Consider the following 534,575-nt stretch of genomic DNA (forward strand, 5'->3'; position numbering starts at 1 on the left):
ACCGGATTTGGGAACCGTATGGAGGCACTCAAATGGTGGAGATTCGACTACCGTGGCCATTGCCAACAAGCTGGTGGAGACCGGCAAGATAAAACTCGGGTGGTCAGTGTGCTCGCTGAGAGTTACTCCGCGAGTTACCAAGCAGATGGAACGATACTTCTGGTGCTTGGACCTCGGACATCAGGCGTGGGCTGAAGGACAGATCTGCACTGTGTAGAAAACGCGGAGAAAATGGGCACGTTGCTAGAGACTGTACAAAGCAACCAAGGTGCATGATCTGTAGACCGGAGTACGGAAACGACCACACGAGGGACGGATTCTAATGATAGAGAAAATCCAGCTTAATCTCAATCATTGCGAGATTGCACAGAAACTGTGGTGGCAGTCGATAACAGAAACGAAGTGCGACGTTGCAATTACTGCAGAATTATATCGTGTTCTTCCTGATAACGGTAACTGGGTGGTGGATAGTACAGGGATGGCAGCAATCCAAGAGATAGGCAGTTTCCCTATCCAAGAGATGGTGGATAGCACACACGAAGGCTTCGTGATCGCCAGGATCAACGACATATTCGTCTGAAGCTTCTATGCTCCCCTACGATGCACACCAGAGCAGTACAATCGGATGCTGGACGCATTAACCGACTCGTTAGTCGGAAGAACGCCGGTTAATAGGAGGAGACTTTAACGCTTGGGTCATGGAGTGGAGTAGCAGGCTAACCAACGCAAGAGGTTACAGCTTGTTAGAAGTTCTGGCGAAGCTGGATGTAAGACCGTGCCACGAAATTTCCGCTAGCATATTCTGTAAAGACGGTTGAGAATCCATCATCGCCATAACATTCTGCATTCCTTCGCTGACGGATACCATGAATTGGCGACTTAGTGCACACATAGTAACCATCAAGCGATCCACTACATCATTGGTCGGCGAAACTTTACGGTAACGCCGACCAATGATGTAGGGTGAGGACTGGTGAGTGGAAGTGGATAAGAAAGGACTTCCACAAGAACCTTTTTGTGGAAACATTTCGAGCTGACAGCGTCACTCTAATTTCGAGTGCCAAAGAGCTGTTGAAAACAGTAGCGAGGGCATGTGATGTAACAAAGCGAAGGAAAATGGAACCGAGGAATTACCGGCGTCCGGCGTACTAGTGGAACGAAAGGCTCAGCACCCTCAGAGCTACCTGTCTAAAGGCCAGAAGACACGTGCTGAGAGCAAGATCTGAGACAGTCAGAGAAGAGTATAAGGTAAAATTCCGAGCGGCCAAGCCCACTTTCAAACGCGAAATAGTGCTTAGCAAGTCCACCTGCCACAAGAAGCTGTGCAGAGAAGTAGACGCTAACCCCAGGGGCAATGCATACCGTGTTGTGTCGACCAAGATCAAGGATCCAACAACGCCAGCCGAAATGTGCGCTGACAAAATGAAGATTATGGTTAAGGGTCTTTTTCCGAAGCACGACCCAACCAAAAGGCAAAAGGGCTGAAAGCGAGGAAAGCTCCCGGACCGGACGGTATCCCCAACGTGGCACTAAAGACCGCGATCCTAGCGTTTCCGGACATGTTCAGACTAGTTTTACAGAAATGCCTGGAAGATACTTCCCGGACATATGGAAGATCCAGAAGCTGATGTTGCTACCAAAGCCAGGGAAGCCACCAGGAGATCCAGAATCGTATCGGCCTATATGCCTGCTGCATACCCTTGGTAAACTTCTGGAAAAGGTCATCCTCAACGACCTATGCTGAAAATGAGCACGGACTATCGCAGAGGCAGTTCAGATTCCGGAAGGGATTTCATTGGTGGACGCCATACGCACAGTCATCGCGAACGCGGAGAAAGCGTTGAAGCAAAAGAGAAGGGGTAATCGCTACTGTGCCGTGGTGACGATCGACATAAAGAACGCTTTCAACAGCACTAGATGGCCGTGGCGCTACACAGAATATGGGTCCCGGACTATTTGTGCAAGGTTTTGAAAAGTTACTTTCAGAACCGTGCACTGGTCTACGAGACGAACATGAGGCAAAGGTCGATTAGAGTCGCGGCGAGAGTACCACAGGACTCCATACTCAGCCTAACGTTCTGGAATATAATGTACAACGGAGTGTTAACACTGGAACTGCCCAGGAGAGTCGAGATCGTCGGCTTTGCAGATGACGTTATCCTGGCGATAATCGGTGAGTCCCTTGAGGAGTGCATACAGAACGATATAGTTGGAGACGGTATGCGGTATGCTACCAGCGGAGGAATACTCGAAATGCAAAGAGACTGGTCAGAGCGAACTCATTGGCTATGTGGCAGCAAGAGTAGGACAACGCGGAGAAAGGAACGTGAGCCCTCCGACTCATACCAAATGTGTCCGCTTGGGTACATAGAAAACATGGAGAGGTGAATTTCCATTTGACGCAGTTTGGCGGATGCTTCCGAAACTACCTGCATCAATTTGGACATGCTTCGTCACCCCTTTGCCCAGAGTATGTGAACGTGCAAGTGACACCGGAGTATGTGGTCTTCGAATGCCCTAAGTTTGGAGAAGTTCGAAGGGGTATGTCTGGTGTGACAGTTGACAATATTGTCGAAGATATGTGCCACGACGATCATATCTGAGCTGCTGTCAACAGAGTAGTTACGAGTATATTCTTAGAGCTGTAGAGAAAATGGCGCAGGGACCAACAAAGTAGCACCTTTGGCTAGAAAGCCACCGTGAAATCGCAAATCGGGTCTCGGGAGAAATTCCACCGCCGGGGAACTCTCTGCCGGTGTAGATTAGGTCCACCGCTGGGGACTAGTTGAGTAGTGCGCGACGTAGCATCGGGTTCGGGTCGTCGGGGCGTCAGCGAACCGGACGTTAGGCTTCACCGAAATCGCCGGACTGAACCCCTACCGGCTAGCTCGTGAATAGCCTAGATCTACCGCCGGGTATTAACGCAAATAGATCTCGTTGAGCAGCTGGGACAAAAATTACAAAAATGGGAGCTAATTGCTTCACAAAAAAGAAATCGGTACCGAGAGAAATTCCGCTACAGGGGAACTCTCAGTCGAAGTAGGATAGTATCCGAGTATAAATCTGGGAGCTAAATGGCTCAAGGAAGCAGGTATCAGTGTTAAGAGAAATTCCTCCGTCGAGAAACTCTCAGTTCGAGTAGGGTGAGTTCACCGTCGGGGACTATCCGAGTAGATCGGGAAAGGTTGGGAGCTGAATGACTCATTGAAACAGCCAGCAGCCAAAGCGCGATGTAATAGATGGAAACGGAAAGCAAGAGGAGAGATTGAGAGTTAAATGGCTCAAAGGTCGAGCTAATTCATGAAGCAAGTGCGCCTCCGAGATAGCTACGGAAAACTCATGAGCAAAAGAAAGAGGTGTGACAACCAATCGCCCCCAAAAATTAGTCATTTGGAGCCACAAAAGGTACACTAAAACTGTTGAGCTATAAAATGGCATATGTCAAGCCACTCTAATGTATAGTCCTTCGAGGGGATGTTCTGTTTGCCTCAAACAGCAGTGATTGTTTGATGCACTATTTTGACGGCTCTGACTGAGATGTGCTAGGACTTTTTAAGTTGCCAGTTTCGGTAAAAATTATCATTGCGTAGTTGGTAAATCGATTGCCTTTTCTAATCCGATTAAAGAGGGCGACGCACAGTGCGTTAAAACGTCGTTTTCGTGCTCAAAATTGATAGCGTCTAAACCTTTAACTTTAAGAGTATAGTTTGTTTGGAGAAGTTCTTTCCTTTATGATTGCGCATCTACATTTCCTGAACTAAATAAGATAGAAACTTTGTGTCTTCAACAAAGTTGTAGAAAATATTATTACAAAAAAAATTGAAGACACCAATTACGTATCTTTAATAGTTTTCGAGTTATGGATCACGTTATATGGAAAACCCCTTAAAATTAGTTTTTTTTCGTGATAACTTTTTAGTTATGTGTCGAATTTGTAAGATATTTCAAATTTTGCGATGTTTTTAAAATAACTTCCACCTTAAATAATCCGTTAAGGAGCAAAAAGGAGCAAACAACATCATAAGATGCTGAAAGTACTTGCTTTTTACTTTCCTATAGTGGCTGACTTGTTTGTCGACACGATTCTCCCCGAGTGTTATGTTCAAAACAAAATGCCATCGCGTGGGTATGAAATGAAACATTCGAGAGCACAGTGTTTTAAAACGTCGTTTTCGTGCTCAAAACTGATAGCGTCTAAACCTTTAACTTTAGGAGTATAATTTGTTTGGAGAAGTTCTTGCCTTTATTATTGCGCATCTTCAGGAATATATTGTTAAGTGATTAATTCACTTATAAGTGATATACGAAATTTATTTCCTGATCTAATTAAGATCGAAACTTTATGTCTTCGGCAAAGTTTTGGAAAATATTACTGCAAAAGAAATTGCTGAAGATACTATAAACCTAACTTTAATAGTTTTCTAGTTACAGAACATGTTATATGGAAGTCCCCTTAAAATTAGTTTTTTCATAATAACTTTTTTAGTCATTCTACTACGTTCTAGGAATCTTCCACAGAGTTGTTAGTGGTGTCGAATCACATATTTTTGTGGAATAAAGTAAGTTCCTATCTGTAGTATTTAAAAAGAATTTTCCATTTTGTTAAAACCTCTTTCATTAAAAAAAATTAAGTATAACCCAAAACATTTCTTTTGATTTAACAGTTTTTTTTCTTCACTGCATTTTTTAAAGCTTATGTATTTATCTATATTTTTTCTCAACTAGTCAATGTGAAAATGTGTGCGATATATGCTTCCCCATTTTTTGAAAATGCCCTATAGTTCCATTCGAATCATAGATGGTCGAATTTCGTCCATTTTAGAATAGAAATTACTCATTTATCATTTACAGGTATATACGGGTTCCAACTGCGCAAAACTTTATGCGATATGGACGGTCAATGAATGATCTTCAAGGTTAGTAACCGCAGTGTGCGCACAACCAAATCCATTAGCTGTGATGTTTATGCGTAATCAACGTTTCGAAATCGACTGAATGCGCACATTCGTGAAAATGCGTCCAATTGTTTATGTCGTCTCCTCCCAATTATCAGTTTAGATGCATGGGTTTTCTCTTTTTCGGGCGACAACACCTCATGGCACGGCCCCGGGGGTATGAAGAAAACCAATTGCGTATCTCTTCTGCCGGACCCAGCCAGTGAAAAGCGCACACATTGCATAGGTATCAACGCGCCCCGCTGCTCCTACTGCTGGCCGTTGTTGCGCTTCGGGAAATCATAAATGAAATTTTGAGCGAAACTTTTATTTATTGCACCAAACATTAACGAGCCATTAATTACGCGCCCCGATGTATGAGGGGCGTGCATTCGCCTGTCCCCGCGTGCAGCAGATGATGGGTTGGGTGATGTTTGGTGTGCCAATTGAAAAGCTAGCACTCAATCAGTGTTATACCTTGTTACATTATAGAGATTCCACTCTCTCTTGAAAATTTCGTTTATCGGCAACCAGAGCGCGTCAGGCTTCGATGAAGAAAAATTTGCATTTAATTGGACGGGATTGTCCAGTTTGATAACGAATATATTCGCGTTGGGTAACCGCGATTAATGATTGATTTTTTCGATAATTATGGGGGTCTTTTCACTTTTTCTGTTTAGTGTTACTTTTCTCCGTCGTTGACCGTGGATAGGTACTTTCACTCTTCCCGTTTGTTAAATGACTGTATGGTTTCTGGGGAAAAAGAAAAACGATTTGATCCACCGAACGGTGTGATCTTCCTTATATCGTATCTACCATTTTCAGAATAATGTATACAAAGTCGTTTACACGTTTGATCAATTCAATATACCCTCAAAACCTTGATTTATGGCAAAAAAAAACTATTTTTTAGGATTTTTGGCATGAAAAAATGTTTGAATCCTATAATGCGGCACAATAACACTCAAAAAATTTAAAATAGGTTGAAAAATGACCGCGTAGAATTTTTTTAGTGCCAAACGTTCCGAAAAATAGCTTTTTTGCTATAAAACAAGATATTGAAGATATACAACATTTTTCATAAATTGTTTTGTGTTGCATTTGTTGAGATCTACAACCTATACTAGATCACTTGAAAAGTTCAAAATCACTGTAGCATCGTGTCATTTTCCAATAATAAACGCATTTAGTGTGTCTCCCTGGTATTCGATAGAACTATTTTCCTCCTACGTTCAAAATAACACATTGATAGGTATGAATTCCCTTTTGCAACCACCAAAGGGGGCGGAAAACTAAAACTTTCACTCGCATCACTTATCGCCCCATGTAGCACCATTGCAATGAATATTGAACAACCACACGCCGCGGCCACTAGACATCTAGGTACTTGTGGCCTGCAAGTTCAACCGGCGCCAGCATGCCGGCCGCGTGGCTGGTAGATCCAAAAATATCAATTTTTGACTAACTACGGCTGCAGAAAATTAGATCATTGCGCTGTAGTGTTTGTTGCTTGTTGCAGGTTGATATTTGTATTGTTTTTTCTTAAGTCGAGTAGCACGTACAAAAGGGAGGTGGAAGAGAGTGAATAGCACCAAGGTGGAAAGCCATCATTTTCCAATAATTTTAAGGTCATCGCTACACAGTGGGACGGCGCCGAGTGAGGTTAGATATCCTCGATACAGGCACTGCATTGCTCGAAAAAATATTCAGGCGATAAATATTTTATTCGCGTGTTATGCTGTAATGTGTGAGATCTTTGACAATTGTTTGAAACGTAGTTTGTAGAATTCAGTACACAACATAGATAACGTTAGCATGGTTGAACGCCATCACTTATATGATGAAGACCTTGTTTAGAAATAATACTTTATTTAAGGTACTAAAATCGTATTAAACATGTAATAAATCCTGCAATATATATTTAAGTGAACAAAGGTTATCGTGTTGAGTCCTTTTCTATTTTTATGTACGTAACTGTTGAAAAAAGTGTAAACTCTTATTAAACCAACAGTGTGTAAAGTGAAATAGTTACTTAAGGTGAACAACTCTGCTTCAAATACAGCTACATCATGTGCGTAATTTGATACTGATAACGTTTAGCAGATTAATCGAGGCAGAACCATTCATTATGAAGAACAACATGCAATAAGATATCGAACACAACAACGTTAGAACAAAGGTCCGCGTGTATAATATGGATGACGATAGCAAGTTGGTAAATTTCTTCTTTTAACATAGAAAATGTCTTACTGCACTATCTGGAGCGGGGTGTCATGCTAAAATCTAAAATCAAACGATGTCACGTTTTTGCGTTACTATATTGAACGCTAATAACTTTGTGATTTATGAACAAATTTCCATCTGGTTATCACCAAACAATTCGGAATTAACTGAAATTATGTTTTATTGCTAGGAGAGACCGGGGTTAGTTGGCGGTGTTCTCAGTTTTCAATTTTTATCGCTTTGATGTAGAACAAGAGCAGACTGTTGGCAACATCTCTGATTTTTTTAAAGTGTTTGATGCATTGTCTCCATTTTTAGAGATAAAAATATGTGACGTGGAAAACCCGCTCACTTACCCTGGCCCCGGGGTAAATTGGCGGTATGTGAGTATACGCCAAAAACTAAGCAATGGAGATTCAATTACTTCAAGGGCTCTTTTGGAAAGTGCTGAATGTCTTTTCGAGAAAACTGTATATTAACCGACATTTGCTATTATATTGCAGGTTCAATAACCCGGCATTTTGACTTTGACGCGTACTTCCTATTCAAAAGCTAATTTTCGAAATTCTTCATGCAATTGGCTGGAATAAATGTCTACTACATTGGCGAGAAACACAAGAAAAATTTTTTTTATTGTGGGATAAATTCCAGAAATAAAATAAATAACCCTAAATAACGCAAAATATTTAAAATTTAGACAATTTACTTGGTATGCTCGGAAAAAAACACACCCACAACTTCCATCAAACAAATCGTTTTGCGACAAAAACACATTGGATAACGGGTTTCACATAACTTGAGGCACACAAGAAGAGGCAGCGCTATATGTCTAATAGAAACAGAGAAAAAGCGATTCCGCCAACTTACCCCAACCGCCAACTAACCCCGGGCTCCTCTATAGTGGTTCTGTATTTCAATAGCACACTATTGAAAAACAAGCAAAAATGAATAGATCTCGGAGAACGTGAAAACTCCCATACATCAGTCAATATACCCCCGGCAGAGCCGTCAATAGGGAGCACCTTAGTGAAAAGTTATAAATAAATGTGCCGCGTGCCTGTTTGAATCAGTTGTTGCTCTTTTGCCAGACAAGTTACATCGCGCCTTTAGCGTCTCGTACGACCGATTTGAGCACCCAGCACACTACGCTTCTATGAATGACGTCATTCTCGACTATTTAGAGAATATCATTCCTCGAGCGAGTTCATTCTCCCGTCGAACGTCGGGCCATAAAGAACAGCAGTAGCAGTCAGGCATGTTGACAAATCGTCGCTGTTGTACTATCTTATGACAAACGCCATTTTGGGGTAAACTGAGTTAGATATGCCACATTACTTGTTTGAAAAATCTCTACAAAGTGGCGTTTTCATAATTTAGAAATTTTACTTGGTTACTTAGATATAGCTAGAAACATGATGAGAAATTGTGAGTTTTTTGCTTCAAATTACTATATCTAGGGATTGGCTCAAGTTATATTGAAGTTTTTGATGGTTTCATGTGTGAAAATGTCTGAGGAACACAATGGCATAAACATTTTCGAAAGAAAATTATACGAGTTGTGAGAAAAACACAGTTTTAGTTTTGAACTGGAAATAAAAGATATTTGGCAACACTGTAATCAAGAATAACAATTTTTTCTAGATTCCCTGACTCATTTCCTTTAAAATGCATTTCACCGAATGTTTATAGACCATATGAACCCAAAGAAATGAATAAAAATTAAAAAGTGGTGATTTTTTTCTATGGAAAATTTTCCATGCACGACTATGACACGTCATACAAATTTTGTCATCAATACACGCCTATGACAAGTGTGAGTGCGACTTTTGTTTACATTCATAGTAAAAACTCGCAACATAGTCAACCGATCTTCGTAATATTTGAGAGATTAATGCAATAATGATTAATGATAGAAGCATCAATTGTCTTCTTTGGATTGTTTATACCATTTATAAGTTTCAAGGTATTCAATCTCAAACTTTAAAAATCGTTTTTCTCGAAATGTGCTAAATGGCGCTTGTCATAAGATAGCGAAATGCGCTGCGATGAGTGCTGCATTTGATCACTGCTACCGCTGGGGGTGGGGATGATGACAGGTCTAGACATCCAGCGGCCAAAATGCTCGTGATGTCTCCTTTCCATGGATCTGATTGGCTGTATTGATTTTGCCGATGACGTCATCCTCGGATATATAACTTTAAGCATTGCTCGGACGAGCTCATTCTCTGGTCGAACGTCGGAGCGGAGACGATAGCAGTAGCCGACAGATATATTAAAATTATGCAGTGCGTTGTGTACTGCTTTGCACACCACAACTGGAGAGTTACGGCACTCAGTGTCAGTGCTAGTCAGCAAGTCATTGCGATGAATCTAGTACCGCGTTGCTTTTTGTGACACTACAGTTTATAAACTGACAAAAAACAAATCTACGGTTCTCAAATTAGGAAAGCCGATTGTTTTGAGCTTCCTGAAACACCTTGAAGCTCGGTGTATTTACACAGGCACACTCTGGCTCATTCCGATTTATTTAGGTACTCGTTCCGCAAAAAAGATTAAAATTTGTGCGTATAGAAAATGTTGAGCCCTAGTTGGCTCGACCCATATCGTAACCCTACCCATTGGGGCCGTACACAAATGACGTAGCTTTTTTCGGCGAATTTCGACTTCTCCCTCTCCCTCGTAGCATTTTGTCACAATATTCCCCCTCGTCACACATCGTCACAAAGTTGCTGCACCCCTCTGCCCCCTAAAGTGCTACGTCATTTATACATGGCCCTGGCACCGTACTGGCGGTTGTTTAAAACGGTATGCATTGATGGAAATGGTGAAGCGAAAGTCGCAGCGCGACTAAAATATTCGCCAATTTTAAGTCATTTAAATAAAACGAAAGAAATATATTATAATTTAACTCGAAATAGAACCTTATCGACTCAACAAAAGTAGGTTTCAAAGCAATTGTTTAAACACGCCATAAACAATTTATTTAAAAAAAATGCAGATCATATGCAGGGTTTCGCACTGTCTAAGTAGTTCTTTTTTTCTTTCATATATGTGCGGAAAAACTGTGCATACTTTTAATATGATGACAAACGATGTAAAATGTTTGAAATATTCATAAAATATAACGCTGTTTTTTTCATTTCATATAATCCACGTTTATTTCCAAACACATAAAATATGTGCACGTTCCGTTGGCATCAAATAACTCAATTGATGTTTGACAACTCGGTTGTCAACGACTACTCGGCAAAATGAATATTTTGCCCGACCATGTCCGTGAAGAGAGTAAACGTGCGATATTTCGATTATTGTATCGATTTTGTGGGCTGTTTTCGGCAAATTTAAGACAGTGCAAGCAATAAAATTGAAAGAGATATTTTAGAGCGAATCAGTCATAAACATAACACAGAAAACTAGGACTAGGCAATCTCATATGAACATGATCGAAAGGAAATGTGAGGAATCCGTTGCCTTCTGCTGGTAGGAGTCGGGGTTTCCACCCAAGTTTACCGCATGGTCATTGATAGAACATAACTCATCATCATGGTTTACAACCGATTCCGCGAATTATATTGCACACTACATTTTCTATGTCACCGTGGTCGTGTCCTGCACACAACACTTTATTTATTTTACTATGGAATCCTTAAACTATAAACAAACAACGCTGCGCACATACACCGGTCAGATCCCTACGTGCCTACGTTCTGCAATTTGACGTCCCACTACTTGAAATCATGCGCTAAGCCAGCCAAAGATTTTTTTACTATAATCAACACTAACTAATAGCTATCGACACGCTGTGGGGCAGGAAGCTACTTTCTATGCACAGAACCGCTTGAGCTCTGGGAACCGATTCTACCTTTGATAGGAGCGTTCTAGCGAAAACATTCTTTTGCGTAGTGTTTATTTTGATGTTTGCAATATGTGTTCCAAAAACAGTTATGCTCCAAAATACATGTAGATGGCGCTGTATAGCAGTACATGACAAATACTTACAAACATAAATTTTGACGGTTATACCATTATATCAGATAGAAGAAACTGTCTTATCGTTTTCTTTAACAAAGTTGTTTCGGCGTATTATCTGACGACACCTATATTTCTTAACTTGTGTAGGTTGCGCACATAGGAAAAATTATGCTACTTTCGACGAGGAAAGTCTCTTGTGCTCAGAGTATGCATCATGGAAGTTTGGTGTATTCGGTAAAGCATAGAGGAAAAATGGAGCTTTGTTGTCCTCCTTCCGGTTTTAATCTAGATAAATTTAATCTAATCTAGGTCAGTTCTATGTTTTGACAGAAGCTGTCTAGACAGATGCCTTTTTCTGTAAAGGTGTTTGTTTTGGTATTTTCGGCACACGATCTAAGAAGATGAGTTCTCCAAAATGTATGTAGATCGCGTTACCCGCTGCTAAACCACAGCCACCTAATCAATAATGGTTGCGCCTAATATCTCGAAACTAACAACCAGCATATCCAGTGAAGCAGTGATCTCGACTGCGCCTAGTACCTCGAAACCAATAGCCAATACCGTAAACGAAAAACTAACGCAACAGGCTGACATGGATGAAATCCATTTGCAACTATACTTGGAGAAGCATTTCCCCAGACATTTCGGACGGGGTGCAGCGCTCTAAAATCCAAACAAAAAATACGGTTCAATTTTTTTCTTGGCTTCCGTTGACGTTTTCGTGCAAACGATTTTTGCCTTTCTCATATAGAAAGGTTATGCAATCACTCTGAAAAATGTCAACCTAATACCGGCCCGGAGGGCCGAGTGTCATATCCCATTCGACTCTGTTCGTCGAGATTGGAAAAAGTCTGTATGTGTGTATGTGTGTGTATGTATGTGCGTATGTGTCACATAATGTCACTCATTTTTCTCCGAGATGGCTGGACCGATTTGTTAAACTTAGTCTCAAATGAAAGGTGCAACCTTCCCATCGGCTGCTATTGAATTTTGGATCGATCGGAATTCTGGTTCCGGAATTACGGGTTTAAGAGTGCGGCCACACAGAAATTTCTCAATTTAAAAATAGAATTTTTATTTTTGATGCTAAATGTCTTCAAGCTGCATGAAACGTCGAGATTTGATGCAAACTCGAAAAAAAATTTGACGACTATTCACTTTTTTGGATTTTGGCACATTTTTGCCTTTCTCATACAGAAAGGTTATGCAATCACTCTGAAAAACGTCAACCTAATCCGGGCCAATTTTTTTTTGACTCGCATAAGGTTTCTGGATTTTAATAGGGGGCGTAGTTGATGGTTTAAGGAGAGGGGTTACACCCCCCTCTACCGTTCACTCCCCTCCCTTAAAAATCTCCTTAAATCACCCCTCAGTCCTCATACCCCTCTCCTTCAACCCCATCATCTTTAAACCACCACTATAACACAAAGCATACCAATTTAAGCTGGGGAGTCGTTCGTTCATGGAACTTTAGCCCTCCTCACATACCCACCCCCGCATGACAAAATGAGTTAACAAGCAGATAACATTGATCTAATACTGATTAGGCTAATAAAGTACGATATTTTTTGTTTGAAGTGTTTCACCGTCGACACGTAGCTCATCAAGTTCGTGGCTGGCAAGCCATTGTGTATAAATGCAATGTGTACTAAGAATGTAATGGACATTTCCACAACTATGTTGAACATAAAAAGCCTCCGTGCTATGGTTGAGAGAAATGAGAAAGGCACAATTGCACCGTTACGTAGATTAAAACAGGTTTTTTTTTCTAAATTGTTACCTAATATTAAACGAGATTAAATCAGTTGTAGCATTGTAGCGTCGTATTTATTCGTGAAAAAGGACGATCAGGACTTCGACTATCACCCTCTTCTTTGTATTGTGGTTTTCTCAATATAATGCATAAAATATTCGTTTCTTAAACTTGACGGCAAAATAAATTAGTGTGAAAGGAATAATTATGTAACTTAATTTGCGTCTCATCAGAATCCGACACTAACTTAGTGACAGGAGTAAGCTAGCACCGGATGGACGCTAGATCCAAAAAAACGGAGAAACAATTTGTGTTCCTGAGCAAACCCCTAGTCAAGCATGATGTCCCGCAAGAAAAGAAGTTCATTTTAAGCTGATGAGAGCTAATAAAATCGAAGCATTTGGTTTGGCTCAGTAAGCCAATGCAAGATGCACTATGCTACATATATTTCTAGTGGAGAACAATTTAGGTAAACACTATTTTTCTCCATTAAGGAGAAAATTGTTTAAAACTACCTTTGCGCGTGAAGAGCACAAACGAATAACTAAATTAGTTATGGGATTTGCGTTTGACTTCGTCTCATCAGAATCCGACACTAATTTAGTGACGGAACACAAATCGTGTCTCCGTTTTTTGGAGCTAGCTTAGTCCTGTCATTAAGTTAGTGTCAGATTCTAATGAGACGAAATCGAAACGCATATCTCATAACTAATTTCGTTATAGGTTTTGCGCTCTTCACACGCAAAGATGGTTTTAAACAATTTTCTAATTAATGGAGAAAAATAGATTTTACCTAAATTGTTCTCCTCTAAAGAGAAATATAGCATTTTGTAACTTGCTGGTGTCAGAAACTTCCTGCAATGAACCTACGTGTTAACAATTGTTTATATGGAGAAAAAATCAAAACATAAATTTTGACCATTAAATTCGCAATGTTCATTTAAAAAAACATTGCGAAAATCATCTCAAAGTTATCGCAGTAACGTATTGAAGCTGCGAGACTATTTTTACAAAATTTGAAAAAAAAATCGATTTGCACTTTTAAGCGTTAAAACGCCTGCCTACGAATATAAATATATCGCCCGACGCCCGTGTAAATATTCAGACGAATAGTATATGGTGCAAAGTTACTCAAAGTTAACTGCTATATAAGATTGCAAAAGAGTGAATATTTTTTATAAGTGAATTAATAAAATCTTAAAGTAGGAGTACCATCTTAAGAGAAGTTAATAGTCTGATGCATTTTAGGAACCATTCATAAATTACGTAACGCAAAAATTGTCCAAAATTGACTCCCCTCTCCCCTTTTTTCTGTTAAAACATGTTACGTAAAGTTCTAGTTTACAACCCCCCCCCCATATGTCAACACATGTCACAATTTGCCGCACTCCCTTCCTCCTAAAAGCGTTACGTAATTTATGAATGGTCCCTTACCAAATTTCATGAAATATATCTGAAGACTCCCGAGCACAATAACTTTATATTGTATGCCAGCAAATACTTTCAACCGACTTTTTTGGGTATGAGATCACTGTGTGTGGTTTGTTTTGTGAGCAATTTCGTACGACCAAACCTTTTCTTTTGACTCCGGATTCCATAACCTTTAAACAAACAACACTGGTCATATACCCCGGTCAGATCCCTATGGGCAATCAATCAAAACTAACAAACAGCCTCCGCTACCTGCAGCTAAACGACACACACCCGCACAATCAATAATTACTGCGCCTATTATCCCGAAACCAACAGCCAGCATACCCAGCGAAGCTGTGATCATGGCTGCGACCAATACCTCAAAACCAATAGCAAATGTTTCCCCGACGCGAAAAATCCACACACAACAGTATGTAGCGCATACAAGATTTGGACAGTCGGAGAACTATTTCTTGTATCAAACTCGATGATCTGAAAGATGAGCTCTAAAGGGTGTCCCACATCAAATTTCATCACGGAAAAACACACTGTAGAAAGTAACTTGAAAGTATTTTATCTTGAAAATTTGGTAAAAGTAGTTTAGAGTGTATTGTTTATACTGTATTTTTATCACAGTCAGTTTTTCGAAAATTGGAATAAATGGCGTCTTCCGAAAAGCAACGTCGCGAATTGATTTTGCGCAAGCACCTGGAAAATCCTACACTCTCTCGTCATCGGAAAACAACTCGAAATCGGGCAGTCAACGGTAAGTCTTGCGATTAAACGTTACTACCAAACTCTGAGCATACAACGGAAGGCGAAATGCGGTCAGAATGGATGTTTTTTGCCTTTCTCATATAAAGAAAGGCTATGCAATCACTGTAAAAATCGACTTTTTAACCGAGGCCCGGAGGGCCGAGTGTCATACACCATTCGATTCAGTTCGTCGAGATCGGCAAATGTCTGTGTGTGTATGTATGTGTGTGTGTATGTGTGTGTATGTGTGTGTGTGTCATTTAAACTCACACAATTTTCTCAGAGATGGCTGAACCGATTTTCGTAAACTTAGTTTCATCTGAAAGGTATAACGCTCCCATAAGCTGCTATTGAATTTTTAGTTGATCCGACTTCCGGTTCCGGAGTTACGGGTTGAAGAGTACGGTCACACAGCAAATTCCCATATAAACTGGTACCACCATGATGTTCAAATGATGTAAAACATACTAAAATAGATGTAACATTACTCTATTTTGCGGGTCTGGATCACTAATGATCAATCAAAGCAGCTTTGACCACATTGGCCACCTATGACGGTTCATAACGTCCCCGGGGAACCCGCCAAGTTCCTAAGCTAATATCACACCCATTCCCCAAACGAATTCTCTACCGATTTTTACAAACTTGATTTCAAATGAAAGATACAGTAATACCATTGACTGCTGCTGAATTTCATTCGGTTCTGACTCTTGCTTCCGGAGTTACAGGGGTGTTAGTAAGGATACACTGGAATTTCCCATATAAATCGGTACAATCGTAATACCTCAGAGGCTAAAAAACTATTGAAATGGTCACCAAATTACTTCTAATCGTAGATCTAGATCACTGATTGCCAATCAAACATTCTTTGAATATATTGTCCACTATCGACGATTCCGGAAGTCCGGAATTCCGGGCATATTCCACAATTAAAGTCACATCGGTTCATCGGTGATGACTGAACCGATTTTCTCAAACCAAGTCTCAAATGGAAGGCAAAATATGCAGTTGAGTATTGCGTCGCCCCCCCCCCCGTCTTGCCCTTACACCTCCCTCCTTCATCACTCCCCTCCTCTTTGACCACCCTCACGCCCGCATTTCCTTCATCCATCCCGTATACCGAAATAAGATGAAGGATTTCTGACGCATCCTCCACTCCCACTCTACTAACCCCCCATTCCCTACACGTTCAAACCCATTCCACCAACCTTTCCAAATTATAATCACATGAAGATAACATTGAACTCATGCTTATTAAGCTAATTAAATATTATTCTTTTGCCTTTCTCGTATAGAAAGGTTATGCAATTGCTCCAAAAGCCGACTTTCTAACGGAGGCCCGGAGGGCCGAGTCTCATATAACATTAGTCGAGTTTGCCGAGATCGCAAAATATCTATGTATGTGTATGTGTATGTATGTGTGTATGTATGTATGTATGTATATATGTATGTATGTATGTATGTATGTATGTGTGTGTATGTGCGGATTTGTTAACAAAATGTCCACATCGGTTTCTTGGAGATGGCTGAACCGATTTTTACAAACTAAGATTCAAATGAAAGGTATAATATTTCCATAGGTTGCTATTGAATTTCATTTTCAACCGACATCTTGTTCCGGATTACGAGTTGAAGAGTATGGTTACAAAACAAAATTTGTTGATTTGTCCACATCGGTTTCTCGGAATTTTCTGAACCGATTTTGACAAACTTGATTTTAAATGAAAGGTCGATCAGCTGCTGTTGAATTTTGTGTGGATCCGAGTTCTGGTTCCTGAATTACAGGGTGATACGTACGATCACGCAGCAAATCCCGATTCTAACGAATTCTGCGATGAATGTATTTTTTTTTCCAAAATGTAAACAGAACTGTTGAATTTGTAGATCTAGGTCACCAACAGTCATTCAAAGTCTCTTTGGCCACACTGGCCACCATCGACGGATCCGGAAGCATCCAAATTCAGAATAACGGTTATATTGGTTTCTCGAAAATAGCTAGACCGATTTGATCAACTTAGTTTCAAATTAAAGGTGTTGCGTCCCCGGAAACTGATATTAAATTCCATCTCCATCCGACTTCCGGCTCCGGAGTTACGGGTTGTGAAGTGCGATCACATAGAAAACTCCGATTCAAACCGATACCGCGATGAATGCAAAAAGGTGCTCTTATATATACTTACCAAGTGTAATAAGAATGAAAGACATTTCCATAATGTTATATTGTACGAACCAGCTATTATATCATAGTTTGGAGAAATGAGAAAGGCACAATTGCACCTCTAGGTGGATTAAAACAGGTTTTTGTGATCAGTATCACAAGCGTGTAGTGAAAGCGTTGAAGTCGAATCCCAATGCGTCGGTCAGGGATGTGGCAAAAAAGTTGGATCTGTCTTAGTCTTTTGTTCAGTGAGCCAAGGACCCGATGAGATTACATACGTACAAAGTGCAGAAGGCTCCAAATCGTGACGAACGTCAAAATATGGTGAGAAAGTCACTGGCCCGGAAACTGTACACCCAAATGCTGACGAAGCCATCATGGATGATGACGTCAAGGCAGACTTCCGGCAGCTTCCTCACCACCCAACACAAGTTTGATGTTCCGGAGGAAGTAAGGAAGTAGAAACTTTGAAATTTTACCAATAAATGCATGGTTTGGCAAACTATCTGCTCATGTGGCAAACGAAGTGCGCCGTTCGCGACTACTGGGACTATAAACGAGGAGATCTACCTTAAGGGGTATCTACAGAAGTGTCTGCTTTCTCTGTTAAAGCAACACGAGGGCCCTACGATCTTCTGGCCGGATCTAGCTTCGTGCCACTATTCAAATGTTGTCCTGGAGTGGTACAATGCCAGCGGGGTCACTTTCGTATCCAAGGATGATTGCAGTGCGGAAATTATTAAATTATTCGGCATTATGGACTGGATAATACGAACTTCCAATGCTATTGATCCTCTTGAATGGTTGTAACTAACTATTCTGCCAATTTTAAAGCAGTTGACTGCTAAATGGCTCATCCGCGCAGGGATCGTACCCTTCGTTCAATAATTCATCGAACAAGGTCACGGATTTGATCACTGTTTTACAGTGGATTTCCAGAAGTATCATCTCAAAAATCTATTCTTTCAAAATTTTATAAGACAGTTTGAGATTCAAATACATCAAATTTTATCTTGCTGATTCGAAAAAACCCATTCGAAAAAGGAGCTTTTGGAAATCATAAATTGATATTACTTGCATAGAATTAACCATCCCTCGATAACATGCATTGAAGTCGTTGATTGTCAAGTAAAAACCAAAGGCAAAAACCTTGGCTTACAGTGATATTTCCCCTGAAATCGTCGGTTTCACGATATTGTAGAAAACCCTGCCCGAACCGCGGTTGATTTTCAGAGACTTCAACTCTCATGGTTCAGCATGGGGTTGCCTTTGTGACGATAACCGATCTACCTAAGAAATGCTACGGATTTCTCCCTCGTCGGAGCGTCCAAGCACTTATAATTTATCTTTATGCTCGACTTTGCTACAGTTTTATTACACGTTGAAGGTGATCCCTGATCACCAATGGCTCGGAATTAATCTATCACACGAAACATCGATTAAAATAACTCCGCGATATCCGAATCTATCGATTCGATACAGATACTTCTTCTGAAATTAGAGTACAAGTTATTGTCCGACTGGATCCTCGATTCCGCGATTTAAGACGCGGCGAAGGCCGCCGAGTACAGGGTCTTCCACAACTCGTATCGCCCGATTGAAATGCTGTCCTTTAGATGGAAAGTGTTCGAGCTTGTTGCGCCTTGTAGCTTTGTTGTACATTAAGGGGGCTTTTGATTCAGTTTCTATCAACATTTTCTCTGAGAATCCCTTGATGGAAATGGAAAACACTTGCGAATTTAGTTTTCGTTCTTGCGTCCCTATGTATAATATGTTAAGTAGCGATGACCAACACTTGGAAATTTTATCCAATAAACCCAGTAAAATTGCTTAAATCAAGATAGTTAAAGCAAGTTGAGATTTCAATTTTAAACATTAATTTATTTTAGTCATTTTATGCATTATACATAAAAATAACGTTCAGTGCGAATATCTGTGTTCGACTGCATCAGAAATAAATAGCTGAACTAAAATAATGTTTGACAAATTTAAATTCAGCCTAACAACAATTGACGAAAGCATTTTCAGTCCACTATTACAACGGTTATCCCATTGAGAATAGTTACAGGCCAGCTGCAGCGACCGAGGGGGCCAGATGAAAAATTACTTTCGATTTGGGTATATTTTTATCTTAATTTAGGTTGTATAAATAGCTTAAAATACATATGGTGCAGTGCACTTTTCGGTAGTGCCTCGCTATGGCAAACACTTGATCTACACATATCTTCGATTGATGCGATTTTGTGTCTGAAAATTATTTACCCGCACATTGCAACTCACTACTCGCAAACATCTATCTCTCTCTTCTCACCGGTCATGCTCGTTGCGGCTACCGAAATGAACGATGATAATTATCTGATGCCCTCCAAGTGAGAGAAAATTAGCTGTTGCTCTGCCGCCGATTAGGAAGCAATTCAGCAGGTCTTGCCGTTTGAAAGGTTTAATTTTTAGCGCAGTGACTTACAACACAACGCAATCGATTCGTTCACTTTCTAGCCGGCCGTAGTTGCTGCATTCATGAAACAAATTGAACTTAGTTCGACTCAAGGTCTTCAGAGGTGGATCGATGAAAAAGGGTGAAAATTGGTTGCACAATTAGGTGTTGCCTTTTGTAATGGTCTAACAATTGAGGTCTGATTATAGTGTTATTAATACTTTTTGATGGGTATAGCTTGAATTTAAATATCTATACGCCATTGTCGAACTGAAAGATGAGTTCAAGATTTCGACGTTTCTATCTTTGTTGCTGTTGCTTTGAATGTTAGGGTTCATCTTTTCTGTTACCATGCGCGTGCGGAAGTTGGAGTTTCTAACTAAAAATATACATAAACCGTGATACCATAGAAAAACCTTGACCAAGTGATCAAATTTTAGTGAAAATTGGTTTGATTGACATATTAAAATAGATAGATTTTTAAACTGTGAGCTATGTTGGATCATCTAATCGATTGAACAATCTGAAGTCGGTTTTGATGTCCTCAAAGGGATACATTGACCACTTCGGACAAAGAATGGTTTTAAAAATACCATTATGCTTTTCACCCATAAATTCAGGTGTTGGCGATAACCTTTTCAATTTACCAACCAAACCTAATGCTAATTATATCGCAGAAAATTGGCATAATTATAGCTTAGCCATAAACAAACTGTGAATTTGAATCCTTTTAATACATTTGTTGGCACTTTGGATCCACATCCTACTGGTACAGGACTTACATCCGAAATTCTCAAAAAAACTGAACGACATATCAAACATTACAAATTTTCATGGAAAATATTGGGTGGTTCGAAATAGACGAATACTTACAACAGGAGGAAGTTCAGACGACCCTTCCTCCACGCACTGCACACAAGTCCGTGACGACATGTGAATGCTTGCTGCTGTGACAAATTGAATTAGAGCTTCCATGATTCAAGCGGAGGTGCTTCCGGGTATCCGATGGAAAAATCATTGGCGAAATCTATCCAATATTTGCTGGTGGAAATTAAGACTCTTAACAACAAGCCCAAAAAAGTTACGCGGAGCACCAAGCCTCAAAATAATAATAGATCTAAATACTTTTTTACATTTTAACGACATTCAATTAGCTAGAGATTACTGGGTAGAGAAAGTTATGAAAATTAGAGCCATAGTACTCAAGTGAGAGCAAGGATGGGAAGTAAACAGATCGCAAAACTAGAAGTGGCAGGGTCATTAGAACAGGCCTAATATCATACGGGTTTAATCTTTGTCTTCTGTTAATGAGGGTTACGGCGTATTGAGTTAGCAGAGAGTAGCCTTTGCGTTTGTGATGATGGGTGTCACAACATCGAGCACGTTGTTTGGCTATGCGCCAGGCATTGTGACACCAGGTCTCAGCGATCTTTGACACAATTCGCTCTGTCAATCGTGGATTCTGCTAGACAGTATTCGAAATTTAGTACATTAGCCAAGTCTATCCAACTTTGCCACTGAAATTGCGAGATTAATCTTGTCGAAAGTAACTAACAGGTCCGTATTGACTACGTCAGTTTGAAGGCCGTCAAACATGGCATCTGTCACATAGGTCGTGAACGACAGAAGATTCGTAAGCGTTGTAGATGTTGAACGTTTCATCATAAATCCAGGTTGAGTCTCGATGGTGTACTGTTTGCAGTGATGGAATATGGGTTCCAACACAACCATTTCAAACAGCTTAAGATCTGTGCTTAGCGTAGTAATTCTTTTTCATCTCCTTTTTTGTAAACTGTAAACATGAAGGAGGATTACCAGAGGCTGGGAAATACTAGAGTTGCAAGCGACAAACGAATCAGATGACAAAGAGGTTCCAATACACCGATATGTCCCCTTTTGTCAGTACCCCCTTTTGTCAGCCTAAAATTCACCAAGAGGCTGCTAAAAATGGAACTTCACTGTATAAAGAAATGATTACATTGAAGAAAATTGGATATAATGAAATTAATTATTGTTCAATATCTCGATACGCTGCATTCATAGAACTCTTATGTCATCAACCAAGTGGTTTTAGAAACCTTTCTCGAAAATTTTACTGAAGACACCAAATCTCTAAATAATGTTTTCGAAAACTGATTCTCGATTATTTTTTTCTAGAGGAATTAATCAGAAAAATTATGTTTCCAGCTGATGCGTAGCTTTATATTATAAAACGTCTCATAACCTGTGAAGTTTTGAAATTATGTGATCTTGACCGTAACGAACTGTTTTCCAAGATTTATTTAAATATTCTTGAGTTTAACAGTGTCAAACTTGAGAACGCGACCTTGTATACAAAATCTAATTACGCCATGCAATTGAGCACTCAAATGCACACCAAAAATTTCGAAACTTTTTCGTGTTTTGCACAATTTTTATAATTGATTATGTATTTTTTTTAAATGCTCATAAAAATCCTGACATATTAAAGATAAATAGAATGGGTGCGATTCCTAATCCCACACATAGAGTTAGAAATTTTCCAAAGAGATGTTTCAAACCCGAAGAAGAGGCGAATGACCCTATGGTTAAAACCTCTATAATAAATATAAAAAATGCAGTCCAAGCACACTCATGTTGTTTTTTTTTTGTTGACAAGTGTTACACTCTATGACAAATAACACCTTTTTGGAATAAAAACAGAGGACTGAAACAGAAATAAAAAAGTGTTGGCCATATTCGCAGAGTTTGAAAAAATGTTACTATTCTCCATTTTTTGGCAACCAATAATTTTTGATGAAAATTATTTTCTAAAAGGCGGAAAAAATGTATCTCGTTAAAAACTGAGACTAAAGGGCGAACACGAAATTATTGCGACACATTCAACAGGGCATAACTTTTTTACCATTGGGTAAAAACCAACCAAATTTTGCACACTTTCTCATTGATGTGTATTGTTTACATGCTGTCAAACTCGAAGTCGTGTTTTTCGATTCAACGAAAATGGAGGTGAACCAACGCGAGTCGAGAGAACAAATTCTTTTCAAACACCTGGAATTTCCTGACCTGTCGCACCGGCAGTTGGGAAAAATGTTGAACATTCACCATTCAACCGTCTCCAGAGTGTTGAAGCGGTTCCAGGAGCGGTTGACGTTGGACCACGGCAAAGGAGCTGGAAGAAAACCGGGACCGGAGAACAAAAAGATGGAGGGAAAGGTGAAGCGGATGATTAAAGTAAATCCCAACGTCTCAAGACGTGATTTGGCTAAAAAGATCGGCATGTCGCAGAGCTACGTCCAGAATGCAAAGAAGAGAGCTGGACTAAATACACACAAGGTACAGAACTTCCCAAACCGCGATGAGCCGCAACAATCGACGGCTAAAACTCGGGCACGAAAGCTCTACGAGAAGATGCTGACAAAATATGGCTGCTGTGTGATGGACGACGAAACGTATATAAAAGCCGATTTTAAGCAAATTCCGGAGTTGGAGTTTTTTTCCGGCAAGAGCAAGTTCTATGTGGACGACAAATTTAAGAAGAAGAAAATGTCGAAGTTCACCTCCAAATATCTCATTTGGCAGGCCATCTGCTCTTGCAGACTGAGGAGTGAGCCTTTCGTGACAAAGGGCACAGTAAATGGCGAGATCTACAAATCTGAGTGCCTCGAGAAGCGCCTTTTGCCGTTCTTGCAGCAGCACGACGAAGCTCCGCTATTTTGGCCAGATTTGGCATCATGCCACTATTCTAAAAGTGTCCTGGAGTGGTATGAGGCCAATTCTGTCCATTTTGTTCCAAAGGACATGAATCCGCCAAACTGTCCGGAGCTGCGCCCGGTGGAGCAGTACTGGGCAGTGATGAAGCGGGTACTTCGGAAGAGCAAGAAGACAGTCAAAGACGAGAAGGACATGTTAAGAAAATGGAAAAACACTGAAAAACTGGTACCGGATGACACTGTTAATACTTTGATGGAGGACATCAAGCGAAAATGCGTTCAATTTTACACTCAAGGCTCCATCGATTTACTTTTCTTTTGATTTTTGAAGTAAATATATGTATAAAACTACCCTAAAATTTTGGTTTGATTTTAAACATTATAAGAAAATTGGCATGACATTTTCGGTGTCGCAATAATTTCGTGTTCACCCTTTATGTGCGAGGTGATGAGCTTACTCTCAGTTCCCCTACCAAAAAGCTCAGTGTTTAAGTTTGGACAGAGAATGGGCCAAAATCAAAAACGAAAAAAGCAGTTTTTTTCCACAACCTGTGTTAGATCTTCATAAAAATCAATCAGCTTATGTAGAATGTTGTTACAGTACTGCTGATTGATTCTTATGAAAAAAACTGCTTTTTTCGTTTTCGATTTTTGCCCATTCTCTGTTTAACCTTAACCAAGTTACGTTCTAAAGGTCAAATCAAGAGCAGATTTGATTAACACATAGAGATTTTTTGTGTCAATTTTAGTTTCACTTCTTAAATCAAGGACAGATTTGTCCAAAATGAAATGAAAGGAAAAACTACTGTGCACCCAAATCCAAACGGCTGTTGGAGCGCAATTCATTTAGTTTCGGCAACAAAATGTACTTTTTTAAACCGTTCTGCATCACCGCTACGCTGCTAGACTCATCCTTTCGCTTTTCTATGAATTGCATTCGCTATAAGGTGAAACTATCCCATTGATGTTTTGTTTCTACAAGCAGTGATGAGCCTACTAATCGAAATCCACGTGCTATCACTATGCAGCGGAAATGCAGGGGATGATGAACAGTGCAATGTTTTAATCCCAGCGGGTGGAAAGTTTTCGATTTCGGAATTCACTTTTTCCTTACACTGCGCTGTTGTACCGTGGTGTTGTAGTTATTGTTGTTGAATGTGAAGTAGAAGATCGTTTCGATTTTCACAATTTTCTCCCCCGGCTCCACGGTGCGATGGTTCCGGCCGGTAGGTGGGCGGTGTCTCTATCGGCTATCGATACGCTCGGATACGTTCCTGGGGAGGGTGTCAAATCGGACATTGCTCGGAGTGATAAGGAGTGTGAAATAAGACGAACCGGCATGTGGTATAGGCATGTTTTACAACCAGCCTCCAGCAGGCTGCGGAGAAAAAGTTTCATTTGCGCGAATAGCTTGGAAAGCAACGCTGTTTCGAGAAGATGTTGAACACGGCGTTCGATCGGGTGGAATGCTGTTTTCTTATCAAAAACCATTGCAGCCGATAGTGAGCGTAAATAGAGCGAGGAGGCAACAAAAAAGCTAATTTTTGCGTGATAGCTGTGCGAATTTCTTTTTGGATTCCGGCAATGAGTCTATTTTAGGAATTCGTATTGCCGTGTCGAAAACGGAGATAGACTTTCTTTCGATAGGTGAATGGTTTTCCATTGCATTTGGATTGCCTTTTTATCCTGAAATCATGAGTACTTCACGGACAAATACCACTGATGATGCGATTCGATATTATATTCAACATTTCAGAGGTGGGTTCCTGAAAATAGTACAGAATGCACGGACTTATATACCAGAAGGTCGTTTGTATTGAATGATTCTCATACTACAATTATTACTGCTATTGTTTGAGTCGTTTAAAAGTGATGTCTTTTTTACTCGATTATAAGCTTTCGGTATAATCGAATAAATCGATTAGCTGATATCAATTGATCGACAACATAATTCATGAAAGGTGTGCTAACGTTAAATATGCAAATCGCAGAACAAAAACCGATAAGCGCCCTCTAAATCTCAAAATGTACCCGGAGACCTTTTTTTTTTGGTTGGCACACTAAGATTTCCTACCTAATTGATTATTGGTATAATTCGATTATCTTAGGCGATGAATGAACCTCTTAAAAATTACTCGATTGACAGATAATCGATTATTTATAAAAATCAGACTGTTCAATACCTACCTTATTCTGCAACACGAACTTGAAACGAAATGAAATTTTATGCTTTGTCAATACTTGTGAACTAAACTAACCCTAGAAACAAATGAAATGTAAATATCCACGATTCGTACAGTCAGCCCACTGTGCAAACCCAAAGCAGAAATGGATTCTGCACAACATAACATTGCTGTCAAACAGCCGCAGCATAAACACACATAGTCGAATGTACACAAAAACATACAACAAATAAAACAGATAGTTAATCGCAATCATTCGTGTCGGTCGCAGAAAACCAATCTGAGTTCTTTTATTTAGCAATATCCCAGTTCCTAAAAGATCCAAAAAATGAAGAGTTGTGAAGTGCTTGTACATAAATTTGGTCCTTTAAGCCGGATCTTTGCGAAACAGTGCGCGGACGTGTATGAAAAACTGCCCAGAATAGGCCAAAAGTGATCTTAAATTGCCCAGAATAGACAAAAGAGCGCAGAATTACAATAAAACGGCTAAGTAGAGGGCGGGTAAGGTCATACACTGATACTGATTCCTGAACGTAGAATAGGGCACTGCCGAAAAAGAAAATGGCCGACGTCGGAAAAATCAGCGAGTTGAAGCAGACGAAGCAGAATATTGTGGATTCGGTGGCTTTGGTGGAGTACTATGCAAAGAAGTTCGAGACGGACAGTAAGTTTGTGGGCCAAGTAGAAGCGTAGGCGGAAAACCTGGTGGAGACTGGCCCCAATGAAACCGATGTGCAACCACAATTCTTCCTTCCACACCACACTGTTATGAAACTCGACAGCACCACTACAAAGCTTCGTACCGTATTCGACGTATCATGCCGCTCGAAGTCCGGCATCTCGCTGAACGATGTTCTGCTTCCTAGTCCCACAATCCAGGACACTCGTTACTTAGAATCCATCAGTCCGTGATATCTGCGGACATTGTAAAAGTGTACCAGCAGATTTTGATCAATCCCACCGACTAACCGCTGCAGCGATTTCTCTGGCGTGACACTCCACTGAAGAATTGGAAAGTTAGAGTTAGAGCTCCGCACCGTCACCTACGGTACAAGCAGTGTCCCTATTTTTGGCAACTAGAGTAGTGCAGATGCTCGCCAATGAAGAAGGGCAACATTTTCCGCTGGCGAAACCCGCAGTCCGTCACATACGTCGACAATTTGCTGTCCGGTTCAGACGATGCTGAATATCTCGCCGTTACCTGCAAACAGCTCATTGCAATGCTCGCTTGCGCAGGACTTCCTCTCCGACAATGGGCTTTGAATTGTCAAGCTGTTCATGATACCATTCTGTTGGAGCTCCGAGAGATGGAAACACTGCTCGATTTATAGTACGAGTCCTCCGTGACTGCACTTGGCATCCGCTGGGAGCCGTCTACCGATTTCCTTTCGTTGAAGACGCCGATTGGGAAGGAATGTATGGTTCTGAACAAACGAACGATACTCTCTCAGATCAGTAGTCTTTTCGACCCCTTAGGTTTGATTGGACCGACCATTGCAAAGGCGAAAATCATGTCTTTGGAAACTCTCCGGTCAATACCTGCCGTACAGTTCGCCTGTTGATTTCTAAGTCCAAAGTAGCTCCGATGGGGACTCAAACCATTCGACGTCTCGAGCTATGCACACCTCAACTCCTGTCCTGACGACTGAGACATGTTAAGGACAGTATCGACATTACCGCCACATATCTGTGGACCGATGCGTCCATCGTCTTGAGCTGGATATCCACAACTCCATTGACATGGAAGACGTTTGTAGCCAACCAAGTGGTTGAAATCTAAGAGCTGACGTAGACAATCCTACCGATCTCGTTACTCGAGGGATGGACCTCGATGAACTCTTCGCCAGTGCTCTGTGGTGGAACGGACCGCCGTGGCTGAAACCAATATTCACTCCATGGCCAGCAAAGTACATCGTCGTAGCGAACCCAAACTCAGACCATCCGGAGGTCCGACAGACTATTGCCCTACCAGTTGTAAGTGAAGAACCATCAGATATCGTCGATCGGTATTCCAATCTCCGTCAGCCAATCTGCTCAACCTTGTCCGTCGCATACACCATAAATCCTAACTACGGTATCTGCACTCGACACTCGTAGACTGGCCTCTTGGTGGACGGAACTTTGTTCGCAACATTGTACACGGCTGCATGGTCTGCGCACGTGCCAAACCCAAACCGTTGCAGCAGCTGATGGGGGGTCTGCCATCTGTTCGGGTCAACAAGGCGTACCCGTTCCAGAATGTTGGCGTTGATTTAGCTGGTGTAATGTATTTGAGAACGAATCACCATTATTCAAAGCTTACATCACCGTCTACGTATGTATGGCTACAAAAGCTGTGCATTTGGACCTCGTGTCAGATCTGACCACCGGTACATTCATTGCGAGCCTGCGAAGTTTGGGCGGCCATAGAGGAAAACCTGCGCATATCTACTGCGACAACGCTATGAACTTCGTTGGAGCACAGCGAGAACAAGCATTCTGAACAGAAAAAAATGTACAAAATCCAACAACTCAGGGAACGGGTTTGGGTAGTCACCCGACCCGCTAATACAACTAATCTTGCACGGAACCTGATTCCTCTCCGGCATTACCTTACGGCATTATTTCGAGAAGAGATTTTTTTATGTGCACAGCACACACTCCTATCCAACTAGTTATTTCAGTAGGAACTGCACCCATCCTCGACACACTACCAGTTTTCGACCATCCACATAACGTGGCAATTTCTGTATGGTGTTAGGAAAGCTTGCTGTGGATCTAGAATTAGTGCTCTTTCCCTACGAGGACAATCTGGGCGGCAAACTTCAGACTGTCTAATTTACTGAGCTCTTCAGTACCCTTGTGCCATTTAGTACCACTTCCTCGTTGAGCTTCCGACTGGTTCGCGAACTGCTCGGTCTAGTCCCCGACGATGGATTTAGCCAACTTCGACGAAGAGTTCCCCGACGAGAGAAGGTCGAAAGCGAGCCAACCAGCCAGGTCCCGAGGTCAGTTCGACGATTCTGGTAGAGTAAGGCGTCCGATTTACTGGAGCCCCGGCGCGACTGGTGGTGTCTCATTGCGGTCTACGCAGTATAGTTCCCGGCGGTGAATCTAACTGTACGCTGACGGAGAGTTCCCCGGCGAAAGAAGTTCTCCCGATACCGATTCTTATTTTATTTCAGTACCACAACTTCTTGAGCTCTTTGGCTCCGTGACCGGTGCCATTTAGCGCCGCAACTCCTTTAAGCCCTTTAGTTCTCTTCTGGGGCTATTTACCACTACTTCCTTCATGAGCCATTCAGCTCCTCGACTTGTCCCCGAAATCCTCGGTTTAGTCCCCGACGATGGACCTGACCTACTCCGACAAAGAGTTCCCCGGCTAGAGAAGTTCTCCCGAAACCGAGCCAACCAGTTAGGTGCCGAGGTCAGTTCGGCGATTCCGATGAAGCAGGGCGTTCGGTTCACTGGTGCCCCGATGACCCACGACTGGTGGTGTCTCGATGCGGTCTACTCAGCCTAGTCCCCAGCGGTGAATCTAGCTTACGCTGACGGAGAGTTCCCTGGCGAAAAAAGTTCTCCCAAAACGTATTCTTCTTTGGTTTTCGCTATTTTTCCATCGGAACAACCGGTGGGGTGCCGTGGTCGGTCTAGCGATTCCGGATGGAGCGTGCCGTCCGGTTCGCTGGTGTTTCGACGACTCATACTTGGTGCTCTGTTGCAGTTGTTATTCCTACGAGAGTTCCCTGGCGTTGATTGCTCTCCCGAAACCGTTTCTCGATGTTCATCACGCCGTTTCCGCTGTAAGACGGTCATGATCTACATCATAACTCTGTTTACTGCGTTCCACGTTTCTTGTCATTCTATAGGCTACACTATCCGGGTTGATGTCCGGGTTATAACCTCGGACATTCAATCTCTCCGTGCTTTCTATTGAGCCACGTCGACAGGTTTGGATGAGCCGGTAGATCCACTTTCCTTTCTCTGTATTGTCCCATTCCTGCTGCCACGTCACTATTGAATCGATTTTCATCATCTTCCTCACGTTTCTGACGTTGTAGCACTTGGTATCCTCCGCCAGGTTAATGCAGATGGGGATCATCTCGGCGATAACGCATACTGCCTCCGGTACGCATTCGCAACTCGTACGACCACCAACCGGAACGTCCTCGGCTGGAGCCTCATATCGCAGTATCGATGACGAAACACTAAATAATAGACCGACATTTCGCAGGTGTAATCAACGGGGTTGTTAAAGCTCAACCAGTCGTCGATGACCAACAGCACATCCGTATTGTGGTGAGCTATTTGCAGCTTTACCCAGTTCATCCAGCTCTCGACCGCATCTATTGTCTCCGTCACCGACACCTCCATTTCTTCAACTGTCTCACTCATCACCGTTAGTGACGAAACCCACGATTTTCACTTTCCTGGGCAGCCGCAGTGTTAAGGCCCCATCGTACATCCCGTTCCAAAGAGTTGAACAGAGAATGGAGCCCTGAGGAACGCCCGCTGCGACTCGCATTGCCTTCTACCCTTTGTTCGTCTGGTACAGCGGTACTCTACTCTGGAAGTAGCTCTTCAGAATCTGGCTCATTCTCTTGTGCAGCGCTGCTACATTGGGCTATACGAGGGTGGATGGCCCGGTTACATCCCTGACTTTGGCAGCAACATCAGCAACCTTCCTCATTTCGGGAAAATTACCATTATCAAAAGACTTCAGCAGTAGCTTCCTGAAGATGTCCGGATATGTCAGGATCGCCGCTTTCTGCGCCACGGTTGGTATTCCATCCGAACCGGGGATTTTCTTTGATTTTAGTCACATCGACTTCTTTGAGCTCGTCGTTAGTCGCTTACCATTCGGCTGTGTTACCTCCTTCTTCTTCCCCGTACGGTGTCGGTGACCAGGTAGTTGAATTGTGCTTCGGGAAAAGACCCTCAACGATAATCTTTAGCTTACCCGGACATATATCAGGTAGTGTCGACGGGCTCTAATCTTCGTCATGACGACTCAGTACGCGTCCCCAGGGGATTGGAGTCTAAATTTTTTAAAGAGACCCTACCTTTTCGAAACGTCGCTTACGCTCCTCTCTCACTCTCCGATCTTGCGCTCTGTGCCCGCCTTCTCGCTCTAAGACAAGCAGCGTGCTACACGAAACGTACCGAGCTACTCATTTAACCAGTAAGCTGCACGTCGTCTACTGCATGGCTCCATTTTTCGTGGCATTGTAACGTCACAAGAAGATGACGGCTTGTGACGTTACAATGCCTTACGATGTGATTAGACCAGCCGCATCGACGTACTTGATTCCACTGTTCGCCGAAGTGACTCAACAAAGAGGTTTTTGTTAAAGACTTTCGTCTTCCACTTAGCTTCCCGATCGTCCTTCTCCATGCTGCAGCATGCTGGAACATTGGCCGATGCGGTAGCGAATCGCCTGGTGGTTGCTATGGGGATACTTCTCGCACACTCTCCAGTCCATGTTCGCCGTCAGTCAAGGACTACAGAATGTGCCGAAATTTCTCTTGGTACCGATATCCGTTTTGTCAACCAATAAGCTCACAGTTTTGTCTAGATACCAGGAGCCATTTGGCTCCTCGCTTCGCCGCGATTTACTCGTTGTAGTCCACGGCAGTTGAGCTAGCCTCCACAACGAGCCGACAGGTTGGTGTCAAGGTCTGCCACCAATTTTCACTACAAGGAAATACTATCACAAGATAACTTTTGCAAATGAAACTTTGGGAATTCCATTTAAAATAGTAGGCATATTTTTGGTGAACATATTAATTTTTTTTTCAAATTTCTTCAAAATATTTCGGGGTGGCGGTGTTTGACCACCCCCCCCCCCCTACTATTCCTCTGCCTGAAGCTCTCCGGTTGAATAGAGCCCCCGGACGAGATCCCGGCCCTTGATCAGAAGCGGAGGACGAGCAAACTCAGGGAAATGAGTTACCAGACGAGATGCTGGCCCAAGCTCTAGGGAATCGAACTGTCCGTGGTTCACCTGTAAAGAACCAAGCCAAGGTTTCTAGAACCCACACTGACTCAAATTAAGTGTCCCATTTTAATTTTCAAACCAACAGTTCGCGTACAGATGTTTCTTCTTTACAGCACACCACTCCCGGACAGTATTCTGCAGTCGACACCGACGTAATTGCGGAGAAAGCATGGTGGAAGCTGTAAGGAGGCCTGTACTGGCGAGACGAATCCATATCTCCGTATCCCGTATCTAGAAGCTTGAACTTCCACCGCTAATGCCCATTAAAATCCCTTAAAGTATAACTAGCGGCCGGAATGTTCAATATCTACTGTTATTCTGCATCATGAAACTGAAACAAAATGAAATTTTCTGCTTTGTAAATAGTTGTAAATATTTACCTGGATTTAAAAATAAGTTAACTAAACTAACCCTAGAAACAAATGAAATGTAAATATCCTACGATTCGCACAGCCAGCCCACCGTGCAACGCCGAAGAAGAAATGGATTCTGCACAACATAACATAGCTGCCAAACACCTGCAGCAGAAACACACATAAACAATTTGACAGTTGCTGGATTTCACCATCGACAGACGACGGGTGCAGACTATATCGGCCTATTAGGCTGTGAATTCTGACAAAGTCGACATAACTTTGACTTTTACTGTAAGCCGTGTTTACCAACACTGCCATTTAGCTGTGAAGCAATGTTGGTAAACACGGCTCACAGTAAAAGTCAAATTTATGTCGATTTTTTCAGCGTGCACATCCTAATTATAATACCGATTAAATTTGGTTTTGTCGACTAGCTTTGACGTTGGCAGATTACTAAGGGTCGATTTCTTCACCCTCGCTTAGCGCTTAAGCCAGGTTTAAACGTACTGGTGAACCTAGTTTAAAAGTTAAGCGAGGGTGAAGAAATTGGCCCTAAGGGTCCCTTTTTTCGTCCTCGCTTAATTTTTAAGCCAGGTTTACCAGTAAATTTAAACCTGGTTTAAGCGTAATTCGAGGGTGAAGAAATCGGCCCTAAGTCTATTAAATTGCCAGCCGTCGGGCATCGATTTAATCTGCAAAAAAGTTTATTGATTGTATTCTGTCTCATCGGCTGACTTGATGCACCGAAGAAATATCAATAAATTTGACAAGTTGTTTTGTTTATTTCAATTAGTTGTGATCAAAATGAGTTTTTATCCATAAGTTCTACCGAAATTTCATAATGTTTCTTATACTAATATAATAGTCTTGGTGAAGCTGAGAAACATAAGGGATACGATAAAACTTATCGTTGCTACCTGGAGAGTTCGGAATGTGACTGCAACGAATATACCGACCTGGAAGAGAAGCAGAATTATCAAAATCAGCAGACTCTTGGTGCATGTTTTATTGATAATGATGGTGAGGAAACTTAACACGGGGAACCTTCGACGGAACCGCCACGGAAGAATGAAAACGGTGCTGATAGTGATAGTCGAAGCTGCTATGCGCAAATTCGATCATCCCGACCAAGCTGTAAGCTTGAAGCAGGAAGTATCGTACGCGTTAAGTTGCGTCAGTAAGAATGATTGACTACGTGCAATTATAGCCGAAATGTGTCATGAACTTTTCATACAGCAGACGAAATTCGCCATCTTAATTTCACTAAGCATATTAATAGTATAAAGTATTGAAATTAGCATGATTGAATATTATAAAATTTATTTAAAACTTTTCGTACAGATAACATTACGTTCACTACCGATAAATTGTTCACCGCGATTGTGAACCAGGCGAAGGCAAGAGCATATTCACAGCGTCGCAGAGATTCAAAAAAGAGGGAAGCATAAACTTCTAAACTAAACTCTTCCATTTTCAAACAAAACCGAAGAACAGATTGGCGAACCATCGATGAAATAAAGAAAGGTGGAGCGCAGTGTACGACGAAGAAAGTCCTGATCAAGCTGGTGAAAATAGGATCTAAAAGATCCAAGAAACTAAAAGAGTTGTAAAGTGCGTGTACATAACTAGTTATGCAGTCAAAAAATTATGATTTCAATCGAATAGGGTCTGCGGATTCTCTTTCACCCTTTCCAAGACAGATTTCCTTTTCTTAAATTGAGAAATTTGCGTTTCAATTTTTAATTCAACGAAATGGAACGCTACTTGTGGTCACGAGTTCATCACAAATAAAACAAAAACAAGAATTCACTGAGCATGTTGGAAGACCAGAACCATCTTAATAGGTGTATTATAGCATTTTGGCAAAACACGCTTCTTTTGTCGATAAAGTTTGTTCTTGACTAACATTCAACATACTGGGTGATTATTCTTGTCTATCATCCTTGTGGATGTTATTAGCAAAAGACTCCAAAACTATGAGTGAGTAATTCCACTGAAGTTGATCACTTTTCGCTTTCAATAAAACAATGTGTCACTTTTGGAACCCAAATACGACAGCACATGAGTTCAATTGATTGATAGAGCAAACAATCAAATACATTAGCACGAATTAGGTGCGCACAGAGTGGAACGCAGTGTAGTCAGCCGGCAGTGTGAACGTGAGGCAATTTTCGTTTTCTGCTGTTATCGGGCATCCTGGAACTCAGCCATTCGTTTCTTTCAGTCAACCAATTGCGCTGAGCCATTTTTCCTGCGCAACCCCGTTTACTTACAGAGTGAATGGGTTGTACTCTACTCATTGCGCTTACGACAATGACTTACCTGTCCGTTGTCCATTTACGAAACGTACAGTACCGAAACCGATTGCTAATTATTCAACGAAAGTAACGAGAGTGATCGGCACGATCGTCGAATTGATGAATACAATAGGTAATGGATGACGGGCAGGATTGCAGTGATCGATTGCTGCGTGCACCGATGGCGATTACGTTCGATAATTGTTTTAACAAGTGTCAATATGGCTTGAATGCATTGAGGAAATATCGAAATCGATTTTGTATCTGATTCGAGATGACGAGGAAGATTTCTGCATTGTATGCGATAAATGATTAGCTGAAGTTGGGTCCAATTTTGTAAATACAGTAAAGCATGCTGATATTAATGGCTTCGATCACATAATTTCATTTTTTTTTTTTTTGTTTCCAATTACACACTCGCACAAAATAATCCCATAATATTTTATTCACCATAACAAATGGATTGACCACAAACATTATCGAGACTCATTTAGGTCCAGAGCACACCTAGCAAATTCTCCCCCTACCAGCGAAACCTAGATTCGCTGAAGAACACCTACTTCCTTTCAGTGGAAAAGAAAATGATGGCTAGATTCGCGTACCGATTTTTTTTGTGCGGAAATGACCGGCTTCCAGGGAAAAACGATTCATCTCCCAATAGACCCCAATTAGCAATATTGATGTCTGATTGAACAAACGAGCTTTTGGGGAACGAGAAAAACAACAACAATTCAAAATTGGTTAACGAAGCCGGGAAGAACCCTGCGAGCCGACCGAGATATACACGCAGTCGACGCGTCAGGTTGGTGAAAATCGGTCCCAGCGCGGGCTTCCCCGTGCGGCCCAATCACCTGTTTTCACCTGTACTCTCTATCTCTCCGCTGCTTTCTGTCTAACGTTAATTTTTTCGGTTATCGGGGCCGCGGGGATTTAATGGCGAAAACTTTTTTTTTTCGCAAGCGATTTGATCTGACTTTTTTGTTTACTTTACTTGCTCAACCATCAGCGATTTAATTTCTCAGTTGTAGATTTGGTTCAGTTAGAGGTGGTGCCGTTGTAAAATGTGATTCTGAAACTCGTCAGGTATATGAACTATGAAAGTGCATATATGCAGGCAAGGTAGATTGCAAGAATTGTTTTAGAGCTGTTAAAGCGACGATAGGAAACTTCGAATGCCACTTGGTATTTGTGACTGGAGATGTTTAAAATCTAAGAATGAGCAACTAAGGTGACATTTGTTGCACCTATTCATATATACATAGGTGGGATCCAATGAAATGCTTAGCTTAGTTGACCGCCCGTGAGTTTGCCGTGATTGAGCAAAGCCTGTTGAAATTGCATATTGCACCAATTCTATGATACTTGGGATTAGTACATCATACTCAACGTGACCTAAAGAGACTAAGATTTTAGTACGATCAATAACGTAGATGGCCACGCCCATGCGGGTCAATTTCAGGATGGGGAGGAATGTTAGTCCAGCACTTGTTACTATTATGATCGCCGAATTATCTGCATCATCCAAAAGTAGGTAGGGAAATTAATCAGGATATTTCTCGACAAACATGTCAAATGGTCCTAAGTGCAAATGAGAGCGTCTCTTTGTTTCTTTTCTCTTTCGATTATTACGGGGCCATCTAAAAACTTTTCAATATTGTTTCAGGATACATCGAAAAACTCTGATTTCGACTAGCTTATTCTGCTAAGAGCTGAGTAACAAACGTAAAAACTGCCGAGTTATTAGCGAAAGAGAAAGTAAACAAAGAGAAACTGTGATTTGCACTTAGGACCATTTGATATGTTTGGCTAGATATATTGGTAGATATTGTGATTTAGCCAAGTACTCGCGCACTTTACCTTTATCTTGCAACGAGAAAAAAAGTAATACATAGTCCGAACAGCCGGCTATCCGGAGGGAGTTATTAGTGTTAAGGCGCGCTTGATTTCTTTTTTCAAATGTTTTTACCGAAGGAAAACTAGCAACAGAGAAAAAATATTAATCAAGGATTGTATACAAACCAAACATACAAATAAGAAATAAATAATTTTTGGCTGCGGTCGGCAATGACTGGGCAGTGCGTAAGCCTCTTGTACCTGAAGGCATAAAATAGACCCCACTTGCGGTCCTTAGCTTCCTGCCCAGTAACTCCTAGCCCTGGCCTCCTCGTGGCGTCGACTGGGATACGAGTAACCTTAGTGAAGATCGGGTAACCAACCCCGGTGGGAACTTTGGTCGTATGCTGGCAGGGAAGGGGGGGTTACCCTTCTTCGGAAGGTGTAAACCTGTCCTGGTGTCCAGGTGGGACCTTAAGCAGTCCTGGCACGATGGCCCACCGGCGAGACAGGTGGTTGACGTAGGCCCTATAAGCCGCCCCTTAAAAAACCTACATAACGAACAATACAGAAGAGAATACGACCCAGAACAATCGGCAACGACCCAGGCGCGGAATAAAGGATCACGATTGGAAACTCGGAACATGGAACTGCAGATCGCTCGGCTTCGCAGGATGTGACAGGATAATCTACGACGAACTACACCCCCGCAACTTCGATATCGTGGCGCTGCAGGAACTTTGCTGGACGGGACAGAAGGTGTGGAAAAGCGGGCATCGAGCGGCTACCTTCTACCAGAGCTGTGGTACAACCAACGAGCTGGGAACCGGCTTCATAGTGCTGGGCAAGATGCGCCAACGTGTGATCGGGTGGCAGCCGATCAACGCAAGGATGTGCAAGTTGAGGATCAAAGGCCGTTTCTTCAACTACAGCATCATCAACGTGCACTGCCCACACGAAGGGAGACCCGACGACGAGAAAGAAGCGTTCTACATGCAGCTGGAGCAGACATACGACGGTTGCCTTCTGCGAGACGTGAAAATTGTCATCGGCGACATGAACGCACAGGTAGGAAGGGAGGCAATGTACAGACCGGTGATCGGGCCTAACAGCCTGCATTCCGTATCAAATGACAACGGCCAACGATGTGTGAACTTCACAGCCTCCCGTGAAATGGTAATCCGAAGCACCTTCTTCCCTCGCAAAGATATCCACAAAGTCACCTGGAGATCACCGGACCAAGTAACAAAAAATCAAATCGATCACGTTCTAATCGACGGTAGATTCTTCTCGGACATCACAAACGTCCGCACTTATCGCACTGCGAATATAGATTCGGACCACCACCTGGTTGCAGTATGCTTGCGCTCAAAACTTTCGACAGTGCATAGCTCTCGTCGAAGCCGAACGCCGCGGCTAAACATCGAGCGGCTACAAGATGGCAGAGTGGCTCAAGAATACCCCAACAAACATTTCGTGGTTTAATAAACGTTTTAATAATTGCTTTATTCAGCTCTAGCTGAACATTGGAAGTATACGTGTAATCATATATCGTTTATTCCACCCTTAAACATCCGGGATTTGGAGAATTTATTCAGCTTGTCTGATTAAGACACATGAAAGAACAATTCTTCAGCAAGTATACAGCCTGAAGAAAACCACAGTTCAGCTTTATCAATAAACCTTTTCGTTACCGCTATTCAGCTGAGAGAATTATCATAGGAAAATTGTTAAAAAAGACATTTATTTCAAGTTACACACGCCATCAATCTCTTTGGAAGCCATATTCTTTTATTAGTGTTACGTTACAGTTAGAGAAAAATTGTATTACCTTGTTGGATATCATATCACGTACCTGGATCCGAACCAGCAACCTGTTGAATACTAAGCACTTACCTTACTGTCTGCACCAATCTTGCATACATCGAATGCTTAAGATTTCACCGATGTACCGACAAGTCTAGGCTGCTGAATAGAGTCTGTACAAAGGCTACAGTAGCCTTCTATAGATTTGAGTGAACCTAGTTGGCTTGGGTTCGAATCCCAACCTACGATAACTTTTTTATTTCAATTTTTTTTAATTAATAATTTTAAGAACATTCGGGAATTTTAAATTAGATAATTTATTTATTTCAAAAATGTTGATTATAGTCGTTTTTGTTTCCAAGGTGAGGATTTATGGTTGTCACAAAACATTTAGATAAGTAAAAATGGGTGTTATATGAAAGTGGTGGTAACTGAATGATGGATTGAAGTCATTTATAATTCTAAGGTGGCAATCTCAATTACCACTCCCTGCCAAATGATTGTCTTTGAATTGTGATTTTTTTTGGTAAGCGGAAGTCGCTGTTCGAATTCAATAGTTTATTTATTTATATCAACTAAGTTCGCCAGCGTGAATAATCATTTCATTGTACCTTTGTTTGCAAGTCGATGGAGAGAAAACAATCATGGTAACAATGCTGGTGTCAAAAATTTATAGCGACGTTGGAACAAAAAGTTTCTCTTGTGTTCAATATGAGAATATTCATGTTTCTCAAGTAAACAGGCCGTTTCGAATTAAAAGGTAAATTTACATAAACGAGGGCGCGTGTGATTTGGTAAGCTTGTACATTGAAAAACTGTAAATCGTGTATTTCCCGTGGTGAGAACTCAGTAGATATAAAAAAACTAAATAAACTTTCTTTATTCATTTATTGATCTATTGCTCCTTAACTGTAATATATGCAAAACATCTCAATTGGAATATACCGAAATAATAAAAAAAATCCTTCACTTAATAGTAAAAAAAATATTGTGTGTGTGTTGGGACTCGAACCCAGGTCGGTTGCCATTCCTCATGATTTGCTAATCGCGCCAACTTTTGTAGTAGTTACAATTACCTTTGTTAAACACATAATTCAGCTAAAAGTCAAAGGTGGTATAACGGCAAATGTAAAGGTAGAAACAACCTTTTGAAGACATGTAGTGCAGCTTAATGATTAAAGATAATACTATTGGTAACAGCATCGTTTATTCAACTCGCAATTCAGTCTAATTAAGATGGTTGAATAAAAGCTTTAATATTGTCGCTATTACATTTATTAGCAGTATAGTTCAGCCTAGTTGGAACTGGCAAATACTGGATTTTAAATAGCCTGAATAAACTGTTAATGTTTAAATAGTTCAGCGAAAGTTTTATTCAGCTTACATAACCTTTAATCTGCTTTAAATCAACACGTAGTCTTATAGTTCAGCTCCTAATGTTTGTTGGGACGCGCAGCAGTTAGAAGTGGCACTACCAACGGAAGAGCAGCTAGGCGCAGTTGCCCTTGAAGATGGCTGGAGAGATATCCGATCCGCCATAGGTAGCACCGCAGCCACTGCACTAGGTACGGTGGGCCCAGACCGAAGAAGCGACTGGTACGACGGCGAATGCGAGCAGTTAGTCGAAGAGAAGAATGCAGCATGGGCGAGAATGCTGCAACACCGCACGAGGGCGAACGAGGCGCGATATAAACAGGCACGGAACAGGCAGAACTCGGTTTTCCGGACCAAAAAGCGCCAGCAGGAAGACCGAGATCGCGAAGCGATGGAGCAGCTGTACCGCGCTAAAGACACACGGAAATTGTACGAGAAGTTGAACCGCTCGCGCAGGGGCCACGTACCACAGGCCGACATGTGCAGAGATACAAACGGGAATCTTCTCACGGACCAGTGTGAGGTGATCCAGAGGTGGCGGCAGCACTACGAAGAACACCTGAACGGCGATGCAGCAGACGACGAGGATGGCACGGTAACGCACCTGGGAGCACGCGCGGAAGACATTACACTACCGGCTCCGGATCTCCAAGAAATCCAGGAGGAGATTAGCCGGCTCAAAAATAATAAAGCCGCTGGGGTTGACCAAATACCAAGCGAGCTACTAAAACACGGTGGCGAGCCACTGGCTAAAGCGCTGCACTGGGTGATTACCAAGATTTGGGAGGAGGAGATTTTACCGGAGGAGTGGATGGAAGGTGTCGTGTGTCCTATCTACAAAAAGGGCGACAAGCTGGATTGCTGTAATTACCGAGCAATCACCCTGCTGAACGCCGCCTACAAGGTACTCTCCCAAATACTATGCCGTCGACTATCACCAATTGCAAGAGATTTCGTGGGGCAGTACCAGGCGGGTTTCATGAGCGAACGATCTACCACGGACCAGGTGTTCGCTCTTCGTCAAGTGCTGCAGAAATGCCGCAATACAATGTGCCCACACATCATTTGTTCATCGACTTCAAAGCCGCATACAACACTATCGATCGAGATCAACTATGGCAGATTATGCACGAGTACGGATTCCCGGGCAAACGGACGCGATTAGTGAAGGCGACGATGGATCGGGTGATGTGCGTAGTACGTGTCTCAGGGACGCTCTCGAGTCCCTTCGAATCACGCAGAGGGTTACGGCAAGGTGATGGTCTCTCGTGTCTGTTATTGAACATCGCGCTGGAAGGTGTAATAAGAAGAGCAGGGATCGACACGAGTGGTACGATTTTCACAAAGTCCGTTCAGCTTCGCCGATGACGTTGATATTATTGCACGAAACTTTGAGAAGATGGAGGAAGCCTACATCAGACTGAAAAGAGAAGCCAAGCGCGTCGGACTTGCCATCAACTCGTCGAAGACAAAGTACATGATAAGAAGAGGTTCACGAGAAGAGAATGAGAACCGCCCGCTTCGAGTTTGCATCGATGGCGACGAAATCGAGGTGGTTGAAGAGTTCGTGTACTTGGGCTCACTGGTGACCGCCGACAATGATACCAGCAGAGAGATTCGTAGACGCATCGTGGCAGGAAATCGTGCTTACTTTGGCCTCCGCAAGACACTTCGGTCGAACAGAGTTCGCCGTCGTACGAAGTTGACCATCTACAAGACGCTGATTAGACCGGTAGTTCTCTACGGGCACGAGACCTGGACCATGCTCGTGGAGGACCAACGCGCACTTGATGTCTTCGAACGGAAAGTGCTGCGTACCATCTACGGTGGAGTGCAGATGGAAGACGGCACATGGAGACGGCGAATGAACCATGAGTTGCATCAGCTGTTGGGGAGCCGCCCATCTGTCGTACCGCGAAAATCGGACGACTCCGGTGGGCCGGGCACGTAGCCAGAATGTCGGACAATAGCCCGGTGAAAACGGTTCTCAATTGCAATCCGACCGGTACAAGAAGACGTGGCGCGCAGCGAGCACGATGCATCGACCAGGTGGAAAACGATTTACGGACCCTTCGCAGACTGCGTGGCTGGCGACGCGCGGCCATGGACCGAGTGGAATGGAGGAATGGAGGCCACTTCGGCCTTAATCTGTTAATAAACAAAATTTTGGCTGCCCAAAATAACCATTTATTGTACCGAAGGATTCACTCTGCATGACGGATACATCAGCAGCTTCACTCGCGCGTCGTTTGTCCCCCTTCTCTGTCAGCATATGACCACAGATCCTAGCCGATCTTCACTCTAGCGGGATCCAATAAAATGGAGAACAAGCAGAAAATCGCTCGAACGGAGTAGGCACGGCAAATCCAGTGTAGTATAAAACCCCACAGAAGCCGAAAGTAGTGGCAGCGAAGTGCTTGATGGCGGAGCTCCACAAGTTTGGGGACGTGATAAACAATGTCCATAAGGGCATTAATGAGATGATTCTCAGAGTCTGCTGTGAAGGAGTACGGCAACACTGTGGGCTGAGGTAGCTGAGCGTGCACTGGTGTTGGCAAAGGCTATCGTTTTATTAGCTCCTCCGAAGCATGAAAAAGAGAAGTTGGTTTGAGTGGAGAACATGTCAGTTTCTATTCCTCACCAGGAGATGGCCAGAACCAGGCGGACCCAACAGGCAGATGCGCAGGGACGCCCTCACTGCCGGCGGGAAGGACTCCACGCAACAGGAAATAAGCTGAAGTACTCATGTAGATCGGAGGGGGAAGCAAAGGTAACAACAAAAGCGGAAATAGGAGAGAAAAGTGGATAGAAAAACTACCGTCTCGGGCTTCAAAGGGAGAAGCCGTGCTAGTAAAAGCTAATGATTCGACGACGTATGCAGCGCTCCTCAAAAAAGTTACAAAGGACCGAAGCTGAGGAATTTGGGTGAAAACGTGGTGAGAACTAGGCGTACCCAAAAAAAGAGATGCTCTTCGATTTGTAACAAATTGATTAGTTTCATCTCAATTAACAAAACTACTTTACTGTATACCAGGAATAAATTTAATACCCTAGCGGACGATAACTGAACTATAATACAGAAAGCTCGATTATGGCAACTTTCACACAGAAATGCCTACTTGTCTGCGTAAAATTATTCTCAATCTAATAGCGTGAACAGTGGAACAAACGAAAATCCCCGCCAAGGGTACGCATTAACAGGTTTCCGGAAAGCTCGTCACCTTGGTGGAGACCGTTCTGAAAATCAGTTGCGTTTGACTAAAAATTCAAAGTTCGCATTGCACGTGTAGATTTTGAGCCAAAAGTACTGTGTGCCTATAATTTGAAATTTGAAAAATTCTTTATTGTTTTTCCAACTAATTTTAAATTCTAGGTATGAACACTCTTTAATTGATTTAGTGGTTGTGTGAGCTAAGCTTGGTGCAAATCAGGTAAGCCATTTGTCGTAGTAAATGAGTGCGTTAGTAACACGAATGCGCGTTGAACAGGTGACGCTACTCATTCAACGTAGGTAGTAGTACACAACATCGTGGTCGAATCGCTAGTTGGCAAGCTGTTGGATCTATACCAAAACATACCCGGGGGCACATTCGCTCCAAAGACTCGACCGTCGTCATTACCGGCCTACAGTGCGGCCTTCTAGCCTGATCGACCCGACGACAGCGAACTAAGCTACTGATCCTCGAAAACCCAAGCTCCGAAACCACAGCGAATGTGCACGTAGGACCAGTCTAGCTTGAGTAAAAATGGAATCAAACGAAATAACAAGAATAGAAGGGATTATAGAATAGAAGGGATCATTCCCCTTCTATTCTATAATCCCTTCTATTCTTGTTATTTCGTTTGATTCCATTTTTACTCAAGCTAGACTGGTCCTACGTGCACATTCGCTGTGGTTTCGTGCTTTCGAGATTTAGTTTTGATTTGCATGACTAAGTAGTATACTGAACTACCGAAGGTTACAGTGAGATCGGGAATACCTAACCCGCCCGAGTTAAGAGTCTTTAGCCGGATATCATCAGGTACAGTGATCCTTCTTAGGAAGATCGGTAGTAGAGTTGCGAGGTTATGCGTTCAGTTCTGAGAAAGAAATAAGACGGTTACAGAGTTGAAAGTGGATCACACGATTAACAACTCGACTATGTAGGGGGTTATAACCAAATCACTGGGCGAAGAGGCAGAAGTAAAAGCCTTAAGCCCGGGACAGTGATTCTGGATCTAGATGAGACTACGACGAGGTGCACTGAAGCAACAGTGCAATCTGGGCGAGGTGCGAATGACGATCCGGTTAAAGAAGAGATACGGAGGAGCTCAGACAACGATAATTCGTCTGCCGGCAACCGCTGCTGGAGGCAAGCGAAGCTACGGTCGGATGGCCAAGTTGCCCACTAATAGCCGTCCCACGAGTGAATAAACAAGATCCAGGATATGCTGGAAATTCGGGGAAACGGAGAATCTTGCAAGGGACTGCGTGCAGAGCCCGAAATGCATTCTTTGAACCCCAGAGGATGGAGACGACCATCAGACGTGTGGATTCAAATGCCCACTTATAAGAAGGCGACTGCAGGCCAACGGTAATGGAGATAACCCAAATAAATCCGAATCACTGTGACACCACACAGCAACTGCTGAGGCAGTCTACAACAGAAACTACGTGTGACGTCGCTTTCATTGCAGCGCTGTATGAAGTCCTCCCTGATAACGGTAACTGGATGGCGGATAGAACGGGCATGGGTACGATACAAGTTATGGGTAGATTTCCCATTCAAAAAGTGGTAGAACGATTATACCAGGGCTTCGTGATCGCCAAAATCAACGGCATTTTCGTGTGTAGCTGTTACGCTCCTCCAAGGTGGACAGTACGGCAGTTCAGCCTGATGCTGGAGCAGTTTACCGAGCAGTTGATCGGTTGGAAGCCGGTAGTCATCATCAACGCCTGGGATGTGGAGTGGGCCAGTAAAGTAACCAACATAAGAGGGTGTATCCTGCAGGAAGTTCTAGCGAAGTTAGACACGTACGATTGTGCAATGAAGGTACTGTTAGCATATTTCGGAGAGACGGAAGGTAGTCTATCATCGACGTCACATTCTATAGTCCCTCATTGGCGGCGAACATGGATTGGAGAGTATGCGAAACGTATACGCATAGTGACTACCAGGCGATTCGTTACCGTATCAGTCAACGGAACCCTGCTGCAGTACGGAGAAGAATGACCGGTGAACGAAAGTGGAAGACGAAAACCTTCAACAAAGACATCATCGTTGTGGTACTTCGGCCGAACGACGTAACAGAGAACGTGGATCCGGCTGACCTAACCTAACGGCCGAGAAGTACACGCCAATCCCTGGGGCGACGCATACCGAACCAAATTAAGGGTACGACGACGCCAGCCGAAATGTGCCCGAGCAAGCTGTCGAGGGTCTTTTCCCGACGCACGATCCAACTATCTGGCCATCAACACCGTACGGCAAACAAGAAGGAGCAAACACGGACGATCGGCAAGTGGCTAACGACGAGCCCGCCGAAGCATCGAAGCGCCTGAAATCAAAGAAAGCCCTTGGTCTGAAAGCTGCGATCCTAGAATATTCGGACATGTTCAGGATGGTGCAGTAGAATTGTCTTAATAAAGGCAACTTCCCCATAATGTGGAAGATCCAGAAGCTGGTTTTTCTGCCAAAGCCAGGGGAGCCACCCGGCGATCCGGCCTCGTACAGGCCCATATGTCTGCTGGATACACTTGGAAAACTCCTGGAAAGGATCGTTCTTAACAGCTTGATGAAATTCACGGAAGGCAAGCGCGGACTGTCCAAGATGCAGTTCGGATTACGCAAAGGTGCATCGACAGTGAATGCAATTTGGACAGTGCTCGAGAGTACCGAGAAGGCATCTAAACAGAAACATAAAGGAGAGCGATACTGCGCGGTGGTCATGATAGATGTGAAGAATGCATTTAAAAGCGCAAGTTGGGAAGCTATCGCTACAGCGCTGCAGAGAATGAGGGTTTATGCTAGATCCTGAGCAGAGTGCTGCTGTGCAAGACGAGCGAAGGGCAGAAGTCATTGCAAGTCACAGCGGGCATTTCTCAGGGCTCCATTCTCGGTCCAACTCTTTGGAACGGGATGTACGATGGGATCCTAACACTGCGGCTGCCCAGGAAAGTGAAAATCGTGAGTTTCACGGACGACATGTTACTAACGCCGATGGGTGAGACACTTGGAGAAGTGGAGCTGTCGGTGACGGAGACAATAGACACGATCGAGAGCTGGACGAACGGGGTCAGGCTGAGATAGCTCACCACGAAACGGAGATGTTGTTGGTGCAGATCGACGTCTGAGGGCACGTGATTGCATCGAAGCGTGCACTGAAGCTTGTTGTGCTTCAACAACCACGTCGACTATGCCTGCGAAAAGTCGGCGAAGGCAACGAACGCAACAGCACGAGACGTCTGCTATATACTGTTTCGTCATCAATACTTCGATATGGGGTTCCTGCCTGGGGTGCTGCGCTGGAAATTAAGTGGAACCGTGAAAAGCTGAACAGGACATGATCCCCATCTGCATCACTCTGGTCGAGGACGTGGAATGCTACCTGCGGAGAAATGCACGTAACGCAAGGAGATTGGTCATAACGGACTCGTTGGCTAAATGGCAGCAGTAGTGGGACAACGCGGAGAAAGGAATGTGACCCACCGACTAATCTCACATGTGTCGGCAGGGGGGCATAGGAAGCATGGAGAGGTGAACTTCCATTTGACGCAGTTTTTGTCCGGGCACGGATGCTTCCGGAAGTACTTGCTTCGGTTTGGACATGTTTCGTCACCTCTTTGCCCGGAGTGTGCGAACGTGCAAGAGACACCGGAGCACGTTGTCTTCGAATGCCCTAGTTTCGAAGAAGTTCGCAGGGGTTGTCAATATCGTCGAAGAGAGAACTCTCCAACGGTGTGGACTAGGTCCACCGCCGAGGACCAGTTGAGTAGTACGTGACGTAGCACCGGGTTTGGGTCATCGGGGTGCCAGTTAGTAGGCTAGATCCACCGCTGGGGATTAGATCGAGTAGACCGCGTCGAATAGCTAGCAGTTGATCTTTGGGGCACCAGTGAACCGGAAGCTACACTCCACCCGGAATCGGACCGCAGCACTTACTGGCTGGCCCGTTGAGTAGGCTAGGTCCACAGGCAGGGACAAGATCGAATAGATCGGGACGTAGCGGAGAGCAAAATGGCTCACGGAAACTAACATCGGTATTGGAAGAAATATACCGCTAGGTTTCAGGAGAACCTTTTTGGTCGGGGAATTCTCCGCCGGAGTAGGCTAGATCCATTGTCGGAGACTAAAGAGCGAACACGAAATTATTTCGACACCGAAAATGTCATGCCAATTTTCTTATGTTTAAAATCAAACCAAAATTTTAGGGTAGTTTTACACATATATTTACTTCAAAAATCAAAAGAAAAGTTAATCGATGAAGCCTTGAGTGTAAAATTGAACGCATTTTCGCTTGATGTCCTCCATCAAAGTCTTTACAGTGTCATCCGGTACCAGTTTCTCAGTTTTTTTCCATTTTCTTAACATGTCCTTCTCGTCTTTGACTGTCTTCTTGCTCTTCCGAAGTTCCCGCTTCATCATTGCCCAGTACTGCTCCACCGGGCGCAGCTCCGGACAGTTTGGAGGATTCATATCCTTTGGAACAAAATGGACAGAATTGGGCTCATACCACTCCAGGACACTTTTAGAATAGTGGCATGATGCCAAATCTGGCCAAAAAAGCGGAGCTTCGTCGTGCTGCTACAGGAACAGCAAAAGGCGCTTCTCGAGGCGCTCAGATTTGTAGATCTCGCCATTTACTGTGCTCTTTGTCACGAAAGGCTCACTCCTAAGTCCGCAAGAGCAGATGGCCTGCCAAATGAGATATTTGGAGGCGAACTTCGACATTTTTTTCTTCTTAAATTTGTCGTCCACATAGAACTTGCTCTTGCCGGTGAAAAACTCCAACCCCGGAATTTGCTTAAAATCGGCTTTTATATACGTTTCGTCGTACATCACACAGCAGCCATATTTTGTCAGCATCTTATCGTAGAGCTTCCGTGCCCGAGTTTTAGCCGTCGATTGTTGCCGCTCATCGCGGTTTGGGAAGTTCTGTACCTTGTATGTATGTAGTCCAGCTCTCTTCTTTGCATTCTGGACGTAGCTCTGCGACATGCTGATCTTTTTAGCCAAATCACGGCTTGAAACGTTGGGATTTACTTTAATCATCCGCTTCACCTTTCCCTCCGCCTTTTTGTTCGCCGGTCCCGGTTTTCTTCCAGCTTCTTTGCCGTGGTCCAACGTCAACCGCTCCTGGGACCGGGATTTTTCCCAACTGCCGGTGCGACAGGTCAGGAAATTCCAGGTGTTTGGAAAGAATTTGTTCTCTCGACTCGCGTTGGTTCACCTCCATTTTCGTTGAATCGAAAAACACGACTTCGAGTTTGACAGCATGTAAACAATACACATCAATGAGAAAGTGTGCAAAATTTGGTTGATTTTTACCCAATGGTAAAAAAGTTATGGCCTGTTGAATGTGTCGCAATAATTTTGTGTTCTCTTTTTAGACCGAGTAGTTCGCGAACAGGTAGAGGCGGGAGCTAAATGGCTGATATTACCCATTCATTTTTTTATCATTTGAAAAGATAAACGTCATGTCTATTAGTCATGCTCTACTATGAAGGTTTGCTTCTTTTATTTTTAGGATCTGCGGATGAAACTTCATATTCTCGAAACGATAGTAAGATATGTGTACGACTAATCGCCGTTTTCATTCCCAAATTACACATAAAATTTGGAACATCTCTCCAATCACGATGCAGAAAACAAAAAAAAATCACAACGTTTATACTCATCCACCTACTTATTTGGGATGATAAATTGACCTCCCCGAAAACACCATTGTCAATAGCCATACTCCACGGATCATGGCGTGCACCGAGCGAGAGCAGAGATGTGCTTTCTTCCGTTACTATAATGCACACGACGGACCACTCGATCGCACTCAAACAACTCGTAACATTGCTGTCGATGTATCTTCAGCAAAGCTTTTGGTAGTGGCTGGTGGGTGGGGAACCTGTGCACCCATTGTCACTGCAATCCGCGTTCGTACACGTCAGTATGCAGGCATACGCAGATCGGTAAAGTAGGGATGTTGAAGCCGGCGAAGATGGTATCTAAGCGATCGATCGGCTCAAGCAAACAAAATATCAATTAACGCTATTTACACGCGCAAGTTGATTATTACGAACCGCTACGGCGAGATGTAGGTGGCCATTAGGAACTAGCTATCTGTACTGCAGAAGCATTGATTTTTCCATTCAAGCGGTAGCATATAATCACAGACTATCGGCAAAAGGTTGCGGTCCGAACGAATTAGTTTTGTTTTCGGCAGACATCATTTCACCATCTACCATCCGAATGATTGCGGAAAATAAAGCCGAAAGTAGGGTGGATTAAATACCCTTCGAGCGATTAAACCGTTAGGGGAAGCACTTTGCTGTAATTAGTGTCTGACCTTTCGCAATTGATAATTGCGATCATTGCGATCTTCTGATCGTTGCGAATATCATCTGATAGCACTGGACATTGCCCGGAACGTGTCTAGGCTGAATGTTTTATTCATAAATTGACACGATGCATCTCTGCTGGCAAATCACTTCTACGGTTGCCAAATATCCTTTCAATTTTATTTCATGACTTCGCTTGCTGCCTCCGGAACTGCTTCGCAGAAAAATTTGAAATATACTGAGAACTTATAGATGAGTGAATAAAGAGATCGTCCCAATTTATTATTGATTAAATTTATTTTTACCTATCCTGATGAATGTATTTGTTGCCAACACTGGAAGCAATTAATTTTGCTCGGGTACCGCAGGTGCCCAGGTTTCCAATGGAAACAACAAAAATAACAAATCACAGGAAGCGAATCTGAAAAGTTTGACCTTTTTACACCCTGAAGAAATAATTCATATGTATCAGAAGTCAATTTAATTTAAGGAAGTTAATATAATATAATTAATATAAGATATTTATAATTTAATAAAAAGTATTTTTGCAACTCAGTTTTCGTGGTGAAATAATTCACTTTTATTTCACCGGTACGTGTATGTACTAATCGGGAATAGATGAATCTAATAGAAACTGTCGAATCCCAAGTAACCAAGTCAATTTTACAATACTCTTGAAGAAGTTTACGAAAATCCTTACTTAAAATGAAACAACTTCTTCAAAAATCTTGAAAGATTATACTGTGCAGAGAGACCGCCTGGTGTTTGCAGATTCAAGTGAGAAAAAAGGCAACCGAAAAGCCACTGCTGAATTTCCTCGAACGAGCGAATCAAAGATTCAACCTAATCTGGTTTGATTCGATTCGATTGTACCGATATTTGAGCACTGGGTAAGCCTCGAAGCATCGCCGGTTGGGCGAAAGTGTACACAGACGCTATCGGCAAATTAAATTGAACCCATCATCGATTCGGAATGGTATTCTTCGATTTATTTTGTTATGTTTTCTAGCTCAGAACTTTTGGCGATTATTACGCTTTTTTTTTCTTTTTCTCGGACACGCCAATAATTGGGGCCAATCTTTTATTGATAATAGTAAGAAAGGGGCCTCGTCTAATCTGGGTCATAATGTGTTGGTTTTGATGTGGTTTCTGTTTGCTGGGTATGCTTCGGAGTCGATGTAAGAAATGCAGTTAGATTGCGATATATTTTGGTGGTTTATCTGGGTTTCTGCAAGTCTTTTTCACCTTGCTCTTGTGCATCTATAAATGAACAATTTGTGGTGGAGATAAGCGTATAAGTTGGGTCGCTGTTACGTTTCAAAACGAGTAAAGTTGAATAATACAGAAGAACTTGCTAAGCAGAAGGCAGAAAACAGAATAGATTAATCAAAAAATGAGAAGTAAAAAGCTATAGAAACAAAAAGCAAAAAAAAACCAAAAGCAAAAAGCGTAACTTAAAAAAAATTGATTGATTTTTATGTTTCGAATTCATCAAGTCTGTAACTAGGACCAACTAACTGGGGTGTCTATTTAGACGATGTATCTAAACTAATACCGAAATTAGCACTAGTTATACACAAAACAATCCAGTTCATACGACCCACGTGAACACATAATTCAACTGGCTTGTCCCAAGAAGTAAATACAGTAGCTCTGGTTTACTGACAAAAAAGTAAAAACGAACTCTTGTCTTTTGGCTAGAGAACTAAACGCCTGGCATTATCCAGATTTTTACGTGCCATAATGGCGGTCTAAATTATTCAGATCGTAATACGTTTAATGGCCCTTTTTTGACAATAATCGTTTACGTCAACCGCTCAGAAAGATTAACTCATCCTACGTTAGTCCAATGCGTTGGATGTTTATTTAATGAACGCCCGACATCTTCAACTGGGCGTAGCTGTCAAGCTGGCGTAAACGATTATTGTCAAAAAAGGGCCATTAAACGTATTACGAACTGAACAATTTAGACCGCCATTATGGCACGTAAAAAGCTGGATACAATATTTAATTCCCAATTTTTTCTTTTGGGAATTTAATATTGCTTACAAATCAAAAATCAAAAGGTAAAAATTAAAAATCGAAAAGCCAAAAACCAAAATCCAGAAGCCAAAAGCCTAAATCAAAAAGCAAACTGCAAAAGGCACAAAGCAAAAAGCAACACAGTTATTCCTTATTTTGACGTAAATTATGTTTTCCCTTTTTTAAGTTTTTAGGATCGTGTCTAATGGAAAGTAGACAGGGCAAGAATGACCGGAACGGTGAGAATGAAGACATGGTGAAAATTCACCGTTTTCATTAAACACACTGAGAAAAGATATGTCCTCAAGCAGTAATCGAACCTGAGATCTGCCAGTCTTGTTGGGAATAAGTGATGACGTCATCACAGTTCTTCGATGGCGGAGTGGTTAACGCACCTAACTAGAGACTGAGAGATCGCACGTTCGATTTTCCGCTTGAGGACATATTTTTGCCTTTCTCAATAGAAAGGTATTGCAATTGCTCTGAAAACCGACTTTTTAACGGAGGCCCGGGGGGCCGAGTGACATATACCATTCGATTCAGTTCGTCGAGTTCGGCAAATGTCTGTGTGTGTATGTATGTGTGTATGTATGTATGTGTGTGTATGTGTGTGTGTATGTGACCAAAAATGTCACTCATTTTTCTCAGAGATGGCTGAACCGATTTTGACAAACTTAGTCTCAAATGAAAGGTGCAACATTCCCATAGGCTGCTATTGAATTTCTAATGGATCCGACTTCCGGTTCCGGAATTACAGAGTGATAAGTACGAACACGCAGAAAATGTCGATTTTAATAAATTCTGCAATGAATGTATAAAGGTGAAAATTTTTCCAAAATATGACCACAACTGCTTCGATTTGTAGTATTAGGTCACTAACATCCATTCAAAGTCTATTTGGCCACATTGGCCACCATCCTCGGTTCCGGAAGCCCCGGTGGAAGTATCTAAATTCAGAATAACAGTCACATCGGTTTCTCGGAGATGGCTAGACCGATTCGACTAAACTTGGCCTCAAATGAAAGGTATTGCGTCCCCGTAAATGGCTATTTAATGTTATCCCGATCCGATTTCCGGTTCCGGAGTTACAGGTTGTGGCGTGCGATCACATAGCAAATTGTGATTCAAACCGATACTCCGATGGAAGCAAAAAAGGTAAAAATTTCGCTAAAATGTCTCTCAAATAACTTAACTTTGCAGTTAACTTAACGACGGCCAAACAAACTTTCGTTGACTACATTGACCACCATAGACGGTTCCGGAAGTGCCCGGGAAAAGCGGCCATCTTTCATAACTAGCAAACTCATATCAGTTTCTCGGAAATGGTTGGGCCGATTTTCACAAACTTAGTCCCAAATGATAGCTATAATATCCCCACAGATGTCTGTAAAATTTGTATGGTTCCGGAAATATAGACTGAACGGTCCGGTCACACATGAAATTCCCATATAAGCCGGAACTCAAAATTTTTTTCAAAGGGGGGACCCCATGAAATTTCAGAAATCGAATTCGTATTTTTGATGCCAAACATCTTTAAAATGCATGAAACGTCGAGATTTTATGTTATCACGAAATTTATTTTTTTTTAAATCGACTTTTTGGGACTTTGCCGATTTTGCACCTTTTTTCAGTTCAATATTACCGTGGCTGTTTTTTTTTTTTCAAAATTTTAGAACTCGAACTCTTTTAATGTATATAAACAACGCACACATTCTCGTGATTCATGATTGAGAAAGGCACAATCGCACCGCTAGGTGGATTAAAATAGGTTTTTCTCAGTGTGTCTAATAAAAAGATAAATTTTCGCCGCCTCTTCATTCTTACCGTTCCGGTCATTCTTTCTATATATTCTATTTTCCATCGGATACGCTTCCAAAAGGCAAAAAGCAAAGAAAAGCAAAAGGCAAAAAAACAAAAAGTGAAAAGTAAAAAGTAAAAAGCAAAAAAAAAACGAAAAACAAAATGAAAAAAAACAAACAGCAATAAGCACCAAGAAATAAGTAATAAGCAATAAGCAATAAGCAATAAGCAATAAGCAATAAGCAATAAGCAATAAGCAATAAGCAATAAGCAATAAGCAATAAGCAATAAGCAATAAGCAATAAGCAATAAGCAATAAGCAATAAGCAATCAGCAATCAGCAATCAGCAATCAGCAATCAGCAATCAGCAATCAGCAATCAGCAATAAGCAATAAGCAATAAGCAATAAGCAATAAGCAATAAGCAATAAGCAACAAGCAATAAGCAATAAGCAATAAGCAATAAGCAATAAGCAATAAGCAATAAGCAATAAGCAACAAGCAATAAGCAATAAGCAATAAGCAATAAGCAATAAGCAATAAGCAATAAGCAATAAGCAATAAGCAATAAGCAATAAGCAATAAGCAATAAGCAATAAGCAATAAGCAATAAGCAATAAGCAATAAGCAATAAGCAATAAGCAATAAGCAATAAGCAATAAGCAATAAGCAATAAGCAATAAGCAATAAGCAATAAGCAATAAGCAATAAGCAATAAGCGATAAGCAATAAGCAATAAGCAATAAGCAATAAGCAATAAGCAATAAGCAATAAGCAACAAGCAATAAGCAATATGCAATAAGCAATAAGCAATAAGCAATAAGCAATAAGCAATAAGCAATAAGCAATAAGCAATAAGCAATAAGCAATAAGCAATAGGCAATAAGCAATAAGCAATAAGCAATAAGCAATAAGCAATAAGCAATAAGCAATAAGCAACAAGCAATAAGCAATAAGCAATAAGCAATAAGCAATAAGCAATAAGCAATAAGCAATAAGCAATAAGCAATAAGCAATAAGCAATAAGCAATAAGCAATAAGCAATAAGCAATAAGCAATAAGCAATAAGCAATAAGCAATAAGCAATAAGCAATAAGCAATAAGCAATAAGAAATAAGCAATAAGCAATAAGCAATAAGCAATAAGCAATAAGCAATAAGCAATAAGCAATAAGCAATAAGCAATAAGCAATAAGCAATAAGCAATAAGCGATAAGCGATAAGCAATATGCAATAAGCAATAAGCAATAAGCAATAAGCAATAAGCAATAAGCAATAAGCAATAAGCAATAAGCAATAAGCAATAAGCAATAAGCAATAAGCAATAAGCAATGAGCAATAAGCAATAAGCAATAGGCAATAAGCAATAAGCAATAAGCAATAAGCAATATGCAAAAAGCAATATGCAATATGCAATATGCAATATGCAATATGCAATATGCAATATGCAATATGCAATATGCAATATGCAATATGCAATATGCAATATGCAATATGCAATATGCAATATGCAATATGCAATATGCAATAGGCAATAAGCAATAAGCAATAAGCAATAAGCAATAAGCAATAAGCAATAAGCAATAAGCAATAAGCAATAAGCAATAAGCAACAAGCAATAAGCAATAAGCAATAAGCAATAAGCAATAAGCAATAAGCAATAAGCAACAAGCAATAAGCAATAAGCAATAAGCAATAAGCGATAAGCAATAAGCAATAAGCAATAAGCAATAAGCAATAAGCAATAAGCAATAAGCAATAAGCAATAAGCAATAAGCAATAAGCAATAAGCAATAAGCAATAAGCAATAAGCAATAAGCAATAAGCAATAAGCAATAAGCAATAAGCAATAAGCAATAAGCAATAAGCAATAAGCAATAAGCAATAAGCAATAAGCAATAAGCAATAAGCAATAAGCAATAAGCAATAAGCAATAAGCAATAAGCAATAAGCAATAAGCAATAAGCAATAAGCAATAAGCAATAAGCAATAAGCAACAAGCAATAAGCAATAAGCAATAAGCAATAAGCAATAAGCAATAAGCAATAAGCAATAAGCAATAAGCAATAAGCAATAAGCAATAAGCAATAAGCAATAAGCAATAAGCAATAAGCAATAAGCAATAAGCAACAAGCAATAAGCAATAAGCAATAAGCAATAAGCAATAAGCAATAAGCAATAAGCAATAAGCAATAAGCAATAAGCAATAAGCAATAAGCAATAAGCAATAAGCAATAAGCAATAAGCAATAAGCAATAAGCAATAAGCAATAAGCAACAAGCAATAAGCAATAAGCAATAAGCAATAAGCAATAAGCAATAAGCAATAAGCAATAAGCAATAAGCAATAAGCAATAAGCAATAAGCAATAAGCAATAAGCAATAAGCAATAAGCAATAAGCAATAAGCAATAAGCAATAAGCAATAAGCAATAAGCAATAAGCAATAAGCAATAAGCAATAAGCAATAAGCAATAAGCAATAAGCAATAAGCAATAAGCAATAAGCAATAAGCAATAAGCAATAAGCAATAAGCAATAAGCAATAAGCAATAAGCAATAAGCAATAAGCAATAAGCAATAAGCAATAAGCAATAAGCAATAAGCAATAAGCAATAAGCAATAAGCAATAAGCAATAAGCAATAAGCAATAAGCAATAAGCAATAAGCAATAAGCAATAAGCAATAAGCAATAAGCAATAAGCAATAAGCAATAAGCAATAAGCAATAAGCAATAAGCAATAAGCAATAAGCAATAAGCAATAAGCAATAAGCAATAAGCAATAAGCAATAAGCAATAAGCAATAAGCAATAAGCAATAAGCAATAAGCAATAAGCGATAAGCAATATGCAATAAGCAATAAGCAATAAGCAATAAGCAATAAGCAATAAGCAATAAGCAATAAGCAATAAGCAATGAGCAATAAGCAATAAGCAATAAGCAATAGGCAATAAGCAATAAGCAATAAGCAATAAGCAATATGCAAAAAGCAATATGCAATATGCATTATGCAATATGCAATATGCAATATGCAATATGCAATATGCAATATGCAATATGCAATATGCAATATGCAATATGCAATATGCAATATGCAATATGCAATATGCAATATGCAATATGCAATATGCAATATGCAATATGAAATATGCAATATGCAATATGCAATATGCAATAAGCAATAAGCAATAAGCAATAAGCAATAAGCAATAAGCAATAAGCAATAAGCAATAAGCAATAAGCAATAAGCAATATGCAATATGCAATATGCAATATGCAATATGCAATAAGCAATAAGCAATAAGCAATAAGCAATAAGCAATAAGCGATAAGCAATAAGCAATAAGCGATAAGCAATAAGCTGTAAGCAATAAGCAATAAACAATAAGCAATAATCAAAAGGCTAAAAGCAACAAATTAAAAATCAAAATAGCAAAAAGGCACAAAGCAAAAAAGCAAAAGCTAAAAGAAAAAAGTTAAACGTAAAAGGCAAAGATCTAAAAGCAAAACACAAAATCAAAAGGTAAAACCTATTTTAATCCACCTAGCGGTACAATTGTGCCTTTCTCAATCATGAATCACGAGAATGTGTGCGTTGTTTATATTCATTAAAAGCTTTTAAATGCATATATTACATTTTATTATTATACATCACATGACAACTATATACAGGAAAATAAATCATTATTCGAGTTTTAAAATTTTGAAAAAGAAAAAACACCTACGGTAATATGGAACTGAAAAAAGGTGCGAAATCGGCAGTCTCAAAAAGTCGATTTTCATTCAAAAAAAAATTCGAGATAACATAAAATCGCGACGTTTCATGCATTTTAAAGATGTTTGGCATCAAAAATACAAATTCGATTTCTGAAATTTCATGGAGTCCCCCCTATGAAAAAAATTCTGAGTTCCGGCTTATATGGGAATTTCATATGTGACCGGACGGTTTAGTCTATATTTCCGGACCCATATAAGCGATCCGTACGAAATTTTATAGACACCTGTGGGGATATTATAGCTATCATTTGTGACTAAGTTTGTGAAAATCGGCCCAACCAGTTCCGGGAAACTGATGTAAGTTCGTCAATTTTGAAAGATGGCCGCTTTTCCCGGGCACTTCCGAAACCGTCTATGGTGGTCAATGTAGTCAACGAAAGTTTGTTTGGCCGTCGGTGACCTAGAACTGCAAATTTAAGTTGTTTGAGAGACATTTTAGCGAAATTTTTACCTTTTTTGCTTTCATCGGAGTATCGGTTTGAATCATAATTTGCTCTGTGATTGCACGCAACAATCCGTAACTCCGGAACCGGAAGTCGGATCGGGATAACATTAAATAGCCATTGACGGGGACGCAGCATCTTTCATTTGAGACTAAGTTTGGTTGATTCGGTCTAGCCATCTCCAAGAAACCGATGTGATTGGTATTCTGAATTTAGATACTTCCGCCGGGGCTTCCGGAACTGATGATGGTGGCCAATGTGACCAAAAAGACTTTGAATGGCTGTTAGTGACCTAGTACTACAAATCGAAGCAGTTGTGGTCACATTTTGGAAAAATTTTCGCCATTATACATTCATTGCAGAATTTATTAAAATCGACTTTTTCTACGTAATCGTACTCATCACCCTGTAATTCCGGAACCGGAAGTCGGATCCATTAGAAATTCAATAGCAGTCTATGGAAACGTTGCACCTTTCGTTTCACGGTGTTCCTAAAACCGTTATTAACAAAAAAAATGACCATGAATGTGTCACACGGCATTCGAAAGATACAGTATCCAAGCATCTTCTCAGTGAATTTCAAAATGATCCATCGAGGGATTCGAGAGAAATTGCAATTTGAAGTTTTATGACACGTTTCATAAGGCTACCCACGGGTTTGGTCCTATCTCTACAAACAAATTTTTTTTGTCTACTTATTTAGTACATGGCATTCGAAAGATATAGTAATCAAGTATATCTCCTGCAAGTTTGAAAATATTTCATTGACGGAATCGAAATTTATAACGGTTTGGATGTGGTATGCGGTCATAGATGGGTTTTCTACCAGACTTCAAGCGTGAATCCAGTTTGTTCATTGACTATTTAAATTGTTTATACGTGTCGCGGTTTTTAAAGGAAAACCTTACCATTTAATTACATAAATATAATGTACAAAAGGTGTTATTTATATGGTGCACTGAAAAACTATGAAAATAGGGTTGACTACCAAACGTTAAATATAGTGTGTAAATAAAAAAAAATGATAAAAGTTGGAATGTTTACTTCAAAAGGCCATATCTCAATGGTTTGTTGACCGATTCTCATTATTTTTTCATTATTGAACATAGCCTTTAGCACTGACAGAAAAGGATTAGAATTACTATATTAAGAGTTAGGTGGACACAAGAGTCGGAAAACTGGTAGCTCTTATTTCAGGAAAAAAAAACACTGGCATCCCATGTAAATGTTCAAGCTCTAGCTTAATAATTTCATTGTCGTCGTAAGTAAGAACTTTACATGCACGAATAGAGAAACCAATTCGAAGATCTGATGATTTGATTTCATACTTGTGCGAATATATCTTCTTGTTACAGAAAAAATTGGTTCTTTTCGTTTCTCTACACTCGATAACACAAGATAAGAGTAAAATGGTTATGACCATAATCACAATACCTTTTCCATATACATCCAAAGAGAACATGTTATGTGACGTCATGCTCGATTGGCTCCGGTGTTTGACATGTTCAATTGGCTCCGCTCAGTGTCTCCGCCTAACTAATAATATAGTAAGTTACAGTAAGAAGTATGTTCAGAGTAGTATTGCTTGAAAAATATAGTCAATGCCCCAGTAGAAAGATATTCACAGGATCAATGAAATTGAAAATGAATGAAAAATGATTGAGCAACGCGGTTGTTTGAATGAATGAAGCAAACGAACAACTGCTAATTGAAAATCGTAGGGCATGATTTGAGATTTGTTCCAACTTCAAGTTCAAACCAACCAGTTGAAAATTTGCAGTTCTGATAGTAACTATAAAAAGGATATGCTTATTTAGAGATTTAGCGTCATTTGGCAGACTGAAAACTGCAGACTGTAGGGTATACTCGGAAGGCAAAGGACTGAAGACCGAAAATAAAAGACTTAAACCTAAAAACAGAAGACATGTGAGCTAAAATATATTTCTCTATCAATCACTTGATTTACAACTTAATATCACTACAGGATCAGATCAAACACCGATTGGTAAAAAAAAACCCGATTCGCTTCATTGCCAATTACCCTGATCGTGATAGTGGAAAATTTTTTGCGGAATAATCACGCACCCTCCACCTCAATCAATGAAACACCATCCAGCAGTAGTAAGTGCGGTGCGAATCGAACGTGCACCCGCTCCCCGATCCACACACGGTCCGATTGCATGCCACTTTCGATTGCTGATGGTGATTTTCTCGATAATGGAAGTGGACTAGATTTGAAATTTCAAATTCTATCAATTTACGTTGTGTACTGCATGATGGTGGTTACGATGTGAAAGTTTGATGAAACCAACTGGAATGAAATGCAGGTTGAATCATTTTACGATTTTTTGGGTAAGTTGACCAACGATTCTGGGTTTTTGGCAAATTATTGCATCAATTCAATGAACGCTACACTTATGACATAGGCGAGTTTCATTTGTTTGGTATAGCATAGCGTCAATGTTAACATAAATATAGTAAAATCGTAATCAATTTCGAATGGCTAAGCAGTAGTCGAAAACAATGCAAACAAACATAAAAAAAACTGTACAATGAGGAATTATCTGGTTCTTTGTTTCATTGAAAAACGGAACCGCGTATTCTGTTTATTTAGCAAAAAGGTTCCTATGATACATTAGAGGAAGTGATTATCGCCTCCACAGGCGTAACAGAAGGCCAAACCAAGCCGAACAAATACGCCCCCAAATCGACAACAAAGCTTAGCTTATCGCGCCCTGTCTGAAAGCACGTGTGTTACTGTTGTTCACCCGTTGCGGGGCAGTGTTTACACATGTTTATTAAGCTGTTCTTGCTCATTTGCTTGATTGGGGTTGAAAAAAAAACATTACGCGTGATGAGCAGTAAAACTTTTACAAATTCCTTTCCAAGCGGAAGATTAGTAGTTAAACTTTCGTTGTAAACGAAAAGCGCAGCTATGTCAAGCAGATAATTGATTTCAGTTGACGTCATGCACTGGGTCCCAGTTAAACTCATTCCGGAACCGGTTCGGATTTCTGAATGGAGTCATCATTGATTCCAAATCAAATGCAACAACCGATTCCGACTCAGAATCGGTTGTTGCATTTGATTTGGAATCCATAAGGACTCCATTCAGGATTCCGAATCAAATTCCGAATAGTTTGACCGGGTAGCGATCCCTTTGCGAAATTTTCTCCTTCTGTTTCAACAGATTTCACATCCGTTCTTAGGCTATTCGCAACTAGTGATGTCTTTTTTTACTCGATTAATGCAAATAATCGATTAATTTCTAAAATAATCGAAAAATCAATAATCGATTACAAGCTTTCGGTATAATCGAGCAAATCGAGTAGCTGATATCAATTAATCGAGAGCATAATTAATGAAGGGTGGCATTGAAAACGAAAGTCGCAGAGCAAAAAAATATGACCACACTTCTCCAAATTTTTCAAAATGTGTCGAGCGACTATTTTTTTTTTTTTTTTGGTTGGCAAACTAGGGTTTACTAAGTAATCGATTATTGATTTTAATCGATTATTTTTGTCGATTAATCGAATGAATTAATGAATCTCTCAAATATTATTCGATTAACGGATAATCGATTATTTGCAAAAATCAGACATCACAATTCGCAACGCTGATGTATTCTATATTAGTTATCCTCTAGGGAGAGATATGCGAAGACGCCATCTTGAGCCAGCTTACTGTCAACATTTTGAGCCAGTCGATCATTATTTGACTGCATTGGTGCAATATTTTTGGATAGTAATGTTATTTTTTTTATTTTTGTTGATAAACATTAGACAACAAATTATAAATAGGCGCTATTGTAAGTTGAACTTTCCTTACAAGAATAATGCTGTTCAATTAGGGTAACCAACCTATATCCAAAGGTAGGATTCCCGGCGGAATCGTCGGTGATATGATTTTTTCCAGATGGTTGCGTTGCTGGCAGTGTTGCTTTTGATTGATCTGAAGAGATGATTTTTTGTCCGAAAGCTACCGCATGGTATATTTTATGCATCTAATCTATCTTCTTGCTTACGTTGTTCGATAGGGTCAAGAATGGTTTTCTGCGGGAAATAGATCCATCATCAAAAGTTTGCTTTTTTGTTTTTCTTAAGCTCCTATAATACTTGCGCTACATAGCCGCAAAGAATCCAGTAACGGGAACGCCGGAACTCGAAAAATTCAACCCATTTATCGCGTAATGCAGCATCCTTCGGGTACCGAAAAAAAACTTATTTCAGCTATTAGAGCGTAATTACAAGGCCGATTCGCACAAAATTTTCCAATGCACTTCATTTCTTATTTTTAAAATAAACGTTATGATAATAAAGTCACGGAAAACTTGGTTCGCAATAAGTGATGCTAGTTTTTTATCGCGATATTTACCGTTGCTAGTTTGCCTTTTTTTTCCTCCGCATATCTCTCCCTAGAGGATAACTATTCTATATGGGCTGTTCTATTTTTCTTCACCGACTAAAACAGATCGATCGCAATGCTGAGATGCAGTTCTATTTTTCGAGCACTTTTTTAGATCAGATTTAAAACACGAATAGGACACCACAGAGAACAGACATCCATGATCGAAGAAAAATATCTAAAAAACCTGTTTTAATCCACCTAGAGGTGCAATTGTGCCTTTCTCATTTCTCCAAACTATGATTCAATACCTGGTTCGTACAATATAACATTATGGAAATGTCTTTAGTTCTTATTACACTTGATAAGTATATATAAGAGCACCTTTTTGCATTCATCGCGGTAACGGTTTGAATCGGAGTTTTCTATGTGATCGCACTCCACAACCCGTAACTCCGGAGCCGGAAGTCGGATGGAGATGGAATTTAATATCGGTTTCCGGGGACGCAACACCTTTCATTTGAGACTAAGTTGATCAAATCTGTCTAGCCATTTTCGAGAAACCAATATAACCGTTATTCTGAATTTGGATGCTTCCGGATCCGTCGATGGTGACCAGTGTGGCCAAAGAGACTCTGAATGAATGTTGGTGACCTAGATCTACAAATTCAACGGTTTTGTTTACATTTTGGAAAAAAATTCACCTTTTTACATTCATCACAGAATTCGTTAGAATCGGGATTTGCTGCGTGATCGTACGTATCACCCTGTAATTCAGGAACCAGAACTCGGATGCACACAAAATTCAACAGCAGCTGATGGACCTTTCATTTAAAATCAAGTTTGTCAAAATCGGTTCAGAAAATTCCGAGAAACCGATGTGGACAAATCAACAAATTTTGTTTTCTAACCATACTCTTCAACTCGTAATCCGGAACAAGATGTCGGTTGAAAATGAAATTCAATAGCAACCCATGGGAATATTATACCTTTCATTTGAATCTTAGCTTGTAAAAATCGGTTCAGCCATCTCCGAGAAACCGATGTGGACATTTTGTTAACAAATCCGCACATACACACATACATACATACACACATACAAACACACATACATACATATATACACACAGATATTTTGCGATCTCGGCGAACTGAGTCGAATGAAATATGGGACTCGGCCCTCCGGGCCTCGGTTAGAAAGTCGGTTTTTGGAGCAATTGCATAACCTTTCTATATGAGAAAGGCAAAAGAATAATATTTAATTAGCTTAATCAGCATGAGTTCAATGTTATCTTCATGTGATTATATTTTGAAATGTTGGTGGAATGGGTTTGAAAGTGGAGGGAATGGGGGGGTTAGTAGAGTGGGAGTGGAGGATGCGTCAGAAATCCTTCATTTTATTTCGGTATACGGGGTGGATGAAGGAAATGCGGGCGTGAGGGTGGTCCAAGGGGAGGGGAGTGATGAAGGAGGGAGGTGTAAGGGCAAGGCGGGGGGGAGGGGCGACGCAATACTCAACTGCATATTTTGCCTTCCATTTGAGACTTGGTTTGAGAAAATCGGTTCAGTCATCACCGAAGAACCAATACTTTAATTGTGGAATATGCCCGGAATTCCGGACTTCCGGAATCGTCGATAGTGGACAATATATTCAAAGAATGTTTGATTGGCAATCAGTGATCTAGATCTGCGATTAGAAGTAATTTGGTGACCATTTCAATAGTTTTTAGCCTCTGAGGTATTACGATTGTACCGATTTATATGGGAAATTCCAGTGTATCCTTACTAACACCCCTGTAAATCCGGAAGCAAGAGTTAGAACCGAATGAAATTCAGCAGCAGTCAATGGTATTACTGTGTCTTTCATTTGAAACCAAGTTTGTGAAAATCGGTAGAGAATTCGTTGGGGAATGGGTGTGATATTAGCTTAGGAACTTGGCGGGTTCCCCGGGGGCGTCATGAACTGTCATAGGTGGCCAATGTGGTCAAAGCTGCTTTGATTGATCATTAGTGATCCAGACCCGCAAACTAGAGTAATGTTACATCAATTTTGATATGTTTTACATCATTTGAACATCATGGTGGTACCAGTTTATATGGGAATTTGCTGTGTGACCGCACTCTTCAACCCGTAACTCCGGAGCCAGAGGTCGGATCAACTAAAAATTCAATAGCAGCTTATGGGAGCGTTATACCTTTCAGATGAAACTAAGTTTGCGAAAATCGGTTCAGCCATCTCTGAAAAAATTGTGTGAGTTTAAATGACACACACACATACACACACATACATACACACACAGACATTTGCCGATCTCGACGAACTGAATCGAATGGTGTATGACACGCGGCCCTCGGTTAAAAAGTCGATTTTCACAGTGATTGCATAGCCTTTCTTTATATGAGAAAGGCAAAACGTGTGTAAACATTTGAATTAACATACGATAAACACTAGCGCCGCCAAACCAACTCATCCCAACTATCCATCAAATCCATTCCGGAACCGGTTCGAAATCCTTAATGGACTCTGGCTCAAAGAAAACAACCGATTCCGGCTCAATCGGTTTATACTGAATTCATTCAGAATTCCGAACCGGTTTTGAAATGGTTTGACTCAGCCATTAAAAACATGACGACAGTAGCGCACCTGGTTTGGATATCCCAACTACCTTCTAAACCGTTAGAGATTTTTATACAAGTTGAATTCTGAAGATGGACGTCTGTTCTCTGTGAGAACACTGTTCTAAATTTTTTTCATTAGTATGTGTGACGATTGACAGCAGAAAAAAAATGTGTGACGAAAGTGATAAACAATAACAAAATCAAATAAACAAAATTCTGTGTTCCACTTTTTGCTTATTGTTTACTGCTCTCTGTTTCTGGATTATGGCTTTAAATCTAGTGTCTTCTGTCTGACACCTTGTTTTCTGCTTTTTCTTCTCGGACTTCTCGCTTCAAGCTTACACATTCTGCTTTGTGCTTTCTATATTATGATCTTTACATTTTGCTTTCCGATTCTCGATTGTATGATTCCTTCTGATATCTGCTTTCTGTTTTCTATATTCTATTTTCTGCTTCTTATCGTTAAACCTCTACACTTTTTTGATTATACTGTGTCTACTGTTTACGGCTTTCAATTTTCAACTTTCCAATTTTTGCTTTGTAGTTTTCTGATTTATGCATTCGGATTTTGCCTTTTATTTCAGATTATGCTGTTTGTTTCCTTCTTTTATTTGATCAGAGACATTTTAACCGTGGGGTCATTCGTCTTTTTCGTACAAGGCTATGTCTTACCAACTACGCGATGTCTGCCCTGTCTGCTTCCTACTTATTTACTTTATGCTTCTTTCTACTATCAAAATTCAACTTCCCACTTTTACCTTTAGAAAGAAGGCCCTAATAAAAAAGAATTATACACGAACATTAACCCATATAGTGTAACGATTCCACATATTGTTTGAATGATACCCTGAACAGGTCGTTAGGCTCTTATATCATACGATGTTTATTAGGGGGTACTTCTACTTTCTGTTTTCTAATTTTAAGTTTCTACATATTATTTTTTACTTTTTAATTTTTTCATTTGACCTTTTACTTTCTACTTTTTCCTTGTTTCGCTTCTTCCTTCCACTTTCTTCTATCAAATTTCTATCTTCTGCTTTCAACTTTATAATTTCTACTTTCACATATTATATATCAATTTCTTCTTTCTACATTCTACTTTAGGCTCTTTGCATTCTACTTTTCATCTTCTTTATTTCACTACCTACTCAGAAATTTGTACTTGCTGCTTTCTACTTCCGGCTTTCTACATTTTTCTTCCACTTTCTAATTTCCACTTTCTATTATGTACGTGCCATATTCTACATTCTAGTTTTCACAGTACCCTTTACATTTTACACTTCACACTGCGCACTTTTTCCATCTCTTAAACTTTCACGCTTTATTTCTTACATTTTCATATTTGAATTTTACTTTTTACTTTCAATGTTTATATTTTAATTTTAATTTTTTATTTTTGACTAGATTTTTGAATTTTTACTTTCGACTTTTGACATATCGTCGCTGTTGTGCTATCTTATGACAAACGCCATTTAGCACATTGCGAGAAAAACGTTTTTAAAGTTTGACATTGAATATCTTGAAACTTATAAATGGTAGAATCAATTCAATGAAGACAATTGATGCTTCTATCTATTCTGTATTAATCTCTCAAATATTACGAAGATCGGTTGACTATGTTGCGAGTATTTACTATAAATGTAAACAAAAGTCGCACTTACACATGTCATAGGTGTGTATTGATGACAAAATTTGTATGGCGTGTCACAATCGTGCATGGAATATTTTCCCAATCGTGCATGGAATATTTTCCATAGAAAAAAAGCATCAATTATTAACTTTTATTCATATCTTTGCCTTTATTTGGTCTATAAACAATCGGTGAGTTGCATTTTGAAGGAAATTTGTCAAGGAATTTAGAAAAAATAGTTATTTTTGGTTGCAGTGTTGCCAAATATGCTATATTTCCAGTGTAAATCTAAAACTCCATTATTCTCACACTTCCTGTATTTTTGTTTTGAAAATGATTATGCCATTGTGTTCCTCAGATAGTTTTACACATAAAAACATCTTATGCATCACGATAATTTGAGCCAATCCCCAGACATAGTCATTTGAAGCAAAAACTTGAAAATTTTTCAGCACGTTTCTCGCTATATCTCAGTAACCAAGCAGAATGTCAACATTCTGGAAACGCCACTTTGTAGAGATTTTTTCGACAAGTAATGTGGCATATCTAACTCAGTTTACCCCAAAATGGCGTTTGTCATAAGATAGCACAACAGCGACGATATGGCATTTATCATTTGACGTTGAACATTTAACTTTTGACATTTGACTTTTCTCTTTTCATTTTTCACTTTTGACTTTTGAGTTTTGACTTAACTTTTGACTTCTAACTTTTGTCTTTGTACATTTTACCTTTTGCTTCTTTCTTTTTATCTCTCATTTTTACTGTAACGAAAACAGCCAACAAGTTTTAAGCAAATTTAAGACTAAGAGAAACGAAAGCAATTAAAAGTAAAGATAGATCGGTATTCAAGAGTGAATCAGTTATAATCTTAGAACGGAAAACTAGGACTAGGCAGGCTCATATGGCCATAATAGCAAGGAAATGTGAAGAACCCTTTGCCTTCTGCTGGTATGAGTTGGGCGTTTACCGCATGGTCGTTGATAGAACATAAGAGACCATCATAAATTACGTAACGCTAAAATTGCTCAAAATTGACTCCGCTCTCCCCCATGTAACAAATTGCCCCAAATTTCTTCATCCCCTCTCCCCTATTACGTAACAAAAAATTTTAAAAAAATTTTTCTTCGTTGAAACATGTTACGTAACGATGTAGCTTACTCCCCCTTCCCCCTATGTCACAATATGTAACAACTTGTCGAACCCCCTCCCCCCCCTAAAAGCGTTACGTAATTTATGAATGGTCCCTTAACTCATCTTCATGCTTTACCGCCGACACAGCACTTTTTACTTTTGATTTTTGACATTTGGCTTTTGAGTTTCGACTTTTGACTTTTTACGTTTTACTTTTTACTTTTGACTTTTAACTTTTGAGATTTGATTTTTTATTTTATACTCTTTACTCTTTACACTTTTCACTTTTTCCTTTTACCTTTTTACTTTTTACCTTTTACTTTATACCTTTCACCTTTTACCTTTTACCTTTTACTTTTTACCTTTTTACCTTTTTACCTTTTTACCTTTTTACCTTTTTACCTTTTTACCTTTTTACCTTTTTACCTTTTTACCTTTTTACCTTTTTACCTTTTTACCTTTTTACCTTTTTACCTTTTTACCTTTTTACCTTTTTACCTTTTTACCTTTTTACCTTTTTACCTTTTACCTTTTTACCTTTTTACTTTTTTACTTTTTTACCTTTTTACCTTTTTACCTTTTTACCTTTTTACCTTTTTACCTTTTACCTTTTACCTTTTACCTTTTACCTTTTACCTTTTACCTTTTTACCTTTTTACCTTTTTACCTTTTTACCTTTTTACCTTTTTACCTTTTTACCTTTTTACCTTTTTACCTTTTTACCTTTTTACCTTTTTACCTTTTTACCTTTTTACCTTTTTACCTTTTTACCTTTTTACCTTTTTACCTTTTTACCTTTTTACCTTTTTACCTTTTTACCTTTTTTCCTTTTTTCCTTTTTTCCTTTTTTCCTTTTTTCCTTTTTACCTTTTTACCTTTTTACCTTTTTACCTTTTTACCTTTTTACCTTTTTACCTTTTTACCTTTTTACCTTTTTACCTTTTTACCTTTTTACCTTTTTACCTTTTTACCTTTTTACCTTTTTACCTTTTTACCTTTTTACCTTATTACCTTTTTACCTTTTTACCTTTTTACTTTTTTAACTTTTTACCTTTTTACCTTTTTACCTTATTACCTTTTTACCTTTTTACCTTTTTACCTTTTTACCTTTCTACCTTTTTACCTTTTTACCTTTTTACCTTTTTACCTTTTTACCTTTTTACCTTTTTACCTTTTTACCTTTTTACCTTTTTACCTTTTTACCTTTTTACCTTTTTACCTTTTTACCTTTTTACCTTTTTACCTTTTTACCCTTTTACCCTTTTACCTTTTTACCTTTTTACCTTTTTACCTTTTTACCTTTTTACCTTTTTACCTTTTTACCTTTTTACCTTTTTACCTTTTTACCTTTTTACCTTTTTACCTTATTACCTTTTTACTCTTTTTCCTGTTTACCTTTGTACCTTTTAACCTTTTTACCTTTTTACCTTTCTACCTTTTTACCTTTTTACCTTTTTACCTTTTTACCTTTTTACCTTTTTACCTTTTTACTTTTACCTTTTTACCTTTTTACCTTTTTACCTTTTTACCTTTTTACCTTTTTACCTTTTTACCTTTTTACCTTTTTACCTTTTTACCTTTTTACCTTTTTACCTTTTTACCTTTTTACCTTTTTACCTTTTTACCTTTTTACCTTTTTACCTTTTTACCTTTTTACCTTTTTACCTTTTTACCTTTCTACCTTTTTACCTTTTTACCTTTTTACCTTTTTACCTTTTTACCTTTTTACCTTTTTACCTTTTTACCTTTTTACTTTTTTACCTTTTTACCTTTTTACCTTTTTACCTTTTTACCTTTTTACCTTTTTACCTTTTTACCTTTTTACCTTTTTACCTTTTTACCTTTTTACCTTTTTACCTTTTTACCTTTTTACCTTTTTACCTTTTTACCTTTTTACCTTTTTACCTTTTTACCTTTTTACCTTTTTACCTTTTTACCTTTTTACCTTTTTACCTTTTTACCTTTTTACCTTTTTACCTTTTTACCTTTTTTCCTTTTTTCCTTTTTACCTTTTTACCTTTTTACCTTTTTACCTTTTTACCTTTTTACCTTTTTACCTTTTTACCTTTTTACCTTTTTACCTTTTTACCTTATTACCTTTTTTCCTTTTTACCTTTTTACCTTTTTACCTTTTTACTTTTTTTACTTTTTTAACTTTTTACCTTTTTACCTTTTTACCTTTTTACCTTTTTACCTTTTTACCTTTTTACCTTTTTACCTTTTTACCTTTTTACCTTTTTACCTTTTTACCTTTTTACCTTTTTACCTTTTTACCTTTTTACCTTTTTACCTTTTTACCTTTTTACCTTTTTACCTTTTTACCTTTTTACCTTTTTACCTTTTTACCTTTTTACCTTTTTACCTTTTTACCTTTTTACCTTTTTACCTTTTTACCTTTTTACCTTTTTACCTTTTTACCTTTTTACCTTTTTACCTTTTTACCTTTTTACCTTTTTACCTTTTTACCTTTTTACCTTTTTACCTTTTTACCTTTTTACCTTTTTACCTTTTTACCTTTTTACCTTTTTACCTTTTTACCTTTTTACCTTTTTACCTTTTTACCTTTTTACCTTTTTACCTTTTTACCTTTTTACCTTTTTACCTTTTTACCTTTTTACCTTTTTACCTTTTTACCTTTTTACCTTTTTACCTTTTTACCTTTTTACCTTTTTACCTTTTTACCTTTTTACCTTTTTACCTTTTTACCTTTTTACCTTTTTACCTTTTTACCTTTTTACCTTTTTACCTTTTTACCTTATTACCTTTTTACCTTATTACCTTTTTACCTTTTACCTTTTTACCTTTTTACTTTTTTACCTTTTTACCTGTTTACCTTTTTACCTTTTTATTTTTTTACCTTTTTACCGTTTTACCTTTTATCTTTTTACCTTTTACTTTTTAATTTTAACTTTTTACTTTTAAGTTTTTACTTTTTACTTTTTACATTTACTTTTTATTTTTTGTTTTCTAACATTCACGTTTTGCTTCTTATTTTTTACATTAAGTGTTCAATTTACAACTTTCACACTTTTAACTTTCTGCATGCTTCAGTCAACTTTATTTCGACTGTCTGTTTCTACATTCCACATTCTGTATTTTACATTTTATATTCTACCTTCATTATTCCTATTTCTACATTGTATTGTAAACTAGAATGCAGAGAGCAATAAATTAATTGATTGCAAAGTGCAATTAATTAATTTATTGCTCTCTGCATTCTAGTTTTTTCTCGCCGTATTTCACTTTTCATTTTACTTTCCGCTTTTTACCCTTTGTTTTGAAATATCTTCTTTGTCTACTTTATGGTTTATGTCATCTCTCATATGACTTAAACCGTTTATGTTTTCTTTTTTATGTGTATTCTGTTTGCTGTTTTCTGTCTTCTGCTTCTGTATTCTGTCCTTTGTCTTCTGTCTTCTATCTCCTCTCTCCTGTCTTTTGTATTCTGTCTCCTGTCTTTTGTTTTCTGTCTTCTGCCTTTCTGTCTTCTGTCCTCTTTCTCTCTGTCTTCTGTCTTCTATCTTCTGTCTTCTGTAACCTGTCTTCTGTCTTCAGTCAGTCAGTCTTCTGGCTTCTGTTTTCTAACTTCTGTCTCAATTTTCTACTTTCTATCTCTTCTATTCTATCCTTGGTCCATCTTGATAATCTATCAACTTTTGCAGAATTTAGGCTGCATCATTAAATGATTTACATGTAAGAAATTTAAAAATGAAAGAACATATCAATTCTGTGTAGTTGTTCAATGCTATTAGCACAGAGAACAGACATCCATGATCGAACAAAAATATTTAAAAAACGTGTGTAAACATTTGAATTAATATACTAAAAACACTAGCGCCGCCACACCAACCTATCACAACTATCCGTCAAATCGATTCCGGAACCGGTTCGAAATCCTGGATGGATTCTGCATGGAATCTAGCTCAAAGAAAACAACCGATTCCGACTCTATCGGTTGACGCATTTGAGCTGGAATTCATGCTGGAAGTCCGAATAGGTTCCGGACTAGTTTGACTGGGTAGAGGAATAACCGCTGTCAATTCTGTCGCACTCAGCCACAAAAAAACATGACGACAGTAGCGCACCTGGTTTAGATATCCAAACTACCTTCGAAACCGTTAGAGATTTTACACAAGTTGAATGCTGAAGATGGACGTCTGTTCTCTGTGCTATTAGTTTACATTTCTTCCGGATAAGCTGTTTGCATCCATCCTTCACTTTCCTTTCATTTTCCTCCTTCGAACAGTTGCGTTACGAAATCATAGTTAAAGTAATTAGCATTAAAGCAAACATAATAGTGCACTATCGAAGCTCAAGTGCGAGTACAAACAAGCTCAATTGTGCGTACAAGCGGTAATTGCTAAGTGCTCTCCTGTTCGGGCAGTTTAGTTCTGTTTGAACAAATACAGCAAGGAGTGTGAAAAAAAACACAACACCTCGCTGAACAATTTGGCGTTCCCATGTTCTGGAAAATGTTATCTCTACATCGAAAGCACCAATTGCTTGAAATATGATTGAACTAACGGATCGCTAAAGTTGGTTGGTTGAAGTAGTGGCCATCGTGGCCTCGTTTGAAGTGAAAATGATTAATGTATCGATCGGGGAATATTAGGCGCAAAAGTGCAACCGGTGAAGTGTTGAGGTTATGTAGGAGAAAATCGCTAATAAAATAAAGTTTTTATTCATAATGCTTAAATCTATTGTAAGTTGCTACTAGCCAACCCATTGTAAGTAGCTGCTAACAACCTCTCATTATTCAGTTGTTAGTTTTGGGCCAAACAATCCCGCCCAATCAAAACAAACATATGGATTTTACATTTGGCTGGTTCCACTAAATTATTATCATTTGTCATACATCGAAAAGCGCGTTAGTACATAAAACCAACCGCATTCAACAAACATACCCTTCCACCGGCTCATTAAAAGATCCCATTGTTTCCCACATCCCAGATACCAGCAAAAGCACCGTGCGCACATCGGTAACTTACTGGCTAATCGGTCGAAATATCCTATTCCACAAAGAAGAAAAAACAACCGAAAACCTTCATGCAGATTGATTTCATGGGCGTCATTACGAACCATCCACATTATCCACGTTGCGTTGGTTCCCTTCGAAATTGGCGCAAAAACCAAATAAAAATTTGCAGTTTTTTGGCTTTTGTTTTGCCTTCTCCAAATCTCATTTGATCCACGTGGTGGTGGTGGTGGTAACACTTCAATTTTTTAATGATATCGACTAAGGGCCGATTTTTTCACCCTCGCTTAGCGCTTAAGCCAGGTTTAAACGTACTGGTGAACCTGGTTTAGAAGTTAAGCGAGGGCCTTAAGAAGAGTTATGTTAGGACGACCTTAAGCGTGTTAAAAAAAACTATTTTCACTTGAAGAGACCATACAAATAAATTTTGAGCCACCCTAGCATCTGTATTTCATCAAATTTGCACCGATTTATCATCGCACGAGAGTGAAACGCACTGCGCTGCGGGATCGCGAGTGCAGACAACTCCACACATCAAACGATCAATCGGTCGATCGACTAATTGGCCACGCCATCGATGTACAATTGAAAAATGAAGAAGACCCAGAAACGAGGAGCCACACAATCGAAACCAGCAACGAGATCTTGGCGTGATGAGGCAGCATGCGCCGAATGGAACGAGCACAAAACACAGCAGTGTCGAAAAGCTTTGATATAATTATAACAGTATTCAATTTCGATCAAACAACTTGCTTCGACGACGTAGGAGCGTTGAATGAAGGCTATGCGTTGATGTTTGAGAAATGCAAAATCCAACCAAGAAGTAGTGACCAATTTTGAAACAATCCCAGGAACTACTACAGAGTCAATTTTAAGAATGAGGATTTTTGAGTCTTACGTGAATAACAGTTCGAGATTGCAGTTTCGGACCCACATACGATTCACTAAGTGAGAAAGGGTGTAAGTGAACTTAAAAACGGAAATGTTTTGGGAAGGACCCAATTAGATATATTGAGGTATCAAAACCACTCTTGCGAAAATAAATTGCAAATGCAGATTCGTTTAACCTAAATCATCAAAGAGGTTTCTGTGGTTTCTCAACCCTTTGATATATAATTTTCGGTACTTCAAACCCATGTTTTGGAAATGAAGAAGCGATTTTATTTTTCAAAATTAATTTCGCATCAACTACCTCTTGATATTATTTCTCCCATGAAAGCTTCGAAAACTGCGATAAGTTTAATTCGCAACCCTTCGAAAAGCGGTAAAACAAACAGTAAATCGACCAAAACATAAAGCTGCAATCATAATTTGAACCCACTCATTTGCGGCATATTGTTTAAGCTTAATGCATCAACGGAAGAATATACGCGGATCGATTAAACGCACCAATGCCGCACTGCTGCCTCGAGTAACTGCTTGGAACCATCAACCGCTTTTGGAGAATAATGTTTCAGCTGTCTGCCTGAACCGACCTCGGCCGTTGCTTAAAATCTTATACTTATCCTCGGAAATTCCCAATCCGGAGGGCAATTACGGACGATCGAAACGCCAAAAAAATATATATAATCTACATAACGCTCAGCTATCGGCGTTTAATTGATTTTGAGTAAAGCTCGCCAAGTGTCTATATTTGCAGCAATCCATCGGGTAATTGGAAAACAAGAGAGAGAGATTGAAAGAAAAACAGTTTTCCCGCCTATAGCTTGTACTTATGGAAACGGTTTTGCAAGTGTGGATAAACAAAAGCAAATATGCGGGAAGCCAAATCAGCCTCGCGTTGGTGAGCTGGTTGAAAAAAAATGTAGATCATAAATATTCATTTTGCCAATCGAATTCAGTGTTCCGAGGCAAGAGTGATGAAAGAATGTGGTTTGGATTTGGGTGTAGATAGGCAACTTGGATGCCGAATGGCGAATATGCCCGCCGCAATAGTCTAGCGAACCGGCGTATATAAATAATGAAGTGTCCATTCGAGTGTGAAAAATACCCAATTTAAGGTTAGGTAAAGCCACCGCCAGTTTCCTCACTTTCGGTTATATTTAAAACATCAACGGCCCGCGGGAATGATGTAAGGGCAAATTAGATATTACAGGGACTGTTGTGTGCAAATAAAATACACTAATTGCTTGTCGCGACATGCAACATCAAAGGCTTGTGTACGAGACAAGACACGATTACGGTGACATTATAAAGGCAACAATTTGCGTTGCGTTGCATTGTGACGATGATTTTGGCGAATTGCACACTGACTTCCGTCGTGTTTAACTGCTGATTTTCTAGTAAGAGTTGCCTAGGAAATAGTAAGTAAGAGTTCATACCAATCCGGCCTATATTGAAACCCCAATAGCATGATAACCACCACGACCACGGACGTGCTGATGCTTATCCTACCTAACGGAAGGACGTCGATTCATCAGACATGTGGCATCTGAGCATGGGGCCATCCATAGATGCTAAAGTTGTTGGCAACTGTTGGCAGGGCCGTCGAGACCTCGGGCCCTTTTAAACCTAAGTCGTCTAGTGCAGTATGACTTAGTATCTCTTCAGCCATGGGAAACTCGTGAGTCCGTGGTTTCTATTAGACTCCGGTTAACTCATATTGCCACATCTACAGATAGCGTGCCAGACAGGCGAATTTCGACAGCTTATTCCGCGGTATTCAAATAGGGTAAAATTGCCGCATAGTTACAAGTTTTTAAATTTGTGGGTATTCAGGAATCAGTAGCGTCCGGCTCAAATGGCACATTCCCCATGTAGATCGGAGATCTGTACCTTGCCATGAATCGTTTTTTCATCATTTCCCTGATGGGAAGGATTGGGGAAGTGGTAATGTTAGGGGTAAGGAAAATAGGATCTGCAGGTGCTACAATAGCAGGAATAATACTTCCAACCCACGGAGGGATTTAGAATTTGTATTTTAACAGTGAGCGAATATATTTCGTTTCGCGAAACAAACGCTTCTGTTCCATTGATGGTCTGATACATAATCAGCACGCTATGTCTAACATGGTGAAATTGTATGGTGTAAACATTGGCCATCTTTAGCTCCATTTGTACTTTTAACAATAGGTCTCAAGGTACGCCTCGAAAAGTAAATAGGAATATATTTTGACCGCAAAAGTCCACTTTCTGCTTGTAATCGTCACTCATTTTTTTCGACGCAGTACCTCGGAACATAATATTTTGCTTCTACTGTGCAGACAAAGCGACACATGGATTGATTTATTTGCTGGTAGCGGTGGAGCAGTTTTTGGCTTTTGTTGTTAGAAAATTGAGAAGGTAGCAGATGCAGCTCAAAATTTTCGTTTAAAATTATCAAATCAAAAAGATTTTCTATTTACATAAATAAGCTGTGAGAATATGTGGAACGCGACAACAATTTAGACACAGAACACAGTAATCAGACGCAAATAAAACAACTGTGAGTACAGTAGGCAATTGAGCACTGCTGCTGTCGCATGAGCTGAACTGATTTGATTTCTTTATTTCGCACATTATAATTGGATTCTTATAGACATCACACGCATCTTTGGTGAGACCCAAAATCACCGTTCTATCTCAACACAATGCATTTTCGAGGGAAAATACTAGTACGTGCTATAACAATACACAAATATAAAAATTAACCATTTTATTCAACGTTAGTTAAGCTCAGACTATCTTCTCATCTCGCCCAGAGTAGAAACTAAAAATCGTTCCGCTATAGATATACAGTAAAAATGACAGCAGACGAATTGTGTTGCTATTGATTTTTGGAAATGTCCTGTAAGATCAGCTACTCGAGAAGAGAAACAATTCCTAAACGTTCAGAGATACGCTTACATGAATTATCTCTACACACCCCTGACATCGCGATTAACAAATTTATGTCAAGATACGGAGAAGTGCTTTTCATAACAGCTGAAACTTCACATTTTCCCGGATGTCCCTAACGTTGTTCTTATGGTGAGTACAAACCGTACAAATCAACACCTTCATACGTAACCATTTTATGCGGATCAACCGAAAATGGGTCGTTTCATCAGACAGCACTGATTAATGATTATGCGCCCATGGAAGATTCCTATGCACGAATTCTGCAAAAAGACACTACACCATGGAAAACTTTGTGCATCTTATGCCAAACCACAAACGGCTACAAAATCAATATCTACGGCTCTGACAGGAACAAATATTCACTCAACAACAATCACGCCCAGTATCTCCACGCCAACAACCAGCACAACCAGCAAAGAAGAGAACGTAGAAGAGGACGGATGCGTTTGTCCGTGCGCTCGCATTCCTGTTTGACGCTCTATTGCTTTCTGTTCTTCGAACATACTTTGAATTGGCTTCTCAATATTTCGTAGTGTATTCCTCGATTCAAGTAATAAAACTCGCTTTTTTAACTTGTACACAAAGTAGACAATTCCCTTAAGAACGTTTGTTTTAGCAAATGTCAACTATCAAATAAAGTTTTCATTTTTTACGCTTCCATCACACAATAATTTAATAAGACGAATCATTACAAATAAATTACTATTGATATTTTTATTGCTCTTCTACACTGAAAAAAATCCAAACGTTAATTCTATTTGCTTCAAACCGCTTAAAATTCATATGAAGAAGAAATGCTATTGTTATCACGCGCACACATACCTTCTATGTGTCAACTATATAAACTATGTATGCACACACATAAGTTATATGTGCATATTGTTATAGAATGGGGTTTTATGAGCCTAATAGTTATGAAATGCGAATGTAAGATTAATATTTCTTGTAAATACACACATTAGGTTTAGAGTTGGTTGGAGAACAGTGAAGATATAGTTCAAGTTAGCATTCCGACTAATTTTGAGGCTTGGTACTCGGAGTGAACAATCAGTACGCTTTGGAAACCCCTGAGCGGTAGTACCAAAGACAAAACAAAACATATACATAAACATCGGCACAAACTGTTGCCCAACCTATAAGTCGACGGGTTTGCGTTTCGACTTTGTATCACCAGACTAACGCTGGTCCAAAATTAGAAACATCACTTGTTGTCACACCTATAAATTTCTAAGGCTGTGAACCATTTGGCGATTTTTTTAACCTTTAGTTAAAATTTGACAGTTCGAAAGTTATTTTCTCTTGAATGGAAAAATTTAACCGAGTGGGCGAACCATTTCAATAGTTGACATATGGATAGTTATTTAGAATTGACAGCTGCGAGGAGCACAAGTTGGTAGAGGTGTGAACATTTGTCGATGTTTTAAAATTAGTTTTTTTTCTTATTACATAAGTATGACAGTCATAGCCTCGAAAAGTAAACATCCACATCATGAAATAATCCAAACAAATCTTAACACAACATGTTATCGTTTCCATCTTTATTCATTAATTTTGCATTGAAAAATATTGACAACCTCAATTAGGTACAGAAAATGTTTCCACCTTTTTATTCTGCATCATGGGCAAAATTTTAACCATCGAGCTGTCATATTTAACTATCGCTCTGTCAATTTTAACCATGCTCCAGAGTAGGGTTATTTTGTAAATAACTTTCGAAGTGTCAGATTTTAACTAAAAGTTAAAAATTTCACCAAATGGTTCACAGCCTAAGTTTCGATGTCCCGAAAGAGAATCAGTACCTTTTGCTGATGAATTTCTTCTCTTTCGGGACATCGAATGTTAGAAGTCGTTTAAGTGTGTTCACAGGTAACACACACCGTTTAAATAACAGCTTCCAATATCTGCTTTAGATCCACATATAAAGCTATGTTAAAGAGCCGTGAAGCCCTAAATACTGATATAATGCTGGTATTATGCCAGAAAAAGCGAAATATAGTGCTATTACTGTGCATAGATTGACAGCTCGTTTCTGCAGTACTAATGCTATTATATAGCACCAACGTACAAATGTCAAATTTGAAGGCCTTATATTGGCACTACTAATGCTATTAAAAAGTTTCAGTTGGCTGTCATTGTCCGCCATGGTTTTAAAACCATTTCCTACGTTTCCTTTCCGTATGATGAGCAAAAAGAAAAAAAAATAAAATAAAATGTTCTGTTTAAAACCGCTGTTGATTATTTTCTAATACATTGTAATAAATATCCTTAATGGGTTTTCTTTCTCACATGATATATATGTTTTACGAAAATTACCTTTAGTAAGTCTCGAACTGAGGTACCTTGCCTCGTCCTTCACGGTAAGTGCGCTGCGTTTGCTGCCTGGACTATATAGCATATGTTCGATTGAAATGAAATATGCCAAATATAATCTTCAAGAAGAGTTGCATAACGAATAAACCCACAGCATAACAATAGCATTATATCGGCTTTTTATTTGCTCTATAATGGCATTAAATGCACATGTAAAGGTTACATGCTTTAAAGATCTTTGAAGCATGTACGCATTATATCAGATGCGCATATAGATGCTGCTATATTTCGACTGTGCATTTATACGTTTTTTTTTATTTCGATTATAGAGGTTTTAACCTTAAGGTCATTCGCCTCTTCGGGTTAGAAAAATCTCTTATGAAAAATTTCTAACCCTATGTGCGGGGTCGGGACTCGAACCCAGGTGCGCTGCGTACAAGGCAATCGATTTACCAATACGCTACGCCCACCCCCTCCCCCCCCATTTATACGTTATTGATGTTAATATAGAGCTTTATTGCATTGTTAATGCTGCAATGGAGTTTCAATGCAACATTAGTGCTAATGTATAGCCATTATAGTGCAATCGCTTAATGCTTATGGTTACTTGGGTGGCTCGAAAGGTGGCGTCAGTAGGTTAGACGTTCACCAGTAACTGAATTTTTACCACTATACACGATGCAAACATGTAAAACATATGCATATCTATATAACACTATTCTTGAAAAACGCATGCGCTGCTATTATTTCGAACATCACTGTACATAAATAACAGGAATACTTGATAGCTGAATTTAATGCGACCATGCAAAAGATAGTAAAAATTACAGCATTCGAAATACCAGCATAAGTGTATTCTACTTCACTTCGGTTATGTCTCTGATATTACCTACCCATCTTTTTTACATTAAAACTGTCTAACTGCACTATCTGGAGTTGAATGTGATTCTAAAATCTAAAATCAAACGATGTCATGTTTTTGCGTCACTATTTTGAACTCTAACAACTCTGTTATTTATGGACGGATTTCCGTCTTTTTATCATCAAACAATTCGGAAACAACTCAAATTAAGGTCAGTGTTGCTAAAAGAGCGAGAAGCCAACACACCCTCCTCGTTCGCCAGCGAGCGCGAGACTCACACTGTATGCTCCCTACTGCTGTACACACGTTTTCGAAGAACTCTCAAATATGTGACGATCAGCACGAGCGGCAAATATGCTTGATTCATGTGAGTTATCTGCCTTCGCTATAGGCTCGTGTGTCACTCGCGCTCTTGTCGGCTCGCTAGATTTTAGCTCTAACGGCGAGTGCGTTCCCATGATGGGACTCCTCGGCTGCGAGTTTTCACTGCATGCCACCCACTCCCGTGTGCTAAGCACTCTTTACAGCTCTGAAGATGTTTATTAGAACAGCTCGTATACACTCTTTTAGCAACTGGGAGCGCTCGTAAAGGAGCGAAGGGATCAGGTACGGCATTGTGATGAAATCCTAAAACAATGCAAGCAAAAACTAACTAAACTAACAGTGCGCGTGTTCGCATTAAATCGTCATTGCATACATACGTTATCTGTCTATACAGGTTTATACCGGTCGTATTTAAAGAACAAATTATAAGTGCGGTGTCTCGAGGGTTCGTCGCGGTGCGGATGTGGGCGGTAAATGGATTGTCCACACCGCAACCGCAAAGAAATAATAAAACCGCACCGCAACCGCACTTCATTTACCGCACCGCACCGCGCGGTAATGCGGTAAATGCGGTAAAATTTTTATATTTTAAAAAGTAGCGTTGAAAAATTGTTCATTTGTGTAACCATATATAATAATATGTTATTCTTATTCTCATGAAAAATTAAACTTTAAGAAACTCCTCAGGATGTAATGTTTATGAAAAAAATCAACTTTTGCATTTTCTATTAATAAAATGCCGTACATTTTAAGGCAAACATTACAATTCAAAAATGTTCTACTGCAGCAATAGTTAAATTTTTATTTTAGCAACCCTTCAGTTAATTGAAAAAAGTGGAGTAAAAAATGTAATAAAAAATGAAGTTGCATCTTTTTTTCTTTAAATTTCCATATTTTCCATGTTTTTGATATATGAAAATGAAATGGATGATTTTCGCATTTACGTAGTAAAAACCACCTTTCATTCTTAAAGGAATTTCACAAAATAAAATTAAAGTCGAAATACCAGTACTTCTATATAGTAGCGCATATATTCCAATACAGTGAAATAAAAACATATTGTATTTCATCAATAAGAACGACGCCATATTTGACAAAAAAAAATGCTCTATACATTACATCTAATCAGGTCTCAACCGGTACATAATTATTGAACATTAGAAAAACTGCAAAAAAATGTATGATTTGTAGCATACAGCAGAAATGATTTTTAAAAATAGGGGGTTTTATGGACAAAATATCCCAAAACTCTAACGTCCGCATTCTTCAAGAAACAGTTGTATTCTCATTCAAAAACTAAGATTGCTCTCTTTAAAAATATATGAAGTGTAATTTTCTAAAGGCTAGTTCAAGTTCTAGCATTTAATGTATTTTTCTCTAATATTTTCCCAAAGAGCCAATGGCAAAAACTTCAATTAAAGTGAACAGGAGTCAAACTATGTGGTATTTGGCAAAAAGCTTCAAAAAAGCTACAAAATAGTCTTAACTGAAAAATATTAGGACTTAATTTGATAGAAAATTATAATAAATTTGAATGGAAGTACGCGAAAAAAAAGTTATGTAGCATACTTCCAATTAAAGTCCAATAAAATTGACTGCAGAAAAATTCACATTGAATTTACACAGCAATCAAAGAAGATAGAAATACGATGTTGATGAACGAATGATAGAATAATCATCCTAATTTGGACCCCTCCTTATTTTGGACGCTTTCATACATTTGTATCCTTTACTGCCAATTACTCCAAATTCGTTGGTTTGATGAAGATAATTATATTCTTTGGATTGCGTTTAAGTCCCAGCATAATTAGTTCATCTCTAATTCCTTTAAATTGGTCGCAATTCACAGTTTAAAAACTGATATCGAAAACGATTCATAATTCCACGATTTGCAACAGAAATCGGGAGAAGTGATGCACTTTTAAATTGGATTCAAGAGTTCAAATTTATTGTTTTTAAATGATCTAATAATTTTGTCTCTATTTGGATCTTGCATTCTATGTATTTGAAATGGTTAGTTTGTGAAGTTTTACTTAGAAATACATATAAAATAACTAGTGTCCAAAATATGTCGTAAAAATAATAGCTTCAAAATATTTCGGACACAGCTAGATATTCTTTCGTAATAGCAGTCTGTTTATCAATGTAGAATAATCAAAATTATCACATTATCAATTTTTTTTTGCGGTGCGGTTGCGGTAAAACCGCGCGGTAAAGGCACTTTCCCGCACCGCATCTGCGGGAAAATGTGTCTCACCGCACCGCAGATTTTGCGGTGCGGGTGCGGTAAATACCGCGCGGTTGTGGTAATTACCGCAACCGCGACGAACCCTAGGTGTCTCAAAAAAAAACTTGTCTTTTAAGGGGCGTCTACTATAAAGTGCTCAAACTGAAAGCAATTTTTTTATACGATTTTGATGGCAAGGTGACAATGGACCTCTCGTTAAGGTTTATGTATATATTCATTTTGAATGAAAAATTTTCAGTCAGGCAAAGCCACACATACGAGCGTTCGAAGAGAAGACGTTCAACCATTTCCATGTCGAGGAATGCCGCGGAGGACATGATAACTCTTGATACAATTGTCTGAAATAGGAAATTCAATAAGATTTTTGAAACATAGACTTGTAGTTACTCGATGAACCAAAAAAATATATAGAACAGTTGGAATTTCGGAAAATGGCATAAGAAAAACGAAAAATAAAATTCGTTCACTTTTCTTCAAAATAACGAGGAAGATTTTTGTATTCCATTTTCACTTAGTTCATCGACTACACATGTTATGCATTCTCATAAAAAATCAAGTCAATTCGTTGAATGGTTTTTGAGTTATCGGCAATTTGAAAAATGCGGTTTCGAGAAAGATGCTATTAAAGTTGCCGATAGACTGAAATCGTTGAAACGCATGGTTGTTTAGAACAAAAGAAGATCAGTGTGGCCACCGAGATTGCACTGGGCTTTTCTAGAGGTTCAATACTAACAATTAAACGAATAAAAAAAAGTGTTTTTTACCCACTACACCAGGCAACCCCTTAACCTTTCGGAAGTCGCGCTAGTGCACTGAGTGCTCACTGCTCTGAAAATCTAGCGAAATCGTCTTAAAGCAACAGCGGCTGCTCGTTCAGTGGGCCATAAGTGCGATTTCCGGAGGGTTAAGGAAATAATACCACATATTCTACAAAAGTCCATACTGGCTAATGGGTTTGCATTTTTGTACCGATTATACACTTCTGAGCAGAAGTAAAGGGTGTATATTACGCACTTCTGGGCAGAAGGGAAGCATGTATGTGATATCCAGCAATAAAATCTAAAATTTTTTAAGGATAGTTTCTTTTTTGAACAATGAAGTACAATTCCTTTCCCAAATTTTTGGTTTCTCTTGTAACAGACTTCGCAGCACATACAAACAGACGTTACAGCTTTAAGAAAATTCTAAAAAAAATCATCGCCCACGATGTACCACCGACATCTGTTGACCACATTGCACAAAATGTAATTCTTGCAACCAGATCAAATATTTTTTATCAACTGAAGCTCCTACCCTGCTTGCCAAATGCAAGATAATAAATGAAAGGTAGAATAATTTTGACAGAAAAATTTGAAGAACGAAATAGAATAATTGTCGATGTCGCATACTACGACTTCGCATGAAATAATGATTGCAATAGACAAATTTAATGAAAGCAGAGTAACGACTGTATTTCAATGACCCATAATAATTATTTATTGTTCTATATTTGGGAAATTAAGCAACAGTAAAACAGATTTTGTTTTGCTTGAGGAAATTAATTCTTGTTGTCGTTTCATTGTTTTTTGTTTCTATTTAGTCTTCTTTACCGTCTTTTAGAATCCCTCAGATATCAGGTACCCTAACACGAGGCGTTATTAATGGCATTACTGCGCAGAAGTGTCACTTTTAATGATCGTGTAAGAACACCTTTCAAGGTAGACACATTACTTTATTTTCTACTATCACCACATCAGTACACCAGCATCGCGAAAAGTCAAGATCACTCTGCCCAACTATTCTTCGAGAAAAAAATTTCAACATAGGTCACTAGTCAATCAATGATAAATAAACCTCGCATTGAAAATAATTTTTGTGTTTTCACAAAACTAGTTCACGCAAAAAAAGATGGCATTATACTCAAATGTTTAGTAGGTGGTTGTGTCTGAATGTGTTTAATATTTTTATGATTCTAGTTCATAACTTGATGATCCATTGATTTGTATTAACTTTATTGACAAAAAAGTCAAAAATTGAACGATGTGCAATGATTTTCGTAAATTCTCGTCGTGGTATTTTAGTCTTTAGCTTACCGTCGGATTTTTTACACAGAGTCACGTGTCTTATAGTTTTCTTAATTATTTCACGGACATGAATTGTGCCTAGGTAATGTATTTTTGATGCTCAGCGCAGTTTCATTGAATTCCGAACATTACACTGAATCTTAACAAACGAATAACAGGGTTACAGGTCCTTGAATCTAATGCTCGCGCCTGTGAGACTGGTTGCTAGCGGTTGTACACAATAGCTCACATAGAAATTTCAAAACCAAAGTCCATGAATAATAGTCTGAGTTTATCGTAATTGTTTACGTAAGTATATTAAGATTATGTGGAAAATTAATTACTTCATGAACTATATCATGAATAGTTTTACGAGCTCGACTGGTGAATCGTGTCTAGTACACGAGCTCGACTGTTCTGAGTTGGTTTAAAAAGCGATTAATAATAAACTACGTCCCAAAGGGGGTGGGCGTAGCGTAGTTGGTAAATCGATTGCCTTGTACGCAGCGCACCTGGGTTCGAGTCCCGACCCCGCACATAGGGTTAGAAATTTTTCATAAGAGATTTTCCTAACCCGAAGAGGCGAAAGACCTTAAGGTTAAAACCTCTATAATCGAAATTAAAAAAAAATCCTTCCAGTGAAATTTATTACGTGCAAAGATTAAGATCAGACATTAACTATATCTTGAAAGTGGAAGCGTTTTTTTTTTAATTTGTAGACCATTCCACGCGCACGAATGGTGAATTGTAACTTATATGCTCGCAATCATAACCAGACGTAGCAAGAATGGATCCATGAATTATAACCCAAGTGTCCTGTAATGATTTTCGAGAAAATATCAAGATTTTGTTAATTTTGTGATCTTATTAACAACCACTAATACCAAATAAAGATCAATATGCGATAAATTATGAATCAGTTAATGTCGTATATTCGGACCATAGACAATGTTCCTAGATTTGTGGATAAAATTATGAGTCAACGATTTACCTTTCGGCGTCGGCGTTTGTTAAAATTTACCGGCGGCGGAGTGGCGCGGCGGCGCACAAGTCTATGTGCAAACTGTTTTTTCGTCAAGAAGAATCAGTATTACCGAAAACAATGTTGTTCAGTCATGTTCAAATCTCAATTAGTACAGATTTATAAAACTTTGGTATATACTTGTTGAAATGATCTAAACCTAAGATTATGTGTATGAATAAGAGAAGCAAGTGAATTAATTCAGAGATATTTCATTTCTTTAGGCATTTTAATTTTCATTTAAATTCAGCATTTTCAAAATTTTCATTTTCAGCATTCCACCAAGACGCTTCATTTAAAGTTTGATTTTAATAATTACCTTAACTATTCTTTACATTTTGACTATTAATTCTATAATTAATCATCCCACATCCATGCTTTTTGTCAAATTTAAATATTGAATCATCCTTTATAATATTTAATTGCCATTGAAAAAAACTTTTTATACTTAATTCGGCAAAACAACCCATTCGGGAAAATACCAATCAGCAAAATAAACCAGTAAATTCGTTATCTGGGAAAAGCCAGCGTGAGGAGTTGACGAGCAAGTAAAAATTACTATTCCAATGCAAGTATTGCTTGTGGCACAAAAACTCAATTCGAACCGTATTACGCACTTAACATTCTACTAAAAAAAAATCTCATAGACTGGTTAGTTCGACTGGCCTGTCTATGAGAGTACCATCTCTATCATTTCAAATACATGTGTTTTGACAGCTCGCAGTTTTCAGTAACAGCTTGATTACTCACACTTTTAAAGTGCAGAGTTCAGGTTAGTGGAAAGTGCACAAAATCATTCACTAGAGATTTCTTCTAATATAGTCCGCTGGTTGTATCAATTTAGGGCTGTGAACGAATGTTTTAGAATATATAACGCATAGAGTACTTTTCTTGCAGCTGATAGATTTGCTCTGATTCCGTCGTAATTTGGAGGACAAGGACAGCGTATATTGGAATTGGTCACGAAATATTCATTAAATTAAGTCCTTATGTTTAGAAATCCACTTTATGACGGTAGTCGATCTCCTACATACATATTCTATAGAAGCCAATGTTTGTTAATGGGTTTGAATTTTTGTAGTGAACCGCATTAAATACGTTTGTCTCGAAACCATGTATTTAATCCGAATATTCGATTCATTTAATGCAAAATGTACCAGGAATGGTCATAGATGTATACTACCCATGATCGCATATTTGTCCCGTTTTCTTTGGGATTTCCTATCTTTATGGGACTGACTCTTGTAGTAACTATTTAATTCGATATTTTACGAAAATTATCTGAGTGATTTATGCATATATTCTTTCAGTGATATATTTGACAATAAAAACTGTTCCTGTCATTTCATTATCCCACAAAAAATCTCAAACTTCAATATAGGTATATTTGACCAACAAACTAATTATTTTAAGAAGTGCATATATGCAGCATTGAGGATAATTATATATATATATATATATATATATATATATATATATATATATATATATATATATATATATATATATATATATATATATATATATATATATATATATATATATATATATATATATATATATATATATATATATATATATATATATATATATATATATATATATATATATATATATATATATATATATATATATATATATATATATATATATATATATATATATATATATATATATATATATATATATATATATATATATATATTTGACATGTTAAGGTTCCACATATTTAAAAGTGTCAATCCAAGCGATTTTGCAATTTTTTTAAATTTACGTTTTAACGCAACTGCATTTCATTCGGTTGCGTTTATGACTTCGTTGTACAAAAAGTGAACCGATGAATCGTGAATTTCCCGCGCCATTTCCTTTTCCGTTATACCAGTGTCATATCAACCTCAATGCAGACGATACATTATCTTCCATCAACGTAAATGTCCGTCAACGCCACGTCGTCGTTCCATCAAGATAAGTTGAATGCGTCTCTCGTTCACACTTCCCGTACGTCAAAGCATTCCGTGCTGTTGATGTTGTGTGTGAATGCCTCCATTTAACTGCATATAACTAATTTTGACGTTCCCATGACGTGCTGTGCCGGTGACGAAAGCCAGACGTATTGTGCAAATCTATCTTCAAACAGCCGCGGCTTAGACTTTGTACTTAAAATATCCGAATAAATTCATTTTCATACATTCTTGGTCTACCAACGAAGAACGAAATGCGAGTGGGAGCGAGAGCGCTAGCGACTACAAGAGTGCGAGTGAAGGCGAACGCGTTAAAGAGCGCGAGTGGCTACGAGTGGGAGTACAGACGAGTGGGAGCATGGGCGAGTGGGAGCACGGACGAGTGGTAGCAGCAGTAGGAGTGAGCGCCAGTGGGTGGGTGCGAACGAAAGAGTGGGTTTCAATATGTGCTATTTGAGTCGCTTTTGGCCGACTGGCACTCGCAGAAATTCTACCCGGCTGGGGAGTGAATAAAAGAAAGGCATGCATGGAGAACACTCGGATACGAGTGTTGGGCGCAATGAGAACACGCGAATGAGAAATACAAGAGTTATTTTTACGAGTTCAGCAACACTGATTAAGGTTCATTGCTATATGGATTTTGTATTTCAATAGTACACAATTGAAAAATTTGCAAAAATGAACAGATCTTGGAAAACGTGAATACTCCCATACATTTTTCAATCTATCCCGTGCAGAGCCGTCAATATATAATGCTACCACCGACAAACAGACATGACAACTAGAACGATTTCGATGAAAATGTTTGGCAAATAATTTAATCTCGGAACAGTAGCTCTATCTGTATAATGAGTTACACATCATTACTTAACGTGTCTCTCGTTAAAGAACACCAATGTCCCAGTTACCCAGCCACCGTGGCAAGCAGAGAGTTAGCAAAAGTTGAGCAAACCAAAATTGATGCTGGCAGAGTTTCTGCGAGCATTTTGCGCGATTTGTGCGAGAATTATGGCAACGAATTCGCTCAAATGCAACAACCGTTTCTGACAGAAGCGGTTAAACCAACCGATGCTGCTCACTTTTATCCAGAATCCAGCCAGGAATGTACGGACAATATCTCTGTACGCTTCCTGCCACATCTTTGTCAGATGTTCTGCTCAATTCGCGCTAAATTCTACCAGGTAGGAATGACCAGGATCTTTACACAGTTTATGTCCGAGTTATGACCGGGTTTTGCTCGGTTCCTGTCAAAATTTGGCAGAAAATGCTAGCGAAACCGAATTCGCCCTATGCTCAACTAACCCGACAGAATACGCACAGAAATTTGACAGGGATGCCAAACCAAGACTGACAGAAATCTAGCAGAGCGGTCGCTGCCAGAAAATTTGGTGACTGGGAAGCTAAAAACGAAAACGGTGTTAGTTTAAGGAAGGGGCATACCACAATAGATCTAAAAATACTGGTAGCAGTGGTTCGTCTCCAACAAAAAAATAACTCGTAGCTTTGGATGTGTGCTGCTTTGAGGCAATCGACGAAAACAGCCTGCTTCATGCCTTTGATGTCGATGACAAACACTTTGTTCTTGCATCGTAGTACTGTACTGCCCATAAACGCATAAGAGTCCCATGTGGATTTTTGTCTAAAATGAGTTATCCGTTGGATTGTATTCTGTATCACCACTGAATCACACTGCACAAATAAAATTACCGGGTTTGTTTAGAAAATATCGAAAAAATACCAAAACATGGTTGTCCCATCCATTTGGCTCAATGGATGGGACAATCTTGAACAGCGTTTTTCTCGGCTTGCTGTTTTTCAACATGGGACTCTTATGCTGTTATGGGCAGTGTAGTGGCCTTCATACGGTGGTGTTTGTGGTGAGACGAAAACGTGCGAGTAAGCAGCTAATTTCTTCGGGATATATAGGGTTGATGCTTGGAGTTGTTGGTCATGGGTGTCGGTCAAAGCTTCCTTGAGATCGATAACCAACTCTGAATTCACCAGTCAAATGAAGTATCGTCCCGTAGGTAACCACAACTAACGAAGGCTGCAGTTCTTGTTTCTGAGTAGGTCACATTCCCAGAAGAACGATAGGTAGCGATTCTGTCCACTTGATACATGAGTGTATGATGCACAAAACACTCTGATTAGCTCGAGAGTCTAATCTATGACTCAAATTGTCGACCAAGATCGGTATTGATTCGGATGAGGGGGGCGTGCGACTCAACCATTAAAGGAATATCGGGCTACTGTACCTGCAGTATCATTTTCGAATGGGATAACAGCTGGTGGAAGGGGTCCGATCAAGTCCATGTGCACATGAGCGAAACTCCGCTCGGGGTGGTGATCTGCAGCATTGGTGTATTGCTGCTCGAACTCCTGTATGAGAGACGTTGAATAGGTTTGCGATGATCGAGTCTCGCGATTTTCTCGGCCGTCGTTGGTATGTCGCAATACATAGGTGGGGAAGACAATGGATATTTAAGTACCTGACTTCAAATACTACTATAGTTCGAGGTCGTTGGTTTATCACTTTGCCATTAGAGCAATTTTTATATGATCGAAGAAAATGCGGTTTAGCATGTCAGCAAACTTCTTCGCTTCGCCGATTACCTGCGAATATCTGTCTTGAACTCGCCGATACAGCGGAGAAGCGGTAATCAGAGGTATATGTTCGGTATAGATACAGAATTTCTAGCAGTTGTCTAATCTTTAAAGTATTTGACCATCTCATACATAGCCAGAAGTTGTCGGTCGTAAGTACTGGCTCTTTGTTTGGAACCACCCATTGTGCAAGAGAAGTATGCGAACGGTTGTAGGCCATTATCGATTCGGTGAAATACGGTGCCTATCGCGGCACCAGATGCATCAACTTCAAGTGCCAGGTTTGCTTAGGAAGATGGATATGCCAGAAGAGCTGCATTTCCAAGGTCGCTTTTGCACTAGTTATTCGAATGCTTGCTTGCTGGATTCGTCCCACTGGATCGGTGTACGGTCATTTTTTACGTTCCCGTGGATCCAATTCTGTAGGATTCGTTGGTGCTCTACTGTATGCCGCTTTTGGAAGGTTCCGAAGAAACGCTTCAGCCAATTTACCGTGGCTGAGCCGGGGAAATTCAGCAACTTGGCATCCACTTTTGGCAGTCCGATCGGACACTTACTTGAATTGATGATCAACCCGTTTGCGCGTTATCGTTCAAAAACTGTGCGGAGGGGCGCTTTGTATTCTTGATGATTCGAGGCGATAAGTACAAATAATACAAAGTACAATTCGCCCAGCATTTCGGGGAGGGCTATGGTTGGAGTTCCGGAGACCGAATGTCATGAACTTGAATTAAAAAGGTCAATGGGTGTTGCTATCACCGTCCTCGGAATGTCCTCCAGCTAGGCAGAAATCTGGTTAAATTAACCCTAGAACTTTGCACTAGGGTAAAAATGTACCCCACGCCTTCTTTGGAGCCGTGTGAAGACGAGAATTCGACATTTACTGACCTGGGACCCTAACCATAATTCCTATTTTTCAAAAATATCGATATTCTATTTTATACCGTTTCTAGACCATTCTTTCAACTGTTAGAATCACTTGATTTTTTTAAATCGGTTGAAAATTCGCAAAGTTTTCGACAAACATATGATTACGGCTTAAAAGCCAACCGTCAAAATTCTCTTTGAAAAGAAATTCCACACAAACCGTTACTGGCTAAACACAGTTCATAGCAGTTAATGAAAGAGAAAACTTTTCTCTTTTGTTTACTACCAACATCTGTGATTGGCGAGTAACGGTTTGTCCGGAATTTCCTTTCAAATTGAATTTTGACAGTTGGCTTTTAAGCCGTAATGATATGTTTGTCGAGAGATATAGTAATTTTTGCGTTGCGTTGTGACGTTGATTTTGGCGGATTGTACACTGACTTCATCATGTTTGACTGCTGATTATCTAATAAGAGTTGCTTAGGAAATGGTAAGTAGGAATTCATACCAATCCGACCCACATTAAAACCTCAACAGTATGGTAGCCATCATTGCCGGCCGCCCCCATCTCCATCGTTCACGGGGAAGAATAAAGGATAAGGTAGACAGGAAGTGTTGATGCTCCGCCTACTTAACGGAAGGACGACGATTCATCAGACTCTTCCATAGGTGTCGCGGAGTTGGTAGTTTGGAAGGGTATCAGGTCTAGGATTCGCCCCAAGCAAGCGATGCGACCTGTAAAGAATATTTTATTATGTAGTTGTTTAGTTAGTCTTAGAGTACACGATCACTTGAAAAAACATCTTGTTTATTTTTTGGTTCTCTTTAAGCTCTGGGCAGCCGGCCACCGAGAGCACCCTATGTTCCCTAAACAAAAGCAATTTGAACTCCACACGGCCGACTGTGGGAGTATTGCCTAGAAAAGCTAATATTATCTACGTAATGGGCCGGATCACTATTTATTGCAACAGTATTTAGACAGAATTCGCTACTTCTTCTTTACCATATATTTATTGGGTTGATAACTACCTAGTGATAACACAGGTAAAGAGTTATGGTAGCGTGAGATGTTATAAATCAAGGAAAGTATTTCTTATTTTCCATATCGGATTGTTTGTGGAATACAAGTATACGAGCGATAATAACAAACACTGAAGGGAAATATAAAGGATTGTAACCTGATGCACGGGCTTGTTAGCAATAACGGAGCTTGAAATTAGGTTCATAAAACAGACGCGGCGAATTTTCAATACGTCTTGACCCGTGATCATAGATACTAGTCAGATTAGTCGTATTGGGGCTAATTTCCGATCAACTATTCATTTTTACGGCAATGTTTTCTCGACTAGATCTGTTCGCACCCTACTATCGGCAGAAGGCTGATAGCACCCAGTCGTCGCCGGTCTAAGGACCAAATGTCATCAATAGACTCGCGTGGAGGCATGAGATAGGAAACTTGTGGGAGTTTTGTTATCCCACCGTTTGACGACCTGTCGAGAGTTATAGTATTTTTTGTGAAAAAAGTCAAAACCGCGATTTTTTCACATGTTTTTTGTTCAAACCAATTTATGTATCATTGATTCAATAAATTTTGTACTTTCACTTACACAGCTGTTTTGCAATTAAAAAACGAAGAAAATAATGTATTATACATTTCTTTTGTTTGCAATTTTACCTGCAAAAATTGCAATCAAACGCGAGGGGCACATTTGTACCCCAGGTCAACGTTATAGGGTGGAAAACGCAAGTGCAACGTTCTAGGGTTAAATATGAAATTTGCGTTTCGACTTCGTCTCACCAGAATCCTACACTAACTTAGTGACAGAACTAAGCTAGCGCCAGATTGACGCTAAAGGCTAGTTTACAGTTCGGGAAATGGGTCACGGGATTTTGCACAGGATTTGTGTCGGGATTTGATCAGGGAAAATTATTCGCCGTGATCTCTCCATACTGTCAAAACAAAAATTCTGCTGCTTCTATAAAACACCGACAGTATCAAAATTGCACTAAATTTTAAACCTAATAAAAACACAATTTTCCCCGTCGAAAACAATTTGTGTTGAACTCATTTTTGTGTAGACACATTTCCCGTCACGGGATTTGAAATTCCGAGCTCCATTTAAAGTACACAGGGACCCACATCCCGCGACGTTTTCCGAACTGTAAACTAGCCTTAACTCCAAAAACGAGAACACTATTAAATACACAAATTTTGTGTTTCTGAGGAATCTGGTGGTAGGCGAGATAATGGTCGACGGACGAGCAAATCTTGCGGTGCAGAACGGTGGAGAAATCCTACCATGTACAACGATCTGATCCAGCAGCTTGTGGAGGGTTGACAAATCTCTTGCTCCATTAAGAATTGGAAATCGGTTTGGGCTTCGTACAATTTTTCCATCGGGAGTCTTCGGGGCGACACAAATGTGGGGGGGGGGGGGGGGGGTTGGGTTCACTAGTGTCCTATGTTGAGCACGGTTATGTTCTGCAACTCCTCCAATATTTCGGCAAAGGGGTTGTTCGCGTCGAAGGTAGTGATGGTACCGATTTCTGATTTGCAGCCGTGTGGTGTTGTCCACGAGCTTACCGTTCCGCAGATCCACAAACAGGTCATAGCGCCTGAAAAAAATTGCATCTAACATGGATGACTTCACATTGGCGGTCGTAGATGTCCACTGAAAGGCGGGCGACGAAAACCGATGGACTTCCATCTGTGGCAAAGATCTGTCTCGATTTCACTGGGTGAAATTTTTCTCTAGGCGAAGGGGAAATGACGGAAATTTCTGCATCGGTGTCGATAGGGTCGCCTCCTCCGCTGAGGCTTTCACCCGGAGATTTTTACTGAGCTGCGATAGGCTTTTATTGAAGCACGAGTTTACGTTGAAACCAGGCCTACGACTGAGTTTAAATGAGACAATTTTTTTGGGCTTGTGAACCGTTTTGTCAATTTACATAGGTGTGAAATGTCAACTCTCCAGCTAACGACAAAAAATTAAAAAGCACTGGTCATTCTCGCTGTGAAGGATAACCCGAACAAAGATTGCCCTCTGCTACAGCTGACAGAAGAAATAGAGTGAAGCAGGCAGGAAAGCGGCAACGTCTGAGAAGCATACTGCGATGTCTTCCGGAATTTTGCTGGGCTCAAATTCGATTATCCATCATTCCAGTCGCTAGGGAGGTTCCAACAAAGGAACGAAGCTTTTGTTTCTGGTCAACAGTTACTGACAACAGTTAATTCAAACAGGCCGTTAGGATTTTTCATGCAATCAAGGGATCGCAGACACTTGGCGAACATACACAGGATTTTTTTCATCGTAGAGGATGCTGGCGACATTTGAACTGTCGCCCTTGTGTTTTTTACTTTTTCTTGCCTAGGCACCACGACGACCCACCGGCGGTTCTTCGACTGCAATGGTGCCGATAATCTGTAGCGTCCAGATGATCGACTGTGATTGTTGGATTGTTTAAATATTATTCCTCAGGGCTTTCATTATTTTGTCGGCAACCTTCGCTTGTTCGTCCAGGGCGTGGTGGCGATGATGAAGCGCACTGTAGTAGGTATTTATCATCACTACGAAACTACGGCCTAGTTATACGCATACTTAAACTTCGAAGTATTAAATTGAACTATTGTCATTGACATTGTCATTTCTCAGCCCACACCCTGGCAGACGTTCATCCGCCCATCTAGACTCTGTCAAGATGAGGACCTACAAAGCCTAACTGTTCGTATGTGCTAGTCCATATAGCACACCAGTTTCTTCCACAAGCAGGCGCCAGCTGTTAACCAGTCCCACATGTTTAAGATACATTACATAGAGGATAGTCGGAGGCAGAAAATGAAGAGATAGTAAAGAGATTTTCGATTGCTGAAACGTGACAAGAAAAGCAAAATGATTGTGATTAGTATCTTAGTTATAATAAATAAGTAAACGATTTCTCATCTGTTGTTTGTTTCCTTGTTCGTAATCCTCCTTCCTGTCCCTGTCCTGTTTGGGTTATTGGCTTTCCGTTTCCTTGGCCGTCACGTTCTCCTGCACCGAGTTGCATATATTGTAGCAAGAAAAATAAATGAAAAGACAAAAAAAATGAAAATAAATGCGCAATGCTCTCCTTCCAGACCCCGAACATAACCCTTACTTTCCCTTTGCTTATCATATTGGTACCATCCGAGGAGCACTTGGCCTTGTACCCACTGCTCTTCCACCATCCTCGTGGTTTTCTCCATTTATCACTGGCGTCACATGTGATATTTGGGTACGAAAAAAGGTTTTCTGAGCAGACAATCAAATGAAAGAAGATTGCCAGGTAATTAGTGCACTTTCTGCACCAGGTATCATATCGCATTTGTAGAAACACATATTAAGTGTATCTACTATACGATATGATGGCCGGAAGGATAGATAAGCAACCCAGGCTCCCCAACTTCGAAGTATTAAATTGAACTATTTCAAAAAAAAAATACGCCAAGCCTCAAAAGTATAAATATCAAACGCTAAACTGCTGTATAAGTAATTAAAAGCAGCAAATAAAATATAAACATTCGAACGCATTGATAAATTATCCTTTAATACGAATATAAAGTTTCCAAGACTTTATTTTTATTCTATTAAACACGATTTAGACAATCCATCGCCATTAATCTGGCATCACTGTAGGTATTACTTCAACACTTCAAACTGCCACGATATACTTTGAAGCACCGGTTTGAATCGCTGATGGGGTTCTGAAAAAAAAAACGCAAAGTCAATTATAACTACATCATCCACAAACAACAGTCCGCCCAACTTACTGATCATCGCGTAATGCTGCACATTCTGCACATGGCTGAGATCACCGGTGAGGGCCGCCGTTACTTCCACATCCTGCCCACTGCCGGGTACCACCATTTCCGGTATCCAAATCGAATCCAGCGAAAATTTTATCAAATCGAACAAAGCTTGGTAGTTGCGCTGTATCTCGCTCGCCTGCTCGAACCGATCCCACTCAATGGCGACCTTGCAGATGGATCGGATGTGTTGCTGCCGGTCCATGCCACAGATTCGCAGCACCTGCGCATGTAGTGCGTCGATCAGGGCAATATCCTCGAACGGGTTACCTTCCTTCAGGTTGAGCAGCTTGCGTGCGTGCTTTCGACGGTTTTTACTAGAACGGTGCGATTTTCTAAAATTGAGGAAAGATTATGGTCGTTATCGGCAATTTTTAACATTAATGGATTTACCCGGATCTTCCGGAACTGCTTGTGTACTTGGAAGACGCGATCGTTGAAGTATCAGAGTACAGGTCGCAGTCATCTACGTCCCGATCATCGTCTTCATCGTGATCTTGTTCCACTTTCTTTTTGGCTTTTTGCTCCCGAACAATCAAAAGTCGATTCTTGTGTTTAAGAAATTCTTCCTTTTCGTTACTCAATTTTTGTCCTAAATCCTGCAGATACTGGTCGAGCTCCGGACAAATTCTCGTTTCGATTAATGACTCATCCGCCAGCTGCGCCTCCAACATGGCTTTCCCGAATAGGTGATCCTTAAGCAGAATGTCTACGGCTAACTTGGAATCCTTCAAGTAATCTTTGGCCAAATAGGAAGCTGCTTCGTATTCTGCCGTCTCTTGTAGCGCCGGTATCAAAGTCTGCACTAATCGCCTTGTGTCACTTTCGTCCTGATTCGCCATCTTTGCCAGTCTAAGACACCTTGCCCAATCAACAGCATTTCTAGCGGACGCGATCGCCTGCTGAAAATCACCAGCCTTCTCGTAAATCAAACTGGCATCTGCCTGTTTGTTACTCTGTCGAAGGTGATCCCCGTAGCAGACACATACCCGCTTATAATATTTCTCATTTCCTTTGTAGACTGCCATGGCTTTCGTATACAACCCATGCGTGATCGTCAACTGCAGTGCCTCGTGGAACTTATCGTCATCATCTCCGCAGCGGGCTATATTTTCGAGGGCTTTTCCGAAACGCTTCAGATGACAGTCTATTCTATATTTTCGGTAGTGTTCCTCCAATCGCTTCAATTCATTCAGAAACTGTAGGTACTCTTTGGGGTCCTTCTGCGATTTGGTTGCAACATACAAGACCAACCCGAAATCGTACATTCCAAGGGCAACATTGAACAGGTCGTTGACATCCACCAAATAGAGCAAGTACTTTAGCGCTTCTTCGGCGGCTTCCTCTTGTTGCCGGGTTTTTCGAAGCTCCCAGATGACCTGCAAAGCTTGCTCCAACAGACCTCGCCGTACAAAGCAAGTTATTTTCGGGAGGGTATAATCCGTACGAGAATTCAAAACGTGTAATAATCGATCGCAAAGGTATTCGATTTTTATCTCCGGTTTGTAGCCGTTTATCACCCCTGGAGCTTCCTGGCTACGATAGTTACTGTCGTACATTGTCTGACAGACATCCTGATTCAGCAGATCGGTGATAAAAAGGTTTAGCCAGTTAACGTTTGTAATCTCCTCTAGAAAGCGTTCCAAATTCGAAAGGAAAAGCTGCGGATTGTGATCCACAATTAAATTCAGGTTGATACGTTCTTTTCGCAGAATATCGAAGGCTTTGTGATATTCCAAGGCATTTAGATGATCGGCTACTAAGCACAGTGATAGGACGCGAGGCGCGATCGCCTCCAGATTACCGCGAGGAAGTTGGAATACGGTTCGGGATGATTTCGGGACGACTATGATTAACTTTGAGCCACGTTCCACGCGACGGCTTCCGATCACGCTATCATTCTGAAGATCGAGAAATTTCAGTTCAGCGATCGTAGTAAACAGAAGGAAACGCTCCGCCAGGAACATGGAGGTGACGTCGGAGGCTATCTTAGAACCATTGACGTATAGGTTCTGACGGTTGCGAAGCGAATAGATTTTTAAGATTCGATTGCTCACAGGATGAACCCGGATCTGTTCACAAAACTCGGGAAGTTTCAGATCTTCATTAAGGGTAACTGCTGAATCTAGACTTAATCGATACGTCTGACCCGTCCTTAGTTCAATCAAGGCAGAGTTTCGGCAGATTCCTTCGATTGCAACAACTCGATCACCTTGTTGGCCAACTTTTATACTTTCGAGAAGAATAAGTTTACCTTCGATTGAGGCAATTGAATAGATCTTTAAATCGTTTGACCCTTCAATTGCTAGTAGAAGGTCATTTCGCAACCACATCCAGTGCGACATTATACCAGGGCCTACCTCCATATCAGTTACTAATTGAACGGCATTCAAACGTTTAACTGCGCCTCCGACAAAGTCCGGCCTGTAGAAGCTCACTTTATTCGAATAATCAACTACGAAAAAGCAGTTCGAGTCCCATGCATCGTCGAAATTGCGCAAAAAACCTGTGGCATTAATCTGACGCCCAGTTTTCACAGTGAACCCACACATGGGAGGAGGAACTACAACGCTACGAAAGTTGGTCAGTAGTAGATTATCTCCATCGATAACTGCGACCAGAGATTCGTCTGTTTTATCAACTCCTCGAGAGTGATCAACGGAAAAGTCCCACCGAGAAGCTTCATGGTCTCCGTTCTCTAGCAAAACATGGAGCGTCCGTCCCTCGGAGTACTTCAAATCCCACAAAACTGACACAATTTGCTTGTCGAACTCCAGATATTGTTTGATGTACCAATGATAATTACAAATTATCAGGAAGTACAGGCAATTTACTTTGCTTGCGCTTTTGATGGTATGAATAATCAATACCTCCGAATCGTGGCTCCAGTGAAGGCCTACAACAACCTCATCATCCGATTTGAAAGGAAGCTCGATCTCCCGATGTTTCAAACCATTCTTTTCAAACAACGCAATCACGTACTTGTCCTTCAAAACCTGGGGAACCGCAATCCACAATCCAGAAGGTTTCCAAGCCAATGGCGACCCCAATCCAAAACACTTCTCCGACGTAAACTGCAAAGCTCCTTCTTTGTTAAACACCTTAAAAGCCCGTCCGAATGGTCCCAGAAAACCCACGACAAAAAGTTCCCCATCCGCTCGCCAGCTGATCCTTACCGTTGGATCGATTTTTTCCACATCAACGATTACCTCCGCCTCCTCTTTCTTCTTACGAGCGGCAACTTTACCTTCGGAACCGTGAAACTGCGTCTCTTTTTTGCCCCATCCGACGCTCATAAACTCTCGATCGCCAAAAGTGTCATCCTTGAGGCAGACCTCATTGATCGGATCGTATACACTGTTCATCGTGACAACGTTGAGGTTGCTGAAAGCGAATATAGAAATAAACTATCAAAGCTAGCACGCAGAATAAGTGATTTCATTTTATAAACCTCGAAAGACTTAACATCAGCTACTCACCAATCAACAAACACCACCACACCCTGATCCGTACTCCAGCCCATGGCTTCCAGACCGCCAGCACAAAAAGTAACCTCATCCGGATCCCCCCCGTCTGCGGATCCGTCAACACGAATTACCATCACTTCTCCGGCCGCCGTAGCCAGACACAGTTCGTCTGTCAGTGCTAAATAATCCAGTCCAATCACTTGTCCGGGAATCGATAGCAGCAGTCTGGCATCGCATTTCGAAGCCGTCTTGGTCCGATCCAAACGGTATAGTGAGTACTCATCCTGGTCATCCGGTGTCACAATGTAAAACACGTCACTATTATTCGGGTCCAACGCCAGCAAGCTGTGGCTGGTTTTTAGTGTCGGAAGTTCACGAAAGCTGGTGCTTTGGTGGCACAAGCGGTACAGGTTTTTCATGGTGATGCAATTTCAAGGAATTACTATTTCAGATTAAAGGAAAAAATGAGGGCGATCCACTCACGTTTGTTTACGGTGCACGTTGGTTTGTTTTTGTTGTGATTCTGGGTGCATGCCGAGATTTGTCAAAAGACCCAGTGTTGCCGGTTTGCAATTCCTAATCCATTACTATACACGGTTAAAAAAAGTACCTAATTATGAGTATTATAACACCCATCTCCGAAAAAACTGGGAAATCATTTATTGAGTAAACCTTACTTATCCAGTGTACAAACGTAAAAAATAGGTATTTTTCACTCAGTTATGCAGATCTAATTATACCGAAAATGGGTGAAAATAACCCATTTTCGGAAATTTTCTAGGTATAAAAAATTCGAAAAGGATTAGTTCGGATCACCGGAATTTCGAGGTTGACCAGTTTTAATAATTTTGACACAGTTAGTTATATTAGACATCATTCATAGAAACAGAAGTTCTATTCTATTCTAACTCTTACACAGCCAGTATTGAAAAGCATCCTGGAAAACACTGCAGTTAGTCTATAGTGTTTTTCTTGTCAATATTAATATTTGAAGCATATTTTCACATGACGCAAATATTAAAACGGCCAGGCCTACTGTGCAGAGTTGGGTTGAAGATGTTTCAAAATTAGACGGACCGTTTCAGTTTGAAGGGGATATAATAAATTGTTGGGAGTAACTTGGCTAAGAAGGTTAATGTCACTCCTTTGGTCCTTTAGGATGGGACAGAGGTATTTACACTTTGCCCTGGCTAATATGCTTAGGTTAAAGCGCATTTACTCGCTCTTAGCGGAATATTTTCACATATATCCGGAATAAGTTCATACCTCGCAAGGATTTTTCCTGTAACACTTCTCGACTCCACCACACTGATAATATAAATTCGTAAATATAAAGAAATCGATCATAAAATGCACGAATTCATTAGTCGTTTTCCGCAACGAAGTATTTTCGTGCATTCTAAATAGTACACACTAAGCCAGCCAAAAGTTGTTCGGTAATTTCTTTTGACGACTACCACAGTAAAGTGATATTTTTGCGGAGCTGTCAGCAAATTATTTAAAATATTGCGGTAAAGTTTTCATTTTTTAACGATTTTCAGTAATTTTTCGAATAATTTGCTGAAACCCGCAATATTTTTCACTGAATTTATCAGCACTTCTGTTTTTTTTTGGTACATAAACATTATCCAGTAAAAAACTGACTGATTGTTCGGCAAAATTGTACTAACATTACCGAACCTCGTCAAAAACTTACAAAACAGATACAGCAAATCATCTGTCAAATCGCCATTTTCAGAGGAAACTACTGACTGACCAGTATTTTTTGACGTTTGGATAGAACGGATTGCGGAGAGTTCGGTAACCGAATTGTTTTACTGAATTGATTACCGAACGGTTTGCTGTTCAAAAACCCAGTAAAATTTTACTGTACCCAGTAATTTAAATTAAGTGTGTAGGTTTCGTTCATTTCATGAACAAGAATGGCCGCTTGGTGAACGAAATCTTTCGTAAATTTAACACGTTTAATGTATACTGCACGAATGTTATCGTTGATAACGACATTATTTTTCGTGAATGAAACGAAATTTTTTGTTTTTTTTTAATAAACGTGTGTTTATATTGCGAACGATTTCGTTGGTCGCACGAATTAACGACCGTAATAACTGGTATAAACAAGTTTATACAGGGATGTGCGAATTATTTCCTCGGTCGTAAATAGCAGCAGAAACAAAGCCGTCCAACTATTGTTCTGCTGCTGAAATTGGCCCTTTAAATAATGGATTCGGTGGACGTGAGCGGATCGGAACTTCTCAAACTTTTGTAATGCTCAGGAAGTGCCAAACCTATGGTATCCATGAGACGTTTCTGATCAGCTGACTATAGGACGATTCAGACGATACATCAGCTTCCGTCAACGTCAACGGAACGTCACCGTTCCGTCAGCATAAGTTTAATACTTTTCTCTTGTGCCCGTTTACACGTGCCGTACGCCAAAACGTTCCGTGCCGTTGATGTTGTGTGTGAATGGTTTCCTTTGACTTCATGTAACTAATCTTGACGTTCCGTACCGGTGACTGAAGCCTGATGTATCGTGTGAATCGTACTTATTTCTTGCTTATTTCTCCTGACGTTACTCCGGCGGGCGTCATGTCCGACAATATCGTTGATCGAATCGGACTAATGAAAGATGTTTGTCGGACGATTTTCTTCTGCTCGCAGAAGGAGACTTGATAAAACCCACCACTGAATTGTCAAACAAACGTCTCATGGATTGTCTAATTGTCATGCGAGAAAAATTATCTGAATGTGACGTTTATCCGAATGTACTAGTGTCGGTAATTTGATATGTACTAGGTTTTAAATGAAATAGGATTTGCTTTAATATTGGATATGTATTGTTTCAAATATCTCACAGATTTAAAGCAATAAAAATTACAATTTGAATCAACAAAAACATTTTTTTGATGTAATATCTCTCATGCAGTTGAATCAAAAAAAATGCGTTGAATACAACAAAACAAACTTATTGAAATAACAAATTTTGTAGTTTGTTTCAATTACTATTATGATGAGGTCAACAAATTTTTTTTTAATTTGACTGGTTTCTATGTTTGATCCAATAACTCCTTAAGCATTATTTCAGTAATTATGTTATTTACATCAACATATTTTTTTATATTGAACACAGAATAACTTGGAAAATTTGTTGTTTCAATCCTCATATTATTTGGGTTTAAAAATTATTTTTCTGCGTGTATAGCTGAAAGTCGACTAAATGTTTGTGTGGATCCGGCAAATAAGGATGATCCTCCCGACTACGGTTCTGATCTAGATTCTGACGTTGAAGTGTCCATCGACTACAGTTCTGATGAAGGAATAGATTCCGAAGAAGATAATACTACGAGTTTAGCCACATTCCTTCAACTTTGGAGCATTGAACATCGAATTCCACACTCTGCACTAAAATCACTACTAAATCGACTCTGTTGTTATAACCGATCGCTTCCCATAGATCCGCGAAGATTGCTGGGAACCTCTCGTAAAGAACCTGATTTGCTCAATTTCGAAGGTGGACAGTATTGGCATCAGGGATTAGGTAAAATATTGCATTTGTATTGCGTTGAAGCCATGACAAAGTTCTTTACAGACGCATGCCTTCGGCGAGTATTTTGGGACCTCAGTCAGTCTCGATGAATATCTATAAATATAAATATTGATGGATTACCGCTTTTCAAAAACGGTACCGATCAAGTATGGTCAATTTTGATTAACATATTCGAATTTCCGGAAATGAAACCAATGATCATAGGCATATTTCACGGCAAGACCAAACCAAACTTCATTGAGGAATTCTTAAAGCCTTTTGTGGATGAAGCTGAATATATTTTAAAATCCGGGGTCACTATCAACAACAATATACTATCAGTCAAAATAAGAGCATTGATCTGTGACTCCCCTTTGAGGGCATTTATTAAAGGTAATTTAATTCAATGTTATAATTTTGTCTATTTTTATCTTATGTACCATTTGCAGGATCAGTGAATTTTGATTCGTTTCATGGTTGTCTTAAATGCAGTATTGTTGGAGAACGTTCAAACGATCTACACGTGAATGTATTTCCTGTAACGAAGGCCTCAAAGCGAACAGATGAAGGGTACCGTAGCCGGTCATATGGTGAACATCATCAGATTTACAAATTCAGAGAAGGTGGAAAATTTAAAAAGATATTCGTCGAAACACCTCTACTGCGTCTGCCTATTGATATGGTTGAAGATATTATATGGCGATTTCGCTTGAACCTGAAACTGAGTCAGGTTCTAACCCCAACCGCTGTCAGTTCATACATTTTGACAGCAGTTGGGGTTAGGAACTGACTCAGTTTCGCCTCAAACGAAAACCACAATAGTGTCAGATTCGCTGCATCTGTTGCATCTAGGAGTTATGAAAAAGCTGCTGACTATTTATAAGGAAGGTCAAAAGCACCATGCTAAGTGGCCAAAATCTAGTACCGAAAGAATAGACAACATTTTAAGCAATATAATGTTGCCATTGGAAATACATCGTAAAGTACGGGGATTACGTTTTCTATGTCATTGGAAGGCATCAGAATGCGCTTCATTTTTTAACTATATCGGAATAGCACTTCTCAAAAATTTTATTGAAGAACAACATTACGAAAATTATATTAATTTGTTTTATGCCGTAACGATTTGTTCAAGTGAACACCATAAGAAATATCTTCCTGTTGCTCAGAATCTTTTCGAAACATTTATAGAAAATTACAATAGTTTTATTCACATAATTTCTAGTAACACACATAATCTTGTTCATATTGTAGATGAGGTGATAAAATTTGGTCCATTGCCTACAATATCGTCATATCCATTTGAAATTTTTTTATTCCAAATAAAAAACATGGTACGGTCTGGAAGATTACCGCTAAATCAAATAATCAACAGGATTTCGGAAACGCATCAGTATCATCTTTGTAAAAGCCAAGTCAATAAAACATATCCTATTATGAAACAACCTGCAAAAAACGATCAAGCAATCTTTATGTGCTGCATAATACACGATGGGTTCACGTTGAAAAATAATTTTCAGGATAAATGGTTCCTTTCAAAGGAAAGAAAAATTATTGCGATGAATTTTGCGCACCATAGCGGTATAAATGGCTCCGAACTTAAGCATACTGAAGCTTTATATGTTTTTAAAACAATCTCAGACCATGATTTTAATCCAAGCAAGGTTTACGCTTTTGATGATATATTTTGCAAATTATTCGCTATACAAATTAACGAAGAAACTGGTTTTGTATACCACTTCATCACACATTACCAGGGAAGGAAGATATGCTGTAAATAAAAATGCAAAATTTGTTTCAATATTCGGATTTATTCCAGAGATCATATTTTTGACGATACAGTATGATACAGTCTCTCAATTTCCCGCACTCAACGGTTTAATACGCTTCCGCTTACGTGAAACTGGTTTTCTGATTCCGGCCACTTCCTCGAATCTTTGCTTCGCATTTTTTAAACACCGATGTAAAAAACTGTTGCAGTCGGTTTTTGTATATGTTGCGTCCGAATAAAGTACCGTTTGATAGAATAAGTCGATTGTTCTGTCAAACTTCATAAAAGGAATTTTATGCTTCTTAGGTTCATGCTTACCCGAAACGCGTCCAGTTCCTGTCCATGAACATCTTAGTAGAAAACTACGAGTGAAAAAGTAGCCAATTATTTGAAGGCATACTGTTGTGCCTTGGCCAGAAAATCGGTGATGACCGTGGATTCTGCCTATTGATTCAACCGTTGTTTTCAGAAAATTTTCATCGCGACAGTTTTCCTCCAAACGTTCGAGATCGGCGTGTTTACAGGTTGCAAATTTATTGTACTTAGCGTAACGCTGGGAGATGTTTTCACTGGTTGACATTGCATTGAAGCCAATGCATCGAACTTAGTATTTAAGTGGGCTAACAACAATAAGCACTTGTTCAATTTATTCTCCAAGCTATCGTGAGCCGCAACAGTTTCCTCCGTTTCCGTCTGCGAACATGCATGCCTTACTTCCGGATCTGAGAGCATGCGTCTTGTACTCTGCTGCTGGATCTCTTGAAGTAATTCTGCTGTCGTAGCCTTTTTCTGACTTTTTTCGTACCAGACATAACTAGAAACAAAAATACAACAAATAATTTTTTTATCCCAATTCAAATAAAAAACTTACTTCACAATCTCAGGTTTAAAACGACTCACAGCGACGTTGAAATGCAACGCCTAGATGGATCAAGGAGCTAACGCGCTGGAGGAGCACAATCACAATCATCTAATGAGTCACAAGTTCGAACCGGACTCCTACACACCGACGCCAACGAAAAACACTTCCCTAACTTGCTTGGCTGACTGACGGAGCGACGACAAATACACACATGGGAAAATTACGGACACTTGACTTGAGCAAAAAAAGAAAAAACTTTTTTCCAGGAGGTTAGAGAAAAACAAAACGAACGTTTCCGTTTAACGTTTAACAAATTTGCATCAAATTAGAAAAAATGCATTAAATTTTCATTTTTGCATCAACTTTGCACTCCCTCGCAGAAAATTTTGTTTAACAAACGTCCTACGCTGATTCACTTTGTTCGTCGTTTTGTTGAATGTAGGGCTGATTTTTTTGTAGGGTTTTGACGTCTTACACGCAACGCAAAATACATTGCACGCAACGCAAAATACATTACGAATTTCTATTTTGATGGAAAGAAATGCATTTAATTTAGCTGATTTTTAAAAATGCATCACAAGTGATCTGCCCCTAGGGGTAGGCAGTATATCAGCTAAATAATTCGCCAAAAGTGGCTTTTGGGCAGCACTAAAGTACACTATAGTTCTTCCAGGCACTATTAACTTTGTTCTATATGTACCTATAGAACCGAATTGGTGCCATTTCTGGCCGGGAACAATTCAACATAAATTGTTTTCGGCGGGGAAAGGGTGTTTTTATTTGGTTTAAAAATCTGTGCTAATTTGAGACTGAAGGTTTGTTTTAGAAGCAGTAGAGCTTTTGACAGTTTGGAGAGATCTCGGCGAAAAATTTTCCCTGATCAAATCCCGACACAAATCCTGTATTCTAACCGCACTGCGCACTTATTGCGCACTTCCCACCAACCTGGACTCCGCACTTTTAAAGTGCGAGTGATCTCAAAACTGCGAGCTGTCAAAAAACATGTATTTCAAGTGATAGGGATGGTACTTTCATAGACAGACCAGTCGAACTAACCGGTCTATGAGAAGAATTTAATGGAAGAATGGTAAGTGCGCAGTGCGGTTAGAACCCGGATAGAATTTTACAATAGCATTTACCCTACAAACAATCATAAAATAATAAATATTATAGTTATTACTGTTTCAACATTGTTTGATGCCAAGTTCTCACAGTAGGTTTACAACAAAATTTCATGTAACAATAAATTTCACTGTTCAGCAAAAAACTGATACAGTGCATTCACATTAAATTTTACTGTTTTCGAGAAAAAAAATGTATGGAGAAAAACTGATTTTTTTAATGTTAAGATACATAACCACCCCCCTTTTTCACTGTACAAGTCTATTTTACATTGAAATTTACTATAAAAACGTTAAAGTTTATTGTTTTTGTATTGTAGCATAACACTAAAACTTACTGTAAATTATTGTAAACATACTGTACTGTCACAGTGAAAATCACGGTTTTGTTACTGTACATTTCTATTCGGGAATCCAGTTTTTAGTGCCACAAGCAATACTATTCTTCTTTCAAACTCCTCTCATAGACTGGTTAGTTCGACCATTCACTTAGAGGTGGCTAAGTTGTGCTTGATGGCCAGCAAGCACTGTACTTGTCGCCGAGGACCAGCTACAGAATACTTTTCGGGCAACGTGACTAATTTCCGCAAACATAGAAATTCAGCGAAGAAGGCGTGCGCGAAAGAGCTGACGGATGCGAGGACGCAGTGGCATTTTCATCCCCCTACTGCTCCTCATAGGGGGGAGTGTGGGAGAGAATGATTCGAACGGTGGAAGAGGTGATGGGCGCTCTGGATGACGGGAGGAGATTTACCGAAGAAATTCTTCAAGTGTTTAGCTGAAGATATGATCAACAGTCGGCCGCTGGTACCCGGTCAAACCATTCGGAATTTGATTCGGAATCCTGAATGGAGTCAGTATGGATTCCAAATCAAATGCATCAACCGATTCTGAGTCGGAATCGGTTGTTGCATTTGATTTGGAATCCATAATGACTCCATTCAGAAATCCGAACCGGTTCCGGAATGAGTTTAACTGGGTATTTCGCTTCGCAGGAGTCTCCTTTGCCTGCACTCACACTGAATACTTTTCTTCGGGGATCATCTGCTAACGCACCCTAGGAAGTCGTTGCACATGCTCTTCGAGATTCATATAAGCGATCTCAGCTACCAACAGGCGAAATGTAGAAGCCATGGATAAGGGAATATGTTGCCAGTATCAACCATCGAACGAACTGGCGCACAGAAACTCGGCCGTTGCAGAAAGCAGCGTATTTTCAACTGGGATTTCGCACGGACTGAGAAAAGGATACAGCCTTAAAATAAGTGTATTATAAGTTTTACATTAACATAATAAATTAGCAAACAGTAACAGCTAACGCTGGAATATTTAGTCGAAATTTTCCTTACTCACAAAACGTACGAAGCCGCACCGTGTTCGTCTTCTAAGCCTCACCTGGCGGTGCATGATGGAACTGTTGCAGTGATCTCGAGTGTTTGAACGGAACTCCTACCGTGGCCGCCAAAATCTCATCGATAAAGCTGGTTGAATTATGCACGGTAGTTCCACCCAAGATAACCTTGTATCCTTCCTGATTGTACCGATGGACGGCTAACGCTTCTTCGTAGGTCGTCCCTCCGATCACAAACACGATCACTTCCTGCGGAGGCCTACGGTACGGTACCTCGTTACCCATTATGGGATAGCTCGAATCAAGGGGACGTCCCTTGACGACTTCCTCCAAAGTTTCCTTTAGCACACAATTGTGCTGTGTGTACACGTTTTCAACACCCTTAAGACCCTTGATCAAGTTGCGCGTCAGCTTAACGGCGTCTGTAATTTTAACCAAGTTGAACAGTTCCTGCCGAGCACTGGGGCTGATGTATTCCAACATTTTCGGAACTACGTTTGCACGACCACCACGATCCTGTAGGATTTTAAGTAGCCCCGATGTGCCACAATTGGCATGCCGTTCGTAGCGCATCGAGTACAGCATGACCAGTCGAAGAGCATTATGAAGACTGATTTTCTCATCGGAAACGAGTTTTTTAACTCGCTGCAGCTGCGTTGCATGATCCGCGCGACAGGCGATTTCTTGCTCCAACTCGGAAATCTCGAACAGCTGCTGCTTACTGACCTGTAAGTGGTATTAAGTTTAGTTTCGAATTTCTATATCCATACTTGAAATGAGCATACCTGCAGCGATAGCTCGCTGATGAGTACTAGATGCTTGTTGACCGCGCCGGACATTTTTTTGAACTGTGGGTAGGTTTCGACAAAATTTTTCATATCGTTGATACTCTCGATTTTCTTCTGATCATTGACCTTCTTCTGAAATTCGTCCATCAGTCCCTTGATCGTAGTTGCAATCTCGCCAAAGTTTGAGTACAAATTACCAGCGTAAAATTCGTCTTGTTCGGTGGAAAGCACAATCTCCTTCAAATCTTTGGGAACTCCTTGCACTCCTGAAAGATCCACTCGCTGTTTGGTGATGGTCAATAGTTCATGCACCATGCCCTGATAGGTCCACTGGTTAAGCAACGGAGTGATTGGGTCATCCCGTCGATCTAGAATAAGAAGCAATGGTGGAGCAGCACCGTCATCCGGTGGTCGGAAGCTGAACAGTGCGGTTTCCTTATTGATCGTTTCGTGAACCTTCTTGGCGAGCGTTTGAGCAGCACTGGAGCTAGATTTGAAACGAATCGCTGGGCGGAATTTGAACGATAGTAGGACACTGATTAGTCCCTGTACACTTCGCTCCAGCGCGTCCGGATTCCACGAGAGAGCCTGCAGGCAGGTTGGAATGTTAAACGAGAACAGGTTCGGATTCACTGGCAGATAATCGGCGTACATTTCCCTGACTTCGCGAACGGATTCGCTTTCGTCGCTCTCCGCCAGGGCTTTGATATCGGTCCGTGGAATGATGTTGCTGAAATCTGAAATCGGGACAAGAACGGGCGGTGGATTGGTGAAAAGAGGAACACACATCGTAAGGAAGGTAGTAAACTCACTGATAAAATATGATCCGTATTTGGGGCTCTTCAGCTCACTTTGCAGCCGCAGAACGTTGTCTCGGGTGGGTCGTATGAAGACGATGCACTTTACGTACTTGAGACGTTCGTTGGATCGACCTGAATCGATCCGCTCGAAGAGGTACACCTCCTTCTGGAGCATTTCGGACTGGGCAAATGCCATCGATACGATGCTGGTCTGTTTTAAGGAATGAATTAAAATTAAATTTCTCTTATAACACTTGTAAGTTAGTAGTCGTTTAGTAGTCGCAAGCAGTTTTGGACTTGCGTCAGCCCGGTACACTAATCAAGTTTTGAAGAGATGAAATTGAAACGTAAACCCCTGGTCTTAGTGAGGTTTTGTACCCTTTTTGTATAGTGATTCCAAACCAATTTCCTCTTAGGGAAGATATTGCATATTGCTACGCTGGCTTCTCTTCTGAGACATCAACAATTAGGAATCATCAAACGTCAACAGCAAGATAGCGGCAGCACAAAACAGAACAGTCCTTCCCGTCATGTACGGGAAGCAAAACCTACGGTTTGGATCCACGTATCCGAACCGAGGGCCCTAATCCAGACACTTGTTTGGATCTAAGCGCCAAGTCTGAACCTGGTTCAGATCCGAACCTGGTAAGGGGACTAATCCGAATCCGTTTCTGCCAATATTGAGGCAGATTCCAGCCTGAACTCGGGCAGAAATCCGCCAGAATTCCGATTGGTTTGACTCGATACTATCATAGAAATCGACCAAATTATCCTACATTCGAACAGAGCCGAGGTTGGCACATACTGAAAAAGCGTGGTTGTGTGACGCACATACATGAACAGCTACCGAAATTCGTGATTCCACCGCTTACTACCTTTGCGGGAATATAAGTATAATACCGAAATGCGCTATTCCGTGGTCTGTTACCGAAAATTTAATAGAATCATACCCAAAAGTAATAGAAACATGCTCTTCGGATTTTGGGTGTAGTTTTACGATATCCCAGGTGTGGTTTTCTTGGAGTGAGGCGAATTCGTCGTCCATTGCGCACCTCCAATGAACACGTTCAGAAACAGTCAGCGCCTCTTCAACAGTCCGTGGTGCATGTTTCCTGACTAACCATCTTGATCGTTTATTTAGGCGTTTAGTTGTTCGTTTTGAAACTCGCATCGGGATCACAGATGGTTCAATCGTTGCGTTGCGAGGACATTCTTTGTTCCCCTCAGTGAGAGTTTCGTCATTAGGATCTTCATTCGTTTCAGTGTCGCATTTAACTTCTTCCTCAAACTATGCTGACTCACTGAAAACGTCCCTTGCAACAAAAGGCAAAATACTATTTTGTGGTTTATCCAAATCATAAGAATCATCTTCGATGCTTCCATTAACATCTCGGTTACCCTGATTGATTTTTGTTACAAATCGTGCATCTCTGCTGTTGACAATGCGATCAGTCGTTCTATCCAGAAAACGGTATGCCTTCTGATGTGGTGAACACCTCACGAAAATCATTCTCTGCCGTTGAATCAAGCTGAGGTCGTTTCTGCTTTGCGATCCAGACTTCAGTTCCAGAGACCTGTGTAAACCAGTTCCAAAGATCTGTAGATGTCTTACATCAAATTTTTCATTCCACCAAGCTCAAATCGATTCTTTCATTCTGTTGCGGTGTATATGGTGTCGTGAATTGCTGACGGATGGCTTTCTTGTTTTATTTTTGAGCTCGCCGCCGTTATCGGATCGAATGATTTTCGGCGGTCTGCCAAACGTTGTTTTCATCTCGGCCACGTAGTGCTTCAGCCTCTGCTCTACTTCAGATTTCTCTCACAGGAAAAACAGTGGTGTACCACGAAAAATCGTCAATCACGGTGAGGTAATAGCGACAACCACCTGGTGTAATATGCTTCATTGGGCCCCAAACGTCAGCGTGGACCAAGTCAAGAGGTTGCAAACATTTCTCGACAAACATATGATTACGGCCTAAAAGCCAACTGTCAAAATCCACTTTGAATGGAAATTCTGGAAAAACCGTTACATGCCAATCACAGATGTTGGTAGTAAACGAACCTTCTTTCATAAACTGTTGTGAACTGTGTTCAGCTAGTAACGGTTTGTCCGGAATTTCCATTGAAAGTGGATTTTGACAGTTGGCTTTTAGATCGTAATCATATGTTTGTCGAGATTTCTCCTTTTCCTGTTTCGGGCAAGTCTAGCGAATTCCTCTTCTTGGTAGTATTTGCGCATTACTCGTATACTGCAGTCTTTAATGTTCATGCCGGTAATAAGATCTTCTTTCAGCAGCTTTTACATGGCATCATTGTCATGATGACTCATCCTTATGGGCCACTGGTGTTGACAGTTTTCTGTGTGGTTTCTGCGACATTTAAATCATTACGAGCGTTGTTCACCACTTATAATCCTCCGGAAACGACACACAACCTTCATGATTCTGCAGTCCGTCGAATCGAAGATGACCATTCCTTTTTTCGACACTAGTTTTCGCACCGAGGTCAGGTTTGTCTCGAGATCCGGTACCTAGAGCGAGTCTAAAAGTGTAATAGTGCATTTTCCATTTTAACTTCCAAATCGCAACAGCCTACGTGGCAGGTTCTCTTTTCCATCGTGGTTGTCAATTTTCTATCAGCGAGGGTAACGGTTTCGGTGAAGGCTTCATCTAGTTCCAGAAAGAAATTGTGTGCGCACATGTGTTATGTCACCCCGCAATCAACAATCCAGTTTTCTATTTTTTTTCGCCTCCATTTCTATAAAAACGCATTCCTTATTCGAATTTTCACGCATCGTCTTCGCCTTAAATACGGTTTTCCGTCTTTTTTGTTCATTTCTATTTTTACATTTTCGTTCGTTTGATAGTTTCCGGCACTCCTTTTGTGATCTGGCCAGAGCCAGCTTTCAAAAGATTCCGGATTGAAGTTGACTTGTTTCATCACGAATCAAATTCGTTAGTTGGAGAGGTGTGGCCCAACCAGCGAATCACTACTGTATATTGTAATCATGGCATACTAAATATCGTGTTGCTCCGTCTTTTTTTGCTTCAACAGCATCTGTGTCCAAATCTGAAAAGTACCACACCAGGCCTGTGCAGGTGATCACTATTGTTGCGCTCTACGGATACGACTAACCCAGCCATTTGCTGCACATAACCCTCGGCAAAAACCTGATTCAGGCGATCGGTGTCGATGTGAGCATTGTCGGAAGTCTGCTTCGAGTTGTTGTGGATTCCTTCCCTTTTAAGATTATTCCATACCTCTTGACGGGCAGTTCTGGAGAGAAATTCATGTCTGCATAACGTTTCTACGCTACAGCGACCAAAGTGCTCGAAAGGTTGTGTTTTACGCAATAGTTCTGCCAGTTACGCTCTCCCCTAATCCTGTTCAACTTCCTCGAGTAGAGCTTGAACGAAAAATCTTTGAGTGCTACCGCCTGTACAATTTCATCGGTTATCCACGGCGTACGCTTGTTGCGGACAAATCTTATTTGAGGAGCGTTCCGTTCCAGAAGAAGCTGCATCTCACTCTTCACTAATACAGCTTTCATATTGACGAACAATCGAAAAATGTTTGATGGTTTCTGTACTGAAAGTCCGCCTGGAGGTAAACTTGCTTTCTCCACGCGCATGTCAGCAATGAGGTGGATGATCTCATGATCCGAGATGGAGCTACCTGGTGTCGTCGTAGATTTTATAATTGATACCGGGGAATCAGTCACCACAAGATCGAGGGTTGTGGCGGTAGTATCTGCAATCCAAGAACAAATTAAACATGTCAAGAAGCCTTTTTACAGCTGCAATGTTGTAGGACATCTGATTCGCCGTGACGTTGATATTAAAATCACCAAAGATATACGTCCTGCCGAAGATCAGTTCCAGCAAATCTAAAATCTTTTCATAATGTTGTACCAAAAGATGGTTGTTGCTCGTATGGTCCAATTTCGGTCTAGCATCAGCCTGAACCAGCTGGCTATTACCACGGTTCTGAAGAGACGAAATCGAAACGCATACCCCTGAACTTATAGGAAAAATAGGGATGTTTAATGAGATATTCCAAACATATTGTAGTTTATCGATTTTTTTTTTGCTCGGGTCTTTAAACCAAAACTTACGGTTTCCCTATCCATCATCAGCATTTTCATTCCAGGACCTGCTTCGGAAACCATTTGATCCAGATACAACTGAACCGCTCGGATGACGTTCATTGCGAGGACTTTTTTGCTGCACTCTCGAAGTAAAACGAATTTTGGAAGTTGCGAAAATTAGTCCTTCACTGGACAAAAACACCCATTACTGAAAATCACTAATCTTGCTGATGTTTCAAAGGATTATCAATAATAATTTTCTTTTTCATGTATGTCAAAAAGTCTCCACATTGATTGCTAGTATAAGTTTCTGAAGGGATTTCGCACAATTTATTAAAAAACGGATGACGATCTAAAAGAAACGTCAAAAATGCTCAAAACGCGGACATCGGACGCTGCTTTCGTTCGTTTGCTTAAATTTCAGTAGTGTTTTCGTTTTCTCATGTATTAAGTGACTCAAATTACAGTAAGATAGTGCTAATTAGCCAGCAGACATGTCTGGATTCAGTTTTGGAACGCCTACGACCAGCGCTCCGGCGTATTCTTTCGGGACAGGTGCTGCGACAACGGCAACAGCTGGTGCAGCGGTTGTTCCTATTGCTGCAGTTGCAGGATCCACTCCCGCTGCCACCGGATTCAGTTTTGGAACAGCACCAGCATCGGTCAGTGCCGCTCCTGCCTTTGGTACCTTGGCTAAACCGGCTACTACAACGGCAATTCCTGGGTTCAGTTTCGGAACGACGACGACGCAAGCAACGGCAACGAGTACCTCGACTGGCTTTGCGCTGCCGGGTGCTGCTACTGCCCCGGTTGCTTCAGCCCCTACGGGTCTGACATTTGGCGCTAGCGCAGTTTCTACTGCGAACACTTCAGTAGCACCGACCTTATCACTAGGCGGAGGATTTGGAGCGGGAACTGGAGGTGCTATTTTTGGAGCAGGACTCAAATCGACAGCGGTAGCAACTGCAACAACAACTACCGCAACCACCAGCACCGGTCTAGCAAAACCGATCGGACTAGGTGGAATTGACATCAATGCATCTGCGCCTAAATCAGTCGAAGGCAAACCGGACAGTACCAAAGCCAAGGAATTTCAAGTGCCTCAGGAAATTATCGCCACCGTTGAACAGCTGAAAGACTACATCAAGCGGCAGAAGACCTTCAGCTCCGATATCGCGCGAACTTCATCCCGAAAATTGTATAACGTTTCGTCGGAAATCAGCCGTTTGAACTGGAACCTGATTGACATCTCCAACAGCGTGACGAACAATCAATCAGCTATCAAGACGTTGCGAGCGGAAACTGCTGGGATCATTCAGCAGGCAGACATGGCCCAGCGTACGCACGACACACCGGCCGGTCTGCAATTCGAGAATACAATGCCACTGCAGTACTTCATCGAACTTATTCAGAAGTACGAGAGCGATTTGCTTAATCTCAAACATCAGGTGAAATCGGTTGGCTTGATTGTAATCCTAACAGTGAAATAAAAAATTGTCTCTTCCAGGTGGAACTAACGGAAAAACATATGCAATCGCTATCCGTCCCACAGCACTTCACTGCCATGGACCTGAAACGGGGCTTGCAGCAAATTCACGAAAGCTTCGTTGCTCTGGCTGGTCGACTGCACGAAACGCACCAGAAGGTGGAAGCGCAAAAAGAGCAGTATATGAACCTGCGTCGTTACCTGCTGCGAGACAACACGGACGTCTTCGAGGCACAGTCGGGTAGTGAATCAGCGAGCGCTCAACGATTTTCCGGCTCGATCTCAACAGGTCCGACTCCGTTTTCCACCCTGATGGGAACGGTGAATCTGGGCGTGCCTAAGCCCAACCCGGAAAGCTCACTATGGCCAAGGGCGTCCGGATTTGCTCCCACTCAAGTTGGTGTGGCCGGTCCGAGTGGAACGTCCGCCTTTGGATCCGCCCTGGCGAGCGATAGTAGTGCGCTGGGGAAAACCTTCGACAGTGGTGTCGGCGTCGGATCTGGTGTCCCAACGACGTTCGGAAGTGGCGGAGCTTTCAATCTGCAAACGCCGCCTCTGGGCAGCAAACGGAACAAACACTAGAAATGTCCACTCCGTTCCACTTGGAGCCCTAATCGAAAATATAGTGATTCAAAGACATGTCATTGTTTTTAGTTTTCCGAATATACCTTTTCAGGATTTTGAAATTTTACGATATTTAAAATCATCATGGTGTAGAATATTCAGAGCCTATCTGGGTTCAATTCCCATTCCTTGTGCGAGTCAGATGTTTCTAGCCCGATCAAAGAGGCGATTGATTATAATGCTAAAAACTTTTTTTTAAATTAGGGGTTAGAGGTGGGACCAATTAGAGACCTGACCGCAAACATGACGCAGAAATAGGATTCACATAAGATGATCAAACTCGAGTCGATCTTTTATAGTCATACTATCGCCCTCCCCTTACGCCTACTAGCGATTTGGTTAACTTAATACTAGAGCAGCTGGATAAGTCTATAATTGGCGTTGATCGCAGAGCAGAATAAGAGGCATTTGTGCTTTTCAAAAGATGTGTTGCGAGAATCGGACTAACTAGTGTTGTGATTAGCTAGTTGTACACTATTTAACTGGACCGGTTTTTAGTTGGAACTTCGCTAGTTGTTCCACTAAACTAAAAATAGTGTGACCATATTAGACACATAAACACCCAGGACAGGTGAAAAGAGCTCAAACTACCCCGTTTCCTACGGCTCGAATATGCGCCTGGCGATATTCTTCTTAGTTCTTCGGTAGTCATCAAATTTATGGGTTCTGGCAGAATGTGTTTCGTTAGAACTCGATCACCGAAGAAATGGGATTTAGATATACGCGGTTCTTGCTACACAATCAGCAAAGATATTGTAGAAATCTTTGGTGAAAGGGAGCTGAGTTTAGTGATGCAGCGATGCCCTCGCGTCTGTGTAAAATGTCTACAGGGAAAGCATCATCGTCAGCCTTTTACCAAACAAGGGTCTAGAGCAGCGATTCTCAAACTGGGGTCCGCGGACCCCCAAGGGGCCGTGAAAAGGTTTATAGGGGTCCGAAAAGAGTAGTACCTTTTCCGGTTAGGTATTGAAATTTGAAGTTTTTCTGCAACAAACTGAAATTAATATATTGATATCAAAGGAAATCAATCTTCACAAACAGTATTATATCGAATAAATGACTCAGCCACAAAAAATAAAAGTGCCTGTAAAACGGGAAAATGTGATTTCTCTTTAACCTTCAGTCATATACTATTGAATTGTTACTAAAATTGAAAACGGATCTTAATCTCAAGGAAGTGACATATACAGTTACACCACGTGAGAAACTGTGTATAGATAATGTTTAGCCCAGGCAGAGAGTTTCATTGCGAATAACAACATGCACCACGGCATCGAATATGACAATGTTGAAACCAAGATCCTGAATATATGGAATGAATAACTTGAGGTGCGCCTACACGACCTAGCGCCGCACATTAGAACACATTAAAAGATTTATGTCAAAATACGGAGAAGTGGAGTTCGTTACATAAAATGTTTTTAGTGTCATTAACAACGGTGTTGTGCTTTCAAAATGCGATTGGCAAATAATGCTGTGCACCTACTCTGGTCAGATTCCTACGTGCCAGTAATCATACGGCACATTACGAAAAACAATGCTCCGAAGAAGCCGATAAACACGTATTTACGACAGCGAACCGTAACAACAGGAAACAAATAAGAACTTCGGACATCTTGGAAGCTGCACTGATCAAGACATGAATGTGAACAATAACGCAAAAGAGGGCAAATCGGTTGACTCGCAAGTTGTAGACAACACAGCTAATGCATTAGCGTGAAGAAAAAGGTTTTCAACACGCAGCAGCAAGCTACATCCACAAGACCCTCGGCTCCTATCCGCAGTAACTTTGTGTGGGTCCGCAACAAGCCAAAGTTATTTCAAAGGAGTCCGTGATACGAAAAAGGTTGAGAACCGCTGGTCTAGAGCAAGTGTGATAGTGGAATTGATTCACTACAATCTGTGCGGACCGATGGAGGATGAGTCAATAAGAGGAAGCAAACATTTACTGACATTTATGGACGATGTCAGTCGAAAGTTGTCTGTATATTTCCTGAGCTTTAATAAGAAAGTGTTGGAATGTCTGGCAACTGGGGTTTTTGAAAAAGCAAACCCAGTGCCTCAGCAGATCCACCCTCTAAGAACGGTTGGTTTCAAAATCGTCCAATGCAAAGAGAATATGTAAAGAGACGCAGAGTGAAAATCAGTCAAAACGGCAACACTCCCTTTACCATGATTTCAACACTAGAATTTTGGCAACCGCTTCTAATGGCAGCACTTTAAATGACTCCTATTATATTTTGAAAACAAACCTTTTGTCGATCGTTGTATTTGTTTATCAAACGATGTGCATTTCGAAACAAAGAGATGAAATAATTCTAAAGCTTGTTTTTACTCATACATATACTCTAGAATGCACCTTACAATCACGATTGCACTAAATTCTGACGGAAATTCAAATTTCTTTTTTGATAGATGTACAATACTTATCTCCTCCAACTCAGGCATGAGTAATGTTTATTTACATTGCACGATTGGTCTGCTCAATAAGGTATTTTTGGCTTCACACTATTCGTCTCTTTCCCTATTCTCTTTGGTCCAATGAAGGACGTTCGTTGCAGAGATGCCAGATTTGCAGACAAGTCTGCAAATTGGCAGACTTTTAATTTAAGCTGCAGATTTTTTCGATGACGCAGATATTTGCAGATTTTTTAGTTTGGTTGCAGATATTTGCAGATTTCTTAGTTTGGTTGCAGATATTTGCAGATTTTTGAATATAAAGGCTTTTGGTTACACTAGCTTTCCTGACATTTTTTGTTCTTCCCAGACTTTTAAAATTATTATCGCAGACATTTGAAAAAAGTACCTGGCATCTCTGGTTCGTTGGACCAATTTTGACAACGTCCAAATAACCGTTCAACGAACGTCCATCGTTGGACCCGTGTTGAACGATTTTGAAACAATTTTTTGGACGTCTCAGTGGGCACGTATGACAAACTCCAATCGGTGACTACATTTTCCTAAGGAGAAGATCAACTGTTATGCATCTTTAAAAATCAACGAAATGAAGTGCATTTCTTTCCATCAAAATAGAAATGCAGAATATATTTTGCGTTGCTAGGCTCGGGGCATATCACTCTAGAAATGCATAACAAATTTGCATCAAGTTAGAAAAAATGCATTTAATTTCCATTTTTGCATCAACTTTGCACTCCCTCGCAGAAAAGTTTGTTTAACAAACGTTGTCGAGCTCAGGATCGCTTCACGGTACATATATGCATACGTTTGAAGTTGGCTGAAAGCCTTCATGTATCAACCAGTAAATTGCTCAAGGAAGCATATATTGAGAGTGGGCGAATTACCCAATAATAACAAAAGGCCTCATCGTAATTACTCATCGACGCTCGTGTCCCAAGCTGCATTAATTGCACCATTCATACGGTGGTCTAAGCTTCCACCAGGGACGAGACTCCAGGTAACTGGTGAAATTTATGATAGTAAGTTACTTGGCAAGGACCATGAGGAAATGCGAAGAATCGTCTAGAAGGGACGATAGTAATAAAACTCTCAGACGGTTGCCAAATAATACAGCATTGTGTACGTAGGCGATCCCGGCGAGGCGCAAGTACCGCCACGAAGGCCGTAAAAGAAAAAAATAATAATAAAATGATCTAGCGACGGTCGTGGGAAAATAATCCAACATAAAGGTATCCGGTCTAGACCGATACCAAATAGATAATTTCACCCGCGCCGAAAGATATAGAATTGATTTGTTTACCAGCGCAAAGGGTTTAGGATTTGAATTGTTTACCCACCCTAAAACAGTCTAGAAGGCAGGAACATAATTTGCCGGCCGTACCGAATGGACGGCGGAAGGGAATAAAAAACACACCACGGTAGGAGTGAGCGAGAAGGGTGGATAGCTAGAACTAAGTAGGTAGGTGAATAGTTAGATTAGGAATTTGTATATATAGTTTTAAGAATATGAAATTAAATTAGTCGTTCAGTCGCTTTTTCCTATAGCAGTGGTTTAGTCGTTTTTCTTTCTAAGTAGAAACCGATGACACGTATTTCCTTTGTAGTGATTCGCAGTTAAAGAGGTCCCTACCAGCGCCCAGCAGACGTCAATCAAACCAACAGAGGAGTTGGTAGTGAAGTATACTTTATCATATAATCTGTTTCTTTTTCTCCTTTCCAAGGTACAACCCGCTAGGAAAACCGTAGTCATCATAAGTCGTACTTCCGGCTTATGACCTGCTAGATTTCCCTCCGGGTAAAAGAAACTTTAAAAACCAAAAATAAAATAAATTCTTTATCAAATCTATTAAGGAAGCAAGTGCGAAGCTCAGTAACACGTCGTTGCTAAGCTAGAACCAAGTCGGTTCTAAATCCCAACGACATTTTGGTGGCTCCAGAGAGGAGCGGAGCACAATCTTCCTTGAAATTTTATTAAAAGTACTTTGAATAGTTTTCAACTATTTAAAATTGAGTATTTAAGTTACGTTTTCTACAATTGGAAAGATTGTTAGAGATTGATTGATAAATACTTCTAAGCAAATATGGAATTCGTGTCGAATCCCAATGGCCATTGTCGGCTTTGCACAAGGAAAGATCGAGCAAAGGTCGATATGATAACCTGCTCCGATTGCGATAGATATTTTCATAAATGTTGCGTAAAGATCAATGAACGACCCGCAATACCAGATGTTTGGTATTGTGTAAAATGCCAGCAGCGCAACCAAGAAGAGGTTAAGCTGAAGAAAGGCATCGAGATGTTTAAAAAGGCCATCCAAGACAGCGAAATGATGATTGAGCTGATGCAGAAGAACGAGAGGAAAACATTATCCCTCGTGAACTCCTTTCTAAATAAGAGAGGGATGGAAGACTTGAAGATGAATGATAGTGCACTTCAAGCATTACCATTAGATGGTAGCAAATCTATGTCTAAGCTGTTGAAAATTCATGAGAGGAATTTGTTATCCATCATGAACTCTTTTCAGAATAAGATAGGAGCAAAAGACTTGGAGATGAAAAATGTGACACTCCAAGCGCAAGATAGAAACAGTGAAGCAATGGCTGAGCTGACGCAAATACGCGAGACGTTGATGCGAACAAGCGAGAGGACAGTATCACCTCTCGAACCTTCCTTTCAGAGTAGGAAGATAGTAAAAAGTTTACTTTCCACAGGGTATTTCGGAGCTACAGCAATTCCAAATACGCCTGAAACTAAAGAGCCTAAGTGCTCAAAGGAAATAATTCGAAGTTCTCTCCAAAAGAAGGAGAGCATTTATGAAATTGGACAGCTTTGGAAAAATGATGATGTCAAATTTCCAAAGACTTATGCCTTGAACAGACTCAACATAATGAAACAAAATTTGAATGTTAACAAAAAGGAATGGGCAATGGCATCCTTTAATAACTATGAATCAAAGAGATTCATTAGAGAATTGAGTAAGGAGGAAATTGAGTATCCGTTTGAACGAGTACTTTGTATATCTCATTTTAGTAAAATTCCGCCAAAATTAAGATTAGATTTTGATGCGGCACAAAGGGTTCAAGGTATATTGTGTAACTCCAATTTGTTGTCGGGACCAGATGCTTCTCTATACGAAGTATTATTGAAGGTGGCGGTTTGTGGAGACATTAAGAAAATGTTCCACCAAGGCCATATAAAATCGGTTGATCAGCAAGTTCAACGATTTTTATGGCAGAGATGCCGAACCGGCAAAGAGCGTGATGTATACGAAATGCAAGTAATGATTTTCGAGTCGATTAGTTCGCCGTCACGCGTACAGATGGTAAATGTTCAAATAGAAGCATTTGCGAAAGAAATGAAAAGGATGCTAAAATATGACATCCAAAATGATGAAGAAAGAAAGCAAATAAGGGACTATGTGCCCAAAAATAATTATTTAAAAAAAGTATATCCCCTCATTGACATCAACACTGGAGTCATGAGAGCGCGAAGTGAATTAGAATACAGATGTATTCTGAAGATTTTATATTTAACAGTTCCAGGGATGACTCATATCCCGCTTATAAGAACTAATTTAAACGCGTTTCCGTTTGAATATAGCGGAATCGATTATTTTGGACCTTTCTATTTTCAAAAGGCTAGAAATGTCAAAGAAAATAAATGGGGAGTAATTTTCAATTGCTTAATTACTCATGAGATACATATTAAATTGGCAGGCATTATTAGTACCAATGCCTTTTTTGTATGTTTCAAGTGGCATAGAGGTAAAGTAACTCAGCTTTACAGCAACAACGAAACCAACTTCGTTGAGACCGAAGGAGATTTAGAGCGGCTTCCCCAACATCTCAATTCAACAGTGAAACGAGGAGAGCCGACGGAGTTTGAAATTTCCAACCCTCCAGCAGCTCCACATTTTAGAGCAGTCTGGGAAAGGTTGAGCAGAGCTATAAAGAAAGTGCTCTGTGCCAAGATAGACGATATGTCTAAAAAGACACCTATAAGTGAAGTGTTGCGATCAACCTTCATTCAAGCAGAGTGGTTTGTCAGTTCGCGACCACTAATCCATAAAACATTGAAGGATGTGAATGATCAATCTTTGACTTCCTTCTATGCGATTTTAGGAATGGCAGGCGAAGTTAGACAGGCTGAGACCCTAAGCAATGAGGCAATCTGTGAACACGCGATTGCTGAACTAGCAGTTTTAGACGTCGAAGGAAAGGATTTAATCCCAAAATCGGCGAAGAATAGACAGGAATCAGAGCATGGTGTAATGCATGCATCTGAACTTGGATCCGTTGATCCTACTTTTAAAGATCACCGAATTAAAATGAAACGAGAAATTGTGAGAATTTCTCAAGCAGAGAGGAGAAAAAGTAATATATTAAATGAGGTAATTAGGCCATTCATTCGCTTTTCTCCAATTTCTATATTCACAGCTATGGTAACTGCGGCAGCAGTTCTCAGTATGGCAAATTCATTGTTGGTCAGAGTCGTCCAGGATGGAGTATTTATCGACCACATAGGCACGAGTCTGATGAAACAGGATAAATGGCGCACCAATATGAACACGATATATGCTTTATATTGCTCGCTTGTACATCCTATTGCCGAAATCGTCTCTCTAGTTTGGTGCCCGTACCAATTGACTTGGAGTCAAATAATTGAACGTGTCCAGAGAAGATTCATCCGGACGGTATTATGGAATCTTCCGTGGCGTGATCCGTTAAATCTTCAACCGTATCCTCACCGCTGCAAGCTTGATATGTTGAAGCGCCGCCGGCAAATACAACAGGCAACGTTTGTCGCAAAATTGAACAATGGAGAGATGGATTCTTCGTGTCTTTTATCACTATTGGACTTCAGAGCATCGCAAAGGCCACTGAGATCAGTTGCCCTACTACAGCCCAGATTTCACCGTACCGCAGTTGGATATAACGAACCAGTATCATACATGTTCCAGCACCGGAAGTTACTCTTCCACCAGCAATGGCAGCATCAACAATGGTAGTTCTCATCAACAAGAAAATTACCAGAAAATCGTGACAGAATGTGTCACGTGAAATACAAAAGCAGTTAGCAGAAGAAAAATTGACAGATACGTTCTTTCACTGTAGAAGAAGACGTTTTAGAATTTCGTGAAAATTCCTATTGATTTAAAAGACAGATTATAAAACTTTGCTGTTTCAATTAAGTATTAAGACTTCGTCAGATGGATAGGTATCCCCAGCTGATTGACAGAGCAAGATGTAGATCAACCTGTTTTGAAATATGTGATGAGTACAGGATTGATAAGTAGCATATTTGAAGTATGTAGAATTTATATTTATATATATTTGGAATATTTATTAATGAATGGATAAGTATCATATTTTGGAGTATGTAGAATTGATAAGAATTATATTGTTGAAGTATGTAGGTTGGAAGAAAAAAAAATTGTTTTCATTTATTACGAGTTAAAAAAAAAGAAAAAAAAACTTGTGCTACAATCAGGGATTCCACATGTTTAGGTGACTATAGAAGAATAATTAAAATGTATGTAGAAGTCTTTAGATGGTTATGTAAAGCCTTTATATCTTGGAACATTGCTATAAAAGTAGATTTAAACTAAAGAAATCAAATATTCAAATACAGTTATTCTAGTGTAAAATCCTGTAGATGTCTAGCCGCGTCTGTATCAGACTATCAAAAGTCTGTAGAATACAGCCATGTTTGTATATCTGGCACCACAATGTAAAACCAGAAGTACAGTGGATCATCTGTTTCCACTTCTAGAAATATTACAGAAAGCTCATTGTAAACAATAATAACGAGTTATAATTATTATAATTAACAAACAAATTAGACAAAGAAAAAAAAAAGTATAACTATTTTTATATTCTGCGACAGTCGCTCGATCATAAACAGTAGTAAACCTTCAGGAAGATTTACGGGGCCGGGAATGTCGAGCTCAGGATCGCTTCACGGTACATATATGCATACGTTTGAAGTTGGCTGAAAGCCTTCATGTATCAACCAGTAAATTGCTCAAGGAAGCATATATTGAGAGTGGGCGAATTACCCAATAATAACAAAAGGCCTCATCGTAATTACTCATCGACGCTCGTGTCCCAAGCTGCATTAATTGCACCATTCATACGGTGGTCTAAGCTTCCACCAGGGACGAGACTCCAGGTAACTGGTGAAATTTATGATAGTAAGTTACTTGGCAAGGACCATGAGGAAATGCGAAGAAAGCAATTATCGTCTAGAAGGGACGATAGTAATAAAACTCTCAGACGGTTGCCAAATAATACAGCATTGTGTACGTAGGCGATCCCGGCGAGGCGCAAGTACCGCCACGAAGGCCGTAAAAGAAAAAAATAATAATAAAATGATCTAGCGACGGTCGTGGGAAAATAATCCAACATAAAGGTATCCGGTCTAGACCGATACCAAATAGATAATTTCACCCGCGCCGAAAGATATAGAATTGATTTGTTTACCAGCGCAAAGGGTTTAGGATTTGAATTGTTTACCCACCCTAAAACAGTCTAGAAGGCAGGAACATAATTTGCCGGCCGTACCGAATGGACGGCGGAAGGGAATAAAAAAACACATCACGGTAGGAGTGAGCGAGAAGGGTGAATAGCTAGAACTAAGTAGGTAGGTGAATAGTTAGATTAGGAATTTGTATATATAGTTTTAAGAATATGAAATTAAATCAGTCGTTCAGTCGCTTTTTTCCATAGCAGTGGTTTAGTCGTTTTTCTTTCTAAGTAGAAACCGATGACACGTTTTTCCTTTGTAGTGATTCGCAGTTAAAGAGGTCCCTACCAGCGCCCAGCAGACGTCAATCAAACCAACAGAGGAGTTGGTAGTGAAGTATACTTTATCATATAATCTATTTCTTTTTCTCCTTTCCAAGGTACAACCCGCTAGGAAAACCGTAGTCATCATAAGTCGTACTTCCGGCTTATGACCTGCTAGATTTCCCTCCGGGTAAAAGAAACTTTAAAAACCAAAAATAAAATAAATTCTTTATCAAATCCAATAAGGAAGCAAGTGCGAAGCTCAGTAACACGTCGTTGCTAAGCTAGAACCAAGTCGGTTCTAAATCCCAACGACAAACGTGCTACGCTGATTCACTTTGTTCGACGTTTTGTTGAATGTAGGACTATTTTTTAGTAGGGTTTTGACGTCTTACACGCAACGCAAAATACATTTCACGCAAGCAAAATACATTACGAATTTCTATTTTGATGGAAAGAAATGCATTTAATTTAACTGATTTTTAAAAATGCACCACAAGAGATCTGCCCCTAGTTGCTAGGCTTATTTGGTTCGGGTGGCTGAAGATTTTGGGCGGCTTCGTTTATCTGTCTCTGCGAATTAACCCAATTAGCAACTGGGCAACAGAGATTATAACTACAGTCGTGATAAGCTGGTTGGACACTTTTTAACTGGACCACTTTTTAGTTGGACCTCCGCTAGTTGGACCATTGTCCAACTAAAAAGCATCTGAACTCAATGTTAAGAATGAAATTGAAGGTTGCCATTTTGCCTGTATTTCTCTTCGTGCATCTCTCCCTGGAGGATAACTACACGGAGAACTCGCATTATCTGGCAGTCTGGCAGTGCAGTCTGAAATCTGTGCATCCTACTTCCTCCAACAACAAAAAAAACGAAAGAGAGAGACGGTTTCTTTACCTAAAAATAGTGAAATATTAATTCCATTAATTTTGGGTTAAAACACTCCCTCTCCCTTTTCCGGTAGTGAAAATAACCTACTGGTAGGCAATGGAATTGGCTCATTAAGCCATATGCTGTTTTTGATTTTTTTCCGATGCAGCTGACGCTAAAGACATGTATTTGAACTTTTTTTTTTTCACTTTTTTATACACAAAAAACAACAAAGGAAAATAATTTTGTAAAATTAAATTATCACTACCACACCTTCCATAGAACTACCTTCATCACTATCCTTTTGCTGGGGTAGCGTCAAAAATGCTAACCCATTGGCTAATTTTACTGTCAAGGAAGATCGATAGTGTCAAACGAGGGCATGTTTAAATTTTTTTAGAAAATCATTTAAAAATCATTCTGAAGTTTTAAAGGTTGAACATATATATTGTTAAATTTAGAAAGATGAGCTATACCAGTTTATGAAACAAAAGGAGAATTTTATTCTTCAGTTAATGACCCAATTAAAATGCGTTCTTAAACCTTTAAACTTTCTCTCTTGGGTTAATGTATTTTTCAAATATTTTCATTGAGTTATTGGAAAGGGCAAAACGCCCGTCAAAAAAAAGGCGGACGAACATTGTCAGGCGAATTCGATTTGAAGGTAACTTCAATATTTAGACAAATTTTCTGGTGGCTAAAATTGACTTGGTTATTTTTCGTGTTTCGCTAACATGGCTTGTTCTCGCTGTTGCCAACACTGCAAGCACCTAGTTTTGCTCGGGTACCGGGCTTCCAAGGAAACAGCAAAAAACAAACCGCAGGAGGCGAAGGTGAAATTTTTTCCTATTTTTTCATTCTGAAGAAATAATTCCTTCGAACAAGAAGCCAATTTGACGGAAGATTTTAATATCTATAATTTCAATAAAAAGTAGAATTGTATTATTAATTCACACTTTTATTGCACCAGTACGTGTATGTACTGATCGGGAATAGAGGAATCTGGATTTGGAGTTCCGTTCCCAGCACGCAGCTAAACTGAGTCTGGTCCTTCTTCCGCAGGTGAGCACTGTCCCGCTATTTGCTACCAGGAAGTAGCCTACATTTTGGTCCTTCCGCAGGTGAGCACTGTCCCGCTGTTTGCTACCAGGAAGTAGCCTACATTTTGGTCCTTCTTCCGCAGGTGAGCACTGTCCCGCTGTTTGCTACCAGGAAGTAGCCTACATTTTGGTCCTTCTTCCGCAGGTGAGCACTGTCCCGCTGTTTGCTACCAGGAAGTAGCCTACATTTTGGTCCTTCTTCCGCAGGTGAGCACTGTCCCGCTGTTTGCTACCAGGAAGTAGCCTACATTTTGGTCCTTCGAATGCCAATTGCCAGTTTATATGGAAAAACAATTACGTCGCTCTAGCAGGAAAAACCAAGGCGCAATTCCCAAGCGGTTAGAAAGTTTTATAGTTGAAATTCCGAAGCACAGCAACATGATACGCACTCCACCAAGCCAACTGAATCCAAATATCCAAGACGGGGAAAAAGGTGCAGACAATCAGGACAAAGTACCAGAAAATGAATCTGTTGTCTCTGACGTATCGAAAAGAGGCACATCGCGAAGCAGCATAACTGACAGCCAAATCAAGCTCTTAGATCTTGAGGAGGAAAATGAGGAGGCGGAACTGCGTGCTTCTATTGAACAAGACAGGATTGTAGCCGAACAGAAACTAGCCGAATTGCAGATTCAGCATGACCTGGCACTGAAGACGGAACAAAGGAAAGCTGCGTTTCTGAAGCGACAACGTGAGCGAAATTTGAGAAAGGTTGAGCTGCTGTCTAGATCGAGTACCTCGAGCAGATCGAGTGCGTACACTAATGCGTCTAAGCGTGTTGAGGAGTGGGTTGCTGAGGCAGAAAAGGTAAGGCCACACAACGAATATGAAGAATCATCCCACCGGATGAATCATGCATTTTCACGAGAAACCGTAGTACGGAATACGTCGACACCTGGCGTAAGAAACGCGACAGCACCCGAGCCTGGGGTGAACGAAATCTTGTCTCAGGCCTTTAAAGCGTTGCAGAGTCGAAACATGAAAGACCTGCCCTCGTTTTCGGGTGACGTAATGGAATGGACGATTTTCGAAAGCGAATTTAAAACGTCAACTAAGGAATATAAACTAACTGATCGCGATAACCTGAGACGGTTGAACAAAGCGTTGCAAGGTAAAGCGCGCAAGACTGTGGAATCACTGCTTGCATCCCCTGAGAATGTGCAGCAGATTATACGAATGTTGCAGTCAAACTTCGGACGCACCGAATGGGTGGTGGCAAATAGACTAGAAGCGCTAAGAAACCTGGAGATCGTAAAAGAAGGTAACATCGAATCTTTCCGTGCCTTTTATAATGCGGTAATTGGTACCAAGGTTGCGATGACCAACGCGAAGGCGGATAACTACCTGATGAATCCCGAACTCATCTCTCACCTGGCTGATAAACTGCCTGCTTTCAGCAAACAGATGTGGATTCGGCATAAGGCCGCTTTGATGAAAGAAGGCGTTATTATCGAGTTTAACACTTTCTCGCGTTGGTTGGAGGATGAAATGGACAACCAACTTGCTAGTCTCAATCCTGTATTTAGCGCCAAGAAGGCCAACTACCAGCTCAAGCCGAAACCGATGGTTCTGAATGTCAACTGTCGCGACGATGAAGGAACAAAGATTTGTCCTTTGTGCTCGGCAAATTCTCACGTTGGTCTAGACAAGTGTGAACAGTTCCATAAGCTGTCTGTTGCTCAACGTCGGTCTGCTGCTAATTCCTGCAAAGTCTGTTACATCTGCCTCAAGTCAGATCACTCCAGAAGAAACTGCAAGTCCGAGAAAAAATGTTCAATCTGCAAGAAGAATCATCACGAGTTAGTCCACTCCGACGATTCTGCGAGGAACTCGAAGTACACCCGTACGAACACGTGTAACAGTCAGCAGAATGTATGCAATGTCCATGGCAAAAATATGAATACACTGCTCCGAGTAGGAAAGGTGAGGATCCAAGGTCCGAGAGGTACAGCAGAATTATTTGCACTTTTCGATGAAGGTTCGTCTCTGTCGATGATGGATGCTGCAGTTGCGGAGAATATTGGATTGCGAGGACCGATCGCTCCTGTGTCCTATCGTTGGACTAATGGTATTTTGCACAAGGAAGAACAGTCGATGATGCTGTCGTTTCGCATTTCCGGACCATCGGAGCAAGCGAAATGGTATAACGTTAGCAATATCCAAACTGTGCAGAATATCGCTCTACCTCCGGTGAAATTCGACGTTGCGAATATCAAGCGATTGTATCCTATGTTAGACGATGATAAATTAGTTGCGATCCAGGATGCCTGTCCCTGTATACTGATTGGCTCGAATAATGCGGGCCTGATTGTACCTCTGAAGACGGTGCAATATTCGCTTCAAGGCTTGCAATTGACTCGTTGTCACCTGCACGGAAAACCCCGCAATCACAAAAAATGAATATTGCATTTTTTGATTTTTGTCTTGACTGTTTCAACTAAAAATTGTTGATTCAACTAACTGTCCTGTTGATTTTCGCATCATCAATTGGCTGAATAAATTAGTTGTTTTTGAAAGCTGTCAGTTTTCAGAAAATAAAGACAGCAAAAAGGAAACAAAAATTTGCAAATTTTATTTAACCATTTCTTTAGTTGAAAAGGATACGTCAGTTTTCTCGCTATGTTCATTTTGTAAAATTTTTGAGGCTAACATAAAAGAGCTTGATTTTGAAGTTTAGATTAATAAACCAGTTATAATACTTAGAAGTGCCTACCTAATTTAGTGATATATATGTGAATTCATGGAAGTATTTTTATATAATACATCAGGTAGACAACAAATTGCATGATTCGACTGATGTTCGAACGTGAGCAAATCTTCTGGAACCAGGTGTGTATGTTTCATGTGTTTTTACAAATCAGCCATCCAATTTTCTCACATGTTAACAAATGTAGACATTAGAATAGGACATTAGTCTCCATCAGTAAATTGATCTGTATATTCTATCATTGCATAAATAATTGTTCCATGCAAATAGAGAATCTAGTGGAACATGGAACCATAATTCGTAAAGAAAGTCAATGCTATATATTTTTTTATAAAATAGAATAATTGTAAACGTATTGGCGCTGAACAGTGTTAATATTTATATTTTCTAGTGATACAACGCGTTTGGATAAATCAAGCCATTGATATGATAGCAATAAACTTCTTCGAAGATAATTTGGCTTTTTATTACTGGGTAACAAATCCTCCTTATAATTAACAAAATCGTTAGCTGTTACAACTGGTTGGGATATTTTTCAATAATACAATTGATTGAAACAACCATCTTGGTTTTTAGTTTCAACACGCACCAATCTTGAAATCAACAATTATATTAGTTGTTACAACTGTTTGGGAATTATTCCAATATTACAATTGACTGAAACAACCATCTCGGTTTTCAGTTTCAACTCGCACCAATCTTGAAATCGACAATTATATTAGTTGTTACAGCTATTTGATGAGCTGATTCGGATGGTGTGTGTCTTTGCTAACTGACAGCATCACATTTTCAACTAGATGATTTAGTTGTTTCAGCAACTGTTTTGTTCATTCAAAAACAAAAATGAAAGTTTAGAAAAATCAACAATCGTTTAGCTGTATCAAATTTTAACCAATCGATTTCAGAAATTCGACTAATATATTAGTTGCTATGCGATCGGGAGCGTTTCCGTGTGGGATGGACGATCCATGGAGTAATAGATCCGACCATTGCTGGATCGAATAAACATCATGCATTCCTGTGCTCAGAAAATGATGACATTGAACTTACTGATCTGGTGAAAAAAATGTACAAAGTTGAAAATTTTGGGATTTCTGGTCAGATTGTGAAAATAGCCGATGAAGATCAGCGTGCACTTGATATCATGAACCGCACGATCAAACGGCGTGGAGAACGATTCGAGGTAGGCCAGATTTACAAATACAACAACTTTGACTTCCCGGATAGCAAACCACAAGCGCTACGTCGGCTCCAGATTATCGAAAAGAAAATGGACTCAAACCCCGAATTCGCAGAGCGATACTGCAACAAAATTCAAGACTACGTTGATAAGGGGTACGCTAGGAAATTGGAGGCTGAAGAAATAGCTGAAACATCGAACACCTGGTACCTGCCACACTTCAGTGTGGTGAGCTCCGAGAAGTTCCGTTTGGTCATGGATGCCAAAGCAAAGTCACATGGGTTTTCTCTGAACGATCTGTTACTGAAGGGTCCCGATTTAGTTCCACCACTGATTGCGATTCTGATCCGCGCCAGAATGAAAAGGATTGCTTTCGTCGCGGATATCAAGGAAATGTTTCACCAAGTACTCATCCGTAGAGAAGATCAAGACTCCCAACGTTTCCTGTGGCGTGGTATGAACCGTATGGACCCTCCCAGCGTATATGTTATGATGGTGATGATATTTGGCGCTGTTTCGTCTCCATCGATGGCGCAATTCATTAAGAACTTCAACGCGAAAGAGCTTGAAGAAAAGTACCCTGGTGTTGAACGAGCTGTCGTCAAACAACATTATGTGGACGATTATTTTGATTGTGCTGACACGGAGGAAGCGGCAATCGAAATGGTTCAGCGTGTGATAAAGGTACACGAACAAGGTGGATTCAAGCTGCTAAAGTTCTCGTCGAACTCCAGAGCTGTGTTGGATTCACTCGATCCTGAAATAGTAGCGGAACAGAAACAGGATGGTATTCGTGTCCTCGGAATCAAGTGGGACCTGCAGTCCGATGAATTTGTATTTCCATTGAATTTTCCAAAACTGGATGCGTTGTATCGGACCGGGAAAGCGGTGCCTACGAAGCGGCAACTGTTGAAATTTATGATGGGCATCTTTGACCCGCTAAGTTTACTCAGTCCTGTTACGATTCAACTGAAGTTCATCTTTCAAGAACTGTGGCGGCTGCAGTCCGGATGGGATGATGAAATTCCGGACGGTCTTGTTCCCAGATGGATGGAGTGGTTAAATGAAACTGCAAAACTAGGAGAAATACGACTGCCAAGATACTACTATCCAACGGTACCGTCATTCGATAATGTGGAATTACACGCTTTCTGTGACGCGAGTGATAAGGCCTTCGCTTGTGTGATCTACATGGTTCATCGTCGAGAGGGTAAGTCACACGTTGCTTTGGTTTATGCAAAATCAAGGGTAGCGCCCCTGAAGGCACAAACCGTGCCGCGATTGGAACTGCAAGGATGCGTTCTGGCCAGCCAAATGATCCATGTACTGCAGTCAGAGCTGACGATAGAAGTCAAGAAGATTTTCTTCTGGAGTGACTCGAAGATCTGTTTGAGTTGGCTGAAGACAAATCAAAAACTGACGGCATACGTTGGTGCTCGCGTTATGCAAATCAAAGAGAATGGTCACGGCGTAGAGTTGTGGCATTGGCTTCCGTCGCAGCTGAACGTGGCCGATTTGGCTACGAAGTGGTCTAAGTTTGGCAGCATGCTAGAATGGGTTCGTGGTCCAGACTTCATTTATCGTGATAGTGTCAACTGGCCGAATTACGAACCGTTGGAGATGTCTTCTGCAGAGCTTGTGAGTTTCCACTCGGAACTGGATTGCACGGAGCAGGTTTGTTGCGGTGCATTCGCTGAAGAATTGATTGATCTTCCTGATATTGCGCGGTTCTCTGACTTCAATCGATTGGTTAGATCAACCGCATACTACCTGAAGATGAGAAAACTTTTAGCATTGCCGAAATGCGAAAAACCCGAACGATTGATGATAACTATGAAAGACATAGTAGATGCTAGAAGTGCATGGTATAAGAAGGTACAGTCTGAAATTTTCGGTGCAGAGTTGCGCAGCCTGATGAAGATCGGTTTCGTGAAGAGTAGCAGTCGTCTAAGAACATATTCACCATTTCTACACGATGGAATCATCCGTATGAAAGGCCGTATTCAAGATCACAACAAACCGTTCGAAGTAAACAACCCTGTCATTCTTCCTGATAACCACCCGTTCTCAACATTGCTCATCCGTATGTATCATATTGCCAATGCACATCAGGGATTAGAGACCGTCGTTAACAGTATTAAAGAACGTCACCGCATTTTGAAGATTCGTTCGCAAGTAAAGAAGTACACGATGTCCTGTGTGAAGTGTCGAGAGCTAAGAGCAAAACCAGCCGTTCCGCAGATGGGCATCTTGCCAATGGAGCGCACAACGCCGTTCGTGTATCCGTTTACCTGTACGGGCATCGATTACTTCGGGCCGATGGCTGTGAAGGTCGGCCGTCGTGTCGAGAAAAGGTGGGTAGTGCTGTTTACTTGCATGACGTCAAGAGCAGTACATTTGGAGGTGGTCCCATCACTCGATACAAGCAGCTGTATAATGGCAATTCGCTGCTTCATGTCGATTCGTGGACTGCCACAGTGCATCATGACTGATAATGGGACCAACTTCACCGGTGCTAACCAAGAGTTGAAGACACTGGTGAAGACGCTGGATCATCCACAGATTGAAGAATCATTGAGTGTTAGAGGTGTTCAATGGAAGTTTATACCGCCTGGTGCTCCTCATTTTGGAGGCTGCTGGGAGCGATTGGTACGTTCCGTTAAAACTGCTCTTCGTGCGATGTTGCAGGAACGACAACCCACCGACTTGGTGCTACGTACTGCTTTGTGCGAGGCAATGAACACAGTAAACAACCGACCGTTGACGCATGTTGCAGATGACCCGTTGGATCCAGAACCGTTGACACCGAACATGTTGCTGCTAGGACGAAACAATACAATCCAATTCGACCATGATTTCGATGAACGAGACCTAAGCTGCCGTGCTGCGTATAAGCATGCTCAGATTTACGCGGATCGTTTCTGGCGTAGATGGGTTGCAGAGTATCGTCCGGAGCTGATCCGAAGTCGCAAGTGGCCTGACAGCAGAAGCTATCACGACTACAAAGTTGGTGACATCGTGATGATAGTAGATGAAAGTTTGCATCGTGGTACCTGGCCAAAAGGTGTGGTGGAAAAGGTCTATCGTGGTCCGGACGGGAAGGTTAGGACATTGTTGGTCAGAACGATGAAGTCAACCTACAAGCGTCCAGTCAGTAAGATTGTTTTGCTGCAAGCCATCAGTTCGGTTCCTGGCCTGGAGAATGTTGCCAACACTGCAAGCACCTAGTTTTGCTCGGGTACCGGGCTTCCAAGGAAACAGCAAAAAACAAACCGCAGGAGGCGAAGGTGAAATTTTTTCCTATTTTTTCATTCTGAAGAAATAATTCCTTCGAACAAGAAGCCAATTTGACGGAAGATTTTAATATCTATAATTTTAATAAAAAGTAGAATTGTATTATTAATTCACACTTTTATTGCACCAGTACGTGTATGTACTGATCGGGAATAGAGGAATCTGGATTTGGAGTTCCGTTCCCAGCACGCAGCTAAACTGAGTCTGGTCCTTCTTCCGCAGGTGAGCACTGTCCCGCTATTTGCTACCAGGAAGTAGCCTACATTTTGGTCCTTCCGCAGGTGAGCACTGTCCCGCTGTTTGCTACCAGGAAGTAGCCTACATTTTGGTCCTTCTTCCGCAGGTGAGCACTGTCCCGCTGTTTGCTACCAGGAAGTAGCCTACATTTTGGTCCTTCTTCCGCAGGTGAGCACTGTCCCGCTGTTTGCTACCAGGAAGTAGCCTACACTCGCTTATATTTTTTGACCAGTGTATTTTATTTGGCCAACGTTTTTAGGAAATTGTGAGATTTTGTGTAAATATAGTAGAAGTGGTGAACCTGATTTAAAAGTTATACGAGGGCGAAGAAATCGACTCTAAAAGCGATTAAATGGCGCGTTCTGTGGGCGATTTAAGGGTGCGTAGGACAGCAAAAAAATGATTGTGGCGAATCGCCCAAAAGTTGCATTTCAAATAGCCTCCTATACGCCTGCTATTATTGCCGGCAAATTGAGAGGCAAGTAGCGCATCCGAGTTGGCAAATAACCCCCCGTTAGCCAGTACTGGGCGTCTACATAATGCGCCCTTCAGTAACGTGACAGAGGTCTCCACATTTCGATCAGAAGCGGACACAACGAAACGTCAAAACCACATACCATAACACCAGGGAGCCCAGACTTACCGATTCATCGGTAGTTAACCGATTTTGATTTTTGCCTATACCGTGCAAAAAGTATTAGTGACATTTTCTTATTCCTACCTAAAACTAATTAATAAATAAACAATCATCCTTTCCGAGTTTCAAAGTTCTGTGATTGCATAAATATGTCAAATTAAGGTAGTCAATTGAAAAATGTTGTCGGACGGAAAAACTGGTTACCAATGTAAAAATCGGTAATCTGACTACCCTGCATAACACAACGGCAAACCGTCGTCTTTCCATATCCTTGCATTGATGATGCATTGTGCGAGACAAGCCGCCTAAATAAAGTCGGTTTTTGTTCTGTTTCGCTGTGAATTAGGTGACTGACTTTGCACGAAGTGTGAAAATTGTACAAAGCTTGGCAGGATACAACCAGCAGCGTAGGTATCGGCCAACAGTTAGCGGTCGAAAAGTGCAAGTGCTACTCCGGAACTCGAACTCCAAGGTGAGCAACTAATCCATTCGTTGCACAATTATTTCGAGGTTAGTTTGCTGTGCTGTGTTTACATTTTTGATTCCTGGACCTTCAACTTCCCAACTTTATTTTCATCCCAGAAAATGAACCACAACAACAGCAGTCGATACACCTCGTTCGCGTTTGCCAGTGGAGGAGTCGGTGGCGCCCGAGGGGAACTGAGCAGTGGAAATTTGAGCAGAACGCTTAGTAGTCCGATGGCAGAATCGACACAGCTGGAGAGCAGCGGTATTCGGGGGAATCTTTACGGCAGTCCGATACGACAGGTGGGAGTTGTGAAAAGGAAGCCTACCTCTCCGTTGCAAAATAGCAAGACAAACTTTCGAAGCAGCGGAAATCTGACGGCATCCGGATCCGGTATGGATCGATTGATTGATCCTAAGTGGGTTTGATTTTTTTGCACGTTCTGAATGGGTTTTAATGGAAGTTTACTTTTGCAGGATTTACACGGATGCTCAGAGCCGAGGATTGGTTAATCGGTTGGTAAAGTACCACGACAAAACGCAATCGCCGTTAAACAGGAGTCAGTCGGTGACTAGCCTATATTCGAAGCCGGGTCAATTTCCCGTGGTTCATTTGAAGAAGACGGAAATAAAGTATTCGCCGAGGAGAAACAATTCTTCGATAACATCGGTACGGATAGCCCCACCCGAGAAGTCCGTGTTTCAGGCTAACACAAGGTCGAACATTTTACGGGCGGGGTCGTTACTCATTCCGGCGGAACCTCATCTGAAGATGGCCCGTACACAGCAGCATGAGGATGAGATTGATGCGGAAAACCGTGTGATTGCACCTTCGACAGAACTGGAAGCGGCCCCAACACGAAGTGTTCTGGATGCGCTGAAGGAAATATCCCGCAAGAGGATAAACAACGAAGAACTGGATGCCGATCGGATTAAGAAGCAATGTAAGGAACTATCGGAGATTGATTCAGGCGGAGCTGGTACGAAGCGGGCTCGGGAAATTACATCGTCGGCTTCGCCCCCGTCTCGAGGGTCAGCGGATCAGCAGCTGCAGACGAAAAGATTATGTAGTAAAAACAATGATATCTCGAGTTCACTTAGCTCGAGCCTGGTAATGAACACTCCGAAACGGGTGGAACACGTAGCCCCCCGACCGGCACGATTAAATGTGGATCAGTCTTTCTCGACGCCGGCAACTTTGAATGCGACGGTTCCAGTTAGCATGATTGAGTCGAGCAAACCGGCGAAACTGAGTAGGATAGATTCCGCTCCGTTGCCACAGATTACGAGAATTGTCCCGGAGTTTCAACCGCCTCTGGCGGAACGTCCGCAACCAAAGCAGCCAAAGCTGACGTTATTTAACAAGAAGTATGACGAAACGGTAGTTCGACCCGCCTCCACGGACAGTGAAGATCAGGATGATGACGATGAACTAGGCGGACGAATCAGTTTCATTAAGCCAAAGGATAAATCGCCTATTATGAGCAGTGACAAGGTTGCTCTAAAGCGGGTCGAGCGCTCGAAATTGTCGTTGATTCTGAGCTGTTTGAGTGATGATTTTGATAAAGACGAGGAATCGCCTATAGTTACACCGAAGCAGGCTTCATTTTATACGGCAGACACCGTGGATGCAATGCCTAAGGTTGAGGAGAAAAAAGAAGCGGTTTCCGTCCCGAGAATGAGCGGAATTTCAGCATTGATGAATAGTCCAATCAAGGATCCTGGTCTAGGTAAAATTGTTCCACCGAAGCCGGTGGAAAATAGTAAGATAATAGAGCAACCGAAGTCTGCCGCGGGATTTGCTTTTGGAAGCACGACTGCTACCGTCAGTTCCGCTTCGGTTACGGCGCAGCAATCCGATACATCTTTCTCGTTTGGCACACCCACTAAACCGATTACTTCTGAAGTTAAGTCATCGGAAACACCTTCCGGCGGATTCGTTTTCGGTTTGCCGGCTACCACTTCTACTACTTCCGTCCCCAAATCAGATCCGCCACCAACCTACAGTTTCCCAGCAGCAGTCACGACTTCAGCTCCTGCTCAAGTGAAGATCGATCCTATCTCGGTGGCTACAACGGCGGAACCTTCTACAACGACCAACCTTATAAGTTTCTCCCCAGTTCCGCTGCTGAAGCCACAGACTGAAAAGACTAGTTTCGCTGTTCCAAGCACAACCGCCTCGGTTACTACTCAATCTACAGCCACGTTCGGCAGTGGTGTCAGCGCCTTCAAGCCACCAGCTACCACAATATCTAATGTAACAGCAACCCCGGCAGTGACAACAAGCGTCACTACGTTACCTGCTTTTGGTAACCCTACAACGAACACCTCGACAGCAAACAACGGAGGATTTTCCTTTGGAGCAACCGTTCCAAAACCTGTGTCATCTTCAGCGAATACCTTCTCATTCGGTAGCTCCACAATAAAACCGCCGACAGCAGCCGTAGCTCCAACAACAGCCCCACCATCAACGACCGCCACGCCTACTTTTGGGGGTTTCGTGAATGCTCCAACTACAACGACAACCGCTTCATCATTCGGACCTGCTACAACGGCTCCAGCATTCGGCTTCTCTGCAACCACTTCACCGCCTTCCTTTGGAGCTAGCAATGCCTTTGGAGGATTCGGTGCCAACAATGCAGTTCCGACGACCACAGCCTCTTTCGGAGCCACTGCGACCCCTTCAACTACCAGCAGTAACGTTTTCGGAGCCGCGACAGCAACCACTAAAACCGAGGCCCCCAGTTTCGGCCAACCTAACCTTAACTCAACTTTTTCGTTTGGAGCAGCATCCGAACCGGCGGCTGTAGCCGCATCTAACTCCGGTGCATTTTCTTTCGGAGCTGGTTCATCAAACGTCAGTTCGACATCGTCGAATATCTTCGGAAACGCAATCAACGCTTCCAGTACTAATAACACAACATTCGGAACGAACACTTCTAATGCAGCACCATCCTTCGGTACGATTGGCAATAACAATCAGCCGTCGGGTTTTGGAGCACCACCAGCATCTACTACCAACAGCGGAACGTCCGCCTTCGGAGCCCCTGGTGGTGGCTTCGGTGCAGCGCCTGCTTTCGGTACTGGTACAAGTGGTGCCGCGTCTGCTCCCAGGTGAGTTATTCGTAATTTTTTTTTATCCATTGATAAGTTTAGTTCAATGCTTGATCCAGTCTTGAAAAATGTACTGATGTTTTATTACTTTCCTCTATTTCAGTTCCGTATTTGGTAACGCTACCTCGACTCTCTCTCCGTTCAGCTCAGCGGCTTCACCATCAAATTCTACAAGCGGCGTTTTCGGTGCGGCGATAGGCTCATCTAACAACAATAGCAACAGCCAAACTACATCCACCAGTGGAGCTTTTACGTTTGGTGGCTCTGCCGCTAACGCTGCTGCTCCCTCCACCAACAAGCCGTTCTCCTTTGGAGGAGCAAATAACGCCAGCAATACACCTGCGCCCATTACCAATGCCAACAAGACGAGCAGTTTCTCCTTTACAGCTGGTCCAAACACCACCGCGCCACCATCCACTGCAATGGTCGGACCAAATTCAACTTTTGGTTTTTCTGGTGCTTCTAACAACAGCAACAATAACAACAACCCGAACGCAACAACCCATCAACCACCAGCTTTCGGAAGCACCAACAGTGCGTTCTCTTTTACGCCCAATGTCGCTAACAACAACAACAACAACACAAACCAAGCCACAGTAAAACCTTTCTCGTTCGGTGGAGCCACCGCCAACAGTCACCAGGCTACGCCAGCTGCACCAACGGGAGGAATTTTCGGTGGTGGGGCACCTATTCCCACCGTGACATCTCCTCCGGCTTTCAATTTTTCCGCCGGAACGAATCCACCCTCCTCAGGTGGGGCTTTCTCGTTCAACAGCCCGGTCGCTCCAACGGCCGCCGCCGGAGGTCCGTTCTCAATGCCCAACGGGGGAGGAATGGGTCCAGGTGCTGGCGCACCAATGTTTAGCATAGGAACCGGAGGGGGAACCCAACCAAGAAGGACCATCAAAATGGCGACTCGGCGACACAAATGAGGTTAGGATCGGAGGAACAGTAAATAGCGCTAATTTAGATGTTATATATACATTATTTTTGTTCTTGATTTTTGTATCAGTGTATAGGTATTCTTTATCTTCTCCTTCGCATATTTAGCTTATGATTTTTATGTAAAATTGTTTTTCTAACGTAAAAACAAATCGAGCAAAAGCGTCAGCGAAATTGTTTTCTTTTTCTCGGGCGAGTATTGGTCGTCTTAATAAATTACTCAAAACGTAGAATGGGATTTCGTGGGAATTGAACAAAAGAACTGTCCATGTCTGGTATTGTACATGTTCGAGCAATTCGACGAGATCAGTCCGGCGATTCTAGGGGGAACGTGGCGCCCGTTTTAGATTACCCGCAACCGGTGCATCGACGCAAATTACTTGAGATAGGCCCTGGCAGTCGGTCTAGATTATCCCACGATGTGACCGGTAGGGTGCATTTATTCGAAGTGTTGGCTTTGGTCACTATTTTTTTGATTTCTGTTCCATTTACTCTCTAGCTCTACTTGCATCTGCGCAACTACTTTACTGATGGTGTTCCACGTCCTTTCATCTTCAAAATATCTTCTACGATTGTCGTTGGGATTTAGAACCGACTTGGTTCTAGCTTAGCAACGACGTGTTACTGAGCTTCGCACTTACTTCCTTATTGGATTTGATAAAGAATTTATTTTATTTTTGGTTTTTAAAGTTTCTTTTACCCGGAGGGAAATCTAGCAGGTCATAAGCCGGAAGTACGACTTATGATGACTACGGTTTTCCTAGCGGGTTGTACCTTGGAAAGGAGAAAAAGAAATAGATTATATGATAAAGTATACTTCACTACCAACTCCTCTGTTGGTTTGATTGACGTCTGCTGGGCGCTGGTAGGGACCTCTTTAACTGCGAATCACTACAAAGGAAAAACGTGTCATCGGTTTCTACTTAGAAAGAAAAACGACTAAACCACTGCTATGGAAAAAAGCGACTGAACGACTGATTTAATTTCATATTCTTAAAACTATATATACAAATTCCTAATCTAACTATTCACCTACCTACTTAGTTCTAGCTATTCACCCTTCTCGCTCACTCCTACCGTGATGTGTTTTTTATTCCTTTCCGCCGTCCATTCGGTACGGCCGGCAAATTATGTTCCTGCCTTCTAGACTGTTTTAGGGTGGGTAAACAATTCAAATCCTAAACCCTTTGCGCTGGTAAACAAATCAATTCTATATCTTTCGGCGCGGGTAAAATTATCTATTTGGTATCGGTCTAGACCGGATACCTTTACGTTGAATTATTTTCCCAGGACCGTCGCTAGATCACTTTATTATTATTTTATCTTTTACGGCCTTCGTGGCGGTACTTGCGCCTCGCCGGGATCGCCTACGTACACAATGCTGTATTATTTGGCAACCGTCTGAGAGTTTTATTACTATCGTCCCTTCTAGACGATAATTGCTTTTTTTTGCATTTCCTCATGGTCCTTGCCAAGTAACTTACTATCATAAATTTCACCAGTTACCTGGAGTCTCGTCCCTGGTGGAAGCTTAGACCACCGTATGAATGGTGCAATTAATGCAGCTTGGGACACGAGCGTCGATGAGTAATTACGGCTATCATGAGGCATTTTGTTATTGTTGGGTAATTCACCCACTCTCAATATAGTGCTCCCTTGAGCAATTTACTGGTTGATACATGAAGGTTTTCAGCCAACTTCTAACGTATGCATATATGTACCGTGAAGCGATCCCGAGCTCGACAACGATATTCCCTGAATCTCTTCGCACTTCATCTGTCTCTCCGTGCTTTCTGTTCGTCCTTAGACACATTCGGAGTTAGGCGATGGGTTCATCTTCCATTCTCTACGTTAGTAGGATCCGGTACCAGCAGGTCATCAGGCCAGCTCTCGTCATCCTCACATATCTCGTTCCCCGTCGTTGATAATATTTGCTATCGTCGTTTTCTCATTGGCATAGTCAACGTGTTTAAACTAAAGCTGATCCGATCGTCAATCACTATATTTATATTATTATATTTCTTGATTATACATCATATTATCATGATTTAATCTGTTCCACAATATTCCGCCACGTCACTCGGTCAGTTGCTGCTTGTCTCCAACCTCTCAGGTGCCCGATGCTCGCCAGATTCTGCTCCACTTGGTCCAGCCACCGGGAACGCTGCGCTCCTCTCCGTTTTGTACCTGCCGGGTTGGAGGTGAAAATCAACTTGGTGGGGTTGTTGTCCGGCATCCTCACAACATGCCCCGCCCACCGTACCCTACCCGCTTGAGCTACTTTCCGGATACTCGGTTCACCTTAGAGTCGCGCAAGTTCGTGGTTCATCCTTCTCCTCCACACGCCATCCTCCTGCACACCACCGAAGTTCGTTCTCAGCACCCTTCTTTCGAAGACTTCGAGTGCTTGCAGATCCTTCTCGAGCATTGTCCACATTTCGTGCCCGTAGAGAACCACCGGTGCAATCAGTGTGTTGTACATGGCGCATTTCGTGCCGTGGTGAGGCTTCCTGGATCTCAAAGTTTTGTGGAGCCCATAGTAAGCACGACTTCCAGAGATAATACGCCTTCTGATCTCCCGGCTGGTGTTATTGTCCGCAGTCACCAATGAGCCTAGATAGATGAACTCGTCAACCACCTCGAACTCGTTGCCGTCGATCGTCATACTACTGCCCAAGCGTTCCCTATCGCGATCGGTTCCGCCAGCCAGCATGTACTTCGTCTTAAGCGGCCCTTACACGTTCAATATTTTTGTCAATACTAGAGTGTATTGACAAAAGTATTGTATGTGTAATGGAAGTATTGTCGTATTGACGATGTGCATTTCAAATGGGATTGACGTATTGAAGCAATATAGTCAATACTGTTTATTGACAAAAGTATTGAACGTGTAAGGGCCGCTTTACAGTACAGGCAATTGCTATGCTTCCGACGGTATGCTGAGCGGAGCCTGCTGATCCGTTTTGTATCACTTACGGCTTGTCATGAGCTAGCTGTACCCTAAGGGTGCTTACAGAGTGGCGGCGAGAAGCTGAGCTGGCGCTGGAACTGACATTAGAATGCGAGAAAACTGCTTGCTGTAAACCAAATGGGTGATGTCAGAGTGAAAGCCGAGCGGATCTGCGCCGACTGCCCGCTTTCACTCTGACATCATCCCTTTACATTGCTGCAGGCAGGTTTCTCGCATCCTAATGTCAGTTCCAGCTCCAGCTCAGCTTCTCGCCGCCACTCTGTAAGCACCCTAACTCCACTCATTCGGCTTTCGATTGTGTTGATAGTCTCCATTGGCAACATTTGCACCTTTTCCAGCGTCACGCCTGTTATCGTTAGAGCGACGCCATACGCCAATACAATTATATATGCCGATACCTATAGGCAGCTTTAGCGTTAGAACGCCATTATACATCATATTCAAAAGTGTTGCGCCATGTATGGAGCTCTGGCAGTACGAATTGTAGCCAACCCGAGACCTGCGTCAACTGCTCCAAGAAGCAACCCTTGCCAGGACAATAGTACCTGTATCAACTGTCAGCGCAACCACTCCGCCCGGGACAAGAACTGCTCCTCTTTCATCAAGGAAAAGGAAATAGTAAAAATAAAAACCGATCGATGACTCTCCTTCCCCGAAGCGCGAGCCCTCGCCAAAGCAAATAACAACAGTCAAACCTATGCAAATACCCTCAGGGATAGTTTAGATCCACAAAGCGACGGGAAAGACCGGACCATTGCATTGCTCCGAGAGGAAATCGCCCTGCTCAAGGGACAAATCGTCAAAAAAACTCGACAATAAAGAAGCCACGATCGTAGCACTTAAAGAACGACTTCTGGATGAACAAATCCAAAAACAAGGACCCCTGCCTCTCTCCAAACAACAAATAATGCAACTCTACCGACAAAACGCCTAAAACGCCACAACCGACGATTATCAACGAAAAAAGCTACAACCAGTAACTCTCAATTAGCAAATGGACAGGGCAGATAAACCAGAACCTGTAGCAAACAAGAGCGATCCCACAACCAAAAATCCCGAAACTCACTAAGAAAACCTGCAAATAAACATCAGATAAAAGGACCAGGCACACAACCCCCCACCGTAGAAACCTGGGCACACGGCCTAGATACGATGATTGACATCTTGGACTAAGCCCCAACAAAGACAGAAACCCAGTCAAAATGCAGAAACCACAACTAAACCTACCCACACGGACCCTGCCCGGAGGAATAAACAGCCCTCACCGATGAGCCCATCGAAACATCCCCAAGAAAGTATCCGTCGTAATCACAACCACCGCAACACAACTACTGCTTACCCCCCCAAACAGTCAATACTAGCACCACCACAGCGGACACATCGATCATCTCGGGCGGCCCACTTCTCAGCGGGCCACGACGCTGCCAGACCGCCACTCAAATCGCACTGCCAGATTCAAACCACAAAAGGGACCTCAGGCCCTCCGATCGAACCATCTTCAAACACCCAGCCCACACCACCCTACCCCTAAAACGGCGCACCGGACTCTCCCGGCCGGCATCCACACGGAAGCCCCAGTGGATGACAGACGGGACGCAACGAAGACAGTGAACCGCAACTCCAAAAAACAAAACCTGAAAATGGGACATCAAAATCACAAGCTCCAGCACAACGAACACTCAGCCCAATCCCCGGATGCTGCTGGCACCTAGTAGCCTACCGCACAATACCAACAAGCTGTTGTCCAGAGCCAGCCTCCTGGACCTCCACCAACAAGTCACAACCCTCAATAGCGAACAGCAAACGCAGGAGCGTTAAGGAAAAGGCCCCCGCCCCTGCAATAGCCCCGGTCGCAGATGTACTGGATCCCACGGACAAGCCTCCGGCGACTGCTGGTACAGGGGGCCCGGCTACCCCCAGATAAGTTTACACCATCATACCACCTAAGAAGAACAGATTAGTGCTACGAACTCCTTTCCAGGGAAGGAACTAACCACCGACGCCTGACTGACCACACGCTCGGACATACCATACCAAACCCTACCCATACCGTAACACATAAGAACCACCGATACAACCCCTTCGGACCGCTTACAATACCCCTCGCGGTCACTAGAAGAGCAGCACGCTAGTCCATCTAACAACGACGACAACACAAACATGCCCAGCAACAGAAAAACATCCGAAACAGATAGCCCACCACACAATCTCTTTAGCACTTCGATGAACGACAAGTCGGGATCAGAACGCTGCACGCCCTGCAATGGAACATTAATGGGTTAAGAAACAACCTCGGTGACCCACTCTGCCTCGCCATCCAGGAAACGCGCCTACATTATTGAACTGACCCCTCCCCTTGGTTCGGGAACCGATACCAGTGGGAACTTGCGAGAGGAGATAACAACCATCAAACCATCGGTCTGGGCATGAAGGTTGAACTCATATCGACCCACATGCATCTACCTCCCACAGGGGGTCAGCAATATAAAAAAATCAACTAAACAGCCCCATCAACCAGATCCCAGCCCTATTCGTCATCCTGGGAAACTTCAACGCCCACCACTCGGTCTGAGGCTCGGACAAGTGCTGCCACCGAGGCAACGAGATTGTCCAACTCATCGAAGAAGTCGAAGCCGTGATACTTAATGACGGCAGCACTACGTCCATCCGCGGTAACACCGCCTCTGCCATCGACAACACCTTTGCTTCTAGCTCCATCGTCGGGATATGTAGCTGGTCCACGGCCAACGACACGGCTGGGAGCAACCACTTCCCCATCGAACTACACACCAACCACCCCCACCTAAAACCACCAGGCGCAGACGCTGGCTGTATTACAACGCCGACTGGGACGCCTACGACTCATCTATACCACCCCAACTTGACTGAGACCGCACGTACACGCAGACCGAACTCTCGGAAATAATTGTCAACGCAGCTGAAGAAAGTATCCCCCGAACCAGTGGTGCACCACCACACCGAGCCGTACACTGGTGGAATCCGGAAGTTGCCGCCGCCATCAAAGCGCGCCGGAAAGCACTCCGCATCCTACAAAAAACATCACCCAATCACCCACTGCCCCTCCGTGACCAAAGAGTGGATAACTTTAGGACGCTCAGGAACGCCGCAAGGAAAACAATCCAAATGGATAAGGAAACAAGCTGGACCAACTTCGTGGACGGAATTCATCCGGACTCCCTAACTACGGAGCTGTGGACACGGGCCAACGCGCTCAACGGAGAACGCCGACAAAACGGCTACTCCCTAGCAGTCAATGACATCACCATCACAGACCTTGGAGAAATCGCGGAAAAAATAAGATGCCATTTCAAATCGTTATCCACCGACGAAACCCTACCAATAGCATTCGCCCAACGAATAAGAAAACTCCAAGCCGCACCTGCTACTTTCACGCCAGACTCCACAGGCATCTGCAATAAACCCTTCACAGGATCTGAAGTCGCCGTCGCCCTCAGTACTGCACGAGAGAAGTCCAACGACCCCGACATGTTGGGCTATCCGATGTTTCGGCACCTCCTGGAAGAGGATGGTTAACCGTCGACTGACCACGTGGCTGGAAGACTATAAACTTCTCGGATAACGCAAATTTGCCTTCCGGAAGGAACTCGATACAGTCGTGATTCGCTGATTGGGCCACAGCCTCTGTAACGAATTTGACTCGCTAGTTGGACCCACTGACAAATGTCAAAAACTCTCTAAACAAGACATTATTAGTGTAAAAAATTATTATGTCGTTTTTGATTGAGAACCCAGACAATAACCCAGGTTAGTTGCTTCAAACAAACGTTTTTAATGGAACTGAGTTGGGTTCTCGCGAAACAGCTGTGGTGTGAGCGAACCCGAAATATATTTCAGGTTGGAATCCAACCCGGTTTTCAGTTCAATGACGCATAACCTAGGTTCGAAAATGGCTTCAAACAAACGGTTTGACAGCAGTTAGGTCCGAAACTGAGTTAGTTTCTGCCTCAAGCAAAAACGACATTAGAAAGATTGTCAAAGTGAATTTAACATGAGATTTTGACGTTCAGATGCTTTTTAGTTGGACAATGGTCCAACTAGCGGAGGTCCAACTAAAAAGCGCTCCAGCTAAAGAATGTCCAATCAGCGAATCAGGATTGGACTTGGGCCCGCCTAGGCTCCCTCGGTGAAAGACTGGACAAAGCCAGATCTGAAAACCTCCACGCCGACATCGCCATTCTGGACGTGGCAAAAGCCCACAACACCGTCTGGCGCGAAGGCGTACTACAATAATTAAAGCGATGGGGCATACAGGGAAACCTCGGTGTTCATTCAAAACTATCTAACCAACCGCCGCTTCAGGGTTTGCATAGTGCTGCAAAGATCAGTAGATGTGGCCCTATTCCTCGTGAGGATGAACTCGCTTCTAGCCGCGCTGCCCGGGGGCATCTACGTATTCGTATATGAGGATGACATCATCTTGGTGAAGAACCATCCCCCGTGCAAGGATATCCCTCCAGGCGGCTGTCAACGCGGTCGGCCGATGGGCACTCGCAATTGGCTTCAACATCGCAGCAGAAAAGTGCGCCATAACACATTGCTGCTCCACATATCACCCAGTCAACGCCCGACCAATACGCCTCAACAACATCGATTAGTAGCAAGCAACATACACCATGAACTCATCGGTAACCCTCTCCCACCCATCGCCTGGCTGCACCGAGTGACACCACGGGCCTGGTACGACTTCGGACCAACTGTCGACAACAGCCTTGCTCGTATAATAAAGGTTGGCGACCACCCGAGCAGTATAATGATAAAGTACCGACAGCTAGTACACCGAAGATACGCACGACACATGCAAATCTTCACCGACGGCTCCAAGGCTGACGACGCAGTAAGCGTGGGAATCAGTGGCTTGGGGAGCGAACTCTCCTTCCGCTTACCCGGCTCTTGCTCAATATTCCCATCGGAAGCGGCCACCATTGCACTGGCAATGACCAAAAGAACCTCCGACACACCGACGGTCATATTCACCGGCTCGCTCTCGGTTCTGAGAGACGTCGAAAGCGGAACCTCCAAACACCCGTTTCTTCAGGTCATCGAGATTCATCGAAACCCACTGGTCACAATCTGCTGGGTCCCGGGCCACAGCGGTATCAGGAGCAACACTGACGCCGATCGTGTAGCTCTCTCCGGCAGACGAGCCCGAACCCGTCTCTCAGCCGATACCCCAACAGTGGACATATTAAGGGAATTTAACACGAGTCTAAACCAACCACTGGTGGAGATCCGGGGACATACGCAAAAGGTCAAGGACTCTACTGACATCTGGACTGATCGAGGCAGCCAGAGAGAGCAGGCAATACTTTCCCGACACCCGTGTGACCCACGCCCACATCGTGCCCAACGTGCCCCCAATGCGCTTCATGTAACACCCGGCTCACCGTCGAGCACCTGCTCTGCAACTGTCGAAAGCTAGATGAACCACGGCAACAGCACGACCTAACCGGGTCAATAAGATATCCTGTCCAACGACCCGGCTCGGGAGGAGGCACTCCTCCTATTCCTGACGGACGCCAATCTGTACCACCGAATGTAAACAAAGCACGAACAAACGAGCGCGTGGCTGCGGCACACTCCCAGGAGCCGTGGGGAGGTCCCCGCGGTCTACTGCACCCAAGCACGACCAGTTCGCACCAAGATTCCGAGAACAACACCCAAACGAACATCGCCAATGGATGACGATGTTGATTACTCACCTGGATGGGAGCCAGCCGAAATCAGCTTTGGTATTCTCCGACACGGGATTCGGCCAAAAGGTTTAGTCTACTAAACAGAACACGAACAGAACACGCCAGCCAACCAAATCAATTCCGTCACACTATCGCATTGTACAGCCTGTCACTCCCGACTTTTAGAAGTTCGGCAGGGTTTGTCAGCTATCGTTCAGCCTTTCGCACTTCGTCTAGTGTCTCATCGATCTGTTTGTACCTTAATTACTCGTTTGTCCATTCAATAGCTCCTTCCATCTGGCTAGGCATTACTGAACGATCTCTCAACAGATTCACGTCACGTAATGACGACTGGTGTCGGGGTGTTTTTCCTCCTCATGGTGTTCATCGTTTTGTAAAACTTCGAGTTTTTTTTATCCAAAGCAATCCTATGCCTTAGCGAGCACCGTTTCGTCGTGCCCGCGTTTCTTATAGCAATGAAGTTTTTTCTTCGGTTGCTCTGGTCTCCATCTCTGTATTGACGTGTAGCCGCTGCAACCATACGGCTTCTGGCTGGCGACGGACGTTCTTTGGCACTCAGCATCGAACCAGTCGTTTCGCTGATTTCCACGTGTGGTACCAAATACTTGAACACTTCTGTGGTTGTTGTACTAACCGTGTTCCCGTTGTCACGCTGCGTACTGATTATCTGTTGTACGCCGATCTTCGGGGATAATCCTCGACGACCCCCTTAAGCGAACAGTCGCGCAATTGTCTTACGTCTTGCGTGAATTTTAACACCACCAGATAAAGTTGTACTCACACAAGGCGGCAGGACACACGCCACAAAAAATATTCACTTTGGATTTTGTTCTACCTGTTCCAACGCTGTTGCTGCTGCCGCTTCAGAATAGCTACAACAAAATATGTAGTTAACCTTTGTTGTGATGTGTGTCCAATCGCCTCGTGTTCCTACAGCTTAATGGTCACGTCCGACATTCGGAACGTCCTGACATCAATGACATCGGAGAAATGTCGACCGTCCATTAATATATGGTCGAATTGCGAGCGTACTTCCGAATATTCTTCCATTGCCGTCGTGCTTCAGATGGCCATGCCTTTGGCTACGGCAAGATTTTTCAACTTTAGGTCGTTATCGTTGGTGATAAATTGGAAGCTCTCCATGCCAAAAACCGGACGAAACAATTCGTCCTTCCCGACTTGTGCATGTTACGTTTTGTGAACTCTCCGTTGCTCTTATCTAGATGCTCATAGAATTTATCTTGCACACCATCGGGTTTGTCGTTGATAGGTTCGCTATCCAGTCGAAGATACTCAACACTTTCCGGACACCACGTCAAGCCAGGCAGGTTGAAGTCGCCCATCGGTCGTCGTTGGCCACTCGGGCATTTATACTAAAACGACGAACAGCGATAAGCACTCCACCACCCGTTGTTTTGGGGTTGTTGAAGGCGTTGCGATCACAACGGTAGCGAGACAGCGTACGGTTGTCAACTCATGTCTCGGTCATGACGATGCCGTCATAGGAGCAGCTCGTAGTGGCGAGTAAATAGTTGCCCGCTGAGGAATTTGGGCCACCGACGTTCTGGTGGTAAGCCTCGATTTTGTGGGAGGATCAGTTTTGGCAGAATTGGCGTTGCCTGTTGTAGTAGCAGAGAGCGTAGCAATGTTGCCGGTTGGGGAGTTATTACATCAGCCTGGTCATAACCGAACATAACCGCAACGACTGACGATCAATGAATCGATTATTCCGAGGGATTCGAGGCAACTTACATCAGCTGCATTGCGTTCCAATACGTTGATCGTTTTCGTCAAGAAAAAAGGTGTTGCATTAGATTGATATCTGCTCGCGAGGTATCGGAGCAAATAACTGGAAGCGGAAAATACATGAACGCTTTATGTGTTTGGAGCGTATGTATACCTTCTTGCCGTTCGTGGCGCTTCCATCCCAGACCGGGACGACTGCTGATCGCTGACTGCAATAGCTCGACTGTGGAGGGGAGATCGAGGGCTTCCATAATACCAACTGCAGTGCGTACTAGAATGCATTGAACCCTGCTGGTGCTATGCTTAGAGCAGGAATAGGACGATAGTAGCTTCCGACGATGAGCTAGAAGCGCAAAACGCATCAGCCGTTGTCTGGTCGCAATTCAAATAATACTTGCCGGGAATGACGGCTTAGAAGGCCCTTATCCATTCACGTAACGGGAGGATCTAGGGTTTCCATAGTAGCAACTGCGTTGTCTCAGTATTCGCTCACAGCGTAGTTTTGCTTTAACGGCATTATTAATCGTTCGGAAGTTTTCGACTGGCTCGCTGATAGACCAGGTTGAATCTACGGATGACATGCATCCTCTGAAAAAGGAGGAAAATCGGTCGCGGGCATTATATGTTCTGGATACGGCTATTTTCGAATTCCCTGTATCGCATTTTGCGCTGTTATTCGGATTTTGGGCGCATTTTGACTTGTTTCAAAGCAAAGTCTTGGTACTATATTCCGCAACGAAACTTGTTGTATTTCGATAGACTTCGCAACCGATTCCTAACATACAGAACAATTGCAGGGCTAGTACAAGGATCTTACTGACAAGTGAAAATCCTGAGACAAACGACATTCTCGACAGCCAGACCAGGGCACAACCATATGAAAATAAGAAGAATAACAACCAATTGATCCTATGCGACGTCGTTTCTTTGATTCATAATCTGGTAGTGCCTCATAGAATAAAAAAGCCGGATTCGCTCACTGGCTGATTTGTGAAGGTTTAAGGCGGCTAATGTTGAGAATGCTATTGGAAGTAAGAAACAAATTTCAAATTCTAACCGTTCCAATCAAAGCTTTCTAATAGGGGAAACTGTGCGACTGTATCTACCATTCAGGCCACATATTGTGGTTTGAACTAACCGAATGATATATTTCTAATTTTGCTGGCTTCACGAACTCGTCCTTTTAATTCTCCTAAGAATCTCAATCCCATGGAAGGCTTTCTTGTATTAAGTCAAAAATATACAAAACCCACGCATAACTGTTTCCACCACGACTATATTTCCTAGGTCTCTTTGCTATCTGGCCTAAATTAATCTTCGTCATCATATTCGGGCTCATCGTAGGAAATGAAACCGCTACCACCGTGATTGTTACTAGATATCTGAAAGAAGGTAAATTGAAAAATCTTTTCTGACTTCAAACTGCAACCTACCGTTAATATCCCAGACATCAGCGCATAACTGATCATGGCTACAGTGGCAAAGATACCGGATACCACATATCGCCGCTTTCGCTCGTACGGCGTGTCTTCATCTTTCTGAGTACCATCGTAGCTTTTCTGCTCTTTCTCGTCGGGCTTTTGGTTGGAACTGGATGACGATGAAGACGAGTTTGAACCGGTACCCGCACTGGTAAAGCCTTCCTTGGCGAAGTAAATCGTTGTAATTCGATCAACATACTTTACTAGATTAGCACATTCCTTCAGGTGGTTCTGAAGAACGCCATTCGGCAGGGTTAATTTCAATATCACCGACAGGTAGCCATACAGGATAGCATCGATTTCGCTGGGTGTGTCGCCGAAAAAGTATCCGTTTTCGCCTAACCTTTCCGATACCCAGTTGATGCATTTTTTCGCGTTTAGCATCATCTGTTGAGAAATATCGATTGTTACTAGTTTCAAGGAACAACCATTGGCCAAGGAGCCTGTTGGTGTAAATAAATTCCTTGACCTGATGTACAGTGTAAACTAACAGATTTTCGTATGCAATAAAACTACAAATTACAAAACTAAATAATTAAGTGACAAGATAGACAACCGAACTTACATCCTTCACATCATGTGTCGCAATTGAATCATCCAGCGCAAATCCAGCCAGGGATACCGTCAGCTCATTCGTTTTCACCACATACTTCCGCGGGCAGTAGAAATTGAAAGGAATGGGAATACGCTTCGCGTACAACATCCGCGTCGTGTCCAGGTTCTTCGGATCACCCCACAGGTTGTACATGAAGAATGGAAACAGATTTTCGAACACATACTGAATGCACCCGTTTATCACAATGTAATTCTGTCCTTCGAGCTGAGCGTTTGCGTCGAACCCCCTGGATTGTAGAAATTCAACGATTCGGTTATAGCCCGCTAGCTTCTTCCCCTCATCGGTGACCAGGTACGGTAGCATTCCGTTCGGCGAACTGAACGGATTGCCATTAAAGTTAAGCGTAACTTTGGCGTCGGAAAACTTCAGGTAAGCCTACGGGTGCGAAGGAATTGCATGATTTACATCAGTATTAGAAAATTATGGCTAACGGAACTATACTTACCAAAATCTTCGCGCACTCGTAATCTATCGTGGGCAGACCCCATTCGCCTCGATACAGGAACAGCTCCATTAGCTCATTGATGGGAATACTGTTGCGTTTGTGGAAATGCTCGTATCCGGCTTGAACGATCAGCTCTGTTATCAGAATCGCATGGGACACGGCGCAATGTTTACGTCTGTTGTGCAACTTTTCCTCGCGAGCTGATTTTGATTGCCTTCTTACCTGACAGTTGGGCAAAAATGTTCGTGCGCAACGGGTTATACTGTAGCAATGCTCCGTTACCGGCAGCACTGCTTTCTTTCTCGTGAGAGAGAGAGTCTCGACGAAACTGTCAAATTTCATCCACAGACAATAGTTTGTAAACAACTAATAAGTCGCGTCAGTAAAATTTATTTTATTTTAAGGCAATTTAACCCTCTTAAACTAATTTTAGGGGTGAAAGCGGAGTGTTTTGCTTTATCCTGAACAGAAATGAATGTTTCCATCGAAAAGAAACGAGCGGACTGTGCGGCACTGCCGAAAGGATGGCAACGAGAGGAAGTTCTCCGGAAAACTGGACTATCCGCTGGCAAAGTAGACGTATACTATTATAGGTGAGTTTTAAATTATTGGCAATTGTCCTAGAAATATGAAAATCAGTGATTTTGAATATGAAAGTAAATGTTGAACAAAACAAGTATGTTTGACAATAATATGAATTTAATTTGTCAATATACCACGGAAATTAATTTGTTACAAAAATAGCAATTTTTAGTTTTGCTTTCTTTAAAACCAAATTCAAAATTCCAAAGATAAACTAAAAAATTATTCGTGTCAATGAATTTGTAAGCCTTGAAGATATTAGAGGATTGAAGATTCAAGCAAACCATAATCACGTAAAGCTTCATTTAAAAAAAAGTACATTTTTGTACTTTTTATTTTTTTCTGTTTTTTAATAAATATCTTCATTCGATAAAATTCTAAGGCAAATAAACCTGTATGTTGGATAACTTGTTCGCTAAACACTTATCGAATGTCCTGAGCAAACCAGAAAAACAAAATGAAATTTTATCGGAAGAAATGCTTTTTTTTTCTTCACTAAACGATTCAAGTTGTTTTTATAAAACAAATTTATCTTTTCCTGCTGATCGGCAAGTAGGCCATTTCAACTAATTAAATGTAGATAAAATGCCAATGCGCGCCATATTTGCTAATACATCCATTAAAAACTACATATCCTTTTTGATCTTCTGCCAGTCCAACGGGTAAAAAGATCGAAAGTAAACCGCAACTAGCCCGAGCACTCGGGGACACTATCGACCTGTCTACGTTTGATTATCAAGCCGGTCGGATCGTACCGAATGCAACGCATATGATGTTGCAGCACAATGCACTCAAAAGGAAATTAGGTGGTCCAGTGGCAGCAGGTGCTCCCCTAGTTCCAAGTCCAACGCTACCGCCACCTGTTCCGATTTATCATCAGTTTTCCAGTGGCGCAGGTGGAAGACAGCCGCACCAGCAGTATGAATACAGGTACCGGCTGCTGGCCGGATGTTGAGTTTATACTTAACTTTAGGTTTTGTTGAGGCAAAAATTTCCCCAATTGGCTTGCGGTTCCATCCAATTCCGCTGAGGATGTGAGATTTAGGAACTGAAATTCGAATCGGCGTTTCATTTGGCATTAAAACGATAAATTTTTATCGATTTTTTGTCACATCGTTTATTATTTTATGGTAGTTTATAGCATTTAATAATTAATTGCCTTTATTTTCAGTCGAGGAATGCGGGCGGATACTTCCTTAATCCCACCGATTCGGCAGACAGCGTCCATTTTCAAGCAGCCAGTAACAGTCGTCCGGTCTCAGGACAGTGATAGCAAAGTTAAGCGGGAGCTACAACATGGCTCCCAGATCAAACCGAAGCAACTGTTTTGGGAGAAACGGCTGGAGGTAAGTGGAATTATAAGAAAAGGGCCCTTCTCGCTGTGTAGGATCAGTCGAATTAGCTTAGTTGAACACAGATGTTGTAATGCTGTTTTCCTAGAATCTCCGTGCCAACAACACGTTCAACGAAGAGATCGGTTCCCTGGAGCTTCCCAAGCGCCTCAAAGCTGTTGGTCCTGGGGTAAATGAAGCCACAGTGCTACAATCGCTAGCCACAGCACTGCATCACAATACCCATCCTGTAACTGGACAAACCGCTTCCAAGACTTCATTGAACACAAACGCCGGAGTTTTTCTCAATCCGGATCAGCCACTGATGCATGTAACCACCGTCACTGAGGATGATATTAAACGACAAGAGGAGCGAGTTCAGTTCGCCCGTTCCCGACTGCAAGAGGCTTTGCGGGCGTAAACTAAGGTAATTCATTATCCGTCCTCGTATGTGTCTGTGTGTGCGTTCATTTCTACTTTTAAACAGTAATTTTAATCCTCGACGTGATACGAAATAAATTCTAACAATAGAAGATAGACGCTCGAAAGATATATCACGTCCTTGTTTTAATAATTTAAAAACTGGAAACAGATCTTATATTGAATCTTACTCTCTGGACAGCTTAGCTTCGTTCGATTCAGAAAACATTTTATAGATTTTCCAAACCAGGCTTTCGACATTCCATTTGCAACGCGTCATTCTATTTGTGCCTAAAGACTAGCGATGAAGCATTTAACTTTTCGAACTACCACTACTTTATTGCTCTACTATGTGTATCTTATCGAAATTGTAATTGAATTTGGTGCAGCTTATAATTGAATTGAAAGATTACTCGCTGAAATGCAACGTTCTGATAACTATACTGTACTACCGCTATATGCGTATCGATAGTTCAAGAATTACTCGACCCTTGCCCTGTCCTTTTCTTTGGCACAGTTCCGAATAATCCGTTGGAAATTCCACTGAATCAGCAATCCGAGCAAGCGCAGCGGTCCGAGCAAATAAAACTGCAAGATACACAGCACTGGACCCTTCCACGGAGCCATTCCGACGCACAATGTACTCAAAATCCAGCTTTCAATGCCTAAAATCGAGAAGAATGAACCTTTCAACGCATCGTGCACAATTTTTCTTCCCACGTCCTCCGGTTTGGCTAGCCCACCGGAGCCGGAAATAATCTTGGTTTCGATCGGTTTTGATTCGTTCTCCCGTGCCAGCCCAGGTGTGTCAGTGTCGGCGGGAAGGGCCAACGTAACGCTCACTCCGCAGTGTTTCACTTCCATGGCAATTGTTTCCGCTAGACCACGAAGGGCAAACTTCGATGCGGCGTAAGCTCCGTAACCGTACAGTCCAACCAGTGCGGCCTGGGAAGCTGTGATCACTATAATTCCTTCCTTGGCCTGTTTCATTTTCGGTAGGACAAAACGTGTCGGATAGAAGGTTGCAAAGTAATTAACATCCATCATAAGTTTGGCGTCCTCAATTGAAGTATTCTCAATCGTTCCACATACAGCCATTCCGGCACAGTTAACAAGCATGAAAATCGGACCCAAACGGTTCTCTATGTCCTCAAAGCTGGTCACGACCGTGTTGTAGCTCTTGGTCAGATCAATCGAAATGTACTCGATCTTTTGATCATCGCGGACCTTTCGCTCGAGTAGTTGTTGTTTGGCATTTTCTATGAATAAAAATTTTCATGAATCTAGCCCCGAAGTTAGGAAGAATCATCGAACCTACCGAGCTGTTGAACATTTCGAGCTACTATCGTAATATCGGCACCAAGGCGCACACATTCGATCGCTGCCCAAAGACCGATTCCACTGGATCCACCTGTCACCACGACATGTTTGCCACGGATGTTGGTGCGAGATTTTCGGGACACCAAATAGAAAATTAGTCCGTGAATGAACGCAATACCCAGCACGGTAATAATGATCTCCGTTTGGTGATCCATCGTTACTGAGTCAGTGTCGATTACTGATAAGATAAAACTAGTTGTTTGTCTAATTTTAGGCTACAGTGTACATTCTACTTACCTGTGTTATCGTAGATTAGTTTACTGTTTTCTATGGCTTTTTAAGTGAATAAAAATTAGTTTTTTGAAGAGGCGATCTATATAGCCGGCGGTAGGGCAAAATTTTTCTCCCCAAAAATCGGTTTACCAAACACTGAAGCGGTGGTTGACAGATTTTGCTTTGCGGTGACCGTGGTGACCCCTCCCTCTAACGCGATTTTCCCTTATCGGTTCTGATTTTCTGTGGCTGCGTTCTTTATTTTTCCGCGGAGACCGCGAGACTTTAATGTAAAGGGTCTATGAAAAAATTAAATTTCCATACGTTAGAAAATTAATTCTTGTCCATCATCAATCTTATCCCAGTAAAGTTCAGCCGGAAATGAACTGGAATTCTGGCTGGTTCCAGTTCGTATTCCGGCTCCAGTGCAACAACCGATTCTAACTAGAATCGGTTGTGTCACTGGAGCCGGAATACGAACTGGAACCAGCAAGAATTCCGGTTCATTTCCGGCTGAGCTTAACTGGGTATCCTTATTTACGACGAAAGCGGTTCGAATAAATAGTAAGCCCATTTGATTTTGCTGTCGTAAACGAGAATATGAACCACTTTCGTTCGAATCTCGCATTCGTCGTAAACAAGAATAAGGATGGTGCATGTCGTCAATTCTAGCCAAACATTTCAAATGGTCCTAAGTGCAAATGACAGTTTCTTTTTGTTTACTTTCTCTTTCGCTAATAACTCGGCAGTTTGTACGTTTGTTACTCAACTTTTAGCAGAATAAGCTAGTCGACATCAGAGTTTTTCGATATATCCTTAAACAATATTGAAAAGTTTTAAGATGACGCCGTAATAATCGAAAGAGAAAGTAAACAAAGAAGGCTCTCATTTGCACTTAGGACCATTTGATATGTTTGTCGAGAATTCATTAACCTTCCGGCAGTCGCGCTATAGCACTATAGTGCACTGAGTGCACGCTGCCCTGAAAAGCTAGCGAAACTGTGTTAGCGCACCTGCGGCTGCTCGTTCAGTGGGCCATTTACGCGACTTCCGGAAGGTTAATGGTTTCGTTCAATCTCAAATACAAATTGACACTCGGTGGTTTTCAACCCAATAAATATCTCGTAGAAAAAAATAATGAAATCTATCCAAAATACTGTTGAGATAAATAGTGATCAGGCCAATTATGCAGATAAGATTAGCTGTTCTAGCAATACTCCCACGACAGGCTGTTTGGAGTTCAAATTGCTTTTGTTTAGAAAACAGGTCACTTTCGGTAGCCGGTTACCCAGAGTTTAAAAAACCTTAAAAACTAAACAAGAGCTCTTCTTTTTCAAGTGATCATGTACTCGAAGGCTGCAAACAACTACATAATACACTATGGATTACCAGCCGCATCATTTGCTTGGAGCGAATCCTAGACCTTATACCCTTCTAAACCCTTCTCCAACTCCAAAACTCCTATGGAAGAGTTTAATGAGTCGTTCTCTTTTCTTTAGGTAGGTCAAGCATCAACGTTTCCCGTCTATCTTATCCCTTTCCGTAAACGATGGAGACAGGTCGACCAGCAATGGCGGCTATCATACAGTTGAGGATTTAACATGAGTCGGATTGGTATGAATTTCTACCAACCATTTTTTAGGCACTCAGTGTGCAATCCACTAAAATCGTCGTTAGAATGTAAGGCGCGTATCTCTCCATAGTGAACAGTTCGATGATTGATGTTCTATGATATACGTCAAAATTTTAAAGTTTTTTGAAACGCGTGTGACTTGGTTAGAATTTAAAAACAGATTGAAAATTTTATTTAAAAATATTTGACGGTTTGGAAACTTGGATTACATACTCCAATTTAATTACTCTCTAAACCAAAACGCTAAGTCCCAGTAAAGCTCAACCGAAAATGAGCTGGAATGCCAGCTGGTTCCAGTTAGCATTCCGGCTCCAGTGAAACAACCGATTCTAACTGGAAGGAATTCGGTATAAATTACTGGCAAACAGTTTAAGCTAAATTATGTCGGAACAGTTGCTCTATCTCGTCGCTGTTGTGCTATCTTATGACAAGCGCCATTTAGCACTTTTCGAGTAAAACGATTTTTAAAGTTTGAGATTGAATATCTTAAAATTTATAAATGTTAGAAGCTTTTCGGAGAAGGCATTCGATGCTTCTATCTTCTCTGAAGTAATCTCTCGATTTGTGCGAAGATCGGTTGACTATATTTACAGTTTTTGCTTAAAATGTAAACTAAAGTCGCTCACATACGTGTCATAAGTGTGTATTGATGATAAAATATGTATGACGTATCACAAATGTGTACAGAAGATTTCATATAAAAATGAATTATAACTGATTCGTAAAATTATGCGTTATAGATCACTATGTCCAATATTATACTTTTCCATGCGATAGCAGCAATATCAGGTTACAAAATGATGGTATTAGAACACAAAGTTTTTCCAATTTTCCTCCTTTATTAAGAAAAAACAATGAACAAAAATTGGTTTCATTGACAATTTAGAGACAATGTATATCAAACAATGTTATTGTTGACAGGTGACTAGACGAAACAAATGTTCTTCTTGCATAATCCATCACTACATTTTGGTATACTTTCCAAAACAAGTGGAAATCTCAAAAGGAAATTTGTTCAATAATCATGAATATATAAGCCAACCATTCCCAGAAAAAAACTATGGTAGGAAAAGTTTTGCTCCCGAGACAAGAACCTAGCTAATGCTTATGGTTGATCTGCATAGGAATTACCTATGTCATCAGAGACATCTGTTGGCTTGCTATAAGCTTTTCGGCTTATAGCAAGCCAACAAACTAAGAATATTTTCTCTTTTTTCTTTGTCATAAGATAGCACAACTCGATCACTCGAAAAATTGGCGCTTCTCATAATCGTGTTTCGCTATATCTCAGTAACCCAGCAGAATTTCAAATTTCTGAAAACGCGACTTTATGGAGATTTTAAAACTTAGTAACATGGCATATCTAACTCAGTTCACCCCAAAATGGCATTTGTCATAAGATAGCACAACAGCGACGATCTGTCAATCCTAAAATAACACTTTCCTCTAGTTAAAGTCTCGACTAGAGGAATTAGGCATATCGCAAAGAGGGGGAATGTTTCGTATCCAAATGGGCTGACCATCCGATTTTAGGAATCAGGTGGAAAGTGTTTGTCGTTGTATTCCGGTTGACGCCATGAAAAACGAATCGAAAAAAGCACAACATTTTTCAAACATCTTCAGGATTCATTATCATATTAATTGATAAAACATTCAATTATCGACGTTAGCAAATAAAATGACTCACGATCGGATCGGAAAGTTCGTTCGTCGACAATGTCATTTGCTCTAAATTTCTCAAATATCAGTCTATTTTTGTAAAATATAGTTGGATATTTGCCAAATGTCGGACGAAACTGGAACATATATTTCTATCGTTAAATGCTACTACGCTTGTTGGTCCATGATTAAACATTTCAGCTTTTTGGTCATACTTCCTTTCAGGAAACCAATTATTATGTCGACTGTTTTTTTTATTGACGGCGTCTTGGATTACCACTAAATTGAATCAAAGCATTCACTGCGTAGGAAATACCCAGATGAATCACCTGAGCTGCGATAGCTTTCTTGAATGGAATATGCTTCATTGAATTGATCTTTTCTTGATTTCTTGGAATCGCCAAGTCCCATGCTAGGAAGTGTCATTACTAAGTAATGACATGACTGGAATTATATGGAAATTCCATCATTACTCACCTTACACGATCATTAAAAGTGACATTACTGCTCAGTAATGACATTACTAGCGCCTCGTGTAAGGTGCCCTAACGACTGCAGCTCGCTGTTGTCGATGTGAAGCCTCTTAGTAGTTTGTTACATTGTATTGTATCAGGGGACGGGTAAGGAGGGGAAAGGGTTACACCAGAGAAAGCGCCAATTTGGTGTTGGTTTGGACTTATCTAACTGGCATTAAGCTGGTGTTAGTTACTAACGAGGAGAATCCGAGCCACTAAAAACATACTTTATGGAACGTCTGGTGCCCTTATGCACAAAAAACTTGGTTTTATCCAAAAATTTTCGAATTTGGGAATTTTGCATAGTACCATCTGCCTCTGCTAACATCTCTAATTACTGTAAGTTTGATTGTCAAAGCGAATTTGACACGAGATTTTGACATTAAGATGCTTTTTGGTTGGACAATGGTCCAATTAGTGGAGGTCCAGTTAAAAAGTGGCCAAACAGCGAATCACGACTGTACTTGGAACTGTATGAAACGCACCGAGGAAAAAATTCCTATACTAGAGATCGAAGATATACCATCAGATTCTTTCATCGATCTGAGACTGAATAGTCCGGAAGATGCTTGGGAAGCACATGAACAAGACCCAGCAAAAGCCGAATTGCAGCACAAGTGAGAACTGGATCAGACGCACGAAATCCAGCGGCAGATTTTCCAGCAACTGAGAAATGGATGTTGCAGTTGGAACTTGAGCGTGAAATGTTGGAGATGGGGAGGGCCACTGCAGAGGAATTCCTAAACAAAAGAAGTTCGTTGTTATTGGAATTCCGTCAAAAACTTATTGAGGACGAACGCGAGGAAGTTGAAAGTACATTTACCGGGCGGAGCCGATGCAACGTTGTAAAGGAAGTAGCGTCGAAGGATAAGCAACAAGATCCAACAAAACAAGCTAGAGGAAAATGCCCTAGTGATTTTCGAGAGGTACATCCAAATGAATCCGAAAATTCGCGATTCTAAAGGAGCCCCACAGTGATATGGTGCTGTCACCACAGTTAGTGGCTCGGAAAGGGCCGTTTCAGAAGCTTCCTATCTTTACTGGAAAGCCAGAAGAGTGGCCGCTTTTTATTAGCGGCTTTCAAACACTCAAGCTTACAACTAGCTAGATTTGGAAAACCTCTAACGACTTCAAGAGCGCAGTAAAGGTCCTGCATTAGGTTCGGTACGCAGTAGTCTTCTACTTCCGGAATCGCACCGTTCCTCAGGTCGAGACGCTTCGTCTGTTATATGGAAGACCTGAACACCTTCTGCACACACTGCTGTCAAAAACAAGAAGAGCGGATCCACCGCGTATCGTACGATTGTCTTCTTTTAAACACTTTGGAATGGTTTGCTGATATAGCGGCACGAAATCAACATTTGAGAGGACTACCCGTGACTGACTATCGCCATGGTGCGCCACAAATCGGTCTAAAACACCTTCATGTGTGCACTCCTCTAGGGTCACGTATCGGAAATTCAGGTGAGCGGATAGCAGTTCGAACAAGACTCGGCTGGACGGTTTGCGGTCTGCAAAGCGAGGATTTTACGATTTACGGCTCATTACGCAGGGACATGCATCAGATCAAGTTCTCAAGGACTGATAAGGAGTCACCTTACCCTAGAATAATCTGGCATCAGTGTAACTGTTCTATCCGAGCCTGCAGGTGATCGGCGAGCAAGAAGTATTCTTGATAACACTACCGTACCGTGAGAAAAATCTGGAAAACAAACTCAAAGAATCCAGTATTAAAACAGACCGTTGAAATCCAAAGACACGATCACATGCGAAAGGAATGCTGCCATAAAGCTACATCTGGCAAGCGACGATAACGGCAAAGTATGGTACCTTCCATTGATTGTCGTGTTAAATCCTAAAAAGTCAAACAAGATACGGTTGGTTTGAGATGCTACGGAGACCGTCCGAGGAACGTCACTAAATTCAGCCCTGCTGAAGGGACCGGGAATGCTATTGAGTTTACCAGTTGTGATCAGGCGTTTCCGGGAACGAAGAGTTACCTTTGGTGGTGACATTAAAGATACGTAATAATGATTCAAGAAAGCGATAAGTAGGCTCAGATGTTTTATTTACAATATTGAAAAATCCGTATTATTGTAACAACATTATGAAAATGTAAGAAAACAGACAAAGTTTTCGCTTACGTTTTGTTAATTATTACTAGATTGTCATGATTCGAACCTCAATCGTTTCAGACAATAGCCAGTAAACACATTTATTTCCATATTTGAATAGTTTTGCTGCGTGTAGAATAGCTGTTACATCTCTCATTTGACATGAGGCACGGAAGGGGAGTGTTTGTCTACGTGTACTGGAAGAATTTTGTTCGCAGTTCCCAGCGAGACGGCGAACTTCTGGTTTATACCGTGCGTTTGAGCCGCTGGCAAGATTCTAATCGTTTCATAGGATTCTCGACCTGAATCATAAGACTGTTATCAACAAACCGTCCTTATTAGGACGAATGCATAATGGAAAGAGAATTGAATTACAAAATTCCTTCTATTAACTTGTCTTAACATTGCGCTTATTAATTTTCACTTCTGTATCTTCAGCTATGAACAAAGACGTACCAGAAAGATTAGAGTCATTCCATAGGATTCTCAATCCGAATCACAAGACAGTCAACGCTCTGTTTCAGATAATCTGGAAATTATTGAAAATCTAGGAAAATCGCATGGAAACTAACTGTATTTTTAATATAACCGTGGTCTACCCTTCGGAAATAGTAACATTTAATGTGGATTAACTGTATCATTTTTTCGCCGGACAGAAAAAATTATTAAAGTTTTTTTTGTATTCTTATATTGAGAGAGCACTGCTGAAACAGTAGTAACTATAATATCCATTGTTTTATAATTGCGTATAATTGGTTGTAGGGTGAGTGCTATTCTTGATTTCTATCCAGTTTATGCGGGATTGACAATATTTCTCGCGTTTTTTTTGAAAAGGGCCAATAAGCTTACTGTCAAAATTCACTTTGAGAGGAAATTCAGGAACAACAGCAGATGAAAGATAAAACTTTTCTTTTTCAAAAATTGTTAACATCCATTCTCGGCGAGTTACGGTTTGTCCGGAATTTTATCTCAAAGTGAATTTTGACAGCATGCTTATGAGTCGTTTACAATAAACGCGATTTTCACTACCAACTTTTCTGCCTTTTGCAGGTTCTCTCCGTGCCATATATGTGAGGGGTGCCCGATGCGTTGGCTGCGCCCGAATCGGTTGACATTCCTGAGCAGCTGTCAAGTCGTTTGTCAACCAGAACCGATTAGCATGCATGCACTTGTGTGCTGCGGATGCGTGTGTATGCGTGTATGAACGATCGCCCAACGTAAAGGAGGCACTATTTATATTATAGTAGTAATAGAATGCAGAAGCTGGTGTGCGTATCAGCGAGACAGCGATGAAGCAGTTCGTGGGCCCAGGGGCAGTCAGTCACGGACACGAATTCATACCAAGGCGCTGAAAAAAAGTGTCGACGATAAAAAGTTTCGGTACTCAAATCCCATTAGGGACTGGTAATTTGTGAAAAATAGCATTTCTTGTGTGGTTCTAGGACTATCCCGACGAGTTTTACGATAGGATTGAACTCGAATACGCGCGATTTGAACGATTACGGTCACGCGAAAGGCCGCAGTGTATTGTGCAAATTGACCGAAAAAAAATTGTCGCCGAGAAGAAAGATTTGGTGGTACGCGAAATTTTGTGCCAACGAATGAATAAAACACGATAAAGGAGCAAAACAGGTGCACGTAAGGAAGTTATTTCTAATTTTGGAATATTCGGGAAAAGTGACGTTTTGAGAAGATTTGTGAAACGGTGGCATTTATTTCGTGAAAATTGCATTCCATTCCGAGGAAAGTTACCGAAAATAAAGTGTCTGGCACGGCCTCGATATTGTGTATCATTGAGAAGAAGAAAGTGGTTCCGAAATAGGAGCACGAAAGTGAATGGTTTGTCGGTGCAGTTGATTGGCGGTTGAATTTCTTCTGGGTTTATGGACCAGGCTAAAGAGGAACTCCTGTTCAGAAAGTGGTTGCTAGTTTCTGCTTCAACAATCTAACATCTGGCAGAGCGAAAGGAAATAAGGTTAGTGTTTGAATCCATTCTCTTCGAGAATTTTTGATGTTTTATTTAACATAATGTATAAATTTCAGAAAACGAATCAAGATTATTTATCCCGCCCTAAAATTGAAAGTAGGACCTTCGAATCAGTATCCAACCATTAATTCGTATAGGATTTCTAACCTAGTGATCTTCACGAGAAGAAACTTTCAATTTGCATACGGTGTAAAATTGGAAAGCGCTCAGAGTGCAATATTTTGATTTGCCCTGCCCTCGACGGAATTGATTGGCTTACACTCTGCATCGTCTATCGGTAGAAATTTTCGGGCTGCATTTTTTTTTCTCGAATGTTACTGCCTGTACATTGCGACCAACCTACCCATCCCGTTTAACCCTCTCTGTTCTGCTCCATTCCGTTCTGACAGAATATGGTCCATCGAACGAACGAGAGTGAGCGAGAGAGCGTGTTACTTTGCTGCATGCGTATTAATTACGCCCATATTGCGAATACCGCACTCTCCCGATCATCGTACAAAATACTACAGAAATGTATAGTATTTGCGTTGTTACTAGCGAAAAAACTAGTGTTCAGCTTATGTCGTTTTTCTTGGGTCTGAACAACACACATCCAACGTTAGTCTGCCTTGCCTGCCTGCCACAAAACACGCAGTGCCCATGTGTTTGTGATATCTGGTCGCGCAAGCACCGCCGTCAGCCCGAGACTGGTGTCTGTTTGGCCTTTAGAGTTTTGTTTACCAACACAGCGCAAACGATGCCTCGACCACGGTTTGATTTTGTCGTCATTCAGTCATTTGCGGGTTCAGTATCAACACTTGAAGCAATATTGCTGATTATTATTGGTGTTTTTATTTATGAATATGAAAATGCTTTGTTGGTAGCTAGTGGTTGGAGTTAAAGAAATTTAAATTTAAAGAATTAAAACCCTTGATATTCATCTTGAACAGCGATTGACACTAAAAGGTCCAAAGATCCCGGGTATTCATCCTCTGAATACCTTTCAAACTGGATTTGTTCAAGGAATATCTCGACATGATTAGTTATGGAATTTGCGTTTAGACTTCGTCTCATCAGAATCCAACACTAACGTAGGGACAGAACGCGAGTATTCAGGAGCACATGCGAATATGTCTTTTTCTGAAGAGGCATCCAGTGATTTTTCTATTGAAATCTTCACAACGCAGCAAATCTCACGTACCACAGTAGATCTAGATCTAAATACTGGTCGCAGTGGTTCGTCTCCAACAAAAAAAAAATCTCGCGTGCTGAACTTGTGCCTGTGTTGAGCTGTTTTTTCGAAGAGTTTTTCACCTAATCTGGTATTCCGCAAGGCAGGCATTTCGGTTCATTGATTTTTCTACTGTTTTTCAGCGATATCAGTTTTACCCTGGAGAGTCTACGGCTTTCGTTCGCTGATCTGAACAACGACAGTTGGTAATTATAGCAGAGTGGTGTCAAGTCAACCGAATCACTTTGAACCCCAGAATAACGGACATAACACTCCAAAGCAATGCGTTTAAATATTTTTAAAACACTAACATAGAAAATGGATTAACCGATTTGCCCTTAAGGGCAAAAGACCTAACTTCGAAAAGTTGGATTTTAATGTTTCGTGTTCCACTCGTCAGTAACTGGCAGCAACTCTCTGCCAGTTAGACGATATACCCAAACTAACACCTAATTGGCGCCGGTTAGGCACTAAATCTAAACAGTACACAGCGTGTGAGAACGTCTTAAACAACTGGCTGGTACGGAGTGATGTCTCGGTTAGCCAAGCACAGAAGCTTTGGGTCACTGACGAGTTAAGGGAAACGAACTGTCTTTTGGCATGAGAACCAAACGCCTGTCATTACGCACCCTTTAGTTTTTCGTTAAGGGAAAAAATTAATTAACCAGTTTGCACATACCCGCACAATATCCAACTCTAGCTATCGTCTAATTGGCAGCAAGCTGGTGTTAGTTACTGACGAGTGAAACACTAAAGATTAAAATCTAACTTCTGTGCTTGAACCTCAACAAAATTCATGCGGAAGGCAGTGCTCATTTGAGTTAACTACCGCCTTGGTGGAGAGCTGGTGACCAGAATGACCTGTGTCAAAGATCTTGGCGTTTTATTGACGAGCCGTTGACATTTAAGGTGGTCCTCTACAAATAACGCTTTTTTAATGTTTATTTAAAAAAAATGCAGTACTACCAGAATGGGGTGTATAGAATTACATTCTTAAATGTAGTTAGTCTCAGTAACCCATTGTAACTAAGGGGACCATATACTAGACTCAGAATTAAGAGAATTTTTGAAAACTCGATCAGTTCACCTTTGAGTCGATTCCCAGTCCCATCCGAAGTGCATGCTCCAAATTTGAACCAAATCAGACAAGTCTCAACTACCGGACCAACGTGCTTAGAGCTTAGTGCTTGCGTCCTATGATCACTCTAACTGAAAATAAGAAAGATTGTTTAAGACATACACTCATCTAACAAAGTTTCTCTTTCATAAACTGTTGTGAGCTGTGCTCGACTAGTAACGGTTTGTCTGGAATTTCCATTCAAAGTGGATTTTGACAGTTGGCTTTTAGGCCGTAATCATATGTTTGTCGAGATTTGTACACCCCACTTCGACGAACTCAAATCCGTCGTGATTCAAGCGCTCGGACCCTGCGCGATGATACAACTGTGGTCACAAGCGCGAACATGCAATTACGACGCAAACCTACGTCCGCTATCTCGCAAACACATGAACGCGCCTGTGATTAAGTGAACATTTGAACAGCTACGAATTTACGAAACGCGCTCTGAAATGCGATTATACACGAGCGCGGTCCCACGTAATCATGAGTCGGTCACCTCCGGAAGCCTCTACCCCCAGTCCTAGCTGCCTGCGTCCTTATGTACCTTCAGTAGGACCATTCTAAAAAAGAAAACAGAAATAAATGATGCTCCAATACATTAGGCACCAAGTTTCAGGGCGTCATAGTTGGAGACTCTAGTGAGATGGAAAAACTCACTTTTTCCCATAATCTGAACCGTGCAATCAAAGTTGAACATCCGATCATTCAAGAATCTAGGCGAATATGCAAATGACTTACGACATCATACATATGCTCACGCGATCAAACACGATAACATACTAATGCTCGATTCCTTTGCGATCATCCACGGACACTTACTCTCACGATCTCGCAAACATGGAACGCCCCTGTAATGAAGTGAATGTTTTAGCGCGCACCCATGTTTTTTTTACGCGGCGGATGCGTACCCCGTAAAAAAACCGCCGTAATTGGAAAATCCGCGTAAAAAACCGCGTCAAATGGAAGATCCGCATAAAAAAGCGTAATTCGAAAATCCGCGTAAAAAATCCTCAGCAAAAGATTTCGCAAACGGTTTTTGCAAAAATATTTTAAGTCCTTTTGAATGCTTAGAACTTAGAAGATTTTCGGAAAGATGGAAGAGACGGGTCTGGACTCCTTATGGTCCGCACCTCAACAATATGGGTATTTTCGGAATGGTCTTGTAGAGTAGGTGCCAGAAATTTATGTTTGGCACCATTTTAAAATCCAAGATGTCGACATCCGGCTTAGCGCGAAATTCTCTACAACTCAATCAGTATAGGTATTTTTGGAATGGTCTTGACGAGTAGGTGAAATTGATTTTTTGACGGAATTTTAAAATCCAAGATGGCGTCCGGTTAAGCGAAATTCGATGTAGCCCTATCAATACTGGTATTGTCGGAATGGTATTGACCAGTAGTTGCCAGAAATTGATTTTTGACTCCATTTTGAAATGCAAGATGGCGACTTCCGGCTTAAAGAAATTCTCTACAGGTCAATCAATATGGTTATTTTCGGAATGGTCTTAACGAGTAGGTGCCAGAAATAAAATATATAAATAAATCTGCATCTTTCGCGCAAGGTTGTCCATGCAAAATTGGTTTTTGACGCCATTTTAAAATCCAAGATGGTGACTCAGCATAGCGAGATTCTCTACAACTCAATCAATATGAGTATTTTCGGAATGGTTTTGACGAGTAGGAGACAAACTTCGATGTTTGACGTCACTTTGAAATTCTAGATAGCGACTTTCGGTTCACCGATATTCCCGCATCTGGGCGATCATCTAAAAGATCCACGAATATAAGATCTAATCAAAAACCAGCGAAATGCAAAGTATTTTACGCGTTCATCCAGAAGAGTGCGGTGAGAATGGAAGTGCTAGAAGAAATGGTGTGAGGTTGGGGTTTGAATTGATTCAAATTAAACATATTGCTAAAATTTAAGTAAATTCCACTGTTTAATTAAAACTATTTGTACTACAACTTCAACTTCCAAAAATACCCATGTTGACTGGGTTATAGCGGCTTTCACTTAACTGGAAGTGGCCATCTGGGATTTAAAAATGGCGTCAAAAATCAATTTCTGGCATCTACTATTAAGTCCATTCCGAAAATATCCATATTAATTGGGTTATAGTGAATTCCGCTAAATCGGAAGTCGCCATCTTGGATTTCGGCGTCGCCATCGTGGAAATAGTGAATAAAAAATAATATTTTTTGCAAAAACCGTGTTAATTGCGAAATCCGCGCAAAAAACTGCCCAAAATTATTCTAAGTTCAGAGAAAAGTCTCTCCCTCCCCAAGGTTGAGGGGTTAGATGGTATTGCAAACATCTTCAAGCATATTGCGTGCATCAGTGCTTCAGAACCTCTGATAAACAATTGCTTTAAGATGATTTTAGCATTACGCCTCGATAGTGGTGCATCGAGGAGACCAAGAGGGCTTATGGTTCAACTGAGAATGCTTTGAAAAGCGGCACTCTTCGAAAACGAAAAAGATGTTTTTTCTCACAGCTTTAGAAAAATCCAACGGTGTAAGAAAAAACTGCTTTTTTCGTTTTCCAAGATGGCTGCTTTTCCAAGCTTTCTCAGTTGAACCTTATGCGTCTTTTTTGTGTTTTTTCATACTCTGTACCTGCGCATACTAACGCTCAACCACTAGTCTGTGCGCGGTGGTGTGGCCGACTGGCAGGTCGACGTGGATTGATATTTGCTGTGTGCCGTGTTTGCAAACATTGTTCCACAGTTTCATGGCGGTATTCGCAGACGGGACTCACAGTGAGGGTCATTGTGTGTCCATTTATCAGTCGACTTTGTCATCGTGCATAGGCTAATTCAATTAGTTTAATAAGTTACTTAGGTAAAAACATAATTGGTTGTGGTTTTGTAATAATTATAGTTTTTAGTACTAGTTCACTATTGTTATGTGCTAGTCGTATCTCTATCTAAGTGTGTGTTCGTCTGAGTATTTGTGACAGTTGGGTCAGGGAATGGATGCAGAACTGGCATATAAGATAGAATAGTGGCTAATACTTCCGACGATCAATTTGTGCATTCGATACTATTCATTTAAGAAAGTTGGATTAAATAAATTAAGGCACAGTGAATTTACCGACGCACGTGAATCATCCATTCTCGCCCAGCATAGCATGATGAAAGTCTAACAGAATGCAATTGTCGTTAATGGTAAATAAACAACATTTGCTTAATTTAGACGAGTTAAAGTAGTTTGATTGCGTGTTACATGTGTTTTTCTATTCTACTTCATTAGTCTACTTCTTTTGTCTATCTATTAGTTTGCTTTTCCATTACTTATGTATTCCAAAACACTATCGGTCAATGTATACACGTCTAATCAAGCTCTTTCCGTTTTTCTTCATTCGGCATGCTATGATTTCTATTTTTTGGTATATCTCTACTATACTCTATCTATACTCATAGGTACAAACGTGCAAAGGCTCGTGACCTTCGCGATAACACAAGCCTGGTCACAAACGCGACAATTCAATTGCAATCATCTACACATACCTACGCCCGCGATTTCGCTAACATTAAAACCCCCGCTAGTTAAGTAAACGTTGTAAAGTTCCAAACGCGATCTCAAGTATTAACCCACCACAACCACTCGTGTATAATCGAAATTATACACGCGAAGTGACACACACGTGACAAACACATTAACATACAAATGCTTGATTCCCTCGCGACCATTCATGGCACGTTCACACGCGATCTCCCCAACAATACATTCCGGTGATAAGGTGAACGTCTCAGCGCTTATAAATTTTTAGACGCGGTCTCATGCGTGAACATAATAATTACTGCGCTCGCACGATCATGAATCGGTCACTTCCGGATGTTTCTATTTTTGATTATCAGCAGACTATGTACATGCCTTCAATTGGACCCATTATAAAAAGAAAGCTCTCATATCCACTGGACGACATGTTCTATGGCGACATAACCGGAAACTCACTCCCTGTAGAATGTAAATTGTACACCAAAAACTAAACATCAGAATAAATGTCCGCGTGACCATCCAAGAACGCACTCGAATACATGAATGGCCACACCCACCCGGTTACAAAATCCAGTTTTGCACACGCGAAGTCACATGCAAGCGGGCAAACGTGACAAACACGTTAACATACGAACGCTTAAGCTCTTCGCGATCAACAACGCACACCTACGCCTGCGATCGAGCAAACTTGATAACACCCCGGTAATACCGTGAACGTCTTAACACTTACGAAGTTTCAAATGCGAACGTACAAACGCCCGTGTTCGCGCGATCGTGAATCAGTAACATCCGGTAACCATAACCTTCCGTCCTAGCTACTTAGGTCCATACAGTCAGTAGGACCAATCAAAAATAAAGCTCATATCCACTAGACAGCACGTTCCATGGCGACATGACCGGGAACTCTAGTGGTATAGAAGACCTCACTTTCTTCTAGCATCTGAGCCGTGCATCAAATATTAAGTATTATAGTCACGGTCCGCGCGCGATCATCCAAGAACACACGCGAATATGCGAAAGGCACACGGTTATAAAAAAGAATTTATACACGCAAAGTGGCATACACGGTAGCACACGCGACATACAAACGCATACGCGATTGAACACGTTAACGTACAAATATTCGATCCCTTCGCGATGATACACGCGACCGCGAGTCCCCTCGCCCGCACATACCTGAATCATACAATGAATATCACATTCAGAATCACAGCCCGCTACAATTGGCCTAAAGCAGTGTTTTATTGGGCGTCTGCAAATTGTAGTAAGTGATTCTGACGGGGAGCCCTTCTGATAACCTAGCTCTATAGCTCTAGTACTCTCGAAAAAAAAGTACTTCGAAGACACAAATCTTTTTTCCCCAGCTCCCCAACACCGCCTTTTGGCGGGGTAAGTTCTTTAAACCATGAGTGTAGTTTCAAGTTAGTACAAGACCAAATTTCAATTCAACGGCAAAGTTGTACTGTAAAGTAACTTACCAATAATTTTTATGTTTTAAAAAACTCCAAAATATGAGATATTTTTTCAGTTGAATCGTACTACCACGTGCAAAATATTTTTTATCGTTTTCCTCAAATTTCCAACTTCCATCTCAAATATCATTTTATATCATGATCTCAACAAGAAAATAACGTATTTGTATGATAGGTGGGAATGTTTTGAAGAGGTTTTAGTGAGGTTGACAACACAGAATCGTGTATCGCAGATTATGCAGCGATTCTGCTGAACCCCACCAAAAGACGGGGTAGGGAAGCATAGGGTTAAGTTCTCGGAAACGTGGATTGGACCAAAGTGGTTTTGGTTTGGGACGCGGTACTGGGACATATATTTCAAGCAGCTGGGTCAGGATCGATGAGAACTTTTCTACTGCGTCATTTACATCGGTTGCGCTATTGGGCAAAGTCACCCAGTCAATCGATTGCAGTGAGTTGTTGAGTCCAGAAAAACCGGTTTTTGAAAAGTTATACTTCAAAACGTCAAGAATCTCGTCAAAAATAACCTGTCCAGGACAGGTCTGTTCAACTAAGAGGAGAGGATGATGTGAAGCTATTTCAACGAGTGGCTCATGGCATTTACAAACAGAAGATCTAACGTGCGATTTAGTCTGTTTGTGATCGTACACATTTGCAGCATGTTGAGTAATGGCATCTTGTAAAGCAATGTTAGATCTCGAAAGGGATGAGTCGGAATGGTCGGCGTAAGCATAACCGAAAAAAGTGGTTTTCCGTACAAGATCAGGCTGGTTGTAATCTTCAAATAACAAATGAGTAGCTTGGGGTTCTAGCGAATTAGCAATGTCAAGTGCGGATTGAATATGGTTCTGAATAAGGTTTATGTTATCTGCGGAGTTCGGAGGGAGGTATACGACGCCCACGCATTTGTTAGTACCATGGCTATTAAGGTTTACCCAGAGTTGTTTTACGCCGTTACTGTTATAACTTTTTTGGTTTAGACGCGATTAGAAACAGCTATAAGTCCACCCGCCCCTTTTTTACCAGCAACGACTGGGTCACGATCGTTACGATAGACCGTATATCTAGGTCCGAACAACTGCAGAGAATTGATTTCGTCGTTCAGGCATGTTTCTGTCAGAATAATGACATTGTGCTCTGCGTCGGATACTGCTACGAACAGTTCATCGATTTTTGTGCGTAGTCCTCTCACGTTCTGGTAGTATATTCTGAGCTGGGAACGGGAATTCATTTAAAGGGAGGCGAGGCAGTACATTCCTGGCATTTGGCTGGAGAAACAGTCGTGGAGTCTTCATAATTTGAGTCAGGGATAGCTAAGTGGATGTCAGCTACGGAGCCGGAAGTATGTTGTGTAAGGATAGACTGGAACCGAAAATTACTTTGAGGGGGTGCAGTATCAAAGGTAGCTTCGAGAGGACATACACCCTCTTTGGCGTTACCTGAAGTAACCGAAAGTAATTCCTTCAGATATCTTGGTAGGCTGGTCAATTGGAATTGCTATTTTTCGCGATTAATTTGCTGACGCTTTCCTTCAACAAGCTTTCTATACACTGCGCGTTCGAAACTATAGGCTGCATGGTTTGTCTCCAGATTCAGCTTCCGGTCCCTATTCATCTGAGCGCAACCAGCATAGCATAGTCATTCTGATGCACATTCTGCTGTAATATGGTCCCCTGTGCATTTAGAGCAAACCTGGGAGTCTTTGCATTCAGTACTCTTATGCCCATACGCACATCATTTAGAGCAACGTACTATTCCAAAACACTCAACCACTCTACATCGTTCCCAACCAATGTTTATAAGCCCTAACTTAAGCATGGTCTCAAACGAATCAGCATTCACTTCAATCACATAATTATATGCTGTGTGTGTAATCATTCCGCTTAGTTTTAAATATCGTTATGAGTTTTAATTCTGTTAAGTTCACTGATTCATTTTGTTCTTCCAGGCTATTTTTGAGTTCACTTTCTGACAACTGATCTGCAATCCCCACAATCTTCAATCTTGGTTTTGCCGGTTTCGGAACTGTTGTGCCAAATGTCCGGTATGCCAAATGACTCTCACTTTACGCAAAATTTGAAATTATACCAAATGATCGTTATGCCAAATGACCTTTATCCTGGAGATAAAATAAATTATGTCAATTGTCCGTTATGCCAAATGACCTTTAGTCTGATCAATTCTCAAAATTATGCTAAATAACCATTATGCCAAATATCAGTTATGTCAAATGTCCGTTATGCTAAATGACTTTATGTCAAATGCCTTTATGCCAAATGACCCAGACCCTCGCTTACTATGATATATGAATTTCGTATGAATATGAAAAAATCGTTGGTCACGACAACAATTATACAAACATTATTTACCTACTGAATATTTCATGCATTTTAAAGTCATTTAGCAACGAAACAAAATAAATTCTTAATTTTCAAATTTCTAAGGGGAGTTCGTTAAATTAAAAGAAATCTATTTTACTTTGGTTCTAACAAATTCATTTGAACCAGGATATTAAAAATATTATTTTTTTCAACTGAAAAGAAGTTAATGCCCTCTTGTTTTAAAACTACTTGATAACTTTTTGTTACTGTGCCGTTACTATCCCTATTTGTAAACTATTATCTTCCCAAATTTAGGAGAGCCATGATAATACAGCCATGATAATATAGAAAATGGTTCAAATTTCCGAATTACACGGAAAACGTGCCATCTCATCCATTTTGTTCTAATTACTGATCCCTGGCAGCTATCCCATGATGCAAAAAAAAACTAATGGTCCAACTCCCATCAATACAGAACTGACGATACAGAAGCATAAAGTTCGCCTCATCAACTCTTTTATGCGGGGCACGCAATACCAACGTGACTGGTGCTGCAATCCCACCTATACGCCCACTATCGTTTCAGCTTCGGTTATCCTTTTCACCGCTTCAATCAACCGAACTGAATAACATCCCTTTCAATACACAGCTCAACCGGCGGTCTAACGTGTGAAATCTCCGATAACGATAGTACTCGAACTGGCGTACTACAACTAAACCGCCGGGGATGCAAAAGCGTAACCGATTCGTTAGCCAAAAATATACTGTTGCGAACGTCGACCGAGGCGCTGCGGCGGGGTGGTGCAATTCGGTTCATTCTCGAAAATTGCAGATACATACACGCGAGCATCGTTTGGCATGATTCAATTGTTGTGTGCAGGAATTCCCGCTAGCCGTATCGATGGACGGCGCATGTCTCTCGCACCGGAAAGGATAACCACATACGCGCTCCGATGTTTGTAATTTTGTAAGAGAGTGCGCCGGTCAGGATTCCCCGAATGCATTGACGATGACGTAAATTACTAGCAGCTGAAGGGAACTGACGTCATGGAATGAAATCTGTTATCATGATACGCGAACCATCACGCTCGTTCCCAGATCTTCCTTTCGCTAATTTTTATTCCGGAACTCAACACCAGTACCCCTCTTCATCATTATCCAATATCACCTCGAGCAATCCGATATGATAAGAGCTATTAAAACAACATTCGGCAGTGATTCGAGTCCAGTTCAGCGTGAAGTATTATTCGGAATCAAACGTGATGGTTCAATACCTGCAGATATCGGTTGTGGTAGCTTTGGCTTTGGTGGCTAGTATCAGCGCCACCCTCTGCCCGGGAAACAAATTTTGTAACGGCCTTCCGGATGGAACAGTGTTACCGGATCCTGAAAACTGTCAGAGATACTACCTGTGTTTTTTGGGCCACGATTGTCACAAGACTTGCCCACTGTTATTCAAATTCGACTACATTGCGCTGAATTGCGTTCTAAGTTCATCGGCTAGGTGTTACAAGCCACCGTCGTCGACGACGACGACGACAACAGCTCCAACGGAAACCACAACAACGAGTACGATGGAACCAACGTCAACGACAACCGAATTGCCAACATCCCCGACAACGACAACCGAATTACCAACAACCCCGACAACTACAACGGAGCTGCCAACAACCCCGACAACTACAACCCCGGTACCACCAACTACGAATCATCCGGCGACATGCGACGATGGATTCAGTGGTCTGCTACCACATCCGGATGATTGTACAATGTACTATGTTTGCCATGGGAACGGAGAAGATCCGGTTCTGATGAGCTGTCTGTCGGGGTACATTTTTTACGTACCGCTAGGAGTTTGTCTACCGGGAGATGCGGAAACGTGCGAGTTGTATCATAAGGGGTGAAGACCCACCAATCGAGTTTTAAAATTATTTAGTTGAATAAAACATAGCTGATCAAAGAGAATTGGTTCGTTTTGTGGAACGAAATGGTTGTGGAAGTTTAGAACAAGTGTATTCCAAGATATGTCCAAAGATCGGATAAATGAAGAGATTAAGACAAAGTAGACAATTCTTTTGTAGAAGATCAAGAACAGCTCAAATGCAATCCAGAATATGATGTTCCGTAACTCTGTAACACAGAATAGATTTACATGTGTAATTTTTAAATCCAAATTGCATATTACAGAAAAGTGTCCTTAAACATAATTATTAAACCTTTCAATGTTTCAAAGACAATTTCATTGGAGTTGCTGAACGTTTTTGAAGCGATTTTTTTTCGAAATTTCTTTCTGAATTTGAAACTTATAAAAACTTGGTGTAGTTGTCTCCAATCTGATGCTCATGTGTTCTTGCAGGGACTTCATAGTCAGATACCAAAGGTTGCAGGTTCGAATTTTGCTTCTGAGGCATTTTTTCACAAAGTTGTTCTCGTTTAAATCTTTCTTAAAAAAATTGTAAAACGCACCAAAACCAAAAATGATTTGTGTCATGTGGAATTCCTTTGAATAATTATTTTAAAATTGCACTGATGTCATTTTTACCGCTTGTTTTATTGTTTGGCAGATATATTCCGATGACAGACCGAAATCATTGTACGGATATAAAAGAAAACTGAATCAATAAATTATTGCGCTGTAAAATCAGTAATATCAATAAGTAAAAATGCTCGGAGCGCTAGTTCCTTTCTTCCAGCCGGTCTGAGTAATGATATATGTTCGATAAGAGCTTTCAATTGGCCTATTTGTCGAATGCTATGAAATACAAAGAGATAATCACAAGGAGTTATCTTATCGTGTCGTAAAACAAATTTTCGCACAGAATCACCGTACGAAAAGAACCGTTACGAAATTCCCACTAAGGTATGCTAGATTTGTTGTAATAGGGTAGCGATACCTTAGGAGCGGTTAAGCTTAATTTGGTAAAAAAGGCACATTAAAAAATACATAAAAAGAGTGTTGGAATTTGCGTTTAGACTTCGTCTCCCCTCCCCAAGGTTGTGGGGTTTGACGGTATTGCAAACATCATCAGGCATATTGCGTGCATCAGCGCTAAAGAACAACTGCTTTAAGATGGTTATTGCGTTACGCCTCGATAGTGGTGTATCGAGGCGACCGAGAGGGCTTATGCGCCTTTTTTATGTTCTATGTTTCTTCATACTCTGCACCTGCGCATACAAACGTTCAACCACTGGTCTGTGCGCGGTGATGTGACCGACTGGCGGGTCGTCGTGCATTGACTTTTGCTATGTCCCGTGTTTTCAAATATTGTTCCACAATTCGATTGCTATATTCGTGGAGTCTTTGTGTGTCCATTTATCGGTTGAATTCGTCATCGTGCATATACCAATTAAATTAATTTAATAATTAAATTTATTTAATAAATACATAAGTAGAAACCTATTAGTTGTCGCTTTGTAATAATCGTAGTTTTTCATGCTAGTGTACAATCGTTCTGTGCTAGTCGTATGTCTATCTAACTTAACTCACTACTCGCGCGATCATGAAACGGTCACGTCCGGAAGTCTTACCTCTGTCCTAGCAGTCTGGACTAATGTCTTCAGTTGAACCAATCAAAAAAGTGACTTTCACCAAACAACACGTTCCATGGTGACATGACCTGGAACTCTAGTGATATGGCGAACGGACTCTCTTCTACAATCTGTACCATACACTAAAAATTAAGCATCAGACTCACGGTTCGTGCGCGATTAAACAAGAATACACACTACATCATTATAAAATTGAAATTATACACGCGAAGTCACATAAACGTGACAAACACTTTAAAATACAAATGCTTGAGCCCTTCGCAACCATCCACTGCACATACACCCGCGATCTCGTAAACATAACATCCCGGTGATAAAGTGAATGTCTCTGCTCCTATAAATTTTCAAACGCGGTCTCAAGCGTGAACCTAAAAACTCCCGCACTCACACGATCATGATCACTTCCGGATGTTTCTATCCTTGATATCAGCAGACTAGGTCCATGCCTTCAATTGATCCAATTAAAAAAGAAAGCTCTCATATCCACTGGACACCACGTTACATGGCGACATGACCGAGGACTCTAATGATATGGGGTAACTTACTCCCTGTCAGGATGTGAATTGTACACCGAAAACTATCAGAATGAAGGTCCGTGTGACCATCCAAGAACGCACGCGTATATAGGAATGGCCACACGGTTACAAAATCCAGTTTTGTACACGCGAAGTCACATGCACGCGAGCACACGTGACAAACACGTTAACATACGAACGCTTAAGCCCTTCGCGATTAACAACGCATACCTACGCCCGCGATCGCGCAAACTTGGTAACACCTCGGTAATAAGGTGAACGTTTTAGCACGAAGTTTGAAACGCTGTCTCAATGGCGAACCTATAAACTCCTGTTTTCATGCGACCATGAATCGGTCACGTCCGGAAACCATTACCCTCTATCCTAGCAACTTAGGTCCATACATTCAGTAGGACCAATAAAAAAATAAAGCTCATATCCACTAGACAACACGTTCCATGGCAACATTACCGGGCACTCTAGTGATATGGAAGATCTCACACTCTTTTAGCATCCTAGCAGTACACCAAAAAATAAAGCATTAGATTCACGGTCCGCGCGCGATTATCCAAGAACACACGTGAATATGCGAAAGGCACACGGTTATAAAATAGAATTCATACACGAGAAGTTACATACATAGTTACGTTAGCACACGTGCCACATACACATAGCACACATACAAACGCACACACGATCGAACACGTTAACGTACAAATGTTCGATCCCTTCGCGATGATACACGCGACCGCGAGTCCCTACGCCCGTACATACCTGAATCATACAATGAATATCACATTCAGAATCGCAGCCCGCTACAATTGGCCTAATGCAGTGTTTTAGTGGGCGACATTGCCTGTCTCGTCTGCAAATTGTAGTATGTGATTCTGATGGGAAGCCCTTCCGAGAACCTAGCTCTTCAGCTCCAGTAGGACAACTCTCGAAAAAAAATCTTCAAAAAAGCACGCTAAAATTGTGACTACAACAAGCATCGCTCCTAAGACCCAATGAAATCAAAAAGCTCTTTTATGTTGTTTTATCAGTGAGAGAATCGAAGGCCCAATAACGCTCGACATTACAGGTCCATTGAAACTAGAGAACTGTAACTAGCCGGGTCTCTGAGACCCGTTGCATTTTTGAGGGTCAATTAAGCAGTTGGGGTCCTGAAAAGGACAAATTAGAACATTTATATGCGGTCCTTAGAACATATAGAGATTGTTTCCAGGTCAATGTCAAAGATTCCAACGATCTAGACGAAACTTATGGAAATTTATAGACTGCACGATTACTGTGTATAAAAGGAGCTGCCTTCTATCCGAACGGACTAGTTCCATTGAGCTCCCTCAATGTCGATTAAGTGTTTGCCTGCTGAGAAATTCTACATCAATTGCCTTCAAATCGATTCAGCATGCTACTGCATCAAAGGGGATAGAGCGTTCCTCTTTCCAATGCATTACTGCCATGTTGTGTTGCCGTACTGTGACAGCGGCTTGGAAGACTATAACTATGAGAACAGCTAGAGGCTCTCCTCAGAGAGGAGTGCTGTCACCCTTTTTGTGGTCTCTTGTAGTACACGGATTCCTGAATGAACTGGACGGTCTAAGATTTGAAGTGACGGGCTACGTAGACGACATTGTCATCACTGTTTAGGACAAGAATTCGAACTGTACTCAAACTGCTCTAAATGTCACATTGACAATGATGCAAAGGGGAATCTTAGCATAAATCCTTGAAAAATCTCCACAATTTCATTTATAAGTAAAAGGTAAGTCATACTAAAACCACATATCCTTAATGGGACCACTATCGACTTTACTACGGAAGTAATTTTTTGGAGTAATAATAAATAGAAAATTACTCTGAATTCCCTCTCCTAAGTTGACGGGTTTGACGGTATCGCAAACATCTTCAAGTATATTTGAGCAGACACCTGCTTTAAGATGGCCATTGCATTACGCCTCGATAGTGGTGCATCGAGGAGACCGAGAGGGCTTATGGGCCTTTTCCATGTTTTGTGTTTTTTCATACTCTGCACCAGCCCAAACTAACAGTCAACTAAGAGCCTGTGCACACTGGCGTGGCCAATTGGCGGGTCGCCGTGGATTGACTTTTTCTGTGGGCTGTGTTTGCAGATGTTGTTCAACAGCTTAACGGCAGTCTTTGTGAGCACGGCTCGCAGTGGAAGTCATTGTGTTTCGATTTATCGGTCGACCTCGTCAACGTGCACAGGCGCATTAATAAAATAACAGTAGAACCCTATTAGTTGTGTTGTGTTGTAATAATTGTAGTTTTTGGTACTAGTGTACAATTGTGTGCTAGTCGTGTGTCTATCTGTGTATGTGGGCGTCTGAGTGTTTGTGACATATGGACTAGGGAATGGATGCAGAACTGGCTTATATGATGGAATAGTGGGTGATCCTTCTTGGGATTCGTTGGTCACTTTTTACTGGTGTTCAATTCGTGCATTTGATTCGATTCATTCGGATTGGATAAATGAAGGTACGATTGATTTACCGACGCACGTCAATCATCCATTCCCGTCCAGCATAGCATGAGAAACTTCTAACGGAATGCAATTGTCGTTAATGGTGAATAAATAACATTTTCTGGCATTTAGACGATTCCAAGTAGTTTATTTGCATGGTTCATGTGTGTGGTTCAATTAATATTCAATAACAGTACTAACTCTACGCTTTATTTCATTTTATTTTATTTTTTTTCGGTCTCATGCGTCATATTCCTCTGATGACTTCTCCGAGTTAATTTAAAATAAAAGGGCAACATTGCTGTCAACAATGACTATTCGCTGCCATCAGACGTCGCCAGGTTTTAGAAAAATTGAGATGTACTTTCATACTCAATTGAATCATAAGTAGGAACGAACAACAAACTGCAAGTAGAATATTACACATGTCTTATTTTAACATCATGCATATTTGTATTAACATATTATTTACAGAGTTTTAGGCATTTTTCAATGCACGGCTAGCGACCTCAAAAAAAATATAAGAAATCCGCTTCAAGATGTTGATTACAATACGCCTCGATAGTGGTGTATCGAGGAGGTCGGGAGGGCTGATATGAGCCTTTGTTCTGTTCTATACCTTTCCTCTATTTACCCTCTCATAGCCAACAAACAACCAGTAACAAATAGATAATTGAGAAAGGATGTGCTATGTGTGGTGGTGGGCTATTCACGTATTGGTAGAGTTTGAAGTACTAATGTATGTCTTTCATGTGATGATCATGAATTCAGCTATATCCTGTACCTATCTAATCTATTACGTCTCTCATATGTTGTCCTTTATTTCTTCTTTTCGAATCCTATACTGCCATTCTACTCCCGCCTTCAGCTGGGTCAGCAAAGATGGTGATAGTGAACGTCTTAACACTCACACATTCTCAAACGCGGTCTCAAGCGGGAACCTACAAAAATGCCCTCGCGCGCGATTACGAATCGGTCACGTCCGGAGGTCTACCCTTGATCCTAGAAGCCTGGATCCATGCCTTCAGCTGAACCAATTAGGCAAATACGCTCCTACCTTTTTGTAAAAATAAGTTTCAAAATGATAGGTCTGAAAAACTTCTGCATTGGACGAATTCCAGAGCTCATATACCAATTGCAGAAATAATATAACGATTTCCAGAACTCGCAGAATAATCAACTCTGCTGGCACGCGATTCCTTTTGTTACATTTTTTATTTCGGATAGGACAGGAAGCTCCAATCGGAAACCATGCAGAAAACTCGTTTTTCTACACTCGACACGAAGGCTGAGTCATATTTCGCAAGAACCCGCACAACAAAGGGATTCTATCGAAATATATAACCGCGCGAAACATCTGTAGAGGTACAACCCGGGCCGGGCAGTATCCCATCGACAGTAACCTACTGTGTGCGCTATAAATAAGACTGCTCCAGCCATAATATAATAACAACAATCAAACGAGAACAAACACACTCTGGTCGGTCAGACAGAAGCAGTGATAAATGAATGGGAAACCCTCAAGAGTGCTCCATCACTCGGGTGTGGGAGGAAAAACAACATCCTTTTGCAAGTAAAATACACAGCATCGGTTTTCGTGTAGCTAGCAGTAGGCAGCATAATATCTGGACGCCTCCCTCTGTGGCTTACCGTTATGGTTGAAATTTCCGTGAGTTTCAGAATTTTCGTATCGTTAAACATGTATCAGATCAGCTGTAACAATTTCAAAAGGTGTAGTGAAGGATCGTCAATCGGATGTCAAATTGGCAATTTCAAGAGATAACTAACTATCCATAATGATTAATGTTCGCAAATTTTGACTGGATTGGCTGCACTTTGAGCAAAACAAAATATTTTAAAATGTGGGAAGTCGGATTGCTGCATAATTCTAGACAAACACGTCATAAGAGCATAAGTCCAAATGAGAGTCTTTCTTTGTTTACTTTCTCTTCCGTCAATAACTCGGCCGCTTTTACGTTTGCTGCTTAACTCTGAGCATAATATGCTAGACGACATCAAAATCTATCGATATTCATTGAAATAATGTTGGAAAGTTTTTTGATGGCGCCATAATAACCGAAAGAGAAAGTAAACACAGTTGATCTTATGCCCTTTACACATGTTTATCTAGAATTGAACAACGCAATTAAAATCCCTTAAGAACAGATACATGATCGCAGTATTTGTATACAAATTCCATACCCGAATAATTAATATATCTTCCAAAAATGAATTTCAGTTAACCTCCGAAATTCGAATCCAAACGGTACGTTAGGCGAACTTATATGGTAAATATGATCAAATTAAGTATGTATGTCTAAAAAAACGCTTCAATCTTTTTATCGCCGGTATTTGTTGCCGTCGTTGTTCGTCGTCATCATCGTCATTCACCTCTTCCCATTTCCACACTGCCGCACTCTCATTCGTGGATGAATCGCCCTGATTTTGATTGCTTGGTGGCTGTCATGTGGCGAGCGGAATTTTTTTTAGTTTGCTGCTGTTCGACGCTTGTTTCTCACTTCTGTTGGGCTTCTGGGTTTATGTTTTCGAGACACAGCCCACTTCGGCTGGTTGTAGGCAGATTGTGAAGCTTGTTGTCCTTGGATCGTGACCTTGGACGGTGTTAGCTGGTTGATTGGGTGATCCAGTGGAACTTTAAACCATGCTGGTACCCTTTTGATGAACTTGTGCACAGGTGTGATGTCAAGATACGACATCCGTGTTTAATTAAACTGGTAGGATGAGTTGCTGGTTTAACCAGCTATTTTGCTGAAGAAATGTTTCCATCTCATATAAAAGAAAATTGAATTGGTGAAATGTCCTCAAGAATTATGTATCCGCATTGTTTCTTGAATAACTGATTCAACGATCCATTTTTTTTGGATTACATTATTTATAATTGTTGATAAAATCCGAAAAAAAAACTTATATATGAATATGACCAAAGGGAATCCCAGGAATATTTTATGTGGGATGCCGAACTTTCTATACTCGAAACTGCAAAGTAAGAAGTTTAGTAAGTAAGTAGTAGTAGTAAGAGTTTTCTTAAGTCTGAAATCGATGTAAGTAGACCAATTGAGTTTTAAGTCAATAATTACCCCAACATCCTTAAATTGATCTGCGAGAATAAACTCGCTAAAAATCACAATTGTTTGATTCTGAAATTATTGCCGCAGATCAATTTAAGGATGTTGGGGTAATTCTTAACTCAAAACTCAATCGGTCTGCTCACATTGATTTCAGACTCAAGAAAAGGTAATAAAGACAACCTTTTGGTCAACTATGGGGACTCTAACCGAAGCACATTCATTAGATTTACACGACAATTGTTTGACCAATACCGGTAGGCAGGCACCTCGTATTTCCGCAGGAGGAACATGATAATTCATGATAAGTACTAGTACTGTACGTGCACTTTCTTGTGGATACCCTTTGATGATACTGGGCCCTGGAACAGTAACCCAATAGATCGTGCTACTGGCCACGCACGATTGAAACCCCAAATTTCCTAGGGTGACTGTATTCTTGCTCTCAATGACTATACTACCCCATAGTTTTCTTTTTAAAAACTTCAATGCTAGAATTCCTCCTCACAACGGTTCTTTTTAGGAAGACCGAGATGGTGCTGGTGTCTACTGTCGTGAAATGGAAGTGGACCAATCCCATTCGCTTGGTAGATAATGCATAGAAGATTCTGAGAGCGAATTGTACCTGATTCACTCACAAAAATGAATTGATTCTTCTAATCAATTCACTCACTCATTTAAGAACACTGAATAAATGTCTGGTACTCCTGCATGCTGAATATCTCGGAAACACGTAAGGTTAAAACTTTTAAAAAAATGTACCGAGCGGAACTCTCTCCCCAAAGCTGATCGGATTTACGGTATTGTAAACATATCAAAGCATTATTACAATCAATTCGGGTGACGCGATAACAATACAGTGTAAACAATACACTCTAAAATACTTCTACCCAAATTTTCAAGAGGAAATATCCAATGGGTTATTATATACAGCGTTTTTCCGTGATGCAGTTTGATGTGGGGTACTCTTTAGGGCACCCGGGTCGGATACTCTAGTACTATGGGGAAACCCATATCTGAACCGTACACTCAAAATCGCGCACAGTGGCGGATCTTCGAACAAAAGTCAGGACAAAACCTCAAATGTTACCTAATTTGGCAGAAAATCACTATTTAAGATAATTTTGAGGTGCTGAGCTCATTTTTGATGTCAAAAGTAGTAAAAGATCAAGTGCATTTTTCCATACAGTGTCATTGAACCTTTCTTATAACTATGATCCCGTTTTCATGATAGATTTTCCGTTACTGTTTACCAAAGTCAGCAATATCATAAAAAATGAAGAACACTACTTTAAATCCACTATATAACGTGTTGGTTTACTGTAGATTGTCTAACTATTTTACACAAATCACCATGCGCCTCCATATCAGCAACAAAGTTTCAAAATCTCCTTAAAACTTTTTGCGCGCCTAGACGTAGAATGAGACCATGATATTCGAAAAGTAGAGGGTATTTCCCATAGAATGTATACTATGTGACCGTTCCGAAATGATTCCGAAATTTGTACAGAATACATTAGTGAAAAAAGTATTTTTGATCTGACTACCTCAAACATATTTAAACGAAAAAATCATAGTTCCAAGCAAATTTACTTGATGCATTTTATTCGCTAACCAAGTTCTTTTGTTTCCTCTACACAATGAAACTAGTTGTGCTAAAATCGGACCAAAATCAAAAGAGCAACATGCATTTGAAGTGAACAAAGCAATGGTGGTTTCAGAAATGAAAATTATTAAAAAGTCCGGACATTGTTACATTTAAACTCATGTTAAAAATCGTGTTCTTATCCAATGATCATACATCGTTCAATACATGAGAAATTTAGGAAAAGTATAAAATATCAATATTTCAAAAATAAATTTTTGAGGTTTTGGCCAGCCACTGTGCCGCGGTTCGCGCGAAAAGGCAAGGGTTCACACAAATATGCAACACACGAAGTTATAAACACGCCCTCGCTATCAAACCCGTTAACATACAATCGCTTGAGTTTTGCGTTATAATACGCTCTGGTCACAAAAGTGAGTATGCAACTGCAATGATCCACGCAAACCTACGCCCGCCATCTCGCAAATATAAAAGCTCCCCTTTGAATAAGTGAACATTTACGAATCATTACGAATTTGTAAACGACAAATGCAATTATGCAAACCATTGATCAACACGAACCTAAATCGCTCAGCTCCCGGAAGCTCCTACTTTCGGTCCTAACAGTCTAGGTTCATGCTTTCTGCGGGACATTTTTTTTAAATACGCTTAAATACAACAACATATTTCAGGGCGGCATAAGCCGCGAACTATAGTGATATGACGGAAATCACTTCTAGCATCTGAATCATATGCTCAAAATTAAACCTTAGACTCACGGTGTTCGCAGACATACAAGAGCTCACTTGAACATGTAATTTGCCGCACGGTCATTCAATTGCATTTATATACGCGAAGTTTCACATAACTTATCAAACGAGACATTCAAACGCCCACGCGATCAAACACGGCAACATACAAACGCTCGAATTCTTCGCGATCATCCACGCATACCTACGCCCGCGATTTCGCAAACAATTTCTACCTCCACATCTGAACCGTACATTAAATATCATTATCGGCATTGTGGCCCGCTGCAACTGGCCGTATATAGTGTTTTACGGATGGATGTTTCCCGTCTGGTCTGCAATTGTAGTGAATGATTCTGACAGGGAGCCCTTCCGAAAATATAGCTCTATAGCTGCAGTTGGACCCTTCAAAAATAATAATCCTACTCAGCATTGGTATAAAAGGAAAATTCAGTTTGTAACTGAAGTTGCACTGGAACCGAAAACAATTGGCTGCGCTGCTCGGAATAAACGAGTGACGAAGCAAACAACCGAAACATTGCCTTAAACACTGGAAAAATGAATCTTTCATTCATTTTAGGCATTATTAATGTTTTATTAGATCATTTTATTATTTTATTAATTTAATCAATTTCATTCAGTTTTTGCATTTTATGCATTTCATTCATTAGATTTTTTCCTCGAGTTATTTATTTCAGGTCACTTTTAATGTATTAATTAATTAAATTAATAATTTAATTAATTTTATTTTATTTATTTTGTCGAATATAATTATCTAATTTAATAATAACTTTCTTTTAAAAAAATCAAGTTTACTTTATTAATTTTATTATTTAATTTATCTTATTCTTTTCATTTGCATTTTTTGTAGAATTTCATTAATCTTGTTCGTTTTTTTGTTTTATCCATTTCTTATATTTTAATAACTTTCTTTATTTTCTTCGTCTTTTTCCTATTTTTTCATTGCATTAGTTTCCATAATTTCATTTATTCCGTTTAGTTTCCTCTCATTATTGATTTTGTTCGCTATATTCATTTCTTCGTTTCATTTCTTTCGTTTGTTTTAATTACTTTTATTATTTTATAAATTTCTTTGTTCTTTTAATTTTACTAATTTTATTTTACTTAATACTATAATATTTATATCAACGTTAGGTTTTGATTTTATTCAGTTCATTTGTGCGGATATGAAATAAATTAATGAAATAAACTGAATAAGACCAATAAAATCAGAAAAATGAACTAAATGAATTATTTGAAAGCAACGAACAAATTGAATATATTAATTTAATGCAATAAAAAATAAAACGAATAAAAGTGATGATATAATGATTGAAACAAGTATTATGAATATTATGAAAACATATATGAACTTGAGCTTATGCCACCACCCCTCGCTGCTAGTACGCTATTGATCGGGACTACCTGGAGTTGCACAAAGAATCAATAGACGAACATATATAGGAGTAACAAATCATCCCTCAATGTACAACTCCTCGTAATTCCAAGTTTTTTTTATCGATCAATACCGGTGCCGGACAGGCCCGAACCTAAATCGCAGCAGGAAACGGAAGGAATGTTATTCCGACACTTGTTGTAAACTAAGTTGTAAGGATAGGGATCCGAAAATTGTGCGGGCGCAGTCACGAAGTTTTAAACGCGAACCTACAACGTCCGGAAATCATTATCCTCCGTCCTAGTAACTTGGGCAAATACATTCAGTCGGACCAATAAAAAAATAAAGCTCATATCCACTAGACAACATCTTCCATGGCGGCATGACCGGGAATTGGAATGTGATATGGAAGATCTCACTTTCTTGTAGCATCTAAGCCGTATATCGAAAATTAAGTATTATATTCATGATCCGCGCGCGATCATCCAAGAACACACGCGAATATGCGAAAGGCACACGGTTATAAAATAGAATTTATACCGCGAAGTTACATACACGTTAGCACATGCGACATACAAACGCACATGCGATTGAACACGTTAACGTACAACTGCTCGAGCCCTTCGCGATGATACATCCGATCGCGAAGTCTCTACCCCCACACATATCTGAACCGTACAATGAATATCACATTCAGAATCAAGGCCCGCTGCAATTGGCCTAAAGCAGTGTTTGTGTGAGCGCCACAGCCTGTCTCGTCTGCAATTGTAATATGTGATTCTGACGGGGAGCCCGTCCGAGAACCTAGCTCTACAGCTCCAGTGGGACAATATTTTATTTCATTCGTCCTGTTATTGTTAAATTGCATTTGTTTCCATAAATTCATTCATTTATTTTATTCGTTACATTCATTTTCTTAGTTTTATTTCTTTGGTTTGTCTTAATTACTTTCTTTTACGCTATTGTTTTATAATTTTTTGCTTTCTCAATTTTATTAAAACAATTCTATTGCTTACTGCATGTTAAAGAACTATTTGTTTTCGATCTTTATTTATTGCAAATAAGTAGTAGTCTTCATTCCATTATTTTCAACACGGCACATATTTTGTGGCAGTAATTTTAGATGTTCGTGGATTTGATATATCCGTCGCGGATCCGCCGGGGGATGCCAATCGAGCTGACATTTCTTTGGATTGGGCAATCTAATTTGTTTGTTTGCTTAGTTTTTATTTGACCAACTAGGGAGCTTATCCACAGGGTATTTAATGTGCGTGGGGAATACTCATGGCCTTATCTGAGTGGAACGATGACTGTTGGATGATGTATGAGGGTTAAGAATTGACAATTTTCAAAAAGGATCGAAAGCTAGGCACCAATTTTCAGTATTTTAAATCTCTTTCATTATGTTTTTTTCTCATTGCATTGAGTACTTTCATATACTTTTGAGCTGTGTAGGTACGATATTTTTATTTGCGATAAAACTTGCATTTTCTGGTTCTAACACATTGTTGTTTTAAATTCGTAAATTAGATTCTTTTCGTTCTTATTATCTCTATTCTTGTTCTAATAATTATCATAAAAAACCGACACCTGTCATCAGGGGCTGGTGTCCACTAGGAGGTTGTCATCACTAAGGTTAGGTTAATAAAAAAATTCTTACTTGTGAATTTGCTAGTATGTCCGTCATACAAAGTAAGTTTTTCAGTACAGGTAATGCTTACTTTGGGTCGCTCAAAATTATTTCACATTCTCGCCGCGAAAACAATCCATCTTTTTTGAGTTGTAGCCCCAGATTGTTTTTCACTTATATTTTTTCGATTTATTTGTTTGGTTCTTTTTCTTTTGTTAGTTTGTCTTCTGTAAAAATAATACTTGAAAATTTCTCGATATTCCCGTTACGATTTTCCTAAAAGGTATTTCAAGCACCTAATTAGTCTTCTGGTGGCCGGGCTCCCAGAGACTCTTGAAATCGTGAATCGCGTTCAAGCTTTTGTACAGTTCCGAATCCCTTTCCTTATTAAGAATCTCCCTTCTCCTGTGGTGCTGGCCGGCACCGGTATTGATCAGTAAACGTTTGATTTGTTACTCCCAGACATTATCTTCTACTGATTCTCCGTGCAATTTCAGTTAGTTCCGATCAGTAACTTAGTAGCAGCCAGGGGTAGCCGCACAAGCTCAAGCTCATACACATTTCATCACAATGCTCAATATGTTTCTTTTAATCATTGTAACATTTATCCGTTTTTAATTTTTATACAGCATATGATTAATTTGTTCGTTACATTCAATGGGTTTATGTAGTTCATTTTACTTATTTTATTGGACTTATCCAGTTTATTTTATTCATTTCTTTTCATATTATTTATTTTGTTGTTTTATTTTCTTTATTTATTATTTTCTTTATTTATTCGACTCAAAGTATTTTATTTATTGCATTTGTTCTATTTATTTGATATATTTGATTTTACCCATCTCTATTTGAATTTATATTTCATTCGTTTTATTTATTTTAATAATGTTGATTTATACTATTTATTCTGCTCATTTTATGAATTAGATATATTTTTTCATAGGATGCAATTTCTTCTTTATTCATTTTATTTATTTTGTTAATTTTATTCTTTTTATAACTATTTAATTTCATTAATTTTACTTGTTTTATTGATTTCGTTCATTTTGTTTGCATTATTTATTCAGTTTGTCGAGGTTGTATGCGTGCAGGATTTCGCCCCGTCTATAGTGGGTGCGTGCTTCGCGTAAGTTCTGGAATATAATGAATCAGCGGAGAGTGCACTATAGTTGGTTGCGCCCAAACCGGTGGTTTTAGATATGTAGTATCTTCGGCAAGCTTTCTTAGCACTTCCTTGCCGATTTTTTATATTAGTTGAATTATGGTGGTTGTAGTTAAAGTGTTCAAAGTATCAACTTTTTAGATGTGTAAAATTCAGCTACATAATGTTCTACAAAGTTATAAATCAAATTGAAGAAACTTTTATAAAGAAACTATATGGCTATCTCTTTTTTTATTTTGATTATAGAGGTTGTAATCTTAGGGTCATTCGTCTCCTTTCGGGTTAGAAAAATCTCGTTGGAAAAATTTCTAACTCTATGTGGGTTGGGAATCAACATTCAATCAGATGCCGAGAAGAGTTCGACAGGTAATACATATATTACACAGTCCTTTTCTCATATGTTATATATATATATATATTATATATATATATATATATATATATATATATATATATATATATATATATATATATATATATATATATATATATATATATATATATATATATATATATATATATATATATATATATATATATATATATATATATATATATATATATATATATATATATATATATATATATATATATATATATATTTATATATATATTTATATATATATATATATATATATATATATATATATATATATATATATATATATATATATATATATATATATATATATATATATATATATATATATATATATATATATATATATATATATATATATATATATATATATATATATATATATATATATATATATATATATATATATATATATATATATATATATATATATATATATATATATATATATATATATATATATATATATATATATATATATATATATATATATATATATATATATATATATATATATATATATATATATATATATATATATATATATATATATATATATATATATATATATATATATATATATATATATATATATATATATATATATATATATATATATATATATATATATATATATATATATATATATATATATATATATATATATATATATATATATATATATATATATATATATCGTACAGATTACACTTAATTCTATTGCTAGTGTCAATGTTAAAAATTTCTAATTGCTAACTTATAATTAGATTTAGTGGTATGGAAGTCATAAACTAAAACAGTTTCGTTGAATCTGCTACAACATGTGTCTAGCGGATTGTTCTGGCCATATGCTGTGCGGTGCCTGGGAATCCACAGAAGCGGTCGATTCCTTATATCACGAGGGGGAACAAATAAATGAATCCTTGAGAGAATGTCGAGACAGTCAATATTGTTCGACAACATATCGAAAATGAACATTCTTTGCAAGAACGTGCGGCGAGACTCCAGCGTTGGCAAATCTAGCAATATGCATCTATTATTATACGGCGGAAGACGGATAGGGTCGTTCCAAGGCAACTTTCTGAGAGCAAATCGTACAAAACTTCTCTGAACGCGCTCCAGTCGGCTACTTTAAACGGCGTTGTATGGCGCCCATACTTGTACAGCATACTCCAAAGTGCTCCGGACCAGTGCGCAGTATAAAGATTTCAGTGCCTAGAAATCCACAAAATCGACAGCGTTACGTTTTAGAAAACCCAATGTTGCAAAAGCCTTCGCCGTTGTTGCAGTGATGTGGTCGGCGAAACGAAGTTTTCTGTCGAATAACACTCCCAGGTCACGGATAGAATCCACCCGCTCGATGACACAGACTTGAAGAGTATATTCGCAACGCCTTATATTTGCCGAGCGTCCGAAACTTATCATCTTACATTTATCAATGTTGATCTGCATACCGTTCAGCAAACACCATTCTTCTATATTGGTTATATCGTCTTGGAGCACAGCAGAATCGAGTGCTGAAGCAATTGAACGAAAGATTTTTAGATCATCAGCATAGAGCAGTTTTTCAGAGTTGATGCGGGTGCAGAGGTCGTTCATGAATAAGAGAAAGATCAGTGGCCCTAGGTGACTTCCTTGAGGCACACCGGTTGGCGTTTCGAATGCGCTTGAGCATGTAGTGCCAATTCTAACGAAGGCAGATCGTTGTGAGAGGTAAGAATGCAGCCATCTGGTAACCCACTCAGGAAAGCCTAGTCGCTCCAGCTTCAAAACAGCAATGTTGTGGGGCATCTTGTCGAATGCTTTTGCGAAATCAAAATATATAGCGTCCACTTGTTGACGCTTCTCTACAGCTGGAACTAGAAGGCTCGTGTACGTCATCAAGTTCGAAGTGGCGGAGCGTTTTTTCATAAATCCGTGTTGTCGTTCGTCGATTATGTTGGAAGAAGCAGCGTACATCGCATTGTACACAAACTTTTCCAGAACTTTAGCTAGACAGTTCAGCAGCGAGATTCCTCTGTAGTTTTCAACATTGTGCCTATCTCCAGCCTTATGAATAGGAACTATAGCAGCTTCTTTCCATGCCATTGGAAAAATATTTTCCGAGATTGAACGCTGAAAAATAATACTTATTGGTGCAGAAAGTGCTCGGGCACAATTCTTTATAAACACAGGAGGCAAGCAATCCGGACCAGACCCTTTCAAAGGATCAACGCTGGACAGAGCGCTCGCTACATCAGAATCATTTACGTTACGAAGAGGAAGGTTGATATTATGCGTTGGCAATGTTTCAAGGTACTGTTGCGATGGATAGATAGGAGGGCTGGAAAATACATCTCGGAAGTGATCCGCAAAAAGGTTCGCCGACTCGGCAGCGGACTGTGAATTTTTGTCTCGAAGATAGACATTTTCTGGTACACCCACGGAACGTTTTCTGCTGTTTATAAATGTCCAGAATGTCGAAGGATTATTTCGAAGGCTGCGCTAAACTTGGTTCAGATATTCTCCGAATGCACTGTTCCGGGCTGTTTCATATTGCAGTTCAGTTTGACGAAGAATAGTTTTATTGTCGTCGGTCCTATGATGTAAATATCGCTTTCGGTGTTTTCGGAGCACGTTGCGTAGGCGACCAAGCTCAGCGTTCCACCACGGAAATTTATATTCTGCTTTTCTGCTGAGACGTTTTTTAGGAACATTACGGCGAAGAATCTCATATATGGCATCATAGAACGCCACAACTGCCTGATCTAAGTCATTTCCAACCAGCATCTCACGCCAATTGAGTGCACCAATGGCCATTGAGACTTCATCGAAGTTGCATCGAGTAAAGTCAAAGTTGAAGTCGTCGTTAATTGTATGAAAAGCTTCACCATCATCAGAACGCATATCAAGTCTTAAAACGAAGGGTTTATGGTGAGGGTCAACCTTCAGTAAAGATGTGAAAGGCTTAATTCAGTTCGAACACGTCCGTGTCATTGACGAAAGCTAAATCGAGGGTTCGTCCATTCACGTTGCTAACAGAGCAGATTTGATACAATCCCCCAGCGACCAAAGTTTCTGTGGTGGCCATCTCTTGTTCCGTGGTTGCATTTTCAGGAAGGTAGCTCTTATAATCGTCATCAAAAATCCACCGAAGATTAGGAAGATTATAATCACCTACAACAAGTACATTGTCGCGCCTATTACATTTGTCCAGGTTGCTTTGGACTGCAGAAGAGTGAACATTGTACAAGTCAGGATCACTGTTCGGCCTTAGATAAATGCAACAAATATATAACGATCGACCTGGCAGTGAAACGCGTACGACAACTTGCTCCAAACATTCACATCCAGGCATTTTTAGTATAGTATAGTCCCAGTTAGATGTTTCTTTATCGCTATGAGAACACCACCTCCGCGACGTAGATGACTGGTAGAAGAGTTGCGATCGCATCGGTAGATTGTGTAGTTCGTCGTTAGCTCGGTGTTTAATATATCATCACGTAACCAGGTTTCGGTGAGAACGATAATGTCATAGTCGCAGGAAGTGAGCGCAAGCAAGAAAGCCTGCGTTTTTGTTCACATTCCACGAACGTTCTGGTAGTAGACGGACAGGAAATCTGGAGTTGTACGCAACGGCATGCTATGAACCAAGAGGTTTTCAGAAAGCGAACTGTCATGTAAAGCAAAATACTCGCCTGAGAAGGGAGTTCGGAAGACCCCCTCACGACCTCCGACCGCAGGACCGGGACGACTAAGCGGGTCGCTGGCTGGTAGCGCGACTGCGTCGGAGCGCTCGGGGGCTTCCGTAGTACTGTATAACGGGCGTCCCGGTGATGGCAGCGCAGCGTGAGTTTGTAGATGTGGTCTTGGTGATGGCAAGGAAATTATGCTTCGTTCAAGTAACGGCAAATTGCACGAACGTGTTGTACCCGATGGAACGCTAGATCCTAATCATCTTATGAAAACATAGTTTTGTTATTTTTCTATACATCATAAGATAATTCTTATGAATCTCGCTGTATGATTTGGCTGCGTGTACTTATTTATTATGTTAGAAAATTAGGAGTTTTAGGTATCCGTATAATAAATATTTGCTGTTTGATTATCGCGTTAAAAATATAGCGAAACTATCATTAGAAGAGTTTTCTACACTGACTTTTTATAGTTTTGTAATCCACTTCTGGTTTACTATTGATTGAAAATATTGTGTCTCACAGAATATGTTTGCGAACCGAATTTAAAGCTACTATATCTGAACAAGCAGTCAATTACGATAGGATATCGGAATTAGCAACAGCAAACCCTCGAAAATCTCAAAATCCCAATTACCCAAACTGGCACAATTTCCTAAAACCCGTGAGAAGCTGAAAAACCCAATGTCTTTCCACCTTTTCGAATATCTTTCGCTGACGAAGCAACGCACGACGGCATACGTCATCATAGTATCAATAGTCCCATCTTCCCAACCGCGACGCAAAGCACGAGTAAAGCTCCAAAATCCAAACGAAAAAAAAATCGCACGAAAAACCTGGAATTTTAATTCATTGTCGGCAGGTTTTAGTTTGCTTTCGATATATGCCCTTTTTTCCCATTCCACATTCTTTCGTTCCATCGCTCTGGCTAGTGTGTGCCACTGCCGCTGCCGCCGCCTGCCGCCAAAGACGACGACGACGAGAACGACGTCGCGACGACGACGGGCAGAGCGATCCCACATACCGGCGATAATCTGCTACCAGAGATTTCGGTAAACAGGTTTGATTCGTCCTCTTTTCCGTATTTCTTTTTTTTCGCGCAGATCTTTGCAACCTAATCGGTATGCGAGCGATGTTCTGCGTAGGTATGCCGTTGGTAAGTGTGCGTTGTAGTGTAGTGGCTTACGAAGTACAGTTCAGCGTGGAGTTTTCGTGGCTCTCGAGATTAATGTGGGTGGTGTTGCGTTGAAACTCTTCCGAGAACCTCTTCGCATATATTTGCTGACTTTAAGTACACCTATATACACGATGATAGATATATACGTACGAAGAAGTGGTTCTTTTCGCGCATGTATCCGCTTTCGGAGTGCTTTATAGTTGTTGATTGTTGCAAGTCATAAAGATATGCGACTGCAGGCCTCACAAACTCTGAACGCATAGCAGAACTGGCAAGGTAGTTTGTTGAACTGCTACACGAAAGGTGATACGACCTACTGCTGTGATGTGATCGATGGCCCTAGTGGATACGGTTGATGATCGCGAACGGAATGTGTGACGTGTAGTTTTTCGAGCATGTATAAGCGATGTGCGATTTTTTAGTAACTGTCTCGGGGATTTCGGGCAATTCAGAATAACTAATTCGGCTTCGCTATAAATCCGACTCCATTTGGTTTTATGACAAGTCCAGCGAACCAATTGAATATATTTTGGAAAGGAATTTATGCGATCGCTTCATACACATGCTCAATACTACTGCGTAAAATCGCACGCTTGAAGCAACGATTGGCCTTGATGCGTCTTACACATTCGTGCTCGATCCATTCAAAGCGGCATGAACGAAGAAGGAGCACTCACTCTCAGACTGTCGTTTTTTTGCCACCCCTCGCCTGCTGGTCAAGGTCGACCGACGCCAGCCAGGCGTAGATCCTGCCGAACAGTTGATGCAGCAGCGATCACTAATGCAGGAGCTTCGCGCGATTACAATTAACACTGTCGGCTGCGAAATCTTTGTTAGTTTTGTTCGTTCTTATTTTCATATACATACGAGGAAATGGTTTGATTGGTTGGGAAACTCTCATGTCATTATTCAGGTTTGCAACGTACAAGCAAAGCTTCGCTGTGATTTGTATTCGGATCACAGTGTGTCCTCGAGCTATTGGTTGGTTCTTCTCTCGGTTCTGGATAGGTCATCACTCATCGTTAAGTTAATGATCTGCTTGGAGTAGCAGTTATGTCTCGGAGGAGGGATCGAGATATTTCCGACGAAAATCTTGCTGTAATGGTGATATCGTAAATCGGAGCATAAACTGATGTTTATGTTTAGTTTCATTGTAGTTTTGATGATTTGTAGCACATACCATTTTCAATCAAATCGTTATGTTTTATAAACACTAAATCTGAATCAGTGCTTCATATATCATACATTAATTAGTTCTCGTTTCTTTCATTTATTCACAGGTAAGTGGCTGAACCCAAATTGATGGAATTTACTCGTCGTCAGGTGCTTAATGATTTCTGCGCAGTACGTTTCCAGAAAAAAAAACTCAACTGGAAGTTTTAGTAGATTTAAAAATCAGGTAAATTTTTTTGTGACTGTCTCCATGGATTTTAAAAAGCCTATCATTTGTTCAGTCGGCGATTGATGGTTGATAGTATTGCTGTTTGTTCTGCCACCTGCAATTATGATTAAGCGTAGTGTAGCACCCGCTATCAGTACATACTGTCATGTATCAGTTTGTCTAGTTGTACGATGAGGAACCAATTGTAATAAACAATGGGCTATAGTAGATTGAATGTGTTCTTTTGTTGATTCATCTCGCTGTTTGATCCAAGCACATGCAGCGAAGAATTATAGCTTCGATTAAGGTTTCTTAAGAAAAGATCTTAAATTATTTGAAGCTTTTCGACTTTCTGGTATAGTTTTGTTTTTGTTTAGTCGAACATACAAGTTCCTTTCGAAGTTAGGCCGAACAACGTTAAACCAGGGCAGGTACTGTTTGCTAATCGAGTATTATACGAGTTTTTCTTGGTACCAGAATACTGACCGACCAGTTTTCTAAGAACTATTAATTAAATTTACTTGTCTTACTTTCTAAACTAACATCTGTTCGGAAATTTTTTAGTCTAAATTCAGGCATTTATTCTATGTCAAAACAAAGAATATCAGCCAATGCACTTGTCACGCCAATACTATTGTACTGTTATTGTACTGTTAACCTCAAGTTGTTTGCAAACAAGATGTCGTACAAACTGGATTTGCGTAAATCTGTCGCCCACCTGTTTGGATGACACAAGAGCACAAAAGAAATCCTTCAAACTAGCCAATCCACAGTGTTTTAAAACATCGTTTTCGTGCTCAAAATTAATAGCGCCTAAACCGTTAACTTTAGAAATATAGTTTGTTCTGAGAAGTTGTTGCCCTTATAATTGCGCATCCACGAGGGTACATCGTTCAGTTAATTCACCTATAAGTGATATACGAAATATATTTTCTGAACTAATTAAGATAGAGACTTTGTGTCTTCAGCAAAGTTGTAGCAAATGTTTCTACAAAAGAAATTGCTGAAGATACTATATATCTAGTTTTATGGGTTGAAAGTTATGGAACATATATGGAAGACCCCATGAAATTAGTTTTTTCATGATAACTTTTTAGACATTCTCCTACCCTTTTGGAATCTTCCACAAAGTTGTTTGAGGTATTGAATCACATATTTAGGTCGAACAAAGTTACTTCCTATTTGTTGAATTTAAAAAAATATTCCAAATTTTGCGATATTTTTAGGGTAACTTCCACCTTAAATAACTCGTTAAGGAGCAAAAAGGAGCAAACAACATCATAACATACTGAAAGCACTAGCTTTTTACTTTCATATAGTGGCCCGATTGTTAGTCGACGCGATTCTCCCCGAGTACATAACACAATGTAAACAATATGCCATCGCAGTTGTATAAAATGAAATATTGAAGCGAAATGCAATCAGCTTCATCTTTTCTTAGTAAATTACGTAGAACACGTTCGCCAATAACATGCAATGGTTTGCCTTTCAAAAATCGAAGTGTAGATTTGGATATGTTTGATAATGTTGATATTTTCCCTCTTCTTTTTTTTGCGACGTACAAACGCACACACGATTGAACACGTTGGCGTACAAATGCTCGAGCTTTCGCGATGATACACGCGATCGCGAAGTCTGTTCCCCCGCACATATCTGAACCGTACAATGAATATCACATTCAGAATCACGGCCCGCTATAATTGGGCTAAAGCAGTGTTTTAGTGGGCGCTGAAAATCTGACCTTGCAAGGTCTGGTTTGTAGATGTGGTTAAATTAGCGCTCTTTAAATCCTTACTGAAGCAATAAACTGTAAAAATTTTAGTGAGAACTATTTTTTCTCCAATAAGCTTAAAATTGCTTAAAACCACCCTTGTGCGTCAAGGGTACAAAATCTATAACTAAAATATTTATGGAATTTGCGTTTGGACTTCATCTCATCAGAATCCAACACTAACTTAATTACAGGACTAAATCCGGCGGTAGCTTAGTTCTATGACAAAAACAAAAATTCCATCACTTATTTCTTCTTAGTGCAGAAAAAAATTCTATCTTAAATTTTCTCCACTAAGGAGAAATATAGCATAGTAAAAACGAATGTTATTTGGTATCGGGCAGATCACGCACACACAACTTGGTATTGCGCGTGAAGACCTTCTTTTTCCTTAGAGAAACATCTGCTTCCTTGTTTACTGTATCTTGCGGATCGTTCAGTTGACTCTCGTTGCCGACGTAATTATCGCAAATGTTGGTATTAGATGTTCTCCCCTTTTTGTGAACCCACCCTCTTTGGTATTAGTTTCCTCGCTAATGGTGCTGGCTGTGGATTTGGAGGTACCCGGCGAAGTTTTTGCTGTTGTCATTATTGCCTGAACCGCATATTTGTCAAACATTTTTGGTTCAGATGTCTGATGTTTCATCGCATATTACGCCTGCATATTTAGAACCTATCATGTAAAGCGACTAAAATGTTGCTACTAGTTGCAACATTAAGTTTCTCCTGAGAATATTAATACATACTTAATTGATTGATTCAGAGGCGGATCCAGAAAAAAATTTCGGGAGGGGTCCGAAATTTCGATTTAAAATTGAACATTATACAATTCGTAATACGCAATAACCTTATTAAAAGAATATCAGTTTTGGTTATCAAATTTGGTTTGGAGTAATTTTGAGTTTAAAGCTACTATAAAATTGAAACTAATTAAAAATTTCTCAACAAGTAAAATAATTTCGGAGGGGGTCCGGACCCCCAGGACCCTCCCCCTGAATCCGCCACTGGATTGATTGAACTGTGTAATCCAAAAATTCGTGAAGGAATAATAGGGGGACCCGGGGCTATTAAGACAGTGGGGGTAATTCGAGCCCCCTCAATATCTCAGAAAATAGCAGACTTTCTGACTATCGTACATATTCGTGGAACCGCCATTCTGAAACATTAACTTTGAGAGCTGAATTCGATTCTTTGTTCTTTGTAGAAAGGAGATACAACGTGTTTAATTATTTTGCTATTCTCGAAATAAAAATCATTATAATGGAAAAACCATGAATAAGTCAGCAACTACAAGTAAAAAAATAAATGGAAAATGTTTTGGAAAGGTTGAGGCTCCTATATTATGGAATGATTTTTGTTTGGGTGAAAACACAGATATTTTCGAGACGCTCACCACTTTTGTGCGAAATGAGCATACGGGGCTATTCGGACCCCCTATTCCGTCAATCACCGTTCAATGGCTTGCGGCTGCGTACACCATTGCACACGCCACAGCAAAGAAAATACATGGGTCGCCAATCGACAGCTGTAACTTACCAGATTAAGTTTTTGTAAAACAATTTTTTTTTTGCTTCTTAAGGAGTGTCTCTTATAAATATTTCATAGGTAAAGATAATTCCATTGTAAAAAAATTTAAAAAAAATGACTGTCTGAATTACCCCGTACGGAGGTCCGAATTACCCCCACATTGTAAAAGCATGGAAAAACGTAGAGGTTTGCAAATCGTCGCCTAGCGCTGCCATTGAGAGGTACAAATGAACCTTTTGTGGCACCAAAATGTAGCTGAGGTTTCAAACTAATAATTAAGACCTTTGACCGGTATTTTTTTCACTTCTATCCACCTAAAAGGGCGATTTGCTTAAGTAGGTCCGAATGGCCCCGGTTCTCCTAATAATTTGATCGGGTCTTCACAATGTTAAAGTTCAATCTCGTACAATTAAAGATTAAACATTTGTTTGAATAAAACGTCTTTTTTATATGATTTGATAAAATTCGCGCGAGTTTGAACTCCAAGTTACAGAAGTTCAGAGCTCTTAACCTGGTCTTGTTATCTGATAAAATTTTCAACTCCTAGTCTGTTTAGGTCGCTTCTACGCAACCATTTTCTGCCACAGGAATCAATTGCATATACTTTCGCAGGAAGGACTGACGTTGTAGAACCTAGAGCTTTGTAGAACCTGTAGTAAGGATGACAGGCCCATGCTCCCACGTCACAGACTGTTTTTGAGCCATCAGTATAGTTGTCTACGGCACCATCCGAAACCGTTAATCCATTCAGTTCGATCAGGTATTACAACTTGCCTAATCGGCAGTCTATCAGTGAATGTATTACGTGCAACAGTTCCGAGACGATGGTTCCAGATTTTAAGGTTTTCCTTTGTAATTTTGGCATGTAATTATGCCAGGATTAGCATTGCGTCCAAGGCGATCGTTGGGATCAATTTCACTGTCTGTCAAGTCACTCCTTAAACTTTTGATAATTCCAGACATGCTTTTTAAACCTTAGATCACCAAAGTATTGAAGCATATGGAACCATTAGTATCCCGATTAAATCTTATGGGCTCAGACAGCTTACCTCTTATAAAGTACATTCACAATGACTAAAACCCATTACCATGGTCTCAATAAACCATAAATACACCAAAATATGGTTATTTACCGGACCATGGTATTGGTGTTTTCATGGATTAAATACAATTTAAACACTATCAAAACACCTTGCAGTGGATTTTGGACCATGAGCGTAGGTGTATTATTGTCTTCGACAAATCATCAAGAATTTTAAGACTATTTGTGTAGTTATTGTGATACACTGTTTTCACAGTGATTTTCTATTCTTACTTCATAGCATATTTGATACTTTGAACCATTGAAACTGGGGGTTTCAGTTTGAGTTTTCCTTTCTTTGTAAATGGAATTGTGGGGATTTTTAAGGCATTTTTACTAAGATTCTCATTTTCACACCATTGCTGTGTCAAACAATTTTAATACGGTCCAAAATTGTAGATTGATCCTTGTCTCTAGCAGTGATGATAATGTCCTCTGTATAACAGGTTACTCAGACCGTTTAGTTCGTTCAGGAGTCTGTCCAATACCAGGAACCACAGAAAGGGTGACAGCAATCCTCCTTGAGGAGAGCGTCTAGTGATTCTAATAGCTATGGTTTTGACCTCTAAAGATGTTGCCACAGATCCATCAGGTGTTAGAACAGAAGAAGTTCCAGCTCTGTTTGAATGTCCTTGGGTACAAAAGTGACATCGTTGGCTTCGTACAACTCCAGGACAACATGTGAATAGTAACACTAGAAGCAGACGCTTTTTAGACACTCCTTGAGCTAGATCTCCCAGTTAACAGTCCCTGTAATCACGAACGACGCACTCCGTTTGGCACATGAGCAGATCGCTTGCCAAATCACGTATTTATTGGCAAAATTTAAAAGTTTATGCTTCCTTACTTCCTCCTGAACATCAAAATTGTGCTGGGCGATGAAGAACAATAGCCCCGGAAGCTGCCGGAAGTCCGTCTTGACGTAAGTCTCACCATCCATGATGAGACAATGAGTCTGCAACTGGGTGTACAGTTGCCAGGCCCGTGACTTCCTCACCGTATTTTACCGCCGTTCGTAACGATTTGGAGCTTTCTGCACTTTGTACGTATGCAGTCCCTTCCGGTCCTTGGCTCTCTGAATGAAAGACTTGGACAGATTCAACTTTTTGGACACATCTCTGACTGAAGCATTGGGATTCCGCTTAAACGATTTCACTGCACACTTGTGATCCTGATTACTAATAGAGCATCCATTCTCACCGCATTTCTTCTTCCGTTCGATGCTCAGAGTTTGGTAATAACGTTTAATCGCACAACTCACCTTTGACTGCTCGATTCCGAGTTGATTTACGATGCCTCGATGAGAGAGTTGGGAATTTTCCAGGAGCTTGCGCAAAATCGATTCGAGACGTTGTTTTTCTGGTTACGCTATTTTTTTCGAATTTTCGAAAAAATGACAGTGATAAAAATGCAGTGTAAACAATACGCTCTAAACTACTTCTACTCAAAGAAAAAATACTCAATGGGTTATTTTCTACAGCTTTTTTTCCGTAAAGTAGAGTGGGGTCAAGTAGGTCGGTTTTCTTTGGCGAGCTCGTGCGATGGTATTTTCGCGATGATTTATACAAACAACTCGTTGGAAAGGTTATACATCTGGCAACGTTTTGGCAATAATGACTGTGTGTTTGGCTAAATATTCGTCAAGCTACATCTATTAAGGCGGGGGTGTACTTTTTTCGTCATTTTTAAAAACTGTGGATACGATAGGTCACTTTATTCGAGGTTAAAAAAAAGGATGTACAAGACAAGAAAATCAGCAGTTCTACTTTTATTTGAAGAGTATGAATAATGCAGTTATTTTAAAAATTAATAACACAAATAATAAATAGTATTTATTGAGGTAATTCAGGTAAGAAATTGAGGAAGTGGCAAATGATGTGAAACATCATGAAACCATGTGGGGAAAGGTTGAAAAAACGTTTATTTTGCAACAGTTGCGTCTGGTTTTGTACTTGCTAATGACTTCTTCGGTGTCCTCGTCATCGCCAGAGTGTGGAATAGAAGTTGTGCATTCCGGCTTACATGGTTGCTTAGCTGCGGGACGACCATGTTTGCGCTTCATAGCAGATTTTTGGATTCATTTTTCTTCTCTTTTACGATCAAATTGCTGCCTCTCCTTTTTCCTGTTTTTTCAGCGGCAATTTTTTTTTCGAGCTTCGGCAGTTGTTTTTTTAGCTATAGCTGCTTGCTCAGCTTATAAAGACTCCAGCTTCTCTGAATCAGTGAGAAGTGCAGCTTTATGTCACTTTCGGCCTCGATTCGTTGGTTTGCGCAGTGGAGCTGTGGAAAATGGCTGAAAGTCTTCAATTGAAATTAATTGCGTGATCTATAGTGCCCCCAAACGGTTGACCTATCGTGCCCCCAAACGTAACAAATACTATTGAAAAACCAACACAATATTCGTGTTCAGCATTAATTTTTACGTAAGAAAAAACTGACATTGACATTTTTTTTACATTGATTAAATGTGCTGTACTAAGGACGAAAGACAATGCACAGTTAATTTTTTCTGCCGAATCTCAGCATTTTTTGCAACTTTTGCCGAGATTTGAACAGCCGAGCACTCGGAAAAGCCATTTTTCACTGAGATCTCAGTAAAAGCTACAATTGTTTGCTGAAATTCGGGAAATATTTCGCTGAAAATCAGCAAACGAATAGAACTTTGCCGAGCTATCAGTATAAACATTCTCTGATTACTCGGCTGTGCGTGAAATTACCGAGCTCAACTAAGTGTGTGGGTTTTCGCAGAACAACACGCGAAAAATTAAACGACGCCGAAACTACTGAGTAAAGCCATGTCAAGTGATCCTCGAATTTTTCGCAAAATCACCGATTTTCATGAGGTATATTTTATTGTATAGGGATTATGGTGAATAGCTTTTGGTATAAATATTTCGTTAAAACTCCCTTTTTTCTTTGAGATATTAACCCTTAAACTTTCTTGTATAATAAAATTGTAAATTTTATATCTCAAAAACTACTGAAGATAATTGAATGAATTTTTGTACACTTATAGAATGATATTAACACTATCTCACAAAAATATATCTATTGTATAATTGAGTAAATAACGGTACTTTGCATCTATTTAAAAATTTCAATTGCATTTTTTCTTGTGTTCTTCACGCTAAAAATTTTCAGGGAGTATGTCAAATTACGCAGCAATCCTTCACCTTCAATAATCTGTATTGAGAATTTTTCATTTTTGTTCCTATCCAAAGTTATGGATGATTTAGTAACGGTGTGTTCCTTCAACGCATGGCCCACTTTAATGCAACCCGCGAACACTTACATATTGGCAACGCCGTACATCGCGACGTTCTAATGCGCATCGCGTTGGAAGTGTGCATCGCATGACTAACAGAAGCTACATCTCTCGATTGCTGCAAAAGAACAAACTTTTCTATAGGGATTAACGAAGATGAATGTTTTCCGGATATTTTGAGATCATTTTATATTTTTTTGACCGAAGTGCACAACAAAAATCATAGTAGTTTAATAAATACTTTCTTATTATAATTTATCGTTACAATTAAACTGTATCGCAAATAACCGAAACTTAACTTATGTAATGAGTTTATGTTATTGTTATCTTCAAAGACACTTTTGTAAGTCAAAGTACGTCTATGTTTTATTCAAATTCATTATTTGTCTACAATATTACACAGGAAAGTGGAACAACTTATGACAACAGTATTTTACTTCACATGTTTTTGTTTACTGAATGATCTTACTTATGTCGTTTTTGCTTGAGGCAAACTAACTCAGTTTCAGACCTAATTGCTGTTAAAGCGTTTGTTTGATGCCAGTTTCGAACCTAGGTTATGCGCCACTGAGGGACCATTCATGAATTACGTAACGCTTTTAGGGGGAGGGGGTACAACAAGTTGTGACATGTTGTGACATAGGGGGGAGTCAGTTAGATCGTTACGTAACATGTTTTCACCGAAGAAGAAAAAAAATTCTAGGAATTTGTTGCGTAATAGGAGAGGGGGAGTGGAGAAATTTGTGACAATTTGTTACATGGGGGGAGGCAGAGTTAATTTTGGGCAATTTTTGAGTTACGTAATTTATGAATGGTCACTGAACTGAAAACCGAGTTGGGTTCCAACCTGAAAAATATTTCGGGTTCGCTCACACCACCGCTGTTTTACGAGAACCCAACTCAGTTCCATTAAAAACGTTTGTTTGAAGCAACTAACCCGGGTTAGTGTCTAGGTTCTCAATCGAAAACGACATTATAAACAACAATGCGAGCAAACATACCGTGTTACCACTCAGACAGAACCAACTAACAAAAAAGTGGTGAAATATGTCACTTTGCAAAAAATCGTGTCCATGCAGGTTCAAAAATGTTCACTGTTCAATAACTCGCAAAAAATATAATAACGCTAAAAAGTATGCAAATCACTCGAAAAACATTTACCCTCAATAATCCGTAAAGAAAAGCTTGTCTTTTTACTCTAATATCAGAGATGGCAATTTTGGACATGAGATACACTTTTCCAAAGCGATGCGCATTAGGACGTGGCGACGTGCGGCGTTGCCAATATGTAAGTGTTCGCGGGCTGCATCAAAGTGGGCCATGCGTTGAAGGAACACACCGTTACAAAATCATCCATCACTTTCGATAGGAACAAAAATGAAAAATTCTCAATACAGATTATTGAAGGTGAAGGATTGCTGCGTAATTTGATATACTTCCTGAAATTTTTTAGCGTGAAGAACACAAGAAAAAATGCAATCGAAATTTTTAAATAGATGCAAAGTACCGTTATTTACTCAATTATACAATAAATATATTTTTGTGAGATAGTGTTAATATCATTCTATAAGTGTACAAAAATTCATTCAATTATCTTCAGTAGTTTTTGAGATATAAAATTTACAATTTTATTATACAAGAAAGTTTAAGGGTTAATATCTCAAAGAAAAAAGGGAGTTTTAACGAAATATTTATACCAAAAGCTATTCACCATAATCCCTATACAATAAAATATACCTCATGAAAATCGGTGATTTTGCGAAAAATTCGAGGATCACTTGACATGGCTTTACTCTACTACAGCCGATCCACGGTAACAGCCGAAATGACAGTCGTTAATGATGTTCACTACCGTGTATCTAATTCACACAACCTCTGCAATAACATACCTATTGTACCCCCATACCTAGTTGACCCCATTCCAGGAAAACAACCAACATTATGCGATTTTTTCTTGAAAATTATTAAAATTTCTCAACATTGCTATAAAGAGGCGTATTTGTTTTATTGAAACTTTAGAGGAAACATTTAGTTTTGCATCTAACAACCTACTTATCATCCAAATTAAAAACAGCTGTTAATAATTTTTTTTTCCAAATTAGAAACATTCGCATCATGTTTTCGCGGACGCCGGCGTCGGCGGTAAAACATGATGATGAGTTATGTTCCATCAAAAATCATGCAGTAGACTTGGGTGCAACGCCCAACTCCTACTTAGCAGAAGGCAAAGGACTCTTCACATTTCCTTTCGATCGTGTCCATATGAGCCTGCCTAGTCCTAGTTTTTCGTTCTAAGTTTATAACTGATTCGCTCTAGAATACCTATCCGTCTTTCATTTTTATTGCTTTCGTTTCTCTTAGTCTTAAATTTGGCGAAAATAGCCAACAAAATGGATGCAATATTAATTTGTTTTTTTAGCTGAGTTGATCTGCAGATATCAGATTGGGTGAATGCACAACTCGAAACCCGCCTAACAAACGATTTATGACACGATATTAGAATTTTGTTTCTTTGTGTAGTTTGTGTAATAACTAAATTAGTTATGGAATTTGCTTATCGATTTCACCTCATCAGAATCCGACTCTAACATTGGGCTGTAGGCTAAGCTAGCATCGGATTAACGCTAGCTCCTAAAAATGGAGACCCTATTTGTGACCCTGAACCATCATCACTAGAGAAGGAAGAGAAGCATCTATTTCGATCAAGAAAAGGTTTTTTCGTATTTGTTTACTCAAACAGTTCTAATGTATTTTTTTTCTTTTTTTGTCTGGACTCCTAAATGCGCTAGAGAAAAATTTCGAATATAAATGAGTAAAAAGTATGGGTCATTTGGCGGTAAACGGAAAAATGAAAAACGCTAAAATTTATCACACATTAATTTTATTGTTCAAATTCCATTTTTTTGATACTTGAAATTTTTTTCACAAGCCCCAGGAAAAGCAATGCAAATCTCAGGCATTTTTTCTTTTCGTGTAGTACCAATTCACTCCAACCTCCAACAAACTGAATGGAATCGATCCAGTACCACCCTACAATCAACCCCGTGGGTTGTCTCTCGTGCCATACGATAAAAACCAAACAAAGAGAATGAGTAACCCCTTCGCTGGATTCCACCCGCCAAAGATCACGAACCATCACGGTTCAAGTCCCACTCAATCAACCACCGCTGAAGATCCAGTACGAAGTTCGAGTCCGAGCGAGAATGAGTGACCGATTTCTACGATGTGTGTGATTCAGCCAGAGTGAGCAAAAGCTCACTATCGCACTGCTGCCAAGGTAAGGTACTCAAGCTTCGATCGTGTCGCCTTGGGCCTTATTCACAATTTCGACCCGGTGCTGAATGGTTCCTCTATATCGCGCACCCCGTAAATCTGCTGCTCGACCCTGCAACTAAAGCCGCACCGCGGAACCACGCGAACCGCAAGCAGTTAAAGAGTTAGAGTAATAAGTCGCGATATTTTCCAGAGAGAGAGCTTGGCGTATACTTTTTTTTTTGCGTTTGTTGCTTCGCTGCTCCAACCGGCCACAACCCGATCTCGTGTGTGCGAGGAGATACGGTCAGTGTTGTTTTGGTTGTTGTGGGGTTCGAAAGCTCTCGAGAGACACTTGTCTGCCGTACTTGAACGTTGAGTCAATCTGTTGGTCGGCGCGGTGAATTACCAACGCAGGTACTTCTACGGTCCGGACGTCGTCGTGCGAGAGTCCGCGGAATTCGTCAAGTGCTGTGTTTGTTTGTTTGTTTGACGACGGTGACGGCGAACATCTTTGTGAAAAGTTAAAATCAATGCGAAAATTCGCTTGCATACGCGCCTAAACGGATGGACGAATAAAGTGCAGGTGGAAATGTTGCGGATGTTTTGAAGGTTACGCTTACGAGATTTTGAAGTGAAGAAGATCGACCCCAGCTGTTACCAAACTCGGCGGAATGCTATTAGGCCGCCCGTGGTAAAAGGGGTTATTAAGAAATGCATACCAAAAACCGTGCGTAAAGTACAGTGAATGTTTTGAAAGGGCCGAGACCTTCGACCATTTCCCCTGTTGGCAATCTCTCAAATGTAGCGATTGTCATCGAGCTTTGTGCATTGATTGTTCACCAACCGATACCGAGAGTTATCTTCGTGTAGCTAAAAGAAATTTCCGTATCAACGTTTCGAAACCGGATTTGCTACGGCTACCGTTTGTTGGTTGTGAGCGTGCGTTGCTTCGAATTTCCAAGAGTTCAACAACTTTCGAAACGGAGGCGATGGACGCGTCGGGAAAAGGATTTGTCGGAAACCTGAAACACGCATAATCGTTGGTTACGAGACGTTGCAGTCTCAGACAGTGAAAAGTTGATTTCAAGTAGTAAACAAGAAAATACGGTGTTCTTACGGATTGTACAACTAGTGTACCTATAGAAGATCAAAGTGAGTGATGCTCGTTATGAGAGGAAAATTGATAAAACCTAAGTTCATACACTCCCGGTCGTCAAAATTCGAAATCTGTTATATAAGAAAATTTATCAATCGCATCTCATTCGAAAAGTGAGAGTACCTACACGATCGAATAGTTTTGAATCCCAAACATCGAACCAGGAGTGTATGCGCGCACGTATGCTGAAATGTTTCCCGCTTGGATAAAATAGAGGATGTGTCAGACTGTGTCGGTTTTAACATTGACGAAGATGCCAGAGTAGATCGACGAAGTTGGTTTTGAATTTTCCTTTCCCTCCTCATAGGGCGTCGTGCGATCTTTGTCCGTCTCGTTTGTTGATAGATCATGCACTGCCTTCGATTCTGTGTGCAGCACGGTGGGGCCTGCGGGGGTGCCTATATAAAGATTTATGAAGGTTAGTTGTGGGTGTTTGGCTAGAGCCGGCTGATTTGCGTCAGAACAGCAAATTATCGATGTTGTCGTTGTCGGTGTTGTTATTGTTGATGTTATTGTCGTTTAGTTTCTTTTCGCTGTGAAACTGATTCACGCGCGCCGCCAACTGAGATACAACGTGGATCATCTGATGAAAATGTGACTGTGATTTGTGTGGATTAATGCTTACACTCGTAATATTTGTTGTTGATATTTGGAATGATAGAATAATGTGTTGTGGTTTTGTCATCGTTGTGGTAACTGTCGACTTAGAATTTTTTATTGTTATTGCTCCTACGTTTATAGCTGTTCTAGTGCTTAGTAGTCACTTAGAGAATCTGAATGTTTATTTTATTTTTCTTTTTATAAGGGGGTCGTAAATTTGCAAGCTAATGTTTGAACGTGATTTGATTGGTTGATTTGACCTCGTAATCTCGTATGGGATTTCTTTATGGGCCCTTAAAGGAATACGATTGTGTATGGAAAAATATGTGTCACCAAATTCGTGAATAATTTACCATAAATTCTGAAACACTTACGTTTTTAAGTAACGAAAACAAGACGGAGAAGCGAATTTATGTATTTTGTAATTGTGTTCAATTTTTCTTCCGTAACGCCAGCATAATATTTTTATTTGTGAAGATAGTTGTTTATGTAAACTTCGTTCATAGTTTCAGCTATGTTGCTACTAACTAGTTTTTTTTGAGATCCGTGAGCTAGTTCACAACATTATGATCATTATGTATGAACAAAATATCGATTCGTGATTTTCTTTATGGATTTTCGAACATGGTTTGCCGTCCGACTCTACGACAAAAACTCATCAATGGTTTATTACATTTTGATCATGGGCTGATTTCCGTGCTCGTAAATTAGTTAATCATAACAGTTCTGATGTTTGCTTGCGAACAATTTCGCAGAACGGAAAATTTTCTTTGAGGATCTATTTATACATCGTAAATAGATTCTCGATTTACAGTATATTAATTATGATCTATTTTCCGATCTCGGAATACGCGAATCTTCAAGATATCTGATCATTCTCATTCACATGGTCTTGTTCATAGTTCAAGCAACCCTTGGTATTGATAATTTCACGTGAACAACATTCGGAATATTATTAATTGATCCATGTTGGCTCCTTGAAATGGTTCCTGATTCTGATGTTCGTGCTTAGGCAATCGTTTACAATATCATGGGATAGGCGAATCAATTCCACTTTCATGATTTAATTATTATATTACGCATTTTTGTGCATGATCGCAATATTTGCATTCGAACAATTTCACGAAACTCGGAATATTCATGGAACTATTCCTGTCTCGTAGACTGATTACTGATTAATAGTATATTAGCCACGATTCACTATTTGTGCTCGTGAAACTGTTCCCAAAACCCGAAAAAAACGTTCCCACTGTCATGATATATTTTATACATCATAACAGTGGAAACCATTTGTCCCTGGTCCTAATATCTTCACGTGAACTATTTCACATAATTCAGAATATTATTCTTGGATCCATTTTTGCTTCGCAAACTAGATCTTGGTTACTAGCATATTATTCACCATCTATTTTGCGTGCTCATAAACAAGTTCACAAATTTGGAAGATATCCCTGATCTTCTACACCTTCATGCAACTCTGGTCTTGAATTTAGAATTATTTATTTTGGTTTAAGACATAAGTAACAATGCCTTATTTAAAACTTTTTGGTGGTATCCAGCGAGAAAAACTGTTCGATATAGTGAATTAAACGAATGAAATCATGCGAAAAAAATCACCCCAGACACATGATACGAACCTGCAACCCTTGGGACTCCGGTTCAATGCGCTAACCCGTATGCTATCCCTGGGGTATGAGGACGCCACAGGGAGAACACACGGTTATCGCAGTGGTGACAGTGATCATACCGTATTCGCTTTTAAAACGAGATCACACAACTGCTGCCTGCCACCCAATACATTTGATCTGTTTAATTGGATATCAGCAAAAAGTGCCATACACTTACGTCAAAATCCAAAATTCCGTCATACCTTTGTTAACTGGACAAGGGACAGAAATCGACAGTCTCCTTTAGTTCTGTCTCTCACCTAAGTGCGAAAAAAGCTACGTGAGTAATGTCTGTGATATAGCCGGCATGTCGTGACTACACCTCGGACTGTTATTTCGAATGTAATGTTATTCAACGGAAACTTAATTTTTTTCTGTCCGCTTTGGCAGCAAATTAGTATAGATGTTAGGCAACTCACCATCCTGGGAAATGGTCACACCGGAGAGCAATTTGTTTAGTTCTTTGTCATTGCAAATGGCCACTTGCAGCTGTCGGGGGTAAACCTGATCTTTTTGTTTCCATGGGCTGCGTGTCCTGCCCGCTCCAATATTTCAGTAGTGAGATATTCTATTGCGGCCGCATGCTAGATGGATGCTCCGGCACCGAAGTACTCCGCGTAGTTGTCCCTTTCTCAGCAGACGGTGGATTTGCCCGACAGGAAACTGGAGACCGACACGCACCGAGCGGAATTTTGGTTTTCCCTTCACCTTTCCTCCTTACCGTATCCAGACATATCGAACGTATGTGTGGTGTAGAACGATAACACACGTTTTGTACTCGGTTCAGTTTACGTTCGAAGCTAAAGGGGCTGGCCATCGAATGAAATCAGTTTACTTCCATCGCCTAAGAGGTGGAGCTTCGTCCGAAAACTGTTCAAGATTTGCGGGAACCAATCAGAAATGAGATTCAGTCAGATGATTTAAAATCGTTTTTTTGCGATGTGTATATGCTAATTTAGAACTTTCGGAAATAAAAATAGTTAAAGAAAAATATGTTTAAATTTGATTCTTGGTTGAAAGTTTGTAAGCGCTGTTAAGGGTCTGGGTAGGAGATTTTTGTTCCAATTGATCCTCGTTCCTACTCTCCCCTAGGATGACGGGTTTGACGGTATTGTAATCATTGTCAAGCATATTTGTGCATCAGTAAAGGTAAGAACCTCTGACAGACAACTGAGGAATTCCACGAAGATCCGTCCGAAAATCTTTAAAATCGTGACCGACCATTTTGGATTCCAATGAAACTTTACACGTTTCACCGTCATGCAAGACTAAATATTTTCCACAGGTAATAAGATTATTTTGACTCAAGAGCAACTTTTCAAAAGGGCGTAAACGTTTCAACGTGCATGAACTTCAAAATTTTTTTGTTCGTTTACTGTATTTTATACAGCAAAACTATCTGAGAACGAGTTACAGGGAATGAATACTTCTGTCTGAAAAAAATATACACTGAAAAAAATGTCATTTTTCAAAAAACAAATTTATGATAAAAATTTAAATTGCGAAAAAACCCATTTTTTAAATTTTTTATATTTTGTTACCAAAAACCTAATGAGAAAAGAAACATTTTGAATGTGATTGCATGATGGAGAAAAAATCGGTAAACAAATTTTCCTAACAATAACTTCGTACATGTTTTTAAATTTCATACTAATTGACATACAAAATTGTAATTCTATTACAGAATATAATTCTAAGCACCATTTAAGATCAAAATGCATTTAACAAAAATCTTCCAAAATGCGATAGTTTTCGAGATATTTGAAATTTTGATCCTTCAAAAACAATTAATTCGTGTAATTATGCTCTTTTTAAAAGTTATTCGCGTTACCCCATCAAAAAATGTCAAAAATTTAATGTTTATCGTTTTAAAGACGTAAAGCAACTTTTTTAGTTTATTTGGATCCTGGAGAAGCTTTCAATAAAAAAGTTTTCCTAACAACAACGTTTAGAATCATATTCAAAAAGAAAATTGTATTTTGGACTGCAAATAGTAAGAATTATAAAAAAATGTCAAAAGTTCTTGTTATGAAAACTTTTTTTATTGAAAGCATCTCCATTATCCAAATACACTAAAAAGGCTTTTACGTCTGTAAAACGATAAACATTAAATTTTTGACATTTTTTGATGGGGTAAGGCGAATAACTTTTAAAAAGAGCATAATTTTACGAATTAATTGTTTTTGAAGTAGCAAAATTTCAAATATCTCGAAAACTATCTCATTTTGGAAGATTTTTGTTAAATGCATTTTGATTTTAAATGGTGCTTAGAATTATATTCTGTAATAAAATTACAATTTTGTATGTCGATTAGCATGAAATTTAAAAACATGTACGAAGTTATTGTTAGAAAAACTTTTTTACCCAATTTTTCTCCATCATGCAATCACAATCAAAATGTTTTTTTTTTCTCTTTAGGTTTTTGGTAACAAAATATAAAAAATTTAAAAAATGGGTTTTTTCTCAATTTAAATTTTTATCATAAATTTTTGTTTTTTTGAAAAATGACACAACATTTTTTTCAGTGTATATTTTTTTCGGACAGAAGTATCCATTCCCTGTAACTTGTTCTCAGATAGTTTTGCTGTATAAAATACAGTAATCGAACAAAAAATTTTGAAATTCATGCGCGTAGAAACGTTTACGCCCTTTTGAAAAATTACTCTTGTATCAAAATATTCCAATTGCCAGAGAATATCATGAAGATTCATACAGCGAACACACCTGCAAAGTTTCGCTCGAATCGACGATGGTCATATTTTGCGGTCCGCCGGTTTCTCATGGAATCCCTCAACTGCTTTAAGGTGAATATTGCATTACGCATCTACAGTGGTGCCTTGAGAAGACCGAGAGGGCTTATGGGCCTTTTTTATGTTTTGTGTTTTTTGCATACTTTACACCAGCCCAGACTATCAACCATTAGCCTGTGCACGCTGGCGTGGCCGATTGGCGGGTCGCCGTGGATTGCCTTTTTCTGAGAGCTGTGTTTGCAAACATTGTTGAACAGCTTAATAGCAGTGCCAGGTTTTGTGGACACGGCTCGCAGTGGGGGTCAATGTGTGTGTTGATTTACAGGCTGCCATCGTCAACGTGTACGGACTAATTCAAGAAATGTAAAAGTAGAAGCCTATTGATGTTAGTGTAGTAATAATTATAGTTTTTAGCACTAGTATACAATTGTTATGTGCTAGTTGTATGTTTATCTTTTTATGTGTTTGTCTGAGTATTTGTAACAGCTGGGTCAATAAGCAGATGCAGAAGTGGCGTATATGATAAAATAGTTGGTAATTTATTACTTCGAGTGCAATTTTCTCCTTCCTAGGATTCGTTGGTCACTTTTTTCCAGTGTTCAATTTGCGCATTCGGTTCGATTCATTCGGGAAGATCGAATTGGATAGATTAAGGTAAATTAATTTAACGATGCGTATGAATCACCCCTTCTCGGTCATGATAAAAATCTAACAGAATGCAATTGTCGTTAATCGTAAAGAAATATTATTTACTGGCATTTAGAAGAGTTCAAGTAGTTTGATGTTACATGTGGATTTTTTGCTACTTCATTAGTTTGTTTGTTTTTGCTATACACTCAAGTTTTTTTTACGCGTCTTTTTTGCGCGATATTTTTTACGCGGATTTTGAAATTTACGCGGTTTTTATGTACGCGGATTTTGAAATTTACGCGGTTTTGATTAACGCGGATTTTGAAATTTACGCGGTTTTCATTTACGCGGTTTTTGAAATTTATGCGGTTTTCATTTAGGCGGATTTTGGAATTTACGCGGTATCCATCAACGAGGTTCCCTTTAACGCGGATTCTTAAATTTAAGTGGTCTTCATTTACGTGGATTTTGAAATTTATGCGGTTTTGATTTACGCGGATTTTGAAATTTACGCGTCTTTTATTTACGCGGATTTTGAAATTTACGCGGTTTTCCTTTACGCGGCATGTATCCCCCGCGTAAAAAAAACCTGAGTGTATTTCTAGTAGTTTTCTTTTCCACTACTCACGTGTGCCTAAAATAATATCGGTCGATTTATACGCTACTACTTAATCTCTTTTTCTTTATCCGGCATGCTATTTTTCCTATTATTACTATATCTTAAATACGATTTATACTAACACTCACTAACGCAATCAATTGCATATTCACTCATATACACTCACAATCTCTCTCATTGCAAAAGTACAAACGTGACTTTTGCGATAACTCAAACCTGGTCATAAATGCGAACATTCAATTACAATCATCCACACATACTTACGCCCACGATCTCACCAACATTAAAACACCTCGGTAATTAAGTGAACGTTTTAGCACTTATAAATTGACAAACTCGGTCTCAAGCAACCACCGCTCAGACGATCATGAATCGGTCACGTCCAGAATTCTCTATCATCAATCCTAGCAGCCTAGACTCATGCCTTCAGTTGGACCAATAAAAAAATGACTCATAGGCAATACGTCCCATGGCGATATGACAAGGAATTCTAGTGCGGTTAGAGGACTCACTCTCTTCTAGCATCTGAACCATACACTAAAAATTAAGTATCAGACTCAGATTTACGGTCCGCATGCGATCATCCAAGAACACACGTGAATATGCGAAAGGACACACGATTATGAAACAGAATTTATGCACGCGAAGTTACATACACGTTAGCACGCGCGACATTCAAACGCACACGCGATCGAACACGTTATCATACAAACGCTTGAGCCATTCGCGATGACACACGCTATCGAAAAGTCCCAGCGACCACACATATCTAAACCGTACAATTAATATCACATTCAGAATCACGGCCCGCTGCAATTGGCCTAAAGCAGTGTTCTAGTGGGTGACATTTCTCGTCTCGTCTGCAACTGTAGTGAGTGATTCTGACGGGGAGGCCTTCCGAGCTTCAGTAGGACAATTCGAAAAAAAAAATTAAGGAGAGCTCTACTAGCTTCCGAAAAATCGTACAAAAGTAGTGATTTTATCTAACCATTTTCAACTCTTCTTGATCTATACTTTTCCAAAAATATTTGCTCAAAAGCCAATCATTAATATGTGGATTTATTTAGTGACAAATATCCTTTTTTGAAGTTTCATTGAGGGTAAGAAAATATCAAATTTTATTGAAAATTATTCAATAGCAGGTTTCGATTGTACGTTCGCGAAAAATCGCGGTATTCCTGTATCCCTTATGAATCCTAACGTTTCTAGAGCAAATCAAAATATGCTCCAGCTCTTCAAAAGGACACGCAACTAGGACGCGCTATGTAATATCACAAAGTGCGATAAACAGCACTACGCTGCGACACATTTCAAATTACTCAATGCGAAATCAAAACAAGGCTAATATCTTACCTGATGGTGTATGATATAATGACCTTTTGTGTACAAAATCTTCTGCCCATTCGAAAAAGAGTCGTCTATAAATAAACTGCATCCAATAATTAAAATAATTTATGCCATTGTTCATAAACCACCAATCCAAATGTCGGTTATTTTCCTCAACAAAAAACCAGCAACAGCCCGAACCTCCAAGCAGCTGATCGCACGTTCGGGGTCCGGTATGCGATGAACAAATAGTCGAAGAAGCACGAAAAAAATCGAAATCATTCGTCATCATCAGCGGCTGCGGCCTACGACACTCCGAGATTGGCTACCACAGGTTACAGCTGCCGGGTTGAGAAACAAAGCCAGCCGCAGTTCTTCTTCGCTCCAGTGCTGATGACAAACGAGGTTACTCGCAAGTTGCAGTATGGAATGGCACCACCACAAGCGTTGCAATTGAATAAAAAAAAACTTTTCGTCGTCAGACGAGTCGGGCGGCCCCGCCACCTCCCCTCGGACCCTTCCTAAACATAGAGTACCTCCCAACGGACCAACACGATTGTCTTCTGATTTGTTGCAGTTGTTGTTTATTGGTGGTGACAACAACCACAAACGATGCCACGACCCGCGATAGGCGATGTTGTGGTAGGCCACCATCCATCAGCCAGCCCGGACAGCAGCCAGCTGGTTAGATTCGGTTCGTTGGATGTTTAGTGTGACTTGTCGTCTTGATTGTGGTTGAAATTAGTGCAGTAGAAAGAAACAACGAAAAAAATATATGCAGAGCTGACCTGATTTCGTTTTTCAGTATTGTATCGCCGCTGGTGCTGCGCCAGTAAGTGAAGATGATCTCAGATTCCGACCGACCGACTCGGTGTGGCCCTGACGGACTGGGCTGGGGGTGTTGCATTCCTTCCAGCCATGCTACTCTTTGTGAGGCGTATAGCGTGAGAGACAAAGTTCACGCAGATTACAATCGGATCCAGTGCAATTCGTTACGATTTCCCGGCTCCTCCTGCCGCCTGTCGTTTTGCCAAACCGTGCTAGTACATAACTCATCGTTAGCTTTTGATATCCGCGAGGCACCCCTCTGACCACTACGGGCCATGAACTGGGCATAGTCGTGAGGTTTTATGACCGCAGGTTAGTGGCTATTTATACCGTTCCGCGGGTGCCCGCGCATTCGGTCGGGTCAACTTACGCTATCAAGGTTGTGATGCGATTGTTGGCGAAAAAGGCGTAAAGTTTTGGATGGGCCCGAAATGCGACTATATTTGGTCGCGGTCAAGGGAGATAATTTGGACCCTTGTTTTTACTTCAGTATTGTGCCAGTGGTCTTGAATAAGAATAATAATTTTTAAAAGTTATTTTCTTTTTTGACGAATCTATTTCGGAAAGTTCGTCCATGCATCCCAATATAAATATTATTTCACATTTGAAATTTTTTAAAGCATCGACATTCTAAGCTTGTTACGATCCTCACAACTTGCTCAAAGAACTAGTAAAATACGTAGGAGCGAATATGCAGTGCCAACTTGGGTTCAAAAATCTTAACCCCAAGGTTGCTTCATTCCAAGCTAGCTTAGTCCTGTCACTAAGTTAGTGTCGGATTCCGATGAGATCGTGAGTAGACTGTGTAATTAATGAAATAGACCGGCGCCCCTTCTTGTAGGGTCATAACAGGTTCTTTGCCCTACGCGCAATGTAATGGTCGTTAATTTTAGGTCTTTTCGTATCAGATCATGTACTTCCACAGTTGTACATTTACTGAAGATGAAAATCTACCTAAGACAGGTTTTCTCGTCTATCCAGGTTGTCTCGTCTATCCAGTTTCATCACATCAGGCACTGCAAATGTTCAATAGATTGACAAATAAACATTTTTCAAAACAACCTATAACACGTCCATGAGTGTTATATTAGATTCTAGATTTGTTTGAATATGAACCATGGGAAAATCAAGGTACTACACCTAAATGAGATATGACCCTGAAAAATATTTCGTGATTCGTAGAAGTCAAATTCACGAAAAAACCACAGATCCAAACATTACATTGCACATATTAGGAACAGATTCCTATGTCCCAGTTAAGTGATCAGACGATAGATAAAAACATCAGAACGACAAACAGTTGGCGAATTTTTGGTTGTTATTCAGACATAAATGGTTGACAATGATGTGGAAAAAATATAACCTTATTTCCGTAAAGTTTCCTGAAATCTATAAGATTTTTCGGTAGCTCATAGGGATTCTCCAAAAAGTGCATGATTTTTCGGAAGCTCATAAAACTTCTTTTAAATTTGCAGAAAGTTTCCGAAAATTGTCACTCGTCCCATTTCGAGTACCACTCGCCCCATGTTCAAACCTCGCTTGCTATTTTGAATGTTTTGAAGGATTATCGTGATGGCAAAAAGACGGAAAATAGAAAGAAATGCAGTAACCCTCCAAAAAAGTAAGAAAAATGTGCTGTCAAATTCCAAAAACAAAATTAGACAATCGATACGTGAACTAGTACGAACGTTTGGTATATAAAGTTAATCTGTTCACTGTATTTTGAAGAAAGACAACGTAATTCATCGTAGACGTAGTCGAGTACTAAAATATACCGCGAAACAACTCGAAAAACTACCAATTTGCTACCGTACACTTCACCATAAACACTTTGCGAATGGAAAATGCATCATTTCGAATAATGAATCGTACGTTACATTTTCGCACCACAAATTAGGTGGAAACGGTAGCTATTATACTCACAACATTGAAGCAACACCAGACGATGGACAGTAATGTAAAGCTGGTCAAAACCAAAAAAAAAGAAACACCATGCAGCCCCATTACATCGGCGTCAAATTTCACAACCATCAAAACTCCAGAAGAAACTCATAAATATACCAAAATATAATTTCTATCGAATAATGGTGATTGCGTATTCGTGGGTTAATCCCGTTTATCAAAACAATGAGATAATTTGTCTTTCTGCAAGCATAAATTGCTTTCGCTTGGTAGGTGAAAGGCTATTGAGCTTATCTTTGACTGAGTGGTACCTCCTACCTCGTTTGGTAACCATTATCATTTGGCTGATATCAGTAAAGAAGCTGGATGTGTTGATGACATACATCATAAAACCGGTTTGTTCCGCAGTATTTTTTGTCTTTCTCATATAGAAAGATTGTACAATCGCTCTAAAAATCGTCAACGTAATTCCGGCCATTTTTTTACCTATAAGGCTTAGGTAAGAGTATGCAGTGAGGGGTTGCTACTTTAAAATTAAAACTAGTTTAAAATTTCTTAACAAGTTGAAAACTTTCGGCAGGGTCCGGACCCCCGGATCTTCCTTCCTGATCCTTCGCTGGTTTCAAGCGATGTTTCTGTGTCGTATCTCAAGATCGTGGCTGTCGATCCATTGTATGTATGTGCAAATCGTACTGATACATTCCACCATTGTATTGAACATAATCAGCCACGGAATCGTAGTTTGGACAAATGAGAAAGGCACAATTGAACCACTAGGTGGATTAAAACGGGTTTTTGTTTCATCGTTGACAGATCGAACATTTTGATATTTGTAAAAAACGGTATCACAGTAAAAATTCAACCACCAAACCCACATTCGTGATATTACAAAACAGTACAAAACGGCGGAATCTTTAAGCTTATAACGACAGTTATCTCGACATCGAGCAAGTTGTTTGGTCGTGTGTCGATTGCTTCGCGCGGTTTTAACTAAACGATTCGGTACAGACCCGAACAAGAGCACTCTTTATTCCCTTTCGGATTGTGCGGACGAGTCGCTATCTTCTCTACAGGTACTCTATCCATATATAATTACAAACCATTAATTATCAAATTCAGGTCTTCCTTGTTATTCTCAGAAAGGGACTAGGGGGATTCCATGAGAAACCAGCCGAGCACAAAATATGACCATCGTCGATTTGAACGAAACTTTGAAGTTTTGTTCGGTTTATGAATCTCCAATATTTTCTCTGACAATTGCAATATTTTGATACAAGAGCAATTTTTCAAAAGGGCGTAAACATTTGTACGTGCATTAATTTCATTTTTTGTTCGATTACTGTATTTTATACAGCAAAACTTTCTGAGAACGAGTTTCAGGGAATGAATATTTATGTGCGAAAAAAATGTACACTGAAAAAAATGTTGGGGAATTCCACGAAGATCCGTCCGAAAATCTTTAAAATCGTGACCGACCATCTTAGATTCCAATGAAACTTTACACGTTTCACCGTCATGCAAGACTAAATATTTTCCACAGGTAATAAGATTATTTTGACTCAAGAGCAACTTTTCAAAAGGGCGTAACCGTTTCTACGCCTATGAATTTCAATTTTTTTTGTTCGATTACTGTATTTTATACAGCAAAACTATCTGAGAACGAGTTACAGAGAATGAATACTTCTGTCCGAAAAAAATATACACCGAAAAAAATGTTGTGTCATTTTTCAAAAAAACAAAAATTTATGATAAAAATTTAAATTGCGAAAAACCCATTTTTTTAATTTTTTTATATTTTGTTACCAAAAACCTAAAGAGAAAAGAAACATTTTGAATGTGATTACATGACGGAGAAAAAATCGGTAAAAAAACTTTCAAATGGTTTACAATATCGCCTTGATGTCAAAGAGAAAGTTGCACGAAAGTTTACGGGCCTTTTGAAAAACCTATTATTGTTGATGGAGAAACGCGACTAACTTATGGAAAGGTCGTAATAAAACAAAATAATTATGTTGTTAAAACAAAACTTAAAATATATCGAGAACTACCACATTTTAGAAAATTTTTGTTAAGAGCATTTCGATTTAAAATGGCGTTTAGAATCATATTCAAATAGAAAATTGTATTTTTGACTGCAAATAGTAAGAATTATAAAAAAATGTCAAAAGTTGTTGTTAGGAAAACTTTTTTATTGAAAGCTTCTCCATGATCCAAATACACTAAAAAGGTTGCTTTTACGTCTTTAAAACGATAAACATTAAATTTTTGACATTTTTTGATGGGGTAACGCGAATAATTTTTAAAAAGAGCATAATTACACGAATTAATTGTTTTTGAAGTAGCAAAATTTCAAATATCTCTAAAACTAGCGCATTTTGGAAGATTTTTGTTAAATGCATTTTGATTTTAAATGGTGCTTAGAATTATATTCTGTAATAAAATTACAATTTTGTATGCAATTAGTATGAAATTTAAAAACATGTTCGAAGTTATTGTTAGAAAAACTTTTTTACCGATTTTTTCTCCATCATGCAATCACAATCAAAATGTTTCTTTTCTCTTTAGCTTTTTGGTAACAAAATATAGAGTAAGGTGGGGCAAATCCGACCGTTGGGTAAACCCGACCCCCCTCTGTTACCAAAAATCAGAAGCACTACGCGAACTAATATCAATGTTGTCGTGTAGAGCATCGAAAATAATCATAATGGTGGTATGACAGCATTTTATTAGTCTGCATTGAGATGCTCATACGACAAAGTGTGTTTTTACAACTTTTGATTTGACTTTTGTGCATCATTGACTACAGGATATTTCTGATTGGTAAAGTGATTGCATAATAAATGTAAGTTGATTTAAATTCTTTGATTTAAGTCCTACAAAGTGCATAGATGAATTTAGTTCAACCTTTCTCATAAATTTTTTAATTGCATCGTAATGAAAAATGACGCGGTGGGGCAAATGCAACCTCTAAATATTGGGGTAAACCCGACCGCTTTTTTTCTAAGAAAATTTTTATTTATCAAATTGAAATATATTTTTATTGTTATTATTTATTATTTTTATGCAAAATGGTCCATAATTACAAACGAAAGACACAAAAACGTGATGATTATAATATTCGTCGAGCAATTGTTCCGATGCAAATGGGAATATCATTACGTGCTACTACTCGTGATTTTAGCATTCCAAGATTGATATTGAGCTCCTTTTTCTTAATGTTAAAATTCAATAACACAACATTCATTGATTTATCATTGAAAAACCATAAAATTTGAGTAATATCTGCACTAAATCAACCAAAAACATAGGGGGACAACAGCAAAAATGAACATTTTTGTAAAACGCTTGTATCTCAAGATATTCCGAAGATCCAAATGAAATGCTATATACGGAAAGTTGTCCAGGAGTCTAACCTTTAATTTGGTATATAAAACGACTTGATCCGATGTAAAATGACCATTAAACAGCCAAAACCATTTACTAGATCGGATTTGCCCCACCTTACCCTAAAAAATTTAAAAAAATGGGTTTTCGCAATTTAAATTTTTATCACAAATTTTTTGTTTTTTTTGAAAAATGACACATTTTTTTCAGTGTATATTTTTTTCGGACAGAAGTATTCATTCCCTGTAACTTGTTCTCAGATAGTTTTGCTATATAAAATACAGTAATCGAACAAAAAAAAAATGGAATTCATACACGTAGAAACGTTTACGCCCTTTTGAAAAACTACTCTTGTATCAAAATATTCCAATTGCCAGAGAATATCATGGAGATTCATACAGCGAACACACCTGCAAAGTTTCGTTCGAATCGACGATGGTCATATTTTGCGGTCGGCCGGTTTCTCATGCGTCATTTTTCACAAAAACAAAAATTTGTGTTAAAAATATAAATCGCAAAAAAATTTTTTTTAATTTTTTTATATTTTAGAAACAAAAACCTAAAGAGAAAAGAAATATTTTGAATGTGATTGTATGATGGAGAACTTATCGGTAAAAAAGTTTTTCTAACATTAACTTTATACATGTTTTTAAATTTCATACTAATTGACATACAAAACTGTAATTTTATTACAGAATATAATTCTAACTTTCATTTTAAATCAAAATGTATTTAACAAAAATCTTCCAAAATGCGATAGTTTTCGAGATATTTGGAATCTTGTTCCATCAAAAACAGTTAATTCGTGTGATTAAGCCTTTTTTTAAAAAGTTATTCGCATTACCCCATCATAAAATGTCAAAAGTCTAACGTTTATCATTTTAAAGACGTAAGAGAAACTTTTCAGTGTATTTGGATCATGGAGAAGCTTGCAATAAAAAAAATTCCTAACAACAACTTTTGACATTTTTATAATTCTTGTTATTTGCAGTCAAAAATGTATATTTTTTTCGCACATAAATATTCATTCTCTCAAACTCGTCCTCAGAAAGTTTTGCTGCATAAAATACAGTAATCGAATAAAAAAAAATAAAATAAATTGAAATTGATGCGCGTAGAAATGTTTACACCCTTTTAAAAAATTGCTCTTGAGTCAAAATAATCTTACTGATTGTGGAAAATTTTTAGTCTTCCATGCCGATGAAATGTGCAAAGTTTCATAGGAATTCAAGATGGTCGATCAGGATTTTAATTATTTTCGGACGGATCTTCGTGCAATTTCTCACTAGTAAAGCAACTGCTAAAATGTATACAGTGATGGAATAGGAAAAGCAATCTAAAACCAAGTCTAAAAACGTGAACATCACGAAATTCTAGAAAACAGTAGAATCCGTGCATTGTTAACGATCGTGCCGCAAGAGCAAAATTTGAACATATTGTGAAACTTATTTTCATGATTACTTTAACTTGGATGAATAAAGAGCGGTTCTTTATGCTTTTGGTGACGATTATCACAACATCAAGCATGTTGTCTGGTCGTGTGCCGAGTATAACAACGCCAGATTTCAACTAAAGGATTTACTTTGAACCCTTCTATTCTATGAAAAATGTGCTGTCAAGTCACGATCTGCTCTGCATGTGCCCTATTCATATCATAAGAAAACAGTGATTAAGGGGGCATGAGTTTTCTTTTCCTAAAAATCGATTTTGTTTTATATATTGAAATATTAACATTTTAGGAATGCATTTTTAATACCGTTACAACTCTCCCTAATGAAGTTGGAAAAATAAATAACACACTTGAGAACATTTTAATGGTGGTTTTCTCGAAATCATGTCTTCAAAGTCGGTACCATGGATATCTCAAGAACCGCTTTAACAATCCCCTTAATTTATTTTGTTTGAAAGCTTGTTAATTTATCTAGTCTGACCCATCTTTTTTGTTGGAAAATTTCAATGACAAGTACGCAAATTATTCAATTAAAGACGATTTTTCGAAGAAATTTTGTTTTGTTCATATGCCCATTGCGTCCTTTATGATTATCCCAACTACTAGAAAAAGAAGCAAGTAGGTATACCACGAATAGAATGAAGAATGATCAGAATTAATTTACTAATGTAGTACAAAAAATTAGAAAATCTAAATAAAGTGTAGAGAGCCCTTTTTTGTCGCTTCTTACGGCATGGAAGCAGGAAAAGTTAATTTACTCATTCGAAACAACAATGTGCCAAAACCAAAAAATGCGGAAGATGAAAGAAATAAAGAAGGGACTCGTCGCCACGAAAATCAAGCTTTAATACTATTATACTTAAGGTGCAATTCGGTTTACGTGGAAATTAATAATATATTGCTTCTATTACTCAAAAGTATATGAAATTACTCAATACAATGCAAAAAAAAATATAATGAACATGATTTAATGAACTAAAATCAAACCACTGAATATCACAATATAACATTTGTTCTTCGTGCTGATATGACTGAAGGAAATTGGTAGCTCGTTTTCGATTCTTCTCGCGAATTGTCAATACTCAACCCTCATACATAATTGAAGTCATCATTCACCTCAGACAAGACCATGCGTTTTCCCCATGCACATTTAATGACCTGTGGATTTGTTCCTTAGTTGGTTAACTAAACACTAAACAAAAAGAGAAAATAATTCGCTCAGTCCAAAGAAATGCCAGCTCGATTGGTATTCGCTTACAATGTCATCAGATCAACGAACATTTAAAATCACATGTCAAATTGTGATTGGGTTTAACAACAAAAAAAAAATTAATAACTAAGGCTATGGGTTTTGTGGAAGAAGAGAATCGAATTCGCTGGCGGTTTACTTCGTAGTTAGTAAGGAAAAAAGCGGGGTTGAAGCGTATTTATTTTATTTTGTAAAGGCACAAACCTTACTTTTGACGATTAGAAAGTGTGAGTTCGATGCAGTGCATCGATAAGGGTGACTGAGGTTCAGAGAGCTTCTAATTCATTCAGTCCATCGATATTTGCCATAGCGACTAAAGCGTATGAGACTTTTGAGGATGAGAGAAAAAATAACTAAATTTGTTTATAGGGTGATGAGCCTATTTTCACAATTTTTGTTTTATCACCCTTACCATTTATAGCCGGTGGTTAGAGCAGCGTCTGCTATCTTTGTTCAACGCGTTGAGTCAAATTGTAGCGCAACAATAGAGGCACTCGATTCGAGTTTTTATTGCGCTCAAACAAGAGAATTCCACTGTTTTCGGCGCATTTGTGTTATTATTTTGTATCGTAGCAGCGAAGTAAAACTGCCAATGCCAATTTTGACGCATTCCATTGATTTTAGGCCGAGTGATTAATGAATTAGTGAGGCACCTTCTTTAGTATGGTGAAAATAGGTACTTTACCCTATAAGCTAACTTTTTGAAAAGGTATGGCCTCATAAGAAAGTGGTTTGGCCATATAAGAACTCAGCTTACCAACATACCACGATCCTCAACGTAGGGTGATTTTCCGTGATCCCGAAGAAAATTCTTTTATTGAGACCTGGAGCCAATCGGTCAATGACCAGACAACATGCCTGGTGTCGCGATAACCATCACCATATATGCTCTCTACGAACCCGATAAATTACATCGAATTAGCTTCATACCGTTCCACCAGGCTCTCAAAATGCTGCTTCACAAATAACAAAAGATGTATGCTAAAGATTTTGACAAATAACTAAGGCAGCAGAAACATTTAACGTCTTCTAACTAGGAACGGGCGATGTCGATGCGATTTTTTCAAAAGCTTTTTTTTTGTCACGAAACATCGATTTTTTGCATCCGATCTTTTCGGTTCGATTTTCGACAACATCGATTTTGTGAACCAATTTTTCTTTCATAATTCCCATTAAAAAAGATTCCAATTTTTGCAATCGATTTTTTTGTCTCGAAAAATCGATCTTTTCATCCGATCTTTGGCGGTCCGATGTTTGACAACAAACATCGATTTTTATTAATTAAAAAAATCGATGTAACAAATCGATCCTTTTAAAAAAAAAAATGCTCATCACTACTACTAACAAGATTCGATTTCAATATGTCTCATCATCGAATAGAACTTCTCTTCAGGGACATCGCTGGTTAGAAGTCGTTCTGTGTATACACAAGCAGTATTTTCAACTTTGAACTAGTATTAATCTGGTACCGCAACCAAGTGTCAGACTCTGAGCTGACGAAGTCGAAACGCACTATTCTTGACTTGACAAAGGACCTCGTTGGAGGTTGTTATGAGTTAGGACGAATATTTCGTTTCGCTTTCCACAGGTACAGATTGCTTGCCACCTAAGGTATTTCTATACAAATTTAGACATTGAGATTCAATGTCAACCGATCCTTTATCCCTCTGTAAAGTTTTGAATTTAGGATTTCTAACATTTTAGTTAATGCGCCGTATAAGAAATTCTAAATTTTGCACCCAATTTCAAATAATTTACCTTCAGCTTCTTTGTGTTCCGTCCATTTTTTACTTAGTCGGCTAACGGAGAGGAGAGAAATTCTTATCTTCTCACGAAAAACAGAAGCATTAATTGATTCTAACTCCCAAAGGATGGTTACGAAAGCAAACAATAAATTGCCGCTACAATAATGTGAAATATGTGTACTGCGATTGTGAACCGGGCTGTTATTTTCAAAACTGGCAAAATGTTCAAAGAATTTATTAGTGATTTTGCGACGGTTTTTCATAGAAGTAGTCCCCATTATTCAAAATATATGTTTTTGTTGTGGAAAATTGTAGACAGAGAGATCCAATTTTGTGATTCTCCATAGAAGCAAATCCGATAATGGAAGTAAACAATAACATCGGCTTGAAATTCCAAGTAAAATTAAATTACCTGAATTTTCAGGGTTTTTTTCAGAAATCCGACGCCAACCTAATCTAACTGAATGTTTTTCCATTAAGATAAACATAAAAGTTTGGTTTCTTATTCTCCTCGTCAATAACTAACACCAACTTAATGCTAGTTAGATAAGTCCAAACCAGCACCGAATTGGCGCTAGTAAGACACTAAAATTCAAAATGTCACACGTCTTGTGTGTACGCCTAAACAACTGGCTAGTACCGATTGATGTCTCAGTAGTAAACGCAGAATTCCTGCTTTGCTTATGAGGAATAAGGAATCGAAACAGTCTTTTGGTACGAAAAGCAAACGCCTGGTACTATGCGAAAATTCCCAAACGGGAAAATTTTGGACAATACCAAATTTTGTGCATAAGGACACAATACCTAACATAAAAGTTTGTTTTTTTATTGTTTCGGATTGTCCTCGTCAGTAACTAACGTCAACTTAATGCTAGTTAGGTAACTTCAAGCTAGTACCAAATTGGCGCCGGTTATTCATATTCATGCAAGTCGTGCTAATTTTTGAAATTAGTATCTAATTGGTACCGATTTGGTGCTGGTTTCGACTTATCTAACAGGCATTAAGTTTGTGTTAGTTACTGACGAGGAGAATCCGAAACACTAAAAACCCAAACTTGTATGTTAGGTATCGTGTCATTTTGCACAAAATTTTATCTTGTCTAAAATTTTCTCGTTTGAGAATTTTCGCAAAGATGAATATAATTTTTGTATTATGTCCTAATCTCTCATCGTAACAGAACTGACACGAGATTCGCCTAATCACCACAATCTTCACCACATTGGAGGTTACACAAGGTTACGTGAGTTTCATACAGCGTAAAGTGGTAGCAGCCCGGATTGCTAATTGTGTGCATCACTTACAACTGCCTATGTATAAGTAAGCGGCTTATAACCCTGTACTAGCTTCACCACCACACTGATTGGACAAGCGTTGCTCCAATCTTCGATGCGACGCACAGTGGCTGGATGCTGGCCAAAACCTCAAAAAATTATTTTTGAGATATTAATATTTTAAATTTTTCCCAAATTGCCCATGTATTGAATAATGTATATTCAAAAATGTATAGTCATTGGATAAGAACAAGATTTTTAACATGAGTTTAAACGTAGCAAAGTCCGGATTTTTTAATGATTTTCATTTCCGAAACCACCATTGCTCTGTTCACTTCAAATGCATGTTGCTCTTTTGATTTTGGTCCGATTTTAGCACAACTAGTCTCATTGTGTAGAGGAACGAAAGAAGTTGGTTAGTGAATAAAATACATTTGGTAAATTTGCTTGGAACTATGACTTTTTAACTTAAATATGTTTGAGGTGGTCAGATAAAAAATACTTTTTTCACTAATGTATTCTGTACAAATTTCGGAAACATTTCGGAACGGTCACATAGTATACATTCTATGGGAAATAACCTCTACTTTTCGAATATCATGGTCTCGTTCTGCGCCTAGGTGCGCAAAAAGTTTTAAGGAGATTTTGAAGCTTTGTTGCTGATATGGAGGCGCATGGTGTTTTGTGTAAAATAGTTAGACAATCTACAGTAAACCAACACGTTATACAATGGATTTAAAGTAGTGTTCTTCATTTTTTATGATATTGCTGACATTGGTGAACAGTAACGGAAAATCTATCATGAAAACGGAATCATAGTTATAAGAAAGGTTCAATGACACTGTATGAAAATATGCATTTACTATTTTACGACTTTTGACCTCAAAAATGAGCTCAGCACCTCAAAATTAGATTAAATTGTGATTTTCAGCCAATTTAGGTAACATTTGAGGTTTTGTCCGACTTTTGTTTGCATACCCGCCACTGTGCGACGTCTTCTGCATTACGATAATCGCAACCTCCGAAAAAGGTACCTCTCCGTAATAGTTGAGCCGTCCATCTATACTTCTATAGACATCACGCGCGTTGCTCATCCATCGAAAGTCCATAAACATCAGCCGCAGCTAATATTACACATCAACAACATTGGACAGCGGGAGGAAAAATCCATCCAAACAAAAAACTACTGACTACGACTACTACTCACCCGCTGGTGGTTGCCTGCTGTTCCTCCATGACTGATGGATAAATTGCGTCGTTTCAGCTGCGGCATTAATTTTCCGCTCGAGGAACTGCGAAAACAAAAGCGCAAAACATACCTACACTTATTCATCCGTCGGCGTCTGTGGGTTCCTAAGCTACTTATCTACCACACACAACAGACTATATGACGGGGAGGGGGGCAAATCTTCTAAGATTCGCAAACTGTACTAACCACCCGGAGTCACCCGGTCTTGGCTATGGCGGCGCGGCGGTATGCATTATGCGGATGTCTACGGTTGATGAGGTGAGTCGATTGGCGCTTGACGATGATGAGAGCTTTGGAGTATTTAACAACACCTAAGTGACGACGATGCGTTCTTTACTCTTCACCTCAACGCAGTACAATGGTAGTCCCCCTCCCCCTCTAACATCAAGGGAAGTGGATGACTAATGGAAAACCGCAACCGTGGATGAGTCCCCTCACCAACAAACCCACGGTGCGGTGTGTGATGCTTGGTAAATAATTGTTGCGCACTATTCTTGGATCCACCTTAACGTATGTACGTGCGGTAGAAAAAAGAGCATCTCAATTACACCCACTCAGGGTGAGTCGTTTTTGCAAAGTGTACCTATACCACCCGGTGTAGTTAATATGTGGAAAAGAAGCTTGTTTTAAATTTGCGAATTTATAAAAGGAGTTGTGTAGGGGTAAAACCTGATATATGAATTCTCTATCCCATTGATAATCATTGATCAAATTTAACAATTGGTTCCGGTTGGTTAATCGTGTTCAACTAAATTACCCACAAAGTGAAGAGTTTGTCTCTATCATCTGATATGCAGCGCCCGGCTACAACTCAATGAGTTTCAGCAATCGCTGTGCTTGCGCAGCGACCCACATTTGGCACCAAAACCCCAGTCAGCATCGCTAAAAAATACGGGAAAGATTGACGGGACGACACACACACAAATTTTCTTCTCAGTTGTTTTTCTCCGTTTGTGTAAACTTCGTTTCAAATTTCCACTTTGTTTTTCGAAAGAAAGAAAGCATTTTTGTCGTCAATAGATCTGTTTCAAACCGACAGAAAGCGACCCGAGGAATATTTTATTTAAACTCGTGTAATGTCCATAGCGAATTTTACTTTGATTCGCTTATGGGGATGTGATCTATTTCGGTGTCGTTCCGTCGTCGTTTTTTATTGCTTTCCACAAAAGCAAACCAGTCTTCCCCGGCGGCTCTGTCGCCTGAACGAAGACAGCACCACCAATCGGAGCCGGATAAAATAGAGCGATTTACATCGGAATTGTGCGAAATGAGTGGAGCAAAATTAGTACCTCTTTTCTGTGTCAGCAGCACTCCGTTGTGTTTCGATTCTGTACTGTGCCCCCATTCACGAAATTTCTTGTGGTGGCAGCGGAAGCTCAAGTGAGGTTCTGTTCTTTGTTTTGCTCTCCCGGATTTCCTCTCTTCGCTGACTGAAGTAGTCAGTGTATGGAACAGGAAAAAATCCACAGCATTCCCACATATCGGAGGAGCGGATGCGCGACATGCGAGATTATTTAGCACCTGGTGCTAACACAATGGTGGTGCTGGGAAAATCATTCATTTACACAAAATACCCAGTTTATTTCTTCATTCATTTATTATGGTACTTAGTGAATTAAATTTGCAATCTTCTGCTTCGACAGACTTCGTAGTCATATTTCTAGCGTGCCTGACAGTCAGGTGGCTAGTACAATGGTCATAATCAAATTTGAAAGAAAGGGTTTTGCTACTTTAAATAGCATTTGTCTAAAATGTTTGATCTGGCAAGTAATCTGTGGATGTGCTTAAAATAAGTACATTTACAATCACATCAGGCTCTATAAAAATCATTTAAACAAACGAAAGTGATTTAAAATTCTCTTAAATATAAAATGCACTGAATTGATCAAATTTAATCAGATTCCGTTGAATTTATGAAGGCTTTTTATAAAATAATATCTATAGTAACATTTTTACATGTTTTGTTTGTTCCGTGAATTGGTCAAGACCTGTGTTACTATGGCGGAGAAACAGATCAAATTAATGATCAAATAGAAAAACGGGAATGAAAATTCGTTTGAAAAAATCGCTCTGCTGGCTGGATTAAAACTTAGCGTACTTATCGACACCGGTGCTTATGTAGTATCCTTTGCATACAATACAGTGATGATTGGGGAACTGCCACTGCGTATGTGAAGTAGTGTGGTTATTAAAAACTCTCAGATGACTTATTTAAATTTGTCTCGATAATTCGACTAACTATAAACTCTCACAAAACAAAGAACATTGCTGGCAGAGAACGAGGCAGTCCGAACAGTTTTTGTTCCGTGAGGGAAATAAAATCCATCAAGGCATAGAAGAAATTGTTTTTACAAAATTTGAGCGAATTTGAGACCATGTTAACCTCATCAGGGCATTTTTTTAATTATCATGTTTTGACAAATGTCAAAGTAAGTTCAGATGCCAAATATCACATCATTTGCTCAATTTTGAACTCCCGCCCACTTCATTTGAAGTTTTTGACATTGGTACAATGGGAAAATATGAGATAAAATATATTAGGCTATAACTTTTAAAATACAAAATCCACTAGAACCCCAACTTCTCGTACTCTAACAGGTTGCAAAGGTTCTGATTTTTTCACATTTTCACAAAATCTCTCAAAACTCCAATTTAATCGAAAAATGGAAATTCTCCATTCAAATACTAAAATTGTTACCTCTCTAGACTGTAATTTTCCGACTGATACTTCAAAACTTATAGCATTTAATATATTCTTTCCTCGTATTTTCCTGCAGCTTCAATCGAAGTGCGAGGGGGTGACTAAAGTGGTGTGAAATTTGGCATCTGAACTTACTGTGACGTTTATCACAATGGAGATTTAAGGTTCAAAGAACTTTGGGTCTATAAGAATTGAACCCTTGATAGTATGGGTAGGAAAAATGCGTTCAACTTTGCCACCGGTTTATCCATATCAGGCATTGTAATTCTCTCTCACTCACGCGAGAAGAAGCTTATCCGATGTCCAACTTTTCCAAAATAAGATGAGTCGCGAAATTCTCCGTCTCCACAAATAGCGTGAGAATAATTTTCCGGGTAAAATTTATTTGTTTTTTTCCTTCTCACCGGAGAAGGTGATAATATTTTAATTTCGTGGAAATCAAGAAAAGCGTCAAAATATACACTTAATTTCAAAGATAAGCGGCAAAGGAGTACGATAGACTTGTTTTTTCGTGTTTTGGAATAGCGACAGCAAGGCAGAGAGCGCAAAAAGGATACCGTGATAAACTCATTCGCTCATTCTCCGGCGGTTTTATTTATCCGGAGAAATAACACGTTGTATTCGTTGTATTTATCCGGAGAAGTTGTGTGAGTGGCCAATAACTTTTCGTGTGAAAATGTGAGTTTTTATTGTCCAGTAGTAAATTATCCGGACGCATTTACTCATATGTGCGATAAATGCAATGCCTGATCCATATAAACCATTTATTAAACTCTAAAAGTGGCGGTGATTTTTTGTCAAACCATCACACTGTGCTGGGGCACGCAACACAACTGCGTAATGAAAAAATCACAGCCACTTTTTCAAAAGCACCATTCCGCCCGGTCAATTGTTTTTCCACAAACTATTTTGCATAATATAAATCGTAATAACCTAATAAATTGACTGTCTATTCTATTCTATTTTTAGAGTTTATTAAATGCTTTATATGGATAAACCAGCACACAACACATACTACCAAACGTTCAATTCAACTTGAGCCTTAAAAAATTAGAGTTTTTTGCAATGCCTTGAACTACATGCCCCAACGCGATTTAAGTTTATATGGAAAACACATGTATTTTTCAGTTTCATATGAAAATTCACAACTTTTTTGGAAAAGATCGAAAGTGTTCAAAGCTTGGTAGAATATGAGCATGTGATGCACGGTTTTTCTGAACTTTAAAATAAAATTTAGAACAAAAAGTTGTTTAAAATATATAGATGTTTGGTTTTAAAAAGAATTTTTTCTTTTTTTTTTTTCATTTTCTCGGAAGCTTTGAAAGAATTTGAAATGTTTCGAATATTTTGAAAAAGGGGCATGCATTTCAAATGAAGCATATGAAAAAATAAGTCTTATTTTCCATATAAAATTTCAATCGCTTTTGAGGCACGTGTTAATTGGTCAAATTCCATCAAAATTTTGCATAACATAGTTTTTGGCATCCTCATTGATTTTTTCCTTAGCGATAGACAAAATACCTTCTATTGCATATCTTTAAAAACTCGTGACATCGTCGCTGTTGTGCTATCTTATGACAAGCGCCATTTTGCACATTTCGAGAAAAACGATTTTTAAAGTTTGAGATTGAATATCTTGAAACCTATAAATGGTACAAACAATTCAACGAAGACAATTAATGCTTCTATCTATTCTGCATTAATCTCTCAAATATTACGAAGATCGGTTGTCTATGTTGCGAGTTTTTACTATAAATGTAAACAAAAGTCGCGCTCACACGTGTCATAAGCGTGTATTGATGACAAAATTTGTATGGCGTGTCATAATCGTGCATGGAAAATTTTCCATAGAAAAAAAATCATCAATTATTAACTTTTATTCATATCTTTATCTCCATTTGGTCTATAAACAACCGGTGAGATGAATTTTGAAGAAAATGAGTCAGGGAATCTAGAAAAAATAGTCATTTTTGGTTACAGTGTTGCCAAATATGCTATATTTCCAGTTGAAAACTTTAACTGTATTTTTCTCACAATTTGCGTATTTTTCTTTCGAAAATGATTATGCCATTGTGTTTCACAGATAGTTTTACTCATAAAAACACCTTATACTTCAAGATAACTTGAGCCAATCCCCAGACACAGTCAATTGAAGCAAAAAATTAAAAATTTCTCAGCACGTTTCTCGCTATATCTCAGTAACCAAGCGGAATGTCAAAATTCTGAAAACGCCACTTTGTAGAGATTTTTTTGACAAGTAATGTGGCATATCTAACTCAGTTTACCCCAAAATGGCGTTTGTTATAAGATAGCACAATAGCGACGACATGTGAAAACGATGTTAGTTAGTAGGTAAAAAGACGTTGTTTTGCTGTTCCGACTTCCTACGTTTTACGTAGTCAGTTAAAGTTCCCTTGTTTGCGAATGCGCAAGAATTTGCTCTATAAAAGTCGCTGATACTCTATCGCTTTGTATGATCATGAGGCATGGTCGGTGAAGGAAATATTGAGTGCTCTCGGCAACATAACAGAGAATTACGCAGGTGCATGAACCAGGAGCTGCACCGAGAATGTACATATGCATATGACATTTGAAAGCTTCATAACACGCAAACTACAGTGACCGGGCATGTGGGGCGAATGACAGAAGAAAGACCATCTTTCATCTTTTACATAGAAAATTTCAATTCACATACCGCGATCACCGCCGATTTACTCAGACATAACAATGCGTATATCTCCCGCAAATAATACATTATGTTGATTAGTATGATTTTTATCGCTTTTTCATCTTCTCGTTTTTTAGTTAGCCAAACTTTATTATTGTGCAACATAAGGCCGCCCTATATGGCGGCTTACCTTTGATATAGAACTCCTATTCCATTGAGCTTAAGGGGTTTAACCACAGAAGAATTTTTAAAAAGTCGAATTTTTATTTATTAGCCTAAAATGTTAAAAATGATATTCCAAAAAATAAGAGACGAAAGCAATATAGAAATGTTCAAATTTTCAATTCTGCCGCAACGCGTCTTATGTAAACCTCGAGTGTACTGAAAACTTTATCAGGGCCCTATTCTCACAGTCACGTCACCTAGTGACTAGAAGGAAAGGAAGTGACGTGACTGTGAGAATAGGGCCCTCAGTGTTTTTCTCGAAACCACTTTTTTAACTGGCCAGAAACTCGAACAGATGATTTTTGATCGCTTTGAAATTTCCACAGTATATTCGAAATTGATATCTCCAGCGACGTACGTAGGATTTTGATTCTTTATTGCTTCATTTTTTTCTAAATTAACAATTTTGTGTCGATTTTTATGGCATTCTTTCACTCAAAATTGGTCCATTTAGCGAAAAGTCAAAATATCGAAAAACTTCGTACGTTGCTTGCTATTGTCATAGGGAATCAGAAAAACTTAAGTTTTTGGCTCTTGGTCAAAAATTGCAGGAGATAGTTTTCCGGCCGTGGACCCTTTCCAAAAAACGCACATGGGGGAAAATGAGGCAAAGCCGCCATCTTGTGATGAAATTATTCAAAAAAATCATTTTTTGTGATTCATTACTTGTGTTATAAAACCCATTTAACAAGATTTCGATTCATCCCTTTATTGCGTCAAGAATAATACCTGTGGTCAAGTGAGGCGAGTTGGAGGGTACGGTTACCCGATCAGAAACACATAACAGAAGTATTTCAAAAATTTATCTCACGTTGTTACTTGTTATAAATTTCTGTTATTTTAACTACTAACGAGACCAAATTTATAACACAATATGTTACAAAAATTGTGTTCTGTTATAACCTTGTTATTTCATTCTGATCGGGTAAGGGTAGGGACAAACGACGTTCGCATGGAATTTCTAATGTACCTGTCATAAAGAGTAAAGCTTTCGGTTTAGTTATTCTCTTCATGAATAAAATTGAAAGTTTTTCAGCTGTAGCATCAGTTTGTTTAAAACGCTCAATTAGTTTTTGAGACTATTTTGTTCTTTTCTTTTTCCATGTTATCCTTTCATAAATAATATGAGAAAAAATAATTTAAGTGTGTTTCTAGATCTAGAATCTTATACCACGCCCGAATTTCAGAACAATTTTTAATCGAATCCATTCAACTTGTGTACACACCAAAAAATAATGAAATTTAAACGACATGTAAATCAATACGAATGTAAACTTACAACGATTGAATCAAAAATTTGATTGAAAATTACGTTAAAATCAATTGGAGCATCAAACAGCATACAATTTTACACTGTCATTCATGTAATATTACATGTCATTCATTTTACAGCAGTTTTAGAGTAAAAATACATTGAAGTGCATTGGTTTTCCGTTTAAAGAAACTGTAATTTTCAATGCACGTGTAAAATTCTAATAAAATTCGTTGAAGAAAGCACGACAAGTCGTGTGTATTTGTGGTGGAACATAATTTTACATATATATTCATGCTCCAAATATGTGCATGAAAATCAACTTAAAATTACAAAATACTTTTTTCTGTGTAGTGTTCATTTGTATATACGGCCTCTAGGAATAAGAAGTGCGGGACTAACAACAATTACCATACTTGCAGCAATCTACGCTCGGGCCTTGCCAGCTACTCCTAATCAATAACAGAGTTGCAACAAGGAGTGACCGCACCAGATCTAGCTTAAGCTCTTGTATTTTTCCTCTTTTGTGGACGCCGTGTTATCCTTTTCAACTTTTTCCTTCACTTATTATACTTCTATTGCGGGATATTTAGTTTTCATGCATTTATATTGTAAATATTGCATTTGGTCATTCTCGGAACACAGCAATCGACTTGCCAATTGTTAGGATAATAATATGACCGAGTGTTTCATTTCTAAGACGAAAATTTTGGTGAAACCTCTCATCCAAACTTAATAAAGTCATGGGTTACGTTTCAACTTCGTTTCATCTGAATCCGACGACAATTTAGCGCCTGATTGACGCTAGATCCGTTTCGGATACACAATTTGTATTTCGAAGCAAACAATTGGTCAAACGTGATGCCCCGATAAAGCAGAAGTTCAGTTATTCCGATGAGATACCTTGTAATGGCTTAGCAGACTAATGCGAAATGCACTATGCATTAAAGGGCGTCCAACATCAAATTGTATCACGAAAAAATGCTGTAGAGAATTACCTAATGAACCGATTCTTTACAAACTTTCAGACAATAAAATATAGCCAATTAGTAAGCTTTTGGCCTGTTTATTTCATTCAACTGCAATACCATAACCGTAAACTCGCTCTTTACGCTTAACTCTACTCATTAGCTTCTGTACAACATATGGCTGCAGCTTCTTTTGTACGGAAACCCACTTGGGGGTCCATGTCCTTGGGTACGAAAGTGACTCCGTTGGCTTCGTATCACTCCAGGTCAACATTTGAATAGTGTCACGAAGCTATATCCTAGGGCCCTCATGTTGCTTCAACAGAGGAAGCAGACGCTTCTGTAGACACTCCTTGAGATAGATCGCCCCGTTTATAGTCCCGGTAGTCTCGAACGGCGCACTCTGCTTGCCGCATGAGCAGATCGCTTGCCAAATCGTGTATTTATCGGGAAACTTTGACGATGACAACATCGTGTCTCATAATACACATGATGCAAATTTGGCATCCGTAACCCCTTTTTTCAAAAGAAAGTATGGCACGATTCATAATATCTCTCACTGAGAAACTGATTGAAATTCGCTAATGATATCATGCTGGCCTTCAACGAGAATGACAAACAGAAGACCACGTAATAATCATGAGTGCTAGAAATGGGTAGTTTATAAAAATAGCTTTTAAGCAGACGTTATTATTCGCACTTATACACAAAGTGATTTGTCGGTCTATATAACGATATGAGTAACGCGAATTGTTCGCATTCTTCTTGCATCATTGTCATCCAATTCATATTCAATTAGGAAATAGCTGTCAGATTTTTACAGACTTTTTAGAAAGAAAAAACTCACTGCTACTGATAGTGACATGGTTCAAGAAAGTTTCATACGTTTACGATATTCGAAGAACGGGACGGAATCCTTGACAATCCAATTTATAAATATATAGTTAATTCTTGAATTCGCGTATGATTCATCCAGCAGGAACGGACAGGGAACAAGATTTGATTTGCACTCTGCGACAAGCAGAAGAGGCGTGAATGTGTTAGCTTCTTGTACACATTCGGCACAAAGGCAGCAAATTTGACACGGACAGAAAGAGAAGATTTATTTCCTTTTACGGAGTCCGTCCCGTCTTGATGTGTTGTGTCACTAAGCTGAAATGAAGGTTTTTTTTGTTGATAAATCGACGAAACTAAGAATGACTCAACAAGGCTGGTAAATGATACCACTCCATCCCGGCAACTTTAACTTCCGGATCGCGAAGGTATCGAGCATCAGTTCCACAGACCACTGGAGAAATCGAAAGCCGAAAACCCCGATCACACCGTCGTCGCCGGTGTTCATCCTTCTCAATTAGCCAAAGCATTTAATCATGCGCTACCGATCGATCGATTTCACTTCTATTAATATCGTTTCCATCGCCTGAAATCGATCATCAGCTTACGTTCGTCGGTCTGTCTCGACCTTTGCACCTTCCATCACAAGCAGATCCACGAACTTGGTGGAAGATTACTTCAACGATCGGTCTAGAAATATCTGGATCTATAGTGAACAGATCGTCACTGAACGTATACGTCGACATCAACCGCCGCCTGGCTTATTGATCGATTTGATAAATTTATAGAATAATGATGACCTCTGCTGTTGGTGGCTGAGTGCTGTATAATTAGGAAATCCTATAATCCCTAATCGTCGAACTATAGACAAAACTACAAACTTCAAAAACAGCTAAGCCAGCGAATGAGAGTGCAAAAAGATCACAATTTAACTGACTGCGATCACGGATGGGTAGGTATAATTACTCATTTTTCCGGATCCACCGTGTCATATTAGAGTGTTTCTCCATCGGGAGGGGGCGGGACAAATTTCTACCTGTTTCCAATGCCTATTACGAAACTGGTTCCCAAGCGTCTGAAATTTGATGGTAATGTTTGGTATTGAAAAAGAGAAAATAGAAAGTGGCAGGCTTGATCCCAGAAAGTGATAGCTAGTCGATTGATTGCAATTTGCTTGTTACGACAGAGATCGTATGTTAATTGTTCAAAGTTTTAGAAATGAGCTTGACTTACAGATGTAAAATAAAACGTGTTTGGAAACGAAATAACGAAAAAAAATATTCGACGATCAGTTCCAGCCAGTAAGACCGGATCTAAAAAAATACCTCCGGAATCTTGCTGAAAGCTATTTTCTACAATAATGATTGGTTGAATGGATCATTGAAAGAGTTACCTAGCTGATAAAGAAAAATTAAAAAATGTTCGAAAAAAATTTCAAGCATTAGTAGCTACAAAGACAAAATTTCGTCGTTTGTATATTTCCGTTACTTACTTATTGGCCAAGACTTTTCTGTTGTCTTAGAGGAGTAAGATCTGGCCAATACTCCGGATCAACATATCTATCATAACTATCTTTTCATAGTAATTAATTTTGAAAAAATATGGGTTGGTTTGTATTTCCATGGAAAATGAATGTCCCCCTATAACGTGCGCCGTTTTTTGCCATCAGAATCTTTAAAAGCAATGCTTGGAGTTGTCACTAATCAAATAGAGCATCACGAATTGCATTATTGACCCTGAAAATAAGCAAAATATTGGTCACAGAAAACATAAGTTAATTATAAATTCCGGTTCTTGCTGCGGACGTCCATATGACACAACAACAAATATCGAAATAAATAATTTTCACACGTGCAACATCTTTTGTGCGATCCACCGTTCATAGTTATCCATGGAGCGGTGCTAACAACGTAAGAATATGCTCGCTCGACATTCTAATAGTGTATTCGAATAAAGGCACAGATTATGGCTTCTTTCGCTAAATCCATTGTTTTTGATATTTGTAGTAATAATTCTGATCAGATAGTGCAGAAATCTAGTTATTTCGTTAAGTACAAATGCGCGAAAAACTGCGTTTGTACTAAACGAAATAACTAGATTCAAAAACTTGTTAGCTTCCAGCAAAAAAAATTGATACGGAATTTTTGTATTGAAATATTCATACTCACAGCTTCTACCAGGCAAAATGGTTCGATTGATACTTTAACTCAATTTCGAATGGTTTGCTTACGTTTGTATGCCCTTTTGAAAGTTCGTTAGACTCCCCTTAAATTCCTAAAGTATCCCCAAATACTGTTGAACTTCGTTTATTTATTTTTGGTACCCTGTGTTTCGTAAAAATTCTCTATATCAAAGGAAATGCCCTGAATTTCTCTGGACTGCACAGACATCATAACCTGGTTCATGCGATTTTCAGACTAAAATTTTAGGTTATATAACATCTGGGAAAGACCATGCTAATGAAGATTCTCCGAAAGAACTTTGATTGAAACTGAATCAAAAGTCTCCTTAATATCCAATAACACTGATGCCATCTGCTTTTTGCTAGCGTAGGTCATTTGAATTTCGATTGAGAGCAACACAAGGCCATCTTTCGTCCTTTTCGTGTGTCTGACAGTAAGCTGTTTGCTTCGTCTGGAATACAATCATTTTTTTCGAAAAACTTTCGAGTTCAGGACAGCATTTCCTTAGGCCGATATGAGTTGTGGTCGGAGGTTGATTTTCCCAGTTTTGCGATACCCTTCGCTTGCCTCCAACCATCAGAAACAGTATTATCGTCAAGGAACTTGTTAAATAAATTTAACAAGCGCCTTTTCGCAGAGCCAGGTAGATTCTTCAACGAGTTGAGTGTGATTCTGTGTAACCCAGGGGCGTTATTGTTGCAAGACAAGAGAGCAAATGAGAACTCCACCATCGAGAACAGTGGTTGGTTTGCGGTGTTGTGGGGTGACGCGACGCGGTAGGTTTTCTATACCGGGTCACAATTTGGACAGATCTTCTTGGCGAATACCAACATCCAATTGTTCGAATATTTCTTGCTCTTGTTGGTACTGTTTCGGTTACCTTCACGTCGGGTCGTGTTCCAAACAGTGCTCATCGATGTTTCTCTCGTTAACCCGTCAACGTCAACTGGCGCCAATAGTTTTTTCAACCTCGAGTACTTGCTGTAGCCGTCGGATGTTTTATACACGGAGGGAATCTGCACTCTTCCTCTGAACGAAGCTCTAGTGTGAAGTTGATTTTCTCGGATATCTGTCGCGTCAATGTTTCGTGTGAGTTGCACGATGTTTTGATTGTTGTCGATGATTTTGCAAAGTGGCTACCGTATGGATCAGGGATTACCTTCCACATGCAATCTAACTGTTTCGATGTCGAGCATGACGAATAATCTAACATGCTTGCCGGAAGGGGTAATATAGGAATCCGTGTGATTTCTCCCCTGTTTAAAATGGACACATTGAAAGTGTTGCAAACACCTTGGATTAATGTTGATCTGTTATTATCGTGTAAAAAAATCCAGGGTCGCATCGTGATGAGTAATGCGACGAAGATATCAGAATAAAACTAGTTACGGAAGAGTTACCCGACGAAGATATCCGAAAAAATCAAACTCACTCCAGAGCTCCCTTCGGAGAAAGAGTGCAGGATCCCTTCGCGTATAAGACATCCGTCGGCAACAGAAGGTACTCGAGGTTAAAAAACAATGAAGAAAATGAGGAAAATAAAAAACACAACCATTGGTGCCGGTTCGTTGACGGGTTAACGAGAGAAACATCGATGAGCACTGCTTGGAACTGCCCTAGAACTAGCCGCGGTGCGGGTAGGAATTCTGTGGTACAAAGCAATTTATACCCTACTAAGGCTCTAGGAGGAAAGTATATAGTAATGGAAGCATTGATAGGATCTTTGCCATTAATTTAAACATGATAAGCGACACTTTCAATGCCCAATACCAAAGAAACAAATCGATCGGCAAAATAGCACTTTTTAATTTGCAAAAATATTCATCTGTAAGGATTTTATCGATCCAGATGATCAGGATTGAAGTTGGGAAAATTGAGATCTATATCGGAAGTTAACCAAGTTTCGAATAATGCAAATGATTCAGATATTAAATTGTTTAGTGAAATTTAGGAATCGTTTTTCGTGATACTTTTGCAATTCCTCTGTAGTGGTCTAATAAGTATACGAACGCCCGAAGGAAGGTTAATTTATCTGTCAAGTTCTTCAAAAGTGGTATCTTATCCTCCCTGTTGTCTCCAGAATTTTTGGTATAATGCCATTCAATTAGCAAGGCACTGTAAGATATGAAATATTTTTATTATTGAGAGCCATAGTACTCAAGGTATAACAAGGAGGTGAAGGAAAAAAATTTAGAAAAGCGTGGAATAAAGTCGTATTCCTTAAAGAAGCGCTTAATTTTATTCCAGTGCTGCTTTTTTGCAGGGCATGATAGGAGATTATAAGAAGCTCCTCCACAGTATGTATACTTTTCAGTATCTTTACCGTAGGAGTCATCCTCATGATCTCCCCCACATTTGCTGTATCGTTTCTTATTGTCACAATAGGTGACTGTGTGGCCCAACTGTTTGCAATTGATGCGGTATAAACAGGTGAAAAGGTAGTCAAATCTTGTCCAGAAGGACATAGTTAGGAAAAGAAGACCCGACAAAGCATGTCAAAGCATGTCTAGTAGAAAGTAAGTGTCTTATTCTCCTTGATTTTTGCTGAACGTCATTGTTTGCATTCCAATATATTCACCAGTGGAAGTGCAGATATTCGCACCTCAAACCCAATTCGTAGACTACACCATCAATCTCCGCGTCCCGGGTAGGAACGTAGACGCGACAGTCCCGCGTAAAACGAAAACAGCCGGTAATCTTGTTTATCTGGTCGTTGTAATTCACCATAACCCGAACCTTATTTGCTCGAACACGTGTTATCTGAGTTACGGCCGTGTTCAATTCTCGAAAAATTTCCATTAAATTAATCGGGTTTTTCCTGGTACAAAAGTACATACGGCCCAGCGGGATTAGGTGCATTGTTTTATTCGAAAAGTATTGCGAGAATAAAGCGTATCATTTTGTACACCGGAAACATCCGTAAATTTCATGTTCATATTAGGGATTTATCGTCCTCGAACTTTCGAGCACGTAAATAGAGGGTTGTTCAAATTAGAATGTGTTTTAATTTCGCGCTAGGTTACTTATTTTTACTAGTGCCGATTTTTCTACTCCAGCGAAAATAATATATTCGGTTTACAATTGGACCTGAAGAACGACGGCGAACAAAGCGAAGAAACGCCGACTTTCACTTATAAACTGATCTGAATATACTAAAAACCACAGTGCAAGCAAAACGATATCTTATCTGCACAAAAGGTCGGAAACGTCTGAGCTCCTGATACTTGCTAGACTTTCCTGTGGTTCTTAGGGTCCCTAAAAAACACGCGAAAAACGTAATAACCGAATAAAGCTAATAAACAATTTTCACCTAGTTAAAAAAATGATTCGGGCCTTTAAGCGTTAATTTAATTTAATGGTTATATCTTAAATCGGTTATATAAAACTTAAACAAATAAACAAAAGATGACTGGGTAATATCTAGGACATATACGGTGCATCACGACTGCAGTCATGGCTCACAATTTGAATATAATAGTTCTAGAGCTTTTTTAATTTTAAAGTACAGACCGAAGGACGGCAGTCTGACTAGCATATTATGCAAAGAGGTAATTGGTAAGCGACCAAGTTAATTACAGAAGAGTACGAAAACCATGAGTCTTCTATTGTTGGATGTTTTTCTGAAAAAAAACCTCAAGAGTTGTCCTTACAGGATCAATGCTATTGTCACTACTTGAGATTACCGAAACACTAAATACTAGGATATGATCATCATATTATAGAATATCTCTCAAATATTCAGCCTTGTTTTGCATTACAGTGAATTGATTTTTCAGCCGAATGCAATTCGATCGCTTCTGACAGCTATTTGATTTTGCTGTCGTTCCTGAGATAGCAAATCACATTCGTTCGAAAAAAGTGATCCGCCACCATGCAGAATAAGGCGGAATAACAAAAATAACAATATATGGGCGACGAATGTTCAGATTGTCTTCTTACCGCACCATCTGACCGGGTATCAACATGCTTCTCATTTGACGAGCGAGCGATGAATGAAGCGCATGCGCAACTTTAGATGGGCAGCAAAAATTTAGTTTGTTTCTTATCCCACCGTCTGAACTCGCATCAACATTCTTCTCATACGATCAGCGAATGATGAGTGAGGCTCTAAAATACATGCCCAACTTTATATTTGAAACGGGAATTTTAGTTGGCCTTCTTACCGCATCATCTTATTGGTCATCAACATACTTCTCATTCGACTAGGAAAAGTCAAATGAGGAATTTTATATGGACGACGAATATATAGATTGCGTTTCGGCACAGCCTGACCGCGCATCAACATGCTTCTCATTCGACTAGCGAACGATGAATGAGACTCAAAAATACATACACAACTTTATGTGGATGACAAAAACTTAGTTTGCCTTCTCACCGTCCCGTGTGTCTACGCATCAACATGCTTCTCATTCGACAAGCAAATGAAGCATGGAGCAGCACAAAAGTACATGCGGACCTTATATTACTTCCCAATATTCGATTAGATCTCTTACGTGCTCCACAGTGACGGCTCTATTTGAAATGGACTGGGAAATTGCGATTTTCCGCGTTGCTTCCGAAAAATCATGTCGTCTTTAGTGATTCCGACGTTATTGCATCTTCCAGAAAACTCATGAAATTCGATTCCCATATTGATGTATATTTCAGAATTGATCACTTATCCCGGGGCATCCGGAACCTGCTACATATTGTTCCTATTCACTTTTGACACATGCTGTACAGGTATTTTCGAGAAAAGCGTGCGTTTAATACTCACATTGATAAGGTTCTGATCTGTTTCGGAATTGGCCATTTCTCCTGGGCCACTCAGTACCTGGTACAGATTGTCCATGGCCATATTTTATCGTAAAGATGTCTCTACAGATCTTTTCGTACAATCATGAAGTTTGATGCTCATATTGATAGTTTCGGAATTGGACATGTCCCTGGGGCACCAGGAATCTGCTACAGATTGCCCCTTGATCAGTTGGACCCCGAAGATGACTCTACAGACATTTTCCAGAAAAACCTTCAAATTTGATACCATATTAGTATAGTATGTTCCACCACTTGCCTCCAGGGCAACCGGAACCTTCTCCAGATTGCTCGTACTAACTTCTGACCCTGAAGATGTTTCTACAGGTATTTTACAGCAAGCTTAGAATTTCCCGACGATTTAAACTTTTGTCTTCTATACGCAGGAGTCAGGATATTTTGACATTAAATACGAATCACTTGAGTTTGCGGCATGTCCGGACAAGAGTAAAGTCACTTAATGACTTATGCTGCTCTAACCGAACTAAACTTTCTTCCTTCAACTCCTTGCTCTTCCTTGAGTACTATGGCTCTTAATATTGAAAAATATTTCACACCTTCCAGTCCCTTGCTAATTAAATGTTGTTAGAATACAAAAAAGGAAAAATATTGCCTCACTCTTAGTCGTTAATAAAAAAAGGTAAAAAAATGCGGCCGGAAACAATTCAACATGGAAAAATGGTTTTTATTAGGCTTCATATTCGGTACTATTTTGAAACAGTTGAGATTTTTTTTCTTGGTTTGATGGATTCGAAAGACAATGGCGGAATTTTCTTTGATTAAAATCCGGCACAAATTCCCGTGCCAAAAACCCGATCAAATTCTCGAGGTAATTTAATGTAGATTCGTCGCCGGGCACTTTTGCGTCCATAACAGGGAGCTAAATGGCTCACGAAAACGGGCATCGGTATTGGGAGAAATTCTGTCCCCAGGGAACTCTCAGTCGAAGTAAGGGGCACCGCCTGGGATTATTCGAATAAACGATATGCGTGAATAAGGTTCATCCAGCCGGGATCACTAAATCACTCAAAGAACAAGGAACTGACTGGCTCATGTGAGGCTCCGAGTAAATTACGTCAAATTCGCGAAAACAAATTCCATTTCAACTTTTGAATAGGGCTAATAAGATTAGTAAACAAACTTTTGTTTTGCCGATTTCTCTTAATTTTTTTATAATTTCACACACAGAAAACATTTGTAATTGATTCTATCAAGGGTAAAGATGTTGATTCATGCGTACTTTTCATGAAATTCAACTCGGCAGCGGCAAAATAAGTTTGCTTACAAAAATCATATTAGCCCTTTTGAAGAATAATATTGAATTATACTTTGACCCTTGCAAAAATTGCCCAAAAAGGAAAAAATATTTATATAAAATTTTATGTATAAGGGCACAATAATGACTCAAATAAAGTTGGATTGTTGCATATCGGATTCACCTCATCAGTAACCGAAACCGTGTTGGTACCAGTTGAACGCTTAATCTAAAAAGTACATGTCTTTTTAATCATCTGTATACGGCGGTCTCGTAAGACGTGCGACTTTTTGGATTTGATGTCCAACTGGTGTCAAGATGATGTCAGTTACTGATGAGAAGAATCCGAAACGCAATTTGGATTACGTGATTCGGATAAGTCCATAAGAATTCTTCAACTCGTATAAAGCACATCTCGTTGAACTGAGTCTTGTGGTAATTCGGTTATCCAGGTTTCGGTTAAGAAAATTGACTTTTAGAGCAATTGTTTAACCTTTCCATACGAGCAAGGCAAAAACTGACTGAGATATAAACTCAATAATAATTCCCGCCCCAAAGAAAACGTTTTATTGATGTACATACAGAAATATTTTGTGAGCTATATGGTTTAGATCGGAAGTAACCCGCAAAATTACAGTAACATTTTCATAATGGAGAACCACAAATCACAAATAGTTAATTACATTATTCCATTTAATCCACCGAGTTACATCAGTACTATTCTGAATAACAACTGCGCAACGAGTCAGTCTTCGATTGCGCTATATGTCACTTTACCATAATAGCGTCCCACAACACTAATGCCATAGTTTATTTCATCCAACGGAAACATTTTCGCATACATTAGAATTAGAAAATCCTCATTTTAAAAGCTGTTGTGCTATTTACAGATTAATTTACGCTTGCTGCAAAACCAGTGTCCCTTTGTTCTAACAAGCCAGTGAAATATGACAATATAAAACTTTCAAACTAAATACCGCGCGCGTGTGTGTATTGTATATCTATGTAAATATTGACGTGAACCAGATCAACCAGCAGCAGCGTGTCACGTGGCCCTGGTGCAATTGTTTCTGCATTGCCGTGAGCTTAGAGAGCGTCATTGATGACTAGCCATCTTCGCAATCGAAAGCTGCAAAGCGGGCACCTGTGCTGGAAGTGGTGCTAGCAGCGGCAGAGTGGCCTGCAGTGATGGTTACAACAATCAAGATTACCTGCGACGGAGTGTTTATCCAGTCCAATTCGTACCTTACGAACGGAAATCATCATCACCATCATCACCATCACACCCGGCAACAGTCGGCTCCAGTACCGGTGCAGGGTAGTCAGCATCTACTGAGGGTAGGTGGACCGGATAGTGATCAGGGAAGTGCTGGCAGCAGTAGTGACAAAGAGGATCCTCAAATGAGTAGATTCAACTTTACCGGGATCGGTACCGATCGGGACGGGAATAACAATCGTGACTTCGATCCTCCCAAAGTGTACCCCGGTGTGGGTAGCAACAACTTTCAGAAAATCCGACGCCGTTACCAATCGGAGGAAGTGTTGCCTCGTTACCAAAAAATCAACGAAAACTCCGATGGTTCCGATACCGTCGATGCCGCTGGACCCAATTACTACACCAGTAGCGGTGCCAAATCTGATGATCAGTTTACGATCTCCTTCCTGAACACCCGCGGCCAGAACGGCAAGAGTTTGCTTAACCAAAAATTTATCGTCTACAACAGTAAGAAACCAAAGGCTTCCCCGATCCTGCAGAACGGTGTCATCCACCCGAGCCAGTATCGTCAGTTTCTGAACGGCCGACTTAAGCCGGCCTTTTCGACCTCCGTTCTGACATCGCCTTCGCTGATCGCTACCGTTGACGGTACCGGTAGTTCCACTGGGCGACCATCGACCGCTACTCCTCCACCCGGGCTGGGGGTAGCCAAATCAACGTCCTATCTACAACAGCGAACAGTATCGCCCGCACCGTCCAGTTCGGTGTCATCACTTTCGCCCTCCAGTGGGTTCGCATCGGTCTCGCCGACACCGGTCGTCTCACCAGCAGCGGGCGCCGACGGTTCACCAGCAGCATCATCGAATCTTGGTCAGTAGGTCTTTTGTTTTTATATTTTAATATTATACATACCAGCACAATACAGTTGCCTTCAAATTGTTATGGTGGTGGGCGGTATGGTACGATGGCTGTTCATTGTTTTGAAAGTGTATATTCTCATGGTTATATTACAACTGGGCGCTCTCGATGCGCAGCCTATGCTGGTATCACAAGTCGTTCAATATTGGGTGAACAGTTAGTAGATTATATTCCCGTTTTGTGTTTTTGGATAACGCACCATAGTTTTTCAGCATTTGGGATTCTAGAGAGCAAAGTACTGAGACTATTCTAAGTAAACTTTGGATTTCCATTTGCTCAGAGGTACCATGGAGCGAAGCTAAACGATTAAAACATTGGAATGGAAATCAGACGGAATACACACTTTAATGTAACCAGAGGTCGTCTCTGTCGTTTGTTTTACTTACTGTTTTATCTTATAGAGGCCGGGAAATTCGTTCGCTCGGAACCATGTGGCCGAAATTAAATGTTCAGTATACATTTGAAAATTATAATAATGAAGATTTCCCAAAACTAAGTCGAATGGGATATGAAATTCGATAATCTCGATACTATTTAATGATGGATAAAATGAATACAATATGTAAAAATTAATGAGATTTATTAACATAATCAAATGAACAAGTAGGATGAAACGGAATAAAATGTACAAAATGAATGTAATTAATAATATAACTAAAATAAACAAAATAAATGAAATGAATAATATGGGTGAAACGATTAAAATGAATAAAATTAACAAAATGAATAATTTGATTAAAATGAATAAAACGAATGAAATGAAAAAATGAATAAAATGAATAATACCAATAAAATGAATAAAGCTAATGAAATAGATAAAATGAATAAAAATGATTAAGATTAATAAAATGAGTCAAATTGATAAAGTGAACAAAATGAATAAAGTGAATAATATAGAAAAATATAATACACTCAGGTTTTTATGCGGTTTTTGCGCGGTATTTTTTACGCGGATTTTGACATTTACGCGGTTTTTGAAATTTACGCGGCTTTCATTTACGCGGATTTTGAAAAACACGCGGTTTTCATTTACGCGGCCTGTATCCCTCGCGTAAAAAACGTATTTATAAAATGAATAAAATTATGCTATTATAAATCAAGATCAGATGAATAAAATAATAAAATGGCAATACGTATCAAATGAATAAAAGAAATCAAATGAATGAATCTTTTAAAATGAATAAAGTGACTAAAATGAATAAAATCAACAGAACACTAAATGAATAAAATGAATAATATTTAATAAAAAGGCATGCAATAAACAAAACTTCATAAGGATAAAATGAATCAAATGAAAGAAATATGAAAAAAATTGATAAAAAGAATAAAGTGGCTATAACGAATAAAGCGAATGAAATTAATAAAATAAATGAAATGAAAAAATCAATGAAATGAATGAACAAAACGAATAAATTGAATAAACTGAGTGAAATGAATAAAATTGAAATTTAATCAGAAAATTAATGAAATTAATATGATTGAAATGGATATGAGTGAAATCAATAAAGCTAACGAAGTAAATAAAATGAACGGCATGAATGAATGGGAGGTCTAAAGTATTTGTAATATTAAAAGCCATAGTACCACTCAAGTCGTTTCCGACAGCATAAAGTGCTGAGCTACTTTACGTGTGTCCGGGTATGTCGCAGACTCAAATGTTCCGCATTCGATGAAAAATAGGGGAACATGGGGAGACTTGACCAAGCGCAAAATTCTATTTTTGGCTATGGTGTCTTCCATTCGATTGTTAAATTTTTTTCAAAAATATTTTTATACTCGTTTCGATCCCTTAAGGTAACTTTAAAAGTTTGGAATGAAAAATCCTTTCCTTACAGAAAATATTACGTGATTAATAAATTTGCATTAAATGATGTAATTTTTTATCAAACTTTGTATGGACATATCTACTCGACTACTGATTACTATTAATGTACTGATATACCATCTTAATCTTTGTGGTGCAGTGAAATGATTTTACGTATATTGGAATATTGGAATAGTTGTTACTAGAATTTGAATGACATTGAACGCAATATCTAATGTTGGGGAGACTTGACCAAGTTTTTATGAGGAGACTTGACCAAGTGGCAATTAGCTGAAGAAAGATACAAAATTCCTGATATTTATTATGCTTTGGTATCTACTGTTAATGTTAATCACGCCATACAAAAATCCCACCTCAAACATAAGTCTTTATATTTTAGTATAAGTAAACAAAGTTAGCAATAATAGGACTGATTTCGTGATGTGTGAACATGCAATGCAAGCAGCACAGTTAATACTTAAAAAGAAATGCATTAAAAAAAATCGAAATTTATCAAATGAAATCCTTTTATATTTTTTACTGCTACCCAAAGAATTCGAAAATATGGAAAAAAATAATTACAGTATGTTTTATGTCATAATTTGTTATGATTTTTAAAAATTCTCTTGGTCAAGTCTCCCCATGCCTTGGTCAAATCTCCTGACTCCTAAACTTTTAAAAATTCCTAAAACTTAAACTGTCTTTTTGTCACAATTCGTGTATTTTTGTTTTGAAAATGATTATGCCATTGTGTTTCTCGGATAGTTTTGCACATAAAACATCTCATATATCAAGATAACTTGGGCAAATCCCCAGACATAGTCATTAGAAGCAAAAAATTAAAAATTTCTCAGCACGTTTCTCGCTATATCTCAGTAACCAAGCAGATCGTCAAAATTCTGAAAACGCTACATTGTAGAGATTTTTTAGACAAGTCATGTGGCATATCTAGCTCATTTTACCCTAAAATGGCGTTTGTCATAAGATAGCACAACAGCGACGATATGACCTTATTCCACGCTTTTCTGAACTTTCTTCTTTCGCATCCTTGCTATTCCTTGGATACTTTCTTGGCTCTTAATATTGAAAATATTTCACACCTATCAGTCCCTTGCTAATTGAATGTCGTTACAACATAAAAAAAGACAAAAATGATTCACACTTAGTCGTTAATAAAGAAAGGAAGAATAGAATACGGATATTATGAATAAGATGCATAAAATAAATAAAGATAAAATGCAAAAAATGAATAAAGATAACAACAATAAAACGAATTAAGTTCTATTCACTTGTATAAAAACAAATAAACTGAATTGAGTGAATCAAATGTATAAAACCAACAATAATATGAATAAAATAAATAAAATAAATCAAATAAATAAAATGAATAAAATAAATAAAATGAATAAAGTAAATAAAATAAATGGTCAAAATGAATCAAATGAATAAAACTAGTAATACAGACTATTAAAATTACTTAAATTGATAGAAAAAATAAAATAATGTAATAAAAGAATATGTAGAAACAAATATAATAATTTAAGAAAAAATACTAAAAACAATAAAATAATAAAATTAGCTAAATTATTAGACTTTTTACAATTAATAAAATTGCTAAAATTTATTAGAATAATGGAATGAATAAAGTGAATAAAATAGATAAAATGGATGAAATGAATCAAATGAAAAAGATGAATAAAATGAATAATATGAATAAAATGAGTGAACTGAATAAAACGAATAAATTGAATAATCTGATTGAAATCATTGGAATGAATAAATTTCATAAAATTAATAAAATGTAATATTAATAAGCCTAATAAAATCAAAGAAAACAAAAAAATTAAACAAATGAATCAAAAAAATGAATGCAAGGATAAAAGAATGAGATGACTAGAATGAATAAAATGATAAAAATTATATAATCATTATTGTTAATAAAATAATAAAATGAGAAAATGAATAAAATATTTCAAACTAATTTAATACAATTAAAACCATTAAAAAAAAGTTAATAAAAATGCCAAAACGAGTCAAATAAAAAGAAAAAAATAGATATAATAAGTAAACTGAATAAAACAAGTGAAATGAATAAAGTAATAAAATGAATAAAATCGATAAAATTAATACAATTAATAAAATTAATGAGAATAATAAACATACTTGATTGAAAATGGATAAAAAGAGTATTATTTATAAAATATATAAAACGAATAAAATGAATTGAATGAATAAAATGAGTGAAACTATTAAGATTAATAAAGTTAATAAAATTTGCATAGATAAAAAAAAATTAAAAAAACTACTTAAATGAATAAAAGAAATAAAATTAATGCAATAATTTTTTTAAATAAGAAAAGTAATAAAATTTTTAAAAAATATATGAAATTAGTAAAAACAATTAAATAAACAGAATTTATAAAACTAACAAAATAAAGAATACATCGAATGAGTAAAATGAGGAAAATAAATAAAAATCATAAAATATGTAAAAAGAAAGAAATTTAAAAAAAAATCATGAAATAGTAATTGTAAAATTGATGGAGTTGATAAAATTAGTAAAAAATAAAATTAATGATATTAAAATAACGAAACCAATAAAATAATAAAATGACTACAATGGACAACATAAACGAAATGAATAAAGTTAATGAAATGAATAGAAAGAATAATGAATAAAATTTAAAAAAATGATTCAGATGAATAAAATGAATCAAACGATTAAAGTGAAAAAATGAATGAAATGGCTACAATGAATAAAACGAACAAAATCAATAATTAAAAAAATGAATACGATTTATAAATTGAATGAGGTGACTGTAATGAACAATGATTAAATGAAGAAAATGACAAAAACGTATAAAAAGAATAAAACAATTAAAATGAATAATATGAGTAAAATGAAAAAAGGGCATAAAATGAAAATAATAATGAGGATAAAATAATTAAAATTAAAAAAAAGAAGCTGAAAAAAATATTATTGATAAAACGAGTAAAGTGACTATAATTAATTAAACAAGCAAAACGAATTAAATCAATGCATTGAAGAAACTGAGTAAAATGAATAGAATGATTAAAATTATTAAAACTAATAAAACGAATAATTTGATTATACTGAAAAAAGTTGAGAAAATTGAAATTACCAAAATGAATAAAATAATTAAAGTTAATAAAATAATTTAATAATGAAATTGATAAACTTTAAGAAAATAAAATGAATTCAATGAAACAAATGAATGAGATGAACAAAATGAGTAAAGCCATTATTATTTACATGAATAAAATTAAATAAATGAAAACAGAAAACAAATAAAATGAATAAAATCAATAAAATTAATAAAAAAATAATAGAATGATTAAAATGAATAATGTGAGTAACATGAATAAAACGAATAAAATGAGTGAAATGATTAATATTAAGAAAATAAATAGTGTTAATATAAATAACGAAATTAAGGGGTTATATACAAAGATGGAACTCAAAAATCGAAAATTGTTTTATTGAATATTACGAAAGTGCATACTTTCGAAAATATCTGTGCAAAGTTTCATCCAGGTAGGAGCACTAGATTTTAAATTACAGCCGTTTGCTGCGCGCTGGTTCTTCTACGAATGAAGTGAACACAAAACTTTAAACGCAATTATCTCGGAATGAAGTTTTTTGAGAGGTACCATTGCGGTGAACGTGATATCTCAAAAACTATTCATTCGATTTTCAATTTTTTTTATTGTTTGTATTTACAGTCTCGTGTACTTGAACGGTTCCTTTTCCATAAAAAAGTTTTCGATACTTTGCAGTGAATTTTTGTTTAAAATTTTGAACACTACAAAACTCAAATTTTTGGTCAACATGTTTCTTTTGCAAGAATTTTTTTTATTGGGAAGCCGATCCGTTCAAGTACACCACAATATATTTTTCTGCAATAATTTTTTTAGTTTTTGGATTTCAGTTGAGGGGTTTGACTGGGAAAGCGTTCACCGTAAGCCTCTACCAAAAAACACGCTTCGGGGATGGACCATAACTCCGACAACATTGAATATTTTTTTAATTAAACTTGTTTTTTCTATCTTTGATAGTGCTACCAACGAACAGTCTTTCGCTTTTTCATATAAAATTTGCATGAAACGCTTTAAAAAAATCACGGACTTAGCTGACTTTTTCCCCACAACTTTGTATATAACGTCTTAAAAACGAATAAATTGATAAATTAATATAATTAATGAAAATAATAAAATGAATAAATTCAATAAAATGGGTAAAGTGAATAAAATTAATGAAATTAATAATATCAATAAAACGAATAAAAATGATGAAATACAGCGGAGACCCGATTTTATCAGGCGTTGATTTTATTAGCCCAGAATTTTATCAGCTTTTTGACCCGATTTTATCAGCTTCATATGAAAATTGATAGTTGGTAGTTTGATGGGCTCCAACAGACGAACCAACTTGAATTCGAGTAAATCCTTTCTTGGGCATATATTTATTATCTTAGAGATCCGAAAATGCATAAATAAAAATATTATTTTTTTTAAATTTTGCACTGTCAGACCCCCTTAATGGGAACTTAAAGTAAATAATCAGAAAAGGTTGCGGGGGTTTACCTAAGGACCAAAGAAGAATATTTTAAGAGCTTCGGTATATTAAAAAGACAGAAAAATATGCCCCGATTTTGTTTTATCAGCATACAATTTGCCAAGGGGCTGATAAAAACGGGTCTTCACTGTAAATGCAAAGAAGAAATTTGAATAAATGAGTAAAATTTATAAAGTGAGCAAAATAAATAAAAATCATAATATGCATAAAATAAACATTTTTTTTAAATGTTCAGTACTATCAATAAAATTTAAGAAATAATAAAATAAATAGAATTACTGAAATTAAAGAAATAATTAAATTAATAAATCCGTAAAATGATGAAATCAAAAAAATTAATAAAAGGATATTTCACAACTTGAGTAAAATGAGTAAAATTAATAGAATTTTTTTTTGGAAAATAATATGAATAAAATAGCTAAAATAAAAAAAATAGTATGAAAAAAGGAACAAAATAAATGAAGTGTCTAAGAGAAATAAAATGAAAAAAATTAATAAAATTCTAAAATGAATAAAACTAATAAAATGAAAAAAATTAAGTAAATTGGAGTGTTTAGAAAACTTGAGGCTCCATTTTTTTGCAATGATTTTTTGTTTTGGTGAAGGCAGGTATTTTCAGGAAGCTCACCACTTTTGTGCGTAATGAGCGTACGGGTCTATTAAGACCGCCATTTCCATCAACCACCATTCAGCGGCGTGCGTCTGCGCACACGATTTATAAGCCACAGCAAAGAAAGTGCATGATGCGCCAATCGAGAACTGGTGCTACCCAGATTATTTGTTTAAAACATTTTTTTACTTCCTAATCAGCATAAAAATAAATACATAAAATTGAATAAAATCACTAGAATTAACAAAATTGATAATATCAAAAAAAAAACCATAAAGTTAATAAAATTAGTAAAATAAATAATACAATAAAATTTATAAAAGTAGCAAAATTATAACACTAATAAAATTAATAAGGTTCATCAAATAATAAAATCAATAAATGATTGAAGTGAATAAAATAAATGAAATAAATATTTGATTAAGATGATTAAACTGAATAAATAGAAAAAAAAACTTAATGAAATGAATGTAATGATTAATATTAATTAAACAATCAAATTATTCATTTTATTTAAATTTATTAAATTTCTGAAAAAAGCACAATTAATCAGATTGATGATGATGATTTTCTCTAGAAATAATAAAATTAATAAGTGGAATAAAATTAATTGATCTTTAATAGATGGAATAGAATGACTAACATAAGTAGAATAGATAACAACCATGAAACGAACGAGATGAATTTGATTATGATTGTTTCAATAAATTCCTGAAATGTGAGTACAATAGCTTTTTTTAATCTGGTTCACAGGCATCGGAGAAAGAGGCTAAATAATGTTTCAATTAACCTTCCAGTGGTCCAATTCCATTCCTTTGAGTCTTACAACGACTACAAATACTTCGTTTGTCAAGTAGGTTCAATAAGTCTCCGTAAATGGCTATTCTACACTAAAAAGTACGGCGTATGTATATATTTAAATGATTTATTTTTATATTGCAACAACTTCCCGCGCATCAGAACAGATGGTAGGACATAAATTAGCAAAAAAAAGTAAGACGTGAATGTTTCCATGAAAACGAAGGGCTCAAAGGTATCTGTATGCGAGTATAAGTAGTTTTCATCCATTTATGTTGCAAATATTGTATTTCGTTATTCTTGTGCCATTAGAAGCACAACCTTAACATAACAAATGAAGTCAAAAATTCACTACAAATTTTGGATGCAACAATACGATTATTCTCGGTTTCAAAAATATCATGAGTTTAATATGATTATGAACTATACGAGAAAGCTATTCCCTCGCTGTTAGGTAGATTACAAGCTGAACACATCAAGCATCAAACTCACGGTTTAATGTAACGTTTAAGACAAGGGTCAAAACCTCGGTAAAATATAACGCTTCATCTTACACATTATTTATTGAGAACCATCTCAATTATTATTAAGAAATGTTACAAAATGTTTGTGTGCCTGAATCGGAAATGGTCAGTCACGATTTTTAACATAATTTACGCGTGTTTTAACTAGATTTCAAACTTTGACAAAAATTCAATAATTCTGTTGAACCACTTGTTATTTGTGGACGAATCATGTAGAACTCCAAACAACCCTTTGGAATCCAAATAAAAGATCAAACTAATTTAATAAATTGATTCAATAAATTATGAAAATAATATTTTGTCTTATTCAGTAAACTGACAAAATCAATCGAATATTTTGACAAAATTGAGTCTTCACTGTATTGTACTTACCACGAAAGTAGAGTATTCAGAAATAAAAATCAATACGCAACTCTGTTTACGGTATTCTTTTGATTTCAAATTCTTTTGATTTCAAATTTTAGACCACCTTGTAGTTCTCAGATTCGACTGTGTGTATGAGTTCAGTTCGTAGTGGATAACGCAAAAGCCAATTTCGCAAATATCATATTTCAATGCGGCAGGCATTTAAAATGATGAATAGCACAAAGCACACCGAACCAGCGATAATGGAGATAAGATTAACTATAAAAAAATGTAAAACACACCTATAGTACAGGAACATGTGTTGTATCAGGATGAACAACTAAAAAAACTCTACCGCACTATCGAGAGGGAAATGCACCGTGCAATCACGAATAGAGGCTCGGCTACTGAATAACAGGTTGAAAGGAAAACGGGAAAGTATGGTACATGACTATAGGGAAAAAAGCCTGTAATACATTGTGGAGTGCGGCTAATTGTGCAACTGTTACAACTGGCTATTGATCTCCGTAAGCTTGCGCCACTTTCAGCATTTTGGGGGGCGTGGCTCTGAAATGCGATTTGCTACAAATTGTTCGGCGTATTTGTTGTGGTAATTGAAAACGATATGCATGATCAGTGTTTTCACTCGTATGGTATGTTTTGTATTTCATTGGAGCAGGTTTATTTTTATTTTGGTTAAGGGGCAACTGCCTCGGCGACAACCAATCCACTTTATTAATTTGTTGTATTAGATTTGAATTAAACTCTTTGTCAATTCGCGACTGATACTACCCCGCATCCCCCGTCGTTAAGCAGATTCGCAATGAAATATTCAACATGACGAAGTTTTTCGCATCGTTTCAGTACAACTCGAAATAAACCCGGTTGATAAACTAAACTGACATGCACATGACAGCACGCAGACACTTCCCGTTCAGTTCTACCGGAGCACAGATGGGAGACTCTGGCTGTCTGGTGCAAATTAAATACATAATCTAGTTTTAATGGATGCTGCTGCGCAGCACTAGTAGTTTCCGCGTCGCCCTTACGCAGACATGCGTACCAAAATAACTCAAAAGTGTTTCCCCTCTCGGAGATGATGTCTAAGCGATATGTATTTCATCGTGTCAGGTTTGTTTTATCACCCAGCACGCGCTCAGCGCATTTTTTTGTGGGAGTCAAAAGTTTGTAAATTATGACGGTAGTGTGTTGCTGTTAGAAAATGCCCCAGTGTCTTTTTGAGTAAATCCGTACCAAATTAGCTCTCGTGTTAGATACTACTAACGAGCGATGGTTTCGAAATCATATGAGGAAGCTTTAATTTAGTGTTTTTCTTACAATTTTCACAAGCCGGAAATGTAACATTCTCCGACTAATTCATCCTTCCGATGAAATGTGAGTTGGGAAATTTCAACTTTGGGATAGGGGGACTTGAGTGGCTGTTGGTGGCAGGGATGCCATTATGCCAGATTTATCTGGCACAGCCAGAGTTTTTTGCAGCTTCCAGACAAAAAGACAAACCTCTCACTCTGCCAGATTTTTAAATTAAAGAAGTGTTTGCACACACATTTTGGAAATTTGGGGCATATTTTCCCAAATTTATCAAAAACCGATTGATAAATTTTGATGACTTTGAAATCGCTGTTAAGTGACAAATTTTGCCAGACATTTTTAGTTGATTTGCCAGATATTCTTTAAAAAATAGTGGCAAGCCTGGTTTGTGGGGTTCCCTTGATGTATAGCCCATACAGTAAATGGTAGTAAAAAAACGACAGCACATTTCAGTCCAACTAACGGCTTTTGACTGAAACGAACTAAGAAGCTACCGATTTCTCTTTTGACCAGGCATTGTTAGCATACAAAGTAATAACCATAAAAAAACCAAGGAACAACAGAAAACGAGAAGCGACGATGATGTGACGATCCGCGGTGTGATGGTCAATCGTTTTGCACTTTGTCGACTACGTGCAATGAAAATGATCCGGGCTATCGATTACGGTTACTTAGTGCCATTTTTCGTTCGATCGTAAATGTCAGTTTGTGTTTGTGTACTGTACTTTTAAGTAGAAATATGGTTTTCGGCACGCCACTTTAACCCGATCGATTAGATTATGCAGTGTTGTCAAAATTCAAGTTATGATGCATCTCATAAATTAAAAACCTTAATGATACGGCTTTTCGAACACAAACACTTGGTTGAATAACCAAATATGACTCAGTCCCTTCCCTCAAGTTATGTATGTAGACCACTTTCATCATTTGTCAGTAAAGCTCATTTACCCTGTCAAATTTACAGTCAGTTCTGCGGAAAAGCGCAAAGGAGAACCCCGCACCAATTCAAACAATAACAATTGGCTACCCACCGTCGTCGTCGTCGCCGTCGCCGTCACCATCGTCACCGCTTCGGTCCACCCATAGAGCTGTCAGTCAATCATTCCGTGTGCACTTGTGTACCTTTTCGGGGCAACGGGGCAAGTATTCGATTCAATTACTCTCACGCCCCTTGCCGTTGTTGGTGTGGTAGGTTCCTAGCAGAAAGGTGGGTATATGAATGAATGAGAAAAAAACACTGAATCGCTAACGCTTCATAACGAGTTTGTTCGCATAAAAAGTGCACTACTTCGAATGAGGCACGCGTCCTGAAACAAAAAAAACACACCCGGCTGTTCACAGTACAATACGATTCCATGAAGAGAACTGCAATTAGCGATAAACAAAATCTAAAAATACCAATTTTGTCAGAATAGGACCGATTTAAAATTATTTCACATTTTGTCATGTATTTGTATTTATAGAATCGAGTAATGTAATAAAAATTGTTCCAATCAACTGATCATTTTGTTATGACTAATCTCGCTATCCCCGGAAGTTCATATCTGACACACTCATTCTTAGTTTATTGTCGTACTTTTATAGGATAGGACAAAGCAATAAGCTGTAAACTTGAGTCACTTTGAAATTATGGTTCGATGTTAGGTTTTGTGTTAGGTAAAATAAGAACAATAACAGTATCAACACATACTATAAACAATTCACCCCTCAATAATTATAGTAGTATCCCCGTGTTGGTAGTTGTGTATAATATTAGTTGCAAACTGTGTCGAAGCAAGTTTATTGACGTCTATTACGCTGAACTTGTCCGATGCCAGACTCATCAATTTGTTTTTCTTGTAGTTGCAAAATAGTTGAGGTTGTTAAAATGTGTTAAGTTTCGTTTGCGTGTAAGCGAAATCGTTTAGTAAGACATAGTGAACGAGGGAAGTGAGGAATTTTATACAACGAGTAACAACCGTTATTGATTCCTTAACTAATTTAGTTATAGGTTTTGTGCTCTTCACGCGCCATGTTTATGATTGTATTCGTTTACGAATTTGAAACTAAATCTAGTAATCTGATAAGGCATTTCAACCTGTGAACAAAAACCCAAGGTTTGCTAACGTAATAGACAGTGGACTGACTTAACAGTGTGCATCAATAATTCCCTGAAAAACGTATTACACCCAGTGATGTACCAAATCGGGTTTTTATAATTTTGGGGAAAAAAACCCAAGGTTTTTTCCCGGTTAAAACGGTTTTTTCGCGGGAAGATTGGGTTTTTTGCAATTTTGTGATATTTTAGTAATTGAACATTAATGTATTGTTATCTAAACATTTTTATTTTATTTATGAGCATTATTGTCATAAAGTTTTGCATCTATATGAATTCTGAATGGTTTTCCTCGACTGAATCATTGCTATAGCGGTGGTCCAACATTTCTTTACAAATATTGTGGTTAAATGAGTGATAAAACTTTTCAACACGTTTTGGGCTAAGTCGATTGCGTTTCTTACTGTGAATCCACCTAAACGTACTAAACATTTTTTCTACTGTTGCTGATGTAGTTGATGCCGAAAGAATTCGGATTGCGATTTGTGAGAGTTCTGATTACGGTTCATACTAATGACGAATGTCAAGGCCACTCGCTTTCTTTTACTTTTCACCGAACTAAATAGGTATTTTCTAAATTTTGTGTGAATACCTACCTCATTTCGCTAAAAGTATAGCAACCCCCAAAATGAGTAACAAGCAGAATAAAAGTAGTTTGGGCATCACACGATTATTCTAATTTTCACTAGTCAGAGTAACAATGACTATTGTACCCACTAGAGATGGGCGAAACAGTTCACTTCGAAGAACCATTCCCGACTGAACAGTTCTGTAAAAAGAACTAGTTCAGATGAACCGTTCTTCCGTTCAGCTGATAATTTACTTGTATCTAGCGAATGTCTCTCAAAACATTCGATTCTTGGAGAGGAACCAAACAGATGCTGCCCAAACTATTATACCCCTGTATGCTTAACAAGTTCATCAAGGGTAGCGATTTCTTCATGATGTATAACTAGAGAAATAGAGAATGTGTTGAGTCGTTCTTCGCCGGTTCCATTCTGGGAGAGCACAGAGAGCGGTTTGTGGGACGGTAAGTCGGTTCATTTTCATTCGTTCGCCTAAAAATCGGTCCGAGAAATTCGCCAAACGGCTTTAGGTCAGGTTCAGTTCATTCGCTTTGAAGAGAATTGAGAACTACCGTTCTTTTAAAAAGAACTTCCGTTCGCTCATTCTCTTCGAAGAACCAGTTCACTTGAACCGTTCGCGAACGAATGGCCCATCTCTAGTACCCACTATTATATGAAACAAGTTGAAATATGGAATGGACCGAAATTAAAGTCGCAGTAACAGAAAATGCTTCGTAAAACCCGTTATAAATAGATTAGAATGTGAAAATTGGATTTAAACTTCAAGTTTAAAAATCGGACAGAAGCTTTTCGATTATGTCATACAGAATTAAAACCGTAAAAAAGTATATCCGGTTCTTACAAATGTCTTTTCTTTATACAACTTTTAATCTTGAATGTAACGTTGTACGGAATTTTCCGTGAGCGAATTATACTTGATGTTCATCCTTGCCGACTTTTTCAGGTGAGAATACTGTAAGCGATTCTCATGCTCAAGGATCTCTGTCCGATTTTTACGCTTGATGTTTATATTGGATTTTTACGTGCTAAGATATCTGAAGTGGGTTCTACAAAGTACGTTTTATCCTTGCGACTTTTATTTTCGGTCTCTCAAAGGTAAATGCAAAATTCTTTAACCCTCCGGAAGTCGCGCAAATGGCCCACTGAACGAGCAGCCGCTGGTGCTCTAACACGATTTCGCTAGATTTTCAGAGCAGCGTGTACTCAGTGCACTAGCGCGACTGCCGAAAGGTTAAAAAACATCAAATGAACGTCATACATTCGAAAGAACGAAAAAACCCGTATTTTGTCCGGGTTAAAACGATTTGGGAAAAAACCCGGTTAAAACCCAAAAATAAAAACCCGGGAAGATGGAATTTTTCCCATCGGTACATCACTGTACACCGTTCATTAGGGCACCTAAATGTTATGTGAAGTTTTTGGCAAGATTGACAACTTGTCACTATAGCCAATTGGTTAATCAGTGATATCATGAGAACGGGAAGGATTTCCCCGAAAAGAACATGAAGTCTCCCAATTGTCCTCCAATTTCAATTCAGGCAACAATCAAGCGGAAGTAGAAGAGGACAGGCAAGGTGACTCAAAAAAACTGCAAATGGGCCAAATGTTTGAACAAACTGACCGCTGAGCTTGACTAGCAGCATGTGCAACAGATGATGTCGTGGATATCGACAAAAGCTCGGGATTTTATCAGAAACTCGTTCGAAAAAAATAGTTTTGTTTACAAAGGAAATTTCCTACATTACGCCAATGTTGAGATAGAGCTGACTTTTTAGTTCCGAATTATAACCCTAGAAACTATTGTGATTTTAAGGTAGTTTTATATGCACTAGAGTGGCTCGAAAATAACATTTTTCAGCACAGCACTTTTTGAGTTCCTTTTGTGATCCCAAATGCCTGTGCAAACTTTGGGAGCGGTCGGTTGCTTCCCGGGTTTGCGCATTGCGTTTAAAGTTTGTATGGGATTTTATATGGGGAAATCAATTATTTTGCATTTACGTTAATAAAGATCGCTATTTCACTCAATATGAAAAACCAGCTTTTTAAAACGATAATTCAAACTTTTGTTAACAACTTTGTCGAAGACGGCAACTAGCTATGAGTTTTCAAAAAATAGTTATAACGATTTTAAAACTTATGGTTCAATCTAAATGCAGAAATTCATTATTTCTTCCAACACTGTCAGTACACCACGACACCGATACTTTAAACTTAAATAAATGAGAATATATTCATCGCAGAGACTTGGTATCTTTGAATGAAATGTTCAGAATGAATTGCTGAATAACATAGACATAGTCAGAAAATGAAAAGAAGAGGGGGTGTGGCTTGTGTACTCCCCAGTTCCCTGTTTAGATTGTTTAGTATAACATAAAGAGCACATATTCAACGCAGGTTCATACCGCCTAATTAAAAATTATTCTTACGTGTTTGAGTGCTACTATTTAAGAGCTCTACTGTTATCTCATTTAAAATGGTGCAGCGGTTTATAAATTTTACACATTTTAAAACCCTATTTCTTAGCCGTTCAGAGTCAGAATTTTAAAAATTGCATATCCTCAGATTCCTTGAAGTTTCGGAATTGTTTCTATTGGCGTTTTCGTTTGAGAATCTGGAAACGAAACCAGAATATTTATTTCAAACAAAATTTTTGATGAAAGTTAGGTTCACGCAAAACAGAGGTGATGTTGGCGAACCAGAAATATACTTCAGGTTGGAACCCAACACGATTTCCAGACTTGAGTTAGTTTTTGCCCCAAGCAAAAACAACACATAAATTTGTAGGTGTAAATTCTAAATATTGTAAATGTTATTTCCCACAACAAAGATTGTAGTATGATTCATATTAGGGTCTATCAAAATGTTAAGAAAGTTCAGTCGATGACATTAACAAGGACGTAATGATTCTTTGTCTTATACAAAACAATCTAAAAATGGACTGGGGAGTACACATACCCCCCCCCCATTCCCATTCTTCTTTTCATTTTCTGACTACGTCTATGATATTCAGCAATTCATTCTGAACATTTCATTCAACGGTACCAAGTCTCTGCGACGAATATATTCTCATTTATTGAAGTTTTTAATGTCAATGTCAGTGGTGCACAGGCAGTGTTGGAAAAAGTAATCATTTTCTGCATTTGGATTTTACCATAAGTTTTAAAATCGTTATAACAATTTTTTGAAAACTCGTAGCTAGTTACGGTCTTCGACAAAGTTGTTAACAAAGGTTTGAACTATAGTTTTATAAAGCTGGTTTTTATATACAGTGAAATAGCGATCTTTATTAACGTAAATGCAAAATAATTAATTTCCCCATATAAAATCCCATGCAAACTTTGAAGGCAATGCGCAAACCCAGGAAGCAACCAATCGCTACCAAATTTTGCACAGGCACTTGGAACCACAAAAGGAACTCAAAAAGTGCTGTGCCCGCTAATTTAAATCATTTTGAAGTTTTCCCATACAACCGTGAGCCACTCTAATATGCACTCATAAAGCTTAGATTACACTTGTAGCGTACTATAAAACTCCATTTGTCACTTGAGAACTTAAACAACACTCTACTTCGCACATAATTGAAAAGTTAAATCTGTTGAAATTGTAAGTAGTACTAGTGAAATTAATATCTTCTCCTACCGCCACAATAACTGAAAGAAGGATCTTTCAAAGTGCATAAACTCTTCCTAAGATATTGCATGGCAAAGCAAGCCGAGACAGTTCAAGTTATACTACGTTCACACTACAGAGTTAAAACACGTTATATTAATTAACAACAAGAAAAATGTCATCAAGATAGCGTTAAAACACGTTTTAACTCGTAGTGTGAACATGGTATTACTATTATTTCCCAACCCAATATGTATGAGAACATGAACTCTTCGGGGACGCAAACCAATCTGTGTTGTAACAATTTAACTGACGACCATGCTGCTGAAATACGCATTGTCATGTACGAGTGGAACTGTTTGATCATGGATATTTTTAATATAGTGCATTTTATTCGTAGAATCATCGAAAGCTAAGGCACCTAGCCTTTAGATTGCAGCGTCCATAGCATACTTAAAGCATCGGATTGAACGATACTTGTTCTATAATTGAAGGCTAGATCGTTTAGAAATGGGGTACTTAGTTTTGGTGGTAGCGACATTCCTAGTGCGTCGCTGTCGTGCTATCTTATGACAAACGCCATTCTGGGGTAAATAGAGTTCAATATGCCACGTTACTTGTCTGAAAAATCTGTACAAAGAGGCGTTTTCAGAATTTTGAAATTCTACTAGGTTACTGAGATATAGCGAAAAACCTGATGAAAAATTCTGAGTTTTTTTGCTTCAAATCACTGTATCTTGGTATTGACTATTTTTTGATTCCTTGACCAATATCATACAAAATGCATCTCACCGATTGTTTCAAGACCAAATTAAACCGAAGATATGAATAAAAGTTAATAATTGATGCTTTATTTGTATAGAAAATTAGGAGCATGGGAAAAGAAAAGTAATTGTACGCAACTCGAGAACTAACAAAACTGCTGGATTATGCTAAAAGTACCGTGGGTCGATTCACAATTGCAAAGATCAAACCAAACGTCAAAGTGGAACCCATCATAGTGAACTGTGGTTGAAGGTCATTCGGAAATTGAAGACATACGGATGACGGATTATGATTTGGCGGATACACTGCACACTTACCGCTGTACTGTACGATCCAGTTCCGAGAGAGCTACAGATATTTCAAGCCAGAAAATAACCCAACCGAAGTAATATCAGTGATCAGAACCCGAATCCGTATACTCCACGATGACGAATCTTGATGGATGTGTCTTCATCAACGATGAAAGTCGATTTAGAATAAATCCTGGAGCTCAAATTCTGCTAGCGTCAATGTTGCTCACAAATTCAAGTATATTCTCGCGGATAAGCTCGCGACAAGTTTGATGATTGGCAAGGGATCTGTTCCTGCAGAAAAAGATGGGTAGGTAATGTCAGAGACATAACCGAAGTGAAGTAGAATACACTAAGACTGGTAATTCGAATGCTGAAATTTTTGCTATCGTCGGCGTGGTTACATTAAAACCAGCTATCGGGTATTTGTATATTCATATATAATAGGCCACTTTAAAGCATGGCATGCACAAATTAAATAAATCATAATATGTTTAAATCTTAACCAACCAGGTTTCTACGGAATAACCCTACAATTGTCACGTATGATAATAACCAACAAAGAATGCATCACCAGGATATTACTTTTAACGGGGCATTTCACTTGTTGAGCAGTGAAATTCGCAAACAAAATAATTAAAATGAAAATCCTGTTATGCACATGTTCTACTATTAATCTGGTTCTACCGATCGTTATAAAATTGTGTTTATAGCAGCATATCGTCGCTGTTGTGCTATCTTATGACAAACGCCATTTTGTGGTAAACTAAGTTAGTTCAGAATTTTGACATTCTACTTGGTTGCTGAGATATAGCGAAAAACATGCTTAGAAATTTTTGCTTCAAATGACAGAGTCGTAGGATTGGCTCAAGTTATCTTCATGTATAAAACGTTTTATGAGTAAAAACATACGAGGAACATAATGGCATAATCACTTTCAAAACAAAAATACACGAATTGTGAGAAAATGCAGTTTAAGTTTTAAACTGGAAATATAAAATATTTGGCAACACTGTAACCAAAAATAGTTATTTTTCTAGATTTCCTGACAAATGAAGCCAAAGATATGAATAAAAGTTTAATTTAAGAAATAATTGATGATTTTTTTCAATGTAACATTTTGCATGCACGATTATGACACGCCATACAAATTTTGTCATCAATACACACCTACGACACGTGTGAGTGCGACTTTTGTTTACATTTATAGTAAAAACTCGCTACATAGTCAACGGGTCTTCGTAATATTTGACATATTATTACAGAATAGATAGAAGCGTCAATTGTCTTCTTTGAATCGCTTATACCATTTATAAGTGTCAAGATAGCACAACAGCGACGATATACGATGATATGTGAAACGTTTTCTCAGTTTGGCCCGAGTATCAAACCATCAGCATAAACTTAAACGTCAATAAACCAACAACATGTCCTTCACACAACGCTACAACCACTACTAATCAATTCGTCAATCGCACCCGCACTACCGCTTGCCAGAAGAAAACTAACCAAAAAGCCCACTCCAATGTACACTCCAGTTACTGGTCTTTCAGTGATGAGTGGCGTTTTCAAATAAATTCAGTTTATGAAAATTCGCTGAGAAAAGTTATTGACTAAAGAAGCAGCATGACTTCAAAACAAGTGGATTTTATTATTAATCTCAGCAACTCTGTTTGAATAGCTCCATTGTTATACAAGTGTAAACTAGACTTGCGACCCATCGCTCGCGTATGGCAGATACAGTTATTCAAACAGGGTTGCTACGATTAATAATAAAATCCAATTGAACCAGTCTAATACACACCCACCGCAGTGCACTCTGGAGCACGCCGTTCTGCTTTTTCTGTGCTCTGTGATCATTGTATGGATGAAACTGGTGCGCATGTACATCATTGAAATGATGCCTGGCGGCAGTCATGTAATATATTGCTTCGAGCTGACGAAACGTAGCAACTACTACGAGGTCAGAAAGCAAACTGACGATTTTTTTTCTTATGTGCCGCTTTTATAGTGCGTCTCGGTTCATTGGATGGTAAAGGGGCAGTGCCAGCAACGCTCTCTGCTTGGTTTAATTGGTCGGACCAATCAGTGCAGATAATTACCACTTTCACAAAATACATTATTCCCGTTATTTATAGTAATCGTACATTTTACAGTATTAAATACAATATACGTGCACATATTTCCGATCAGGTAGTGCAAAAATAAAGCGATTTCGATCAGTACAACGGAAGTTATTCGTATTTAAAAACTGGGAAAATATCTCAGCAGAAACTTTGAAACTGGACCCCTATATTGAAACGTTACACGTATTCTACTTCAAAAATCAGTATTTTATGTGATCGAAAAGCATTTTTGGAGTTCCGAGAATTTCTATGAAGTTTGCAGGCTTTCCTAATGTGTCTAGGACGATAGCGAAGTTGGTATGGCATTCCGTTCCTAAGTTTTGCGGAAGCTTCTTACTGGAATCCGAAAAGCTACCCTAAAGTTCGCAGTACTACTCTGAGCCTCTCAGATTTCCTTAGAAGTTTGTGGAACCAACCCGTCGCTATTCCGTAGGATATTCACCTTTGCACAATTTCTTTGGGCTCCCTTCAATGCGTAGGGCTATCTTGAATATTCCTGAATTTCGCAGAACTGCACAAAGATTGATACAATTTGCCGAAAATGCATAGAAATTTTCTACAGTTCATAGAAATTGCATCGCATAACAACTTGGAGTTTCGGGAAATTTTCGTATGAAATATGTAAAGTATTTCTGAATTTATGAAACGGAATTCTGTCTAGTTTAAACTAGGGGTGACATTCTGCATCTCGAAACAAAAGTTTTTTTTGTATATAAGCTTCGACTTGGTTTCATAATGGGGCCCCAGTTTATTTATAGAGCTCAGTACCAGTTATGAATATGAACGTTTATTTTCTATACAATGACGAGCAAACACGCAATTATAACACCGCGGTAAATCTACGGTCAGATCTCTACTAGTTTTTTGGGTTGTTTTGTACATGTATTTAGAGCAGTTTACATATATTGGATTGTTTAAAAAACTTCTCGACATTTTTAACTCACATCACCAGAAGAGTCCATTAGAATTAGAAATTTTTGAATAACTTCTCAAGCATATTATCAGCATCCTTGACCTTGTCGTTATTCTTTCTGAGTTCCGCTTTAGCATGGTTTCAAATGGTCATAGCTCAAGGTTAAAATTCTGCTAAACTGACATCAAAACCATTCCGAAAATTCACATATTGATTGGGTTATTGTAAATTTAGCTAAACCGGAAGTCGCCATCGCCAATCATAAAAACAATTCCGAAAATATTCATATTGGAAGAGTTATAGCGAATTTAGTTAAACCAGAAGTCGCCATCTTGGATTTAGAAATGACGTGAAACATTGACCGCAGACAGCCATCCGTCAATACCATTCCCAAAATAAACAAAATTGACTATAACCATTGACAGGGTTACAGCCAATTTTGCTAAACGGAAGTCGCCATAGTGGATTTTAAAATGACGCTAAACATCGACCTCTGACATCTACTCCTCAAAACCATTACGAAAATACATACCCATATTGTTCAGGTGAGCTCCATAAGGATTCTTCAAGTCAGCGAGGCCAGATGTGAAGACATGTCTTCATTTTGAAAGCGTTTGAAAGGTAATGAAGACAGGTTTGTCGGATGTTTGACTGATTTCTGGTAGAATTCTGGCTCAAAATCGAATATCGGTTCAGAATCCTGGTTAGTGAAGACAAATGAAGACTTTTTTATGAAATGCGAAGACATTTGAAAAATATATCTGTTGTCACTGCTTCAAGATCCAAAAATCTTGCATTTGCATTTTTAGCACTCGCAGCGCAAAGAAATTTCTAAGTCTTTTAAAGGTAAAAGACTTTCAGCTATTTTCTAAGTCTATTGCATTCAAACGGATATAGAATATTTTTGCTGAAATCGCGTAAATTGCAAAATGCCAGCAAAAAAAGAAAAATTCGAAGCCTTTTGCATTCAAATTACATTTTTTTCACAAAAAACGCGATTATTGGAAAATCCCCGTAAAAAACCTCGTAAAAACGGCGTAGAATACCTCAGTATCATGAATTATTTAAAAATCATTGTGGAATTGTAGTTGAAATATTTTGTGCGATATGAACATCACATGATCATAGCGCCATTAAAAAAATAGCTACCAGTAATACCTGAGATTCAAACCGGTGACCGGCAACTCTTTGCTCATTAACCACACCTCTTTACTAACTTGGTATACCAACACAGAGTTGCTTAGTCGAAAATAGTATATATTGTATCGAATCGATATAGTAGAACCCTGCAGCAATTAAAACATAGTTACAAATAGCATATATGAACTTTACCTGAGCGAATTAATTATCACAGCTCACAGAGATTCGGCGTATAATTTTACAAATTTAAAAATACTATTGTTAGATTAAAAATGCGATGTGATATTATTTACGTCAAGTGTAATATAAATATTTTTAGTGTGTATACTAATGAAACTTGTATTACGTATAAATCATTTGCTCTGTTAGGAAGTAATCAGAATTTAGAAGAATATCAAAAAGGTTGTCAATTATGCGGGTTAAATACGCATTGTCGTGTGCGAGGGAACGTGGCATGTAGCTATTTTCCACTCTATTGTCACGGTGCATGTTTATCTCTGGTTAGTAGTACCGAGTGAAGTCACTGGTTTCCAATATATCTAAAATAATTTCAGTAGAATCGTTGCACTCGGGCTGCAGTTGTCCTGTGAGCTAGATATTGACTTCATAGTTGGTCCAAATGATCGAGTTTGCTTTACTTTTGGTCAAATTTACACCTAAAATGATATAGTATAGTGACACAAATAGTATTTTATCACGGTCAAATGTTTTGATAGTTTAAGCCCGTAATAGTCATTTTGAATCATTACTCTAACTTTAACCCAATAAAAAAAACGAAAATGAAGAATTTTCTTCGCTGGAACTGCGGAACTGCGTAGCATGCAGGGAGGCGTTGGTGTGATAATTTCAACAACTTCTTGTTTTGGCGGTACTGCTTTGAGCTCATTCCATATGAGTGAAGGAAATCCGATAACACATATGACTGCAACGTGCATGCATGGTCTCGACTCGCGCTCGCGCGTGTGTGTAGCACTTATTGTGGAACATTACGCGAAATATGGCGTTGATTTCGAAGACACGCAACACTCGTATTGTAAACAGCCGCTGCTGTTCGACATCATTGTTTGGAGGTTTGCTCGGCTATTCCACCCCGTATGGTCAACATCGTTGGCTGTTGGTTGGTTTGGTAATATGATTAATGTGCTGTGCTTCGGAAGGTAGGTGCTCTCGCGCCTTTTTTAACGAGTGCGAATCTGATTCGATTGCCCATGGGCAATTAGTGGTGGGTGATGCCATAACCATCTCGTATCTTGAAAGATTTAGTTGCTCCTAAAATTGAAGTACGTTTACTGTACACAGTACAATTGTTATAAATTTCGTGAATAGCTACATGCGTTTTCGATGTGATATATTACTATTGGAAACTAGTTTATTAAACATGATTATTGAAGCGTTCAAAGACAGATATTTGCCGAGATAAGGGATTAGAGACATCTTTCAGCACGTTGTTTAAAGAAGAAATTTTCATCGCATAGTCTACGAAACACAATCCGTTTCGCACATGTTGGCATAAAAGTATCCGCCAACCTTGCAATTTCTCCAACATAGTCCCGCAACAATTCCGAGCGTTCCTCTACCGCACCATCCTGAAGTACCTAACTGCAAATTGATCATTTCAACACATTCGGCGGCGGTAGCCGAACGACAACAGTGCGGTACCCATACCGCGTTTTTATGACATTCATAAAATGTGGTCCACCCTGCCCCTTTTTCTTCCCTTTTTTCATTGTTCTCCAGAATTAGCCGCGTCGGGGAAGGACTTGCTGTATGGAGTAAGTGTGGAATTTGAAGGTCACCACCAGTCACCCGAGACCCTTCCGTCACTTTGCGCTTCGTGGATGGAGCTTTCAACTCGCGACATTCTGGCTCGGAAGTGCTACCCTGTTTGCATGATTGCGTCGCGGTATAACTATGGAGGAATAAATTTAAATTTGCTTTAAGAAACGGTAGCTCAGTGTGTACCACCAACGACATGATTTATGATTATCCATCAAACGAAACGAATCTGTGTGACTCAATGGTTCGAATGTCGGCCGGGCTGCGTGATTTGCCGGATGTTGCTGTTGTTCAATTCGCTTTCGGCCATGCTGAGTCAGCAGGTTGAGGATTTTTTGTTTTGGAATTTCAGTTGGGAGCGTTTGGATAATAATTTTTACTTTGGTAAATATGTTGTACTCAATGATTGTTTGTTGTCATTAATTAACTGTTTGTTGTGATATGTCGACGAATAAACACAGAAATATAAATAATGTTTTTTTCTTTCTTTTATTTACAGGTATGTAAACTCGATTCCTGATCGGTAAATATTATAATTTTAAATTATTGAATGATAAGTTGGCTTTTCCCTAAAACAGCGAGGGATTCTTTTTTCATATATTAACTTAGTGAACCAATTTCAAAGACAGCTCAGTCGGCGATGACTCGCCTGTAGCGAGTTTGAAGGGATATCGTTTTTCTCGTCAAATCAATGATTGTAAAGTGTGGTTCGCTTTGAATCTGGACACGTGATCTATTCTGTAGCAGCGCTTCTAGTGGTCAGATTGGGATTATTTTGACAGTGGTTTGTTTAGAAAATACACGTGTTTCAATGGTAAAAGTTATGTATCGATACATGCAGTAATAGAAGAGCTGAGGGATTCCATGAGAAACCGGCCGACCGCAAAATATGACCATCGTCGATTCGAACGAAACTTTGCAGGTGTGTTCGCTGTATGAATCTCCATGATATTCTCTGGCAATTGGAATATTTTGATAGAAGACTAATGTTTCAAAAGGGCGTAAACGTTTCTACGAGCATAAATTTCAATTTTTTTTTGTTCGATTACTGTATTTTATACAGTAAAACTATCTGAGAACAAGTTACAGGGAATAAATACTTCTATCCGAAAAAAATATACACTGAAAAAAATGTTGCGTCATTTTTCAAAAAAACGAAAATTTAAGTTAAAAATTCAAATTGCGAAAAAACCCATTTTTTAAAATTTTTTATGTTTTGGAAACAAGAACCTAAAGAGAAAAGAAACATTTTGAATGTGATTGCATGATGGAGAAAAAATCAGTAAAAAAGTTTTTCTAATAATAACTTCGTACATGTTTTGCCTTTCTCATATAAAGAAAGGCTATGCAATCACTGTAAAAATCGACTTTTTAACCGAGGCCCGGAGGGCCGAGTGTCATACACCATTCGATTCAGTTCGTCGAGATCGGCAAATGTCTGTGTGTGTATGTGTGTGTGTGTGTGTGTGTATGTGTGTGTGTATGTGTGTGTGTGTATGTGTGTGTGTATCATTTAAACTCACACAATTTTCTCAGAGATGGCTGAACCGATTTTCGCAAACTTAGTTTCATCTAAAAGGTATAACGCTCCCATAAGCTGCTATTGAATTTTTAGTTGATCCGACTTCCGGTTCCGGAGTTACGGGTTGAAGAGTGCGGTCACACAGCAAATTCCCATATAAACTGGTACCACCATGATGTTCAAATGATGTAAAACATATTAAAATTGATGTAACATTACTCTAGTTTGCGGGTCTGGATCACTAATGATCAATCAAAGCAGCTTTGACCAAATTGGCCACCTATGACAGGTCATGACGCCCCCGGGGAACTCGCCAAGTTCCTAAGCTAATATCACACCCATTCCCCAACGAATTCTCTTCCGATTTTTACAAACTTGATTTCAAATGAAAGATACAGTAATGCCATTGACTGCTGCTGAATTTCATTCGGTTCTGACTCTTGCTTCCGGAGTTACAGGGGTGTTAGTAAGGATACACTGGAATTTCCCATATAAATCGGTACAATCGTAATACCTCAGAGGCTAAAAACTATTGAAATGGTCACCAAATAACTTCTAATCGCAGATCTAGATCACTGATTGCCAATCAAACATTCTTTGAATATATTGCCTACTATCGACGATTCCGGAAGTCCGGAATTCCGGGCATATTCCACAATTAAAGTCAAATCGGTTCTTCGGTGATGACTGAACCGATTTTCTCAAACCAAGTCTCAAATGGAAGACAAAATATGCAGTTGAGTATTGCGTCGCCGTCCCCCTCCCCCCCTCCGTCTTGCCCTTACACCTCCATCCTTCATCACTCCCCTCCCCTTGGACCACCCTCACGCCCGCATTTCCTGCATCCATCCCGTATACCGAAATAAGATGAAGGATTTCTGACGCATCCTCCACTCCCACTCTAGTAACCCCCCATTCTCTCCACTTTCAAACCCATTCCACCATCATTTCAAAATATAATCACATGAAAATACTATTGAACTCATGCTGATTAAGCTAAATATTATTCTTTTGCCTTTCTCATATAGAAAGGTTATGCAATTGCTCCAAAAACCGACTTTCTAACCGACTCATAACATTCGACTCAGTTCGCCGAGATCGCAAAATATCTGTGTGTATGTATGTGTGTATGTATGTGTGTATGTATGTATGTATGTATGTATGTATGTATGTATGTATGTATGTATGTATGTATGTATGTGTGTATGTGCGGATTTGTTAACAAAATGTCCACATCGGTTTCTCGGAGATGACTGAACCGATTTTTACAAACTAAGATTCAAATGAAAGGTATAATATTCCCATAGGTTGCTATTGAATCATTTTCAACCGACATCTTGTTCCGGATTACGAGTTGAAGAGTGTGGTTACAAAACAAAATTTGTTGATTTGTCCACATCGGTTTCTCGGAATTTTCTGAACCGATTTTGACAAACTTGATTTTAAATGAAAGGTCCATCAGCTGCTGTTGAATTTTGTGTGGATACGAGTTCTGGTTCCTGAATTACAGGGTGATACGTACGATCACGCAGCAAATCCCGATTCTAACGAATTCTGCAATGAATGTAAAAAGGTGAATTTTTTTTCCAAAATGTAAACACATTTGTTGAATTTGTAGATCTAGGTCACCAACAGTCATTCAAAGTCTCTTTGGCCACACTGGCCACCATCGACGGATCCGGAAGCATCCAAATTCAGAATAACGGTTATATTGGTTTCTCAAAAATGGCTAGACCGATTTGATCAACTTAGTCTCAAATGAAAGGTGTTGCGTCCCCGGAAACCGATATTAAATTCCATCTCCATCCGACTTCCGGTTCCGGAGTTACGGGTTGTGGAGTGCGATCACATAGAAAACTCCGATTCAAACCGATACCGCGATGAATGCAAAAAGGTGCTCTTATATATACTTACCAAGTGTAATAAGAATGAAAAACATTACCATAATGTTATATTGTACGAACCAGCTACTAAATCATAGTTTGGAGAAATGAGAAAGGCACAATTGCACCTCTAGGTGGATTAAAACAGGTTTTTAAATTTCATACTAATTGACATACAAAATTGTAATTTTATTACAGAATATAATTCTAAGCACCATTTAAAATCAAAATGCATTTAACAAAAATCTTCCAAAATGCGATAGTTTTCGAGATATTTGGAATTTTGCTCCATCAAAAACAATTAATTCGTGTAATTATGCTCTTTTTAAAAGTTATTCGCCTTACCCTATCATAAAATGACAATTAATTAATGTTTATCGTTTTAAAGACGTAAAAGCAACTTTTTTAGTGTATTTGGATCATGGAGAAGTTTTCAATAAAAAAAGTTTTCCTAACAACAACTTTTGACATATTTTTATACTTTATACTATTTGCAGTCAAAAATACAATTTTCTTTTTGAATATGATTCTAAACGCCATTTTAAATCAAAATACTCATAACAATATTTTTCTGAAATGTAATAGTTCACGAGATATTTTAACTTTTGTTTTAACAACACAATTATTTTGTTTTATTACGACCTTTTCATAAGTTATTCACGTTTCTCCATCAACAATAATAGGTTTTTCAAAAGGCCCATAAAATTTCCTGTAACTTTCTCTTTAACATCAAGGCGATATTGTGAAACATTTGGAAGTTACATGAAAACAACCAAAATATGATTCAACTATATAGTTTAATCATTAGACCCTATGGTTGAAATATATTTTGGTTGCTTTCATGTAACTTTTCTCCATCATGCATTCAAAATGTTTCTTTTCTCTTTAGGTTTTTGTAACAAAATATAAAAAATTTAAAAAAATGGGTTTTTTCGCTATTTTAATTTTTATTATAAATTTTTGTTTTTTTGAAAAATTACACATTTTTTTCAGTGTATATTTTTTCGGCCAGAAGTATTCATTCCCTGTAACTTGTTCTCAGATAGTTTTGCTGTATGAAATACAATAACCGAACAAAAAAAATTCGAAATTCATACACGTAGAAACGTTTACGTCCTTTTGAAAAGTTGCTCTTGAGTCAAAATAATCTTATTACCTGTGGAAAATATTTAGTCTTCCATGACGGTGAAACATGTAAAGTTTCATCGGAATCTAAGATGGTCGGTCACGATTTTAAAGATTTTCGGACGGAGATCTTCGTGGAATTCCTCAGCTGTGTTAGGTGAAATAGGAGAACAGAAATTTGATCTTACACACACGTCGAAAACCCGGACTGGTCAACGTCAGTGGCAATTTTTCCCCTACATCGAGCTATTTGTGCAGCGTCCTGAGTCGTCTTCCCAGTTTTCTCAAAATTCCGCTTGAGTGTTGCTTAATACGTTTCAATTGGACGGAATTGCGAGTAGTTGAGTGAATTGACATTCTTGTAGACGAATTGCAGCTTCTTGTCACTGGTAGCATATCAAATCTGGCCAGAGCATTACTGAACCTTTGCGTACCTTAATAAATGGTAGTAAACATTTTTTCAGGCACTTTTTCTTATTTAGCTTCTCTTCCGTCGTTGGGTAAGTGATGAAAAGATAGGTGTTGAGTCCACAGCCGCGAATTTCTTGCCAGATCAACAATTTGTGGGCGAACTCATCGACGGAAATAAACTTGACTTTACTGGGGACATCATCTCGTGTTCATATTAAACTTTTATCTGAGAACCTGAAGAAACGGCTTTATTACCCTCTTCGCGATATTTAGAATTAATCCCGTTAGAATTTCGACTAGGATTGTGCTGCCGATATTATCGATATCAAACATCCCGGGAGTAACAGTATCGTAATACCGGAATAATATAAAAAAAAATGTACCGGGTTTTTTCTGTTCCATGCTAAGCTTTTGATAAATACTATAGCTAAAGCTTGACTTGACGGGAATGTCTTCGTTTCCAGAAACCCATTCGCGAAACGAGAGACAAATGACACATTCATCAGTAGAATGATACAGTATAAGTAAACACAAATCGTGATATTTATTTGTCTCCAATTCTCCAATCCACACTTGACACATAGAAATGTTTGCAAGCAGAGCACTCAGGAGTGCCATGCAGTATGTATGGGATATATTGTGACCGGAGAGCAAATTTGAAACGATAACAAACTCACATACGGTAAATCTAACGCTTTCTTCGTTTTTGGGAAACTAAGAATTTCAACGGAAGGAAGAGTGTTTAGTTATCTATGCCGTTAGATTAGCAACAGACGAACTGGAAAATATCTGTACCGTACCCACAGTTTTCATCTTTGGTGCTGACATGTTACACTCCTGATCAAACCTTTCAACACAGGGGCTAGTTCCAAAAAATTTCGACCCGCAACTCGATCAGAAACACATAACAGAAATATTTCAAATCAATATCTCGCATTGTTACTTGTTCTAAACTTCTGTTATTTTAACTACTATCAAGACCTAATTTATTACTCAATATGTTACAAAAATTGTGTTCTGTTTAGGTGTTATAATTTTGTTATTTCATTCTGATCCGGAATGTAGCACAATAAGTTTAACGGTTACAGCTCCCGTTGTACTAAACTGAATATTTTAACTATTTGATCGAAAATTATAACAATAATCTTGTATTAAATTTCAAGGTATTTACAACCAGCAGAACATAACAAAATTATTCGCTGTGTACCGACATAATTAGTTTTGTGGCCTAAGTCACATCTGTATTCGGTTTGCTGTTTAATATATATCTATAAAAGTATGAACACCGATTTACTATACTTATCTTATCTCCGGATACTTCCGTGTTCACGTCGCGAATGTAATGGATACTGTTTGTTCATTATACCCAATGCCCAATGCAATTAGTTGAGAGATAGCATAACATCGCGTGCGGATAATGGTTGCTAAAGAGTCGGCATTTTATTCCATTTAAAAAGCATATTCATTATTCATACAAAAAGCATATTCATTACGTTTTATTTTATTTAATTTGTATACTAACGTTCGTCGAAATAAAGAAAATCAGAAGAAAATGTTCACCGTACGTATGAAATATACTTGTCTAATTTCATGAATGCAACATTTCCGATAGTCAAATATCCGGAGTTTAAGTTAAGTATTAATAAAACAAACGATAAATTCATTAAAATTTCTCGGCAGCCGGCTGCCCAGAGCAATAAACACATGATAAAACTTCCAACAGTTACATAGATTGTATCACTTATCAAGGTGAATCCCAATGTATGTAACCCATTCCCTCCCACTAACAATTACTCCTTTCTGTGATAACAGCGGCTGCCTCCATAATAATGGCTGCCACACGAACATTCCCTTCCTTCCCCGATGACTGTAACGACGTGGTCGGCGCCGTTATTGACACTTCAAAATTTCGAGCTCTCGAAACGTGCCCATTGAGGATGGAAAGCTACTGCCAGGCTTCATTCGTTGATTCCTTGTGCAATTTCGCCAGCTCTGATCAATCACGGAGTAGCACTACGAATTGTATGGTCATCATTCTAATGCTTAAAAGTACCAACACCCTTGTATTACATATTTGTTTTGGGTTTGATAGGCGCATAAATCGCTTCGAATGGCGAGATTTGTGATTTGTCGATGTGTGAAAAAGGCGCAAACCGGCAGGAAATATAAGAGGAAGGAGCTATGGAGTGCAGTAGAGGATCAGGCAAACCGTAAGCTGTTCCATCAGGACATTGTGTAATAAATTGCGATAGGAAAGCAGAAAGAATAAAATTTAGAAAACTGAAAATACCGCGTTGATTTACTATTGTAAATAGGGTTTCTAGTATCTCCAAGCATTGGGATTCGAAGAAAGTCGCACCACTAAAAATTACTTGCTTTCAAAAGCGCGCCAGATCTCGGAATCAGAGAAAATGTGGGATCACTAGGAGGTTGATAACAGTCTATTATCTGTCTCTGGACAAAACCAGCCTAGAGGCCGTGTGGCATTCGGCGGGTTGAAATATCTCAACCAGGAATTGACCCACTGGGTTCGTGCTCCCATGTCGTAAGAGGTGACTGAAAACAGGAGTCCTCAAGTCAATGTGTTTCTCCAGGCCGAGGACTGAATGGCTGGCAGGACTAAAATATGGCAGTCGCGCACGGAATGCTGTGGGTCTTACCCTTGTTGTGTTACGCGTATCTCTTACACAATGGATGTTTGTTTCTTCGCAAATTGTGGGATTCAAATGATGGTCATATCCCTAACACCCATTTCGGGGTTCGCTAAAGGCGATTATAAGCTAACGTGTTTGGTATCATCTAGCTGCCGAACAACAAGAGTAGCATAAATTTATCTTCAGCACAAACGTAGAATCTATGCCGCCTTGTGCAGGAATCTAAAGCTTCCGTAGCTTTGGTTCTAGATCCGTATAAAGGAAATTTCTACGTTGGAAAGCTACTTAACCCCGTCTTCGTAGCTTTCAACAAAAATGGCATGACAAGTTCACGTGAAGTGCCTCGTGCGCGTATACTTGCGAATAGTGCTATTGGCGCATGTTTTATATCCGACCTCACAACTCGCCATTTTTGTGCTGTCACGATCAATATGACTGTAGATAACATAAACAAGAAATACGTCAATAGTTCGGCATATATGCAGCATAATGAACCATCACCTTCGGATAATTTAAAAAGGGTTGTATCATACACAAGGTGGCAAAAATGGGATTCCCCTTATAATCGGCGATGATTCAAATGCCCACCACATAATTTGGGGTAGCTCAGATATCAATTTGTGAGGCACCGAATTAATGGAATACTTAAGCAGTACAAATCTGCACATAATTAATGTAGAAAAACGCCCAACATTTGCACGAGTTGATAGAAAAGAGGTGTTAGATGTAACTCTCTGCTCTGACAAAATTACGCAAGAGTTGTCAAACTGGTTGGTACCACACGATCTCGAACCATCGTTGTCTGATCATATGTACATTGTCTTTGATCATTTAAACGTCTCGCTAGATAGCGTCACATATCGTAATCCACAATCTACGAACTGGGACCTCTACGGAGAGGGCTGGGCGACTAGATTTTATGGGTATCGTTCGACAATTGAATCTCCAAGTGACTTGGACGAGGTCGTGGATAAAATAAACTCACTCATAGTAGCAGCATACCAAGTGGCTTGTCCGCTTTGAGTTATGCGTGCTTCTAGAGGAACACCTTGGTGGAGTACCGAACTAATTCGACTCAATAAGTTATGCAGAAGAGCTTGGAATCTCAGACCCAGGGACGGGTCGGAGGCATTTAAGTTGGCTCGAAAAGCATGTAGAATTGCCCTACGATCCTCCGAGCGATGTCGTCGGTAAAGCCTCTGCACAAATGTCTCAAGTCTTAACGAGACTAGTAGATTAAAAAAGTTACTTTCGAAATCGATTCGATTAGAACTATTAATGGTGAATACTCGTCTGAGGAAGGTGTAGTACTCAACTGCCTTTTTGACGCACACTTTTCATGCTGTACGGAGCCATCACTGACGACTGCCCCTGAGTTCCTTACAGGTAGTTCTGATTCTTGGGCATTTGTTCGTATAACCAGCATACCTAAACGATCAAATGGGCGATTGAAAGTTTTGCTCTGTGTAAGTCTCAGGAAAAAGATGGAATCATTCCAGTTACTATTAAAAGGATATGAACACTTCAAACATGGTGGCCGCATCACTTATGAGAAGGCAAAGAGCTTTAGACCGATCAATCTGACCTCCCTTCTTCTCAAATCAGAGGAACTTTTAATCGACCACTGCACCCTGTTACACAATGTTGTCTGCAACATTGAAAAAGGAAAAGCAATCAAGTTTAGGAGTTTTTCTCGATATTAAAGATGCTTTTGACAACGTGTCTTCCGAATCCATTTTGGAAGCAGCACGAGGTCATGGAGTACCTTCATTAGAGTGACAGGAAAAAAATTACCCCTATCGGCCTACCCCTGAGTCGATTCCTAGTCCCACAAGGAGTACTAGCTCCAAATTTGAAGCGAATCGGACAAGCCTAGCTACTGGACCAAAGTGCCTGAAGTTTGTATGAGATTTTTCGATAATTTACATGGAAAAAACCCACTAACTCGCCTTTTCGCCGCTAGGTGGCACTGTATGCATCGTATTATCAGTGTAAGTGAAAATAAGAAAGATAATTTAATTGTCTACAACTTTCTCGAAGACTTCTAGTCAATCCGGCTTTGTTAAAAGAAGTTATCAAACTTTTAACGAAGTGATGTCTGAGTCAGTGTTCTATGGGGCCTGATTTAGCTCAATAGTATGTATAGAAGAATTGTAGTAAATCTGATCAATCACGGAGTAGCACTACGAATTGTATGGTCATCATTCTAATGCTTAAAAGTACCAACACCCTTGTATTACATATTTGTTTTGGGTTTGATAGGCGCATAAATCGCTTCGAATGGCGAGATTTGTGATTTGTCGATGTGTGAAAAAGGCGCAAACCGGCAGGAAATATAAGAGGAAGGAGCTATGGAGTGCAGTAGAGGATCAGGCAAACCGTAAGCTGTTCCATCAGGACATTGTGTAATAAATTGCGATAGGAAAGCAGAAAGAATAAAATTTAGAAAACTGAAAATACCGCGTTGATTTACTATTGTAAATAGGGTTTCTAGTATCTCCAAGCATTGGGATTCGAAGAAAGTCGCACCACTAAAAATTACTTGCTTTCAAAAGCGCGCCAGATCTCGGAATCAGAGAAAATGTGGGATCACTAGGAGGTTGATAACAGTCTATTATCTGTCTCTGGACAAAACCAGCCTAGAGGCCGTGTGGCATTCGGCGGGTTGAAATATCTCAACCAGGAATTGACCCACTGGGTTCGTGCTCCCATGTCGTAAGAGGTGACTGAAAACAGGAGTCCTCAAGTCAATGTGTTTCTCCAGGCCGAGGACTGAATGGCTGGCAGGACTAAAATATGGCAGTCGCGCACGGAATGCTGTGGGTCTTACCCTTGTTGTGTTACGCGTATCTCTTACACAATGGATGTTTGTTTCTTCGCAAATTGTGGGATTCAAATGATGGTCATATCCCTAACACCCATTTCGGGGTTCGCTAAAGGCGATTATAAGCTAACGTGTTTGGTATCATCTAGCTGCCGAACAACAAGAGTAGCATAAATTTATCTTCAGCACAAACGTAGAATCTATGCCGCCTTGTGCAGGAATCTAAAGCTTCCGTAGCTTTGGTTCTAGATCCGTATAAAGGAAATTTCTACGTTGGAAAGCTACTTAACCCCGTCTTCGTAGCTTTCAACAAAAATGGCATGACAAGTTCACGTGAAGTGCCTCGTGCGCGTATACTTGCGAATAGTGCTATTGGCGCATGTTTTATATCCGACCTCACAACTCGCCATTTTTGTGCTGTCACGATCAATATGACTGTAGATAACATAAACAAGAAATACGTCAATAGTTCGGCATATATGCAGCATAATGAACCATCACCTTCGGATAATTTAAAAAGGGTTGTATCATACACAAGGTGGCAAAAATGGGATTCCCCTTATAATCGGCGATGATTCAAATGCCCACCACATAATTTGGGGTAGCTCAGATATCAATTTGTGAGGCACCGAATTAATGGAATACTTAAGCAGTACAAATCTGCACATAATTAATGTAGAAAAACGCCCAACATTTGCACGAGTTGATAGAAAAGAGGTGTTAGATGTAACTCTCTGCTCTGACAAAATTACGCAAGAGTTGTCAAACTGGTTGGTACCACACGATCTCGAACCATCGTTGTCTGATCATATGTACATTGTCTTTGATCATTTAAACGTCTCGCTAGATAGCGTCACATATCGTAATCCACAATCTACGAACTGGGACCTCTACGGAGAGGGCTGGGCGACTAGATTTTATGGGTATCGTTCGACAATTGAATCTCCAAGTGACTTGGACGAGGTCGTGGATAAAATAAACTCACTCATAGTAGCAGCATACCAAGTGGCTTGTCCGCTTTGAGTTATGCGTGCTTCTAGAGGAACACCTTGGTGGAGTACCGAACTAATTCGACTCAATAAGTTATGCAGAAGAGCTTGGAATCTCAGACCCAGGGACGGGTCGGAGGCATTTAAGTTGGCTCGAAAAGCATGTAGAATTGCCCTACGATCCTCCGAGCGATGTCGTCGGTAAAGCCTCTGCACAAATGTCTCAAGTCTTAACGAGACTAGTAGATTAAAAAAGTTACTTTCGAAATCGATTCGATTAGAACTATTAATGGTGAATACTCGTCTGAGGAAGGTGTAGTACTCAACTGCCTTTTTGACGCACACTTTTCATGCTGTACGGAGCCATCACTGACGACTGCCCCTGAGTTCCTTACAGGTAGTTCTGATTCTTGGGCATTTGTTCGTATAACCAGCATACCTAAACGATCAAATGGGCGATTGAAAGTTTTGCTCTGTGTAAGTCTCAGGAAAAAGATGGAATCATTCCAGTTACTATTAAAAGGATATGAACACTTCAAACATGGTGGCCGCATCACTTATGAGAAGGCAAAGAGCTTTAGACCGATCAATCTGACCTCCCTTCTTCTCAAATCAGAGGAACTTTTAATCGACCACTGCACCCTGTTACACAATGTTGTCTGCAACATTGAAAAAGGAAAAGCAATCAAGTTTAGGAGTTTTTCTCGATATTAAAGATGCTTTTGACAACGTGTCTTCCGAATCCATTTTGGAAGCAGCACGAGGTCATGGAGTACCTTCATTAGAGTGACAGGAAAAAAATTACCCCTATCGGCCTACCCCTGAGTCGATTCCTAGTCCCACAAGGAGTACTAGCTCCAAATTTGAAGCGAATCGGACAAGCCTAGCTACTGGACCAAAGTGCCTGAAGTTTGTATGAGATTTTTCGATAATTTACATGGAAAAAACCCACTAACTCGCCTTTTCGCCGCTAGGTGGCACTGTATGCATCGTATTATCAGTGTAAGTGAAAATAAGAAAGATAATTTAATTGTCTACAACTTTCTCGAAGACTTCTAGTCAATCCGGCTTTGTTAAAAGAAGTTATCAAACTTTTAACGAAGTGATGTCTGAGTCAGTGTTCTATGGGGCCTAGCAGTGCATGGTTGTGTATCAGTGCTCGATTCCAACGAACTAATTAATCATTTTTGTGAAATAACCGTTAGATTTAGCTCAATACTACGTTCAGAAGAGTTGTAGTAAATAATTCGAGTCATGTTTTGGTTAGAAAATTTTAGTTCCACATGATACCGCATAGAGGGCGCCAACACTAACTGTTCAAAGGAAAGAGATAGATATTAGGTTTCTTCTACAAAGTTATAGAGCAGAGTTTTTTCAATAATTCTTCTGAACATTTCGATGTTCTATCTCTTTTCTATGAAAAGTTAGTGCTGGTGCCCTCTATGCGGTCACAGTTGGAACTAAAATTTTTCAACCAAAACATGACTCGAATTATTTACTACAATTCTTCTATACATACTATTGAGCTAAATCAGGCCCCATAGAACACTGACTCAGACATCACTTCGTTAAAGGTTTAATAACTTCTTTTAACAAAGCCGGATTGACAAGCAGTCTTCAACAAAGTTCTAGACAATTAAATTATCTTTCTCATTTTACTTACAGTGATAACACGATGCATACAGTGCCATCTAGCGGCAAAAATGCGAGTTAGTGAGTTTTCTCCATGTAAATTGTCGAAAAATCCCATACAAACTTCAGGCATGTTGGTCCAGTTGCTAGACTTGTCCGATTTGCTTCAAATTTAGTGCAAGCACTACTTGTGGGACTAGTAATCGAATCAGGGGTGGACCGATTGAGTTTTCAAAAATTCATTATTCTTCTGGGCAGTCTAACCTTCATATATCACGATATACGCAATGCTTAGCAACCGACATCTGTGCTCATCGTTAAGACAAGTAGAGATAAAGAAACTGAGTGTCTGCGAATGTCCTCAAGGTGGTGTGCTGTCGCCACTTCTATGGAACCTTGTCGCCAATGGCTTGTTCAGGAAACCTAATAAGCTTGGGTTTCCGACATATGGTTTAATCATATAATGAGCCTTATGTGTTGTTCAGCAATAGTGTCTTCATGCTGGACTATCAGTAAATCCAAATATAACATCAATGGTGCTTTTCACGCAACGAAGGATTACAACCGGAGCTCGTCCGTTGCATTTCTTTAACGCTGAAATGATTGTCGCAGATCAAGTTAAGTGCGTTGAGGTAATTCTTGACTCAAAACTTAATTGAACAGCTCACATCAATTTCAGAATCAAGAATGCTTTCATGGCCTTCTGCCAATGTAGACATGCTTTCGGTAAATCTTGGGGATTCAAACCCAAGTGCATGCAGTGTATTTTTAGACCAATACAGGCATACGGGTGCACAAAGGAGAAGTGTTTTAGACTATAATCTAATGGTAATCTAATCAAAGTTAAACCTTTTTCAGAGGATGTTCTTGATGGCGATGCAGTCATCGTGCATACTCGACAACACCTACTGTTGCTCTAGAAGCACTCTAAAAAGCACTCTAAAACATAAAACCACTGTATGTATTTCTGAAACAAGAAGCACTTTCTTGTGCATGCCGTCAAAAGGTTACCGGGCTCTAGACCAGTAACCCAATAGATCGTGCAATACAAAATTGTAGCCCCAAAAGGTTACTTGGGATGAGTATACACTTGCTCCCAGTGACCGTACACTAAGACATAGTTTTCCTTTTAAAACTTTCCATGTGAGATTTCCTCCTCGCGAAAAATAGCTATCTGGCTGGATGGAGCTTAACTTAAATAATACGTAGTTTGTTATACTTACGGTTCTATGTTGGAGGGTCGAGCCGGTGCTGGTGTCTATTGTCGTGAAATAAGATTAAATCAATCTCATTCACTTGGTAGATACTGTACCGTATTCCAAGTAGAAGTCTTCGCGATCCTGTGTGGCGTACAATCGGCTCTTCAACAGGGAATTTTCGGTAAAAGAATCTATTTTTGCTCTGACAGTCAGGCTGTCTTGTAGGCACCTAGCTCGGATGATTCGAGATCGAAATTAGTAATCGCATGTCGAATTTAAATCGAAGAATTTTCAAGCATTTCGAATACTATCCACCTTCTATGGGTACCTGATCTTGTTCGGTACTACTTGGCTAAAGCGGTCGCTGCAACTGATTGGTCCAGAAACAGTTCCACCACTGTCGATAAGTGGGATAAAGCACAAAATTCGCTCTCGGGCTGCATCCGAACATGCCAACCATTAGCGTGGCTTGCAAACTTGAGTTCAAACAAACATTTTTCTGCCGGATGTCAGTCCGAAAATGTTAAAAATATTGCTGCATGTTTCCAGGCACAGTTGCAGTATTCTAGTCAGGGCACTGCTGACTTGACATTGCAATCCCAAAGATCAGATGGCTACTATACAACGTGCTGAGTATTATTCGTGTGGTCCTTGTGAATCCGATTACTGAACTTCATATCGTTTGATACCCCACAGTAATGCAATTGCGTATCCGGATTTTTAGTGTAGAGAGCTATTGTTCCTAACTTAATAATGGCTACGATGTCGAGGTTGTTGATAAGTTCGTGTCTTTGAGGTCACTGGTGGTTGCCGAGAATGGCAATGGCCGTCAGAATGCTGGATTACCAGGTTCAAAAAGCTTCTCGAAACTAATCCGACACAAGAAGGAGATGCGTGCGGAATGGGATCAGAGAAGTGAACTGGAGAGGACCTCTTGTTACAGAATCGGACATTCGGGTTTACGTAAGTAACAAAAGCAGTCTGCTAGTGTACATGCACGAGGCATTTCACGTGAATATATCATCGTTCAAAGGAACGATAACGAATTTCAATATCTTTCCAACGTGGAAGTTTCCTTTTTGCCAAAAGTAATGCTATGAACGTTTTATTTCCCTGCATAAGCTTTGGTTCTAGCTCACCTGAAGGATACATCGTATTTTAGGTCCCTTCGACTACATTTGACTATTCTGTTTTGACGATTGTACAAATGTCAGCCATTCTCCAAAAAAAAAAAAAAATGCCGTTCTGCAGAAATATTCACGAGAAAGCAACACAACCCACTAGGTAGATTGAACATTTTTTATTTATCTTCTGCATTCCATGTAAATAAATGCAACCTCATTCACAGCGACAAGGACTCACGTTTCTCATCCCCCAAGCAAGCTGGAGAGGTCATGGCATATTTTTCCGGCGAACAACCGTTACTCAGTCAATTTTAGGGCAAGTGCTCCGGAATGACACACACTGAAACGAACAGAAATAAATAAAAAAAGCGGAATAAAGCGAAGGATAATTTAATGGATAACATGTTCTGCATTTCTCTCGGCACAATCCTGCATACCGGGAAGTCGGTAATATCATCAACCAGGATGATAATGATTTCCGTGTCATCATGCTAGTTTTTTGCCAGTTCACTGGATCGTCCGTACCGCAATATCCTACACACATTTACATAAATTTAACGGACACCGAGCAAAGAGCTGAAAGCCATTAGCTGGAGGACTTTATCGACCTTGAACCAATTATCGGGCAGTACCCGAAACAACGGTGGCGTCGTGTGCTGCGGCAGTGAAACCGGTGAAAATTAAAGTTCATCATCACATCTCCACACATGACGTAGCAGTTGAATGAAAACTGGTCAGTAAGTTGATTGGAGCAATTATGCGAATTCAAGTCACGCTGGAATGACCATTGCAATTAGTTTCGAGGTTATGTTTACGCTATATCTACTACCAGACTGCCGATGCAACGATGGGTTACCGGCGAACTTGAGGGATAGAGATGGCGAATGTTTGCTTTTAGAGCAAACTTCGAGTAACCTGAATGTATGGCCTTTATCATCTCTTATCGGTTTCGCTTGGATTCACAACATCGAACGCGGTTGGTTGGTGAGTGGGACAGGGCACTGTTGAAAACTTTCGTTTTCAGCCTACGGAGCGGATAGTTTGATGGAACGATTTCATTAGCAGTCGTTTCAATTGACCGTGATCAAATTGGACGCTTTTGTTCATGATGTGATAATTAATTTGTTTTGTTTCTAGTAAGTGCATTTTCATTCCTGCAATGATGAACTTCAGAAAGTGACCGGCACAGTCTATGCAGCCCTTTCAACATAAGCAAGTAATTTCATCGAAGTCACGAATGATCAACGTTTCGTTGTAATTGAATATTATTTTAAGGGGATCGATGTTTAGTCTACGTTCCAGGAAGTATTCATTATTGATATACCCGCTTTGTATATATCGTATGTATCGCCGTAGACTGACCGGTCTTAATTGTGATGGTAATTCAATGCCAACATTCGCCTGGAGTATTCATTGTTATGGCTGTAAACAAATACCGAAACGAGTGAAGTAGGTTCATAAATTTCCATAAGAAATACGCCGAATTGGGCGGTACATCGTTGCACCAGTTCGCTGCTATAAACATCTATTCAAGAAGATGAATTTGGAATTCGCCAAGAACTTCCTGCACTCGAAAAAAGCAACCGTTAAAATCATTGTCTGGTATGCTGTTGTAGCCAAGCTAAATAACGCACTGATCGGTAAACAATCATCATCGCTTAACATAACAGAATTCCCTGCGCCAATTCGCAATCATCCACTACCGCCACACCACACCGCACCGGTACCACCATCATCATCACCGGGAAGTAAACCTTCAAACACGTTCCAAGCCGAGCCCCATCTTTTCATTTGCTAATGAGTTCACCCGTTGTTCAGTCCACACCATCAATCCATGGTTTATTATCTACCTCCAGTATTGTAAACAACACCAAACGATAGCTCTCATCATCAGCTAGTTTGACGTGCCTTGATCGGACCGGACACTGCATCCGCGAATCATCCACCCAACAACGGGATTAGTTGTGGTTAGAACAAAAACCAAAATGGAACATATCAAAACAACAGATTCGCTAATGTCTATATTTTAGACGAAACCGCGTGCAATTGGATCACGCGCAATTCACGAATTGCTGAATCGACGTCAGAGAATGTGCCAAAAAACTCACTATCCACTATCAGAGTTAGTTTGAAGTGTCGACAGAATTGACGATTTTGGATAAACCCAATTAATTAGCAGATTTTCCATAGGTAATATTGCAGTGGCATTATACTTGGTGTGCCACTAGTCGTGTTTGATACTCCATTCTTTTTTTTGCCTTTCTCAATAGAAAGGTATTGCAATTGCTCTGAAAACCGACTTTTTAACGGAGGCCCGGAGGGCCGAGTGACATATACCATTCGATTCAGTTCGTCGAGTTCGGCAAATGTCTGTGTGTGTGTATGTATGTGTGTGTGTATGTATGTGTGTGTGTATGTGCGTCTGTGTGTGTGTACGCGAACACAATCTCACTCACTTTTCTCAGAGATGGATGAACCGATTTTTACAAACTTAGTCCCAAATGAAAGGTGCAACGTTCCCATAGGCTGCTATTGAATTTCTAATGGATCCGACTTCCGGTTCCGGAATTACAGGGTGATGAGTACGATCACGCAGAAAACGTCGATTTTAAGAAATTCTGCAATGAATGTATAATGGTGAAAATTTTTCCAAAATGTGACCACAACTGCTTCGATTTGTAGTACTAGGTCATTAACAGCCATTCAAAGTCTCTTTGGTCACATTGGCCACCATCATCGGTTCCGGAAGCCCCGGCGGAAGTATCCAAATTCAGAGTAACAGTCACATCGGTTTCTCGGAGATGGCTAGACCGATTCGACTAAACTTGACCTCAAATGAAAGGTATTGCGTCCCCGTAAATGGCTATTAAATTTTATCCCCAACCGACTTCCGGTTCCGGAGTTACGGGTTGTGGCGTGCGATCACATAGCAAATTGTGATTCAAACCGATACCCCGATGGAAGCAAAAAAGGTAAAAATTTCGCTAAAATGTCTCTCAAATAACTTAACTTTGCAGTTCTAGGTCACCGACGGCCAAACAAACTTTCGTTGACTACATTGACCACCATAGACGGTTCCGGAAGTGCCCGGGAAAAGCGGCCATCTTTCATAACTAGCAAACTCATATCAGTTTCTCGGAAATGGTTGGGCCGATTTTCACAAACTTAGTCCCAAATGATAGCTATATTATCCCCACAGATGTCTGTAACATTTCGCACGGACCGCTTGTATGGTTCCGGAAATATAGACTGAACGGTCCGGTCACACATGAAATTCCCATATAAGCCGGAACTCAAAACTTTTTTCAAAGGGGGGACCCCATGAAATTTCAGAAATCGAATTCGTATTTTTGATGCCAAACATCTTTAAAATGCATGAAACGTCGAGATTTTATGTTATCACGAATTTTTTTTTTTTTTTGGAAATCGACTTTTTGGGACTTTGCCGATTTTGCACCTTTTTGCCTTTCTCAATAGAAAGGTATTGCAATTGCTCTGAAAACCGACTTTTTAACGGAGGCCCGGAGGGCCGAGTGACATATACCATTCGATTCAGTTCGTCGAGTTCGGCAAATGTCTGTGTGTGTGTATGTATGTGTGTGTGTATGTATGTGTGTGTGTATGTGCGTCTGTGTGTGTGTACGCGAACACAATCTCACTCACTTTTCTCAGAGATGGATGAACCGATTTTTACAAACTTAGTCCCAAATGAAAGGTGCAACGTTCCCATAGGCTGCTATTGAATTTCTAATGGATCCGACTTCCGGTTCCGGAATTACAGGGTGATGAGTACGATCACGCAGAAAATGTCGATTTTAAGAAATTCTGCAATGAATGTATAATGGTGAAAATTTTTCCAAAATGTGACCACAACTGCTTCAATTTGTAGTACTAGGTCATTAACAGCCATTCAAAGTCTCTTTGGTCACATTGGCCACCATCATCGGTTCCGGAAGCCCCGGCGGAAGTATCCAAATTCAGACCAACAGTCACATCGGTTTCTCGGAGATGGCTAGACCGAATCAACCAAACTTAGTCTCAAATGAAAGATGTTACGTCCCCGTAAATGGCTATTAAATTTTATCCCCAACCGACTTCCGGTTCCGGAGTTACGGGTTGTGGCGTGCGATCACATAGCAAATTGTGATTCAAACCGATACTCCGATGGAAGCAAAAAAGGTAAAAATTTCGCTAAAATGTCTCTCAAATAACTTAACTTTGCAGTTCTAGGTCACCGACGGCCAAACAAACTTTCGTTGACTACATTGACCACCATAGACGGTTCCGGAAGTGCCCGGGAAAAGCGGCCATCTTTCATAACTAGCAAACTCATATCAGTTTCTCGGAAATGGTTGGGCCGATTTTCATAAACTTAGTCCCAAATGATAGCTATATTATCCCCACAGATGTCTGTAAAATTTTCGGATCGCTTGTATGGTTCCGGAAATATAGACTGAACGGTCCGGTCACACATGAAATTCCCATATAAGCCGGAACTCAAATTTTTTTTCAAAGGGGGGACCCCATGAAATTTCAGAAATCGAATTCGTATTTTTGATGCCAAACATCTTTAAAATGCATGAAACGTCGAGATTTTATGTTATCTCGAAAATTTTTTTTTATAAAAATCGACTTTTTGGGACTTTGCCGATTTCGCACCTTTTTTCAGTTCAATATTACCGTGGCTGTTTTTTCTTTTTCAAAATTTTAGAACTCGAATAATGATTTATTTTCCTGTATATAGTTGTCATGTGATGTACAATAATAAAATGTAATATATGCATTTAAAAGCTTTTAATGAATATAAACAACGCACACATTCTCGTGATTCATGATTGAGAAAGGCACAATTGCACCGCTAGGTGGATTAAAATAGGTTTTTTTTTAATTTTGTTGATTAATATCGTTCACAAAATGTTTAAAAATGTTTTAAATTTTCTGTAGCTGCTAGAAGAGTGACGCAGTACGAAAGGCTATTTCACAATAGTTGAATTGTTTTAGTGTTACTAATAATATGAAATAGATTATCTCATCTGACTTTGTTAAATAGGTGGCTACCCGACCATCGTTTCAGATGTGGAATACGGTGCAATTGGGTCATACTTAGCATGTGCCACCGCCACCTTTTCATTCGAACAACTGGAGCAAAGCGATAAACATTGAAACACAACCGAAAGGCAAATTCCGTGTATAACGTGTATTCCCTCAGTATCGGTATACCTACCAAACTCATACGCTTAGGTGTTTGAATTTATTATTCCAGGGGTGATGTAGACCTCATATCTACACATTACTCGAATAATTTTGACCTTTTCTTTGTAGGACTGGCGAACTTAGATCTAAAATATTCCTGTCGGAACTGGATCGGGTAGCGAAATACTATGGCCAAAACGCGGGATCGTTTTTCGTACCTATTCTAAATTAGCAAGGCTTTATAACATGTCACTTATGACTTATCCAAGTAATATAAACTTATCAAAAACATCATACCAAACTTCATTGATTTCCACTGTGGAACCAGTACCATTCTGAACGCCTCATTCGCTGCCAGCTAGCGTGTGCTTTATTTTGTTAGAGTTTATAGTCCGTACATTTCTTGCTACCGTTTTGTTAAGAGACGTTTCTGCCTCTTCCACTGCTCTACGATCGACGTCAATGATGTCGATGTCGTTCATGAAGTCATAAAGTATCTCTTATGATGGTTCCGTTCTTTTACGTACCAGATCTTTTTATCTCACTTTCATAGCCGAGTCGGATATCTCTCCGACCTGGAAGGAAGAAACAAACACTATGCTCAGAATGTATTTATAATTAAACAATTTGTTTTATCTGACATTATGTCTCAATGAACCAAACTAAAAATTATTTACCTAAAGTTATAACCATCGATACAATCGTTAAAGTGACGGATCATTGCTAAAGTCGGACTGTTGATAGCGTAGTTAAAGTGAGATCCACCTAGAATTCGGACATATGAAACCAGGTGTTGCTCGGGTGTGTTTTGATTCAAACAATATCAGAACGATGGTATTTTTCATTGTTCTTTCAATAAAATATTGCAAAATCACTCCGACGGCGTTTCCACTTTTCTTTAACTTCCGCCTGATAATTGTGCAATACTTTAGACATTGAAAATATCTTACCGCACTATCTGAGGCTGCATGTCATTCAAAAACCTAAAATCTATCGATGTCACGTTTTAGCGTCACTATTTTGAATGCTAAGAACTTTGTTATTCATGGGCGGAGTTCCATCTTTCTACCAGCAAACAATTCTAAATTAACTTAAATTTTGTTTCATTTCTATATTGGATTTGTATTCCAATAACACACTATTGAAAAACAAAGCAAAAATGAATAGATCTCGGAAATCATGAAAACGCCCATTCATCAGTCAATCTATTCCGGGCAGAGTCGTCAATAGGGGGCGCCTAAGTGACTCAATCAGATACGGGAGGTTATTTATAGAGGTACCGTTTGTCCCTCCTCTAGGTTGAAGGGTTTGACGGTATGTGACATTAAGACATTGTTCCACAGTTTAATGGCATTATTGGTAGACAAGGCTTACAGTCGACTTCGTCATCACGCACAGGCTAATAAATTTACCTTTTTTGCCTTCATCGGAGCATCGGTTTGAATCGCAATTTGCTATTTGATCGCACGCCACAACCCGTAACTCCAGAACCGGAAGTCTGATCGGTATGAAATTTAATAGCCATTTACGGGGGCGCAACATCTTTCATTTAAGACTAAGTTTGGTTGAATAGGTCTAGCCATCTCCGAGAAACCGATGTGAATGTTATTCTGAATTTGGATACTTCCGCCGGGGCTTCCAAAACCGATGATGGTGGGCAACGTGGCCAAAGAGACTTTGAATGGGTGTTAGTGATCTAATACTACAAATCGAAGCAATTGTGGTCATATTTTGGAAAAATTTTCACCTTTATACATTCATTGCAGAATTTATTAAAATCGACATTTTCGGCGTGTTCGTACTCATCACCCTGTAATTCCAGAATTGGAAGTCGGATCCATTAGAAATTCAATAGCAGCGTATGGGAACGTTGTCCCTATCTTCGGACCTTTCATTTGAGACTAAGTTTGTCAAAATCGGTTTAGCCATCTCTGAGAAAAATGAGTGACATTTGTGGTCACATACACACACAGACGCACATACACACATTCATACATACACACATACATACACAGGCACAGACATTTGCCGAACTCGACGAACTCAATCGAATGGTATATGTCACTCGGCCCTCCGGGCCTCTGTTAAGAAGTTGGTTTTTAGAGCAATTGCAATACCTTTCTATTGAGAAAGGCAAAAATTCTAGCAGAATGAAATTGTCGCTAATGGTAAATGAGTTTCATTTGCTGGCATTTAGACGAGTTTGAGTAGCTTGATGGCATGTTACATGTGTTCTTTTCTTCTACTTCTTTTGTCTCTTTTTGATGTACTACTTGTACTTCGTTGTTTCACTACTCATGTGTATCAAAAAAATATCAATTAATTCATACGCTTCTACTTAATTGCTGTCCTTTTTCTTTATCCGGTATGCTATTTTTCTTTTCATTACTATAACTTGAATTAGATTCATACTAACACTCACTAACATACATCCTTATTCTTGTTAACGACGAACGCGAAACTCGTTCAAAAGCGATTCGTACGAATAGTAAGTCCATTTGATTTTTCCGTCGTAAACGGGAATACAAACCACTTTCGAACGAATCTAGTGTTCGTCGTTAACAAGAATAAGGGCGATAATTAATTGCATATTTTCTCATATACACTCACAGTCTCTCTTATTCCAAACACACAAACGCTCGTGACCTTCGCTATAATATGCATCTGGTCACAAATGCAAACATGCAATTGTGATTATCCAAGCACACTTACGCCCGCGATCTCGCCAATATTAGACCACTCTGGTAATTGAATGAATGTTTTAGCACTTATAAATTTACAAACGCGGTCTCAAGCATCAGCCCACCGCCTCCACGATAATGAAGTCTGTACCCTCGGTTCTAGCAGCCCAAACTCATGCCTTCAGTTGGTCCAATAGAAAGTAACGCTCATATTCACTAGACAACTCGTTCCATGACAACATGTCCGGGAACTCTAGTGAAATAGGAGAACTCACTGTAGCATCTAAACAATACACTTAAAATTAAGTATCAGATTAACGGTCCACGCGCGTTCATTAAAGAACATGCAAATGACCACACGGTTTTCAAAAATAATTTATATACGCAAGCACACACGACCATAACGTAAACATACAAACGCTCGAGTCCTTCGCGACCATCCACGCACAACTACGCCCGCGATCTCGCAAACAGGATAACACCCCGGCGACTAAATGAACTTTTTAGCACCTATAAATTCACAAACGCGATCTCAGGAGCGAACCTACTCACGCTCGTGTTCGCGCGATCATGAATCGGTTACGTCCAGAAGTTCCCATCCTCGACCCTAGCAGCATAGGTCCAATGCCTTCAGGTGGACCAAACAAAAAATGACGCTCAAACTACTAAACAACACGTTCCATGGCGACATGACCGGGTACTCCTGTGATGTGGGAGAACTCACTCTCTTCTATCATCTGAACCGTACACTGAAAATTAAGTATCACATTCACGGCCCACGCAATCATTTAAAAACACGCACAAATATGCGAATGGCCACACGGTTATAAAATCGAATTTATACACCCGAAGTTACATACACGCAACAAACACGTTAACATACAAATGCTTGAGTCGTTCGCGATCATCCACGCAACCTACACCATCAATCTCATAAACATTATAACATCCCAGTGATAAGGTGAACGTCTCAGCGCATATAAATTTTGAAACGTAGTCTCAAGCGTGAATCTACAAACTGCCGCGAAAGTCTCTATCTTCGGTACCAGCAGTCCAGCTCCAAGCCTGCAATTAGGCTAATTAAAAGAAATCTCTAATATCCACTGGACACGTGAAGTTCCATGGCGACCTGACCGGGAACTCTAGTGCTGTGGAGTAACTCACTCCCTGTTATAATATGTACTGTACACCGGAAAGTAAATATCAAAATGACGGTCCGCGTGACCATCCCAGAACACATGCGATTATGTGAATGGCCACACGATTGTAAAATCGAATACAGATGGAGATGGCTTTTGGTCACGGTTTTAGCAAATACTATTTTATTTTGTCTATCACCGGCGATAGACAAAATAAAATAGTATTTGCTAAAACCGTGACCAAAAGCCATCTCCATCTGTTGAAAACAAAGTGGTCGTTCTTCCAGTTAGCGTAAAATCGAATTTATACACGCGACAAACACGTTAACATACGAACGCTTAAGTCCTTCGCGATCATCCACGCACACCTGCGCCCGCGATTGAGCAAACTTGATAACACCCCAGTAATAAGATGAACCTTTAAGTACTTACGAAGATACAAACGCGGTCTCCAACCCGAACCCATAAACGTCCGTGTTCGCGCGATAGGTCCATCCATTCAGATGAACCAAAACTCATATCCACTAAACAACACGTTCGATGGCGACATAATCGGGAACTCTAGTGATGTGGAAGAAATCACTTCCTTTTAGCATCTAGACCGTACACGAAAATTAAGTATGTGCGACCATCCAAGAACACACGTGAATGTGCGAATGGACATACGTTTATACATGTGAAGTTACATACACGTTAGCACACGCGACATACAAACGCACACGCGATCGAGTTTCTTTAACGTGCAAACGCCAGAGCCCTTCGCGATCGCGTGCATCACGCCCTACGCCCGCACATATCTGAACCGTACACTGACTATCACATTCAGAATCACGGCCCTCTGCAATTGCCCTTAAGTAGTGTTTTAGGGGGAGACATTTCCCGTCTCGTCTGCAATTGTAGTGAGTGATTCAAACGGGGAGCCCTCCCGAGAACCTAGCTTTATAGCTTCAGTAGGACAACTCTTGAAAAAAATATGGCTATATTTGTGAACTATTCAGATTTCTGGTAATTTAATACTGAATGAGAATTTGTCGGTTCTCATGATAAAGAGGGACAGGGTCTGTCTTTGCTGTGAGACATGTTGGTAGACTTGAGTGATTTGTAGTAACACTGCCTTAGCTCGACTCTTTCCAGCAAGATTTTAAGCCTGTTTTTAATGACCCTGCCACTTCTAGTTTTCCGATCTGTATATCTCTCATCTTTGCTCTCACTTGAGTACAATGGCTCTAAAATTTTCATAACTTTCCCTACTTAGTAATCTCTAGCTAATTTAATTTCTATATATATATATATATATATATATATATATATATATATATATATATATATATATATATATATATATATATATATATATATATATATATATATATATATATATATATATATATATATATATATATATATATATATATATATATATATATATATATATATATATATATATATATATATATATATATATATATATATATATATATATATATATATATATATATATATATATATATATATATATATATATATATATATATATATATATATATATATATATATATATATATATATATATATATATATATATATATATATATATATATATATATATATATATATATATATATATATATATATATATATATATATATATATATATATAAATAAATGCTGCTTATCAATACTCTTCTCTCTCAAAGCTAAAATTAGACCGTATCATGTTCTAGATAGGAAAAAGAAAATATTGTACAATTTTCCCGTAGACATGAATAAAAGAAATGTATAGAAAGAACAGCTCATGTTATTAAGAGGGAAAATATCCACAGAATGTTTAGACTCATAACTACAAAATACAAGAACGAATAAATAAATTGTAAATGCAATAATGAATAAACAGTATTCAATTTCAGACAAAACAAATCACATTCGTTACTAATTAGTTTGTATTTTTGTATTTACCTATTACGGTTATTCAGTAAAATTGAATGAGCATTCGTATCACTTTCGGTCAAATACCCGTCAAAGTAGTTGGCGATATGATTTTCGGCTAAATTGCATGCGGGCGAACGGCTTTCAGCCAAATGGTATTCGACCATATGGCATCCAGCCGATATATTTAGATCATGCAAGACGTATGAATTTTTGGATTTAGGATCGAGCATCTAACTACTGCTAATTTTGGTGCTAGTTTAGATTTATTACCTAACTAGCACCAAGATGGTGCTAGTTACTGAAGAGGAAAATCCGAAACAGTAAACAACTTTTTAACCGTTGTGTATCCGACGCGGTACCCGGGTACCTTTTTAGGTTTCAATTAATAAAATTCGCATGTTTTATCCATAGCTGGAAATCGAAACTTTGCGACATCTTAGAACTTCCCTAAGTCAAGCTTTTGGGTTAATAATATTGTTGATATAGTAAGGGAGGGAGTTAGGAGGGGCTCCTGAATTTTTTTACTACGTAACAGGCCGACGTGGGTACCCGGGTACCCACAAAACTGAAATACCAATAACTAAGGTAATTTCCAACTGATTTTGATGTTTTTAGGTGTTTTGGATTCAGGAACTCATCCGCTTTTGGACGTGGTAAAAATGAATCGGGTTACTTCATTCGGTTTCCGGGAATCCGGATTTCCGGAAGCAGGTTCCAGTACTGGGATACTATTTGTGAACTTCAATGGAATACTGGCAATATGGGTATCAAAATTCTTGGAATTGTATCAGTAGGCTGTATCTCGTGGTTTTGGAACCATTTGGTGATTTGATCGCGGAACGGACATTCCGGAGCAGGTTCCCGTGGGGCCGTGAGTGGCCATTCCATTCCAATTCCATTTTTTAAATTGCCATAGGGTCTCGTAACAATAAATAACAGACTTCCGAGACAATTTGAAGAGTTTTGATACTAATATTGCTAGGACATTATTAAAATTTACAAATCATTCCCTAGTACTGGAACATTACCCCGGAAAATCCGGATTACCAAGAACCAGGTCCATTCATCTGGTTCAACTTTACAAAATCAAAAAGTGGACGAGTTTCTGAATCCAAAACATCTAAAATTGTCCAAATCGGTTAAAGGAAGCCATAGTTATGAGCATTTCAATTTGTGGGTACCCGGGTACCCACGTTGGCCTGTTAAAGGTGTTTTTTTGTTGGGCACATAACTGTTAAGATAAAAAAATTAAAAAAAATGCATGGTATTACTATGTTGTGTCTAATTTATACAAAGATTGGCAGTCACGGAAAATTAGGTTCTTTTACACTAAAGACTCAACGAAACTTATTGTTAGAAGTTTTTCCCAAGCAAGATCTATGCTCCCATTTCCTCGCTGTTCCCTTTTCGTGACTCGGAGTGACAGTTTCTTTCTGGCCCGTTTTTACATTTATATTTGCTGAGTCTGTTCTCTCTCTCTCTCTCTCTCTCTCTCTCTCTCTCTCTCTCTCTCTCTCTCTCTCTCCTAATCTACGATTATTTTGACGCTTGATTTCAAAACCATATAGCGTCATACGAATTAATCTAATCAGTTTTGTCAGAAAACCGTATTATAGTATTATCTATTACAGTTTAGCTAGTTTCATTGAATAGTACGCTGTTTCGAATTCGACAAACAGATAATTAGCCTGCAGGTTGGATTCCCGAAGTTATAGACTGTATAGAGGGTATGTCACGATAATTCTTACACTTAAGTTTATGGTACATCATGGAGATTAGATATATGAGATCATTCAACCAGTTTTCTTCCTGTGTTCTTGCTAAACTAGAACGTGCAAAAACGATCCAAACATCTTGTTACGAGATATATTGGTAAAACTAAAATGGGCGAAAACATTGATGGTTTCATAAGTTTGCTGTTATAATAAAAACAAAACTTGCGTTTTTTTCTTGGAATTTAATTGTAAAGATTCAGGGTGTTTTTGCCCAATATTTCATGTTTTATAGTTTTCGAGATCGGAAAAAACGTTTTAAAAATATAGCTTAAAATATGTTCGATCACATGTCTTTATGATATTCTTAAGCACAGAACTTATAATAATAACCTCTAAACTTACTTTCGAGTTTTTTAAGTTGGGTACACAGAGTCCCTCATATGGCAATGTTACATCATCAGATGATACGATCTGAAATATTGGTTGCCAGGTGACAGACTTTCGCCTAAGTTCACGCAACCAGCATTTTCAAAGCTATTAAAAACCATGACAAGCAGCGACATAAGTCTTGTATGATGATAGCGTATCGAGAGACAAAAAAAAGCCCAACACGATCACGAGACTCAATATTTTCCCTTCGGATCCCATCATGTTTAAGTAGTTCCTTTTAAACGACAACTCGCTTACGTCCGACCCGAATCACAACAATGCATTAGTAGATCGAAATCACCGTGGTAATGAGCGCGCACCAAACGCGCCAGCAAAAATGAATTTCCAAGCTTTGGCACTTTTGTGCAAATATTTTTAAACAGTAATGACTCTCTCACGCCACATCTCCAGCGAGCGATAGTGCCACCGTGCTCGTGAACTACTACCGTCAGCCAGCAGCACGGATGTGGCAGGTTCGTGGTCGTAAATTTTTACGATAATCGAGAAAGTCGGAAAAGTTACCGCTTAGGCTCTTTGTTTTTTCCCTTGCTTTCCTATAGTAAGTCGATCTACACTCGCGAAGCAAGATTCCATCTAAACCGTGGCGTGTCACTGTTAGTAAAATTTAATCTTGATTCCGATATGGGATGGATGGGAGGGGGTTTACATTGATTCCATCGGGCTTCCTAAGATCTGCAAAGACAACAAAAACCGTGCCCATGAACCTTCTTGTTACAATCAATGACTCATGCGCCTTCTCGCCAGGTTGAGAGATTCAGTGCTGTGCCCTCAAAGCACGGAAGTTGTGTTTGGCTGACACCCAGAAGCGGTTCGCTCTTCCTCCCCTTCTCATTACCCGTATCGGAAAGAACAAGACTAATCGCTTAAGTTGATGACTGGTCGAGTTTAACCGAGTCTTCGCTGTCGGTTGTCCAAAATCACCATCACGATTTTCCTGTCCTGTTCCGGAACGAAAGAGAGAGAGAATTGGACGAAGTGTCAGTACCACCATGATTGCTGCTAATCTTGGATGTCCGTGTCATTCTGCGCGGATCCAGCCATCAACCGAGCTGGAGCTGTGCGGTAAAGTGAGAGTTTCCGCTTCGATCGTGAGGTAGGCGAACATAAAAGTCACGGTCAAAGAACTCCATGAGTGACTGTGTATGTGTGTTGTGTGTGCTTGGCAGCGGACGTTGTCATCGGTTGTTCATCTGTGATACTTTGTATGGTATCTTGATGCAGGGGATATCTTCTGCTATAAGCCGATCGACCCCGAAGTGAATTGTGTCGGCCGGAAAATTGTCTCATGCTCCCGGTCGTGACATTTTAGTAATCGGATGTATAGGTCAGGGTTTTCGAGAAGATTTAATCGTATCACACATGATGTAGTAATATAGAAGAACACACAGAGGGGCTTCTTCTTGCTTTGATAAGAACTATTTGTCAACACATGGTTTTTAATTTATTGTTTCAAGACGTGAAGAAGAAAAAGGTAACAACAACCCAAACCAATCCTGGCTTACAACTCGCGTTATTTGTGCTATTACTGTAATTTTCATTGTGAATTACGTAGACAGGAAATTCGTCTATTGTTCGGCATATTTGCGGGATCCTGTGGTAACTTCAAAAGGCTAGAGCCAAAATGGGTTTCCATTCATAATCGATTAAAACGCTCATAACATCATTTAAGGCAGCTCAGATATCAATGAGCTGATAAAATATTTGAATAGTGGTGAAATCGCACAACATTTGCACGGTCTGGGATAAAAGAGGTGTTAGATGTAACTTTGCTTCGACAGTATTTCGCATGAGTTGACGAGCTAGCTTGTTCCAAACGAGTTCATTGTGCCAAGAAACCATCATTATATGGTCACAAGTACATCTTCTTTAATCATTTGTTTAGAGATGGGCAAACCGATTCAGTTTGGAGAGGGAATCGTGCCCGATCCACTCACTAAACTGAATCGACTCTTTTGATCGATTCCGTGATTCATTACAGTACTTTGGAAAAAAAATTAGAAAAAAATGGGAAAAAATATATTTATTAGGCGTTAAGTCGAGATGGGTACGGGGGTGCCTTTTTCAGCGTGAAAAAAAAAGACTTTTTGCGATTTTTTTTAGAAATTTGTGTGAAGCGAATGTATCAAAACTTTAGTACATTATATTGTATCATTTCAATAACATAAATATCGACAAGCGGCTCGGCGACGAAACTTTTTGTAGAATGTCTCTAGAAAAAACACTATTTGCGGTATCACTGTATTTCGAAAACTACTTAACCGATTTATTTCAAACTTTGCATACACATTCTTTGTAAAGGATACTTTACCCTTACGTTGAATTTTCGAGATAATTTTTCAATTTAGGCAGTTTTGTACTCATTTGAAATAAAAATTGCTATTTTTCAAAAAAAATCTGCCATTTTCAAGATTGGTTTCTCCCTTCAAATTACAACTATTATTAAATTTAAATTAGTTATGAGTTGATATTTTATTCCTTGTACGACAAACAGAGCTCATGTGTTCATCGTGTTCGTTTATTTTAGAGTGATTCATAATCATGGCAAACTCATTCGGTTCTTTTTGGTTATCGTTGAGTTTATAATAAATTGTCATTCCTACAGTGAATCGCAGTTCTTTAAAAAGAATCGCGGTTCATTCACTCTTTTTGAAGAGTCGATTCTTTTGATCGATTCGCGATTCACTCGCGCATCTCTAATTTGAAATGTTTCCTTAGATACCGTTACATATCGTAATCCCAAATCAATGAACAGAAGAAGGTTTAGCGATTAAGTTTAATTGATGTTTTCCTGTTATTGATACTCCAAGTGATTTGAACTAGGTCGAGGATGCGAAAAACTCACCCATAGTAACAGCATACAAAGAGGCTTGGAAGCCCTTGGTAGAATATCGAACTTCCTAGACTCAGAAAACTACGCATAAAGAATTAGAATCGCCGTAGCAGAGACAGTTCGAAGACGTTGCAGTCGTCTCATGAAGCCTACAGAAATGCTCTTCGATCATTTGAGTGAAGCGGTTGAAACAGCATGTTGATTTAATGTTTTGATCCCACAATTTCTGGAAAATACATTTATTTATTTTTTGACACGACTCGATGGTTTTTTGCAGGTGTTATTGATCGGACAACAGTTTGTGTTGAAATTTCTGTATTTGTTTTGGTCGTGGTAATTGTGTTTGTCTTTAGGGCGACCGCATAGGCTTTCTGTAATGGATTTTCTAATGAATTTATTGTTTGTTGCTTATTTTAGTGACACATTTATGCTCGCCATTCAGTCCGAGTAATTATGCCTGCGAGATATATATGTGACGAAAATGGTTCAAAAATGTTTCCTGGAATGTTTTCACTAATTTATCAAAGCACATTACAACGCTCGAAGCACAATTGAACAATTGAAAAGTTTGGAGAGTGTTTCATGTTGTTTCGTAAAACAAAGATGCTGTAGTGCCGAAACTATCAAATCAGTACAACATTTCGTATATGTTGAAACTGTATTCAACATTATATTCACCGATTCACATTTTATCCTTCAACAAGCGTTCCTCTTCTCGAATAGGAAGAACCAATTTTGACGCCCTTGAAGTCCACAATGCTCATACAGATACGCCACAGAGAAAACTCATCACAATCACTAAAGGTCACTGCTCCAACGAAAACAACGGACAGAGCACCTGTACTAAATGCTTTGCGAGTCAATGTCCTCGGTGTTTGAAAGCGGACTGATTTGCAAATGATGTTCTTGAGCATGGAAGTGACATACATAAATAAATGTCCACCGTTATTTCTTTCATTGCCCTTAATTTTGAATCAGCGGTGAAAATCAACTCATTTATTAGTTAGGTTTTCAACTTCACCACTTGCGTAACCCCGTAATGACTTGCTCTCTAATTTGTTAGTTTGAATATTCGCCCTTTCATCATTCCCAGGCAATTTCGCGTTTTTTCAGAACGTCGCCAAGTTTAGCTGGAATATCGCATTTGATTAGGGGAACATGGGGAGACTTGACCAAGCGCAAAATTCTATTTTTGGCTATGGTGTTTTCTATTCGATTCTTAAATTTTTTTCAAAAATATTTTTATACTTGTTTCGATCCCTTAAGGTAACTTTAAAAGTTTGGAATGAAAAATCCTTTCCTTACAGAAAATATTACGTGATTAATAAATTTGCATTAAATGATGTAATTTTTTATCAAACTTTGTATGGACATATCTACTCGACTACTAATTACTATTAATGTACTAATATACCATCTTAATCTTTGTGAAGCAGTGAAATGATTATACATAAATTGGAACATTGGAATAGTTATTACTAGAATTTGAATGACATTGAACGTAATAACTAATGTTGGGGAGACTTGACCAAGATTTTATGGGGAGACTTGACCAAGTGGCAATTAGCTGAAGAAAGATACAAAATTCCTGATATTTATTATGCTTTGGGTATCTACTGTTAATGTTAATCACGCCATAAAAAATCCCACCTCAAACATAAGTCTTTATATTTTAGTATTAGTAAACAAAGTTAGCAATAGTAGGACTGATTTCGTGATGTGTGAACATGCAATGCAAGCAGTACAGTTAATGCTTAAAAAGAAATGCATTATAAAAAATCTAAATTTATCAAATGCAACTTTTATATTTTTTACTGCTACCCAAAGAATTCGAAAATATGGAAAAAAATAATTACAGTATGTTTTATGTCATAATTTGTTATGATTTTTCAAAATTCTCTTGGTCAAGTCTCCCCATGCCTTGGTCAAATCTCCCCGCAGTGGGGAGACTTGACCAAAAAAAACGACCTCTGAAAAACTTTTGTAACTTTTCAAAAATTAAATCAAAAATTCTGCAAAAAATCATGAAGACGCACAATAACTTTGCGCATTATATCTCAATGACTTTTAATGGATTGAAGACCTTTTTAGAGATTTATGCAGTTTTAGCTGAAAACCTGGTCAAGTCTCCCCATGTTCCCCTATGCACTCAAAAACAATTCCGGACGTTATTGTGCACTCTTTGACGAGGCAAAAAATAAATTTATGGGAACGAAACCTACAATACATTTTGATTCAAGGTAATGTTTTCAAAAAGTATTTCAAACAACTTCAGGTTTTTTTTGTTTCGATTATAGAGGTTTTAACCTTAAGGTCATTCGCCTCTTCGGGTTAGAAAAATCTCTTATGAAAAATTTCTAACCCTATGTGCGGGATCGGGACTTGAACCCAGGTACGCTGCGTACAAGGCAATCGATTTACCAACTACGCCCATCCCCCAACTTCAGATTATGATTATCGGTGATTGAAGGATGTTTTACCGGCATTATACAGTAACACTAAAATTGAATGTGCTTTTGACAAAGGGAGTCAACGTTTGGAAGCAGCACGAGTTCATGAATCACGAACTGGATACACGCAATACTTAGCAATCGACAGCTGTGCTTGTTGTCAAGATTAGTAGCGATAAGAATTCCGAGGTCCTGCGGATGCCCTCAAGGTGGTGTGGTGTCACCACTTTTATGGAATTTATTGAGAAATTTGGATTGGAGCTTGGATTTTTGAATTATGGTTTCGCTGATGATTATCATATACACGAAAGTTTTTTATGTGGATTTTTATTCGCGATCATTTGTACACGGTTTTCGGAATTAGCACAACTTTTCATTTGCACGGATTGAGCAACTAAGACGGTTTCTGCAATTATTCTAAGTCCATTTTAATTTAAAGGGTTCTTCAAGTTGTAAAACAGAATTTTGAGTGTTTCTGCCTTTCTCATATAGAAAGCTTATGCAACTCACTCTGTAATTACGGGTTGAAGAGTGCGACCACACAGCGAATTCTCATATACACTGTGTAACCTCATGAGGTCAAAATGATGCAAAACTTATTAAAGTGGGTGTAAAATTACTTTAATTTACCAGTTTAAATCAATAATGACTAACAATAGCTTTGACCACATTGGCCACCTACAACGGTTCTTGATTCCATATAAGCAGGAGCTGGAAAATGCTCAAAGCGGGAAGTAAACGAAAATTTCAAAATTGAATTTGTATTTTTGATGCCAAATGTCTTTGAAATGAATGAAATGTGGAGATTTGATAGAATCTCGAAAAAAATTGAGTTTGCAACACTTTAAAATTGGAACTGATTTAAAATTTGTTGACAAGTTGAAAATTTTCGACGGAGTCCAGACTCTCCGAACCCTTTTCCTGGATCCGCCACTGGTTTCATGTGTTTCACCATCGACACATAGCATCTCAAGTTCGTGTCTATCGATCCGTTGTGTGTATGTGCAAATCGTACTGAATATGTAATTGACATTTCCACCATTAGATTGAACAACCATTCAATCTGAGTTTACTGGAAATTAATACGCGAACGAATTGGGTGAGTAAGGCGCTATGACTGACTCCGTTGATATAGAACCGACTCATTGTCGATTAACTAGATAAAGCAAAATATTCGCTCCTGAGATACATCCGAACATGCCCGTGTAACTTGCAAGCATGTGTTCAAAATTTTTTTTTAAAAAATATTCAACAACTTCGCTAATTAAATGTCGTTACAACATAAAAAGGTAAAATTGACCAACTCTTAGTCGTTAATAAAAATAAGGAAAAAAATAAACATAATGGACGATAGGCATAATTGATGATTGATATAGCGGACGTTAGGCATAAATTATCATGTTGATGTATTACTTGAAGAAATATTTGCATTTTTTGCCTTTCTCATATAAAGAAAGGCTATGCAATCACTGTAAAAATCGACTTTTAACCGAGGCCCGGAGGGCCGAGTGTCATACACCATTCGATTCAGTTCGTCGAGAGCGGCAAATGTCTGTGTGTGTATGCATGTGTGTGTCATTTAAACTCACACAATTTTCTCAGAGATGGCTGAACCGATTTTCACAAACTTAGTTTCATCTGGAAGGTATAACGCTCCCATAAGCTGCTATTGAATTTTTAGTTGATCCGACTTCCGGTTCCGGAGTTACGGGTTGAAGAGTGCGGTCACACAGCAAATTCCCATATAAACTGGTACCACCATGATGTTCAAATGATGTAAAACATATTAAAATTGATGTAACATTACTCTAGTTTGCGGGTCTGGATCACTAATGATCAATCAAAGCAGCTTTGACCACATTGGCCACCTATGACGGTTCATGACGCCCCCGGGGAACCCTCCAAGTTCCTAAGCTAATATCACACTCATTCCCCAACGAATTCTCTACCGATTTTTACAAACTTGATTTCAAATGAAAGATACAGTAATACCATTGACCGCTGCTGAATTTCATTCGGTTCTAACTCTTGCTTCCGGAGTTACAGGGGTGTTAGTAAGGATACACTGGAATTTCCCATATAAATCGGTACAATCGTAATACCTCAGAGGCTAAAAGCTATTGAAATGGTCACTAAATTACTTCAAATCGCAGATCTAGATCACTGATTGTCAATCAAACATTCTTTGAATATATTGTCCACTATCGACGATTCCGGAAGTCCGGAATTCCGGGCATATTCCACAATTAAAGTCACATCGGTTCTTCGGCGATGACTGAACCGATTTTCTCAAACCAAGTCTCCAATGGAAGGCAAAATATGCAATTGAGTATTGCGTCGCCACCCATCCCCCCCCTCCCCGCCTTGCCCTTACACCTCCCTTCTTCATCACTGCCCTCCCCTTGGACCACCCTCACGCCCGCATTTGCTTTATCCACCCCGTATACCGAAATAAGATGAAGGATTTCTGACGCATCCTCCACTCCCACTCTACTAACCCCCCCTTCCCTCCACTTTCAAACCCATTCCACCAACATTTCAAAATATAATCACATGAAGATAACATTGAACTCATGCTGATTAAGCTAATTAAATATTATTCTTTTGCCTTTCTCAAAGGTTATGCAATTGCTTCAAAAACCGACTTTCTAACCGAGGCCCGGAGGGCCGAGTCTCATATAACATTCGACTCAGTTCGCCGAGATCGCAAAATATCTGTGTGTACATGTGCTTTTTTTTAGAGAGGAGTAAAAAAATTTTCAGGAAAACCCTGAGTGAGGAAAAATGTTCAAAAACCCCAATGTCTCAGGGAACGGGTTTGGGCTGCCATCACCCGACCCGCTAAAAACCACTGCTCTTGCCCAGAACCTGATTCCTCCCCGGCACTACCTTACGTCATTACTTCGGGGAGGGGTTTTTATGTGCATAGCACATACTCTAATTCAACTACTTACTAGTTCGTTTCTTCCGCAGGGTTACAGCCCCACGCCTCTACACACCACCAATTCACTACCAAACGCAAACTTCAGACTGTCTAATTCACCGAGCCCTTCGGCTCCTTTGCGCCAGTTAGCACCGCAACTCCCTTCTCGCACCATTCAGCGCCGTTTACTCATTGAGCACCAGACTTGTTCGCGAACTACTCGGTCTAGTCCCCGACGATGGAGCTAGCCTACTCCGACGGAGAATTCCCCGGCGAGAGAAGTTCTCCCGAAACCGAGCCAACCAACCAGATGTCGAGGTCTGTTCGGCGATTCCGGTGGAGCAGGGCGTCCGGTTCGCTGATGCCCCGACGACCTGCGACTGGTGGTATTTCGTCGCGGTCTACTCAGTCTAGTCCCCGGCGGTGGATCTAGCTTACGCCGACGGAGAGTTCCCCGGTGAAGGAGGCTCTCCCGATACCGATTCTTCTTTTGTTTTAGCACTACAATTTCTTGAGCCTTTTGGCTTCCTCTCGTTCCGTTTCGCTCTACTTTCCCGATGAGCCATTCAGCTCCCGCCCTCACTTGTTCGTGAACTACTCAGTCTAGTCCCCAACAATGGATCTAGCCTATTCTCTTGCAACCGAGCGGTAGATTTCTCCTGATTCCGATGTTCGTTTTTGTGAGTCATTTAGCTCACCGCGTCGTCCCGATCTACTCGATCTAGTCCCCGGCGGTGGATCTAGCCTACTCAACGGGCCATACAGTAGGTGCTGAGGTATATCCGGCGATTCCGGTTGGAGCGTAGCTTCCGGTTCACCAGCGCCCCAACGACCCACTGCTAGCTCTGCGACGCGGTCTACTCGGTCTAATCCCCGGCGGTGGATCTAGCCTATTCACGAGCTATCCGGTAGGATGTCGAGGTCGGTTCAGCGATTCCGGTGAAGCTTGACGTCCGGTTCCCAGGCGCCCCGACGACCCAACTCGGTGCTACGTCACGTACTACTCAACTGGTCTCCGGCGGTGGACCTAGTCTACACAGTTGGAGAGTTCCCCGGCGGCGGAATTTCTCTCGAGACCCGATTTGCGGCTTCTTGCTGGTCTCTTCACCACTTCCTCTGCAGCTCGAAGAGTATGCTCGAGACCTTTCTGTTGACAGCGTCCCAGGTATGTTCGTCACGGCACATCTCTTCGACGATATTGTCCACTATCATACCAGGTATACCCCTACGAACTTCTTCGAATCTAGGGCATTCGAAGACCACGTTTTCCGGAGTGTGTATATGTGCGTATGTATGTGTGTATGTATGTATGTATGTATGTATGTATGTATGTATGTATGTATGTATGTATGTATGTATGTATGTATGTATGTATGCATGTGTGTCTATGTGCGGATTTATTAACAAAAAGGTCCACATTGGTTTCTCGGAGATGGCTGAACCGATTTTTACAAACTAAGATTCAAATGAAAAGTATAATATCCCCATAGGTTGCTATTGAATTTCATTTTCAACCGACATCTTGTTCCGGATTACGAGTTGAAGAGTATGGTTACAAAACAAAATTTGTTGATTTGTCCACATCGGTTTCTCGGAATTTTCTGAACCGATTTTGACAAACTTGATTTTAAATGAAAGGTCCATCAGCTGCTGTTGAATTTTGTGTGGATCCGAGTTCTGGTTCCTGAATTACAGGGTGATACGTACGATCACGCAGCAAATCCCGATTCTAACGAATTCTGCGATGAATGTAAAAAGGTGAAATTTTTCCCAAATGTAAACACAACTGTTGAATTTGTAGATCTAGGTCACCAACAGTCATTCAAAGTCTCTTTGGCCACACTGGCCACCATAGACGGATCCGGAAGCATCCAAATTCAGAATAACGGTTATATTGGTTTCTCGAAAATGGCTAGACCGATTTGATCAACTTAGTCTCAAATGAAAGGTGTTGCGTTCCCGGAAACTGATATTAAATTCCATCTCCGTCCGACTTCCGGCTCCGGAGTTACGGGTTGTGGAGTGCGATCACATAGAAAACTCCGATTCAAACCGATACCGCGATGAATGCAAAAAGGTGCTCTTATATATACTTACAAAGTGTAATAAGAATGAAAGACATTTCCATAATGTTATAGTGTACGAACCAGCTATTAAATCATAGTTTAGAGAAATGAGAAAGGCACAACTGCACCTCTAGGTGGATTACAACAGGTTTTTGATCTTGTGGAATTACGCAAGAATTTGGACAAACCCGATCAACATTTCATTATGCAGCAGAATAAAATGCTGATCGGGTTTGTCCCACTTCTTGCGTAATTCTACAAGATCGAAAAAGGGCGACATTCACGCTTTGACCACCCGATGCCATTACCCTCATAAAATGAAATTAACTTGAAGAAATCTTTACTCAAAGAAAAGAAGCACACGGAACGCTCATTCGTTTTTCGGTATGGAAAATAACATAATATTTACCTGTAAGAACAGCTCATGAAATGAAGAATGATACGTTTTATTATTATTATTACTACACACCAAAAAAATCTGAATTTTATCGTTGACGTAATTGCAAAGATGACACAATTCAACAAACCGTAATTTACGAAATGACGGAACATTACCGAGTTCCATTTAATTTTCTATGAATCATATACTTTACGTGTGCAATGACATAAAATTACACTTCCTACCATTCAGAACAAACTCTGCATGTGGAGTAAAATTACATGATTTACGAAATTAAACGTCATGTAAAATTAAAATCAAACGTAAAACTAAGTCATTTTTGATGCTCGTATATGTCAGGGTCAGGAGACGTAAATTTACACTATTTTTTCTAGGTGTGTACTATTGGAACGATTTCCTCCATTATTTTTCAGTTCAATGATTTATTCTTATTGCCATCCAAGATAAAACTACGTAAACCGTCTGATGCGATGAAGTGATTTTTCATGTATTGTGACGAGTTACCGAAACAAACAAGGTCCCGACGGAACAACTTAAAGCCTTTAAAATATTAACATATGCAGACTATTTTTGTTCATTATTGTGCAATATTCATCAATCCCTCCCCTAGGTCGATGAGTTGACGATATTGCAAACATCATCAAGCATATTTCGCGCTTCAATTTTAAAGATCCTCTGATATACAATTGCTTTAATATGGTTTATTGGCCTTTTTATATTATGTGTTATTTCATACTATGCACCAGTTCAAACTAACGATCGACCTTTAAAGAAGGGTAAAAGTAGCAGCCTATTAGTGTTAGTGTAGGGATCATAGCAGGTTTTAGTACTAGTGTACAATTGACAGCTGGGTCAAATAATGGATGCAGAATTGGCGTACATGATAGAATAGTGGGTAATTAAATGTCTCGCGTGCAATTTTTTTTTTCATTCTTAAAATTCGTTGGTAACTTTTTCCGGTGTTCATTTCGAGCAATCGATTCGATACTTTTGAGGAGATCAAATTAGATAAATTAAGGTACGATCAATGTACCGACGCCCGTGAATCACCCATTCCCGACAGCATAGTATGACAAAATCCTAATAAATTGCATTCTATTTGAAACCTGGCCTTTTTCACGCAAAGCACGGCACAATTTGATTAGTTATTGGTGGTAGCAGTGAACATTGACAGTTTCAGTTTTTTTTAATTTCTCTTAACTTTTTTTTTCAATTTTTTTAAATTTATTTTTATTTTTTTATTTTTTGATAACGCACTGTAACTATAGGCCTCAACAAGCATTCGATGCGATTAGGCAGACGATTTCTTCAAATTAAAGCAAAAAATTAGAGCTTCCCGCATATGCTCTTTTTGTGACATAAACTTAGGCCTGATTACGCAAGGGAAAATGTAAGTTGTCATATGAAATCACTTGTGATATGCAATGATTAATGTAAACTGGTGTCGAACTCACACAAAAAAAAATATGATGTCTCTATGGTAGCTAAATATGCTCAGTAACGCCATCTATGAGCAAACAACGGATTCAAGCTTATACACCTGGTATATATCAAAAATAATATCGGTCAATTTATACGATTCTACTTAATCCTTCTTATCTATTCCGCATGTTATATTTCCGGCGCTAGCTCAGTCCTGTCACTAAATTAGTGTCGAATTCTGATGAGACGAAGTCGAAACGAAGTCCAAAACCTAAAGTTCGTTGAGATTCTGGAGTTTGACCAAAAACTATGACTGATCTGCGGTCTGTACAAATTGGTAGAAGTTCTAGGGATCTCTCGATAAGTTAGCAATTTCCATAATTGGACTTTCCTGAAACTTGTAGGACGTCCTTAAAACTTGTAAGATTCTCTTCATTTCATGATGAATTTATGGCTTACTTATAGTTTGGAATACCTTGTTGGAGTACCTATAACCCATAAAACTTATATAAATGTTATTCCATTTTGTTGAAGTTAAAATTCAACGAAAACCATCTATCGAGGGTTCGTACTATAGAGGTACAGCTGAATAATTATAAGTTTCTTACTGCTGTATGTTCAGTTTTGTTATCTTGTGTGTTTGAATTCGTTGGATCAGACTATTGATGATCGCTCACTATCGCTCATCCGACCGCTCCTTTCGCTCGTTAAGTTATGAACTGGCACAGTATCACTTCAACACGACAGTTCCTAAGGATTCCGGGAAAACAAAATCCACAGAAAACCACATATAATTATTCAATGTGCACAAGTTGCCTCCGTGCAATGCTGTTGCATCGAGCAACAGCACATTCAACCGATAAACATAAATAGCAGAGCACACCGAACATACCTACTGTTATTATATGATAATAATGTGCTTTTATGTGCGTTTTCTGGCATTATCCATTGATGAGAGAGATTTAAACTTGGATTGCATATGCTTCTTGCACTGGAGATCTGTGGCTGTGTGCTGTAATGGTGCGTCGCGTCCATCACAATACCAGCCCCCCCCCCCCCAAAAGCCCCACCCGCAGCATATGCCAACAAGGGAAAATATGATTTTTGCAACAAGTTTCCATTTCCGAACCGAGCCGTCGAAATTGAACTTTCACATGATCACCACCACGGAGACTACCGGCGTCGATGGGGGTCGGAACCCGGGTATATTGAAACGTGATGAAGTAATCAGCTTCGGTAACCATCCAAACAACCCGCCTGTTGTTGGTTGATGCGGTTTTATTTTACTGCCTGTCGAACGGTAGGAATAATCGTAATACACTGACGTGGAGGAAATCTTCCGATGTAGGTACAACACGGTTTTATGTAAATTTTGTCTCTGATGGCAGAGCTGCGGCGAAGTTCATATGGGTTGGTACTGCTAAATTGTGACTTCACATGCACCGCCGCCCACCACCCGATCTTCATCTCTTCGGCTCAGTCAGTAGACCGTTAATGGGAGTTGCTTTTGTTTGTTGTGAGTTTCCCTGTCGCGCCGTGAAATGCAATTTTTTATTTCTCGCTTTCGAACCTTATTCTAGGTGAAAGTTTTGCATTTTGGTGCATTTTTGAAACTGTTTTAATTATGGAAATCACTCATTAAAACTAAGGCTGCAGTGCGAATGGTTTATTGTGGCAGTCAGTGTGGTGGCATAGCTCCATAGTTTCTGTTGAATCGTAAATTCAGTCAACGGCATAATTTAGAAATAATGATGTAGTCGATGTAGTTTTTGCAAGAGAACGACACTGGCTGACGTTCAGACAGTAGAATTTTCAAAGTTTCCCTTGTAGAGTTCAAATTGCATTATTTTTGCTATTACAATCGTATAAAAGTATTGATTACTACAGTCAAATGAAATGCGTAATAATTACCTACAAGAACATTTTGTAGAGTTGAACGAACACATGAAAATTTAATGGTTTCATGAGTAGTCCAATTATCTCCCATTGTAGTAAGGATCGCTTCAGTCAGCAACAGTCAGTCAAATGGATACTTAAATTTTAAGACCGTCCACTGTAAAAATCAACCCGCGCGAAAAGGACAGACTGTTTTCCATTCTGCGAAATTAAAACACCGCAAAGTTGTGCAAATTGCAGTCATAGAAATAAATTTGCAATTCCATCGACGGGTAATAGTAGCAAGAAACGACCGACTTCGTTGTTTGTTTAACATTATTTAGTAAACGTGCCGGCTGAATGTTGCTCGGGAAGCTTCCAGAAACCGGCCGCATCCGTGCGATCCGACCGGCATGCGGCGCGGATTTGCATGAGTCATTAAACGTTTACGCGCCTCTCTGCTCTGTGTGGCCTCAGGGATTTGAAGACGATGTTTCACGCTGAGGTCATAGACTTGTTTTAATTCGCGGCTGAAATCCGATGCTCTGATCGTGGTTTCTCTTTTTTATATCGGCAGAGTGGTAGAGCAGTGACGGCGGAGACTCGCGGAGCGACCAGCCTATTGTTTACTTTCACACATTTCACGGATTATGAAACATGAGAAGAATTCGGTACCAGTTGTTGATTCTGGGTAATTCCGTTATTTAGACGATGGCATCATCACAGCAGATTAGAACTGGGTACTGTGGTCAAGCCAAAGCACGAATTTATTACTTATTTCCGAGAGTTCAAGTACAAACATAACCCCCGGTAGATCAACTCCAGTCAAAACTTTCTCTTCTCGGGAAGTGTGATACCACAGGGCTAAGTGCCATCCATCACATTGGACAGTGTGAAAGTGAGACTTGGGGCTGACCGAAGAGGAACTGCACGATCGCAGTGCAATGAATGCACTTTTGTACCCATCGATGGGGTATATCGTGATCGCATTCGACAGTCATTATTTATTTTTTGTGCTTACTTCGAATCGATGTCCATGTCAATTGAAAACTTGAGCCCGATTGGAACGGAATAACATTTTCTACTGAGCGTTTCCCAGGAATGTCAGAAATTAATTTAATGTGAAAACGTTACCATATCGTGATAATTCTACTGGCATTGCACGGCTGGGATATCTTACTATAATGTTCCGCTTGAAATACAAAGAAATCCAACATAATTCACCCAGATTCAACTCTCACAAAGCGATAATCCACGTGAAATAGAATAATTCAGCTACGTAAAAATATTTAAAAACCCATAAATATAGGGGGTGGGCGTGGTGTATTGGTAAATCGATTGCCTTGTACGCAGCGCACCTGGACTCGAGTCCCGACCCCGCACATAGGGTTAGAAATTTTTCATAAGAGATTTTTCTGACCCGAAGAGGCGAATGACCTTAAGGTTAAAACCTCTATAATCGAAATAAAATAAAACCCATAAATATTAATATTTTGACATAAATCTAGTACCGGATGTAGCCACTGATTTCACGAATAAAATGAATTTTTGTTTTCGAATAAGCAATACAGCTAGAATCGTGACAGTCTTTACGCTCTACCAGAAATACTGAGTTGTGTACAAAATGTCAGCCCACTGTCCCGTCACGTAATGTTTTGCGTCTTTAATTTTTTTTATTTCAGACCTAAAATTCATATTCACTAAAGCTACTGCCATGTATCGGTTTCCTTTTATTATCCTTGTGAGATCTTATCATACTAAAATACAGCTAATATTAATAGGGGAACCTGGAGCTATTCGGACCTACCTAAGCAAAACGCCCTTTTAGGCGAATAGATGTGAAAGAATTTATCGGTCAAAGGCCCTAATTGTAATTTAGAAACCTCAGCTATATTTTGGAGCCACGAATATGTACGACAGCGAAAAAGTTTGACAGTTTTCTGAGAAATCGAGAGGGTCTGAATTACTTAATAGCCCCGGGTACCCCTATTTAAAAATGTGAACTCCCATGTAAAAGCGAAGTGGGTATCCAACTTTTCTTCTTATGATTAAAGGCATGTGTTTGCCAGAAGTAAACGAACAAATCTTGTCTTTAAGAAAATTAAACGAACAAATCTTACCCACGCCGCTTTGTTACTTATACACTGTAACAACAGTAACGTCCCTTTGTCCCTCTATTTCGAGGAGAATTAGTGAACCACAAAATAAAGTACGCTCACTACGAGGAAACACAATCGCGATCTACTTTACTCAGACCCGTATTAAACTTCCAATGCGCAATAGGGCATTGCAAAAAAAATTTTTTTTCTTGACTTCTCAAAGGCCCCCCTCTCAGATTGTGACAAATGTAAAATTTAGCTCAGATGCCAAATTTCACATCATTTGGACAATTCTAGACCCCCGCCCACCTCGCTTAAAATTTTTGAAATTGATACTATGGGAAAAAATGGAGGAAAAATATATTAAATGCTTTAACTTTTGAAGTAGCACCCAGAAAATTACAATTCATACTTCTTTTTAAAGGAAATAACCTTAGTATTTGAATGGAATATTTCTGTTTATCGAAAAATACGGGAAAGTGAGGTACTGGGTCATTTTGTCCCCAAAATCCACTATTTTTAATATTTTTTCTGCTGCGTGATACAATTCATACATATTTTGCAGTTTTTCTAATGTAAAAAAATCTCAGGGATCGAACGGAGCCTTTTTGACTTTTGTCCGAATACGAGAAGTTGGGGTTATAGAGCCTTTTGTCATTCATATTAAATTTGATCATTTTCTCGTTCATATATCTCTAGCATTCTTCAATTTTCATGAAATGTATCTTGTCGAACGTAAATAAAAAATAGATTCCCTACCGGTAAAATTCAGAAAAAAAAATTTTTAACATTAACTCTACAAATCACATTTTTTCATTTTTTGTCCTAATACCTCAACTTCCTCTATTTTCCCAGAAATGAAACTCTTTTCATGTGATTCCTAAGAATATTTCACGCTAAAAGTAGTAAATTAAATAATAATTTATTGTTGAATGGAGTTGATATGAGCGATATAATGATAAAAGTGTAAAATCGAGACTAAATGTCAGAAAATTTGAGGTTTATGAATTTTACCGGTAACGAATCTATTTTGTTCCTAAGATTTTTCCACGTTCAACAAGGTACAGTTCATTAAAGTTGAGTGAAGAATAATATAGATATATGCAATAGAAAATGATAAAATTTAATATGAATGACAAAAGGCCCTATAACCCCAACTTCCCGTATTCGGACAAAGATCAAATAGGTACCGTTTGATTTCTGAGATTTTTTCACATTAGAAAAACTGCAAAATATGTATGAGTTGCATCACGAAGCAGAAAAATTATTGAAAATATTGGATTTTAGGGATAGAATGGCCGAGTACCCACCTTTCCCGTATTTTTCGAGAAACAAAAATATCTCCATTGAAATAATACGGCCTTTCCCTTTAAAAAAAGGTATGAATTGTAATTTTCTGAGTGTTACTTCAAAAGTTATAATCATTTAATATATTTTTCCTGCATTTTTTCCATAACATCAATTTTAAAAATTTCAAGCGAAGTGGGCGGGGGTCTAGAATTGTCCAAATGATGTGAAATTTAGCATCTGAGCTTACTTTGACATTTGTCACAATATGAGAGGGGGGGCCTTTGAGAATTCAAAAAAAACTTTTTTTTTGCAATGCCCCAATGCGCAAGGTAGAACAGTAATTGAGAATCAATTATTTCTCATTTAAAAGTTCCCATAACATTGAAACGAAAACAGTTTAGTAGCTGGTGTATATGAGCAAATTATGCGTTTTAATATTATCTTCAAGTTTTCCAATGGTTACTTTAGTTTAAATAAAATTGTTTTGTAAGGAACATCCTTTAGGACACCTTTGGATTTTTCGTGGGATGTAAAGTATGAAAGATGAGTTCGGCCAATATTTCTAAAATATGTAGTTTCTACACTTTCATTGGAGACAGTCAAACGTTATTTAAAACCGTTCAAAACTTCGATTTTATATTTTGCTAAAATTGGAACTACCCTAGCTGGTAAACGAAAAGAAGGGCAAATTACAACAACTTTTAAAAACATGTAAGCCTAAGTTATTTAGTTTTAGCAAATTCCTACTAAACATTAGAACTAAGATCCAGACATGATGCACGCGCGCTATAATTTTTTGCGCGCGATATATTTACTCTCATACTCACAAGAATGGCCCAGCGCATGCTATGTGCTTTTTCTTTTCTCTTGAGAATACGCACCGCATATGCACCCTCGCAAAATAATCTGATGTGTCGCATTTTTCACATTCTCATCGCATTAGGCCAAGCGGGAGTTTCATGTATTCCCATCGCATCGCCAGCGCGGCGCGCTCGTCTCATGCGATTTAGATGTGAAATGAAGATGAACACCAGCTTTGTACTGGTGTGGTTTAACAAATTAATTGGAAATTTCAATATCTGCACAAAGTTCGGGTTGGCACCTGGTTATTTTTCTGGCGATGCTAGAAAACCACACGTCGTTCCACTTACATGGCATCTGGTTTGTTTTGGATTTTCATTCATCGGTACACGAACCTCGTTTAGTTCAGAAAGTGGAGTTGTCAAAAGAAAATCGTTGTAAATTGATGGTCAATTTTTATGCGCAAAATACGGAAAAATCTAAAGGTGACATTTTTCATTTCTTTAAAAATCTGTAAAGGTTGAAACAGTGGATCGGTCAGCAAGTTCTCTTGTGACCTTGGAAAAAATACCATGTAAATCCAAAGATGATGAAAATTTACTTGCAAGGGATGGGCATACTACGGAAATCTAAAAAACTTCTATGCTAAAAAGAGCAATGTTCAACGTTCACATCCAGACTACGGGTTCGTAAAATATTTTGCTGAGCCCTCGCCATAAAAGTGCATGAGGAACTATTATTATCTAATTACGGTGAACAACCAAAACATTACATTCAACAGCATCAAATATTATATTCATTCGTAAGTCAATATTTCTAGTTAAGGGGGGCTTGCACCGTATGTAAGGTAAGGTTGACGGTATTGAAACGAAACTTTTTATATTCTGTTGCATTTTTCAAATAATGATTTTTTACAAACTGACGAACAATTTTGTGAAAAGTTAATTTTTTACCCACGGTTATCGTAGAGGAGGGTTAGACATATTATTTAAGGTGATTTAAATTTATTCCACGACTATATAATTTTCGGCAGCTCGTGAAAACAGCTATCAGTATCCATATAAATATTACGTCTAGCCTCAAAAAAAAGTTCTTCTTTAATAACTTTTTGCCTTTCTCATATAGAAAGGTTATGCAATCACTCTGAAAACCGTCAACCTAATACCGGCCCAGAGGGCCGAGTGTCATTTCCCATTCGACTCAGTTCGTCGAGATCGGAAAAAGTCTGTATGTGTGTGTATATGTCAAAAAATGTCACTCATTTTTCTCAGAGATGGCTGGACCGATTTGCCCAAACTTAGTCTCAAATGAAAAGTGCTACCTTTCCATCGGCTCCTATTGAATTTTGTGTCGATCGGAATTCTGGTTCCGGAATTCCGGGTTTAAGAGTGCGGCCACACAGAAATTTTCCATATAAAATTAAATTAAAAAATAGAATTAATTTAAATTAAATTAAATTAAAATTAGAATTTTTATTTTTGATGCCAAATGCCGTTAAGGTGCATGAAACGTCGAGATTTGATGCAAACTGGAAAAAAATTGACGAGAATTCCCTTTTTTGGATTTTGGCACATTTTTGCATTTCTCATATAAAAAGGTTATGCAATCACTCTGAAAACGGTCAACCTAATCCCGGCCAATTTTTTTTCGACTGGCATAAGGTTTCTTGATTTTAACAGGGGCGTAGTTGAGGGTATACAGAGATTGGTAACCCCCCCTCTACTGTTTACTCCCATCCCTTTAAAATCCCCTTAAATCACCCCTCAGACCACCACCCCATCCAGCCCTCATACCCCCTCTCAACCCCATCAGTTTTAAACCACCGCTATATCACAAAGCATACCAGCCAAGTAGCAATTGTAACTTGCTGGAAATTTTTTCCAACGCAAAAGATTTTCACATTTGATGTGTTCGAAACATAATTTTAAGCATATTCCAGTTGATTGTGTAACGTATCGCTGTTGGTCTGCACTATACATCCGAGATAAACCTCATGGTAACATGATCTAAAACACCATTATCAGTTGTGAAGCTTAGTAATGTCTGATTTTTGCAAATATACGATTCGTTAATCCGTTAATCGAATAATTTTTGAGAGCTTGATTAATTCATTCGATTAATCGACTAAGATAATCGATTAAAATCAATAATCGATTACTTAGTAAATCCTAGTTTGTCAACCAAAAAAAGGTCGCTCGACACATTTTGAAAAATTTGGAGAAGTCTGGTCATATTTTTTTTTATAAAATATGCGGTTGGGGTAGGTCGTCGGTGATACACACGGGACCAGTTGGCGATACTACTTACAGTGAAAAAAAATTGTCATCAAATATTTTTATTTCTAGAATTCACTACAAAGCAAGAGATTCTTTTTCTTGTGTATCTCGTCAATGCAGGAGGCATTTACTTAAGCTAATGGTTTGAAGAATTTGATTATGAATATGGAGCACCCGTCTAAGTCAAAATATCGAGGTATTGAGACTAAAATGTAGTGGCAAATGTTGGTAAATATACATTAATAACCCTGAAAAAGGCAAGCAAAAATTGAAAATGACTTCAAGAATCATCGCTCATAAGACCAAATGCAAGTAATAGCCTCTGTTTTGTCGTTTTATCAGTGAGAGAATCAAAAGCCTGAAAACGCTCGATCATTTGTATTTCAAATTACAAGTTCATTGAAACTAGAGAACTGCAACTAGCCGGGCCTCTGAGACCCCTTGCCTTTTTGAGGGTTAAAAATGCATTAAGCACTTTTCATTAGGTCCCCCGAAGTAATTGAACTTCAATTTGATTCTTTATTTCCAAACTGAAAATATTCAACCTAGATTGAAGATCTTTGACAACCGACGAACCGAACATGTCCTTAAAGTTTTAATTTTTTTTTCTAATTTGCGAGATTGAAATGAAAATAAACACCGAAAAAAGTTGGAAAAATTGAATCCATTGATGGCTAGGTACCAGTGGACCGATTGTCTGATCGGGCAAGGTGGAGACACAAATAACTCGGATAAAATTGACAATACATTGCTTCATAACATCATGAAGGGTTCCTACATTTCACTACATATAGGACGTACTATGACTCGAGCCTCTAAACAGGACACTGCGCTGCGCAATTCTTATATTCAAGTTCTGCGGTCTTAAATTAAACTGTTCTTGCTTAACGATAATTCACTATGAAGTTAGTTTTTTTTCTAGCTACACCTTTGTGGTACAATTCAGACTATATAATTGTTAATAATTGTTTACACAATTGTATTTTATATACTAGATATATAATGTCATGTAAGAAAGGTCACTCCCCCCGCGTTCCACAAAGATAATGTTTTGTAAGAATGTTCCTTTAAATAATTGGTGAACGGCCCCTTAAATTTGCCTAGCAAAAGAAATGTGTATTCTACCATGAGTGCATAGAAACAAATCATCGCAGCACACTGGTACAAATCTTAGGAGACAAGCACGAGCGCGTTGCGGTGTACCGTCTCAAGCGCTGTCTCATGAGGCAAATTCGCTCGAACCGCGCTCTAGGTCCAATGCGATGCGAAAAATATACCTGTGCGTACTTTAAATTTCTATGCGCTTGCTATATGGTCGCGCTCAAAAAAATTCTCATCTTTTGTGATACCTCTCCTGCTCTTGGAAAAATCATGCAGCACAAAACTGTTTGCTGCGATCTCTCTGTCGCATTTGCGGACGCATGAGTAGTTGGGAAGACTGCTAAGATCCCTATATTTACGGACGACGATAAATGCGAAGTATGCCGACACGATTTTGCATCGCGTACTAGCTCAGATTTCATTTAAAGATCCATGTCGAAATAGAGCGAATTGCTCCCCGTTTCGAATGAAACTTAAGAAACTTTGTCCCTGTTGTTCTCCACGGTATTCCTGTTTTGTAATTAGACGGCACACTACGGTAAACCTTGCACCAAAATTTCGATGAAAAGTTATCTACTACGATCACCGCTAACAAACAACATTCGATATCTGCTATTTATTTATTTATTTTCGTCAAGCATATGTAGACTACATGGAATGGTTTTACAATATTTACTTATATACTACACATTATTTCTACGGTTTAGTTTAGATTTGATTTGTTTTCTAGACATGGAAAGGTCAATTATTACACAATTTTCATTATAATGACGCATCATTCTATTGATGGGGCTATTTTTAGCATAGTTTGTCCTAAAAGATTGTTCTTGGAATAGTTTACGAGTTCTTAGTTGTCGGCTAGGTACATAAAATTTTACTTGCGAAAGTAATGATGCGGATTGTACACGTTGAGAAATAATGTCGTTGATAAAGCAAAGCATGGCAAATTCGCGGCGTTCTTTGAGTGTTTGTATATTAATGAGCATGCAACGTGCTTTATACGATGGAAGAGGAAATGTCGTCCAGTTTAGTTTATGAAGTGCGTACAAAATAAATTGTTTTTGGACTAATTCAATGCGTTCTTCGTACAGGACAGTGTATGGGTTCCATACTATGCTGCAATATTCCAAAATTGGCCTGACATATGTATTGTATAATGATTTTATTGTGTAAGGGTCTTCAAAATTGTAGGCGAAACGTTTAATAAAGCCCAGCATACTATTTGCTTTATTTATTATTGTATTATAATAATCCACAAATGTGAGCTTGGAGTCTAAGATTACGCCTAAATCTCGTACAATTTTGCATTTTTCTACAAGTTGGTTGCCTAAGTGTACGTCTATGGGAACATTTGAAATTTTTCTGCTGAAGGTTATTGAGTTGCATTTCTTTACATTAAGTTGGAGTAGACTTTTGCTACACCACATGTGGAATATATTGATTTCGCTTTGGAATATTTCAGTGTCTTTGACATTTCTTATTTCCATGAAAAGTTTCATGTCATCTGCATATATAAGCATTTTAAGATGTTTGACTATAAAGGTAATGTCATTTACGTACAAAATAAAAAGAAGAGGGCCTAAGTGGGAACCCTGGGGTACGCCAGAGATCACAGAAATTGGTTCCAAGAGTATATTCTGAAAGCGAACTGTTTGTTGACGTTTCGTTAAATATGATTCGAGCCATTTCAATAGTTTATTTTCTATGCCATATTTTTGTAGTTTGAAGAGCAATAAAGGTATGTCAATACGGTCGAATGCTTTACTAAAGTCATGGTTGCCATTGTCCCATGCATTTACAATAAATGTTACAAATTCCAAAAGGTTTGATGTTATTGAGCGGCCTTTATAAAGCCATGCTGCTTGCTTGTTATTTGATTTTTGATTTGCTGAAATATTTTGTCATTTACTAGTTTTTCGAATAATTTTGGAATGCATGGTATAATAGCAATCCCACGATGATTTCCATAGACAGCCGGTCGAATGATCATCGTTATCCCCAAGCCAACAGCCAGCACACCTAGCGAAGTAGGAGAAAAAGAAGGCCTATCCATCAGAGTCACACGGAATTAAAAAAAAGCAACACAAAACATTCAACAGTGAACACCAGACAGCTCTAGCGGATACGACATGGACGTACACGAGAGCGACGGAGAGGTCAGACTCAACGATCAATAAGCAGTAGAGGATAAATTAATAAACGATTCCACACCAAAAAATAATATTCATATAGCTTAATCAGCGTGACTCCAATATTGTCTTCATGTTAACTTTATGGTGGATAAGGGAAGGGATATAATTAGTGGGAGGGAAGGATGCGTCGGGAATCATCTAATTGTAGTATACGGGGTGGATGAAGGGAATGCAGGAGGGAAGTTGGTCTAAGGGGGAGGGGGGTGGGAGAGAAAAGGAAGAGGGGTTGAGAGGTAGGAGGTGGAGGAGTAGATGGAGGGTTCAACACCGCACTTCATATTATACCATCCATTTGGGACTAGGCTAGTGAAAATTGGTTCAGTCATCACCGAAGTGACTTTAGATCTGAATATGTCCGGAACCCAGGACTTCCGGAATTATCGATAGTGGACAATATTTTCCAATAATCATTGATTCGCCATCAGTGATCTAGGCCTGGGAATCGAATTAATTTGATGTTCATTTCAATAGATTTTAAACCTATGAGGTATTCCGATTGTACCGGTTCATATGAGAAATTACTATGTGACCGCAATAACCAACCTGTAACTCCGGAACCAAAAGTCAGAACTGAATGAAATTCAATAGCAGTCATTGGGAGTATTATATCTTTCATTTAAAATCATGTTTGTAAAAATCGGTTTTCTAACCGATTTTTACAAACATGATTTCAAATGAAAGATATAATACTCCCAATGATTGCTATTGAATTTGCTGGAAAATAGAATGGAAAATAGATGTGACATTAGCTCGGGAACATGACGAGTTCCCCGGGGGCATTAAGATCCGTCATAGATGACCAATGTGGTCAAAACTATTTTGATTGGCCATCAGTGATCTAGACCCGCAAATCCAAGTAATATTGAACGTATTTGAATATGTATTACATTATTCAGACATCATAGGGTTACCAGTTTATATGGAAATTTGCTGTGGGACCGCACTCTTCAGCTCGTAGCTCCGGAACCGAAAGTCTGATCAACTAAAAATTCAGTAGCGTCTTATGGGAGCGTTATACCGTTCATTTGAAACTAAGTTTGTGCAAATCGGTTAAGCCATCTCTGAGAAAATTGAGTGACATCATTTGTCACACGCATACATACACACATACATACACACAGACATTTTGCGATCTCGACGAACTGAATCGAATGGGATATGACACTCAGCCCTCCGGGTCTCGGTTGGAAAATCGATTTTTGGAAAAGATTTTTAAAAAGAATGTAAATGACCTTGTGAGTGGAAAGCTTAAAAAGTAAATAAATAAATAAATGATAGAGGTGGCAAACCCTTTTCTAACCAGTAGGGTGACCATTGGGGTGGCAGTTATTTTTGCAATGCTGGAGTTTTGAAATTTTTTTAAGGTTGCTAGAGTTTGAACAGACTATGATAGGTTTAAAAAAACAACAAGAATGAAAGAAAAAAATGTTTTTCGAAACAAAACCCGAAATTTGAGTATTTTATAATACGACATTTTCAGAAACTGCTCTACGAAGATTCAAAATTTCAATTTTCGATAATTTAAAAAATAATTTTGAATTTTCATATGAAACGTGCGAAAAAAATGCATGAAATCCCCATACAAAACTTCAATCGCTTTGGCACACGCGTTGTTATAATCCAATTCATGTCAATTTTTTTTGATTCGTTTATTCGTTGTTTTGTTTGGCGATGGACAAAATTCCAACATCGCAAAAATAATTACCATCCTAGTGATCAGAGAAACATGACTAAAATAGACCCAACGGAAATCCCAACGGTTCCAAATTATTCTCAATTGTGTTTCAAAATTGCGGAAACTACATTTGTATTGATACATACATACATGTTGCCATTGTTAAAGTAAAACATATTTGACATAAAGAACAGCTCATGCAATAAAGAATGGAAAATTGTGTCATTTTTCATTTAACTAATATAATTATCTGCTGCTTCCAGAGTTTTCTCCTATATTTTTCAGGAAAACGATAATTTTTGTTACCATCTATGCGAGGGAGAGATTTTTCTGTAAAATGGTCCCTAAAATACCCTGTTTACAATAATGTATATTGTCAAGAAAAATGAGTAAAGAAATTCTCACGCATATGGGGTTCTTAACAGATTTCCAGGTTACTGAATCGTGAGCCGCCGTTATCCACTTTCCTTGAACGTCTGCCGCACGTGTGTGTCTTCCTCAATTGCACTGAGCCAGCGAGTCCGGAGTCTACTCCTACGTCGACGACCTTTTCTTTTTTCCTGCTAATCATAACTTTAACTGGACTCTCTTCCAGAATTCGCGCTACATATCAAGCCCTCTGTAGTCTGCTTGGTACAGCTCTACTGTGTTGCCAAGTATTGAACGCACAATTCTTCTCATACACACCGAGCACTCGATAGACGCTCATGCCCCGTTGTCGTACAAAGAAACAGAGAGTGTCAACGATTTGTATAGAGGAAGTTTTGTGCTACGGGACTTTAGGTGACTACGCAAACTATGGAAAGTCCTGTTTGCAGTGGCAACAGACCTTTTTACATCGCGGCTAACATCGTTATATGCCACTAGTGTTCCAAGATATATTAATTCGTATCTTAGCGATTTCTACCACGGAATTAATATCAGCTATCTTGTACTTTGCTTTGTCAGAGTTTACAGTCAGTCTGATTCTTGCAGCTTCCCTTTTGAAAGGCACACACACCTCTTCCACTGCTCTGCGATCAACGCCAATGATATCGATACTGTCCGCAAAGCATGTGATATCTCGTGATGATGGTTCTGTTCTTTTGCGTATAAGATCATCATGTCGCACTTTCGAGTGCTATGTTAAAAAATAGATTGGAGAGTGCATCGCTCTGCTTCAATCCATCTAATTTGACAAACGACATTTCTGCAGCTATTTTGACTTTTGATTTGGAATCATTCAGCGTAACACGAATCAGCTAAATTGGAAAGTTGGAAAGTCACATTTTCATCCATAGTTCGTTTCGTTTCACTGAATCGTACGCCGCCTTGAGCACCACAAATAGCTGGTGAGTCCGCTAGTTGTACTCCCAAAGTTTATCCAGATTTTATCGTAGGATATTATCTGATCCGTCGCTGACTTTTACACTTCCTCTAGCGAGGATAGATCCACAGTTTGTCCTTCCTCCTGTCAGCCACTCCTGTAGGTTCTTTCAGCAGAATTAAGAACAATATTCCGTCAAATTCCTTGTAGGATTTTGTTATAATCAAAATCCTTAGAAGATTTCATCAGAATCCTGCGAGGCATTTCTCGAGCATCCTGAGAAAGATGGTATCAGAAATCTTAGCAGTATTCCATCAGAGTCCTGAGTAAGAAGATAACGTCAAATACTAAGGAGCATTCAATCAGAATGTTCAACAGATCCTTAAGAACGGTCAACAATCCTGATAGGGTACCTGAAACCGACTCCAGAGGGAACAAATATTTTCAACAAAAGTCGCAGTTTGATGTGTAACGAAAAGTGATAGGTGGCATGCTGGGTCTTTATTAAGTCGTACAATAAGTGCTTGACCCTTAATATACTGCAAAAAAATACTTTAAATGACAAATGTTCAAATCCAGTTCCAATTGGATTCCCATTCAGCCACGTTTATGTTCGTCCAAAAAAATATTACTCTTTTATTTTGTGAACGTTTAAAATGACACGATGTCTGCATAGTAAAAAGAGATGTAGTTCTACGTCAAAAGAATTATTCTCACTCCAGTTTTCATAGAAGAGCTTACTCAAAGTTTATGCTTTCTTCAAAATTTATAGTCAAAGAGGAACCAGTGGTATTATCACTAGCGTCGTCATTCTCTCTCTCTGCTTTTTGGAGGGATCAAGACCCAAAAAAGCATCCTGCGCAACACAGCATCAACACTCGCCAAAAAAGATCGATCAATGTTAAAAGCCCTCGTGTGAGCAAGTATTAATTAATATTCGTAAACTTTTTTTCAATTTTCTCATTTCAAAGCAGGTTATGTCCGAAATCTTGGCCTTGAAGCGTCCTTGACCGGGCGTCATCAAAAAAGTTAAACCCGACTATATTTATTATCACCTTGGCCTCATGGAGGACACTAGTCTTTTGATTTCCTTTTTGTATTTTTCAAAATGGCAGAAGCTTTAACAAAAATTCGCATTTTTCATCATTTGCTTGCGGAAAAGAGAAACAAAAAGTTTACAAAAAATAATTTAGAAAGGCTCGGTGTCAGCTTGTGACTACACAAGTACTAAAAGTGTTAAAATGTCTTAACTTTGATAATAGTTCTCTCTACAAAAAGATTGTGAAAACCTTTTACTAAAAGGCTTCAAATAACCAAATCTACGGCAGCGCCATGCTTAGACGGTACGAAAATCATCTGACCGTCAACTGAAATCCAGGAAGCATGCTATCAATTACAAGTCGATGTCTATGACGTATTAAGGTCATCAACATCGACTCGTAATTTGAAACCAAATATTGAGATAAATACATATTGAACGAACTTTTCGGATACAACTAAAACAAAAAAATCTGATTTGACAAGAATCTTGTAGCTGCAATTTATGGATCCAGGAACTCTACTGACACGGGGGAATCCACTCTCCGCTAGTATCCGAACTGCACATTGAAAATTAAGTATTATATTCATGGTACATGAAATCATTCAAGAACACGAGCAAATATGCGAATGGTCACACGGTTACAAAAACGAGCTTATACATGCTAGCACATGCAACATACAAAAAACCATGCGATCGAACACGTTACCATACAAACGCTCGTACTCTTCGCGATGATACACAAAGACGAACATGCAATTGCGATCATCCACGCACTACTACGTCCAATATTTTGCTAACTCACAAACGCCCCAATGATTTACTAACCGTTGTAATCTGACCAACGCGGTTTTAAGCGCTAACAAATATACGCGATTTTATAATCCCTATGCCCGCACATCTGAACCGTATACTCAATATCACAATCAAAATTAGAGCCCGCTACAATTGACCTTAAGCAGTGTTTTATTGAGTGACATTTCCCGTCTCGTCTGCAATTACAGTGAGTGATTCTGACAGGGAGCCCTTCCGAGAACCCAGCTCTACAGCTCCAGTAGGACAACAACTCTCAAAATAAAAAATTCGATCATTTTTTGTTTAACAACTTTCTGGGGTACTTTTAAATCATTTCTCAGAAGTAAATTATTTCATTGCATCCACACCGAAAAGTTTATTTTTACGGAAAAACAATCCAACAATTTTCCATTAAAACTAATAAAAAAAATCATCTCGTTCTGGTACACTCTATCGATCGGGTTAGGTTCAAGGCATTTTCAACCAAAATAATAACAAAAAGGTCACTGTTCGATAATGCTGAATCGTGGTCAGGGAAAAAAGAAGCATTTTGTTGAATAACACTCTTATGAATGATGATGATGATGATGATGACGAAGACCGACGACGACGACCAAACCGAAGGCTGCTCTGTGTATGAATTTTCGTTCACCAGCATGGTTCCTGCATTGATTGATCGATGCTGGAAGACCGTGTGTCTCCACCATCCATTGGATTAGGTGAAATCACGTTTCGAAGGCCACGCGCGGCTGTGAACAGTTAATGCACTTTTTCTTTCATCGCCGATATTGTTGAGTGCGTTATTATTCGAATATATATGAGGTGTCAGCGTATACCTACCCTGGGTAGGAAATAGGCATCAATCGTTATCGAACTCTCACTCTCTTTAACGCGTTGTTGTGGTGGCGTTGGCTGACGGGGCCGGTGTCAATTACAGAGGCGCCTTTTGGACTGTTACGTCGTCTTATGTTGTGGTCTTGTTAGGGTGCACCGAACTGTCAGGGCATTACGCTTCCGATGTTGGATTTCCATTGCCGTTGTAATGGATAGCACCCCCCCACATCGACGTCGCTATCGTCATCGTGGTGATCTTTCCTGGTGTTGGTCGTTTACAGCAGCTCATAGTTTTGATTGAAATGTGATTATCGGAAGCTTATGCTTCGTCATTTATAGCTCTGATCTTTTATGATTGCCATTGTGTAAAGTCCGCTGGTTGAACAATGAAAGTAATTTTGCTTTTCTTTTCTGTCCCTCTTTTCAGGTATGTGTTTCCCCGGAAGATGAAAGTGGCTTTTCTCATGTGAGGAGTGACAATGTACAGGTTTTAACTATATTGCATCATAATGATTTCTTCTTTCAATGTGTCATAAATTTTCGTTCGTATCTTTTCATGATTTCATGCATACAACCTGAATTAATCCACCAACCTGCTTCGGGGAAAACCCGTTGCTTTCTTTCTACAAATATCTGGATTTGAGTAAAGTTAGTTACATTGTGATTTAATAGAAAAAAGTGATGACTACTTTTTTCAAATTTTACATATTCTTTAAATATGGTTATTAAAGTGGTTCGACATGTGCCATTTTTTAGTACCTTTTGTAGTCCCAAATGACCGTAAATTTTTAGGGCAATCGATCGCTGCTAGGATCGCATTGCGTTTAAAGTTTGAATGGTAGTATGAAAAACACTACTTTCTTCCATCCCCGCAGGTTCAGATCGTTATTTTACTCAAATTGAAAAACTAATCGTATGCAAAGTTTATCCAGAATGTGATTAACGACTTTTCCGAAAATAGTAGCTTGCTAGGAATTTTTATAAAAATGTAATTACAATTTTAAGGTAAATTAATAAAATGATCGCGGAAATGTATTAATTCTGTTAACATTGCTAATGTAGCACTAACACTTACGTTTCAATCCTTTATATCAGCGATTCTCAACCTGGGGTCCGCGAATCCCTAGGGTGCCGTGAAGTAGTTACCAGGGGTACGCGAAGAAAATTATTCATCTCGGATGGAGTTTTTATAACAAACTGAAAATAATATTTGGATAGTACACAAAAAGGATGTTAAGTCGTGGGGTCCGCAACAGCCCTGGGGTTGAGAACCGCTGCTCTATATCTTAGAATATGTTCGTCGCAACGACTTGGTCTCTTCGACAGAAATTTTCGTAATGATTTTCTGAATCACATGAACCGTTGAAAAGTCAAAAACCAATTCAATTTCCCTTCCGGTGAGATTAAACCACTCTGGTATAATTTATCAAGACACGTAAATAAGCCGTAATTCGCTCGAAGCTCGATCAGAAAGAATTGTCAGTGTAAGTAGGGGAGAGAACTGGGTTGGAAGCCGGATTTTGTTTTTGGACTAACTTTTGGTAACTTTTTACAGAATAAAGATACCGAAGAATCCAACATACCGTTGGAAAGCTGAACATTACTTTTTATCTAAATGTTTTAGTCGAAGCGTACATCTCTGCGGCCAATTATTGGAGGATATGATTTTTGACTGTTTCTAAAAAGTGACTGTATAGGGGTTTGTGCATTGGGCTGGAGTCCCAAGGGTTGCAGGTTCGTATCCTACCTCGGGGGTGATTTTTTCACATATCCTGATAGAATTCGGAGGAAACGAAGTCAAACACTCATAATTGTATGTTGAAATTTTTTGACTGACCAACTAATGTGAAATTTAAGCACAATCCGTTCATTCCAGACCGCGTAATTAACGAACTCATGTGGCATCTCTACTAATAAGATGGATAAGGGCTCGTCTTCCCTATTTCGCGCACAAATTTGATTAAATTCAATTTGTCGCCGTAGGGAGAAAAACTGCAAATTTTATGATATTTGACAGTTCTGGGTAGAAAATTAAATAGATGAAATGTGTTGGGTGATAGCTGCGGTTGCGTGTGATCTCGCTTTAGAGGCGAGGTACGGTCATTGTCGCCAATGCGAATATCATGTGTTGTTCCTGGGACGTCATCATAGCCCAGGAATAGCATAAGGGTTTGTGCATGAGGCCGGAGCCCCAAGGGTTGCAGGTTTGTATCCTGTGTCTGGGGTGATTTTTTCACATTATTGCATTCATTTCACTCACTATTTCGATCTATTTTTGCACCGTTGGATACCCGGATAGAATTTTACAATAGCATTTACCCTACAAACAATCATAAATCAATAAATATTATAGTTATTACTGTTTCAACATTGTTCGATGCCAAGTTCTCACAATAGATTTACAATATAATTTCATGTAACAATAAATTTCACTGTTCAGCAAAGAACTGATACAGTGCATTCACAGTAAATTTTACTGTTTTCGAGAAAAAAAATGTATGGAGAAAAATTGATTTTTTTAAATGTTAAGATACATAACCACCCCCCTTTTTCACTGTAAAAGTCTATTTTACACTGAAATTTACTGTAAAAACGTTAAAGTTTATTGTTTTTGTATTGTAGCAAAACACTAAAACTTACTGTAAATTATTGTAAAATTACTGTACTGTCACAGTGAAAATCATGGTTTTGTTACTGTACATTTCTATTCGGGTACCACACGGATAAAAATTGTTCCAAAAATCGTGACTAAATTGTCATGATTGTTGGAGCAATCACGTTTTTAGTTTACGAAAACAAGACCATGAACATAAATAATGTATTTTATAATTATATTCAATTTCCGTCCAGTAACGCTTTTATTAGTGGAGATATTCGTTGTTGTTTTATAAAATTCAGTCACGGTTTCCGCCATGTCATTACTAAATCGATTTTCGGTATGTGAACTAGTTAACGATTTTACGAACATTTTTTCATAAAATTGAAGGTTGTCTCATGATTTTATTCATAGATTTAGGAACATTACTCAGTGTCCGACTATACGACATGAACTGATTCATGATTTAACATAGTAGAATGGGGTAAAATAAATATGGGGGCACAATAGGTATAGGGCATTATCTTTGTTATGTTATTGCAGAGGTCACTCATGTTGCGTGAATTAGATACACGGTAGAGAACATCGTTGATGACTGTCATTTCGGCTGTTACCGTGGATCAGCTGTATTAGCTACGGCGTCGTTTATGTTATCGCGTGTTGTTCTGCGAAAACGCATTGTCTTTTGTCCTCTGTACATTTAATCAATGTAAAAAAATGTCAAGTGAGTTTTTTCTTACGTAAAAATTAATGCTGAATACGAATGTTGTGTTGGTTTTTCGATATAATTGTTTTTGAAAAAAATACGGACTTCAAACATGAAACATACGCTTGGGGGCACTATAGGTCACTACAATAAAGTAAATTTGAATTATTTTAACATGAAAATTGTGCGAAAAACGTCAAAATTAAGTGAAGAGGACATAAAGAACACAATTGCATCTGTTCAAGATGGCTAAAGTATTCGATCAGCCTCTAAACAATTCATGATTCCGTTCGAAACATTACGTGCTCGTGTGAAAGGAAAGTGCTCGTCATCAATGAAAGCGCGTCAGATATTTCACGTGAGTTAACAATATAATAATTTAAGGTGTTGTTGAAGTATATGATCGAAAAAACATAATCGAAAATGAAAAATAAAGGGAATCCAAAAAAAATGCTACGATGCGCTAACCAGATCGTCGCACAGCTAAGCAACCACGTGAGCCAGAATGCACAACTTCAATTCCACACTCTGGCGACGACGAGGACACCGAAGAAGTCATTTGCAAGTACGAAAACAGACACCGATACTGAAAAAATATGCTTTTTTTAACATTTCCTTCGACGGTTTCGTGATTTTTTACGTCACTTACCACTTTCTCATTTTCTTACCGGAATGATGTCAATGGATTGCATTTATTATTTATGTTAATTTTTTTTTAATATTCTGCAGTATTCATATTCTTCAAACAGAAGTTGAACTATTGATTTTCTAGGTGTCTAAGTTTTATTTAACCTAGCATATGACCTATTGTACCCCCAGTTTTTAAAAACACCTTCGCCTTATTGGATTTAGCTTGAAAAATATTAAACCATGCATAAAATCGTTAATGCTAAAACGTTACCAGATGTATAACCTTTCCAACGAGTGCTTGTTTGTCAAAATCAGTGCAAAAATACCATCGCACGAGCTTGCCAAAGAAAACTGACCTACTTGACCCAATCTACTGTACATCTTGAACATGATCTGGTTTTCATGGTTATGAATTAGTTCACAAAACCAAAACATATGTTTTCGTGAATTTTTTCACGAAACTCAGAATATTAATCATGAATCTTTTCAATCTTCGTTAACTAGTTCATGATTCCTAATATATTAATTATGACTGACCATACGTGCCCGTGAAACAGTTACCAAATCATGAAATATTGTTCATGTATTTGTGAACTGGTTCATCAATCCTAGTATAATATTCACGACTAACGAATTCGGAAAACAATATTGATGTAAACGTGAACATATTCATGATTTCTGGCGAATTAGCAACGTCTGACCATTCGTGCTAGTTTTGTTTGACCATGATTCATTTGTTTATTTATTTGTTGTATCAACACCACGCCTTGGTCTCAATGGTGTTTCTTAGCCTAGTTACACTTAAGGATAGACAGAAACATATTTATAATCGTATTTCTAGTCCAGTGGAAGTCGAATCCAGTGGCAACTCTATTGAAAATTCGCGTTCTTGAATTATAGTGCAATCCACTCTGGTAGAGTAGGTCTGCGACGAACAGGGCTCGAGAGCAGTCCCGCCGAATGCTGAGTGTATCGAGGTGTATTAACTGACAACGGTTTTCATAGCTCGGCAGTTTCGCCATGGGGGATGTCGAAGAGTGAAGCCTGTGAACCGACGTTGGAAAGCCTCGATGTCTGTTAATCCCTTTCTGATCAGTCTAATTTCTACTTCTGCCGCAGTCAGACGTACAATCGAGCCAAGTGAACAACAGGCCTCTCGATCTAGTGTGCATTGTCTCGAGAACAAAGGAAACATCGGATTATTCTTGTCATCATGAGTAAAGTTGACGAAAAAGCTCTACTCCGACCCAACGCTGCGGTCGTTGACTTTAAATTTTGTTTAAAATGACCGAGTTTTAGTGAAGTGGAATACCTTCTGAAGGTAAAAATGCACCTTAGACTTACGGAAGTGTTGTACCTTCAGTATCATCATCTTCGCAGTGCAGTGTTAATATCATTCAACACGTTAGCACAAGCCGAGCATTTCGTTTTGAAGAACAACTTAAAACACGTGATTGCAAGTGACGACGTTAGAATTAAGATTCCCGTATATATTGAGAATGATTATATAGATGTAAGATTATATGACCTATCACCTCGTACCCCTCCTGAGCCAATTGCAAAATGCATGTCGCAATACGGAGAAGTACAATCCGTTACACCTGATACTTGGAGAAACTTCTTCCCGGGTACTCCTAACGGCGTTTTTGTAGTGAGGATGCGGGTTGAAAGGCCTATACCCTCCTACTTGACAATAAAACTCAAAACTCACGGAACTACAATTATGCAAACTACGCTATGCACCCATGAGGGGCAAACTCCTACGTGCAAGTATTGTAATCAGACAGCTCATCATGGACAACCTTGCGCGGATGATGCAGAGGAAGACGCATCTCAACCGATTGCCTACTCATCTACGGCAAAACGACCCAAAACAGAGTTTTCAATACCAATGCCTGAACCACAAACGGTGGCCAAATTTGTGGCAGCAGTTGCACAGACCATAATGACAACCACAAAAAAAGCATCCAGTACAGCAAAATCAACTGTAAGCAACATTTGCAAGGATAACAATAACAGTGACGGATTTACGCTGGTCAACAATAAGTGCAAGAAACAGGGAAAAACATCTGATCGCGGACACCAAGCCGACTTCGACCTGGACGTGAAAAACAAAAAAGAATTAAATGACCCCCCAGATGCACATTTCCAGCAACCCCCACGAAAGAAGGTCTCCGCTCGCAATAAAAAGTTGCGCGCACGAGATCCAATATTATAATAATATTTCTTCATATTTTTTTATTTTTACATTTGTATAAAAGATCCACGGCTCCGTTAAGCTACCGCTATGAGCCGTGTCAAATAAACGAATAAAAAAAATCCCTTTCTGATAGTACGGATTTCAAACAGCAGAACAATATTCTAACGTAGAGCGGACCAACGCGCAATAAAGTGAATTGTATCGATTTTGTTGGCTATTTTCGGCAAATTTAAGACTTAAAGACAACGAAAGCAATGAAATTGAAAGACGGATAGGTATTCTAGAGTCAATCAGTTATAAACTTAGAACGGAAAACTAGGACTTGGCAGGCTCATATGGACATGATCGAAAGGAAATGTGAAGAGTCCTTTGCCTTCTGTAAGTAGGAGTTGGGCGTTGCACCAGGTAACTGGCATCCCTATCTCTACATACAGAGTTTGACAATAGGCAACATCGTTTTTCCACCGATCGATGGGGGTCAGTTTGACAATGTCAAAATCGCTTAAAATGTCATCAACAAACAATAGTAGCAGTAAATAAAAGAAAACAATGAACACTTTAACTGATTTGATGTAAACTAAAGTGCTCCTCGTTCGCATTTAAAATTAATTTCGTTTATTTTGTTACAAGCAAAGTTCTTATGTTGGCTACGAAAATATGACGTCACGTCACCCTCCTGCGTTGCACCCAAGTTAACCGCATGGTCCTTGATAGAACACAACTCATCTTCATAGTACTAAAGTGATTTAAGACAGTATACGCCCCTGAAGTTTTTCGCTATGCGGAAGATGAACCCAAGCTGTATTGAAGCCTTATCTACGATGCATGAAGCATGTGGTTTAAACGTTAGTGCCGAATTCATGATGCTTGATGTGAGAGTGTCTTGAAATGATCGAGTCGAATAAATAATAGTTAAACTGAGTCGGATGGCGTTTCCACGTGAACGTAACGATTGAGCATTTACTCGGGTTTAAAACCATTCTGATTAGATCACATTACGTACTAAAGCTCTCCAGTTCCCTCTGAAGAAGCTCGGCATCGGTTTTATCCCGTATTTGATGAAAAATGTTCATGTCGTCGGCAAAAGAAAGGCGTGGTCCTTGTAATTTGATGTTGACGTCATTAAAGTAGAGGAGGAATATCACTGGACCGAGATGGCTTCCTTGTGGGATGCCGGATGTAGCGAAGAATGGTGTAGATAGACAGTCCTTAATGCTGATTTGGATGCCTTCCATCGAGGTAGGAACGAAACCAGCGCAGTAGTTGTCCATGAATACCGAGTTTGTCCAGCTTCGCTATTGCGATATCATGATTGATTTTGTCGAAGGCCGCAGATAAATCCATGTAAATAGCATCGGTTTGCAATCTGTCGGCGAATCTATCGAGTACGTATGTTGTGAACGAGAGCAGGTTGATCGTTGTCGATCGTTTAGGCATAACACCTTATTGGTCGACTTCAATGTAGTGTTTGCAGTGAAAGAAAATAAGGTCTGAAACAACTAACTCGAATAGTTTTGATATGGCACGTAAACTCGAGATTCCCCGATAATTATCAATATTCGATGTGTTTCCTTTTTTATGAACTGGAAAGATGTGCGCTGCTTTCCAGCAGAAAGAGAATGTTCCTGTAGTGAGTGATAGCTCGAAGACTCGCTGAAGTGATTCAAGAAGCCCGCTGATGTACTCTTTGCCAAAATCGAGGGAACGCCATCTGGGCCCGGGGAACTATATGCTTTCAGTTTGGAATTTGCTGCAAGAATGGCAGTTTTATCGACGCAAATTCGGTTGATGGTTCGTCCTAGAGAAGGAATTTAATTGGCGGCGACGTTGAATAGTTCACAAAATCATGATATCTTTTTCATGGAAACGTGAACTGATTCATGATTCCTAGTATTATAGTCATGCCTGGCCATGGGTATGGCCCGTGAAATGGTTCACAAAATCAAAATATTGTGTATGTATTCATGAACTGGTTCATTATTTCTAGTACATGACTCACGGTCTATATTGTGTGTTTGTGATATTTAGAAGATATCTCTAATCATTTTCAATTTCAACTGCAACTGTGCACATGATTATGAAATTTTTACGTGAACTATTTCACAAAATTTGGGGTTTTCATGAAATATCGCATAGCTATGTAAAGTTTCTAGCGATTAGTAATAGGTGTAAGCAGCAGATGTAAGAAAACTATTAGGATCTCGAACATCGTTATTCATTGGATAAGGTTCAATGTGATGTCCGGACAGAAAACGAAAACTGCGCTGAGCACCAAAAATACATTATTGAGCCACAAATAGCTGTTCGTGATATAGTTCACAAAACAAGCTATTGCGAATCAGTCAAATTTGAAAGTGAGCTCAAGAATAGAATATCACTATAAAGTACATATAAATTACGAAAATCGTGGCAAAGATTCTGAAAGAATGAACATAAATCACACTAATCGTGACTAAAATATCACAAATCTTGACTAAAATCATGAACACAAATCTCTACTTGTGACTAAAATATCACGATAACGTGAATAGATTTCAGAAAAAGCCGATACAAAACTCGTGAATGAAATACCACGATAATGTTAATATAAATTACGAAAATCGTGACAACGATGCTGAAATTATCAAAATATACCGCGCTATTCTGCTAGAAAAATGCCAGCGTAAATTCGTGAATAAAACATCACAGTAACGTGATGAGAAATTATGAAAATCGCGACAAAGTTTCTGAAGATCATTTACAGCCGATTCTTTTAGTTGATATACTCCCAAAATCATGAACATCCAAAAATCATGGAGAAGAATCCTAAAAAAAACTAAACATGTCCAGGGAACAACCACAGAAACACAACTAGACATTGGAAGGTAGCGCTGTGTATATTATTGGCACGAACTAGTTTTTAGAAAATACGAGGTTTATGATTCATAATTCCAGGAACTTGGTCATGATTAACGTAAATTGCTCAGTTCACGAAATCGTGATGTTTTGTTCATGAATTTATGAACGGATTTTTTTTTCGTGCCCCAAAATGTCTTAAATAAACTATTGGCATTTACGTCAAAACTCAACGAAAATGAAATATTTCAATTCAATCGGTTTTTTGACTTCCTAGTTTTATGTAATTCAGAAAAATATTCGGAAAATTTTGATAGAAGATTACAAGTTTATGCGATGAACAGGTTCTGAGTTATTTAGGATTGACACGTAGGTGTTGATGGTACATTTGCAGTGTTAACAGAATTAATAAATTTCTGCGATTGATTTAACCCTTCTATCTTAAAATCGTCATAACATTTTTATAAAAAATCCTAGCGAGTTACAGTTTTCATCAAAGTTGTTTTCCTCTTTACGGTCTACTCTTTTATGGCGTTGGCTTTTTTCAATTTCAGCGAAAGAACGATCTATAGGAGTAGAGATACAAAAAAGTACATTTTTCCATACTAGACTCTTTTTTCAAGAAATGTATAGAATAGGCATATAAGGCGAATCTTATTATTTATTGACCTGTGCACCAGATTATCCGGTATTAGCTTAGTTCTGGCACTAAGTTAGTGTCGAATTGTGATAAAAACGCAAACTCCATAACTAATTTAGTCATAGGTGCCCTTCGCATACCAGAAGTGGTTTCAACCAATTTTCTACTTAGTGGAGAATAATTAGTTTTCATCTATTTTTTCCTTTGGGAAATATATAGCATAGATAAGAGATGATTGATTAAAACCATACATACCGATTTGCATTTGTTTGTTGATCAACCATTTTACTTTCAGATACTCATATTTTTTCTATAATACTTTAAAGTTTTATCCAACGTTGATAAACGATGCATAGAGCTAAACACTTATATAATAAGTGAGCACACAGCATTGTCATACATAAATACTTATACTAAATAAAATCTCAGTTTCCTGGAAAAAGGCCAATGGCCGAAACGTTCAACAGTATACAATATCCGTTCTGATTTCAAAGACCGAAAGGCCGAAAAATCTTTATATAATAATCGATAATGATTGGAATTTTTTTCACCAGAATTACTAATTAAAATACTACACGCATTCGAATGAATTCATAAATCTGGCTTTCGAAGAGTACTATGAAGTAACTGGGTCATCAGATTCAAACTCACTGCACAAACATCAACCGATACTCGGTAGCAAATTGCTGTGCGCATATACATTTAGCTCGGACCTCTAAACTTACACGATTGGAGGTTACACATTTGCCGTGTGTCAGCCCAAAAATGTGAATGTTTTATTACTTGAATACTTGTGTTCAGTCGTGATCAACCGTGACTGTGACTCACAATAATCGTATGTAATTCTAGCAATACACCACACACCTGGCTACGTCACTTTGTCGCCGATATCAGAGCGCATCTTTCACTTGTCGATGAACAGCTTTGAGACATATCCGCATACGCGACCACGCACGAGGCCTCTCAATCCCGGGACCCGGTTTGCGACGCATCCGCACCAAACAGGTTCCCGTTCATTTTATTGTCATATTATAGTCCCTCGTGGTGTCTGGGGGCGCTCTGCTGATCGACATCTCGGCTGGACGACCGGTTTGTCAGCTTCTATATGAAAGTAAGAAAACGGTCATCATCGGTCGGATACATCCTCGTCCTCAGCAGCAGCAGCAGCGCAGATTCGACTCGAGTGGTTGCGCGCATCTTTGGTCGATTGAAGGTGAAATTAGGATCTTTGTATAGGCACTACTGCCACGCATCGAGCCTTGGCCTGCACAAACGAGGAAAAAAACTCGTTTCATGTTTGCATTGCTTAGCGCGACTAGTGTGATTCCTTTGCATACAGGTTGATGTAGGTAGACACAGACGGCCGGAGTGCGAATTTTCACTTGCCTATGCGGTCCCACTCTCTTTCCATCAGCGAACTGCAATAAGTGAGTAATGGGCCAAAGAAACAACAGGCCGCCCGTCATTCGCCTCTGCCTCTGTTTTACTGTTCGACTGAGGCGGTTGGACCACCATATGGGTCTGTCCCACTACCACTTATACTAGTAGTATCGGACTTAGCCCGTTTGCCCACGAAGATGGTGGTGATGATTCTGCAAGAAAGAAATTTTTCTTTATGAGTGAATTGCAGATTTTCAGCTTTTCCTTTCTGCTGGTAACTTTTTTTTTGTCCGCTTACCGAGAGAAAAATCTCTGGACCGATTTGCACTAGTTCCGTCGGGGCTCGTGTAGGTAGTTTTTGCTTTGCGTTCGCTTCTAGAGTTAGTTGGTTTAAAGGTGTAGGATCGAATTAACCGTGAACAAATCGGACCTTGCGCGTTGTGTAGTGTTTTTGTTCGGGCTTTAGCCTGTAGATGGTTTTGTTGGTAATGGGTTCTGAACCGATAGGGATTCTCTGGCGACCATGTTTGGATTACTTGGACCTGGGTAGGTTTGGTGACTGTATTAAAAATGGTTCGATCGTTACTTTGTTGTGTAAAACTATTCACCCCAGGTGAACGAATCAAGGACGTTGAGTAAACTAGTCCTAACTCGAAAGAAGTTATCAACGGTCTCGCTGGTTACGAACTTTCCAATTCTGGTCAACACTACATAGTTCCAACTGAATTTTAAGTGGAAGTTATATATGTTGTCGAGAAAATCGTGATTTGCACTTTTCAGTGAAACTAAGCGATTGACCGATCGGTTTGATTTGCTCGTTTTGTTGCGGCGTTGATCGATAATTTCCTAACCTGGTGTAACATGTCGATAGAAATCGCTGCACACAACAAGCGTTAGCGGTAAAGTAAGTAAGATCAACATCGTCCATCGAAGTGCTTGTCAGCAGATTAGATCTTACCTTGCATTGCATATATGAGCCTAGTTTGACCGGGTGCTAGTGTGTTTGGTTGTAAACTTCTAGTTAGTTAAATTGAATAGTTGCCGCTGGTCTCGACCACCAGAGTTTTCGATTGCAAAGCTTGTGTACTTCTGAGTATCGGTTCAGTTGATACCCCTGTTTCAAAGCCTTGTGAGTTAACAAAAAAAATATACTAGTTATAGAATTTATGTTTCGACTTCGTCTCGTCAGATTCCGGCACTAACTTAGTGACAGGAAGAAGCTAGCGCCAGATTGATGCTAACTCCAAAAAACGAAAACACTGTTTATGTCTCTGAGCAAACCTCTAGTCCTGCGTAATGTCCCGCAAGAAATGGAGTGTTGATTAAGCTGATGAGAATTAATGAAATCGACATTAGATTTGGCTTAGCAAGCCAATGATATATACTTTGCTATATTTTTCCTTAGCGCAGAAAAATGTAGCTAAAGACTATTTTTCTCCATTATGGAGAAAATTGTGTAAAGCCATCTTTGCGCGTAAAGAGTAAACCTTTAACTAAATTATTTATAGAATTAACGTTTCGACTTCGTCTCATCAGAATCCGAATATAACTTAGTGACAGGACTAAGCAGGATTTAGCAAGAGATTCCATTTGTTATTAACTCACTATAAAAGCACTCGCTAAGCGCTAGGATCGGCCTAGTGTTATAATAGGCGTTTTAGAAATATGGTGGTACACATTATCACCATGTTTTTTTTTCAGATACACTAGTCCAATAAAAATATCTTTTTGTATCCAGCACACCGGAAAGAATCAGCAGTGTAGCCAAACTAAAACATAAACTAGAAAATATAGCGTAATGCAATTTCAGGTTTTCAGCTATTCAACTGTTTGTCGATTGCAGAGATCTAATTTTCATCTGCATATAAAATTCGCTTTGTGACAACGCAATGTTTGATAGTTTCACATCATTCATTCACAGTCACTACCAACTGTTAGCCTTCACATGGTTGTCCCTTGTGAGCACATTTCTGGGACCTCTTCTTCTAACAACTGATGGGGATTCTTTTATGTGTAATGTCTATATTCGCTCTTATCGGGTAAATAAAGTAGACTGATTCGTTTTAGAAATCATGCGATGATCTGGACACCTACTTAGAAATTTTATGGCGCAAAGAAATATAAGGTATCGTTTTTCAGCCAGATTTATTTCGGTGAGGAGAAACGTTATTCATGGTCAAAGCGCTCCCTTATCCACCTAAGTTATACAGAATATGTTTGAATCCAATAAAATGTGACGAATATTATGATATTATATGATGATACATAACGAACGAAACCATAGCATTGCATAGCATTATATTCGCCCAATTTTAGTTCTATTATAGCACTAAATGCATATATAAAGCAAACATTCTTTTAAGAGCCAGCTTTATGTACGTATAATATATATACGTCGTATATAGTGCTGTCAATAATGCATCATTTCACCTGTGATATCAAGCATTATAACGCTGTAACGTTAGTGCATATTTATAACCAAGACAGATCAGTGTATCAAAACGTATGATTATTGGGAAGCAAATTCCTATCGTTTCTCCATTTCAAAATTGCTAGTATCGTCTTCCCATGGTTTTCATTTGCTGATCAACCTGAACACCACGTTAATTGCTAGCGACCCTGAAATTTTCCGGAACAAAATTTAAATGCAACAATAGGGAATACATTTTCAAAGACATGTTCGTACCTGTTCTCAGAAAAAGAAATAGATTTGTAAATAGATTTTCATATGTTATTGAAGGCACCTCTCATATTACAAGTCGCTAACAATTCTTTGTCGATGTTCTTGTCATTCGGACTCTTTGAATAACTCCCTTCCATGAGCTAAAAGGATTAACGGTATTGCAAACATTTCAAGCAATACTGCATGTATCAGTTTGAATAAACTTAGTGCATAAATTATCAGCAGTTAATACTAGTTCAATCGTAAATCTCCATTTAATGTGTCAGCTAGGAAAATTTCCAAATAACCAATAAGCATTATAACTTAGCCTAATATCTGCTTTAGATCTACATACAGGGCAGTCTTAAAGAGCCATTAATCCATGTATTCTGATATAAAGCCAGTATTATGCCAGAAAAAGTGAAATATTGTGCTATTATTGTGCATAGATTTACAGTCCGTTTTTGCGGTACTAATAAACGCGATATGAAAACGCCCTCGCGATTAAAAGATCGCACACAATAACGTACAAACGCTCGAGCTTTCAGCGATAATACAAACTCGGTGGCAAACGCGATAATTCACGCAAACCCACGCCCACAATCTCGCAATCACAAAAACGTTCCGGCGTATCAATGAATCGTAGTTGTTCGGAAGCTCACTCACTTAAATACAAAACTTATACACACACACACACACACACGATAACGTGTCTCAGGGCGCCATAGTAGACGTCCACGCAATTAAACACGTCAGCATAGAAACGCTTGTGTCTTTCGCGATAATATAAATCTAGTTCCGCATGCGAACCTGCAATCGCGATCATCCGCGTACACCTACGCCTGCGATCTCGCATACATGAAAACGTTCCGATGAACAATTCAATATGTTATCACTTACGAATTTATAAACGCGCGATTATACAAACGCTCGATTCCACGCGATCACGAATAGGCAGTGGTGTACCAAATCGGGTTTTTATAATTTTGTGGAAAAAACCCAAGGTTAAAACGGTTTTTTCGCGGGAAGATTGGGTTTTTTGCAATTTTTTGATATTTTAGTAATTGAACATCAATGTATTGTTATCCAAACATTTTTAATTTTTTTTTAGCATTATTGTCATAAAGTTTTGCATGTATATGAATTCTGAATGGTTTTCCTCGATTGAATCATTGTTATAGCGGTGATCCAACATTTCTTTATAAATATTACTTACTGTGAATCCACCTAAACGCACTAAACATTTTTTTCTACTGTTTCTGATGTAGTTGATGCCGAAAGAATTTGGATTGCGATTTGTGAGAGTTCTGATCAGAGTTAAAAATAATCGAAGCTCTTTTTTGACGGCTGAAAATGAACCTGTTGCGACTCGCGGTGAATAGAAAAAAATATTCATTCAAATATCCATGCTATTCATTCAGTTGAATATCGTACAATATATTCATTTCACTAATTATATAGGAAAATGTTTTCAAATGCCGGAAAAGTATATGAAACAACAATCATCATCGCTTACATTGTGCCAGGGCATACTTTGATGCGTTTGATTCGTTGCTGCACGGCCGCTTCGTGTAATAATCGGAGACGAATGAAAATCTGCATGGATGAATGGGCGGTTTATTCGTTTGACGTTTTCAGCTGCGTCACTGAATATTGAAAATGAATGCGGCTGAATTTGATCAATTTTCATTCAATGAATTTGAATATTTTTAACTCTGGTTCTGATTACTGTTCATACCAAAGACGAATGTCAAGGCCACTCCCTTTTTTGCATATTACTCACTTTTACTTTTCACCGAACTAAATAGGTATTTTCTAATTTCCTTTTTTATTTCGATTATGTTAGTCACATTTTCTTTTTTACATTTTAACGACATTCAATTAGCTAGAGATTACTGGGTAGGGAAAGTTATGAAACTTAGAGCCATAGTACTCTAGTGAGGGCAAGGATGTGAAGTAAACAGATCGGAAAACTAGAAGTGGCAGGGTCATAAGAACAGGCTTAATATCGTATGGGCTTAATCTTTGTCTTCTGTTAATGAGGGTCGAGCTTAGGCAGAATAACTACGAATCACCCGAGTTCACTAACATGGGTCCTGATAAAGGTAGACGTATCTATCTTTACCGTGACAACCGACAAAAATTAAGCCACGCAAGATCACCACTGGAAACCTGTCGACGATTAGCATCAATCTTAATGATGATTGCTGCTGTTCATCTCTGTTTGCCTTACGAATGCCGGGATATATTTTTATTAGACTATTGTCACTGTGCTTACAGTCGTAGCGGGTTTGCTACATTGTGTAAGTTAATGGCTGTGTCTACCCACCGCTGCCGATGGATTCCCATCAGTTTCTTTTTCTTTTTTTCCTTTTTTATTTCGACTATGTTAGTCACATTTTCTTATTTTCAAAATTTTGTGTGAATACCTACCTTATTTCGCTAAAAGTATACCAACATCTAAAATGAGTAACAAGCAGAATAAAAGTAGTTTTGGTATCACACGACTATTCTAATTTTCACTAGTCAGAATAACAATGACTATTGTTCCCAGTATTATATGAAACAAGTTGGAATATGGAATGGACCGAAATCAAAGTCGCAGGAACAGAAATTGCTTCGTAAAACCCGTTATAAATATACTAGAATGTGAAAATTGGATTTGAACTTCAAGTTTCAAAATCGGACAGGAGCTTTTCGATTATGTCCTATAGAATAAAAACCGTAAAATGTATATCCGGTTCTTACAAAGGACTTTTCTTTATCCAACTTTTAATCTTGAATGTAACGTTGTACGGAATTTCCTGAGAGCAAATTATACTGGAGGTTCATACTTGCCGACTTTTTCGGGTGAGAATATTCTAAGCGATTCTCATGCTCAAGGATTTCTGTCCGATTTTTACGCTTGATGTTTATATTCGATTTTTACATGCTAAGATATCTTGAGTGGGTTCTACAAATTATGTTTTATCCTTGCGACTTTTATTTTCGGTCTCTCAAATGTAAATGCAAGATTCTTTAATCCTCCGGAAGTCGCGCTTTTGGCCCACTGAATGAGCAGCCGCTGATGCCCTAAGACGATTTCGCTAGATTTTCAGAGCAGCATGCACTCAGTGCACTAGCGCAACTGTCGAAAGGTTAAAAAACATTAAATGAACATCATACATTCGATAAAACGAAAAAACCCATATTTCGTACGGGTTAAAATGATTTGGGAAAAAACCCGGTTAAAACCCAAAAATAAAAACCCGGGAAGATGGATTTTTTCCCATTGGTACATCACTGCGAATAGGTGAAATTTGTACACCCATACCATTGATCCTAGAAACCTAAGTCCATGCTTCCAATCTTTAAAAAAAAACAACTTATATACACTAGAAGTCTCATAGCCCCAGGGTTGGATACTTTAGTGATATGGGGGAACTCACTGCCTTCCTGACTTACTTCGCACTTAAAATCGCGACACGCACGAATATTCAAAAGCGATTTCAGTGCGTAAAAATCCACTAAATCAACTGTGTTCCGTTTCAGAAAGCCCAATGTTGCAAAAACGTTTGTAGTTTTTGCCGTGATGTGGTCGAAGTTTTCTGTGAATTAACTCTTCTAAATGATCCATCCTCTCAATGACACAGGCTTCCCGAGCAAATAATCATGGGTTCAAACACCACATAGCCCCTTGAAAAGACCTTAAACATGGTCCGTGCCAAAACTCACAACCATCAAGACACCATAAAGTGGTCTCGATAACCCATAAATATACCAACATATGGTATTTTAGATGGGATCTACCGGACCATGGTGATTGTGTTTTCATGGGCTGAACCCATTTCAAACACCCATGTCAAACCCCATGAGCATGGGTGTATTATGGGCTTTTCGTTTGCTCGGGTTGAGGGGTATATTCGCAACGCCTTAAAGTTGCCGAGCGAAATTTATCACATTACATTTATCGACGTTGATCTGCCTGCTGTTCATCAAGCACCATTTCTCTATATTTGCTATACAGTGAAAACCCGATTTTATCAGCCCCTAATTTTGTCAGCTTTTCGACCCGATTTCGTTAACCAGCCAGAGTTGTGAGACTATGTATACGGAATAATGTTAAATATTTTCACAGCTTCGGTTTAAAAAAGAAAATAAATAAATATATTTTGTCATTTCCCCCATTTTGTCAAGCAAAGTTACACCAAAGGGGCTGATAAAAACGGGTCTTCGATGTATTATCTTGGAGCAAGGCAGATTCCAGCTCTGAGGTAATTGAGCGAAAGATTTTCAGGTACTTATCGTAGAGTAGTTTTCCAGACTTGACGCAAGTCTAGAGATCATTGGAGAATGTGAGAAAGATAAGTGGCCCTAGGGGACTTCCTTGAGGCACACTGGTTGACGTTTCAAAAGCGGTTCGGCGCATGGTGCCACTTCTAACTAAAGCGGGTCGTTGTGAGATTGCAGCCATCTCGTTACCCATCCAGGAAAACCTGGTCGCCGCTGGTTCAAAATAGCAATGTTTGGGGGCACCTTGTCGGATGCTTTCGCGAAATCAAAATATATAGCCTCTTATTGTTGACGGTTTCGACTGCTTGAACTAGACAGCTCGTGTTTATCATCACCTTCAAATTGGTGTAACGTTGTTTTTACAAATCTCTGCTGACGTTCGTCAATTATGTTGGAAGAAGCAGTGTATGTCGCATTGTAGACATACTTTTCCAGAACTGTAGCCAGGCAGTTCAGTAGCGAGTAGTTTTCATCATTGTGAGTCTTCAGGCTTATGGATATAAACTGTAGCAGCTTCTTTCCATACACTTGGGAAACATTTTCCGAGATTGAACGCTGGAAAATAGTGCATATTGGTGCAGAAAGTGCTCACGTACAATGTTTGAGGAGCGCAGAAGGCAAGCAATATGGACCTCACATACAAATACTCGAGATCAGCGCGATAATACAACACTAACTACAAACGCGAACATGCAATTACGATCATTCATGCAAACCTACGCCTGTGATCTCGCAAATATAAGAAACACCATTGTCATTAACCCCTGTGATTTTCTAACCGTGGTTTTAAGTGCGCTTATAGAAACGCGCGTTCCCTCGCGAACCTGAATCTGTCACTTCCGGAATCCCCTACTCTCGGTTCTAGATACCTAGGTCTATGCTTTCGCTCACATACACTAGACCACAAGTTTCAGGGCGACACTAGCCGGGAGCTCGAGTGATATAAGAGAACTCACTCACTTCTAGCATCTGAACCGTACACTCAAATTCAGGCATAAGACGCGAAAATAGAAATGACAACACGCGAAGTTCTATATAAGCTGGAATTCGTGATCATCTACGTAACCTACGCTCGTAATTTCGCAAACATGTAAACACCCCGGTGATTAAACGGTTGCATACCTCCTTATTTAACCCTTTCATGCCCAACTTGTATCTCGTGCATGTAGGGTTGCAAAACTATTTTTCTTTGAAAACTGTGTGTTCATGAAACTCGAAAAGCCTATTTTCATAAAGATAGGTGCTTCCCTAGCAGTGCTAGAAGCTGCTCAATATTTACCTTCCAATGCTCATTACAATTTTCGTAGAATATTTACAATAGTCCAATTGCGTGGAAAACGTGGCCAAAGACAGTCTAAATTGATAAGTTTTATCAGTTTTCAATAATATTGCAATATAACGAAGATATATGAAAAATCAATTTTCCGTCGCCTACGTAAACTGTCCCTGGCAGCACTGCTCCATTGGAATGCAATCAGACTAATTACAATAACTTCAGTTCTAGAGCTGATCCTTGTAACTGTTAATACTCAAATGAAAGGCAATAGTCACATTTATTAGCCTTACTTGTTTTTGTGAGCAGATCTTGCTCCAATCACATGTTATAGCTGTTAAAAAAACGTTGTTGTCCACAAACAACATGGGCATGAATGGGTTAAAAAAATCGAAACAAATACTTTTTTCTGAATGTGCAATTTCTTGAGAATGTTTTCCAATTTTTTCATAGAAATCCGAGCAATATATCGAAAGTTACAGCTTCTCGTCTATCAAGAATAAGTGGTAACAAGCAGAGATGTAATGCACCTCAGAGCAAATAAAGAGAAGTATAAAAACGCTCTTTACACTTTTCATGCGAACCGCCGCTCTTCTCTTTCACAATAAACCTCTTCACTCCGATGTGTGTTGCTCCCATACGTGCATTCTACTCCTCCTCAAAGAGTAAAAATAAATAGGCTCTTTAGTGTGAATCTTGGTCCCACGCGCACGAAGGTAGAGAAAGCAACCAAAAAACATTTTAAAAACGTTCTTCCCATCAAACTTTATCTGAATTGTAGTTTGATTCGCCTTCCTACCTACTTGCCGGTTAGGGGAGGCACAAAAAAGTGTCTCTTCAAGGTGACTCTTTAAACGAAATTGTGCAGCTCTTGGTGCACAGATCTTTCTCTTTTTCGTTTTCAAGTTTCTCTTTGTGCGGTCGTTCTGCACATTGCAGTGTTTTTGTGTGGCTCTATTTTTTATCGGTGTATTTCGCTCTTTGTGGCACATTGTGTGAGCAAATAACAAGCCTGCCCGACCAGAATGAATTAACAAGATTATAACAGAATGTAATTTCCGCAACATATTGTGTTATAAATTTGGTCTCGTTAGTAGTTAAAATAACAGTAAATTATAACAAGTAACAAAGCGAGATATAGTTTTGAAATCTTTTTGTTATGTGTTTCAGATCGGGTGGTAACAAGAAACTTTAATCTCTATTTTGTCAATTGTTCGTTACTATTTTTTCTTGTACCTTAACGAATCTTTTTGATTCGTACATTTTTTGTGGTCAAGATTTTTTAATTCAATTTATAGAGCTCAAAATATCGATTTTTTGGGAAAAACGTTCTCGTATACATAAATACTTTCTTTTTTTATTTATTTAACTAAACGTTAAGGTACGAGAAATATTCCCATACCAATGAAATTTTTTGAGTTCGAGGATTTCAACCCTCTTAAAAAATAAAGATTTCGGGAAAAAGGCCATTACTCTGCTATATAAATATTTTTTTATAAACTAATGCTTGTTTTTTCACTGAAAAATGTGCTATCAAAAAATTGTAACTTTGATGTAATAAAATCATTGCTACATATCTTAGAAAGAATTCAAACTTCCCTCAATTTGTTCTCTCAAAAGAGTATGTAACCCCTTAAGTTAACGTTTTATCACATATCATATAATTTTATAATTGTAGTCTCAAACGCGAACATATAGACGCTCGTTCCCATGCGGTCATGAGCTCGCCAAGCCACATCTGAACCGTACACTCAATATCACAATCAGAATCACGGCTCGCTGCAATTGGTCTTATGTAGTGTTTTAGTGGGCGACATTTCCCGTCTCGTCTGAAATTGTGGTGAGTGATTCTGACAGGGAACCCTTCCACGGACCAAGCCCCACAACTCCAGTTGGACCACCCTCAAAAAATACTATTGGATTTGTTTATGATTTCAAACATACATTACATACATTGAACATAAACGATTGACTTGTCCCGAGTGATGTCTCGGAAGTCAAGCACAGAAGTTCGGGTTTGCTGATGGATCCTAAATCTAATTATACAATGACGAAAAAACATTTAGTTTATGAAAAGTGTTCATAAAGTTTGGAACTAGTTCACGGACAGAAGAACCTGAAACCATGAATAAAGTTAACAAAAAGCAACTGTCTTTCGAAATAAAGGCGTTACAAAAGAAAAATTGAAAACAACTACAAAAGAATATTTTTGTTCACGGTTCTGTTTCCGAACGGTAGATGCACAGAAAATGTCATCGGCAATTTTTTGTTTGCAGCCTCATGATTTTCACAATTAACTATCCGCTGTATATTCTATTCTATTCTAACCCTTACACAGTCAGTATTGAAAAGCATCCTGGAAAACACTGCAGTTAGTTTGTAGTGTTTTTCTTGTCAATATTAATATTTGAAGCTTATTTTCATATGTCGCAAATATTAAAACGGCCAAGCCTACTGTGCAGAGTTGGGTTTGAAGATGTTTCAAAATTAGACGGCAACTAAATTATTCATTTAGTGAATTGTTTTGAATCTAAAAGGAGGAAGAAACGAGGACAACCGTACCGACCGTTTCAGTGTAAAGGGAATATAATAAATCGTTGGGAGTGACTTGGCTAAGAAGGTTAATGTCGATCCTTTGGTCCTTTGGGATGGTATAGAGATATTTACACCTTGCCCTGGCTAATAAGCCTATGTGCCTTTACTCGCTCTCAATTAGCTGTTCGCTATATAGCTCAAAAACTGAATACTTTATATTAGTGAAAGTTCATTCAACGAATTTTCGGCCAATTTCATAGAATGTTACTGAGATACAACGAAACTCCACAGCGTTGGATGAATTCAAATTTATGGATGACAAATATTGAACATAGCATCTATTTGCTCCCCCGACGAACGACAAACTAGTCACCCTAATATGCCCGTGTCGTCGTCATCGTCGTCATGATCGTGAGAACTTCTACATTCCTGTGCACATTGTTGCCTCTCAGATTGCCCGGTGGTACGTGCAATAACGGGGTTTTCATTTGCACATTCTTTGCTTCTGAGGCAAGATCGGAAACGATGGTTTGGCAAGTGTTTTTTTAATCTGGTTCTTAAATATTTAATCGACGTTCGGTTATGGCCATGTAATGAACGGTCTAAAAATAATTCGTGTTTAATATAAGAGACCATGAAGCTGTTCGTGTTACGTGGTTCGAGTGCCACAATTTATGGAGCGATATATTTTTTCCCACTAACGAAAGGATACTCTACTATCACTGAATCTTATTCCTAATAATGCTTTACAGGTTTCAAGATCTTCGAGTTATGACTATCATGAAACGCAACATTTTGTATAAGCGTTCTTCGTTCAGTACATATCTTTCCAGTGCGGGGTTCTTCCTCGACATCGATGTTCTATTATACATACACGGAATGCCATCGTCCCTTCACAACGACAGTTGGGTAGAGTCGATTTTTTCTAATAATGATTTATATGCAACGCTGTAAACTCAACCCAACCCAATCATGCTGCGCATTCCAAAAGCGAAAATTTATGCCATCCAGCTATTCGGCACAATCAATATTGACTCTTATGTCTGTCCGAAATGGGGTAAACACTGAATGCAGAAGAACAATACAGTACAGTAGTAATTCCATGGTCGGGTCGAAGCCAGAGAACCTACTATAGAAGTGTTCCACGGATTGCCTGATCAAGACGAAATAATAACATTAGTATCAATTTTCGTAATAAATTGTGTTATGATTATGGAACCATCAGTAGTTAAAATAAGTAAACTAACATCGGCTGATATACTTTTGATAGCACTTTGTTACGGTCATCCGTTCGGGCAGTCTCAATAGTGAAACCAACGACCCAGCCAATACCCCCAACATTTGTCAATTTTGCGACTACGAGTGCCCGCGCAGTCGTTCGGTCATCCATCAGGTCACAGACACCTGTCGTAATAATTGGGTGCCAATATTGGGGTCTTTCGTCGATATAGACAACTGCAGTGTTTATTTTAGCTTGGATATATGTTGCTGACGCTACCGGCGAGGTTGGACCAATCACAGTTCGGAACCAGTTTAATATCAGCATGGCGGCGATTGACTTAGATCGGAGAGCCCTGTTCATGTGTGCAGTATTAGGTAGTGTTTGTATTTTTCAACCAGTCGCCCGATCCGTTGGTGATTTTACGCGAACCAAACTGTAGAACTACTGGCCATATGTTAGAGGGTCGTTTACCTTGGCACCTGTGCGGTTCGGCTGCGGGGTCTTTAATCGCTTCTGCAGCACCGTGTTGCATAAGTGAGATAATTACTGGCTTTTCATGGCATTTAGCTAAAGGGCACAGTAAAATTACCACGTTCTCACATAGAAATGTTCGGAGAAACGAGACTTCATTACGTGAATATAGGCGCTAATTTTACCAGATACTGTGTAGCATTGTGTGATATATATCTTTGCGAAATGTAGGGGAGAGGGGGTAACGGCGGAACAGCAGGAACTATGAAACATTCGCAATAAAATCATAATGCATGAATAGAATCACCTCATTCCCTCATATTTCATCATATCTAATTCTTTACACGCGTTGATATATTTTGGAAGACTTCTTTCTTTTTCTCTCTTTTAATGGATATTTGTTTTTTTTGTAACAGCCAGAGTAAATTTGCAATGAAAAACATTATTCCATTTTTTAAGAGTTACCGTTCATCGAATAAATGTTTAGCCTATTGCTATTTATAGTAAATTTTATACTCAGCCTTTGCCACGAAGTTTTTTGATAACTTGTCATGGTCTGTGTAGTTTAAAATTTCCTTGTTTTTGTGACCTATCTTAAAATGCAGCTTATATGGTGCTCCGATGTTACGCGATGGTATAAAGATTTCTTTAGCAAAAATAATTATTTTCGCATCAATATAACTTTAATTAGAATCGCGAGGATCTTTTTTCGTAATGTTTAACATATTATCGTCAAAATTAAAAATGTGTTTCACTGTAAGCCTTTCTCCCCTACACATACAAAAATTAAAAAAAGTGTTCTTAGTATTTGTCTATTCGAAGCCTAGAATTGAGCTATTTTTGGGAAATAAACTGCAAAGTATCTACTAAAGAGATATTCAATTTTAATTTTTTATTTTGAAGCTACACGTTTTGGCTTTTCAATTTTAATTTTGGAAGACAGGAAACAAACTTGAAACGGTATTGATTACATTGATGTTGATACTGCTGCCGAGTAAGACTTTTCATAAAAATATTAGTCCGATTTCAATTTTTGTATTTTTTTTAATTATTCAGTTAATACACCGCTACATTTTCCCATGCACGATCTGCAAAATTTAATTTTATTCCATTTTTAGTAAGGTTTGTTGAGATGAAATCTATTATCTATTATGGTCCCTTTGACCGAATGCTACTTGGCGGGATGATATGTAGCCGAAAGCCGAATTGCCGAACACTAATTCGTCTAACGCCATTTGGCCGAACGACAGTTGAGCAAAGGTCATTTAATTGAGGGTCAAATTATGTTTGATTGCATGTTACATGTGTTCTCTTCTTCTACTTCATTAGTCTGTTTTTGTAGAAGTACAGTTTTCTTTTCCACTAGGGTGGATGTACCAATAGTCGTATGCTTAAGGAAAACTTCTGCTAAAAAATCGATGAATACACCTATGGGCAATGTTAATACATTAAACGAAAGCTTTCAATCCCTACTTTACAGGAAAAATAAGATGGTTTATTAACCAATTCATGTATTCAAAACCGCTTGTACCACTATAGGAACACATGTACCAATAGTGGTGCAATCGCTAATTTCGGTTCCTATTGTTGCAAATCCCATTGATTTCTTATGGGACTTGCAACTATAGGTACATTAGATCAACTATAGGTGCAAGGGAGCTCAAAATTCAAAGAAAATCAATTTTTTCAATAGTTATTTGAGCAAATTTCAAGGATAACAGTTTTATTCTCGCATAATTTTAGTGTGATGAATCTATAAAAAATATGCGTTGATGGTTGGTACCTCAGTTAGGCGTATAACCCACTACTGCAACTATTGGTACACCTCAACTATAGGAGCACCCACCCTACTCTTGTATATCAAAAATAATATCGATCAATTTATACGCTTCTACTTAGTTTCTTTTCTTTTTTTTCTTTTATGACTATATCTTAAATTAGATCCATACTAACACTCACTAACACATTCTCACACTCATACACTCACAATCTCTGTCATTCGAAATGCACAAACGCTCGTGACCTTCGCGATAACACAAACCTGCTCACAAACGCGAACGCCCGCTATCTCGCCAACATTAAAACACCCCGGTAGTTAAGTGAACGTTTTAGTACATATAAATTCATAAACGCGGTTTCAAGCATCGACCTACTAGGGTATTGCAAAAAAAAAATTTTTTTTTGAATTCTCAAAGGTCCCCCTAGCTCAGATGCCAAATTCAGAAAATTAAAATTCATACCTCATATTCTTAATGGAAATAACCTTAGTATTTGAATGGAGTTATTTTTGCTTCCCGAAAAATACCGAAAGTAGGGTACTGGGTCATTTTATCCCCAGAAATATCTTCAATCAAATACTAAGGTTATTTCCTTTAAAAAAAGTATAAATTGTAATTTTCGAAATGCTAGTTCAAAAGTTTCAACATTCAATATAGTTTTCCTCCATATTTCCCATAGCACCAATTTCAAAAATTGCAAGCGAAGTGGGTGGTGGTCTAGAATTTTCCAAATGATGTGAAATTTGGCCTCAGCTTACTTTAATATTTGCCACAATATGAAAGGGAGGGGGTCTTTGAGAAAAAAAACCTTTTTTAAACGATGCCCTATCGACACACCGCTGGCGCAATCATGAATCGGCCGCGTCCGGAAGTCTCCACCCTCGATCCTAGCAGCCCAAACTCATGCCTTCAGTTGGACCAATCAAAAAAATGACACTAATACTCACTAGACAACACGTTCGCATGGTGACATAGCCGGGAACTCTAGGGAAATGGGAGAACTCTCTTCTAGCATCTGAGCATGTTACATACACGTTAGCACATGCGACAAAAATGTTAACATATAAACGCTCGAGTCCTTCGCGATTATCTACGCACACCTACGGCTGCGATCTCGATTACGAACTTAAAAAATTCACAAACGCGGTCTCAGGAGTGAACCTCCAAATACCCGTGTTCGCGTGATCATGAATTGGTTACGTCCGAATGCCCCTATCCTCGGCCCTAATAGCTTTGGTTCAATGCCTTCAAGTGGATCAAAAAAAAGTTGACAAAAACAAAAAGCTCATATCCACTAAACAACACGTTCCATGGCGACATAAGAATCGAATTTATACATGCGAAGTCACACGAAGTGGAGGAGCTCATCGATGCTCCCCTTGAGGATTGCTGGACCAGGACTAAAACAGCCATAAGCAGCACTACGGAGAGCGTCCTGGGATACGTACAGAAGAGTCGACGGAACCATTGGTTCGATGGAGAGTGCCAAGAGATATTGGACGAGAAGAATGCAGCACGTGCAGCGATGTTGCTTCAAGCCACTCGTCAGAACGTAGTCATATGGAGGGAAGCGAAAACAGCAGACTCGTCTTTTTCAGGACAAAAAGCGCCGCTTGGAAGAGACTGAGAGAGAGAGGAAATTTTAACCGATTTTACATACTAATTTCCATATTTGTATTTGTATTTGTATAAAAAAGTCCAACTGACAATTTGTCTAAATGAACTAAACTAAACTAAGTTAAACTAAACACAATTAAACTAGTAACAATACACGACGACGAAACTGCGAAGAATTCACGACGAAGTCGAAAATTTCAGCAAACTCGTTGAAGCGACGACTCATTGCCAAAATCGGACTATTGGCAGCGTAGTTAGTGCTGCGCATTGCAGAATGCAGCAGGGCTCGTGAGCGAAGAGAACGGATAGGCGCGTAGAGGCTGATTTGCGCTAGTAGCTCCGGATCATCATATTCAGCCAGCAGAATCTTTGACACGAAAGTAGCCTGCGCTGCATGTCTCCGATGCGTTAAAGTATTAAGTCCTAAAAGACGACAACGGTCCTCGTACGGTGGCAGGTTTAACGGATCGTTCCACGGCAATCCACGTAACGCATATCGTATGAATTTACGCTGGACTGCTTCGATCCTAAGGCTCCACGTTGCTTGATAGGGGCACCAAACGACTTTTGCAAATTCCAACTGCGGGCGCACCAATGAGCAATAAAGAGCCTTGAAACACAGAGGATCCCGAAATTTACTGGAAATTTTGAAAATAAATCCCAGTAATCGATTGGCTTTGTCGATGGACGCAGAGAAGTGATGAGTATACGTTAGCTTTTCATCAAGAATGACTCCTAGATCCTTCACGTGGTCAACACGTTGCAGCTGAGTTCCTGCGATGTTATAGATGGAGCTGCTATATCGCTCTCAGGAAACGCGGGCGCTCTTCAAGAAGCTTAAAGACTCTCGCAACGGTTTTGTGCCGCGGGCCGAAATGTGTAGAGACAACGAAGGTGGCATCTTGACGGACGAACGTGAGGTGGTCGAAAGAAGGAGGCAATACTGCAATGAACATCTGAATGGTGCGCAGGCGGACAATCGGGCGTTCGAGGTGGGCGATTATGTCAGTGTCGCAGCCGACGGGGATGTACCGGCGCCCACTATGAATGAGGTTAACAAGGCTATTCAACGGCTCAAGAACAACAAGGCAGCTGGTAAGGATGGTCTAGGAGCGCAACTCTTCAAGGTGGGTCCGGAGAAACTGACGGAAAGCATGCACCGAATAATCGAAAGAATCTGGGACAGAGAACAGCTACCGGAGGAGTGGAAGGAAGGGGTCATCACCCCGATATACAAGAAAGGCGACAAATTGAACTGTGAAAACTACAGAGCGGTCACAGTGACAAATGCCGCTTACAAAGTGCTATCCCAGATTCTGTTCCGGCGCCTATCACCACTGGTAAATGGATTTGTAAGGAGTTATCAGGCAGGTTTCATCAACAAACGATCAATCCTTTACTATACGGCAAATCCTCCAAAAATTCCGTGAATACTAGGTCCCGACACATCACCTGTTCATCGACTTTAAAGCCGCATATGATACGGTGGACCGTGTAGAGCTTTGGAAAATGATGGACGAGAACGGCTTCCCTGGGAAGCTGACAAGACTGATTAAGGCTACGATGGATGGTGTAAGGTGTTGGGTCAATGTTTCGGACGGCCTCTCGGGTCCGTTTGAAACACGCAGGGGACTAAGACAAGGCGATGGGTTGTCCTGCCTACTGATCAATATAGCGCTGGAAGGTGTAATGCGAAGAGCGGGGTTCAACATGCGGAGCACGATTTCACGACGACGTGGACATAATCGGTAGAAACAAGGAGACGGTAGCAGATCTGTATACCCGACTGAAGCGCGAAGAAGCACGAGTAGGATTGAATATAAATGTGCCTAGGACGAAGTACATGTTGGCTGGCGGAACCGATCGCGATAGGGAGCGCTTGGGCAGTAGTATTACGATCGACGTCGACGAGTTCGAGGTGGTGGACGAGTTCATCTATCTAGGCTCATTGGTGACTGCGGACAATAACACCAGCCGGGAGATCAGAAGGCGTATTATCTCTGGAAGTCGTGCTTACTATGGGCTCCACAAAACTTTGAGATCCAGGAAGCTTCACCACCGCACGAAATGCGCCATGTACATCACACTGATTAGACCAGTGGTTCTCTACGGGCACGAAACGTGGACAATACTCGAGGAGGTTCTGCAAGCACTCGAAGTGTTCGAAAGAAGGGTGCTGAGAACGATCTTCGGTGGTGTGCAGGAGGATGGCGTGTGGAGGAGAAGTATGAACCACGAACTTGCGCGACTCTATGGTGAGCCAAGTATCCGGAAAGTGGCTCAAGCTGGATGGGTACGGTGGGCGGGGCATGTTGTGAGGATGCCGGACAACAACCCCACCAAGTTGGTTTTCACCTCCAACCCGGCAGGTACAAGACGGAGAGGAGCGCAGCGTTCCCGGTGGCTGGACCAAGTGGAGCAGAACCTGGCGAGTATCGGGCACCTGAGAGGTTGGAGACAAGCAGCAACTGACCGAGTGACGTGGCGGAATATTGTGGAACAAATTAAATCATGTTAATATGATGTACAATCAGGAAATATAATATACGCGAAGTAACATACACGTGACAAACACGTTATCATACAAATACTTAAGCCCCTCGAAATCATCCACGCAACCTACACCCGCCGTCTCGCCAACATGATAACACCCCAGTGATAAGGTGATCGTCTCAGCATTCATAAACTTACAAACGCGATCTCAAGCGTCAACCTAGAAACTCCCGCGCTCGCGCAATCATGCACTTCCGGAAATCAATCGGTACTAACAGTCTAGGTCCATGCCTTCAATTAGACCAATTAATAAAAAAGGAACAACAAAATAAGGAAAAAAAACTCCCATGTCCACTACACAACACGTTCCATGGCGACATGACTAGGAACTCTTGTAATATGGGGTAACTCACTCCCTGTCAGAATCTGAATCGTACACTGAAAACTAAATATCAGAATGATATGTGAATGACGCGACAAACATAACATACGAACGCTTAAACCCTTCGCGATCATCCACGCTCACCTACGTTCGCGATCTTGCAAGCACCCCAGTAATAAGGCTTTAGTACTTACGAAGTTACAAACGCTACCTCAAACGCGAACCCACAAACGCCCGTAGTCGCGCGATAATGTATCGATCACATCCGGAAATATTTACCCTCCGTCCTAGAAGCTTAGGTCCATACATTCATTTGGGCCAATAAAAAAATAGCGTTCATATTCATCCGATAGACAACACGTTCCATGGTGGCATAGCCGGGAACTCTAGTGATATGAAAGAAATTACTTTCTTCTGGTGTCTGACCTATATACCGAAAATTAAGTATAAAATTCACGGTCCGCGTGCGATCATCCAAGAACAGACGCGAATATTCCATAATATAGAATTTGTGCACCCGAAGTTACATACACGTTAGCACACGCGACATACAATCGCACACGAGATCGAACATGTTAACGTACAAACGCTCGAGCCCTTCGTGATAATATACGCGCTCGCGAAATACCTACGCTCGCACATATCTGAACCGTACAATGAATATCCTTGTTACAGATATTTTTTTTTCGTTGTTAGGATGTGATGAATACATCATGTTGCGATTTGTAGGTAACGTACTTTGTCTAACTGCTCACATATATTTCTGGTGTCTGATTGAAGGTGCTTTACGGTAAAGCACAGTAAACTACTGTGCCACATATGCTGTTGTCTAACCTTGCCTACTTAAGTGTTCTGAACTTTTCGTTGTAGACCTATCGGTATAGTCTGCGCCGAATCAAACACTAAAGGCAAAGTTCGTTCTAACAAGCACCATCCTTGTAGAATGCTCCACTTTTGAACCTTCTATAGCAATAGTCGATAACTCAAATCTGATACAACTAGTCTACGGACTCGCCAAGTCAATGATCGACCCCCTCCCGCCGCGCCGTTCTTCGAAAAGGCTTGTTAATTTGCGCATTGTTTTTCTTTCAATGAATGTCGGTGATGGCTGGTAGGTATGATATCAACATTTTTCCGACCTGCCAATGCATACACATACCGTACGAGCGCCGCCGCAACAGTATTTCGCACATACCGAATCGTACATGAACTTATCCTCTGCTGGGTCTGCTACTTGTAGTAGGAGGTACTCTTGAGCGCTAACGAGACCATATGTATACAGACCATAACCGCGCGAGTGCGCAAATATCAAATGTACTCGACAGAAGCCCCACTAAACCAATTTATTTCGCAGCTAATTGAGTAATTAGACTCGGTCTTAACACCTACCGGGCGCTGCGCTTCAATTGTCTGTTTATATCGAGTTTTTGCTACATTTTTTTAGATTTGCTTCTCAGAATACCGCCTATAGCAAGTATGGTTTTCTTTTGCAGTGCAAGCTACTCTACTGATACCTGATTGTTTTCGCTATGGGAAATAATCGCGTACGATGGAATTTCGATTGGATAATTGAATGAGTCATAGAACGTCTGCAAAAACTACTTGAAGATTTGCGTGAATTATGGAAATATCATTTACTAATTCTGTGATTTCAATTCAGCTTTCATATATATCGTCGTACATCGACAACCAGAAGTTTTCAAGCTGGAACAAGAATTTTAAATTTGAAATTGTCCGTAGTCACTCGGGTCTTGTTTGCACTGGATTACATTATCTAATCGATGACGAGCCCATTCCAAAATTTTGTCGCGCACAATTAGTTGGCAGCGATTTCCAGCAGGCGACCTTTTTCCCAAAATTAGAAAACACTTAATTCCTCCATGGAATTATGGCCTCAATCAGTGGGGTTCCTTTCTTCGCACTTGTCGTCATCCTTGGCACACTTCCAACCGGCACAGCTTAACCGGTGTAATCCTTCTATAATTGTATCCACTCACTCACTCACTTGCTCACTGCACTGGTTGTTGCGAGAAGGTGCTTGAAGAAGAAAAAGTTACCCCGACCGTAAATAAAACAAAAGGCTTAATTAAATTCAATTTCTGAAATAAAATATTACGTTGAGCTGGTGAATTGCCCTTGAATCGGTTATTTTTAGTTAAGTTTTTGTGTTGGAGTAATGTCAGGATTCAAGGTATAATAATTTGTTTTAAAATTGTAGACCATTTTCTTCCGTAATACATACAACTTGTGGAGATTATTGGTTTTTTTGTGAACTTCATTCAAGGTTTCGGCCAAATCGGTTTTCTGTCCATGAACTTGTTCATAACTTTATGAATATCACACATAAATGAAATGTTGACTCGTGATTTTATCCATTCATCTTGAAACATTGTTTACGATCCGATTATACCACTGATTCATGATATATTACATCTTGATTGATTTGGTTTTCGTGGGTTTGAATAAGATCAGAAAACTTAAACAGTCTTGGTATTTTCTCATGAACTATTTCACGAAACTCGGAATACTATTCACGCATCCATGGATGGATGATGATTCATGATCGTAGAATAGTTCCCAAAATCATAAAATACGTTTTCTCTTTCAAAAATAAAAGACGGCGCCGGTGATTGTATGGTAAGCGTGAACGCCACTTACCCCAGTGGGTCTGGGTTCAATCCCAGCCGAGCTCGTTGAGATTTTATGAGGTTAACAATCTGTGGTCACGTCTTCCTTTGATGAGTCGATATCTCGGGTCCAGATGGTGGAGTCACCTCCCTGGCGTCGGTGAATGACACTCAGTGCGTTTCCTCTTTTATAATTTTGTTCATGAAATATTCAGTTTCGTCCATGATCTTATTAATTGTTACGTGACCAATTTCACTGAAGTCGCACGGAAGTTCACAAATTTAGAAGATATTCTTAACCATTATCACTTTTGTGTAATTCTGCACATGGTCTTGATATTTATATGTGAACTATTTCACAATACTTGAAATATAATTCATGGATTTATTTTTGTTCAATGATCAGCTTCATAAAATCTACCATATTTGTTTGTGTCCAGTTGCTAACGATCCGTCATAGGTACGTGCAGTAGATATAGAAAAAACTATTAGGACTATTAGGAACGTCGTTATTCAGTTCAATGTTACGTTACTTCACGTAAAAATTCCGACAATATTTAAGCCCAGGATGAAAATATTGCGGTAATTTTTTGACAGTATTTGGCATGGCAAAATTAAATCCAGGTGGGTTTTGCGAAAAAAAAGGTTTAACCATATTTGAAATTTTTAACCCGTTAATTTAAAAAAAAATGTAACGCGCGACCTAATTGATCGATTTTAATAAACTAACCATCAATGAAATTATCGTAAGACACAGATTTTCTTGATTTTGTTTTCGATCCAAAAAGTTACTATTTTGTATATTTTTTTAAACAATTGTTTATAATAAAATTAAATAAAGGTGTTCTGTTTTGGTTAAAAAACACGTATACTATTTTTGGTACCTAAACAGTAAAAACACATATCCTATTTGTAGCAACAATGTTATTTCACGCCAAACATCTCCGCGTACGGATTTCGAACAACGAATTGAATGCGTAAACAACTTGCGTTGCCACGACCCCGCATGGACCAACATGTCTCTTGCAGTTCACATTATAAAACGATAATGAATGGAACCGTGACAAGCAATCGTGGTAAAGATTTGTTCAGCCTATAGCTTTGAACTCGAATTTATTTATACAACAACCGACTGTAATTAATTAAACTACAATTTATGGAAGAAAATTTATTGAAATTTTCACCAAAAAAACGGATCTTCCATCGAAATTGTAATTTCACCTAATTTGGGTGACCGGTTTCAGAAATTTTGACTCAATATCAAAATTCATGCCTAAACTGTTCAAATCATGGACATGAATTACATTACTTTACGCGAAAAATAAGAGTGAATACAATAACATAACTTGTAAGTAGGGGTTTTGCCCACTACTCGGGTTCTTGTTTGCCCGACGGACCCTTCTTTTCAGGGCGGCCTAGATGCCTCTACAGAATTTCGGATTTTCGTATACAACAAAAAAGTAAACAAACAAATAAATTTTCCATGTTTATTTCACTCCTACTCCACACCGGTGCTGATGCGGGATCCCAATGCTGCTGGTGAAGGGAGGGCGGGCGTTTTCCTTCCGGCAGGCCGGGACAACAACGGCCGCGTCCTCGTCCGGGTTCCGTTGGCTGCTCCGGCGGCGGTCCTTGGCGTTTAGCCAGGGAGGTGAGCTTGGCTCCTTTGTTGGAACCTCCCTAGCGACGTTGGCGACGAATCGCCGGATCGTCTACTCGCCGTAAACGATCCCGGAAGTCACCGCAGAGCACTTCCCAAGGGGAACCTTTGTCCGCCCTGCTTCGTTCTCCTTGACAATTAGCTATAGCTTGGTTCGTTTGACTTATCCTCTATAGCGAGAACGGCCGATGTCGTGGTTCCTTTTTGTTTAGCCGGGGAAGCGAAAGCACTCCTATTGGCGAACCGACACCGTACACTCCACTAGTGCCCGAACCACGGGCCGGCACTTTTGACGTTTTTAGCTTGCCGTCGCACGCGCGCTGAAATAATTTCTTAGTGGCGGGAAACTGTACCTAGAAAACTTATTCACCAGAAAATCGCACCGCCGCACAGTTGACATCGTTATGGTACAGCATAATCACAACACTTTTGCAGCAAGAGAAGAGCGGTGGCCTATATAATCCCTGTTATGTATGTACAAATGTTTAACAAAAATTACTACACTAACAAAATCGTTCACAAACAAATTTATAAACAAAATTTCACGTAAAAAGTGAACGATCATATGGAACAGTGGTGAGCATAATTTACGTAAACAATACACTTTACGGAGAGAGTACGCACAAATAGGTATATTTCCACCCAGTGCTAAATTGTTACCCTGACGGGTTACAAACTAACCTCCTAAAATTACAAATTCTCGACTCTTTTAGTCTCTAAAGTTAGTACAAATGAGTGTATCCCTAAATTATGAACTAGAATCACAAAAACTTCACTCAAAGGAACCTTACTAGAGATTCGAGTGTTACATCATGTGTTTTTAGTTAACTAGTTTTGTGAAAATGCAAATATTTTCGTGAATACGAGATTTATTATTCATGAGGTGGCTTGGTCTCGGTTGTCGTATACCGTTCATTTCACGAAATAATGATTGGTTCAAAAATTTTAGCAGATTTTTTGGAAAGGAATTGCAGTTCCAAGGTTTTCTTTGGCTACAAAGGTGTTCGTATTCGTATGGCCGATATATGCCGCTGCCTATAAATACTAATCGACGACATCAACGCCACTGGTCAAAAATTTCACCCACCATCGGTTATAGAGAATTGGTTCTTTATTGGCTACTGAATTGCTGGTTCTTTATCAGCGCTCAACAGAACATGAGAATAAAAGACCGACCTCGCGGTTATAGAAGCGCAAAAGGACACGCGAAATTTCAAACGGACTAGCATATGCGGAATACACGACTAAAAGAACACGCACAATAACGCATAAATGCTCGGGCTTTTCACGATAATACAAGCCCGGTCGCAAGCATAATCATTCACGCATACCTTCCACCACGATCTCACAATCATGAGACATCACAGCGATTATTTCAACGCGTAAGCATGAATTCATAAACACGATCTCAAGCGCCATCATACAAACGCCCGCTCTGGTACGATCATGTATTATGTTCGCTCGGGATATAATCTCGTTCTAATATACGGAACTTAAATACACTATACAATAAGTCTCAGGACTTAGGACTCCAGTAAGATGAAAATTGGGTAAAACCACATTATCGCGTAATGGGTTCAAATCCTACAACCAAATTAATTATGGAATTTGCGTTTCGACTTCGTCCCATCAGCGCCGGATTGACACTATCTCCAAAAAACTTGTGTTCCTAGCAAACCCCTAGTCAAGCGTGATGTCCCGCAAGAGAAAGAGTTCATGTTAAACTGATGAGAACTAGTGAAATCGAAACATTTTGTTTGGATTTGAAAGTCAATGCAAGATACCCTATGCTATATCTCCCATTTAGGGAGATAAAATTTAGATGAAAACAATTTTTTTCCACTGAGCAGAAATTTGGGTAAAACCATATTTGCGCGTAAAGGGCACAAATCTATAACTAAATTAGTCCTGTCACTAAATTAGTGTCGGATTCTGATGAGGTGAAGTCGAAACGCAAATTTCATAACTAGTTTAGTCGCCATAGACTCCAGTGAGATGGGGAAGGTCACTTTCTTCCTTCATTTGAACCATACACTCAAAATTAAACATCAGAATGACTGCCCACGCGAATATGTAAACTTACCTTCACATACATAAACCCGAGCAAATTCCCATGGGTTCCAACACCATACAACTCCGTAAAAATACCATCAAAATGGTCCGTGCCAAATTTTGCAGCCATCAAAACAACATGAAATGGTCTCAAAAACCCATAGGTACACCAGAATATGGTTTTTGAATGGGATCTGCCGGACCATGGAGATGGTATTTTCATGAGTTGAACCCATTTCAAACACTATCAAAACACCATGCAGTGGGGGTGAATTTAGATCATGATCATGAGGGCATTATGGGCTTTTCATTTGCTCGAGAAACGCTCCGGCGATCAAGTCAATATGTTAGCACTTACGTCCACGTGAATATGCAATTGGTTGTACGGTTATACAAACGAATTTATGAATGGGAACGAGAAACGTTCACATACAAATGTTCGAGCGCCGCTCGATAACACAACCCTGGTAACAAGCGTGAACAAGTAATTGTAATCATTCGCACAAACTGACGCCCGTGATCTCACAAACATAAACACGCCCTGTGGTTAAGTGAACGTTTTAACATCTACGAAATTATAAACTCAATCGCGGACATACAAGCGCCCGTTCTCACGGGATCATGAATTGGTTACCATACACAAAAATTACGTTCATATGAAGATTTCGGAGCGACATTCTCGATAACTCTAGAGAAATTCCATGAGAAAGTGGCCAACAATAGAATATGATCATTGCCGACTTTGCAGTTGTGTTCGGTTTATGAATCTCCATGATTTCCTCTGGCAATTCGAACATTTTGACACAAGTGAATTTTTTTCAACAGGCAGCATTTTGAAAAAGAAGTTCAATTACCATATTTTATGCAGCAAAATTATCTAAGAAAGAGTTACACGCAATGAAAACTTCTGCACAAAAAGTTGGAATAATTTACACAAAAACAAAAAATTCTGTTAACAAACTAATTACAAAAACTTATTTTTTTAAGTTTTTTATCCTTTGCAAACAAAAACTCTAAAGAGGAAACATTTCAAATGAATTGCTTAAAGCAGAAACTATCAGAATTTTTTTCTGACGAAAGCTTTAAACACGATTTAAAATTTAATTCAAAATGACAGACAAAACTATAGTTGTATTATAAAATATGATTCTAAATGTCTTTGAAATCAAAATATATTCATCTAAAATTTTTAAAGACGTGGTAGTATTCGAGATGTTTGAAATTTTTCTTCAGCAAAAACAATTAATTCGTGAAAATATGCCATTCTTAGAAGTTCTTTTTGTTTCTCCTTCATGAACTATAAGCAATCAAATGTTTATCGTTTTAAACATGAAAAAGAATGTTTTTAGTACATTTGGATTATGGAGAAGCCATCAATAGGAAAGTTTTCCTAACAAACTCTTTTAACATTTTTTTAAATTCATACTATTTGCAGTTTAAAATACTATTTCCTTATTAAATATGATTTTATACGCCATTTCAAATCAAAATGTTCGTGGCAATAAATTTCGAAAATGCAGTTTTTTGAGATATTTGTTTTGCATTCCCTGTAACTCTTAATTTTGCTCTAGAAAATCCGGTAATCGAACAATTTGTTTTTGCCTTTCTCATATAAAAAAAGGCTATGCAATCACTGTAAAAATCAAAGTTTTAACCGAGGCCCGGAGGGCCGAGTGTCATACACCATTCGATTCAGTTCGTCGAGATCGGCAAATGTCTGTGTGTGTATGTATGTGTGTGTTTGTGTGTGTATGTGTGTGTATGTGTGTGTGTCATTAAAACTCACAATTTTCTCAGAGATGGCTGAACCGATCTTAGTTTCATCTGAAAGGTATAATGCTCCCATAAGCTGCTATTGAATTTTTAGTTGATCCGACTTCCGGTTCCGGAGTTACGGGTTGAAAAGTGCGGTCACACAGCAAATTCCCATATAAACTGGTACCACCATGATGTTCAAATGATGCAAAACATATTAAAATTCTATGCTATATTTCACCCTAAGGAGGAAAATTTGGTAAAACCAAAATTTCTCACTAGGGTGAAAATTTGTTGGTAAAAACCAGTCTTTGTACAGGATTCAAATCCTTATTTCATACTATTAAAATTGATGTAACATTACTCTAGTTTGCGGGTCTGGATCACTAATGATCAATCAAAGCAGCTTTGACCACATTGGCCACCTATGACGGTTCATGACGCCCCCGGGGAACCCGCCAAGTTTCTAAGCTAATATCACACCCATTCCCCAACGAATTCTCTACCGATTTTTACAAACTTGATTTCAAATGAAAGATGCAGTAATACCATTGACTGCTGCTGAATTTCATTCGGTTCTGACTCTTGCTTCCGGAGTTACAAGGGTGTTAGTAAGGATACACTGGAATTTCTCATATAAATCGGTACAATCGTAATACCTCAGAGGCTAAAAACTATTGAAATGGTCACCAAATTACTTCTAATCACAGATCTAGATCACTGATTGCCAATCAAACATTCTTTGAATATATTGTCCACTATCGACGATTCCGGAAGTCCGGAATTCCGGGCTATTCCACAATTAAAGTCACATCGGTTCTTCGGTGATGACTGAACCGATTTTCTCAAACCAAGTCTCAAATGGAAGGCAAAATATGCAGTTGAGTATTGCGTCGCCGCACCTCCCCCCCCCGCCTTGCCCTTACACCTCCCTCCTTCATCACTCCCCTCCCCTTGGACCACCCTCACGCCCGCATTTCCTTCATCCACCCCGTATACCGAAATAAGATGAAGGATTTCTGACGCATCCTCCACTCCCACTCTACTAACCCCCCATTCCCTCCACTTTCAAACCCATTCCACCAACATTTCAAAATATAATCACATGAAGATAACATTCAACTCATGCTGATTAAGCTAATTAAATATTATTATTTTGCCTTTCTCATATAGAAAGGTTATGCAATTGCTTCAAAAACCGACTTTCTAACCGAGGCCTCATATAACATTCGACTCAGTTCGCCGAGACCGCAAAATATCTGTGTGTATGTATGTGTGTATGTATGTATGTATGTATGTGTGTGTATGTGCAGATTTGTTAACAAAATGTCCACATCGGTTTCTCGGAGATGGCTGAACCGATTTTTACAAACTAAGATTCAAATGGAAGGTATAATATTCCCATAGGTTGCTATTGAATTTCATTTTCAACCGACATCTTGTTCCGGATTACGAGTTGAAGAGTATGGTTACAAAACAAAATTTGTTGATTTGTCAACATCGGTTTCTCGGAATTTCCTGAACCGATTTTGACAACTTTTTGATTTTGACAAATTTTGACGATTTTGATTTTAAATGAAAGGTCCATCAGCTGCTGTTGAATTTTGTTTGGATCCGAGTTCTGGTTCCTGAATTACAGGGTGATACGTACGATCACGTAGCAAATCCCGATTCTAACGAATTCTGCGATGAATGTAAAAAGGTGAATTTTTTTCCAAAATGTAAACACAACTGTTGAATTTGTAGATCTAGGTCACCAATAGTCATTCAAAGTCTTTGGCCACACTGGCCACCATCGACGGATCCGGAAGCATCCAAATTCAGAATAACGGTTATACAATTTCGACCCGTTTTTATAAACTCCCGGTTTTATGCACCCCCGTTTTTATGCACCCCTGATTTTATGAACTTTTCGTACCCGATTTTATCAACCTCCCGTAAATTCATTCATTATATCAGCAATTCAGGCTTACAATCCTCTAACTGTATTCAATCAAGGTAATGGGTCTTGTACTGTTGGGTAGTAGTCGGAATGTAGGGTAGTTTACCTAATTTTGGTTCTATTTAAGGTAATTGTTGAACTAGAATTACATTCTGCTTGAATTAAAAAAAAAAACAAGGCAAGGTGTGTTTTCATGATAAACTAGCACACTTTGACATATTATCCGTGGTAAACATAGCAATTAAAAGAGATTCCGTATGTATTTAGTATTGTATACCTAGTAATATTAGGTTTTTATTATGTTATAGTTCATGCCAAACTGCTTACAAAATTTAAACTGAGACTATTTTGGCGGACTGTCTGTGAACACCGATCCAAAGGATACAATTTAGTGCGTATTTGTCTCTAAAGGTGTGATGTCTGCTCTCTTCATCTATCTCCTGCCAGCGCGTTTGAGTCATCACTTAACAAAATTCGAATTGAACCAGCTATTGTCTTGTTCGTGTTTCTTTTGTTATCTCCTATGTCATCAAAGTTTGATCTATTCACATGTAAGTAGGAGCATACCAACCAGTCCGAATCAACGAGAATGGGTCATGTCAGTCGAAAGCCATACAATCAGGCTCATCTCTATAAAAATACGTGTGTCAGTTCAAAACACTTTGAAAACCGATACGAAATATTTTTTGATGACGAAAAACCCTAGAAAATGTCAAATCTATTTGTCCCAATGTTGAAATTCTACGTATCACTGTCCCACTAATAAAATAACCAAAAATGCTATTAAATTTATGGAAAGTGAAAGTTTCTTTTGCAAAAAGAGGGGTACAACATTAATAACTACAATATTGAGATCAATCCTGTAAAACTATTCATCACTGTCGTCGCTTCCAAAAACTGAAAACATGGCGAACGCATCCATTTCCGATTTTAGTAAAACTAAAAGTCACCCGCTTAACAGCGCTCACTTGTGTAAACAAAATGAATAAACAACATCATTTGTCTGGATCGTGGCTAGATTAATATGCTCAGAATTTTACGATTTCTATCAGATTTTCCCTCTGAGCATTTTTTGAAAAAAATAGGCAAAAATTCAATTTGAAAATGAAATGCTGGATTAATTACATTGGAAGCGTTGGATATGAACGTTATTTTAGACTGTAAAGCTTTTTCGCACGTTTTTCTTAGTTGTCAGTTTTGCATCATGGGCGTAGAATGGCAGTGGACCACCAACGCTCTGCGTCTAATTAATCAAAGAATAATTTCTACATCGCGCTTCGAAGAAGTTTAACTGTCAAATTTCGTTGACAAAATATATTGTCATTCATAATGAGCCTATCTGCAATTTTTCAGATCGATCCCATACTTGGACGTTGGATTAGACAACTGTCGGATGCCTCGTTTAAATACAATATTTGGCACCGATAAGGCATTAGGTGTAATTTTTCTGCAAACTGACAACTTGAGATAGTTCGCAGGTTGTTTCTAATTATGTTGGATGGAAAAATAAAGATAAAAAAAATTCCCGATTTTATCAACTTCCCCGTTTTATCAACCAAAATTTTTCGGTTGGTTGATAAAAATTGCTGTATTGGTTTCTCGAAAATGGCTAGACCGATTTGATCGACTTAGTCTCAAATGAAAGGTGTTGTGTCCCCGGAAACTGATATTAAATTCCATCTCCATCCGACTTCCGGCTCCGGAGTTACGGGTTGTGGAGTGCGATCACATAGAAAGCTCCGATTCAAACCGATACCGCGATGAATGCAAAAAGGTGCTCTTATATATACTTACCAGGTGTAATAAGAATGAAAGACATTTCCATCATGTTATATTGTACGAACCAGGTAATAAATCATAGTTTGTAGAAATGAGAAAGGCACAATTGCTCCTCTAGGTGGATTAAAACAAGTTTTTTTTTTTGGAAATGATACTTGCATAAACACTGCACCCTTTTTAATAGTATGCTCTCGAGTTAAAATGATCTCACTGACTGCGAAAAATGCTTAGTCTTCTATACCGGTGAAACGTGTAAAGTTTCATCGGAATCGAAGATCGTCGTTCATGATTTTAACAATTTACGGACGGATTTTCTTGGAATTTCTCTCTGATATGGGTGAATTCACTCGTTTCCAGCATCTGAACCGTACATTTAAAATTCAATATAAGATTTGCGGTCCGTGCGAGCATCCAAGAACCCACTTGAATATGCAAACTGTCACACGATTATACAATCGAATTTCTACACGTGAGTTTACAAACACGCGACATACAAACGTCAAATACGTTAACATGCAAACGACCGAGCCCTTCGCGATCATCCGTGCCCGTGATCCCGCAAACATAAGAAACGTGGTTAACTCCACGTGTGAGCCTTTTCGAATTTATAAACGTGGTCGAAGCAGTGCTGCCAAGGACAGTTTCGTTAAAGGTGAAAAATGAAGTTTTAATATAACTTCGTTGTCTTGGATTTTTATTCAAAACTGATAAAGCCTATCAACTCTAACTATCTTCGACTATCTTTTCCATGCAATTGGAGTATTGTAAATATTCTAGGAAAATTGTATTGAGCATTGGCATGTAACAATTTAGCAGCTGGTAGCACGGCGAAATAATCAAATATCTGGATCAAAATAGGTTTTTCGTGTTTCGTTATAAACAAGTATTTTTTGTTGATTCCTTGAAAAAGCCTGTCGCGGTTTGATTCTATCCCAAATCGAACCGGAGCTATAATCAAAAGATTTTTGCTTTGGCAAAACGAGAAGTTCTTTCATAGATCGATGGGTGATTCAACCGACACAAAAATTTGGATTATTATACATTGGCCCTAGATGAATGATTTCCCGAACCGCGGCTATGCGGAATGACCCATTGCATATGGACGACCTAAAAACGAAAGAATATCGTTTTTTTTAAATTGCAGAAGGAGCAGTAAAAATTCTTCAATGTTCTCCAAATGGTTCTGGATGATGTCGATTGAATACATATCAATCAGCCCTTTGTTACATCGTACGCCGATTCTATTTGGCCTTCACTTTTATGTGCAACCTAACCCTTTCCATCCAACTTGCACGGTTCACATTTCAATAATTCATCAAATTGAACATCGAATTAGGAAACCGTCATTACATAGCTTCTTGGGGACAACCTTGAAAGAATACTCTAGCCACCCAAAAATTATGCAGTGGAATAAAGTCGCGTGTTATAAAGTTCCTAAATTTGGTGTTCATGTTTCGTTTTCATATTGTCGATCAGCGTTCGACAGGTGAAAAGTCCATCACCAACCGATACACAGTCACGCTAACCTTCACCACGCGGGTCGTAGTTCCAGAAATGGTACACGTATAATAGGCGTGAATTGATTGTGTTTACCTATCGTGACTGGCAGTCACTAACACTTTCGATTCTCAAAGCCGTACTGTGGACACAGATGTCAAACTTAAATTAGGTAACGTAAAAAAAGGCCAAACCATCGTAGAAATTGATATCGACTTATCAGTCACGCTGTATCCTCTATAATTAATCAACAACTTGTTGTGCATTGTGTTTCACAGCCGCTCATTTGTAGTTGCTACGCTTATTAACGAAATCATGATCATGTTTTTCGATTATACCTCAACATGTCAATTTTCCTATTTGCTACGGTTATTGATTCGTCGATGCTACCGTATTGTTTTTATTTTTTGTACCTTTTGTAGTATGTCGGGTTCGATTGAGTGTGTGACAAGATCAACGCTACTTTTTAGTTAATTTTCGCTTGTTTGTTCTGTCGAACACTTAAACTATATTTACGGATGATTATCAGTATGATCACCACTAATTTACTGTTTTCTCTTCTTTCTTTCCAGGTTTGTTGCTCTCTACTACTCTACCTTACGACAATAAGTATACAACGCCACTGGCACAAATATCTTTGAATACATTTCAGAAGTCACTTTCAATTAATGTAATTTAGTGAGCAATTGTCATATGTGACAAGTAGAATGACTGTCATAAATGCGACGAGTTTGATATCAGTGGATCGCTATCACTGAATACAATGGGCTATAATTGCTAAACATTCTCGCAGATTCTGGGTGAAAAATGTTCACTTTTATCTTATACCTACCCCAGCTCCCAGATTAGGATAAGGTCTTTCGAATAAAAAAGACACTAATCCCAACCATTCGAAATCGTGGCCAGTTCCAAAATATGCAAACTTTGCACCTTCGCGCGGTTATTCGCCCATCGCTGCTCGGGTGAAAGTGATTTGTTCGAAGCAACCGGCATTTAATTAGCATTTACTGCCTATTAGAGACGCACATTGCCTTCGAAGGGCTTTCCGCCGCCGGTCCGGTAGACGGTTTGGACCTTCTCTTCCTTCCAACGCACGCGTGCGTTCAAAGTGGGTGAATTGACTGTAGTACGGCGCCATTAATGTTAGTCGTACAAACGCGCGTTGATGTTTCAATAATTTACAATCTAATTTTATTTGCGTTTAATTTTATCCATTTGCGTCTTTCGTTTCACCCGTGGTTTCCATCTGCATTTATTATATGTTACCGTGGGTAGTCTTCCACGATGCTGGCAATGTTTCGGATAGTACTGTTTACAATGAAATAATTGCCATGTTGAAACATGAACTTATAATTTCTACACAGTTTGTGCGTAGTAATTTTGTACTTTAGCATTTTCTAGGCAGCGGTCATAATACGCGGTTTCAACAGTTAATTATCTATTAAACTTTTCACTATTGCTCGGATAAACGCACCACTAGAAACCAGTAATGGGGTAGTGTGGTTTTGCACCCGTATCCAAGCGAGTTTTACATGCAGACTTTGGCTTTTGGTATCTAGTCGTCAAGCCTGTTTTGAAAATTGCCAGGTTATAGAGGTTATACTTATTTTTCTATAGGGGAGACTGAGGAGACTTGATCCCCTTTTTTATTTTTCAGTCCAGCTCCGTGGAATGATAAAAAACTATGTATTTTTTTGTAGTTTTATATTGTTTCTAGGGATGACTAATAATCATAAAAAAATTACATGAAAATATTATACTGGACATGAGCTATGAGCATTTCTGGCAAACAACAAAAAAATGAAAAATTCTTAGATTAGTGGAGACTCGATCCCTAATTTGGGGACACTTGATTCCTTTATGAAAACGTGTTTAAAAAAGCATGTAGGGTAATAAGCCTATTTTTGCCCTGTTTCTACTATCATCCTACCCATCTGAAGCCTTTGGTTAGAGCAGCGTCTGCCATCTTTGCTCAACGCATTGACTCAAATGGTATTGCGATAATGGGGGTACTCGATTAGAGATTTTGCTGCGCTCAAACAGAAGATTTTCACCATTCTCAAGACAATTTTGTTATTATATTGGCACTTAATAAGACGCGAATGACCTTAACGTTAAAACCTCTATAATCGAAATAAAAAAATGGACCTTAATAACAAATCAAAGAAGCTGAAATAATAAAATTATTGTAGTAATAATGTGGTACCGTTCTTAATAGGGCAAAAACGGGCACATTTCCCCATTCAATTTTATAAATGAATTGTAGTATTGATTAAATTGTTATGATTAGATATTGTTATTTTTGTTACTACATATTACGCATCTCTCACCTGATTTTTTTTACGAATTCCCCAAATCTCCGTGCAATTATTTGAAAGCTGTCTTTATTATGGTTGAGTAACGTCAAATGTGGGATGAATGGTTGCTACGTATACTGTAGTAAACAATTACAGTTATGTTTCTTTACGATGAAGCGTTCATTTTTGACATTTTTTTATGACAACAATGACTTCAATTGTTCTGGTGTGAATTTGGTTATTTTCAGTGGTGTGTATGAAGTATGGCGAAGGGGATCAAATCTCCACGAATTTGAAGGGATCAAGTGAACCCATAGCATCTATTTCAGCAAACTTTAGTACAAATATAGTTGAACAAAAGAATCAGCTCAATCATAACGTATTCATATAATAGACATTCTCCTGTAATTCTGTATGCGAAAGTAGAGTAAGTAGTGGGTGATTTTATCAATTTTATAAAAGTTTGAAAATTTGAAAAATAAATCTTTAGTTCTTCTGAGACTTTTTTTTAAATCGGTAAAAGTTCGGTTACACAAAAGTCCAATTTCTTTTTTCTGTGTTAATGAAATTTATGTTTAGGTAAACCTACGCAACTTTATAGTATATTCGATTAATGTATTCTGATCCTCCTTTGAGTTACAATGATGGGATCAAGTCTCCCCGGGGATCAAGTCTCCTCAGTCTCCCCTACCGAAAACTGCATTCTTGGATTTTAAAATGGTGTCAGATATTAACTTCTGGTATATGTTCGTCGAGTCTGCTTCGAAAATGGTTATTAGACGTCTCCTCTTAACATTTTTCCGCAAATATCGTTCAAATTTTATTACTACCTAAAATGAAATTCAAAAAATATATCTCGTCGGTGCTAACATAGCGTAGTCAGCAAATGAATTGCGTTGTACGAATCTCATCTGGGTTCGATTCCTAATCGCCCACACATATGGTTAGAAATTTGTCTAAATACGACTTTTCTGATTCAAGAAAAGAGGCAAATAACCCTAAGGTTAAAACCTCTGTAGGTAATCGAAACAAAAAAATCATCTTAATTTCATCGTGGCATCCCAAGAAATTAACTTTGATTTTTTTTTGTGTTTCGAATTCATCTCGTCAGTAACTAGCACCAACTGGGTGCCTAGTTGGACGATGTATCTAAACTAGTACCCAAGTTAGCACTGCAGATTTTCGGAAAGATGGAAGAGACGGGTCTGGAAAACACTTTATGTCCCGCACCTTAACAATATGGGTATTTTCGGAATGGACTTGAAGAGTAGGTGCAAGAAGTGGATTTTTGGCGCCATTTTGAAATCGAAGTTAGCGGAAATTCTCTACAAACCGTCGAATATGCGTATTGTCGGTATGGTCTTAACCTGCCGGAAGTCGCGCTAGTGCACTGAGGGCACGCTGCTCTGAAAATCTAGCAAAATCTTCTTTGCGCACCAGCGGCTGCTCGTTCAGTAGGCCATTTGCGCGACTTCCGGAGGGTTAACGAGTAGGTTCCAGAAATTTATGTTTGACGCCACTTTGAAACCCTAGATGGCGATTTCCGATTTAGCGAAATTCGTTATAACCCAATCAATATGGTTATTTTTGGAAGTTGAAGTTATAGTACAAATAGTTTTAGTTAAACAGTTGATTTTACTTGAATTTTAGCAATGTGTTTAATTTGAATCAATTCAAACCCCCAACTCACACCACATATGTACGTCTTTTTCTTCTCTCACTTCAATTCTTACCGAACTCTTCTGGATGAGCACATAAAAATATTTTACATTTCGCTGGTTTATGATTAGATCTTATATTCATGGATATTTTGGATGATCGCCCAGATTTTTCATGCGGGAATATCGGTGAACCGGATGTCGCCATCAAGAATTTCAAAATGACGTCAAGCATCGACATTTGTCTCCTACTCGTCAAAACCATTTCGAAAAAAACTCATATTGATTAAGTTGTAAAGAATCTCACTAAGCCGGAAGTCGCCATCTTGGATTTTAAAATGGCGTCAAAAATTAATTCTTCATGGACAACATTACGCTGAAGATGCAGATTTATTTATTTATTTATTTCTGGCACCTACTCGTTAAGACCATTCCGAAAATACCCATATTGATTGAGCTGCAGAGAGCTTCGTTAAGCCGGAGTCGCCATCTTGGATTTCGAAATGGCGTCAAAAATCAATTTCTGGCACGTACTCGTCAGTATCATTCCGACAATAGCCACATTTAATGGGTTATAGCGAATTTCGTCAAACCGGAAGTCGCCATCTTGGATTTCAAAATGCCGTCAAAAATCAATTTCTGGCACCTAGTCTTCAAGACCATTTTGAAAATACTCATATTGATTGAGTTGTAGAGAATTTCGCCAAGTCGGAAGTCGCCATCTTGGATTTCAAAATGGTGTCAAACATAAATTTCTGGCACCTACTCGTCAAGACCATTCCGAAAATACCCATATCGCATGACTTATAGCGAATATCGCTAAACCGGAAGTCGCCATCTTGAATTTCAAAATGGTGTCAAAAATCAATTTCTAGCACCTACTTTTCAAGATCATTCAAAAAATATCCATATTGATTGGTTTATAGCGAATTTCTCTAAACCGGAAGTCGCCATGTTGGATTTCAAAGTGTCGCCAAAAATCAACTTCTGGCAAGTACTCGTCAAGTCCATTCCGAACATACCCATATTGTTGAGGCGCGGGCCGTAAGGAGTCCAGACGTCTCTTTCTTTCTGAAAATCTACCAAGTCTTTTGCATTCAAAAGGACTTAGATTATTTTTTTGCAAAAAACCGCGTTAATTGCGAAATCCGTTCAAAAAAAAACTACCTAAAATATTCTAAGTCTTTTGCTAAAGGGAATTTTTACGCAGATTTTCGAATTACGCGGTTTTTTCACGCGGATTTTCCAACTATTACGCGGTACGTATCCCCTGCGTAAAAAATCTAGGTGTATCGTTACTGAGATGTGTCGAGACCTCAACACATTGTATGTCAACAACAGAACAGTTAAATTTATACCGTTGGAAATCCAGCAAAGGTGGCAAAGGGAACAGCCAGCTAGCAACACAATTTAGTAAGAAAATATGACCCAGCCCAAGTAGCATTTCTAGTTTTATTGCACACTACAAGTGCATTCTGAGTTTTAAAAAGGGCTTAAGGAGTGCCATAAAACTTCAATTGTTACTAGGGATTAGTACCAATTTCCTGAAGAAACACTACGACGGCGGCTGTGAAAGAATGCAGGTCCAGTTGGTTAGCATCTCCGTATCATCTCAACCGATTCCGGTATTAACGACAGCCGTTAGCAGACAAGAGTTGCTATCACTTATTTTTGAGTATCTTGCTCCGGACAAACCCAGTGTAGAGGCTGTGGCTTATCTGGCAGCAGAAGCCAAGAGTTGATCCACTGGGTTCCTACTTGCATGCCATAAGAAGCGACGAAAATAGGTTTCTTTTGTTTATTTCCTGCATACGGAATCAAAACCCCCTTTCAATTCTCATGAAAATTGATGCCAGTTTGTCCCGTTGTTGTTATGGAAGCCACATTGTGTTTCTAACAAAATGCCATTTGCTTCGATCAAATCGAGGCTTATTTCTCAGACAATTTCCAGTTGCAGGGCAGTCTTTCAATCGTCCGATACGAGTTGTGATCGGAGGCTGGCTTTACTGGTTTTTTTGATGGCGATGACCTTCACTTGTCTCCAATCGTGAGAGATAATGTTACTCGCAAGAAACCTGTTGACTATAACTAGTGCCTTTTTGCAGAACAAGATCGACTCTTCAACAAGTTTCGTTTGATTCGAGCTGGTTCCAGGGCCTGTTGCATGATAAGAGAGCGAGTGAAAACTCCACTATCGTAAACGGTGATTCGTTCGCGACATCGTGATGGAACATAACGCGGTAGGTCTTCTGTTATGGTGTAGAATCCTTACCAACGAAATCGAACGGTTTGAATATTCCATACTTTCGTTAGTGTTGTTTCGACTGCTCACATACTCGAGCAGTGCCTCAAAGGGCAATGTGTTGGGGTTTTGATATGAGTCGGATTGATATCAACTCTGACTTACAATTTCTTATGCAACTCCTATTAGATAATCAGAAGTGAAACGTGATGAAGTCAATATGCCAAAATCATCGTCACAACGCAATTCAAAGTCGGACTGTTCCCCAATGAGCTCACCTCGATGTTTCTCTCGTTAACCCGTCGACGAATTGGCAACATTAACTGTGTTTTTTAGCTTTCATCAAATTTTTCATTCTCTTTTCTAACGTCATGTATATCCGTAAAATTTTCGCGAGCGTTCGCACCCGGTACTCGTTTAGTCTGAGCTTGAATCATGGTTTCGAAAACCAGTAAAAAAATTGTATGGATATAACGTTCGCTAGGCTCTTTCGATCAATGTCTCGTTTGAGGTTATATGAGGCAATGATTATATCCGATGGTCTTGAACTGTTAGCAATTGAAATAACGCATGGTTCGATGTTCACTACCGTGGGAATCCGTGATTACTTTCCACATGCAATCCAACTGTAACCGCAGTCGAATCAAACGCGTTTGCGCGAATTGGTGATATAGGAATCCGTGTCCTGTGTTTTAAATGGTCATGTTGAATTTTTCGTAAAAATCTTGGATTAAATATGATCTATTAGAATCGTGAAGAGGAGGCTATTCCGTACCGTGGGAGTTAACGTCTCCTAGATCTAGAAGCGTGATATTAGAAAACGTTCGGTGCCCTACCCAGGCTCTAGGGGCAATGTAGATAGAATCAATGCGAAGATCTTTGCCCCTTTTGTAATTTTCAATTCCCAAAGCAACTCCTCCCTAAGAATTTTCACGGTCCACACGAATAATATTAATATCGCGGAAGTTTAGATCTAGATTGGAAGTTATCCAATATTTGAGTAAAAAATTTGCATTATATTTTAAACCGCTTGAAATTTTGAAGGATTCGATTACCGGGAGAATACTTCTTCAATTCGTCCGTAGAACAGTAATCTAATCTAGCAGTGAACTGCAAATGGTCTCACTATATCGAAAACAGTTATCAGAATGCGTTTAAGAAAATTAGTAGCATTGAAATCTGTAAAGATTATTGGTCTATTACTGGACTGAATATCTGTTTGAAAAAAGGCGGTACTTGGGGTTGTTGATGTTCCTGGATCCTGAGAAATGCGAATTATATTTAATTATTTTTGCTTGTGGGTTGAAAAAAAACATAATCAAAGGCCCAATTGAGTTATCTGAGTAAAATTTAGGACGTGGAGGGCAAACTTTATTTGCAGGGTTATTGCCATCCGTGATGGAATGAGGAGGATCGATAATCTTATTCTTTCATGAGTTTTTTATTGAAGCTTTTCATCAAGTGGTTCATCACATTTTTTGAACGTTTCTGCTAATACTTTTTGCAGTGATGTTAATTGATGAAAATTCTATTGATCAATAAAGAATTACTCTTAGTTACGAACCAGAACAGCTACAATTTGGCTTGCAGCCTTTGGCGGTTTTATTTTGTAGTAGGCGAGTGGTAAGCAACGACATCACAGTTTGTTTCATTTTTCCATTTTCATGCCTTAGGCTATCAAAGCTCTATGCAATATTCATTCGGTTTTGAATGGTAGCATGCCAATAACAAATTGATTAGATTCACGAGTGAGAATTTAACGTCGATGAATCAAAAAACTTATAGGTAATTCGCCAATTATCAAGATCAACTTATGACTTTTAAACAGCTTGTACTCAAAGCTAACATAGACGTTGTGTAGATATAATCAGGGAGTATGTTTACTTATTTCCCGTACAAAATCCCAAATATGAGAACTTCTTAAATGTTTTTCTTGTGATGGATGTATGTATTTATTGGAACAAGCTTTACAGGGATCTAAACATCTCGATTCAAATTATGTGTTCATAGTTTTCTGGTTTATATAATAGGAACAGTGCAGCTCCGGATCTACAATAACCTTGTACCTGGCTATCGATATGTGGCATCTTGAATATTAGCGCGGGGAAGTGTATTCCCACATCGACCACCCCGTTTTTCTCAATATAAAGCTGCCTCTCTAACTTATTCTAAGGTTTTGTGAAGTATTACGTTATACTTTTGTTTCCTTTGACGCTTAGGCAATCGGTATTATGTGAGAACTATACGAAACTTTGAATGCCCCGGGTATTATTAGGTATTAATGAATTAATGAAAAAGACGTCAGATGTACGCTACAACTTAATATACCATCTCCTACAGTACGGATTTATTCTGCCGAGGAATCGACAAAATGAAATCCGGTAGTTATAAATATTCAATACATGCTTGGTTATAATCAGTCTCGGATGTCTGATAATTTCAGGAGATGGTGATTTTGACGAAGTTAAGGGGAAATAAAAAGCTGCTCAGCGATGGAGAGATTAGCATGGAATACATCCACCAGGTGACCTAAATGCGCACATAATTTTTTGAAATTGTGTGTCAACATCGTGCTAAGTTTGAATGTTGGTTTCTTAGACAATTTTTTCGTGAGGTCAAGTGCTGTTCGCTGAGTATATAACTTTAACTAAAAAGTGTATGTGTCTTTTTGATTATTGAATAATATTTATTTTCATAGATGTATATATTGAATTATATATCAAAAAGTGGTCTATACTCCTTATGCCGCATGTTGATGCAAACCTTATTGATTTTTGCTAGTCGACTTTTATATAATCTGACTACATCCCAAACAGCCAACTGCGCCGTATGCGCTCCGCATCTTACGCTGTTCAGAACACCCAAATCAACGCTGTTTTCTTCGTCAGCACTTTGATCAAAATTGTAATTGATAGTACCTTCTTGTTCATTATCAAAATCGTCGCCAATATCTTGCAAATTTTCATCATTCCAATCGCCTTCGTCTTCATCACTCAGCGTCCGTTCATCGTCACTCTCCTTTTCAGCTGTGAACGAGCCATCGATAGCTGACTTCAAAATGTTCGATTCTTGCGGTAGCATTGTGCTCAAAGGTTCGCTTGTATATTTTGAGTTATTCTCTATCGTTAGTTTTAGCAGTTTTACGGCCGCACACATGTTTGGGCCATTATCATGAGCAATTGTTAACAACTGGTTGGAAGATAACCCGTAGACCAACATTACCTCTTCCATAACAATATTTAAATTTTCCTTGGTCTGCCGTTGAATCATTTCTTGTACAGCTTGAATATGAAAAAAATATATAGCAATGTACATTTATATTGAAATTACTTAAATATATTTACGATAAAACATGTGAAAACTAGAACACATGTTCCGAATTCTCAGCACTACTAACCAAGATGACGAATTTGAACACGATCTTCTTCATCCATGAACTGTACGTTTACTCCGAAAACCGAACGACTGCGTCTAGAGGCTGAGTCAATTTTCAAGTTAACTATTTTGCTATTCATTTCCGCTTTTAGAATACTTCTCATCAATTCAGCAGCCCTTCGAATAAGTTGCTGCATTACGTGCTTGTTCATGCGTACACCGGCTGCGTCCCAAAGTGGACCTGCAAGCAGCTTCATTCCCTGCCAGTCAGGATAGCGTAATGGCAAATTGAAGCTTGTAGCGAGTTGCAATGTACCAAGGAAAATATTTTTCTTGGTTGTCTCAACTAACAGTTTTTGTTTTATTTTTTTGGCTGGCGGTTCACCTGCTGTTGGTTTTGAGGTTACTTCCGTTTGGTTCTTCTCTCGACTGTACTCCAAACCAAGCCGCCTTGCGACTTCGGCATGATGCGTGACTACGTGGCGTTTAAAGTTTCCTGCGTTGAAAACTGTTTGGACGTATGCACATTTCCGGTCCTCGTCGTCAGCAGCAATACAGCGGAATTTACAACCTTCACCGTTCCTTGCTTCTTCTACTATCTTCAATATTTTGTTTTTCTGGGAATATCGAAATGACTTCATCCTGCTGTCTGAATGTCTCAGTCGAGTCTAATGATGCTGAGATTAATTTTTTGATTCAATTTTCATCTGCTATAGGGTTCAGCATTGAGTGAATCATAGCAGTCTTTTCGACGAAACGAATCAGTTACATCATAAATAGTGTCAAATTATCAAATCTGTGTAACGAACAGGATTTTTTTCGCTGTTTTAATTTTCAACAACATTGTGGTTACTAAGGAACCTATATGAACGTAGATTTTTGTAGGTGTTTGAAAAGGGTGACTCTGATCGTTAAAAATGCGCTAATGAACGTTCAATGTGATGAGATTTGTCTTCACTGACTTTTTGTGCTAAACCGTGGGAACAGATTGCTTGCCATACCAGTACTTTTTGACCAAATTGCTTCCCGTGAATCGATTTGTCCCAAGCATTGCACTTATCACTCATATGAGTGAATTCGTTCGGATAATTTTCTACTGCGACAATAAAAACTCACATTTTCACACGAAAAGTTATTGGCACTCACATAACTTCTCCGAATAAATACAACGCTTTATTTCTCCGGATAAATAAAACCACCGGAGAATGAGCGAATGAGTTTATCACGGTATCCTTTTTACGCTCGCTGCCTTGCTGTCGCTATTCCAAAATACGATAAAACAAGTCTATCGTACTTTTTTGCCACTTTTCTGAGAAATTAAGTGTATATTTTGACGCTTATTTTGATATCCACGAATTTAAAATATTATCACCTTCTTCGGTGAGAAGGAAAAAATCAAATAGATTTTATCCGGAAAATTATTATCACGCTATTTGTGGAGACGGAGAATTTAGCGACCCATTTTATCTCGGAAAAGTTGGACATCGGATAAGCTTCAGTTTGTCTTCACATCTCGCCCTGAGCAGAAGCAAAAAATCGTCCCGCGCAAGTGAAACAGTCAATTCTACCTAAAAATCAATCGGTGCCTATCACACAAGCAGTCCATATAACAATAGCCTATACCTACTGTGCGATTTAGTGATGAGTGACGGTGCCCAGCAAAAAGCAACCCAGATACGGCCGAACTGTGTTGCTGTTGATTTTTCTAAATGCCCCGTAAGACCAGCCATTCGGGAAGTGGAACAGTTATTAAAAGTGCAGATGAAACTCAATCTGGCTGAAGTGAAAACCCTACAAATGCATCATATCAAACATTGCGTGCTGATTTCGTTCAACAACATTAACCAAGCTGAGTCATTCGCCTCGCGAAACAACATGCAGCACACCGCCGAATGCGGCAATGTTAAATATAGCATTCCCGTATACATCGAGAACGGCGCTGTAGAAGTTCGTGTCCATGATTTGGCTACGCGTACCCCTGACGGCGCGATTAAAAAATGCTTGCAAAAATACGGAGAAGTAGACTCCGTTGCACATGAGACTTGGAGGATTTTTTTCCCGGGCATCCCTAACGGTGTTCGTGTGGTGAGAATGCGTGTGACCAAGCCAATTCCCTCATACATAACCGTCACAGCGTTAGGAAGTGACGATGTTCTCATTCATCAAACATCACTAGTCACGTACCCAGGGCAAATTCCTACGTGCCAGTTCTGCACGAAGAAGCTGCACCTCGGAAAACCTTGCGTAGAAACTGTTAAGGAAAACTTAACCAATCCAACTGAAATCAGCCCAGAACCATCTTACGCTAAACCACTAACAGCTGCAAAACCAACATCTTCGGATCAAGCACCAACAACCAGCAACAACAACAACGAAACGAATGCCGAAAAATACGAACATACAATGACGACCGATAAGAGTATCAGGAATCAGAATATATTGGCTCAAATGGCACGTTCCCCGTACATAGTCGGGGATTTGTGCCTTGCCGTGTGTTTTCATCATTTCCTGAGCGGAAGGAAAGGACAAGGACGTGTGGGGAAGTAGAATTGGAAGGGTGGAAAAATAACAGCACAAAACAAAAATAAACAACAGGTAAGTTAAACTCACAAGTAGTTCAACTTGCCTGCGAATAAGCCTAAAGCTCTTTACCACATTGGATAAGAAACTTTAGTATGTCTCTGAGTTTCAGTCGACCAAACATGGTTTCGTCAATATAAGGACGGCTGAAGACTCGAAATCGCAATTGCGCTACCGCTGGACAGTTGCATATCAGATGATATGAGGTTCCGTAGTCGGATTTACAAAGATCACATGAAAAAGGCTCAGCGCGCTGAATAGTTGCCATGTGATAATTGAGTTTGCAGTGGCCGGTTAAAGCCCTGGTCAGCATGCCGCAGTGGAGCTTCGAAAAATGTAAGAGATTTTTCGAAACCACTGGGCATGGTTGTTCTAGAAACGCCTTTGTTTGGCGACACGTTTGTAGATTTCTCCAATAATTGCGGTGCTCGGACGAAGCCCAGGACCGTATTTTTTCCCGTATCCAACTTGTCGAAATTGGCAGCGCGGGCTCAGGACCAAGGAAGTCAATCGCTGAACCTGCCCTGGCCAATTCGTCAGCCCATTCATTTCCAGTAATACCGCAATGTCCGGGCACCCAGACAAGGTAGATAGTGTTGACAATGCTTGGTTCTTAGATTTGGGTTCGGCACGCGATCACTAGCTTGGACCGAGATTTGTCTGAGCTAAGGGCCTTGATTGCAGCCTGACTATCGGAGCAGAAGTTTATAACTCTGCCGGACAAACTCAGTTGAAGGGCCGATTGCACCCCGCACATAATCGCAAAGATTTCTGCTTGGAATACAGTACAGTATCTACCTAGTGAGTGAGATTGTTCCAATCTCATTTCACGACAGTAGACACCAGCACCGGCACGTCCCTCCATCAGAGAACCGTCAGTGTAACAGACTACTTGCGTTTGTTGTTGTCTTTCCATAAAGCCAGACAACCACTCCTCTCGAGAGGGAATCTTCACATGGAATGTCCTGTAAGGAAAACTACAAGTGAGTGTAATGTCGCTGGGAGCAAGAATATCTTCACCCCATGTAACCATTTGTGACCACAATCGTGTATGACTGGTAGCAAGATCAACATGATTACTGTTCCAAAGCCCAGTAACCTGCAGTCTGTATGCACATGATAGTGCTTCTTGTTTTAAGTGTATGTGTAATGGTTTGATATTTAAAAGTGCCTCAAGAGCAGCAGTCGGAGTCGTGGTGAAAGCACCAGTCAACGCCATGAGCGCCATTCTTTGCAGATGGTTTAGCTTTGACTGGACTGTCATCACCTCTCCCCTCTGCCACCACACAAGGCATCCGTATGACAGTATCGGACGTACAATTGTCGTGTAAATCCAATAGATGTATTTAGGTTTGAGACCCCAGGTCTTTCCAAAAGTTCGTCTGCACTGCCCGAAAGCCATGCACGCTTTCTTGACTCTGAACTCAATGTGAGCAGACCAATTCAGTTTGGAATCCAATATGACTCCAACGTATTTGACTTGATCTGCACACAGTAGCTCAGAATCAAAGAACTGCAAGGGACGAACCCCGGTTGTTATTCGCTTCTTCGTGAAAAGAACCATTGAAGTTTTGCTTGGGTTAACTGATAGTTTAACTTGTCGACACCACTGTTCGACGGCTCTTAATGCCTGTTGCATTAAGTCAAAGATTGTTCCGATGCAAAATCCAGTAATTAGTATTTGGTAATCGTCAGCAAACCCGTAGGTTGGAAATCCAAGCTCATTGAGTTTCTTCAACAAGCCGTCAGCTACTAAGTTCCATAACAAAGGTGACAGAACGCCGCCCTGAGGACAACCGCAAATACTCAACTTCCGTATCTCAGCCTGTCGCAGTGCCGAGCAAAGTATGCGGTTACTAAGCATTGCGTTTATCCAACCTGAGATACATGCAGGTATCCTATGACCGCTCGTCGCTTCCAGAATAGACTGGAAGGACACATTGTCAAAAGCACCCTCAATATCTAGGAATACACCCAAGCTAGATTGCTTGAGCGAGAAGGCTTTCTCAATGTTGTAAACAACATCGTGAAGCAGAGTGATCGTGGATTTCCCACACTGATATGCATGTTGCATTTTGTGCAGTGGATATTCAACTAAACTAACGTTCCTGATGTGATGATCGATTATCCGTTCCAAAGCTTTCAGAAGAAAAGAACTTAAGCTGATAGGCCTAAAACTCTTGGCTTCTTCATAGCTTGAGCGCCCCCCTTTGGGAATAAATCTAACAGTTATTTCTCGCCATGCTTTCGGGATATACCCGGTAGCAAGACTGGAAAGCAAAGTCTTTTTCAAGACATGTTTAAGAATATCAAATCCCTTTTGCAGTAGCACGGGAAGTATTCCATCTTTTCCGGGTGATTTGTATGGAGCAAAGCTGTCAACTGCCCACTTGACCGATTCAGTGGAGACCAATGTGCGTGCTAACGCCCACGAGTCCGAATCACCAGAATGAGATCTGTGAACATTGTTCAACTCCGGATCGATACAACCTGGAAAGTGTGTGTCGAAGAGACAATTAAGAACATCTTTTTCGTCCGTCACATAAACACCATCTCTGGTTTTTAAGGAGTTCATCTGAAAATCATTCGATTTGGAGAGAATTTTATTTAATCTGCTAGCCTCGTTCAGACTAGAGACATTAGTGCATAGGCTTTGCCAGCCAGCCCGTTCTGCAGATCTAAGACATTTCTTATATGCACTACGAGCTGACCTGAAAGCCCTGGAGTCATCACGCTGACGCCGGTTCCAAGCTCTTCTCATAACTTTCTTCATTCTTTCAAGCTCAGCCCTCCACCAAGGGGTTCCCCTAGTCGATTTAACAGTACGAAGTGGGCAAGCTTCTTCGTAGGATGCTAATATGAATGAGTTTGTCGTATCCACGACGTCATCTAAGTCGTCTAGTTGACTAATTGTTGGAAAATATCCATGAAATTTAGTCGCCAAGTTTTCCAAAAAGAGGTCTCAGTTTGTAGATTTAGGATTACGATATGTCACCACATTGAAGGTGACATCAAAATGATCGAAAAATATATATTTATGATCGGATAGAGACGGTTCAGTTTCATTTGGAACCTGCCAATTTCCCAGTTCATGCAAAATTCTATCAGAGCAAAGTGTTATGTCTAACACCTCCTCCCTCCCAGACCTCGCAAAAGTTGGTCGGTTTCCCACATTCAGAATATGGAGATTTGTACTACTTATGTACTCCATCAGTTCAGAGCCTCTCAGATTGATGTCCGAGCTGCCCCAAATGATGTGATGAGCATTCGCATCACTGCCGATAATGAGCGGAAGCCCATTTCTGCTACAATATGATACAACGCTTTTGAAATCATCAGAAGGAGATGATTCGTTATGCGGTAGGTATGCTGAACAATATATATATTTTTTTGTCTACGTTTCCGACAGTCAGTGTAACTGTGACAACACAGATATCGCGAGTTGTGAGCTCCGATATGAGACACGCGTCAATAGCCTTATTTGCAAGAATGCAAGCACGAGGCATTTCACGTGGGTTAGTCATGCCTGTCTTGTTGTAAGCAAGGAAGACAGTGTTAAGTAACTTTCCAAAATAGAAGTTTCCTTTATGGAAATACGGTTCTTGAACCAATGCTATGGAAGCTTTACCTTCCTGCATGAGTCGAGATAAATTCATAGTTGCTGTACGTTTATGTTGGAGATTGATTTGTGCTATTCTAACCATTGTTGATTAGAGAACTGTACATTTCATCTCCAACACAAATTGCACAACAACTAGAGGACACCAAGCGAGTTGGGATGTTAACGCATTTAGCGAGCCATATCAGGTTTAAATGGGACATGATCATTTGATTCCCACGATTTGCGAAGAAAATAATGGTCCACTGTGTCAGAGATTCGCATAACACAGTAAGGGCAAAACCCAAAATGCTCCGTGCGCGACTGGCATATTTTAGACCCTCCAGTCATTAAGTCCTCGGCACGGAACTACACCTTGACTTAGGGTCTCCTACTTTCAGTCGCCTCCTACGACATGGGAGCAGGACTCCAGTGGCTCAATTCTAGGCCAGATACCACACGGCCTCTGGGCAGGTTCATCTGTACACATCGAAATTTGATAATCGAAACTCAACAAAACTTCACCGAACTACCATCAGCCGAGAGTCTCAGCAAACCCCCACCCAACAAAAATTCGGCAAAATTAAGTGGATCATCAGTGAAAAAAACCTGTTTTAATCCACCTAGAGGTGCAATTGTGCCTTTCTCATTTCTCCAAACTATGATTTAATAGCTGGTTCGTACAATATAACTTTATGGAAATGTCTTTCATTCTTATTACACTTGGTAAGTATATATAAGAGCACCTTTTTGCATTCATCGCGGTATCGGTTTGAATCGGAGTTTTCTATGTGATCGACCTCCACAACCCGTAACTCCGGTGCTGGAAGTCGGATGGAGATGGAATTTAATATCAGTTTCTGGGGACGCAACACCTTTCATTTGAGACTAAGTTGAGCAAATCTAGCCATTTTCGAGAACCGTTATTCTGACTTTGGATGCTTCCGGATCCGTCGATGGTGGCCAGTGTGGCCAAAGAGACTTTGAATGACTGTTGGGGACCTAGATCTACAAATTCAACAGTTGTGTTTACATTTTGGAAAAAAAAAATCACCTTTTTACATTCATCGCAGTATTCGTTAGAATCGGGATTTGCTGCGTGATCGTACGTATCACCCTGTAATTCAGGAACCAGAACTCGGATCCACACAAAATTCAACAGCAGCTGATGGACCTTTCATTTAAAATTAAGTTTGTCAAAATCGGTTCAGAAAATTCCGAGAAACCGATTTGGAAAAATCAACAAATTTTGTTTTGTAACCATACTCTTCAACTCGTAATTCGGAACAAGATGTCGGTTGAAAATGAAATTCAATAGCAACCTATGGGAATATTATACCTTTCATTTGAATCTTAGTTTGTAAAAATCGGTTCAGCCATCTCCGAGTAACCGATGTGGACATTTTGTTAACAAATCCGCACATACACACATACATACACACATACACATACACACATACATACATACACACATACATACACACAGATATTTTGCGATCTCGGCGAACTGAGTCGAATGTTATATTAGACTCGGCCCTCCGGGCCTCGGTTAGAAAGTCGGTTTTTGGAGCAATTGCATAACCTTTCTATATAAGAAAGGCAAAAGAATAATATTTAATTAGCTTAATAAGCATGAGTTCAATGTTATCTTCATGTGATTATAATTTGCAAAGGTTGGTGGAATGCGTTTGAACGTGTAGGGAATGGGGGTTTAGTAGAGTGGGTGTGGAGGATGCGTCAGAAATTCTTCATCTTATTTCGGTATACGGGGTGGATGAAGGAAATCTGGGAGTGAGGGTGATCCAAGAAGAGGGGAGTGATGAAGGAGGGAGGTGTAAGGGCAAGGTGGGGAGGGGGGGGGGAAGGGGCGGCTACGCAATACTCAACTGCATATTTTGCCTTCCATTTGAGACTTGGTTTGAGAAAATCGGTTCAGTCATCACCGAGGTGACTTTAATTGTGGAATATGCCCGGAATTCTGGACTTCCGGAATCGTCGATAGTGGACAATATATTCAAAGAATGTTTGATTGGCAATCAGTGATCTAGATCTACGATTAGAAGTAATTTGGTGACCATTTCAATAGTTTTCAGCCTCTGAGGTATTACGATTGTACCGATTTATATGGGAAATTCCAGTGTATCCTTACTAACACCCCTGTAACTCCGGAAGCAAGAGTCAGAACCAAATGAAATTCAGCAGCAGTCAATGGCATTACTGTATCTTTCATTTGAAATTAAGTTCGTAAAAATCGGTAGAGAATTCGTTGTGGAATGGGTGTGATATTAGCTTAGGAACTTGGCGGGTTCCCCGAGGGCGTCATGAACCGTCATAGGTGGCCAATGTGGTCAAAGCTGCTTTGATTGATCATTAGTGATCCAGACCCGCAAACTAGAGTAATGTTACATCAATTTTAATATGTTTTACATCATTTGAACATTATGGTGGTACCAGTTTATATGGGAATTTGCTGTGTGACCGCACTTTTCAACCCGTAACTCCGGAACCGGAAGTCGGATCAACTAAAAATTCAATAGCAGCTTATGGGAGCGTTATACCTTTCAGATGAAACTAAGTTTGTGAAAATCGGTTCAGCCATCTCTGAGAAAATTGTGTGAGTTTAAATGACACACACACATACACACACACATACACACACATACATACACACACACAGACATTTGCCGATCTCGACGAACTGAATCGAATGGTGTATGATACTCGGCCCTCCGGGCCTCGGTTAAAAAGTCGATTTTTACAGTGATTGCATAGCCTTTCTTTATATGAGAAAGGCAGAAATCGGTGTGTAGAGTGAACGTTCCGCTGCGTAATGCAGCATACTGGGGAGTTCGCCCAACTCTTCCCAGGCTCCGTTCGCCATTGAGAATGTTTTATACCCCCTCAACAATTTTACCCATAGCACGGGTCGCATGACACTATGGAATTGGGGTTCCCTGTTTGGTAGATTTTTACCACTGAAACAGGTAGTCCGTAGTGTAATTCTTAGCCGGTTAAAGCAACCACTACCGACACTACACGGCTTATCTAGGCTGTTCGGTGAAAGAAGCTGACATTGAAGAACAGCTTCCATATTTAGATGGGCGAACAGCCGCAGAAGGAAGGAAGGATAACGGGAGGAGAGGGATTTGGGATTTGGGCTAAGCGCTTATTTAAATGCGGCGCTGGCTCGCCTTGTCAGGGCTGCTTTAGGGCATGTGGTATTTAGGCCTAGAACGTATAGGGCCCACTACCTCGTCCTACCACACCCGCAGTCAGCCCCCGCTGCTGGTTCGGGTCGCGAATCACAACTATTTGCTATCGCGATTAAGCATTATCCACCACCTATGACCCGCCCGGTTGCTGCAGCTCAGCTTCCCACGTAGCGTTGCTCCACCACCACGGGGCCCGGGAAGAAACAAACTGGAACATCTGACCGCGAGCAGCAGGAAAGTAGTACGGATGAGGACATGGACATGAACGACAACGCAAAAGAAGACAAACGGATCGAACCTCAAATGGCAGTGGACAACACTGGCAATATTTCGCCCCCTAGAAAAAGGATCTCAACACGCAGCAGAAAGCTGCGTCTAAACGAGACAAAAAACTTAACATAGTTGTTTTTTTTATTTATTGTAAAAAACGAACAATCGGCCTCGTCGAGCTACCGCATTTGGGCCTAAATAAATTTAATAATTATAAAAATATATCGGATAAGCTTCTTCTCGCGAATTACAATGCCTGATCTGTCCACATTGCTTGCATCCTCCTCTATAATATTAGGTTTGTTCCAGTACACGGAAGTCACTCCGGAGTAAACAGGAGCACAAAATCTTTGCTCCTTTTTACTCCGGTTTGCTACCAGAAGAAGAAAAAAGAGAAGAAGAGAGTACAGGAACGATTTTCTCCGGAGTACTTCCAGTTTCTCCTGGTACTGGAACAGACCTATTGTTACCTAAAAGGGTGTTTGAGTTTTCTTTCATATGTCTTGCTGTCCATCAAAACGCATGCATCCGGTCGCTGCAAAATTCACGAATACAATTTCCAGGCCCTTATTGCAGCACGTTACTTTTGTTCTGCACTTTGATTAGTTTCTCGATACATCGGGCTGAATTCTAAAGCGCTTCGCTAATTTTCGCATACAGGGTCCGGTACTCGAAGTGTAACCAACGTCAGACCGTTAGCGCAGCTGTCGTACTGACATCAGCTTTCTATATATTGGCTGAAAATAGCTTTGTTCCAAAAGTGCACGCAAGAAAGTGATTAGCAATGAACTTCAAACGTAATTGATTATTTTATATTTTTATATATATTTTGTGATTATTTTGTATCCTCTGCGAGTGCGCCAACAACATCTAATAAATCCAACAGAAGTGTTGCCTTAAACCCGAAGCAACCTGCTCCCGTATTTGGAAATTTTAATTCAAACAAGGAGTACCTACCACTACCATTTTGGAACTCTTACGAGGTCGTCTAGGGGAGGTTAGATTTCTCTTCTTCCTGTACTCCCCCGGGTTAACGAAAGATGTTCCCTCTTGAGGATCATCAGATTCTATCTCAACACGAGCAAAGGAATTTTCGGACAGGACAGATGGCGAAGCATTGTTTAGGATTTCTGCATAAGAGCGCTTCTAGCGTTCCTGAAGGGAGTGCTTAATTTTATCCTCGCGCTGCTTGTACGTAGGGCATGATTTAGGAGCATGCGAGGGGCCCCTCAGTAAATACACGTTTCGGTTTCGCAGCCGCAAGAGTCATTCTCATGCTCTCCCTCGCATTTTCCGCACCTACCTTATTGCCACAAAAGTTGCCTATGGCCCAACTGCTTGCAGCTGCAGCAGCTCATTACCCGCGGTACAAACAGGCGAACAGTTAGACGAACTTTGTCAAAGAGGATGTAGTTGGGAAGGGAAGACCCGGCGAAGGTCGTTTGAAGCGGTAGTCCCTCGATGTTTGCAGTATACAATTGTTTGCATTCCAAGATCTTAATCTGTTGAAGTGAGGGGTCCTTAAAGTAGCCAACCGCGTGCTCCAACAGTTCTTTGCATTTCAGGCCCGGTTTGCACAAACTCCATCGATTTCTACGGCCAGAGCAGGCACGTAAGTTTTAAATTCCCGCTTAAAGCGTTTACAGCAAGCAATCTCGTTTGCCTGGCCAAGATCATTCACTATAACACGTATCTTATTTGCCCGAACACGTGAGATCTGGGCTACCGCCAGGTACTGAGTAGTCAGATCCCGGGAAAGTTTTAATATTTTAACCGGTTTCTCTCTGGTTCGAAAATACACTACCCATGGCCCAGAGGAACATTGTGGGTACTACTTTATACGGGGAGCAATGCGAGTGGTAGGGGGATCAGGGACTTCCATGATAAAATAAGATGGTATTTCGTCCTCGGCCATTAAAGCACGAGGGCAGAGCGTTGTATAAACGATTAGATTACGGTAGAGCGGAGGAAGGAAAAAAGAAAAAAAGGAAACGAAGGGAATGAAAAACCAAACAAAACTTATCTGTAGTAACGTCGATTGTTCTACTCCAGCGAGCACAGTGTACTGGATTTGCCACCGGCACTGGCAGAACGGCTGAAAACAACGAACAAAGGCTGACCTTCACTCACTGAAATTAACACACCGAACACCACTGTGAAGTAAATCGGTCTACTCCGTTAAAAGGTCCGGAAACAACCGAGAAAGAACACCTGATCACGAATATAAAGGCAGTAACCACGATGATGACACGTGTGAATGACCCTCCAGATACAAATGGCGGGAAGCAAATATTTCCCCGCCGCAAAAAAAATCTCCGCGTGCAATGCGAAGTAGCGCATATGGGATCGGTCAGACTCTCACTACTAATTGTTTCTTATTTCTTGTAAATATTTAAAAAAACGCACGGCTCCCTGAAGCTGTCAAAGTGTCAAATAAACGAATTAAATTTAAAAAAAACAAGTCTTTTTTTAATTTAATTAATAACGAAGATTTTAAACTGCGTAAAAAAGCAAACGTAAGAGAACAGTCAAACGCACACCATGCTATGATGAGCACATTAAATCCATTACAAATACGTGCGTACAATGCAAATGTGTGTGGATAGCTTATTCCCGAGACAGTTCTCAGAGAAATGGACTAGGAGATCTTCGAAATCAAGAGATAAAAAATAGGTACTCCACAACAAAACATACGACGCGAGACGGTAAGAATGCGGTCTGTTGTCTGATCGACTGTTTGACAACGAATGAATCTTTTTCTTTTGATGAAATTGGTCGGAATATTGAATTTTCTAATGATAAATAAAAATCGAAATATCTGAAGAACCGTTCAAGATGAATACATAGTTGTGCTCAACCTTTTATATTTCACTAACGACTGTTGGAATATTTCTTTGAGCTTTAAGCGTTTTTGCAAAAGTAACCTTGAATTTGAACATTTTATTAAATTGTCAACCAAATTGTGAGACCATACACCCTTTCAAGGAAAATTTCTGGAACGCAATCGATTTTAAGCCATTCCTTCTAGTTTGTCTGCCCTAGTCTAAATAAATTCCATCACGGGAACTCAATCGATAAGCCTGAAAGTTGAAAAGTTTATAGGCTCTTGTGACTTTGATTGATATCACCACCCATAGAATAGCGTGCATGACCCACATCAACATGGCAGCAAATGGCACGTGCTGATGGGATGACATGCGGATATGTGGGTTAATTGATTAAATTGAGTTTGGTTGATTGAGATTAAGTTGAAGCGTGAATCGGGGTTAATTTGTTGTAGTATATATGCACCAAAAGGCGCGTTAATTTCAAGTGATGCAAGATGTGGATCTTGAAAGTAATTTTACAACTACATACAGATCCGAATATGGCTTATAACGGAAGAACGTTTCACGTTATATTTCAGTATATATTTTATTATAAATTTATAAATTGTTCTTTAAACAGAATCTACTATTTTTGTTTTACGAGAATAAAAATTTCACTTCAACCGATAAATTTAAATCTTTCATACGAGTCGAGTGGAATATATCCAAACAATCCACTGGAATACCACTCGTACAGATCAGTTTTCAATGCAAATTAAATTGCTCTTTGCTCCGTATGGTTCACATTTCTCTATGATGGTCGCGTCAATCAATACATTGAGTTGAAATCGAACAACCGATGGGTTCATCACAGTCGACATCAAGCACAATGGTCCCTCTGATGCTGACCCGATTCTCGGGGCACTGCTCGCCTCCATTGATGGAATAAAATTGATGTAGAGTATTTACCCGCGTCTCACTATAAATAAAAACCAGAACGGCTTTCGGTGGCATCCTCCAGCACAGCATCCACCACACCTTTTCATTATTGGCCAATTCCGATAGGCGTGGGTGTGCTGTACAAAATAATAATACGATACCCCCGACGACGAGACGAGGCATACCGATGCGATTCTTGTGACCGCTGACAATCGATTCGCTGCCGTTTGTGTGTTTTGAATAAATTTGATTAGGGTAATTCTTTCGAGAGAGAATACCCGACCCCGTCCCAAACAATGAAGGTATGCTAGTTTTAATTGGTTCCTGGCTACAGCATTTGCCAGGTACTCGCGGAGATGCGCCGCGATGATATAATCATAATTCTCAAGTGGGTTTCAAGTGACTGACCGGTTTGTACAGCTTACCTCAAAACGGTTGTTTGCGTTGATTCATCACTACCATTTACGTCTTGTGTATCTTGGGTCTTACGACCCCAGTGAAAGAAGCTAATATTTTTCGGCACTGTCATGAGATTTGCTAAATTGATGATTTTTTTCTCGGTTTTTCATTACTAGATGTCGATGTAAGGAGCGAGTCACGCGTTGACCGCAGAGGTTACGGAAACTATCAGCAGCAGCAATATCAGCAACAACAGCAGCTCCACAACACATTGTCGCGTCGCAACTCCACCGGAAGCAGTGTGCTGAACGGCGGAATGAACAGCCATACGGCCGCTATCAATCTGCAATCGTCCGGTCAAACAGCTGTGGTCAGTCATCATCGGGGCTTTTCATCAACCGTGGTAGCAGCAGCCAACTCGGCCGCCTCGGGCGACTGTCCATGGTTTATGCCGCATCAGATACCCCCGACAGCACCGGCGCGGCAGCACAAGCGTCCCGCACCCCAGCCCGGTGGAGTCGGCGTTCCCACAGGCGGTGGAGTCGGCGGCGTAGGACTAATGCAGCCACCACAGTTCATTAACCCACCGCCCGCTCCCCAGCAGCAAAGTCAGCAACAATCGCAGCATTCGCCACAGCAGCAGCAGCACCAGCAGATGGCACCACCACAATTACCTCCACACAGTGTAACTGTAAGTATCATCAGCTCTTCTTTTAGTGCTTGGTTTACTATTTCACAATCGTTTTACCACCTCTTACAGAGTAATCAAAATCACAATTCCATCCATCTGCAGCAGCAGCAAGTGGCGCATCACCAGCAGCCTCCGCCATTGCACTCCGTGTCAATGGTTCCGCCGGCCCATCACATACCAAAATCCCCCAACCAGCACAACATGCTAGGGCCATCGAGCCTCCAGCAGCAGCAAGGTCAACAACTTCACCAGCAGCCGCCGCCAGTTCAGCACAATGCCATCAGTAGCCATCAATCGAATCTCATGTCTGTCTCCATGAACAGCGCCCAGCTGCAGAATCATATTCTCTCCAGTCAACCATCGCCGGCCTCACTATCGGCTATACCACCCCATCCTGTCCAGCAACAGCAGCAGCAACAACAACAACAACCACAACAGGTGCCACCCCCACACGGCGGTATGTCTAGTTCGATGCACGGCCAAATTGGACTGCCACCACCACCACCTTCCGGAGGAACTGGAGGATTTGATAGCAACGGTGTTCCGAACAGTTGGAATAGTGCAGGACCTGCGTCTCTATCGCCCACTGCTACTGCTGCTTCAGCCCAGCGTAGGGCCGAAGTAAATGCTAAGTTGAATGCGATGCCGTAAGTATGGTTTGGGCAGAAGATGGTATCTTTTATGTGATAAGTTGAGGTATGGAGTGCGTAGAAGTCGCAAATGGGATGTCTTGGTTTTGTCTATTTAGCGTCAAATTTTTCATTGGACATGATCCTAATTTTCCGTAATTTTTTCTTAAACTCCTCAGTTTTTAAAATCGTTTCCGCAAAAGTCAGGCTTTTTGATGAATTGTATTTTGCAAGAATTTGTATCAGAGTATATCTAAAGGGTGTATTCGTTAAATAGTGTAAATACACATAGTTTCTCGAAAATTATCGTCTTTTAACAGATTCTTTTAAAATTTTCAGAAAATTGAGAAATAAATAGAATTTCTTCAATTTTTGACATAAAATTTTTTATTGTAACTTTTTCGTGTAATCACAACTTTCGTTGGTATGAACGATTGCAAACTTCCACCGACAAAAATATTCACGGATGATTTGCTCTTTCGACGGCATAATTGAAATTACTGCAAGTGATGCTATAAAGATCATCGGATTGAAAAACACACTTTGAACTAGTTTTACTCAAAGTATCAGACTGTTTTCTCACATGGTTGAAATGATACAAAGGATAGTGTTCTATTTTTTCTGATACACCCTTTAATATCGTTTCTGTTAAATAAGAGTTTTGTCTCCGAAAGTTTGTTTTGCATGCATAAAATAATTCCATGTAAAACAAACTTTCGGAGACCCAAATTTTTGCGTAACGAAAAACTAGCTTATACCCATAAAATTCGCCTCAAAATAGACTTGAATGTACATATTGATTTTACACTACCACCTCCCTGTCTAACAATTAGTCAGGACGGAGGCGTAAGCGATGCAAGTTATCACTCACGGCACCTGGCAGCTGATAACATTCGCCCATAATCACTGATTACGACTGTCGAGTACGGTTCACCCATTGCAAGCATTTTCGCATTCTGGCATGAATGATTGATTCAACCGGAAGCTACTCGGTCCCCTCAACATTCCATGACCCTAACCGTGTCCACTTCTTTGGAAAAGTCTGTGGAAAATAATAAAAAAACGCAGTAACAGTATGCACAGCAAACTGATATGTTTATCTTTACTCGCAACAGATGGTTTCACGGTCGGATAAAGCGTGAGGAGGCGGAAAATTTGCTGAAACCCCGCGAGGACGGTCTGTTTTTGGTGCGGGAATCAACCAATTTCCCCGGCGACTACACGTTGTGCGTGTGCTTCAACGAAAAGGTTGAACACTACCGGATAAAGTATGCGGAGAACAAGCTGACGATCGACGATGACGAATACTTCGACAACCTGGGCCAGCTGGTGGAAGTAAGTAGGAAAGAGAAAGGGACACTGCAATCATCATTATCAATTTAATGCTATTTGATGAGATTGTGCCTTGGCTTTGGATGTTGGTGTCATTTCAACGGTATTTGTTTTTTACTCCAATCCTTTCATTCAGCACTACACCCTGGACTCGGACGGTCTGTGCACTAAACTGATGAAGGCATTGCCGAAGGAGGAGTTCTGTGTCAAGGATTTCCAGGATAACGGCTGGGAGATTAAAATGGAAGATCTGCAGCTGAAGGAAAATATTGGCAAGGGCGAATTCGGTGACGTAATGCTTGGGATACTGAAGGGCGACAAAGTTGCTGTGAAAGTTCTGAAGGACGCCGGTCGGGCGTCCAATAAGTTCCTTGCCGAGGCGGGCGTGATGACGTAAATGGTTCAAACGTGCATCCTAAGTTATAATGCTAATACGTTGCTTTTATTGCAGCACCCTCGAACACGAAAATCTAGTAAAGTTTATCGGACTGGTGTTTCACGATAAGTACATCTATCTGGTGACGGAGTACATGAGTAAAGGATCGCTGGTAGATTATCTCCGGTCGCGGGGCAGGCAGCACATTACTCGGAAAGATCAAATCAATTTCGCATTGTAAGTAGTGGAAGGTTTCTGTTCTCAACAGTCATTGATTTAATTTTTTTTTTCAGTGACACCTGCGCCGGAATGGAGTACCTGGAAAATAAGAAGGTTATCCATCGGGATTTAGCTGCACGAAATGTTCTCATTTCGGAGGATTGCGTCGCCAAGGTGTCCGACTTCGGCCTGGCACGCGATGAGCGATACACGGCCGATATAAGCAAGCTGCCCATTAAGTGGACCGCACCGGAGGCGCTTAAGGAGGGGGTGAGTGAATTTAAGCAGTAAATAATACACAAAGCGTTGGTGATTGATTGAGTTAACTAAGCCAATCGATCATTCGTCGTTTATAAAAAGTTACTACGACAAGGTGCCTACAATGCTTTATATTCAATATTATTTTTCATCAAACGCTTGAGATCAATATTTTCCTGATGCATTTAGAATCGTCAGCACCTGAAATGTTTTTTTGTGCTAAGGGAATAGGATCGTATTGCACAATCACGTTGTAGGGGTGAATGAACGGTCGAAAATAAATGTCGGAAGGGAAGATCACGCTTTATAAAGCACCTTTAAGTTTATTCGACCTCAAAATACGTCTAAAAACTTCCAGAATAAAACTTCGACAAGACTAACTTTGGGGGTTATTCCGAACAGTCACTTTAGGTGAGGTGACACTTTTTCTCACTCGCGCGATCACCGAAGTCACCTAAGGTGAGACGAGTCACTCACGTAACTCTCTGTCACGCTATTCTGGTGTGTCACCGCATTCTGTTAGTCGTTTCAGGTGACAGCAAAGTGAAGAAAAAAATGAGAGATGACGACGGTGAAAAAACATACAATCGAATCGTTGTCCGTTTATATTATGATTGTCTGGTATTTGTCGTATTTGTTGCTTTTTCAAGCAATTGCGTAACATATTACAACTATTTGTAGTAGTTTTGTTAATTTAAAAACTTAATACGGAAACGCTCACTAATAAGTTTGTATTTGTAAAAAGCACTGGTAGCATTATCAAAAGACGGCATGAATTGTTAAAAAGTATAAAGTTAAACAAGCTTATTGTGTATAAGGACGGTTTGATTTTTCGAACGATTGCGGTTCGATCGAATCCTATTCGTGTCGTTATATTGAGAATGCAAATCACATTCGTTCGAAAACTGATCCGTCGTAATGCAGAATAAGCTTAATAATAATGTTATGACTAATCTACTCTACCATGAATTTCTTTTTCGGATGCCAGCTTTCGTAGTTACTGTTTCGTTGGACACAGAAATTCGAAAACAGATTTTTCTGCGTTCTTACGTATATATATATAAATCTTATTTCATTCGCAATTACATGTACACTAGGTTGATATGTAATAACTACACATTAAAAGGTATCATTCAAGACCTAATCAATACTTTTTTGCTTTGATGTTACTAATTTGGTCGTTAGCCTGACATCCCGGATGATTTCTTTGACGATAGTTTGATCTCATCCAGCCCAAATTCTATTTGGTAGAGTGATTGAACACGGGGTGCCATATAATGGGTGCACGCCCTAATAAACATCGTATGATTTAAGAACCTAACGACCTGTTCAGGGTATCATCCAAACAATATGTGGAATCGTTGGACTATATGGGTTAAAGTCTGTGTATATTTTTTTATTTGGGCGTTTTTGCTGCTTGAGAAATCTACTGATTGGGGATCTGTTATTTCGTCGGGAAAACACCGTCTGGTTTGTTATGGCGATCGACAGACAGATTTTTTTTGAGAGACCAAAAAAAGTTTATCTAGAACCGTATAATAATGTCCTATTTTTATCATTTGTGAATAAAGAACCACTCCAATCTAGGTCGTGATCTATGATTGTGAGCGATTGCTAATTTAAAGAAATTAGTTTTGAAGTTGATCATACATTTAAATTTAGATCAACATTCTAGGGTCATTATTTTAGCCATTTATTTTACGCAATGATTTAAGATAAGATAGATAAGGTGTTCCTAAATCATAATTTATGCTGATAATGTTGTGGTACTACTACCTATTGCAGTAGGTCCATCAACCATAATCCTTATACAATTTACAGTGGTTCAGAACAACAATACAATTCGCAAAAAAAATTCATTAAAATTTTTCATCTTCAGAGGAATTTTTATACACGATTTGAATTTTATTTCATTGTTCCATTCCAGCAAACACCGAAAAGTCTCAATACATTTTGCATGTGTACCTGCAAACTTAAACATGTTTTATTAAATGATGGCTGCTAAGATGTTTTCGTAGGTGAAAGGAAAAAAGTGAGACTAGTTATGTAAGCTATGCAAGCTAGGCTCAATGGAACTATCCAAGCCAGTTTTGGATCACATACATTTGGAGGAACATCAGATGTTGCTTCAAGCTGTGCTCAACTCCTATTTGTCAGTTTTCACTTCGTTGTCTGACGTATTCTTGATGGTCACATCATTAGCGTTTCTGCATTAGAATTGGCAGACAGCCTTTGTTGATTATAAGATTAGGGAATGTGGGGAATAAAGTGATATATAATGTCTTTTTTTTGCGCCAGTAAAGCTCCTTGAGCGTCTTATGTACGAGTTCCGAAGAAAATTGAGGTTTCGAAGAAATGCCGGAAGAGATGAGGAGCAGTAAGCGAGTTTTACAAGAGGAACTGAGACACTTACTACCACTGAAATGAAATCTGTAAGCAGCACTAATACATATATAATTTCAGGAACAGTACGGTATGGCGCTGAACCTGTGGCGTTCGACTGGTATAGACTATTCTCATTGGTTCGGAAGTCTTCTTGGCTGTGTAGGTAGATGTGTGCAAGTGGATAGATCAATTCACTTGGGTGGGGGACATGTGGATCCTGCTAGTTGTCGACTCTTTTGACCTTTGGTATGAAGCTAAATCAGGAAAGGTTTATTTAGCTCGACCAAGTACAGCAGCTTCTAGAAATGCTGAGTAGCCTTTTCGGGTCGGTGTGATCTGTTCGAGCCGAACCAGATGGACATTCGGTTCGAGAAAACTTTATGGGGGATTGCGAATAAATATTACCTAAATTCTTTATGGGCAAAGATTCTTTTTGTGAAACATTTAAAATCACCCTTCCAGTTAGGCAGAATAATGATAATAGAAAAAATGAGTATTTGCTTGATCTATATCCTCACAATCAAGGATGCAAAATGCCTACCTATTCTGAGGCTGTAATTTTTATGCCTACATTCTCGTTTCTCTTTCAACGCTACTGTCGTTCGCAATTGCAGGACGCCCAGCGCTGTACGGCAGTCTGTAAGTAAAGCAGTAACATGACAAAAAATACTGCCCCCAGTACAGCCACCAGACGCGAGCGGTACAGCTTCTCTTTTCTTATATTACACTTTTTAATATTTTTAATCTATTCAATATTTTCCATCAAAAACGCCAACAATGAATGCGGTTCGTTTATGCCACGACCGGCGTTAACGCTTTCGTGTGCGGGCCTCTCCCTTTGACTATGCAGAGAAAAGTGCACAAAGCGAGAGAACAAATTTTACTACGCTACACTCTCACCGAGCAGTCGGAGTACAGCAGCAAAACAAAAATGTATTCTACTGCTGTACGGGAAAATGTACTCGGTTTGGCTACCGTTCTGGCAAGAGCTGTAGTGATGCGTCGCTGTAGCGAGCTGTACGGCTTGTGCAAATGTAAATATACCGAAAAAAATGTAGTTTACCGGTACCTTTGGCATCCCTGCTCACAATCACCACTATTGTCTAGAACAGGGACAATCGAATTCTGGTTTAAGATGAAGGTGAAACAGCACAGTCGTGGGACAAAGTATTCGCGAAGAAGGACTAACACTGCTAGTATTTTTACCGCATCCATAAATAGTCGATTGATCCGCTTCGAACCAAGAAAACAAGAAGAAAATTAGGAAGAGACGTAAACGGATTCAATGCAAAATTCTCACTATTGTTTGTTTTGTTGTAGTGGCTACACCGAAATGTGCAGTTAAGGACATCCTGAACAGAGTCACAAGGTGGCAGCTAAAATGGCTGCCGTCGTTTCTGCTTCTTTTTATTTCATCGTCAAAATCAAAACATTGCATTGGCGCGCAGGACAAAATCGTTTGAAATTTGAATGTCTTAGCTCAGATTGAACCTAAGTAACCATAAGCATTGAACCAACGATCATTGGACGGTGATTGAACCATTGCACAATATTGTCTATACATTTGCACTAATGGTGTTGTACAATCGGGCTGTCTCAATAATCTATTTTTGCAACCTATGTGCAGTAAATGTACACCTATCGGCTCACCGTTGCACATGTCAGTATATGCAGTGCTCTGTGCACCTATAACTGTGCACCCGCCTTCCCATGAGCGTTATGGCGGCTCAGAGTTTGTCCTTTCGTGTTGCTCAGGGATACAATGCTCCTATGCACATCGATACATAGGCACACATGCATACAGAATTTGATCATCCCTGTTCCAGTCAATATTCATATTTGTTACGATCCTCAATTTTTTCTACCATCATTATGCTGAGTAGCCAGACGGGAAAAGTTCTCTCTGCCCATAAAGGACATGAGAAATATTTATCCTCGATTCCATATAAATTTTTCTCGAAACGAATGTCGATCTGGTTCGACTTAAAAGGGTTGCTTACAATTTCTAAGAGCCGTTGTGCTTGATCGAGCTAAATGATCATAAAAAAGCACTGAACAATTGACTATTTTTTAGGTACCATTCCTGTACTACTTGCCCGAACTAACTCGTACCCAAGGTCAAAGTCGATAACCAACAGGATCCACATATCCCTCCATCCAAGGGAAAAGATATATCCATTTGTAAGTAGAAGCACATGTCTACCAACCAGCCATGAAGACATTCGAACCAATGAGATTGGACCATGCCAGTCAAAGGTCACAGGCCTAGCGCACAGTGGTCGGAAACGCCAAAAACGTGAACTTAATTCACTAGAGGCCAAACCATCCAATATATTCACAGGGAGTCTTTGAAGAAATTGTTCATATGAATCACAATTTGATAATTGAATTGAAATTAGGCATGGCTTACTATGATCGAACTAAAATAAATAACTTTTTTTACTGACGAGGTAGAAAGTTGGTGTCTTTACTGTGAGCATTTCTGAAACTTTGTCGAAGACACCGACTTTCTACCTCGTCAGTATAAAAAGTTAATTTTTTTAGTTCGATCATAGTAAGCCATGCCTAATATGAATTGTTATCAGATAGTGGGGAATATTCATATGAACAATTCCTCCAAAGACACCCTGTGCATATATTCGATGGTTTGGCCTCTAGTGAATTAAGTTCACGTTTTTGGTGTTTCCGACCACTGGGTAGCGCCATCCCGTACAGTCCCTGAACTGTTTGAGCTGAAATAATAATGTATGTTAGTGCTTACAGATTACATTTCAGGGGTAGTGTCTCACTTCCTCTTTTAAAATTTACATACTAAGTTTCAGTTTACCGCTGATCATCTCTTCTGCTATTTTGACACCGTCAGTCGATCGTCTCATAGAATCGATATCTCTGTCATCGAATCCACCATTTTCTTTGGAACTCTGGTGGCGTAAATATCAACTATCTGAAGCAAAAAAGACATTATATGTCAATACATACATATTCCCTAATTTTAAAATCAAGAAAGGCCGTCCGCCTATTTTAATGCAGAAACGGCAATGATGTGACCATCAAGAATACGTCAGACAGCCTTAATTGACCCCTTTCGACACCAGTCTAGCCTTACCAAGCCGTAACGTGGGTGGTGGCGTGAAAGCTGCCAAATCGGGGTTGAGAACATCTTGAATCAACATCTGATGTTGCTGCAAATGTATGTGATCCAAGACCGACTGGAATAGTTCCATTGAGCACAGTTTTCATACCTTACATCATTAGACTCGCTGTTCTGCATTCACCCACGATTATACATTTGCACTAATCTGCCCCTTATTATAGCATTTACAATGCAATGGAGCTCAATCGGGATTACACATTCTTATCACGATGACATTTTTTTTATAAAGGTATTCTGAAAATGCGTGCATGCGTTGAAAAGTTCTAACGCGGCCACCACGAAATCTCAGAAACCAATTTATCCACCATTCAAAAAAATTTCCTACCAGAAAATCCTATTTGCCAAGAAATATAGTGAGTGCATGAAATTGTTTTCAGCAAAGACACACAGAGTTCGCTGCACCCAATTATGCGAAAAGATGACTCGAAAACGACATAAACCTAGAAGCACCAGATTTAACGGGAAACGTAATTTCCTCAATTATCGTACTGGGCCACTGTAATTGATAGCAATGGTAGTAAAATGCAATACCAATGGGTGAGGAGAGCCCACCATAAATTTACTAAATGTTAACAACTGTTCAAATCGTTTCAATTGTCCCTCCCAAACTCCATATTTAAATTATAAGCGTAAAATATTCAGTCAGTCAACATAGAATGTCTGAAATAAAGTATCTATTTACTTAATCGGTCGTAGATCTTCATAAAAACACTTTTTCCAAAAGGGTTCGACTAAAATTCCATACCCCCTGCAACAATTTATGTCCATACTTTTGAAAAATGACCATATAGAGTAATTACACCAATTATGGATGTACTATGTCCGTCATAATAATGTTTTCAATTTATTATTAGTTGTTATTTTTTCATTATTTTCAATAGGAACATAATTTCCGATATTCAAATGGTAGGATATGCTTCAATTTTTAAACTTCTGAATCAATAGTAGAATATGAAAAATATATTTCATGCATGCTTATGTAACACAATAATTTCATAGACTAGCTAGCATAGCCTCAAATTGCCGATGAACTATATAAAAAACAACATAGAATTTGCCTGGCTCGCCCTAATCAGTCCTAGTTCTGAACCTTGAAAGAGACAACAGGCCGTCGTTGCGGGCTACATAGGCCGTGTGTCGGGCAATCTTAGCTTAATACTCTAAACATAGAAGACAATCGCGCGCCTCGATGGCCCGCCGCAGCAGAAGACGTAACGTCAATCTACTTCTATCACTAGATAACACCGCGTGAAAACAACCACTCATTAACAGAAGTAACCGGATAAATCCAGAACTTTAGGTACGAACCTGAACCTTAAACCAGATCCGAGAACCTTCTAACAACAAATTATGTGCCCGATACCCGAAGACCAAAAAGAGGCTTTCCATTCCCACTCCAGAACGTCAATACCAAGCGATGGGAATTAAGCAGGCCCCTTCCGCAATCGCAACGACTATCCCCGGGGGATGAGTGCAGCTGCGAACCCACAAACTGTAACACAAATAACCAACATCTTAAATGTAACGAATAAGAACTTACATGTAACGATGAGTTTATTTTCCCCTGTAGCTAGATACTCTTAAAAGATGATCTATGCCGTAATGGAACATGCTTTTAGATCCCATCAAAACATCTCTTCAATTGACTTTCAATACCAAGTAGATGCGCATTCCCAATCATCTATATTGATTGATGGCCTAAATAAAATATATGTTACAAAATGAAAAAGCTTCTATATTTATTTGGTCTATCCAATCACATTGTGAAAATTGAAATCAGAAGTTTCATTTTTAACTGGAAAATACTATCCACAGACGAACAGGAGTGCAAACAAAGCTTATTATCTCCAACAACCATTTAATTGTAACGAACTGTTTCAAGCGTATCCTGAAATCCTGCCACTTTCCTTATTTCCCCTTGTTTGTACCATCCTCCACATCCCAAAATGTTATCCAAAAACAAATTTGTCACACAAGTCGTGCCTAATAAAAATGACTTTTTGTTTGACAATTATTACTTCTAAAAAACCAACAGCTATGTTGTTGTCATCTTTTATTTCATCAGTGCTTTTATGGTCGTTATCGTAGCTCAGAATAATATAGCGGAGGAGGATAACTCCAAACCTTTAAAACATTCCCTCTGATGCAAATATTAATCAAAAAATCGCTGTGCAGCAGATAGTTCCATTAGTCGCTCCAATCTCAAAAATATTTCATATACCAGAGTCACAAAAAACTGGTTAAATTAATTTCAATCGTTAATCAAATTATAGAAACTCATACTTCATTACAAATTTCCAACAGATTTACAGAGTTGCTAATATATAAAAAATAAAATCGTCAATCAAAATTCAAATTAGCTCACCTCAGTTGCATCGTTTTTTCTTATTCCAAAAGTCACCCCCACTAGTCATTTTCCATATTCCCTTAGTCACCTAATGTGACAAAATTTGTCACCTTGGTGACATCTCTCACTTTAAGTGAGATGACTTGAAATTTTCCGATCATCTTAGTCACGTGAGATTTGTGTCACCTCACCGAAAGTGACCGTCAGAATAACCCCCTTTATCTACCGAAAAAATGGACCAGGATGAACCGTCCATGTATAGATGTTTGTGCGTTTTCTACAAGCTAAAGAATTCTCACGGTACGATGCGGTACAAGTTTTCGAAATTGGCTAGACTGACCATGTACTGGAGTATGGGCATGGTCGACTACAACTATAACTACTACTTCTACAACTAAACACCCATCTTGTATTGCAGTCGACTTTCCCCCTAAAACTGCCTCAAAGTATTATTTCGAGGGTGCACCTCAGTTTTGCTACCTAGCTACTAGACACCCTCATTTTGTACAATGTTTTAGCAATCGCTTCCAGCTCGAGCTATTGAAAGTGTTCTCGATTTCATCGTTATTACGACGCATTATCTTTTTCCCCTTCTCGGCTTCCTCGATCATTTGAATAGTCCCCGTTTCTGGAAGAAATTCTGGAACATCTTCCGTGACAAGACATAGTCGCTCTCCGTAAAATTGTCAGCCTGTTGAGGATTATTACCTTAAACATATTCAGCAACATCTTGGTTTATACGTCAAAGGTTTCTCAGGATCGGTAGCAGCTCTAACTTCTGTGTCTTGTGCCAGTCGGGGAAGTGATCTTCATTCAGCAGTCTCCGAAATTCCTTTCTGAACATGTTACTCGTTGGAGACATGTCACGTGCTATTCTGAATTCTCATGGGCTACGGAACAGGTAAACGTGGGATTTGATCAGCTTTCTATAGTCGGCCCACCAACCAGTGTACATACCACAACCAATTCTATTGCACACGGTTCCTTGTAACCATCCACAGTGCTAAGAGGTTTCCGTCTGAAGTTGTTCCGTTTAATCTCTGGGTCCGTAAAAGCAGACTGCTACGGCCATACTCATTGAAGATCTCGCTTGACGGATGTCCTCAGAATTCACTATATTAACAATCCAAAAATATGAGTCGTATTAGACCCGAACGTCATTGCCCAAAAAAACGTTTCTTCAATTCACAACGGCCTATCTGCTTTACAGCACTGCTGTATTTCTCCTTATTGATGAACAATTTAGGTAAAAACTACTTTTTCTCCATTAAGGAAACAATTATTTAAAACCATCTTTGCGTGTGAAGAGTACAACACCTATAACTGAATTAGTTATGGAATTTGAGTTTCGACTTCATCCCATCAGCATCCGACACTAACTTAGTGACTAATTCCTTACAACGACTATCGGAACATATATGGAATGGCTTCCTATTCTTGTCTATATGTCTGGCGAAAGAATGGTGGTACCTGAACCGGTGTCCATTTGCATACCTACCGATGAGTCATTGACCAGCGCGGACTTCTGATGCTCACGAACGCTGCGTACGTTGACTTTCACTACGCTGGCCATCCATTGGCTAAATTCCCACGCGTTATTAATGTGGCATGCGTGCCTTACATATTCCCCAATTGGATGAGTAAACGGAATCCATCGTCGGGTCCACAGACGTTCCTTTCCTACGAATCATCGCGAAGCTTGTACCACGCAACCAACATAACGTTGCTTCCTGGATCATATCGGTACTCCTTCCTGCTGTTTACTAGAAAATCCATTATTGCCTCCGGGACCGGTGGCAGCTACTCTTGAGTCTACCTCATGATGTCGCAAATCAACTACACATGCTGTAATATAAAAGCTTGCCTCTGCTGCTGTCTAGCGGAGAGATTGATTGTAGTAAGGTTATCCAACATATCCAACATAACTATCATCACGATATCTCACACGTTTCTTGGCTTCGCGGACGACATGACATCATAGGAGTCGATCACAGAGCAGTGGAAGAGGCGTTTGTGTCGTTCAAAAGGAGGCTTCGTGAATCTACTCACTATAAAATCGGACAAGACGATGTCTATGATAGCTGGCAGATAACTATATAGTCCGAACGGTGTTAGTTCCGCGGCGGGATAGGTTGGGTGTGGTGTAAGTTTGTCGACGAGTATCTTGGAACACTAGTGACATGTGATAGTTGCGAGGTCGAAAGGGGGGTTGCGGCTGCGAACTAGACTTTCTATGGTTTGTGTAGTCTGCTCTATAGAAATCACTGATACTAATTCGTCTTCGTTTCCGGTGTTATGATCACTTTGGTTATCTCTTAGTCTTTCAGAAGTTCAGTGGTTTTCGGAACAATGTTTAACCAGAAAGAAATGATCTGTGCAAACATTTTAGATGCTCCGCCTGCATTTAGTGCCATGCAAACGAAATTGTTGCAAGAGATAAATGGTATTGAAACACGTCTAACCATCCATATCTTTTTAATTTTACAGAAATTCTCCAACAAAACCGACATGTGGAGCTTCGGCATACTGCTGTGGGAAATCTATTCTTTCGGGCGAGTCCCGTACCCCAGAATTGTAAGTATCGCTCAACCTTTATCCTTTAAATCATTAATGAAACCTATGATGTTTTATTTTTCCTATTATCCCCCCTTTAGCCGTTGGCCGATGTAGTGAAACACGTCGGCAGTGGCTACAAGATGGAAGCCCCCGAGGGATGCCCACCGGAGATCTACGAAATGATGCGCCAAGCGTGGGATCTGGTACCGGAAAAACGGCCCACCTTTGCCGAGCTGAAGCGACGACTCGCCGTGTGTAAGCGGGAAACGGCCAACACCTATGTGACGTAGAGCGACTGCCGCTCGGAAAAGTAGACCGACTAAGTAGTAGTCTTAATAAGCACAGAACATAGAACCGACGCCATCATATTTTCCGGTTAGAACCATCATCCCTTTCCGCCGCCAGCTCGATCCGGCGGCAGCGGCCAGCAGGACAGAGCAAAGCGATAATCAAAGGGATCGGTTAGGTTAGAGGATGTTTTGGTTTTCATTATTTTGCATTTTGTTTCCTTACAGGAGGAAGTTTTTTTCCCCCGACAGTTTAACTTTAGAAGCAGATTCTTTTATTGAAAGATTCCTTAAACGCACCACCACTGGATGCACTCGAGAAACCGTCGAAGTGAATTGTACAGAAAGTTTCGTTTTCCGTTCGTCCGCACTGCAATTTTGGTACGTCCATTTTTTTGTTTTGTAATTTTTAAATATGTATTTCTGTTATATCCTAATCAAAATGAGTAAGGAACATCAGACTAAAAAGTGTACATAGTTAATATGAATCTTATCATCTAATGTTTCGATAAAAAAAAACGTTTGTCAGCAACAAATAATAAATTATTCCATCTGTGGGAGTATGAAATAAGATTGATCACTGGTTTATCGAATTGCAATCTTTGTTCAGTGCGAATTGTCCGCGAAGTTAAAAACAATGGCAGTAAACGTCAATAACGTCATGGGGAAACGGAAAGTTAGTGAGTTTCAGTTATTTTGCAGTGAGTTAAGATAAATGTGTGTTTTTAGCACGTTAATTTATTAAGTAATCCCATATTAGTTCTACAAATTGGTACTACCGTTTTAGTTCTTTTTTGGTTCAGAAGGCAGGAAACAATCTTCCTTCGGTGTTTTTCTCGGTTAGGTTGAAATAGAAGTGGTTGTTCAATGCGATAGTTCGATAGGGAAGAAATAAGTTTTAAAGAATGTTTAAGTCTGGCAGTATTTCTGAGACAATCATTGAACATATGATAAAACAGCAAAACATAATTAGTCTCAGTGGATTTTCGCTTGTAAAACAATAGAATGAAGATTTCAGAACATGTTTAGGGCATTTCTAGTAGAGAATGCATGATGGAATCAGTTTTCCATTGCTCAATATTGGGGCTTGGCTAGGCATAACTAACACAAGTTTGCTGAGAGCAACGTGGTTTTGATTCAAGACGTTGTGACAGGCAGTTTGAAATTGGTTTTGAGCAGCAAACTTGCAATTAAATATGTCCAAAAATTGGAAAATGGTGGAACCTATTTTTGACGTCAGGAACTTGCATGACACTTTGTATATTGGAGTGAATAGGTTTTCAAAAATATCTGAACTAACCCCAACCATTGACTTTACTCGAAACTGCGCATTTTTTCCCGGATGTCTCAGCAAATATTTATTATGTTCGAAGTAGATCAGGAAAGATGAGAAAACTGTGTTAAAAGAATGTCTTTAACACAAGTCAAGTAAAAACAAACAATAATTAACGATATGATATTCATATTTGTAATTTATTACTATTATTATCATAATTATTATTGGCGCAAAAACGCTATAAATAAAAAAACAAAAGAAATAATCTGAACAAGTCAGAACTGTAAGCATTACAATATATAAAACCTATTATATAACAAGTTTGCGCAGCTATCAACACGGCGGGAAAGCCACCCAGCAAAAAGCTGAAAAGAATTCAATGCTTAATTCTAAGTTTGTGTTGGAAATAGTTTCGAGCAGTCATTTTATATGTGCGTTTGCAAATCTATGATAGTATAGTATCAAGAACTAAACACAAGTTATAAGTATAGGAATTTGTACATCTTCGTGAATTGACTTTGGGTTAGAACAAAGAAATAACACGATTGTGTGTGTGTATGCGTGTGTTAAGTATTTGTTGGTAGGTTGTGTATGTACAGTTTTCGTGTGAGAATGTTCGTTTGATTGAGCGCACTGTTTTATAGATGAATTTTAATATGTTTTAACGAGATGAGAAATGTAATTTGTTTTTAAACGTATATTTCTTCCTATCAAAACTATTCCATCATTAGCAAGAGAAAGTATATAGTGCAAGTGAACGATTTTCGCTCGCAAAAATGAATAAGACAGAAAGTTTCTGCTCGATATTTCTTTTCCAGTTACACGCTTGAAACCCTCCATTTTTGTTGTTTTCTATTTTTGTTTAGAGATTATTATTGTTTTTAATATATTTAAATCGATCGATACTGGAGGAAGGTGCAACCAGCGAACGAGCAAGCAAATTTGTAAATACTTGAAAAAACCCAATCCAAAACTAATGAAATTAATAAAGAAAAGCGCTAACATTTTACTCAAGAAAACAGACCATAAAAACAGTACTTAACTTTGGCTTTAACACGAAGGAAAATGAAATTTAAAAGTATCACCAATCAACGTTGAAAACTAGCGCAGTCTCTCTTTCTCTCGTTGTTACCATTCCCTCCTTCATATTTTGAATTCGGATCAGCTGCTAGTAACGAGTAGAGCTACAGTAAAAGAGTTTGCATTTTTGCCATTTCATATAATTCAGTGATGCCAAAAGCTAAAAATTACACAAGAAAAAGTGTAGCTGTAACAATTTTATCATAGAGATATCACTCTCATTCAATTATTAGTTGCAAACAAGGAATATCACTAGAAGTTAAAACGCAGAGAAAGAGTAGCATTATGGTCAGTAATAAGAAATCTGGTTAAACTCTTGAATTCAGCCCAACACAGCTTCGATGCGTTCGACCCGGCAGGCTCAATCCTAACCATGATCCTTATAGGTGGAACGCTTTCGTTGTATAAAGAAAGGGCAAAAACGAGTACCAGAAAATTAATATCACCTGACACATACAACAGCAAAAAACTCTATAGACAGCAAATATTGAAAAAAATATTACACTACCTGGAAACTTATATCGAAACAACTAGCAAAAGAGAAGATATGCCTCGTCAGCAACTTGTAGTAGGCTCATCCTTTGGTTTTGCGCAATGCTACTCGTGCTCTCACACGTAGCGCAATCGTGAATGTTAAAGCATGATGAATCAAGATAACCAGAAGATCAAACTGAAAGCAAGAGTAACCCCGCTTCCCATTCATCCCCAACACTGGCGTGGTTGATAGTTAAATAAAGTAAATTTAACATACAACTATTACTAAAGAGCATGATATAAAGTTAGACGTGGAGAAAAGTTACAGAAAAAATGAAAGAATGCATAAAGCAAAATCAACTATTGGACACGTAATTAAAGTGAAACAATACAAAACAAAAAAAAACAACTGTAGTGTTTTTAATATAAAAAACGGGCCGTTTAATTGATACACGAAAGAACTTTCCTTGGGAGGAGACTTATAACACAGAGAACAGACGTCCATCTTCAGCATTCAACTTGTGTAAAATCTCTAACGGTTTCGAAGGTAGTTTGGATATCTAAACCAGGTGCGCTACTGTCGTCATGTTTTTTTTTGAGTGCGACAGAATTGACAGCGGTTATTCCTCTACCCAGTCAAACTAGTCCGGAACCGATTCGGACTTCCAGCATGAATTCCAGCTCAAATGCGTCAACCGATAGAGTCGGAATCGGTTGTTTTCTTTGAGCTAGATTCCATGCTGAATCCATCCAGGATTTCGAATCGGTTCCGGAATCGATTTGACGGATAGTTGGGATAGGTTGGTGTGGCGGCGCTAGTGTTTTTCGTATATTAATTCAAATGTTTACACACGTTTTTTAAATATTTTTGTTGGATCATGGATGTCGGTTCTCTGTGCTTATAATATAGAACAGGCATTACATTTATCCTCTCGCGGAGAGGATAAACAACGCTTTCCACCGTTGATGATAACTTGTCGATTTGAAGCAAGGAGAGAATGCCTTATTCCTATTCAGTGTCTATCGTTAACATAGCATGCGTGTATTTTTTCCTATATCGTTGGAGGAACGATTCTAATTTTTTCTTCTTTCGTTTATCGCTTCCTTATGGACTTTGATCTTATCCTCCTTCCGTAAGAGATGAAAATTCTTTATCATCAGTCTAGAGTTGACGATAAAGTCACATAGCGCGCGGTATTGTGGACTAGCTAACGAATGGATTTTTTTAGCTCATCTGATGGTACCAAGGCTTTGCTTATCTTTGCATATTATAATGTCATTTTCGATGGCTGTGCACCGGAGTAGTTTGCCAATGGAAACTGTAGTGTTTTTACTTCTGCTCAAAAGTGCACAAGAAGTACAAAACCAGTGCGCGTAACTACACAGGTACCCAATAATTTATATCTTCCAATCTTCCAGGAGAGAGGATAAACTATTCTCCAAGAAAATGGGCTGCTGATAAAATCAACTCTCGCATGGATGGCAAAAATATTTATCGCTTGCTTTGGACGGGAGTATAAGATACTTGGTCGTTACCATGGGGAAATAACATGCGAGCGACCTTTAGCTGTATCTTTTTAACCACTGATATACTGCCCATAAAAGTATAAGAGTCCCATATTGAAAAACAGCAAGCCGAGAAAAACACTATTGAAGATTTACATTCTCATTGAGCCTTATGGATGGGACAACCATGTTTTGGTATTTTTTTCGGTATTTTCATAACAAACCTGGTAATCTTATTTGTTCATTGTGATTCAGTGGTGATAAAGAATACAATCCAACAGATAACCCATTTTCGTCAAAAATCCATATGGGACTCTTATGCTTTTATGGGCAGTATAGAACTAACCCATTTTTTCTAAAACGGAAAATTTACGCGTAAGTGGCACAAAACCTATATGTTTTTCGACGTAATTTCTTACCGGTGAACTCGCGACGAATTTTACCTTCGAACCGACACGGAAAGCCTACGCGACAACTTTTATTCGACCGACCAGAATGGATGTTGGAAGGTTTCGGATTGTAGACAAAAATGGTTGCTGCTTGCGAGTGTTATAATTCAACTAAGTAATAATACAATACGGCGATATGTGTAATTGTAAGTAAGAAAGGGTGGGTAAGCGTGGAAAGCAAATTCGCCTACCCACCGTTCTTAGGTGCTATATCATAATTTAAAAAAAAAAATAGAAAAAATGATTTTAACAGTAACAAATAAAAAAGAACATTCATTATTCAGCTCCAAACAGCCTGGGCCCCGTTTAAACAGCCTGTTTCAACGATCGTCGTCTAATATCCTGGCTGTGGGTAGTTTATTGTTATCGTGGCAATCAATTGGCAGTACTCGTACCTCGGCGACTGCCCGTTTGTACACGCCGCGGTTCGTACGTACGAGAACTACACGCACCAAACCGTCGGATCCCGTGTAGGTTTCTTTCACCCTTCCAATGTTCCACATGGACGGTGGCAGATCCTCTTGTTTCAGAAGCACCAAAGCTCCTTTGTTGATAGTCTGCGCAGGAGTACAGTCCTCCATTTGGTTCGCTGGTGTAGTTGGCTAATATAGTTTCTGGACCAACATTTCCAAAAATTCTGGACAGAGCGGCGGAGCACTTGCCATCGAGAGAGACGAGACACCTGATCATTCGTCATGTCCGGCACTGGGACGGAGAACATTGGTTCGCCGACCAAGAAGTGACCGGGCGTCAGCACAGCGAGATCATCTGGATGATCAGTGAGGGGAGCGAGAGGCCGGGAATTTAGAATGCTCTCGATGTGAGTCGCTGCCGTCGTAAATTCGTCCAAAGTGTAGGAGCTGGCACCAAAAAATCGGCGAGAATGGTGTTTGAAGGACTTCACTCCGGCCTCCCACAGACCCCCTAAATGCGGGGAGCGGGCCGGAATGAAACGAAAGGAGATTCCGGAATCGATACAGTAGTCCTTCCACTCTTCCATCTTAAACTTTTCGAGATACCGACGACGTAACGACTTCAACTCGCGATCAGCCCCGATGAAAGCTGTCGCGTTATCGCATTGCAGCTCGATTAACCGACCGCGTCGAGCTACAAACCGTTCGAAAGCGTTAATGCACGCGGCGGACGTAAGGTTCGGAACCAATTTGATGTGTACCGCTTTTACCGCCAGGCAAACGAAAATCGCGACGTACATTTTCACGTTGGCCCCCGTCCCGTACAACGGACGAACGTTAAATGGCCCGCAGTAGTCTAGACCAGCTTTGGAGAATACTCTGGATGGCATTACACGAGCTGCTGGTAGAGGTGCCATCTGTTGATGATAATCTGCAGGTCGGCAACGGAAGCAAGTAATACACTTTCGAACAACATTTCGAACCAGTTCGCGCCCACGCATCGGCCGGAACCATTGGCGCATGGTTGCTAGTAACAGACCAGGTCCTGCATGGGCCGTCCTATGGTGTAGATAGTGCGCTATTAAGATGCATAGCTGGCAGAATCAAAGGGAATTTATCATCGTATGGACCCGCAGCGTGACCCATTCGACCATCCAAGCGCAAATGATCGGACTGATCAAGACGAATGTTTAGAGTTTTAAGAGCAGATTTGGTATCAAACTCGATGGGTTTTTTGGGATCAAGCTTATGGCATTTGAGTTGTTGAATTTCCTTGTGAAAGCTGTTTACCTGAGCTACCTGAATACTCGTTGTTTTCGGGCGACGACAGCTAGCACCCAATCGAACGCACATGGCCACCACTTTCAATAGCTTTCCCAGCTCTGAATATCTTACGAATATGGAATCATCGATTTCGGTAGTAGTAAGCACGACGACTGTACGTTTCTCCTGCTCAATGTTATGGCTTATCGATGAATTCGATGGAAATTTTGGCCAAGTCACAGTTGGTTTAGTTAGCAATGCTGGTCCATACCACCACAACGGGTCATCTATAATTTGGCTAGGATTTATCCGGCGCGATATGAGGTCCGCAAGAGTAAGCTGGGATCGGACATAGTTCCACGGTAGTCCTCGAATGAGACGTTGCACCTCCGCCACACGATTGGAGACGAATACCTTCCACTCGTTCGAAGGTGATTTGATCCAGTGTAATACAACGGTGCTGTCCGACCAAAACACTGCAGAGCCTTGAAAGTCCGTAGTTGTACGCAGGTTATGAATCAGCTGGCTGCCAAGAACGGCTGCACACAGTTCCAGCCTTGGATTGGACAATCCACGTAGAGGAGCGACTCGTGACTTGGCAATCAGTAGCTTGCTTTCGATTTCGCTTCCAACATTTGGTCCAACCACATAGATACCACATCCGTAGCCCTTCGACGACGCATCACAGTATCACTGTAATCTTCTTTAGTTGCGCTAATTCATCGCGGAATACCTGCCACCACTGTCCATCTTGTTCTGGCAATTCTTCATCCCAAGCGAGTTGTCTTGCCCACAATCCTTGGACGAATATTCTTGCGCTGATAACCACTGGCCCCAAAAGTCCTAGCGAGTCAAAGAGTCTTGACATTTCCTTGGTAACGACCTGCAAGTTCCCCAAATCCGAGACTTGGAAACTGAGCTGATCTGTGCATGGATTCCATATCAGCCCCAATGCTGTTATTATTGAGCCACGTCCTATTTCTGTTGAACCAGGCGTTCCACAGAGTTCACTAGGTATATGACGCAAAATGTTCGGGTCATTAGCATACCACTTACGTAGAGTAAATCCCCCTCGAGCGAGAAGTTCCTGTAGCTGACGACAACTTTCCGCAACCTCGTCCAGCTCATCTCCTCCAGCAAGGCCCTCATCCACATAAAAACACTTCGTAACTATTGGTGGGGCGAGTGGATATCGATCCCCATCGTCTTCGGTGAGCTAACAAGCACAATGAACACAATACACGGGCGGCGTGATAAGGGTAACAGGCAAGTCCGTGCGCAGTGGCGTAGTAAGAAAATTTTTCGGGGGGGATATGAAATTTTTTTTGTATATATATGAAAAAATGTTCAAAAACATTCTGAGCAGGAAAAAAATGTTCAAAAACCAACAACTCAGGGAACAGGTTTGGGTAGTCAAGGTAGGAAAGCTAGCTGTTGGTATAGAATAAATGCTCTTCCCCTACGAGGACAATCTAAGCGGCAAACTTCAGACTGTCTAATTTACTGAGCCCTTGAGTTCCCTTGTGCCATTCAGTACCACTTCCTCGTTGAGCTTCCGACTGATTCGCGAACTACTTGGTCTAGTCCCCGACAATAGATCTAGCCTACTCCGACGAAAAGTTCCCCGGCGAGAGAAGTTCGAGCCAACCAGCCAGGTGCTAGGTCAGTTCGGCGATTCCGGTAGAGTAGGCATCCGGTTTGCTGGAGCCCGGCGCGACTGGTGGTTTATCGTCGCGGTCTAAGCGGTCTCGTTCCCGGCGGTGAATCTGACTGTAAGCTAAAGGAGAGGTCCCAGACGAAAGAAGTTCTCCCGATACCGATTCTTATTTGATTTCAATACCACAACTTCTTGAGCCCTTTGACTCCGTAACCGGTGCCATTTAGCACCGCAACTCCTTTAAGCCTTTTAGTTCTCTTCTTGGGCCATTTAGCACTACTTCCTTGATGGTCCATTCAGTCCTCGACTTGTTCGCGAACAACTCGGTCTAGTCCCCGACGATGGACCTGACCTACTCCGACAGAGTATTCCCCGGCGAGAAAAGTTCTCCCGAGATCGAGCTAATCAGTTAGGTGCCTAGTTCGGCGATTCTGGTGAAGCAGGGTATCCGATGCACTGGTGCGCCGATGACCCGCGACTAGCGGTGTCTCGTCGCTGTCTATTCAGTCTAGTCCCCAGCGGTGAATCTAGCTTACGCTAGCGGAGAGTTCCCTGGCGAAAAATTTTTTCCCAATATCGATTCTTCTTTGGTTTTCGCTACTTTTCTATCGGAACAACCGGTGGGGTGCCGTAGTCGGTCTGGCAAATCTGCATGGAGCGTGACATCCGGTTCGCTGGCGTTTCGACGACTCATACTCGCTGCTTTGTTGCAGTCTAAACGACTAGTCCTCGGCGGTGGATCTAGCTTATACCTGCGGAGAGTTCCCTGGTGGTGATTGCTCTCCCGAAACCGTTGTTCGATGTCCATTTCGCTGTAAGACAGTCATGATCTACATCAGCGGTGTTCAACCTTTTAAGTAGCTCCCTGCACGTCACTTCAAACCTCGGACATTCAAAGACTCTCCTCGGACATTCAAAGACTTCAAACCTCGGACATTCAAAGACGCTCCAGGCACAGTGTTGACGTTGCGTGCCCACACCGATGAAGATACTCCTTAAGCAGCCGTGGCTCGGTAGAAGCTGTTTCAGGTTGAAGGTCATCTCTCCGTGCATTCTATTGACCCACGTCGACAGGTTTGGATGAGCCAGTAGGTCCACTTTCCTTTCTCCGTATTATCCTATGCCTGCAGCTACGCCATCATCGAATCGATTCTCATCATCTTCATCACGTTTCTGACATTTCATTGATTGTAGCACTTGATATCCTCCGTCAGGGTAATGCAGATGGGGATCATCTCGGCATCAAGGCATACTGCCTCCGGTACGCAATCGCAACTCGTACGACCAGTAGTCGAAGCGTCCTGTTCAGCTTTTCGCGGTTTCACTTGGTTTTCAGCGCCGCACCCCAAGCAGTATCGATGACGAAATCCTAGATAAAGACCCGACATTTCGCATGTGTAATCAACGTGGTTGTTTAAGCTCAATCAGTCGTCGATTATCACTCCCAATTGCTTCAGTGCACGCTTCGATGCATTCACGTGCCCTTCGATGGTGATCTGTATCCTCTGAACCGCTTTTCAGTTGCTGTCCAACAACAAAACCGTCTTGTAGTGAGCTATTTGCAGCTTGACCCGTTCATCCAGCTCTCGATCGCATCGATTGTCTCCGTCACCGATTTTCTTCAAGTGTCTCACCGTTAGTGACACATCATCCACGAAACCAACGATTTTCACTTTCCTTGGCAGCAGCATTGTTAAGACCCCACACTGATAGAATATATTCGTAAATCGCTAGGAATTTATTTCGTACAACCAACTTTAATAAAATATACGAATTTTTCGTATATATGATGTAGTTCTATCGAAACCCTTTTATTTTTTATTACGAGTTTTTCGTGAAAACCACGAAATGACTTTCGTTGGCTTATTACGAAACAGCTTCATTCAGCAAACGAGTCGTTCGCTGTTATATACGAATATCTTTATAATATTTACGAGCACCATTCGTCAAACCATCCACGTCAAAAGAGCAATATGGAGCCATTGTTGCTATTCGTCAGATAATTGTTGTTGTCTGACTATTTAGTAGTCGTATCCGTGTCCGCCGGTTGCAGGAAGATTTCCTGAACCTCTTTCGCTTCCAGTTGATTCAGAATCTGGAGCATTACAGAATCAGTTGAGCCGTCGTCGTGCTCGTTGATTTTGTATGAATAATTTTGAGTTTTTCTCTGCCAGATCGGTGCTGTCAAACATCGATCCTAAAAGATCGAATGCGACGAACGAAATCGTTTGTAATATACATAAGCGTTTATTAAAATAAAAGAAACTTTCGTTCATCAAGCGGCCATTTCCTCGTATTACAATAAAAGCGATTTGGCCACATCGATTTTTTTAAATAAAAAAAACATCGATCCTAAAAGATCGACTGAAAACAATAAGAGGCCAATAAATACGAAAACTTTTCTAAGATAAACGAAAAGATTTCATGCGACCAACGAAATCGTTCGTAATATACACAAACGTTTATTAAAATAAACAAAACATTTCATTTCATTCACGAAAAATAATGTCGTTATCAACGATAACATTCGTGCAGTGTACATTAAATGTGTAAAATTTACGAAAACTTTCGTTCACCATACGGCCATTCTTGTTCATGAAATGAACGAAACTTACTATTTACAATGCACGAAAATACTTCGTTGCAGAAAACGACGAATGAATTCGTGCATTGCATGATTTATTATATTCACGAATTTATATTATCAGTGCATCTTACATCACATTCCAAAGTGTTTGACAGAGAATGGAGCCCTGAGTAACGCCCGCTGCGACTCGCATTGCCGTCTGGTACAGCAGTGCTCTACTCTGAAAGTAGCTCTTCAGGATCTGGCTCATTCTTTTATGGCACGCTGCGGCATTGGTCTATTCGAGGCTGGAGGCCCGGTGACTTCACTGACTTTGGCAGCAACATCAGTTTCTGCACCTTCCTCATTTCGGGGATTACTTTCGTCTAAAGACGTCAGCAGTAGCATCCTGAACATGTCCGGATATGCCAGGATCGCAGCTTTCAGCACCACGGTTGGTATTCCATCCGGACCGAGGGTTTTCTTTGATTTTAGTCACATCGACGCGTCTTTGAGCTCGTCGTTAGTCACTTGCCACTCGACTGTGTTGCCTCCTTCTTCTTCGCCGTACGGTGTCGGTGACCAGGTAGTTGAATCGTGATTCGGGAAGAGACCCTCAACGATTATCTTTAGCTTACCCGGGCATATTTCAGCTCGTGTCGACGGACCCTCGTCTTCGTCATGACGAATCAGTACGCGTCCCCCAAGGATTGGCGTTTATTTCTCAGCACAGCTACTTATGGCAATTGGCTTGCTAAGCTTGATCTCCCGTTTTAAAAAGTCCCTACCTTCTAGATACGTCGCTTGCGCTCCTCCTTACTCTCCGATCTTGCGCTCTGAACCTGCCTTCTGGATCTAAGACAAGCAGCGCATAGCGTACTGAATTACTCATTTAACCAGTAAGCTGCACGCCGTCTACTACATGGCCCTAGTTTTCGTGATGTAACGTCACAAGCCGTCACAATCCTTCTAGCCGTCAGCCGTATCAACGTACTTGATTCCGTTGTTCGCCGAAGTAACTCAACAAAGAGGTTTTCGTTAAAGGCTTTCGTCTTCCACTTTAGCTTGCCGCCCGTCCTTCTTCGTGCTGCAGCAGGGTTCCATTGGCCGATATGGTAGGGAATCGCCTGGTGGCCTCCATGGGGATACTTCTCTCACACTCTCCAGTCCATGTTCGCCGTCAGTCAAGGACTACAGAATGTGGCGAAATTTCTCTCGGTACCTATATCCGTTTCGTGAACTATTAAGCTCCTAGCTCCTCGCTTCGCCGCGATCTACTCGTTATAGTCCTCGGCGGTTGAGCTAGCGTCCACAACGTGCCGACAGGTAGGTGTCCAGTCTGCAGCCAATTTTCACTACAAGGAAATATTTTCACAAGATAACTTTTGCAATTGAAACAATGCAATTTGCATTTAAAATATTAGGCATATTTTTGTTTAACATATTCATTTTTTTCAAATTTCTCCAAAATATTTCGGGGGGGGGGGGTATCGTCCCCAAACCCCCCCCCCCGCTACTACGCCACTGTCCGTGCGTCACGGTCTTCAGCTGATAGAACTTCAACGGTAGTGATGGATCCGACCGCCAAGCGACCGTAAAAAATTTGCGATCGTCCGGATGCATCCACACTTGCACAAACATTTTCTCGGCGTCGGCAGAGAATACGTAGTTGGGTACCCGGAAATTCGCTACCACGGCGAGCAGAGATGGTTGAACCGTTGGACCAGTGAAAAGGAATTCGTTCAGCGACAACTGACCATGCGATTTGCTGCTCGCATCGAAAACTACTCTGGTTTTAGTGGTCGTGCTTTCTGGTCGACGTACAACATGATGCGGGAGACAAAACTGCGGGCCCGCGCCGCGGGAACACTCTTCCATATGCCCCAGTTTTATATATTCCCCCATACGCCACACGCTGCTCGTTGTCCTTGGCGAAACGTCTCTCCATCATCGAAAATCTGTTCACAGCAGGCTTGTAGGAATCCCCTAGGAATGGGAATTGAATAAATTGTATGACTACAACTAACATTTCAATATAGGGAAAAATTTCGGAAGAAACAGAAGGTTGTAAGAAACGGTTGCCCGTTACTCGGGCTCTTATTTGCCCGGCAGACCCTTTTGTCAGAGCGGCCTAGGTGCTTCTACAGGAATTTCGGATTTTCGAATGTAAGCAAAAAAAGGGAAAAAAAAAATAAATAAATTAATTTACCGACTTTTATATACTCAACTTTCTGCTTGTGGCGGGAAGAAAACAGTTTCGTCTGACCGGCCGGGACTCCAACGGCCTTGTTCTTGTGCTGGTTTGCTTTGGTTGCTCCGGTAGCGATCCTTGACTGTTAGCTAGGGAGGTGCGCTTTGCTCCTTTGTTGGACCCTCCCTAGCGACGATAGCGAATTATCGCCGGATCTATTCGCTCCCCGCAAGAGACCCCGGAAGTCACCGCAGTGTACTTCCCAGGGGGCACCTTTGGCCACCCTGTTTCGCTCTTCTTGACGTTTAGCTGCGAAGGAGAGCTACCCGGATAGAATTTTACAATAGCATTTACCCTACAAACAATCATAGAACAATAAATATTATAGTTATTACTATTTCAACATTGTTCGATGCCAAGTTCTCACAGTAGATTTACAATAAAATTTCATATAACAATAAATTTCACTCTTCAGTAAAAAACTGATACAGTGCATTCACATTAAATTTTACTGTTTTCGTGAAAAAAATGTATGGAGAAAAAATGATTTTTTTAATGTTAAGATACATAACCACCCCCCTTTTTCACTGTAAAAGTCTATTTTACATTGAAATTTACTGTAAAAACGTTAAATTTTATTGTTTTTATATTGTAGCATAACACTAAAACTTACTGTAAATTATTGTAAAATTACTGTACTGTCACAGTGAAAATCATGGTTTTGTTACTGTACATTTCTATTCGGGTAGGCTCATTCGGAGGATCCTTCACAGCCAGAGCGGAAAGGCGTCTTCTGGGTACTTTGTACTTAGCCGAGGAAGCAAGTGACTCCTTGGCGCTTAGCTTCCTTTTCCCGGCGATCCGACACCAAATCAGTAGACCTCGAACCACCGGCCGGCACTTTTGCGGGAATATTCTTCCGCACACTAGAACGGGCTGGATTGGTCCTGGGAAAAAAAAGTCCAAGCGGGGCAAAAAACACGACGTCGTTCAATCACCGTGGCTCGAAACTTTCAAACCCAGCTCCGATAGCCGCCTTCCACATCAACCGAAAACAAACACAAACCGCCTCGTCCGAGGGGAACGTCATTTCAGAATAATTGTTATATTCCGTTCGATTTTGCATGGATTTTCATTTTTTTCGGCAATTTTAGAAAATTTATACAATTTTCTATCACATCGAGTATTGCTAAAATATTTGGAAAAAATTCAACAATTTTAACCAATTTCAATCCATTTTGCTCGAATTCCGATCAATTTGATGTAACTGGCAACTCTGCATGCTCTATTTTCGAAACTTTCAATAATTCTGGCAACAAAATTTATGTTTCTGTTTTGAATTGTTCCTGTAGTTATGCTGCTGGCAATGTTTTGTTTTGATTTTATCGAGCACTGAAACTGTCAAAACATGAAATTCGAGCAATTCAATTTATTTTTATGACACATTTCAAACTATCCTCGGCCATTCCAAACCATTATCAAGTAATGTCGGAAATTCGAATCCATTTTGATCTAACCAATACCAATTTTTATAAATCCAATCAGAATTTCAAATTATAAGTTTATTTCATCAACAAATCACGGCGTGTCGTTCCTCTCGGCCTCGTCGCATAACTGTCATCGATGAACAACATAACCAGTGCACTGGTATTTTTGCAAGAGGTGAGCTGTGAACTACCTAAACCTTATGTTACTTATTTACAATTATACAACAACATTTTCTACACCTATCTGCACGCACATAACCGTTCTCAAACGCGAAAATGATCAAAAATTTACAACTAAATGTGAACGGTACAGAACAGCGGTGAGCATAATGTTGCGTAAACAAATACACTCTAGGGAGTGTATACCGTGTATACACAAAAAAGGGTATATTTATCCCCAGTGCTAAATTGTTACCCTGATGGGTTACTTTCATTGTACTGAACGAAATTACACAATGTTTGCACTAATCAGTCAGAAATATGTTCATGAGTCTTCTATTAGATTTCTAAGTATGTATAACTTACATAAAAAACTGATTTTCAGAAATCAATCATTATCAATTATTAAGGGCAGATGAGGCGGCGTTGGCTGAGTGCTATCAGCCTTATGCTGTAGCAGCGGAATGGAAGAGTGCCTATACCGTAAAATTTATGCCCCAAGTCAAGGTGTGATGCGACCCGTGCCGAGGAATGAATGGTGGGGGAGGGGTACCAACACTTCCAACCCAAGCCCTACGTAAAACTAGAACTGGGATTCGAGGTGATGACAAATACCAAGCCACGCACGGAGGCTGTGGGGCATCAGGCCATACCTCATAGTATTTTTGCCCTTATCATGTCAAGCGGGGCTCTGGAAGGTTAACTTTCTTTCCCTAGACATTCGTGGGAACAAAACGGAAAACACTAAGAACACTATAAACATTAGTGTGGCGGAGTTTGCGGCGATGGAGGTGGAAGTTGAGAAGGATTGCGCAGAAAGCAATCTTGGGGAGCTGCTGAATAGTTTCTCGTTGGAGGATGTTGTGTCCTGCACTTTGTCCATTCTCAAATCTTCAACAGGAGACGATGGTCGGACAGTGGTCAAGGAGGACACATACCGGTCCGGCGTAGCACCGCTGGGGCTCCGATAATAAAACAAGAGCAAATAATGCTATGGGTGGCTGCTGAGAAACGGCCACAAACCCGCTGAAGCGCTAGAGTAAGCAAAAGGCACTGTTGTATAACGGTATCTTTCTATCCCACTTAGGGAATAAAAAGAATAACAGTGTAATGTTCGAAATCGAGCATTATTAACTTATACATAGGATAATAAATACTTAGTGTGTATTGATCGATTAATCGATCAATACTAGAGATAAAACTAAAAATATATCGAGGCTGGTCCTCTTTTAACGCTGACAGTGAACAAGTGTAGTTCGTCATCCGAAATCCTGTGCCTAGTGAAGTGTTAGTAGGGAATTCGTCCGCTCCGGTTTAGTTAGGTATATAAAAAGTGGCGACGAGGTGTTCAACGGACCGTAGTGTGGATCTCCAGCGGGAAGGAAGTTTCGCTTGACGGACCGGTACGACGGACATTTTCTCTGGTGAAATTCGGCAGTTCAACCTTCCAGGACTGGATTGAAGTAGGTGACGGAACCCTTGGACTTGCAGCGTTAGATTCGGAGGATTTAACGGTGCTGGCAGATCGGTATCTAGAAAACTGTAAGTTTAATAGAAAACCACGTGCTTTTCAAGGCTATTGTGTGAGTGAAATTGCCTTTTACTCCAGCTTTTCCTTTTCTGTGATTTTTTTTCTTTCAATTGTAAAGCAGTTGTACAAAAGTTCTTTTATTTTCATTGTTTTTCAGGTGAAAAAAGCTTTTGTTTTAATCAATTACTAATACAATTTATGATTTTCTTTTCATGCTTACCGGTTGGAGATTCGCTCATCCATTGCTAGCTGGTGCTGAGACTAGAGTAAGGAAAATCAAAATCGGATTGAACGGATAAAAATTGAGGGTAACAACACGATCTGGATTTGATCGGGTGAGTTTTTTTCCATTTTTCTTCTGTTATTCGATTGGGCTAACGTGATTTCTCCGTTATTTTCAATTTTTTGCCCATATTGTAAAAAAAAACAAAATATTTTGAAGCTTTTAGTGCTAAATTGCACAAATAATTTTATTCCTCTTTTTGGCAGACCATGGTTGGATGCTTTCATCCCAAACTGGAGAACATTTTTCTCAGATTTTTTATCGGTAAACAGTCTGACTGATAACAACAGTGATAATATTGTCGCTGAAATTAAACAAAAATATGGTCATTTATTTAAAAAAGATTTCTCTATGCCAATTTTGGGATATGAAGCAGACTTGGATCTGAAATCAGAGAGGCCGATTTTTAAAAAAGCGTATGACGTTCCCTATAGGTTAAGGGATAAAGTTTTAGAATATTTAGATAAACTGGAGAGGGAAAAAGTAATTACCCCAATCCAAACTAGTGAGTGGGCGTCTCCAGTAATTGTAGTTGCTAAAAAGAACAATGAAATCAGACTTGTGATAGATTGCAAGGTTTCTGTAAATAAAGTTATCGTCCCAAATACCTATCCATTACCCACAGCTCAAGATTTATTTGCTGGTTTGGCAGGTTGTAAGGTTTTTTGTGCCTTAGATTTGGAAGGTGCATATACCCAACTGTCTCTTTCGAAAAGATCAAGAAAATTCATAGTTATAAATACAGTTAAGGGTTTATTTACTTACAACAGGTTACCACAGGGGGCATCATCTAGTGCGTCCATTTTCCAGCAGGTAATGGACCAGGTTTTGAAAGGTTTAGATTATGTATATTGCTATTTGGACGATGTGCTAATTGCGGGTAAAAATGTGGAAGATTGTAAACAGAAGCTTTTTGAAGTTTTAAAAAGACTTGCTGAGGCAAATATTAAAATAAATTTTGACAAATGTAAATTTTTTGTTACAGAGCTTCCATATCTAGGGCATATCATTAGTAAAAACGGGTTACTGCCTTGTTCTGACAAAATTGCTACAATTCAATGCGCTAAAATTCCAAAAAATGTGACTGAGCTGAAATCATTTCTGGGACTTATAAATTATTATAACAAATTTATTCCTCATCTATCTTCGAAGTTGTATTTCTTATACAATCTTCTGAAGAATAATGTAAAGTTTATTTGGGATGAAAATTACAGCAAAGCTTTTGAGGAAAGCAAACAATCTTTATTGAAGGCAAACATTTTAGAGTTTTATGATCCTACAAAGCCTATAGTGATAGTTTCTGATGCTTCCGGATATGGTTTGGATGGAGTAATTGCTCATATTATTAACGAGGTTGAAAAACCGATTTGTTTTGCTTCGTTTTCTCTTAATGCAGCCCAAAAGAATTACCCAATTTTACATTTAGAAGCTCTAGCTTTGGTGTCCACGATTAAAAAGTTTCACAAGTTCCTTAATGGAAAATTGTTTTATGTATACACAGATCATAAACCCCTAGTAGGAATATTTGGGAGAGAGGGCAAACATTCAATTTATGTAACCAGATTACAACGATACATATTAGAACTCTCCATTTATAATTTTGAAATAAAATATAGACCATCTACTCAAATGGGAAACGCGGATTTCTGTTCGAGGTTCCCATTGGAGCAGATGGTTCCGAAAGAATACGATAAAGAATATATTAAAAGTATCAATTTTGGGCAAGAGTTACCAATTGATTACCGCAGGATTGCTTCAGCGACAAAGAATGATGAATTTCTGCAACAGATTATAGCCTATATGAAACAAGGTTGGCCTAAGCGTATTGACAAGCGCTTTTCCAGCATATTTTCCAATCAGCATGATTTGGAGTTATGTGACGAGTGCTTACTTTATCAGGATTGGGTAGTAGTGCCGCACTGTTTACAAAGCGAGCTATTAAAACTTTTACATGCCAACCATGGGGGCATAGTCAAAATGAAGCAACTTGCGAGACGATTTGTATATTGGTTTGGTATAAATGGAGATATTGAAAAGTTTGTCGCAAGATGTGATGCATGCAATGGTATGGCGATAGTACCAAAACAAAACATTAAATCCAAATGGATTCCTACTACAAGGCTTTTCAGTCGAGTGCATATAGATTTCTTTCATTTCCAGCACCACACTTTCCTCCTAATGGTGGATAGTTTCTCGAAGTGGGTGGAAATAGAGTGGATGAAAAAGGGTACAGACACAGGTAGAGTTCTTAAAAAGTTAGTAGCATATTTTGCTCGCTTTGGGTTGCCTGATGTTTTAGTTTCAGACGGTGGTCCTCCTTTCAACTCATATACTTTTATTAATTTTCTGGAGAAGCAAGGTATTAAAGTTCTCAAAAGTCCGCCGTATAATCCTGCTAGTAATGGCCAGGCGGAGAGACTAGTAAGGACAGTTAAAGAGGTTTTAAAAAGGTTCTTACTTGAACCAGAAGTTTGTGAGCTGGATTTGGAAGACCAAATAAACTTGTTTTTGTTTAATTTTCGTAATTGCTCGACAAGTGATGAACAATTTCCATCAGAGAAGATTTTCTCTTTTACACCTAAAACACTATTTGACCTAATTAATCCAAAAAAGACTTATAAACACTACTTAACACAATTAACACAGCATGTACCACAGGAACTACCAAATGATGTGGTTATTACAAAGGACAAATCTGCGGCTAAGGTAGCAGATCCTTTGGATAATCTGATGGCAGGAGATGAGGTGTGGTACAAAAACCACAATCCTCATAACTTTGCTCGATGGATAAAAGCGACGTTTCTAAGACAGATTTCTAAAAATATTTTACAGGTGGAAATTGGAAACGTGCAGGTCAACGCCCATCGAAGTCAACTTAGGGCGACTAATGCTGACTTACTGGTCCGGCCGAACATCCATTTTCCTGCTCAAACGACAGGAACAGCATATGCTAGCGACGATGAAGACGAAGGTTTTCGAGGATTCCCCGAAAATGAAGATAAAAGAGGGGAGAAAAGGAAAAGTGAAAATGAATTACCGCCAGTTAGGCGATCGAAGAGAATTAGAAAAAGTAAAATAGATCAGAATTTTGTATACAAATAATTTAAATTTTTTGATAGTTGAATAGATTAATGTCAATTCATTTATGTAGAATGGATTAATGTCTGTTCGTTCAAGTAGAATTGATTATTATCAATTCAATCGTGTTTCGTTTAGATTAAATATTTAACTGAAGGGGGAAGAGCTGTTGTATAACGGTATCTTTCTATCCCACTTAGGGAATAAAAAGAATAACAGTGTAATGTTCGAAATCGAGCATTATTAACTTATACATAGGATAATAAATACTTAGTGTGTATTGATCGATTAATCGATCAATACTAGAGATAAAACTAAAAATATATCGAGGCTGGTCCTCTTTTAACGCTGACAGTGAACAAGTGTAGTTCGTCATCCGAAATCCTGTGCCTAGTGAAGTGTTAGTAGGGAATTCGTCCGCTCCGGTTTAGTTAGGTATATAAAAGGCACCAGACAAGCGACAGAGTTCAATGGACACTGAGTCGCTGAACAATAGTGGGAAGGAATCCTACTCGATGCGCGCTGATCGATAGCGACATGGAGCAGACCTCAAGCAATATGAGACTCAAGTTTAGAAAGTGCACCTACAAACAATGGTATCTCGAAATCGCCTGTGTAGACAAAGATACAGCTAAGTGACTGCAGGACGCCACAGCTGCGATCAAGCCCTGGGAAGGCGCTTCATTGAAAGTCGTTGAAGCGTGACAGATTCCAAAACAAGCGTTTCACACCGGGTATTTTCCCAACAGAAGCCACAGGTCTGAGGGAAAAATCCTTCGGCTGGTGCAAAATTACAATTTCTGCACAGAACGCTAAATTGTCGTAAAGGGAAGCAAGGTCCTCAAAACAGTAGAGCTGCTATTGACGGTAGATGAGGCTTCAGTGAAACTGCGATAACCTCCCAACAAAACAATCTGAACTACGTATTCGAAAAAGCCAGAATGCGCCAGTTGAAGGGTGCCCCGTTCTTCGCCGAATGTAGAAGTTCTAGTCAAGTATGAACTGAAAAAGCTCCTGTGGGTGGCCTGCAGTAACGGTAACAAATGCGTCGGTGGTTGCCCGTCTTACGAGCTATACATAAAAGCACCCTACCGTATGCGGCTCACGAACTGATACGCAAGGAGAGAATCGAAAACCCCCTGTAGGAAGGTGCGTAAACGGTAAAAGTCAAAGCAACTTCTGGGCTAAAGAAGACACCTGGAACCACGAACAGCACACAGCCTGCGATTAGCCGTCGGCACAATAAAGAGGACGAAGCATTGCATCGCTGCATTCAAATGAACCTTCGCACGTAAAAGATGCCACAAGCGTCCTTGCCCGGAGGTTCATCAAGGAGTGCCTAGACATCGCTCCTCTACAGGAGCCGTGGGCAAATAAACACAAAACCTAGCTTAAATTCCTCAGTTCACAAATTAGTATATTGAGTTCTTTGCGACCGGTCTCACGAACACTAATGAAGTATCCTGGTTGAAAACAATCCCATTTATTTTTGCCGTCTTTGTTTATTATTTTCCACCAGCTTGTGATGTAGTATTTGTGTCATGTGGCGTATACGTACATGAGCCGTAGAAAACTCTATTGGGCAATCCATGAGACGTTTGTGATCAGCTGATTATTTCTTGTTTACTTATTCCGACGTTACTCCGAGGGGTGCGAAGTCCGACAATATTATTGATTCGATCCAACATCAAACAAATCGGACTAACAAAGTTGTTTGTGGACGAGTTTTTCTCAGGAGGGTGTCACTCCTGTCATCCGCTATGGAGATATACGGACTTTGACAGTAGTAACATATGATGGGCCTAGCTGCATCTAGGCCCACGTCGCCCGTGCAATAGCATTGGGTTGTTTTGATTTTAACAAAGGCAGATGTTGGCTAGGACAAAATGGCTGCCTAGCAGGGGGCTGGTTTTTCTGTTCGCAGGAGTGGACTTGTTGACAGAACCCACCGCTGAATTGTCAAACAAACGTCTAATGGATTGCCTAATTGTAAAGACCAGCCAACTACAAGAGCTCCAGTTTTGATAAACGGCGTAATGAAATTCTCTAATTACAGAATTCATTCAACGAGACATCATTGACATAACAGTGGATGCAACGAGGGCTAGGAGCAAGCAGGAGATTGTGATCGCATCCCTGGCGATGCGGATACAGCACCACCATCTGAAACCGATGCCCTCGTAAAGTACTGCAGAAACCTCAACAAGCCCTTTATCATTGGATGTGGTGCCAATGCACATCACATAGAGGTGAGTACCTACTAGAATACCTTTCGTCAAATGATGTCAATATATGTACCACATAGCAGCCAGGGATGCGAACGGTACCGGTACTACATATTTTCCGGTACATTTACATTTGCACAATCCCTACAGCCTGCAACAGCGACGCATCACTACTGCTTCTGCTCCTCCCAGAACGGTAGCCAATCTGAGTGCACTTTTCCGTACAGTAGTAAAATACATTTTTGTTTTGCTGCTGTACTCCGGCTGCTCGCTTTGTACACTCTTCTCTATACATTCAAAGAGATAGGACACGAAACCGTTGATGCCGGTCGTGGCGTAAATGAACCGCGTTCATTGTCGTTGTTTGTGATTAAAAATAATAAGAAGTGTAAGGCCGCTTACAGAGGGGCGGCGAGAGGCTGAGCTGGGGCAGGTACTGACATTAGGATGTGACACGCGAAACCTTTTACTCTGACATCATCCCTTTGGAATCTTCGATTCCTTATAACAGAACTCTCGTTTATTAAAAATGAACAATTAATAATAAGGTCCTTTATACCTCGCTGGAGAAATCTATTTTGAATATACTGTGAAAATTTTAGAATGATTCGTTCGAGTTACGTTTCCGGTCAGGCCAAAAAATGTGGTTTCACAAAAACGCGGTTAACGTTTTCAGTACGCTCGGGGTACACATAAAAGACGTTGCAACAGAATTGAAAATTTGAACATGTAATTATTATCGTCTTCCATTTTTTGGTATTTTTTCAAAACAGTCAACTGAATTTTAAACAAATAAAAAAATCGATTCTTTCAAAATTGTACGACTAGGTAACGCCTTACACGAAGAGGTGGTCAAAACATTACTTACAGAAAAAGTACAAAGGGATTAAAATTATCCAGACTCGGGGTAATTGATGTAAAACCCGGAAATCGCCCCCAAAAAAGTCTCCGGTTCAAAAACTCGGAGGGTTGGCAATCCTAATTCGTGATTTTCTCAAAAATCTTTAAAAAAAAGGATATGAAAGTATTATGTCAATGACAACTATTTCTTTTTTTCAATGCGTCTTAGAGTGCCGCCGCAGTCCGCTGCTGTCGGCGAACTTGGCCGGACAGGCGTTACACTGATACGGCTTCTCGCCGCTGTGCACTCTCCGGTGAATAATCAATTTGCCCGAAGAGTAGAATGCTTTTTCGCATTCAGGACACCGAAACGGACGATCGTTATTGTGCGATCGGAAATGAACGGTTCTCGAGTAATGTGTCCGGAAGCGCTTCGGACACTCTGAACATGCGTAGGGTCGTTCGCCCGTGTGGAAGCGAATGTGGTTCTTTAGATTGCCACTCTCGGCAAAACCTGAAAAAGATTTGAATTTTAGTTTTACCAGTACATGCCTACTTCGCACCTTACCTTTGCCACACTGCGGGCACACGAACGGTTTAACTCCAACGTGGGTCCTCTCGTGGGCGGTTAAATTCCCCCGCTGGTGGAATCGCATTTCGCAATATTGGCATTTGTACCGTTTCACTGCTGAGTGAATTCGAATGTGACTTCGAAGACCAACTTTATCCTTGAATGTACTCTCACACTGGGGGCACTTGTACGGTTTCGGCTCCGATATATGGGAAGCCTCGTGCTCATATTTCTCATTCAGCCCGGTGAACTCTTGAAAGCAGTACCAGCACATCAGATTATGGACTGTCGGCAGAGTGGCCAATGCTCCGGAACCTAGTTGTTCGCTATCATCAGTCGATTCGACCGCCGGATGGCAGGTTCTGATGTGCTTTTGTAGCGTAGTAGTCTTGGAGAAAGACTTACTACAATCGTCACATCGGATCGGTTCAACTTCAAATTGTTTCACCATTTTACCTTCGACATCGTCTACGCTTTGATCTGGCATTACACTAGTCCGTTGTTGGCTGTCTAGCATCGGAACAGATATGTTAATTTGTCCCACTTCCTGTAACTCAGTAAGTTCTATTTTGATTTCTTCGACATCGCTATTCCCTTCCAGCTCTGAATCGGTTTCATTCGACACATCCGTTCCGATGATCAAATGTTCTTCCAAAAGGTCAACTTCGCCAGTGCATGTGGTAGAGATTTCAACGTTTGAAGTTTGCTGTTCGGTTTGCATCGGTGGTTTGTGTACTGGCACTTCGAGTTCAACCGTCAGCTCTTCGGAGTGGTTCCGGTTGCTATCGCCATTTCTGGATGGTGAAGGTCGGCTTATCCGAAGGATGTTGTTCTGAATGCACTTTTGCTTGAATAAATGGGCAGCTTTTAGTTCATCGTAGCACGGAATGCATAGTAGATCCTCGTTTTCAACCTGTTGGGAATGAATTATGATATGGAATATGTGGATGTGGTGGTTGTTTATAGGTAGGTACCGACCTCGATTCCCGTGACAGAAGTGAACATCTGGTCCAATCCGTTTGGATGCTGGTATATTGCCACCATACCGGAACCACGCGTCCGGCATGCTACACAGAAGGCGTTCATATTTGAAAATTGTGTACCATTGAATATTTAGCTGCTTATAATATATTAAAATCCTTTATGGATGAAACAGTATAGAAAAAACAATAGTATGGTTAGAGGAAGGTTGTTGATAAACAAAAATAGCACTGAAACAAATAATATAAGCACCGTTTACACTATCGACCAGGGTGGCCAGAAAGAATTTCTTAATGTCGGTTCACTCTAAGAGAAGACAATCGCGTAGCCAAATAATAGGTTTGTTCCAGTACACGGAAGTCACTCCGGAGTAAACAGGAGCAACAAATCTTTGCTCCTTTTTACTCCGGTTTGCTACCAGAAGAAGAGAAGAAGAGAGTACAGGAACGATTTTCTCCGAAGTACTTCCAGTTTCTCCTGGTACTGGAACAGACCTAATATGATCCAGTCCTAACCTCAATATTGAACCAGCTTCTGATTGGTCGTTTTGCCAGTCAAGAGCGTTCATAATATTTTCAAACGGGATGAAAAACAGTGCTGCTGAATTTATTTTGGCTACTTTTCATATACATGAACATTTCATGCAAATTGAATAACGTGTATTGTTAAGAGAGACACAAATAAACATAAATTTCAATTTTTAAATGCGGCTAGTATTGTGAATATTCTTGACTGAGGGTCGATATTTGAGGTACAATTATTTTCAGCAATTGTGAAAATCATGCAAATGGAATCTGGCAACGATGGATGCTTGTTGTCTTTGGAATTACGACAGGGTTTGATAGATAAAATTAAGAAGAGCAAGAAGCCTGTTGTCGTCTCTTCTCTTAGGGTTCACTTGACAGCGACCTCCTATACTTAACCCTTAAATGCGGAATGTTGTTTTAAAACAACATTGTGAAAACCATCTCAAAATTATCATAGTGACGTATTAAAACTGTGAGACAATTTTCAGAAAATTAAAAAAAAATGCTTTGCGCCTTTAAGAGTTAAATAAATACCATTTCAGAAATCTTTAGAACCATTTCAAAATTATTCATATAATAATCACCATATTTGAAACACTACTGATATATTCCACCATTATAATTAACAACAAACATATGATTACGACTTAAGGTTGGACAGAGAATGGGCAAAAATCGAAAACGAAAAAAGCAGTTTTTTTCCACACCGTATCTTAGATCTTCATAAAAATCAATCAGCTTATGTAGAATGTTGTTACAGTACTGCTGATTGATTTTTATGAAGATCTAAGATACGGTGTGGAAAAAACTGCTTTTTTCGTTTTCGATTTTTGTCAATTCTCTGTTCAACCTTAAAAGCCAACTGTCAAAATTCTTTTTGAAAATAAATTTCGAACAAACCGTTATTCGCCACTCACAGATGTTGGTAGTAAACAAAAGAGAAAAGTTTTCTCTTTCATTAACTGCTATGAACTGTGTTTAGCGGGTAACGGTTTGTCCGGAATTTCCTTTCAAAGAGAATTTTGACGGCTGGCTTTTAAGCCGTAATCATATGTTTGTCGAGAATTCAACTATTACACTACCATACTTATTTTAGTTACCATTTCCAATACCTTCCGTGTATCCCACATATTAAAGATTTGTATACTAGACTACATCGTACTTTTGCGCCAGAGGTTAATAAAGTCGTGATTCGCTGGTTGGACACTTTTTATCTGGACCGCTTTTTAGTTGGACCTCCGCTAGTTGGACTATTGTCCAACTAAAAAGCATCTGAATGTCAAAATCTTATATCAAATTTACTTTGACAATCAATCTAACAATTATTGGAGATGTGAATAGACGTAATGACACTACTAACGTCTCCTTCGGAGAGTTTTTGACATCTCTCAGTCGGTCCAACTAACGAATCAAATTCGTTAGTTGGACGGAGGTGTGGTCCAGCCAGCGAATCACGACTGTATTGCTCTGGTGGTCTTTGTTATACGTATATCTGTTTACGGTGTTCCAAAAATCTAGCTTAACATGATAAAAAATGCTTGTCTTATAATATTACGGTGATAGCTCAGTTCGATAAAGCGACAGTCCACTTAGTGTCAACAAAGGCTCCAACGAAGGCCAACGACTAACGGAAGTCATCGTTATACAAGCCCACAACACTCCTTCCTGATAACGTTTAAAACTTTGGCCATAACGGAAAGCTACGCTATGGAAGACAACATGCAATACGTCGTTGAGCATGATAATGTTAGGACCAAGATACCCGTTTATATTGACAATGATAAGATTGATATGCGTCTGCACGATCTATACCTGGGTACTATTAATAAATTTATTACAACCATCATGTCGGAATACGTAACGGTGGAATTCTTTAAGTTTGAAGCCCGGAGAATTTTTTTCTAGGTATTTCCAACGGTGTTCGTTTCGTGAGAATGCGAGTAACGAAACCTATTCCTTTATATCTGAACTTACAATTCAAAGCAAAAAGCGTGACCAAATCTCAAATCACGCTGTGCACGTATGAAGCACAGACTCCAGCGTGCCCTACGTTGTTACACAAGAAGACCCACTACGAGAAACCTTGTACACAAACCTCTAACTACTCAAACCAGGTAATCGTGAAAGCCCATACAACATCAACAGCGAAGATAGCATAAACGAAAGCGGACTAAGTGATCCCTAAGCAACAAGAGGCAATGAAGTAAATGGATTTTCAACAAGAAATAAGATTTGTTTTTTTTGTGTTTCGAATTCATCTCGTTAGTAACTAGCACCATCTGGGTGTCTAGTGTAGACGATTAACAGTTCACACGACATATGTGAACGCCTAAAGCCACATGTCCCGAGTTTTGTCCCGGGAAGCAAATATAGCGCTTTCTCGTCAGCAAACCAGAAGCACCAACCGAAGCATTCATTTGATATGTGGACAGTTCTAAGACAGAAGCTGGCATCTTCTACATTTTCGAGCATAAGTGAACTGCATAATCTATATATGGTGCACATTTGCTCAATAATTCCTCTCCTAGGTAGAATAGAAACAAAATTCAATTTGCTCCTGAAACCGAACATGTCCGAACCTGAATGCACTGTGTCGGGAGAACGAATGATGAGGGAAACGAACCAAACATTTCATTCATTGCGACGGGCATGAATTGAATTTTGTTTTCTTTCAAGTTCACACAGGGATTTTTTTTCAAGCTCTGGCCCAAACTAATATTATGTATACCAAGCTATCCGCCAATTTTCATATAACTATCGATAATACGGAGAAACGGTAGGTTTTGCAGCTCTAAGATCGAGAGATAATAGTTGTCATTGGAGATTGCCAGACATAGCGCAGGGAAGCTATTTGGGATCGCTGATGTTTCTGATTTACGTCAATGTCGTGTTATTAGTACTGAAAAATCCTCGCCGGTCCTGCACAGACTATCTCAGCATGAAACGTTTGCTGATGGTGGTGTAGCAAGTACTGCCTTTGTGTAAATCCGAAAAAGTTCTTGGTGATCGAATTCAGACGAAAGACGGCAGAGCTATTTCTCCTAGACTTCCAGAACTTTTTTACTGCCGAAGCTCTGCCTGCCTGACCCCAGAACCTTTTAACTGCCGAAAACATTCGAAGAAGGCAGTGTCGATTGAGGTAACGAGGGGAAGCAGTACCCTTTCGACTGTCCTGGTATTTTACTCGTCTGCTATCGTCACCCTATTTGTCTGTGTCATTCCAAACGAGTCAAATCCATGTATTTTGAGAGGTCGTATGTTCCCGGTCAGCGTGGCAAGCAGAAAGTCAGCAAAAGTTGAGCAAAGCGAAATTGATGCTGGCAGAGTTTCTGCGAGCATTTTGCGCGATTTGTGCGAGAATTCTGGCAACGAATTCGCTCAAATGCAACAACCGTTTCTGACAGAAACGGTTAAACCAACCGATGCTGCTCACTTTTATCCACAATCCACCCAAAAATGTACGGCCAAGATCTCTGCACGTTTCCTGCCACATCTTTGTCAGATGCTTTGCTCGATTCGTGCTAAATTCTATCAGGTAGGAATTGCCAGGATCTTTGTACAGTTTATGCCCGAGTTATGCCAGGGTTTTGCTCGGTTCCTGTCAAAATTTGCCAGAAAACGTGAGCGAAACCGAGTTCGCCCTAGCTCAACTAACCCGACAGGGTACGCGCAGAAATCTGACAGGGCTGCCAAACCAAGACTTACAGAAATCTAGCAGGGCGGTCTCTGCCAGAAAATTTGTTCACTGGGAATAAGTGCGAAAGCGACGCACAACTCAAAATTACCTCGCCAGCATGTATTCTGGTTGCAGTTGAAAATCGAAATATTGAACTTGCGCCTTTTGTTTTTTTCCCTATTTGCAGAGTTGGCACCTAATGCGCATCTTGTGTACATGTTAGAGAATCAAGTTGCGCATCATCTACACCATATGCGCTTTAGTTGCGTACTCCGAAAATAAGAGAAAAACCGAAAGGCGCAAGTTTACTATTTCGATTTTCAACTGCAACCAGAATATGTATTATCGTTACAGTTGAAACCTGTATAATCCATCCAGCGACAATCGTTTTTTATCTTGTTTAGTGCCAATCCATGATGTCGGAAGCAGTGCGCTGTATAGCGCATCATTGTACGAATACAGCGCACTACTTCCGACGTGATTTCATTGTTTAGAACCAGAGAAAATATGATTGTCGCTGCCCGAATAGAAATGCACAACAGTATTACAGCATTTTTTATTGTTACATTACAACGAAAAACAACACATTTGTTGTTTCTACAACCAATTTCATTGTACACCTGATTTTTACATGGAAAAAGGGGGGTCGTTAAGCGATGTAACAATGAAAAAACTTATCTTTTCCCATACATTCTGAAATCAAAAACATCGATTTACATTGTTTTTCCGTTGTAGATTTTGGAGGCATGAAGGACTGCATCATAAATACATTGATGTTACAAGAAAAGTTGTTGTTAACAAATAAAACTTTTGTAAATTCAACGTTTCTACGATCAATTTCGATATTACTTTCTGTTCGAGTGGCTGGATTTTCCAGTTTTCAAATGCAACCAGAACAAACGCGCCTAGCCGCCTTTTTGTTCACTGGGGACAAACAGTGTAATACCGGCTTAACAATATTATAGAAAATTCAATCTGGTTACCCTGGTTGTAATCTCGCGAGGCCTTTTTGTTGTTCACGGTTCACGTGGTTCTCACACTTCAACTTCAGCATCACTCACATCAGTCACATCTTTTCTCATTGTCAAATCGTTCTTCAAGCAGCGTGGTCGTTCGGTAGCTTCTCGGTTCGTACGGATTGGACGGTTGTACAAGAAACGAATACCTCCTAGTGGCAACAGTCTAGTATCTTGTGTACATCCCACGAAATCTTCCCGAAGTAACTTGCACAACTAAAATGGTAAGTGTATCTCTTTACACATATCGAATTAAGACTAGGGTCCATAATGTGAAGTATGATGAAATTGTACGTAAGGTCCATTTGTTAGCGAATTAATGAAGATGATATTTTTGTAAAGAGATTTATTTGTTATATCAATAGTTCAACAAGAACATTCGAGATGAAACTCATTTTATTTTTAAAACGGTTTATTGCACTTCACATGTTCCATCTTTCAACATGATTACATAACAACGCCGGTTCATGTTTCTCGCTTCAGCGACATTCTCGAAAGATCCTCTGTTAGGTTTGAGGTTATGACACATACGAATATTTCCATAATTGCTTCCAGGCCACCAAACGTCTGATTCCCTTGTTGGACCGTGTCCTGATCCAACGTGCAGAAGCACTGACAAAAACTAAGGGCGGAATTGTGCTCCCCGAGAAGGCACAATCGAAAGTACTGGAAGGAACGGTAATTGCTGTAGGACCAGGAGGACGCAATACACAAACCGGGCAGCACGTTCCGCTGGGTGTTAGTGTTGGTGAAAAGGTCTTGCTGCCTGAGTACGGTGGTACCAAGGTTGATCTGGGCGACAGCAAAGAGTACCATCTCTTCCGGGAGTCGGATATCTTGGCTAAAATAGATCAATAGGAGGAACAGAGCCGTCAACCCGGACCAAAATCGATTCGCGTTAGAAATCCGGCGAGAAAGGGGGAACTGGTTGAGATTCGGCTCTAACAGCGACAGTTGACTATGTAAGCAAACCAAACATCATCCATCTGTTAGGATTTAAGAATCTGTTAGAGACGACTTTGCTAGTAATATTCGTTCCGTGTGTAAATGAGGATTATATTTTGAGCGCTGAAACATGTGTGACTCGCATTTAAATCACCTAGGCGACGTGTTTCGGGGTTTTACGAACAGAAGAACCGATCGTGTGGACCACCAAAGTTTGTCGATCGAACTTTGCTGCTCCTGCCATGATTGAACGCTCCCTAGAGGTGTTTCAAAACTTGCTAGGTTACTGATAGGGAGGGAAGTTTCTGGCCTCGGAGAACAAGAATGATTGGGACGAGAGAAGATTCAAACGAGTACGTGTGCGTGTGTGGCTATTATTACTGATAAGGGTACGATTCATCGAGTTTATTTTCCGTTAAATAAAACGTAAAAAAAATCTTCATTGTTTTGATGCTGTTATCCGAAAAAAAATATCAAAAAAATGTTGCCTTTGAGATTAGGAAACTTCCTTAAAAATAATTTGTAAACCGGAAGCATTTTTTTTCGAAGTGAATGAAGAATGTAAATTCCAATTCGATTGTATTCCTTAACGTAGTTAAGCTTTATTAACTTCGCAGCATATAACGACTATGCGTTTGTTTATACAAAAGAAACTAACAAAATGCAAAAATAATATCGTGTACTGCGCACATAGTTTTAACGAAATAAGACGTATAGCAATTCTATTTTCATTGCCTTTTTCACTTTTGAAGCGTGGTTGTTCTTTTTAATAAGAAATCGTAGCATTTGCCACAACCATCAACAGTTTACTTGATACTACACTCTTTCAACGTACTGGTAATTTTGTCTCCATTCAGGGTTAGTAGAGCAAAATCCTTCCATAGAGCTTCGCCGTCGGCATTGATCTTCAGCTCGGCCTGAATCTTATCCCAAACCTGGAAATGCATATAATATTTGAACAATTTCTACAATCGCTATAAACCAATTCAAGCAAACCTTTTTCTTCGGATTTAGCTGTGCAATTTCAGCTTTGGTGTTATCGAAACCTTCCGCGATGATGCGATCCCCCAGCTTTGCTCCATCGGGAACTGATAGTAATTCATATTTGTCCTGATTGAAGGCACAAAGTACAAGGCCTTCGCTCTCGACTCCACGAATTTTGGAAGATTTCATATTGGTCACCGTCACAACCGAACGTCCTTTCAGATCCTCCAGACTGTAATAAGCCATGAGATTGCTGACAATTGATTTTTTCGTATCGCTTCCTATATCCACACTCAGAATGCACAAAGTATCCGCGTCCGAATGCTTCACAGCTTCGGTGATTTCTCCTACTTTGAGTTCCACCTTGTCCGGAGTGTTCTCCCCGGAGACTTGCGCTGTTGTGATTTTTTTACTTCCCGCTCCAGTTGGATAGGCTCGTTCCGTTAACTGTCGATGTTCTTCGTTATCGAATACTTGACGAATCGGTTCCAGCAAGCGATTAATATAAATTTCAGCCGCTGTCTTGAGGTCACCTGGATGCAATTCCTGTGAGGCAAACATTGATTCTAGATCCTCATAATTCTCGAATTTCAAATCTCCACCAAACTCAGCCTTTCGTTTAATTTCAAAACCTTCGCCACTCTTGAACATCGGATAGATTACGTGTTTGACGAATTTCAGCAGTCCATTGTCCTCGATGTTTCCCGGTTCACAAAAAGCTTTCTTGATTTTCGCCTTAACTTTGGCTGCACTATCTAAAAGATCGATTTTCGAGTCCTCTTCACTAGATGACATTTTTCCTCCGGCCAAACCCGGAATCATCGGGTTCATCAAATGAATTCGTTTGGCATAACCCATCTGCGGCAGATATTTCTCAGCAAAGGTGAAAATCTTTCTTTGATCCACGCCACCAAATTGAGCGTCCACTTTCAAATACTCCTCATCCAGGGCCTGCAAGCCTGGGTACAAGATCCCCGATAGCAATGGATGGTCTATCTGCTTCACCACTTCTGCTCCCGCCTTCTTGGCATCGTGTTGAGTCACCACGGAGGACAATTTGTAAACATCCAGCGTGTATTCTTTCGAGAGCTGATAATCTGTTCCCCGCACAAATTTTAACTTTTCTAAGGGCACTCCCAGCGATGTCAGCATCGCTTTGATTAGCGCCTCATAGTACTTGGTCCGTTCTTGCAGTAGCATCCATGGGGCCTTCATATTGTCCAGATAGGCATGTAGATCCGCAAACAGAATGGTAACTTCGCATCCGGCTTTCAGGAAATCGGCCACTTTTGACATGGGCACAAAGTAGGCAATGTGTGGCTTGCCGGTTGTTGCTGTGCCCCAGTATATTTTTAAATCGCGCTCCTTTAGAATAGATCGCATGTTGTCCTGACCGAGAACCTCCTGAAGGTTGCGGGTAATTAACTGTTCTTTCTCCTCCCATGTTAAAGCCGTCATTTTGATCGATGTAGCAAACTTCTCTACGGTGAATGTCGATGTAACAGCGAGGAAGAATGATGAAATTTTCGCGAAAACGAAAGTTTAATAATTATTATCGGGAACCTGTTTCACACACTGACCTGGTACAGGTGAGTTGTCCGAGTTGTGGAGTGACAGACAGACGAGAGTCATCAAGCAATTCGACGTCAGCAACTGTCAAAAGCACATTGAGTTCTTGTCGCCCGGTCTCACGAACACTTCTGCAGCTTCCTGGTTGAAAACAATCCCATTTGATTTTGCCGTCTTTGTTTATTATTTTCCACCAGCTAGTGATGTAGTGTTTGTGTCATGTGCCGTGTACGTACATGAGTCGTAGAAAAGTCTATGGTGGAAAAAGAAACGCAACGATTGGAAACGTAACATCATATTTTTCGCTTTTCGTGGTGTCCCAAAATAGGGCAAATGTACACGAGAATGTACCAATAGAATATTTCGACACAGATTTTTCATTAGGGCCTAAGTCGCAATGTACTCAAATGGAGAAAATTCAGTTTCAATATTCGGCGATGCTTTTCTAAATGTAGTTTTTATTGTTGGTATAAATTACTTTATGATCATGTTTTCCCTGAAGCATCTTTGGTTAAACCTTATGACAATATAACAAAGAATTTAATTCCTATGTGCTTTTAGTGGGTAGAAACTAAAAAAATGCTTACGCCCAATTTGAATTCCAGTCGTGATTTCGCCCTTCAGCAACCACCATTTGCGAAAGGGCTAAACCGTGAACACAATTTTCAGAAGGGCGCGGTAAATGGGCTAAACCAGGCCCCTGTCAAAGACGACGTCTCTGTACAGCCAGCATCACTGCCAATAATCAAAACATTAATTTTGAATCGAATGATTTAAAGCTGTAATTAGTTACTAAATGTTGATTTTCTGAATAATATGGTATTAAATCATCCCACAAGATGCAAAACGTCGTGTGGAACACTTGAATATCGTGTATAGTACCGAACATAATTCTTTGTTTGGGGCTTTATAGCTATAACGCCCCATATATGTGGGTCGCTGTCAAACACCATATGATGGAATAGGGTTGCCAGGAGGCTGGGCTAAACTGACTTTATCTTGCTGGGTAGGGCTGGGTAAATGGGCGAGCTTGACAGTATACTTTTTAATAGGGCTCAGCAAATGGGCGCATATAAACCCAATGCAAATGAAAGGGCGCGCGCATCTTTTCTCCGAATTTCATGAAAATATCGAAATATTCGAATGTTTATGTACAATAACTATAGAGTAGACATGATCATAGTAGATATTGCTAATCATTTATATAATAGAACTGCCGTTTAAAGAATAATTTTGTGAATAATAACCATACGCCCCGGTTCTGTCTAAAAATGTAAGTTTAGCCTTTATATTCCATATGAGAAGAAGGGCCTTAGTCGAAATCTCGAAGAAAATGCATGTTTCGCCGTTTTGTTTTCTTTAATTATAAATCGAATTAAAAACCATTTTAACTAATTTTCACCTCAATCTTGTAGTATTTTTGTCGCATAATGTCATAATAGCGAAAACGCTGTTTGTTTACATTTGCGATTTAAGCCCTAATGAAAGATCTATGTCGATTTGCATGAAAATGTTTAACCTCCCCTTTATGATACACTGGCAAAAAGTGCACATTTTTATTATATGTGAAACTATACGATTACTTGCAATACAGTTTCACATATAATTCTTATAGTTACTGGTAAATAACATCAATGCCTTTATGGTATTTAATATTTATGTGACCATCAATAATTGTCAAATACATGATATCTGAAAGTTATGTGTTGTGGGTTATGAGTATTATGGATTCATACATGCAATTTATATTTCGGAAATATGATTTTTATTTCACATTCAAATGGCGTTATTTTCATTAATAATAATTCTAATTATACACATTTTAATTTTTTCATTCGATTACTTGTATAGTATGTAGAGAGGCAGATCGCGAGGAATTCGTAGCGTCAAATAATTACAACGTTATACCAGCAGTTTCTCTGTGTCAATGAAAATCAGCTGCGAACCCAACAAACATTTCGTGGTTTTCTAAACATTTTAACAGTTGCTTTATTCAGCTCTTGCTGAACATTGGAGGTATACGTGTAATCATATATCGTTTATTCTACCCTTAAACATCCGGGATTTGGAAAATTTATTAAGCTTGTCTGATTAAGATACATTAAAGAACAATTCTTCAGCATGTATATAGCCTGAAGAAAACCACAGTTCAGCTTTATCAAATCCCAGGAATACCGACCCACTATTGGTACCGTAATACCGGTACTGAGCAAAAGCCAATACCGGTATTTTCGATACCATACAAAATTTTAATGAAATATATGTAGACTCTATTGGTGGACCCGTTTTCAAATATCGGTCTGCAAGGTGGCTATTATATTGAATTTTCTTCTACATAAATCGTTCATCATAATAATTCTGGAAGTTAAACATTACTAACTCCCGTTGTACTGATCGATATGTTTAAATTCCTACGCTGTTTGGTCGAAATAAAATTTCAACCAGGTTATACTAAATTTCATTGTATTCACATCTAGCATAAGAGACGTAAAAATTTGTTTTGATTTTTTATTACGGACATTCTGATTGGTTCCAATTATTCACTGGGTGGTGCGTAATACGACTGTGGCCTAAGTCGTGCCTGTAATTGGTTTGCGCTTAAATCTTTATCTATAAAAGAGCGAACAGCGATTTAGTAGCTTATAATTTGAGAGTTGGTGAGCTGCTTCGAATAGTGTGATTCGTAATTTTTGGTGATCGGAAAAGTCAGCAAAATTCCATAGTTAACTGGAAATTAGGAGCCTTATTTTGCATAAAACTCAGCAGCAATTTACAGCAAAGCGATAATGCCGAGAGGAAATGCGACCAGCGTACACGGATTTACATTCTCATTTTGATTTACTGTTGATAATAGGGTTTCTTACATTTACCATCTGTTGAAGTCGATGAACGTCGCACCGCTTACCAGTTATTGAATTCAAAGTGGCCTCTATCTCGAAATAAAAGAAGACCCGCATACGAAGAATACCTTCTGCTGCAATGAGACATCAGTTTGTGCATTCAACTTCATTTTGAAGCATTTCTCGAATCTTCTGAAAAAATATTCGAATACCGGTACTACCGGTACTGGGGGCTCCAGTACCGCAGTACCGGTTCTAAGCCTTTTCGTTACCGATATTCAGCTGAGAAAATTATCATAGAAAAATTATTAAAAAAGTCATTTATTTCAAGTTACACACGCTATCAATCTCTTTGGAAGCCATATACTTTTATTAGTGTTACGTTACAATGAGAGAAAAATTGTATTACCTTCTTGGATATCATATCACGTACCTGGATCCGATCCAGCAACCTGTTGAATACTAAGCACTTACCTTACTGTCTGCACCAATCTTGCATACATCGAATGCTTAAGATTTCACCGATGTATCGAGAAGTCTAGGCAGCTGAATAGAGTCTGTACAAAGATTACACTAGCCTTTTATAGATTTGAGTGAATCTAGTTGACTTGGGTTCTAATCCCAACCTACGATAATTTTTTTTGTGCGATAATTTTTAGAAAATTCGTCAATTTTAAATTAAATAATTTACTAATTTCAAAAACTAATGATTGTAGACGTTTTTGTATCCAAGATGAGGACTGACGGATGTCACAAAACTTTTAGACAAGTAAAAATGAGTGTTATATGAAAGTGGTGGTAACTGAATGGTGGATTGAAGCCATTTATAATTCTAAGATGGCAATCTCCTCGATTTATTTACCATACCATTTCTCGACAAACATATGATTACGGCCTAAAAGCCAACTGTCAAAATCCACTTTGAATGGAAATTCCAGACAAACCATTACTAGTCGAACATAGTTCACATCAGTTTATGAAAGAGAAAACTTTTCTCTTTCATTTAATACCGGCATCTGTGATTGGCGTGTAACGGTTTGTCCGGAATTTCCATTCAAAGTGGATTTTGACAGTTGGATTTTAGGCCGTAATCATATGTTTGTCGAGATTTGGAAAATGAAAAATGGTCCAAAATTTACAGCATCGTTCGAACAAAAATTTTCTCTTGTGTTCAATAAGTAAACAGACCATTTTGAATTAAAAGTTAAAATTACATAAACAAGGGCGCGTATGATTTGGCAAGCTTTTACATTGAAAAACTGTAAATCGTTGGTTTCACGTGCTGAAACCGTAATATATGAAAACATCTCGATTGGAATATACTGAAACACTTATCAAATATACTATATATTTTCTTGCTTGAAAGATTTACGAGTACAGTTGTCGCCAATGTAATAATCATATGTTATTCCAGGGACTTTATAGTCCACAGATAGGCACTTACTTCGAAATAGGAATGGGCGATGTCGAAACGAATTTTTCAAAATCGATGTTGTTAACTTAAAAAAATTGATCTGGTAAAATCTATTTTTGTTTTAAAATTGTCATTGAAAAAGATACGATTTTCTTACAACCGATCTTTTTGTCTCGAAAAATCGAGAATTCTCGACAAACATATGATTACGGCCTAAAAGCCAACTGTCAAAATCCACTTTGAATGGAAATTCCGGACAAACCGTTACACGCCAATCACAGATGCCGGTATTAAATGAAAGAGAAAAGTTTTCTCTTTCATAAACTGATGTGAACTACACTCAAAAAAAAGTAAACGTTATGCCTATTGATTTTACACATAGATTTTCGCAATTAACGGAGGCATATAGACACTATTTGCTGGCACATAAACTTAATGTGTGTATTTACAAGAAATATTAATCTTACATTCACATTTCATAACTATTAGGCACATAAAACCCCATTCTATAACAATATGCACATATAACTTATGTGTGTGCATACATAGTTTATACAGTTGACACATAGAAGGTATGTGTGCGCGTGATAACAATAGTATTTCTTCTTCATATGAATTTTAAGCGGTTTGAGGCAAATAGAATTAACGTTTGGATTTTTTTCAGTGTATGTTCGACTAGTAATGGTTTGTCTGGAATTTCCATTCAAAGTGGATTTTGACAGTTGGCTTTTAGGCCGTAATCATATGTTTGTCGAGAATTGTCCGAGACATCAGTATAAAACATTACTTATTACTCGACTGTGCGGGGATTTGGCTGGGTTCAACTAAGTGTGTATGTATATGCAAGTCCTTGGTATGAATTATTTTTTAGGTTTACTAATGCATCGAACCAACTTGATAGCTTCTTTTTGTTAGCAGCAGGGATGCATGAAGCATAGCACGAGAGCCTAACACGAACTGAGCGGCCGCTTTGAAGGAACTAAAATCAATAAGCACTGATACCGCTCGTGCTAGGTAACCTTCGTGCTCGAGCTGTACGATTCGAAGAGCTAGCACAACGAGTTAGCACGATAAGCTAGCACCATGAGCCAGCTCGGTAAGCTGGCACGAGCAAGATCGGTGAGCTAGCTCACCGATCAAGGTACCTCAGTTCGAGACTTACTAAAGGTAATTTTCGTAAACATTCATATCATGTGAGCACGAAACCCCATTAAGAATATTCATTACAATGCATTAGAACAGAGTCAATTACGGTTTTAAACAGAATATTTTATTTTAAAATTTTTCCTTTTTGTTCATCATACCGAAAGGAAACATAAGAAATGGTTTTAAAACCATGGCGGACAATGACAACCAACTGAAGCTTTTTAATAGCATTAGTAGTGCCAATATAATGCTTTCAAATTTGACATTTGTGCGCTTTTGCTATATAATAGCATTAGTACTGCAGAAACGAGCTGTCAATCTCCGCACAGTAATAGCACTATATTTCGCCTTTTCTGGCATAATATCGGCATTAAATAAGTATTTAGGGCTTCACGGCTTTTTAGGACAGCTTTATATGTGGATCTAAAGCAGATATTAGGCTACGTTATAATGCTTATTGGTTACTTGGGCGGTAAGCTTGTCCGATGAGCTAGAACGGTGCAGTAGCGTAAGCTATGGAACGAAAGAATAGGACAAAACAAGAAATATGCGTTGGTGAATGTGCGACAGGTTGCTGAAAAAACGATGCGGGCATCATTACTCACACTAACGCGTTGTTGTTTTTTTATTCTGCTTTGCTATAGCTGAGCTAAAGATCCGTGCATCGTGATAGCTATCACCGTGCTAGCGAGGGCTCTCGCTCGTCGATGCTCGTGCTACTTGCGAACTCTAGCTCATCGGAAACCAGCGCAAGCACTAGCTCAATTTAACGCTGACACATTATGAGTCAGTGCACAGCAATAGGGCACGGAGCAGCACCGTTCTTGTGCATGCCTGGTTAGCAGACATTTTTTCAGGACGCAATTGAAATTGCAAATTAACTGCATTGAATTTAAAAAAAAACACTGTATGAATGTTACCGTTGAAGCAACAAATAGAATAAGAAAAGAATTCTAAATGTGCTAATTTGAGAAGTCCTTCATTTCAAAGTAAAAAAAAATAATGTGCGTGTATTAGGGCTCGAACCCATGTCGATTGCCATTCGTCATGGTTGGCTAATCGTGCCAATTTTTGTAGTAGGTACAATTACCTTTGTTAAGCACATAATTCAGCTAAAAGTCAAAGGTGGTATAACGGCTAATGTATAGGTAGAAACAACCTTTTGAAGACATGTAGTGCAGCTTAATGATTAAAGGAACTCGTAATTCAGTCTAATTAAGATGGTTGAATAAAAGCTTTAATATTGTCGCTGATACATTTATTAGCAGTATAGTTCAGCCTAGTTGGAACTGGCGAATACAGGATTTTGAATAGGCTGAATAAACTGTTAATGTTTAAATAGTTCAGCGAAGCTTTCCTTTATTCAGCTTACATAACCTTTAATACGCTTTAAATCAGAGAAGTAGTCTTATAGTTCAACTCCTAATGTTTGCTGGGATGTTTCCTAGATTACCATAGTGAAAGGACAATTAATGAATGAATCGTCGACATTGTAGTGTTGACGTTAAACCCGCCTTACTCCATCATTTCGCATTATTGACGGAGACATTCTTCAGCCTCAAACAACGTCTCACAACTATGAAGATCAGACTATATCATATGGGGAGGGAATAGCGCAGCTGCTAAGTCCATTACACTGCACGCAACTCACCTGAGTTCGAGCTTCCACAAACGCATATAATGTGTTAGGCCATTTTCCACTTTCGGTCCGATTGGTCAAACATGCTAATACCTTTTTAAGATCTATCAAAATCGTCTTCCGTTTTTCGATGGTGCCTGTACATTTACAGTGCCACTTATTGTGATGAAAATCTAAATTTTTTTCTCCAAACATTTTGATTCCTACAGTATTTTAATTCTTTCAGATGGTTGAATGATTTGGCTTAAATTTGAAAAATAAATCTCAAGGTGGCACGGATGGTTGCCTGATGCTGATCATTTCTAGATCATCCTAGTCGACAGCAGTGTATATCTGTTCAATTATAGGGGCCCCTCAGCTTAGTTGTGCCCAGGGCCCCGAGCGGTCTTAAGACGGCTCTGCTCTTAAACTATATCAGTACTATGCAAATTTGGATCAAAATAGTCTCACCAAATGATTAGAACTCAACTGTGTTCACTCAATTTACCAACATCGAAGTAACAACGATTACACCAAATGTCTCCAAACCAACAACCAACACTACCAACAAAAAATCAAAAACCGATGAAGAATGACTTACAACAGCAATCCGTAACTACAAAAAACAAACAAGAACATCCGACCTTGAGCATCATGAAAACAGTACCGATGACGACATGGACGTGAACGAAAACGCGCGAGAAGACGGGCCAAATGATCCCCAACGCACCTAATGTTTCACCACCTAGGAAGAGGATCTCAACACGCAACAGCAAGCTGCGCCAACAACACCCGATGGACAGGCATAGTAAAAATAACTTTTATTTTAACACATTGTAAAAATAAAAAAGGCTCACGGCTCAGTTATGCTAACGGATGGAGTCGTGACAAATAATCAAACAAAAAATTATTAAAAAACAGTTGAGATGACTTTAAACTCAATTTTCGGAAGTATCATGAGAATTTAAGAAAATAAATGTAAAAATTTGATTTATTTTTAAACGTCATAAACGTACGAATATGTCATTTTCCTCCCATATTTTAATGTATTTTTCTGATTAGATTATGTGATACAGCCAGTGAATCTAGTACCCAGAGGATCAAATGTCATCATCCTCCTATATAGCATTTTTAGGCCTCTAACCAAGAAAAATTTTGGGTAATGCGACAAGATTTTTCGCGGGGAAACTCGGTATTGCTTTCATAAGGTTTTCTGTATTCGGAGTTACATTCGAGTATTGCTCGCTTGGATGACCATCAAGATTGATATTTAACCACAAGAAGCTTGGAGGGTTTTTTTTATCGGAATCGGTTTCATTATTCAGCCACGATCTAGACAACCACGAGATAGTTATGGTTCCTCAAACGTTTGATTGATCAACAAGTCCAACGGTCACACTGCACGATCGTAACCTTGATCAGTTTCACAAGGAGGCTGGAATCAGCCGATATGTTTTAGAAGAGATAATGAAAGTCAAATCGCATTGAAGTTATTTTGCATAAAACAACCTACCAAGGTCGAATCAGTATGAGATCAAGCGACAGCATACAAGTCGATCGAACTGATCAGTTTATCTTAAGTTGTCGGTTGGATTGAGTGATCATTCTACTGCTGCTGCCTGGTACGTGATTTGCTATACGGCACCAAAGTAACGAAGTAAGGTTTATCACTCGTTCATTCAATCAAATACACTTCTGCTGCGGTCGTGTTTGTGCGAGATGATCAAATGCCAAGCTCAGCCAACGAGGCTGTTTATATCAGTCGTATCGTGTCTGGTGTATGCATCGAACAGTGTAAGTACTCGGTCTTCCCGTTCTGCTGATTGTGTGCTTATCTCGTAATTGCTTCAAAATTTATTTTTGCATGATTGATTGGGGAATGGAAAATATATAGTTCGCAATAACGTAGGAAACCGGTGTGCGATGTTGATTTTCAAGGCTGAAGAATTACTGACTTTTTTGGATTTTTTGGACGAATCTAGTGTAGCGGTATTTATTTATTTGTTTATAGTTATGTTGGTAAACAAAGGTTGGAAGGTGTTATATGCTGTTTTCGGTTTTAGAATCGAGTCGCCATAGGTTCGCTCTAATGTTTACAGTTTCCATACAAAAGTGACAGCTCCGAGCGAACCTAGAGCAACTCTGATCTAAAAACGAAATCAGCAATAGAAAAGTAAAAAAACGTTGGTGTGACTGAAATTATTATCTAAAGCGCTAAAGAATTCCAAAATTTTTATTAAATGGTCACAACATTGCATACTATAGTACCATACAATTGTTTTGATGGGTACTTGAAAATCAGCTTCAGATCACCTATACTAAAGCATGTGCGAGACGTTGCTTGTGCTTTGACGTTTTTCGGAAAAAATATGAATCAAATTTCGTGCATTTTTTTCAATTTTAATTATTAGTGCAGACTGAAAAATTTATATTGGTTCTTTTTCAACCTGGTGATTATTATTATTTTAGCAAATTTTAAAATTTTCGCGGTAAAAAGAGATCATTTAATTTAGCCAAAACGTTTTATATCATATGATCAAGCTTAGAGTGTCTCGACGACTTAACCCTTTGTCTTCTACCAGGAGGTTTGGGCACTTTTATTAAATGTGAATCACCTGAGTTTGCGGTATCTTGAAATAGTTCACCAGTAACATACGATAGAATCGAAATAATATGATAAAAAATAGCATCTTAAGAAAATTCATCGTATAGGAGTTACAAAATAAATGCCTTCTATCAATTCCCCAGATGGCAGCCGAATTGACGGTTCAACAATTACCCAGTCCACTGTCCTGGCTCGGAGAGGGACCAGTCTGGGACACCGCTACACAGAGTCTGTACTATGTAGACATCACGGGAGCAGCCATCCTTCGTTACGACTATGCCGAAAACAGGACCTACAGTGCTACAATCGGTATCCTGGCGCAAGCATGATAACCGTAACGAAACTCTAACAAATTATTCAAATCTACCTACAGACGGCATATCCCCGATTTCGCCGATTATCCTCGTTCAGGGCAAACCCGGCCAGTACGTTCTCGGGACGGGGAACAAACTGGTCCTCGTTAGCTGGGATGGTCGTTCGGAGAAGGCTACCTTCGAGAAGACGGTCGGCGATCTGGGTGACTCGGAAAAGCATGTCCGTTTCAACGATGGTAAAGTAGATCCGCAGGGGCGTCTCTACGTAGGAACCATGCGGTTGGAGTCGTTGGGTGATATTTTTGAACAAAAAGAAGGTAAGTTTTATCGCTTTGACGGCAAGGTTGGTGGAAAGTTCTATGAACAGAAGCGCGATGTAAGCATCTCCAATGGATTAACGTGGGATGAAGTGACGGGCAAGTTTTACTACATTGATTCCGGGGCGCGGGATATAAAGGAATTCGATGTACTGGAAAATGGCGATTTGACAAACGAAACCGTTCTGTACGATTTGAAAGTTGACGGTAAAAATCCAGACTTTGTTGCGGATGGAATGACCAGTGATGCGGATGGAAAACTGTATGTCGCCACCTGGGGTGGTTTTAAACTTCTAAAGATTAATCCAAAGTAAGTTATACAGAGACGTCAAACAGTTTTCTCTTGTTTTGTAACTATTTCTTTGTTGCATAGGACGAAAAAGGTTGAACAGGAGATTGCTATTCCTGCTAAGCAAGTAACATCGGCGGCATTTGGCGGTCCCAAATTGGATGAACTGTTTGTAACGACCGCCCATACTAACAATCAAGAGCCACCGGCTGGAGCGCTATTTAAAGTGTCTGGCTTAGGTGCGAAGGGAAAGGAAATGTATAAAATGGTGCTCAGTGAATAAAATAAACTGTCATGAGATAGATTTTTATTTTTGACTCAATAAAGTGCACAAAAACTGTATTCTGTTTTTAGTATAGCGATGGTCAACTCTTAGATTGGCAGCACTGGCACGTACATCTTTAACTCCAATGAGTGAAGCAGAATATTAGGTATAAAGCTTGATCTTGAGCTTGTTCGACCACCCCTGGCTTATCGATCTAGACTAGCTGAAGTTGCACAGTGAATCAGTATTAGAAATGGTCGGGTTCGGGATTTTGAACCCGAATCTCGTACCCGACGGGCTTCGGGTCGGGCTCAGGTTCTGTAAATTTAGACTTCTCGGGTTCGGGTCGGGTTCCGGGTTCTCAAATTTGAAATTATCGGGTTCGGGTCGGGTCCGGGTTTTTGAAATTTTAAACTTTCGGGCTCGGGTTTTTCAAATTTCGAATTTTCGCGTTCGGGTTCTGAACAAATCAAACCAAACCCTCAAAGGTCCTTCATTTGTCCAATGCGTTTTGTGACGGTCCAATGAACGTCCAATAAATCGTTCAATGAACGCATAACGAAGGACTCACAAAGGGTGCGACATCAATAACGCGCCAGAGAATCTTGATTGACACCCTTCGACACAAGTTTGGCTGTGCCAACAAGTAACGCGGGTGACGTCGGGTAAACTGTCGAATGCGAATTGCCATAGCTTAATTGGGTACATGTAATAAATTATACAAAACTAATTTTGCAGGAATGGTTTTCTGTAAAAAAATAAAAATTCTGATTAAGTACGATGGGCAAGGTTGCTTGAAACTGTCATTATTAAACCACTGAGAACTGACATACAAGTAAAGCTTGTGTAAGAAATAAAACTGTCGCTTTGATGCAAACTTGGATACAATGGTGACTCACGCATGCAAACCTGTATGCGATGGTGATTTTCAACGTATTTTCATTTAAATGTTTACACAGGTTTTTCGGGAAAGTTTGTTCTAGCTTATATGTCTGTTCTCTGTGTTATCGGTATAAAGCATAAATATTGCACATGCTCGAATGCAATCAAATATGCCGAATGCATTTCTCAAGAGGGGATGCGTGACGATTAAACCTACAGCATGACATTAGCATTATATATCTCTAAAATAGTACTAAATGCATATGTAAAGCTTACATGCTTTAAATATGCTTGAAGTATCTCAATCAATGTAATCCATAAGCATGAAGCCATTGCACAATATTGGCTATATATGGAATAAAAACCATAATAACTTTCATTACATTCGAACATATGCAATCCTAGGCAGCAATAGCAGCGCACTTGACGTGAATGCCGATGCAAGGTACCTCTGTTCGAGACAAACTCAAGGTAATGTTCGTAAAACATTATTCAAATTGTGTGAGAACAAAATTCCGTAAAAATTAAAATTGATCACGGTATCATTAGATGAGAATCAATTACGGTTCTATACAATTTTATTTATCCTCCCTTTTATTCGTCATATCGCAAAGAAAACATAAGAAATCGTCGTAAAAAACATTGCTGAAAATGACAGCTAATCGAACTTTTGTAATAGCATTAGTGGTGCCGAAAACAGGCTTTTAAATTTGACTGTTTTCAATAGACCTTTCTTGCCAAAAAATGTTATATGCTGGATCGCTTTATTTTTTAACCACGATTCATTACAGCATATTACCACGATCATTTTGTACCTCTAACTATTGATAAAATTAAAAATTGTGTGAAGTGTTCATTTAACCCCATATTCTGAACCTAACTTACCTTGTTTCCCCATAATTTTACACCCTTTGGATGAATTTCCAGAGGGGAATTCTAATGCGGTTTTTGTTTGAGGCAAAACTGAGTCAGTTTCTAACCCCAACTGCTGTCAAAATGTATGAACTGACAGCGGTTAGGGTTAGAACCTGACTCAGTTTCAGGTTCAAGCAAAAACGTCATAAAATAATACCAGATCGGCATATATATTAGTAAATCTGCAGATTTTTTGCAGATCACGATTATTTCACAGAACAAAGCCTATACTAGCTTATTTTAACCAGTCTTCAACTTTTTTAGATCATTTAAAATATCAACACACTACATTTTTGCGTCAAATCTATTGAAGACTTTTATGACAATCTACAGACCTTTATATTTCCACTGCTGAATATTGTATAAAGGTAACTTGTTACTATGTTTTAATTGCCGCAAGGTTCTACTGTATCGATTTTGTTGGATATTTTCGGCAAATTTGAGACTAAGAGAAACGAAAGCAATGAAATTGAAAGACGCATAAGTATTCTAGAGCGAATCAGTTATAAACTTATAACGGAAAACTAGGACTATGCAGGCTCATATGGACATGATCGAAAGGAAATGTGAAGAATTCTGTGCCTTCTGCTAAGTAGGAGTTGGGCGTTGCACCCAAGTCTACCGCATGGTCTATGGTAGAACATAACTCATCATCATGTTGTACCGCCGACGCCGGCCGTTCCGTTCTAAGTTTATAACTGATTGGCTCTAGAATACCTATCAGTCTTCCAATTTCATTGCTTTCGTTTCTCTTAGTCACAAATTTGCCGAAAATAGCCAACAAAATCGATACAGTATAAAGGGAACTTGCATCACTGCCGCTAAAATAATTCATTCATCCCAGTCAAAAAGGGAAATTTGCTGGCTAACGGGGGGCTATTTGCCAACACGGCTACTTGCCGGCAAATAGTGGGCGATCTCAATCGCAACATTTGGGCGATTTGCCGCCGTCATTTTTTGCCACCCTACCCGCCCTTAAATCGCCCACGGAACGCGCAATTTAATTGCCTAATATGAAAATTATTAGTAATACTTATTTTCGGATTTATTATCTACTCATAAACTTATCAGCATACTAGATAACCATGACCAAACCACAGAGAACAGACATACATGATCGAACAAAAATATTTAAAAAACGTGTGTAAACATTTGAATTAATATACGATAAACACTAGCGCCGCCACACCAACCTATCCCAACTATCCGTCAAATCCATTCCGGAACCGGTTCGAAATCCTGAATAGATTCAGTATGGAATCTTGCTCAAAGAAAACAACCGATTCCGACTCTATCGGTTGATGCATTTGAGCTGGAATTCATGCTGGAAGTCCGAACCGGCTCCGGACTAGTTTGACTGTCGAACTCAGCCACAAAAAACATAACGACAGTAGCTCACCTGGTTTGAATATCCCAACTACCTTCGAATCCGTTAGAGATTTTACACAAGTTGAATGCTGAAGATGGACATCTGTTCTCTGTGACCAAACTATAGGCAGAATTGACAGCGGTTATTCCTCTACCCAGTCAAACTAGTCCGGAACCGGTTCGGACTTCCTGCATGAATTCCAGTTCAAATGCATCAACCGATAGAGTCGGAATCGTTTATTTTCTTTGAGCAAGATTTCATACTGAATCCATTCGGGATTTCGAACCGGTTCCGGAATGGATTTGACGGATAGTTGGGATAGGTTGGTGTTGCGGCGCTAGTGTTTATCGTATATTAATTCAAATGTTTACACACGTTTTTTAAATATTTTTGTTCGATCATGGATGTCTGTTCTCTGTGGCTCTATGTAATAGCAGAAATGTATAAAACGAGCTGTCAATCTCTGCACTGCAATAGCACAATATTTCGACGTTATAATGCTTATTGGTTACTTTCTTTCTCATTTTCGGCTATACAAAAGAGAGGAAATGTTGGATTCTGTTTCGATTTGTAATTGATTCTCATCTATTGACCGGGTGTTGGAGTGCAGCCCAGACCAGCTCAAAAAGCAATCGACCGCACCACCAGTGAAAACTACCACAAGACTTCCAAATGATAGGTAACTTACTTTATCTGTAATTCTAAGAGACGTTTCCAAAGGATTCCACCTCAAATGCAAATCCGAAACCGATTGAGTCGAAATCGGTTGTTGCATTTGAGATGGAATCTATCCCAGTTTAACCCATTCAGGAGCCGGTTTGGAATCCTGAATGAATTCAGTATAGATTAATTCTAGGTCAAATGCAAGAACCGATTCTGATTCAGCTGGAATCCATATTGAATCCAATCAGGATTCCGAATCAAACTCCGAATGATTCGACCGAGATACTGAAACCACCAGGATTGTGCACCGGAATGAGTTTAACTGGGATAGAGCTGGCGGTAATGCTACATTACGTCTGCGACTTTATGCATTTACGATGTTAATGTAGAACTTGATTGCCATGTAAATGCTGAAATAGAGTTTTTATGCAATATTAATTTCAGGACGATTGATCCACGAGATTTTGAGTTATGGTGCACACCGTATTGTTTCGAGGTGCCTCCAGTGAACTCACTGTCAATAACCCAATTTACAATATGTTTTAGTCAAAATTCAAAAAAATATTATTCAAATGTGGCATTATTGTATGGAAATTGACTGAATAAACTACTTTTTTCAAGGCCAATGTTTTTTTTAAAGGTTGCTTGAGAAGATTTCTTCCATCGTTTTATTAAAAATGCAAATCTTTTTTTTGCGTCTCACCTTAGTCTCATGAGATTTGAGTCAGTTTACCTAAAGTGACCGTCAGAATAATCTCCATTTTACTACAGAGAATAGACGTCCATCTCGAGGTTTTAACTTGTGTAAAAAATAAATGCATGTACAAAGGTAATTAGGATATCACCACCAGGTGCGCAACTGTCGCCATTTCGTTTAGTAGGTGAGTGTGACTGAATTGACAACTGATCTCATAGAGATATCAAAACTCTACACGCAACCGTAAAATAACCAACAGAATAAGTTCTTTTAACTTAAATTTAGGTACTTTTGAGCTGTGCTTCGCTTTCGCACTTATTAGTGTTGTCAAAAGCAAAACGAGAGATTCGACTCAGTCGAGGTCTTCCGCGCAGTAAGGTACTTTTAAGTTGTTTGGGGTATACTCAAAATTAGGTAAATTCAACATAAATTTAAGTTTTTTTTTTTTTTCCCTTTTTTATTTCGACTACACTGAGAAAAAATCCATAGTATCTGGGACCCGACTTTCGTGGTTGTTTTAACTATTTGCCGAAATAGCAGTAATGACCATGAGATCGATAATACTACACTACTGTATCGTAAAAAATACTAGGAAAATCGATTACTGCTTAACTATGCTGTTGTTATTTATGACAATTAGAACATGCTCACTCCAACAATAGTGATCATCTAAAAACTGACAATGGAATAGTCTAAAAAACTATTAAAAATAAGGTAAAAATGAAAATATGAACATGGTAAACATCTTGAATATAACCGGTGCCATTGTTATAACTACTTTACGTTTGATTGTTCTCTGCACAATATATTAATAACTTATAAACACTAAATTTATAGTTGTTACAAGAATGTAAAGGTTGAAATAACTATTTACACCGTTTATTTGGACATGACCCTTGTAGTAAGCACCTTTTGCGTATTATGATTTTCAGCTGACTATACTTTGTATTACTACCGACCAGTATAATTGTCAATCTTTGCGTTCCCAGTATGTATTCCATTAAAGTGCATTATGCGGCCATTAAAGTGAGAAATTGTATACATAGCATACGAGTGTGCTCTTCGGCGTGCTTTTTGTTTTCATTTGTTAACTATTGCAAGAATATTATTACTGTTATAATACGGTAAGGCGATGGCCTCATAAGCCATCGTATGATCGAGTTCCAGCCAAGAAGAATATTTAGTGGCTAAACATAAACACTTGCCTTACAAATATAGTCTCTACCAAGTCATTGCATACTAAAAATCAGTTTCAAAATCCTACGAAACAGAAGGTCATGTTCCGCAACGGAATATAATACCGCAAGTTTGCATTGCTTATTAATATTGCACTAGGTGAGTAAATAATTCAATTTTATTTAATAAATGGACCACGACGTCCTAAAATCATAAAATTTTCTTTTTTTTCAGTTATACGTGAAGGCAAAAAAAGGAGATTAAGATGTGTTTTCAGATATTATCATCCACGATAATTGTTTAAATAAAATATATGTTATCAATAAACTTGGAGACGCTTGAAAAATTTCCAATTTACTGAACCTCGCATTAATCCACCCTTACACAACAACGATATCTCTTTTAAAATAACTAGGAAACAAATGTTATTATAAACAGGTGTTGGTCAGGATGACTATGCTTACTGTTATACCAAGCATCCTACATTTTATGGTCATTCGTACAACAGAGTGTTCAATTTTACCATTATGCATAATGCATGGTAAAACATTTCATTCTTCTGGTATAGACATAACAAACAATTCCAGGTCAAGATAACTATGCATATTGTTATATCGAGCATCCCTCTTATAAAGGTCATGCTTACAATAGAATGTTCAATATTACTATTATGGTCCAAAGCTGTAGCATAGTAACTTTGAACATGGATATAGTTAAAGTGACGTAATGGTATAGTCGGTTGAAAACCACTATACTTGCAAAGTCGAATTAACCTCCTCATATGGTAAAGGTTACTATATAATTTTTCTTAGTGTATGTTAGTCACATTTTCTTTTTTACGTTTTAACGACATTCAATTAGCTAGAGATTACTGGGTAGGGAAAGTTATGAAACTTAGAGCCATAGTACTCAAGTGAGAGCAAGGATGTGAAGTAAACAGATCGGAAAACTAGAAGTGGCAGGGTCATTAGAACAGGCTTAATATCGTGCGGGCTTAATTTTTGCCTTCTGATAATGAGGGTCGAGCTCGACCCTCATTATCAGAAGGCAAAAATTAAGCCCGCACGATATTAAGCCTGTTCTAATGACCCTGCCACTTCTAGTTTTCCGATCTGTTTACTTCACATCCTTGCTCTCACTTGAGTACTATGGCTCTAAGTTTCATAACTTTCCCTACCCAGTAATCTCTAGCTAATTGAATGTCGTTAAAACGTAAAAAATAAAAAAAACATAAATTTAAGTAAATTAAACTCAAGGTTGAGTTATTATTTTTGCCATAGTTAAATGGAAACGACCTTCAACACGGTTTACCTAATTTTACCTTCCTGCATGATACCACGAGATTGAGTCAAAAGTACTGAATTTTAGGTAGTTTTTCGGTTGCGTGTAGTATCTTAACCTGCGGAAGGTTTTGGGTTTTGAAAATATTGTGCTTTAGCTTTTCACCGAAGATTAGCATGCGACGGAATCAATTCAAAATAGCGACAGAATTGAAAATATACCCTGTTAGCTCCATCTGCCCAGTTTAAAGCAAACATCTAGCAATATATAGGCCCTGTTGGTCAGGTATTGGACGGTCATGAATTGACAGTTCATGGATTTATTCACCTCTTCACTGTTGAGCGAAAATCGGAAATTATTTGTTACTATTTTTTGGTACCCATTTAATTTATTGTTTAGTGTGCCTTTTTGATGCCTAACTCGATTCTTTTGCATCCTTCTAAGTTTTTCCTTGGTTCAAGAGCAATAGTCGCTCGAACACTTCATATAAAAATCAATTCAAATTACATTTTTGTAGCCTTGCGGAATTGAAAAAGTTAAATCTTAAAAATGGCGGTTTCGCAATCTTGTCGCTATCTTGTTTTTTCGCTATTTTTGCTAATTTCCAGTGATAACCACAATACCCGCACCATTCTTTAGGTCGGTGTCAGTTAACGACTCTTTCGTTGCAACGCCATCTACTTCGCCGACGTTGGCCGGAATGTACCATACCGTACCCGTACCAGAGGCCAGTGGAATCAAGGGAGACAGCTGGAAAGAGGAATGTTGGTAAGTGTTTTGAATTTTTGGTGTATTACGCCGAAATATTCAGGTGCCTTATTCAAAGGAGTGACGTGGATATCCGTGTCAATCGCGTCATACATTGTCGGACGAACAACCGTCACCAGGAGAAATTTATATCGATATGAAATAAAAATGGGGGAATGATTAATTTATAAAAGAGACAAACTTATCTTGTCGGCTGCTTACTGGAACGCTAGTAGAAGGGCATGAAAGATCAGCGCCATTTCACGTACACCGTCCAATCAACGTCGATCCCAAACTGATGAAGATACCGCCGTTACGATGACCGATGAGCGCCAAAAATCACCACTACTGCTTGGTGAGTGCTCCTTTCACCACCAGAGTTTAGAAAATAGACATCCTCACGTGAGCTAGAAAGATAGACGAAATTCAATTCATGCAAAAAATGGTTGGTTCGTTTCCATCATCATTCGTTCTTTTCATACAGCGCATTCACATTCGCATTATTCTAGAGCGAATCAGTTATAAACTTATAACGGAAAACTAGGACTATGCAGGCTCATATGGACATGATCGAAAGGAAATGTGAAGAATTCTTTTCCTTTTGCTAAGTAGGAGTTGGGCGTTGCACCCAAGTCTACCGCATGGTCTATGGTTGAACATAACTCGCATTCGGTTTCAAAAGCAGACCAATAGCAAACTGAATTTTTTATCAATGCTAGTTTCAGTGGCGTAGTAGGGGCGGTGCTGTGTTTGGGGAACACCCCCCCCCCCCCTTCCCGAAATATTTTAATGAAATTTAAAAAAAAATGAATATGTTCAACAAAAATATGCCTAATATTTTAAATGTAATTCTCTAAGTTTCATTTGCAAAAGTTATTTTATGAGAATATTTCCTTGTAGTGAAAATAGGCGACAGACCTCAGCACCACGTAATCTTCATTCGCATACATACAATCGTGGGTTGCCACTATGCTAGCTCCGTGCAGCTCCGATTTCCATGAACTATTTAGATCTCAGCTGGTGAGCTGGTTAAGGTGAACTCACCTTAAATCGACTGAGAGTTCCCCGGCGGCTGAATTTCTCCTGACACCGATACCCGTGTCCTTGAGCGGAGGTGGTATTTCTCTCGGCACCGATGTCCGTTAAGTGAGCGAATTAACCCGGCGGTAGAACAAAGGCTGAAGAAATCAAATACACAATGGCGACTCATTAAAATAAGAAACAAATAAGAACATCCGACCTCCAAGAAAGCACTACACGGACGTGCACGATCGCGCGGGATTGCAGACTGACAGCTCAATACTGCAACTTCAGTACCAATACTTCACTAACAAGCAACATAATATGAACACGCAGCAGCGAATTGCGTCAGCAAGACTTGGTCGAGAGGCACACATTTCTGTAATATTTTATTTATTTATGCATTAATTCCTAAATTATCCACCGCTCAGTTTAGGCACATCAAACCGTATCAAAACTTAATATCATTAAAAATATAAAACTTACGACCTTTCGGTTTTGAATGGCGTATGCGTGCGAGATATTATCTAGTCAAATTTTCTAATAAATACAGATCCGTCGTGAACAATAAATAAAACATCGATTTATTTTATCTAAAACAACAGCGAAATACTGAAAATACGTTCGTTATTTATTTTTCGTCAGCGTCCGCTGCTTCTCGGCGTGTTCCACAGTTTTCTTCTCCACAGGCAAGCCCTTCCGTTCTCGTATCGAGTCCATGTAAACTTTGGCAATGTTAGTGAAGTCAGCTTTGTCTCCGTACTGCTCGTATTCCTCTTCCGTGCTAGGTACCCAGTAAGGATCAATGTCGACAATCTGTGATTCAAAACTATTAAATCTAAATAAAAAAGTATATTTCAAAATATTTACCTCCCAATGACTAAACACCAGCTGCGGCATCGCCAGTCCTGAAGTCTGTTTCCTTATTTCGGAGGCAAAGTTGAACGACTCAATCACAGGGATGACAGCGCCAACGTCGAACTGACCGCTGCCCTCAATCAGATCAGCAGATTGGATTCGCCCATGACGTCTGCCGATGGTGGCGTACATTTTTCCCAGCACGTCGGAGCTAACGGTTATGTTGCAGCTATACATTGGATGAACCAGGCGCTGTGGCTGATTCTGGAAAGCTTTCTTGCAGCCTTCCTTGACACTGGACATTATTTGACCCGAAAGTGGCCCGTGCGATGCAACCGAACCCTGGTCGTCCATTTCCGAAGCCTGACTAATTGACCATTCAAGTAGGACGAAGCAAACACCTTGCATCGGTTCATCGCAGAGTGGTCCGGCTAAACTGGCTAACTGGAAACCGTTGACGAATGAAGATTCATAATTGCAACGTATATCGCTATTGACTATTTCCGCTTCTTCGAGCGAAACAGGGGGCTTCCGCAAGTCCCAAACCGGTACATTTCGGAACGAAGACAAGTTTAGCAGGATGTTCGTTCCATACTTCTTCGGCCCAAAGCTCCAGATTTTTTCCATCGTGGCTGAATTGAACTCTTTCAATTCACTATCCATAAGTATTTTACATAACTTGTCTCTGAGCTCATTTAAAGATTCTTGTAGATTATGAGAGAGTTCTTTGGCTTCTTGAGCTTTCACTAACGCCCTCAGAATCGGGTTGCAAGCCTCTAATAAGTCGATGGCTGCCGGGGGTAGAGGCAGAGCTAACACCTTCATACAACATTGTTTGTTCGGCGTGTAAATGGTTACCGATTTATCTTGTCCCTTGTCTTTGGCGATTTCCTGTTCTGGATTCTCTTCGGAACTAGGCACAAATGTTACAATTGTTTCCTTGAACGGAACGATCGGCTTCGAAACGTTCAACTGCACTTTTGCGTAACTCTCCTGAAGATCTTTGATGCATCGTTCCAGGTGGACTTCCCCCAGCGTGAGGAGAACGTGTTCTCCACTCTCCTGAATGCGTACCTCTACGCAAGCGTCTGCCTGGTTCAGTAGTTTCAGTCCTCGCACCAGCTTAGGCATATCCTGAATGTTCTTAGGTTCCACAGCTACCCGAAGAATAGGTGTGGCGATTTTGGGCAAATCCACGAACGGTGGACAGTACGGTGTATTGCTCAGTGTAGCTGTTTTGAGAACGTGATTCTGCAGACCAGCTATGCCGACGATATTGCCAGCTGGCACCGATTCCACTTGCTCCAGTTGTCGACCCATTAGTATGAAGAGATGTTCCACCTGAACCTGAAAGAATAGTGGATTAGCGCGGTTTTTTTAGATTTATTTAGAGCAGTCGTACCTGTGCAATATGAGGTGAGGATTCCAAATCAAATGTTTCCAAAGCTAAACTTTTTGGATCATGCTTCGGTCCTACGACGAAAACTTTGTCACCTCTTCTCAGTGTCCCGCTATATACTCGAGCAAAAGCTAGAAATATTTCCTCTTCTGGTTGTGCATTACTTTGCCCCGAATCGAGAGTTAACTTTGCTAAACAATCCACAACCGATTGGGAAATAGATTTCGGTTCGACTGGAAACATTTTCGAGATGAAAACAATCAAAGTCTCGCTTCCCGCGTCGCATTTAATTATGTCCTGTTTTAGAGCCTGCGATTGCTCGGGAAATGATTTGAAATCCTCCATTCTCGAACAGAGCAATTTTTCCGCCTTTGAATCGGGAATCATCTGCGGATTAGGAACATTTTGGATAACCTGTTCTAGCAGGGATTTTTCCATGGGAAGCCACTGTGACAATACGTTCCTAATAGGTATACGAATATCGGAATGTTTTAAATCACGTGATGTTTGAGGAATTCTTAATTTTTCACATATCCCCTTTAGCTTGTCCACGTCTCGATTATGAACCAGCTCGTAGATGTTCCACAAATTATCCAAAATCAACTGGGCAAAAAGTGGTTTACGTCCCTTGTCCACGGCTCCCTTTTCGATTCTTTTCTTTTTAGGGCTGTAGAAAAAGTCTCCCCATATGGCATGTTCCAGTTCTTCCAATGGTACTCCTAGCTTGTTCTGGTATAATTTAGCAAACATTTTCGTTGTAAAACCCCATCCATCAAGGGCCGAACCAAAAATCACATTTCCATTCGCTGGTGTAAAATAGATGCGGGAATCATCACTATCTTCGAGTGCGGAAACCTGATCCTTCGAGTTCATATCCTCCTTCGCTAGCACATCGGAAGCGAAAATGTTCCCCACCACAGCGTTGACCTGTTCCAGAACTTGCGTCAAATGTTTGTACGCTTCTACCGTGTCCATTTTCGTCTCCAGTACCAATCGATCGACTTTATTCAACAGCAGCACCGTCTTCAGGTTCTCGTTATAAGCTTGCTTCAAACAGATCCTAGTTTGAGGACAAACTCCTTCCACGACATCCACAACTACAATTGCGCCATCACAGAGTCGTATCGCAGTGGAAACCTCACTGGAGAAATCTACATGACCAGGCGAATCAATCAGATTCACCAGATGTTGGTCGTAGTACAGCGCAATGCTGCTACTCTTCATCGTAATCTGCCGCTCCTGCTCATCGGGACGGCTATCCATATAACGCATTTTGCCAGCTAGTCGTTGCGAAATTATGCCATTGCTTGCGATTAGCGAATCTGCCAGTGTGGTCTTACCGTGATCCACGTGCGCCAGAATGCAAATGTTGCGGATTCGCTCCGTACGTGCCTGTAGCTCGACGAGCTGGGAAAACTCCACCCGGACCATGTTGGTTTTGAAGTAAAATATTCACGTATACGCAAGCACGCACGCCAGCAACTTGATTCGCGATCTACACTACACGTGCGTGCAATTACTTTTGTTATTGTTTACCATCAAATTCAGCCTGGCGATGGGAGGGAACGCATGGAAATTGAAATAAGTCATCGTCCATCACGTTGCAATAGAAAGGTGCGGAAATATTTGACTGGATTGAATGCGAATTTGAATTTTTTTTAATTAGGTCCAATCTGCACATGAGAGCCTTATTTTTTCGCTTTCTCTTTCGATTATTACTGCAAAACCATAACCATTCGAAAGACTGTGGTTTTTACTAGATTATTAAGCAAATAGTTAAAGGGAAATCAGAAAGGTGACCAAGTAATTTGCGGAAAAGAAAGTAAACAAAGATAGGCTTTCTTTTGTAGATTGCATCTATTGAAAAAAAGTTTTCAAATATTGTAAAATTCTCCGTGTTTTTTGAGAAGGGCTAATAAGCATGCTGTCAAAATTCACTTTGAGAGAAAATTTCGGACAAACCGTAAACGACAATTCAAACGATATATCAGCTTCCGTCAACGTCAATAGAACGTTAAAATTAGTTACATGCAGTTAAATGGAAGCATTCACTCACAACATCAACGGCACGGAACGTTTCGACATACGGCACGTTTGAGTGGGCACAAGAGAAAAGTATTAAATTTATCCTGACGGAACGATGACGTTACGTTGACGTTGACGGAAGCTAATGTATCGTCTGAATCGTCCTTAACTCGTCGAGAATGGATGTTAGCATTTTATGGTTTTCTCTTTCGTCTGTTGCCGTGATTTATAATCGGTGATTAATAGTTTGTTCAGAATTTCCGCTCAAAGTAAATTTTGTCCGTATTATTACTGGCCCTTCTCAAAAAAATACGCAAGAATTGAAATCGCTTCTGTTTGAGACAGAAGCTAGTGTCGTTTTTTGTTGATCCAAAGAGGGTCAAATGACGCCATATTATAGTCAACATAAGAACTATGATTGTAACAAAATGAACGAAATTCGTACTAAATACGGACGAGGAGCACTTTAATTTGCATTAAATCAGAGGAAGTGTGACTGACTCAGTTTCCTAAAACGTTCAACGGAGTAGCGGCGAGAAGCTGAGCTAAGACTGGTACTGATATAAGGATGCGAGAAAATGCAATCTGTGAAGATTTGTTCGGCTTTCACTCTGATATCTTACTTTTGATTAGCTGAAAGCAGGTTCCTCGGATATTGCATCATAATGTCAGTTTCAGCTCCAGCTCAGTTTCTCCTCAGTTAAACCCATTTTGGAACCAGACGTATGGACTCCAGCCTAAATGCAACAATCGATTCCGCCTCAATCAGTTTTGGAAGCGGTTGTTGCATTTGAGCTGGAATGCGTTCAGGATTCCGAATTGGTTTGACTGGGTGACCAAGACTCTGTTTTTAATAGGTTAATTTGACACGGCTCAATACGATACACGACTGAGATATGAATCTTTTTTACAAAATAAGTAAAAATTTAAAAGGATATTAAAAATGTCTATCTGCTTGATGTTCTTGACGCAGTTTTCTGCTGCGTGTTATAATCCACTTCAGTTCATCTTCTGAACTCGCACAAAACAGAAGCAAAAAAATGCTACGCTATTGGCACCTGTGAAGTAAGTCAGCGCTTTGTTCTATATCCAATGCAGAAACATTGAATCGTTGCCCCCAGTTGCGCAGTGGAATGAATCTGCAAAAGGAAACAAAAGTGCCCGCGCTACGGGATAACACAATTTTGATCGACTTGATGAATATTGTGTTAGATCCATCGTTCAGGAGGTGGAACAACTAGTTAAAGTTAAAAAGGAGCTTAACCTCGCGGAAGTTATGTACATTCAGCTACACCACGTCAAAAACTGTGTTTTGATTTCGTTTAGAAGTTTAGCACAGGCACCAAAAATTCATTTCAAAGGACAACATGCAACTTGGGGTCGAATTTAATAACATCATAATCAAGATCCTCGTGTATATATGAAGAATGACATGGTGGACGTTCGTATCCATGATTTGGCACCTCGCACTAAGGAAGTCTACATCAAACGAATTATGTCGCAATACGGAGAAGTGGAATTATTGCGAATTACACTTGGAGAAATTTGTTCGCCGATATTCTCAACGGCGTTCGTATTGTGAGGATGTGAGTGACCTTCTTACATGACACCAAAGGATAGCGTAACCTATAAGTAAACTACGCTAATCACATATTCCGGACAGACCCTTACATGCCAATTCTGTAACCAGGTAGCCCACTACGCAAAAACATGCGCCGAAGGAACTATTCAAACTTAACTAATACAGCCAACTCTAACAAGCAGCCACCGACACAGATGATCCAAAAACAATGACCTAATTAACCAATAATGAAGGAATAACGACCACGAAAACCTCTCCCAAACCAATAACAAACATCATCAATAATGAAGCAAATACCGATGAAGACGGATTTACAACAGCGACCCATAAGAACAAAATAACAAATATGAATCTTTGACCACGAACACCAAGTAAGCAGTACTGATGATGACATGGACGTGAACGATAACGCTAGAGAAGGCAGACTGAATGACGCCCAAACTGCGATGGATAACGCAATTAATGCCTCACCGCCAAGGAAAAGGATCGCAGCAGCAAGCTGCGCTGCGACAGACAGACTCAGGTGCTAACGCTCGATTTTTAAAAATATTTGTATTCTGGTAGTAAGAGCATAACGGCCTAAAATAGTTTCACCGTTTGTTCAATATGACAATACGAAGATTCAAATTCGTTTCCCAATAATTTTCGATTCTTCTTTTATCATAAAATGAATTGCTAGCTTGATTTATAGTAATTGTGCACCACAAAATGCAACCAGAACGCAGCAAACAGTCGTGATTCGCTGGTTGGGCCACAGCCTTGTCCAACTAACGAATTTGATTCGCTAGTTGGACCGACTGACAAATGTCAAAAACTCTCCAAAGGAGAAGTTGGCAGTGTAAATGCATCTGTTCATATCTTTAAATATTGTCAGATTGTTGGTCAAAGAAAAATTTAACACGATATTTTGGCATTCAAATGCTTTTTAGTTGGACAATGGTCCAACTACCGGAGGTCCAACGAAAAAGGGGTCCAGTTAGAAAGTGCCCAACCAGCGAATCACGACTGTATTACCGCTAGCTGGTAAATCCACGGAATCGAACGACAAGTAAATATCTTTACTAGTGTATTTTCGTTCACCCATCACTACGTTCAATCTCGAAGGTGCTAATATCGTTCTCAATTTCACAGCGAAAATGAATTTGTGAAGGCAATAAGAAAAATTAATTTACACGTATGATTTGTCGTAAGTCGTTGTTTTATTTTCGATTCGCAAAGTTCTGGTGTTTTAGAAAGTCGCTCTCTCGTCATTTTCGGCTGATTTTGGTAAATGAAAAAGACGTTTTTCGACTCTGAAGAGCATACAAACCGTAAATGTTATTGATGACATAATTGTGATTGGAATCAAAAAGTAATATAACTCCGCCAAACTTTGAAGTGTACTGTACCTCTGTGTACTTAGTGAAAACACAAGTAAAACTGGTGTCGTGACGCTTGCTCTGCTGCAAAACCGCGCAATTTTAATCGCGTGGGGTCTAACATTAGCCAAAAGAATATTCTCCGAATTGAGTAGTTTATGTCGTTCCATGGCCGTACTATAAAAGAACCTCATCACAATACAACAGAATGAGACTCGGAATGTGGGCTGATTTATGATGGAGTTCTAGCTCGAATGTAACATCCCATTCTAACTAAATCGGTTTTCTAATCGGTTGCGACATTTGCGCTGAAATTTTGAGAGAAAACATTCCGATTGCGATGATCTAGTAGCGAAATCTTTTGTCAAAAGAACTGAGACAGAGAGTTGTGAGAGAAAGAGTTTCAACTTTTCTATTGGTGGAAACTAATGGGTAAAAAGTAAGCGTGCAAAAGTTTTTTAATTTTTATTTGAAAATTTATAAATAAGTTTCTAAATAAACGTCTACAAACTGTTCCCATATTTTTCCGCATCAAATGTGTGTTAATTTACAACTACCAGATCATAGTTTCTCCAAAAACCCAACTTTTAATATCTTTCCCACACATTTTAAATTAAGGTAGCCATCACCAAAGCAGCGCCATCTCTTACACATGTTCATGCAGGTATTACCTTATTCAGTCTTCGCGACTGCGATTGCAATCCTTTCAAACTTATTTCGCTTGGTTTTCTGCTTTGAATAACTTTATTTCCTCTTACTTTCTCTTTGCTGAACAACTCATTTGAAGGTATGTGCCTGAAGCAACCTGAAAGCATATATTAGTTACCCTAAAACGTTTATCTACTACAATAGGGAATATAATTATTGTTCTTCTCGATTTTTTTTTAAATTTACTGACAGAACATTAGAAATACCACTGAGAAAACACTGGAAATACGGAGGCTTTTGAAATGTTTTAACGTATTTCTTCCAGAAGGTTTCTCTAATAATTACCGCAAAAAGTGAATGGCCGAAGAAGCCACTATAAAAGTAATAGCTGATTGATTTTTGTAAAAAAGTGGAGAAAACAGCTGCTTTCGTATTCATTCATAGCCGATTTCCATGTTACTCTATAGTATTTTCAATTTTAATCAAATTTCTCTTTTGAGTTTAAAATTTTCGTAAATCGTCAAATATTAAAATATTTATTGCATATTCTAAAGCAATATGAATTTTCTGAACTTTTTACAGTGCAATCAACGCCGAATAGGCCTTATCCCATTTTCAACTCGTTCCTTCTAGATCAAAACAAGTGTTTGAGTGTGGTAGTGAGAGCTGAACCATTCCGATGTTATGACAGCTTGTTCTCGTCGCGCACACGTTTCTTTGCTGCAACAGCTCGTAGCCGTAACAAAACACGTTTTCTGTGCAGCTGAGATAAAAATTCCGACTTATTTTCTATTGATTTAGTTTGAAACATAACATTCTTTTTTGTACTGTAGATCGTGTGAACCCTTTGCATAATGGGTAAAAAAACAAAGGTAGGAAAGGATCGGCGGGATAAGTTCTACAAGCTCGCCAAGGAAACCGGTAGGTAAACATCATACGCGAAAACGTTTAAGAAATCAGATTTTTTTCTTTCGATAACCAGGCTACCGTTCCCGTGCCGCCTTCAAGCTAATACAGCTTAACCGTCGCTTTGGGTTCCTCCAGCAATCGCAAGTATGTATTGATCTTTGTGCCGCACCCGGTGGTTGGATGCAGGTAGCCAAACAGAACATGCCCGTTTCCAGTGTCGTTATAGGGGTTGATCTGTATCCGATCAAGAATGTTCCCGGATGTATCAGTTTGGTGGGTGACATTACTACCGATAAAACCAAGTCGGATCTAACGAAAGAGCTAAAGACTTGGAAAGCGGACGTGGTTCTAAACGATGGGGCACCGAATGTCGGTCGAAACTGGTTGTTCGATGCATACCAACAGGTTTGTTTGACACTGAGTGCCACCAAACTGGCAACGCAGTTTCTGAAACCGGGAGGATGGTTTATTACAAAGGTCTTTCGGTCGAAGGACTACAACGCGTTGATATGGGTGCTGAAGCAGCTCTTCAAGAAAGTCCACGCAACGAAACCATCAGCTTCCAGAAATGAATCGGCGGAAATTTTCGTCGTTTGTCAGCACTATCGGGCACCGGATAAAATTGATCCAAGGTTTTTGGATGCCAAGTATGTCTTTGAAGAGCTGGACATTGAACCGCAGGTTAAAGTGAACCTGCTAAAGCAGGTGGAAAAGGCAAAGAAACCGAAGGTAGAAGGATACGAGGGAACGGATGTTCGAAAGATAATTGGCGTCACGGAATTTCTGAAGAATGATAAGCCTTTGAACCTGCTGGCACAGATTACGGAGATTCACTTTGACAATGAAACGGCCAAAAACCATCCTCGCACGACGTCGGAAATTCGAGAGTGTTGTAAGGATATTAAAGTTCTGGGCAGGAAGGATTTGAGTGATTTGATAAAATGGCATAAGCAATTGAGTGGGGAATTATATCCTCCACAGCCGGAAGAAGCGAAGAGCGCTAAGGAGAAAGGAAAGAAATTACTCAAACTGAATGAAAAGATTGACCAGGAAGATGGGGAAGAGCCTGACGAAGATACGGTGGAGTTGAGGAATATGGATAATGAAATTAGCGCGTTGCAAAAGGAGGAACTACAGGATGCTAAACGGAAGCGTAAAAAGGCGAACAAGGAGCGAGCCAAATTGAACGAAAAGCTCAGCTTGAAGATGGTCATTAAAGGTGATTTGGGCCCGACAGAAGAAGCCGACGCTATGGTTTTTACTTTGAACGATATAAAAAGCCAAAAGCAGATGAATTCTTTGATGGATGCTCCGCCAGATGTGCTGTCCGGTCCTGCTTTTCACGATGATGATGATGATGGACGGCCGAGAAAAAAGCAAAAGTATGTCAAGTATGACAAAGAAACGAAAGGAGATTTGTTTGAGGATGAGAAGATTCTGGCGCAAAAATTGGACGACGAAGATAGCGATGCCGATCTTGATCGTCCCGGATTAGGCTTGAAGGATGAAGACGACGATGATGATCTACAGATGGAACATGACGAGGACGGAGAAGCGGCAGTAGACAGTGACGATCCAGATGCCCAGAATCCTTTGATTACCGATTTGGACTATCGACACAAAGATGAGAAACGCCGAGCAAAAGCGCAACTGTGGTTCGAAAAAGATTCATTCAAAAATGTTCTTGGAGATGAGGATAAAACCTTGGACTACGATCTGGATCGGTTAACTGAAATGTACAAAAAATCCGGCGTCGAAGTAGTCGGTCAAGACAAAACGAACAAAGAGGATAGGCCATTAGGTAAGAAAGCTCGTCGGCGGGCGAGACATGATGTAACCGGAGAAAACTCATCATCTGATGATTCGGACTCAGAGGAGGAAGTTGATGATGCAAGCTTTGAACATAAAACAGTTGAGAAAATCGGAGGTAAGGATGGCTTTGAGGTTGTTTCTGCTGAACGTCCCAAAAAGGTGAAATTGAGCGAACAAGAACTGGCTCTGGGACAGCTGCTGGTGACCGGTAAAAAGACCCGTCGAGATTTAATCGATGCCGCCTGGAACCGGTACACGTTTAACGATACCAATTTGCCCGATTGGTTCATCAAGGATGAGGAGAAAACAATGAAGAAGGAAGTTCCGGTACCGCACGAAGTTGCCAGTACCTACAAAAAGAACCTCGAAGAGATGAACGTTCGCTCGATCAAGAAAGTGATGGAAGCGAAGGCAAGAAAGAAGAAGCATGCCGCTAAGCGGTTAGATAAGATTAAGAAAAAGGCGGAAACCATCATGGAAAATGTGGACAATACCAATCAGGAGAAAATACGACTACTGAAAAAGTAAGACCATCTTTGAGTGTTTTTAGCCCTTAGAAATAATTTAGCAATTTTCGATTTTTCAGATTGTACAAAAAGTCGGACGCCAAAAAGAAGGAAATAACGTACGTAGTGGCCAAGAAGGCCGGCGTCAGTGGGAAGAAAGTGCGCCGGCCGAAAGGGGTCGAAGGTCGCTTCAAAGTTGTCGATCCGCGTATGAAAAAGGATAGGCGCGGCGAGGAAGCGAAAACACGCCGCTCGGCCAAGAAGGGCGGAGGCAAATCGAAAGGGGGCGGCAAACCGAAAGGTGGTGGCAAATCGAAAGGAGGGAAGGCTGCTAAGGGCCCAAAGGGTAGACGGGCAAAGTAGGATTCTACGAAAAGTGGGATTACGTTGGTGAAGAATGAGATCCGTTTAAAAGCTAAATTTCAAATATATGAAAATATATACATATTAGGATTAAGCAATGACGGAAGGTGTGCTGAACCATGTCCATTTCATCCAAAAGTATCTTTCCCGTGAATATTTTTTTTGTCAAAAATGCCTTATTTGAGAAAATTTGTGCATTTCAAGAAATATACTTGAATGTGTCGCTGTTACTCTTCTATTAGTCAAGACTTCCGTCGAGATTTGTTTGTTGTTTTGAAAGTAGATTTTTTTGTGTACTTCTCTATCACACTTTTTAATGTGCAAACACAGTTGCCAAAACATTTTTGATTTTGAATCAATAGTAAGCAGGCATTGTATTTATCGCTCATATGAGTAAATGCGTACGGATAATTTGTTACTGCGACAATAAAAACTCACATTTTCATACGAAAAGTTATTGGCACTCACACAACTTCTCCGGATAAATAAAACCGCTGGAGAATGAGCGAATGAGTTAATCACGGTATCCTCTTTGCGCTCGCTGCCTTGCTATCGCTATTGACAAATTTCGCGCCAGTTCGAACAAATGTTGGCAGCACCCTCTCCGATTTTAATGAAACTTTCTGTACATGAGAACTTTGTCTCAAAAAGCCACTTTGCATACTTTGTTTTTCCAAAAATGATCTAGACTGTCTTTGAAAAGGGTCAATTTTTTACCAATTTTTTTCAAATGGCTATAGTCAAAAAATGATAAATCCTACAAAAAAAATGTTGTAGGAGTGATTTTCACAAAATTAGTCAAATTTTTTAATAAAAATATTGAAAAAATTCTTCATCGACTCATACACTGAAAAAATCGATTTAAAAAATTTAAAGCCGAATTACAAAAAAAACCCATCACAGAGAACAGACATCCATGCAAAAATATTTAAAACCCGTGTATAAACATTTGAATTAATATACAATAAACACTAGCGCCACCAAACCAACTTATCCCAACTATCCGTCAAATCCGTTCCGGAACCGGTTCGAAATCTCATTGGATTCAGTATGGAATCTTGCTCAAAGAAAACAAACGATTCCGACTCTATCGGTTCACGCATTTGAGCTGAAAGTCAGAACCGGTTCCGGACTAGTTTGACTGGGTAGAGGAATAATCGCTGTCAATTCAGTTGAACTCAGTCACAAAAAAGCATGACGACAGTAGCTGCTTTGGATATCCCAAATACCTTCGAAACCGTTAGATTTTTATATAAGTTGAATGCTGAAGATGGACGTCTGTTCTCTGTGACCTCATCTTAGATTTGGATAAAATTTTGCTCCAAGATAGGTAATTATGTTTCCTACCTACCGTCAAAAATTCAAGTCGGGTTCTTCTAAGGAATCAAAGCTGTTTGAAAAAAACTTTTCCTTGTCAAAACTGATTTTTTTTTCGTGTTTTTTTTATCGAAAATTGAACCAATGAAAGTCATAATCATCTCAGAATCCAGTTTCTCATACATGCAAAAAGTATCAGTAACGAATTTGGTATAGCATCTCAGACTGCATTGAAACGAGGCCGAAGAGACTTGTTTAACGGAGATCTGGTACTAGAATGCTTAGCACACGACCAGACAACATGTTTAATATCGCGATAACCGCCACCACAAGCGCAGAGACCGGAGATGGGCCTTGCCATCATCCATTCTCTTGGACCAAGGTTTGTTGATACCTTTGTCGATTCCGTCCTCTGAAGAGAAATATTTAAAAACTTCCAATGCCTAAATGTCCACCTTCTCATTATCATTCTAATCTAAGTACCCGCCTTTTCATTACCCGGAATGGAGCACTGCGAAAAAATTCAAACTAAGGTAATCTGCTGTGATTTTTCAAATAAAGTACTAAAAAACTCCTATGTTTTCCCCAGGAAATGCAAAGAGTGCTTTCCATGCTCCATTAAACGAACAGCCTACTGTATCTGTAACGATTTGGGCATGGTAAATATAAACCATCAATTTTGTGGGGAGAATATTGGCAGCACAGCCTCTTTTATGATTGCACTCACCACTACTGTCATAATAATTAGCATAAAAGCGATGCATAGCTGTCACCATATGATGAACGTTCCGCGTATTCCAATCACAGGATAAATCGAATACACAACGTAGGCCCTGGTCACCACACGAAACATTGTTTCTCTGATGATTCGTCCGTTAATCCGTCGACGGACCGGTGCCAATAATCGAGTTTTTCAGCTTTCATCAATTTTTTCATTTGCACTTGTAGCGTCCCGTATATTGGGAAAAATTCGGGCGATCCGACGTTCAAAAGTCCCTTTCGCGTATAATTTTAAGCAATCTCTGCCCACCACGAGGTAGGAAACTGTTCACGATTGTTCGCGTCGTGTACTCGTTTTGTCTGTCCTTTAATCGTAATGCAAATGCATTGTGTAAACCTGGGGGAAAATGTAGGGACTGAAATATAAGGACACTTGGAGTTTTTGATGTCCCTGCTAGTTTCTAAGATTACCGAGACCAGGAACCACTTACTTCGGTTTTCTAACAGCACCCTTCAAGGGACACTCTCAGGCCTTTACGAGAAAGCTTAAGAGAGAAAACTGATTTTCCTCTTTCGGAAATTTTTAGGCACATTAGAAGATGACACAATGGGATGGTCAGACTCTCGCACTTTAGTGTACAGGTTGTCAGTGGCGTAGCGCTCTTTTGCATTATCGGAGTGTTCCTTAAAAAAATGTTTCATTTTGTCCCCACATAATTTATCTGCATTTTCCACAGCGTGCCTTATTTCTACAATAAGTTCATGCCTCGCGGCACAAAAAGGCGAACAGGCAGACTAGCCCCGCCCAAACGATCAAAGTTTGGAAGAGCAGATTCGGCGAAAGGATTGACATGAGGCTGATGGAAAATAAGTTGTGTTCAAATACTCCTTGATTTTTTTCCTGAATGCAATTGCTTGCGAACCTGAATTTTCACTGGCTGAAACAAAGGATTATTGAAGGAGCAAACTCGATACTTCGCAATTAAGGCCTCTGTTGGAGACTACACCATCAATCTCTTCTTCCCGGGCGGGTACATAGACAAGATAATTTTTCGAACACGGCCAAGTGGTATTTACTTAAATCTCGCATATATCGATGATGTTAAATGGCTCGTGTTTGCCCTCATTCAAGTTTGTTATGAATATATACCAAATTCGTTACTGGTACTTCTGACATGTATCAGGCAACTATCAGTTGATAAATTGGATTCTGAGATGATTATGACTTTCATTGGTTTAGTTTTCGATAAAAATACACTGAAAAAATAAATTCAGTTTGGACAAGGAAAAGTTTCTTTTAAATAACTTTTTTTCCTTAAAAGTGCCCCACTTGAATTTTTGACGTTAGGTAGGGAACATAATTACCTATCTTGGAACAAAATTTCGTCCAAATCAAAGATGGTTTTTTTTGTAAATCGACTTTAAATTTTTAAGTCGTTTTTTTCAGTGTAGAAGTCGATGAAGAATTTTTTCAATATTTTTATTCAAAAATTTGAATAATTTTGTGAAAATCACCCCTACAACATTTTTTTGTAGGATTTGTTATTTTTGGACTATAGCCATTTGAAAAAAAATAGTTAAAAAAGTTTGACCATTTTCAAAAGACAGTCTAGATCATTTTTGAAAAAATGATGTATGCAAAGTGGCTTTTTGTGACAAAGTTCTCAGGTACAGAAAGTTTCATTAAAATCGGAGAGGGTGCTGCCAACTCTGAATACGATTAAGCGCGAGATTCGTCTATTACAAAACACGAAGAAACAAGTCCCTAAATGCAACAACAAGTTAAAACGATTACTTTACGTAATATGGTGTGAAAATGAAATGAAAATGTGAAATCGATGTAGGAATGTTAAGTTACATAAAAAAGGCGGTGCAAACAATGTTATATGTAAACTCGATGCTATTTTAATAAAACCTTCTGAAATTAGTAAAAATTGCAGCATTCGTATTAATAGCTTAAAATGTATGCTATTTCATTTCGGTAATGTCGTTGACATTATTTTCCCATCTTTTTGTAAGGAAACGGCGATATAATCACAACAAACGGTCCTTATTAGGACCACAAAATCGTTCTCAGAAGAATTACAAATGAAATTTCCATTTCGTGCTTTGGAAAATAACTTCCCTTTTATCGGGTTAGTTATTTTTTATAACAATATCCGAAAAATGTGCGATAAACCAAATAAACTTGGACCAAGCAAGAAAACACCTACAAAAATTTGAATCAGAAAAGTGACATTTACGGAAAAATGCTTCGATCGTTTCTAAGTGTTTGGCAACTGAAGTTGCCGATTTGTTTTCCAGCGTCAATTATCTGACAAGTAGACTTGCTGAAACCGACTGAAATTTTTTCTGACCAGAGTAACCAATCAGGAATGAGCTTCAGTCAGATGATTTGAAATCGGTTTTTTTCGTGTGTGTATAGCACGTTTCAACACAAACTGATTCAGTCGTCGTGTACAGCTCACAAATATTTCTCGGTATTGTACAGCCATCCGTTCGCGCCAAGCAACCAAATACGAATGTTGATAGAAACAAATCTGTAGCGGACCTATATTTAAAACTTTTCATCATTTAAGTGTTCGATTGGTGCACCATATTGACGGCTCTGGCCGAGATGGGCTGAATATTTTCACCATTTTCGGCAGGTTTTGAAAGATTTTTTAAAACACAGAATTTTTCGTATTAATGCATGTTATACATACTCCAAATTTTAATACTACATTGCGGAACATATTTTCGATAAAATTGCTTTAAACCTCAAATGATTCTATTAAGTATGATGGAAGTTATTAACACTCAAAATCTGACGCGACTGCCACAGCCGATATTTTGAAACGGGCCCCCATATTGAAGTATTCTACTTAAAAAAAAACCCCGGTGAAAGAAGTATCGCTTTGAAATTGATGCTTTTGCATAATTCCGCTGATTTAATAACATTAATTGGGAGAAGTTTTAGTTTTATCGATTATTTTAGTTATTTTAGTAAATAAATTGTAATTGGAATGATAAACACATCGTTTATTTTAAATTTCAATTAAAATATCAGTTTTCAGAAATTTAGTTGATAATACCTGGAATCATAATCGACAATAAAACGCTTGAAATGATACTCATAGACGAAAAAAAGTAACGCATATATTGCGTGACAAACAAATAGTTCATGATATGATGCACATAATTCATGGTGTATTTTCATAACGTGAAAACACACTATTATCCAGAAAATCATGAGTCAGTTTTCTCATTTAGAGGAACGGATTTGTATCCGTGAAAAGATAGATAGATACATAGATTAGTTAGTTTATAAGATTTCTGCTTATATACATGATAAGTGGTCGGTGTTAAGTCAGACCGGACTAAGTGACAAAATATTGATACCGAGAAAAACGAGTTTAAAGTTTCAATCGCAGCATCCTTTACATTATGATGGGAAATTTATTTTTGCCATAATTCTTGTTTATTGTTACATATTTTAAATCTGGCAAAAGTCGAAGGTAGCTGACGATATTCTTTATCCAGAGCTATCATTATCTCATTTTTTGATGTATTGCGACTTAGTCCGGTCTGTCTTAACACTGACCAAGTAGGCTTAAAACTTAAATACTGCAAAAATCACTTAACTGCGAAAGCGTATTATATCCTAATAATAATTAACCGAATCATATGAACAATAGGGATGACAAGTCACAACTTGTAGCTGATCATCCAATATATTGAATTAGATATGTAATGCAAACTAAACAATGTAATCAAATACGAAATAAAGTATATAAAAAAATTTCAGAAATCAATTTTTGTATATGCTGACGAATGGTATCAAAGTTACTCAGCCTCGCGGTACCAAATATTGCTATGTTTGACAGTTGCGCCGAATAACATTCGAAAACGGTTCGTTTCTATGACGATCAAATATACTCCATTATACCCCTAAATGTATACGATATCGTTGAACAGGCATTCTCCTAACTGCAGGCAATTGTATATATGGTACTAATACAGTCCAGGGTGCTTTTTTCACCCACAGTCACCGCTCTCTGCGAAACTACAATGGACAAGTGAGCAGTTTCTTTTCGTAAAGATTGATGCACCTACGACTAAATGGAAACATGACTACATATTAGACCCGTTAGGGGTCAGTTCCAACAGTTGAATTCATCCATGTTTCACAAGTTGGGTAATTAGCGACGGCGAAACTGTAAGGAAATGGCCGGTGATATTTTTTATTTGTTGATGGAAGTGAAACCACGTGCGGTTTTACATTTAAATAAACACGTTAATGTGTTCCTCCGCTTTATTGTTTTCTCCTGACTCGGAATTTTGCTACTGTTAATTGGATGTTGGTCTTTCTCAGAAAAGAAAGGCTATGCAATCACTCCCTAAAGTTTGTTTTTTTTTTTTCGTTGCGGCTTCCGTAATTATAGGATTATTATAATTGCGATCTAGGAGAGTATAGAATTATTATCGTTAATTATAAATATTTAAAATTTAATAAAAAATACAATTGTTGTCGACAAAGCATTATTACTTTCGATTTAGTTTTTTTTGTTGTTGTTGTATATAATTTATCGAAAGCGAGAGTCCGATGCGTTGTGCGACAGAGAAAGATCTAGTAGGAAGCATATTTACAACAGTTTTTTTTTCTCTTTTCCAGTTCCATGCGAAAACGAACTTTAATTACTCGCCTAGACAAGAAAATAAAAGTAAATCACTAAATTTTCTTTCGTTTTTCGTTTCCTTTTACACGACGGAAGTTTTTAGCATGGCTGTTATATTATTTTTTTCTTACCATATGAGAGCTCGAGGAAGACACCCAATGAAACAAATACATCAATTTATCAATTTTGGAAATTGTACAAATTTTCTGAGCCACTCGTTGCTACATAGTGGAAGTCGGGATCGAAAGTTTTCTTTTTTAAAACCGCAACGGCATTTAATTTGTGGCTTCTATTCGTGTAATAGGCTCCGGACTTAAATCGACAATAGTTTTGCTACACTCCTCTGGATATGTTTGCTAAATTGGAGTATTTTTCCGTTTGTTTTAAGCTAGTTTTTATGAATAGTGCTCAATTTAGCTCAGTGCTGCACTCTGCTGGCAGTCAGCGTCATTTATATCGAGGTGGGTAATGCTGTAACTGTAACTGCAACGCACTTTCTATCCCGTTTAAAATGATTCAACGATTCATCGCTCGTCTTCAGCTCTCAGCAATTTTTTCGTCTGTTTGGTACCTACTATACGACTAATACGAAGTGAAAATAATGTAAAACGAAGCTAAGCCCTTCCATAATAACGTAATTATTTGCCAACGACGGCGCTTGTGTGCATGCGTATAGGTTTGTGCGTTTGTAAGTGACTCTCGTTTTCTTTATTGTTTCCATTTTCCTGTTGCTCTGTTTTTTTTCCACCTCCACACGTGTGGTGAAGCCAATTTTCCGGAAAGTGAGTTGGAAATGCTCACCGGAAAGTGGCAACCGTGGCCGGATAGGGTGGAGCACGTGTGCGAATTACTTTCATTGGCAGCCGTGTGTGTTTATCTGTGTGAGGGATCTTGCACAGATGGCGCTGCGATTTTCGACCGACAAGAGAGCAATGGGAACGGGAACACAATGAACGCGTCGTTGCGTGGATATGTCTGTGCGTGATCATGCAAGGCCTACTTGTGCCAGCCAGCCATCACCGGCCGAAGTCGGTGAAGGTGGAAAGAAGATGCAAACAATTACCTATGTTTATTGGGGTGCATATTTTTTGTCGCGTCTCTTTTTTTTGTTTCCACGTGCCTGTCTGTAAGATAAGTTTTCCTCCTAAAACTAATAACAAAGGGGGGGGGGGGAGTTAAAAAGATTGTCTGTTAATTAATCATCGTCTTGCGTTTCTGGGTGCATAGTGAGGGCAAAACAAAGAAAAGGGCGACTCACTACTGCGTGCACGAAGAAGATGACTAATTAAGATCTTGCTTTAAAATGTAATTATAGTGTTTGACTGGAAAGCAGTACAAATATCTGCGACATTCGTAGCGGTTTCCGAGGTTATAGCGATGCTATTTTTTTCTCTCGTAAAACTAGAAGGCTTTCAACATACTTCTGTGGCAATATTCGACCGAGACGTACACATTTTCAGAAATATAACAAATTCCAACATGAAGTCCTGCTCTTCCGTAGTAAATAAAAATAAATAATTCGTTTAATAAATACAAAAAATAAATACTAATCGTGTAGACTAATCGTTTTGGCTGTCGAGAATGAAGCTAGTTTAGTCGTGAAGGGGGAGTATTTGTTGTTTTCTGTTACTTCTATACTTTAACGGTGATCTACTGTTGGGGGTGGTGATTAGCTTTCGCTATTATTTCTCAGCCGTTGCCGTCACGGATGTTCCGTTCGGGAACGATCGATACTCGGTGTCCCGGTAGGACGACGAAGGTAACGCTGGCCGGACCTTCCACTTGTTATAGATTGACGATGAGCTGGGCGTTTTCAGGGGCTTGGGGGCTGCAATCGGTTCCGGTGGGACGCACAGCATACCGTACACGTTGATTCCAGGCAGTCCGGCATACGTCGGTTGGTCGTGGGCCAGTGGACCCTCTGAAAGAGATTCAGAAAATATTTGAATTGAAGGTACGTTTCGTGGAAATTCAGATTAACTGACCAAGCCGGAAGTGTTGCGGACACTTGCAGATCACCAGGTAGTGGGATTTTCCGGTTCGAGAGTTTTGCAGCGCCAGAATGGACCAATCTTTGGGAGCTCGGCATTCGCGCAGTTCGTTGGTATTCTCGCACGTTTTGGCCAATGTAATGGCATTCCGCTTGGCATTGCCGACCAGCTTGATCGTGTGGTTGTCATCCTCATTCAGACTAGCCGAGCAGGGGTCACGGTAGCTGTTGGAAAAGAAGGTAGCATAGAGTTAGTAAAAGTTAATAAGGAGGGAGGGAGGGTGAGTTAGCGAATACAGTCAAGTCGATCAGAGCGAAATTACTACATATTAGAAACTGGAAATCTTTTTTTGATATATTTGGGAATAAATTCTTCAACAACATTTGGGTAGAATATTTTAGCTGTAGAGTAATTGAAAGCTCACTTTGACATTGTTCAGAAAAGACTATGCATTTATGCATTACAATTGTTTAATTAACATATCAGATTTGAGAATAACTTCCATCCAAATTCTGTTTTACTAAGGCAGTAGTAACGCAGTGTTAAAACATTAAAACCTAGGGAACGCAAATGTACGAAAATTTTATTGAGCTTGCTGAGAAAATATATTCTCTCAAGCCCTATATGCAGATATAAAGCAGATATATGGCTATGTTATAATGCTTATTGGCTACTTATCATTTTAAACAAATTGTATTTGAATGAGATTGAAGCCTTCGAAGATTGTACATGCCAACAATAATATATAAAATAAACGGATGTTTTGTTTAGCTTTTTAATTTCATAACTTGTCACAGTTGCATAACATGTTTCCGGAATGCATCGTTTCTTTGAGGGGCGGGCATAACGTCGTTGGTTAACCTATTACCTTGTACGCAGCTCACCTGGGATCGATTTCCAAACTCTTCACTTAGGGCTAGAGATATCGATAAAAGAGGCGAACGAACCTATGGTTAAAACCACTATTATCGAAACAAAAAATACATCGTTCTTTAAATAGAAAATATTCAAACTGAATAATACGTTTTGATTATTGAGATAAACAAATCTTGTTAGCAAATTAACTGTACTACGATACGTACGAACAGAAGATTTCATTGGATTCTGAAAATTGTTCAACACTAGAATCGAAATAAGGTTGAATTAAATTTCATTTACAAACGATCAGATTTTTAGATTTAAATTTGACGTATACCTAATAGATGAAATCGAAAAGTCAATCCCAACTTACTAGGTATATTTGCACAAAACTGTTTCATCTCTGAGAGATATAAAAAAATGGAATCCTAAATAAACGTATCCCATGTATCTTCAATTTTAATATCTGTTAAAATTAGATATAATAAGTGGCCTCCGTCTACCTTCTTATCTTGCTCGAAACTAAAAATAAACATTTATTCGTTATAGTTATCAGTCAGGGCCGGCGGAATACTTTTTTTCTTGAGTGAGTGAGTAAAATTCCGAGTCATTTCTACCTGTACTGACGAAAGTTCAGACATGGCGTGTGTAAGTGAAAATGAAAATTTCTTAGCTGGTGATTATTTGAAAACACCCTTTGTTAACGGGCTGTAGGACCAACGGCTCAGCGAAAATGTGTTTGTTGATTACTGATACTACATGGAGCTGCGATAGAACTGCGATTTGGTGGATACTGAAGCCCGCATGACAGTGTTGACTAATGGGAAGGTATCTCCGACGACCGACATCCTTTCAGGAATAATGGTGGATGATTTGAATACCGAAGGCAAAAATAATGCAGATTAATCTACTTTTCAATACAAACCTACCGCAACAAAGATAAGCCATTTAATATCATCGATATATCATGTGATCTAACTAAACAGCACTCGGGCGTGTACGAAAAAGTGTTTTGTTTACGTACCCGCCCGGGAAGTAGAGATTGATGGTGAAGTCTCCGAGAGGGGCTTACTTGCGAAATAAGGGGTTAGCTCCTTTCAGAATCCTTCGCTTTAGACAGTGGAAATTCTTGTATCTAAGCAATTGTGTTCAGCGAAAATCGAGGAGTATAATAAAACGACTTAATTTCCATCAGCCTCAGCCTTCGAGCGTTTCGCCGGATCAGTTCTTCAAAAGTTGGTTCTTTTGAACAGGACTCGTCTACCTATTCGCCTTTTTGTACAGAGGAACATAAACTGCCGTTGTTGCAAATAATGGGGTCCCAGAGTTACCCATTGTAGAAACAAGGCACGGTGTTGAAAATGCGGATAGAATCATGAAAAGTTTTCCTTTTGTGGAAAACTGTCAACATATTCCGCATATAAATCGAGTTCCTGAACGTAAAACACCCAAAACTGTTTAAATCGGTCGTCGGCCTGTTACGTAGTAAGGGATCATCCATAAATGACGTAGCATTATATAGGGGAGGGGGAGTTTTGCTTTTTGTGATGATGTGTGACGACAGGGGGGTAGGGGGTCATATCAGGCTACGTAGCTTTTTTAAAGGGGAATAACTAACATAGTTTTTTTTATTAAAAAAAAATTGCTGGATAGGGGGGGAGAGTTAGCGTCAAACTACGTAATTACAAGGGGTTTTTTTAGAGGTTTGTGACGATATGCTACGATGGGGGAGGGGCGGTGTTAAAAATTACTCAAAAAATGCTTTATGGATAGTCCCTAAACAAATTCAGGAGCCCCTCTTTACTCCCCCTTACTATATCAACAATATTATTAACCCAAAAGCTTGACTTTGTGAAGTTCTAAGATGTTGCAAATTGCAATTTCCAGCTGTATATGTCTATGTATATTGGTAGCCACCATCCTAGCTTGAGTCTTGCTCTGCATGAGACTCCACTTCAGAGCACGCTCAAATTTCGTTACTATTCTACATTCAGCATACCTCTGTATGAAGGGCCAAAAGAGGGGTGGCGGGCCCGCAGGCAATTACACCTACTCAGTATCCGCGGAAATCAAAGAGTCTCCTTCCAACAATATGATCCAACAGCTTGAATAACGAATTTCGCAGTACTTGTCAAGTTTTCCACGAGATGGTTTGTTCGAAGAAGAGCTCGTCAAATTGTTTACAACTGTTGGAACGTAAATCATATGCATATAATATAATATAATATAATATAATATAATATAATATAATATAATATAATATAATATAATATAATATAATATAATATAATATAATATAATATAATATAATATAATATAATATAATATAATATAATATAATATAATATAATATAATATAATATAATATAATATAATATAATATAATATAATATAATTAATATAATAAAAAGGTACCCGGGTACCCCGTCGGAAACATAAGGTTAAAGGTCAGATGAAACGAGTGCCCGGCGCGAACCGTGGACGGCCGCTCACTCTGTTGTGGGCAGAGAGTGCTCAGAATTATACGCGAAAAGGTTCTATAAGGACTTTCTGGACGTCGCTTCGCCTGATTTTTTCCAAGTATACGCGACGTTAAGAACGCAAATGAAATTTTTTTATGAAAACTGAAAAAGCGGTTATTGGCACCGGTTCGTCGACGGATTAAACAATATTTTGACTGGTCACTAGGGCCTACGTTGTATATTCGATTCAACCTTTGATCGGAATACACGGAACCAAGAATATTTTTTCGGCGACAATAGCATTCCATGTAGATCCACATTCTAAAGATAGACGTTTCGCGATGAAATGATAATACTGTATATGAACGTAATGATTGTTTTTTAAACATACAAATTTATCTGACAGCAAAGATGCTCGCGCTAAGCATCGTAGTGGGAATATCACCGTAACGTTTGTCAGGCGATGAGAGCTATGAATAGCTTCTGTGCTAATTATTATGGCAGTAGTGGTGAGGGTGATCGTAAAAGAGGCTGTGCTGCAAACATTCACCTCACAAAACTTATGGTTTTATATGGGGAAAATATGGGAGTTCCTGAGTGTATTATCTGAAAATTCTTACCAAATTACCAGATATAACTATTAGTTTGAGTTATTTCACATTACTCCATTCCGGGTAATGAGAAATGGGACACTTAGATTAGAATGGCAATGAGAAGCCAAACACTTAAACATTAGAAAGTGATATTTATGAAATATCGAGTAGCTTCAACGAATTTTTCAGTAGTTTTTGTCAGAGAACGTCGAAAATTGGCAAATTTCGTGGGACAATGGAAGTTTAGAAATCTCAAAGGTATCAACAAATCATGATTAAAGAGGGTGGTCGTGACCTCCTTCAGCTCTTGTCCAATCATTATACGTATAAAGCGCATCTTCGGAGTATTAGAGTCGTGAAGAGTGGTCTCTACGCTTGTGGTGACGGTTATCGCGACATTAAGCATGTTGTCTGGTCGCGCGGCTAATGTTCTTGCGCCAGATCACCGTTAAACGAATCGTTTCGGTCTCGTTACAGTCCGAGATGTGCTGGTTATCCATGATCTCCCATATACATATTTTTATACACGATAGACATCCTAATTTAGTTATCTCTTCTCTTTTGGTTGACATGCTAACAGCTACCTGGAAATCTGATCCCAAGAGTTCCCAGCGTGATTAAGGAGGCCAGCCACTGATCTGGTTCATGTTGTACTGACAGTGATTTCCTGTTTGCCAAAATGCTGCAAGTTTAATTATTCTTTCTTTCCTGTCATTTTCTCCCCTCTTCTCACCTCTCCTTATACGATCTTTTTACTGATGTTGGAATCTATCGCTCTTGTGTATGTCTAATAATTTTAAAGTAGCAACCCCTTACTGCATACTCCTACCTAAGCCAATACAAGCCAAAAAATTAGATTTTTAGAGCGATTGCATAACCTTTCTATATGAGAAAGGCAAAAGTATGAAATTGTTGCACATCGAGAATTTCAGACGCATGCATTTTGTGCGCGAGACGCATACGTGGTTAATCTCAGGTTTTGGTGTGGGTAGTACTGCCCATGATATCAGTCTCATAAAGATAGGAAATCCCGTAGAAAACGGGACAAATATGCGATCATGGGCAGAGTACTACCCATACTACCCACGTATTCCGCCGGCCCTGGCTATCAGTAAACCAAGGAATCAATTCCAACAACCGCTTAGTTGCTTATACACTCCACAAACATTGGCTGTGAAATAAAGTGTCTGGTACATAGAAGATGAAAACGTTCCGACTACGAGAAAATAACATTGCCGTTTGCTTTAAACAAACTCGTATTAGACGTAGAGCAACAGTGAACGTGAAAAATCAGTAACTGGAGGTGAAAAAGCTTGCTAAGCCAAACAAAGCTTCGATTTTTGTAAATTCTCATCAACTTAACCAGAACTCCTTTTCTTGGGAGGCATCACACAGGACTAGGGGTTTGCTCAGAAACACAAATAGTGTTTTCGATTTTGGAGCTACCATGGAACCTTTAGTCCTTTCGCTAAGTTAGTGTCGGATTCTGATAAGACGAAGTTGAAACGCAAATTCCATAAATAATTTGGGTATAGGTTTTGCGCCCCTAGGCAGGGCCGTCGAGAGCCGCGCCGGGCCCCGGGGTTTGCAGTACTGACGGGCCCTACCATATATGACTTCTTATTTCAATATCGATTAGAGAAACTATACGGATGCAACCGTTTCAATTAAACTATTTTTTATGAATATTGTTTATTTGACACGATTCAATGCGTTAGCTTAACAGAGTCGTCAGTATTTTAAATAAGTAATAGATGGAAAAAATAAAAATAATAAAGGAATATTTGTGGCTGGCCATTAGAATTACTTGCGTCCGATTTGCCATTGCGATTGGAAACCTTTTTTGCGGCATTGCCATACAGTCCATATCGCCATCGTTCATGCTCCCTTGACGCACGTTAATGCTACCATCGTTAATGCTGCCCAGAATCCGAGCGTAGAAAAATTGACATCCCTTTGTGAGCTTGAAAGAGAAACAAAATTCAATTCATGCCCGCCGCGATGAATCGAAGGTTTGTTTGTTTCCCTCGTTCTTCGCTTTTTCGGTACAACGCATATATTCGGTTTCAGGAGCAAACTGAATTTTGTTTCTATACTAGCTCTGAGATCATCAAGCAAAAGTGCACCAGATATAGATTATGCAGTTCAGTTATGCTCGAAAATGTAAAAAAAACTGCCTACAAACTGTCCACATAATAACAAATGAATGCTTCGGTCAGTTTGGCAGTGAATTAATGAGGGAAGCATTGAAACTGAATGTTGAATTCAGCAAATTATTCAGAAATAGGGAACTGAATGTGAAATTTCGCGTTACTGATGCTACCTTGTTTCTTGTTGTTGGTACATATTGTTGATTTTGAGGAACTGGATGCAGCTATTGCAGTTGTCACTATGACCTGAACGAATTTTCTTTATTGGTTTCTGAACATGGTAAAATCGGTTTTGGAATCATGTTACATTTGCGCTGACATTCAGAGAGAAAACATTCTGAATGCGATGACTGTGATCCAACAGCGAAGTCTGCTGTTAGAAAGACTGAGACAGAAAGTTGTGAGAGAAAGAGTTTCGACTTTTGGTGGAAACTAATGGGTAGAATAAGTATCTAGTTAAATTCCCATATTTTTCTGCATCAAATGTGTACACTGGAACCTCCATTTACGAACCAAGCCAAAGGTTCGTAAATTGAATTAGTTCGTTTTTTGGGATTTAGATCGTAAAAAAAGTTCACTTCACATTCTTATTAAAATTCGTTGGTTGAGTAACATTATCGATTACCCTAACAATATGGGTATTTCCGGAACGGGCTTGACAAGTACATGATGAAAATGGAAATTTAATACCTTTTGAAATCCAGGATGGAGACTTCCGATTGAACAATAATCTCGATAACCCCAACAATTTGGGAATTTTTGAAACGGGCTTGACGAGTAGATGATAGAAATGGTACTTTGGAGCTATTTCGAACAATATCTGTATAAACTATGAGGGTATTTTTAAGCAGGTTTGACGAATAGATGAGCGATGCCATTTTGAAGGCCAATATAGCGTCTTCTGGCTGAGAAAAGTTTTCTATAATCATATCATCCGCATCACAAATCAATATACCTATATCTCTACACAAACCTCTAAGTAACACCCCCTGGTAATTACGTAGCTTGACGGTAATTCCCCCCCCCCTTGTCAACGTAAAATTTAAAAAAAATAAAAAACGATGTTAGTTATTCCCCTTTAAAAAAGCTACGTCGCATGACCTGACCCACTACCTCCCTGTCGTCACACATCATCACAAAATACAATACTCCCCCTCCCCCATATAATGTTACGTCATTTATGGATGATCCCTTATGAAGCGATTTTGAAAACCAAGATGGCGAATTCTAGTTAAGACATTTAACTAGAATTCGCCATCTTGGTTTTCAAAATCGCTTCATTCATAGATTTTCGTCATTTACTCGTCAACCCCATTCCGAAAATATCCAACTTTTATTAGTAACAGTTAGCTAAGAATATGATAAATTGTATACAACTTCATACTGTACACTTTGACAAACACTTGCGATAAATGAAACCAGAATGGTTCAATTGCACTGTTAAATGAATTTAATTGGGTTACGTTCACATACTTCAGAAAACCATTGGAACGATTGGAACGTAGTTATATAATATATTTGCAGTGTCGACAGAAACAATAAACTTCAACAATTAAATTAAAATAAATTTAATTCAGTTAAAAATGCGGGCCCCCAAAACAGACCCGGGCCCCAGGGTAGTTGCCCCCCCTGACCCCCCCTCTCGACGGGCCTGCCCCTAGGTAATGTCTGGACATAACCGGTGTAGTTCAACTGCACTCAGGGCTGACAATTGAAATATAATAGTTGTCTTTATGCGATCGGTACTCTTGTCAATATTGATAGTGTAATGTAAAAACCGATTGATAAAACATCCGACTATAGCTAAGTTAATTACTTAATTACTTGGTTTGCTGAGCTTATGAACAGCAAACCGGTGCGGTATCGGTTCGCCGTTAGGACTTAGCTAAACGACAAGGAGTGTTTTTGCTGCCCCGGCTAAATAGCAAAGATTCTCACTGTGGAAGATCAGTCGAACGAGTCCAGCTCGCTTCCACTGTTAAACGCTAAGACAAACGAAGCAGGGTGGACATGCTACGCTCACGGCGGTGACAACCGGGATCGTTTACGGTGAATGGATAATCCGGCGTTTTTTCGCCACCGTCGCTAGGGAGATTCCAACGAATTAGCTAGACCTCTAGCTAAACGATGAAGGATAACGCGGTCAATGGAATTCTGGCCGGTCGGAAGGAACCTCTAGCTTTCCACCATCACCGGCTGCAGCAAATCGACGCTTGCAGTGGAGGAGAGGTTGAAGAAATGAACAGCTTTCTTGTTTAGTCGACTTCGGTTTGTGTTACGAAGAACTGAAATTCTGGTAGGAGCACCTAGGCCGCCCTGTCAATAGGGGTCTGCCTGGCAGGTAAATAGGAGAACCCAAGTAGAGGTTAATCTTTACTTACACTGTGTTTCTAATCACTTTTTGAAAAATGATATCCGTGAAATTGGATTTGCGGGAAATGACATAAAATCTTGTTGCTTTACTATCGATGTTGTAATATTGCTTTTAAAAATTAACATTTTAAAAGTTATAGGAAGCGAACATGGTATTTTGGTACTTCACGTACGAACTCTAAAGACTCTAACAATGAATAAAAAGAAGCTGGTACATATCCACTTGAATTTTTTTGTCAGTATAACAATACCTTAGATATAAAAGGCTATCTTCTAGAAATATTTTATTTAGATAGTTTTTATGCTTATCACAGGACAAATTTTATTGAAAAGGACGGAATGTGCTTCAGACAAAAAGGGGTTTCTTGTGTAAAATTTTCAAAACGTGGAGCAAGTAAGTTAAAATTAAGTTGAAGGCTGTAATAGTGCTGTATGAGAGTAAAATATATGTTTGGGTTGAATTTTTGGTTTTTATGTTATGAAGTGGAGAGATATTTACACCTTTCTCACTGGTTTACCAATTTACTTAGGGTATTCTGTGGCGCGCATACGGAAGACTCCGACCCTTTATGGTTCGTTCCGAATCATTGGCAAAAGGGATCATCCATAAAGGGCGTAGCAATATATGGCGGAGGGGGGAGTTTTGTATTTTGTGATGATGTTTGACGATAGGGGGAAGGGGTCATGTCATGCTACGTAGCTTTTTTAAAGAGGAATAGGGGTTGACCTAAGGTCACTATAAGCTTACCCGTTTCATTAAACTAACATCGTTTTTTATTTTTTTATTTTTTACGGGGACAAGGAGGGGAGAGTTACCGTCAAGGTACGTAATTACCAGGGGGGGGGGGTATTTAGAGGTTTGTGACGAAATGCTACAATGGGGGAGGAGGATGTTAAAAATCACTCAAAAAATGCTACGTCATTTATGTATGATCCCAAATCAGTGATTCGCAGCTCTTGTTGATCGTATTATTAAAAAATGGCGTTTAATCAATCGTGATTTAATAAAACAAATAGACGTTTGGTTTTATCATATCAGAAAGGAGATACAAACATGAAAGATATGAAACACTGAACAAGAAAATATTTTTCTTTGAGAAAAACTATTGTCATTTTTTGGGGACCCTCCAAATGAGGGGGTGACCAGGGCCACGGATCTCTCGGCCCCTTTCTTAATCGACCCTGCTGCTACGTCATTACCAAATCGTTTTCACTACATTATGAAGATTACCGATAAACCGAATGTTGAATCAATCCATAATTCTAGGAACATTGCTTGCGGGTCTAACTATATGACGTGAACTGATTTATGAGTTATTACAACTTGAAGAAGTTCACAAATCTAGAAGATATTCCTAATCATTTTCACTTTTAGGCTACTCTGCACATGATCTTGCAATTTTTAAGTGAACTGTTTCACGCATTTTGGAATATAATTCATGGATTTATTTGAACAATTTTATAAAATATAACATCGTTGTTTGTGTCCAGCTGCTAGCGACCAGTCATAAGTACAATTAGTAGATATAAGAAAACTCTTATAACTATCAGTAACTTCGTCATTCATTTGATAAGGTTAAGTGTAGTTTCCGAAAACTACGCTGAGCACATTACATTACAGAATCACATTTTGTGTTCGTGAAATAGTTCACAAAACCATATGATACTGCTACTGATCGGTTGTGCCTATATGATCCAGTTTATGATTTTCACGTTACTCCGCGTTAAAAGATTATTATTAAGCCGGGGACTAACGAATATTAACGAATATAGAAATTACAAAAAATCTGAACATCAATCACATTACTCAAAAATGCATGAGTGAAATCGTTAATAAAATATTGCGATAAAACGCTCGGTTGAGTCTACGGACCCTTCAAAAATTTCAAAGTTTATAGGAAATTAGTATGGAAAACGGATAACATTGAAAATAAATTCATAAAAAATCACCTTATCAATCAATTAATCAGAACACTGCATATTTCTAAAGGTATTCTTCTTCTGAACATATTCGTGGAACATTGTAAGTTTGTGAAAATTCGCTGACAATAGTTACTAACTAAAGAAGGAGCGTCAAAACAAGAGGATTTTATTAATAATCATAGCAGCCCGATTTGAACAGCCATCCACCGCTCGCGTATGGCAGATGCAGCTATTCAAACAGGGCTGCTATGATTAATAATAAAATCCACTTGTTTTGATGCTCCTTCTTTAGTTATTTTAGCGAATTTTCACAAACTTACAATGTTCCACGAATGTGTTCAGTAGAAGAATACCTTTAGAAATATATAGTGTTCTGATTAATTGATTGATCAGGTGAGGTGTTTAAGAATTTATTTTCAATGTTAACCGATTATACATACTAATTTCCATATAAACTTTGAAATTTTTGGAGGGTCCGTAGACACAACCAATCGGCGCCAAAATTTGCACAATTACTGAGGGCCATAAAAGGAATCAGTAGAGCAGTGGAGCTAATAGTCAAAAATTGAACCAGTCTATTGAATAGTGTTGAGGCAGGATCGTGATTTCCGGCGGTTAGAGCTTTCGGGACTCGCACACGGACGACTCGTGAAGGCACAATAGAAAACGGGATACCTATGGAATATGGTTCACGAGGAATAACTACGCACTACTAGTACAGCGGAAAAACTTTTATTCGCGGTCTGTTCCTCTCGACGGTTCAAATGGGAAAGAGGATTTTTATTGCTAATATTACTACAATTTAAACCTACGTTGTTTCAATTCAATTTCTTACACTCTAATTTCGTAGCAAGTCAACTGACAGCACTGACTGCATTCGGGTGTAGCCTTTTTTACCGACAGTGTTGAGAACTGTCAAATAGTCTGGTCATATTTGACGTTGGTTCATTGAACCCAAAATTCGTTCTTATTGAGGAAGTAATGAAAAAAATAATTAGTTCTAAGATTTCTGCATCTGATGTTTATGTTCAGTTGACTGGGAAGACTAGAACAGTCAATATTGTCCAAAAGCAAGTCAGATATAAACATAGCTTTTGAAAGATTGCGTCGAGCACTAAGCAATCCAAAACCAATTAGGTTACAACGGTGCTCGTAGCTATAGGCAGATTTATTTGGTCTCTCCAGGACAGATGACGAAGAGTAGGGACCTTGCGATATTAAAATATATCGATACTTAGACTCGATACTGGAATCGAAGACAAGTCGTCGCTGTTGTGCTATCTTATGACAATCGCCATTTTGGGGTAAACTGAGTTAGATATGCTACCTCACTTGTTGAAAAAATCTCTACAAAGTGGTGTTTTCAGAATATTGACATTCTGCTTAATTATTGAGATATAGCGAGAAACGTGCTGAGAAATTTTTAATTTTTTGCTTAAAATGACTATGTCTCGGGATTGGATCAAGTTATCTTGATGTTTTTATGTGTAAAACTATCTGAGAAACACAATGGCATAATCATTTTCAGAACAAAAATACACGAATGATGAGAAAAATATAGTTTAAGTTTTAAACTGGAAATATAGCATATATTTGGCAACATTGTAACCAAAAATAACTATTTTTCTAGATTCCCTGACTTATTTCCTTTAAAATGCATCTCACCGACTCTTAATAGACCAAATGAAGCGAAAGATATGAATAAAGAATAAAAATTGATGAATTTTTTCTATGGCAAATTTTCCATGCACTATTATGACACGTCATACAAATTTTGTCATCAATTCACACCTATGACACGTGTGAGTGCAACTTTTGTTTACATTTATAGTAAAAACTCGCAACATAGTTAACCGATCTTCGTAATATTTGAGAGATTAATACAGAATAGATAGAAGCATCAATTGTCTTCCCTTAATTGTTTCTACCATTTATAAGTTTCAAGATATTCAATCTCAAATTTTAAAGATCATATTATTAAAAAAAATTTCTCGAAATGTGCTAAATTGCGCTTGTCATAAGATAGCACAACAACGACGAAGTACTGATACATTTGATATAGTCGTAGTCGCAGTATCGATACTTGAAGGTATCGCCATTCGATTCCATATTTTAACAGTAGCTTAATTCCCTTAATTGGGCAATCTGCGTTTGTTTGACAATTCATCAGTGGATGTTGTCAGAAAATGTTATGCTCTGCTCCTGCGAACAGAAAAAAAACCGCCCGACAAACATCTCTCATTGGCCCGATTCGTTTGATGTTGGATCCAATCGACGATTCTGTCGAGTAACGTCTGAAGAGGTAAACAATAAATAATTAGCTGATCAGAAAGTCTCATGGACTTCCTAATAATGGACAATGTTTGCAATGGAATGCTCAATGCTCATCCATCATCTACTCGATTTTTTCATCAAGTGCGATCGGGGCTCTAAATTTTTACCAACTCGAATGCAACCAGTTTTGCGAAACGAGCGAGAAGCATTACGCAATGATTGAGTTTGAATTGATAATTGTATTTGACTCGGAAATCATTCCAAAATCTTTCAGAATTTCAAATCAAATTCTTCCACCTACTCGTTGCTTCGATTCATTTCTATGTCGTGAACATTGTATCGATATCAGTAAAGTATCGTGCTTGGAGTATCGATACCAAAAAATCTAGTATCGATTCCGTACTAGTATAGCGGGTGTTCAATAAAAATGAGAATGATTTCAATACCTTTCTTTTTTAACCCTTTATGGAGTTGCCCAAGGTCGAAGATGGTGGCTAGCGGGTTTCATACATCCTTGCCCTGACGGCCGAAGCTATAGTGCCTTGAACACAGGCAACGCAGATCCAAGGCCATCATTGAAATGATAAGTTCTGCATTTGAGATGTACTTCCCCCGGTTGCCAGACGAAAACCTGTAATTATCGCGTGTGACATTGTAAGTAAAGTTTAATTATGAGTCCTGTGGTGATGTGTGCGTGGAAGGTGTGAGTTTTAGCGTTCGAGTCCAGGGTTGCATATCTGTCTGTTGGCATGGATAGTGTGTAACATCGCTTGCAAAAATTCGATGTTATAATCGTGTAGCCATTTTGCGCATGTATTCTTGAATGATTGCGCGCGGAACGTGAGTTTGAAGCTGAACTTTTAGTGCTAGATGCTAGAAGTTAGTTTCCCCATATCACTAGAGTTCCCGGTCATGTCGCCGTGGAACGTTTTGTCTAGTGAGTATGAGCGTCATTGTTTGATTGGTCCAACTGAAGGTGTGAGTCTAGGCTTCTATAACCGAGGGTAGATTTCCGGACGTGACCGATTCATGATCGCGCGAGCGATGGGTTTTCTTGAATTGCAATTGCATGTTCGCGTTTGTGTTAACTCTTTCATGCCCAACTTTTTTCTAGTGCATATAGGGCTTCAAAACTATTTTTTCTTGAGAACGATGAGATCAAGAAACACGAAATGTCTTTTCTCATAAAGATGGGTGTTTCCCTTGCAGTGCTAGAAGTTGCTCAATTTTTACCTTTCAATGCTGTATATGAGAGAATATGCAATTAATTCTTTTAGTGAGTGTTGTTATGAATCTAATTTAGGATAAAGTAATAAAAGGGTTCATAATTAGAGGTGTATAAATTGACCGTGTAATTTGCGTATCGCTACTACCCAGTAAATATGAGACTCCCTATCTCAACGCCTCAGGGTCTGCATACGCTCGTGGCTAATTGCGGTCAAGAAAACACCTGATCTGTATCTTCAAGCAATCACAACTTTTTATTTCCCTTCTTGTCGACACTTTTATTCGTTCTCTCCCACTTGCTTACTGTCTATCTCCTACTTTAGCACTTGTCTATTCTTCGATTTTCTTCGGGGCCCCTTTTCCACTCCAGTCGCTGTCGCTGCCACTCCAGCACCGTACTCCACTGCTTTACTCCGTTGATTCTGCGGTTCCACACGGTGTTCTACGGCTACGGCGTCGGTCTTCTACGCGGCCTCGAGTGTTTGACGATTTCGAGCTTCAATGAGGGGTTCTGTTCGTCGGCTGTGCCCGGTTTCCCGCGTAAGTATTTGACGGTCGGACACGGCAGGGCTTTCCGAGTTCACAGGGGTTTTACAACAAAACCCACAGCTTCAAAGTAAATCCCACGTGGTCCTGGAAGTCTGGATTCTCCGGTTAACTATCCACTTCCTTAATTCTGCTTTTCTACGCAATTCACTCTTTTAATTTTCTACACCGATTCACTTCTCTTTACTTTTACTCTTCTGGCTTGATTTGATTTGACTCTCCTCTTCGATAGTTACCGGGCAATTCAACTCCGGATTTGGCGGTTATTGACCTTATCCCCTCGACCGTTGACCCTTTGGTTCGCCAATGAATTCCGCCCAAATCCTATATTATCGCCACCCCCAGTGGTCGTCTGTTTGCTGAATCCGGCTCCTGGTGGTGGTTGACGGAAATTGTGGCGAGTTTTCCTGGCTGCGTTCTGGCCTTCTGACGGTGTTCAACTTTTAGACACTTCACTGAACCTTTCTTGACATACACGGATTTAATAAACGTAAACTAAACGCGACAATCTCACAAATCTTGGACAGAAACAAATACACTGGTTACAACCGATATTATTTTTGGTATACATCAGTAGTGGAAAAGCAAACTAATAGAGCTACAACAAAAACAGGATTTCATCATGCTATGCTGACCGGGAATGGATGATTCACGTGCGTCGGTAAACTAATTGTACCTTAATTCACCAATCCCGAATGAATAGAATCGAATGTGCATATTGAAAACTGGATTTACCAACTATTCCATCATATGCGCCAGTTCTAATCCGTTATCCGATCCAGCTGTCACAAATTCTTAGACGAACACACACAGATAGAAAAACGACTAGCACAAAACCATTGTACACTAGTACTAAAAACTAACTAATAGGTTTCTACTTCTACATTTTTTTATTTATTTTGTTAACCTGTGCACGATGACGAAGCTGACCAATAAATCGACACACAATGACCCCCATTGCGAGCTGTGCCCACAAACACTACCATTACCGAGCTGTTGAACAATGTTTGCAAACACAGCCCACAGAAAAGGTCAATCCTCGGCGATCCATCAGCGTGCCTCGCCAATGTGCACAGGCTATTGACTGACTGTTAGTTTGTGCTGGTGCGCAGTATGAGAAAACACAAAACATAAAAAAGACCTATAAGCCTTCTCGGTCTCCTCGATGCACCACTATCGAGGCGTAATGCAATAACCATCTTAAAGCAGTTGTCTGTCAGGTGCTGCTTGATGATGTTTGTAATACCGTCAAACCCGTCAACCTAATATAATTTATTATTATTTTCCAATATTTTTTTGTAGGAATTGTCGTTTTCAGAATATAGCTATTCGAAAAAATTTGCAAAAAGTTTGACTCTTTTCAAAAGACAGTCTAGATCATTTTTGGAAAAACAAAGCATGCAAAGTGGCTTTTTGTGACAAAGTTCTCATGTACAGAAAGTTTTATTAAAATCTGATAGGTTCTGCCAACATTTGTTCGAGTTGGCGCGAAATTCGTCATATGATACTTGGTCCTTTTTTATTGGGGTTTGTGTTGGAATAGAAACAGTTAGCTTTGTCCATTCCAGGTTACATTCGGAAATATGAATCATCATTTCTATATCTACATCTAATTCCACCTTCAGCTGCATCCAATTGTTTCCAATCTTCGTGCAATTCCAACGGATCGGCCGTGGAAGCAACTCTTTCATCACTAAGTCAACAAATATTCGACTATGTTTACTCTGTCTGTTTCAGCAGCCGCTGTGCTCCAAAAAATGTACATCCTACTTAGTTTCGCCCGAAATGTCGCTTAAAACACAGGTTTCTGTTCTACTCGTATTTTGTTCGCTGATCAATTATGGTAATGAATTAAATTAGTAATAAATCACACAAACTCGACCGGCTCCTTTTAGGCTCGACATTGACTTGCAGTTCATGTCACTCGCGCTTCAATTACACCCATTGCATGAAAATATCCGGCTATATGACCTGTTCTACGAGTCTCGTCGTACAAACGCAACAACCGTTATATTCGCTGAACCCAACGCTAAGAGCGGCCGGCAGATCCGAAGAATTTCGTTGCTTCCGGTTGAACTATACAACATCAACCGGAGAGCGCCACTACCAGATGGGCTGCACCAACAATACACGCTTCTGTGAGGGCTGGACCGTCAGGCGGAACTGTACCATCTTTGGGGCAGTACCTTCCCGAATTGGTTACGAGGCAACCTCCGTTGGCACAAGCGACAAAAAACCATCCCGAGCTGATCGGCTCCCGGCAGCGCTCGGACTGTGGCCCCTGCTGTTGATGGTGCCCCTGTATTACCTCATCAACGATCTTCGGCAGTAGGCTGGCAAAATAGATTGGAAAGTGATTAGGGGCGAACTTTCGCCTCAATCGCTTCACCTCGAAAACGTAGGCTTGCGCTATCCTAATTAATATCTATATCTAAATAAATATGCAGCCAGCGCGCGTTGCACGATCGAACCGCGTCAAAATTGATCGATGTTGCGGCGAAAAAAGGGCCTTCGGTTTCGCTCTACTTTCGTGCTAATTTCGAACGGCTGATTAGTTTTGAATCCGTTGCTGTCGGAGGAAATTTACAATAAATTGCTCGAAAAAACTTAATTCATGAAATTGTAATGTTTGTAATTAGTTTTATTCAACTGCTTCGAAACAATTTTCTGTGGAACGTGATCTATTCAGTAGCGGCGTGCGTCACATTGTAGATTATCACAGACGTTTTCTTTATACTTGTGCGGCCCGAAGCCACAACAGGTGAAATAGCTTTTGGAGTAAGTGATACAATCTACCAGCCATCATGATCTACGTAAACAACAAGATGATCTAAATTTTCACTTTCTATTCAGAAGATAATCTTCTCTGAAGGGCGTAAGGTACTAATCAAGTGCGCACCGTCGCTTACCAGATGACTCATAGATAATAACAGTGCGATCAAAGTAAACTGCGCTACTCCAGCAAACTAGCTATAAATGGGGCAAGCGGTGTTGTGATTGAAAAACACTTTCGTAGTTTATTCCCTATTTACAAACAATCTGTAATGTGAGTTAAAGCGAATAATCGGAGCTTTATTTACCATACCCGAACACGTCAGAAATACTGAATGTTAGCTCTTACCCCATCCGACCCAGTCAGTCCAATTTCAAGGTTATGTCGGCTGGTAGCGACAGGAGCGCAAATTAACTTTCTCCATTGCCCGAGCCGCTCGGCTACCGATGTTGCTACTGTGTGCGGTAAGTATTCGGTCGGTAGCTGCTACCCTCTAATTCCAATTATTTTCAATTTATCCTCCAGCTTGCAAGAGGATATCTGAGATCATGACGACAACGATCTTACAGCATTTGGAAGCATGCCCATGAACGACAAGGGAAGGGGAGGAGATCTTAATTGGCCGGCACTACCACCTGCTCCGGTAAAGACTGCGCAACGCAGAACAACCGTTTGTACAATGCGATCGGGAATCTCCATCCGATCACGCATCGCCCACCGGAGGGGTTCATTGCTCGATCTTCAGACAGTGAGGATCACTTTTTATCCGTGGCCGGTGATCAGGGTTTCGCTTCTTATGCATATGATTTGGGGTGTTCTCGTAGAAAAAGGCCATGGCCTAGGCTTCCGGACGGTTGTTGTGTTGTTGTTGACAACGGAACAACAAGCACCCATATCAACGTGCTTTCTATGCCTGAAGGTTGGAGATAAACTTGTTATTTGTAGCTGATGGAAAAAGGCGCTGAACGGATTCAGAAAAGTTTTACGGGGGTCCGACATCTCGATTTTAAAATGTACATTGGACAATACGTAATAACGTTATTTAACGAAAAACAATGAAAATTTCAATATAGGGGCACAGTTTCAAAATTTTTGACCGGTTTTTTACCCAAGTTTTAGAACGTGAATATCTGCTGTTGTATACTGAATAAAAAATAGTAGATTTTTGCGCTATCTGATTGGAAATATGTACATCATTTTTATAACTAACTCGCAGTGTGAACGTAGTATAAAACCGGAGGTCGTGAGCGAGTGCGGCATAATTCGTGTGCTACACTCGTGCTGGTTACACCAGCACGACCTGTCGGCCGAATCCACCGTTTGCCGAGAAAGGGTCACTACGCCGAACGTGTCGGTGCCGGAGCACCCGTCTGTCTGGCCGCAGTGATGGTGTTGGAGCTGGCAGTAAAAGCAGCCCGTGGTAATAAGTAGACCAGGATCATTCCCCAAACTCTTAACCAGTACATACTCGGCGAACCCTGCAGTATTGAACCGAATCCAAAACCACTCCCTCCACCAACTTTGCCAATCATTCTGTGACACCGTGCTGAAACTCGAAAAATTCGAACACAGTTGAACTGTGTGCGATACCACCACTGCAGAAAATCCATAGCGTCTACCGCTTATTGTAGCGTTCAGATGCTGTTGTCATGATGTTGCTCGTTTGGCATAGGAGCAAAAACTGATTCAAAATTTTAACTGAATGAAGCGAGGAGTTCTTGAAACTGCCAACCTTGTGATTCAGCAAGTCTTCGAGAGTCAGACTCGACTCGGTGACCGCACCTTCAATCTCCACGTCACGGTGAAGGTACATGTACGCGGTACTTCAACGTGATGAACTGATCGCAAGCAACCACGTTTACTTGCTTCAGGGCAGACAAAACAACGTAGCCGAGTACTGTTTTGTCAGGTCGTTCGCAATTAGACTTACCTTTTCATAGATTGTAATCTGGAGAGAAAACACGATTGTGGGCGAACATCACTGGGTTAAAGAGTGCAGATGTTGTCTGTCGAGGGTATCCACTGATAAACATAAATTTTAGATGAACATTTTCCTTATCTAAAACAGACAGGTTGGTTCAAAAATACAGAAATAATTCCAGATCTCGATAATTGGCAATAAAATATCGAGTACGACTGAAATGTTTTGCTATCAAACGAGAAAACGAATGTTTTTTATTAGCTGCAAATGTTTTTTTGTGAAACTATGTAATATTTATCCCGAAACAATTAAAATAGTAAAACCATCCTATAGACTTATCCAGCTGGGTTGGTATTGTGCTGCTTTGACGTTTAAATTGGGAGGAAAACAATACTTTTACACGGCGAATTGGGAGGAAAACAAACCGCTTCTGGGCCTGAGTGGAGGGCGGTAGTATCAAAATGTGAGATTTCAGTGTGCGTATTTTAAACGTCAGATGTCTCAATATCATCAATTCAAGAAAATGTACATTCGTCATCATTTGACTGGTACCAATAATGAAAACTAGTTGGTACGTCGAGCGGATAAGTTTCACGTTTAAGAGCCAATTGTTGAACGTCGAGTTTGTAATGTTCTGAGAAACTTATAAATTGTCGATATCTTAACCGGAAAGTAGAATAACTCGGCGGCTAACTCATGGGGATGCGAAAGGATTGTTGATGGCTGTTTCGAACAACCTTGCCCGTCGTACTTAACCAAAATTTCTATTTTTTTTATCAAAAACCATTCCTGCAAGAGTAATTTCGTATAATTTATTACATGTATTCAATTAAGCGATGGCAATATGGAATTCATATTCGACAGTTTACACGACGTCACCCGCGTTACTGGTTGGTACGGTCAAACTTGTGTCGAAAGGTGTCAATCAAGATTCTCTGACGCGTTCTTGATGTCACATCAGATAGGCCGATCGTCTATGATGGGGAATATAATTTCTTTTATGCTTCAGATAGTACGGTATGCGCGCCAGTAGAGATGCTTCGTTATTTTCAATGGAGTTCTCAGAACGAGTCCAGCCTTCTACAAATCCGCTAATAACTTGAAAAGAACACGCAAATTTTTTTGATCAATTCCTTTAGATCGTGGAAATTCGTGTATTTTCATGAAAATATTTGAGCACCAATAAATATGACGTACTCTAGCGATTCAAGTGTGGTAAAGTTTAGTGCGGTTATATGTGTCATCCATTCGCATCACGAAGTAAAGTTAATTACTACAAAAATAGACTAGATGTTGTGTATAGACGTAAACGTAAACAGCGTCAAGTAATGGTTGGGTGTGATTTGTTCAAAACCCGAACCTGACCCGAACCCGAAAATTCCAAATTTGAAAAACCCGAACCCGAAAGTTTAAAATCTAAAAAACCCGAATCCGACTCGAACCCGAAAATTTCAAATTTGAAAACCTGGTACCCGACCCGAACCTGATAAGTTTAAATTTATGGAACCCGAACCCGACCCGAAACCCGTCGAGTTCGGGTCGGGTCCGAGTTTCGGGTCCAGAAACCCGAACTCGACCATCGCTTCTAAGTATGTAACTATGGTATCAAGTTTTTACGAGCTCCGCGTATTAACCTTATTTCATTTTTCAAATTACTAAGACTTTACTCAGTTATTGGTTACTTGAAAATCACTCATCCTATAGCTATACAATGTGCAATTGTTGAGTGCTTAGAATTGATGCGTCTCTATGGTTAAGATTTGCGTATTGAACCTAAGAAGCGAATAATTTTTTTCAGTAAAGTCGTCATTGTGCTCATGTATAAGAAAAGATTTAATTTTTGGAAGAAACTTGAGTTTAAAGTTAACATGTTAGTTGGCTCCGCCCTGAAGGCGCAAAACCAAACCAAACTTTAGTGAAAAAAGCTTTATTGCTTTATTACGTTACTACGAACATTTTGATACAAATTTCGCAATGTTTGCTTTAAAACAACATTGCGCATTTAAGGATTAAAATTACTCATTAAGTCTGGCTTTTTAGTGTTTCGGTCTCTCCTCGTCAGTAACTAACACCAATTTAATGCTAGTTAGATATGTCCAAACCAGCACCAAATTGGCGCTAGTTAGACATTAAAATCCAAAAAGTCATACGTCTTGTGTGAACGCTAAACAACTGGCTGGTACTGAGTGATGTCCCGTTAGTAAGCACAGAAGTTCTGTTTGCTGGCGAGGAATATGAATCGACTCTTTGTTAGGTATTGTGTCTTTATGCATAAAGACGCTGAATCCCTTTGGAGAAAGACTCGACACTTCTATCGTTTATTTACCATTTATCTGTCAGTGTCATTCCAATCGAGCACGAGACCTGTCAATGGCCCTCATTCTAGAAAGATTAGACAATTCATTGTTGTACAACAACAGATCTGACAACAAAACAACAATTATCGAATCCTTGAAAAAGGTCCCAAATGAACCGAAACGTCGTATGAAGACAAAATAGTTTGTTTTTGCTTATAAATTAGACTGCAAAGCCATACAGCTGGTTAAGATTTGCGTATTGAGATGACGACACGAATGAACTCATGATGAATGAAGTTCATGTTTGACAATTCACGGTGGTTTGTTTACTTTGTCAGCTGCGTGACTGCGAGTGCAACGGGTGCTCATTTGTTACATTCGAACTCACGTAACTCCCATGTAAACAAACCACCGAGAATTGTCGAACGAAGTTCATCCGGCTCATTTTGCGGGGTTACGTCGGTTATGTGTAAAACCAGCCCGGGGACAACTTGTATGACTATCCCATTAGAGTGACAGGAAAAAATGACCCCTATCGGCCCATGACTGAGTCGTTTCCTAGTTCCACCAGGAGTACTTGCTCCAAATTTGAAGCAAATCGGACAAGTCTAGCTACCGGACCAACGTGCCTGAAGTTTGTATGGGATTTTTCGACAATTTACATGGAGAAAACCCACTAACTCGCATTTTCGCCGCTAGGTGGCACTGTATGCATCATATTAGGTTTAGGTCAATAGTATGTGCGGAAGATTTATAGTAAGTAATACGAGTCATGTTTTGGTTAGAAAATTTTAGTTCCACATTTTACCGCATAGAGGGCGCCAACATTAACTTTTTAACGGAAAGAGATAGACATTAGGTGTCTTCCACAAAGTTGTAGAGCAAGTATTTTTAAATAATTCTTCCGAACATCTCGATATTCTATCTCACTTCTATGAAAAGTTAGTGTTGGCGCCCTCTATGCGGTTACAGGTGGAACTAAAATTTTCTAACCAAAACATAACTCGTATTATGTACTACAATTCTTGTGAATATACTATTCAGCTAAATGTAACCATTATCTCACAAAAATGTATAGTTGGTGGTAATCGAGAACCGATCCACAACTATGCGCTGCTAGGCCCCATGCAAAACTGACTCAGACATCACTTCGTTAAAAGTTTAATAACTTCTTTTACCAAAGCCGGATTGACTAGCAGTCTTCTACAAAGTCGATTTTCGGAAATACAAGAAGATGACATTTACAATCAAGCCACTTCAACTCATTTTGGAATTTCCGAAAATCTTCCGGATCGAATCAACATCACCCCAGGCATGAAATCCTCCGGTAGATGCCGAATTCAGAATAATTCTGAAGGGATCCGTAGCAAAACCATCACAATATCTTCCGGACAGAATCATTGTAAAAGTTGAACAAAACTATGGCAGGAATCGAACAAAATTGTACATTCCTAGCAGCATTCATGCTGAAACCGAGCACTACCGGGTTGCTGCCAAAATGTTGATAAAAGCACACAAATTGTATTCAAAACCAATTTTGCTATATTTGTAAAAAATCGTACATATATTGTTTATTTTTCCCATCAAAACACTAGAATTCTTGACGTTCTTAATGAACTTGAAACAAGTTGTCGTAGGTTCACGAATTGTTATCCAAGTAACCATAGGCATTAAGCCATTGCACTATATTGGCTATACATTTGCACTAATGTTGCATTGAAACTCTATTACAGCAATGACAATGCAATAAAGTTCTACATTAGCATCAATAATGCATAATTGCAAAGCCGACATATAGCATTATCGCTTTCTCTATATGCGTATATAAAACTGATATAACGCGTACATACTTCAAAAATCTTTAAAGCATGTAAGCTTTACAGGTGTATTTAGTGCCATTATAGAGCAAATAAAAAGCCAATATAATGCTATGGTAATGCTGTGGGTTTATTCGTTATGCAAACTCTTCTTGAAGATTATATTCGGTATATTTCATTTCAATCGAAGAAATGCAATATAGTCCAGGGGGCAAACGCAGCGCACTTACCGTGAAGGACAAGGCAAGGTACCTCAGTGCGCGACTTACTAAAGGTAATTTTCATAAAACATTCGTATCATGTAAGAATGAAAACCCATTAAGGATATTCATTACAATACATTAGAACACAGTCGATTACGGTTTTAAACAGAACATTTTATTTTGAAATTTCTCCTTTTTGCTCATCATACCGAAAGGAAATATGGCGGAGAATGACAGCCAACTGAAGCTTTTTAATAGCATTAATAGTGCCAATATTAGGCTTTCAAATTTGACATTTGCACGTTGGTGCTATATAATAGCATTAGTACAGCAGAAACGAGCTGTCAATCTCTGCACAGTAATAGCACTATATTTCGCCTTTTCTGGCATAATACTAGCATTATATCAGTATTCAGGTCTTCACGGCTCTTTAAGACAGCTTTATATGTGGATCTAAAGCAGATATTATGCTACGTTATAATGCTTATTGATTACTTGGGTAAGCTTGGTGATTTACTTTCATTGACCAACATGTGTTTCATTAATATTTCTCAAGAAAAAAGCACCAATGATTTACCGATTACAAACTTTACGCAACAAGAAAACCAAAACATTTTTAGAAAGGAAGAGAGCCGGTTGCTAAAAACAATAACTTCCAGCTAAATTTATAGATTTATGTAACTTTGCTGACGGTTTCCAGTTAGGGATAAATTTATTCTCTAATAATAGTTTTCTTCATTCACATTTTGGAATACGTTTTTTCTAATGTTGTTCTAGCCACATTGACGGCGTTCATAACACACGTAATGAAACACGCTTTCCTCTTGAAACTTTTTCGTTTCGCTGTTCGTGGTACTCATATAAAGAAGGCATACTAGCGCCATCATCAATTCGGTGGTACATATATGAAACAAACACTATCTGTCAAGTAGTCACTGCGTTGTGTAAACCCTAATTGAGCGTGTACCAAGCTCGGGTATTTTGAAATCAACTTTCAGAAGAAACTTTTTTTTCTAGTTGAATGTTTTTTATTTGTAATAAAAAGAAAAATACTAACGCTGATTTCGTTTTTGGATTGAAGTCGCTCTAGGTTCGCTCTAATGTTTACAAAATTCATATAAAAATGACAGCTCCGAGCGAACCCAGAGCGGCTGTGATCTAGAACCGAAATCAGCATAACACTACGTTAGCTTCCTACTCCTGCTCGAAACAAAGCTATAAGCAAACGAAGTGTACAACTAGCAGTCGCTCAATCTAGTGTGCATTGTTTTACGAACAAAGGATCCGTTGCTTTTATTCTTGCGACCATGAGTTCAGTTGACGATAACCCTAGTTAACCTTTTGTTGCCAAATATACTCTTGCCATGATTTGAAGAGTGAAAAAATGTAGTTGATTCAAAGACGTTGATGGATCAGTCAAAATGGAACAACATACTATTTGAATGATCTAGGGTAATGATCGCCAGATAAGGATAAATATCAGGTACAACAACCAGTGAAAACAGTCGATTATTATCGGATTGATGGCTCAGTAATAGATATATTACATCCATCGAGTTCCCTATGAACACGTATTACAAACTCACGTTAATCAAGTACCCAGATAAATGGCAATTAGGCAGCAACTGGGAACTGATTAAAGAACCCAGTGGGGGGAATTAATACCATCGTTTAGGATAACTATCACAGCTCAGTTCGCATGAAGCACGACGGGCACCCAAGGGTAGATTTCACCGAGCCGCAATAGCCTAAATTACACATCCTCATCGCATCCAAAGTAATTAACCGCAGGTCTCTGAACTAGCCGAGCCGAATCGACCGATCACGACTTTTCCCCACATGCGCCAAGCTTAGTTCACTATTTTTACGGCCGCTCAGTGAGGAGCATACTATAGGAGACCGTTCCGGTTCAATCTATAGCAGAAAGGAAAGATCGATTGGGTGGTAATGTAAAAACTGAAACCATTTTCTGGCTTCGATTGCTCCCTGGCTACTCCGACTAACCAGGCGAAACGTCAATTGCTCCGGCTGAGATTGCGTGCCACTGCCAACCAGTCAACGCGCGCCCTCCATCAGGTGTGCGAATCAGTCGTGAAAGTGTGAAAAGAAAACAAAAACTTACCCATTCGCCCCGAGCTAGAGCAAACTGTGCACGAACAAATATTGAAAAGTGGAAAAAGCCACTCCACCGTAATCAAAAAGCGAGTTTGATCATTTTTCTCACGCTTCATTATTGTTTACATTTATGGCGATTGTTTCTGAGTGGCCGTAGCAGCGTCGACGCCTCCCGCAACCTCCCACATTATTGGACCAACTGGAGCAGCGACATCTATGAGGCGTTGCGTGCATCACTATTTGATTCCCGGCGGCAATGCCAAGATCGCGGAACGGAACGCGATGTTCGCTGTGCGCGTGGGACGCCAAACCATTTACGTGCGGGTAACAAGCTATAGTTAGCAAACTAGACCGTGGATGTATTCCAACAGACAGACGGTCGAACGGACGGATAGACAGATGGACATTAGACACATGTGCTCATGTTCATGAAATTTAAACGTTGTAATTAAGTCGATTTATGATCCTACAATTTAATATCACGATCCATGTTGCGGCAACGGCCTAAGCAAGAGCAAAGCGTGTGGACGGCTCATTTATCACGATTCCGCCGCCGAATATACATATATGGCGTTACTAGCCGGTGGCTATTATGGGTCAAGTTCGCTTCATAGTTTGCGTTGGTTTGTGTGAAGGAGCTCAGCATCCTCCTGGTGAGCGATTAATTGTTAATCGCTTCTGAATTTCGCGTGCCATTTTCGGAGAAGAAAATGAATTTAACAAAAATGCTGTTGTAATTCACCTAGTGGTGCAATTTGGCCTGTCTCACTTATCAAAAATATGATTCCATGGCTTGCTGTTTACAATATAAATTTGACGTTGTTATCACACTTACAATTGGTCGGTGTTAAGTCAGAGTGGACTAAGTGACAAAATATTGATTTCGAGAAAAACGAGTTTAAAGTTTGAATCGCAGCATCCTTTAAATTATGATTGGAAATTAGTTTTTGCCATAACTCTTGTTTATTGTTACATATTTCAATTCTGGCAGAAGTCGGATGTAGGTGACGAAATTCTTTATCCAGTGCTATCATTATCTCATTTTTTGATGTTTTGCGACTTAGTCCGGTCTGACTTAACACCGACCAATTCACCGTATGCGTTTGCGAACAAACAGTTCACTTGCAGAATATACCCTCTGAGCCAATTCGTTTCACCTCTGGCGTACTCCAGGGTTCGCACTTGGGCCCTCTTTTTAATTTTACACAAATGACATTACATTACTCAAACGACTAAAACTCGTAGAAAAATATGAAATTGCACGTTATTTAGGAATAATCTTAGACTCCCAGCTCACAATTGTGGAACATTCCAATACAATAATAAATGAAGCAAATAGTGTGGGATTTTACTTAGCGCTTCGGCTATAATTTTGAAAACATTTAGACAGTTATATCACTGTATAGTACATACGTCGTACCAATTTTTAATACTGCAGCGTAGTATGGAATCCAATATCTTCCCTGTTCGAAGAACATATCGAATCAGTCCAAACACATTTATTTTGAAGGCTTTACGTGAACTAAACTGCACATTTCCTCTTCCACCGTATAAATTACATTGAAACTGCTAGAGTATCCGTCATACAAATCGAAAAAAGGCCATAAAAGTTCAAAAGCAGCTCCGTCGAAGCGAGTCTGTTTCGCTTTCACTAAGATTCTATCAAGGATTTTAGCATAATACATTCTAGCCCAATCAGAGTGTCATCCGGCACATCAGGATCGACGCCAGTAACAGTCTGACAGTATGCTGTAAACTGGTTATTCAAGTACTGATTTTTTGGGTTTTGACGTAAGTAACAATACTTATTTATTAATCTCATATTGTATGTTAATACACTTCATTTTCGTACCACGATCAGTATATTTTTAGGTATACATATTATATACACTACATACTTAATTTAATTATATTTGTTACGTATACACTACTAGCTAATACCCGCCGCGTTGCTGCGACTATCAACGAAATAGGAGTAAAACACAATTTATTCCGAAGCGCCATCTATCGGGCAGATAATCCCCAACTAATAGCACACAAACACGCACCATAACAATTGCCAACTATGTACAAATTTTTACGGCAATCGGTTGAGCCGTTTGGGAGTCTATAAATCATATACATACAAACATTGACTTTTATATATATATAGATAGATAGATTTGGATTAGGTTAATCACTTTGCGTTTTCAGGGAGGAAGACATCCACTCAAAACATTCATTATTACCATTTTTTAAATACATTCTACATTGTATGTTGTTTTCTCATTCAATGTACTCATTTTATTGTACTATATTATATTATATGTTCGTTATATCATTTTGTACTGCATTATATTCTATTATATAATATATTTACATTACAAAACAAAGAAACTCGCATAGGGGATGGGAGATTCAGGGTACCATACAAATTGAGGACTGGACGAAGGAACGTCACTTGAAGGAAGCTGCAGAAGGTCCGATAGGAGTTTGACGCACCCTTCTCCAAACAAACCATGAGGTGGGTTCAAGCACGTATAGCGATTTTTTTTACCCCTTGGCTAGATATTATTGTTGGTCTTTCCATTCCGCGGAATGCGCGTAAGTGTCTCTGCTCACGGGTTCGCCTAAACCCCTTTTGTCTTCTCTTCAGTAACAACAGTTATATGAAGGTTAAATGATTTCGGACTTATACTTATGATACTATTTCGGAGCTACGATAAGTCTACCCGCATACACTGGAAAAACCTTGAGCTGATGGATCACATCACATCAAGTGCCAATACTTATTTTGCGACCTTTTGGTGGTATTCATAGGGGAAAACATCGAAATGGTAAGCTAAATAAAAAGCAATTATACAGGATGTTTGGTTCATGATTAAGAACCTCTCGAGTGATGATTGACTGTAATATTTAAAGAAAAATATCGTTCTACCCATACTATCAAATCTCAACCTTTATAGAGTTATTTAACTTTTTGTGTAAAAAACTTATTTATTTTAAAATACCTCTAACTCGCAAAGTATACTTCGTATTTTAATTCTTTTAGTTCCATTGGAAAGGTGAGAAAATTTTTTATTGAATGATGTTCTCATATCTTTCAGTTAATTAGTTTTAATTACCATTAAGTTGTAAAGTGGTTAAAAGTTGGTGTTTTTAATGAGGTTTTTGTTACTTTTCCCAAAATAATGAATTATGATTATAGCAATATCTATTATCCAAAAGTTGGGTTTTAGGACGATTCATAATTGGTTTTCAACATCATATTCCTATCTCTTCTCGTTTATTTGTAATTTCTTTACAAAACTTTTCCTGTAATCGACTTGCAAGTTTAAAAGACTCTATTTTAAAAATATGCTTTATATCGTTATTTCCAAGGTTTCATTGGAAAGCTGAGAAAATTTCCTTTCGATGTATGTACAAATATCCTTTAGTTAAGTGTACGGAATGACTTTTTACTAGTAAAATATCTCAAAATTAGTGTTTTTGGAGAGTTTTGTAATTATTCTAATTATTATTTAACTAAATTTATCGTTACTATTGTTCATCTGGCGTCCCTTATCATTCTCTATAACTTGTTGTTTGACACTTTATCCCTATCGCTTTTCATTTCGCTGCAATTTAATAGGTAACACAGTATGACCTCACCACCAATGTGGTGGGTTCGAAGTCGTTGTTTTTGCATGAAGCGAGGTGATAAAACTGATTTTGCTTTGAAATTAAAAGAGATACTTGAATGAAGTCAAATAAAGAATTGTAGAACTTGCTGAGATACATTATTTCGATGATAATATTGGTGATGTTTATTATTTACTTTTTTAAGTAAATTAACAAAAATGCTAAAAATGACATAAACTTTAAACTAATTTACTTTTAAAAGAATACTAAATGCACTTAACTGAAAGGTATTAATACATCTTCCTATGCAAAATTTTTCTGGCTTTCGAATAAAAGTAAGAAAAGGTACAATAATTGCCATACTTTTAAAATAAGAGCTAGTATTAGTGAAAATGAGTTAAAAATATCAAAGTTCAAAAACGCAAACACATGAAAACAAGAAAAGATAAGTGTATTATGTCAAAGAACAAATTATGCAGCTCTTCAAGACTAACAATCTGAATTATTAAAATGGTGATGTTAACTATTAAGATTTTCGCGAAATGAACGCAAAATCGATCAAAACTGTTAAATTTAAAAAAAAATACTTTGAAAAGGTAACTTAACCTAATTAACTGAAACATTTGAGAAAATCATTCAATGGAAAATTTTCTCACCTATTCAGTGAATCTAAAAGATTTGAAATACAAAGTATACTTTTTGAGTTAGAGCTATTTTAAGAAACTAAGTTTTTAACACAAAAAGTTCAATAATAACGATTTTTTTCTCCAAATAAGACACTCAATCATCTCTCGAGAGGTTCTTAATCATGAACCAAACACCCTGTATGAAAAAAGTACCCCAGAGTTAGGATTCGAACCTACAACCCTTGGGACTCTTAATATACACACCCTTATGCTATCCCTGAACTGTGATGACATCTCCGGAAGAGCACATGATTATCATATTGGCGACAATGATCATACCACTGCCTCCCACAAAGAACCCTCGCTGCCATGATCTATTTAATTTTTCTTCCAGATACTAAGGCGGATATTTTGTTTTATCGTCTAGTAGGCAAGGGAACAGAAATCGACAGTCATTATAGCTGTGAGCTATCGAAGTACGATGGATAACAAAAAGTCGGACGATAACAAAAACCCCAGATTGGGTCTAGCTGGGTAATTAAATAAATCAAATGTGTTAGATGGCAGCGACTATTGTGTGTGTGATCTCGCCTTAGAAGCCGTGATACGATTACTGTTGTCAATGCGTTAATCGTGTGGTCTTCCTGGCAACCCATTATGGTCCATGGATAGCATACGGGTTTTTGCATTGGACCGGAATCCCAAGGGTTGCAGGTTCGAATCCTGCCTCTGGAGTGATTTTTTATTTGCTTTCGTTTCATTCTCCATTTCGATCTATTTTCCACGTTTGATGCCACGAACAAAATAATTCTGGTCATGGCGATCGTCAACGAACAGGACACGGATAACGAATTGGACGGCGACTTTAGGCTGAAAACAAGAAAGGATGATACCGGTTGTGGGGAATAAAGTCAAGATATATAAGTCTTACCGAAAAGCGTTAAGTGTTACTGTGATTTTATTGAATTTCAAGCGTGGTGAATTTGGATATTGCATGTCTCTTATGTATTTGTGTTTACTCTCTAACTAGATTCTTTTAATAAAGAAACCCCTTTGTGAACTAAGCATACGACGTCAAGCGAATAAATAAGCGAACAGAAAGTAATACGTTCAAGTTTCCCGAAACTTCCTTCGTTTTTAATGGTTTTCCTAAATGACGGTCATTTTCTCTCCTACGAATGTACGTATGTGTAAAAGAATCACGTTAAGCGAGCGAAAACGAAGATGGCAGCGTATGTCATCCACTCGCATTTCTACCTGCGAGTCTATTTGTGCCTATAAGCATCACAGTAAATCGAGCGAGAGAACAAGCTGATGAGAGGGAACGATTGAAAGCATACCCATGAATGTGTGTGTCAGGCTGATCGATGAGCGAAAATTTTCAGCGTTGTTCTTCATTCACTCGACTACTTTTCCCGCGGATAGACGCAAGGATGGAGAGCGCTCGTTCAATTTAATAAATTCTCAACCCTATCTTGGCCTCCCTGCTTGCATAAATTATCATGGGATCACAAAGGACGACTATGTACAAAGAGTGGAAATAGCGGCCCGGAGTTGGGACCCAATAAAATGGAGCAGGCGCGGCGCCAAAAATGGTTTGGAGCAGAAGTTATTCAGCAAAAGCGAGAGGAGGAGAAGCAGTAGCAACAGCCGCAATAACAAGAACATAAGCACCATCAACAGTCAGAGTAGATGTGGGTTAGCAAAACTCCGCAGAAGCCGAAAGTAGTGGCAGAGAAGAGTTTGTTGGAGAAGCTTCACAAGTTCGTTGACGGAAGAAACAATGTTCATAAAGACACTAAGGAAATGGTCATCAGAACCGGAAAGGCGCTAGTGTCTGCTCTGAAGGAGTATGACACGGCAACGCTGAGGGCTGGTGTAGCTGAGCGAGCATTGGCGTCGGCTAAGGAGAAGCTGGTTGAAGTGGGGAACACACCAGTATCGGTGACTCAAGAGAGGGCAACAACCTCACCAGGAGACGGAAGACCAAGCGGGCCCGAGAGGTAGACGCGCGATGACGCTTTCATAGCGAAAGCGAAGGAAACCACTCAACAGGGAGAAAACTGGAATAGGTCGGAAGGACAATGAAAGGAAACAGTAAAGGTGGAAGGATGAGTAAAAAGTGGAGTCAAAGAGGAAAGAAACACCTGCGGCTCATTAGAAGGCATCAAAGAGAGAAGCCGTGCTAGTCAAAGCTAATGACGCGACGACGTATGCAGCGCTCCTTAAGACAGTTAGAGAGGATCCGGAGCCGAGGAATTTGGGTGAAAACGTGGTGAGAAGCAGCCGTCCCAGAAAAAGCGAGATGATTTTCGAATTGAAGTAGGACCACACGATTAGAAGATCAACTATGCAAGGAGACTATGGCCAAATCACTGGATGAAGAGGCACAAGTTAACGCCTTAAACCCGGGGACGGTTATTGTTTGCAAGAACCTGTATGAGGTCACGACGGTGTGACATCACGAAGGCACAGTGCAACCTAGGCGAAGTGCACATGACCATTCGGTTAAAGAAGGTGTATGGAGGAACACAGACAGCAATGATTCGCCTATCGGCGACTGCTGCTGACAAGGAGTTTGAGGTAAGCAAAGTAACGGTTGGATGGTCGAGATGCCCATTTAAAGCTGCCCCAAGAGTGATAAGCGGAGAAATGCTTCAAGTGTTTGGGCTTTAGATACTTAGCAGGGGCTTGCAAGTACTGGAAATACAGGGAGACGGGTCATCTTGCGAGAGACTGCACGGAGAGGTCGAAGTGTATGCTTTGCACTCTGGAGGACTGTAACGATAATCAGACGGTTAGCTTCAAATGCCCTACCCACAAAAGGGGGGACTGCAGGTCAACGACAATGGAGCTAATACAGATAAATCTGAATCACTGCGACTCCGCACAGCAACTGTTGTAGAAGTCTACGACAGAAACTATGTGTGACATCGCTTTGATTAGAGAGCCGTATTGGGATGACCGGCGAGCGAAAGTGGAAGACGAAAGGCTTCAACAAAGATCTCTTCGTTGAGGCACTTCGGCTGGACAGCGGGACCGAGAGGAGCTTAGACGAGAAGTAGACTTCAATCCTTGGGGGCCGCACTATGAGTCGTGATGGTGAAGGTGAAGGCAGCCGTCGACGTTAAGCTGTTGGGTAAGCTGAAATTAACTTAATCTTCTCAAAACTCGATAAAACTACCTGGCCGAAACCTTACGGCGAAGAAGATGGAGCAAATACGGATTATCGGCAAGTGATTAAAGACGAGTTCGTAAATCCGTCAATGCAACTAAAATAAAAGAAAGCCTTCGTTCCGAATGGAGTACCCAACGTGGCGCTGAAAGCTTCATCTAAATACTTCTGCAGCACCATCCTGGCATATCCAGGATGGTGCTGCAGAAGTATTTGGATGAAGCTAACTTCACGGAAATATGGGAAATATAGAAGCTGGTGTTGCTGCCAAAATCAGGGAAGTCACCGGGCGATCCGGCCTCGTATAGCCCTATATTTTTGCTAAGCACACTATGAAAACTTCTGGAAAGAATCATCCTTAACAGGTTCATGAAATGCACGGAGGGCACTGTCTGAGACGAACGAAGGGCAGAAGTCATGGCGAGTCACAGCGGGCGTTCCTCAGGGCTCCATTCTAGATCCAACACTCTAGAACGGGATGTGCGAAGGGATCTTGACACTGTGGCTGTCCAGGAACGTGAAAATCGCGGACGACGTGTCACTGACGGTGATGAGTGAGACACTTGAAGAAGTAGAGGGGCCGGTGACCGAGACAATAGACGCGACAGAGAGCTGGGTAAACGGACTCTGCACAGGAAAGAAGGTTTTGTTGGTCACCAACTGCCAAGCGGTTCAGCGGATACAGATCGACGTGATTGCATCGAAGCGTGCTTTGGAACAATTGGGAGTGTCAATTGACGACTGGTTGAGCTTCAACAACCACGTGGACTACGCCTACGAAAAGTCGGCGAAGGCAACGAACTCAATGGTGAGGAACGTGCCAAACGTTAGCAGTTTGAGGTGCAGTACGAAACGTCGTCTAGCTGGTGTTTCGTCATTGATAATTCGATATGTAGTTTCGGCATGGGGTGTGGTGCTGAAAACCAAGCGGAACCGTGAAATGGTGAACAGGGCGTTCCGGCTGATGCTCGTGCAGAACAATATCGTCGTTTCACTTTGGTGGAGGATATCAAGTTCTACAATCGGAGAAACGTGAGGAAGATGATGAGAATCGATTCGATAGCGAGGTGGCAGCAGTAATGGGACAATACGGAGAAAGGAAGGAGTATCTGCCGGCTTATTCCAAACCTGTCGACGTGGGTCAACAGAAAACACGGAGAAGAGAATTTCCACGTGATATAGCTCCTGTCGGTCTACGGCTGCTTCAGGAAGTATCTTCATGGGTTCGGGCACGCAACGTCCCCGTTGTATCCGGAGTGTGAGGAGCACGTGGTCTTCGAATGTCCACGGTTCGAAGCGATACGCAGGGAGACGCTTGTAGTGGGTTGGCAGGACATCAACCCGAATAATGTCGTCTACAGAATGATAAACGACGTAAACACGTGAAACGCGGTCAACTGAGTGGTGTCGCAGATCATGACACATAAACAGTGAGCAACGGTTTCGGGAGAGCAATCATCTTCAGGAAACTCTTGGACGCCAGTTAGTACTAGGGTTACTTCCATGGTCAAGTTTGATTGGTATTAGTAAGAAATATCTTGCAAAGAATAGTTGAATATTGTACAGTGGCTCAAAAGTTTTATGTACAAGTTAAATATTGTTACCCACCACATCGATGTATATGAAGAACAATAAATAGACCATCCGATCGTTGATAAACGACACATTGACGAAGAACGATAGATTTATTACCCTTGGAAAAGACCAAACACAGTGGCCGAAACGTTGGGTAGCCGTTCTTCTATTGACGAATTTCGCGCTAAATCGTATTCACAGTTGGCAGCACCCTCTCAGATTTTAATGAAACTTTCTGTACATTAATACTTTGTCACAAAAAGCCACTTACTTTGTTTTTCCAAAAATGACTGTTTTTTGAAAAGGGTCAAACTTTTGTTACCAATTTTTTTTTCAAATGGTTATAGTCTATAAACGACAAATTCTACAAAATGTTGTAGGAGTCATTTTCACAAAATTAGTAAAATTTTTGAATAGAAATATTGAAAACATCCCGGATAGAATTTTACAATAGCATTTACCCTACAAACAATCATAAAATAATAAATATTATAGTTTTTGCTGTTTCAACACTGTTCGATGCCAAGTTCTCACAGTAGATTTACAATAAAATTTTATGTAACAATAAATTTCACTGTTCAGCAAAAAACTGATACAGTGCATTCACATTAAATTTTACTGTTTTCGAGAAAAAAATGTATGGAGAAAAACTGATTTTTTTAATGTTAAGATACATAACCACCCCCCTTTTTCACTGTAAAAGTCTATTTTACATTGAAATTTACTATAAAAACGTTAAAGTTTATTGTTTTTGTATTGTAGCATAACACTAAAACTTACTGTAAATTATTGTAAAAATACTGTACTGTCACAGTGAAAATCAAGGTTTTGTTACTGTACATTTCTATTCGGGATTCTTCATCGACTCCTACAATAAAAAAAATCGATTTTAAAAATTTTAAATCGATTTGCGAAAAAATACGTCTTTGATTTGGATAAAATTTTGTTCCAAGATAGGTGGTTATGTTCCCTACCTACCGTAAAAAAATCAAGTTGGGCACTTTCAAGGAAAATATTATTTGAAAAAAAAATTACTTGTCCAAACTGATTTTTTTCAGTCCACTCTTCCAGTCTTCCAGTCTTCGAGTCTTCTATTCCAGTTTTCCAGTCTTCCAGGCTTCCAGTCTTCCAATCTTCCAGTCTTCTAGTTTGTTATGAATATATACCAAGTTCGTTACTGATACATTTGCATGTATCAGGCAACTAGCAGTTGAAAAATTGGATTCTGAGATCATTATGGCATTCATTGGTTTAGTTTTCGATAAAAATACACTGAAAAAAATCAGTTTGACAAGGAAAAGTTTTTTTTAAATAACTTTTTTTCGTGAAAGTGCCCTACATTTTTGGCGGTAGGTAGAGAACATAATTATCTATCTTGGAACAAAGTTTCATCCAAATCAAGGACGGTTTTTTTTTGTAAATCGACATTACATTTTTAAAATCGATTTTTTTCAGTGTGGGAGTCGATGAAGAATTTTTTCAACGTTTTTATTTAAAAATTTGAATAATTTTGTGAAAATCACTCTTACAATTTTTTTGTAGGATTTGTTATTTTTAGACTATAGCCATTTGAAAAAAAAAATGGTAAAAAATGTTTGACCCTTTCAAAAGACAGTCTAGATCATTTTTGGAAAAACAAAATCTGCAAACTGTTTTTTTTTCTCAAGTACAAAAAGTTTCATTAAAATCAGAGATGGTGCTGACAACATTTGTTCGAGTTGACGAGTACCATGGCTCTAAATTTTCATAACTTTTCCTATTTATATTCATCGACAGTGCGGAGCTCAGAATTCCGGATCTCTTGGCCTTAGCCCAGTGTGTCTATGCGTAAAGACGGTACTGAATTCGATATGTAGCTAAAATGTTAAAAATGTCGTATTCTTTCGTTTTAAACAATGAAGTAAAACCATCGGGATACCGGAACGAGAAGGTGTCTTGGAAGTTACACGACAGAATGCCATGGAATTACGAAACGAATGTCGGAGCTGATTTTAATCAGCTTTCAGGTCTTGAGTTTTACAATGTGGCAAGATTCCATATTAATAACGAAAATCTATCGAAATTTGCTAAAAAGTACATGGTAAGGCAAGCCATATGCAGTTGTGGATTGAAGAGTTAAATCTTCGTAACTACAAGTTCAATTAATCAAGTTTACGTCAAAGCATGTCTGCAAAAGCGGCTGCTACATTTCATTCGAATCAGATCAAATCTAAATCTTTCTAAATGTTAAGCACGAACAAATACGATAAAAGCATAAATTTGCGAGCCTCTGATCGGAGCACATCGTTTGCTCCACATGGCCTAGGGCAAAAAACCTCCTTATATTACCTTGACATTGTTGGATATTTCCAAATAGAAAAACATCTGTCAAACTCATCTGCATCGTGGTTGTTGTACTTCCGGATCGTAAAGATATTTTGCAAATTCACCGGAACTTGTTCGTCTGCAATCCAGACAACACGCATTAAAGCTAATAAGATACGTGCTTCAGTAAATGACAGCGGCCAAGCAAACCACATTGCTTGATTGGATCTTTCTAAGCTGAACTATCGCGTCTATGTTCCCGCATGGGCAGTGGAGATCGACGATGTGGTCGCCGAGCCTCCGTTTACATTATTTGAGTTACTGTCCTCAAATAATAATAATCTCGAAGACGTTCCAAAAATAGAAATATTTTAGTTTAGTTTAATATTTTAGTTAGCTCCCTGTATTTACACTACCTCTCAAACAACTTTTTTTCTCTCAGTCCTTTTTACGCGAATTTATCTTGTTAATAGTTTCGACTAGTTTTGATGTTTCGTGTCAAAATTAATTTTCAACTTATTTTAACATATTCAATATTTGGTATTAATGTGTGTATCAATTAATTGTTGCTAATTGTCGTGTAAACAATGTTTTTTTTTGTATTTTGATATTTGTGTGGTATCATGATGTTTGTATTTGATGTAAACAACAGAAAGTTCGCTTGAAGCAAGCGGACAAAACCTATACAAAGAAAGTTGTTAGCAATATTGTGCTCCTATAGTCACCTATATAAATTAAATAGCGGGCCCTGTCGTCAGTTTATCGCACTAAACGTTCTCATAACGGTGGACCGCATCCACAGAAGCAGGTAATAAATCATTTACAGTCTGTTCACACTTCGTGAGTCGAGGAATCGGTCAAGAAAAAAAGATCCGCTTTTTTGCTAGATTTTTCTCACTGTGCACTGCTTCTAACCACAGGTGGCCCGCTTTGCATATAATGATTCCATGCGGAAAATCAATATTCATTAGCAACATGCCCGGGCACTATGTAAACAAAACTTACGATGCACCGTTGCTCCCCTTCAGGAACATCTTATGTAATCATCACGATTCCATGTTTCAACATGAACGGATCGTGTGCGGAGTACCCATTTTATCCCACCCGTTGATCATTATTATTAGCAGTTGGCCATGGTCGTGAAACGGGGACGGCTCTACTACATATCGCAAATATTTCCAGAGGATATGTGCAAATCAATGGGGCCTACCGCAAAATTCCCCGCGGGCTGGATCTACTGCTATCTAGTGGTCAATACTGAGACGTACTCAAATTGTTCTCACCGATGTAGACGGCTTCAACGGGGATGATCAAATATGATTAGCTCTCTAACTCAAAGTAGTACGACCTCCCGAACCGTCCAAGGGATAGTGTAATAATTTGTAGACACCATGAGGCCTATCTTACTGTTATCGTTTAGGAAATTCTCAGAGATCTTGAACCATCCCGGCGGAATCACCCAAGTAGAGACATACTTCATTTGATTGTTACTCTCGCCGACGGCGTCGATGTGTTGTTATGGTGCACTTATCCGTGTAACCATGTACGGAAGACGGTGCGATGGCCACCTACCAAGAACACAATTTAACAACTGCACAGTAGGCTATGCGCAACGCAGATTAAAATAGAAATAGATGCGGTCTCGCGAGAAACATAGATAGGCTAAGATCACGACCGCGCCACAAAAAATGTTATCCCGAATAGTACCTAACATAATGCAACAGATGCAATGCAACCGCAAAACAAAAGTACCTAGTGGAATGACTTCCCATTTTTCCCCTTACCTTTTCTGTCTGTTTACCATGGAGACGAGTCACCCCTACAAACTTTAAATTACGCTATATCCGTTCGCCCTTCGTGTATCTGGAGATGTGGAAGACGGGTGACGACGCCGCCCGCGGTGGTGATCTTGGCAACAAGCCCAATACCATTAGGGACGGTAAAATATTGTAATTAGATTTTTAATTGAAAAGCCTTGTAGTGGAGTTGATCGTGGAAATGGGGAGAGGGGTAAGATTTCTGCTGCGGTATGGACACAGATGAGGACGATGATCTTCAATAAAAAAGAGGAAAGGAAGAAAAAAGTGGACCATCAGGTCGGCGGGTCTTGTGCGTGACGCGATTGGCTCGCGGAACGGAGCATTCGGTACTGATCGTGTTCTACTGAGCAATCGAACGGCGCAGCCAATGATGACACAGTTTCAAAGGAATGCGGCGTTTGGGATCGTTTTGGATATTTGTTTTATTTTACGCCTTGTTTGGTTTTTAAATCAAAGGAATAAGCAATTGTCTAAATTTTTGCTCGTTTATGTACGGGTTGAAGCAGGTTTAGGTTTTTGCTCATTACTATTGATTGAACCATCTATGTTATATCGTTGGGGACACCGCTATGAAGCCGTACTCCTAACTTTAAGCCGAGGGATCGATTTTACGTACTTCTACATGTTACTGAATTAAAGCACATGCCGTAAACTATAAGTTTTCTTTTTTTAAGTCTACCTTCTCCAGTTCATGGGTACAGTGAAGTAGGAAGGCTAGGTTTATATAAAAGCAGAAAGGTTAGGTTCCACGACGAAAGAAAACTAGTGCATCTGGGTGTTGAAACTTCGATCAAAATTTCTTGATTTAAGCGCGAAAATAGATTTTCGAAGATTTTCTCATTTCTGCTGAAAGCTCATCTTCATCATATGCTCGCAATCCGCCCACCCATTCGATTGCGCACCGAATCCTCTTTCCAGTGTAGAAGATCCCCCCTTTGACGGTAATTTAGCAGCTTCTGGAATTCAATTGAATTTTGAAAAGGATTTTCTCGGTTGTCGACGATCTTTTCTGTCGGCTTCAGATAGTATAAGTTGGCATCGAATATCCCCGTTATTTAAACAATTTTTTAGCGCAACTACGAGTCTTTCTCATAATTCGGATAGAAGCTTTCTCGGGAACTCTCGATGTACAACAATATCACATTTTTATTTAGATACAAATTTCTTGAAAATGTGGGATAATAGTTAGGATTTGTTCATAATTTGAAATTATTTTCTAATATTAAAACTAGGGGGAATACATTTTGACGCATCTACATCTTAATACAAGGAATTAAGATCGATATACAAAAAAATACTGATGCAATTTTGTTCATACTAACGGATGCAGTTGGAAATATTTTTAAAGACTAGGTGTACAATTTGTAATTTTTAAAAAGAGCTATTATTTTAATAAAGATTGAAAGAAGGGGAAAAACTATTAGGCTTTTTAAAAGGAAAGCATAGGGAGACAAGAGGGATTGATTCCAACATAAGGGTAGCATAGACCATAACGGACATATAGGGGAGATCAAGGATCGCCAGCACATCTCGGACTGGAACGAGGCCGAAGCGATTTTTTTAACGTAACTCTAGGCGCACGACCAGACAACATGTTTAATGTCGCGATTACCGTTATCATAAGCTCAGAGACTGGTGTCCACAACCCAAATACGCTGGAGATGCGTGGTTAACGTATTACGATTGGATATGATCCGAGATATCACCCGAAGGAAGTCACGACGAATACGAGTTCCAAGGTACACAAATTTATCTGCTTTATTATATTTTGACGACATTCAATTAGCTAGAGATTACCGAGTAGGCAAAGTTATGAAAATTAGAGCTATAGTACTCAAGTGAGAGCAATGATGTGAAGTAAACAGATCAGAAAACTAGAAGTGGCAGTGTGATTACTATGGCTCTAATTTTCATAACTTTCCCTACACAGTAATCTCTAGCTAATTAAATGTCGCTAAAATGTAAAAAAGAAAATGTGACTAACATAGTCGAAATAAAAAAGGAAACACTACCACTACGACTATTGGACCCATGTTGTTTACCAGCGACCATGTACTTTGTTTTTCCGGTATTAATCATGTTAGTGTATCATCCTGCTTCAATTCATTCGAAGTATGTCGAAATTTCATCCGCAACCCTTACACTTGATTTCGATTCATCCAACGTTACATGAATCAGCCGCAACCATGTTCTAGCATAATTTGCCATAGTTCATTTCGTTTCACTGAATCGTACGCTGTCTTGAAATCTTTGAACAGATGATGTGTCTGGAAGTTGCACTCCCGGATTTTATTGAGGAGTTGTCTCAGGGTTTGATCCGTCGTTCATCGACCCTCACGAAAACCGGCTTGGTATTCGCCGACGAAGGACTCCTCAAGCGGTCGACATAATATGGCGTAGGACTTCATATAGTTGTTCACTGCCGTGTCTAAGAAGTTCAGCCGGGAGCTGGATCCACAAAAACGTTCCTTCATAGTGTTTTCGCGGCCCTGGCGAATAATATTAATATACTAGAAGATCTACGTCGGAAGTTAACCAGGTTTTTTCATTGGAGACGGACCACTACGACCAATATTTAACCAAGTTTTACACAGTACAAATGCATTGTGTAAAACCTAGAAAAATAATAGGACTGAAGTGGAATATCCGAGATCAGGGGCCAGCAACCATCAAGGGATACTTTCAGGTATTTACGAGGAAGCTTAGAAGAGGAAATGATTCAGAATCTCACTCTTTAGTGAACAGGGGGACGTAGAAATTAGTCGTGGTCGGTGGCGTAGCCCTTTTTAGAACTTCTGCTCGAAGGATTCCTTAAAAGAATGCTTCAGTATTTTTCCCGTACAATTTATATGTGGGATATATCGGTAGTTCATGCGGAGTCTCTCCACAGAAAGAAAACTTTTCGTGACTCTCTCTGTATTTTCCTTGCCTTGTTTCTACAATGAGTAACTTTATGGCCCCATTGTTTGCATCGATGCCCCGCGGCACAAAAAGGCGAACAGGTAGACGAGCCCCGTTCAAAAGAACACAGTTTAAAAGAACAGATCCGGCGAAAGGTTCAAAGTGAGGCTCATGAAAGTTGTTTGCTTATATTCCTCGATGTTTGCTGGACGCACTTGCTTGCATACCAGAATTTTTACTGACTGAAACAAAAAGCTCTGGAAGGAGCCAACCCCATATTTCGTAATTAGGAACCCCGTCGGAGACAACACCATTAATCTCTCGGTGTAGAAGTAGTTGTATCGAGGACAGGAGAGAGAAGGTGTAGATGGTGACCGGGAGAGAAGAGCAAAACTTGCAACTTTCGGGCAAACGGGAGATCAGCAAAACAAATTAGCGCCTCAATCTAGTAGGTCGGATTGGCGGATGGTATTTTTCGGACGCAAATGCGCATCTAAGGTGTAGTGGTTGGATATAAGTCGGGACATTACACGAATAAAATCCCGACCCACATCCATTCCCCTGAACCAAGGTTTCGTTGATACCTTTGGGATAATGGAATGTAGCCATCGTCCAAGTTCACCATTGCTCCACGAGGTTTGACAACTGTTGAGTGTCCTCTGACGACAAATACTAAAAAAATCGTTGAAACAGATTGGTCTTTCGTATATGTCACCATTTAATGCGCCCACCTTTGCCAATGAGTCGGCCTTTTCATTGCCCGGGATAGAGCAATGAGAGGGGACCCAAACAAAGGTAATCTGATAAGATTTTTCAGATAACGCACCCAAGGACTCCCGTATCTTCCCCAGAAAATACGGGAATTGCTTTTTAGGCTTCATCGCACGAAGAGCCTCGATAGAGCTGAGGCTGTCCGAAACGATGAAGTAGTGATCTGTGGGCAGGGTGTCGATGATCCCAAGGGTGTACTGAATTGCAGCTAACTCTGCGACGTAAACTGAAGCAGGATCATTGAGCTTGAATGAAGCGGTGATAGTATTACTGAAGATACCGAAGCCAGTGGACCCATCGAGATTTGATCCGTCAGTGTAAAACATTTTGTCACAGTCGACTTCTCGGAATTTATTATAAAATATATTGGGGATCACTTGCGGGTGTATATGGTCCGGGATTCCTCGAATCTTTTCCTTCATGGATGTGTCGAAGAATACAGTAGAATCAGAAGTATCTAGGAAACGAACACGGTTGGGAGTATGCGAGGAAAGATTAATGCTCTGTGCCATGTAGTCGAAGTACAAACACATAAATCGGGTTTGAGAATTAAACTCGACGAGCCTCTCGAAGTTTTCAATCACCAACGGGTTCAGAATGTCGCATCGGATGAGTAATTGATATGAGTGTTCCCAAAATCGATTTTTTTAGCGGAAGAACGCCCACCTGCACTTCGAGACTCATCGTATGGGTCGAGTGCATGCAACCCAAGGCAATGCGCAAGCAACGATACTGGATTCTCTCCAGTTTGATAAAGTGTATGTTCGCAGCGGATCGGAAACAGAAACACCCGTACTCCATCACGGACAATATCGTTGTTTGGTATAACCTGATCAGGTCTACTGGGTGGGCACCCCACCATGCATGTTCCAGTTATTGTTCGGAGAAAATTGATCCTTTGTTGGCATTTCTGTTTCAGATACCTAATGTGACATCCCCAGGTACCTTTAGAGTCGAACCAGACCCCGAGATATTTAAATGTGAAAACCTGGTTGATCGTTGCACCCATTAATAGAAGCTGGAGTTGCGCCGGCTCATGCTTCCTAGAAAAGACAACCAATTTAGTTATCTCCGTGGAGAACTCGATGCCCAGCTGGAGAGCCCAAGCAGACAAATTGTCCAAAGCTTGGTCCAAAGTATATTGTAATGGTCCTTGCAAATCTGCAGCTTTGGGCCCTGTAACAGAGACCACCCCGTCGTCTGCAAGTTGCCTTAGCGTGCATGAATTGGCAAGACAATCGTCAATGTCATTCACGTAAAAATTGTAGAGCAGGGGACTTAGACATGAGCCCTGGGGAAGACCCATGTAGCTAAATCGCGATGTTGTTAAATCGCCATGCGAAAAGTGCATGTGATTTTCAGACAACAGGTTTAGCAAAAAGTTATTTAAAATAGGTGAAAGACCATGCTGGTGCAGCTTCTCTGACAGAATGTTGATAGAAACTGCGTCAAAAACCCCCTTAATATCCAAGACTGATGCCATCTGCTCTTTGCTAGCATATGCCATTTGGATTACTGTAGAAAACGCAAGGCAATCGCTCGTCTCTTTGCCTTTGCGGAAGCCAAATTGTGTATCTGACAGTAAGCCATTTGCTTCGACCCAATTGTTGAGCCGAAACAAGATCATTTTCTCGAACAACTTCCGAATATAGTACAGCATTGCAATCGGTCGATACGAGTTGTGGTCGGGGGCTGATTTTCCTGGTTTTTGGATGGCGATGATCTTCAGTTGCCTCCAGTCATGAGGGAAAGTAGTAAGTCTACGCTGTCAGAAAATTTCATTAGCCCATCACTGGACTGAGTGTTTGAAAAAGAGGGACTCTTGGGGTTTCTGGTGCCCCTGGCAGTGGTGGATACTCCTTGATAGTCCAAGTCCTGGAGCAACTTGCTTCAGGTTTTGGGCAGCACTTCCGTAGGATTTATTAGATGTTGTTGGCGCACTCTCAGAAGAGGACATCTTGGGACCCTTACGAGGTAGTCTAGGGGAGGCTAGAGTTCTCCTCTTCCTGGACTCCCCCGGGTTAACGAGAGATGTTCCCTCTTGAGGACCGTCAGATTCTTGCTCAACGCGAGCCAAACCAGCAAAGGGATTTTCATACAGAACTGATGGCGAAGCATTCATTAGCATTTCTTCATCAGAGCGCTTCGAGCGTTCCTTAAGGGAGCGTTTAATTTTATCCCCGCGCTGTTTGTACGCAGGGCATGATTTAAGAGCATGCGAAGGGCCTCCGCAGTAAATGCACTTTTCAGTTTCTTTGCCGCAAGAGTCATCATTATGATCTCCCTCGCATTTGCCGCATCGTTTTTAATTTCCACAATATGTGGCTGTGTGGCCCAACTACTTGCAATTGCTGCAGCTCATGACCCGCGGTACAAACAGGCGAACTTTGTCAAGGAGGATGTAGTTGGGAAGAGAAGACCCGGCGAAGGTCACCCGAAGCGAGCCTGATAGAGAGTAGGTAGTCTTACCTCCCCCGGTGTTACAATTGTTTGCATTCTTAGATCTTAATCTGTTGGAGTGAGGGGTCCTTAAAGCAGCAACCCCGTGATCCAACAGTTCTTCGCACCTCAGACCCTATTCTGACACAACCCCATCGATTTCTACGGCCACACAAGGCAGGTACGCTTTAAATTCCCGCATAAAGCGCTCACAGCAAGCAATCGCGTTTGCTTGGCCGAGATAATTCACTATAACATCTATATCTTGTTTGCTCGAGCACGTGTTATCTGAGCTACAGCCGGGTAATTAGCAGTCAGATCCCGAGAAAGTTTCAACACATTAACCGGTTTCTCCCCGGTCCGAAAGTACACTACCCATGGCACAGAGGAATCTAGAGGGTACTGTTTTATACGGGGGGTAATGCGCGTGTTAGAGGAATCAGATGGTATTTCGCCCTCGGTCATTTAAGCACGAGGGCAGAGCATTGTATATACAGGAATGTGTCTTATTATTAGATTACAAGGTAGAATAAAAAAAGAGAAACGAAAAGAAAGCAAACGAGAGGAAAAAACAAACAAAACTTATCTGCAGTAACGTCGATTGCTACCGGCACCAGCAGAACGGCGGCTAACAAACGAACAAAGACTGACCTTCACTCACTGTAACTTATACACCGAACACCACTGTAAAGTATATCGATCTGGTCCGTTGAAAGGCTCGGAAACAACTGAATACAGTATTTTAGGCTAGTTTTGTTATCAAATTGGGAAACTTCTATAAAAAAGAAGTGTAAAAATCTCACAACAGCGACCCGTAAGCACAATAAACAAATAAGAACATCCGGCCATGAGCGTCCTGAATGCAGTACCGATGACGGCATTGAAGTGAACGAAAACGCGAGCGAAGGCGGAACGAAAGACCCTTAAGTTGCGGCAGATAACGCAGCTAACGTTTCACCGCCAAGGAAGAGGATCTCAACACGCAGTAGAAAGCTACGTCAACAAAAATTAGATTCCAGCTCTGAGCAACTGGGACAAAAATTAGATTCCAGCTCTGAGCAACTTTTTTGGTACCATTTGGGTCCTAGAACAACTGTGCAAATTCTTAGCTCGATCGGTGAAACTATATTTTTGCGCCCACTGTTTAAAGTTTACATGGGATTGTGTATGGGAAAATTAACTTTTACAAAATAATTCCTCCAGGAGTCGCCCATTACTTCCTAAAAATAAATCATTATTTGGCTTTTATCGAAAATTTAACAAAGAAACAAAGTCTCGAAAACCACGAAACGATCTGACGCTTGAGAAAAAAGTTATTAAGCAGAAACCGATTGATGCTCTGATGATTCATAAAATATTCATTTTTTCTAGCACCGCTGCTGTTGGTTATTCAATTATACGCAATTTTGCCTCTCTTAATGTGTCTAAATCGTTTATCTATACTATTTGGTCACTTCTCAAGGTTTTGAGGGATAAATTGAGGCTTTTTTGTACATCTTAAGAGGATGTTAAAATTTTTGTATATAATTAGACCGTCAGAAGCAGTGATGCTAAGAAAAGTGAAATTTTCATCAATCTTCAGGGCATCAATCGGTTTTTGTTTAATAACTTTTTCCAAAATAATCAGATCGTTTTGCAATCTTCTAGACTTTATTTCCTTGACAAATTTCCTATAAAAATTAGCCATCTACTTATTTTTAGGAGATAACGGGCGACTTTTGGAAGAATTAATTTGCAAAAGACAATTTTCCCATACGAAAACCCATGTAAACTTTAAACCGTGGGCGCAAAAATATAGTTTCACCGATCGAGTAAAAAATTTGCAGAGTTGTTCTGGGAGCTAATTTAGACCCAAAAAGTTACTCGGAGCTAAATTTTATTTTTTTCATATAACCATGTCCCACTCTATTGGCCAGGCACTTTGACAGCAAAGATTTATTTTTACATATTATAAGAGTCATAAAAGACACACGGCTCAGTCATACTAATGCATTGAGCCGTGCAAAATAAATAACGGGAAAAAAGAATCGAATTGCAATTGTAAGCAGTGTTTGAAGCACAAATTTGAAAGGATAACAAACTCATTTATAACACAAGAAATGATTATTTTGCCATTAAGAAATTAAAAGAATTTCAGTGAATGATTTGTTAAGTTATGTGTGCTGTCAGACTCTCTATATAAGAGGAATTCCACGAAGATCCGTCCGAAAATCTTTAAAATCGTGACCAACCATCTTAGATTCCGATGAAACTTTACATGTTTCACCGTCATGCAAGACTAAATATTTTCCACAGGTAATAAGATTATTTTGACTCAAGAGCAACTTTGCAAAAGGGCGTAAACGTTTTTACGTGCATGAATTTTGAATTTTTTTGTTCGGTTATTGTATTTTATACAGCAAAACTATCTGAGAACGAGTTACAGGGAATGGCCGAAAAAATATACACTGAAAAAAATGTTGTGTCATTTTTCAAAAAAACAAAAATTTATAATAAAAGTTTAAATTGCGAAAAAACCCATTTTTTAATTTTTTTTATATTTTGGAAATAAAAACCTAAAGAGAAAAAAAACATTTTGAATGTGATTGGATAGAGAAAAAATCGCTAAAAAGTTTTTCTGACAATAACTTCGTACATGTTTTTAAATTTCATACTAATTGACATACAAAATTGTAATTTTATTACAGAATATAATTCTAAGCAACATTTAAAATCAAAATGCATTTAACAAAAATCTTCCAAAATGCGATAGTTTTCGAGATATTTGAAATTTTGCTCCTTCAAAAACAATTAATTCGTGTAATTATGCTCTTTTTAAAAGTTATTCGCGTTACCCCATCATAAAATGTCAAAATTTTAATGTTTATCGTTTTAAAGACGTAAAAGCAACTTTTTAGTGTATTTGGATCATGGAGAAGCTTTCAATAAAAAAGTTTTCCTAACAACAACTTTTGGCATATTTGTATAATTTATACTATTTGGAGTCAAAAATACAATTTTCTTTTTGAATATGATTCCAAACGCCATTTTAAATCGAAATGCTCTTAACAAAAATTTTCTGAAATGTAGTAGTTCTCGAGATATTTTAACTTTTGTTTTAACAGCACAATTATTTTGTTTTATTACGACCTTTACATGAGTTATTTGCGTTTCTCCATCAACAATAATAGGTTTTTCAAAAGGCTTATAAACATTCCTGAAACTTTCCTTTTGACATCAAGGCGATATTGTAAACCATTTGAAAGTTACATGAAAGCAACCAAAATATGTTTCAACCATAGGGTCTGATGATTAAACTATATAGTTGAATTATATTTTGGTTGTTTTCATGTAAAAAATATACAGTAATCGAACAAAAAAATATTTTGCGGTCGGCCGGTTTCTCATGGAATCCCTCATAAGCCATTGTAATATAATTTTTATATAGGAACACATTTCGATCAGCAAGATGGCATCGTGAGAGTAACGGTTATAATTCCCGTTGAAGCGAACAGAATGATTGAACTGTTTGGTCGAAAACAATTACAACGATCTTGAATCAAATTTTGAAGTATTTACAAGCAACCGAAAGTAATGAACCTGATTTTTTGAATGTTTCATGAGCGAAGCTCAGACAGGTTTCCATTATTCGCAGTGTGCCGACCTAATTAGTTTGTGGCATCACGTCTGTTTTTGGCATAACGTCGGTTAATTTTTTTATTTGTGTTAGGAAAAATTCTTAAAATTTGTTTATTCTGATAGCTCAGAAAAAAATCACAAAAATGGCTTTTAAACCACGGTGTGTATGAAAGACGTGTTGCTCCTAATGTCTCCAGATTCTGAACTGAACTGGCAACTCTGTCTTCTTGATATGTGGGCTTTGCTTTTATCCCATAGTATGAGGGAAATCTTTAATAAACAGACTTGAATTACTTTGAGAATTTACTGAATTTATGGTCCAGCCTGATATTTTCTTGTTCGTTTTCTGTTGTGATCCGTGTTCAACGAGTAACGACTCCGGAATTTCTTCTTAAAGGAAATTATGAATCTTGGTTTTGTTCTTTTTTCTAAGAATATGTGAAGTGTGTCCGATTTGGAAATTTGAGGACAAGCAAAAATCTACATCTATAAATTCTGATGAAATGAATTTATCCCAAAAGATAACAAACATGGATCCAAAACTCGAAGAGCTTTTTGTCTTTTTCAATCACCTTTCTTTTAATGTTGATAAAGACAAACAGGATTCTCAACCCAAAATTGCAATGAAATTCGTCGTTTATTACAATGACTCGAACTGTCGAGTTTAGTTCATCAAATATAAAGCTTTGAATTTAAGCCAATCGTATTTTACCAGGCAGGATAGGATCAGGAAGATGGATCATTCTTGTTTACATTAGCTATCTCCTAGAGCGAGAAAAGAAATGAAAAAGGCATGATAAAATCCGTTACTACATTAATCAACAAAGGTATAAGATTAGCGAATAAATTTTGTCAACACTTTTCCACACCTCCTTGTCCATTAAGTGTCATTTTCGCCCAAGATCCGGAGGAATCTAAAAATATATTTTTTTTTGCTGAGAATGGAACTTTGTAAACATTGAAATTTATCTGAATTTACTGTTCATTTAAACCCTACATTTTCTTGTAAGTCCTTGTTAATCGACTTCTTAATTTATAGGCACACTTAAAAACTGATAAAATTTTAATAGCTTTCTCGGATGATTTTACATTGATTTATAGCTTTCTACGAAGTTGTAGACAATGAGATTCTCAATCTCACTTTTAGTATTTTTTGAATGTCTATAGTACCAATTAGTAGCAAAAATACGAATTAATTTCATTAAAAACTTAAGTTTTCAATCAAAAAACTTTAAAATCAAAAGTTATTCTAGGCCCCCCCGACAGAATATTTTATTTTTACTTTCAAATGAAAGGGAAAAGTCCATTCTTTCATATCCCAAAGTTTCACAGATGCCGAATTTTTTTGAATAAAGTTGTTCGACAAAGACACCGCGAAGCACTACCATCTACTGGTTTCTTTTTACATTTTTGGGTCCTGGGAATCTTGTTCGCAACATTATTTGGTCTGTTTTCATTTGTAGAAGATTTGTTTTTGTCCCACGAGTACTTTTATTCTAACTGAGCTCGATTCAGTGCAAATTACGGTCAAATCTGTACAGATATTTGTTCCGGGCATGCGTCAAAAAATCCGTATATTCCATTTTCAATATAAAACTTTGGGGTGCGTATCAAGATGACATAAATTCGCTTATATTTTTTTACAAAATATGAATATGTATATCCACCAAAATTTGGACAAAATTTCTACACTATACAAATAGCTGTAACCCTAGTTGCGGCGATAGTTTATATGTGATTTTAATGTGTGACCACTCTCTTGAAACCGCAACGCCGGAACTGGAACTCCGATCAATAAAAAATTCAATAGTGTCTAATGGGAGAGTTATAGCGTTTGTTTGAGAATTAGTTTGTGCAACCATCGCTGAGAAAATCGAGTTACACGCACATACAGACAAGCACACATACACACGCATATTTACACATACAGACATTTTCCGATCACGATGAACTGAGTCGAACGGGCGTTTCATACAGTCATCTTAACCCATTCATGCCCATGTTGTTTGTGGACAACAACGTTTTAATACAGCTATAACTTTTGATTGAGGCAAGATTTCCTCACAAAAACAAGTAAGGCTTACAAATGTGGCTATTGCCTTTTATTTGAGTACTAACAGTTACAAGGATCAGCTCTAGATCTAAAATTATTGCAGTTAGTATGATTGGATTCCAATGGAGCAGTGCTGCCAGGGACAGTTTACGTTGACGACGGAAAATGAATATTTCATATATCTTCGTTATGTTGCAATATTATTGAAAACTGATAAAAATTATCAATTTAGACTGTCTTTGGCTACCTTTTTTATGCAACTGGACTATTGTAAATATTCTAGGAGAATTGTATTGAGCATTGGAAGTTAAAAATTGAGATGCTTCTACCACTGCTAGGGAAGCACCTATCTTTATGAAAATAGGCTTTTCGTGTTTCTTCACCTCACTGTTTTTAAGGAAAAATATTTTTGAAACTTTACATGCACTAGAAAAAAGTTGGGCATTAAAGGGTTAATAGCAGTTAATTGCAATTTTAAAAAAAGATGGGTGGGTAATGTCAGAGACATAACCGGAGTGAAGTAGAATACACTTTAGACCGGTAAATTCTGCTCTGGAATAAGCAATTTCTATGCGATTTTGTCGTCTTTTGCACATTCATAGTTTATTTAAAGTATTTTTGGAATTATCAAGTTGACAATTTGCAACATTCTTTGAAAATATTGTTGAACTTTTATGAATGAAGGCACGCAAACGAGCGTTTAACCGTCGTCCTACTACCAGCATCAGAGAAGTAGCAGATCAACATTTTTCGCTACATGGCCTGTACCAAACAGACCGCTCGTAAGTCCACCGGAGGAAAGGCTCCCCGCGAGCAGTTGGCAACAGCCCCCTGGCAACCCTATACTATCATATGGAGTTTGACAGCGACCGACATATATGGGGCGTTATAGCTATAAAGCCCCAAACAAAGAATTATGTTCGGCACTATGCTCGATATTCAAGCATTCCACACGACGTTTTGTATCTTGTGGGATGATTTAATATCATATCATTCAGAAAATCGACATTTTGTAACTAAATACAGCGTCTAATCATTCGGTTCAAAATCAATGTTTTGCTTTCATGGCAGTGATGCTGGCTGTACAGAGACGTCGTCCTTGACAGGGAGCTGGTTGGCAACGAAGGCCGTGTAAAAGTGCCCCAGTCACGGTTGGCGTTAAGAAGCCTCATCGCTACCGAACAGAAACTGTCGCCCTGCGAAAAATTCACAGCTATCAGAAATCGAGCGGGCCTAAATTGTGACCCAAAATAAACCACAAACCAACAAGTTGTTTTCAGAACCAGCCAATTATAAAGTATTATTATTATACATGAAATTTTCCATTGCCTTACAACCTCCCTCCCCCTTTCCACCCGGCTTGAATAACTATCAATCTTGATGATGCTGTGCGGTGGGGGCACTAATTTTGATTATAATGGAAAATTTAGGTTTGCGCGTTTTTTCCAAAAGTTTTTTAGCTGTGCTGTTTTCAAGGAAGTTGTAGTTGAATTCAAAATAAAATAGTTTATTTCTATTGTCAGAGATGGACCTTCCAACGAAAACTAGTCTGGCTCGCTTGGAATCGAATTGTACGGACCAACCACTGCTTTCACAAAATCTGTTATTTTCAGTAATTGAACATTCTACACAACTAGTCACAACTATTTCCAATCAGCGCAAAAATCGAAGGTTTTCATTCAGTACAATAGCAGATTTTCACTTTTAGAAAAACAGGCAACATTCTGGCCGAAATTTTTGAAACGGAGCACCTATATCGAATCGTTAGAAAACGTTCGACTTTTGTAAATTGAATCATTACACTAACCTGTCTACAAATAACTTTTGATTTTGTGCCATTCTACGTGAAAGCGACGATATTGTTTACAAGTGGCTCACTTACCATCCAACGCTCTTGACAAGCCACTTTCTGCTGCTTGTAATAACAAAATTTCAATTTCATTCTTTGTCGATAAATTGATGGCCCTGAAAAGGGCCTTTTGTTTGGGCAGTGTTCGAAATTTACTTGGAGCTGGTGTATATGGTAACAGTTTTGGTGCCATAGAAGACGGCGTGCTTGGCCAACTCTTCTAACAGCAGCAAACGGACGGCGGTTTGAATTTTGCGGGAGATTCTGCAAACGAACTGCTGCATGCTGATGCTGGAAACGAACTGAGCGTGAGCAACAGCATGCTGAGTTTTTATACCTGACTACAGCACAATGTAAGCTCGTCCTTTTTTGTGTTGTCCTCAATATGTGTTCTTCGTAGCTCCACCCTTTCGTTGGTCGACCACATATTTTTGATAAAGAACAAAATTGAAATTGTGTTTCCAATACGGAGATTATCGAACACTCAGGGTAAAGAGAGTAATGTAATACGGCACTTTGGCAAAATGTTTGAGAATTGAAACCTTTTTTGAATGCGCCTAGTAAAAATGTTTTCCACTTCACTCCAGTTTCTTTCTGACCATATTTGCAATTTGCGTACTGAAATAAATCATAATTTAGTGTTTAACCCATATTGCTCTCCAGGGAGAAACAGTCCATGAAACAGAAAATGCAAACTTATTCTTTGGAATGATTCTGGTGGCCCTGAAAAGGGCCTTTTTATAATGATACAAGAGAGTTCTACCTTTTCAACTTCCAAATCCATACAAAGTGCGTCCCTGCCGCTTCAGAGTATAGACGACATTCATTGCGGTTTTGCGTGTGGCGTGTTCAGTGTAGGTCACGGCATCTCGGGTGACATTTTCCTGCACACCCTCAGCATTCGTAGATTAAATCGGAGATGCATTTTACACCACCACGACGAGCCAGACGCCGAATGGCAGATTTGGTGATTCCCTGGATTTTATCACGAAGAACCTTGCGATGACGCTTGGTACGGGAACGCAAACATGATACCGCTCATTGGACGAGCATGTTGCTCGTGTGGTAAGCGAGCAACCACTGATACAAAACAAGCTCGCGTGACCTGTATATATAACATTCCCGTATGTAATGAAACGCTTACATGCTCCTTTTTGACGACTCTGCGTGGAATATGCTG

At 39.4% G+C, this 534,575-nt stretch overlaps 19 protein-coding genes, 2 long non-coding RNA genes and 1 pseudogene across 29 annotated transcripts; 12 read left to right on the forward strand and 10 right to left on the reverse strand.

The window, feature by feature from the left end:
• Positions 1–94,064: 94,064 nt before the first annotated feature.
• On the reverse strand, positions 94,065–98,291 carry LOC131685328 (elongator complex protein 1). The gene is made up of 4 exons (XM_058968977.1): positions 97,798–98,291; positions 94,712–97,702; positions 94,283–94,653; positions 94,065–94,216 (listed from the first exon to the last, which is right to left on the reverse strand). The coding sequence occupies exons 1-4, from the start codon at positions 98,202–98,204 to the stop codon at positions 94,152–94,154; spliced, it is 3,834 nt and encodes a 1,277-aa protein (XP_058824960.1). The 5' UTR covers positions 98,205–98,291; the 3' UTR covers positions 94,065–94,151.
• Positions 98,292–103,167: 4,876 nt separating this feature from the next.
• Positions 103,168–103,850, reverse strand: LOC131680966 (uncharacterized; annotated as a pseudogene).
• A 1,683-nt stretch (positions 103,851–105,533) lies between these two features.
• On the forward strand, positions 105,534–106,397 carry LOC131685331 (uncharacterized). The gene is made up of 2 exons (XR_009304780.1): positions 105,534–105,872; positions 106,061–106,397. It is a non-coding gene; the product is annotated as an uncharacterized LOC131685331 (long non-coding RNA).
• LOC131685329 (vacuolar protein sorting-associated protein 45) lies at positions 106,328–112,326 on the reverse strand. The gene is made up of 4 exons (XM_058968978.1): positions 112,119–112,326; positions 108,017–108,215; positions 107,202–107,941; positions 106,328–107,142 (listed from the first exon to the last, which is right to left on the reverse strand). The coding sequence occupies exons 1-4, from the start codon at positions 112,209–112,211 to the stop codon at positions 106,450–106,452; spliced, it is 1,725 nt and encodes a 574-aa protein (XP_058824961.1). The 5' UTR covers positions 112,212–112,326; the 3' UTR covers positions 106,328–106,449.
• A 107-nt stretch (positions 112,327–112,433) lies between these two features.
• Positions 112,434–114,216, forward strand: LOC131685330 (nuclear pore complex protein Nup58). The gene is made up of 2 exons (XM_058968979.1): positions 112,434–113,539; positions 113,599–114,216. Exons 1-2 carry the CDS (start codon positions 112,586–112,588, stop codon positions 114,157–114,159), a joined length of 1,515 nt encoding a protein of 504 aa, XP_058824962.1. The 5' UTR covers positions 112,434–112,585; the 3' UTR covers positions 114,160–114,216.
• A 17,103-nt stretch (positions 114,217–131,319) lies between these two features.
• On the forward strand, positions 131,320–132,793 carry LOC131681993 (uncharacterized). Its single transcript, XM_058963119.1, has 2 exons — positions 131,320–132,550; positions 132,688–132,793. Exon 1 carries the CDS (start codon positions 131,349–131,351, stop codon positions 132,489–132,491), a length of 1,143 nt encoding a protein of 380 aa, XP_058819102.1. The 5' UTR covers positions 131,320–131,348; the 3' UTR covers positions 132,492–132,550; positions 132,688–132,793.
• An 893-nt stretch (positions 132,794–133,686) lies between these two features.
• LOC131685332 (mucin-2) lies at positions 133,687–138,185 on the forward strand. 2 transcript variants are annotated; one of them, XM_058968981.1, is made up of 4 exons: positions 133,687–133,941; positions 134,014–134,315; positions 134,374–137,010; positions 137,114–138,185. In XM_058968981.1, the coding sequence occupies exons 2-4, from the start codon at positions 134,017–134,019 to the stop codon at positions 137,940–137,942; spliced, it is 3,765 nt and encodes a 1,254-aa protein (XP_058824964.1). In that variant the 5' UTR covers positions 133,687–133,941; positions 134,014–134,016; the 3' UTR covers positions 137,943–138,185. The 2 variants fall into 2 exon arrangements, with proteins under 2 accessions (XP_058824964.1, XP_058824965.1); XM_058968982.1 differs by having other exon boundaries at positions 133,687–133,903.
• An 11,477-nt stretch (positions 138,186–149,662) lies between these two features.
• Positions 149,663–151,198, reverse strand: LOC131685333 (metaxin-1 homolog). Its single transcript, XM_058968983.1, has 4 exons — positions 150,947–151,198; positions 150,451–150,876; positions 149,838–150,272; positions 149,663–149,786 (listed from the first exon to the last, which is right to left on the reverse strand). Exons 1-4 carry the CDS (start codon positions 151,013–151,015, stop codon positions 149,715–149,717), a joined length of 1,002 nt encoding a protein of 333 aa, XP_058824966.1. The 5' UTR covers positions 151,016–151,198; the 3' UTR covers positions 149,663–149,714.
• Positions 151,199–151,264: 66 nt separating this feature from the next.
• Positions 151,265–153,379, forward strand: LOC131685335 (methyl-CpG-binding domain protein 2). 2 transcript variants are annotated; one of them, XM_058968985.1, is made up of 5 exons: positions 151,265–151,324; positions 151,380–151,539; positions 152,183–152,458; positions 152,700–152,874; positions 152,969–153,379. In XM_058968985.1, exons 2-5 carry the CDS (start codon positions 151,418–151,420, stop codon positions 153,278–153,280), a joined length of 885 nt encoding a protein of 294 aa, XP_058824968.1. In that variant the 5' UTR covers positions 151,265–151,324; positions 151,380–151,417; the 3' UTR covers positions 153,281–153,379. The 2 variants fall into 2 exon arrangements, with proteins under 2 accessions (XP_058824968.1, XP_058824969.1); XM_058968986.1 differs by lacking the exon at positions 152,183–152,458.
• Positions 153,380–153,403: 24 nt separating this feature from the next.
• Positions 153,404–155,036, reverse strand: LOC131685334 (3-ketodihydrosphingosine reductase). The gene is made up of 3 exons (XM_058968984.1): positions 154,897–155,036; positions 154,598–154,837; positions 153,404–154,538 (listed from the first exon to the last, which is right to left on the reverse strand). Exons 2-3 carry the CDS (start codon positions 154,812–154,814, stop codon positions 153,760–153,762), a joined length of 996 nt encoding a protein of 331 aa, XP_058824967.1. The 5' UTR covers positions 154,815–154,837; positions 154,897–155,036; the 3' UTR covers positions 153,404–153,759.
• An 18,591-nt stretch (positions 155,037–173,627) lies between these two features.
• Positions 173,628–174,929, forward strand: LOC131685338 (uncharacterized). The gene has a single exon (XM_058968992.1). The coding sequence runs from the start codon at positions 173,666–173,668 to the stop codon at positions 174,305–174,307; it is 642 nt and encodes a 213-aa protein (XP_058824975.1). The 5' UTR covers positions 173,628–173,665; the 3' UTR covers positions 174,308–174,929.
• Positions 174,930–206,157: 31,228 nt separating this feature from the next.
• LOC131685336 (tyrosine-protein kinase CSK) lies at positions 206,158–410,976 on the forward strand. Of its 4 annotated transcripts, XR_009304781.1 has the most exons (11): positions 206,163–207,222; positions 245,668–246,863; positions 394,624–395,138; positions 395,208–395,785; positions 396,883–397,102; positions 397,236–397,492; positions 397,551–397,712; positions 397,769–397,964; positions 408,326–408,412; positions 408,493–408,860; positions 408,910–410,976. XR_009304781.1 is itself a non-coding variant. In XM_058968989.1 (10 exons), exons 2-10 carry the CDS (start codon positions 245,966–245,968, stop codon positions 408,682–408,684), a joined length of 3,072 nt encoding a protein of 1,023 aa, XP_058824972.1. In that variant the 5' UTR covers positions 206,158–207,222; positions 245,668–245,965; the 3' UTR covers positions 408,685–410,976. The 4 variants fall into 4 exon arrangements, 3 of the variants coding, with proteins under 3 accessions (XP_058824972.1, XP_058824971.1, XP_058824973.1); XM_058968989.1 differs by having other exon boundaries at positions 206,158–207,222; positions 395,241–395,785; positions 408,493–410,976; XM_058968988.1 differs by having other exon boundaries at positions 408,493–410,976.
• On the reverse strand, positions 378,823–380,693 carry LOC131685339 (uncharacterized). The gene is made up of 2 exons (XM_058968993.1): positions 380,612–380,693; positions 378,823–380,548 (listed from the first exon to the last, which is right to left on the reverse strand). Exons 1-2 carry the CDS (start codon positions 380,637–380,639, stop codon positions 379,980–379,982), a joined length of 597 nt encoding a protein of 198 aa, XP_058824976.1. The 5' UTR covers positions 380,640–380,693; the 3' UTR covers positions 378,823–379,979.
• A 19,212-nt stretch (positions 410,977–430,188) lies between the features above and the next one.
• On the reverse strand, positions 430,189–432,941 carry LOC131685337 (zinc finger protein 771-like). The gene is made up of 3 exons (XM_058968991.1): positions 432,709–432,941; positions 431,728–432,643; positions 430,189–431,673 (listed from the first exon to the last, which is right to left on the reverse strand). The coding sequence occupies exons 1-3, from the start codon at positions 432,814–432,816 to the stop codon at positions 431,375–431,377; spliced, it is 1,323 nt and encodes a 440-aa protein (XP_058824974.1). The 5' UTR covers positions 432,817–432,941; the 3' UTR covers positions 430,189–431,374.
• Positions 432,942–437,987: 5,046 nt separating this feature from the next.
• On the forward strand, positions 437,988–439,304 carry LOC131685341 (10 kDa heat shock protein, mitochondrial). Its single transcript, XM_058968997.1, has 2 exons — positions 437,988–438,154; positions 438,486–439,304. The coding sequence occupies exons 1-2, from the start codon at positions 438,152–438,154 to the stop codon at positions 438,786–438,788; spliced, it is 306 nt and encodes a 101-aa protein (XP_058824980.1). The 5' UTR covers positions 437,988–438,151; the 3' UTR covers positions 438,789–439,304.
• A 143-nt stretch (positions 439,305–439,447) lies between these two features.
• On the reverse strand, positions 439,448–441,592 carry LOC131685340 (tyrosine--tRNA ligase, cytoplasmic). 2 transcript variants are annotated; one of them, XM_058968995.1, is made up of 3 exons: positions 441,440–441,592; positions 439,872–441,335; positions 439,448–439,810 (listed from the first exon to the last, which is right to left on the reverse strand). In XM_058968995.1, exons 2-3 carry the CDS (start codon positions 441,315–441,317, stop codon positions 439,682–439,684), a joined length of 1,575 nt encoding a protein of 524 aa, XP_058824978.1. In that variant the 5' UTR covers positions 441,318–441,335; positions 441,440–441,592; the 3' UTR covers positions 439,448–439,681. The 2 variants fall into 2 exon arrangements, with proteins under 2 accessions (XP_058824978.1, XP_058824977.1); XM_058968994.1 differs by having other exon boundaries at positions 439,872–441,340; positions 441,440–441,536.
• Positions 441,593–446,445: 4,853 nt separating this feature from the next.
• On the forward strand, positions 446,446–449,388 carry LOC131681997 (uncharacterized). The gene is made up of 3 exons (XR_009304005.1): positions 446,446–446,535; positions 446,601–446,849; positions 448,694–449,388. It is a non-coding gene; the product is annotated as an uncharacterized LOC131681997 (long non-coding RNA).
• A 597-nt stretch (positions 449,389–449,985) lies between these two features.
• Positions 449,986–452,313, forward strand: LOC131685342 (regucalcin-like). Of its 3 annotated transcripts, none has more exons than XM_058968998.1 (4): positions 449,986–450,240; positions 451,195–451,360; positions 451,425–451,992; positions 452,056–452,313. In XM_058968998.1, the coding sequence occupies exons 1-4, from the start codon at positions 450,166–450,168 to the stop codon at positions 452,252–452,254; spliced, it is 1,008 nt and encodes a 335-aa protein (XP_058824981.1). In that variant the 5' UTR covers positions 449,986–450,165; the 3' UTR covers positions 452,255–452,313. The 3 variants fall into 3 exon arrangements, with proteins under 3 accessions (XP_058824981.1, XP_058824983.1, XP_058824982.1); XM_058969000.1 differs by lacking the exon at positions 449,986–450,240 and adding an exon at positions 450,262–450,284; XM_058968999.1 differs by lacking the exon at positions 449,986–450,240 and adding an exon at positions 450,292–450,435.
• Positions 452,314–461,547: 9,234 nt separating this feature from the next.
• Positions 461,548–464,770, reverse strand: LOC131685343 (elongation factor-like GTPase 1). Its single transcript, XM_058969001.1, has 3 exons — positions 463,247–464,770; positions 461,857–463,191; positions 461,548–461,802 (listed from the first exon to the last, which is right to left on the reverse strand). Exons 1-3 carry the CDS (start codon positions 464,672–464,674, stop codon positions 461,614–461,616), a joined length of 2,952 nt encoding a protein of 983 aa, XP_058824984.1. The 5' UTR covers positions 464,675–464,770; the 3' UTR covers positions 461,548–461,613.
• Positions 464,771–469,549: 4,779 nt separating this feature from the next.
• On the forward strand, positions 469,550–472,547 carry LOC131685344 (pre-rRNA 2'-O-ribose RNA methyltransferase FTSJ3). The gene is made up of 3 exons (XM_058969002.1): positions 469,550–469,777; positions 469,839–472,101; positions 472,164–472,547. Exons 1-3 carry the CDS (start codon positions 469,711–469,713, stop codon positions 472,444–472,446), a joined length of 2,613 nt encoding a protein of 870 aa, XP_058824985.1. The 5' UTR covers positions 469,550–469,710; the 3' UTR covers positions 472,447–472,547.
• A 6,227-nt stretch (positions 472,548–478,774) lies between these two features.
• Positions 478,775–481,564, reverse strand: LOC131680967 (uncharacterized). The gene is made up of 3 exons (XM_058961676.1): positions 481,557–481,564; positions 481,127–481,356; positions 478,775–481,062 (listed from the first exon to the last, which is right to left on the reverse strand). Exons 1-3 carry the CDS (start codon positions 481,562–481,564, stop codon positions 480,824–480,826), a joined length of 477 nt encoding a protein of 158 aa, XP_058817659.1. The 3' UTR covers positions 478,775–480,823.
• Positions 481,565–514,615: 33,051 nt separating this feature from the next.
• LOC131680968 (uncharacterized) lies at positions 514,616–515,101 on the forward strand. Its single transcript, XM_058961677.1, has one exon. It carries the CDS (start codon positions 514,616–514,618, stop codon positions 515,099–515,101), a length of 486 nt encoding a protein of 161 aa, XP_058817660.1.
• The last annotated feature ends 19,474 nt before the right edge of the window (positions 515,102–534,575 follow it).

Source organism: Topomyia yanbarensis, chromosome 2, assembly GCF_030247195.1.
Source record: "Topomyia yanbarensis strain Yona2022 chromosome 2, ASM3024719v1, whole genome shotgun sequence".
NCBI lineage: Eukaryota > Metazoa > Arthropoda > Insecta > Diptera > Culicidae > Topomyia > Topomyia yanbarensis.

What these genes read in the sequence shown, in the direction of transcription:
- LOC131685328 (XM_058968977.1), bottom strand. Translation starts at nt 98,204, where the DNA reads ATGAAAAACCTGTACCGCTTGTGCCACCAAAGCACCAGCTTTCGTGAA. An exon ending in GTGGTGGTGTTTGTTGATTG is followed by an intron (nt 97,703 to 97,797) that starts GTGAGTAGCTGA and finishes ATTCGCTTTCAG; the next exon opens with CAACCTCAACGTTGTCACGA. An exon ending in GCAGCATTACGCGATGATCA is followed by an intron (nt 94,217 to 94,282) that starts GTAAGTTGGGCG and finishes TTTTTTTTTCAG; the next exon opens with AACCCCATCAGCGATTCAAA.
- LOC131685329 (XM_058968978.1), bottom strand. Translation starts at nt 112,211, where the DNA reads ATGAACGTCATCCGAGCGGTTCAGTTGTATCTGGATCAAATGGTTTCC. An exon ending in ATACGGATCATATTTTATCA is followed by an intron (nt 107,942 to 108,016) that starts GTGAGTTTACTA and finishes TCCCGATTTCAG; the next exon opens with ATTTCAGCAACATCATTCCA. An exon ending in TCAGCGAGCTATCGCTGCAG is followed by an intron (nt 107,143 to 107,201) that starts GTATGCTCATTT and finishes TACCACTTACAG; the next exon opens with GTCAGTAAGCAGCAGCTGTT.
- LOC131685330 (XM_058968979.1), top strand. Translation starts at nt 112,586, where the DNA reads ATGTCTGGATTCAGTTTTGGAACGCCTACGACCAGCGCTCCGGCGTAT. An exon ending in TGCTTAATCTCAAACATCAG is followed by an intron (nt 113,540 to 113,598) that starts GTGAAATCGGTT and finishes TGTCTCTTCCAG; the next exon opens with GTGGAACTAACGGAAAAACA.
- LOC131681993 (XM_058963119.1), top strand. Translation starts at nt 131,349, where the DNA reads ATGTATCATATTGCCAATGCACATCAGGGATTAGAGACCGTCGTTAAC.
- LOC131685332 (XM_058968981.1), top strand. Translation starts at nt 134,017, where the DNA reads ATGAACCACAACAACAGCAGTCGATACACCTCGTTCGCGTTTGCCAGT. An exon ending in GATCGATTGATTGATCCTAA is followed by an intron (nt 134,316 to 134,373) that starts GTGGGTTTGATT and finishes TTACTTTTGCAG; the next exon opens with GATTTACACGGATGCTCAGA. An exon ending in GGTGCCGCGTCTGCTCCCAG is followed by an intron (nt 137,011 to 137,113) that starts GTGAGTTATTCG and finishes CCTCTATTTCAG; the next exon opens with TTCCGTATTTGGTAACGCTA.
- LOC131685333 (XM_058968983.1), bottom strand. Translation starts at nt 151,015, where the DNA reads ATGGAGCTGTTCCTGTATCGAGGCGAATGGGGTCTGCCCACGATAGAT. An exon ending in ACGAGTGCGCGAAGATTTTG is followed by an intron (nt 150,877 to 150,946) that starts GTAAGTATAGTT and finishes TCGCACCCGTAG; the next exon opens with GCTTACCTGAAGTTTTCCGA. An exon ending in CGACACATGATGTGAAGGAT is followed by an intron (nt 150,273 to 150,450) that starts GTAAGTTCGGTT and finishes ATTTCTCAACAG; the next exon opens with ATGATGCTAAACGCGAAAAA.
- LOC131685335 (XM_058968985.1), top strand. Translation starts at nt 151,418, where the DNA reads ATGAATGTTTCCATCGAAAAGAAACGAGCGGACTGTGCGGCACTGCCG. An exon ending in CACCAGCAGTATGAATACAG is followed by an intron (nt 152,459 to 152,699) that starts GTACCGGCTGCT and finishes CTTTATTTTCAG; the next exon opens with TCGAGGAATGCGGGCGGATA. An exon ending in TTTGGGAGAAACGGCTGGAG is followed by an intron (nt 152,875 to 152,968) that starts GTAAGTGGAATT and finishes CTGTTTTCCTAG; the next exon opens with AATCTCCGTGCCAACAACAC.
- LOC131685334 (XM_058968984.1), bottom strand. Translation starts at nt 154,814, where the DNA reads ATGGATCACCAAACGGAGATCATTATTACCGTGCTGGGTATTGCGTTC. An exon ending in TCGAAATGTTCAACAGCTCG is followed by an intron (nt 154,539 to 154,597) that starts GTAGGTTCGATG and finishes TTTTATTCATAG; the next exon opens with AAAATGCCAAACAACAACTA.
- LOC131685338 (XM_058968992.1), top strand. Translation starts at nt 173,666, where the DNA reads ATGGTTCAATACCTGCAGATATCGGTTGTGGTAGCTTTGGCTTTGGTG.
- LOC131685336 (XM_058968988.1), top strand. Translation starts at nt 245,966, where the DNA reads ATGGTTACAACAATCAAGATTACCTGCGACGGAGTGTTTATCCAGTCC. An exon ending in GCTAAGTTGAATGCGATGCC is followed by an intron (nt 395,786 to 396,882) that starts GTAAGTATGGTT and finishes TACTCGCAACAG; the next exon opens with ATGGTTTCACGGTCGGATAA. An exon ending in GAGTCCCGTACCCCAGAATT is followed by an intron (nt 408,413 to 408,492) that starts GTAAGTATCGCT and finishes TCCCCCCTTTAG; the next exon opens with CCGTTGGCCGATGTAGTGAA.
- LOC131685339 (XM_058968993.1), bottom strand. Translation starts at nt 380,639, where the DNA reads ATGTGTTCTAGTTTTCACATGTTTTATC. An exon ending in TAGTTTTCACATGTTTTATC is followed by an intron (nt 380,549 to 380,611) that starts GTAAATATATTT and finishes TTCATATTCAAG; the next exon opens with CTGTACAAGAAATGATTCAA.
- LOC131685337 (XM_058968991.1), bottom strand. Translation starts at nt 432,816, where the DNA reads ATGAACGCCTTCTGTGTAGCATGCCGGACGCGTGGTTCCGGTATGGTG. An exon ending in CTTCTGTCACGGGAATCGAG is followed by an intron (nt 432,644 to 432,708) that starts GTCGGTACCTAC and finishes CATTCCCAACAG; the next exon opens with GTTGAAAACGAGGATCTACT. An exon ending in GTGCCCGCAGTGTGGCAAAG is followed by an intron (nt 431,674 to 431,727) that starts GTAAGGTGCGAA and finishes AATCTTTTTCAG; the next exon opens with GTTTTGCCGAGAGTGGCAAT.
- LOC131685340 (XM_058968994.1), bottom strand. Translation starts at nt 441,491, where the DNA reads ATGACTCTCGTCTGTCTGTCACTCCACAACTCGGACAACTCACCTGTA. An exon ending in GGACAACTCACCTGTACCAG is followed by an intron (nt 441,341 to 441,439) that starts GTCAGTGTGTGA and finishes CATTCACCGTAG; the next exon opens with AGAAGTTTGCTACATCGATC. An exon ending in AGCTAAATCCGAAGAAAAAG is followed by an intron (nt 439,811 to 439,871) that starts GTTTGCTTGAAT and finishes ATGCATTTCCAG; the next exon opens with GTTTGGGATAAGATTCAGGC.
- LOC131685342 (XM_058968998.1), top strand. Translation starts at nt 450,166, where the DNA reads ATGATCAAATGCCAAGCTCAGCCAACGAGGCTGTTTATATCAGTCGTA. An exon ending in GACCTACAGTGCTACAATCG is followed by an intron (nt 451,361 to 451,424) that starts GTATCCTGGCGC and finishes ATCTACCTACAG; the next exon opens with ACGGCATATCCCCGATTTCG. An exon ending in CTTCTAAAGATTAATCCAAA is followed by an intron (nt 451,993 to 452,055) that starts GTAAGTTATACA and finishes TTTGTTGCATAG; the next exon opens with GACGAAAAAGGTTGAACAGG.
- LOC131685343 (XM_058969001.1), bottom strand. Translation starts at nt 464,674, where the DNA reads ATGGTCCGGGTGGAGTTTTCCCAGCTCGTCGAGCTACAGGCACGTACG. An exon ending in CCTCACCTCATATTGCACAG is followed by an intron (nt 463,192 to 463,246) that starts GTACGACTGCTC and finishes CTATTCTTTCAG; the next exon opens with GTTCAGGTGGAACATCTCTT. An exon ending in TGGTGTTTAGTCATTGGGAG is followed by an intron (nt 461,803 to 461,856) that starts GTAAATATTTTG and finishes TTTGAATCACAG; the next exon opens with ATTGTCGACATTGATCCTTA.
- LOC131685344 (XM_058969002.1), top strand. Translation starts at nt 469,711, where the DNA reads ATGGGTAAAAAAACAAAGGTAGGAAAGGATCGGCGGGATAAGTTCTAC. An exon ending in CAAGCTCGCCAAGGAAACCG is followed by an intron (nt 469,778 to 469,838) that starts GTAGGTAAACAT and finishes TTCGATAACCAG; the next exon opens with GCTACCGTTCCCGTGCCGCC. An exon ending in AAAATACGACTACTGAAAAA is followed by an intron (nt 472,102 to 472,163) that starts GTAAGACCATCT and finishes TCGATTTTTCAG; the next exon opens with ATTGTACAAAAAGTCGGACG.
- LOC131680967 (XM_058961676.1), bottom strand. An exon ending in TCCGCAACACTTCCGGCTTG is followed by an intron (nt 481,063 to 481,126) that starts GTCAGTTAATCT and finishes AATCTCTTTCAG; the next exon opens with AGGGTCCACTGGCCCACGAC.
- LOC131680968 (XM_058961677.1), top strand. Translation starts at nt 514,616, where the DNA reads ATGAGTGAGACACTTGAAGAAGTAGAGGGGCCGGTGACCGAGACAATA.